General features: G+C 40.1%; 11 protein-coding genes, 8 long non-coding RNA genes and 1 pseudogene across 54 annotated transcripts; 10 read left to right on the plus strand and 10 right to left on the minus strand.

Annotated features, from left to right (window-relative positions):
- Positions 1-19685: 19685 nt before the first annotated feature.
- Positions 19686-20283, minus strand: LOC145446214 (uncharacterized). The gene is made up of 2 exons (XR_013917232.1): positions 20162-20283; positions 19686-19917 (listed from the first exon to the last, which is right to left on the minus strand). It is a non-coding gene; the product is annotated as an uncharacterized LOC145446214 (long non-coding RNA).
- Positions 20284-60147: 39864 nt separating this feature from the next.
- LOC145446158 (uncharacterized) lies at positions 60148-81865 on the plus strand. Its single transcript, XM_080324394.1, has 12 exons — positions 60148-61157; positions 61266-61403; positions 61833-63266; positions 65829-66136; positions 66756-66860; positions 67133-67231; positions 69424-69582; positions 73389-73469; positions 74914-75081; positions 75335-75530; positions 79020-79071; positions 81034-81865. The coding sequence occupies exons 1-12, from the start codon at positions 61085-61087 to the stop codon at positions 81068-81070; spliced, it is 2850 nt and encodes a 949-aa protein (XP_080180520.1). The 5' UTR covers positions 60148-61084; the 3' UTR covers positions 81071-81865.
- A 26528-nt stretch (positions 81866-108393) lies between these two features.
- On the minus strand, positions 108394-108824 carry LOC145447304 (uncharacterized). Its single transcript, XR_013917520.1, has 2 exons — positions 108680-108824; positions 108394-108597 (listed from the first exon to the last, which is right to left on the minus strand). It is a non-coding gene; the product is annotated as an uncharacterized LOC145447304 (long non-coding RNA).
- A 9475-nt stretch (positions 108825-118299) lies between these two features.
- Positions 118300-145655, minus strand: LOC145446653 (calcium-activated chloride channel regulator 1-like; annotated as a pseudogene). The gene is made up of 19 exons (XR_013917325.1): positions 144938-145655; positions 142902-143042; positions 142695-142845; positions 135283-135403; positions 133779-133956; positions 131273-131533; positions 130130-130369; positions 128211-128324; positions 127982-128149; positions 127662-127925; positions 127447-127608; positions 123905-124007; positions 123761-123840; positions 122557-122656; positions 122366-122495; positions 121798-121952; positions 119924-120652; positions 119403-119468; positions 118300-118836 (listed from the first exon to the last, which is right to left on the minus strand). The product of XR_013917325.1 is annotated as a calcium-activated chloride channel regulator 1-like (transcript).
- An 8850-nt stretch (positions 145656-154505) lies between these two features.
- LOC145446953 (uncharacterized) lies at positions 154506-237736 on the minus strand. Of its 2 annotated transcripts, XM_080325355.1 has the most exons (6): positions 237042-237736; positions 200612-200692; positions 196134-196301; positions 162955-163156; positions 155953-156004; positions 154506-155164 (listed from the first exon to the last, which is right to left on the minus strand). In XM_080325355.1, the coding sequence occupies exons 2-6, from the start codon at positions 200624-200626 to the stop codon at positions 155113-155115; spliced, it is 489 nt and encodes a 162-aa protein (XP_080181481.1). In that variant the 5' UTR covers positions 200627-200692; positions 237042-237736; the 3' UTR covers positions 154506-155112. The 2 variants fall into 2 exon arrangements, with proteins under 2 accessions (XP_080181481.1, XP_080181480.1); XM_080325354.1 differs by lacking the exon at positions 237042-237736 and having other exon boundaries at positions 200612-200842.
- On the plus strand, positions 164609-189856 carry LOC145446957 (uncharacterized). 6 transcript variants are annotated; one of them, XM_080325365.1, is made up of 7 exons: positions 164819-165198; positions 165779-165878; positions 181588-181673; positions 182639-182724; positions 183487-183652; positions 184534-184584; positions 187070-187157. In XM_080325365.1, the coding sequence occupies exons 1-5, from the start codon at positions 165167-165169 to the stop codon at positions 183492-183494; spliced, it is 312 nt and encodes a 103-aa protein (XP_080181491.1). In that variant the 5' UTR covers positions 164819-165166; the 3' UTR covers positions 183495-183652; positions 184534-184584; positions 187070-187157. The 6 variants fall into 6 exon arrangements, with proteins under 6 accessions (XP_080181489.1, XP_080181491.1, XP_080181490.1 ...); XM_080325364.1 differs by having other exon boundaries at positions 164829-165198; positions 182639-183652; XM_080325360.1 differs by having other exon boundaries at positions 164851-165198; positions 181588-182724.
- On the minus strand, positions 173061-179130 carry LOC145446935 (uncharacterized). 2 transcript variants are annotated; one of them, XM_080325320.1, is made up of 5 exons: positions 178076-179130; positions 177980-178012; positions 177879-177921; positions 177781-177820; positions 173061-177717 (listed from the first exon to the last, which is right to left on the minus strand). In XM_080325320.1, the coding sequence occupies exons 3-5, from the start codon at positions 177905-177907 to the stop codon at positions 176170-176172; spliced, it is 1617 nt and encodes a 538-aa protein (XP_080181446.1). In that variant the 5' UTR covers positions 177908-177921; positions 177980-178012; positions 178076-179130; the 3' UTR covers positions 173061-176169. The 2 variants fall into 2 exon arrangements, with proteins under 2 accessions (XP_080181446.1, XP_080181448.1); XM_080325322.1 differs by having other exon boundaries at positions 177980-179130.
- Positions 237737-247642: 9906 nt separating the features above from the next.
- On the plus strand, positions 247643-404573 carry LOC145446946 (uncharacterized). Of its 3 annotated transcripts, XR_013917399.1 has the most exons (6): positions 380494-380818; positions 380886-380948; positions 385018-385080; positions 389811-389894; positions 401272-401517; positions 404160-404283. XR_013917399.1 is itself a non-coding variant. In XM_080325346.1 (5 exons), the coding sequence occupies exons 1-5, from the start codon at positions 248174-248176 to the stop codon at positions 404355-404357; spliced, it is 801 nt and encodes a 266-aa protein (XP_080181472.1). In that variant the 5' UTR covers positions 247643-248173; the 3' UTR covers positions 404358-404573. The 3 variants fall into 3 exon arrangements, 2 of the variants coding, with proteins under 2 accessions (XP_080181472.1, XP_080181471.1); XM_080325346.1 differs by lacking the exons at positions 380494-380818; positions 380886-380948; positions 385018-385080; positions 389811-389894; positions 401272-401517 and adding exons at positions 247643-248399; positions 248520-248582; positions 250865-250939; positions 263874-264112 and having other exon boundaries at positions 404160-404573; XM_080325345.1 differs by lacking the exons at positions 380494-380818; positions 380886-380948; positions 385018-385080; ... (1 more) ...; positions 401272-401517; positions 404160-404283 and adding exons at positions 248000-248399; positions 248520-248582; positions 250865-250939; positions 263874-264112; positions 264920-265328.
- On the plus strand, positions 274154-299786 carry LOC145446943 (uncharacterized). 3 transcript variants are annotated; one of them, XM_080325339.1, is made up of 6 exons: positions 274154-274290; positions 281946-282249; positions 282317-282379; positions 288689-288745; positions 297711-297952; positions 299505-299786. In XM_080325339.1, the coding sequence occupies exons 2-6, from the start codon at positions 281970-281972 to the stop codon at positions 299700-299702; spliced, it is 840 nt and encodes a 279-aa protein (XP_080181465.1). In that variant the 5' UTR covers positions 274154-274290; positions 281946-281969; the 3' UTR covers positions 299703-299786. The 3 variants fall into 3 exon arrangements, with proteins under 3 accessions (XP_080181465.1, XP_080181467.1, XP_080181466.1); XM_080325341.1 differs by having other exon boundaries at positions 297711-297960; positions 299505-299668; XM_080325340.1 differs by lacking the exon at positions 288689-288745.
- On the minus strand, positions 283724-287905 carry LOC145446960 (uncharacterized). Its single transcript, XR_013917403.1, has 7 exons — positions 286271-287905; positions 285982-286211; positions 285846-285920; positions 285605-285788; positions 285148-285290; positions 284698-284792; positions 283724-283870 (listed from the first exon to the last, which is right to left on the minus strand). It is a non-coding gene; the product is annotated as an uncharacterized LOC145446960 (long non-coding RNA).
- On the minus strand, positions 341638-346397 carry LOC145447086 (uncharacterized). 2 transcript variants are annotated; one of them, XR_013917448.1, is made up of 6 exons: positions 346175-346397; positions 344999-345053; positions 344690-344745; positions 343900-344019; positions 342525-343375; positions 341638-342157 (listed from the first exon to the last, which is right to left on the minus strand). It is a non-coding gene; the product is annotated as an uncharacterized LOC145447086 (long non-coding RNA). The 2 variants fall into 2 exon arrangements; XR_013917449.1 differs by lacking the exons at positions 344690-344745; positions 344999-345053; positions 346175-346397 and adding an exon at positions 344150-344543 and having other exon boundaries at positions 341639-342157.
- A 12748-nt stretch (positions 404574-417321) lies between the features above and the next one.
- Positions 417322-448043, plus strand: LOC145446941 (uncharacterized). 3 transcript variants are annotated; one of them, XM_080325334.1, is made up of 6 exons: positions 417323-417736; positions 417793-417900; positions 422764-422847; positions 432309-432380; positions 441007-441248; positions 447682-448043. In XM_080325334.1, the coding sequence occupies exons 1-6, from the start codon at positions 417448-417450 to the stop codon at positions 447877-447879; spliced, it is 993 nt and encodes a 330-aa protein (XP_080181460.1). In that variant the 5' UTR covers positions 417323-417447; the 3' UTR covers positions 447880-448043. The 3 variants fall into 3 exon arrangements, with proteins under 3 accessions (XP_080181462.1, XP_080181463.1, XP_080181460.1); XM_080325336.1 differs by lacking the exon at positions 432309-432380 and having other exon boundaries at positions 417322-417736; XM_080325337.1 differs by lacking the exon at positions 422764-422847 and having other exon boundaries at positions 417322-417736.
- A 17971-nt stretch (positions 448044-466014) lies between these two features.
- LOC145445963 (uncharacterized) lies at positions 466015-474967 on the plus strand. 10 transcript variants are annotated; one of them, XR_013917159.1, is made up of 8 exons: positions 466015-466150; positions 469203-469257; positions 469530-469585; positions 469934-470126; positions 470484-470602; positions 471145-471334; positions 471896-471994; positions 472363-474967. It is a non-coding gene; the product is annotated as an uncharacterized LOC145445963 (long non-coding RNA). The 10 variants fall into 10 exon arrangements; XR_013917162.1 differs by having other exon boundaries at positions 470484-470596; XR_013917154.1 differs by lacking the exon at positions 469934-470126.
- A 5210-nt stretch (positions 474968-480177) lies between these two features.
- LOC145445965 (uncharacterized) lies at positions 480178-491147 on the plus strand. Of its 8 annotated transcripts, XR_013917172.1 has the most exons (8): positions 480178-481026; positions 484079-484133; positions 484406-484461; positions 484810-485002; positions 485360-485472; positions 486021-486210; positions 486772-486870; positions 487239-491147. It is a non-coding gene; the product is annotated as an uncharacterized LOC145445965 (long non-coding RNA). The 8 variants fall into 8 exon arrangements; XR_013917169.1 differs by having other exon boundaries at positions 480178-484133; positions 485360-485478; XR_013917171.1 differs by having other exon boundaries at positions 480178-484133.
- A 16543-nt stretch (positions 491148-507690) lies between these two features.
- LOC145446951 (uncharacterized) lies at positions 507691-513441 on the plus strand. Its single transcript, XM_080325352.1, has 3 exons — positions 507691-507878; positions 509701-509942; positions 513092-513441. Exons 1-3 carry the CDS (start codon positions 507716-507718, stop codon positions 513281-513283), a joined length of 597 nt encoding a protein of 198 aa, XP_080181478.1. The 5' UTR covers positions 507691-507715; the 3' UTR covers positions 513284-513441.
- Positions 513442-515788: 2347 nt separating this feature from the next.
- On the minus strand, positions 515789-529090 carry LOC145446948 (RING finger and CHY zinc finger domain-containing protein 1-like). The gene is made up of 4 exons (XM_080325347.1): positions 527230-529090; positions 519325-519510; positions 519143-519250; positions 515789-518973 (listed from the first exon to the last, which is right to left on the minus strand). Exons 1-4 carry the CDS (start codon positions 527577-527579, stop codon positions 518904-518906), a joined length of 714 nt encoding a protein of 237 aa, XP_080181473.1. The 5' UTR covers positions 527580-529090; the 3' UTR covers positions 515789-518903.
- On the minus strand, positions 521621-525573 carry LOC145446961 (uncharacterized). 2 transcript variants are annotated; one of them, XR_013917405.1, is made up of 3 exons: positions 524178-525565; positions 522692-522877; positions 521621-521798 (listed from the first exon to the last, which is right to left on the minus strand). It is a non-coding gene; the product is annotated as an uncharacterized LOC145446961 (long non-coding RNA). The 2 variants fall into 2 exon arrangements; XR_013917404.1 differs by having other exon boundaries at positions 521621-522877; positions 524178-525573.
- Positions 529091-533424: 4334 nt separating the features above from the next.
- Positions 533425-548827, plus strand: LOC145446963 (uncharacterized). Of its 2 annotated transcripts, XR_013917407.1 has the most exons (5): positions 533425-534596; positions 535686-535871; positions 535936-536043; positions 536244-541379; positions 541450-548827. It is a non-coding gene; the product is annotated as an uncharacterized LOC145446963 (long non-coding RNA). The 2 variants fall into 2 exon arrangements; XR_013917406.1 differs by having other exon boundaries at positions 536244-548827.
- Positions 544343-567418, minus strand: LOC145446944 (uncharacterized). 3 transcript variants are annotated; one of them, XM_080325344.1, is made up of 5 exons: positions 567376-567418; positions 565706-565821; positions 545435-545582; positions 545253-545362; positions 544343-544797 (listed from the first exon to the last, which is right to left on the minus strand). In XM_080325344.1, the coding sequence occupies exons 1-5, from the start codon at positions 567401-567403 to the stop codon at positions 544477-544479; spliced, it is 723 nt and encodes a 240-aa protein (XP_080181470.1). In that variant the 5' UTR covers positions 567404-567418; the 3' UTR covers positions 544343-544476. The 3 variants fall into 3 exon arrangements, with proteins under 3 accessions (XP_080181470.1, XP_080181469.1, XP_080181468.1); XM_080325343.1 differs by lacking the exon at positions 567376-567418 and having other exon boundaries at positions 565706-565870; XM_080325342.1 differs by lacking the exons at positions 565706-565821; positions 567376-567418 and adding an exon at positions 552710-553102.
- Positions 567419-567685: 267 nt separating this feature from the next.
- Positions 567686-576194, plus strand: LOC145446958 (uncharacterized). The gene is made up of 2 exons (XM_080325366.1): positions 567686-568073; positions 576066-576194. The coding sequence occupies exons 1-2, from the start codon at positions 567822-567824 to the stop codon at positions 576075-576077; spliced, it is 264 nt and encodes an 87-aa protein (XP_080181492.1). The 5' UTR covers positions 567686-567821; the 3' UTR covers positions 576078-576194.
- Positions 576195-576716: the final 522 nt, after the last annotated feature.

The following is a 576716-nucleotide window of genomic DNA, read 5'->3' on the forward strand; positions in this document are numbered from 1 at the left end:
AAATATTCATAGTAGCTGCAAAATTATAACCCGATAGCTTTTATGATGGCATCATACATTTGTCCGCCCATATGGTGTCTATATCTTATAATTAATATATATCAAGTACAACAACAATTCTATTCAAAGAGTTATAAATGTGATGATTCTTTTCGTGCCAGGCCTAAATTGATACCAGAGTAAATCACATTTTGACGATGGGTGTTTACTTTCAGTCTGCTGGATCGGCTCACTTTCAATAGGACAATTCCCGCCAAATAAGGCCTACTTGGAAAGACATAGAATACCGCTGTAGATGCTGCGGCCCGCGGTGTCGTCAAAACTGGAAAACTGGCCCGCGAGCACATTTGATTTTGAGACCTCTGCTATAGAATGTAAGTGGCAGAGATGAGCGGATTTGAAATTTCTATGTCCTAATCCAAGCCAAATCCGAACCTTCAAATCCAAATCCTAATCCATAACTTTTTCATATTCAAGTCCATGTCCAATCCTAATCCGATTCCAACTGGAAATTCAGAAAAAAACTAATTTATGCAATGGAGGGATTCGAAAATTTTCTTTCACAACCAACGATTCACTTGATTCAAGATAACCTAGTAACCATAAGTACATTAATAACTGATCTGAATAAAGTTTGTCGCAATTCGCCACACGACATTACAATCTCCCAGAAAATCGGTAAATCCAATCCAAATCCTAATCCGTTCTGAAAAAAATGTCTAACCCAAATCCAATCCAAATCCGACAAAATTTCACAAATCCTGTTTTTTCTAAACCTAATCCTAAATCCATGCTCATCTCTGAAACGTAGAATGGCAACGACCGATTTTGCAGCTTCGTTCCGCTTCGCTGAAGCTTTACTCGGACTTATTTTACGGCAGCTACTGTAGAGTTTCTGGCAATCCAAAAGTTTTCTTCCAGAGCTCAGAATTTACTGAATCTGGTCTTGATCGAAAGCTACTGTCGCACTGATTTCGAAAATATCGACCAAAATATGGTCAGGCTCCGTACTTAGATGAAAAATCACTCTCAACATTGAAAATCTGCATTGTTCAGAACAATCGGATGACCGCAAAACAATGATCCTAACAATGACCCATTGCGGCTCTTCGATTGTTCGGAAAATGCCGATAATTCAGACTTGGAGGGCGAATTCTAAGCGGTTCAGTGCCTGATCATATTTTCATTTACATTTTCGGAATCAGTGCGACAGTAGCTTTCGATCAAGACCAGATTTTGACGTATGGTAACCCTATACACGACTGATCAGCACACCCTCAACTTCGGAAACGAAATTACTACCATAATCCTTGAGTAGCAAACCCTGAAACGTGGAGCAGTGTTCAATACCACCATCACGACATAACATACCAAGTTTCAAGAATTATCATGGTGTGAAACACCGTCAAAGTCGACCTATACCAGCAAATGTCTACTCAACGCCAAGTTACCTCGCGTGCTAGGTAATTTGATGAATAGAGAGAGAGAAAGAGAGGGAGAGATTTATTTTTTCGTCAACCGGAATAAACTGAATGAGTAAGCAAAAAATACTCAAAACAAGAAAAAAAAACATACACAGTAATAATAGCGTGTAACTGGCTCTATAACGGTATAGACGGGTGCCGGCGATATGGTCCTTACGATCTTCATGTCAAGCCGGAACCTAGGAGATTAGAAACAAGTATATAGATTAGGGCTGTTCAAAAATAACCTCTTTTCTTGAATCTTGCTGGTTACATGATTAAATGGTTAGGTTGCCATAAAAAACGACGCACACCAAATTTGAATTCATTCCAACGAATATTCGCGGATTTCGTACAGTTTGAAAGTTTTGAATTTGCCTGAAAATGCAAAAAAAAAATTTTCTTAAAATTTTCCTTCCAACCCCATGAAATTGTTGCGCTGTCTTCAAAAACGATGGAAAACAAATTTCACTCAATTCCAAGCTGTAGAAGCGGAGTTATTCAAGTTTTTTGATGATAATTCAGGAATGATCCACCAATCAAGGATAATCCCAGAATTACCAAAGAAAAACTCAAATAACTCCACTTCTACGGCTTGGAATTGGGTCGAATTAGTTTTGCATCGTTTTCGAAGACAGCGCAACAATTTCATGGGTTGGCAGAAAAATTTGAAAAAGAATTATTTTTGCATTTTCAGGCAAATTCAAAATTTTATGACGAATAGATTTACATGTGGTCTTGTGGTTTTAATCGAAGCACACAGCATGGCCTAATGTAGAGTCATCTCTATTGTACAGCACTCGCTAATCGAAATGCATGCATTAACATTTGAACAACGATCTTGTTTCGTCACGCGAAAAATATCTTCACTGTCGCGACACTCTGATACTCTGCACAAGATGTGTAAATCCTTTTCACACTCATAATAGTACACTAACGGGATACCGACGTCAAGCAACAACGTTTAACAACATCACTGACACTGAACATACGATACCTACCCAAGTAAAAATATCATTTTCGTTTGGACAACTGACGTTTACCTGTGTAAAATTACCATTTTCACTTGGAGGTCAACCGTTACGTGAGTAAAAATACCCTTGTCCTTTGGAGATTCATCGTTTACTAAGATTAACAATACATTTTCACTTTGGGTTCTATCCTTTCCTAGAGTAACAAACCCTTTTCGTTTGCAAATCAATTTTTTTCCTACGGCAACAAACCATTTTCACTTGGAAAATACTTTTACCTAGAGTAACTAATCATTTTCTTTTGGAAATTTATTTTTCCCTGAGTAACAATACCGTTTCACTTGGAAATCTCCAATTTTCCTGAGTAACAATACCGTTTTCACTTGGAAATCTATCTTTTCCCTGAGTAACAATACCATTTTCGTTTTGAAAACTGACAACCACACCCGACCATTTGATATTTTTGTATTTTCTTACAACGGAAAGCGACAAAAATATACACCAACAACGACTTCGATACATTTGTGGAATCACATATTCACTTGTTCCGGTGCATCCCATAAAAATCATCGGTTACCCGCATGCAATGTGCTGTTGTACATCGGCATGTACGTTTTCGGAATCGGACAATAGGTTGCGATATGTCTGTGATGTCCGGGTTCGTGCTTTGGGTTTTCCAGAGTCTAAATGTCTGAATAAAACACCTCCTCGACTTTGGTAACTGGTTGGTACACGGGTAATGGTGTTCGGAAAACGGTTGAATTTATGTTCCCATCGTGCTAACAACCCCGGGTTACTTGTGAGTTTCCTCGCACATGTTTACTATATTGTGTCGTTATTGGTCAATGTATGTCTCAACATTCAGTTTGAATTCGGCAACCGTGATAAAGTATGTAACCGGATCCTGAAATCAACTCTGAATCGATAAACCAATGAACAATATTCAAGTAAACATGTTTCACCCCGTGTTTCCACGAAAAACATCAATGCACCATCCACACATACTTTGCGCTTGTTTGCCCACACAAGTAATCACGTAAACGAGGTGTACATGCAATGTGTCGGTATACAAACATCGGGGAATAAGCCGGGTTTCGATCCACAGACATTATCATAGCCGGTAATTTTGATACAGATCGAATGTCATCAAGCACACAGTGATCAGAGAGAGCATAAAAATTGGTAGCAATATATATGCAATTCCCGATCATATTGCACGATGGAGTCATGAATTATAGAAAAGTTTTCGCGCTTCGCGCGTTTAGCCGAGAAAAGCTGACTTATAGTAAACGGACACCGAATGTAGATGATAAGTAGCGGTAAACAGCGTATAGCCGAAGGGGGTCTGGGGAGTTCGTTTTATCACCGTATGGGGGGCCCCCGAGACGAACGTGTTTTTTTGGGGGGGCCTGACGAAGTGCTGTTACGGCCCTGCATAAACACAAACAATATTACATTCAGAGATTGTTACTGTTTGGCGAAAGTGTTTCTGCGGACGGTAGTAGGCCTGCATGCGGACGCGCTAAATCAAACCACCGCCGATACTGCCCATGAGATATCGATAATCCATTTCGCATACAAATGATTCTCGCTAATTTGCAGTACGCAGCATCGATAATACGAATTAGTGAATTGGCATTTCAAAAGGACTGGACTCCTAGTTTTAAATGAGAAACTCACTGGCTACGCACCTAGGCCTAGGGTTTTAATACCGACAACGCGCTGGTTGATATTAGGCAGGGGCCTACGGCATACGTAAGTCCCGATCAGCCAGTCGAATTTGATCGCGAATTGGTGCGATTTTAATTATCCAGGTGTTATTGCAGCAAGGGCATTATGGGTGCATGCCGCAACCTTATTAAAAGAAATACAAATCCCGATGGTTTGAAATTCGATCCGCACATGGTTGCGCCCGATAGAGTCCGTCCAGCGAAGTTGGTTGGAACATAGAAGGCTCCCGCTCAAACTGATCGAATAAATTCAGAATTTCAGCTACCGAGGATCTCTTGTTGCATCAATATTTGACAACATAATTCAACGCCGTGCACTGCACAATGCGCAGTTAGTATAACAAATCAAACACTGATAAGTGTCTTCGAGGGAATACGAGTGTATAAAGCAGACAAGAGTTAGTAGCCTAGAGATGATAGCAAACGAGAAAGCGTGTATCTAATCAGTAATTCCTCAACTTGCGTATAGCACAATGGGGTTCCGAGTCTGACATCGCGACAACTGTTTGCAATTGAATAGATGCGCACTTTGCGCAGGAATGACTTTCAATTCGCAGGCATGCACTAACACACTTTCCTATTTCGCGGTCCAATTAAAAAGACTATCACGAAACTAAGTCAAGAAATATTTTGTACACGAATATGCGCGCAGATACAATTTAATTGAGAGAAGTAGAACGTGAATCTGCTGGTACAGTAGAGAGAGCTGGTGTTTCTCAGAGCACGCGTATCGAAATCGACGTCGTAAACGAGGTACACTGTAAAAAAAACCTCGATTTACCGCGAAATGTTTGGAAGCACGGTAGCCAGACATATCGCGGTAATGTAACATTACCGTCAGCCAATGTAAATCCAACTTACAACAATCCTGTAATCTCACTTTACACGTCAGACTGTAATATTACAGATACCTCACGTAGATCCTGCCTACATGTTCGCTGGTACATTTGCAAACCGGAACTGTAAATAACCACTTATTGGGCAGTTCTACAAGCTGTCGATGTAACGCATGATTACCAGCTTGCACGTAAATTAACCGACATCCACACGTATCGCGAAGCAACGTGATGTCCAAAAATCGAAAAAAATTCTTGACACTCCCAAAACGACATTGGAAAATACAACTGCATTTATTCATGCTGGAAGATGAAATCATTACTCACCATCGTCGGTTAGTAATCTATAACGAAATCACCCTTCTCAAGGCTGGATAAGAACAAATAACAACGAAAGCACTAAGTTACAATACAAAAGCGCATATTCATTAGGGCTGTTAAAAAACAACTTCTTTTTCAAAGTTTACTGGCTAATTGATAAAATTGTAAAGTTAGCTAAAAGTCGCTGTAAATCAAATTTGGCTTAATGCAGTCTGTTGAATTGAGGCTATTATAGAAGAAAACTTTTGATTCAACATGAAAAAAGTATTTCAAATTGTACTGGCTGCACCATGGAATTGTCTGGTTTTCTGGGGAAGACAGTGCATAAGAAATATGGCTCCATCGGCATCCGTGGAAGTAAAAGTCATAGAATTGGAAAAAAAACATGTTCAGGGGGAAATTATCATATTATTAAACTCTGATGTAAAGCATTTTTAGCCACCCTCCCAATTTTATCAAAATATTTTTGAACAACCCTAATATTCATGCAGCAATGGAAAGAACCCTTATTCACACCGATATTCAAATCATATTGCAACTAGCTAGATCTTATTTCCAAAACTTCACAGCATTCATTTTAGGGAATCTTTCCAAAATTGGAAACGGTCCAATAACCCGATGACAGCTATTGGTATTCCCTCAATGCTATTTCTCTTTTTCTTCGCTCTCCCTCGCTTGAAGCCACTGGACACTTTGATCTCAGCAACTTGACTGCAAAACATTGATAAATTCAAGATTTAATGTCCAATTGGAGCGAAGAAATAAGTCAAATCATACCTTTCCAAGAATTGCAGCGTTAAGGAGAGATCGTCTGGGTACGCTATATTAAAGATATAGTAGCTTGCAAACAAAACGGTCAGCGCTTCCAGCGGTGACGAAATCCCCTCCATTACCAGGCTTTTGTCCACACTTAGTGAAAAGTTTGTTGCTTGCAGAATCGGCTCACCTTGAAACAGAATACTTACAGACAGTGCTAAATAAAATGATAAATTAAATTTAGTGAGTTTTCTAAATCCTTCAGTGAGAGAAGGAAAGTCATTGTACATGAATAGGGGTGTTAAAATTTTTTTTTTTCAAATTTCATCGGCTTAGTTGTCAAATAGTCAGGTTACCTAAAAAACGTTGCACACCAAATTTGACCAAATTCCCGCCAGTAGATGCCGAGGTCAGTCAAATTGAAATTTTGGACATTTTTAAAATAATAGTATTTACGGCCGAGGTCTCAAACTCAAATGTGCTTGCGGCCAATTTCCTAGTTTTTGATGACGCCGCGGGCCGCAGCATCAATAATAGGGACATTCAATGTAAAATTTCCAAGAAGGCCTTATTTGACGGGACATTGCAGACAGGCACCCCACGAACATAGTGGAAATGTAATTTCCTATTGTACTATTCACGCATGACACGCAAAAAAATCACATTTTCAAATATGTGAATCGAATTATTTTTATGTTTGTGCCTGGCATCATTTAATTAATGAGTTATAGACATCATGCGACAGGCTGGATCATGACACCGTAAAACTGTCGTAATATAATATTGCAGCTAGTGGACCTTTGACGTGCCACAATTTATGTATAATTATTGAAAATCTACTGACGATTGATCTGATATTAGATCATTTGAGCAGTGTAGCCTAATCCTAATCCTGGTGTTGACATAGCCACGATCAATGTTCTCTCGAAGCTGCGCACATGCGCAGCACTGTCACGGTCACTTCGCACGGAGAATCTAAGTTGCGCACAAAAATCCGAAGTGATGACCTTTTTTTAGTCGTTACGCACTGTTTTCCATGGGTGTGACGTAATAGCTGATATTCTACCGCATGGTAGCTTTTAAAAGTGATGTGATAGTGAAGTTCTTTGAGATTTCAGTGATTTTTACAGTATTTTAAGCGTGAACTTCAAGTTTTTATATCTAAAAAAAGATATATGGTACTTGAATATATTGTTGAATACTCGAAATTCCAAAATGCCGTCGCGGGCTGCACAAAGTGCTCTCAGGGGTCGCGTGTTTGAGACCTCTGATTTACGGTGACAAATCTCGTCACACCGACATGACCTAAACTCATGTTCCAGGTATGCCTGAATTGGTAGGAGTGTCTTTTCCACTTGTTTTGATCTTGACAAAGACCTATGGTGGAGTACGAATGAATACATCGCCAGTAAACGACAAAAAGATATGACATGGATTAGCTGGAAATTAGTCCACTTCATTGAAATAGCCACGTTAAAAGGATGGTGAGATAATTTTCAAATAGAGTACTTGACGCACTGAAATTAACGACAACGAAAAGTGAAATCTAATCTACTCCGTTCGCCGTGTCATATCTTTTTCTCGTTTACTGGCGATCTATTCATCCAAACTCCACCATAGGCCCTTGTCAAGATTAAAACAAGTGGATAAAACATCCCTGCCTCTTTAGGCATACATGGAACACGATTTTTGGTCATGAAGGTGTGACGAAATTGGTCACCGTAAATACTTTTATTTCAAAAATGACCGAAATTTCAATTTGACTGACCTTGGCATCTACTGGTTCGAATTGAGTCAAATTTGGTGTGCAACGTTTTTTTTAGGTAACCTGACGATTTGACAACTAAGCCGATAAAATTTGAAAAAAAAGTTTTATTGAACACCCCTATACATGAATCCTAAACTAATTGTACAATAATTTCTATAGGTTCTACATATGAAGTGACGATAAATAGTCTCTCATTAACGACATAAGTAATTAGCTGGCAGTATGATATTAGGAAACCCATAAGTAGCATCTGACCGTTGGATTAATCATAGCTTCATTCCAACCAAAGATACAGATGGCAAGAAGCCAACCCTGGCATAATGACATCGCAATCACAGCAAGAAAACGACAACTAATGCACTAAGTTATTCAAGAGATGATAAATTTGAAGAACTCACCATTCGTAATTATACTAGGAGTTGGTGGTGTGTCATCAAAAACATTCAGTAATTGATCAATATACATTAGAATTGATTAATCTTAGAAACCAGATCATTCTTATTTTTTTATATAAACTTCCAACATCTTCCTTAAAATACATGATTATAAGGAGAATGAGACCAAGGATGTCTGGGTCTGGATTCTGCTCTGATTTCTTGACATTCAACATCTCCACACATAGTCGGCGGATTGCTATGTTTTTTGATTGAAGTGATTGTAAGAAACACACCATCTCCAAAGCATCCTTCATATAATTGACTCTGAAGTCCTCGAGAGGATGGCCATCCACCAAGTCGTTGTAATGACAGCAATATCCGGAATACGTGAAAAGCATTGGCCAAGTACGTTGTATTTCGCACACGCTAACGCCCGAATTGATTATATTCTACGCAAATTGGCGAATACCTCAGATAATTTTGAAGATGTAACACTTGTTGCAAGATTGTTTGTCTCTTGGAAGTGTGTAAGGATTTCTAATCAGATGCTCTCAAGTTCCTCCTCAGACTTTGTAAGAGGTGGATTGAACCTCTTACATCCGTGGTCTTCTTTGTTTATCAGGCCATCACGTACTGAAATTGATCTATTGACGTTACGCACTCTTTGCTCCAATTGGCATAAAAGACCATAATAGTCGGACTCCGAGTTTGCTGCGCTACCAAAAGGAATGGTTCGCAGTGATTTTGGGAATAGCGAAACCATTTTCTTGGCAATTGGCTTCAAGTTACCCTTGATGGATTTGAGCTATGCTCCATGATGGCCTCGGTAAAAATACGGACAAAAGCTTGTCTCTCAGCAGGACTTGGTCTCCTTGTTTCCAGCCAACTTTTCATGCTCAAGGGAATCCTGCTCCATGGAAATTGAAAATCTCGAGCTGATTCTTCATCAGTTTCTAGGTCTGTAGTAGAGCTGTCATTGTCATAACTGTGGTTGCTTATACACTCACTAGTGGAGGATTCGTCGACAGAGACATTTTCCAATGGTTGGGAAGTTATGCAATACTTGATATGTTTTATAAATTTCTTTCTCTTCACAAGAGGCAGGATGTCACCGATATCATCTGGATCGATAAAATCGAGGTCACGAATGGTCTCCGCCCCACTTTCGACAATAAATTGCAACAATTTTTCCTCTTGATCTCTTGTCGCGGATATTTCACAGGACCTGATGATATCCGAAAAGGACTGCAAATCAATAGTGTTATCCGACATAATTTTTGGTAGCAGAGAATCTACACCATCAAGTGCACAACTCTCTTTAACAGACTGGTTAAATATAGACATCATTTGAGATGGCGGCAACCAAAAATTGAAATGGGTTGACAGTAAAACAAAAATTTGGACATATTCACATTCATTAGGTTACGTACCGATATAAGTTTAAAATTTCAGGAATGAACATCTTTCAATTTTGATCATGTCATCAAAATCTTCCCAATATCCATAAGCATCAGAAAGGTGATTCATTCATCCGGAGGGAAATGCTTAATAACTACAAAGCCCCTATAATTATGTAACGGAGTCGTATCAATCATATCATTCGCTCGCAGCATGCGTAGGGGAGAGGGACACTCTTTTACCTGGTAGACTCCCATGTTTACTAGTTTTCTACCCAAGACAGGTTGTGTAATGAAAAAAAGAGTATTCACAAGTGCCACAACAATTATGACAATTCTCTGGAATAGCAGATCAAAGGATACCTGATTACTGTCTATGAGAAACATTGTCTGGTCATAAATGGTACCAAATTGCTGTGCTTTTTTCAGGCACGTACAGTTATGTGGATTCAAATCATAAGATTCCAAGATATGACGAATCTCCTCACCACAGGACGCAAACGGCAGAATGTCATCATCGGAAAATGTCATACCAGTTTTCAAATAATTGGAAATTGATATGTATGAAAAATTCAGTTGATGCCTATACGACAAGCTTTGGCAGAGATTTTTGAAATTTTTGGAGTTTCTTGCGCACTTTTTAAAATATCCATGTTTACTTTCAAATCTCATCGTCCACACCCGAATTAATGGGCCCAGTTGCCTGATCATGTCACCGTAGTGCAAGAGAAAATGATGCTTGGGACGCAGATTTACATCAAATAACCGCTTTCTACCCCAGAGATATTCATTCACACAAACCTCAAGCCAGCAGATTTGCCCCTGAGTAATGGTAGGAGCACAAACAAGTGCCACAATGTCACGTAACAGCAACAATAAAGGCCAAATTGGATGATTTGAGTTGACGACATAATCCCATACCAGGAGTAGAAAGATGCGCAACAGGGTTCAGTTTTGTACAGCATGTCCCGACAATTTCGCAGACTTTTTTGATATCAGAGTTGGTTTATCACATTTGTCTGTTCCCAAATAATTGAAATTAGAAATGCACTCATTCAAAACATCGAGAGTAAACCAATGCATATTCTGAAGGGAATCAATTATCAACTTCATATCATAGGCAACTATTCCTTCAAACAAATCGTGGCCCAGGCATGGTGGGAGGCCATAGTCGCACACATGAAAGGAGGTCAGACTATTGAAAATAGAATCAAACTTGATCCCCCTAACAGAATTTTTTGAAGAATCCGCTTTGACAGATGCAACAGCATCATTATATGTTTCCTCAGTTCGTGATTCACCAATTGTTAATTCATTTTCTAAAAAGGCATGCCTATAGTTACCAAACAATAACGACAGAAGTAATTACTACTGAAACTTCCTAAAAAACCGCCAATAGCATGAGAACCATGGTTATCTCCGATAATGGGATAAAGTTTACATTTCAGCGTATTTCCATCAATATCCAAACCCACATTTTCTAATTCTGTCAAGTCATTCACCAACCTGTCAAAAACAACACGTTGACCGAATTTTTTCAACCATTTTTCTTCAAGCAGCTTGATCAGAAAAATGGAATCAACATTGGATCTATGTTCGGGTGGCAGATTTCCAAGAATGCCATACACACCAACCAATTTATGCTTTCCTTTACTTGATCCGATTGGATTGCATGGTTCAAATGAATCTTGGAATAACAATAATTGCAAGTCGTTATCGTCAAAACAGGCACTCTTAAATCGCAGACTGTCTTTAATATCATGCAAAACCGTTGCTGGCAATGGTCTATTGTCCTGTGATAGGGCATTTTTTACTCAACTATCATTTAAAATTGTATGCAAAGTCTTCCGAATTGGTACATAATACGCCGTACATTGTCTTCTGCCCGATTGACCTAGTACCAAGAGTACGGGTGCCACCAAGTTGAATTCCGCAGAATAATACTGACGACGCCGGTAACCGGAAGACAAGAGACCCGTGTCCTGGAAGCACTTGATTTTGTTGCGGTCCACAATATCAATAATAGAACGCTGTGTTTCCAATGGGATAGATGAATTCCTCAAAGCACCATCCAACGATTCTTCAATATTAGTGAATGAGATATCTAAGCATGTAGAAAACTTGTCCACCAGATATTGAATAGCCGAATTTGCAACAAGATGTGAGCTTTCCAAACCTAGCAGAGCATGCGCTATGGACCATACAAGCAAATCGCCTTCACACAGGTGTGCTGGCGGACCAGGAAATTCATAGTCAACCTGTAAATGGTTGCTGCCTGTTGCGACAGTTTCTTCGCTGGATATTCTCGGCAATACTTGCTGGTTTGTGATTGAACTGCCATGACTTGGAGAGCCATGATGTCTGGCTAAATGGCAGGTAAACGAAGATTTCACACAACAATCCACGTGCGGGCACTCCACTTTGACACCATCTTTTAAGTGTTTCTTCAAATGACTTACAAGTGCGGAGTAACTCTCACAAATTTCTTCGCAACCTTTTTTTTACATTGCATGTTTATGTCAGAAGCAGGATACAGTTTGTGACTCCGTTCGTACACGACTCGATGCTTCTGTGCATAATGAGATTTCAATGATCCAAAACTGCTGTAGGAAGCATGACAGTTGCTTTGTTGGCACTTGAAAAGACATTTCCTCATCCCAATATGCAACCGCATATGACGCAGATATATTGATCTCTGATACTCTTTTTAATTGGGAAGCTACATATGTCACACAATTCCATTTTCTTTCCAAACCAATATATGTCTAAAAGATCTGTCAATTGAGAAGTGTATCAAATAATCATGGTGAGTTGGTTTGTGGTGGTTGGCCTAGTAATAAATAGGGTAGGTCTAGCTATATCTACAAGACACCTTTATAGGTCCTAGACAAATTGCAAAACTAAATACGAAGAAATTATATCCATGGCCACCGAGCTGCATTCACAGGCAGACTACAAGGCAGTCATTGCAATCTAAAAAAATAATTTGAAATTCATCAACGATAGTTAATTTTAATGGGTATTTTCATTACCTATTTCCATATTTCACAAACAGATTTGTTTTCAAATATGGAGCACACAATCAACACAGTAGCTGACCAAAGGAAAACGGAGAAACTTCTCCTTTTTCTGAAATGCATCCAAATGGCGTGTCGGCAATTAGCCTACACTCTATTGGCAAAAATGAACTTACTATGAAGGACTTGGTTGAATGACCAACTATAACCAGCAATCAAGTTGCAAAACTCTTAAAACCTGTATGTATTACTAGTAATAAGTCTTTAAATATCATGAATAGGTCTTTAAATGTCATGAATAGGCATATTACAGTGCTTCATAAACCTTTTCAGCCTGGCAAACTAGACAATTTCTAAACATTTTGCAGCAAATGCACTTTGCTACAAACCAGTTCATTCACAAAAATGTTCATGTGTTAATCACAATGAAAGAGTCTGATTATACGAAATGATTATAACTGAAACCTATATCCGTTTTGCTGTAGGCCAATTCTTGACTTTCAATATTTATACCAAAATTCCCAAAAGACAGTTTGAGAATCATCACTATTTGGACGAATAAAGTGGGCGCGGAAATATGATCCAAGAATATCATCACTCATTACTGTTGGGATTATTAACAGCTTAGAGCCAACCATCGATATATCAAACAGACGATGAAGATATTTTTTACGATGATATTCGTATAATGTGTCACGGTTTATCCTTTTACATCCATTCATTCAATCCATGCGGGCATACACTACATCCAACATTTCCGAAGTACAATTATTTGTTAGTAGCCTACCTCCCACACATGCAATATCGTGTAACGTACAACTGCAAAAATCACGTCAGTTGTTGGGAAAATATACAGTATATAGGATCCGATATCGGTACAATGAAAATAGAATCGACCGGCCCTTGCAATCTATCGTAAATTTATCAAAGTTATTACTTTGCCTTATATTGAGATATTGTACCTTCTTCGGCGAGTCTCCTATTTAACAGTTGTTGTAACCTTTGAGGATGATGTCAACTTTCTTCATGATAAGATTAACGTCCCCGGCGCTCAAAGCTCACCACAGTCTACAACAGTGGTTCTTAACCTTGCCTCCAGCGCCCCCCAAGGGGCGCTGGTGATTTTGAAGGGGCGGAAACGCTCAGGGGGCGATATGGGGGGCGCTGGGCTCAGGGGGGCGGTATGGGGGGCGCTGGAGAAAAATGGCTTCGCAGTAGATGATGTGGTGGTAGGACATATCCCTAATGAGTATCCAGAGCAAATTAACACCGAAAACTTCGACATATAGGTTTAATTGTCCATGGGCGCCTAAATGTCTGGCACCGAATGTTCCTGTCTTGGCAATCTGAAGCCCAGAAGACGAATTCCAGCTGGCAGCTTCGCACTGGCTCGCTAAACAGTACAGCTGATTTCATGGCTAAAGCGAACAACGTGATGGGGGGCGGTCGGCTTATCACCCTATGAGAGCCCAACACCCAAGTTTTTTCAGGGGGCCTGACGAAGTGCCGTTTCGTTCCTGTCAATGGGTATACGCCCGAAGATGTATAATTATTATTGAGGGGTCCTACCTTTTCAATCACACATCACTCAGCTCTACCGGTAGATCTGTTTACGTGAGCAGAGAGAGGATAAAAATTGATATCAATATACATGCAATTCCCGTTCATATTGACCACATGCAATCATTAATTATTGAATTTTTCGCTCTTCGCGCGTCTATAGGCGGGAATAGCTGGCTCAGTAAACGGACACCCAATGTAGATGACTAGTATCAGCAAATAGCGAATAGCCGAAGGAGGGTCTGGGGGCGAAGCCCCCCGGAAGTCTGGCTTATCACCCGATGGGGGGCCCAAGACCAACGTTTTTTTTTTTTTGGGGGGGGGGGCTGACGAAGTGCTGTTACGGCCCTGGTAACGAATTAATCGTACTTACGGGCACGCCCAAATATGTTTAATTAATAATTACGTGCCCTTTATTTACCCATACAACAGCTCACTCAGCGCTACTGGTAAATCTGATTACGTGGGCTGAGAGGATAAAAAGTTTATAGCGACTTATATATGTAATTACCACCTATTCATTCATGCATTATAGGAAATTTTGGTACCTTGGGCGACCAGGCCACACAAACTTTGCCTACCATCGAAATCACGCTACGGCGTTCTTGGGGGCAAAGCCCTCAGAAGTTTGGCTTATCACGCTATGGGTGCGCAAGGCAATCGTTTTTAGGGGGGTTGACGAAGTGCTGTTACGGCCCTCCCTCTTAGTCATTGTCTTTATTACATTCCTTACAATATGAGGTTGGGGGGCGCTGGATCACGATAATTTTTGAAAGGGGGCGCTGGAGGAAAAAAGGTTAAGAACCACTGGTCTACAATATCGAAGGCAGGAAGGGCGCGTCAAATTCGATCTGTTGAGACTCCTATTGTTCGGCGATATTCATCCGCTTAACCTACGCCACCAATAATATCTACTGGTTACATTATAATGTGTCAGTTAGGTTATTTTACAATATGGAAAGATGAACTATACATATTTCCCTTTCTTTTTCGTGTAATATTCGATAAACTTAGATTTGCGCCATGTATTGTTCACTACTTTCTTACCTAACGAGCAGCCCGTGTGTATGATGTCACAGTCGTGTTTTGGTTGTTTACTGTTCAGTCAACGGTGTCAGACCAACCCGTATCGTCGTAACATTCGTAATACAATCTGCTTCATAGTCGATAGACCCAACTCACGTAGATCGTTATAAGTTTACGAAAGCATGCGTTACAGCGCAAATATTGGCAATATTTCCATGAGGTATATCTGGTTATAAGCAGCCCTCCTGTACGCCGTCATTTATTGCATCTTTCGACTTCTCGCGTGGGTAGGCTTGCCAAAGCGGATTATTGATTTTACTCTAGATTTTACGGTGAATTTCATTCCTCCGTCGCTACCATACCTATTAACGCAGACACGGGTCCGAGCACTGTTAAACAATCGTTTTGCTCGTCAATGCCTGCATGGGTGGGTATATGGAAATACAGCCAGCGCGAATTGCAACCGCCAGGCCAGTGATGTCGCAACATGAACTTCGCTGCCAGTCAGTAATTTGTTGTACTGTACTATACCAATATCGGCTCCGTATAACCTAACCTAACCCTGTTTCGCGAACGAGGTTAAACCAGGACAAATCACCATATGGGAATGATATAGTAACATTCAATTGCAGGTATACACTGGCTACATGGATTCAAAAGCTAATCAATGTTACAAGCAGCATGGTAAACTGCAATAACGAGAAACTTTTTGTTATTTTGCGAAGAAATTCTGGTAAATTGACGTTACAGCTATATTTAGTTAATATTACATACCAAAATGTTAAATTACATGCTACGCCCAGTTATCAGCTGCCACTGGATATTCGTTGTAAAATTTACAGAGATATCTTTGTAAATCTACCAGATTTTTTACAGTGTAGCTTCGATTGTATGATTACTAATCACGGATTACAATTTATTGGGGCGTTTTAAGCACTAATTTAAGCTGCGTATTCAATTATTCGCGCGCGTATCGGTTAATAGTAAATAGTTGGCATTTACGCGATAATCACAGACTCGCTATTTGACAGCACAGACGGCGAACGTTGAAGCATTTTGTATGGGGTGACCGTCACCCCATAATTAAGTCATGGGGTGGCCGCGCCACCCCGTAACTCGGCACCTATGGATCTAGCGATGTCAAAAGATTTCATTGAGGACCAAGTAAATGGAAGGTCCGACTAAAACAAGATGGGTTGGACGGTGTTTGATTGTAAAAGGGTGTTTTCCTAATCAATACATATGTTATTTGCTGAAAGTGCTGGCGCAGGCTACATACCTACACCCAGCTCCGCTGCTATTGTAACCAGGGCTTTGGAGCTGACACAAATTTCAAACTGCTCCAGCTCAGGCTCCGGAGCTCTCTTCCAAGATGAATTAGCTCCGGGTCCAAGCTCTGGAGCTCATTGATACCGCAGCCTTGGCCCCGTAAACTATCGAATGGTTCAGTCGTGCAGCCAATGACTACCGTTGCGTTGAGGGCCGTGAGTATGCACAGTCCAGTGACGTCATAATCACTCTTTGTCGACTGTTGAAGAAGTCATAGTGGCGTGAGAACTCACTCCACGGCAACGCTGCGTACCGCATCAAATAATCAAAACACTAATGTGACGTATTATTACCGGTTCTGCACTTGATCATATCAAGCCATCCAGTTGACTGTTATCTTGAAATTTTGGGTTTGTTCAAGTGTAACTGGAGCAAGCGCAACATGAGCGCATGTCGCGACCAGAAATTCGCCTTCTACCAAATACCCAATGTATTGAAATTCTACATTGATGTCCTCGTTACCAGACCAGTCCGTCCGGTGTCGATCAAGTTTACTAGAATATAGAAAGTTTTCCTTCAAAAGAACCGAATAAATCCGGAATCAGTGCCACTAAGAATCTGGTGTGCAGGTCACCGTGTCCGTAGAGAATTAAACTATACACATACAGTAAACAGTATACACCAGTGGTTCTCAACCTTTTTCACCTCGCGGACCGGTAAAATTTCAAAAAATGTCTGGCGGACCGGTGAACTTTCAAAATTGAAATGAAGCCAAAATGTAAAGTATGTAATCGTATTTTGCAATTATACGGTGCTAGAGAGTGACATTTAGAGGGTTTTGATCGTAATTAATTATCTTCATGCTGACATTCATGTGATTTTATGGTAGTCAGTCTGCTGAGTCGAGGTAAAATTGCCTTGTCCAGATAGACGTGCTACAGCCGAGAGTCGACACAGTCTTTCGCGCCGAAGGCCGTGGGTTTAACCGACCATGCCAACTCGAATAATTTCCTTCTCCTTGGCAATATCGAGAGAAGAAGCGGTTTCGGAGTCGAACCAACCACATTTTGTGCTACTTTGCTCATTGCCCACTGCCACCAGACGCATAGGCTACTCTGGCAACTACGAATACAATGCGTGCCGCGTACAGCAACTTATACCGGTCATCCGCAAATCGGGGCCGAAAAAGCACTTCGTCAGTCCACCCCAAATACGTTGGTCTTGGGCCCACATCAGGACGAAAAGTCAAACTTCCGTGGGCTTCGCCCCTAGACCCTACATTGGGTGGATGTTTTCACCTGTACTTATGAGCACATTCATTCTACTAAGCACTAAGCAGAGAGTTTATGTAGCCTAATCGCGCCAATAGCGAAAATTATCGATCATTCATGACTGAATCGGTTTTCTCACTGTGGAATTTTTGTCCCATGTTCGCCGAGACTTCATTATGTGTTGATGCGTCGTGGCGCAGCAATGGCTGACGCCGAAATGCCTATATATATAAATAATGCGTATTTCTCGGAGAAGGGCATCTAATAAGCAAGACATTTATTGACACTAAATCGCGCAAAGCCCGAAAAGAAATTGAAAAATGTTGAAAAAGGTTAAAAAAAATGCGCTATGATTTATATTTATTTGCAAAATAATTTTGGGCTCTTTTCAGGCTTGGCCCCTCTCCAATTAGGCGGTTTGGGGTGCCCCAGTTACGGCAATGCACAAAATGAATGAATCGAAAACGAATGATCGCGCAATCTGCGCTGTTTAGCGATGAGTCAGCTCGTATCTGTTCTGTACTTGTCGCTCACATGTCGTCAAATGACACGTCTTGAACTATAAATCAAATCGAACATGTTTCCAGCCCTAATGTTACTTCAAGAAGTTCTGAATCAGTTTAGAATTTGATTTGCTATTTATTTCATCAATGGACAAGCCTTCAACATTGCATATTGAAATTAAGGTATAAAATTGTAATATACCTGGCGGACCGGCAGGAATGTCGTCGCGGACCGGCACCGGTCCGCGGACCGGCGGTTGAGAACCACTGGTATACACGATGATTGCGTGACAATTCAGGGATACGAATGTTTCAAGCGGACAAGAATAGATGAATAGAAGAATAGAACAGATGATTACATCCGGGAAAGCGCGCCTATAATTCTTCTCTATTATATCCAACACCATGGGGTTCGGGCATCGAATTGACTAGTTCGCATCGCGAAAATTGTTTGCTGACTATAACGGCGTTCTGGGATGTGTTTCTCTATTCACGTTCTCAGATCCAGCAATACACGATCATGCGCAGGATTGAATTCCAATTCGAAGGCACACACAATAACACACTGTTGAATTTCACTGTTTGTACTATAACGCAACACCAACGGATAGCAGTAAAGCATAATTTAATGAGATACTTGCAACTGCTTCTTATGCAGAAGCTCGCCAATATGACGTACGACATTACTCACAGCACTCTTCGCGATACCACCTAAGAATGTACCTCTGTGGTACGCATACCACACTTTGAAAATCACTGGCTAATTACTCATGAGTTAATTTGCTCAGCTCACATAAGCACCAGTCCCATTTTGTGAAATACTTGTTGATCAATATTGTTCGAACCGCTCTATATTGGCCATCAGTGTTGTGTTGATGACCAAAGGGCGGGTATGACGAGTAACCACGTCCCACAATATAGAAATGCACGGCATGTCTCGCATACCCAGGTTTAGCGCGTTATATGGACAATTTGAACATCCTTAGTTTAAAAAAGGTAGCGCCACAATCCCTAATTTTTTGAACGATTACCGGAAAAGTTTGTGAATTCAGCCAAAAGTATTAGCATCTTATAAAAATATATCGGAGCCGAAGCCACTTTTCAAACATCCGGCTCCAGCTCCGGCTCCGTTGAGAATACACCGCTCCGGGGCTCCAGCTGCTTGCTCCGGCTCCGGCTCCAAAGCCCTGACTGTACCACACCGTTTTTACACTTAGTCTCACTGCTTAGACGTAGCATTAATACGAGTTAAGCTGTATCACAGATATTATCGAATGTAGTCAAATCCGATAGGCAATGTCAATGGTAAAATGTCATATCTGCGTAGAGACAAGAGTCCACAATAGCATATTCCGTGTACGATTGCACCTAAACTATACCCCTGGTCCTACATATCCTGTGTCTGCGAGAATTCCAAAAGTAAATGTAAATTCAGTTTTTTTTTCAAATATGAATTCAACAAACAATTTTCCAATCCGATGTCCGCGGTGATATACAAAGTGTCGCAATGATAGCATATAATGTGATTACTTCGTTGAGCAGATTGAAGGCGATGTATATAGACCTACCCAAATAATATACTGATCGAACATTATAGTTTGCAAGGATCGATTCTTCAGCTCCGCCTGTAGCTTCTTATTCTCGACTTCTCCCTTTTTAAATACCAACAGATTTGCGTCATTTCTTGAATTCGCAATTTTCTATTTGCAATAACGAATAGCGTACAAAGAAAAACACTGGAGTAGCCGAGGTATACATTTTTGAACGTGTAATAAATTATTGATAATATATATGTATCTTTCATTTAGCATTACCGAAAGGATATCTGGGCAAAGAAAGTTTGATTTTAGTTACGTATTCTAGCCTTATCATATGGAAGTCATGCATTTAACTTACCTGGAAGGCCGGGTCCCATTTGATTTTCGCGGCTGGATCCTTCCGCAACCCCGACTGCAATGGTCAATACCAAAACCCAGCACACGATGCTCATCAAGCTGTTCATTTCTATTTCTCTTTCAATATAAATATGACGGAATTTTGTTAATATTAGTTAACTTTAATCATTCAATAATTGATTCTCGCTATGGTGTTGCATGGTAGGACTTATCATTTAACAATAATCACGGTTAGCCATAACCATATCATTTCGTTAAAAAATACGAACTGCGTCACTTTTTTCGATATTTTCATCCCTTGAATGTGTAAAGCTGTATCTGGAACAAGCTATTTCAATTTGTATAAAGGTACCACCGCTAATTTCCCGATACATGCAGGATATTGAACCTCCTGGTATCAGTATCTGCCCATGGGCAAAATGATGTCGTTGCAATGTTAAACCTAGCGAGCGCTGTCAAAGAGGATTGATCGTCTCCGTAAACGTTGCCTCCACATGGCATATCATTTACGAGCGAGGAAATTCTGTTCAAGAGCTTTCGAGGGATCCTGTGTAAAATTGGCGACTAGGACTGTTCAATACACTATGTACTGCTATCTGCTGTATCTATTCCTAAACTTGATATGAAAGTTCGTTATGAAGATGCATCTCAACTCAGTGTGACACACATTTTCTAACAATATACCGCACCTACAGAAGATGGGCACTGGGCAGTCTGAACTGAGATAAGGCTGTTCAAGTCATTGTACCACGCCCAGGCACTCATCGTCAGATATCGTGAATTGTTAGTGAGTTAAATCTTATATAGGCCATACGTGTACGTGCGGAGGTAATGCATATACCGCGCATAATTTTCACCCGAAATGATATCAATATTCATTCAATTTCCGTCAAAGTGACAATACAACGCTGTTTCATTACCTGGGAAATAGCGCACTGCGAATCAGCTGCCCTGTGTATCTTATCGACAATAACGATGGCAAGTCGTCTAATGCGTGGAAGCTGTTGCGTTGGCTAAATTCGTGTGACGCTGAAGACATTGTTGCTGATTTGGGGCGAAACTACAAGTTGTAAATCTGATCACCCAAAAGTCGTCAAAAAAACTAACGAAGAATATATATATGCCAACTATACAGAGATAGACTACACCATTGGTCGGGAACCTATTGCTCGCGAACCATATATGGCTCTTTTGGGTATAAGATAAAACTATTTGACAATTTTTTAATTTTTAATTTAATTTATCAATATCGCAGCAACTAGTTAGTAAATTTTCATGACGGTCAGAGTAAATACTTTCGTGGAAGCATAAACGTGTGTTTGAGAGATAAAGAGAGTGGTGTATAAATGGCTAAGGGCTCGGTACCTCCTTTTCAACATCCCCGAATTCAAGCTTTTGTCGCGACGGGGACTAATATCACTAGCAAATTCGATGTATGCTCGACAGCGCGCGCCTTAAAATCCTGGATTGCACGATGTGTTGATTGATAAAAGGGAATGACAGATATCGCGACGCTTGACTATGCAATTCTCAAAATACACATTGTCTTGCTGATCTGCGGCTGGAAATAGGCTGCCTTGGAAGCGACATTCACAAAAACAAATTCAAATTAGAAACAACGATATCCACGTTCTTCATTTGGGAGTATTAGCTTTGTACCACAGTTAAAATGTGGACGTGAAACGCAACGTTATGTTACCGCCGAATACTTTGAGAATCAATATGAAAATTTTCGGTATCAATGAGACAATAGCCTACATTCGAATATTATCAGCTACTATAAATTCTAAGCTATTCAAGATGAATTGCGCCATCACAGGTAGGGTTTGGTCTGTCTGTTCGTGACCTGTCCGTGATTTTGTGAGTAAAAATGTACATCGATAGAAAATACCAATAATAATCAATGAAGGTTTCACAATTTTCCTTCACTCATCCTGACGACAGGTTGGACACTGCCTCATACTTGTCATCCCTGACCCTACTTCACTGACGTATCACACCTTGCAGTGGGTGTGCACCGCTGTAGTGACTATTTTTGACTCCACTTACGCATGTGAGCACTCGATGTCACATATAAAAAGCATCGAGACGAGCCCATTATCTCGTCCTGAAAAACGTCTAAAATTTTGAGTGAAGATTAACCTCACCAACTATTTATCAATCAGAATACAAAGCCATCAGCACTACCATGCAACACCTAAAGATGCATTAAATGTGAAAATCATGTAAATAGTAGATTTACACTTTTGATGTTGTTTTAATCTGTTAGAAATCTGAATGCTAATTGTCAAAAACTTCGAGTAATAACATATACCTCTCCTTGAAATAGAATAAAACAGATGTATCTTGCAAAAGATCCATGTACATGTTTTAACATGGAAAATAGTGTTCACAAAACTATTCAAATGTAGTAAGTAGTGACTTCGATTTAGTGCTGCCATGACGTCATGAATTTTCAATTGTGGCGTAACAGTTGATTGACATGTATCGCTCTTTCGGAGTTGCAATAAAAAATATACGGTCAGTATGGCTCTCCCGGAAAGAAAGGTTCCCTACCACTGGACTACACGAATATACGGACGGTTCAAAGACCGTAAATGGTTGCGAAGCCTGTTTCTACATTAATTCAATCTAGTTTTCGCATAAATCCTCCTCAAACGCCAGAAGGTCGTAATGGCAGGATGTCGATGCTGACGATAGAATCAGTCGCTCCAAACTTGAGTGGTATTTCGATAATTAATTGATGCCGTTCGCCGAAAACCCATTCAGATATAGAGTCAAGGGCATTGCTGATTCACCAACGTAGCGACCACGTATCCAACACAACGAACAGCCAATGTCCTCCCATTCTCCGCGCAAGAAGCTAAAACAATTGCCAAAGAACTCACTCACTTGAGATGGATAAACGAATTTGATACGAGTGAATCCGAAAGTCTCTACGCCGCTCACGAGATGTCGCATCCACTGGGACTATCATCGATATTGGTTCGACTTCAAACTGGGTATAGGGAGGAAGCTGTCCGGACAACTAGATATACATTTGGCTGTCACGATGATGTCCGGTGTACAACATGTGTCGTGACAGAGACGGTTGAGAATTATTTGCTTAAATGTTCTCGATATAACTCGCAGCGAAATTATTTGAAGGACATAGCTAGGGCTGCATTTAAAACAAAAATCAATCTAAAATAAACATGTTCATAACATGACCGTTGTTTAAAACATATTTTGTAATGTTTTTGTCGTTGTTTTCTTTAACCATAACATCACGAATCCCTAATTGTGACGTGAACAACGGATTGACGTTGGCAAATTAAAATATAGGGTAAATATGACTCCTTTGACGAAAAAGGATTTCGGCCCCTGTCATAAAGGAACTAAAAATATATCAATCAGTACTACATCGTCATGTAGCATTTTTACGGTCGGTGGTTAGCAACGTCAGAACATCTATTCCGTACCAATGATCTATATCAGTGCTTTTCAACCTGTGTGACGGTTCGCACTAGTGCGAATGAAAAAAAATTCAGTGCGAATGACGAGCGTGGTGCGAATGGTGCGAATGAAAAATCCGGATGAGTGCGAACGGCAAGCGTGGTGCGAATAGTGCGAATGAAATTTCGGATGAGTGCTAATGAAAATTGTCCATGATTCTCACTTTTCCCGACGTGGAATAATTCAAATAAACACGATATTAAGTACAGTGAGCCCGTAAATTTTGTCGTTTGGAAGCAATTCTAATAACTTGTTGGTAGCTAGGCTTTTCTAGTTCACAAGTGAGAAACGCTCCTGATGCGTGTATGATGCAAAGTTAGAAATAATATTTCCGCGCGAGAGGATTACGTCACTGCATGGAAAAAAGGAGTTCAATCGGTATCAGTTGCTCACTTGCTCGGAAACATCCACCGTGTATGGATATTGTATACGGACCTTGTAGAAATGTAGGTTACACTAGCTGATGCCAGTGTTGACATTTAGCGTATTTGAATGCAAAATATTGGAATTTTGGCACACATTCATGTTGGTTAACAGCAGAATTTAGCGTTTCTTCAACTATAATAATTATCACATTAGATCTATAACGAGTGTTGTTTACTCGTGTACCTAACCAAGAATTAGAGGCTGTTATAAATAAAATTAGTGTAAGCACATTAGTGTCTTACGTCTCAAGAATATATATCTTGCATCACATCGAATTATTAGGTCACTGGGCAGTTTATCTATACTGACCAGTGCAATGACCTGTTTGTTATGCGAACTCCACAATTTAGGCTTAGACACGCTTTCCTGTTCTTGGACTGATGATCTCAGGCCAAGTCTATATCGTACGTAAAGGCCCAGGCCTGTATATAACATATTGGTGATTGCACTAAGCTTGCTGATCCATAGGAAAAGTTTGCCTATTTCGTGTTCGTACCGCCTTTGTACTACAAACTTTGTAATACTACAAACTTCATCGGTTTGGCTTGAGCAGTGAGCAGAGCACCCTCTGCGGAGCAAAATCAAATACACCAAGCCGCATGTCTTACGATATTCCTTATACAGCATAATTTAAGCTTAATTAGACTGTTGAACCTTATTACTATCTATGTATAAGGATATGTGGGATAGTAAAGATAATTTGGCGTTATTTCAGTCAGTTTTCCAATATTGTACGATTGACCTAAGAGCCATCCCGCAGTTGGCTACCCAGGCAGATATACGTGTGTGGTAATCATGAAACTTATGTTAGCAATAATTATTCAAGTAGGTGAAAGTGTTGGCTTTGCTTTGACAACACAAGTATGCCGAACATTGTTATTGAAAGATATGTTGATTTGTGTACTGCATGCATAGATAAGAAGTGAATGAAGCTTGAGCTTATCCATAAACAAGAGTCATCAATTACTCGGATTGTGTGGGTTTGTATAGCAATGCATTCCTGATTTTGACGCCCACCGTACCATCCAATCATCTAACATTAGGGTTACCATATTTTGGATTCGGGAAATGAGGACACTATTTCAAAATTTTCAAACACAGAATACCGGTGGAAAATCCTGAAAAAGTGGTAAATTTTTACCACTTCGTAGTCGGTTGACTAAAATAAAAAAAAGGTCAACTTTCGCTCAGCTCCCGAAATACCCACCGGAACGTCACTTCGGTGCTAATTTACGGCATTTCATTCGAATTTTGCTATAAATTTGACCAAAATTCCTAAAAAAAGGAGGACAAATCCTCCTAAAGGAGAACGTATGGTAACCCTATCTAACATACCTTAGTACGGGGAGCATCTTTTCGAATGTTGTCAGAAAAATGAACCAAAGGTGCTAGTCGCAAGATGGATGCTACGATTCAAGTGCAGTTTCACTATTTTGTGCGTTCTTAATGCAAAAACATCTACATCGCGATGACGTATCATGTGGATGTAGTGGCAAAGTGATATTGTTGCGAGATAATATTGTTCTTAAGTTCGCCCTTTAAGTTTCCAAGGAAATCACTGCTCGATACCCCCGGAAAATGCAACGAACTTCTTGAGAACAACGGGTGTGCGATATCTGTGATTTTTCTACTGCAGTGATTTTAGTGCTTGATTAGTCAATAACACGATTCTCTGAATGCAAAATAATGAAGCTCTGTCCCTCCAAGAAGCTCTTCGAATACAAAAGTGATAAATTTCTTCATTTTCTTTTCGTGTACTAAATTTCGGCTGACTGGTGCGAATGAAATTATTTTTCAAAAAAAAGTGCGAATGGAGCTCAAAAAGGTTGAAAAGCACTGATCTATATCTACGTGCTATAACCGTTGAACCGACGACGATGTCGAGTGTTCCAATAATTCCATATCGTATACGTCGACTATAGGGATGGTGCGAACGCGAGGTTCACGTTCGCGTTCTGTGTGTGAACCTCGGAAATTTTGAGGTTCGCGTTCACAACAGAACCTTGGTAGGTTCTGCACTGTGAACCTAACCTTTTTTCATATATCACAATTTTCACTTCATTATGACATATTTGGTTCAAATTTATTGCATTTCAACTACGGGCCAATCTATGCATGGCGCTGACAGCATAAACAATCAACACTAAACGAGCATGCACGTTGAGATTCTGAAAAATTTTACTTGCTTTGTTACAAAAGTTTGCTCGAAATATCCAGCCTTCCTTATGAATATTTAGTGACTCTCTGCTGTGAGCTTGACCCGCAATCACACAATATCAAGAGCGAAATACACTACATGCAGTCAGCGAATGATGCTTATTCAGTCAATCAATGAGATTGATATCGTTTTCTGATGTAAAAATCTAGCAAGCGTACGGGGTCAATCTTGAAATATAGGGTTGAAATTAGCAATGTGACGTCACGTGACGTCACGAGGTTCACGTTCGCGTTCACACAGAACCTTTCAAAAAGGTGCGCGTTCACACGAACCTGAACCTTTCAGAGGTTCACACCATCCCTAGTCGACTATATATCGGGTGCAAATTGACCGTAGGCACATTGGCTACTATATGTTTTCCAAAAGAATTCACACAATTATGGAATTAAGTTGCAAGACTTTTAAATTATTTAAAAAAGGTTGACACCATGAATTTGTTGAGTTGTCCAGTGAATACGATGCATAGCAAATTTGGGTCAATTCCAACCGATCGAAGTTATGGGAGTTCCGAATTTTGGATTCTTATTAATAGTAGTCTACTTACTCATAATTAAAGAATTGCCCATTTTAGGTAATATTTTCTTTTAAATCCGAAGTCCTGAACTCCCATAACGTCGATTGATTGGAATTGAGACCAATTTGCTATGCATCGTTTTTTCTGGACAACTCAACAATATCACGGGGTTGGCCTTTTTTAATAATATAAAAGCTTCACTTACCAGTTGGGATTGATTCTTATTGGGTGTGCAGCGTTTATGTCCGCGACCATTACCAATTTTATAAACCACCCATTAAAATTGAAAGAAAGAAGGTATTTTTGTACAGCTCAACTGAGCATCGATTGCGTGATGAACATCGTTCAGCGAGATGCGAGAGCGAAGTCACTGTAAGGTACAATAATAAATGCGATTTAGTAATGCACGCGGCGTTACAAAGGCGATAAGCGCCATTTCTGTCGTTGTGTGACGAAGATAATATTTAATCGAACTCCCTCCAATTAATGTGTTGAGATTTGCTATCCGTGCTGATGAAGCGTTGAAGATCATGCAGCTGAAGGTGTTCTTCTGAAAAACAAAAAGCCCGACTTTGTTTTGAACGTGTTGGTATCGAGGCCGTGAAGATCATGAAAGGTGAATGAAAAGCAAATATCTTTGTTGATAAAATACTCTACAGGTCGTACCAAAATAGTGAAAACGGCATTCGTGCAAAATTCACCCGAGGCTATCAAAGCATCACCAGATATTGTGCATAGGCTACTCGCTTTCACCTCCATCGTGTGATCAATGATATAAAATATTGCTGAATATGCTCCTACTCTCGAATCCTCCGTTACTCTGGAAACGAAACTATATGCCTGTGCAGACGTCAAGTATGTGTGTGTGTATATTGGGGAATATGGGACTTCGCAACTACTGCCTTGCGCAACAAACCGAACTTCCTATTGCATTACAATTGCCTCTCGGCTAGGATTAAGATGGTTTAGAGCAGGGGTCGGGAACCTATGACTCGCGAGCCATTTATGGCTCGTTTGGGTATAAGATATTGCTCTTTCTTTGACAACATTTTAATTTTCTAATTAACTTATCAATATTGCAACAACTTGTTTGCAAATTTTCATAACGACCAGAATAATTATTCTCGTGGCAGCATAAACATGTTGCAGAGGTCAAGACAGTGGCGTATCCTGGGTTAGGGGCTTGGATCCCCTTCTAAAAAATCTCAAATTCAAGTTGCTGTCGCGCCAGCAACCAATATCTATCGTGAATTCGATGTACACGACATCGCGTGCCGCGAATTTTGGGTTGATCAGAGAGATTGGCCGACGGTATCTCACCTGTGCCTATACCACTCGTTTCGCGTTTTGTTGTCGTAGAATAATATGCCAATTGCGAGATTGTGGGAGTAAAAATGATCAAAATCTAGTCATTGATGAACATCATAGAAAATGCCAATAATCATTGAAGGTTTCGCAATTTTCCTCCACTCATCCTGACGACAGGTGAAGTAGTGCCTCACTTACGCCACGTGACCACTCGTCAATGACGTGACCACTCGTCAATGACGTACCACTCCCTATCCTACTGCGGGTGTGTACTGCTGTAGTGACCATGTTTGAATCCACCTTCGCATGTGAGCAGTCGATCTCGCATTTAAAAAGTATCAAGTCAAACCAACCTACGATATTGTTTGACTGGTGGAATTCTCAAGGCTTATATAATGCTTATCATAACCATTCACAATTATTATAATTATAATGATCAAAGAGATTACAAAGCCATCAGTAATACCATGCATCACCGAAGGACGCATTAAATGTGAAAAGGGTGTAAACAGCAGTGTTGGCATGACTTGAGTCAACTTTTTCGAGTCATGACTTGACTCGAGATAGACTTGAGTATTTTTTTTAGATTATTTGACTTGTCTCCAGTCTCTTTGCAAAAATGACTTGATTTCACTTGATTTGACTCGGCGTCTCAAAAATTTGGATTGACTCATTACTCGAAGCAAACTTTTCGAGTCCATTTTAAGTCAAGTAGGCTAATCGGTGTTGAGTAAGTCGCTGTACCTGTATAGGCCTACTAATGTACGCGCATGTTTTGACTGATTCCAAACTGACACACTAAAAATCCAAACTTATTCACTAAAATCATGACCCGTCAAAACAGCAGGGGTGGGAAATTATTTTTCTCCGCGGGCCAAATGAGAGCCGGAAAATACGTTGGCGTGCCGAGTCTATACTATTCAGTGATAATGCAGGTAAGCTATACTGTGCCTAATCTGTCAAGATTGGGCCAATAATTACAAATCTAGTAACTTGAAACGTCATTGCGAAACCATCAAACCAAATAGCAAAACTTTGCCACGAGTTAGCTAACGAAGACAGATATACGAAGTAAACTAATACCGATCTGAAATCTTCCTTAAATGCTCAGCAGAACTTAAAGGAACTCCTCCGCGCTGCTTTGAGGTCATATCTGCCTAATTTCCAACACCTTGCAGCGAATGTTTCCTCTAATTTTTCACGAGTCTGCACGCACTCACCAACTCACTGCGCGGACCCTTGGACAACAGTGCGTAACGAATAAAAAAAAGGTCATCACTTCGGCTTTTTTTTGCGCGCAATACATTTTTCTGTGGGCCAAGACTTTGTCAGCAGTGCGCGCGCAGCTTAGAGGGAACATTGCTTGCAGCCCAGGTGGAGACGCGCCGTATCACCACACAATGATTAGCTTCATTCGATAGTTTCCATTTCATTGTGACGTAATAAATGCATATTTTTCAATTTTTGTGTTGTGGCTCTTTCAAAACTTTTTTTTATATGCGACTCGCGCATGAAGCAGGTCTGCCCCCCTATGATATAATAATGGAGACTCGGTAAAACTCACAATCATTGAGTGATTGGTTGCTCTGACAAGTCACACGAGCGTATCGCTAACAATCCGAACTTTACAAGAAACAGTGATTTAGTCGACACCGATTACTTGATAACTTGACATTGACTCGTAAATTTTGGTTCGAGTCACGAGTCAATCCGCAATATTTAGACGTCGTAGCAAGTCAAGTCAATTCATTTTTACAAAGCGACTCAAGTAAAGTCATACGAAAAAATTGACTCGAGTCTGATTCGAGTCAAGTCATGAATCGAGTCATCCCAACTCTGGTAGTCTATCCCTGTAGTTGGCGTATAAATATTCTGCGCTAGTTTGTTTGATGATGTCTGTGTGATCAAATTTACAACTTGTAGTTTCGTCCCAAATCAGCAACAATGCCTTCAGCGTCAAACAAATTAAGCCAACGCAACGGCTTCAATGCATCAAACGACTTGTCATCGTTTTGTCGATAAGATACACCGGCGATAGGGTTACCATACGGAGGACTTGTCCTCATTTTTCGGGTTTTCGAAAATGTCCTCCGCGGACGCCTAAATGTCCTCCTTTTTGAGATTTTGTCCTCTTTTTTAGGAATTTTGGTCAAATTTATAGCATAATTCGACTGAGATGCCGTAAATCAGCACCGAAGTTACGCTCCGGCGGGTATTTCGGAAGCTGAGCGAAAGTTGACCTTTTTTTATTTTAGTCAACCGACTACGAAGTGGTAAAAATTTACCACTTTTTCAGGATTTTCCACCGATATTCTGTGTTTTAAAATTTTGAAATAGTGTCCTCCTTTCCTGATTCCAAAATATGGTAACCCTAATGTTAGACGATTGGATGGTACGGTGGGCGTTCAAATCAGGAATGCATTGCTATACAAACCCGCACATTCCGAGTAATTGATGACTTTTGTTTATGGATAAGCTTAGGCTCCATTCACTTCTTATCTATGCAGTACACAAATCAACATACCTCTCAATAACAACGTTCGGCATCCTTGTGTTATCAAAGCTAAAACATTCACCTTCTTGAATAATTATTACTCACATAAGATTCATGATCAAGACACAGTTATATCAGCCCGGGTAGCCAACTGCGGGATGGCTCTTAGGTCGATCGTACAATATTGGAAAACCGACTGAAATAATGTCAAATTACCTTTACTATCCCACATATCCTTATACATAAAGAGTAATAAGGTTCAACAGTCTAATTAAGCTTAAATTAGGCTGCATAAGGAATATCGTAAGACATACGGCTTGGTGGATTTGATTTTGCTCTGCAGAGGGTGCTCACTGCTCAAGCGAAACCGGTAGAGTTCGGAGTATTACAAATTTGTAGTAGGCTACAAAGGCGGTACGAACACGAACTAGGCAAACTTTTCCGATGGATCAGCAAGCTTAGTGGGATCACCAATATGTTATATATAGGCCTATGCCTTTACGACGTAGACTTGGCCTGAGATCATCAGTCCAAGAACAGAGAAGCGTGTCTAAGCCTAAATTGTGGAGTTCGCGTTACAAACAGGCCATTGTACCGGTAAGTAGATAAACTGCCCAGTGACTTAATAATTTGATGTTATGCAACATAAATATTCATTGGAAGTAAGACACTAATGTGCAAATTGTGCATGCACTAATTTTATTTATAACAGCCTCTAATCCTTGGTTAGGTACACGAGTCAGGGAAGCGAGTGGCGCCGTTGGTCAAACCAATGGTATATATATCATTGGTTAAACACTGTAGTCACGACACCAATGGACGCTGGTTCGAATCCCGGTTCTGACCAACGTCTATGTGTCGGAGGTTTATCTGGGCTCCTCATCGCCGACCTCACTACCACGGTAGTGCATTGAAAAGCCCAGACTGAAAGTGAGCCGTGCAATAAGTCGGCAGCAGCGACCACGATGGGGACGCATGGGAGCGAGAGACAATGATGATGACTGCGAGAGAGAATGGAAAAGACGTTCCCAACAAGACAAAAAGCAAAAGACCAATGAACTTTAATAAATTCATGTCGTGGAGCACAAGGCCTTGAAAGGCGATGTGTCGTGCCGATTAATACAATACAATACAACAACACTTGTTATAAATCTAATGTGCTAATTGTTATAGTTGAAGAAACGGTAATTTCTGTTGTTAATCAACATGGATGGCCAAATTCCAATATTTTGCATTCAAATTTCCCAAATTTCAACACTAGCATCAGCTACTATTACCTACATTCCTACAAGGTCCATGTACAATATCCCTACACGGTGGATGTCTCCGTCCGAGCAAGTGAGCAATTGATACCGATTCAACTCCTATTTTTTCCATGCAGTGACGTAATCCTCTCGCGCAGAAATATTATCTCAAACTTTGCATTATACTGTTATACACGCATCGGGGGCGTTCCTCACTTGTGAACTAGAAAAGCCTAGCTACCAACAAGTTTTTAGAATTGCTTCCAAACGACAAAATTTACGCGCTCACTGTACTTAATGTCGTGTTTATTTGAATTATTCCACGTCGGAAAAGTGAGAAACATGGACAATTTTCATTCGCACTTATCGGGATTTTTCATTCGCACCATTCGCACCACGCTTGCCGTTCGCACTCATCAGGATTTTTCATTCGCACCATTCGCACCACGCTCGTCATTCGCACTGATTTTTTTTCATTCGCACTAGTGCGAACCGTCACACAGGTTGAAAAGCACTGACATAATGTATTTATTGGTGTATCATATGATTGCTCATTAGTACATTAGGGTTCGTTGGAAGGTGTTGCAAAATACATGCCCCGAGTAAGTAATCTCTTTGGGGTCGGCATGAAGTGCTCTAACGTTTCGGGCGCATGGCATTGTTCACAGAGACCACTGTCATGTCGTCAAATTCAACGCAGGTGTACATTTAGTCGACAGTGTTCTGTTTGAAGAGGAATCAGGATGGAGTCAGTTCATTTAGTTGGGTGGTAGTACCGACCGAATTCCCCATGATGCGCACATATATGATGTCAGAGTAGCTACAAAGTCCGAACATGCTCCAGACGTAGTGTCCTAGTGGCAATACAGTCCTAATCTAATCCAGACATAATGGTATTCGGCCGCATGCACGCCATAGCTGTTAACAAATAAATCAGCCATCGCTAGCTGCGCCTGGATACTCAGCGGTGAGTCACGTGTTGCGCATCTATCTGTAGGTTGTTAGATCTATAGTTGCATCGTATATATGTGAATTAATAAGTATCGAGATTGATACAGTTCAGCGATACTTCTTTTGGAATAAACATGTTATGCTCTACTATAGCGCGTCATATGTTTGCAGTAAGTACAAAGTAATACAGTAAAATTGCCCAGTTTGCAATACTTTCAATTTACCATTACCGCGGAAGCAATAGCAAGTCGAGTCACGCGCCACACCAATTTAAAATGACGACTTATGGACCCGAAAGTCGCACAGGAAACCGTGCTCAGCGATGCAATGGAATCTAGAAGATTTGTGAAATTGACGTGGCAGTAGAGATTAGCAATATACAGTCTTGTAGTAGTAACGGTGAGTTGGTAGAGTGCTCGCTAGATTGGATAAGTCAAGTATTGTTATGAGCAGTATTAGGAACAAGTCACTACCTTCGAGTCACACCTCATCTCGAGACATTGCACAGTTTTACTCGAGTCAAGTCAAGTCATTCGATTTTTGGAGTTGACTCGAGTGAAGTGACGTCAAGTCACGAGTCAAGTCGCAATTCAAGTCAAGTTGCCTTTTCGAAGTACGAGGCATGGTTACTATATTGCATTTTGATAGCTGTTTGACGGTCGCAATTTATTTTAAATCGACGAACGAATATCTAGTTAAAAAAAGGCGTCGATTCGCAAACTCATAAGTAGAACTGCTAAACTACGTATGAGCAACTGTATAGTCTCGGTCCAAAAATCACTGGGGAGCAATTTTGAACAAATAATTTGCTGACTTTGATTTTGCACTTGATTTAGGCTAACTTAGTTGTGCTGATTCCAAAAATGCCGCTGGTTTTCTTCTATCACGTCAAGTTTTTGCTCTACGAGTACGACATATGCTCAAAATATGCAGATTTTCACGAATTGCTTTTTCATACCTTTTAGAAATCCACATTATATTCATATAATAAGTTGTATAGCCAAGGGATTAATCGAATTATTAAGCTAAACGGTATTGGTGTCGATCATCTTGGCCGATGCATTCGCCCATTTTCGGTTAGCGTTAGAGGATGCAATCATCCGGGGAAATTTTAGATCCAGCGACTTGATGTAAAGTGCAGGATATGGCAGGAACAATATATAAACATCAGATTTATGGTATAGGTCCCATCATTCATTCAGCTGATCCATGTAAATTTAAACTCTTACACCCTCGAAGATTTGTATCAAGTGGATAGCCGTCAGGTCCATCAGCTCAAGTTAAATGATCCGACATAGGCTTTATTGGAATAGAAATAGTCGGAAATTTTAGCATCCTTTCGAATTGTGAAAAGATTACTTGGTAAGGAAGATAAGTTATCTCACATTCGATCAGGAGAAACAGCGTCTTAATTGTGGGGCTAATATCGTAGGCTTTGTGCATTGCGGTGGTGCTGGCATTGGCATGATACTGATACCATGGGTTACTGGAGGAGTTGGGAATTCCAACTTACTACTCAAGTGAATGGCAAATGTCCAATTGTCCATTGACTGCTCAAAGGGGATCCTCTAAGTGTGGAATTCTCCAATTTTGCACACGCTACGGCGTAGTAATAATTGTACACTTAGTCAGTCTTCATGAATAATACAGTAACATTGGATTGTTGCCATATCACAAGCCCGATTGGATCATATGTGTCGACTTTGAAATATTGTGTCTTCTTTGTGGTCAGACAACAAGTATACACATGTAACTCTCATACACGTACCACTGCTATGTGCGTATGTGGGACAACAGACATCCACAAAAGTATCCCCAAGGTATGAGAACTGACCTCCGAGATTTGACCTTGAATCTGTTGATTATTATTCACCGTGTAACAAAATTTGCAAAATTTTTAGTCGAGTGAAAATTTTTAAGTATTGTCTTTTGCTATTTTAAACTAATTACTGAACTACAAAAATGTTTTCTGAAGTGTCCCTATAGTCTTCGAGAAATGTCACATTTTCCGATTTCTCGTTTCCGTAATTTTCCCTGCAATAATCCGCATAATTCGTTATTCGACGTACAAACACACGAGCAAAAAAGAAGTTATATGCGCAAATACGGGCTACAATAGATTATGTAAGGATGCAAACACTTCAAAAAAACTTTGAAATTGTTTTTTTTTGCGTGATTTGCGTCTCATGAACTGAGAAATCTTTTCTTATTATGGATCGCAAATAAGCCCCGTCATGAGGCATCTCCAACTCCCTTTGTATCTTCTTTCCAAATCAGAAATATCCTGCTGAAGCACTTCATTATGTTTCTCGTTTACATCGCCCAGATTTGGCCTAATAAAAATCAATGTGAGAGTGCAGGTAATGCGTTTTTATGACATGCTGCACTCCAATATTTCAGATACATTTTTTATTCATTTTCATATATTATTTCGAGAATAGTGTTCAGTGTCATCTTGGGAGTACCATAAACAAAGAAAGCAAGAATGTACTGGATAACCTCCTTGGAATGCTTTCAAGATGGCAATCATTTTTAAATCTGTTGTATCTGGCTTTTGAATACTTTCAAGGAGATTCTTCACATTTTTGTTATCTTCTATCAGTTGGACAGAATGGCCAACGGCTATAGATGGATCCTGATATCCATTACGAGGGAGAACTCATTTTGAGCTTTAGGAATATTTAACAATAAATAAACGCCACTGACTTCGGTCTTGAGCAATTCCTATTTCTTTATATAGGTTGTCAACATTGCTGCATGAGCAAAGAGTATTTGCCACAGAAAAATACCTTGTAAATCTTTCATGCCTTTTTCTCAACGAAGAACATCGACACACTGAATCTAACAAGTTTCCTAGTTTCAGCCTTGAAGTCAGAAGTTCTGCAGTTGATTTAGTGAGTTTCGTGTTTTTAACTAAATAGTTAAGTTCGCGTGGGTTCGGAAAGTGTGGTTCTGGATTTACATCTATATTAAAAATATTGAAGTCGTCATTGGAGTTATTTTTTGTATCTTCTAACCCTGTCTTTTTGTACTGTTTTGCCCGATAGTTTGGGCAGTGACAACTCACAATTATGCGGATGGAATAGGTGCTTCAGAGGATGGCATAGGGATATGCAATGTCAAGTAATATTTAAGTTCTTCTCCAACTTGAAATGTCTCCCATACAGATATAAACATGCATTTATAAGGTTTCGGGGCTCCCTTAAGTTTCTTTAATAGCATGTGACATTGAATGCCGATATCCACTTAGCCAACAATCCAAATTTCATCGGCCTGTTCCGCAGATCACGTGAAATACCCATGCAGTTTTTATCTTGATCTCCAATTTTCATGATAAAGTAAAGTTATAACAAAACCTTACTTCTATCGAAATTTTGTATTTCACTTGTTCCAAACTGATAAGTAAACCAGAGACATAGCAAAATAACCAGCACGTAGATTAGATTTATTATGCATACAAGGACAATGAGATTAAACTCACTTTAACTGAGATTGAGAAGATCATTGCTACTAACAACTAGCTATGATGAATTGAATGATGTATCATTGTGACGTCACAGTTAATGGGGGAATTTATTAAAGGCGCTTGAAAAACAGGGTGTGGAAAGGTTATAAGGCTTAAAATGATATTTTTAGACGACACTTGTGGCAAAAATGCCAGAAACATGTTTTGCTATGGAATATGGCATAGGAGATATCAAAAAATCGGCTCAACTAAATTTATGTTACATGGTGTTATTTTCCAGCCAGTGCATAAAGAATTGTTAAAGAATTGTCAACTGAAAGCAACTATGTTGATTCTATTGCGTCATTTTGACCTTTCAGGACCTGTCAATACAAAAAGTTATGGCTGGTAGTAGTTATATAGATCGCTCGCGATTCGTAATGGGCTCTTATGGGCCCGCTCGCACATCGCCTGGAAACTCGTGTTGGCATATCGCGCTTTTAGACCCCCCCTTCCGCTCGCACATCGCCATTGGTTCTTATGGGTGCGCTCGCATGTCGCACTTTCCGGTATAGGCATCTCTCGCACATCGCATGGAAAACTCGTGGTGGCATGTCGCACTTTTAGATATAGGCATCTCTCGCACATCGCACAAAACTCGTGGCGGCATGTCGTACTTTCGAGTATAGGCATCTCTCGACCGGTGTTGAATATGTATCAAGTAAATAGTCATGTGAATGAATCTTTGTTAATGTGTATATCGTGAAAACTCGCGGTCGTGACTCGTTTGCTATAGGCGGTGGCGGTGATTCGCCATGTATTCTTACGGGATCTGTGATGATTCACCATGTGTTCTTATGGGTGCGGTCGTGAATCGTACTTTCAGGCATCTCTCGCGCGGTGTTGAATATGTACGTGTCACCAACAATAACCGCGCGGACGGAAACGTGGTTTGTTGTGAGGATTAAGCAGTGCGTGCGACCTATATTTCGAATGACCTGCGCGCTGAATTATTTCTCGTCCAGCCGCTACTATCGATTATTACACTAGACCAGTCAGTGTGAAATAGTTTGATCGTAAATTATGATATATGATGTCGTAGTTTAGTCGTGTCAAATGACCGATCGTGTTCTCTTTCCTCGCTATTGATTGCTAGCTGAATAATACTTTCGGCTTATTCGCTGTTTCACGCCTACAGAATAGTCTGCTGTTCACAGTCGCAACAAGAATCACAAGTATACACATTTACACATTCGTTTATTACTCTGAAATCAAACTCTTCACAAAAGCACGCACAATCATATCATTAACTTTTTTATCATCCCCAAAATTATTCAAGTATTCCTTGGCTGAAAATCTACCACGGAGCCGGCGTAGACGGTGACTCGAATACCAACAATAGCCGCGTTCACAAACTAACACTCCAAAAAGGTGTGAAATATTCTCTACAAGCGCTCACAAGATAACACATAAGAATAGCCATCTCTCGTGGTTTGATGTTACAAAGGTAGGAATTACGCACAAGTAATATTTTGATAATTAGTTTGCCACAGAGCCGGCGTAGACGGCGATTCGAATATCAACAATAGCCGCGTTCACAAACCAACACTTCAAAAAACGTGTGAAATAGGTTACAAATCCCACGATCGCTCACAAGATAACACCAAAGACATATCCATTTCTCGCGTCTTGTCATTACATACATCCCAATCGCTACAGTGTAATATGTCGGCGGTTGTTACTATCAAGTAATAAGTAATGAATAACAGTACCAGCGCAGACCGTGATTCGAAAACCAACAATTTGACACTTGCACGCGATCGCTATATGTTTTGACACTTTGGAACAGTCGTTGACTTTGCGTGATAAGAATCATGCGAATATTCAAGCAATGCATCAATTTGACAACTTGAAATGAAACTTGCTACACAGCTCAAGTTGATTCGTATCTGAATGTGTTAATTCGGTACCATTCTAATTTGAGAAATCTTTTTAACGTGATCTTTTGATTCGACCGTAACCTGAATATTACTGACGCCGACTTTCAGTCACATTGAATTATTCACACATTCGCGCCGCTGTTTTCACACCTATAGAATCAATACCAACTATAACTCTACAAGAATCAAGAATCACAAGTATGTGCATTATACAGTTATTGTCTTTGTCAACTTGAAATCCAACTCTTAATACAAACACGCATCTTATCACTTGTCAACTCTATCATGAAAATCCTCGAACCTCTATTATTAAGAATGTTATAGTACGGCGTCGGAATCCGTTCGCGGGATGTACTAAAGGTAAATTCAGATAATCCAAAATGAAATATTAGGACTTTGACATAATCTGAATTGAAATAGATTGACAAACATAACTACCAACTTTCACCCAGTCACATTTCGAAATTATACGCATATTGATTTGAAACAAGTAATGAAATATTACAACTATATTCGCGATCGGACTTTCCGTTTGGCAAAGATAGTTTCACAAATATTATCACTATGACATCTCAACATTTTAACATCTTACCATACACAAAAGAGTAAAATACAAAAACCTTGTCAAGTCAATCCGTTTGTAACTCACCGAACCAAAGCAAAAAGTGTCCATACGAAAAGTAGGCAAGACTATCCAAGTAATTACTACAACCCACAAACATATCAAGTTCGGTTTTAGGCATATACCACCAACTCGTCTTTTTTTTTGTTCAACTGTAAAAGTCGTTACTATGCCGCAAGACAAATAAATTACTATGCGGTATATTTTGTAAGACAAAAGTAATTACTTCTCGATGTCGGCGACTTGAGATTAACATAATATATTTGAATATACGACATTTGAAAGTATGACCATCGTAGTTTCTTACAATCGAACGCAGGTGTTATATCGAAAATTATCGTGATGTAAACATAAGGATTGTCACATCGATTTAACATATGAGATTTTGTAATGGTCTATCATGACTTGATTATTAAATTATTCGCGTTAATTAGACCCGGCGTTGTGGTAAAGGTTATTATGACAGCAACAAACTTTTCAGTGCCGTTGTTATTAACATATTGAGTTGTAAAACTATGCGTGTCTGAAATGTTCTTGAATGGAAAATTATTCCACCTTGGTACATATCACCCTGCGTATCGCGGATATCAGAAAATATTTTACAAATGTATTTGTCTCCACTAACCAAGACTAAAGATGAAACAACAATTTCCTTTGTTAAACAATAACCGGTACAATACTTTATCATCATAATCAGCAGTGAGAATTGAAACACTTTCGCACATTATCCGGTGTCAAGATATCACACTAGGTGAATTGACATACCGCCGCTTGATTAATACCTAATCCATTCGCACCATTTCACATACTTTGATCATTACAAAAGTAAATTGGAATATGTTTGCTAGATGCATTCAATTCAGTTAGAAATGTCTGGTACACAACAATCGTAATATCAAGGAAGTACTTGCTACGCTGTAATTCACTTAACGTGTTTTGTATTGTTGTTCATTTGTAGTATTGATTGTTTTTGAACCCCCAAATAATAATTCCCGACATGAAACCAAACCGCTGAAAGTCGTTACCATCACAACGAAACAATTTGTACGATGTTTGTCAAATGCATCCTATAGTTAGGTGTACTAGAATTATTTGTGTAACACATACGCCGACAATGCAATCGAAAATTTTTCCGTTGTCATTCGCTAAAGTAAATGTCATCACAATTCTCATCAAGCTGTCATCTGTAAATCAAGATTACATCCAACTTGTAACTGTATCGTTTGACTACCGGGTTGCATCAGTTTGCTATTTTTGTCATTTAGTGACTGCTGAACATACCAAACGATACACATTCACTTACGAAATACTGTGTTGGTCGTAATTTCCATCATCGTGATAATCGAAGTACATTTGTTTCGAATTCGTAACAGCCGACTATGCCACGACGATTTTTGGAAAAGTTATGCTTGGAAGATTGGTTGTATATCACGAAAAATAATTACCACTCATATTGATACTGTTACTCCATTGACCGGTATTTTCAAACGAGTAAAATTTATTACTTGAGTTACTCCGCTTACTATATTCAAATGTAAACACAGCTGTCTTTCAACATCACAAAGACATCGATATAAAGTATACAATCAAACGCAACAAGTTTTACTTTTGTAGGACACTAATTATTATTCCACGCATCTCATTTCATACTAAGTGTATATGAAAGATGTTCATGGTACACGAGTATATTCGCTCATGCTACGAACATACGCAATGATTGGTGACGCTTTCACACTATTTCGATTTAGTGTAACAAAAACAACAACAACAATTTTCACTCTCTTGACTTACGAAAACAACAGACGAACCTTCATTCAATATTTTGTTTTTGTCAACAAGTTACTTTTTTCATGAGACCCCCACTACTCTTACAAAAGTACGAAAGATATTTACATCACACAAAGTAATCAACTTTACTCGATATTCTCACATTACGAAACTAAAGAATGGTTGGTTTGACTCTACAAACTGTTTCGTTACCTCAAGACCTTTATTGTCTGAATGGTTGTTCATGTGTCTTAAGAACCGAATAGTTCAACACAGCACTAGTACCAACAGAAACATCAGAGTTGTTTACACAAAAGTTTGTATGTGTAGAGTATGCGAATACCATTAGTAAGTCCAGCACAATTGCGGTATCCATCCGAGTTTAGTTAACACAAATTTATTACAACGGAGCCACGTAAACTTTCGTGAAAGAAAAGCATACTCACTTCCAGAGGGTTATTTCAACGCCATAGCAGTACTCCAACAACAAAGTACATATGTTTTCTAGTCACCGTCCTTACATATTTCACATAGATCAATCTACTTTGCTAACGAAAAGTGCTGAGTCACCACATGATTACCCTCACAACAAAACAGCTAGAAGATATTATCATACAAAAATATTCCTAACCCTTTGAGCACCAGTGACAAATCATATAACAAACATTTTTTGTGAGGTGAATTGTTGTTCAGTGTCAAGTCTACCTGTTGAAACGTACATTAAAACAACGCAGTCACAATTCAATTAAAACCACGAATCTATTTTCATTTCGTCACATACAGAAAAATAAATTTTAATTTCCCAAAACATACTTGTAGTCAAGAAATATTTTTATTAATCAAAATCATCGACTTCTGTTTACGGTGTTAGTGTGTGCATGTCATACACGTGGGGGCCGTATTAAAATGGACACGACACGACTGAATGTAAGGAGATAGAAGTCTATCGCATAGATTTACATGTGGTCTTCGCTACGGTTTCAAAAAACGAATCATCTCTTTTGCGTTGATCTAGACCGAGCAAGTTAGTTAATGGCCATGATTGTGTTTGTCATATGCGAATGATAGGGTTACTGTCAAATCTACATACAACATCCTTCTGGTACTCAAAATAAAAATTTCATTCTCTCCCTTCGTAGTCATATACCGCCAACTCGGCTTTTTTGTTCATCGACAGCGGCGTTTAACAAGACCAACGACACTGAACCCACGACGTTTACCTATGTAAAATTACCACTTTCACTTGACAGTCCGTCGTTTACCTGGCTAAACATATCATTTTCCTTTGGAGATCTGATGTTTACCCAGAGTAACAAACCCCTTTTCCTTTGGAAATCAATTTTTTCCCTGGATAACAAACCTTTTTCACTTGGAAATATATTTTTTCTCTGGGTAACAAACCTTTTTCACTTGGAAATATATTTTTTTCTCTGGTTAACAAACCTTTTTCACTTGGAAATATATTTTTTCTCTGCGCAACAAACCTTTTTCCCCGGGTAACAAACCTTTTTTCCTGAGCAACAAGCCATTTTCACTTGGTGGGTCGTCGTTTACCTGAGTAAAAATATGATTTTCCTTTGGAGATCTGGCGTTTACCCAGTGTAACAATACATTTTCTCTTGGTCATCTAGCTTTTCCTAGAGTAACTAATCATTTCTCCTGGGTAACAAACCCTTTTCGTCTGGAAAACTATCATTTACCCGAGTACCAATACCGTTTTCACTTGGAAATCTATCTTTTCCCTGGGTAACAATATCATTTTCGTTTTGAAAACTGACAACCACACCGGACAATTTGATATTTTTGTATATTGTTACAACGGGTAGTGACAAAATATACACCAACAACGACTCCGATACATTTGTCTAATCAAATATTCACTTGCTCTGATGCATCCCATCAAAATCATTGGTTACTCACATACAATAACAATGTGCTGTTGTACATGTATGTTTTCGGAATTGGCGAATAAAGGGGTTTCTGATATGTCTGTGATGTCCGGGTTCGTGCTTTGGATTTTCCAGAGTCAAAATGTCTGAATAAAACACCTCCTTGACTTTGGTAACTGGTTGATACACGGATAATGGTGTTCGGAAAACGGATGAATTTATGTTCCCCATCGCGCTAATAACTCCGGGTTACTTGTGAGTTTCCTCAGGTCTGTTTACTATATTGTGTCTTTACTGGTCAATACATGTCGCTCCAGTCAGCTGCAACCGGATCACTAATATGAGAAAGTGTGTGGGCCTGATCCGGATATTCACTCATGAACCAACGACCAATATTCAAGTAAACATGTTACAGACCGTGTTTTGTCTTCATGAAAAATACCAATGCATACACCATCACATCAAGTACTTCACGATTGTTCACAAGTATTCGCGTAAACGAGGTGTACATACAATGTGTCGGTGTACAAACATCGTGGAAAACAAATTCATGTTCTCAAGTCTCATCATGCGACGACTCTGTACATTCAATGTGGGCATAGATGACACACGACATGATACAATGGACAGTGCATTATGCATACCGATATATTCTCAGTCAAATATGCGAACCATACACAACCATATACCCTGATTTTCGCTGAATATCCACAACACCAACAAATCTGTACATTTCTTTTCCCTTGACCTCGACGATAGAGTTGTCATCCCAATGTACCAATCGAGTGTATGGCTCATCAGGTGTAAAATCCAAATCAAATGTCACCAAGGTATCGTTTTTCATTTTCAATATTTCCACCGCTGCATCTTGTCTGTGTCGTAAAACCACGGTGTGGGGCCAGAGGAATCTATGGACAGTTACGCGTAGTCCCATATTTACTCGTGGATATGGTCAGGTAACGACAACGTTTTCTCAATGGGCTGTGTGGGTACAACGTTTCAATACGTAGCTGGATCAACTAGACCAAAAGTTTCCAACCGCGATTTATGTTGACCTGTCGAGTTACGAGATAGCACCCTCTTGCGGTGTGATTAACACGAAATCCGCCTTCAGCTCGCAGAGACACACCCTGGATTACATTATCTAATCGTAATCGAACTCGAGATTCACACACACACACAGAGTCCCTGTTTACGATTTCAATCCGGAGTCACTGCTCACGATGTTTAGCTGGAGTCGTTATGTGGGAGTAGCGACATCCGACATATTCATCGCGTGAAAGATTGATAACGATGGTAATCACCAAATACATAAAACCAGGTGAAACACTGCGGTCTCAGCGAAAAAGTTAGCAGGTTATGACCAACGATACGCAGGGGTTGAGCGAGTTACGCAACCCGATTAAGTCGAGGTCTGGATCACGATGCAAGTCTACATGAGAATCCGAAAAATCTTGCAAAATCAAGGTGTGAACCCGTGAAAGGGTTGTACTCGTGTGAGATTCATTTTTCACAAGTTGGGTTGAGGCGGCTCATACTAAGATCGTGTTACGTCCAAATATGGTTGCTTGTCTGTCCCCAAGTCATCTATGCCCACATTGAATGTACAGAGTCGTCGCATGATGAGACTTGAGAACATGAATTTGTTTTCCATGATGTTTGTACACCGACACATTGTATGTACACCTCGTTTACGCGAATACTTGTGAACAATCGTGAAGTACTTGATGTGATGGTGTATGCATTGGTATTTTTCATGAAGACAAAACACGGTCTGTAACATGTTTACTTGAATATTGGTCGTTGGTTCATGAGTGAATATCCGGATCAGGCCCACACACTTTCTCATATTAGTGATCCGGTTGCAGCTGACTGGAGCGACATGTATTGACCAGTAAAGACACAATATAGTAAACAGACCTGAGGAAACTCACAAGTAACCCGGAGTTATTAGCGCGATGGGGAACATAAATTCATCCGTTTTCCGAACACCATTATCCGTGTATCAACCAGTTACCAAAGTCAAGGAGGTGTTTTATTCAGACATTTTGACTCTGGAAAATCCAAAGCACGAACCCGGACATCACAGACATATCAGAAACCCCTTTATTCGCCAATTCCGAAAACATACATGTACAACAGCACATTGTTATTGTATTTGAGTAACCAATGATTTTGATGGGATGCATCAGAGCAAGTGAATATTTGATTAGACAAATGTATCGGAGTCGTTGTTGGTGTATATTTTGTCACTACCCGTTGTAACAATATACAAAAATATCAAATTGTCCGGTGTGGTTGTCAGTTTTCAAAACGAAAATGATATTGTTACCCAGGGAAAAGATAGATTTCCAAGTGAAAACGGTATTGGTACTCGGGTAAATGATAGTTTTCCAGACGAAAAGGGTTTGTTACCCAGGAGAAATGATTAGTTACTCTAGGAAAAGCTAGATGACCAAGAGAAAATGTATTGTTACACTGGGTAAACGCCAGATCTCCAAAGGAAAATCATATTTTTACTCAGGTAAACGACGACCCACCAAGTGAAAATGGCTTGTTGCTCAGGAAAAAAGGTTTGTTACCCGGGGAAAAAGGTTTGTTGCGCAGAGAAAAAATATATTTCCAAGTGAAAAAGGTTTGTTAACCAGAGAAAAAAATATATTTCCAAGTGAAAAAGGTTTGTTACCCAGAGAAAAAATATATTTCCAAGTGAAAAAGGTTTGTTATCCAGGGAAAAAATTGATTTCCAAAGGAAAAGGGGTTTGTTACTCTGGGTAAACATCAGATCTCCAAAGGAAAATGATATGTTTAGCCAGGTAAACGACGGACTGTCAAGTGAAAGTGGTAATTTTACATAGGTAAACGTCGTGGGTTCAGTGTCGTTGGTCTTGTTAAACGCCGCTGTCGATGAACAAAAAAGCCGAGTTGGCGGTATATGACTACGAAGGGAGAGAATGAAATTTTTATTTTGAGTACCAGAAGGATGTTGTATGTAGATTTGACAGTAACCCTATCATTCGCATATGACAAACACAATCATGGCCATTAACTAACTTGCTCGGTCTAGATCAACGCAAAAGAGATGATTCGTTTTTTGAAACCGTAGCGAAGACCACATGTAAATCTATGCGATAGACTTCTATCTCCTTACATTCAGTCGTGTCGTGTCCATTTTAATACGGCCCCCACGTGTATGACATGCACACACTAACACCGTAAACAGAAGTCGATGATTTTGATTAATAAAAATATTTCTTGACTACAAGTATGTTTTGGGAAATTAAAATTTATTTTTCTGTATGTGACGAAATGAAAATAGATTCGTGGTTTTAATTGAATTGTGACTGCGTTGTTTTAATGTACGTTTCAACAGGTAGACTTGACACTGAACAACAATTCACCTCACAAAAAATGTTTGTTATATGATTTGTCACTGGTGCTCAAAGGGTTAGGAATATTTTTGTATGATAATATCTTCTAGCTGTTTTGTTGTGAGGGTAATCATGTGGTGACTCAGCACTTTTCGTTAGCAAAGTAGATTGATCTATGTGAAATATGTAAGGACGGTGACTAGAAAACATATGTACTTTGTTGTTGGAGTACTGCTATGGCGTTGAAATAACCCTCTGGAAGTGAGTATGCTTTTCTTTCACGAAAGTTTACGTGGCTCCGTTGTAATAAATTTGTGTTAACTAAACTCGGATGGATACCGCAATTGTGCTGGACTTACTAATGGTATTCGCATACTCTACACATACAAACTTTTGTGTAAACAACTCTGATGTTTCTGTTGGTACTAGTGCTGTGTTGAACTATTCGGTTCTTAAGACACATGAACAACCATTCAGACAATAAAGGTCTTGAGGTAACGAAACAGTTTGTAGAGTCAAACCAACCATTCTTTAGTTTCGTAATGTGAGAATATCGAGTAAAGTTGATTACTTTGTGTGATGTAAATATCTTTCGTACTTTTGTAAGAGTAGTGGGGGTCTCATGAAAAAAGTAACTTGTTGACAAAAACAAAATATTGAATGAAGGTTCGTCTGTTGTTTTCGTAAGTCAAGAGAGTGAAAATTGTTGTTGTTGTTTTTGTTACACTAAATCGAAATAGTGTGAAAGCGTCACCAATCATTGCGTATGTTCGTAGCATGAGCGAATATACTCGTGTACCATGAACATCTTTCATATACACTTAGTATGAAATGAGATGCGTGGAATAATAATTAGTGTCCTACAAAAGTAAAACTTGTTGCGTTTGATTGTATACTTTATATCGATGTCTTTGTGATGTTGAAAGACAGCTGTGTTTACATTTGAATATAGTAAGCGGAGTAACTCAAGTAATAAATTTTACTCGTTTGAAAATACCGGTCAATGGAGTAACAGTATCAATATGAGTGGTAATTATTTTTCGTGATATACAACCAATCTTCCAAGCATAACTTTTCCAAAAATCGTCGTGGCATAGTCGGCTGTTACGAATTCGAAACAAATGTACTTCGATTATCACGATGATGGAAATTACGACCAACACAGTATTTCGTAAGTGAATGTGTATCGTTTGGTATGTTCAGCAGTCACTAAATGACAAAAATAGCAAACTGATGCAACCCGGTAGTCAAACGATACAGTTACAAGTTGGATGTAATCTTGATTTACAGATGACAGCTTGATGAGAATTGTGATGACATTTACTTTAGCGAATGACAACGGAAAAATTTTCGATTGCATTGTCGGCGTATGTGTTACACAAATAATTCTAGTACACCTAACTATAGGATGCATTTGACAAACATCGTACAAATTGTTTCGTTGTGATGGTAACGACTTTCAGCGGTTTGGTTTCATGTCGGGAATTATTATTTGGGGGTTCAAAAACAATCAATACTACAAATGAACAACAATACAAAACACGTTAAGTGAATTACAGCGTAGCAAGTACTTCCTTGATATTACGATTGTTGTGTACCAGACATTTCTAACTGAATTGAATGCATCTAGCAAACATATTCCAATTTACTTTTGTAATGATCAAAGTATGTGAAATGGTGCGAATGGATTAGGTATTAATCAAGCGGCGGTATGTCAATTCACCTAGTGTGATATCTTGACACCGGATAATGTGCGAAAGTGTTTCAATTCTCACTGCTGATTATGATGATAAAGTATTGTACCGGTTATTGTTTAACAAAGGAAATTGTTGTTTCATCTTTAGTCTTGGTTAGTGGAGACAAATACATTTGTAAAATATTTTCTGATATCCGCGATACGCAGGGTGATATGTACCAAGGTGGAATAATTTTCCATTCAAGAACATTTCAGACACGCATAGTTTTACAACTCAATATGTTAATAACAACGGCACTGAAAAGTTTGTTGCTGTCATAATAACCTTTACCACAACGCCGGGTCTAATTAACGCGAATAATTTAATAATCAAGTCATGATAGACCATTACAAAATCTCATATGTTAAATCGATGTGACAATCCTTATGTTTACATCACGATAATTTTCGATATAACACCTGCGTTCGATTGTAAGAAACTACGATGGTCATACTTTCAAATGTCGTATATTCAAATATATTATGTTAATCTCAAGTCGCCGACATCGAGAAGTAATTACTTTTGTCTTACAAAATATACCGCATAGTAATTTATTTGTCTTGCGGCATAGTAACGACTTTTACAGTTGAACAAAAAAAAAGACGAGTTGGTGGTATATGCCTAAAACCGAACTTGATATGTTTGTGGGTTGTAGTAATTACTTGGATAGTCTTGCCTACTTTTCGTATGGACACTTTTTGCTTTGGTTCGGTGAGTTACAAACGGATTGACTTGACAAGGTTTTTGTATTTTACTCTTTTGTGTATGGTAAGATGTTAAAATGTTGAGATGTCATAGTGATAATATTTGTGAAACTATCTTTGCCAAACGGAAAGTCCGATCGCGAATATAGTTGTAATATTTCATTACTTGTTTCAAATCAATATGCGTATAATTTCGAAATGTGACTGGGTGAAAGTTGGTAGTTATGTTTGTCAATCTATTTCAATTCAGATTATGTCAAAGTCCTAATATTTCATTTTGGATTATCTGAATTTACCTTTAGTACATCCCGCGAACGGATTCCGACGCCGTACTATAACATTCTTAATAATAGAGGTTCGAGGATTTTCATGATAGAGTTGACAAGTGATAAGATGCGTGTTTGTATTAAGAGTTGGATTTCAAGTTGACAAAGACAATAACTGTATAATGCACATACTTGTGATTCTTGATTCTTGTAGAGTTATAGTTGGTATTGATTCTATAGGTGTGAAAACAGCGGCGCGAATGTGTGAATAATTCAATGTGACTGAAAGTCGGCGTCAGTAATATTCAGGTTACGGTCGAATCAAAAGATCACGTTAAAAAGATTTCTCAAATTAGAATGGTACCGAATTAACACATTCAGATACGAATCAACTTGAGCTGTGTAGCAAGTTTCATTTCAAGTTGTCAAATTGATGCATTGCTTGAATATTCGCATGATTCTTATCACGCAAAGTCAACGACTGTTCCAAAGTGTCAAAACATATAGCGATCGCGTGCAAGTGTCAAATTGTTGGTTTTCGAATCACGGTCTGCGCTGGTACTGTTATTCATTACTTATTACTTGATAGTAACAACCGCCGACATATTACACTGTAGCGATTGGGATGTATGTAATGACAAGACGCGAGAAATGGATATGTCTTTGGTGTTATCTTGTGAGCGATCGTGGGATTTGTAACCTATTTCACACGTTTTTTGAAGTGTTGGTTTGTGAACGCGGCTATTGTTGATATTCGAATCGCCGTCTACGCCGGCTCTGTGGCAAACTAATTATCAAAATATTACTTGTGCGTAATTCCTACCTTTGTAACATCAAACCACGAGAGATGGCTATTCTTATGTGTTATCTTGTGAGCGCTTGTAGAGAATATTTCACACCTTTTTGGAGTGTTAGTTTGTGAACGCGGCTATTGTTGGTATTCGAGTCACCGTCTACGCCGGCTCCGTGGTAGATTTTCAGCCAAGGAATACTTGAATAATTTTGGGGATGATAAAAAAGTTAATGATATGATTGTGCGTGCTTTTGTGAAGAGTTTGATTTCAGAGTAATAAACGAATGTGTAAATGTGTATACTTGTGATTCTTGTTGCGACTGTGAACAGCAGACTATTCTGTAGGCGTGAAACAGCGAATAAGCCGAAAGTATTATTCAGCTAGCAATCAATAGCGAGGAAAGAGAACACGATCGGTCATTTGACACGACTAAACTACGACATCATATATCATAATTTACGATCAAACTATTTCACACTGACTGGTCTAGTGTAATAATCGATAGTAGCGGCTGGACGAGAAATAATTCAGCGCGCAGGTCATTCGAAATATAGGTCGCACGCACTGCTTAATCCTCACAACAAACCACGTTTCCGTCCGCGCGGTTATTGTTGGTGACACGTACATATTCAACACCGCGCGAGAGATGCCTGAAAGTACGATTCACGACCGCACCCATAAGAACACATGGTGAATCATCACAGATCCCGTAAGAATACATGGCGAATCACCGCCACCGCCTATAGCAAACGAGTCACGACCGCGAGTTTTCACGATATACACATTAACGAAGATTCATTCACATGACTATTTACTTGATACATATTCAACACCGGTCGAGAGATGCCTATACTCGAAAGTACGACATGCCGCCACGAGTTTTGTGCGATGTGCGAGAGATGCCTATATCTAAAAGTGCGACATGCCACCACGAGTTTTCCATGCGATGTGCGAGAGATGCCTATACCGGAAAGTGCGACATGCGAGCGCACCCATAAGAACCAATGGCGATGTGCGAGCGGAAGGGGGGTCTAAAAGCGCGATATGCCAACACGAGTTTCCAGGCGATGTGCGAGCGGGCCCATAAGAGCCCATTACGAATCGCGAGCGATCTATATAACTACTGCTGGTCCCTTTTTTGGTCCATAAATTCCGCAATTAAGCAAAGATTAGAGTTTCAGTGGGTCAATATCAGATTATGAAGAAATACGGGGTTATCATTTGGATATGTTGTCGTGGGATTACCTAGGAATACATGGGCTGATAACACTAGCAACAATTTTGAACAAAATATTTGTTGACTTTCATTTTGCACTTGATTCAGGTTAATTTTGGCGCGCTGATTCCAAAAATGCTCCTGTCTTTTCTATCACGTCAACTTCTTGCGCTGCGACATATGCTCAATATATAGAAATTTTCACGAATTTAGCCATATTGCTTTTCCATTCCATATAAAAATCCACATGTTTATCATATAATAAGTTATATAGCTAAGGGCTCAATTGTATTATTGAGAAAGAAGGTACTGGTATGGATCTAGGCCGATGCTTTCACCGATTCTTGGCTGGAGGATGCAATTGTCCGAGGACATTTCAGACACAAATTTGATGCAAACTGCAGGTTATGGCAAGAAAATAAACTTTACATTTACTATCCGCTTTAGGTCCAATGCTCCATTCATCTAATCCAGTGTAACTTGAAACTCCTATACGCTCGATAATTTGGATCAGGATGAAGATCATAGGGATAGCAGGCCCAATGATGAAGATTTTGAAATCGAAGATGATTCAGAACGTTGAGTAGTCTATCAACACAAGTGAAATGATCTTACATGGGTGCGGGACTTGGAATATAAATATTCGGAACTTTTAGCATCCTTGCCAATTGAGAAAATATTACTTGGCAAGAGAGAGAAGATTTCTTATCATGAGAAACGGCGTTTTCATCATAGGGCTACTTTCGGTAGCTTTGTGTATTGCCGTGATAGTGACATTGACATGATACCTGTTACCATGGGTTGCTAGAGGAGTTACGAATCCTGATTTACAACTCAAGTGAATGGCAAATGTCTATTGGTAGCTCAAAAATGATACTGGAGAAGTGTGGCATTATCCAAATTCGCAACATCTTAGGTGCAGTAATAATTGCACACTCCGTTAGTCTTCGTGAATAATGCAGAAACGTTTAATTGTGGTGGTATCACAAGCACGATTGGATCATATCTGTCAGCTTTGAAATATTGTGTTTCTTAGTGGCCACACAATAAGGATGCACATTGCATATGTAACCCTAATACACATCAGAGTTGGATCAATTGCATTTATTCAGTTTAATTACAATTACTCCCTTGGATGTTTCAATTACATTACAATTACAATTACTCAATGCTTAAAATATCAAATTAATATACATTTTAATAATATATTCATATTAAAACCCGAAGCTTTTCGAGCTGACACTTCTCAAGGGCAATCGTCAGCAAATGGAGAATTTCAAAAACATGCATCTAGCTACATAGCATACAACCAATTATGACGTCATAGAAACAAACAACATGAAATACAGGCAAACCGCGAGCGCAGCTAGTGGACAATTTTTAGATTCACTACAAATTCCTTCTGCTGGCACAAACGCGGTCGGTGGATTTTAATATAAGTCGATTCCAGTGCAGACAGATGGAAATTAGTGCGGCCTCTACCTAATATCGAAAATCTTTCATCGCGATAGCAGCAGCTAAATACCATCAATACGCTGATAAAGAGTCGGGGAAGATTGAGAACAGCTTTGTCTACAACAGCCTTTCTGAAGGCTTGCATCGCCAAAAAGACGTTACCGAAGTTTATCAAAGGTAGGATAGAGAGGTCTCGAGCACGCCTCACCCCAAATATTGAGCGTGCATTTATATATGATGAAATCGACAAGAACAACAAGTTGCTTGCTACCTTACATCGTATATGTCGGTTACTACAGAAAGAAATTCGTGGATTTTTGTCATTCTTTGATCTGATTCGGTTCACCCGGTACCTGGCATCTATAGATACCATAAAGGAAAAAGAGAACTTGGCTAAGAATGAACGTAACTTGAGCCGTCTTATTACCCAACGCTTTGGTAACAATGCTAGTCCTGACGGGAAAAATATTGTTAACTTATCGGACTACAAGCTCACGTCCACTGAAGAGTTCGTATTGTCTCATGGTCTCAACTTTTGTTTACCACCTACTACCATCAAAAGTGAAGAGGTATTCGCAGAATTTGAAGTGTTAATGGCTCAACTATATCATCGCAAGGCGAGCTCCGCTGATAATTTGCCTGCCCTCAAAGCAAGATTGAGTGATTTGGCACATGCCTATTGTGGATATCCTATTGATTCGGAAAATTTTTTAATGACGAAGGAATGTTTTCGTGCAATAAGAGCATTGCGACAGAATCCAGACATTCACATTAGCAAGCCGGATAAGGGCTCTGGGGTTGTAATCCTAAACAAACGGGATTACATACTCAAAATGGAAGCAATCTTGGGTGACCAATCAAAATTCAAGACACTTGGTCCCGCTGCTGAATTCGATAACATCGCCAAGATTGAAAGACGGATACAGCGCCGACTATTCAGCCTCAAGAAAAACGGCTCCATATCACCTGAGGTCTATGCCTCCATCAGACCGGTCGGGGCACAGAGGCCACGTATGTACGGACTGCCAAAAACTCATAAAACCAATGTGCCCGTTCGACCAATTCTTTCTATGATTGGATCGGCGCAGCACAAGCTCGCGAAGTGGCTTATCGATGTTTTGGAACCAGTGCGTTCCATGTATGATTCGCATTGCGTCGCTGATTCGTTTACATTCGCGCACGAGATGAAAACCACCGACCTTCCAAACCCGAATATGTTTCTCGGTTCTTATGATATCGTAAGCCTCTTCACGAACGTGCCGCTGAAGGAGACCATTGATATCTGTGCGGACGCGCTATATGGTGGTGGTGATTTAGCACCACCTTCCTTCTCGCGTAAAGTGTTCGTTGAACTTCTTAATACGGCTACTTGCTCTGTTGAGTTTAGTTTTAACGATACCATCTACATGCAAACCGACGGTGTAGCTATGGGTAGCCCTCTTGGCCCGATTTTAGCCAATATATTTGTGGGATTCCTTGAAAACAGACTTTTCGCCGATGATGAAACCAAGCCTCCATTCATGTACCGTCGCTATGTCGACGACACCTTCGTTATCTGTCAAAATGAGACGGAGTTCGATGATTTCTTCGTTAACTTGAATTCTCTACACTCGTCTTTAAAATTCACATTTGAAAAAGAGCGTGCTAACTCGTTACCATTCTTAGACGTTCTGGTGGAAAAACGGGGTGTTAGCTTTGTCACTTCGGTTTACCGGAAGCCAACGTTTACAGGGCATTACATACGCTGGAATTCTTTTAGCCCGAATCGCCGTAAACTAAATTTGATTGGCACATTGGTGCACAGAGCCTTGATGATTTGTTCGGATGTAAAATTAAACGCGGAGCTAGAATATATCCGCAAAATTCTAATCGATAACGGCTACCCCGAACACATCATCAAAAGTTCTGTGGACAGAAAACTCAGTAATTTCAATCCCAACAAATCACAAAACACGAACACACGGTCTGAGGAAAATGTATATATACATTTGCCGTGGCTGGGCCCCATCTCTTCCCGGTTTGAAAAACAATTGATTTCTGCTGTAAATCGCTGTTACGATAACGTAAAAACTAATGTTGTGTTTACCACCAAACAATTGCTTCCTGCAACGCGCAAAGATGTTCTTCCTGCTTTTCAACAAAGCAATATAGTCTATGATTTCAAGTGCCACTGTGATTGTCGGTACGTGGGAAGAACAACTCAGCGCTTGCAGGAACGCATCAAACAACATGTCCCTAGCGTTATTAGATCACGCATATTGGACTCTCGCGAAGACGCAGCCGTAACTGATCTCCGAATACTACAACGTAATCAGGCCGTGGCTATGAACTCTGCCATCGGCACGCATTTGGCTGAGAATGCAACTTGCGCTAAAAACTATCACGATGAAAGATTTTCGATATTAGGTAGAGGCCGCACTAATTTCCATCTGTCTGCACTGGAATCGACTTATATTAAAATCCACCGACCGCGCTTGTGCCAGCAGAAGGAATTTGTAGTGAATCTAAAAATTGTCCACTAGCTGCGCTCGCGGTTTGCCTGTATTTCATGTTGTTTGTTTCTATGACGTCATAATTGGTTGTATGCTATGTAGCTAGATGCATGTTTTTGAAATTCTCCATTTGCTGACGATTGCCCTTGAGAAGTGTCAGCTCGAAAAGCTTCGGGTTTTAATATGAATATATTATTAAAATGTATATTAAAGTTCTGTACCCCAAAGAGTCTCTTCAAATATCAAATTACATTCACAATGACAATTACTGTTGAACATGTAATTAATTACCATTACAATTACAATTGCAATTACTGTTAAACATGTAATTGATTCGGAAGATAGGTGCTCTTTGCCGACTGTAGCGACGTAATTAACGACAATCTCAAGCTATTCATGTTTCATTCATGATACGTAGACTACCCTATAATTAAAAAAAATCGAACGTATTCGAACTATTTCTAATCATGAATACTGAAAACTACAAGCAAGGAAAAATTTTAAAGCGAATATTAACAACCAAAACTTTGAGCGACTAACAGCGAATAGGCAATAAGACAGGCAATGGAATGTAATCAAACGAATACTCAAAGCTGAGTAAGGAAAATGAAATGTAATTGGTAAGGCGTCAGCGATAAAGATGATACCGATAAGGTGTGTAAAATTAAAATAAATGCAAAAGGAAAGAAGCTCCTGATAAATACGAGTTACAAAATTTTGGATTGCATTTAGGCCTACATTTTCACTTGCTCAAAAACTGTTAGATTACATTTGATGAACATTAGGGTTCGGAAAGTGTCTGGTACCAGTAAATTTGGTCAGGATTTGAGGTAAGATTGGAATAATATCTCTACAAATACGTGATAAAGTTTGATAAAGCCTTGGTTGACAACTTGATTTTCTTTTTGCAATTGTTACAGAAAGCTGGTTTTAAAAAAATCTCTGATCGTGGTGCAGGAAATGGTTCAGCACAGGTTTCAGAAGAGTTTATTGGCTGTTCATCCATTTTTGAATTTTTAAGATTTAGTTTAGCCCACTGGTTGTCTAATATTTTTAGAATCACCCCCCTTCATGACAGTGAAATATTTCGTGCCCCCCTTATTGTCATATCACTCAATGAAACCAGAATGTTAGCAATTCTTACATATAGTTTGATGGCATGGAAGGTTATGAGTATGACTGTTGATGAGAGAATTCTCCAATATGAAATTTGGACTATACACAGAGCATTAACTATGAAATGGAGGTTGATCGCGACAAGCGATGAAAATCTTTTCAGTTTTCCGGAGCTTCGCGCCACCTTCAGATGCTTTCACGCCTCCTAAGGTGAGGGAGGCACACGCCCACCAGTTTGAAAACCACTGGTTTAGCCTATATTGTAATTCACTAAGTTTTCTGTTGCTACTGAAGTATGGGAACAGTTTAGCATGGCTAAATTATCTAGTTAACGGGGCACGCATAGACCACCGATGTAAATAGGCAAATTATCTTATGTTGTGGTTGTCAGGTTTCAATAACAATGTAATTGAAATTGTAATTAGGCAAAATTCTTATCAAATTACAATTACAATTACACAAAATAAAAATGCTTCAATTACAACTACAATTACATGGAAAAATGTAATTAATTACTTTCAGCTCAATTACAAATTACAATTGATCAAACTCTGATACACATGTGCCCCTTCGATATGTTTATGTCGGACAGAAAACATCAAAAAAAGCCAAAATTTCGAAACAATTTCCCGGAAAACCGTGGCATTGTCAGCGATGGGCAAAGAGAAAGTGTCCCACAATATCTGAAGATGTTTGGGGTAAGATACCAGAGTAGATTGGAGTTGACGTATGTTAGCTGACTATTGCTCCAGTATCAAGCGAGACAACCCACAAAGCTATGAGTTTTTAGCGTAAATGTGGCCCCTGAAACTCGCACTTTATTTGTCGTCCAGATGCACTATCAATTTAAATTAACCAAATAAAGCAGTGGAAATGTTTATTTGAAGTCTATTGATTTACTTTCGGCTGCTGGTGGTTTTTGAAGCGTTTTATACAATAACCACAAAATATTAAAAGTAGTACTTTTATGTGGGATATGGGACAATGTGGTGGGTGCCTAACCCAAAAACTTGACGTGATAGAGAAAAACGAAAGTCATTTTCGAATTCAGCGCCCAAAAGTTAGCCAAAATCAATTATCTGATCGAAGTCAACGAAAATTGTGTTGAGCAATGTAATTATAGCGAAATTGGTCAGGATCTGTTAGAAGCTTCAGCAAACTTGTCTGGAATATAAGCAAGCTTCAAATTACAAAACATTTTTGCATGGCAATGTCGCCAATTTCTCGGAAAACCTTGACGTAGTCAGCGATGAGCAATGAGAAAGTGACCATCAATATATGGAGGTGATGGCGGAAAGATACCAGAGTATATTGGAGTTTAGATATGTTAGCTGACTATTACTTGAGTATCAAGCGAGAGAACCCACAGAATTAAGAGTTATTAGATGAATCCGTACCCTGAAACTCGCATTTTACTTGTCCTGCAGACACAATACCAGTCAAAATAATCTAAATAGAGCCGTGCAAATGTTGATTCGAAGACTCCCGAGTTACTTTCGTTTGATTGTGGCTCTTGAAACGTGTTATACAGTAAACAGTTTTTTTTAATTGGTACTTTTGTGTGGATTACGACTTTATGAGACAAATTGGTGGGTGCCTAACTCACAAATTTGAGGTGATGGAGAAAACGGAAGTTATTTCTGAATTCAGTGCCTAAATCTTGGTAAAAAGAGCTGTATGAACAGAGTCAACAAAAGTGTGTTCCCCAGCGTTCAGCCTAAATAGAGAATCGAATACGACACCTCAGAACGTTGAAACGAATTCATATGGTAGGCTACAATACACTACCTACCGACACATCCATGAGATACCATTTAATGTTCAAATTCGATTTAAATAATACAAGAGGTTTGGTTAAGGTGAACACCAAACACAATGAGGAGAGACTAGAGAACAGAGAAAGATACTTTGATATTAGATTACTTTATTAATAGTTAACAAGGTAAGCTGTAAGATACGATCATTCAATTTTTGTGATAGAACTAAACGCACGATCATTTGGAGCAGGGGTCGCCAACACTCGGCCCCCGGCCGCATGCGGCCCAAGAGTTCATATTTTGCGGCCCGTGACTTGATTTGAAATTTCGGAATATAGCAAAGAAAACCATTTTGAAATGCTAAAATTGACTACTGTTTCAAAATATTGTTGTTGTTGCTTCAAAATAAGCTATTATCCTGTGCCCCACATTACTATTCATCACTAGCTAAAACGGCTTATGCGATGGCAACATCATTTCACCGAGGAAGAATCAGCTGATATGAAAAGACATATTGCTTTGACGTGCAATGGCCGCAAATACTGCCAAGATCGAGACGCTTAGACGACGGCTTAAGGCTTCCCTACAAGATCAAGCTTTACGTGCAGATGGTCTTTCAGCTAGTAAAGTATCACGATAACCCCAATATCGATTCCTTAGTCGCTGAAAAGCGTTTTCAGGTATCGTGTACAGCTCAGAGTTCAAAATAAAATGAAATTGATGATAATATTTTTTTGTTGTATTTGTATTCCTTTATTAAAGTATTACTTCATTTGTGGTCAATATGTCCAATGCGCATCGCCCATCGCCCATGTTAGCTAGCCCAGGGTGGTATTGACGTAAAGTTTTAAAACGTGGTTGCCTATTTTATATCGATATCGGAATCATGCGGCCCGCGGCCGTTACGAAGATTGAAAAGTGGCCCGCGACCCGTCTTGAGTTGACGACCCCTGATTTCGAGAGTGGTTGCTCTCACAGATCACACCATTATCGCGAACAATCCGAAGATATGCAAGATAAGGGATTTTACCGATACCGATTACTTGATATTGACTCGTAAATTTTGTCCGAATCACGAGTCAATCCACATTTCAGAAACTTCCAGTCAAGTTATTTTTGCAAAAGTGAGTCGAGTCAAGTCAAGTCATACGAAAAAGGTGACTCAAGTCATCCCAACACTGGTTCTGAGGAACATAGCGACGTCGGCATAGACCGGCTTGAAAACAATCTAGAGCAGTGGTTCTCAACCGCCGGTCCGCGGACCGGTGCCGGTCCGCGACGACATTCTTACCGGTCCGCGAGGTATATTACAATTTTATACTTCAATTTCAAGATGTAATGTTGAAGGCTTGTCCATTGATAGAATAAATAAAACATCAAATTTTAAAATAATTCAGAAGTTCGTGAGGTAACATTAGGGATTGAAACATGTTCGATTTGACTTAAAGTTCAAGACGTGTTAGAACAGGTACGAGCTGACTCATCGCTAAACAGCGCAGTTTGCTCGATCATTCGTTTTCGATTGATTCAGTTTGTATACGACCGTAACTGGGGCACCAAAAACCGCACAATTGGAGAGGGGTCGAGCTTGAAAAGTATGGCCAAAATTATTTTGCATACGAACCTTAATCATAGCGTATTTTTCTGAAACTTTTTCCAATATTTTTTAATTTATTTTCACGCTTTGCGCGATTTAGTGTCACTAAATGTCTTGCTTATTAGGCGCCCTTCTCCGAGATATAGGGCCTACGCATGATTTATAGAAATAGGCATTTCGGCGTCAGCCATTACCCAGCCACGACGTACCAACCCCTAATGAATTTTAGGCTAACATGGAACTCCGAAGGGTGTGCCAAAAATTCGGCCGCGAGAAAACCGATTCAGTCATGAATGATCGATAATATTCGGTATTGCCGCGATTAAGCTATATAAACTCTCTGCTTACACCGAGTAGAATGGATGTGCTCACAAGTACATTTGAAAACATCCACCGAGCTGTAGGGTCTGGGGGTGAATCCCCCGGAAGTTTGGCTTATCTCCCTGTGGGGGACCAAGACCAACGTTTTTGGGGGTGGGCTAACGAAGTGCTTTTGCGGTCCGGATTTCCGGATGGCCGGTATAGTTGCTGCAAGGTGTTTTCCTGTGGCTCACATTGTAATCGTAGTTGCCAGAGTAGCGTATGCATATGATGGAAGTGGGCAATGAGCAAGGTAGCACGGCAAGGTGCTCGGTTCGACTTGGTGCTTGGTTCGAGCTGGCGTGGTCGGGTAAACCCACGGCCTTCGGCGCGAAAGACTGTAAACGACTCTAGGCGGTAGCACGTTTATCTGGATAAGGCAATTTTACCTCGAGTCAGCAGACTGACTACCATACAATCACATGGATGCTTTCATGAAGATAATTAATTACGATCAAAACCCTTTAAATATCACTCTCTAGCACCATATAATTGCAAAAAACGTTTGCATACTTTACATTTTGGCCTAATTTCAATTTTCGAAGTGCACCGGTCCGCCAGACATTTTTTAAAATTTTGCCGGTCCGCGAGGTGAAAAAGGTTGAGAACCACTGATCTAGAGCATGTGAAGGTAATATAGCCTATATCGATATCAACAAATATAACAAGATATCTGCGAGATAACATAGTTCTGTAGGATTTTGCAGCAGTTCCCTCTTCAATCAAATCTTTTACTGGCAACTTTCTTGACCATTCTCATTGTCGAAGGCCTATACAAAACTTTATCACGATAAAGTAACGCGTCTCAGTGCTATAAAACCGTATGCATGCGGTGTATATCAGATATCCCGCTAATTGTACCTGATGTATAATGTGAGTTGACTAATCGTGTAAATTTTACCTGGCTATCAGCTTACCCCTTACAGAACTCATTGATCCCAAATCAATGTTGCATGGGCTGAATGATAGATAACAATGACAGTTGTCGTATCGGTGTAATCCACAATGAATTGACGCTGCTTTGTAGGCAGGGAGTACAGCATGTTACTCCAGAAATCAAATTGTAAAGTAGTTGTACACGGAATTCATAATCAATAAGCTTTCTTTATAAAATTAACTTAATCGTCTTTGTTGCTGAATGGCAGATTTCTCCCACTAGCACAGTGATGTCACGTGAATGCTCCGTATAGCGATACGACTGTCGTCAAACAGATTCTTCGAGAAGCAAATCCAATTTCTGTCACGCGGGGAAAGGTTTATGTGTAAACTTTCCAAAACGTCAAACCGCAAGCAACACCAAGCGATTAAACAAAGTAATAGGTTAGAGATAGCCAACCCACTTATAGTTTCAAGTTTCATGCCGTGTTAAGTGAAGCAATCTGGTAGTTGACATGTCTTGGCGGACTCCATAGGATTGCCTATTTGTCCCGCTCGACGCCTCGGCTTTCTAGTGCCAAGGAATTTCAGTGAACTTCAATTTAATTATCGCATCAAAACCTGATATAGAACCGATCGCCTCGTGCATATTATTTGTAATTTGTTACATAAATCGCATTTGCAGGCTACACATGGGCATTGTGAATTCCAAATTTGTGACTCTTCATAGCTCCTTGACCAAAAGACGCCAATTGAATCTCATAGTCTCGGCGTGGTATTCAGATAAAATCCTTCAAATATTGTAGTTACCGTCCTTGCATTTTCAGTATCGTCTCATACAGTTACGATTAAATAACACGTGATCATAATCATGGGAGAAAGGAGTCAAGAACAAATTTCGGGTGTCACTGATGTACCATCATCATTATCAATACGGGCTAGCGGTGAGTAGATACACTGAAATATTTTAGCTTCAATTCATGTTAATAATTTTATCCATATAAAATCGTTTCTATGTTATCCAAATGAAATAATATTTTTGTGTGTATCAGGATCTGCAACGCTGGCAGATGGTGAAAACGTCAACCTACAGATCATAAATAGCACGGTTAATCTTGTCGCAGGAGATCAGATTAACGTGACCAAATATATGATGAATGTTCAAAGCGAAGCAAGTCATGCAGACCAAAGTGAGTGTAATCCTGTTTCTTTCTGTACCATGATAGTGAGGCTCGTTTCGTTATTTAAACTGCCGTTTTTGTTCAATGGTACGAGATGCAGATTTATAAGATCCCGGCAGGGCATTTCGCTGGAGTGACATCCTTCGCATGACCTAGCGCAAATATATTCTTGACTCTAGTACATCAACATCTGCACACACGGTTGCAGACCGGAAAGCAAAAACAGGATATTAATTTCAATTAGCATGGCGACGTCATATATTTGTATCCACAGCGAATCTGTTTGCTTGTGATAGTTTGTATGAACACAAACCAGAACCTAGACGTATCTGTCGTATCTGAAAATTCAAGCGTAGTTGAATTGCTATATAAGAAACGATTCTCCCGGAAGCTGCATCTATTTGTGGATGTGAAATTATTCTACAGTTTCTGTTTCAGGCATCAAATTCAGAAAATTAATACAAATTTGCAACGACAATACTAAAAAACTGACGGCCATCGACGTCCTTCACGACTTCCGACATGAAGACCTTCAGCACCCTGACTTTCAAGTTTATCCGCAGATGCGAGAAGTCGATGTGCGCGAATATTACAAAGGTCACTATAGCAACACAAGATTTCAAGGACCTAGGGATGAAGGTGACCATAATCAGCTGACAATGGAAGTTGGTTTTCACCGCGAAAACCAAAAGGAAGCTAAAATAATCGGAATTGGCGACGTCATGGCATCAATATGGCAAAGGGAAAAAATAAACTTATCAGAAACAGTTGGAATAACCGCTATTGTTGCATCTGCTGGATCGGGGAAATCCACGCTCACACGCAGAATAGCTAGACAAGCTCTCGGTATATCGTTTGCGAGAGACGAGGTCGTCGATTTCTCGTCTTACAGTTACAAAATGGTACATTATATTGAATTGAAGGATAGTAAAGGAATGAGGGAAATTAAACCGTCAAAATTTTTATTTGGTGGACTATACCAAAATGAGGAGGACGAAAATCTTGCATTCGAATGGCTGGATGAACATCAATCGGAGGCTATTATAATATTTGACGGGCTCGATCAAGCAAGATGGGATTTCGACGAGGAAAGTATCGGAAAGATAAGAAATCACGAGAAAGGAAGCTCCTGGACAGTCATGTACAACATTCTATCCCGTAATATCCTCTGTCATGTTAAGGTCTACATAGCTTCTCGTGAGTTCAAGATTTCAGATTTGCCGGCAATGGCGCGGCCCGAAACCATCATAACTCTGAATGGCCTTACTTATGAAGACGCGCATAGGCTGTTTTCGTTTTTACTCGAGGAGAAAGGCGAGGAACTCTGGCAGAAAATTGAAACTATATCACCAAGATTACTAAATTTAGTCTCTGTTCCCGTCTTCCTTATCCTCACAGCAGTTGTGATGGGGAGAGATCCTGGTAAACCGCCTCCAAAAACGGTAACAGAACTATATAACAGGATCATATTAGCTCTACAAAGCGTTGAAAACATTCGAAATCGGAAGCAAATTTTATCGATAATAAACAAACTGAAGGCATTGGCATTTCATGGTATGAAAGGTGGAAGGGTCGTGTTCAAGGAGACGGACTTGAAATTATTTGGAGTGTCCGCAGAGGAAGTTCAAGATTTAATGACGAAAGTTCCGGGGTGCAATCTACTAAGCCGACATTTGATGCAAGGAGATTTCACATTTTACTTTTGTCACCAAAGCATTCAAGAATATCTGGCAGCGATCTTTATAACGGAAATGGAGTTCTACGAATTTAATCGTTTCGATGTAGAACATCTCCATGAAGATAGATGGTCCGTCGTGCGACGATTTGTGGCAGGTGTCGTCTTCTCCAAACAACAAAATGAACTTTACAAAGGTTCGGTACATACATTTTAACCCTGTTCAGTAATATTTGATTTTCCGCTGCTGCAACGCCTATGAATTGCGGCTTCAAGCCTAGCTGTATTCGGGCCCATAATCATGGTCATTTTGGAGTGGTCATCCAGTCCTCGAAAGAGTTCATTTGCAAAAGCCCATAGAACGAAAGTGGGCTTAGCTTTAAGTCCGCAGTTCATAAATTATAAATATGAATATCAGACTGGTGTGAAGTGAACTTAGATTTCGAAACACTGGCCACGGGTTGAAGATCATGCATCCAATACAAATCTGCTTTTGGGGCAGCTCGATTTTGTATAATTCCGGACTGAACGGTCTATATCAGGCCTGTGCAATGAGCGGCTCGAGACGCGATTGTGAGCGTTCCAGCGAAATGTTACCTGGAATTTATAACATAAAACCTACTTTTGATTATTAACACCGACTCAAATTACATTCCTTAAACAAGGTTCACGGCTGAATTCGGTAAACAGGTATTTATTGGTCCATATCTTGTTGAAATGTGGGCCTTCAGCCGCATCTTCCGTTGTTTGACCAAACAAGATTTGAACTTCTAACAGTGACTTAGAACTTTAATTGTTACGGCATTTAATTTGCTATATTGGCTTTATTTTAAACCTGGATCACTAATCACTAGGGCGTTATATTTTACCTAAAAACGGAAGATTTTGAAGTAAAAAATTGAAATTTTGACATTTTTTGACCTTAAAAAACTTCATTTTAATAAGATTTTGAACTAACGTATGCAAATTAGGTGTTTACCCTACCTAATGTTAGAATTATATTACTTATCTTCTTTTCTGTTTCGAACTGTCTGTCTTTACGAAGAAGTTTGGCCGGAACAACTTTTTTGAATCAAAAACTGACACATTTTTTCATGAAAAAACTATATGGGAACAAAATCTGGCCCTATGAAGAATTCCAGTAGTTACATCACGTATTATGATAAAAATAGTAAAAAATTGTTACAGTACAACGAAAGATACGCTCCTACATTCTCGGGTAGAAAGTGTCTGTTCTTACTAAGTAGCTTGCCAAGAATGGAGACAACAGCAGCAGTTGTTGGCTGACAACACTGAAGTTGCTGGCGACAGACCGTGTTGCTTTATTCAAAATAATGGTGTTTACATCACAATTTTTCACCATGCGCTTCTTGGTATAAGAACCCTGCAATGCCCACGCAGTCTTCGTTCAGTTAGGATGTTGTGGTACGTTGAGCATAGCACCATATCAACCTATTTGTCTCATTTGAATGTTTATGATTCACAAAGAGCAGACAATGGGCCGTCTACAACGGTAGGCCTATAAAGTATGCTACAAGCTGTAAAATATCAAATGATAAGTTCACCTACAGTGCAAAATCTACGATACAAACGAGATGCAGGTTGCAAATAAATTTTGACGTTGTGAACAATTATGACATTTTCTGACCTAACGCTACAATTTTGACAAGACTTTGACTTTTTTTTGGCATGTCAAAAAAAAGTCCTACTAATCACGTAACATAAAACATAGTATTCAAATTAAACGTATTTCCGGATGAGTTTATAGGGTATATTTTGTCCATGCAATAACATTAATACCTTTTCCGCTGTTTTCGTTGCTTGGAATATCTTCCGCTACGCATCGTTTTCCGCTTATCTCAATTCCTTAGCCAGCATATTATGTCAAAATCAAAGTCCGCCTTGTAATTACTGTTCAATTTTTCGAATTCTAATTCGCTTCATACTCGTGTGGTCAACGTTTTTGCTGTTTCCGCTATTTCCATCTTCTAGGAATCAGCATTGTTTGGATCTTTACGCTGTGACCGCGTTTTAGTGTCCGTTCTCCGCTATTGCCGATGTTCACGCATTTGTGTCTTTTAGGGATGCCCGCGTTATAACTCTACCATAGCAGAAATGTATAGATATAACTTAATTTGTGAGATCCAATTGTTTCCATTGCTCAAGCTCGTCTATCTGGGGTATAACATTAATCACACACATTTTGCTGCGAATCTGCGGTGACGTAATAATACCAACGTTCAATATTTGCACAACTGAGAGACGTTTTACATCGTGTATATACAATATGTTTGCCAACTGCAAATGACAACAATTTATAGGCTAAATATAAACAAATACGAACTTTTCGAGTGACACATAAAAATTTTCAATTTAATTCAGTGCAATCTCGTCTAGACCCTAGAAAAGCGGTTCTCAACCTTTTTTTAGACACGCCCTCTTTTTGATAGTGAAAAATTTCGCGCCCCCCTTATCGTCATATCACAAAATCCAACTGGGATGCTAGCAACCCCAACAGATTGTTTGATGGTATGGACGGTTATGAATGTGGATGAGAGAATAAAAAAATATGAAATTGGGTCTATAGAGAGAAACACCCGTGTATCGGAGGTAAATCGCACGTAGCGCGAAAATTTTTTTCAGGTGACCGCTTCTTCGCGCCCCCCTTCAGATGTTTCACGCCCCCAAGGATGGCGCGCCCCCCAGGTTGAGAACCCCTGCTCTAGAAGTTATAGAACCACTGTTTTATTTTCTGACAGTCTCGGATCAAACAAAGAAGCAACGACTTCTCGCTCGCTCAATTCGCTTGCAACTCGAGAAGAACGAGTACAAGCACGGCGCTCTCGTGGAACTCTATACGGCAATCTATGAAACAGACGACGTGGATCTCAATAAACAATTTTCTAATATCGATGCTTCTTTCGTCTCATTGAGTCGCGGTGATGCTCATATTGTTGGATCGCTTGCAGCAAAAAATGAAAGCCTCGATTCAATCGAATTACGCAACTGCAGTATCAACGATGACATTTTGAGCGTTATTACAAGATGTCTGAAATGTCGTATTCGAGTATGTTACACTGTATTAATTGATTGATTTTGTAGGTAAACTATGCGATGTTCAGGATGCACCGAATTCATGACTCAGGATCCTAAGCGTGTATTAGATATTTTTGATGGCGTCTTTATGAAATCATTTTGATGGAAGTATGGAGTTTCGATCATGGCAGTGTCCTATGACCCTTCTAAGGACCTACTGTTACATCAAAATAGCATTGAACTAGTCGACTAATTTTCGCATCGATGATGGTCTAAAATTCACAAATGTAACGGATTTTCCACTATCACGATGCATGACTTAACGAGATTGCGGATTGCGGTATATATGCACAGTTACGTAAATCCGGTAGTGACTGGAATATAGATCAATGTTGAAAAGTGAATGTCAAAAATATTTTAAACAACAGTTATTAATGCACATCACATATGTAACCATAATTTATTTATTGACGAGATTTTTAATATGACGAACTATGAGATCAATTTCTATAATATGAAATATCGCAAAGATCCATCAAATAGATAACGGCGCAGTTACACTTTGTGTCTCGACGCCGATGATTTTATTTCAGACTAACTTTCACGCCTAGTTCTCCTCAACATTTCATGTAATATTTCCATCGTTACAGGTAAAGAATGTGGATTTGCGTCGCAACAATTTCTCAGCCACAGCGCTACGTTCACTTCTTGGAAGTCGTAGGATTGAATCGCTATCTGGTAAACTGGACTGGGATGTGAGTTAGATTCTTCTATAATTTAGTTCTGTAACAAATACAGTAGTACATCCATTTTGGTCGATGAAGCTGTTCAAAAACAATGAAACCGTCCGACGCTTCACTCCTGTTTTTTAATCTATATCCATAAATGTTCCATTTCCCTCTTACGGTATTGCCAATATCTGCGAGTTTTTGTCATTACTGTTTCTGTAATGTGACGTCACCATATTTGGTGGATGGTTGATCGATACAATAGAAGATCTTAAGCTTCCTATCTGAATAATATTCAGGTTGTCAAGCTGACTGCAGGAAAATGGGATTTTGAATTAAGGAACGAAGGAGATGTCGTAAAGATTAGTCTGTCGGCTGAAGGGCATTTCGAATTGAAGGTTCGTTATCAAGATTATTTATCTTCAATACCGTTTTTATGCTAATGATAGAAACAGACTTTCCTTATTTTCATCGCTCATTATTCCGTTCATTTGATTCATCTAATGTTATTACAAAAATAAATATATATCAAATTTGTACGCCATCATTTCATTTTCAACGAACTGAGTTAAACAAAGCCAGTACGATAAGCTTCAACAATGATATGGCAATTCTAATCTGTGGTTTCTGTAAGGAACCTACCTATTCCAATATACCAGGCTTCATCATAGTGATCTAAGGATAAACTAAACGGAGATATAAGATAGCCAGTTTCCAACTGAATTCAGAATTTACAATTTCGTTATTACTATAGCCAGAGATATTCGTGTCTTAAATGAGTGAAGGCTAGATGGCGAGATGGTATATCAATATTCTTGAGTCGATGGAGAATTGCGCGAGTTAGAGCGTTGGGGGAAAATTTAGTAAGCTTGACTAACAATTCAAGGGCAGTCAAAGATGGATATGATGTTACTTCACGCTTCAAAATCTTATCTGGTATTATCGGAATTGTATTTGATGCGCCAGAGCCCACCTTGCTCTTCGAAACCATCCCGTGTGGCAGAAAAAGTTGCTAGTCTCTTTTTGACAGGGTTGCCATATTTCGAAATCTGGAAAGATGGACACTTTTTACAAGCTATAAAAGTTGGATTACCGAACTAGAAAATTGTCGACTTCCGAAAGGCCGGCTCGAACATCCACATCGCAGATTTCACCACGTCAATTATGCCACTTTTTAGTTGCTCCTGTCCAGTAGCCTGGCTCTTAAAGTGATAAAGGAGAAGGAATTCCCATTAAGCAGAGCATTTAGGCGCAGAGATGGCCACAGTCCGGTTCAGGAGCCGGAGCCGGAGCAGGATTTCATTGATTTTTTACCTGGCCGGACTGGATCCGCATTCTGAATTTGCGGTGACGGTCGGATTTTAGCCGGATTTTTTGCTGCAATATGATTAATTAGCATTGTTCTGGCAGGATTTTTTCGGATTCCGAACTGGACCTTCACCAGCCGGATTTTTTCGGACTCTGAATTTCCACTTGCCAGCCGGATTCGGATAAATTCGGATCCCGAAATTTGGGAATCCGCCCATCTCTGTTTAGGCGTCATCAGATGTGGTGATGAGCATCGGACGGACTCGGATAAAGTTAGGACCGGATTATGAACAATTCTGAGACGGTTAAATCGCATTCGAATTCTATTGCATATTTTCTTTCGGATATTTTAGGATAGTTGTAGCTTCTGCTTGGTAGGCCCTATATTTTTAGATAGTTCTGACCGGACGAGACTTTTGATTTCAAGTCAAAAGAACAAATCGTCCGCTTCACCACCAAACACCGATAGTAAACACGTCCTAAGAGGACTGCTAGCACTGTAAAGTTGTTCTGTCAAAAGTCCACGCAAATGTTAATCAATTGAATAGTATATTCATATTAAAATGAACCGGAATATTTTCGGCTGACACTCGTCAGGGGTAATCGTCAGCAACTAGTAGAGAATTCGAAAGAACAGCGTATATCAACAATCGTAACACAAAATATGACGTCACCAGCACGAAATGACGAATACGAGAGCGTTCAATGTACGGCTGACGAGTGTCAGCCGAAAATATTCGGGTTCATTTTAATATGAATATACTATTCAATTGTATATTGAAGTTCTGTACCTCAAAGAAGCTGTTCAAATGTTAATCAGCTAGCCCTTTGCATTAGCCGTTTTAAGGACTAATCTGCTCAGACGTACATTTAGGATTCTTCGGAAAAGTTATTCGATTCGGAGGTTTTCGGATTCTGGACGGCAATATTCGGATTCGCGTGGATTTTTTGTGGATATTGTTCGGAATAGGACGGATAGTTCTCCAGAGACTGGAGCTGTCGTACGGATTCGAATCATCAGAAAGCAATATCGCTCATCACCGATCAGATGACATTTCCGACTTTCTGAAAAGGAGGACAAATCCTTCTAGAGGAGGACATTTGGTAACCCTACTTTTGATTTATATTACCTCTCTTGGCACCGCCGCGATGTCCACGGCTACATGAATCCCATAATTTGACTTCTATAACAATACTCGAACGACGACATTTTTGTGTGGTGATATTGATCTTGCATTAAATATATAAGATTGTGTTACCTGACAAAATTTGCCTTTCTTAGGACTCAACACTGGCATTCGAAGTGGTTCATTCAGTCGCAATAATTGCATTTAATGGACTACTTTTTGATGCTGAACGTGTGACAATGCATAATGAACATCAGCAGCTGTTGGCAAATCAGGATGATTTGCGGAAACTATCAGACCTGAAATTACAAAAGGTCGGCTACGGATATGTGTCTTCTTACAGTTATACTGCCGGTTTGCTGTAAATGTTAACGTTTAATCTTAACTGATTGATTCCAATATTCGAATTTCCTTCACTTCCATCCATGCTTTATTTGGCAATAGGCAATCAAGTGTCCAAATTGGTGGTCTGTAATATTTGTTGCGGTTCGAAACCAGTGTTGGGATCAAGTCACTACCTTCGAGTCACGATTCATTTCGAGTCATTGCACATTTTGACTCGAGTCAAGTCAAGTCACTCGATTTTTGGAGGTGACTCGAGTCAAGTCGAGTCAAGGCAAGTCAAGTCACGAATCAAGTCACATTTCAAGTCAAGTTGCCTTTTCGAAGTATGAGGCATGGTTACGTCATTGCAATTTGCTAGATGTCTGAAATACAGATTGAGTGGTCATTATTTCCTAATCGTTGAACGAATATAGAGTTGAATATACTCGCGAGAAGACGCTGTATCGCTCACATATACGTCGAACTGTTGAACCTCGTATTTGCATAGCCTCAGTTTAAAGTTACCAGCCAAAATAGAGAATAGACAAACGAATTGATAAGATGCAACACGTTACAAATTTACCAATTGATGATACAATTCGAGCCTGCGCCAATGGTTGAGAACTATATTAACTATATTCGATTTCAATAAGACAAGAGGTTTGGATAAGGTAAGAACAGAGATAGACATTTCGCTATTTTATTACTTTACTACTCGAGTTACGACAACGTAAGCTGTAAGCTTCGATCACTTCGTTTGCGGTCAATTTATTTGTCTGAGAACAATCGAGACTCAGTGAAACGCACAATATTTGAATGATTATTTGCTCTCACGGGTTACACCTGCGTTTCGCGAACAATCGGAATATATGCAAGATACAGTGATTTTTATCCACACCGATTACTTGATGACTTGAAATTGACTCGTGAATTTTGGTACGAGTCACGAGTCAATCCACATTTCTGATACGCCGAGTCAAGTAATTTCAGCAAAGTGACTCGAGTCAAGTCAAGTCACGCGAAAAAGGTGACTCGAGTCATCCCAACACTGTTCGAAACTGAAACCCCGTCCTTATGAAATGCCAATTCTGTCCCCAATATTTATTATCTCATTTGTAATTAAGCAATTTGTATTCACGCTGTTGCGTTTTGACCAAACTGCCCGATTACACTTTCCAAGGTGAAGCATTGCTGAGCTGGTTTCTGAAAGGAAACATCATAATTTACATTAATATGCAATAAACACTAATTATATTACCTTCGTTATGTGTGACGACACTATTTTATTGATTTTGTTCATTTAAATAGCTACTTGGAGATACAGAACTTCAATATACAATTGAATATAATATTCATATTGAAATAAACCCGAATATTTTCGGCTGTCACTCGTAAGGGGTAATCGTCAGCATCTAGTAGATAATTGGAAAGAACATTGTACATCAACAGTGTATCTCGAAATATGACGTCACCAGCATGAAATGAGATCAAATAAGAGAGCGTTCAATGTACTATTTGAAGATGGTACACGAACTCCTTTTGCTGAAAAAGCTTGGACTGATGTATTTTGATAACAAACGTTTGCATCGAAATATCGAAACGTTTGCAGGAACGCATAAACCAGCATGTCCTTAGATTTATCAGAACACGTGCATCACGCTCAGTGAAAAGCTCACCTTTTACTCATCCGCTTAAGCTTGACGCTGAGCGTTCAAAGGCCATAAATTCTGCCATTGGCAAACATGTGTGGGATAATCCCGCCTGTGCGAAAAATTACCCAGACGACAGACTTCGCGTCATCGGGAGGGACCGCTCACACTTTCATATGTGTGCCTTGGAGTCGACCTTTATCAAAATACATCAGCGCAAGCTTTGTCAACAAAAGAATATAGTGTACCATCTTAAAATAGTACATTGAACGCTCTCTTATTTGATCTTATTTCATGCTAGTGACGTCATATTTCGAGATACGATTGTTGATATACAATGTTCTTTCCAATTCTCTACTAGTTGCTGACGATTAGGGCCTACCCCTAACAAGTGTCAGCCGAAAATATTCGGGCTCATTTCAATATGAATATATTCTATTCATTTATTCATTTAGCACTCCGTTGATGCACATCTCCATTTGTGCACTTGTAATGTAGAGTAGGCCTATAAGTTATAAGATTTGTAGATTGATCTCTATTGCGGTAGATGTTTGTTTTTATGGGTTTCCGCGAAATCTTATTTCGCAGCTTAGTAAAATGTGTGTGCCATGAAATCGAAAGTAATGAAACATTCTCAGACATTATTCTGATGCATATGATGTTGATTTGTTGCGAGACCTAACGTGATTAAATGAAAAACAAATAAGTCGTTTCGGTGGAATGGTTCTGCGTCCCTGACATGAAAGTCCACATGGTTCCGTATTTGGAATTTGCACGATAAAGTTGTAGGTAGACATACTTCGTCCTTACATTAATTTTATTCGTCAGTCAGTTTGAATGCAATTTCGCTGAATTATACAGCTCTGATTTTCGGGATATAAATATGAAATTACATTGAGTGTAACGACAGACCCTCCGGCATCCGACATATAATCTGGCATAGTTCATCAGATGTAACTAAGCAACTAGTAGCGAGACTGGATCTATTGTCAGGATAAATTGCTGAGAATTACCCAAAGCACAGCCGGCATTGACAATCCATAACCGTCGTTGATGATACATCTGGCGGTACGAACATACTTTAATTGGACACTCATGACGTTGACTAACAATCCATCAAAATCATCATCAAATTCCCAATGATTTGATTGCGTCGTCAGTATATTTTTAGTTGATTTCAGAATACGTCTCGAAACATATAATCTCAATTAAATCTGCATTACATAAGATAAGCGTTTGCCCGCGCCCTGATTCCATGCAGTTTCCAGTAAATATTCTAGTATTCGGGTATGAATCAGCCTTCGCGTGAATATGAATGAAACATTGGATATCTGGGTTTGTATACAACCTAGATTACGGATTTAATAATCATTGCAATAACGAAGCAGCTTATCTTCTAGGGTTGTATAAAACAAAAATTTAATAAAAATAAATATGTTTAAAACAAGGCCCTAATTTAGAACATGTTTTATATTTTTCTAAGCTATGATATCACGAATATTCAATTGTGACGTCATAATGGATTGACATTGACAATTGAAAATATAGGGTGACGAAATATCCACGTACTGTAGCTGTTGAACCGACTATTTTGAGGTTCCGAACAATCCCATATCGTATAAGTCGGCTATATCGAGTGGTAATTGTCTGTAGGCTTATCTTGAAAAAAAGTTTTTTTTTAAAGGTTTTTGTTTGAAACACTGTTCAAAACAGTGGTTCCCAATGTGGGCGATATCGCGAAGGGGGCGATAGGGGGCGATAACGCGTTAAAACGGCTATATTGGAGTCAAGTCGGAGAAATGACCTGTTTTTTTTTTAGTCAACCCACGGAAATTTAGTTGCAAAAGTGTAAAATTCGACGTCGAGCCGAAAAGTTGACTTTTTTTTTTTTTTAGTCAACCCGCCGATGATTACAGACTGTATACCGGTTGTTTTAAATGCAACCCTAAATCCTTCCACTCCGGCCCCGGTAAGCTACATCAGCAAGAAAGAATTCGAACCAAATCAATGTTGTGTATACATTATGAAAAGAACAAATATTTCACATCTGCTGTTTATTGTAAAGTAAAAATGGAAAGGATGATTTTGAAGGATGATCATCGTGATGATTCGTTAAACTTGCCTCCTGAAACCAATGTTTCGTTCAGATGAGCAAGATATTGCTTGATTGCACAAAAGACGAAATTATCGATTGGTCGTTGATTGAAACTTTTTTGGAAACGTATCAGGTAATTTTGTTCATTCGATTTCCAAAATGTTTTTATGCCACTATCATTTCATCCGTCATTGATACCGATATAATCGCTATGTTTTTGATTATGTTAATGTCCAAGAATATTTGTGTAGGTCAGTAGTTCCCAAACTTTTTTGAGCTAAAGCCCCCTTGGGCAACGAATAAACTACCAGCGCCCCCACCACATCTAAATGAAAAAGCGAAAGTTGTTCTGCATATATATTACAATTAACAATAATAGCCTACATATAAAGTTGTTGCATATGTTATCATCCTCATCATTATATTGGGTTTGATATTTTAGAAGAACAATCTGAATCTCAACGTCTGGCTATGTGAAGTAGGTTCCTGCTGTGAGTCAGGAGATTTGTCAAGGCACTGAAAGCACGTTCTAATAAATATAGGCAGGGAGGGGCAATGAGAATTTTTTTAGTAATACTACAGGGATAGTATTTCTATATGATTCAATTTTGTATCCAGAACGATTGATAGTAAGATATATTGAACTTTGGCGTGAGCGCAAAATTGTTCTGCATTGTGGACGGACCACTTCATGATCAGAAATTTCACGGGATGTACTGATTATCCAGTAAATAAGTTTTCATTCAAATATATCCTGAAATCAAATTACCATTTATCCTTGTGCAGCTTTTCGAGATGATTGCTGTATGCTACAACGCCAAAATTAGATAGGCCTATGCGAGCAGGACCGTTATCAAGCCCAGGCAAGCTTGAGTGTTGGAAAAGTTCACGTCTTGGTAAATCTCTCTGATCTATCACGGGCTTATTACTGAATCCAGAAAGCGTCATTTTCACATTGATCAGATTTCATCATTACCAAAAAAGGATAAATTCCACCCATAAAACTTGATGAATAGCCTATGTCCGTTAATTATAAGCGTATCTTTTCTCGCAACCAGAACTATTGTGGGACATGGTCGCATCAGTGTGAAAATTTCACAACCGTTTGAAACAGAAGTTTTCCTTAGAGCCATCCCAACTAACTGTGCATCAATAAGTGTTCAAATACATCGTAGTTTTCACCACGTATACCACGCTTTCTGGTGATTCTGCCCGACTGCTGAATCAGTTCAATGATGGGCAGGATATATATTGTTAAGTAGAAATCGAACTTTTCTGTATTGCGCCTTGAACAGACCGAAAACTGGATCGACCATAAATTGCCTTGACACAACCGATTTTGCAGTTATTACTGTATATTTTGCTGCTTCAATCATCAATCGTTTCAACACAACGCCGCAGTTGTCGTCTATACCTCCACCCCCCGTTTGCTCTCAGCATCTCCCTACAGCCCAATTTGTAGCCAATGCCCCACAATTGCCCGTTTCGTTGCCAGCGCCCACTTTAGAAGCACTGGTCTAGGTCATAGTTACGAATCTCACGTCGAAACCGATTAACATCTCTCTTTCTCATTCAAGGTCGGACTATTGGATATTGCTGTGAATGACCAGACATCAGACATTGATTACAATAATATTTTGAAGCGCGACGGGAGATTGTCCGAACCAGGCAACATCCACGCTCTGTTCTTTGTAGGGGAGGTGTCTGACTTTAGCAAGATAGCAGAATCTTGCCAGCAAAAGAAGGTACCTTTCTGCGTGAGGTAGTATACTCATATTTTAAACATTAATCTTCAATATATCTGTTATACCATCTGCATTGACTGTTGCTGTTCGTGACGAGTGCACGCCCAAATTATCTACTAGTCATTTAATTCGTGATTTCAACACGTTCACTTTTATTACCTTGTAACAACTCATAGCCCGTGGCGAAAAGCGTATCCATGGGGTAACCGTGAATTTATTACACGCTATTGATAACAATTTTCTCCTTCCACAGATCGAATATATCAGATGCATACTAAAATTCGGATGGGGTCCTTCACTTGATGAGATTTCGTCGTTCGTCAACAACTCTAATTTTAAGAAAGTAACATTGATATATCATCGCTACTTTGATATGTTGGGAGAAGACGAAATGAATAAAGTCCTGAAGATTGCAAATGATCTCAATACTGATTTGAAATTTTTGAAATGTAAGTGATTTCATCGTATAATCCAGTGGTTCTCAAACTTTTTACGCCACGCCCCCTTGATGATAGTGGAAATTTTCGCCCCGGCTTATTGTCATATCAGAAAACCAGGATGTTTGCAATCCACGAAAGTTGATATGGCTGTTCAAATATGTAATTAGGACTATACCATGAACAATGAATAAGAGCCGGCGTAAATAGCGCGGAGCAAGAAATATGTCCAGTCTCATATATTTGTCAAACATAATCATGTGCAATTGTAGCTAATAACACATCGATATTATAGCGATTTTTGTGTCTAATCCCGCCTATTTGGTCCGCGAGGTTAGCTCAAACTTATTTGACCATAAGCTAAATCGAAAAGCAATTGCACAACTACATGCATTCACCGCAGTCACGTTTCATTCAGGGACATCTTCTCGTTAGTGCTGGGCTCGGTATCAGTCGGAATCTAGCATTAGTGTGTGTATGGTACGATGCAAAAATGACATTTAATTTCGTATTATATTTAGAATTCTTGCCATGGTAAAACTTGAAAGTTTTATCACAAATTAAACTCATTCCTATTTGAAGAAACATCATTTTTCTCAGGCGGTCTCGCACCTCCCCTCAAATGTTTCCACGCCACCCAGTTTGAGAACCACTAAACTATTCGATTAGTTACAATATGTATATCGAATACTGCTAATTATGCCTTTTCGTTGGAAAATTCCGTGCATTACCTCCACACAATAGACCAACTATGCTAAAGCAGATAAATGATGTTTGGCATGTTATAACAGACTTGAAATACACAATCTCGTATTCTGCTACTTGATCTGCTGCGCGCCCCGCTTATTTTAGATTTCTTCGGTCGTATGCGCACGGTTACAATGGAATTGATATCCGGAGCGAAAACTGAGAGCGATGATTGAACTTATATCGATCGATAAAAACAGCACAGAGTTGAAACTAGTTCGTCACTGTCCAAATAGTCCGCGTCCAATGTCATATCGATGACATTATTATGAAGAGTGATCACTTTGTTTCATGCAACAGCAGGCCTAATGCGTCCGAGTTAAACAAATTGTACTATTAACGTTAGTAACACAACTATACATCGTATGCGTGCAGGTAGGCCTACATCCATGTCGTACCGTCGTCATTACAGTTGACTGAAAACGTGCGGTATTAGTGGATTTTTATTAAAGGGTATATCGTACACTGTATACAGGACCGTAACTGTCGCACCCCAAACCCCCCAATTGGGGGGGGGCGAGCTCGAAGGGGGCCCAAAATTATTTCGTGAATTAGCATAAATTATAGAGTATTTTTTGAAAATTTATTCAACTATTTCAAATTTTTTTCGCGCCAAGCGCGATCTCAAGTAGATAGTTATCTTGATTATTGAGTACTCTTCCCCCAAGAAGAAATTTTTAGAAATGGTCATATCGGCGTTGGCCATTACCGCCCCACGACGCAGCAAGACATAAAGTTTTAGGTCATATAACATGCGACTCCAAGAAGTGCGCCAGAACGATCGGCAGCGAGAAAACCCTGGCCGAAAAGGACTGCCATTATGCTGATCGAAAACTTCGTTATATACACAAAATACACATAGGTTCAATTGTCCATAGGCGCTCAAATGACTGGCGCCGAATGTTCGCGTCTTGGCAATCTGAACCTCACAAGACAGATACCATCATGCAGGGAGAAATTATAAACCAGTGAAGAAATACCAATTTGAAATCGTGTGATCTTTTAGTTTAGTACGTTTAGGCGATTCTATATTTTTAGCAGACAGGAGGTCACGAAATAACATTATGTAACGAAGTCATACTAACGGATCCACCCGACCGAAAATGTTTATGTATTATTTACGGACCCTACAGTTTCCAAGACACCTCACTCAGCTCTACCGGTAAATCTGATTTCGTGAGAAGAGAAGACAAGAAATTGATAGCAATATATATGCAATCCCCGATCTTATTGACCGATTTCATCATGAATCATCGAAAATTTTCGCGCGTGGCGCTGGCTCACTAAACTGTACATTATACAGCTATAATTTCGTGGCAGAAGTGAACGACGTGATGGGGGGGGGGGGTCGGTTTATCACCCTATGGAAGCCCAAGACTCAAGTTTTTTTGGGTGCCTGACGAAGTGCTGTTTCGTTACTGCCAACGGGTATACACCCCAAGATGTTTAATTATTATTGAGGGGTCCTACCTTTTCAAATACACCTCACTCAGCTCTACCGGTAAATCAGATTAAGTGAGCAGAGAGAGGACAAAAATTGATGGCAATATATATGCAATTTCCGATCATATTGACCGGTTCAATCATGAATTATAGAAATTTCTCGCGCTTCGCGCGTTCAGGCGTGAAATGCTTACTCACTAAATGGACAGTGGACACCCAATGTAGACGGAAATTAGCGAGAAACATCGTAAAGCGTGAGAGGGTCTGGGGGGCGAAGCCCCCCAGATCTTCGGTTTATCCCCCTACGAGGGTCCCAAGACCTACGTTTTTTTTTTTTTTGGGGGGGGGGCTGACGAAGTGCTGTTACGGCCCTGACTGTATACTGTATATATCCTTTAGTGAAGCATGGGAACTATACCGTAGGTCACGCTGTAGAAGTTTAGCATCGGACGGGCAAGTTTATTGAGATCTAAAGCGAGTTAAGAAGTTATTCGCTTCCACGCGCAAGTATAGGAAAATACCTATACCCCGTTGAATATAATTGTTTTACTACTGTCCACTATTTCCATAATTATTCAAAATTAGCTTAATATTGTAAATATCATATTCATATGCAAAATTATTCGATTATCTTGTGTTGTTGATGAAATTAATGAGCTTGCGGTGCAAAACACTTCCGTTGTTATCTGGGTTGTTCCTACTCCAACTCCTTACATTTTCAAAACACTGTCTCCTACTCCGGATCCGACTCCGATTATTTTTCTCACAGAACTCGGACTCCGACTCAAACAGTACTACAAATTTACTTCGAAAATTGCATACCACAGTGATGGTTATATCATTTTCATATAACCATTAAACATAGGCAGACATATTATACACAATGGCATGTAAAATAGTTTCTTTGTGGCACCGCTCGACATATTCACTTGGCAATTACCATGGAAGTATGCACTATTTATTTCGTATTTACTTCCTTTTTCATATGTTATGAGTTTTTATAGCACATATAAGCCACGGATATTCCGAACAATGAAACAGGGTTAGCACCGATAACAAGCTTCCCACGCATGTACTGTACACACCTTGCGTATCGCCGTTCGTTAGGCGCCGGTACCGTGCGCATATTCACCGCAAAAATCACCGTGGTCCTTAACAGAAAGCTCCTTCAGATTTTGCTCTTTGAGCTCGCGGTGAACCCACTGACTGTTTCAGATATCACGCACTTTGTCCAGCGTCAGAGCACAAATTTTAGGATGCATACAAAGTATGCTAAAAAGTATTTTATGCATTGTACCTTTCTCATTTTAGTGTTGCGATACAGAGATGCCTGGCAGCAACTCGACCGAGCATTCTACGGCAGGTGAGAAGGTGCCACAATATCTAACCGTCCCAATGATCAAAACCGAGAGTTTTGTTACATTTGATGGTCGATAAATGAATGAAAATATTCGGGTTTATTTCAATAGGAATATACTATTCAATTGTATATTGAAGTTCTGTACCTCCAAGAATCTCTTCAAATAAATGTCTACACCCAGTTACAAACAAAAGCACAGATCAGTGATTCTTAACCTTCACTGAGCCGCGGAACACTTACACTAATCTGCAAGCATCCGCGAAACCCCAAATTTTCGCTGAGTCGCAAAGAGTACATTTTACCACAAAACATCACTAACCACCATTAAATATTACTATAGATTTCTGGTGCTCAAAATGAACAGTGCTTCAACAGATTGTTAAAAGTATACTACCAATAAATTATAATTTTTAGACAAAACGAAAACAATGCAAAGAATATGTATTGCAAATCAGTGTGGCTTTTACTGTTCCCTTTCAGATACCAGCTCAGAAATACATGTCTTGATCTCAAAAAGTGTCATGCCATTATCCGGTCGAAACGTAACAGCATGACGCCGATTGCTATTACACGAGCTTATAAGTATTGGTATTGGAAATAGAAATGACATTTCAGAAGGGCGGGGTCGATTTCGAACTCCACTGCACACGACGTACCTACCACACGACTATCAGAATTCAACTACTGGTCGGGCTAATAAATACCAACAACTAATGATGGCCAAGATGGGCGTCTTATCGCAAATCATATGTATACGTTGTGTGTATGTTTTGACCTCCCGCGCGTAAATCCTGAGACCGGCTCACGGAACCACTAGTGTTCCATGCAACATCGGTCAAGAACCATTGGCATATAAATAGGTTGTGATGGAATTTGCGTAATCTTTGACGAATTAGCGACAACGTTAAATAACAAATAACAGTCTCGATTTATTCATTGATTCCGTTTTCTGCATATAAGAGAGACTTACCGCTCATTGTGGCAACAATTCAACCGAGACATCATACTCTTAATTGGTACCCGACATTTTGCAATACGAAACTCTTCTCTTTCGCACTGATGTTCTCCATACGCGCAATATCGACTGTAAAAATGCATGTAAGAAAATACCGCCCCTGTTCATGTTACTCGCTTGTGCACGATGTATTTCAATTAGATTTGCTACTAGTTTATTATCATTAAATATCTATTGTCTGATATTATGTAATATCACAAATTTCGTGCTGGGAATTTAACAATATAATTACAGACTTTAAATGGGATGTCGCATAGCTCTGTAATAACGATGTCATGGGATACATCAAACGAAGATTTGTCTGAAAAACTAGCTCCAAGTTTATTCGCAATATTATAATAATATAATAGCGCTGTCATACGTAGGCTAGCCTACTATTCGATGGACTCCCATCTAACTTGTCACATTACAAGAATCTGGAGCGCTGACCAAGCTTTACTACTAATAATTTTATAATTTATTACGGTATTACAGTGTTACATAGTGAAGTTAAATGTGTATTGTGGTGGATGTTTGTTTTATGACATTTCGGGGTAAGTAGGCCTATTCCCCAGGGGACTAAAGGGTAAGTAAAACAGTGCTCTATGATAATACCTATGTTATGACTCGTACAGATCGTTATTTTCAATAAAAACCGCTCATGAACAGTAATGCAACAAAAGGTATAGTTCCGTTCAACCGACACAATCGATTAGGATACCCGTTGAATCCGGTACATCATAATAAATCCACTCAAGAGACAGCTGGAAACTGACAAGAAGGAGAAGTCACATTAAATGGCATCTACTTCCATTTCATAATGGAACGCTCTGATATACATGTAGATTCTATTTTTTACAATGTAATAAACTCTTCGCACACGAGCACTTTCCATCTCATGATAGACACAGCTTGCAGACGTGTTTGAAACCCGAGGATATTTCATTTATTCAGAGTTACTTGTTTTTCAGTGAGCTGAAAAGAAGGCGTCAGATGCAACAACGCTGACCTCTTACAAGAGTACGCATCACGTCATTAACAAAATTGCGATGTCGCGAGCAGAATTTCAGATGACAATTTCGCGACCGATTGGTCTAGTGCAGTGGTTCCCAAACGGTGGGGAATTCCGGGATTTCTGGTGGGGAATAGACTCACTTTTGAAAAAATCTTTACAGTAATATTCTCCTATATTATATGTCGTTTTGAAATGCCGACCGAATATTTCATAGCTCATTTGCAATTCAGCCATTCATATTATCAGTGCCTCCAATTAGCGAGAATCGCCTGGATAGCGACACGTGATCTCCAGAAATGTTTTATTCATTTGTGCACCATCATCGGTCACGAAATGTAGTGGTAGAAAAATTCTGATTCGTTGTAATAAGAGCTCATATTGCTGAACATGTATTCAAGGGAGATCGTGGACTCGCTAATTGATAGCACATCCGGACTCATTACAAATGAAATTACATATTTATGTTATATCAAGTTCTTTTAGTATTGTGCGAAAGTGTAGTTTACGGCGGCTTATATATATATCGCACGCATGAGTTCGTCAACATCAGGAACTTTATCTGGGCCATGTATTATTCGGCATTTACGTATGTAAATTGATGCTACCCCGCAACATTTGGAAGATTTTCAAACCCCTCCTATTTTTCTGTTGGCTGCTAGCCGGGTATAGATACATATATTTACGGAGGTGCGTTTACGGTTACCAGTTCACCGCTGCGGTAATTTTATTGTTTGCTGATAAATTTCGGGAATCATAACAATCACCAATAGCATGTACTATTTACGAAGCAGAGTCTTGCAAAATTTTATTGGATGTAGCACTTTAAAGGGTAGATATGGATATAGAGATTTTAGGTGGGGAATGAAGGCTCGGAATAAATAGGAAGTGGGGATTTAGCATAAAAGGTTGGGAACCACTGGTCTAGTGGCAGTGATTAAACTATATAAAGAGTTGTGCGAAGTTTGCCAACTGGACCAGTGGTTCTCAACCGCGGTTCGCGTACAGGTTCCGGTCAGTGACAGGCTTCCCGTCGGTCCGCAAAACGTATTACAATCTTATACCTCTGGAAATGGAAGACGTTAGACGCTTCCTATTAATTAGACAAATATAACATCAAATTATTAGTTGATTCAGAAGTTTGGAACGTCTTTTTTACATGGTGTCGTAATGAAAATATCGCCTACTGTAGGCGTACGTCACAATGGTGCACGTGCTTTACGAAACCGTTTAAATGTAGCCAACAACCCGTTTCGCACAAGTTATATGTGCAAGCTACGGAGACTTTTAAACGAACCTCGTTATATTCCGACATTGTCATTAAGCGACACATGTCAGAATTATAAAGGTTATAGCAAACATCAAAGTCTCATTTCTTCCAAAGGAACCGAACAACCACTATCAAGCTATTGGCCTTTAATAGAACTTTGCGAGCTTTGGCCTTGCAGAAACTATTATATTTCGTAAATTTACGGTAATAAAGTCTACACTAGAGATAGCATGGCGTAAGTCCCGATTCGTGCGTATGAAAGGGCGCAATAATTCAATTCATAATTTACAAATTTCACTTTCATATGGACCTCTTTATCATTTCGGTGAGCTTTCCTTCCTTTTCCGGTTCTTACCGATCCGATCTTCTACGTATATTACAGCGGTTCTCACCAGTTGGTTCAACATTCGAAATATTCAAGTGGGTTTTGATTACTTCTGGTTCTTTATCAAGCCAAATTTGTCGTAGCAATTCGCGCGTTTTATTATCACTCGATTTCCTGCTTTCAGTATTGGTACCCGCAATATACTGAAATGAGTCTCAATAATTTCGTGATTATGAGAGAACGTATCCTCCAACATGCGACTTCGCGTCCGCCCAGAGAGATCGTCGGCGACGACGAAACCTTTGCATAAAATTGTGGATGCATGTTTGTCGAAATTTTCGTTGTTAATATGCCCAAGCGCCGAATAATCCCGTCCTTTGCCAAATGATCCCAGCGGTACACAGAGGCGACCCGCAATATATACAAGTAACAATATTATTGAGCGAATTCATTCAATAACTTTGAATATTTTCGCGCTTGGCGCGGATAGGAGTTTTCATGACGTAAACAACTCATAAAAGGCCAGAAGCATTCAAGTAGTCCGCGCAGTGGTTCGTAAATCTCCTGTGGCCCTTCCGTCGAAAAGGTTGGCCACCCCTGCACTACGTAATATTTATAGTGCAATGCCATTTTAGCTACTTATAGTTATCTGGTTAGGGAGGTAAATGAGAAATTGAATACAATATGATGCCCTCGACGTTAAAATGTATAAGATGTTTACGTAATCCAATTAGGTATGCGAAAGAGGTGAAAATAACGTTCATGCTATTGAAAAGTATTCCTACAATATGCAGGTAAAAATTCTGAGTTGTCCAATCGACCTCAATTTACATTTGATGAATATTTGTGCCCGCTCCACGTTTTGACAATTACTTGCTAAAAACCAGTATCTCACATTCATCGACTCGTGAAAGGGAAATCGAACAAATTAACTCCGAAGTCTATTCCAAGAAGTATGGTACTTGATTATAGGTCGGACAGAACCATTTTGGTATCGTTGAAATGTTGCTGGTTATCATTCAATATAAATATCATTAAATCTCATTAAAAACGCAACTCTTTTCGCTCGTTTTGATTTCAACTATTTCACTAAAACCCTTCTCGGCCAAACAAGTTGTTGGGTTTTGTACGAGAACGTCTACTAGTGCTTGGATGGCCAGGTCTTAAAATCTGTTGTGCACTCCTCTCCAAAATACAGCGTATTTGTCGCGAGTGAAAATGCTTGCTGGAAGAAATCGTTTTTGAGAGCTGACACAAAAGTCCCAGAGGCTCCAGTTTGTCGAAAGGGCAAAACACGCACATGTTTGTGTTGAGGCCTTTTCCTCATGTCTTCGAACATAAAGTGCAAAACCAAGGAGAGTATGCACATTGAAGTTCGCTACCTTATGATACGTTGCTCCAACTTCTGTCTCGCGAGTATACGAGAAAACCAAATAAACCCACGATACTGTGTGTTCTGCTCTTTAGCTCAATCTAACTTGAGAATTTATATTAGTTTAATAACGGTAAAGCAGCTTTTAGACCAGGGGTCGCCAACTCAAAACGGGTCGCGGAACACTTTTCAAATTTCGTAGCGGCCGCGGGCCGCACGAACTCGATATCGATATAAATAGGCAACCACGTTCTAAAACTCTACTTTAGCACAACTATGGGCTACCTAACAACAGCATAGTGAGCCTAAAGAAGTAATTTTTTATTGAAGGAATACAAATATAACAAAAAATCAGTGTCATCAATTTTATTTTATTTTTAACTCTGAGCTGTGCAGGATACCTGGAAACGCTTTTCAGCAACTAAAGGAATAGATATTGGGGTAAGCAAGATACGTTACTTGCTGAAAGACCATCTCCACATAAAGCTTGAAATTGTGGGGAAGCCCTAAGCCAGTGGTTCTCAAACTTTTTTAGACAGCCCCCATTTGTGATACTTAAAAAATTCGCGCACCTTTATCGTCATATGACAAAATGCAACCAGAATGCTAGCAATCCAAACGAATAGTTTGACGGCACGGAAGGGACTGTTGATGAGAGTTCTATAACATGAATTCCAGACTATACACAGAGCAAGAACTACGAAAATGAGGTAAATCGCGCGAAGCGCGAAAAAAAAATTCAGCTGGGCGCAGCTCCGTGGCTCCGTCAGAGGCTTTGACGCTCCCACAAGAAGGATGCGCCCCTAGCTTAAGAACCACTGCCCTAAGCCGTTTTCTAAGCGTCTCGGTCTTGTCAGTGTTTGGGCCATTGCACGTCAAGGCAATAGCTCATTCATATCAGCTGATTCTCCCTCGATGGAACGCTGTTGCCACCGCCACAGCCATTTTAGCTATAGTGACGGATAGTGATGTTGGGCAACGGAGAATAGCTTATTTGGAAACATCAATATGTTGAACGGTAGTCAATTTCATTATTTCAAAATGGTTTTCTTAGCTTTCTTCCGAAATCTCAAATCAAGTCGCGGGCCGCGTGTTGGTGACCCCTGGTTTAGACTATACCACCAAAATCTGAGTTTTTGTGGCATCTCGCAACCTGAGCCTCACCCATGAAAACGAATTAATTTTTAATATTACAGTTGTATGCTACGATTTTACAGACATGTATGACATATGACAAAACGCGTACACCACAATTCTACCAAACGCAGCGCTACAGAACATGTCTGACACACGCATTTTTAAATGAGGGCAAAACAAATACATCTGCGTGTCGCAGTTGTATCACTGTCTAATCAGATTGCAAGAAAGGGACTATTCCGTGCCGACAGTGGAGCATATATCCATAGCGATAGGTTTGGCCATCCAGCGTCGGTCATTTTTAGACCAAGGTTTTGTCGCGTCTTATGTTTTTGGCACCGCATTTTATCAGCAATTCGTTAGCCAAAACATTACGTCTATGTGCCCCGATGCAGAAGCGATTGGCGTCGAAATGAATGAGTCTCATAGGCCTGAACTCGCTTGTTGCACACCCTTACATTATAGTTCATCCCAACTGTCTTCGGCCATGTTTTCCAGAAAAACCAGTCGGACAATTCATGTCATGAATTCTCATGATAAAGTCATATTTTTTGCGTTTCTCGCTTATTGGCTACAGTACCCAATAGGGATGGTGTGAACGTAGGGTTCACGTTCGCGTTCTGTGTGTGAACCTCAGAAATTTAGAGGTTCACGTTCACAAACGAACCTTGGTAGGTTCTGCACTGTGAACCTTTTTCATATATTACAATTTTCACTTCATTATAACATATTGGGTTGAAATTTATTGCATTTTAACTGCGGGCCACTCTATGCATGGCGCCGGCAGCATAAAAAATCAACACAAAACGAGCATGCACCTTGACAATCTCAAAAATTTCACTTGCTTTGTTACAAAAGTGTGCTCGAAACATTCAGCTTTCCGTTTGTGAATATTTAGTTTAGCTTGACCCGCAATCACACAACATCAAGAGCGAAATACATTACCTATGCTACTGTAGTCAGCAGATGATGCTTATTCAACCAATCAATGAAATTGATATCGCTGTCTGATGTAAAAAATCTAGCAGGGTTACGGGGCCAATCTTGACTTCATATGTTTATTATACCATAAAAACCAAATCCGTGCGATTGAGGTGTTGGCTACTGCTGTATAACTTACTAATGGGGTAATATCGGTAGCAAGTATAGAAACCTTTTTCACACTCTACTCAATGGCAACGTAGTAATACTCAGACATCGAATACATTGTCCGGTCTGGCCTAGACCGTTAGGGCGTAATCTTTTATTCCCATGCAAGTTCTCGTCGAAATTGTTGGCAAAGCGACGAAAGATTTTGATTTTATGCGATTATCATATCATTTCATTGCCCCAGTTGATACATTTGGCGACGTTTAGAACGTCAATATGAACGTGACCATTAATATAGGCCATCACTTCACTGAAATCTAGGGTTGAAATTAGCAATATGACGTCACGTGACGTCATGAGGTTCACGTTCGCGTTCACACAGAACCTTTCAAAAAGGTTCACACCATCCCTAGTACCCAACACACTGACCTTGGATATGTTAAAACTATATCAGGATTTTTTGCAATAAATTCAATTCAACAAATATTACATACATATCAACAGATAGCTCTCGCACCTTGTCGACCCTAAATTATACCCTTTGCGGTCCATACTTAAATACCCATTGAAAGGGTAAAAATTTGCGTTTCAGTAACTTGCAAATGTGATTCTGTAATGATGGTATTCACTACTATCCTCGTGCCTCGCGTTAATCGAACAGTTAGTACGAATTGTTTAGCAAATAATGTGCAGAAAGTCAATTTGATGTCATTTTTCCAGCCTGTCGCAGGATCAGACGGGCTGATATCATTGTGTTCTAAACGAGCTTCCAAACCAGGCTTTTTGCTACGTAATAATTGTAATGCGAAAAAAAATAATTCACTACGGTTGTGAGAGCTACGATTAGTGCTGCGTCGCTAGTTAAACAAGTTTTTGCAATTGCGTCGCAACTACAAAAGTTACACTGACCTTAAATTTCCTATTAGGTTTATTTGAATTATTTCACGTCAGAAAAATTAACAATTATTCACGATTTTCATTCGCACTTGATCCGGATTTTCATTCGCACCACTCGCACCAACTTCGTCATTCGCACTCCAATTTTTTTCATTCGCACAAGTGCGAACCGTCACACAGGTTGCAAAGCACTGGCCTATAATAATGTACACGATGCCTAGCGACGACTCGAGCCACATAATGCAACGATGTTGCAGGACATATTGACGTTTTGAACGTCGCCAAATGTATCATCTGGGGCAATAAAATGATATAATATTCCGATAAAATCAATATCTGCGGACGCTTTGCCAACAATTTCGACGAGGACTTGCAATATAATATAAGCTTACGCCTTAACGGTCTATAGGCCAGACCGGACAACGTATTCGGCTTCTAGAGTATTGCTACGTTGATATTGAGTAGAGTGTTGTTGTGTCTTTATTCACAAACAAAAATAAGCCCCGAAACAGAAAACTAAGAGCACTCATAAGCAACGTAAAGGCACCAATTAGTAGACATGGGAAATGATCATTAGACGTGATTGCGCCGACGTAATACACCACATCTCCTCCCCAACTGATACTACATTTCCTCGATCAAGCGTCTAGGTCGTCGTCGTATTCTTTGTGACGGAGGACGCAAAGGCCGCACTGTATTTTCAGTGTTTTGCCGCACAGGTGGCACTGTATGTTCAGTGTTTTGGCGCTCAGGTGCCAATAGTTCATTGTCAACGTCCGCTACATTAGCGTTGCTTGGACTGATTACAGGTATAGGTATATTTTCTGTTTCCACTGGTGTTGGACTGGATGGAAGACGAGGACTTGAGAGACGACGATCTGGTGTTGGTGTCATGCTCGGTAATACGACTGGATCGACGATCTCTTCATCTTCCTGGTCGCAAAACCGTGACGCCGACAGATCTCGGATTTGGTCGATATGTCGCTTCCTGAGTAGGTCACCAACTTGTACGCAATACGTTGCAGGACCCAGCTTTTTGATAACAACTCCTCTTGCCAAGACTGAGGGGCGCTGTCGATAGTCCTTGACCATAACCGGATCGCCCACTTGCTGCTGACGAGACTTAAGAAGTTCGGTCGGTTTGCAAGCTGGATGATCCTTCTGCAACGTGGACTCCAATTGTGGGTGCACTAAATGCAACCGTGTCCGCAGCTCCCGTCCGAACATCGCTCTAGCAGGGGATATCTTTGTTGTTGAATGCGGAGTCGTTCGGTAGTGCAGCAACATCGACTGTAGCCTCCTCTTGATATCCGTTCCTCTGTTCGCTTCCTTCTTTAAAAATTCCTTTAAAACACGAACAAATCATTCCGCAGAACCGTTGGTTTTGGGACTAGAGGGAGCAGTTCTAATGTGCTTAACACCATTCTGAGTCAAAAACAACTCGAACTGTTTAGACGTGAAAGGTGGTCCGTTATCACTTACTAGCTCATCCGGCAGGCCATGCGTCGAGAAAATCTTACCAAGTACGGATATCGTATTTTCAGCAGTAATTGAACTCATCTGATGCACTTCCGGCCATTTCGTCCGAGCATCCACCCAGCAAACACCCGATCTCCCACGGACTTACGGGTACATCCACAATTGTGCCCAATCGTCCCACGTCCCACATTTAGTGCCTGAGGACTTGCTCAGTAAGTCACAAATTGACGTCCAATTATGTTACTCCAAGTGACCCCCAGAGGAAGTAACTTTTAGAGTGCTCCAATGCCAGTCACCAATGACCATTCCAGTGGATGCTATAATAGTGTGATGCCTGGATGCCACCTACACAGGAGTTGATTTGGATGTCCCTACTGGGAAATCTTTTCTATGAACTCAAATGTGCATTATTCCGCAGTCAATGCTAAATAAGTTTTGTGAATACACTCGTGATACATGTGAAATCTAGTGTAGTGAAGCCGTGAATGTTGATATGGTGATGACTTTCCCATCGCGTTGCACTTCACAAGCCCGGCTATCGATCATTGCGGTCGCGCAGTGCTAAAGAGGCTCGATATAATGTGCGATACAGAGACACAGCAGCTTATTTTATTGTGACATTACTGGGTCTAAAATGCCCACATCAGGGGCAAATACTCGTAATGCATGTGAAATCTTCCGACATCAGAGCGTGATAATCGTCATGATGGGATTGTGATGACTATTCCAATCACGGAACAACGCAGTATGCAATCCTCTCCTCTATTCGGATAATGGAGTCGAACACGCCTGTTGCTTGAAATTCATTCAACCATAAAACCAGAAACCTGCCTTCTTCTATTTAGCGAGCATCGCGCATGCGCGTGTAATTCGATTTGATCAGCGTATGTAGCAATGGCGGAGGGACGAGTTTATCACAGTAATGGTTTAGTTCATAATTGGAAACGTTAACAGCGTGTATTGTGAGATGTCTATATCATGAGTACCGGAAGGGCAGGAAGCTTGGTATTTGAGTGCTATATTTATTAAACAGCAACAGTCTCGATCATCATGAACTGCTGATGCGATATAATGAATTCGACTACATGATTATAGTGACACGGCTGTAATTCACCTACAGATGAAATTGATTGACCCGCTGCTAATCGGTAACTCATGCAAGCCTATAATTCTTGTAGTACATTTGATACTATATGATAATGTATTGATCATAGAAGTCTGATTTATTGTGCTCTGTTGCATAATGTCTCACAAGCAATAACTTGACATTTTATATGCATCCTGTGAAAAGTTTTACAAGGATTTCCTAGGACAGCAGGATCCAATCAGCAAACCAGATGCCGCATAAAGTATTGTACCTGTATTTTATAACATAGCGGTATATACTGAATTTTGAAATGTTATGTAGGCTAATAGAAATTGGAGTGTTCCCTTTATGGAATGTGAGATTGCTGAATTTGTGGACGCATGAAGATTGTAGCATAACATTAACATCCATTTTTGTATTTTTGTGTCCGCAACAGTATATAGCCATCGATAATAGCGGTAATAAATTAATTGAGACTTTTAGTGAACATGTAAGAATTTATGGCAATATTGGTTTATATTTATGGTATTTTAGGAAAAACGTAATAGTTTGTAACCTCGCTCTAATCAAAGGATACTCCAACACTAAAACAATTATAAACTTTATAAACTTAACATGTTCATGGCCTGGTGCGGACGGGTTGTTGGCAATGTTACCGCAATGTTGGCACGGCGTCCGTGCATACTTTTAATGCTTGATTATAACTTTCAATATTGGTATATATACACGGAAACATTGTTTACATTGCAGCAGTATTAACAAATGGCTAGGATGGGCCCTAAGGAAGGCTGATTGCTCATGGTCATCTTGCCGTCGATAAGAAAACACAACCTTATTATCAATGGATTCTTACTATATGGATGGGACATATCTGTTTTTGTGTATACAAAGTTCCTTCATTTCTACCAGGAAACTAGATATTGAACAGGCAATGTTATGTAGTTCTAAACTTCAGAGGAAGGCGCCGCAGTGGTGCATTGTTCATGGATCAAGATGTTGAATTATGTAAGTTGAAGTTACAAACTATATATGATGATTTATGATTGTTCAATAATAGCAATTTATTACCCTGAAATAAGTGCCATCGATGATGCAGAAATATACTATAGACGGTGGCTCGCAATCGGGCTGCTCAAACGTGCTTGGTGAAACTATAATTTTATTATCAACTGCAAGTGGCAAAGAGCGTGTAATTTCAGTAGGCTGTCTTGAAAATAGTCACATACTTCGCTCGAATCATAAGAATTGATACTCGTTCGAGATTTGAGTAACCATACCAATGTGCTCAGCCCTACTGATTAATCATTAACTTTAACTTCATTGTCTTTGTTTTTTTACAGGATATTCTAGATTCCTGGCTTATTGGCTTCTTGACAAATGGCTTCACTACAATCATTATAATAATTTTGATTATTTAGATTGGCAATGTCTTCAATTCATAGTGTTCAACAACGTCAAGAACACTGTACAAAGAATATCTTGTTGACTGGAACCGAAAACGTTTGGAAGAACTACTGCCACATGGAACAAGCATTGCTGCAAAATCGGTGCTGCGTCATCCTCAGGAAAAAGTCAAAAACATTGAAGGTATAGAAAATTGAATACACTTTATGGAAACCAGAGGTTGTGAAAGTAATCATCTTTTGAACTGAAGTAGATGTAATGTTATGGATCTATACACAGTGCCTAGAGGTAACAAGTTGCGTCAAATCTACTCGAAATGGAAGTAGACAATGCAGTTCTGAAAAGTGCACAAATAATAAGTTTTAAAAAGTTGATTTGGTTGACGTGTTGCTTAGGCCTTAGCGTTTAATCATGGTTGGTGGTCAAAGTAATTATTGTTTGCACTGGAGTTGAAATAGTTGCAACGCCTTGAATTTCTACTGCTGTACAATTAGCCATTTACCAGGCTTGTAAAAATCACTTCAAAATGAAGTAAAAAGTTCTGAAATAAGATTTTGTGCTCTATTCTATCCCAGGGGTTCTTAACCAGGACCCGTAGACCTTTTCCTGGTACGAAGAACCACATCACAAAGGGTACGATACGCATCGTGGAATTAGACCTATATGCTGTGGTCCTCGTGTTCTGCGCAATTTTATGTGAATTGACTATCTGATTTTAATATAGGTACCATCAGAAATTGTGTTGAAAATAAATTGTGGGCTACTAGAAATCTTATAGGTACCATGAACCATGAAGGGTGCGATCGCTAAGGCTAAGAAACAATGCTATTACTATGGCTAAAGCTGTTATTGATATGTTCCAATAATAATCGAAGGCAACATCTAATTCTGAATTAATTTGACTTCGGTAATGACAGTAGCAACAGCCTACTTGTCACGACTATATCAAAACCAGGATTAGGCTACACCGCTCAAATGCTCTGATACCAGATCAATTTTCAGTAGATTTTAAAATACTCTACACAAAACTGTGACACGTCAAAGGTCCACCAACTGCAATATTATAACATAGAGTTTGACGATGTCATGATATATCCTATTGCATTATCTCTATAACTCATTATTTTAACAAATTGTGCCCAGCACAAAAATAATTTTATTAAAATATTCAAAAGTGTGATTTTCGTGTCAAACGTGAATAATACAATAGTAAATTACATTCTCAAGATGTTTGTGGAATGCCTGTCAGCAAGCTCCCGTCAAATAAGCCTACTTGGAAATTATACATTGAATATCCCTATTTTGCTGCGTCGTCAAAATCCGGAAATTGACCCGCGACCACATTTGAATTTGAAACCTCTGCTCTATATGATGTGACAATATTATGAACAAGGGAAAGTTGAAATATCTATCTCGTATGCGACTTCAAAGAAAATGAATACCGGCTCTACATCACATCGAAGAATATTTATTAGATTTAGGATAATTCCTATTTTACTGTACTTTGAGACAATACATTTGTCATTCACATGATCGCGCGTAGCTACGTCCCACATGTGCCGTGTTCTGTGATATGACCAATCGATGTTTTTAGGCCTCGTATTGGTACTTAGAATCGGAATTCTAATTCTTGTTGAGTACAATTTATGTACCCGAAAAGATCAGCTGTTTCGACTTATCGTTACTCTATTCAGATTCGTGGCAAGCCCTAGTTGTAGTAGGTGGTAACTTCCAAATAAAGGTGGTCAAAGTATTCATCGTTAGTACAGTACTAAATAGTATAAATAGCGATTTACAAGACATCAAACTACTTCCAAGTGTCGACATGGTCAAAATATGGAGACTTGTGGAATGTCGTAGTTGTATGCTTTTAAACTAAGATAGGGAAAGTAATCATTTTCAGCACTCAATTAGAAATATTTGTAGCGTCAGTAGTCTAGTAGAAGTAAGAGTAACGCAATGTATTTCTACTCGGGTTCAAGCACTCAAGCAGCGATATACACGGCTTATCATAACTATTTTAGGTAAAGTAGAAGTTCTGGAAGTACTGAAGTATGTACTTGAGGTGTTACCACAATTTAATTTGATTGACGGGTTGCATACTCCTTATCACAACGTCAGAAGCTCAATGCGCTCAAGTAGACATGGTAGTATCGTCATAAATTATCACTCAGCACAAGTAGAAGTAGCGGATCACAAGACATATCACAATTAATGCATGAGGAAATAGAAATTGAAGCTCTGACGCAAATTTCATGTGCTATGTCAGCAGAGTGGCTCTACAAATGATTTGCTGACATCGTTGTATATGTTTCAGGCAAAACAAAGACCAAGAAGAAAACTGTTGTTGCAACCAAGTTTATTGCGAATACGCGCTCGCGCTCATAACATGATGCGGTGCAAATGATGCATCATATTATAATATGCAATGTAAATTATTACTTATGATTGCTCAATGCTTTTCCCTGTTTAGTTGTATTAGCAGTTGTACTTTTTGACATTCATGTGACACGTTTATTTCTAATTTCATGATGCACTTCAATTGAAATGTTTGTAATGGTAATTTAAAATTGACTTAGAACTTGCTGTTATATACAAAATCCCACTGCCATATTCATTCGTAGTGATTTCCTGATCGATTTTTCACGTAAGCCTAAACTTTAACAAGTAATAGTTCATTAGTTCATAGTTCATTGTTGTACTTGTATTTTGCAATTGTCGTTTTCCAGTAACCCAATATAAACAGTTCGTTAGTTTATATTATGTTGAATTCCATGTAATTGCATCAGGTGTAGATGCGGTCATCATGGAGATGATAAAGCGGTCTCCACAGGGAGTCCTGATATAGTAATCCTGAGGAATAGAACAGGTGGTAAATGACATATCCATAGGGAGTCACGTCACGTCCACAGTAGGTCTGACGCATCCATAGGGAGTCATGTCACGTTCACAGCAGATCCGATGAGTCCATATGGAGTCGTTTCACGTCCATAGTAGACCAACTCAAGAAGTGTTTAGGACGCTTCTAGTAGTCGACAAATCCACTCCAGGGAAGTAACGCTGGGCGCCCTGCGGCTATTCCGTAGGAAGTCAACTGGAAATCGAGTGTTTGCTGGGCACTAGTACCAGGAAGTACTTCCCCATACGAGGTCCGGCAAAATCCACGTGTACTCGCTGCCATGCACGAGTTGGCCAGACCCAAGGATTCAAAATTTCTGGCCTTCTGCTTTCACATTGTCTGCAGATAGCACAATCTCTAACCTTCTGTTCGATGTTACCGTCGAGATTGGGCCACCACACGCGCATTCTGGCTGTTATCTTCATCCTTACGATCCCAGGATGGTGTTCATGCAATCAATCAAGGATCTGTCGCTGATATCGCGCCGGGATAACTACTCGGATTCCCCAAAGTAAGCAGTCCTGCTCGACTGTCAGTTCGTTCCTGCGAAAATAGAACGGTTGATATTCTGGAGATATGCCGCTTGCCGTTAATCCCATAGTAATGAACACGAGATAAAAGCGGGTCCCGGCGCGTCGCAAGGCCAATCTTTTTCGCCGTTATTGGCAGATTGTCTACTTGTATTGCATTTATCTCGTTGGCTTCCTGCGTTGATGGATCCACATCGGCTGATGCAATCGAGGGACTTCTCGAAAGCCAATCCGCAGTAACATTCTGCTTACCCGGTTTGTAACGAATTTCGTAATTATAACACGCGAGTTTGATTGCCCAACGTTGCAACCTGGATACGGCTAGCACGGGTATACCAGTCTTTGGACCTAGAATCATCGTCAAGGGTTTGTGGTCCGTAAATAGGGTAAACTTCCTCGCGAACAAGTAGTGATGAAATCTCTGTAACCCGAATATTATGGCCAGAGCTTCTTTCTCGATGTGAGAATAGTTTTTCTCGGCTGGTGACAATGCACGTGAGGCGTACGCGATTGGGCGCTCCCGTTCTCCATCGGGTTGCATGATTACTGCTCCTAAACCATCAGCCAATTTTTCAAGGCTCCGAAGGCCTTTTCACAAGCATCATCCCACTTCCACTTCACGTCCTTTCTTGGCAAGTTCCTTAACGGTTGCAACAGACTGGATAGGTTCGGTATGAATTTTCTATGGACATTTACCATCCCGAGAAAAGACCGCAGTACACTCACGTTGTCTGGGCGGCACGCAGAAGTCACTGATTGCTCGGTCGTATGCCATTCTTGTCAATCACATAGCCTAAATATTCCAGGGACTCTTCCAGGAAACAACACTTGGACTTTTTAGCTTTCAAACCATATTTATCTAAACGATTACATACAGTTGATAGCAGCTCAAGATTTTCCTTCTTCGAGGATCCGGTGATTAAGATGTAGTCTAGCAAGCACGGTACATTCAGTCCTTGTAGTACCTGATCCATCAGTTGCTGAAAAATCGCCGGCGCTGAAGCCACTCCAAACGGAAGTCGGGTGTATCTGAACAATCCAAGATGGGTGTTAATCACCACGTACTTACGCGAGTCGTCATCAAGCTCCACTTGCGTGTACGCTTGTGATAAATCGATCTTGCTACAATACGAACTTTGCCTTCCGTTAAGAAGCGCCAGCAAGTCGTCGGGGGTCGGTAATAGATATTCGGGTATATCCAACTGCGGATTAATCGTAACTTTGAAGTCGCCACAAATGCGAACTTCGCCGGATGCCTTTAGCACAGGCACAAATGGACTCGCCCAGTCGGAGTGCTCGACCTTTTCCAACACTCCAGTATCCAATAACCTACGAATTTATGTTTCCACTTCATCAAGTAAAGCGTATGGCACTTTACGCGCTTTGTAAAATTTCGGAACGGCGTTGGGCTTCATGTTGAGCCGTGCTTTAAAACCGACAACTTTCCCTAGTTGCGTTTCAAAAATGCTAGTATCCCTCAATAGCCTGCTCAGACAATCTCTCGAATTCTCACCCTGACCGCTATCCGAGACCATTCCGATTAATTTTGGCAAATTCATTTGTATTTTACGCATCCAGTTCCTACCGAACAACGGCGGAGCTTCCATATCCAAAAAAATCAAAGGCAATTTACAATCATGTCCCTGCTAGCTCACCATCAGCAAGGTTTTACCCAATACCGGTAGAATTTCTCCACTGTAGGCCTTCAATTTAATGTTGCATGGCTCCAGCGTCGCAAGAGGAAATTTCTCCCAAAGTAAATACTTCGAAATGACGGATACTGCAGCACCTGTATCGAATATCATAGAAATGATAATACCGTTAATGCCAATATCTACGCGAATCTCATCTTTCCCTTCTACGAAGTTGATATTCATCAAGATACTCACACTGTCGTCTGTCGAGGACTCGGAACCGCAGTGATCTGCATTAACAGCAACATCAGTTGATTGCTTATCCGTCGATCCGCTCAAACAGTTAATCTTGCATGCGGTCTTACTCTTGCGCCTTGTACTTTTTCCGGGGCACATCTTTCTTATGTGTCCGACCCGTCTGCACGCATGACACAGCGCTGTGCGGAAGATACAATGGTCTTCTCCGTGGCTAGATTTCCAGCAGCGCTTGCATTCCTGGTATTCTTGACTCACCCGTTGTTCCCTTCGTACCATCGCGGTGCTGTAACTACCAATATCGAAAAGTTGTCTCCCCGCTGCTTCCATTGCGACAGCCATTATAACGGCGTCTTCTAAACTCAAATCATTCTCCAACAGTAAGCGCTCTTGGATAGGTTTCGAGCGCAGACCGCAGATGAGCCGATCTCGAATTGCTTGGGTTAAGAATGCCCCGAATTCGCAATGTTCCGACAATTTCTTCAGTGCCGCGACAAAGGCATTGACAGGTTCACCCTCGTCTTGGACCCGTAGATTAAATTTATACCGCTCTGCCACTAACAACGGCTTCGGCGTAAGATGATACCCGAGCAATTTAACTATTTGTCGGTAACTCTTATCTTTCGTTTTTTTCTGGTGTCGAGAGATTTCGAACGAGGCTGTATGCTTTCGACCCACATACTGTTAGCAAGACAGCTTTCATTTTTCCTTCGTCGGCAATACCATTCGCTTCAAAGTAGAGCTCCAAGCGTTCGACATACTCGTCCCACTCGTCTTCACCCAAGTTGAACTCGGGCACTTTCCCGTATCCTCGGCTTCCGACCGCAGGAGTTTCGTTGTTCATCCTCGTCGCCAATGTTGTGTCTTTATTCACAAACAAAAAGAAGCCCCGAAACAGAAAACTAAGAGCACTTAGAAGCAACGTAAAGGCACCAATTAGTAGACATGGAAAATGATCATTAGACGTGATTGCGCCGACGTAATACACCACAAGTGTAAAACAGGTTTCTATACTTGCTACCGATATGATCCACTTAAAAAGTTCTACAGCAGTAGCCAACACCCCAATCGCACGGATGTGGTTTTTATGATACAATAAACATATGAAATCAACATTGATCCCGTACGTCTGCTAAATTTCTTACATCACACAACGATATCAAAAAAGACCTACTCAATTAGCTCTTGTCTCTTGTCTTAACACTGCTGCCCTACCTCGCTTAGTCGTTGCTTCATTGATCATTTTCTACCATCGTTTATTTTTTAACTTTATTTTATAACTAACATTTTTTACAGTCAGACTATATAGAGCAGGGGTGGGCAAAAATAAATACGTTGGCGGGACGAGTGACATTTTCTAGCTATACTCTCCAGCGTATTTTAATTTTTTTTCTTGATTACATTGTTACTAAATGGTTCTCAGTGAATGTGCTGATATTAGGTAATGAGATAGTGACTGTTAATTAACAAAATATCTATTTGCTGTCATGATTCGAAACAATGTTAAACATAATGCCTTTTAGCTCTCTTTAAACGCCGATCCACGTTCTTTTATTAGGACTCTAAAATAGTGGTTCTCAAACTTTTTTAGGCGCGCCCCCCTTTATGATAGTAAATAATTTCGCGTACCCTTATCATGATGTCACAAAACATTTAGAAGTGCAACCAGAATGCTGACAATCTCAACCGATAGTTTGATGGCATGGAAGATTATGGCTATTGATGACAGAATTGTGAAATATCAAAGTCACACAATACGCAGAGTAACAAATATAAGATGGTGGTACGCGCGAGGCGCGAAAATTTTATTCAATATACTTCGGCTTCGCGCCACCCTTCTGATGCTTTAAAGCAGTGGCTCTGAAACCGTGTCTCCAGCGCCCCCCAGGGGGCGATTGGGATTTTGAAAGGTGCGGAAATGCTCAGGGGGCGAAATGGGGGGCGTTTCCATGAATGCAGTGGTTTATTTTATTTCATGTAAAATGAAGTTTGAAACACACTCATTTCACGCTACTACAAGTCGTTTCGACACCTTCCTATTTTTTCATTGTACCGCAGTTTTGTGGTGCTTTGAATTGATTATAATATTATTAAATTTATACTTATACTCAGGGTTGCCACACCGTCCTTATTTCTAAGATCTGTCGTGCGTGGTCGTACAGAAGTTTTGGCTGTACCAAGCTATCGCAGCGAACGTCATTTTAGCAGTAATCAGAAGTATACCCGGTTCCTGCTGTTTAGTCTACAGCAGAATAAGCTGTGATGAAGGCAGCATTTATTGCGTATAGAGCAGTCGACGCTTGGGCTAAAAAGTAGTAAAGCTATAAATCATTGATGAATTTATCTGAATTATATTGCAAACATTGTTTTAGCTACTAATAAGGCCTAGTTAAACTGAGCAAGCGTAAAAACGTTTTTCGTGACGATTATGGGAGAGAAGTCATGGGTATCAAACGAAGCTTGAACGGTGAGTGTTTCGCACATTGCAGTACCTGCAATTGTGACAATAACCTGGAGCCCATAGGAAAGGCCGCTATTTCAACCCACATTTATACCCAAAACCACAAGAAGTGTGTCATAACGAGTAATTCGAGCTATTCGATGAATAATTTTTTCACAAGTCAATCAGCACCAAATACCACAAGGCAGCTGCTACTGAGGGTACCTGGGCTTTCCATGCTGTCAAACACCAGCAATAAATCCTCACCAACGATGGCACATGACAATATTCCCCGATTCCAACATCGCAAAGAAGTCTGCTTCGGCCGCGACCAAGACTACAGGCAATGTTACTAGAGTTCTGGTGAGGGAGGAGTCACCGAGTTTCGTTGTGGATTCAGTTGTGGCTCCGCGACCGGTCCTCCGTGGTTCGCGAAATTAGAAGCGGCTCCATTGAACCTCCCTGCCGGGAATACTAGTCGAGGCAACAACCTGTCCTACTTTTCTTTATGTTGACGTGGGGAGGTCCAATCCCCTTTTCGTTCTTGTTCTCGGTGTTCATAGGTTTCTTCTTTTTTATCCATTCTTTTGTCATATTTAGCGCGATTTTTAGCTAAATTTTGTCAGAACTTGGTGTAGGCCTACACTACAGCCTTTTTCCATCTCGGTTGACGCCTCTAATCACAACGAGGTGAAATTATTTCATGTAGTCAGATTCTTCGACGCCAAAGGCTCGTATAAATGCAAAGCATGTACAAAAGCGCCAATTTAATGCTAATCTAATTTTCGACTGTCCTTATTTTTCGGTTCATGTCGATGGCAACCCTGCTTATACTAATAGCTCGTTTTATTTTCCACAAAATATTTTGAACAAGGTATCGTATCCTGCAGTGCATTGCGTGTCGAAATCGAAAAAGCACTGTACTGTACAATTTTTGAGAGTGATGCCCTTTGTACATTGAAAATGCTTTGAAACCTTTTGGCCAAAATGATCCATTAAATATACTCGTATTGGGAGCTACAAAATGAAATCGTCAGCATATTTCTTCGTCGTATATTGAAGGATGATAATGCTTGGTGTTGTCACCCCTATTCTTGTTTAAGTTAAGAGCTTCATTCACTACTAAATTTAATGTGAGCAAATCTTTAAGTAGTGAGGGTACCTGGATTTCGTGCAGACCAATCAGAGAACGCCACGTCATCCTAATTGCCACGCCCCTTTTCATACCCTAAGGGTACATTTTGTAAAAGTGATTAAATTCCGAAACTTAATAATAACATGCTTTCGAGAGAAAAATAACATTCAGATTATACATAAATTTCGAAAACTATGATGTCTATACAAGACTATATTCGCCAGATATTCTATTATGTGTATTTAGGACTTTGTATTTTCGCGGATAATATATGACCTCTCAGATAACACTCATCGATGTTGAGCTAGCCGCGATTTTTATGATGATATATTAGAATTCTACGCACATTTCGCACGATCAACTTCGCATGATTGTATGTGTATTTAAGGCTATCTATGTTCACGAGAACACTAGAGAAATGACACTAATCAACGTTGAACTAGGCGTGGTTTACGGGAATACGATTTCTGAGGGTACACATTTAGATACTTTCCTCGGCAGAATCAATTTATGTGTATTTAAGACTATATATGATACACAAAACCTCTGTAAATATTTAGAAATGGCATCATCACTAATTAATTAATGTTCATTTATTTCGAAAAAAGAGCATAATATATCAGTAATAGCATTACGTCACAAACGCATCCAACACGACCAGATGGTGTGAAACAACGCTTTCGCTCGATTCTTGTAGTCAACACCTTTCATACGATTCAGTCCTTTTCATGTCACTAGAATAAGGGTGATTAAATCGACAATGAAACGCCGCCGGCATCTTATAACGTAATAATGTAAGCTGCGTCGGGTGCTGCTATAATGTTAGGAGCGAATATAGTAGAAAGTCCACGTCTGGACGCCTGTAAGCAGGTGCGCATAGTAACGTAGTAAAACGCATAACAGAATTCACGCAAAAGTCGATATTGCTTTGTGATGATTTTGATGTTGTTCCATACCGATTGGGAAGATAGCAAACCTAATTTCGTAACTAACTACATTATCCCTAGTAACGTAGTCAGACGCATAACGGAATTTACGCAAAATCGGTATTGCGGTATAATGCGACATCACTATGTTTACGACAGGTCTGATTTGAACACACTAATTTTGCGTATCACACCGCAGACTGCGCAAGCCTTTTAAGTTGATAAGTAAACAAGTATTTGCACTCCATCAGAATACTAAAGTAGCTTTTCGGGTATATGTACCTAATACTAGTGTTTATGATTTCAGATTGCTTCAACTTCATGACATTTTCAGTATTAAACAGCAATATAGACCTAGAATACTAACTTTTTTCGTAAATAGCTACTTCTACCTTAATTTAATGGATTTACCTGAGATCATTGCTTTACTTAATCTCTCCAAAATGTGCAATATACAAGTACGTCACCAGCGAAACCCTCTGGCTATAACTATCTGGCAGTATAATTGCAGCAAATACTCGGGTACTAATTTTAAAGTAGCTTAGGTATCTAAATGAGCTCTGAGTCGCTGTTATCTCGCATCTGACCATGGAGTTAACACTGGTATTACCTTCGCTCACTGATGAAAAAAAAGAAAGTTATTAAAGAAAGCAGATTTGTATGAAAACTCGTTAAATAGAAGTAAAAGTAGCCTAGAAACATAACTACTTACTGAAAAATCGTTACGTAGAAGGGGGGTTAGTCTACGAACATAACCACTTACTTACTTTGAAATCTCAACTTGTACTTGTATTCGTACTTTACCTTTACACGTCGTTTTTGTATAATGGATACTAATTTTATTAAAAATAAACAAAAAGCGCGAAAAATTACATTTTATTCCGGAACGTAGCAAGAAAAATCGTATAAATTTTGTAAAGTAGATAGAAAACTACACTATTCCGATGCACTAAAGACTCTTACACTCTGGATTCTGTGCAGTGTAAACTAATTTTACATTGCGGAGTATTCCATAAACGTTAATCCAGTGATCCTCCTTCTATTTTCAATCACGATCCGCTTATTATTCTAGGCTTCGAATCCCACACCCAGTACGTTTTATGCGGATTAATATTTTTAGATTAAATATAGCGTATCGAGACTTCGTAAAACTTACTTGGAAATAGTTATTTCTACCCTAATTTAATAGATTTCTCAGATATCGTAGCAACGAAACTGGGTTGAGCGAGCGGTTAAGGCGTTGGACTTAAGTTTCAATGAACAAGTGTTCTAAGTTGCTCATGTTTTCAACATAACCTAAACGCAAAGTGCACGAATTTCCATATTGATCAAATACCACAAACTTTGCTTGCTTTAAGAGTTAGTAACTAAGCGCGTACCAGAATTTACCTAAAAAAGTCAGTACTCCGAAAATTTTGTAAAGTATAGCTTTTTGGCGTTGGACTTAAGTTCCAATGAACAAGTGTTCACGTAGGTTCGAATCCCACACCCACTACGTTTTACGAGAATTAATATTTTTAGATTCAAATTTAGCGTATTGAGTACTTTTTCCTCCCTTTTCAGCGCATTAGAGACGTTTACACTATGGATTTCGCAAGCTTTACTTGAGTTTTATAAATTAACGTAAAAGTAGTCATTTCCGAGTAAGTAAAACGTTCGTATTGTAGGTTGATTTCTGCTTAATACTATAATTATCATGGAGTTGAAGCAGTCCAATATCAAAAACACTCGAAAGTATTTGTTGCGTATAGCTAAAAACCTAATTGAGTTCTCTGAAGAAGTACAAGTAGCACAGTTTGTGGTATTTGTATGACATCGAAATTTAGCTAACCAGAACTTATACTTGAGTACTCCGAAATGTACAAGTACTTTAACTTTACACGACGTTTCTGTAAAATAAATACTAATTTTATTAAAAAATAAAAAAGCACGAAAAATTACGTTTTATCCCAAACCATCTGAATACTAAAGTAGCTTATCGCGTATATGTACCTAATATTAAAGTGTTTATGATTTCAGTTCGCTTCAACTTCATGACATTTTCAGTATTAAACAGAAGTATAGACCTAGAATGCTAACTTTCTTCGTAAATAGCTACTTCTAGCTTAATTTAATGGATTTGTCTTAGATCATTGCTTTACTTAATCCCTCCAAAATGCGCATTATACAAGTACGTCACCATCGAATCCCTCTGGCTATAACTATCTGACAGTATAATTGCGGCAAATACTCGAGTACTAATTTTAAAGTAGCTTAGGTATCTAAATGAGCTCTAGAACATTGTGATTATGCAGCATACAAAATTTCATCACACATTTCATGATGGAACAACTTTAAAACTAACGCAGTCGAATACCGACTTTTACGCATATCTGTTTTGCATGAAAATAGCATATACTTATACATAGTCAATTTTAATAGCAGAATTACCATGCTAAACATTGAATTGCCACCTTGAAAGTTGGTACGCGGTTACAGGACATTATAACAATGCACCATACCAAATTCCGTCACACATTTTACGATGGAACAACTTTAAACCTAACGCGGCTCTACATCGACTTTTTGCGTACATCTGTTTTGCGGGAGCGTATAGCACGTACCCATACATAGTCAACTTTACTAACGGAATTACCATGCTTAACATTGAATCCCAACTCGAAACTTGATACGTAGTTGTAGGACATTATGGCAATGCACCAGGCTAAATTTCATCACACATCTAACGATGGAACACCTTTAAAACTAACGCAGTCGAATACCGACTTTTACGCATATCTTTTTTGCGTGAACATAGCATAGACCCATACATAGTCAATTTTAACAACAAAATTAGCATGCTAAACATTAAATTCTCACCTTGAACGTTGGTATGCAGTTGTGGGACATAATAAAAATGCACCATACCAAATTTCATCACACATTTCATGATGTAACACCTTTAAAACTAACGCAGTTCTCTACAGACTTTTGCGTAAATCTGTTTTTCGGTAGCGTAGCACGTACCTATACATAGTAAGCTTTAATAACGGAAGTACCATGCTAATAATCAAATCCCCACCTTGAAACTTGGTACGCAGTTGTAGGACATTATGAAAATACACCATACCAAATTTCATCAGACATTTCATGATGTAACACCTTTAAAACCAACGCAGTTCTATACCGACTTTTGGCTAAATCTGTTTTTCCGTAGCGTAGCACGTACCTATACATAGTCAACTTTAATAACGGAATTACCATGTTAATAATCGACTCCCCATCTTGAAACTCGGTACGCAGTTGTAAGACATTATGACAATGCACCATGTCAAATTTTGTTACGCATTTCATGATTGAACAACTTTAAAACTAACGCAGTTCTATACCGACTTTTGCGGGAGCGTAGCACGTACCTATGCATAGTCAACTTTAATATCGGAATTACCATGCTAAACATTGAATGCGCAACTTGAAAATTGGTTCACAGGTGTAGGACATTACGACAATGGAACATATCAAATTTCATCACACATTTCATGATGGAACACCTTTAAAATTAACGCAGTTCTATACCGACTTCGCGTGAATCTGTTTGCGGGAGCGTTGCACGTACCTATGCGGAATTACAGATGTAATTAAGTCTCAACACTTTTACAATGATTCGTCTTGCTTCCTATAACGTCCCACTCGAAGCCCTCGTTATTAGGCTGTGATCTCAGCCTGAGCTATGTCTTGAAGCCTACGGGTCTCTGCAAATTGTTTCGATTCATACTGCCCGTTTCAATTTAAGATAAGGAAGCCCATTTCACTCAATGTATCGATGACTACGGTACTCTGCAAACTTTTCTGATTAATTCTCCCTAGTGTAATTTATCATAAGAAAGATGATTTGACTCCTAAAGTACGAAATACTTGCTCGCTTGAGCTAAGCCGCAGCGCTTGGAGTGGAACTTTACGAGGTATGTGGACTCATTTCGAGGGGGTCTATGCCATAGGAGCATACTTCACGCTTCAATTCGATTCCCACACATTCCATATAATTACTAACAGAACCATTGAGTACCAGCCTTGAAATTTTGCGTAGTACTAGATGGCATGTATGCAATTTCATGACATCCAACAGTACGACGCAGACTATCAAAATATCGAAAGAAGCCCTCTATTCTTTTCTGAAATAATCAAGGTTTTATCAGGACTTCCCTTCATATAAACTCCAGCAGAATCACTAATAACCTCTCAAGTTTACTCAATTTACTCTAATTTGATACTCGAGTACTAAATCCCTATTTTCCGCAAGTATGATAGTAGCTATCGCTCGATACCCAACGATTCGTAATTTTGCTGGAATACAAGTACAATTAGGGATTAAAAAGTAACTAATATAGGTGGCTATGTTTGTAGATTATTTACACTTCTACTTACCGGTTTTTCAGGAGAAACTACCTACTTTTAGGACTTTATATTTTAAAGTAGTTTGAAGTTACGTTTGTATCATCTTGACGAGTGCTATCATCAAAAACTGCTTTTGCTAAACTCTTACACTTTCACTAAACTTCTAGACTGAATCTTGTAAAGTAGATAGAAAAGGAAAACTATTAACATAAGGTAAGTGAGAAGCACGCAAATTTCGATTGCATACAAATGCCACAAACTGCGCTAACTTCCAGAGTTGTTAAGTATAGAAGTACTCGTACTTCTTGAGAATACCCAAGTAGGTTTTTTGCCTACATGTACCAAATACTCTCAAGTCCTTATGATATTGGAGTACATCAACTTCATGATAGCTACAGTATTAAACAGAAATAGACCTAGAGAACTAACGTTTTTGCGCAGTGAGAGTTTGCAAATTCTCGAAGTATTTTTGTTATTTTTATTGCGACAAGTCATTCTGCAGCGCGAGAATGTGTCTTAGGATATAGATGAAACTAGCACCACTCATCAAGACCACTGAAAACAGTACATTTCAACATTTAGTAGCTGTCAATTTCTAGTAAAGTACAAGAAGTGATGATTTCCGAGTGAGTTAAAAAGTAAGTATTGAAGCTATAGTTTACCTGACAACCGAAAACTCTGAAATAGAAGCAGATGCAGTGTAAATAGTTAATCACTTGATTAAGTATAGTGCAAGCAGATAAAACCTATACTTGAGTACTACAAAATGCACGAATACTTCGCTATCGACTTCCTCCACGTAAAAAGGACTATGGTTTAAGACTACTTTTACCGATACTCGACAGTTTCAGTTTTAGATAAAATTCGGAAACCAAGTAATTTCATAAACATAAGCTAATTAAATGAATTTACTCGAATGTACTATGCCGCGCTGATAAGATTAATTATAATATACTTATCATGTTACAGTGATTTTTCTAGCGTAGAAAATCTTTAAAATGTAGCAAGCAGGCCAATATGAAGATATTCGTTAAGCTGAATAAACATAAAAAAATACTCTAGACTACTTTATCGGTACTTGACAGTTTCAGTTTTAGATAAAAATTTTCCGTTTCACCTATTATTACAACTCCTCGCTATCTAAACATGTTCAGAATATATTATTTGAGATGATATGAACCCGTAAAGTACTCAAGTAGCTTTTCGTAGGATATAGATGAAACTGACACCACTCACCAAGACCACTGGCCCACTGAAAAAAGTACATTTCAACATTTTAGTAACAGTAAAGTCCTACTAAAGTACAAGAAGTGATGATTTCCGAGTGAGTTTAAAAGTAAGTATTGAAGGTATAGTTTGCTCGAAAACCGAAAAACTCCGAAATATAAGTAGATGCAGTGTAAATAGTTAATCACTTCATTTAGTATAGCGCAAGCAGGCCAAACCTATACTTGAGTACTCCAAAATGTGCAAGTACCTCGCTATGTACTCCCTCCACGTAAAAAGTGACTAGGGTTTAGACTACTTTATCGGTACTTGATAGTTTCAGTTTTAGATAAAATTTGGTGAGACTTTAAATTTTAAAGTAACTTGAGCTTACGTTTGTATCACCTCGACAAGTAACATTATCAGACATGAAAATGATATTATCACCTAATACAGAAGTTAACACAAGTCAGTGTGCTTCGGAATTCACGAGAAATTGCTTACTAAGAGAAGTATATTCTTTTATACACAATAGTGGAGAGAATTTTTAAAATGTAGCAAGCAGGCCGATGGGTATTCGTTGCGTTGTATAAGCATAAAAACATTACCGCGCGCGTCTTAGTATTAGGTGGTAGGGTAGGAAATGTTAGGTTTAGGAGCGCGCGGGAATGCGCGGGAAATCATTACCAGCAGTGTTCACAAAGTCGGTCTTTCAGCCAATCAGTAGCTTATTATTACCGGCTTCAGCCAATCAAGATTATTGGCTTCTGTTTGCCCGCCCACTTCATCGATGCTCCGCCCACTCGCCGACGGCTACTTTCAGACGCATTTAGACAAATCTTACCGGCTTTCCTGCGAGCTTCTTTCAGGCCCATTATTGTTTTTTAACAATAATCTACAGAATATGCCATGGATACGCAGTATTTCAAACATTTCCCAAATTTTGAACAACCCTAATGGATATATTATAGTAGTATAGTATAGTATAGTATAGTATATGGATATATTATAGTAGTATAGTATAGTATACAGATATTATAGTATTCCTGAAGAAGAACAGTATCTTTGTGGGTTCTTCTGTGTAATTTAAAGGGTGAGGAATCGGATATGAGTATATTTTGTTTGTTGTTGCTCGCAATGTGGTGGAGAATGCATTCGGTATAATAAGCTCTAGGTTCCGAGTCTTCTATAGACCTTTGGCAGTGAAGCCGCACCATGTTCATGCTGTTGTGAAAGCGTGCACGTTATTGCACCACTTCCTCCGCTACCGCAACGATCCAGTTTACTATTCACCTGTTGAAGATGGCGGCACCTGTGTTGACAACATGCTACCCCTAGACTGCGTCGGCAGGCGCTCAGCCAATCTTGCCATTGATGTTAGATATACCTTTGCAGGCCATTTCATGAACGCAGGCGCTCTGGCTTGGCAGGAGCGCTACGTTCTACGTGACTATTAAAGCTGCAACGAGACCAAAGATTTTTTACTGTGGCGAATGAAAAAATCTGTCTGCCCTGTTATTTGGTTATATATACACTTGTGTCCTGGGATGTGTTGCTTCTGCTTGTGTCTAGATGTGTCAGTTCAGCTCAGGGGTCGCCAACTGAGCGGCCACTTTTCAAATCTTGTGGAGAACATGGCGCGCGAATTCTATATAGCGATAAAATAGGCCCACGCTACACAGTATAGCAGTCGCGTTTTTAACACTTTACGTCGGTAGGCGCAGGAAAATAGCGTATTTTGAGTACGAACATGACTATGTGGGCCCGAGTGTTGGTAACCCTTGATTGATCTATATCACGCAGCCGTGTATTACTCACTATCCAGGCACCAAAAAGTATTTACTGCTTCCAGTTATTCGAAGGAAATATTTATTCATCAGCAAATTATTCACCAAATTTAGGACCCCATTCTGTATTCAAATGGTTTAAGGACCGACATTGTCGACAGCAATGGCCAAGTAGCTCTGGGATTATGCCATGCTCCAGACTTTGTGTACTTTTCTTTCTTCCACTCTCGCCTGAATTTATCTCTCATGGCCATCCATTTCATCTTGCAATTTTCCACTAAAAATACACGAGAGTCATGAAATTGAAAGAACTAGGAAACAGCAGTACAGTATTACACTAGCACATATTAATAAACTACCTGAAAAGCCGATCACTGATGAAACTTGGTTCCATGCGTTCTCTCTTATGTTGAGATTTGAATAGTTTGGGTCATTCCAATCGTACAAGCAACGGTATTCCTCAACAGTTAACACAAGCTTCTCTTCGTCCATTTCGCGCGCTCTGACAAACTCGACTGACAGACTGAGTTTGATCATCCGCTAGCTTGCGCAAACACGACCGTAACGGTCCATCGGACCGGAGACAGCAACCCGTGTAGATCACTGAGCTATATAAACACTGGAGTGCGCTACTCGCGATATTTGCGTGATCAATTGGCCGCCATCTTTGAGTTAAGTTGATAGTTGCGCGTTAAGCTGGTAGTCAAGGCAAAAGTGGTTGGGTGATGTGACTATTTTGATTACCCTTTGGCCCGGAGGTATCAATTTCGACGGTTCTGACAAGATAAGGTTATATATGTGTCACCGTATGTATTCATTTGCAAATATCTAGATTGCTTAAATCGTTGTATCCAGGTAAATAAACATATGCTTCTGCTCAAAAATTCCTGCTGGCCTTGAGTGCTGTTTTCACAATTACTGGGATAAGGCCAGTGGCGGCTCGTGACATTATCGGGTGGTGGGGCAAGGGCTGCAAGCGACTTTTTATCAAGATGACGTCACAATCGCGTTTTCCAACGTAAACAAGTAACTTAATGATGGTACGGTAACATGAATTTCCCGGCAACCGTGATTTTAACGTATGTGCCACGAGACTCGAGAGGTCCGCCGGTGAGCTGTGACTTGAAGTATGGGAACTGCGTAAACGGCGTACGGAAAAAAGATTCAACACGGTTCATGTTCGCACTAGGCCTGACTAATTATCTGCAGAAATGGAAATGACTATAACTCGAGAGATAGCGTAAGCCTAATTGGAAAGGTCAACGAGTTCGGACAGATACGCAATTGTTATCTCATAGATTGGGCCTGTCATATTGAATCCAAAACATCATTCTGAAGAACTAAGAATAGCAGCCTCGGAAATTCGGTCTCGGTACAGCATAGAAGATTTTGGCCTTGAAACTGGAGACTGTAACACGACACATACGGCTTTATTACTGTCTATAGCAGTGGTTCTCAACCTTTTTGTCTTCGCGGACCCCTTTTCGACCGTCACGGACCCCGCGGACCCCCTCAAGTTTTCGTTCAAAACTAGCTCAATGATCGTGCAACCGTCAACTGTCTCATTCCAATATTAATTGCAGGCTAGTGACAAACAGCCACAAAATGACTTTTCTTGAAGATTTTCAGTACACTAAATGTAGGAATTAGGTAGACTTTTACTTCGAAGGTAATTCTCCATCTGTATTTATTGTCATGAAAATTCCCGTCTTCGATTTGATATGAAAGAGTGCCGAAAATCCATTTCCACAAAGAGATATTGGTGGCGAATGTAATATTAACGCGCAACGCTTCTGACGACAGCCTTTGGTGTGAATTTTTTCTGAACATATCACGTCCAGCGTAGTCATTTCTAATCTACCATCTCATATTGAAGTTATTTAGTGGTTATATCAAAGAAGAAAATGAATTTCGTGGCGAGGTTTCAATTCTTTCATTGGGACAGATTAGGGAAAAATTAAGGAATTTCTGTTTCAAACGACTGTTTACTAATTTGCTGAGACTGTCAAAGCCATGTTAAAAATGTTTTGCAAGAATTTCAAAGTCAGCCTGTTTCATTTTGCTATCTCCAACATTTCATTTTTCCACAAACCCCAACAAAACAACTCTAAACAGCAATATGTTTGCACCAGCGGGTTATTGGGAATTTGACAAATAAAATAGGTGTGTACAGTCGGATATTTCATCTCAGACGACCATTTGTATGATTTGAGTTATAAAGTTTTAGCAATTACGAAGCGAAACTATCTCATGCTTTTTCTAATTAAAAAATTGATAAGAATTAGGTTGTCAATCATTTTACGAATTCAGAGGCTTCGCGGACCCCCTGAAAATGCTTCATGGACCCCCAGGGGTCCGCGGACCCCCGGTTGAGAACCACTGGTCTATAGGTCTGCTGCGAAATCGCCTTTGGAATATATATATTACCGAATAAATACGTGGATGAAAGCATCAAACTTAGTACACTGTTACATGACATCATCGAGAAGTGTCCTCATGGCCCTTTTCGGTATGGCACACTGTCAAAATTAATGCGAACAGACCAACACCGAATTTTGCGTAAAATTTACTGAGGAATAGGCTGATCAAGTGATCAGCTGTTAGCCGCCATCGTAAACTAAATAGCTATCGCGCTTTAGGGGGTTGTAAGCAAATGGCTTGACGGCCACAATTTCACGGTGAAATTGACATTGGAGGATATAATATCAAAGTAAATATTTGAATGGAATCTGAGAATGATATCATCATCTCAGTTAACGTTACCGCAGATACAACGGCTTTTGCGTGATATCCGCAATGCGTTGAAGGCTAAAGTGTCAGATCGGAGCGCATCTCTACCATGCTCGACCTTGATAACGAAATTACTGCCCTAATCATTGAGTGTCAACCTTGAGACTTGGCATAGCGTTCGATATAAAAATCAAGACATACTGTTCAAAAGCTTATGACGGATCTAGGTAAGGAGCATCGTTAAAATCAATAGAGACCAATACCGGCTTTGCGTATAATCTGTTAGCGATAAATGAGAGTCAGCTCTCACTCGAATTAGGAAACGAAATTACCACTAACACAGTTCAGTGACAAACTTTACACTTGGTACAGCGTTCGATACTAACGTTAAGACTTACCGTGCCAAATGTCATAACCGATCTCAGTATTGAACATCGTCAAAATCAATGGATACCAATACCAGCTTTTGAGTAAAATCTGTTTGCGATACATGAAGGATCAGCACACACTCAACTTCGGAAACGGAATTACTACCCTAAACTTTAAGTAAAAACCCTGAAACTTGGGGCAGTGTTAAATACCACCATCACGACATGACATACCAAGTTTCAAGAGTTTTCATGGTGTGAAACACCATCAAAATCGACCTATACCACCAAAGGTCGACTAAACGCATATGACGGTAACCGAGTTCAGCTATAGATACGATTGTTACATCACACCTTAAGGGCACAGAGCTAATTTGCCCCGGTTGCTCGGTCATTTTATGAATAGGAGAGAGTAAATTACCGTTTCTTTATTGTGCGCGGCTTTGAGAGAATAGACAGTGAAAGCTTGTTATGAGTGCTACCGGGGCATGCCCCGGCTAGGCATTCGCAAAGCAAAAACACAGAAGAGAATTCGATTTTCGTAGAGACTTCGCTATATATGGGCATTTACAAGCGAAAGGACAAGAAGAATACGATTTTCGCTGTGGTTTCGGTATATATAGATTGGTGTGCGTCTATAAATGGTAAACAATTGTTATTGAAGAGAATTTTAGGTGGGGCAATGCCCCAGTTGCCCTATAGGACGAGCCGCCACTGGATAAGGCAATTGTCATGGCATTGATAATTCAATTTGGATATGATACCGTTAATCCCAAGGGAGCTTGGCGATGTTGTCTTCTTTATCCCTACAGCTTCAGTTTCAGGTACTGTGTATGGCAATTTGATTTGGATATGATGCCATTAATCCTGAGGGAGCTTGCTGATGTTGTCTTTTTACTCATTATAGCTTCAGTTTCATGTACTGTGTCCCGAATGGTTGATACAAGCACACACTGTAATTTACTATTACAAATCTTGAAAACCAAGAAACAGGCACATTTCAAGTGTAAATAATTAACCAAGCTATCAACTGATTGCAATGGATAATGCCAGTTTTGTTGTTATCTTCCAGGTACTGTATCTATAGGTAGTAAAAGCATTTATGACTACGACCACCAGCTTCAAGTTATTACCGGAGACTGCCTCAGAATCACCCTGGCCTCGATTCGAAATCTTCTCACTAGAATGGCGCCGATGTCAATGCTATTGCTGCCAGCTACGTGGTGGCTATGATTACCACTGACGGAGGAAAATTCAGCATCATGTGACATGGCAAAGGCACAGCTATACAATCAAGTTTATTCCATCTAATTGTTATTCTACTTATTCATTGTGTCTAAGTAGTCCAAATAAATCCTAGAAAGTGAGGATATGTGAGTTATGTGTAGCAATATGGGTTAGCGATTTCTGCAGAGATTTTCAATTGTGAGAAATAATATATTTATATCATTGAATGAGAGAAACAAGATGAATGCACGAGTCCTTATTTAGATCGGGGTTGAATTGCCTAGTGTTCATTGAAATTGACGCTATGTTGGTTACAGTAATCTGTGCTCTATAAGAGTTTATTATCGTTATTGATTTTATCAGATTATCATCGACGAAAAGATTGTAAGGTAACGCAACGGCCTGAGGTAGGCTAATCTACAAAATCTACACCCACCTGGGCCTAGGCTAAGTAAAGAGGAGGCATGGACAGGTTACACTGGATGAAAACTAATAGAACCAAGATGCCATATAAGGTCAAGCGACAAAAGAAAGATGGCGTGCGACGGAAAGCAAAGTCAATATATTAGATCAGGCAGGAATCACGTAGTGGCTGCCTATGATCCTTTCCTTGCCTGCTAGATGAAGCATTCCTACCTAGTGCGTTTTCAGATCAACCATTTCAGGGATCACGCGGTTGCTGCCTACCTGATCCCTTCCTTCCCTACTAGACGAAGCATTCCAACCTGGCTTTCGATCAACCATTTCTGGGTCACACCAAATACCACGCTGTACTGTCTCGTACCAAAACTTTCGTTTTCAGTAACACCAGTTTCAGTTATGAGAAACGCCTTGAATGATTTTTCTATTGAAACGCTTTGAATAATTTTTCTATTAAAATAACAACATAAAAAAAAACAAATAAATTGATTGTTATTGACTTTGACGTCGTCCTCGAAGTAATTGAGGGTGATCTGAAAGTAAAATGTGGGATAACTTACGGCTTAATATCTGTGATCGAGGTAAAATAAACTAACCGATTCTGATCGAAGTTGCAATTTAATAGACCCTTTTTTTTGTCGCGGTACAGTGACGTGGAAGGTCACCCCACTGCGCGAGTTGTGCCTCTACTTTTTTATCTGATAGCAGAAAACGCAATACCAGTAAAGCCAGGCTCAGCGGGAAGTTTTCCATACCAGCGTCTTGTCACACTAGGATGGGGAATAGCGAGTTGAATATTTTGACGCACAAAATTGTATGCCTTAGCAGAATAATACTGCAGCGTTATTGCAAATGATTGCAGTTCTTTAGAGTATTTGACTCCTCTTCCACCAGCTTGTAGCTTCATGCGCTGCAACAGCTCACTTGGTAGACGACTGAATTTTTGTGGCATTACTTCTCCGCACAAATCGCTGATCAATTTTTTTTTTCAGAGATGCAATGACCTCATCCAGAGTTTTCACTTTTTTTCTCAGACGGCATGTCCACATTTTTGGCAGCATGCAACCTCTATTTAATTTGTACCACTCTACGGCGTTGCTGTTAAATGAGCTTTTGAGTCATGGAGAACTGCTTCACCGGTTCGTGCTTTACAATGACGTTCCTTATCTTGAAGTGTTGCTAGTCTCGCTTGCCGTTTGTTGGAAGCCTAAAATTCACGAATTTCACATCAACAAAGGCTAGGGTAAGGGTATACTATTAGAAACTAAAACTTTAGTAGAAGTAAATTTATAAATGTCTACTGTACCTTTGACCTCATATATTTCGGAAAGTTCAGAAATCTCGTTGGCACCGCATTCTCCCTCAAACGTATCAACTGCGTGGCCCGCACGGTAAATAGCACTTCCCGGAAAATGATCGGAGAAGATGACAGACGATCTTGATGGAACCCAGTTTTTTTCTTCTAATGTTTTCTAACCATCTTCCTTTCAGCGATTCATTAGTAGAAAAGCTGCATTATACAGAGCATTTCATGAAGCAAAGCACACCAAATAGACAGTTCTTTGTTATGAGCTATGATAAAAGTAGAAGGGACATAAAATATCTTGTCTGATAAAATTATACATCTGTCACTTTTCACTCCATAGGCTATTGTATTCAAGATTGCGGCATCCTTCTCAAGCTAAAGCAGTTCAAAGGTAAACCTTGAAAAATATTTGTGAATAAATAAATTGACAGTTTCGAACAACGCTATGAAAAATATTTGTGAATAAATAAATTGACAGTTTCGAACAACGCTATGAGGACTATAGATGAACTCGACTATGGAATTTGCAAATTCCACAGTATTTGTTTAGCATCTGAAAAAGATATCCTTTTTTAACTACGTCGATGAAAACCCAAAGGCCATTAATTGTATCTTTTCCTTGTAGTCTTGCTCATGCCTACATAGCATAAGCAAGAATTGAATACTAAACTGATTATTGGCCGAACTGCATGCTTGTACTCGATCATGGACAAAATACGAAGAGTGAGATGGACATTATTACAGATATGGATGATGAACATTACATAGCTGATATGTTGACACGGATTTATGCTGGTAGTCTGGTCTGGTCATTTCATTCATCTAGCGGCAACGAAATGTTCTGCTATACTTTACCATGACCTATTTATTACAACTGTAGCGGATCTGGACATGTCATGGCTGCTATGCTCATTTTGTTATTCACTTACCGGTGAAAAGTTCTGGGGTATCGACGCTTTACTATCGACTCTTCATCACTACTGCCGTCACTATTACTTCTTGCATACGACTCATTGGATATCTTCTGCGGCCTTTTACTGCACCCACCCCGGCACAGCAAAGACTACCACTACCACCTGATGAACAGACTATCTCCGACATGTCGAATTACACAGAATATCAATATTCTGACACGAGATATTGGGCTGAAACAAATCCTGAATATTAGAATAATTAGTCATTGAAAGCTCTATACGCATAACATACTACAGACCCAATACGAATCAAATATATTTAAACACTGACCGCTTTTCCATAAGCCCCCGTACTAAATCACTTTACCGTGTACCCACAATGCATCTGCGCATGGGGATCACGCAAATTTGCTTAGCCGGAGATAGCAGTAGTTCGGGGCTTGGTGTAGATTGAATTCACGGTTACGTCGGGTTTGGTTCTGGCCGGCGACTTGCCGTGTAGAGAGGCCTTTCGTCGCTGGTTGGTATAACAATCTGGATTTTATCCCGAAAATAGCACATACAGTTATACCGTTAATTAGTCGAGTGGTCTAAGTCTCAACCGGAAACCCAATTTCGACCAATTACCCAATGTTTTTACTAAAGTCCTTAAAAATAGTGGGCGCCAGACCCAGACAATATTTGAAAGGGGGCGCTGGAGGAGAAAAAAGGTTAAGAACCACTACTTTAAAGTCTCCCAGTTCGAGAAGAACTGCACTGAAATGTATATGCAAAAGTACAAAGCTTATTTTCTTGGTCGCTGCCTTCCGAGCAGATGTGCAGCTTAAATAGCCTTTATGTTGAGCGAAGCTACCAGTTTTTCTGAAGTTCGCCCTTCCTTGACCGAGTGTTTCGTGTTTTTGTCATAAGATCGACTTTAATTAAAATCCTTAATCTATTGGCGACAAACACGACAAATCTGTGAAGACGTGCTTACCCCTGACTCCAGTATTCCAATATTTAGTGCTCTAAATTCTAAACCTAAACCTTCTTTGAATTTTAGTTTTTGGCTTTTTTGGGCATGCCCGTTAATCCTTTATGAGTGATAGATATGATGAGTCATGTAGTAATTGCGAGTACTGATTGACTTGTTTTACGAATTGGGGATTTGGAAGCATATCACGTAACAAATTGAAACACATACGGTATAATGCGTAATGTGACAATGGCAACTAGGAATGCTTGAACTAAACTATATTGAAAGAGTGATTTCTTGTGACTTCAATTGCTACTCCTACTGTGCCACATTGCCTTTATTTTTAATCTGGATTACGCATGCCAGGTACGTTGGCAACGTAATCTTGGCATATTAACGAACACGCTTCAAAGTAAACGAATTTCCTGTTCATTTGATACAGCCTATGGTTTAGTCATTCAAAATGCAAGTTTTATGTTTTGAATTCCCAGCAACCTTTCGCGGGCCGAACAGGATAACTTCGCGGGCCGCGACAAGAAATAGGGTGGCATGTCATGGGAAGCGAGATCGATAGGTCAGTCGTGGTCCGGTAATCTTGAGGGTGGACTGTATTTATTTAGTAGTAATTGCTTGTATTTCGACTTGAATGTGGACATGCTCGTCGACTGCCGGATGGCCGGCGGGATACTGTTCCACACATCAGGTCCGGCATATTTGATAGAGCGATGATCTTTTCGGTCGATCATACGATAGTTGGACGACGTGGACGCGCGTGTGTTGTAGGCCTACTTGTGCGCTTTTGATTCAGAGGTAAAGAAGTCATTGAAGTATTCGGGGCAACGACCGCAGTGAAACTGATACATAAACTTGGCGATTTCTAGTTTCTGCATATCTTCTATGTTTAGGACGCCGAATCTCTTCAGCAGCGACTTATTGGATGGGCAGCCAGGCCCCTTTGGGGCCCTAGCTATGATTCGTAGTACTCTATGCTGTAGTTTCTGCAGTGGCTTGAGTGCAGTTTTACTGGCAGTCCCCCAACAGAGGATGCCATAATGTAACTTCGATTGGTTTAAGGATTTAAAGAGCATCAGAAGAACCCATGCTGGCATGAAGCGCCCAAGGCTTTAGAACAGGCCGCACTTCGGTGATAATTTAGTTTCTAGGGACTGAATATGACTCTTCCAGGACATGTTCGAGTCCAGTAAAACCCCGAGATATTTGGCATTATCTGTGTTGGAAACGAGCTGACCAGCGATATTAACGGTTGGGTTATTTTTTGAATTTACTGTCAGCAATTGGGTTTACGAGGCGTTTATTCAAAAGTTGTTCTGCGCCGTCCACTCATGGACTTTAGGCATTTGGTCACCAGTCAGGGCATCCAGCTCTGCCGTCGAAGATGCGGAAGAGAGGAGGTGAGTATCATCAGCGAACAGTGTGGTGTTCAATGAGGAGGTTTCAAAAATTTCGTTGACATATAAGGTGAAAAGGACCGGTTCAAGTACTGAGCCTTGGGGCACACCACAGGTCACCAGGTGAGGAGAGGACAAGGTGTTTGAGATCGCAACCATTTGTTGGCGTCCAGTGAGGTAACTTTTCATGAGCTCAAGTTGTGGGCCCCAGCTTTCATGTATCGCGTTTTAACCACTTCATGTATTTCTTCTGAACAAATTATTCCAGCCCAGAAGATATTTACTTAAGTGTCCAAATTTTCATTTTATTCTAAATTATCCCGGGGTTTCGCGTTGCAGCTCAACGTCACTTCAGCAGGCATCTTAGGAGACATCCTAACTACCGCATGCGCACTCAAAATATCATGGCGATTTCTCTACCCTACTAGCGGTGAGGTCGATTATTACATTTGTCCCTAGTTACATTTGTCCCTGGTTTCCCATACTGTTGAACACTATGTGGCTAGCGGTACCTTATCAAAGTGTATTGCGGTCCACGCATGAAATATCTGACACAGAAATTCATAACCGCGGCGCCCACCTTAGTTGTCACGCAAAGATTGTTTGCGCGGGAAGACGACCTTTTTAATCATCGGGGCCAGCACTTACTCTTGAGGGGGATTTTTGGCTCCAATATCGACTGAAAGGGTCCGCGAGAAGAACAAGTCTATGAACCGCTGAGCTAGTCCCAAAACTATGCGCTGGATTGCCACAGCGTACGCTCGTGTTTATCAGCAGTAACACTTCCTTTGGAAACCATTAGAATTTCTGAATATATTGCACATGATTTGAAGGTCTCTGTCGTGTCTTTAATTAAAAAACTAGTGCACTTTTATTTGAGTAGTAAATACGTTGACGACAGCCATATTCGGTGGTTACACAATCCATAAAATAACACAATTACAGATGTAGACAAGGTTATATTCGCGAATAGTGGCAATGGATTTCAAACTATTGGTAGCATCTTGATATAACTCAGTAGTGAAAATGAGAATCAACTCTTGTCATGCTTTGTTTACGTGCTGAAGTATCCCAAGCCGCCATCTGATGTGTTTTGTTTTCAACCACACGCGCTTGAAGGTCGTCTCTCTTTTGGAGCACGCAGTTGGCTTTAGCTAGCGATATCGCAAGCACAATCGACAGCGTAACTGTGAATTCAGAATCGTAACCAGTAAGGCACAATGGGTGTACTTTTTAGGCATATGTCGTTGAGGGATGTTAACAAGTCACAATATTACGAGTAACAAGTCCATCCCACTCTCAGAGTTTTGAATCCAGTCATTCAAGTTATTTTCAATTCGCCAGCGAGTCGATTCCGAGTCCATGTCCAGAAGCAAAATGTCGAGTCCCAACTCAAGTAATTGTGTTAAATGTCCAGTTTCGCGTTCAAGCCATGTTACACACAGTTTTTATAACTCTGCTCAATCGATATCGAATTCTACGCATTCATAAAATACTAATTTCCTTCACTCAATTTTTGGACATATTTTATGTAGCCTACCATTACTGGTGGACGAAATACCAGCAATGTCTCATCTCGACTATTCTTCGAAACACAATGAAATGCTTGTCTTGGCGGTTCGAGTCTCATGCGCTATGACGCGAGCACAAGTACGCAAATTGACTCAAATCAAGTCGAGTCATTTTCCATATTATCATCAAAACTCCACCAAGCGTATCGTTGACACGAGTATCTACAAATAATTGCACTTACGGAATATAGCTGTCGTTACTCCCAACCCCACCACCGCCCACATGAGTGAGCTGCTTGATTCGCAGGCTGCATCATGAAAAACAAGTTCACTCGTGAAATTACAATCTATCTAACATTGACATAGTAATCTAGACAGCTTCCCTTTTCAAGTTCATAGCTTCAAGTTCATAGCAAGTTCAAAATTTGTACACGTAATAACCGGGACATCGGCGTAGCCTCTTAAGGCATTTAGGAGTCGCCTATACAGGTAACAAACAGATCCAAACCAACTTCAATCTTCGGAAATTCATTTTATTCTTGCTTTCTAGCTTTAATGTATAATGGGGTCGGATTTTCATTCATAAGCCTATACCTAAGACATTCGAGTGAGAGAGTATATCATTCACATTGAAATTTACGCTTAGTAAATGCAACATATGTTACTTATCCACCCATTTGATATATGCGAACAATGTGTAATGATATGAAAGCTTTATACTAATTCACGAAAGTCAACAAGTATATGCCGAACGAGGACTTACCTGCACATTCCTTACACGTTGATGGTGTTTGCTTAGTAGTCGATTGCTTGGTAGTTTTGATTGTTGAGGTGGAGGCGGGAGTTATGATAGTAGGAGTGGAAGTCTTCATCGTTGAAGCGAGAGTTTTACTAGTCGAGGCCGGCGTTGTAATAGTTGGGGTTAAAGTATTGATTGTCAAGGCGGTAGTTCCGACCGATGGAGCGGTAGTGTCGACCGCTGGTGCGGTAGTGTCGACCGCTGGTGCGGTAGTGTCGACCGCTGGTGCGGTAGTGTCGACCGCTGGTGCGGTAGTGTCGACCGCTGGTGCGGTAGTGTCGACCGCTGGTGCGGTAGTGTCGACCGCTGGAGCGGAAGTGTCGACCGCTGGAGCGGTAGTGTCGACTGCGGGAACGGTAGTGTCGATCACTGCAGCGGCCGTAGTTGCCGTTGGCAATACGAGGGGAGTGATGAAAAAATTCACAGCAGCCACATTTGAAGGATCTGCGAAATTCATATCAGAATCGTAGGCTCTCACTGCAAAAGCAAACCGTGTGTTGTTGAGCGTTTCTCCCGCTGCGTCAACTGGCAACTCAGGAGCTTTGACAACGAAATCTTCCAAATCTCCGGCACTTGCGGGATTGCTCATGTTTCCTTCTATAACGTGGCTTTCGTTAATCGTTTTGCAATTCACAAAGTCCACAATGAGAGCCGTTGGGTCGTCGTAGGTGTATCGGAAATCGTATCCAGAAGCTGTTCCAGAAATAACCAAGAGAAAGATGCAGGTTATATGCCTGGATTTCATGCCGACAGAACTTCTGGCAGTACGGGAAGTATTCACCATCATATTGTCCGGGTTTTAAATTCCTTATTGAATTCAAAGACTACTCCAAGTCCTTTCGACACCTTCCTATCTTTTCATTGTATCACTTTCTTGTGGTGTATTGATCTGATAAAATTGTTAATAAACTAAAATTGCAACTGATCTCATTATATCGGGGTGTTGTCTATGATGCCAACGGTCATCCACAATAGCGCTTTCGTCACCCAATACATGATCCTCTCTCCTATACATGATACTGATGATGTCGGGCTAATTGTTCATTCGTAGCACTCACGTTTACTTAATTTCCGAGATTAGCATAGGTTGCAAATCAGGCAATCCATAGTTCTTATTTCCAGATTTTTCTTTAACGGCCACTCTATTGCGCCTCTTTGCTGGTACATCCAAACGGAGCCCACACTCTCATGGGATATAAAGTAAACAAAATAATGTCATTGACTCGTTTTCACCTACTGCAACGGGTGTAAAAGTAAACCTTTGTGAAAGAACTTGCAGTTTGCCCCATTCCACGAGTCTCAAAGTGCTCAATGTGCTCGGTAGCCAATGATCTATTTTGATGACGTTGCAGGCCACGATATCAATAATGGGGTATTCAATATCTTATGCGTGTCTTGTTCCATCATTCTGGATAGGCAATGTGATTGAATATTAAATGATCAACCGCCTCGTAGCGTTTGAATGTGATGCGAAACTGAAGTTTGATGACTAGTCTCAGGTGTTTAGAGTGAATGTTATGTTTTCTAATCTAAAAATGTATACGTGGCATACAAATACTGTGAAATACATGAAAATTCAAAATTTCGACGTGGGCCGCGTGTGTTACCCCACTACCCTGCACCACTGTGTATATATGCGGAACACACGGCTTCTGTTCACAAAGCCTTTCTGATATTCATGGCTACGTATGGAGTACAAAAGTGCACTTGTCACTCATGCTTAAACACGGCAACACGCGGGACTGGTCCTAGAAAGATTCACCTCGCAGTGAAACAGCGCATTCGCCAGGCAAGACTGAATGCTTGACCTCGCCAACATAAGGGGGATGAACATTCACCTCTCCCTTGATCGAAATCATTTCCACTGGCCGTGAATTGAACAACGATTCCTTCCTCGAAATTTTCCAGATCCTTCTGTCGTATTTTCAAATCTGTGATTTTACCCGGTGGAAACGTGTCAGGAGCCGGTGTACTCGAAGTTACGTCGACGGTTCTGGGAGATTTTCCAGTAAACAGAATAGAATAATCTTGATAAAGGCCAGCATAAAAGACAAAATATGACACAGCAACAGCATCGAATTCATACTAAAGGTAATGCCAGTAGGTTACCCCTACTCGCCCTATTTAATCAATCAGATACATATATTATATTCCCGCCTCCTCCGAGAGTAGAACGGCTCACCATAGAGCTCAGCTCAATTGAGTAATCGTTACGCATGATCTAACGGGTCACGGGGTTTACCAGATATACTTCGAAGTGGCTTATGTAATTGTAATTTCCAACCAGTATACTATTTAGATTAGAAAGTCACGAATGTATCGTCCGCAAGCATATCTCTGTAGACGATTTGATCTAAATGTGAATATTTCTAAAAGTGTAACTCCATGCAATTGGGAACCCCGTACCCGGTATAATCGAACGATCCCGCAGACGCAATTCGAGAGAATTGTCCAAGAGAATGAGACTGAACTCCGCCATTCGATAAACTGTTTCCTTCCGTAGATCTCACTCCATTAGGATTTATAGATACTGAACCTGCACGTTGAGGACAGAACTTATATAGGCCTTCTACTTATGCATAAAAACGCAAACATACCATCCGCGGATATGACCCCGGGTTTCTAATTTGCTTTGGAAGTGGTTTCCCGGTTCATGCCTCTTGTTTGACCGGTTTGTCCGTTGTTCCCAATTGATATCTAAGACAGATTCTGGTAGCATGGCGTCTAAACTCGTTACCATTGTAAAATGCCCGAGTGGCTAGAAGTCTCAATACGATAGTACCAGGACTATAGCTACTATTTCGAAATGTTTAGAAGTAATGTAATCTTTATGTTCTATTTACTGAATGTTGCTATAGCCACACGCGCTTGAGAAAATATAGGCCATTTCTATCCATGTTGTAAGCTTGATGTGAGTGGACTTGTCATACTTTCGTGACAAAGCGGAACATTTCGGACGACGGAGTGAGACACATATGATTGCGATATATTACATCTTCATTTTCAAAAAAGGTAAATGCTTTATTATGATCATCACTTTTCGGACTTTCAGTACCACCTAGCACTGCAAAAATAACGCACATACAGTACTAAGCGGGTCAAAGTATTGCTAGAATTTGGGACCACATTAAAAATATCGCCTAATGTCTGATAAATAGTGACTTGTTTTTATACACGTTTATGTAAATTGAAGAACTCTGTCGCCAACAGATAATATCAACTAGGTTTGCATTTAAAACAAATGGTTTCTTAAACCACTTTGTTTGAAACATGTTTTAAACAAATGCGTTAAAATTTTTTTGTTGTTTTTCAAACTTTTTATAATTGTGCCATAATTGTGTAAATACTTTCGAAAAACATGTAGTATAAGTCTATATACAGACGATTGGCACCCGCGATTGGCCCCCAACATAGTTGGCCCCCCAACACGGATACGATATGGAGCGGTCGGGGCCCTCCAAATCGTCGTTGGTTCAACAGTTATAGCAAGAGATATAGATAATTGGTACGGATAGACTTTCTGATGATGATGACCGCCGACCCTAAAAATGCTGCAGAACGATGTGGCTGGAAGCCTTTTTCGTCGAAGGAGCCATATGTACCCAATATTTTCAATTGGCAATGACAATACACTGTGTCGCCACAATTAAAGATTCGTGACTCGGTGGCTGAAAAAAAACTAGAAGAAAAAAACTCAATAAAAACAATGTTTTAAACAAGGGACATTTTTGAACATGTTCGTTTTAAATGCAACCCTAATATCAACACTAAAAACACAAAGGGCGATTTTGTTGCTCTGACCTCGACTCCATATCGTCCGGCTCCGGTGAATTCGGTGAAGTAGCGAGAATACACGCCATCGTCCTCACGAATGTCACAACCTTTCGAAAGAAACAAGGGGTCTTATTTCAAGTAGCAGTCATTGAATTATGATACGTTACCCACCAGCTCCATTATCGTACAAGTCTACATATCTCGGTTCTGCGCCGGTAACAGTGACTTTTGCCACGACTTCAGCATTTAATATTGGGATGTATCCTTTGGAAATCTACAAAGAGTCTGTCATTAAATATACATCACATTTCATAGTCATATAAAGGTCCATATATTGTATTGTATGGACCAGTGGTTCTCAACCGCCGGTCCGCGGACCGGTGCCGGTCCGTGACGACTTTCCTGCCGGTCCGCGAGGTATATTACAATTTTATACCTTAATTTCAAGATGCAGTGTATTGAAGACTTTTCCATTGATAAAATGAATAATACATCAAATTTTAAACTGATTCAGAACTTCGCTAACATCGCGAAACATATTGGATTTGACTTGAAGTTCAAAACATGTCATTTGACGACACACGAGCGACAAGTCACGAGCTTACTCGCTAAACCGCGCAGTTTGCGCGACCATTCGTTTTCAATTTATTCAGTTTGTGCAGGACCGAGCCTAACTTGGGCACCCGAAACCCCTGAATTGGGGAGGTGCCGAGCTTGAAGGGGGCCTTCAATTATTTCACAAATGAACATAAATTATAGAGTATTTTCGAACAATTTTCAATTTTTTTTCGCGCCTTGCGCGATTTAGTGCCACTAAATGTCTTGCTAATTGTGTCACCCGTTCCCAGAAATAGGCTTTCCGGCGTCAGCCATTACCGCGCCACGACACACTAACACATAATGCAGTTTAGGCTAACGTTGAACTCCGAAAGGTGTTCCAAAAATTCGGACTTCGCGTTGTTGACAGAAAACCGATGAATATAAGTCTAATTGCCCATAGGCGATTAAATGTCTGGCGCTGAATCTCGCCATCCTGGCAATCTGTACCCCATAAGATAATTGCGATTCCACAGAGAAAAAATATTTGCCAGTGGAAAAATACCAAGTTGGAATCGTGTGTGGCTTTTAGTTTAGTACGCTTGAGCGATTTCAAAATCTATTCACTATACAACAGACAGTAGGTCACGAAATAATGACGTGTAATGAAGTAATTATTTCAACAGGCCCGCCCGAATGTTCATTCTTCAATTATTTTATACGTGCCCTAAATTTCCAAGACAACACTTCATTCAGCTCTACCGGAAAATCTAACAATTCTGAAAAGAAAAAATATTGTAGCAATAGGCCTATATATGCTATGGCCGATATTTTTGACCGATTCAGTCATGAATGATCGAATATTTTCGCTATTGACCAGATTAGGCTACATAGACTTTCTACTTACACTAAGTAGAATGAATTTGCTCACAAATCCATTCAACTGTGGGGTCTGGGGGAGAAGATCCCCATAAGTTTGGCTTCTCGCCGTGTGGGGCCCTAAACCAACATGTTTTGGGGTGGGCCGACAAAGTACATTTTTGACCAGGATATTATGGATTGCTGTTGTCAGGGGTTTCGTGCGACCCATTGTAATCGTGGTAGCCAGAGTATCCTACGTCTGATGGTAATGGGAAATGAGCAATGTATAGCACGACAAGGAGCTTGGTTCGATTCCGAAACGCTTCTCCTCTCGTTATTGTCGAATAGAAGCATATTATTCGAATTGCGGGGCAGTTTAAACCCACGGCCTTCAGCACGAAAAACTGTTTACAAACGACTCTCGGCGGTAGAACGTTCATCTGGACAAGGCTATTTTACCTTGACTCAGCAGACTGAAATTACATAGATGCCATCATGAACATAATTAACTAGGATCAAAAGCCTCCAAATGTCATTCTCAGCACCATATACTTGCAAAAAAACGGCTGCATTCTTTACATTTCGGGTTGATTGCAATCTTTATAAGCCCGCCGGTCCGCCGAGTATTTTTAGAAATTTTACCGGTCCGCGAGGTGAAAAAGGTTGAGAACCACAGGTATGGACCACAAAAATAACCAGGAATTACGGAGTATGAAGACTACATAAGACTCTAGGATTGCATTGAAACAAACCGTGCTTTAAACAATGTTTTAAACTGAAGCATTCATAAAAAGTCATTTGAGTTTTTTTTTATAAACCGTATAATTATATCAAAAGGGCCTAATAATTATTTTCGAAATGCCCGCATATGCGATATAAATCACCGACAGAAATAATATATCAGCAGTTTCATTACGGAGATTCTATTTATTAGTAAACCTAGAATTATTGGGTAATGTTTTAAGAATGGCGCGACGTGATGCTGTTATCTCAACTTATTCAAAACATAATTACAGACGACATGAATTGCATTTGTTTAACATTTGCTTTTATTTCAATATTATTTTCTGGAGAGGGAGCTATTGATGACACTTGAGCATTGGTTGTGAACAGACCTCTATTAATATTATGGAAACTATTCTCAGACACATTGCGTTGGTCATCAGAGGTGACAATTGCCACATCCGATAATTTAGCGTGCATATAATTCAAAGCAACGAAACACACCGATTTGCCAATGCGAAGCTTGGAATTACCCTCAGCACATTTCGGATGCAACATCGCTCTCAATACAGTGATCACTCTGAAACGGCGTGAATACACACACATGCGTGATGTTGACCAGTTTATCGAAAACATTGAGGATAACGAGCAAAAGTCGAGCAAATACTGATCAATGCACCTTTGCCTGCCACGCATGGAATCTTCCCGTAGTAATTTTCACATAGTAAACATTTCTTGAATACAGACATATCTCGAACATTCTTTATCGTGCACATGCCGTCAACCAATCGTCAGATCGTCAGCCACAGCTCACCACTACGCTATCGTCCCCGTAGTCATGGACGCAAGTGAAGCAAATAGATACTCTTGGTGCCGTGGAGGTCAAGACGCAAACTTAACTCATACATTTGGTTTTTGATGATAAGCCTGTATTTGATATCGTTAGTTGAAGGTCATCATGCCCGGCGGGTGGTCGCATTGTGATTATTGTGATGGTACGTCGTGTGCAGTAGCGTATTCATAGGAGGTTGTTGTTACAAATAGAAATTCCTATTCTGTCTCCTATATTAATATATTCTCATTTGTAATGAAGCAATTTTTATCACGCGTTTGGACCGAGCAATACGATTACACATGCCAAGGCGAAGCCCCGCGTTTCTGAACTGGTATCGGAAAATGGGAATTGCAGAAGTCACTCTGATTTGCAATAAATAGTCATTGCAATGTTTTCGTTTTGTGTGAAAATTATCTGTTTTTGGCATAGCTCGTTTAACACTCTGTTGATGCACAGTTGATATTGTGCACCAGCAATATATAGGCTAGTCATGTATGAGATGTGATGTTTGTAGTGTCTTCGTGTAGAATATTTCAGTTTTTTATGACACAGCGAAGATTTGCGGTTCCGCAAAGGCTTTCAGATTAGCGTAAGTGTTCCGCAGGTAAGTAAAGGTTGAGAACCAATGTTTTAAATGTTGTAAATGTGGATCTCCTATATATAGATGGTCATAGCTAAAACCAATCCGAAATATATGTGTTTCAAATATATTTTATTTCAAACGCAATCCTAGCTATGAGCTATCCAGATTCCTTACTTTCGCGTACACAATAGCGGCTCCATCTTCAATTTCAGTTTCACCCATACCCGATTCGATGATTATCGGTTGTACGTCGCTTGAAGACGCTTCTGACGTCACTGATGACGTTATCTCCCCGGTGGTCGGTTGTTCATCTACGAAGTAAGTCCATTCTCCGACCTACACAGGATTATCATCGGATTTGTGTATTTTCAGAAGATTCGTCAGTTTACCTCTGCCACTCCAGGAATCGCAAATTTGATGGTTGAAAATGCCAGATTTTCAGTGTGACTGGAGCTTCCGTGTGGGCACATTGTACCGGTCGCTGGATAATTCGAATAAAGGCACATCGATGGACTTGTGATGTGGATGTTAGGTGGAGTGCCTCCCAAAGACCACGTGAACGTGAAAATGGTATTTAATCCGACGGTGGAATCAATGAACACGAATGAATTGAACCCTATGTTTGTATCCACGGTGAACGAGGTGCTGTGCATCTGTGGCAAGTATATATTACGCATGTCATGGATATACATTCGATATAGAATTTAACCTGAAAAGTGTTATCTGCAGTACTATCGACGGTGGATATCTGACTGAAAATATTCATGAGCTCTGATTGCGAATCACCCGAGTATGCAGTCCCGCCCGTTTCCAAACTTAGATTCCTCAAATCCTCATTTCCGCTGTTCGTGATGAAGATGTTTTGAACGATGATGTTCTGTTGGATAATGATTAGCCATGTTTTTAAAACTGAAGTCTATTTCATGTGTCATATTTACCTTATGCAATACTTCATCCCGCACTTCGGAAACAAACGGAGATGTTGTCTCCTCACCATCTGTAATAACTATGAGGCTTCCTCCTGCGGCCGATTGACCGCCATATTCCAGCACCTTAAATATTGAAGTAACAGAATGAAGAGAACATGGAAGTAACTTATCAGGAAATGAGAATTGTAACTGTCTTCATTAACGTTGTGAGGTTGCTTTCCTGGTGGACCAAGAATAAATGAATGAGTTTAACGACATAGTGTTTGTTTCTATATTTAAAGTAGTCGAACATTTCGTGAAAGAATTTCCCCTTTTCTCACTAAGAACGTTTTGATACCGATGGTGGCAGAGTAAGTTCAGATGTGGTCAAAGTAGTCAGCTTTGATATAGGAGGAGAGGTAACATAGTAAATTTATATTCAAATACAAGTACAAGTAGCAATTTCCAAGCAAGTAAAAAATGAAGTATTATAGGCATAGTTCTGCCTCGAAACTAGAATTTTGTCAAGTAGAAGTATAGGCTATGTGGTCTAAACCACAACCACGGAAGGAAGTAGCGTAAGTAGGCGAGTTCTGCTTCAAGCAGAAGTAGAAGTAGAAGTACTTCGTTACTGATGATATATGTGTAATTCAGTGTTGGGATGACTCGAGTCATTACATTACTCGAGTTAGACTTGAGTCAACTTTTCCGTATGAATCGATTTGACTCAAATCACTTTGCAAAATTGACTTGAATTTACTTGGCTCGGCGCTTCAGAAATGTGGATTTACTCGCGACGAGTCAATTTCAAGTTATCAAGTTATCTGTGTCTACACAAATAAATTAACCGTAAACGAAGTGACCAAGGCCTATAGCTTACATTGTCGCAAACTAGTCTTATTAGTAGAGTAGTATAATAGCAATTGCATGTATGTAATATAGACCGCTCACTGCGATCAGTGCTCACCGTAACCAATCTACTTGTATAATATAAATCGAACGAAAGAAAGTAGTTTCTACATTACAATATGCATAACAATTGGAGCAGGCTTAGCCTTTGTTGTAGCTCGATCTCACGGATGTCGTTTGTTTGTTTGTTTGTTTTGGGGTATTCATGGTGTTTGCCGACTACTATGGTCATTTACACCAGGCCGATATTCTTCTTATTTTCCGTAACTCCCGACTTATGGCACGGCCCACCTCTAGACTTTTGTATGACACCGCTGACGCGGATGAGGTGGCGAGGAGGAGCCTAGGTAAACCTCCAACACTTAGGTATCGGAATTCGGAAGTCGACCTCGGTCGGACTCGAACTCGCACCCATTGGTGTTGCAGCCGCGGATTATACTACTGCGCTATCTCGCCACACGGATGTCCTTTGCATGTGTAATGCATTGCATCATTTAAATTAGCTTCATTCTTCTGATGTGTTGTATTTATTAATATATTTTGTCTGAAGTTTATACGGAGGCTGTGCAGTCACATACGTAGTTTAGCATTTGTAACCGTATGCGTGAGGGGTACAACACCCTTTTACGCATATATTTGACCCTGTATTAGTTCCTCGATCCAGAATGAATGACCTCTCACATTTCAACCAGCTAGCAAAATGCAATATTTGTGAATCATGCCACGTATTTCGAAAATACAACTTGACTTGTTCGACTTGACTCGTGGTCGTGACTTGACGTGACTTGACCCGAGTCACCTCCAAAAATCGTGTGACTTGACTTACCTTTGAAAATCGATAGACTTGACCCGAATCAAAATGTGAAATGACTCGAGATGACATGTGACTTGTGACTTGACACCGGTGTAAATTACATAAGCAAAAACCTCACCGAACTGTCAGGCGCGCACTCCACACCATCAAATATAGACTTCCGTCACTGTGGCTGTTGCGACATATATAGAATATAGATGTGCATCGTCGTAAAGTAGTTACATACCTCAATGCCAGCGTTGATACCGCAACCGATACATGTTCCGCCGCTGCCACTGTCAAGTTTCTCGATGGAGTTAAGCAGAGCTTCCCGATCTTTGTCTGATTGCAATAGCGTGAGGTAATTCATCACATGCCCGTCTGTACCAAATCTGACAACGCCGACGTAGCTGTTGTCAGGAACGTAATCCTCAATAAAGAGGGAAGCGGCAGTCTTGAGACATTCCGTTCTGGTTTTGCCGCTGCACTGAAATTTACTCTTAGATATTACATAATACGAGGACAATGTTTGATGATGGCATAAATATATAGTGTAACTGTAATATGTATCTCGTATTTCTAAAATAAATGTGGAATTCGTTTTTTAAACAGAAGTGCCCCCTTAATCGACTATCAGTTTTTAAATTTAAAAGTGATCCGGTTGTTTCGTTTTCTGAGACTTATGAAAATTTAGCATGCTAATGGCAAGATTTTTCAAACTCCGAAATGGAATTAACCAGGCGAGTTTTTTTTTCGGATTCTGAAATTGAAATTGCCAACCGGAGCCGGATGAATTCGGTTTCTGACATTCCGAACCTTCTATGATTTCTATCGAGTATTTTGATGGCCAACAAGTGTCATGTACTGAGTTCAGGTAATACAAAAGACGAAGCATTCCACTTAGTAACTCTGATTACCGGAAACCGGGTAGAATTGTGTTTCGGAAAAGGAAACTAGTGTAAGCCCTGATCTGCGATATAGCCGGCTCGTATGCTAATGGTAGGCTGTATTTCGTTCAATTGCAAACATCAATTCCGGGGATGTAGGAAAGAGAGAGAGAGCGAGATAGAGATAGAGATAGAGATAGAGATAGAGATAGAGATAGAGATAGAGATAGAGATAGAGATAGAGATAGAGATAGAGATAGAGATAGAGATAGAGATAGAGATAGAGATAGAGATAGAGATAGAGATAGATAAAGAGAGAGAGAGAGAGAGATTATTTCTCGCCTGCACCATCGAGCTGATTTGACGATGGAGATGAGATACGACCGTAAGGTGTTTAAAGTGTTTAAAACAACCATTTATTTCAGATGCAACCCAATTTTGGTCTGTCTTGTTTTGAATCATGTAGTGATCATTCTACCCATAACGCAACATTAAAATCTTACGTCATCAGTTCCCATGCTTCCAGAATCGTCAAGTATCAAAACGAATCTTTGATCTTGTTGTGGCTGAACAACATAAAAAACGGGATCGGTGTCGGTTCCTTCCGTCAGCACAGACCACTGTGGATAGTCAGGGGAGGCTTTGATTACACTCCATACGCTTTGCATTCCGCATAACCTGTTTTGGCTGTTGGGGGCATAGACGTTATGAACATTATGAATGTCGGGCCCGGCATCAACGGCATCCTTACAAAATGTATTGACCTGGAAGAAGAATAAAAATCTGCAACAATAAATAGGCACACCTGATGAATATCGTGCAAGATATCTTATGTTCGTCGTCTGAAATTTTATACATATATTTAAAATGACTGCTTAAACTTTGACGGTGGAGATCATAAAGTTGGATTAATTAGGAAGTCGATTATCACGTTAATCTGGATTTAACAACTTAGGATTAAGGAAACCGGTTGATCGCTGCACATAAAGTTGATTGCGTTAAAATTTTATCCTCGTAATTTAGTACACCTGGTCAAACTGTACGCTGCGTAAGACAGCGGTTCTTAACCTTTATAGACCACGACCCGAATCGGAGTTTCATTGGCATCTCGCGACCCAAGTTCCGCACGTAAACACGAATGCATTTTAAATATTAATATGATACGATTTTACGGACCTGTAAGTCATAGAGACGCTAATGTCGGGTCAGGATTTTATCGCTGCCGATCGTCTTTGCACCTCGGGTATGTACAAACGATTCACATGAAGTCGCTCGATGAAATTTTTTGTTTAAAAAAGTATTACATACATACTAACAGACTGTTCTGGTGTCTTGGCGATCGAAAATTATACCATTCGCGACCCATACCTTGAGAATCCCTGACGTAATATAATGACCGTGACGAGGAGGGTTGGTGCGATGACATGCAAAATAAGGTCAAAAACATGCAAAATAAGGCCAGTCGCGACATGCAAAATAAGGCCTGTCACATGCAAAATAAGGTCAGTCGCAACATGCAGAATAAGGTCAGTCACATGCAAAATAAGGTCAGTCACATGCAAAATATGGTCAGTCGCAACATGCAGAATAAGGTCAGTCACTTGCAAAATAAGGTCAGTCGCATGCAACATAAGGTCAATCGCGACATGCAGAATAAGATCAGTCACATGCAAAATAAGGTCAGTCGCATGCGAAATACGGTCAGTCGTGAGTCGTGACATGCAAATTGCAGAGTAAGGTCAGTGGCATAAGAAAAAAGTAGGATTTGGAGTAAATATATTTGGATTTATACGCGGACTGTTAATATTCTACGTGCGACTCACCTCGTAATCGTAATAATCGTCCGATTACATATTGTTGAAACATCTTCAGATTTAGGATATAGATGGGGAATGTCCATCATGAAATTACTACATAGGAAAGATATTTTGAATTTATTTTTCATAAGCAAAAAAGAATCGGATTTGTAATTGAAGTGTGGATTTGGATGTATGCGCGGACTGACCTTATTTTGCATGTCGTGACTGACCTTATTTTGCATGTGACTGACCTTATTTTGCATGTCGCGACTGACCTTATTTTGCATGTTTTTGACCTTATTTTGCATGTCATCGCACCAACCCTGTATAGACCGTGACGATTGTCTCTTAGGTATTGGCTTCACTCAAAATCGGACAATCAACGCATTTGCACGTGACATTGCGGAGCAAAATATCAAATCTATATAGTATAATCCGTTGTATAATACTAATAGACATGGATTTCATTTCTCGAAGATGATAAATCTACCTGTTAAAATCGCAGTATCTTTTATCAGCCGGCTGCCGTTTTATTCGAAAGCCTAACGACTGACAGTCAATAACGCGTTTTCGCATTGTGATGCAGCAATTACATCGCGCACACCACCTACTTGATTGAACACTCGGGACACCTAGGGTAATCATCGCGCGTAACCATATCCAACTTTAGGCGCCGCGATTGACATTTTTACGATCAGACGCTGGCGAGATAGCGCAGTGGTATAATCCGTGGCTGCAGCACCAATGGGTTGTGGGTTCGAACGACTCCAGAATTCCTACCGAAGTGTTGGAGGTTTATGTATGGCTTCCTCCTCGCCACCTCAACCGCGTAAGTGATGTCTTACAAAAAGCCTAGAAGTGGGCCGTGCTAGAAGTCGGCTGATACGGAATCAAAAATGAAGAAAATCGGCCTGGTGTAAATGACCATTGTAGTCGACAAACACCACGACCAAACAAACATACAAACATTTTTAATCAGATGATTGGCATTCCTCCGGATTAGCTAACAATATGATTGCAGCTAAAAATGCACCACGATCAGCAATTGGTAATTAGATCTATAGCGTTTTCCCTGATCAGCTACCTTTATGATCTTATTCTTAAAGATAACCATGTATAGATATAGCATACATTCCGATTTCTAGACAAATAAAGAAAGTGGGGTATAAAATATGTAGGCCTACAATAGGACGAAGTTTCCATTACGTACCGTGTCGAGATATTGGTACGCCATAACAGACGTGCTGATGGGATTATGCTGCTGTTCTTCCGGAAAGAAAACGCAATTCTTCGGATATGTGTTGGTTTCCTCGTTAATGTCATACAAGCTGCACCGTTCGTAGTTTGATTCAACGTTGAGAATATTTCCGTGCAGGTCGCGGGGACACCTGAAAGATGTCACGACTATTAGCCAACCTTCTAGCCCAGGGGTTCTCAGCCCTTTCTTGGCCGTGGCCCATTTTCCGGTTTGAAAATGTGCTGTGGGCTGTGGCCCACCTCTAATCTTGGAGTCATAATCCTGATCAATGCGTGATAATCGACGGCTCCGATATGCCTATTTCTCTAAAATAGCGCATTTTTCTCTTAATTTACTGATGATATTTAAATGTGGACCTTTCGGCCCATGAAATCGCGCCAGGCGCAATGGAAATTTTCATGTGTTATAAATATCATCCAACAAACGACCAACGAAATAATCTTGGGTCCCTTCGAGCTCCCGCAATTGGGGGTTTGTGTGCAGCAGTTTCGGCCCTGGTAGATCATAGGCTAAAACTCTGTGTATATTATGATCGTTCGCTGCTCAATTCGCGTCGCGAAACACAATGATCAGATCCACGCATCCGCTGTGTGATCGGGATTTTAGTTCCACTATTGTGGGGAATCATATAATCATTCTGGGTCAGCTTCAAAAAATTCATTGGTCAATCACGTAGCCTACTACAGAGAAGTGGAAAAAGATTTATTTAATATGCATGCTTTACAATGCTAATTGTATGTCTTGTACCAAACCAACTGAAGTTACGATGTTAGAATATTCAATCCGATAATACAATCAATTCATGTGACTCTTACGTTATGTACAACGATTTCGGGGGCGGACATGTTAAACCGACTCCAGAGATTAATGCACTCCGCTAATTCCTCAGTCCATTACGGTTCGTTCCGGTGGTGCAGATACCTCCACCAGAAGTTGCTAATAATTTGCAATTATGGCTATTTTTATCTTACAATAATACGACTTGCCCAAGTACAGTATATCGATAGCCTAACTCAATTACACTTCATTCCGAGTTTATTGCACACCCCTTTCAATGGCATACGACATATGACCCTGCCGGAATACTTGGTTACTTCAGCATTACCTTCCAGTTATTATATATTCGAAGTTATTTTAGTTGCTGTTAGCCGTAGGTTGTCATAGCCAGTGGAAAAAGCCGCCGTTTCTCCCTCCCGCTTCGACTTGAACATGCCGACTCCATACGTGCCACTACGTCTTATCAGAGTCGGATGAAAAGCTTTGCGTAGCCCGCGTATAATTAGATAACATGAAGATATTTTTAGAGATTAATATAACATATATAACTAAACTTACAATAATCCTAAAATTTTTCAAATGGCTTTGTGGCCCACCTCAAATGCTGCTGTGGCCCACCCTTTGAGAACCCCTGTTCTAGCCCATCACCGAAAACGGATTGATAAAATAATAACTGTACTTTGTGGCCATCGGTCCCATGTTGGGTCCGTATTCTGGATCCCAGTAGAAAGGATCTGTGGCTGAAGTCTCGTCGAACACTCCCCATCTGTAGTGCGCCCATTCGTGAAGAATAACTTTGCCTGAAAATTGGACAATCCATTAATAATCATAGGCTGCTGTCTTGTATGCATATCATCGCATCGACTATCGCTACGGGCAATTAAAGAAAATCAAATCAGGTAACGGAACTTTCTAGCATAGTGATTCTCAAACTTTTTTAGACACGCCCCCTTTATGATGGTAAGAAATTTCGCGCCCCTTATCGTCATATTATAGAATGCAACCAGAATGCTGGCAATCCCAACGTATAGTTTGATGGCATGGAAGGTTATGACTGAAGCGATTTTTTTACCTAAAAACGGAAAATTTTGTAATAAAATTTTGACATTTTTTGACCTAACTGTACTACTTATGATAATTCCTGGTTGGAACTGTCTGTCCTTTCGAAGTAGTTTATCCTGAAAAAACTTTTTTGACTCAAAAACTGACAAATTTATTCATGAAAAAACTTTATTTTCACTAAATCTGGCCCCACGAAGAATTTCAGTGGTCACATCAAGTAATATGATAGAAAAATAATTAAAATTTGTTGTAGCACAACGAAAGATAGACAACACTGAAGTTGTGCGTACACTGAAAGTGACACACCGTCTTGCTTCATTCTGGCAATGGCGTCTACATCACAATTTTCATCATGTGCTTCTTGATATAAGAACCATGCAATGCCCACCCAGTCTTGCTTCCGTTATGTTAGGATATTGCGGTACGTTGAGCATAACACCATGTCAACCTATTTGTTTCATTTGAATGTTTATGATTCACAATGAGAGACAATGGGTCGTCTACAACGTCTATAAAGTAGGCTACAAGCTGTAAAATATTAAATGTGACAGACATGTGTTCACACTTGACTGTGTAAAATCTAAAATACAATCCAAATTGCAAAAAAAAATTTAGTTTGTAAACAATTTTGACATTTTTTTGACCTAACTGTACAATTTGGACAAAATTTGACTTTTTTTGACATGTCAAAAAAATCGCCCCAGTTATAACTGTTGATGAGAGAATTCTGAAATATGAAATTAGGACTATAAACAGAGCAATAACCAGGAATTGGAGGTAAGTCGAACAAAATGTTCAGTTGACCGCAGCTTTGCGCACAGTGGGTTGCGAAGCTATTTCAGGTCGATCGCGAAAAAATTCGAAATGTTAAAGTTTCTTATTAAATTTGCCAGATATTTTAAACAGTCCAATCACCTTATTTTCTCAAGTTCAGATGAGCAAATACACTTTCTCTTTCGCCAAAGTATACTGTTTTTGCGTCCGTAAGTGCAACAAACAGCGTCCCCGCGCTCCATAATTCGTGAGCTAGGCTTTCGTAATACATATTTGAGCATGAAATCGGACGTGTGCGTTGTTGTGTATGTCTGAGAATTGGAATCTAATATTTCCCCAAAGGCTTTGCGAACATTGATTGGAAAATGCGGCAATCCAGTCCGATTTGTCGCTACAATCAGCAAACAATTGCCGCGACGCACGCTACTGACAAACACTTTGTGTTTGATGTAAAGGCAACACCCAGGGCCGTAACAGCACTTCGTCAGCCCCCCAAAAAACGTTGGTCTTGGGTCCTAATAGGGTGATAAACCGAACTTCTGGGGGACTTCGCCTCCCAGACTTTCCTTATGCAATACGCTGTTACGACCGCTACTTATGATCTAAATTGGGTGTCCGTTTTGTGAGACAGTTTTTCTCGCCTGAACGCGCGAAGCGCGAGAAATGTCTTTAATTCATGACTGAATCGGTCAATATGATCGGGAATTGCATATATATTGCTATCAATTTTGATCCTCTCTCTGCTCACGTCATTTGATTTATCGGTAGAGTTAAGTGAAGTATGTTAGGGAAGGTAGGGCCCCTCAATAATAATTAAACATCTCCGGGTGTATACCCGTTGGTTGGAACGAAACAGCACTTCGTCCCCCCAAAGAAACTTGAGTCTCGGGCTCCCATTGGGTGATAAAGCAACCCCCACCACGTTGTTCGCTTTGAAAAAGTTCCATAAATTTTCAAAAAATACTCTAAAAATTTATGCTAATTCACGAAATAATTTTGGGCTCTCTTCGAGCTCGCCCCCCCCTAATTGGGGGATTTGGTATGCGGCAATTACGGCCCTGACAAAACCTCGTCTCTGAGCTCTACTGGTAAATCTGATAACTTGGGCTACGAGAGAACCAAACTTTATAGTAATATATACATTGGCTAACATCATTGACCGAATTCAATCATGAATTCTGTAAAATGACCCAGCTGTAGGCGCGACCAGATTACTAGAACACACTACAAACATAAAAACCGGATCCCACGAGAAGTGTTATTCGCGAACGGTGGGGGGCTGTAAGGTCACGCAATGAAATTAGCATGTAAAGGGGGTTCGCGAACTATAAAAGGTTGGGATTCACTGTTCTAATTAGTGCACGGTTCGGTATCAGTCGAAATCTAGCATCAACGTGTGGGTGATAAGAAGTAGGGGTGGAGCGAGCCCCTGAAAGGTTCAGGTTCGTGTGAGCGCGAACCTTTTTGAAAGTATCTGTGTGAACGCGAACATGAATCTATGACGTCATGTGACGTCATATAGCTGATTCCAACCCTACATTTCAGTGAATTGATATACTAATACAGTGGTTCTCAAAGGGTGGGCCATAGCCCACTGGTGGCCGCAGGAGCAATTTGAGGTGGGTCACAGAGCTATTTGGAAAATTGTAGAGTTGGTGAAAGTTCAGTGATATGTGTTATGTTCATATATTCAAAAATATATTCATATTATCGAATCATACGTAGGCTACATAAACCTTTTCATCGAACTCTGATGAGATGTGGTGGCAACGGCAAGTATGAAGTCACAATATACAATTCGAAAATGGGAAGGGAAACGGCGGCTTTTGTCTCCAGTCTAGGACAACCTACGGTCAACATTAACGAAAATTATTTCGATTTTAATAACTCGAAGTTCACGCAGAATTAACCAAGTGTTCCAGCAGCGTCATACGTCTTCAGCCCTTGAAAATTTCCGGCATTGAAGTCATTCCACATAATATAAGAGTAGACTAGGCCGATAACATGAATTGATTGTATCATTGGATTTAATGTTCTGACATCGCAACGTCAATAGGTACAAGACATAATATGTACATTGTACACTGTACAAATGACATATTCAAAAATTTCTCCACTTTTCTGTAGTATCCCATTCACCAAATAATTGTTTAAAGCAGGCCCAGAATAGGTATATTGTTCCCCATCATAGTGGAACTAAAACCCCAAACACACAGTGGATGTGGGGATCGAATCATTGGGTTTCACGACGTGAGTGGAACAGCAGAAGTACACAGTAGTCATCAGAGGTGGTCAGTAGCGAAGTACTTCTACTTTTTCGAAGTACTCAAGTAGTTTTCCTCTACTTCTGGTACTTACTCAAGTAGATCTGATTTCCGCTATTTCTACTTCTACTTCGTAATATTTTGTGATCTACTTACTTACTTTACGCTATTTTCAGTTTGTCAAGTAGAAGTAGTTCAATCTTCCAATCAGGAAGATAGCCTGAGGAATTTCGGGGCTGTTTTCACGGAGCATCAACATTTAATTTTCATAAAAGTTGAGTAAAGCCCAGAATTTTCGTCGCGCTTCGCGCGCAGTGGATACGGAGTTACTAGTATGATTTCACGAAATTATCGATGAATATGATTTAGGTAGCGGGTTGGCGTGATTCCGTTCCCACAGGGATATCTAGAACTAGATATCCCTGCGTTCACACCAGATTGTCGCCCTCCGCCCATATGAAATAATTCATCACAGTGTATAAGGCTCATCATACCGTTTGAAACTGATGTTTCGCAATCTATCATTTACTTGTCATATCTTAATCTAGCAAGTCCATGGCACGTCCTAACCTGGAAAAGTGGACTCTGACTTTTTTGTTAGTTTAAGTGCTGTTTTAGCATACCGCCTTTGAAATTTTCTGGACTTAAGGCATGAAAAACGTGTTCCGCTTTTAAAAGTAGTATTTATGTTTTATTTTCAATTCCCAGTATCATGTACTTTGAGTTATAATTAATATCAGTTATTTTGTCGGGATAAAATACATGTTGAAGTATAAAAGCAAGTGTAGTATGCCTTTAATTTCCGGAAATAAAGCTACACAATATGGCATTTTTACGGTCCCCCATATTTTTATTAACGTTTACTAATCGCGCAAAGTGTTTACACCGTATCCTATACAACTTCTCCGTATAGCTCTTCGACTAAACTACGGACCTTATAATATGGGGGATTGCACCATACCATGCTATTTTCTAAAACGTGCTGTTCGAGAAAACAGAGGATAAGGATCGCATTTCCATAATAATACTGTCATTTTCATCATATGATGTGGACGAATGCTTATGCTATCGGAAATTGGATATCTGCTGGTATGCATCCATATGAATCAAGCTCGTCACCTTTCGCATAGCTCAATTTGCACCTTTTTACAATCCATGTGAACGAATTATGATCGTTTTCACAACTACTTACTTACTTGAGTACTTTTGAAGTCAGTAAATTCTACTTCTACTTCAAGTAGTTTTAGGTTGCTTATGGAAGAAGTATTTATACTCGTACTTGAGTAGATTTTTCCGTTGCTACTTCTAATTCTACTTGAGTAGCTCTCTTGGCTACTTTGACCACCTCTGGTAGTCATACGATATTCCGTATTTGTGATTTTAATTCAAGTATACGATATTCCAGGGCCGTACAACTGTCGCACCCACAACCCCGATTGGGGGGCGCTCGAAGTGGCCCAAAATTATTTCGTTGGTTGTTTCTTGGAGAATATTTATTCAAGTTGAAAATTTTAGTCGCGCCTCGCGCGATTTCATGTCTACAGGCCTACATTTAAATATGACTAGTGAGACAAAAATGTGCAAATTTTAGAGAAATAGGCATATCGACGGCGGTGATCAGCCTGCCTTATATTGAACAGGGCCAGGATTAGAGGTGGGTCACAGAACATATTCAATCCCGAAAATGGATCATGGCCACAACAGGGCTGAGAACCCCGTACTAATACCTAACGACGACTCAGACCACATTACGCCGAAGTAAATGCTGAATTTTCAAATGTCGCCAAAATCTATCATCTGGAGCAATCAAATGCTATAATAATCCCATTAAATCAATATCTTCCATCGCTTTGTCATCAATTTCGATGAGGACTTGCAAGGGAATATAAGCTTACGCCTTAACGGTCTAGGCCAGACCGGACAGAACAATGAATTCAGCGTCTGATTATTGCTACGACGATATGCAGCAGAGTGTATACTGGTTTTTGTATTTGCTCCCGATATTACCCCATAAACAAGGTAAACAATGTCAGTATCCACCCGAATCGCATACGGATTTAGTTTTTATGATGCACGAAACATATCAAATCAAGATTGATCTCGTACGCCTGCAGGATTTTTTACATTAGACAACGATGCATTTCTTAGATCAATCACATTGATTGGTTAAATAAGCATCATTCGCTGACTGCCTAGAGTTAGTACATTTCGTTCTTAATGTTGTGTAATTGCCGGTCCAACTCAACCAACCAACCTGCGGTCGTAAAAGGAAATTTGTGCAGCCGTCGACACGTAATTCAATTGGTATGTGATGGCGGCCGTCGACATGCAAATTTAATTTGACTCCCAAATTTTTGAGTTAATTTTAAATAATATAGAAATTTTCTTCGTGCTAGGCGCGATTCAATGCCACTTCATTTTTCGAGTTTACTTTGGTACCGTCATTTGTAATCTTATCCCCACAGTACAGATGCAAAAAACAGAGAAAATGATGCGCCCCACATAGAAATACCCACTTATAATCGTGTGCTCTTCACGAATGAAATTTGTTTCTGGTATACGTTAGGACGATTCCAACACATTTCCGCTATACCGACAATCCTGATGGGAGGTCAAGAAATAACAGCAAGCAACTAATGACATGAATACTAACAATTGGCCCACTCATCATCATTTATAACTTGCCCTAAATTTTCGAAAACACTCCTTACATGAACTCTACCGGTTACCGGTGAATCTGATCACATGTACTAAGAAAGGATGAATACTTGATAGCAATATTCGAAACTACTGATTTTAGGACGAAATTAATTCGTGAATATGAAAAAAACGGATCCAAGTGACTATTCATAACATGACCATGACCAATACATGACCACCACCATAGTAAGCAGATATGAAGATTAGTCCGGAGCTCACAGGAAATGGACATGTACCGTTTAATATGGGATTTGCCGTCCAATTAGTTCATTACGGCTATGCCCTGGAATGCGGATGTTTGGGCTAAATAAGAAGTCGAAATTCGGCCGTGAATAGCAACAAGGTTGGCCACCTCTGTTTTAGCGCATGAACGAATTTTGTGTAACATAGTGTTGCACAGGTGCTGACACTTGACAAATATTTGTAATAGATCTATTCGTCATAAAGTGGTTGTTAGTGCTGAGTTAGGCATATGCGCTTTTCACGTGATTATGCAAATTTGGTCAATATCAGGGGTCGGCAACCTCAACAAAATTGAAACCATTTCAAATCAAATAAAACCGACTGAGCGCTGCAAGGTATATTTTAACCCTGTCATGACGATCAGCTAATAGTGTCATTACTTACACATGCCAAAGTATATATGAAATCACACACTAATCCAGTTACACAAAATCGCTATCAACCATGAAAGTTGGCATTCGCAATCACCGCGCTGTAAAACAATGCAGTATAGAGGCATGGATTGTTAAATAACTAATATAATTTCTGGAATTCATGAAAATGCCACTGGAGAACCGTATCGCTCGAAACGAGCCAAGCTTGGTGTACGGAAATTTTCCATTCTCGCGGCTGTAGAAATGAACTCCAATTTGATGGGAAATGGACTTAATTTTTGCTGTGTTTTCTTGAAGTTTGGAATTTAATTCAATTTAAAAGTTTTACGAATTAAGTAATTCTAATTTTAATCTAATTTTGAAATTTTCATCATTGTCTAGCTCCGGTTGGAAGAAATTACGTTACCTTTCTTCTTTAGAAGGATAGATCGCCTGTAACAAACGCTGTGAGGATGAGGGATTGAACTAGTGAACGAGGAATCTAAAACGGCACGTAAGAAGAACACCTTGAACTCCGTCGAACCCCTGGGACCTGATCAAACCCCGGTTAAAACCACATCTTGAAGAATACATTCTTCTTCTCCAATTAATATTGATATCTTTGATCACATTTGAATTTACTGAGGTTCCGGAGACCAATTGTAATGAAGGATAGTTGGACACGTAGCCTATACCTCTAGCTCCATAATTTTCCACGTATTCTTCATCTGCAAAATACGTAGGCGTGAAATGCGTTCTTATGCCACGTTCCCCGCATCCACCGTACTGTTCTGTGTAAGGCTCATTTCCGAAGGTCGCATTGGGCGAAGTAATCACAACGTCTGCCTGAATATGACAGATTGATTTTTATAGTCTCTTGCTTCTGCTATAATTTGAGATACCTGGTCGAAATTTTCGCTACCGGTAGCACGATCGTAGCTGCTGGCATTCCAAGTCTTGGGCAATAATATTACGATTTGCTTGAAATAGGCTCGGTTACCGGTAGAAACAAAGAGATCTCTTGACGCGTTTGTTCACGACGCCTAAAGTATAGGGAGTTTAGATAAGTGTCGCCTTTTCCACAAGCGAGAGTCCTCCCTTGTAGATTGAAATTATGTGGTACTATAATTTCGATCGTCAGTCACATATACAGTTCAAGCAACTCTAATGAATTGTTACTGGTCCTAGAGTTTAAAGATGTCTACATACTGTTGGTTGCAATTATGAGATGGTCTATCGGCAATAGACATTTCAAATATTTATGTCTGAAATCGAACCAAAATTTTTATCTTGGGGTTAAAGCAGGGACAGCCAACTCAAAACGAGACGCGGAAAGCGAGAATGCAATATCGAGACAAAATAGGCCAGAGAGTCGAGCAACCACGTGTTTGAAACATAACGTCAATACAACGCTGTGCTCTATAACATAGTTAACACAACAAGTAATACTTTAATAAAGAAGTACATATAAAACAAGAAATCTTATGATTATCAACTTCTTTTTATTTTTAACTATGAGCTGCGCACGATACCGAACAACGCTTTCATCGACTTAAAAGTAATCTAGATTCGGGATATGCGAGACACGGTACTGTAGCTAAAAGACAATCTCCTTCTGCAGCTTGATTTTGTGGGGAAAGCCTAAGCCGTAATCTAGCGTCTCGGTCTTGGCAGTGTCTGTGCTATTACACGTCAAGACAATATCCTATTCATTTCAGTTGATTCTCCCGCGATGGAATGCTGTTGCCGCCGCCGAAGTCGTTCATTTAGAGGGGAATAGTGATGTTGTGCACCGGCTAACAGCTTATGTTTAATCAATAACAACATCATTTTAAAACTGAAATCAATTCCAGCATTTCAAAATGGTATATTTAGCGATCTTCCGAAATCACAAATGAGGTCGCGGGCCGCGTGTTGGTGTACCCCGGGTCGAAGCAATATAAAAACAGAATTGGCATTCAATCGAAGCCATTGCCCTGATTACAAAGCATTTCCTCATTTCAGAATATTTGTCATTTCAGTTGATATTGAACATATTCACGTTCGGTGCAGTATATGTGACACCGGAATTAGTCTGTGTAGCATCTTATATCTGTTCAATATTCAGTGACAAATGAACTCATTTTTAAGTTAATTCATTTACAGAGGTGTCGTCTATATGTGATTTGTATAGGACTAGTAACGAGTGCCAATCGCTATTTCTTTGTGTGCCTTGCGTTGTATTTATACCGGGTGTTCCGTTATCTAGTTATTTGGGATAGTGATCGCGTTGTCGGCAAGTAATTCCGCTATACAAGATTGTTTACCTTGGTGTCATAATTGAAGTTTCTGGTATGTTTACCGTTCTACTAAGATTTATAACGTAACATTGATGTCACATCTGCAAATACCGAATAGCAGACATGGTCATTGATTGATGTAGTCATGCCTGCTATTCAGGTTAAAGCAGCAGAAAAACGTCGTGAGTCCACTCAGGTACGAAGGTTGCCCGATGACCGATTTTAAGAAAAACACGAATAGAGGTGACGACCCAAGGGAGATCAGTGACGTACAAAGTAATCTAGGTTGATGCCGGCGTATCCAAGAGAAAACGGTCCGCTTCTCCAACTTTTTGATTTCGGCACTGTTTGTTTGGTCATTGCCCAATGTTACTGCATGGATCGGCATTATCTTACTATAATCACTCATGTTGTGTTAAAACGAAAGAAGTATTGTTTGTTGTGTCATCACCTAACGATAGTTATTGCGAGCCTGTGTCCGAATTAAGCAGATAATTGTCCGAATTAAACGGATTTTTTAGGTGCAATTTTTACTTTTATTTCGTTCCTGCACATTGGGGCTGCATAGAGCGGTTTACCGTCTTATCGGGTGTCCGAATTAAGCGGAGTTATTGCATCACATATATCCCAAAGTAAACTAATTACATAAAAATTCTTGCCTTGATATAGTTGATTAATCCTTCGTCCTCTGCCACGTCGGGATGAATCGCAATCACCAATCCTTTATAACCACCGTTATCGATAGTGACTTTTGTGGATGACAAACTCGCACGTCCAAAGTGGGAAAGAAATGCGCATTGTATTGCTAAATTCAGCCACATCCTTTTATTACGAAGGTCAGGCAGCATTGTTTCGTAGGACGTTCGATGCGCTGACAACATCTGTAACCTTAGAATGGATTTTTGTTACGAAAAGTCACTAAAATCTACTAAATCACGTCCATGAATGAAGCGATAAATATTAATATATATTATCTACTGATTACGAGAACGTAGCTAACTATATATCATATGGTGCAGGTGTTGCGTGGTTTAAGCGATATTACTTGAGTAGCATCAAAGCATTACTAATATTGGTATCTTGGTATAAGAGTATCATAACTGAATTATTTCCTTGCACTGTCTTCGAAAAGAATCACCTTCTGAGTTGTCAAGTTGGGAACCTGCTAACCATCGGAAATTCCCTCTATTTCCACACGAAAATCTGGTGGTAATCCACGTCCCGGAAATTAAACAAATAGTTATCTGCATTCAGTCGCATTCTTACTCAGTCAACAAGAACGACGCCAAGATACGCATCGATCATCTATAAACTGCGGATTCTACCGATACGGTGGTGATTGACATCTATATCAAATATATAATCAATATTTTTTGGACTTCTACAGACTGGATCCAGAATTCTAGTCATGAAATGAAGTCAAAACACAGTCTTCGACTAAAGCATGTTCATTGACCGCTAGTACTTAATATCCGTACGCAGCATGCCATTCAACAGAAATATCTCACCCTTGCTAAAATATTTGTTCAATAAATGTTTTATTTAACAATTTAGCGATAGTTGAACTTTTGTCATAAAGGAGGTAAACACTTAATATATCATTAACCTATCTTCTAATATTGTACATAAAATTACGTATTTGACATTGTGCGGTAAATACGAAGCACATGCGGATTACTGAAATGCTGTGTTGGTATTACATGCTAGGGATAGTGTGAACGTGGGGTTCGCGTTCGCGTTCGGCGTGTGAACCTCAGAAATTTCGAGGTTCGCATTGAAAAACGAACCTTGGTAGGTTCTCCATCATGAACCTCAGGATTCTGATAAACATCATTTTGCCTTTGATTAAAATCGATGTTTTCGAAGCAATAATTTAAATCAGAATGCTTTTGAAATTTACGGTTTTTAATCATAAAACAGCAATATAAAAACAGCAATAAAAAACATACAATAAATGACCACCATGCCAATTAAGGTAATGCAGCATATCGCATCAACTCAAATATTGGTCGCTCGAAGCAGCATGCATTGGTCCGTTCTGAGCCATGTTGAGCAGGACTGGGACAGGGTTGTAACCAGGTCACCAGGTTCCGAGTCACAAGTCAATCTCACGGATATTTTTGTGGTCAGATGAAGTGTGCATGATTTAATTCCCATGTTATGTACACAGTTGTGATGTCAATAACGTGCGATACTCGAAAACTCGACTCGACATCCTATACTCATTTCAGAATCGAATCACTCAGGCACTCAATTTTGCTACGTCCTAGATATAATGAGCAGTGCTCGACTCAAAGCTGAATACTCGACCCAACTCGAAGCCTAATACTCTATTCCGACTCGAATTTCTCAGGTACACCATTTCGCTCAGCCCTAATGTTGAATCAAATTGGAATCATCCATAACACTAACATCTTCATTGGATGTATCACCACTAGGGCGATTATTTTTACCTGAAAAACGAAAGATTTCGACCTTAAAAACTTGATTTTGACAAACTTTTGACCTCATGTATGTAATTTAGGTGTTTTCGCATGCAATTTTGGAATTATACTACTTATCTTCATTTCTATTAGGAACTGTCTGTCCTTGCGATGTAGTTTGGCCTGAAAAAACTTTTTTGACTGAAAACTGACAAAATTTTACATGAGAAAAACTTCATTTGAACAAAATCAGGACCTATGAAGATTTCCAGTAGTTACATCACCCATCGTGATAGAAATAATTTGTTGTAGTACAACGAAAGATAATTTCCTACATTCTCGGGTAAAGAGTGTCTGTCCTTACTAAGTAGCTTGCCAAGAATATAGAAAGAACGTTCAACAGCAGCAGTTCTTGGCTGGCAACACTGTAGCTGTGCGTACACTGCTGGTGTCAAGACATGTTGCTTCATTATGACAATGGTGTCTACATCACAATTGTTCATTATGTACTTCTTGATATAAGAACCAATGCCAATGCAGTCTTGCTTCAGTAAGGATATTGTGGTACGGAGAGCATAACACCATGTCAACCAACTTGTTTCATTTTACCTTTTATGATTCACAATGAGCAGTCAATGGGACTTCTACAACGGCAGGCATATAAAGTAGGCTAGCAGCTGTAAAATGTCAAATGAAAAGCTCATCGACAGGGCCAGTGGTTCTCAACCTTTTTTTAGACACGCCCCCCTTTATGATAGTGAAAAAATTCGCGCCCCCTTATCGTCATATTACAAAATCCAACCGGGATGCTAGCAACTCCAACTGATTGTTTGATTGCATGGAAGGTTATGATGTTCATGAGAGAATTAAAAAATATGAAATTCGATCTATATATAGAGAAACATGCGTGAACTGGAGGTAAATCGCGCAGGGCTCAAATTTTTTTTCAGTTGGCCACTTCTTCGCACCCCTTTCCGATGCTTCCACGCCCCCAAGGGGGGCGTGCCCCCCAGGTTGGGAACCACTGGACAGGGCAAACATCTAGGATACAAACGAAATGCCGGTTGCAATTTCTTTGACTTTGTAAACAATTTTGAGGATTTTCTGAACAAAAGCTACGATTTTGACAGCATTTTGACTTATTTTGACATGTCGCATAAAATCGCCCTAATCAAGAATATCATCGATGATCTCTGTAGTGGTATCTGACTGCCAAAACTATGTCCGGTTTATGTACAATGCACATTAGGGCTGTTCAAAAAAACTTCTTTCGTGAATCTTGCTGGCTAGGTGACTAAATCGTTAGGTTGCTTTAAAAATCGACGCTCACCAAATTTGAATTCATTCCATCCGGTAATCGCGGATTTCTCAAAGTTTAAAAATTTTGAATTTACTAAAAAATGCAAAACATTTTTTTTCAGTTTTTTCCATCAAACTTATGAAATTGTTGGGCTGTCTTAAAAAACGATGCAAAACAAATTTGACTCTATTCCAACCAGTAGAAGCGTAGTTATTCCAGTTTTTCGATGATAATTCTTGGAGTTATTTAAGGAAGTGTTGACGCGATTTAGACAATTGATGCAAAATGCTTCCTTGAGACGATAAAAAAAGTGAAGAAATCCCTCATGAACTTGATACGATGTCTACAAAGACTCTGGAAAACAAATTTGACTCAATTCCAACCGGTAGAAGCGAAGTTATCCAAAATTTAAGACATCAAAATTTCTAAGGCAGTGCACAACGTGAAAATGGTGTCCTGAACTCACATTAATAAAAATAGTGGTGTTAAGCATCACCCCAAACCCTGGTATTTACTGCATTTAATTGGCTAGGTTGGGGATTCCCCTATTTTCAACCAATATTCATTCAGCGCAACATGAAAACAGATGCAAAGGATGAGTTACCGAAAATAGTAGCTGGAATACGTTTTTGAGTTATAAGGCAATGGAAACGGACTGAAGTCACAACTTTCAGAAAGTCGGTCAATTTTGAACAGCCCTACTACAGGGGTTACAATATCTCGTGACGAATCCCATGTCATGCACTTCGATTTCATGCCACCATGACGCCACGATTCTCATATTGTGACAGAACAGGTGTTTGACATGGTGGTGTGGCTCTTTGAGAGCTATAATTGTAAATATGGAGCCGCTATGGCTCTTTTGACAAAAATTGTTCCCGAACCCTAGTATATAGTAATGATTCAGTGATTCTATCGCATAGGCATAGTGTATGAGATTTCGAAACGAAGTGCTCAGTTCAACGATTTAGTCCTCATTTACAGAAGATTGTGGTAGCGTCCAAAATAGTTTTCGTCGTCGCCGCTATATGTACACATATTATAACGTTTCATTTAATTCACATCTGATTTATGCCCACCTTATTGATAAATGCAATAATCTTACGACTTCAATCGAATGCGGTTTTGAAATATGAAACGATTTTTCACCGTTTGTTTCCAAATTGCAACGGCAGCTGTCATCGCCTACTGCACGCTTCGATAATAAAGTTTTGTATATGAAACACGACATCTCATCCCGATAACCATACGGATGTAAAGCCCAAATGAGTAATAATGTTTATTTCAATTCAAGGTCTATACATTAAATCACATATAAATATAGTCCATAAATAACATTGAACCACCGGAATTTCAGTCAGAGAAAGGTAATCTATAGTAGGGCTCTTCAACCGGGTGATCGTACACCCCAGGGTGTACCATAATATTGAAAGGGTGTATGCGGGTGTACCAGATCCGCATTACAATGGACCGATTACAATCTAACTCTAACACAATAGACAGAACAGAACATGTAGACTGGATGTGCAATATCGTACAATTTTCATATCCCTGTGTTCCAGTGTTTCAATTTCAAGTCATCAAGTAATCGGCGTCGATCATTAATCATTGTTCTAATTGTCCACGAAACGCTGGTGTAACCCGTGAGAGCGACCAATCATTCAATGATCGCGCGTTTTACTGAGCCTACATTGTTCTCTCACAAATAAATTCACCACAAACGAAGTGATCGGACCTTACAGTAGTAAAGCAAATAGCAAATATCTATCTCAGTTCTCTGTTTTTTTCTCAACCCAGCGTCTTGTTTTATTTAAATTGAATTTGAATATAGTTTATATCAGGGGTCACCAACCCGGTGCCCGCGGGCACCAGGTAGCCCGCGAGGACTAGATGAGTAGCCCGCGAGCCCATTCTAAAAATATGTGGAATAGCAGCATTTACCAATATTCGTCAGATTATTACTAGTGAGCTTTTAAATATGTAGAATGTTTGATTCAGCTATTCTTGTTTAAAACACATCAACATGTAACTTACATATATAAACTCTTGAAAATATCTTCAATTACAATTAGTAATTTATAGATGTATGTGACAGAATCACCAGAAATTCAAGATACGGCGCATCGCCCATAAAGGCGACATGGCGGAATGCTGTTCACGGTCTTCTTGAAATGGTTGGGGGTTCCGTTACGATAGCTCAACGACCAGGACAATGCCAAAGTAGTAAACAATATTACTATTTAGAGTCAGATAGCCGTGAAGTACTAGCAGATTTTCAATATCTGTATACCCATTACGTATTGCATATTTTGGCACAGCTTTGTTTCTGTTACACTCAACGCAGTTTAATATACCATGTTTCTAAATTTCTGTAATCGTTGCTGGTGTCCAGTATAATGAAATCTTGTCATTTCTGGATGCTGAAAAGTTGGAGATTGAAATTGTAACACTGCAAAATGACCCCCACCTCAGTCTGCAACAAACGTTTGGTGCATTGTTGATACGGAAAAGTACAGTGGTGGATGCGCAGCAGCTATGAAGGTTGCAAGCGTCTATGGTTCAACTTATCGTTGTGAATCAGCCATTTCGGACATGAACTTTCATCAAAAATGCACATCTGGAACACTCACTAAGAATTGCAGTGTCAAGTTGAATACCAGAGTACAGCGCACTAGTTGATATCATACAATGCCAGGCTTCCCACTGACTGCTATAGAAACAGATAACATGATGTCCAGTCCTGCCCAGTGCTATGGATATCAAAGCGGAAATTCAGTGTGGTACGGGTAAGCGGCGGGAGTAAATAGTAGCCCTCCGCTTCAATCATTACCCAAAAGTAGCCCTCGGTTGCAAAAAGGTTGGTGACCCCTGGTTTATATACTCGTCAAACATTGACGCAGGCTCGAATTGTATCGCATGAATATGCAGTTTACTAGTTGGGTAATGTATTGCATCTCATCAAATCGTTCAATATTCCCTATTTTGACTGGTAAGTACAAACTGAGGCTATGCAATTACTTACGTAATGTAACAGTTCTTCGTATATGTGAACGATACAGCGCCTTCTTGCGTGTAGCCTATATTTAGGACCTCTGTATTCGTTCATCGATTCAAAATCAATGACCACTCAATCTGTATTTCAAACAGCTAGCATATACAATGACGTAATCATACCTCATACTTCGAAAAGACAATTTGACTTGAATTGTGACTTGACTCGTGACTTGACTTTACGTGACTCGAGTCACCTCCGAAAATCGATTGACGACTTGACTTGACTCGAGTCAAAATTTGCAATGACTCGAAATGACTTGTGACTCAAAGGCAGTGACTTGATACCAACACTGCTGTGTGCAGCTCGTAAATTACATTCCTTTTTTAATGGGATATGCAAATGTTTCTCTCTATCATTTAACCGTATGTTCCTTTTGGAGTTGAACAGGATGGTGTTAGCATGTGTTCTGCAGCTTGCGAATTCGGTCTATCATGATACCCCGGCGAACCGCCGCGACAGCTCAGATATTTTGAGTCCCTACTTCATGCGACAAGCTCATAAATAGTGCAGTGTAGGTTATATAATTGCAAGGACGTAGCCAGGGATGTCGGGGTCGACTTGAGAACCACCGTGTTAGATGGTGGTCGGGTAACATCGAGCCCTGGTTAGTATTTAACGTTCCTATACGTTGCAGCCATGTTCAACCTTATGTCGATTAGGGCAGAAGTAGCCAAACAGCGACGGTGCAACCGCTTTCAGTAGTAAAACCATAATTATGCAGCCGTCTACATATAATTTGATTAGCGTGTGTTAGCCGCCGTCAATATCCAATTTGATTTACGAATTGGCTCCCAAAACCTTGAGAGGTTTTAATTCAACCTAAAAGTTTTCTTCACGCATAGCGCGATTCAGGGAGACTGGGATTTTCGTTTTTAATATCATATTATTCTTGCAAACTGAGCCCACCGTAGAAATGCGAGCCTCGTAGGAAAATCATGCGCACAATAAATAAATACAAAGTTGGAATCGTGTGCATATCAAGAAAGAAGGTTTTTCTGGTACGTTTGGGCGATTCTGATATATTTTGACTATAACAATAATCCTGAAGGGAGCTCAAGAAATACCAACTAACACAAAGTTATTAATAAAAACCAGAATATGAATCATCATTAATTTTGTGCTCAAATTTTTCTAAGACACCTCCTTCATCCGCTCCACCGGTTAATGTGATGACGTAGTCTGAGAATAATTAAAGAGAGTAATATGTGAACTGTGAAGGTACCAACATCATCGAAGAAATTCATTCAAGAGGTTGAAGAAACCGAGTTCCAACAGCTTTTCCTGACATTTAAACTCGCGATTTTGGTGCCTATATGGTCATACACCGGGGATGTTCTGCTTCTACAATTAGAACCTTTTACACCCAAGTATATCTCAAGAAATCAGTGATGGCACAGAACACCACAGGGGCTCTCCACAATGCGAAACTCTCAGTAGCCAATTTCAATTGAGTATTTGTCGTCCAGATGGGCCATGACGACTCTCCAATGGAATGCGGCCGTATGCTATATACATATGCTATCGTAATGTGGATCACTATGGAATCGGTGTATTATACGGTCAAGGGTGTACTCAAGTTTTGAGTCAACATGAAAAGGGTGTACAACGACGAAAAAGGTTGAACAGCACTGATCCACAGCCAATACCAACCTTCCAGCAGAGTGGTTCTCAAACTGAGGGGCGCGCTCCCTTAGGTAGGGTGGGAGGGGGGAATGATCCGAAGGGAGTGTGAAGCCGCCTAAGAGAAATGTATTCTTCTTGAACTTGGAAGAAATTTAATTTGTGCTGAAACTTCCATGTACCATCATGTCAATAATCCTAATTATAAGGGGTAGCGTGAACGTGAGGTTCACGTGCGTGTTCTGTGTGTAAACCTCGGACATTAAGAGGTTACCGTTTGGTAGATTCTGCTCTGTGAAACTTTAGTGAGCTGAAAATATTTTCGCGCCCCGCGCGATTTACATGTAGCTCGTGATTCCTGGTCTGTGTATAGTCCGATTGTCAGATTGGAGTAGACTCTCAGCAGTCATAACATTCCACATCATCGAAATATGCTCGGGGATTGCAAACATTATGGTTGATCTTTTTAATAATTTTATGATATGACGATGAGGGTGGCGCTAGATTTTTCACTATCATCAACGGGGCATGACTAAAAAATTGAGAACCACTGTTCTGGCCGTTATGCTCAACTATCTTTCATTCTGTATTGTTCATATCAATTACATAATGGATAACGTGGAATATTCGTCAGCAACATCGATATATAGGCCTAATATAGAGACCATCAATGAGTGCATCATTAAATTCCAATAACGAGTAAAATGAATTTGATACATAATCGATTATAATATCAGAAATGATATGTTATGTATCAACAAATTGCCTATTTATATGGTATCATGCTTAAGTCATGTCACTGGGATTCAAAATAATTACCAGAGCTTCTTGGCGGTACAGAACTCCAGTAGACAATTGTACATTATATTCATATTGAAATTAACCGGAATATTTTCGGATGACACTGGTCAGGGCTAATCTACTAGTTGCCGACGACACCCTAACGAGTGTCAGCCAAAAATATTCGGTTTCATTTCAATATGAATATACTATTTGAAATAATTACATGTGAATAAAAGACCAACTATGAAGGGGTTATAAATTGATATTCAACATGAAAATTAGTAGGCTTGAAATACGACGACTGCAAATCTGCGACACAATGCTATTAGTGATTTCGATTGAAATTCGCCGTGAAACATCTTGGTAATGTAGGAAAGAAGTAAAAAGATTTCTACTCAACATTTTACCGGCATCAAGAGTACTAGGTATACAGATAGGTATTGAAAGATGTCAAAGGCTTTCACAAGACGTGGACTTGCAAATTAGATGTTGATACGCCATCTCCGTTCATGTTTATCAAAATATTTATAAATAATTCTTATTTTTTTCCATTTCATTTTTGGTTATTACTTTTTTATATATTTTCTTATGGAGATGTATCATACAATATGCGAGGACACTACTCACTATACTTCTACTTCTACATTTTTTAATATTGATGTATCTTTTGTAAGTTTCAGTGTATTGAATTATCCTTAAGCTATAAACATCAAATCAGCACAATCCCATGTTACGACTTTGACATATACATGCATATATATGTCTTCTACAACCCTCGGGAAATTTGTACAACCCTCGTGAAATTTGTATTAAACATAAGCATATCTTTTCCCTTGGAAAGTAATATCACACGCCGATATTATTGATTCGAGTTGGACTACCATTGCTGGTCTGACACATACATTCAAGCAGAATTAAAAGTCTGAAATTTTCTGTTCTTGAGAGCAAGGAAAGGAACCCCGATGGCTACTAATATATTTATACAATATGACAATCACTGGTCCTAAAAGACAACGATATCCATTCTCAAATCTCGGTTTTCCAGACCCCAAAGGGCCAAAAATGGTGGTACGCGATAACAGTATCAAACTCAGAATTATATCGCTGTCATAAAACCTACGTGCCTACGTGCATACCTTTTTACCTTTCTATATACAGGCATAATTTGGAATAAAATGTTGTCCTAGATTTATACCACTGTATAAGTCTGGGGTGGGCCTGGTTTCGAGTGCAATGGGTGTATTTTTGCACCCGTATATCAGGGCTGGTACACTGGTAAAAATACGAACTATTTTCGGCTGGAGTGTGCATTCCAACTTCCTAATGAATCATAACAAAAGTAAAAAATCCTACATGATGACAGCTTCAATATATTGTAGTGAAACCCCGTTGTTCTTCGAATCCAGTAAATTTTCGCCGTAAAACATTCATCCGCTGTAAATGCGAGCATCGAAAAGACGCTTAATGGTATGGACATTGTTGTTGTCGAGCTGTGAAACATTATGCAACTATTTCGCTTACATAATTGTAAAATGCACAATATAAAGATTGTCATAAAATTGATCATCCATTGCATGAATCGAACGCGAAATTTTCAACTCGAAACGCAGTCAGTCTGCTGGCAACATTTCAATTTTGTTGATGACAAATTGTTTATCTTGTACGCGATTGGCGTAGCTGCATCTGTAAACGAATCTTTTCCTCTCTGAAAAATAAATAACTCAGCATAAAGCAATATCCTCATTAATCAAACACGTCTGCAAACTATGTGGCCTATGATGATCTAGAAATAACGAACTGCGTGTGTGTTGCATATATAAAGTACAGCAAAGTACATCGTACAAAAAGTACATGAGTAAATCTACCTTTTGTATACGATCCGCCGGCTCACACATTTGTGTGGATGGTACGGATTCAAGCTAAAGGTACACCGTACATGATTACTTTTGGCGATTGACGCCAATGTTTGCATGTTATAATTGCATTGGGGCTGCAGAGATGTGATCGATATTAAAGATGAACTCATATGCAAATTACGAATCAAAAGGAATGGTGCTCGCTAATTAATTAAATAATGCGCAGCTCGCGTCACAATATTCCTATGCGGTTGTTTCTAACTGGATTTATAGGAGAATTTACTTCTCTGGGCTCCTCATCGCCGACCCCACTATTACGGTAGTGCATTAAAAAGCCCAGACTGAAAGTGAGCCGTGCTGCAAGTCGGACGCAGAGACCACTATGGGGACGCATGGGAGCAAGAGAGAATGAAGAATGACTGCTAATGAGATTGAAAGATGTTCTCAAGAATATAAAAAGCAAAGACCTATGAACAAATGAACATTATGAAATTCGTGTCGTGGAGCACAAGGCCTCAACTGTTTGTGCCCATCAATACATACATACAATAATATGAGAATTGACCGACCATAATATACAGAGAAGGATAAGTCTCAACTATTTTTAGAACAGGTTGACGTCACTATATCTTATCACCTCCAATAAAATGCGTCGTCAAGTCGCTTCCAGGCATCCGTTACTCGATACACTAAATGAAAAATAGAATTTACAATGTAATATATGTTTATTAGTAAAATATTGCGCACGGCCCCAAACATTATGTTTGATATTTGGAATTGTCATCGGGTTCAGAGCGTGTTCAAAGAAGTACAGATATCAAGTTACTATGTCATACGAAAGTAGTTAATATGATCGCTCGCATGACGCGCTTTTTTGCATGGGGTAATATAGGGCGCGGTCGCATGCTAACGAGAAACCGGGGGTGGCATGCTAACGTTTTCGGGTATAGGCTCCGGTCGCATGATAGCGTTACAGAGATAGGGATCGGTCGCATGCTAACGTTTTCGGGTATAGGCGGCGGTCGCATGCTAACGTGAAAACTCGTGGTGGCACGCTAATGTTTTTTTGGTATACGTGCGGCGACATGCTAACGTTCCAGTTATAGGGTGATGAAGTGGTGTTTCGGCTCCTCTCGGTGGCATGATAGCGTTACAGAGATAGGGATCGGTCGCATGCTAACGTTGTTGGTATAGACATCTCTCGCGTGGTGTTGAATATGTACGAGTCACCAACAATAACCGCGCAGACGGAAACGTGGCTTGTTGTGCAAGAGGATTACGCAGCGCGTGCGACCTATATTTCGAATGACCCGCGCGCTGAATTGTTGCCCGTGCAGCTGTTTTGTGCTACTATCGTATCGATTATTACACTAATCCAGTCAGTGCGAAATAGTTTGCTAAATCTAGGAATCAGTCGCATGGTGTTACTTTAGTAATTAGTTTACCGTAGAGCCGGCGTAGACGGTGATTCAAATACCAACAATAGCCTCGTTCACATACTAACACTTCAAAAAAAAGGTGTGAAATATTTGTAAAATCCTACGATCGCCCACAAGATAACACCTAAGACATAGCCATTTTTCGCGTCTTGCCATTACTTACATTTCAATCGCTACAGTTTAATATGTCGATGGTTTTTACTATCAAGTAATAAGTAATGAATAACAGAACCGGCGCAGACCGTGATTCGAAAACCAACAATTTGGCACTTGCACGCGATCGCTATATGTTTTGACACTTCGGAAGAGTGGTTGACTTTAGTTGCGTGATACAAATCATGAGAATATTCAATCAATATGTCAATTTGTCAACTTGAAATGAAACTCACTATACACAAATCAAGTTGATTCGTATTTGAATATGTTGATTCGACACAACTCAAATCCTTTTAACACGATCTATCGAATCAAACGTAACCTGAATATACTGACGCTAACATTCGGCCGCATCGGATTATTCGCACATTCCGCGCTGCTGTTTTCACGTCAATAGAATCAATACCAACTAACTCTATGAGAATCAAGAATCGCAAGTATGCACATACAATCGTTGTATTTATTACTGGGGAATCAAACGCTTAACAAAAACACGCAACTAATCATTTGCCAACTCTAACTACCAAAAAAATCTAGGCATTGTTGATTGAAAATCCTTGAATCCTTATTATCAAAATGTTATAGTGCGGTGTCGGAATCCATTCGCGGGATGTACTAAAGGTAAATCCTAATAATCCAGAATAAAATATTTGAACTTTGACATTGTGTGAATTGAAATATGTTTGACAAACATGACTACCAACTTTCACCCAGTCACATTTCGAGATTATACGTACATTGATTTGAAACAAGTAATGAAACATTACAACTCTATTCCCGATCCAGCTTTCCGTTTGTCAAAGAGAGTTTCAGTAATTACTATCGCGATATTTTAATGTGTTACCACACACAATAGAATCAATCAATGAAATGTCGCCCGTTGTTGTAAACATTTCCAACTTGACAGCCGCTTGCAGATAACACGATCGAGTTGCAATGCGATGAGTTGAATCGGAATATTTCAACCTACTTTGTCATATCGCGATTTGAAGTAGGATTGCCAGACAGGCTGGGTAAACTTTCACTCCACGGCGTTTCAGATTAATTTATTCACACGATCACCATCTCCCTGTCTTCACACTTACACAATCGCGTACTGTTCCCACTCACAACTTCGGTACGATATTTCAACTTGTCACAATAACTGATTATTCACATGTTGATTTGAAACAAAAGAAGCCTTGAACAAGTTATCTGGGTATTTTTTTTGTCACAATTGGGTTAATGGAAATAGTATTACACCTCGAAATTTTAACATCTTACCATACGCTAAAGAGTCAATCATGAAAACCTTGTCAAGTAAATCTGTTTGTAACTTACCAGACCAACTAGACAGTACCCGTACAGAAAGAAGATAAGATTACGCGAGTACATACAATCGCTACAATCTAAAATCCATAGCAAGTTCGGTTGTAGTCATATACCGCCAAATCGTCTTTTTTGTTCAACTGTAAAAGTCGTTACTATTCTGTAAGATAAAGTAATTACTACTCGGTATATTTTACAAACCAAAGTAAATACTACTCGGTGTGCGGTTTGAGATTAACATATTACATTTGAGTATACGAGATTTGAATGTCGGACCAACGTAGGTGAGAATTCATTTCTTACAGTCGAACGCAGGCGTTATATTGAAAATTTTCACGATGTAAACATATGAATTGACACATTGATTTTGACATATGAGATTTTGTAATAGTCGATCATGACTTGATTATTAAATTATGACATTATTAGACCAGGGTTGTGTTGAAGGTTATTACGATACCAACAAACTTTTCAGAAACATTGTTATTAACAAATCGATTTGTAAAACTAGATTAACATGTCTAAAATGTTTTGATTGGAAGATTACGCCGTGTTCGTAAACACCACGCAGCGTATTGTGGAAATCAGGAAATAATTTACAAATGTAATTGTCTCCAGTAACCAAGACTAAAGATGAAACAACAATTTTCTTTGTTGAACAATAACCGGTACAATACTTCATCGTCGTAATCTGTGGTGGGAATTGAAACACTTTCACACATTACCCGATGTCAAGATATCACACTAGGTGAATTGACATACCGCCGCTTGATTAATGCTTAATCCGTTCGCACCATTTCACACACTTTGATCATTACAAAAAACAAATTGGAATATGTTTGCTAGACACCACCTATTCAACTATACTTGAGTAATACAGAAACCTCTTAACATTAATAAAATCAAAATATGTGCTACACTGAAATCTACAAAATGTGATTGTATTGTTGTTCATTAGTGATCATTAGGGCGGTTTTTTTTTGACCTAAAAAAAAGAAAATTTTGACCTAAAAAATCCAAATTTTGACTTTTTTTGACCTAAAAAAACTTAATTTTGACCAAATTTTGACCTAACGTATGCAAATTAGGTGTTTTCCCACATAATGTTAAAATTGTACCACTTATCTTCATTTCTGGTTGGATCCGACTGTCCTAACGAAGTAGTTTGGCCTGAAAAAGCGGTTTTGGCTTAGGAACAGGCAAATTTTTACTTGAAAAAAAAAAACAATATTTTAACGAAATCTGGCCCTATGAAGAATTCCAGTGGTGACAATATGTTTTATGGTAGAAATAATTAAAATATTTTGTAGTACAACGAGAGATACTTTCCTACATTCTTGGGTAGAAAGTGTATGTCCTTACTAAGAAGCTTGCCAAGGACGTTCAACAGCAGCAGTTGTTGGCTGACAACACTCAAGTTGTGCGTACACTGCTGGTGCTGGTGAGTGGTGACACACCGTGTTGCTTCACTCTGACAATGTTGTCTACATCACAAATTTTCATCGTGCGCTTCTTAACATAAGAATGATGCAATGCACAAGAAGTCTTTCTTCAGTTAGGATATTGCGGTACGTTGACCATAACACCATGTCTACCTATTATTTGTTTTATTTGACCGTTTATGATTCACAATGAGCAGACAATTAGCCGTTTACAACGGTAGGCCTATAAAATAGGCTAACACCGGTAAAATATCATTTTATAAGTTAACCAACAGTGCAAAATCTACGATACAAACAAAATGCAGACGTCAAAAATTTTTTGACTTCATGAAAAATTTTGACAAATTTTGACCAAACGCTACAATTTTGACAAAATTTTGACAAATTTTGACATGTCAAAAAAAAACGCCCTAGTGATCATGCATTATCATATGAATATTCTAAAGTAATTATAATCATAAAAACCAAACCGCTGAAAGTCATTACCACCGCAAAAACAATTTGTATGATATTCACCAAACGCATCCCAACTCAGTATGCAGAAATTATTTGTAGAGTGCATACCGACAAAGAAATCATGAACACAACCAACACCGAAAATGATAAACACGTTTCGCGTTACTATTGATACAAGTTCATTTCTATCGGGCGAAATGTGTCATTCGAAATATAGGTCGCACGCGCTGCGTAATCCTCTTGCACAACAAGCCACGTTTCCGTCTGCGCGGTTATTGTTGGTGACTCGTACATATTCAACACCACGCGAGAGATGTCTATACCAACAACGTTAGCATGCGACCGATCCCTATCTCTGTAACGCTATCATGCCACCGAGAGGAGCCGAAACACCACTTCATCACCCTATAACTGGAACGTTAGCATGTCGCCGCACGTATACCAAAAAAACATTAGCATGCCACCACGAGTTTTCACGTTAGCATGCGACCGCCGCCTATACCCGAAAACGTTAGCATGCGACCGATCCCTATCTCTGTAACGCTATCATGCGACCGGAGCCTATACCCGAAAACGTTAGCATGCCACCGCCGGTTTCTCGTTAGCATGCGACCGCGCCCTATATTACCCCTTGCAAAAAAGCGCGTCATGCGAGCGATCATATTAACTACTTACGAAGCATGGCAATTTAGTAACGTTCAGTAGGCTTACGGTACCTGCACTTAACAGACGACGTTTACCAGGTGTAAATGTGTGTAACAGGGTAAAGCTTGTTATTGGTACCGGTACCAACTCGTTTTTAGTCGTTATCGTTACGTCGTATGTTGAGTGCCTGTAATACAGACTCGTCACCGTAACTAAACCTCCGTGGTTATCGAGACTCAGTGAATTCCTACTATTGACTGAGGATTATCTAAAATCCCTTCCCTGACTTCATAGCGTTGCGAAAATGCATCAATGAAGACATGCGTGCAATAACTTTTACAAAGGCTTACCAAATGATGACGCGTCACCCACATATCACAGAGATTTATGAAGTAGGATGGCACCTCTTTTGACAAACATTTTAAAAAGACGGTGTCTTCCGAAAGAAAATGACTGCTGCCGAAATATTTTTCCGAATCTCAACTTCAATTTATGACTGTATCCTAACTCAAGGGTGGACACTGGGCAGTCATTTTCCACACGGGCCAAATTAAAAGCAGTAAAACATTGGTGGACCGAGTCAACAATTTTAACGGTACTCCGCGGCGTGTGTATTTCTGAATTGAAAGCGGGGAATTGCATTGTTAATAAATGCTTCTCAGTGGATGCATTGATATTAGGCAATGGAAGAGTAACGATATTTATTCGCTGTCATAATTCAAAACAATGATGTCCAGAATATTGAATTAGACTAAAATTTATCAATATCGCGCTTTATCAGTCAACCCTATGTACGACGACGCTTTATGCATGTGACTGTAGAGACACGATTTCTAATTGCGTCATTAACGTTAAAAGTGAAAATGGTAGAGTCGGACGCATTACGCTCGTTGCATGAAATAAGCATTTCGTACATATGCTTGGCGTTCAAAATAATTTCATCGTCATCATATTGTATGCGGAGTATTTGGACCAAGCCGCAACAAGCTCTAGTTCAGTAGTTCTCAACCGGGGGTCCGCGAAGCATTTTCAGGGGGTCCGCGAAGCCTCTAAATTTACAAAATAGTTGATAATTTAATATATACTTTTTAAATTAGGAAAATCACAAGGCAGTTTCGCTTCATTACTAGTAAAATTCCAGAACTCACATCAACAGAATGACTGTCTGATATGAAATATCCTACTGTGCAGACTCATTTTAATTGCTAAATTGCCAATAGCCTTCTGATACAGATAAGTTTGCTGTGTAGATGTTTTGTTGGGGATTGTGGAAAAAGTAAGAAGTTGGATTAGTAATGTCGATTACGATGACTTCGAAATGTTTACAAAAATCATTTTTCCATACCAACTCCAAGTGCGCTGCTAGATAGAAATGACGAGGCTTGGCGTTATATGTTCATTAAAAAAAAATTATTCGTCAATTTTGGTGCCATATATTTGTTGCGATAATACCAAAATGTGACATCAAACGCGTTACACGTTATTATTACGTTCGCCATCACCTATCTCTTCGGAAATGTATTTTCGGCACTGGCTTTTATGAAATCGAAAACGCTGATTTTCAAGACTCGACCACGCAATTCAAGAAATGCAATTTCAAAATTCGCTTTGAAATATTAACATTCCACCCAATTTCTACATAAATACTATGATGTTATTTTCAAGAAAAATCATTTTGTTGCTGTTTATCATTAGCCTACAGTTATCATTTGCACAAGACATATGGCGATTGCACGATATTTGAGCTAAATTAGAACTAAAACTTCGGGGGTCCGCGGGGGTCCGTGACGGTCCAAAAGGGGTCCGCGAAGACAAAAAGGTTGAGAACCACTGCCTCTAGTTGATTCTGTTATAGGCCAGTCCTGCCATTCGATATATGTTAAAGACTCGCTCCCGATGCGAATGGTGACTTTTTCATAAACTGGATATAAATTCCATTCAAACCACATACCTGTGACGTGATCTAAATTAAACCTGGGATGGTCGACAATATATACAGACCGATTCGTAGAATATGAGATTGTTTATTTCCAGGATGATGCTAAACTTGATTTCGCTTCGTATCCATTGTTTTTCTAATATTGTCTGAAAGTAGGTTAAGCTAAGGAATTAATCGATGAGATGACAACAACCGGTAATAATTATACCTATGATAACTTTTTTGAAATACGCTGCAACGAGACAACGACTAACAGTAATAGTATGAAACTTCCAACTCAGAACCAGGATCGGATGCAATCTTCTGGAATATTTTCAGTTCTTCTCCTTCCAACATATTTCCTTGATCCCCGTACATCAATGTCACTTTTTTGAAATTAGAGTTGTTGACGAGAGATGACATCTTATCGAGTGAAACACCACATCCACGATAGAATATGCATCTGATATATTCGAACTGCGGCGCAAGATTATTATTATTAATATTGTGTATCATAATGATCCTTATCGACATTGTTGGCCTTGGGCAGACGACGATTTATTACCTACAGGACTTTGGAGACAAAGCCAGTGCGCCAGAGCCGTATATTTGCAGCTGACTCGGTGCTCCACATGAAATTTGGCTTCAGCTCCGATGTACCTCAGAAGATGCTGCTGCTGCCATTGGCCGAATTCACATAATTTAAAAACAGCACTTCGTAACTGTGCCTCTTTGGTGTCACCATTTCTGACTTAAGACATTTCTGACAAAGACATGTTCAATTTTTCATAGCTGCAACCCTGGGTACATACCATCGACTGGTCCATTTGGCAGGACCGGAGCTGGCGCGAGACAGACAATATCAATGGGCTCCTGAGCTGGAGCTACTTTACGTAAAAAGAGAGATCCGGAGCTTGATCTTGAGCAATTCGACATGGCCTCCTGCTTCAAAGCCCTTATTACGAAGTACTTCAGTTACACTTATTGCTAGTAGAGGTGGCCATAATAAATCGAGTACTCGAATCTGAACTGAGTAATATTCCTGATGATTTGGCCGGAGTAGTGAGAAACAAATGTTTTGAGACCATTAAGTGATCTAGTATGAATGCCCTTTTCGTAACTTGTAAGCCCTGAAACCTCTATATTTATCGTATACATGCACCCAAAGGTACGCACGTTAGTACAAAGGTACGCACGTTAGTGGTAATCACATAGCTGAGACATCGGGAACTGCCCAAATAATTGGAACAAAGTGGAATGAAATGGGTAAGTTTGAAAAATACCAAGTTATTATTACGTATGGTAGAACTGGCAATAACTACTTTGTAGTAGCATAAATGTAACATATTTGAACTGTTCAGATCCCGATAATGTTATGACGCCAGGTTTATTGATACTCAAATACTTGACCCGAGGACTAATACTGGATGGAGAATCCAATTACTCAGGTACTCGAGTAACCGGGTTGTGATTATAATCACGAAACCCTCAACTTCGATGGATAGCTCGGCCAGGGAAATGAACGTGAGTAGTGAGGGTACCTGGAATTGGCGCCGTCCAATCAAATTTCACCACGTCGCCCTAATTGCCACGCCTACATTACCACATCATCCGCCCATTGCCGCACCTATGGGACACCCCTTGCCACATCATCCACCCATTGCCGCACCTATAGCACACACATTGCCGCACCTATAGCACACCTATTGCCACATCATCCGCCCATTGCCACATCACCGCCACATTCATCTGTGTCACATCATCAAGCGCCACACCTATAGTGCCACATCATCCATTGCCACATCATCACCGCATTGATTGCCGCATCTATATTGTGCACAGCGCCGCATCAACCAGCGCGATGTCGATTGCTGCACTTATAACACTCATTACCACGCCAAAACTTACCTTAGCTAGAATCGAACCTGGTTTGAATGGGTATAATGTCACGTCGCTCACCACCGCGCTATTGAGCAAACTAGCCGTATTGAGCTGTTTTGAGAATATAACCGCCGATTCTCTCTTAAATTCCGAGACAACACCTTTTTCGAGTTATTACACATAAATGTAAGACTATAACAGCTGTGTCATCATTAATTAGTCAATGATTTTGGGGAATTCTGCAAATGCAACTTAATAATACAGATATCGCAACTCGCAAGCATAAAGGCCTACGATCACGCAAAGCTCATGCGCCGCGCATATTGCTGAATACTATTCCAAGAAATTGACGCGCGTAAATGTGGTACGAATATAGTTGCTTACGATTCCAAGAAGTCGGGTCACATCGACAATATGAATTAGAACATTCTAAATATATTTGCGATTCCAAGAAGTCGGGCCACATCGATAATGGGAATTAGAACATTCTAAATATAGTTGCGTTTCCAAGAAAACGCCGCGCTGGCGATACGAATTAGAATGTTTACTTCCGACGTAAAGCAATTCGCATTCTGAAAACTTCACACTTCTGTTAAAAGTATTGCCATGTGCGCAGGGATGCAGGCATCGCAGACGAGGTAAGATCAATGTATTTTCGTGTCAATTTAAACTCAATTTAGCTATAATTTCTCGATACAGCATTAGCTTACTTGTGAACGCAGATTGATTTACGTTGAGATTTCTCCAATAGCTAACGTAATAGTGAGTTCTGTGCGCGGCTATAATGTTAACCGGCAATATAGCCGAAGTCGCACAAATTCGAATGTATATGCAAGTTTTCTTTTATCGTATAGATTCGCACTAAATTTGGTTATAATTACGCGGGTATGCACTTCGGATTTGAGATGGATGTTAGTCTATGAATTCTTGCTTTACTCACGACCTAAAGTTGATAAATTGCGAGTTGTAGCAAGCATCTAACTACTGAGATTATGCTGATTTTACAAGCCCATAAGCCGCTGCTTTTAGATACGTAATGGAGCTGATTTAATAGGTAGTGCAGTGATGCTTTATCTTACCATTTCTGATAGTGAATAAAATATATAACCAATATAAACTTATGCTTATAGTGCTACGAATAGCATAGCTATATAATTTATCGACTATTCTAAGATTCGCTACGCTGCCGCGGATTGAAGCTAAATTTTTTCATTTCAGATCAAAACGCCGACATCGCACACACAATTTACGCTCAGAAAATTTCACATTTCTATCACAACTAGGCCTATCTCTCTATGCACTTCGACTGATGACGCTGGTAAGTTACCGCTGCTTTTAGATATGTGATTTTAATAGCTAGTGCACTGATGCTTTATAATAACATTTCCGATAGTGAATAAAATCTATAGCCAATACAAACCTATGCTAATAGTGACACGAATTAGCAGAGCTATATAATTTATGAGCTATTCTAAAATTCGCTACACCACAGCGTCTTGAAGCTAAATCTTTAGCTAGCTTTACTCATGCCATAAAGGTGGTAAATTGCGAGTTGTAGCAAGCATCTAACTACTGATATTATGTCGATTTTACAAGTCCATAAGCTGCTGCTTTTAGATATGTGATTTTAATAGCTAGCGAGTAGTATAGTAGATCGGTCGCGATTCGTAATGGGCTCTTATGGGTGCGGCGGTGACTCGCCTGGAAACTCGTGGTGGTGACTCGCCTTTTCAGACCCCCCTCTCGGCGGTGAGTCGCCATGTGTTCTTATGGGTGCGGTCGTGACTCGCCTTTTTTGCCATAGGCGGTGGCGGTGATTCGCCGTGAAAACTCGTGGTCGTGACTCGCCTTTTTTGCTATAGGCTGTGGTGGTGATTCGCCATGTATTCTTACGGGATCTGTGATGATTCGCCATGTGTTCTTATGGGTGCGGTCGTGATTCGTACTTTCAGACATCTCTCGCGTGGTGTTGAATAGTCACCAACAATAACCGCACAAACGGAAACGTGGCTTGTTGTGAGGATTAAGCAGTGCGACCTATATTCCGAATGACCTGCGCACTGAATTGTTTCAAGGCCAACCGCGTGCTACTATCGAATATTACACTAGACCAGTCAGTGCGAAATAGTTTGATCGTAAATTATGATATATGATATCGTAGTTTAGTCGTGTCAAATGACCGATCGTGTTCTCTTTCCTCACTATTGATTGCTACCTGAATAATACTTTCGGCTTATTCGCTGTTTCGCGCCTACAGAATAGTCTGCTGTTCACAACCACAACAAGAATCACAAGTATACACATTTATACATTCATTTATTACTCTGAAATCAAACACTTCACAAAAGCACGTCCAATCGTATCATTCGCTTTTTTATCATCGCCAAAATTATCCAAGTATTCCTCGGCTGAAAACCCTTGAGCTCTTTTTATCAAGAATGCAATAGCATGATCTCCACACACATCCGAAGTTTTACTCTGTAACTGTTTCTCAGTCACAGAAAATTCATCCGGCTCCAGGAACTCGATTATCTGAGGTTTTAGCGGTCCGAAACCTAGCGAATCATGAAAATGAGTATCGTCATCTCTGTATATAGACACCCAGTGAGACCCAGGCAAACTCGACTCATCGTAATTAATGGTGATAGCGAATTTTCCGCTAATTGGTTTCTTCGGCAACTGGTCTACTGGATAAGTCCCTAGATATAGACTTTGTGTGTCAGGGTGGTTATAGAGAATATCATTGATCTCAGACGTATTCATATTTCGACGACTTGTCTTTTTTGATTCAGCTGTAGAAGATGTTGAAACTCCTTCAAACATAACAAGGTTACGGAGGTTGGTAAAGGCTTCGACGTAGTCAAAACCAGATGCACAGTTCCTGTCTTATGAAGTTGATAACATCCCAAACTATTATCGGGTGTCAAATCAAACACAAAAAGAGTGTATCCGTTGACATAATCTTTGCGTGAAATATTTAAAGGTGCCTCGGATTCCCAGCGACCTGTCTGGGAGAATAGTGTCATATAACCTTCCAGTCCGCCGAGTTTATCAAAATCGAAATGAAATTCGCGTCCGTTAATTTGACGCCCATCCACACTTAAAGAAAGATTTTGAACATCAAAGTGTTTAAAGTTGAATGGGTTTTTGACTCGAACACCGTTAAATGTCGTGGTCTCGACTAAACCAATTACGATCTTCTTTGGCATGGTGCCGCTAACTAACTCTCTATCAATTTTCGACAAGCCCGCGGCGAATGTATGAGTCGACATTTGTAAGCGTATCCAGGGGTACTTGGCAGTATTCTTCTGTAATACAGACTTGTGTGCTAAGCTTACACTTTCAGCGATCTTCATCTGTTTGACATACACCTCCATTTCGAGTAAAACAATTTGTACATCTTCCGCATCACCAAGCAGACAGAAATTATCTTCGTTACGTGTAAATTTTAATTTCATGTCGACATTATCCAACATACATCTAGACTGTTCAAAAAGACCCATTCGAATTTTTCCGATCAACTCTAACGGAGTGCTGTTTTTTGTAAGGTCTTTTCGTTTAACATATCCAGTATTCGCTGCACCAAGAACGTCCATAGATCCAGCGACATCTTTATAAAAACCTTGTCCTTGCACAAAACTCTCCGAGGCACCATGTGTATCATTCAACAACCGAGAGATATAAGCTTTGTACGCATGACAATTATCCGAATTTGTGATAAACTCATTTGAAATAGTTACATCGATTTGTTTGAAAAGAGAATCCAACATGTTATTGACCAGACCCACTTGTGTATCGTTTGCTAAATCAGTTCCATCGCGTTTAGTGAGCTTCAAACGTAATCTCAAGAACGTGTTTTGTAGATCCATATATCGATCCGTCCTTGGTAATTGTACTTCCATGACATTACCTAAACTATGGGGTTTGACGACGACATATTGCGATTCCTCAATACTGGTTTGTGTGTGGGGTATACTAAATATGTTTAATCCCGAGTTATGACATTCTCGGGAACCCACGTGCATCAACATAGTTCTTAGTCGAATATATCCTGTTGTTTACGACGACGTTTGGATGAAGTGTTCTTTGACTTTGTTTTTTTCCTTTTTATAGCTTTTGGGGTTAAAATTTTATCAATCACTCGACCGCCAGCTTGTTTACTTCTCTTGACAACACTAGACTTGATCGAGTTACCCCGTAATAGATCTCTCGCTATTTCACCTCCAGTTCGTAACAATTGACCACCAGCGTATTTCGCAATAGGTGTCACTAAACGACCGAGTGATTTAAACAAACTCCCGATACCGGAACCGGCTTGAACTCCACCACTAAAATATCCATAACCATCACCTGTCTGGTTATAATGACGATGGACAGAGTGATGATCACACGTGAAAACAACTTTCATAATCGCTTCCTAATGTTAAATGTAGCTTGCAATGAACGACTTATTATATTTATAGGTTCCCCAAACTCATCCCTGAGGTAAAGACATACAGAATCTACAACATCTTTTGAAACAGGGAAATAATACGGATTTGTCGCTACCCAATTATGCGTGACAATACCAGGTGTCAGCGGTATAACTCGTAATAAACGCGCTAACGTATCTCCAAGTAAGTGAGGGTGAATAATATCGCAATACACAAACAAATATTGACCAATCGCCGGTTCGGTTAAAGTGAAATCGATCTCCATGAGGGCTAATTCACAATATCTCGTCGGGATGTTGTTGATGGTGAGTAGTCTGTGCTCAAAATCAGCCCCGAGGATAGAGGTGGTTAACGTCACTATTTTCATCGTGCGTGGAGTGTCAATGTGGTCTCTATATCGTGTACTAACTGACCGTATTGGTCCCGGATGGTGATTTTTATATCGCGGACGTGGTTACTCGACACTGGGAAATAAAACGGTTTTTCATATACAACTTCTTGTCTCATACACGTCTCGTTATTTACTTGGATCACACGAAGCAATTGACTCATGTAATCACCCACCGGATGATATCGTAGTACATTCATACACACAAAAAGATATCTGAGGTGGGGTTGAGTTGGTTTAGGTTTGATCGATGTGACATTACATACTGGTGTCGACACTTGATCAACTACACTGAAATAATTCGTGAATATATCCGTGAGGTGGAGTGTGATACGTTTCGAGTAACGAATTCCGAAAAGTTCATCGTTGATTCTTTCGGTGAAACAGTGTTTGAAACTTTCAGATAATATTCTTCGCGTCAACTCGAGGTTGTTTGCATAATTCCCAAGTGGTGATAGGTACGCTTCTACTATTCGATCTTTCTCATTATGTAGCTCCCAGAGTGCTTGATCGCGATTGATTATAATTCGATCAAGAGATTCACTGACAAAACTCATATCCACCAACGCAAGCTCATTACAAATAATTTCATTCGGTAACACCACCGAGAATTCGCCTTTGGTGCCAGACAACGTGATGTAACTCATATTGAATCAACAGCTCTACGACGGAAGCGTAGGGTTACTGTCACTGGTGCTTTTCGAAATTTAATAGGGTTGCCAGCTGCGTCACGTAGATAAATTCGTATCGTTCTAAAATTGTTTCTCGCTAAAGCAAAGAAATATGGTTTTGGGAATATGTTGATTTGGTTTTCATTCGGTTTAGCGGTTACAGTAACCACCCATAAAAGTTGTTGCAGCTTGTTACCGTGTGGTCTTGGTTGTATCAGATCACAATACACATAAACCTTATCAATCCGTTCCAACTTTATCGCGGGTGTAAAGATAAATTCTACCACTCCGCGGCGATGAGATAAAACGCGTCTAAATGTTATTGTATCCAACACAGAACCAAGTGGTATCAATCCGTAAGGTTCGGGTGAATCATGCGTGGTACGGGGTATGTGTTTGACGCTAGAGTCTGCGGTATCGGTATTTATGGGTACACCCCGCTTGTGTCTTTTTTTACTCGTGACTAATCTTCTGAATGTGATTCTAAAGTCTCCGAATCCTTGTAAAATGAAAATGTCCCCCATGTAATATTTCTCGTACGATTCTAACATTTCACCGATGCTGTAATACGAGCCTTCGGGAATATAATACCGATCGGTGTATCCTTTCGCATCGACAAATCCAAAACCGATACTTTTCGCTGTCACTTCAATTCGCGGTTGAAAATCATTGGGGAAGGTCAGCTCACATAACCCTAGCTCATGGCGACTCATTTCTAATTCTTTGTAAAGTTCCGTTTGAAAATCTGTGCTAGTATTCAGAAATTTATCCAAACTCGCATTCGAAGGTAGAGTCAACCACATTTTATTGTTTCTTTCAACATATACGATGAGGTGATGGATTCGGTAATGAATACCCAAGTGAAGAAGACAGTAGCGTTAAATATATCTCACGATCCACCCCGACAGAAATTTGATATAATGAAAACACGATTACACACACTAACATACAAATCTGTACAATAAACACAATCTGGTTTTTCAGACTGTTCGAGACTTGACCCATGCGAGATGAGACGGAATCAGAATCCATAGTTTGGTTGAACAACATTTTCAGAGTCTATTTATACAAATCCGAGACCCAAGAATTAAATGTAGACGGATAACCCAACCATTTTACAAGATATTGCGTTTTCTTTCCTTTCCTGCGAGTAGACAGGATTTTTTCGATATTGTAAATATTATTATTTTTAGTTATTGGTTGTAACTCTTCACGCTGAAAGCAACCATCTATAACTTCACCATGGTAGTCTTTCAATTGATAAGTAGGAGGGTCACCTTTACGACATTGAGATACGAAAAGGATTTCTTCGGTCCAACTCGCCAAAGCACTTTTTACAAAATTACCACGTGATTTCGAAATCCTGACGGGTGTGCCGATAGTTAGTTTGGGTTTTTTAGGGGTCATGTCACCGTATAACCTATGGAAAATTTGTTCTTGATTTGAATAATCAACATCCGCTGGAGGACACCCTATAGCCACGTGAAAAGTAGTGTTATACCCCTGACATATCTCAGACAGGACATTAACATAATTCAAAGTCTTATTATGCGTGAAATACCGGTATAACACTTGCTTCAGAGTACGAATAACACGCTCGCATATCGATGCTTTCAGTTCACTATTTGTATGAAAATGTCGCACATTGTTCTCTTTTAAGAAAGTCTGAAACGTACGATTAGTAAACTCGGAACCTTGATCACTTTGAATAACATGAGGTATACGATCCTAAAATGATTCCTTGAATCCGCGAATAATACCTTGCGAGGTTTTGTTCTTGAGTGGATACAGATATAAAAATCGGCTGAAACAATCGATCGTCACCAACACATATTTGAAATTGTCGGTTTCTTTTGAAAGATTTTGCATATGCATGAGATCGGTTTGATACTGAACACCGAGACCGGATGTAATCACTCTAGGTCTCTTAAATTTCTTACGATATGGAAAATGTTTCGTGTACGCATCCTTGCTCGAAAGAAACTCCTTGACTTTGGCTCTATTCCGCCCTCTAGAGAATACGTATGCACCGCGGTAACTACCAGGTAGCCCTGGCGTGAAATACTTAGTATGGCTACCATCCGTATCGGTTCGGGGTCTTGGGTGTACGACCACTTTTCGTCTTGGCATGTTGAGTCTTTACTTTGCTTCGTTGGCTACTCGGTGATGGTGAGTGGGGTTTAGGAATCCTTGATGGTTCACCCTTGATCAGGCGTCGCAGCGCGTCCAACTCACTAGCCGAAAATAGATTCCTTTGTTCTGATATATCGATTTTCATCGGTTGATTCAGTGTGTCGTGTTTTGTTTGATAACGATTTAGTGCGTCGTTATATAAGGCTAATTTTCGTTCTTGGGGTATGTTCATCTGTAATATGTCGCTCATACATTTGTCGATATCCAAATTCAATTTCTGAACTTCAACCTCATTGATCGGGTTCGGAGTTATGAAGATTTTTTTGAAAGAAGTCATTTTTTGAAAAGATTACCGAGTAAACCAGTGACGACGGGTAGGATGCTTGATAATAGAGTCATAAACATACCACCACTCTGGTTAACCATGCGTTTCTTATGTCGAATAGGGATGTCTTTCCTGACAAGTCGACGTAAACTACATTTATGAGCTGATAGTCGCTTTCTTTTATACTTTGAAAGAGGGATGTTGCCGTTTAAAATGTTCTATGTACAATCGCATTTACACTCGATCAATTCTTTGCTGGCTCCCGATATAATTTGCTTGCGTATCTCGGTTTTACTTTTATGTAGGAACTCTAGTGTGGGTATATGCCGCCGTGTCTGAGCTGGTACCTTGGTCATTTTGAGTTTAAAGTCGTCTCTGCGCTTGGCTATTTATACCATCGGGCTATAAACCACCATGGTTTCACCAGGAAATATATTGGTCATAACTCGTCGATTTTCAGGTGCTTCTTGCGTGAGATCAAGGAATAAATAACTATGAGGTTGTCTAGCAGCGTCACGATAAGCCTCTGTTAAAAATCTAGAGTTTGGATACATTTGTCGACCAAGAAAACTGATCTGCTGTTGGTCGCGCGGATTCTTGAAAATCACCATATACGAGCTTGAAAGACTCAAGTCACGTGCCCCTTTACCCTTGTGGTACAGGTTCTGCGTGATATAGCAAATTGAATTGGCTGAATGATGTGAAAATCTTGTAAAGTAGTCTGCAATTTTCGCGGTCTCAGTCATGAAATCATCCACTATAATCAAGGTGTCTTCAGAGCAAATCTTCAACTCTTCTAAAATATCTAGACCGGCGTGGAATTCTACGTTATGCATCGTCTTGAAAACCTCCTGATAATTATTGTAACAATATACGACCCTGGATACACTAGGTTTAATCATTGATGTCGCATGTCTAATCAACTTTGCAACAAAAGTAGTCTTCCCACTTCTTGAAGGACCACTCACAATACACGCGAATGGGTGGATCAATTCCATCATTTGTTGTTTATTGAAACTCGATAAAGTGCATGTGTTTATATATCAACAAGGTTGGGAATATCCACTGTTGTAGTCGTCGTGTTCTAGCGGAATATAAAAACCCAGTAAAGTTCGATTCAACAATTTTCCACGGGTTATGAAATCTTCATCTGTTCCTCATCGTCAGGGGAAGTTGTAGTGTTACGAACGCTTCAGGTCGTCAAGCAGCTGACCCCAATCTGTAAAATAATAAATCACATAAGAGGATTCATAATAAGAGAGGATTCATAGCGCTTTAAAATCTAACAGTGTTACTATACCAAACTATAGACCTTACCACGGATCACAAGTTTTGGTGGTCTGCTTTTCATCAATCGGGTATCGTCGACGTTGGGAGTTGTTTGGTAGAACCAAGAATCATGAACCGTGGTAATTCTCGCTCCAAGGTAATCATCTCTACATGTAAAGTGTATAAATCTAATGACATGACAGACTTTAGATAGCGTTATCAATCTGGAAAACAAATGATACGTTACCTCACACAAGTAAATCAAACATATAAACAAGTAATAAACAAGTAAATCAAACACACAGAATATACAAATAAAATACAATAACACACAAAATATACAATTACACATTTAATGGCAGGGTTGACACACCATCCTCGAGCACTCGACGTTTGGCATAGAAATAGGAAAATGTTTTACGCTGTTGTTTGTACGTATAGACACCCCCATCTCTGCACCGAAACCCCTTGTTCACTCCCCCGACAGATTGCCTAGATGTCAAGAAACCCAGAAAAGTTTCGAAATCGACTGGGTTGGATTTCTGGAGACCTTTGGAAGCCAATTTTTTCTTTGGACCATCACAAAAGTAATTTTTGGATTGGAGACCACAGAAAGATGTACCACCTTCATACTCCACTTTCATCTAACCCGGTTGACGAAGGTAATACGCGTACGTGTCTTTGCAACACTGCCTCGAGCGATCAAAAGAAACCGGGTCAACCAAAAACTCAGTTCGGTGCTCATCACAAAAATAGCGTGGAAACCAGTTCTCATATTCAAGATAAAATTCATCCCATTTCTCGGGGATAAGAATATCATCGAATGAGGCTGAATGCGAGAGATAGAGGGAGTCTGTGTCCATCATTAATAGCATGAAGCACTCGTCACGGAAATATTTACACAAGCAGTCATAAAAAAACGACAACATCTTGAGCTTAGCATTGTTATACACCCAGAATCCTACTTGAATACAGTTACCACACTTGATCGTTTTAGGTCGCTTCGTTATTTCAAATAGATCAGCGTTCAATTCGTCACATTTCACAAAAAAACGATCCTTCACGTTGGTGCCTAATTCGCTTTTATCACAGTAGGAGGTTCGTTTGAATTTACGCGGGTTCATCAAGACGCGGCCATAGCTGCTGTTTCCGGCTAATTTTTGTGTCAGGGCAATGATCTCTAGGCTAGGGTCGCGGTCCCCAGCTCGTCGACAGTCTGAGACATTTTTCGCAAAGTTGTCAAAACAGGTCTTTTTTGTGAATTCGACCGCCTCATGAATTTTGGATATAACCAACCCGTGCTCTACATACCACTTGATCAAGTCAGAGGTCAACAAGATTTTCTTGCCCCAGTATGAAGCAACTAACATGCGCGTGGGTTTGGTGAGTAATTTACGATCAATGGCAAACTGTTTCATGTGACCTGTCAAATGCTCGCGAGACACCATCGTATTTTTGAATATCGGACATAGTTCAACAAACTTCCTTTGTAAATGTTTTGGCGTAAAAATATCAACTGATAAACATCCGAAGAATGTATCGGTCATTACCATCTCCATCAATTTTTGTGCGGTGACAGACTTGGCTCGAGTCAATTGTGGTTGAATACCATTAAGATATCGCACAATATCAGGATTATCCTGTTTCTCCGTGTGCCAGTCGCATTCCCATTTACATATGACTTGGTAATTGAGGCTTTTGTAATAATCATGAACACGTTTAGTCCGTTCTCGACGTTCCAAATCATCACAGCCAAATCTGCACTGATGTGCATGGAAATGACATCCAAGAAAAGACAAGATTACCCCTTGACCAGCTGAATTACGATAGAACCCATCAGCCGGATAATTACGAGCTCCTACACGGATTTCAGGTCCATTAAAAGCATGGTGGACATGTACATTGTGGGTATACGAATACCAGTTTAGCCATTGAGCTGCTGTCTCCCCCCATTTCGGCGCGGTCTTCACCGGTTTGAATTTAGTACACTCAGCATCAAGTGGTTGCCAATGTACCGGGAAACCAGTTGGACTAGGTTCACTCAAAGCAAAAAGGTATAACGAATTGCTGTCCAGCCCTGTTACATGTTGGGTAATCTGAGCGTTTTCCTTATAAAAAAATTCTTTGATTCGAGTTTCACCCTGTTTTTGATATCGATGGAAAATGACTGACGGTCCACCCACTAAATTATCTCTGAATAGCGAAACCAGATCCTGGTGTTTATCATTGAACAAGGTGAAATCACGTGGAATGCTATTGAAAAGATGCCTCGATACAACCCCGGGTAGGGAGACGGCTTCTTTGAATATATCCACACTGAATTGACTTTTGAAAGATTGAAATTGTTTTTTTAACCCCTCAATGAAGTAATGAGTATCGATTGCGTTGTATCATTTGAGATAATCACGTAAAGTGGTCATTTTGTTATCGTTCCAAACCTTCAGACAGTTTTCATATTCAGCTGTGGATATATTACGACCTTTTAGCGAGCTGTAAAACTCATCGTGGCTAGGTAGACTCGTATAATCCAGCTTTTCCAAACTAGTCAGAAACTCATACAGAAAATGACCTTTAGCGGCGCTACATTTGAAGGCTTTCAAATAAGCATCGTACGAGAACCCGGGTGCCAAGTAATTTACAATGTCCAAAAATTTGAGTCTGTTGGTTGTCAACGAGAGGAAGTTGTTACCGCGCTTCAATACACTCAGATTTTCATCAACGAGTAAACCCATCAAGTACTCTTTGAGACAGTTCAAGTCATACCGACCACCATTGAACGACAAAACAGGGATTTGTTTTAAATATCGCATAAACTCCTCTTGTAAACGTTCAAGAGGTATTTTTTTCTCGGAAGGATCGAGTGCTTTCATTTCGGTAATTTTAGTTTCGAGCATGTCCAAGTAGTGTTGATTTTCCGTCTGTAACAACCTAAATGACTCACTTTGAATATCATGAAAATGATCAACCATTTCCGCACACAAGTCGTTTGGGTCACCGTTCGAGACAATTACATACGGTTCCAAGAACCCTTCCACATTAGAAGATATGCTAACAGAAATGGGAATATGTTTGCACTCCCATGAAGTTTTGGAGGAATCTGGAATATCACACTTCTCAAACATACTCTCGATATCAAACGCGATACGGTATTTGAAATAACGAAGCTGATGAGGAACAAACACCCCTTCTAGATCAAGTTTTTCAAATATGTTCAGAGGAGGTGTATACACGCCGCCGGGAAACACTTCAACAGGTTCCGTTGTACATTTGTGTCTGGTCAATTCATACTGCTCATAAAAAAATCTTTGACAAACATCACATCGATAGCTCTCTGCATAACGGTTCACGTTAGTAATGAGACAGAAATGGTTGCTTTCTAAATGTAAGTACACAGGTTTCGCTTCAAATGTACTACGACGGAGTGCGACAGCTTTACCCTCAGTTTTTGTGTACACAAATATGGCCACATTAAACAAGTCCTCGATATCGTCCAGCATATCAAGAGTTACACCAGATTCTACATTGATACCATATACCGAAGTGAATTGTTGGGCCATTGCTTTTGTATCTTTTCCTAGCGAGTGACCAATACAGCGGAAAGCACAGAGATTGTCTCTGTACCGATTTCGATTTGTTTGATGGGTAAATGTCATTATACATCTCGCTCTCGCAAGCCACGTCGGTAGTTTAATACCAACACAACCAATCAACACACCCTCGGTAGGATATTCATATATCTGCGGGTTGATCAGACAGGTCGATTGGGTATTTTGGAAAACATCCGACCGCTTACGATTGCTGACGCTAGTATTGCGCACGTGGTTACTGTTCACTACATACGATTTCACCGCTTGCCAGTTCTGAGATGTAATTTGCTGCTTTTGGTTGTCGATCTCTGGCGGTGCGTGTTCTTCATGATTCCAAAGGTGTCGAGTCATCTGTAAAATTGATACCGCGTGGCTACATTCAACACTTGGGAATATTAAACTAGTGTTACTTACAATGGGGTTTCTTTTTCGGTATCTTCCTTGGATCTTTATACTAAACAAGTAACACGTCAAACTATGTCGCTAACATAGTAATATAACAGATAACTCACCAGTAGACTTGTGTACCCCACTTAATCATTGAGTTCGCTTTGTCTGTTCAACAACAAAATCATTACATCATGCTCAATAGTTCTACACAGCAATAACTCACCGTTTCAATTCTTTAATCCCACGGTTGTTTTGTCTGGTGGATAAATAAATAACAAATTATATTCATAAATCAAAGTATTCGCACCGAATAACTTACCTATTAAACCCTTAATCCCTGTGTCAATGTAATCTCTATATGTAAACTATATAAATCTAATGACATAACCGACTTGAGATATGAATTAATGTTATCCACCTGGAAAACAAATGATACATTAACACACAATACAAAAAAAAAATCATATTAAACAAACATAATGTACAATTAAACCCCAATAACGCCACACACACAATATATACAAGTACATCTCAATAAAATTCAATGACAGGATTATTTTCTTGGGTCGCTATGAAAATGATTGAGATCATGAAAAGACACATCGGCATCGTATTTCGATATCAGCTCAACCAATCAACAAACCGTCAGTGGGGTATACGTAAAACTGTACATTAGCCAGACAGACTGCCCTGTATTTTGTATCTGGTCGAGAGTCTTGTAACACATCTAGTGCCGTTTCCAACCTTATAGATTCAACAAATTCATCGAATTCAGCTAGTGATGTAATCGCTGCTGGGACTTCTAATACGCTATCGATGTTCGCCGACGCATGAAAATACCGAAATCTCCCAGCCGCGACGTTATGTAAAATGATTCCATACGCAAAATTCACTTTGAAACGAGTCGACTCTGAGAAAAATATCGCTTGGATATCGCGGAAAACATCCGGTATCTCACGATCGATGACTCGGATATTATACACGCGCCGACTCTGATTCACTACATATGATTTTATCGCTTGCCAGTTCTGGGATACAACTTCTTGGTATTGGTCGCCTGTCTCTGGTGGTGTGTCTTCTTCCTCGCGAACACGACTCCGTCTGCGTCGACTCACAGACTTCAGCCCCACCTGACGCGCTATATCTGCGTGGTTTGGTTGCATTTCGATCGTTGTCGTAGAGTTGCGTTCTGTGGCTTCAACTCTTAAATCAGGCGTCATAGGATCACCAGAATTAATCGCATCAAAGATATCCGCATTCTCTTCAAATTGCGATTCAAATGCATTTGGTTCATAACCAAATTTATCAAGATTATCTATCTGAGCCTCGGCCATTGTACAATAATTAATCTAACTGCTCCAACCAACGTTTATGTCTGCGACAGTGAAGTATAACAATCTGATCGTGGTGTTGGCTATTTATAGATTTAATTCGATAGTAGCACGCGGTTGGATGGAAAATAATTCGGCGCGCAGGCCATTCGATATATAGACCGCCCGAATACTGCGTAATCCCCAGAACCGATCGCGTTTCCGACTTTCAGAACCGGACGTATTTAGTGTGTCACAGATCAAAACGCGGCCGCAGATATCTGATTTTTCAAAATCGCACAGCGCACTGCGCTTTAGTGAATTTCCTGTTTAGCGAAACGGGCGATTTTATTGTGTCACACATGTCATACGCACCCGCCAACATCTGTTTTTTCGAAATCTGAGTGGTGTATTTCACCATTTTAACACATTGTGGTGTCATTCTCATGGTTTACTTTTTCAGTTGATAGTTACATATACTCGTTATGGCAACTAGCGCGATTATTGAGAATTACCTTCTCTACTATCATAACTTGACAACCCCCACATTGAGCGAAACGGAAAAATTCATCCACGGAGTACTAGATTTCTATGTACATGGACAAAACGTGAGCCGTGTTCGAAAGTGTGATTTTACCGCATTGGTTAACTCGATTCGATCATACGGCATCGACTGGAATGGGGTTTTTAGTGTCATAAGCATTGCAGCGATGAAAAGTGACATACGCACCCTAGCGACGTACAGAGATTTAGCAACAGACATCTTGAATACTCACTACAGTACATTGATAAGTGACTGGGTAAGAAGAAAATTCATTCGTGTCGTTTGTCACTTGTGAACGGCATCCTTTCTTACAGAACTCCTGTAAAGTTTATTTCAATCCAAGTCTATTCACGCGGGCCATCAGGATTATACAAAGACTGTTAACTCACTCAATACCACGTGCCTAATTCTATAAATATCGACGGGTTTGTTGATGACTCCCACTTTATCAAACGATGACATCGAACAGCGTCAACACTATGCAAGTCGGAGCAACTTCAAATTTTCACGTCGGTGTCAAATTCGTCTCATCACCCAAAAGAGGTGGCGTTAGCCGATATCTCAAAGGTATATTCATCGATGGCAATAACGAAGAGATATCTTTCACGTGCTTCAATCGTGATTTGTTCGGGAACATTGAGAAAGCATTCACCAAACGAAAAAAACTCATGGTCAAATCCGGTTGGGTTCAAATTGATAAATTTACTGGAAAACCTGCTGTATTACTTGGTCGGGCTTCGTCAGTAACTCTACATGGAAAATCGAGACATACGACTGAAGAATACCCATTATTGACCTGTGAATCGGTATACGGAAATAAAGATGAATACGTCTCGATCGCCGCTGCTTGTGTTTCTCGAGAGGAGAAGATGGTCAATTCTGGTGCCGGAAAGGAGTTGAAATTATACAGTTTTACATTGAAGGATGATACTGGTGAGGTGGTTTTGGACCAATGGAACAAAGCCTCACTCGTACCCGGGAAGAAATATCAACTCACTCGTGTTAAAAACTGTGTCGGCAGATTGAAAATCGATCCGTTAACTAGACTTGTTGAATTGAAAGAATAGTTTGCATATTTGAATACCACAATACAATATTTCATTTCACGTAAAATGTATGACCTATGTGTTTCGACAACTGGGTTAGCGCAGTGTTGTTCTACTGATCGAGGTGTGAAAATTGCGCTATCGCGGTGAAGTTGTGACTGTAAACAGCAGACTATTCTGTAGGCGCGAAACAGCGAATAAGCCAAAAGTATTATTCAGTTAGCAATCAATAGTGAGGAAAGAGAACACGATCAGTTATTTGACACGACTAAACTACGATATCATATATCATAATTTACGATCAAACTATTTCGCACTGACTGGTCTAGTGTAATATTCGATAGTAGCACGCGGTTGGCCTTGAAACAATTCAGTGCGCAGGTCATTCGGAATATAGGTCGCACTGCTTAATCCTCACAACAAGCCACGTTTCCGTTTGTGCGGTTATTGTTGGTGACTATTCAACACCACGCGAGAGATGTCTGAAAGTACGAATCACGACCGCACCCATAAGAACACATGGCGAATCATCACAGATCCCGTAAGAATACATGGCGAATCACCACCACAGCCTATAGCAAAAAAGGCGAGTCACGACCACGAGTTTTCACGGCGAATCACCGCCACCGCCTATAGCAAAAAAGGCGAGTCACGACCGCACCCATAAGAACACATGGCGACTCACCGCCGAGAGGGGGGTCTGAAAAGGCGAGTCACCACCACGAGTTTCCAGGCGAGTCACCGCCGCACCCATAAGAGCCCATTACGAATCGCGACCGATCTACTATACTACTCTAGCGTACTTATGCGTTATCATAACATTTCCGATAGTGAATAAAATCTATAGCTAAACCTATGTCTATGCTATAATTTATCTCTTATTTTAAAACGCTATGCCACTACGGGTTGAAGCTATATCTTAACATTTCAGATCACCGACATCGCAGCTGTTCCAGACGCCAGCGTTCAAGCCTACATCGTTGCGCAGCTACATGTATATCGAAGAAGTATGCCAAGGTCGTATCATTTCAAGTCGCTCAACTATAGCATAGATTGTACCCGCAAAATGCAAATTCGTATTAAGTGTAGCCTGCCTAGCGCCGCATATTACTCGATGTTCAGTAACGCCGTATTAATGTAAGCTGCGTTTGCCGGGACTATAGGAGCGAAGTCACTCAATACAAATTCCCTAATAGGCTCCTGCTAGATGATGATAATATGAAGCCACTAGTCCATAAGCTGCTGCTTTTAGATGCGTGATTTAAATAGCTAGTGCACTGATGCTTTTCCGATAGTGAATAAAATCTATAACCTATGTCTATGCTATAATTTATCTCCTAAAACGCTATGGGTTGAAGCTATAACATCACATCTGTACCAGACGCCGACGTTCAAGTCTAGATCGTTGTGCAGCTATAACTATATCAAAGAAGTGTGCTGAGGTCGTATCAAAGTCGCTCAACTATAGCATAGATTATGCCAGCGAAATGCAAATTCGTATTAAGGGTAGCCTGCCTAGTGCCGCTTATTACTCGATGTTCAGTAACGCCGTAATAATGTAAGTTGCGTTTGCTGTAGGAGCGAAGTCACTCAATACAAATTCCTGGTTCTTGCTAGACGATGGTAATATGTAGCCACTATCGCCTGTATAAATCGAAAGCAAGTCGCTACTGCTGATTTAAATAAAATTCGCTACGCCACAGCGTCTTGAAGCTAAATCTTTAGCTAGCTTTACTCATGTCATAAAGGCGGTAAATTGCGAGTTGTAGCAAGCATCTAACTACTGAGATTATGCCGATTTTAGAAGTCCATAAGCTGCTGCTTTTAGATATGTGATTTTAATAGCTAGTGTACTGATGCGTTATCATAACATTTCCGATAGTGAATAAAATCTATAGCTAAACCTATGTCTATGCTATAATTTATCTCTCATTTTAAAACGCTATGCCACAGCGGGTTGAAGCTATATCTTAACATTTCAGATCACCGACATCACATCTGTTCCAGACGCAGGCGTTCAAGCCTACATCGTTGCGCGGCTACATGTATATCGAAGAAGTATGCCAAGGTCGTATCATTTCAAGTCGCTCAACTATAGCATAGATTGTACCTGCAAAATGCAAATTCGTATTAAGTGTAGCCTGCCTAGCGCCGCTTATTGCTCGATGTTCAGTAACGCCGTATCAATGTAAGCTGCGTTTGCCGGGCCTATAGGAGCGAAGTCACTCAATACAAATTCCTGGCTCCTGCTAGATGATGATAATATGAAGCCACTAGTCCATAAGCTGCTGCTTTTAAATGCGTGATTTAAATAGCTAGTGCACTGATGCTTTTCCGATAGTGAATAAAATCTATAACCTATGTCTATGCTATAATTTATCTCCTAAAACGCTATGGGTTGAAGCTGTAACATCACATCTGTACCAGACGCCGACGTTCAAGTCTAGATCGTTGCGCAGCTATATCGAAGAAGTGGGCTCAAGTCACTCAACTATGGCATAGATTGCGCCCGCAAAATGCAAATTCGTATTAAGGGTAGCCTGGCTAGTCCCGCTTATTACTCGATGTTCAGTAACGCCTAATGTAAGCTGCGTTTGCTATAGGAGCGAAGTCACTCAATACAAATTTCTGGTTCTTGCTAGATGATGGTAATATGTAGCCACTATCACCTAACCGAAAGCAAGTCGCTACTGCTGATTTAGAGTCTACTACTTTGAGATGATTGCTATAATGAACGTAGCGAATATCGCCCTTAAACGTACTAAGCAAACTTTGAAACTATTGATTTTATTCGCATATACATTTATACAATTTCATTTTCTTGCTTCAGCTCCTTGACGAAGCGTCGTACGATCGAATCATTCTTGCGGTGATCTTCGCCAAAGGAATTTAAATAACGTTCTGTACTCCATCCGCGCGCCTTATGGACGATGAAGCTTAGACAATGATGACCGCACGTTCTGGAACGTTTGTGCTGCAGACGCTTTATGGAGCAGGTATAATTTTCTGGTTCTATAAAGCACGCAATCTCGTATTTCAGCGGCATTAAGCCAAAGCTATCGTGAAAATGTGTCTCATCCTCATCAGCGTAAATGCATATCCAGTGACTTCCGATTTTTCGAGCCTCGTCATAATTGATCACGATAGCATAAGGAGGAGGGGGTCGCCTCGGCAGTCGATCGATAGGAAATGTGCCAAGGAAAATATGTTTTGTTGACTCGCAGCACCACAATATTTGGTATATTTCATCCCCGTTCATAGCACGGTCACTTTACGACTGCTACTGATTTGCAATAGCTTTTGGAATTCCATGAAACAGAGCAAAGTAGTTTCCGCTGTTAGCCCGCCAGCAGGAAATGTGATTCGTAAACTTAAGGTACCACTCTTTTGTAAGTCAAAGCAATCATCCAAATCATCAGGGCGCAAATTATAAACCAGTAGACAGAAACCACTAGCGAACTCTTCAGGTGTTAGGAGTCCTGTGTTTTTCTCCATTGCACCCGTACCTTCAATCAGGTTATGGTAAAGCTCCGTGTAATGACCCTTATCGAAATCTAGCTCATAACCTCCCTCTGGAATCATAAATCCGTTCAGTTTCAGTTCGAGTCGTTGCATATTATTGTGTATGAAATTATAAGGATTTTTCGTAACATCTCCTTGAAAACCTTTCGTAGCTACCATTCCGATGATTAGGCGAGAAGGTAGAGTCCCGCTATATAGATTCCCGATATCTATCTGCGTCGTAGCAGCCGCAAATGTTCGGGTGATTAACCTCATGTCGATATACGGATATTTCGCCTGAGCATTCACCATCATCGCTGTCTTCACATCGTCGCTGACTCGTACGGTACATAACTGTAATTCCTTTTTTGTTAAGGTGAATTGACCGGTAGCATCTCCCATCATGAAAAAGCTTTTCGGATTCAAGGTAAGCTCAAACTCGAGAGGCACGTCATGTAGGATGTAGCGGTCTTGCAGACATAGTCCGTGATGGATTTTCGCACGTATTTCCACCACGTTATCATCCTTATAGGCTTTACTCCTGTTGTAATATCCTTTGTTAGCCGAGGCGCTAGTTCCACCAATCGTATCCATTTCTCCTAAAGTATCTTTTCTCCATCCTGAGGCCCTCAGTGTGCTATTTTGCACGTCAAGCGGAGTGAATAAATTGTGCAGATAGGACGAATAACACTGTACTTTTATATCTTGTTTCAAAGTTTCGGTAGCGACTTTAATTTGTAGTTGAGAAATCAAGGAATCCAAGATATTATTTACAACACCAACATCATCATCTGCGCCAATTGCTTCGCCATCTTTCTTTAATTGTAAATGAAATAAGAAATAGCTCTCGCTCAAATCGATAAAGTCTTCTGACCCTTCGAAGCGGAATGTTATCACACTAGAGTTGTTCGAAATCGGCGCTATCTTGATGATTCTTTTCTTTTCAACGCTAGTCTGTGTCGCGGGAATGTGAAATAAATCCAATGAGGGATGTACCCCCTCTGGGGACTGTACATGAATTAACTCCGCCATCTATCAAGTCTCAAGTAACAAATGATGCTCATCACCGTGTAATATATATTTAATCGAAAATATCTTTGCGACGTCTCTTTTTCGTGATCTTACGACCTCGTCATGGCATTTTTCTTTTTCTCAGTAAAGAATCGAGAGCGTTCCCAGCGGCTTCTTTGCCGCGTATTTGAAGACTATCGCCGACATTCTCTCCATTAAGAACATCAGAGGCTACTTGCGCACCGGTATGTAGTAGACGCTTCCCGAGTGATTTTGCACCTTTCGAAATTAGGGGCATAACGCTTCTTCCGAACGAACGAAATAAGTTTCCAAGTCCATGACCTCTCTGCACTTTACCCCGAAAAAAATTGATATCACCACCGCTCTGTTGGTGATAATAGTTTCTGAACGCCTCGCGATCACAGCAATAATGACTCCTCATGATGCCTCAAAGCAAGTGTGAGATGAAGAGGCGCGTTCCCGAACTTTATAGCTTCACCTTTATCATCACGAAGCATAACGCGTATCTGGCTTACTCGCTCCGTATTCAGAGGAAAGAAATATATTTTTTGAATAGCATATGCTGATATTCATCTATCCCCGTCGTAACGCGGATATTGCGTAGTAGAGGCGCACTCGTATCACCTACAATTTGAGGGGTGATGACATCCGTATAAACTAAAACGTTGGTCACGGGCTCAGTTTCCCCTTGAAAGTGAATTGTTCTTCGTCTATGTAATCCGGCATCTAGCTCTACCTCCGAACGAGCGCCTCCTCTGAGAACGGGGTTTCTATTATCCATGAAAAGTCTCGGACCGCTGGAACTCTTGTAAGGTCCCGCTATCAAGACCGGACCAGAACCATCTACCCAAATAAACCTTGCCTTTTTCTGGTCGTGATTGATACGCTTCATCAAACTAATTTTATCATGATAATCACCAGCCGGGAAATAGTAACAATTATTATCGCCTTCCGCATCATTCACGTACTATAATAAGCCGTCGTAAGGTTCGAACCTGGGCTGAAAATTATTTTTAAAAGACAACTCGGCAAGCCCTATCTCCCATTCACCAGAATCTATCGGTTTCGCGAGATCGATAGTAAAATCAGACTCGTGTGACGTAATATGAATATATTTCATAATGCAACTCACCGTCTACGAAAATGCAATACAACACTCGAAGGAGAACTTCGAAAGGGTATTTTCTCACCCTTCTCATCAAGTAGCGATATTTCGATGCGTTCTAGCCTATTTATATTAACAGGGAAATAAAAAGGCTTCGTGTAATATTTCGAAAATGATTTACGATTGTTCACCTGTACGACGCGTAACAACGGTAAGAGCCTACCGCTATCTTCTTGTGGCTCAATGATATTACAATGAACATAAACGAAATCGATAGTCGGATCATGTCGCATACGAAAGTTCAAATGAATGATACCCCCAGTGAAAAAATAATTCCACAATGTACAATTAGTATTCGGGAAATGAAACACCAATAACTCCTCCTTCGTTTCCTTATGCATAAGAGCACCGTACAATTCTCCGCGACGTAGCAAGCTACTATGCCCTATGTCCGTCTCTGGTCGCAATTTGTCGGTTACCTCGTTATGAGGTATAGAGATAGACATACTATGATTTTCTGGGAAACATGTTACTTTTGCATCAGGATTGTCTCTTTCCAACGATCTATACATGTCATATAACGAGTCGTATTCTCCCAATTTAAAATGAAAGTTTCTTGCTCTCTTTTGCGATCTGATCCCATACCTATTCTTCGTGATCCTATACTGTTTTTGATAATCCGTAGGGAAGGAGATCTCAGCCAGAGAAACTTCTGTATCTTCCACGTTTTTCGGGACGTCCAATTCAACGCAATAACTCGCTGTTGTATTATCAGGAAATTTATCCATGGAAGCGTTCGAAAATAGCGTGACGTAGCTCATATTTTGAGCTTGGGATTCGGAAGCATATAACCAACGCAAGAGGAGAGGAGAGATATCCAAAGCTCTTTGTTCCCATTCGAAATGGTAAGATTATAGAGAGAGAACGATACGATGACCAGTATGATTACTAGTTGCGCCAAAAACTGATAAAGGTTCCGACTAGACGATATCCTTCTTATCGACCCAGCTGTCGAATCCACTTCCATATCCCAACCAGCGTACCAAATACTGTTCTCGTCCCGCGCGTTTACGCCTTCTTATAATCTTCTCGACACGCCAAGCTTGCGGTTCTTTTACGCGTTGGAGCTCCTCTCTATAAAATCTACCCTGGATGACTTCACCACCGTAATCACGTAAGCGATACATTGGGGGATCCCCCTTTTGGGCGTCTGCGATATAGAAAATTTCCCGTTGCCAGTTGGGTAGGCTGCTTTTCTCAAAAAGATATCGAATTTTCGATATACGGACGGGTAATCCTACAGCGAGGTCGGGATGTTTAGCTTCTTGAAATCCGTAAAGTCTTCTCCAAACCGATTCCTGATTAGACGAATTCACTTGGTTGGGAGCCATAGCAATGCTACGATGGTATGTTCTGTTGTAGGAGTAAGTAAAGTCGTCAAGGACGTTCACGTAATTCCTCGTGTTATTTTTTGTGAAAAATCGATACATAATCGCTTTCATACTACGAATCACTCTTTCGACGACAGAGGATTTTAATTCGCTCCTCGTATAGAAATATCTAACTTTGTTCTCCTTTAGATAGTTCTGGAAAGCGCGATTGGTATATTCGCTACCTTGATCGGTTTGTAGCACTAACGGTACGCGTTCACGAAACACACGTTTGAAAGCAGAAATCATACTTGAAGCAGTTTTATTTTTAATCGCTATCATCCAAAGGTATTTGCTAAAAATATCAATCACGACCACAACAAAACGAAAACCGCTATTGTACTTTGAAATAGATTGCAGATCCATCAAATCGCTCTGAAACTGAGCATTGATACCGGAGACCACTACACGTTCACGCCTAAATTTCTTACGTAACGGAAAATGAAAAGTATAAGTATCTTGTCCTTTAAGCCATTCTTTTTCCTTTTGCAAATAGGCGCCCCTATACGATTTGGGCTGTTTCGGATCAAAATAGTCTACGTCTCCCATTCTTTCCCGTATATACGGGGATTAGGCTTACGCTGTCTCTTATGAAGCCAGGGAAACGAAGGTTGTGGAATCCGACGCGGGCGTTTCTTTTGCGGGCGCTTTTCTTTCGCTACGGGGCTCGCGAGCCCCGTGTGTGCGGCGGGAGGGCGGGCGGTCGCTGCGTCTACGTCTTTTCTCAAGTTTCTCAGTTGAGCAATACCATGCCTATACAGAGCTAGTTTCTCGGAAGCATTCAATGGAGAGCTTTTAATTTTCGATATATGTTTATCAAATTTCTTTTCCCATTCGTCCTTGCTTCGAAATGCGGGGAATTGTAGTTCACGCATTCTTCCCGAAAAGTTTACCCAACAGACTCCCGATGACGGGGATTGCAGCGCCTAATATAGCTAAAACAGACTAGTTAGAAAAAAGTTGCTATTTTATCATAATCTTTATACCTGAGAGGAATCCACCTTTTTGTAGCACCCTCCGTTGACCTCTGCGAGTTTTTTGCGCCAGCAATTGTCTGATATCGGATTTGTGTTTTCCAAGCCTCAACTTTCTCGACGGGGAGATACGTACTGTCCCCGAAGCCAAGTTATGAACGCACTGGCAGACGCATTTTAAAAATTGATTGTTCGATAAAAGTTCTTTTCGCTGTTTCCCTTTAGCGTTTTTCAAAAGTTTTAATTTAACGTGATAGTCGCTCAATCGTTTTCGAGATATGTTGCTTCCCCTCTTCGACATGTTGAATGCCCTAAAATCTGCAGCGCGAGCTGTATTTATTCTTGATATACCGTCAACTTTTGATATGGGAATATTTTGCTGCGAAGACGATAATTTTCGTCTGTCTCTTGCGTCACGTCAACCAGTATGTACGAGAACGGTTTTCGAGTTGCCTTTTTATAAGCCTCCGTAAGGAATCCGGCTTTATCCGGGAACATTTGACGTGAAAGAAAACTGATTTGACTCGCATCACGGGGATTTTTAAATATCACGATATAGCTCGCACTCAGGGTCATATCCCGAAAGCCTTGGCCCCTATAGAATAAGTTTTGACATATGAACACGACACTGATCTTTGCGTGATGGCTGTATCGAGTGAATAGATCTCTGGCCTCTTTCGCTTCCGTCATCATGTCGTCGATCACCAAGAGAACGTGTCTATTTCATTTCTGTAACTTTTTGAGCTCGGAGAGCCCTTGCGAAAATTCTACCCCTTTCATTTTATCGTACAACGCCTGATAATTATTATACAACCATACGATTTTTTCAGGAGCCGGTCTAATCATCTTCTCTGCGTTCTTCACCAACTCATAAGTAAAATAACTCTTCCCGCTACTGCTCGGACCAGCCACGATCATCCGAAACGGAGCATGCAATGTACGTATTCGATCCATTTATTACAGAGATAAAGGCAATGTATGAATTCCATCATTAAGCACAATCCTTTTATAATAACCATAACTCAAAGCACTTCGATATTGCTTATACGTAAACATATCGCTCCCATAGCAACGAAAACCGCTATTGACGCCACCCGTGATCGATCTATTTTGAAGAATGCCTTTGAAATCTTTGAAAGTTTTGTTGGCCGTTTTTTGAAGCCCTTTCGAGTTGTACTTATCGGTGTCGCCTTTGCAATAATAGGTCTTGGAATTCAGGCCTATAAATCCATGACCGACCCATTCCTCTTTGAATAAACCAGGTATACGTTTCGAGTAATTGCGAACCTCAATGCAGCAAGCTTTATCAGTTTTAAAACCAACGGGATCTCGTTCAAAATCGCATTTATGCTCTGCACATGCGCGAGCCACGAACCATTTGTCGTGATTTTCAAAAAATTGTTTTTTCATGGAAGGCTTGATGAGAGAATAGATCGTATCGGAGCTTAAGCTTATGTACGCCGAATCAGTATCTGTTTCGAGGAAAGCCCAATCGCTATCGTCCAAATACACATGCAGACAGTCATATAGGAACTGGAGCATTCTCAGCTTGGCACAGCAGAATATAAAGAAGCCCACAAAGATTGGGTTTTCGTGACAAATGTTTAGCGGACGCGTAGCTACTTCGAGCAAGCCTTCATCGCTCTTATCAATTTCAACAGCATCGACAAAAATTTTTTTTTCAACGCGCGATGGTAATTCTTCCGACGTAACGTATTCGTGTTCCCTATATTTATTAGGGTTTTGAATAGTACGGCCGAAAGCACTATTTCCAATCGTCTTCCAGGTCAACGCCTCCATTTCACGGGCCGGATCTTTCGGGAGGACATCGCCTTTGCTACGCTCAGAGGATACCCGCTCAACGAAGGGTGTGAAAACTTGTTTTGGTTCATATTCGACAGCTTGGAATACGCGAGTCACGATCATGCCACTTTTCAAGTACCACTGAAGCAAATCCGTATTAAACAACTGTTTTTTCGTGAAATAACTAGAGCCCAGAAATTTTTTTGGAAACTTAATATTGTTTTCCTTGGCGTATTCACGCATATGTTCACCGATATCGCACTCGTTTACTTCCATATGTTTGAAAAAAGGAGGTAACTCTTCGAATTTCGATTTTAAATGGTCGGGACAATGAATGTCACACTCGATTGCACCGAAAAATGACCCGTCTAGCGTGCGCTTGAGCAACTGCGCTTCAGTGAGATAATAAGCTTTCGTGACTTTACGCTCGAACTTTGAGACAAATTGCGCAATTTCGGGGTCTCGTTTCATATTCGTCCAAACGCACTCCTTCATTCGGATAACGGTATATCCCAATTTTTCCAAATACTCCGTGTTTTGTTTGGTGAGCTCACGCCTCTCGGCGTTCTCTTTATCAGGGAAGCAGCTCCTACAAGCGTGGTAATAGCACCCATCGTACTGAAAGATGAGTTTACCGGCGCTCCCGTCGATAAATAGGCGTTTATTTCCGATTCTCACTTGACTACCGTTCCAAGCGTGCTGAATTTTGATGTCACGAACGTGACTTTCGTATTCCAACCATTCACGCTCCGCATGAGTAGGCCAAACGCGCTGTTCATGGAATTTTTGCTTTTCCTCATCAAAAATCCACCTTATAGGATAACCCGTTGGCATATTTTGATTTATGCATCCCAAATACAAGGCATTTGCGTCATATCCTACTACTTTCTTGACGGTTTTAGCACTGTCACCGTAGCGAAGACTGCGTATTTTCGTTTCATCTGCCATAGCGTATCGTGACGTAATCTGTGACAAACCTCCTATCAAGTTGTTCAGAATCGTTTCGTGAAGGTCAGCATTGGCCTTATTCAGAAGAGTGATTTCATAGCAATCACGAAACATCAGTCTACTTGCTATATTCGGAAGGCTCACGTTACCCTTGAACATATCGATACCAAGCGTTTTGTAAAATTCGAAATTGTTATTCAGCGCAGTTAAGAAGCCAATGACGTCACCTTCGTTGTAATATCGGAGAAAATCACGGAATGTGGTCATACCCTCGCGTTCCCATACAGCGACGCATTCTGCGTATTGCTCTTCCGTTATATTCGAATTGCGGAACGCGTTGTAAAACGATTCATGACTCGGTAGCGACGTTTCGTCGAGGCGTTCGATGCTATCAGGATATTCGTTGGGGAAATAAAATTTTGCGTTCACCCCATCCCCGTACAGCTTCATGTAAGCATCCAAACTATAACCTGGACTCAGGAATAGCGAAATGTCCAGAAATTTTAATCTGTGCGTTGCGATTGTCAAATAGGCGCTGTTCCTTTTCAAAACGAAGAATCCGCTTTCCTTGTGCAAGGATTTGATTAAATATTTCTTGCATAAATTCAGATCGTAGCGCGAAGAATTGAAACCGATTATGGGTATCTGATCAAGCCACGTATGAAAGCGATGTGAAATATTATCCAAATAGGATCTTCTATTGGTAGGATCGATCAATTTCCGTTCTTCAATCAAATTCTCAAGTTCGATTATTTCGCTAGCGTAAGATTCTCGCATTTCGGCTGAGGCGAGTTCCTGTACGCGATAAATTTCCCCAATCATTTCATCGACCAACGTCTGCGGGCAACCCTCGGATATGAAAGTTTTAGTTTCATTCGTTACGTTATTTGATAAGGATACGGAGACGGGGACGTGCCGATTAACGTATTCCACTTTTGCAGAATTAGCTCTGAGCTCATCCTTCACGAGCATGGATTCAAAGTCAACACATACGGTACGGGAAGAATCTCTTTTGTTCCTCAACGAAAATGCCTTCGGATTCCAATTGTTCGAATACGGTGGGTTTCGGTCGATATACGCCGCTAGCATATTTCCGAGTCTGGGACGTTGTGCATTTTTGTTTTATATGCTGCATCATATTGTCCTTAGTCTTGAAGAAAAACTTGCACAATTCACAAAAGAATGTCTCGGAATAATTTTCGATATTTGTAATCAGGCAAGAATGACCACTTTCCATGTGTATATGAACCACTGGTCCATCCGCTTCAGACTGTCGCAATAAAAATGGTTGATGATCGCGTTTTTCGTAAACAAGTATCTTTACGTGAAAACATTCCTCGACTTTGCTTAGTTCATCGAGTGGTACACCATCATCTATAGGGATACGATATCGTTCACGGAATTGAGATGCCAATAGTGCGACGTGCTTCTCGTCTCGTTTTTTCTTGATGAAATGGGATAAGCGTCGAAAGAGGCATAGCGAATCGTTAATCGGTCCTCCTTGTCTATTTCGAATGAACGCTCTAATATGACGACATTTTGTTACCTCCTTAGATATCGATGCGGTGGGGCAGCCCAATAAAACTCGTGGCATTTCGTACAAGAAAAATTGGATATGTAATATAGCAACGCAGTAAAACTTAGTGTCCGGTCTTGCTTGTCTCGCCTGCTCGTAAGCAGCTGATAAATCGATTTCGTTGATAAAACGATCAAAGTCCTCCCGTGAAAGTATAAGTGTCGGTAGATCCAAAACAGCATGGGTTGATTGAGGATGAAAATAGCTATGTCTTTCCGTCTCTCGATTATACAGCAGGAAACCATATGCATAGTTCACTTTGAATTGACGCAATCTTCTCGGGTATATCGATGACATGCGTGCATGAATATCATTCATACCTCTCCCGATCAGACGTACATTGATCGCCTCTCTTGCACCCCTTGCAACCCTCCTGCTGTTAATCCATTCGGAATCGATAATCGAGTTGGAGTGCGATTGCAAAACCTCTGTTGCGTCGTTATCAAAACCGAGCGATTCATCGATGATGAAGCTAGCATCTTCCTCGTAGCGTCTTCGACGAGCCATATATTTTTAAGTATATTCTGCAAAAATACACATTCACAAATTTATTCCATATTTCAAACGCAATTTACACTTGAAAGCTTCATAAAGAAATAGAAATTTGATATTTTCTAAGTTACGCAGTTCATTGGCATCGGGACCAAATTTATCGATATCTTTAAGCACATTTTTTGCAATAACGAGAAAATCTTTTTGCCATTCCCCATATCCTTCCAATGAGACCATTTTTCGCCAAGTAGCAACTCTCTTGATATCATCATCAATAAAACCTTCAAAGGTAGCGGTCGTGGCGTCTCGCGTACGTCTTGTGTCTCCGGAACCGTATTGTTGTAACAACATATTTAGATCTTTACCACAATTAAAAGGTTCCATATTAATCTGAGAAAACAAATCAAATATACCAGTCATTGTACTGTCGTTTGATCTCATCGAATTTGATGTAAAATTCACGTGCATGCACACTGCCTCATCAATAATTGTCACGTCAACATCACTAGCCTCGTCCTCTTTACTCTTTTCAGCTGCAATCGTAACTTCGATCAATTCTACCTCAACATCGGAATCGAAAACACCAATCGGTAATGTATCTGCTTGATTATCAGGAATCATAGTTGTTCATTTGCTAACTACGTCGCTTGCATTCTCTATTGTCGACATCCTTTTTGTGGTATAGTTTAGTTCGGATTCGAGCCTCTTTTATATAGTGAACCACATGCGCTTGACATGCGGAGAGCGCGTGATTGTACTCGTGGCATTCTTACTAGCATTCTAATTAATGATAACACGTACCAGGAACGGATATGAGCTACGTGTCCTTTTCTGTGAGCGGGCGACGTTCTAATTTCCGTGATACGACCTCGGGGCCTATCATTCGATCGGTACCAAGCACATATTCCAATGGTGCATAGGTCAATATCTATATAAAGCATACTGATCATGAGAGTATATCAATTCGGATAGCAATGTCGAACATTGATCAAAGCGATTCGCTACCTAAGCGTAGTGTGGATCCTACAAATTACGCTACATTCAACTGCGCTTGCATCGGTACCACAAGTAGCATAGAAATACGCGAAGATGAAACTCGGACGGGTCCCATTGAACAGAACCAAGCTATGATAAATTACAGAGGGGAACAGATTTATGAATGCTATGCGAAGCATAGAGATGTAACTGTCTCCCCGTTGAATGATCCCGTTTTCTATAACATGATACGCTATGCTCGTAGACTAAGCACATTTATGCGGTGGCCGGATAATATCAATACCTCCGGAGCCGAGCTCGCAGACTGCGGATTGTTCTATTTGGGCTATAAAGATCATTTAAAGTGTTTCTCGTGTGGCGGGCTGTTTCAAAATTGGTTGCCGTGCGATGACCCCTGGCTCGAGCATGCAAAGTTTTATCCTTCGTGTCCTTTTCTTATAAAGCGCAAGGGGTTGCCATATATTCGTAATGTCTGTTATGCGACACCTAATATAAGAAGAGGCTCGACTAAATTTGATGGCGAGGTGGAATTGCGTGATGACTGTTGTACTTATGTTTGATATTTCTTTTCAAAGAATGAGTCTAGCAATCCGTGGAGATACTATTCTGCCCCAGGGGCCCTATAGAAAAGACTTGTATCTTTTTAATGACATCACAAAATTACGTATCGAAGCCTCGAATGGAGCAGAATTGACCTCGGATCAACTCTTTGTACATTCCACAAGCGGGACCATTCAGAAATATCGAGCCACTCTGAAGCATGAAGGAGGTTTGGTCGTTACGTATACTCGAGACGGGATCGAACATTATCAACCTCTGAATCCGGCTGACGAATTCGTCATCTATTCGCCCAGTGTAGTTGTTCCTAATCCCGACCTTCCGCTCGTGTCGTATATACTACAAGCCAGTGATCGATACATCAAACAAAACGGTCAGATCGAACGCGAGAACTCGGATCGCAGCGTCGGATGGCAGCAAAGCGGTGTACCTCGAAACATCAACCGATCTGGAGGATTTCAACACGCGAATCGACGCAATGACGATCAACGATATCATTGACATGCTCTTTTTTGAAATAAAATGAACTCCTACACTATACAATGCTATTTCAATGAGACCGAGTAAAGTGTTAGGAGACAAGAAAAGCGCTGAATCGTATGAAATGAGGTGACTACAGGGTTCGAACCTACAACCTAGATCAAGATAGTTGGCTGATTCCTCTGTGATGACGTTATGAATGACGCGAGAATTCATATTCTCAAAAACAGCTCAGTACGCATAATCATGATGATATAGCAATGGGCGTTATATAGGCGGACGATGGGGCAATGGGCGTGGCTGATGATGTGGCAATGGGCGGATGATGTGGCAATGGGTGTGCTATAGGTGTGGCAGGTGACGTGGCAATGGGCGTCCTGTAGGCGTGGCAATGGGGGTCATATAGGCGTGGCAATTAGGGCGACGTGGCGAAATTTGATTGGGCGGCGCCAATTTCAGGTACCCTCACTACTAACGTCACGGGGACTTTGGATATTGGTTGAAATTAGATGACAAGGGTGCGATAGTTCGATGGCAGACAAAGGTTGAAAAAATGCAAATAATAACAGATGGAAATACTACCTTCTTTTGTTGACAGGCTTCTGCCATATCTCTGAAGTCATTCTTCTCCTCAACATAAAACATTGCATGGATATTGAACACAACGGATACTTGCCCCCCGCACTTCAACATTCTGCTATTTTCATCAGCGTATGTCTTGCCGTTCACGGCAATATCCAGACGTTCGTCCTTAAATGAGAAAGAGAGATGTTAATCGATGTCAATAGAAAGTACGAAATCATTACTGAAACAGTAGCCCTAAGGCAGTGCTTTTCAATCTGTGTGACGGTTCGCACTTGTGCGAATGAAAAAAATTGCAGTGCGAATGAGGAAGGTGGTGCGAATGGTGAGAATGACAAACCCGAATGAGTGCGAATGAAAATCGTGAATAATTGTTAAGTTTTTTTGTCGTGGAATAATTCAAATAAACCTAATAGGAAATGCAAGGGCAGTGTAACGGTTGCAATTGAGACGCAATTATAAAAATTTGTTCAACTTTCGACGTACAACTAATAGTAGCTCTCACAACCGTAGCGAATTCATATCTTCGCATTATAATTATTACGTAACCAAAAGTCTGGTTGGAAAGCTGGTGTAGTGGCGTACATACAGTATATCAGCCCATCTGAGCCTGCGACAGGCTGGGAAAATGACGTCAAATTGATTTCCTGCTTTCTTTCGCTAAACAATCATCATATTTTCGTAATAACTGTTCGATTAGCGCGAGGCACGAGGATAGTTGTAAATACCATCATTACAGACCAGTGTTGGGATGACTCGAGTCATGACTTGACTCGAGTCAGACTCGTGTGACTTTTTTCGTGTGACTTGACTTGACTCGAGTCACTTTGCAAAAAGGACTTGACTTGACTTGACTCGGCGCTCCAAAAATCTGGATTGACTCGTGACTCGGAGCAAAATTTTCGAGTCAATTTCAAGTCATCAAGTAAACGGTGTCGATTATATGACTGTGTCTTGTGCATGTTCGGAATATTCACGATACGCCAGTGTCATTTGTGAGAGCAACCAGTCATTGATTGATTGTAAGTTTCACTTATCCTCCATTGTTACATCACAAATAAACTGACCGCAAACGAAATGATCACAGCTTGCGTTTTCGTTACAGTAGTATCTCAGTAGATTAAATCTAGTAGCAAGAGCAACGTACCGCTGTTCATTGGACGGCCCTGTCCTTACATTGCACAGCGCTCACCTTTACCAACTCTCTTGTATAATTTAAATCGAACGAATGTAGTTTATGCGTTTATACTCTCACGGATGTGTAGATAGTTAGTGGATTGTACGACATCATTTTCTTCAACTTCTCGAGGCTTCGTATTCGACCCTCTATTTTGGCTGATACTAACAGAATACAGCTTGTAGTTCAGAGTCGTCAAACTCAACTGACGTCGCGGGTCGGATTCGAATAGTCAGATCACTCGCGGGCCGCACCAGTCAAATGATTCCAAAATATTACCAACTCTTAACACAATATATGCACTTTTTCGCATTCTCAGTATCGGGTGTCAGTGTCAGCGATTTGCTTCAGACGATGACTAGAAACCACATCTCCGCTGTCGGGTGGTTATAATGTGACCTATGAACATACTCGACATTTGCTATCTTGGAGGAATATGTTTTAGAAGTATTTCTTACTACAAATTCGACAAATGTGCTTGATAAAATACACCCATTTTTCAATCTATACTTAGAATTGCTTCGCGGGCCGGGTGAAATCATTTGGCCGGCCTTATGTTTGACACCCCTGATGTAGCTATACTGTTACTGTCGTATTTTATTAGCAGTTATACGTGTGCGTGAGCGATACAACGCATTGTTACATGTATATTTAACTTATATATTCGTTATTTGATTGATGATAAATGGCCAATAAATCTGCCTACATCACAGCTAGCAAAATGTAATGACTGTAAATGATCAGATGATCAGTCATACTTCGAAAATTCAATTTGACTTGAATTGTGACTTGACTCGTGACTTGACTTGACTTGACTCGAGTCACCTCCAAAAAACTAGTGACTTGACTCGAGTCACCTTCAAAAATCGATTGACTTGACTTGACTCGAGTCAAAATGTGCAATGACTCGAGATGACTCGTGACTCGAAGGTAGTGACTTGATCCCAACACTGTTACAGACTCACATTTGCAGTTACTGTAACGCAGTAATGCAGTTACTTATAACCCCTTCAAGGTTTATTGAAGTATGGACCGCAAAGGGTATAATTTTGGGTCGACACAATGCCAGAGCAATCTGGTATTATGTAAGTAATATTTGTTGATTTTTAGCCCTATGAGACACATTCGTTTCGAGACCAACCACTTCTGCATCGGGGCACATGAAAACGTTAAGTTTTGGCCAAGGAACCGCTTATAAAACACGCAAGCTGCGACAATATCTTGGCCAAAGAAGGACCGATGCTGGATGGCCAAACCTTTCGACATGGATATGCTCCGTTGTCGGTACGGAATAGTCCCGTTCTGGCAATTTGAGTAGACAGTAGTTACAGTAGTACCACTGCGACAAGCAGAGGAATTTAAGTCACCATAATTTCAAATCGCATGCGTCAGACATGTGTTGTAGAGCTATGTTGGGTATATAATTATGGTGTGCGCGTTCTGTATGTCATACATGTCCGTAAAATCTTAGCATAGTACAGTAATATTAAAAATGATTTCCTTTTTATGTGTGAGGCTCGGGTCGCGAGATGCCACAAAATCTCAGACTATGGTGGTAGTCTAAAAAGCTGCTTTACCGTTATTAAACTGTTATGAATTCTGAAGTTAAATTGAGCTAGCGAGCAGAACACACAGTATCGTGAGATTATTTGCTCTTCTCATATAGGCTATACTCGCGAGAAAGAAAAATGGGAGATTGAAAAAAATCTGAACACAAGTTGGAGCAACGTATCATAAGATAGTGAGCTCTAATGTGCTTACTCTAGGGTTTCCATACGTCCGGAATTTCCCGGACATGTCCGGAATTTCACCGTTTAAACTGCGACCGGCGGGAATTTCTGAAGTATGCCTAAATGTCCGGAATTTTGAAGGTTTGAAGTAAGCTCAAAATATTTTCTTAAATCAGCATAAACAAAATTATTTCGGGGCAGATTTATGCTACATGAAATTTTTCTTCGCGCTCCGCGCGATTTAGTATAATATATATATTGATTTCAATATGGGAGACTATACGAACCTCGCAAAAACTGCAATAAAAAATAAATAAAAATAACTTTCATTTACAAAAGGAAGTCTAATTGTAATCGCAATTACGAGATAACGATTATTCATAGAGTCGGTTTACGCCGTTTGGATGCTTTATTCAAAGATAGTAGTTCTAAACCTGAGGGTAGTTTGCCTTTATTCTGGAGTTCGCGAAGATGTTTAAACGTAATCAGCTTCCAAAATAGGCCGTGAGTAAGCAGGCCGTGAGTAAGTTTTGGCAAATGTACGCCCTTTAATTAGTAATAAGCTCATCAAATTTTGAGCTGGGCCACGGAACATTTTCAAATTTGAAATGGAGTCGCGACCATAAAAGGTTGGAAACCACCCGATGAGCGGTGTTTTACATAGCTCGGTGGTGCAGTGCGCACCGGCATTAGGCTGATAAATAATCTTATCGGTGTGACATGAACATGACTTAGCGATGTACAATTACGCTCCTTGCGTTTTCTTAGTCATCCTCCTCCACCAGCTTACTGCTCACTCTGATCATGTGAACGGAGAGAGGATCAAAATTATATAGTAGTATATTGAAGAAGCAATATTGACATAATTCATTCAAATCATTTAATGAGCAGATGCATATAGTAAGACCCCGAAAGTTGCACCGATAACCCTACGGTGGGTCCTAGAGCAGTGTTTATTGGGGCGGGAGGGGTCTGAAAAATGTGACTTCGGTGCTGGTTATATACAACTTATAGCACACAACCACATACTCCTGAACCGGATCGTGACCACCTCTAGTCGATAGACAAATCTTTGCTGGTATGACGTCATATTGATAACAATGTGCTCAAACCTCATTTTGAAATCCGCTAGTGGATATAGGACTGCAGAACCGATTTTAAGACGTGGTCATCCAAGCAATAGTAGACGTTCTTGTACGAAACCCAACAACTTATTTGGGCCGAGAAGGGTGTTAGTGAAATATAGTTGAAATCAAAACGAGCGAAAATAAATTGCCTTTTTAATGAGACACTTGATAGCTTAAGCTACATAGTAACCAATTTGTTTCACATATGAACAAAATGTTGCTAATTATCTTCCTCTTCTTATTGTACAACTGTTTTCGGTTAGTTTGTGCGAATGAAATTTATTTCACAAAAAAAATACGATTTGAGCTCAAAAAGGTTGAAAAGCACTGCTCTAACGCATTAAAATAACCATTGAACCGACTATCGGATTCGATGCTCAGTGAAATGATAAGAAAATATCAAAGTAATTGAAAACATTTCGACTATAAAATCAAGAATCTAACCTGATAGTTTTTCATGGAAGCTTCAATCAACGACCAATCGATAGTTTGTTCCGCTGTGCGATCAAGCAATATCTTGGTTATCTGAACGAAATTTTCCTTTCATGAAACATGATGTCGTAATCATGACGATGATCCATTGTAATGGTTCCCCTTATATTTACAGTAGGCTGCAAAAGCTATCCATTCAAAACATTTCGTTTTCCGTAATGCATCAACCCCGTCGCTTTGATTGGCATCAGTAGTGTATATGATCGCTCGTGAGCGGCTAATTTTTGCATGGGGTAGTATAGGGCCCGCTGGTGACCTGCCGCGAAACTCGTGTTGGTGACCCCACCCTTTTGACCCCCCCTTCCGATGGTGACCTGCCATGTGTTCTTATGGGATCTCTGGTGACTCCACCCTTTCAGGTATAGGGCTCGCTCATGACCTGCCGTGAAAACTCGTGTTTGTGACTCCACCCTTTTCGAGTCCCTATCGCTGATGACCTGCCGTATCGTCCGTGATACCACTCTTTCAGGTATACGTTGTGTCGATGACCTGTCTGATAACGTTACGGGTATAGGGATCTCTGGTGAAGTGGTGTTGAATATCAAGTATAGTAAACAGTGACGCCATTACTTAGTATGTATATTCAAAAATATTATATATGACCGATTTGAGCTATTCCCAACGTTTACGGCGAGTGCGACTTCAATATATCGTTATTCTTATGGGTGCGGCGATGATTCGTACTTTCGGGCATAGACCGCGGTGGCATGTTAACGTAGTTGATATAGACGCGACATGATAACGTTACAGATATAGGGATCGCTCACACGAAGACGTCGTAGTTCAGGCATGACAAATGACCGATCGTGTTCTAAGTCTTTTCTCACTTTTGATTGCTACATAACCTGAATAATACTTTCAGATCGGATTATTCGCACCTTCCATACCGATGTCTCGCACCTACAGAATAGTCTGCTGTTCACAGTCTCGACTTCACCGCGATAGTGCAATTTTCGCACCGCGATCAGTAGAACAACACCGCGCTAACCCAGTTGTCGAATCACATCTTGTGAATGGAAATATTGTATTACAGGGTACAAATAAGCAAACTATTCTTTCAATTCGACAAGTCTAGTTAACTAATCGATTTTCAATCTGCCGACACAGTTTTTAACACGAGTGAGTTGATATTTCTTCCCGGGTACGAGCGAGGCTTTGGTCCATTGATCCAACACCACCTCTCCGGTATCGTCTTTTAATGTAAAACTGTATAATTTCAACTCCTTTCCGGTGCCAGAATTGACCATCTTCTCCTCTCGAGAAACACAAGTAGCGGCGATCGATACGTATTCATCTTTATTCCCGTATACCGATTCACAGGTCAGTAATGGATATTCTTCAGTCGTATGTCTCGATTTTCCATGCGGGGTTACTGACGAAACCCGACCCAGTAATACAGTCGGTTTGCCAGTAAATTTATCAATTTGGACCCAACCGGATTTGACCATGAGTTTTTTTCGTTTGGAGAATGCTTTCTCAATGTTCCCGAACAATTCACGATTGAAACACGTGAAAGATATCTCTTCATTATTACCGTCGATGGATATACCTTTGAGATATTGACTAACGCCGCCTCTTTTGGGTGATGAAACGAATTTGACGCCGACGTGAAAATTTGAAACAGCTCCGACTTGCATACTGTTGACGCTGTTCGATGCCATATCGTTTGGAAAAGTGAGAGTCATCAGCAAATCAATCGTCATTTATAGAATTAACCGCGTGGTATTAAGTGAGTTAACAGTCTTTGTATAACACTGATAATCCGCGCGAATAGACTTGGTTTGAAGTAGGCTTTACACGAATTCTGTAGGAAATTACACCATTCACAAGTTACAAATGACACAAATGAATTTTCTTCTTACCCAGTCACTTATCAATGTACTGTAGTGAGTATTCAAGATGTCTGTTGTTAAATCTCTGTACACCGCGATGGTATGAATGTCGCTTTTCATCGCCGCAATGCTTATGACACTCAAAACACCATTCCAATCGACGCCGTATGATCGAATCGAGTTAACCAACGCGGTAAAATCGCACTTTCGAACACGGTTCACGTTTTGTCCATGTACATAGAAATCTAGTACTCTGTGGATGAATTTTTCCATTTCGTTCAAGGCGGAAGTTGTTAAGTTATGATAGTACAGAAGATAATTCTCAATAATAGCGCTAGTTGCCATAACAGATGTCTGTAACAATAACTGCGAAGAGAACCACAATAAGGTGTGAAACGCCGCGCAGTATCGAGAGGGAAAGGATTGTTACATAATAGAAATAAAAAGCGAGTCACCTAAGCGCGTGAAAATGAATCCTATAAATGGATATCGCTGCGTGTCGTACTTTATTGATCTGGACATCATCCGCGGGTTGCAACAGTTAGATTGAGCTATAGAGAACGACGTATTTGGCGAGCTGAGTATATTCAAGAGCGAGTCGACGGTTAACTACTTAATAGGTAAGTTATTCGGTACGAATACTTTGATTTTTGAATATAATTTGTTATTCGATTATCCTACAGACACAACAAGCGTGGAATTGAAGAATTGTATTGGTGAGTTATTACTGTTCAGAATGATAGGAGCATGATGTAACGATTTTGTTGTTGAACAGACAGAGCAAACTCAAGGATTAATAACAACACGCAAGTCTACAGGTAAGTTATCTGTTATATTACTATGTTAGCGACATAGTTTGACGTGTTACTTGTTTAGTATAAAGACCCAAGGAAGATACCGCCAAAGAAACCGCCTTGTAAGTAACGCTGGTTTAATATTCGAAAGTGTTGAATTTGACCCTGTGTTATCGCTTCTACAGATGAGTCGACGACGTAGAAATCGCGTTCGCGAGGAGGAAGACACACCAACAGAGACAGGCGACCAATATCAAGAAATTGTATCCCAGAACTGGCAAGCTATAAAATCATATGTAGTGACTCAGAGTCGGCGCGTGTATAATATCCGAGTCATCGATCGTGAGCTACCAGACGTTTTCCGCGATATCCAAGCGATATTTTTCTCAGAGTCGACCCGGTTCAAAGTGAATTTCACGTATGGAATCATTTTACATAACATCGAGGCTGGGAGATTTCGGTATTTTCATGCGTCGGCGAATATCGATAGTGTATTAGAAGTCCCAGTGGGGATTACATCACTAGCTGAATTCGATGAATTTGTCGAATCTATAAGGTTGGAAACGGCACTAGATGTGTTACAAGACTCTCGACCAGATACAAAATACAGGGCGGTCTGTCTGGCTAATGTACAGTTTTACGTATACCCCACTGATGGTTTGTTGATTGGTTGAGCTGATATCGAAATACCGCCAGGACTTGCACAATCAAGATGTGTCACACCGTGTCTTTTCATGATCTCAATCACTTTCATAGTGACCCAAGAAAATAATCCTGTCATTGAATTTTATTGAGATGTACTTGTATATATTGTGTGTGGTGTTATTGGGATTTATTTGTACATTTTGATTGTTTAATATGATTTTTGTATTGTTTGTTAATGTATCATTTGTTTTCCAGGTGGATAACATTATTTCATATCTCAAGTCGGTTATGTCATTAGATCTAAATAGTTTACATATGGAGATTACATTGACGCCGGGATTAAGGGTTTAATGAGTAAGTTATTCGGTACGAGTACTTTGATTTATGAATATAATTTGTTATTTGTTTATCCTACAGACAAAACAAACATCGAAATTTAAACAAAGAATTGCAGAGGTGAGTTATTACTGTTCAGAACTAGCGAGTGTGATGTAATGATTTTTTTTTGTTTGTTGTTGAACAGACGGAGCGAACTCGAGGTTCGAGTTGGATACACAAGTCTACTGGTAAGTTATCTGTTATAACACAATTCAGCGGATATAGTTTGATGTGTTGGTTGTTTATTAAGCATAAAGAATCAAGGAAGACGCCGAAAAAAGAAAATAGATTGTAAGTAAGGCTAGTTTGATGCTCCCTATGTGCTGAATTTGACCGCGTGTTATCAATTTTACAGATGAGTCGACGCCTGTGGAATCACGAGGATGAGAATGTGCTGTCAGAGATCGACAACCAACAGCAACAAATTACATCTCAGAACTGGCAAGCGGTGAAATCGTATGTAGTAAACAGTAGCCACGAACACAATACTATCGTCATCAATCGTAAGCGGTCGGATGTTTTCCATGATACACAATCGGTCTGTCTGATCAACCCGCAGTTATATGTATATCCTACCGATGGCGTGTTGATTGGTTGTGGTGGTATTAAACTACCGACATGGCTTACAAAATCGAAATGTATCATGACATTTACACGTCGAAAAAATGGTACGAGACTCAAGGTCAATCTGTGTGCTTTTCGCTGTATAGGTCACTCGATAGGTAAAGACACCAAAGCAATGGCCCAACAATTCACTTCAGCATATGGTGTAAATGTAGAATCTGGTGTGACTCTTGACATGTTGGACGATATTGAGGATTTGTTTAATGTCGCCATCTTCGTGTACACCAAAACCGAGGGTAAAGCTAGCGCTCTCCGACGTAGTACGTTTGAAGGGAAACCTGTGTACTTACATTTAGAAAATCGACATTTCTGTTTAATTACTGATATGAGGCGATATATGGAGAGCTATCGATGTGATGTTTGTCAAAGATTTTTTAATTTACAGTACGAATTGACCAGACACAAATGCGCAACGGGTCCTGTTGAAGTGTTTCCGGGTGACGTTTATAGCGCTCCTCTGAATATTTTTGAAAAACTCGATCTAGAAGGGGTGTTTGTTCCTAACCAGCTTCGTTATTTCAAATACCGTATCGCGTTCGACATAGAGAGCATGTTTGAGAAGTGTGATATTCCAGATTCCTTCAAAACTTCATGGGAGTGCAAACATATTCCCGTTTCTGTTAGTATCTCTTCTAATGTGGAAGGGTTCTTGGAACCGTATGTAATTGTCTCGAACGGCGACCCAAACGACTTGTGTGCGGAAATGGTTGATCATTTTCATGATATTCAAAGTGAGTCATTCAGGTTGTTACAGATGGAATATCAACACTACTTGGACATGCTCGAATGAAATGAAAACGCGCGATCCCGCCGATAGAAAAATACCTCTCGAACGTTTGCAAGAGGAGTTTATGCGCTATTTAAAACAAATCCCTGTTGTGTCGTTCAATGGCGGTCGGTATGACATGAACTGTCTCAAAGAGTACTTGATCGGTTTACTCGTTGATGAAAATCTGAATGTATTGAAACGAGGTAACAACTTCCTCTCTTTGACAACCAAAAGACTAAAATTTTTGGATATTGTGAATTTTTCGGCACCTGGTTTCTCGTACGATGCTTATTTGAAAGCCTTCAAATGTAGCGCCGCTAAAGGTCATTTTCCGTATGAGTTTCTGACTAGCTTAAAAAAGTTGGATTATCCGAGTCTACCCAGCCACAGCGACTTTTACAGCTCGCTAAAAGGTCGTAATATATCCACAACTGAATATGAAAACTGTTTGAAGGTTTGGAATGATAACAAAATGTCCACTTTACGTGATTATCTCAAATGGTACAACGCAATCGATACTCATTACTTCATTGAGGGGTTAGAAAAACAATTCCAATCTTTCAAAAGTCGATTCAGTGTGGATATATTCAAAGAAGCTGTCTCCCTACCCGGGGTTGTATCGAGGCATCTTTTCAATAGCATTCCGCGTGATTTCACCTTGTTCAATGATAAACACCAGGATCTGGTTTCGCTATTCAGAGACAATTTAGTGGGTGGGCCGTCGGTCATTTTCCATCGATATCAAAAACAGGGTGAAACTCGAATCAAAGAATTTTTTTATAAGGAAAACGCTCAGATTACCCAACATGTAACAGGGTTGGACAGCAATTCGTTATACCTTTTTGCCTTGAGTGAACCTAGTCCAACTGGTTTCCCGGTACATTGGCAACCACTCGATGCTGAGTGTACAAAATTCAAATCTGTCAAGACCGCGCCGAAATGGGGGGAGACGGCAGCTCAATGGCTAAACAGGTATTCGTATATTAATAATATACATGTCCACCATGCTTTTAATGGACCTGAAATCCGCGTAGGAGCCCGTAATTATCCTGCTGATGGGTTTTATCGTAATTCCGCTGGTCAAGGGGTAATCTTGTCTTTTCTTGGGTGCTATTTTCATGCACATTTGTGCAGATTTGGCTGTGATGATTTGGAACGTCGAGAACGGACTAAACGTGTTCATGATTATTACAAAAGCCTCAATTACCAAGTCATATGTAAATGGGAATGCGCTGGCGCACAGAGAAGCAGGAAAACCCTGATATTGTGCGATATCTTAACGGAATTCAACCACAATTGACTCGAACCAAGTCTGTCACCGCGCATAAATTGATGGAGATGTAATGACCGGTACTTTCTTTGAATGTTTATCAGTCGATATTTTTACGCCAACGCATTTGCAAAGGAAGTTTGTTGAACTATGTCCGATATTCAAAAATACGATGGTGTCTCGCGAACATTTGACAGGTCACATGAAACAGTTCGCCATTGATCATAAATTACTCACCAAACCCACGCGCATGTTGGTTGCTTCATACTGGGGTAAAAAAAATCTTGTTGACCTCTGACTTGACCAAGTGGTATGTAGAGCACGGGTTGATTATATCCAAAATTCATGAGGCTGTCGAATTCACAAAAAAGACCTGTTTTGGCAACTTTGCGAAAAATGTCTCAGGCTGTCGACGAGCTGGGGACCGCGACCCTAACCTGGAGATTATTGCCCTGACACAAAAATTAGCCGGAAATAGTAGCTATGGCCGCGTCTTAATGAACCCGCGTAAATTCAAACGTACCTCCTACTGCGATAAAAGTGAATTGGGCGCCAACGTGAAGGATCGTTTTTTCGTGAAACATGACGAATTGCACGCTGATCTATTTGAAATAACGAAGCGACTTAAAACGATCAAGTGGGGTAACTGTATTCAAGTAGGATTCTGGGTTCATAACAATGCTAAGCTCAAGATGTTGTCCTTTTTTTATGACTGCTTGTGTAAATATTTCCGTGACGAGTGCTTCATGCTATTAATGATGGACACAGACTCCCTCTATCTCTCGCACTCAGCCTCATTCGACGATATTCTTATCCCCGAGAAAAGAGATGAATTTTATCTTGAATACGAGAACTGGTTTCCACGCTATTTTTGCGATGAGCACCGAACTGAGTTTTTGACTGATCCGGTTTCTTTTGACCGATCATGACAGTGTTGCAAAGACACGTATGCGTATTACCTTCGTCAACCGGGTTTCATGAAAGTGGAGTCCGAAGGTGGTACATCTTTCTGTGGTCTCCAATCCAAAAATTACTTTTGCGATGGACCAAAGAAAAAATTAGCTTCCAAAGGCCTCCAGAAAGCCAATCAAATCGATTTCAAAACTTTTCTGGGTGTCTTGACATCTAAGGAAGCTAAGGGGGGAGTGAACAAAGGGTTTCGGTGTAGAGATGGGGGTGTCTATACGTACAAACAACAGCGTAAAACATTTTCCTATTTCTATGCCAAACGCCGAGTGCTCGAGGATGGTGTGTCAACCCTACCATTAAATGTGTAATTGGATATTTTGTGTGTTATTGCATTTTATTTGTATATTCTGTATGTTTGATTTTATTTTGATTTATTACTTGTTTATATGTTTGATTTACTTGTGTGTGGTAACGTGTCATTTGTTTGCCAGATGGATAACACTATTTCATATCTAAAGTCTGTCATGTCAATAGATTTACATAGTTTACATATAGATGATTACATTGGAGCCAGTGATGAGCGGAGTCTGCTTTTCGAGACTCCGAGTCCCTCCGACAACTTTGGTCTCTGAGGCAAAGTCCCTCCGACTCCGGGGATCTCAATCCCAGACTCCGAGATAACCCGAAGAATCTTGTCCAGTCCCCGAAATATATTCAGACCATTGTCGAAGAATCCCAATCGATGTTTTCGATAGCCTGTCTGATATTCATACCAGTTTTTTTAATATCCGTGAATTGCCGAACAGTCGCAACATTACTTCTGAGAGTCAAGTTCTCTCCAACAAAATGGACAGTCAAGCTAATGGAACTGCGACCCTTTAGATCGGTCCACATATCTGTGGTGATGCCAGCCAGCCCATAACACTTGATAGCAACTCTTAGTTCCTCTGACAGCTTCTGCTTCAAAGATGAAGCCTCCTCATCGAACTTACGTTACACCGTAAATCTGGATGGCAAAACGTCTTCTGCACAACACCACGGCAAACCGGCACTTCTTCGGTATTCTCCAGAATCTCAACCCGGCGATCAGTGTTCCCCATGATCACCTTCTCCTTTAATTACTAGCTTACTTGCATTTCAACTGCGATCAATTCTTCTTACAAGCTTCGATATGTCTTCGAAGATGCGACGTACCACTTGTCAACTTGTGATGCTTTAGCTGAACATTGCAATTTTGACATCTCGCAAACCCAGTATACTGGCCGTTATTATCATGCAGCATCAGAGTTAAATCCTTCCACACGTCACTCTTTTTCTGCGTCTTAGTGAGTAACCCACTTGACGTCGACGGTGCTTCAGCCATTATATTAAAACGACGAAGGAAGACCAGTCAGTTCGAACTAACTACCACTAACACCACTGAAATCGACGATCACATCACAGGTTTCAGTAAATTAAGTTCCGCATCGCCATGAAACAGTTGATGGAACTGCACTGCACTAAACATACATGATGCATCACTGACACACCGATCGACGCTCCTTGAAGTTGACTAAATGACTAGTGACTTCCAATTTTAAAGCTGCTACATGATATCTGGAATTTGGAGTCTGAGACAGACCAGCAGCAGAAACTTGATTGCGGTGCTGATTTTTCATATCACATCAAAGTCATTTCTCAATCAAACCAAACATTACATGACGAAAATTCAGAAGAATTCTGGATGACTGACTACGTCAATCAATATTGAAGGAAGCGTAGTTGAGTTGATGCGAGCAGAGCAAAGCAGACGGTTGTAGTTATTTAGTGTGGCTGTTCAGAAATTCGGAATATCCTGTTTTTACAGGGTAAGATCAGCTTACCTTAGTGATTTATGTATTGTTGAAATCTTTAAAGTGGGCTTAGATGCTGGTATGCCTCTGTGAGCGGATCTTACTAGCGAAAATTCGTCGCAATGTCATTAAATCATGTAACACATTGCATAAGTTATTATTGTTTCCATCCAGATACTTGCTTGTTGTATGTATATTTCTCACAGATATAAAGGTAATATTGATGTAACACTTATTATCGATATCTCTCACTGCAAATTGCAAGTACGATGAAAGTTGCGAAAAGTTATCACAAAAGTGGTATCGGATATTATCTTGTTTCAACTGATACCAACGTTGGGAATACATTTTCACAAAATGGACCTATTACCAGGGTTGTAATGACTCGAGTCATGACTCGACTCGAGTCAGACTCGAGTTACGATTTTTTTGTGACTCGACTTGACTCGAGTCATTTTCTTGAAATGGGAAAATGACTCGACTCGACTCGAGTCAATATTTGGATTGACTCGACTTGTACTCGAGTCATTACGCATGACTCGACTCAAGTCATTGACTCGGCTTATTTTATGTGACTTGAAAATGAAGAAAGTTGCGAATCACAATGGTTAGATCAACGCATGTGACGAATTCTGTCGACATCGCTATTTTTCACCACTGCTTTCGTTGCACTCGTCTGATATCAGATATGCGCCGCCGTAAAAACAAAAGACAATGGTAGCCTACATAGTAGCAAAGAGCAATGCATTGTACAAAATCATCCAGTGATGAAGAGGTAATAGATCCTCCGCGATCAAAGTACTCAAGACATTTCAATTATATAAGCAAACAATCGAAGCAAAGTTCAATTATAGCCAAAGAAATGACTCAGATGGTCAAGTAGCCTACTTGGAAGAGACTGCATGATAAGCTCATGTGTAGATATGAAGGCGATGATTCTTTGCATTTTTGGCCGACTAGAATGGATGAGTATCTAATGCTCTTCAGTGTGGTTCAAAATTGCTTTTCAATTCCTGCATCTAATGCACCAGAGGAACATGTATCCAGTGGATGTGGATTATTCTAAGGCCATGCCGCCTCAACATATATGAGAATCTCCTTTCCACTTTAGTATTTTTCAAGTGTCACTCATTGATTTGATCTGCTGTCTGTGAAAACACACAATACCCTCCGTCCGTTTGACGTTTTGTTCGGTATGTGCATTGTGCACGTGATAATAATGAGTGGCTAATGTTGTGTGATATTTGTACAATAGGGCCGATCAAAAATACCTTCTTTTTTATTCTACTGGGTGGCTACTAGGGATGGTGTGAACGTGAGGTTCACGTTCGCGTTCTGTGTGTGAACCTCGGAAATTTAGAGGTTCGCGTTCACAACAGAACCTTGGTAGGTTCTGCACTGTGAACCCTTTTCAAATATTACAATTTTCACTTCATTACAACATCGTTGGTTCAAATTTATTGCATTTCAACTGCAGAACACTCTATGCATGGCGATATAGGCATAAAAAAATCAACACTAAACGAGCATGTACCTTAACAATCTCAAAAGTTTTACTTGCTTTGTTGCAAAAGTTTGCTCGAAATATCCAACTTTCCGTTTGTAAATATTTATTGACCCTCTGCTGCGAGCTTGACCCACAATCACAAAATATCACGATCGATATAAGCTACGTAGTCAGCGAATGATGCTTATTCAACTAATCAATCTAGCAGGAGTATGGGGTCAATCTTGACTTCATATGTTTACTGGATCATTAAGACCAAATCGGTGCGATTGAGGTGTTGGCTACTGCTGTATAACTTGTTAATGGGGTAATATTGGTAACAAGTATAGAAACCCGTTTCACACTCTGCTCAATATCAATGTAGCAATACTCAGACGCCGAATACATTTTCCGATCTGTCATACGAAAAATGTGACTCGAGTCTGACTTGAGTCAAGTCATCTCAATACTGCTACAAGGCTATATCTGCATCTTCCTTGCCCGACGGCATATGCACATCATGTACTCATGGTATGCATATACGCAGATCGTGTTATGTATATCATCAGTCGGTGTATATGCCGCAAGAACATCAAGGACAAAAATACGTCCCTTCCTTCCCTTTTATTCCCTGGTAAGTCTGCGTCAAAATTGTTGGCAAAGCGACGGAAGATATTCATTTTATGAGATTATTATATAATTTGATTGCCCCAGTTGATACATCTGGCGACGTTTAAAACGTCAATATGCATTTCAGCCTTGTGACGTAATGTTGCCCGAGTCGTCGCAAGGTATCGTGCACGTTAATATAGGCTATCATTTCATTGAAGGATAGGTTGGAATTAGCAATATGACGTCCCGTGACGTCATGAGGTTCACGTTCGTGTTCACACAGAATCTTTCAAAAAGGTTCGCGTTCACACGAACCTGAACCTTTTAGAGGTTCACACCATCCCTAGTGGCTACTTCATAAAATCGCTACGTTGCATAAAAAGAACACTAAATCTGGCCTAATTTGAAAAAGTGGAATCAATGAAATGAGAGGAGAAAATTTTGGATTTGAAAATACATGGAGTATTTTTAGTGAGAAATGATTTCATAAAATATAATTACATATTAGCAGTAAGTCGACTATTTTTTCATATCCAAAATATCCCACTCTAATAACTCCGCTTCGTCTAGTTTGAATTGAGCCAAATTTTCTATGAATCATATTTTTACACAATCTAACAATATCATGAGGTAGCCGGTACATTTCGAAAGTCTCTATTTGTAATTAATCCAAAATATTTTCTCTTAGCATTGCTTTCTACTGGTTGGAATTAAGCCAAATTTAAGTTCTTTTAGATAATCTAACAATTTTAAGAAGTAGCCTCTTTTTTGACATTTTTTCCTCATTTTGAGATTCTTTTGGTAAATGTAGGGCAAATTCGACTAAGACAACAGTAAATCAGCACTAAAGTAACGCTCCGGCGACTATTTCGGCAGCTGAGCAGGAAAGTTGACCTTATTTCTGGCCAACCACCTAATATGATGTGAAAGAAAAACTGTACCTCTACATAAGCGTTTATCTGTTGATTCTTTACCAGCTTGTATCTAGCTAGACGTGACTTCGTAGGTCCTCTATCAGATAGTATGTAGACGTGAATTCGTTAATTATCTATCAGCTATTTGTGAGCGGTCGTCGATGTGCTCGTAATAAAAACTGAATGCTTTTATTTGTGATATATCAGACTGACAAGACGGATATTTGATTTAAAGTTCTAAGATTAGTAACGTTATCGTATTGGCGGCCTGTCTCGTCTATCTGTAGCATCGGTATATGAGGCCTGGAACTGTCTGTTATCTGCCTAACTAAATAAACTTGTGCCAAGACTATGATAGGGATAAATAAGCATGTTTGGCAAGCAAGGAATTCGATATCACCCAAGCAGGATTGAAAACATAAGTTGAACATGACTTCAATACTGTGACTTGGACTCGACTCGAGTCATAACACTATGACTCGGACTTGGCCCTTAAAACGGTGACTTGGACTGGGACTCGATTCAATATTGAATTGAAAATGACTCGACTCGACTCGAGTCAAAACCACAAAAGTCAGATTGACTCGTGACTCGGAACCATGTGACTTGGTTACAACCCTGCCTATTACTATATTGAATGTCATCAGGATAATGGGATATATTCCGTTATGATCATCAACTTGCTGGAAGAATCAGGTTAGCCAAAGGCTGTACCATAGGGAAGCCCCGCTGTATGTTGCTGATTGTAAATGTTTCGCACAATTACTGGGGTAGCATGAAAATTAGTCACGAAACAAATACGCAAGGAGGAATATGATGTGACTATAGAAGACTGCAATGACAGCAACGTGGAAGATTCTGGAGATCTTATCTCATAATATGGTGACATTCAGCAGTGGATTCAAAGACTGCATCTCATTGCAGGGAAAAATGATGCGCTGCGAACGATATTGGGTGTCTTCAAGTTTGTGAACTACAGACACTGCTCAGCGGAAATGCCTTGCTAGATCACTAGGTTACTCTCCAGTCCCCAATTGCCGTGCAGATGACTGATTTTTATGCACTTGTCAATCATTTTTGCATGTTACCGGTCATATTACAACTTTACAAGGTGTCAACTGTCTGTGTTTTGGTTTGTAATCAATAGTGTCTTCTGGTCAAAGCTATCGAAAGATATCGCGGGCAAAACTAACAATACTCCGTAAAACTCCGGAAAAATATCTGTTGTAAACTCCGACTCCACTCCGGGTATCACAAAATTGGCAAAACTCCGCTCCGACTCCACTCCGACTCCGCTCCGGTGCTCATCACTGATTGGAGCAGGAATTACCACAGTTCATGATTCTCGACTCTACCAACAACTCACAACACCGACGATACCTGATTGATACAAAGCAGACAACTAGAACTTGTGCTCCATGGTGCGGTCTAAAGTTTTGTATAGAAACACTGTTAGCTTTTAAAGCGCTATTAATCCTCTCGTATTATGAATCCTCTCATGTGATTTATTATTTTGTAGATTGGGATCAGCTGCTTGACGATCTGAATCGTTTGTAACACTACAACTTCGACTGACGACGAGGGACAGATGAAGATTTCATAACCCATGGAAAATTGCTAAATCGAACTCTACTGGGCTTATATATTCCACTAGAACAAGATGACTACAACAGTGGATATTCCCAACCTTGTTGATATATAAACACATGCACTTTATCGAGTTTCAATAAACAACAAATGATGGAATTGATCCACTCATTCGCGTGTATTGTGAGTGGTCCTTCAAGAAGTGGGAAGACTACTTTTGTTGCAAAGCTGATTAGGCATGCGACATCCATGATTAAACCAAGTGTATCCAGGGTCGTATATTGTTACAATAATTATCAGGAGGTTTTCAAGACGATGCATAACGTAGAATTCCACGCCGGTCTAGATATTTTAGAAGAGTTGAAGGTTTGCTCTGAAGACACCTTGATTATAGTGGATGATTTCATGACTGAGACGGCGAAAATTGCAGACTACTTTACAAGATTTTCTCATCATTCAGCCAATCAATTTGTTACGTCACACAGAACCTGTACCACAAGGGTAAAGGAGCACGTGACTTGAGTCTTTCAAGCTCGTATATGGTGATTTTCAAGAATCCGCGCGACCAACAGCAGATCAGTTTTCTTGATCGACAAATGTACCCAAACTCTAGATTTTTAACAGAGGCTTATCGTGACGCTGCTAGACAACCTCATAGTTATTTATTCCTTGATCTCACGCAAGAAGCACCTGAAAATCGACGAGTTATGACCAATATATTTCCTGGTGAAACCATGGTGGTTTATAGCCCGATGGTATAAATAGCCAAGCGCAGAGACGACTTTAAACTCAAAATGACCAAGGTACCAGCTCAGACACGGCGGCATATACCCACACTAGAGTTCCTACATAAAAGTAAAACCGAGATACGCAAGCAAATTATATCGGGACCCAGCAAAGAATTGATCGAGTGTAAATGCGATTGTACATAGAACATTTTAAACGGCAACATCCCTCTTTCAAAGTATAAAAGAAAGCGACTATCAGCTCATAAATGTAGTTTACGTCGACTTGTCAGGAAAGACATCCCTATTCGACATAAGAAACGCATGGTTAACCAGAGTGGTGGTATGTTTATGACTCTATTATCAAGCATCCTACCCGTCGTCACTGGTTTACTCGGTAATCTTTTCAAAAAATGACTTCTTTCAAAAAAATCTTCATAACTCCGAACCCGATCAATGAGGTTGAAGTTCAGAAATTGAATTTGGATATCGACAAATGTATGAGCGACATATTACAGATGAACATACCCCAAGAACGAAAATTAGCCTTATATAACGACGCACTAAATCGTTATCAAACAAAACACGACACACTGAATCAACCGATGAAAATCGATATATCAGAACAAAGGAATCTATTTTCGGCTAGTGAGTTGGACGCGCTGCGACGCCTGATCAAGGGTGAACCATCAAGGATTCCTAAACCCCACTCACCATCACCGAGTAGCCAACCAAGCAAAGTAAAGACTCAACATGCCAAGACGAAAAGTGGTCGTACACCCAAGACCCCGAACCGATACGGATGGTAGCCATACTAAGTATTTCACGCCAGGGCTACCTGGTAGTTACCGCGGTGCATACGTATTCTCTAGAGGGCGGAATAGAGCCAAAGTCAAGGAGTTTCTTTCGAGCAAGGATGCGTACACGAAACATTTTCCATATCGTAAGAAATTTAAGAGACCTAGAGTGATTACATCCGGTCTCGGTGTTCAGTATCAAACCGATCTCATGCATATGCAAAATCTTTCAAAAGAAACCGACAATTTCAAATATGTGTTGGTGACGATCGATTGTTTCAGCCGATTTTTATATCTGTATCCACTCAAGAACAAAACCTCGCAAGGTATTATTCGCGGATTCAAGGAATCATTTTAGGATCGTATACCTCATGTTATTCAAAGTGATCAAGGTTCCGAGTTTACTAATCGTACGTTTCAGACTTTCTTAAAAGAGAACAATGTGCGACATTTTCATACAAATAGTGAACTGAAAGCATCGATAAGCGAGGGTGTTATTCGTACTCTGAAGCAAGTGTTATACCGGTATTTCACGCATAATAAGACTTTGAATTATGTTAATGTCCTGTCTGAGATATGTCAGGGGTATAACACTACTTTTCACGTGGCTATAGGGTGTCCTCCAGCGGATGTTGATTATTCAAATCAAGAACAAATTTTCCATAGGTTATACGGTGACATGACCCCTAAAAAACCCAAACTAACTATCGGCACACCCGTCAGGATTTCGAAATCACGTGGTAATTTTGTAAAAAGTGCTTTGGCGAGTTGGACCGAAGAAATCCTTTTCGTATCTCAATGTCGTAAAGGTGACCCTCCTACTTGAAAGACTACCATGGTGAAGTTATAGACGGTCGCTTTCAGCGTGAAGAATTACAACCAATAACTAAAAATAATAATATTTACAATATCGAAAAAATCCTGTCTACTCGCAAAAAAGGAAAGAAAACACAATATCTTGTTAAATGGTTGGGTTACCCGTCTAAATTTAATTCCTGGGTCTCGGATTTGTATAAATAGACGCTGAAAATGTTGTTCAACCAAACAATGGATTCCGATTCCGCCTCATCTCGCATGGGTCAAGTCTCGAACAGTCTGAAAAACCAGATTGTGTTTATTGTACAGATTTGTATGTTAGTGTGTGTAATCGTGTTTTCATTATATCAAATTTCTGTTGGGGTGGATCGTGAAATATATTTAACGCTACTGTCTTCTTCACTTGGGCATTTATTACCGAATCCATCACCTCACCGTATATGTTGAAAGAAACAATAAAATGTTGTTGACTCTACCTTCGAATGCGAGTTTGGATAAATTTCCGAATACTAGCACAGATTTTCAAACGGAACTTTACAAAGAATTAGAAATGAATCGCCATGAGCTAGGATTATGTGAGCTGACCTTCCCCCATCATTTTCAGCCGCGAATTGAAGTGACAGCGAAAAGTATCGGTTTTGGATTTGTCGATGCAAATGGATACACCGAACGGTATTATATTCCCGAAGGCTCGTATTACAGCATCGGTGAAATGTTAGAATCGTACGAGAAATATTACATGGGGGACATTTTCATTTTACAAGGATTCGGTGACTTTAGAATCACATTCAGAAGATTAGTCACGATTAAAAAAAGACACAAGCGAGCTGCATCCATAAATACCGATACCCCAGACTCTAGCGCCAAACACATACCCCATACCACGCATGATTCACCCGAGCCTTACGGACTGATACCACTTGGTTCTGTGTTGGACACAATAACATTTAGACGCGTTGTATCTCATCGCCGCGGAGTGGTAGAATTTATATTTACACCCGCGGTAAAGTTGGAACGGATTGATAAGGTTTATGTGTATTGCGATCTCATACAACCAAGACCACACGGTAACAAGCTGCAACAACTTTTACGGGTGGTTACTGTAACCGCTAAACCGAATGAAAACCAAATCAACATATTCCCTAAACCATACTTCTTTGCTTTAGCGAGAAACAATTTTCGAACGATACGAATTTATCTACGTGATGCAGCTGGCAACCCTATTAAATTTCGAAAAGCACCAGTGACAGTGACCCTACGCTTCCGTCGTAGAGCTGTTGATTCAATATGAGTTACATCACGTTGTCTGGCACCCAAGGTGAGTTCTCGGTGGTGTTACCGAATGAAATTATTTGTAATGAGCTTGCGTTGGTGGACATGAGTTTTGTCAGTGAATCTCTTGATCGAATTATAATCGATCGTGATCAAGCACTCTGGGAGCTACATAATGAAAAAGATCGAATAGTGGAAGCGTACCTAACACCACTTGGGAATTATGCAAACAACCTCGAGTTGATGCGAGGAATATTATCTGACAGTCTCAAACACTGTTTCACCGAAAGAATCAACGACGAACTTTTCCGAATTCGTTACCCGAAACATATCACACTCCACCTCACGGATATATTCGCAAATTGTTTTAGTGTAGTTGATGAAGTGTCGACGCCAGTATGTAATGCCACGTCGATCAAACCTAAACCAACTCAACCCCACTTCAGGTATCTATTTGTGTATATCAATGTACTACGACATCATCCGGTGGGTGATTACATGAGTCAATAGCTTCGTGTGATCCAAGTAAATAACGAGACGTGTATGAGACAAGAAGTTGTATATGAGAAACCGTTTTATTTCCCAGTGTCGATTAACCACATCCGCGATATAAAAATCACCATCCGGGACCAATACGGCCAGTTAGTAAATAAAATAAAGACCACATTGACACTCCACGCACGATGAAAATAGTGACGTTAACCACCTCTATGCTTGGTGCTGATTTTGAACACAGACTACTCACCATCAACAACATCCCGATGAGATATTGCGAATTAGCCCTAATGGAGATCGATTTCACTTTAACTGAACCGACGATTGGTCAATATTTGTTTGTGTATAGCGATATTATTCACCCTCACTTACTTGGGGATACGTTAGCGCATTTATTACGAGTTATACCGCTGACACCTAGCGATGTCACGCATAATTGGATAGCGACAAATCCGTATTATTTCCCTGTTTCAAAAGATGTTGTAGATTCTGTATGTCTTTACCTCAGGGATGAGTTTGGGGAGCCTATAAATATAATAAGTCGTTCATTGCAAGCTACATTTAACATTAGGAAGCGATTATGAAAGTTGTTTTCACGTGTGATCATCATTCTGTCCATCGTCATTATAACCAGACAGGCGATGGTTATGGATATTTTAGTGGTGGAGTTCAAGCCGGTTCCGGTATCGGGAGTTTGTTTAAATCACTTGGTCGTTTAGTGACAACTATTGCGAAATACGCCGGCGGTCAATTGTTACGGACTGGCGGTGAAATAGCGAGAGATCTATTACGAGGTAACTCGATCAAGTCTAGTGTTATCAAGGGAAGTAAACAAGCTGGCGGTCGAGTGATTGATAAAATTTTAACCGCCAAGGCTATAAAAAGGAAAAAAAACAAAGTCAAAGAACACTTCATCCAAACGTCGTCGTAAACAACAAGATATATTCGACTAAGAACTATTTTGATGCATGCGGGTTCCAGAGAATGTCATAACTCCGGATCAAACATATTAAGTATACCCCACACGCAAACCAGTATTGAGGAATCGCAATATGTCGTCGTCAAACCCCATAGTTTAGGTAATGTCATGGAAGTACAATTACCAAGGACGGATCGATATATAGATCTACAAAACACGTTCTTGAGATTACGTTTGAAGCTCACTAAACGCGATGGAGCTGATTTAGCCAATGATACACAAGTGGGTCTGGTCAATAACATGATGGATTCTCTTTTCAAACAAATCGATGTAACTATTTCAAATGAGGTTATCACAAATCCGGATAATTGTCATGCGTACAAAGCTTATATCTCTCGGTTGTTGAATGATACTCACGGCGCCTCGGAGAGTTTTGTGCAAGGACAAGGTTTTTATAAAGATGTCGCTGGTTCTATGGATGTTCTTGGTGCAGCGAATACTGGATATGTTAAACGAAAAGAGCTTACCAAAAATAGTACCCCGCTAGAGTTGATCGGAAAAATTCGAATGGGTCTTTTTGAACAGTCTAGATGTATGCTGGATAATGTCGACATGAAATTAAAATTTACACGTAACGAAGATAATTTCTGTCTTCTTGGTGATGTGGAGGATGTACAAATTGTTTTACTCGAAATGGAAGTGTATGTCAAACAGATGAAGATCGCTGAAAGTGTAAGCTTAGCACACAAGTCCGTATTACAGAAGAATACTGCCAAGTATCCCTGGATACGCTTACAAATGTCGACTCATACATTCGCGGCGGGTTTATCGAAAATTGATAGAGAGTTAGTTAGCGGTACCATGTCAAAGAAGATCGTAATTGGTTTAGTCGAGACCACGACATTTAACGGTGTTCGGAACAAAAACCCATTCAACTTTAAACACTTTGACGTTCAAAATCTTTCTTTTAGTGTGGATGGACGTCAAATTAAAGGACGCGAATTTCATTTCGATTTTGATAAACACGGCGGACTCAAAGGTTATATGACACTATTCTCTCAGACAGGTCGCTGGGAATCCGAGGCACCTTTAAATATTTCACGCAAAGATTATGTTAATGGCTACACTCTTTTCGTGTTTGATTTGACACCCGATAATAGTTTGGGATGTTATCAACTTCATAAGACAGGAACTGTGCATCTGGTTTTGACTACATCGAAGCCTTTACCAACTTCCGTAACCTTGTTATATGTTTGAAGGAGTTTCAACATCTTCTACAGTTGAATCAAAAAAGACAAGTCGTCGAGATATGAATACGTCTGAGATCGATGATATTCTCTATAACCATCCTGACACACAAAGTCTATATCTAGGAACTTATCCAGTAGACCAGTTACCGAAGAAACCAATCAGCGGAAAGTTCGCTATCATCATTAATTGCGACGAGTCGAGTTTGCCTGGCTCTCACTGCACTCTTAGAAATATTCGTAGATTTACCCAAATTATACCGGTAAATTTGTCCCGTCAGTTATATTAACGGTGAATGCCCGTTAAATTAATATAAGGGCACGTCGAAAGTAAATTTACTTGTTTTTAGAGGGTAAAAAAGTTACAGATTAAATTCGTAGAAGCAATTTACGGGATAACCAGTATTTCATATTTACTTTTGGATTTGTAAAAGCAATTTACTGGATAATCAGTATTCTGGATTTACTTTTGCATTCGTAAAAGCGATTTACTGGATAATCATTAGTTGCAACATTGCTATTGCACTTACAATTCGATCATTTTACACGCTTACGGTCTTATGGACATATATATGTGATTTTCGTCATTACATCATGTTTCAATCAAGCAAATTACGACATCGATGGCCGTGCTGAATGCTAATCGGTGAATGGTATCCGAACATTTGGGCATTGCAGATACCATCGTTTATATCGCTTTATAAATAGTATGCTTTGAGACATCAAGGTCTAGCAATAGTAGCATGCCAAGCGAATTTGGTATGTTATGTAGTTTTGCTGCAGGTATGATCTTTTGTGTAATTATCTGTTGGATCAGTTCTGCCACCATGGCAGACTCCTTGACGCATGTATGATGCAAACTATATATCGAAACACTGGAGCTGGTGTGTACTGTATAGCCGCCATGCTCCTTTGTCATTGCGACGAGAGTAGTAAACGTCCTTTACCTTTTTCCTGCGAATGGCCTTATGAATTGTTTGATCATGAATTCGTAGCTGCTCGAGCGAACAGTACCTTGTGACGTCATACATATTCGAGACATAGCGGCGTCAGACGTCAGAGGTCAGACATATCTGAGCCTGAGCACGTGCGGCTGAATTTTCCGAGATAGATATTATATCGACGTGATGTTTTCGTATTGGATAATAACAAGATGCGTTGCTGTAAGATATTGAGGGTTTCGATGCCACAGCTTAACTTTAGCTTTAGAATATTGCCGGTGTTGATTGCAGATATTGTAGGTATAGCAGTATCCGAGCTGTTTCTGAAGACCTATGTATTTTCGTTACAGTTTAATGGTGAACAGAAGCTATGGCTTATAAGAATGTATTACATTTTCTGACATTGAACTAAACGAAAATGGAAGCGTTATGGCATTATGAATCATGACGTCGAATGCTTATGTGATAGAAAGGGATCATTTCGCCTCTCGCTTCTAGCACGGTGCCGTGCGAAATGCATTGGACGTGCGATGTAAAGGAATATTGCCAGAAAAGTTTGCAATCACGCTGAAAAAGATGATTCAGGTACGAAGTCCTAGGCCAGGGGTATCAAACTCAACTAGTGTCGCTGGCCGGAGTCAAACTTTCAAACCGCTCGCGGGCCGGATCACTCAAATCATTTCAAAATGTTACGGTACATCAAAACGCCCGCCCTTACTTTTCGCTTGAATAGTTTATTATCAATCCTGTATACATTTTGGTATTTTACATAACATTCACGATCATATCATATGGATATATTCTAGCAGCACCTTTACTCGCAAACAACGGAATTTTGGCAAAAATTCAGATTGATCGTTTGAATTCAAGCGCTAAAACACTGACTCTAACGACGGAATAAGCTGACATATTTGTATGCTCCCTTTGTTTTATTCGTAATCTGCCGTTAACTCATCGTATGCGCTTTGAGGAACACAAGTGATTTAATTGTAAACGCAGACGTTAGAATTTGGCTCATTATTATTCGTCATTCGGGTTTCTCTGTCTGTCTGGGGCCTTTGAGTATAAGGGATACAGCAGTGCGACCAAATATATTTGAATTGTATTTTTTGTAACTATTATATTCTCCATGCGACCTGCATATAACAGTTTCATTTTCACTTCACAAATAACTACGTTTTGGCTCATTTTTTCATAAAAATATGAACTCAGTGTGCAGGTTTGGGAGTTTTGGGAATTGGATGTCTGTATCACCAACTTGTTCCTGATGATGACTAGAGTAAAACCATAACACCACTGTCGGATAATTATATTATGGCCTATGATCTTGACATTTGTGGCCTTGCGGGAACTATTTCTTACAATAATATCTCAACATTCGTTAGAAAATGTGCTGGGTAATACAGGGGTTTTTCAAACTACTCAGAATTGCTTCGCAGGCCGCATGCAGCCTGCGGGCCTTATGTTCGACATCGCTATCCTAGGCCATCATTATTCGAGAAATTGACAAGAATATGAAAAGTCGCAGTATGTCATACTATAGCGTCTCAAAGTTTCCAAATTGTAACTGGGTTGATGACTGCATAATCTTTGTTCAGATTATGGAAGAACCTACAAAAAAGCATGGCCCAAAGTACAGTCCTTCAACTGCCATTGAAGTTTTGATGAAGCCCTCTTCAGTCAGGCAGTTGCTGACTGATGATCTTCATAAGAAAGACTGGATTTTCGTCATTATCCACACTTACTTTTTTTTACGTGTGCCCGCAACAAATAAACCTGATTCAAATTTACTGGTCTCAGGAACGTAAAACTGCTGCAAGGGACCAGACGAGTATATTGATGTTACAGGAGATTTCTGTTACCTTTAGTTACGGAAATTTTCCGTAAAACTTCCTACGGTCAGCATATGTAAAATCATATTACGGGGAAAGTTATTTCGAATTTACTGGTCTCATCAGCGTAAAACTGCTGCACTGGACCATACCAGTAACTTGGTATTACAGCCGTTTTCCGTTACGTCAGGTAACGGGAATTTTCCGTAAAAATTTTAACAGTCAGTCTTAGTAAAAATAAATTACGGTCAATATTATTTACGGGAAAATATTTTTCAAATTTACCGGTCTCAGAGTCGTAAAACTGCGGCCAGGACCAGACCAGTAATTTAGCATGGAATATTTTTAACAGTGTGGGTGTGTATATACAGAGATGGCGATACTCATTTTCATGATTCACTAGGTTTCGGACCACTAAAACCTCAGATAATCGAATTCCTGGAGCCGGATAAATTTTCCGTGACTGGGAAACAGCTACAGAGTAAAACTTCGGATGTGTGTGGAGATCATGCTATTGCATTTGTTATAAAAAGAGCTCAAGGATTTTCAGCCAAGGAATACTTGAATAATTTTGGTGATGATAAAAAAGTGAATGATACGATTGTGCGTGCTTTTGTGAAGAGTTTGATTTCAGAGTAATAAATACAAAGAATGTATAATGTGTATACTTGTGATTCTTGTTGTGGTTGTGAACAGCAGACTTTTCTGTAGGTGCAAAACAGTGGAAGGTGTGAATAATCCGATCTGAAAGTATTATTCAAGTTACGTAGGAATCAATAGCGAGAAAAGACTTAGAACACGATCGGTCATTTGTCACGACTAAACTACGACGTCATCATGTAACACCGTGTGAGCGATCCCTATACCTGTAACGTTATCATGTCGCGTCTATATCAACTACGTTAACATGCCACCGCGGTCTATGCCCGAAAGTACGAATCATCGCCGCACCCATAAGAATAACGATATATTGAAGTCGCACTCGCCGTAAACGTTGGGAATAGCTCAAATCGGTCATATATAATATTTTTGAATATACATACTAAGTAACGGCGTCACTGTTTACTATACTTGATATTCAACACCACTTCACCAGAGATCCCTATACCCGTAACGTTATCAGACAGGTCATCGACACAACGTATACCTGAAAGAGTGGTATCACCGACGATACGGCAGGTCATCAGCGATAGGGACTCGAAAAGGGTGGAGTCACAAACACGAGTTTTCACGGCAGGTCATGAGCGAGCCCTATACCTGAAAGGGTGGAGTCACCAGAGATCCCATAAGAACACATGGCAGGTCACCAGCGGAAGGGGGGGTCAAAAGGGTGGGGTCACCAACACGAGTTTCGCGGCAGGTCACCAGCGGTCCCCATACTACCCCATGCAAAAATTAGCCGCTCACGAGCGATCATATACACTACTGGCATCCCTGTGTATGAATTCTTGTTACTATCTACCTATGAATATCCTCTGAAATCTTAGGCTTGGAGTGGAAGTATTTTTGCTTTGTTCTAACGACAAATAAAGCATGATGTTCGCTCTATGAAACTTATGATATGTAGGCTAGCTCACTCGCTCATGTTGGTAGGACGGCTGATTCATGCCCGAATAATATAACATACCATATTTAACGCACGGGTATTAGTCATTAATCACGCTTTTAATATTTTTGATATGATATGAAATGATATGATAAGATTCGAAAGTTAGGCTTACAGCAAATAATCATCCGCACTTTTTTAGCAAAATAACTTTTTCTGCACCAACCCAAACTGTAAATGGTTATACAAAAATAAAATGAAGTGAGTTAGCAATTTTGTTGTTCAAATTCTCAACAAGTAGGCTATAGGTTTCTCCCATCAAGCATCTCATTCCGACGACAACTCTTTTACTTCGTTTTAATTTATAGTAGAGTGCACAAGAGCTCCAAGTTGGTTGATTTTGTACAATGACGTCGAGTGGTTCGATGGCCAGCTCTTTATAAAAGCTATCAAGGCTCCAGTTCATCAAGGGGATTCAAAAGCCAAGTCTATGTTTTATTTCTTGGTGTCTGATTGCTTCAAAACTATCAAGGAGTGTAATCACAGGAAAACTCACCACCTTATTATACGCTACTCTAAGTTGTGTTCTATTTTAACCAATTTCCCATTTTCGCGAGTAAATGAGAAGGTCAAAAGAAGTCACGATTTGAATCTTGAGTTCAATCAAACTTGAAATCTTATGGCAGTTTAATAGCCTTGAAGCAGAGACTCCTTAAGTTTTCAGACCGTCAACCCAATCTGAGTTTTATTGGCATGTCACGACTCAAACCTCACACACCAAAAGGACTGTATTTTTAATATTACTATGCTACGTTTGTACAGGCATGTATGACGCACGCGATTGTAAATTAGGGTGAATTGTTTCCCTCTGCTGGCCGCATTTGTACTACACTTGTAATACTGTCTAGTGCAGTGCTTCTCAGCCGGGGGTCCGTGAAGCATTCTCAGGGGGTCCGCGCATCCTTTATATTTACAAAATGTTTGATAACCTAATTTGTATTTTTTTCAATTGGGAAAATCACGAGGCAGTTTAGCTTCATTACTAGTAAAACTCTCAGTGCTCGCATCAACAGAATGGCCATCTGAGAGGAAATATTATGCTGCGCAAACTCATTTCAATTGCTAAATTGCCAATAGCCAGCTGATACAAACATATTGCTGTTATCAGATGTTTTGTTGGAGAGTGTGTGCATCAATCACGATGACTTCGAAATGTTTGTGATGAAATTGATATTTTCCTGTCATATAGAGATAACCACTATTCCATTATAAATTCAAGATGTGCTGCCACATCAGTGGTTCGCAATGTGGGCGATGCCGTGGCGAGATAGCGTAGTGGTCCAATTCACAGCTACAACACCAATGGGTCTTGAGTTCGAGTCCGACCAAGGTTGACTCCAGAATTCCTACCTAAGTATTGGAGGTTTATCTAGGCTCCTCCTCGCCATCTCATCCACGAAAGCGGTGTCTTACAAAAGCCTAGAAGTGGGCCGTGTTACACGTCGGCAGTTACGGAATCAAAGATAACGAGTATGAGCCTGGTATAAATGACCATCGTAGTCGACAAACACCATACACACAACGGCAAAAACGTGGGCGATATCGACCCCCCCTCCCCAGTGAGAGATTTTGAGAAACAAGGGGGCGAAAATATCAAAGGGGAAGATATGGCGGCGAAAATGTTAAATCGTCCAGTGATATATATTTACTTAACACGGCCATTAATGCACGCGAGGACGACTTATTTTGCATATGACACGAAAGTTGACAAAAAAAAGGTTAACTCAACGGAATGTAGACGCAGAAAGCGGTTTTCCGGGCATCTATATCGGAAAATTACCCTTTGTCTAGTCAAGTCACCAGCGATCAAAATTAGGTTACACTATGCTAGATGAAAATGACCAGGCTGGGGGTTATATATGTTCATTGAATAATCTATTTCTCTATTTTGTGGCCATATTTGTTGCGATCATACCCAAATGTTTCATTGGAAGCCTTACACGTTATTATCACATTCACTACCACCTATATCTGTGAAGATGGATTTAAGGCACTCGTTTATATCAAAACGAAGGCGCGAATGCGAATTTTCAAGACGCGACCACGTATTTAAAGAAATGCAGTTTCAGGATTCCTTTTTTAAATATTAAAATTCTACCTAATTTCGACATAAATAGTACGATGTTATTTTCAATAAAAGTCATTTTGTTGCTGTTTATCACTAGCCTACAGGTAATATTTGCACAAGACAGATTACGAGTGCACGATAATTGAGCTAAATTTGAAATAAAAAGGCGAGGGGGTCCGCGGGGGTCCGCGGTAGTCCAGAAGGGGTCCGCGAAGACAAAAAGGTTGAGAAACACTGGTCTAGTGTATTCTCAGAATTAAAGGATTGTACGATTTAGTGCTGACCATTTTGACGACCGGACATATTAAAATCGAAGATTTTGGTCGACCGGCGACGGTCATTTTTGACCAAGGGATATCGCCTCCTATTTTTAGTCACCGCACTTCTTCCTGCCGTATCTCGGCCAATACTTCCTGACTTCATGTATTCCAGTGCAGTGGTGTTTGGCCTTAAAACATTTGTGTCTCATGGCACCGCACCCGCTCGTTGCATGCACCCACACTGAAGTAAGTAGTATAATCGCTCGCTCGCGAGGCGTAAAATACCGGAAGTCAAGAATGTTGTATTTCGAAGGCAGAAACAGTGCATTTTGAGCAAGCTAGCGGTCGAAAATCGGCCTACGGAGCTTCGAAAAAGCGTCATTGTGCGCTTCATGGACGCGCATTGTGTATTTCGTCGAACTAATTACATTGTATAACGTGCATATGGTTGATTTTCCGCGATCGGTTTTGAAAACAGGTGTTTTTAATGTGTAGTGACCTACATATTCCGCGGGGACAAATGACTATGGTATCCTGCCGAGTCCAATAAATACCTGTGGTAAATGTGATACGGGAAATCAACGTTTGACAAGCTGCATGTATAGGATTAACCATGCACGCGTTAAAATGCACGGTCCTTGCGCTAAGTAGACATGATATATCTACAATCGCTCAACACCCAACTGACTCTGTACGACAAAATTATTACGCGTGGATATACAATCACTGTGTTAATTTTCACGTCCGAAATCCAGATGATCTTATCTCAAGCGAATCCATGTGATATATTGCAATATATCGTGATGCTGTGTTGCAGAATCTTATGATGTGATTGTCAGCTAATAAGCTAATCGTTTACACTAATCAAGGCCATCAAACAGCAGTATCAAGGGTTGAAACCATGCCACTCGATCAGTGATCCGTTTTTTTCCTCTGTCAAAATTGAGTTTCTGGATATGGTATCACCTTTGCGTCCTAACATGTCGACATGTTACAACCCAACAGATTCAATTACTGAAACATCACTTGCACCACACCTTACTCGACAAACTCAAACGGTGTATGTATATGATTAAAAAAAAGGTTGCATGAGCATAAACCACTGTAACCAGCAACCTAAATAAATCCTGGTTATATTTATGTTCCAACGACCTGTCTTTTTTATTGAACTGTAAAAGGAGTTTATATTCTGTGGGACAAATGACTCGGGTATCCTGTCGAGTCCAATTATTTACTATGGTAGTTATATCGCAAATGTAATACGAGGATGCACCGTTTCGCAAGGCGGATGTCGGATCAATCGCTTACCGTTACCATGATAAATACAATCGCTCAACTGACTCGCTGTATGACAAGTATATAGATTCACCAATCGCTCAACACCCAACTGACTGTTTATGACAATATTACACCACGATATGCAATCACTGTGTTAATTTTCCACCCCGAAATCAAGGTGATTTTATCTCAAGCTCACCTAGACATGGTAATATGTTATATTCATTAATTTTAGGTGATTCTCGGGTGTAGTATGTCAAAGAATTCACAAAATGATTTGAAACTCAACTCAATCAGTGATCTGTTTTACCCGTGTCAAAATTGAGTATTGGAAAATGCTATCGCCATTGCATCCGAAATATCGACATCTTACAAAACCTAACAAGGCCAATTACTGACGGATCGCCGTGTGTTATATTCAGTGATACCTTCCCGTCTAACTTAACCGTTGTATGTACGATAAAATAAAAGTTGCGCGAGCATATAGCGTGTGGCCGGTTTTGCATGTCGCGGGTTAGATATTGCTTGAATTCTTTCGTACTATATAACGTCCCCAATGTAAAACATTCTGGGTCTATAGATTTATCACAAACACTTCCATCATCGCAAAGACGCAAAAGCGATTGATAAAATGTTCATTACATCCAACATTGTGACTTTGAGATTAACATGTTGTATATTGAGTATACGAGATGCGAATGTCTGACCAATGATAGATTGAGATATATTTTGTCGCAAGTGAATCCATGTATTACCTATGATGTAAGATATCGTAATGCGAGCAAATTCTTTACGGATTAGATATTACCCAATTTATTCGCAACACGAGATTCAACTATCCGATCAGTACTCAATTAAAATGATTTAATGTGTACCACATCTTACATTGTAGTGAAGATCGAATGCACCAACTCACACAAGTCATATTATCGGTACTTGTGACGAGAAGCTAAACAGATACTCAAAGCGTCGGTACATCGCGATGTGCCTCGGTTCGTATGATCACTATTCGAAGCGCGTGAGATATGACATATGGTGGCTTGATTAATGCTTGAGTCTATTCGCAGCACCATCCAACGCGCTCAATGTAAAATATGGCGAGATACAGAGATTTCACAAAGTTTCATGATCACAAAACAAATTGGATTATGGCTAAACTAGTTGGGTAAAGTTATTGCTTTGTATGTTGAATTCGGAACATCAAAGAAATCGGAATTGTACACCGTAATATGGTGAATCTGGTAATCTGGTGTTTTGTATCACTGTTCATTCGCAGTAATGAAACCAAATATTATCACAAAATCCAAATCACCGAAAGGTATTTTTCGGTTAATATGAATTTGAGTTGTGATTGAATTACTATCAATTTACCCACACATAGCTAAATTCAGCAATACACAGGAGCGTCACCGAGTTTTCAACTTAGGCGCATATCGAAAATATGACTTACTCTAATTCATCAATCAACACCTAAAGCACCGACGAACGACCAACATAAATTATTAATCGCTGTGTTGTTATTTTTTCGATATCAAAAATCATATAATACAATTGTTATTTTCGATATCGCACATCATATAACACAATGGGAATTTTTTCGATATTACACTAATAATATAATTGATGTTTTTTGTGTGACGCGAGGTTGATTTTGGTCAGATCAAATTCAAGGTCCGTTTTACTCACTCCCATAATGCAAGTGCTTATCACACACTACCATCTTCATATTAAACAGTTATTTACAAGATACCAAATGTACATAAAAATTTTGGTCGAAATAAATTATTAACTTGATTTTGCATATACCATTGATTGATTAATACTTAATATCGTTTCATCCTCTATACCCAGCGTGCTAAACTTTTTAAAAACACTTTGATCACCACGAAAGCAAATAGAAATATGTTTGCAACGTTGAGCCTAGTCGGATAGACTTGAGTTGTATGAAGAATGCCGAACATCAAATAAATCGTAATATGGACTACTCCAAAATCCGGTTAATGTGTTCTCGATCCACCGATACATACTTTTTCCATTTTATCTACAAAATAATTAAATTCACAAAATTCGAATCATTAAAAGAACTTGATTTCCTAACATTAATTCGATTAGTTTAGCAACGTGTTGGATCCGCCCACCGACGTGATTTTGAGCGGCCCGCGGACAGATACCTGTTTTGTTTGTTTTGGGGTATTCGTGGTGTTTGTCGACTACGATGGTCATTTACACCAGGCCGATATTATTCTTATTTTCCGTAACTGCCGACTTATAACACGGCCCACCTCTAGGCGTTTGTAAGAAACCGCTGACACGGATGTGGTGGCGAGGAGGAGCCTAGGTAAACCTCCAACACTTAGGTATCGAAATTCGGAAGTCGACCTTGGTCGGACTCGAACCCGCACCCACTGGTGTTGTAGCCACGGATTATACCACTGGGCTATCTCGCCAATGACAGATACCTGTCTTGCATGACAATGTGCCCCACGACACGAATCTGCATGGATTTGCGTGAAACATTTTCGATCATAAACATTAGCAAAACGTTCTAATCTAGCTTATGTTCACGTGCAGTCTTTACTAAGGATTTGTGCGTCTAACATACAGCCAGAGTTCAAAGAACTTGTCCACAACTTTGATCGACCACAGATGTCTGCTTGACTTCAACAGCTATTGAAGTACATTACGTTAATAATTTTATTGACTATAGTGTTTTGGTGTCTTAACACTAACATTAAATACGATTCCTTTCTGCTATCGATGGATAAATACGCGATTAATGTATCAATTCAGGAATCCGGCCCCTGCAGTAAATCGTTTTCTCATATCCACCCCGAAGACTGGATAAGTTACCCGACCCCTGTCTTACCCTATGGTTGTTATAACAACCTGGATATGATCCGAAAATAGCACATACAATTATACCTTTAATTAGTCGAGAGGTCTAATAGTGAATTCCCAAACCGAAACCGGACTTCGACCATTTACCCATTGTTTTCACTACAGTCCTTAAAATAGGGCCGCTAGACCCAGGTAATTTTTTTTAAAGGGGGTGCCGGAGAGAAAAGGTTGAGAACCACTGATCTATACCTAAAGCACAGGCAAACGAATGACTTAAATTATAGCTTGTTAGGTTTTTAGTTTCGTGATGTCGTCGGTAATTAATACAATTCATGTTTTTGTATGACATGGAATTCATTCGGATCGAGGTAAGCGCGTTGGAAATGACTTTCATACAAAACACGCTCAATGGCTAACGCTCTCATCTGTATTCGAATGTGGTCAATGCATACTTCATGTATTCGGATTCATTTCGAAAAGGTTAAACATTCAACTGCAACAGATACGAATTGTCATACTCAACTGATTTTTATACCAAGTAGTTATTTAGGTCACAACAACGAAGGTACAGAATAATGTATGTCTCTCTAAATAGTCGAGTATACTATATATTACAATATTGCAAAACCGTTGCTTGGTTGGTTATAAAGCTACTCCGCATACCTTTCCCCATTCTTGTTTGACAGCTACCTTGTTCCCATATGAATAATATGTTCACTCTCCTGTTAAATAAAATCAACACTCTGCGTAAGACACACAAATCCTGCCACTCACAATAATAGTTCATACTAACGACAACTAATACGCGACTCGGTGAGTTGAAAAAACACTGTAGCCTATACCAGAACCCGTGATCCTACAAAATTTAGTAATCGTAATATTAAATTTCCATGGGAGTATTTTGAAGCATGATTTTTGTGTGGATAAACGGAATACCGACAACCATGATATACACCAACACGAAAAATGTGGTGTTTCAGGTTTAGCGCGACGGATAACATTCATGTACATGGTCCTAAAAATTATCATTTTGCACTCACGTCGATATTTTGTGAAACAAAAGCCATAGCCACTGGTTGACAGATCTGTCAATGTAATCGGAGTCATCTCTGCAAAAGAGTAGGTATGTGTTCGACTCATAACTTACAAACCTAACACACAAAACAAGTTACTTTACTAAAGGAAGGTAGAGAGTTATCGGATGATTTTCCTCGCATCAAAGCAACCAGAAGACAGTTTCGGTTGAAAAAAAAATGTTGAGTATCATTTACACACTCGCGATAAATCGTACAACAGTATGTAGTACAGTATTATGTTGTTTTAATTGAACTGGTGAACAACGTGAAAGTGTTTCTTGAGTGTCAAGTCCCTGTGTGGATTAAAGCATACATCAAAGCGTCACAGTCACAACTTAATTTAAACCACGAATGTATTACCTTTATTTTATCACAAGCTTTCACGATGTTGAATATTTAATTTTCTTCACGAACCTTGAAGCATATGTGCAATCAATCATTTTCATCGAACACATAACTCAATAAGAGTAATTACTCGTTGAAACCAATATTATGATTTTGTTGAACAGCTACAGTTAATAATTATTTTTATTGGTATCATTATGACATCAATATCATCGAGACCTGTTTATGATTTTAGTGTGTATGGCATACCCAGGAACCCGTATTAAAATTGTGTCGATTTGACAGAATGCATAAAGAGTTGAGATATTTCGATTCTATTTACATGTGGTATTCTATGAAGTTTCGTAGAACGAGGTATACAACGCGATTTCCTAAAAGGTCCATCTCTTTTGCGTTGCTTTAGACCGAACTCGTAATATACACATTTGCATTTGGATAATGATCTTGTTTCATCACATGAACAATATGTTCAGTGTTCACCCACGCGATAAAGCAAATCAGTACTCTGCATAAGACATGCAAATCTTTCTCACACTCATAATAGTATATTAACGGCAACTATACTCGGCAATATACTGCAGGTTTCGATGTGATCAGCAGACCAATAATAAATCGCGCATAGCACTCACATCATAGCAATAATTGGCTTCAGGTGTTTGGTGGGTACGCCTATTTCATTACGATGGAAGCATGTGAACCGAATTTGCAGTTGTTATTGTCGGTGACCGAGCCGTAAAATATGGTCTCTCTCTGTGTGTGTGTGTACGACTGAGAAGCTACAATCTACGATATCATACCCGTGCTTCACTTGTTAGGATTCGTGCTTAGCATTTTTCGAGACGCATTACGACTGAATTTGCAATCTCGACAGGTCGTTGGAACATAAATATAACCAGGATTTATTTAGGTTGCTGGTTACAGTGGTTTATGCTCATGCAACCTTTTTTTTAATCATATACATACACCGTTTGAGTTTGTCGAGTAAGGTGTGGTGCAAGTGATGTTTCAGTAATTGAATCTGTTGGGTTGTAACATGTCGACATGTTAGGACGCAAAGGTGATACCATATCCAGAAACTCAATTTTGACAGAGGAAAAAAACGGATCACTGATCGAGTGGCATGGTTTCAACCCTTGATACTGCTGTTTGATGGCCTTGATTAGTGTAAACGATTAGCTTATTAGCTGACAATCGCATCATAAGATTCTGCAACACAGCATCACGATATATTGCAATATATCACATGGATTCGCTTGAGATAAGATCATCTGGATTTCGGACGTGAAAATTAACACAGTGATTGTATATCCACGCGTAATAATTTTGTCGTACAGAGTCAGTTGGGTGTTGAGCGATTGTAGATATATCATGTCTACTTAGCGCAAGGACCGTGCATTTTAACGCGTGCATGGTTAATCCTATACATGCAGCTTGTCAAACGTTGATTCCCCGTATCACATTTACCACAGGTATTTATTGGACTCGGCAGGATACCATAGTCATTTGTCCCCGCGGAATATGTAGGTCACTACACATTAAAAACACCTGTTTTCAAAACCGATCGCGGAAAATCAACCATATGCACGTTATACAATGTAATTAGTTCGACGAAATAAACAATGCGCGTCAATGAAGCGCACAATGACGCTTTTTCGAAGCTCCGTAGGCGATTTTCGACCACTAGCTAGCTCAAAACGCACTGTTTCTGCCTTCGAAATACAACATTCTTAACTTCCGGTATTTTACGCCTCGCGAGCGAGCGATTATACTACTGAAGTATCGCCACGGTCTCCGACGGTGTTTCCAGAGAACCAACGTGAAATGACAAATCATAACAAACTGTATCATGAGCTCAAACGAAGTTGCGTAATACAATGGTCGGCAAATTTCCACTATCAAGCAACATTGTAATACCGAATTTTGGCTATGATAGCTGTATTACCCAACACAGTGGCCACCGATATGTACCAACTAACCACAGGAAATTGCGCGAATATTTCAAGTTGCAAGAAATTTATCAAATATTGCTTGCATATTAAAAGACTGTTCTAGTTGCACTGCGACTCAAATGCATACCATTCGCGGCCCATATTTTAGGAACCCCTGCCTACATGTCATTTGAATCTGTATCACGAAATTATTATGATTGTTGAATGAAAGAAAGAAAGAAAGCAGAAACTCAATATTACGTCAGTTTCTTTCGCTCGTCCAAGGCTCGGACCTACTGATTCATTGAATACCTCTCACTATACCTGCTTCCGAATCAGACTATTGATTACGTAATAATGATCGTGTGCAAGCATTTATTCAATCTAATACTGTGCGATACGAAAGTTATTGCAAAAGCTACGAATATAGTGGTGTGTCGTAAGCTAAACAAGTTTTTAGTTTTTAAACATGACTCGCAACGAAAACTGCGTCACTAGTTTGACCAATGAATAATTAGTTTTATTACATCTTTGTGAAGGCTTTTGCTTAGCCTTGCTACCAAAGTTTTACTTCACCAAGTCAATACAACGTAAAACTTTAATTAGGACACAAAGTATCAAGCTGTACTACAAAACCTGCAGATAGTTTGCGCTAGAACAAAAAATATCAGTCTTTTTTCAGAAATAAATTGAATATGCGGGTTTATGTCGACTCCAGGAAAAGTTAAGGTGACCCTACTTGGTGTGGCGACCCACAGGTTGTTGACTTTTGAGTTAAAGTAACTCGTGATGCTTGTTTTTCATGGAAAAAAAAATTTTTTGTTCTTTTTCTGAATGTGTACTGATTAATAGTTGCTTAAGGTAATTGTATGTTTGCATAGCTTCATTTTAACTACTTGTACTACTTGTACTAGTATTGTAACTGCTTGTACGAATATTTGTACATTAGGCTCTCAATGAGAAACGCTCCAATGCTCATTTATGTGTTATACATATAAACATTGGCTAATTGATTGATTACACAGGTCAACAAAATGAAAAAAAAATTATGGCAGAACATCTGAGAGCCCTTTTTGGGGTTTTCGAGGTTGCTGATTACGGATATCGCATTAGTTTTACAGGATTAGCTATTGTTCAGAATATATCTAAACCCAGGAAAAAGTCCAAAATTACTGTATTCACCCTTGAATATTTCTCTTGACAGGAAGAAAATCGTATTTTTTTCCAATTTTACACTGCGCAGAAATAGATGATTGACCATGGAGAACCTCATGTCGTTCTCCGTCATTATATCAGTATTAACATGACCTGGTGCGAAATATTTGTTCATCAAAAAAGCAGTTTGTCAAGCCTAAACATTGTACTCTTGCACAACGGAAATACATATTCTCTTGTATCAATTGGGCATATTCCACCAAGATTAATAAGCATAGATCTATAAAATTTATCCTTGAAAAGCTCAACTACAATACTCTTATGCTTCTCATTTCTTTTGACTTGTAAATAGATAATCTTCCGCTGAGTCAACAAAGTGGGTATACCTATAGGATCCCAATCAAACGAAAAGCTTAAATCTTGTATCTTCGATACATTTCAGATTCGAATACGGATGGAACATTCCAATTTCATATTAGGAAAAAGTTCACTGCATGGAATTCATCCTAAGACGTAGTAAATAAAACCTTTTAGATGATCATAAAGCACCCAACTACAAACAGTTGGTCCGAAAATTCGTATCTGCATATTGAAAACTTGGAACAAGCATGAGCACAAAAGTTCACTTCCTGTTCAGTCATCTTGACATATTTCCTGATGATCTTGTTGATTGGCAAGGGGAGAGTTCCACCAAGACATCAAAACAACAAATGAAAGGTATTAGGCCATATGAGATGAACAAATTATGGCAGACCATTGCTGGAACTTTTCGAGAAACTGCACTAAATGGCTTACTGGCGAAAATCGTACAAAAACAATTGTGCTTTAAAATGAATGAACAATATTATTTTCTAACTGATTATTTCAAATTTGCAATTGGTGGTTGACGAAAAACTGATTGAATTAATGCCACAGTATTCGAGTATCTATAGGTAAATACTTATATACAAGAATGGAGTTTATTTATGTACTGTACATGATATCCGTGAAAGTCTATAACTATGATAAATCGAATACCCCTAAATACAGTGCTGTTACTATATTTCGATTTAAAAGAGTATTAAAAGAGTCTTCTGTGTGTTAAAATAACAATTAGATGTATAAATATAAAAACGAAACATCCGTCACCAACCTTTTCATGCTTGAATTTCAATAACTCTGACAAGTCTTTCTGCTTGGCATATAGATGTTCAGGAAATTTGGCCTCAAATAGTGTTCCCAAATATAACGCAGGAGTCAAGTCAGGAATCCCCACTAGCGTGTATTCATGTGGCGAGCAGAATGAACAATGAACATGTTTTTGCACACCCGTCGATATACGCTCCAGATATTGCTGCGAGTATTACACGTCGCCCAACTAATCAAAACGCCCTAAATAAAAATGTTATTTCTGAAATCTGGCGAATTTATTTGACGCAATCGGTCGATCGGCACCAACATGTTAGCCAATGCTGGACCATACCGACGGATAGAATTTCTGAGGAACAAAATACGAATCGCATAGTTTTAGAAGACATATTCAAAATGCATCATTCCAAATTTCGTCTTCTGCAATCCCGTACCGACTTTTGCTAAAATCTGTTTGGCGGTAGCCTAGCGCGTACCTACACGTATTCAACTTTGATAACGTAATTGCCTTGCTAATCATTGATTGCCCATCTCGAAACTTAGTGCACTGTTGAATAACATCATATAAGTACACCATGCCAAATTTCGCCATCTAACTCGTGATGAATCACCTACAAAATCAAGGCAGACCAACACCGGTTTTCGCGTAAAACCTGCAACTTTGCACGATGATCAATGATATCATCAAGCTACCTCATGCACAGTGCTTACACTCGAGGTTCGTGAGAAAACACTGAATGTTGCAACAGAATTACATTGGATCAACAAAAAATAGATCCGCTAATCTGATAACACTGGCTTTAATACAATCATTGGTTTCAAGTAAACTAAATCGTATTGCTGTGAGTGCAACATATTAAACGAAGCCAGCTAGGTCAACTGAAATTTGACAAGAATGTAGTCTGAACCGGGATTATCACGATTATTCGTAGAGATAACGCAATAATCGCTCACTTGCGTCGCGGATCTTATATCTTTGGAAGTACAACGTTCTAATTATATATGAAGCTATTTCATATAGCTCTCATTGTCCATTAAATACAAGGATATTACATAGTGCTACTGCGAAGCATTACGTCAGCTCAATCGCTTGTTCATTGTTACGTGTTTCACAAAGTCGACTTCCATGGCGCTATGGGGGTCTGGTTTATGAACATTGAACAATCAAAACAACGATATCGTGAGAATTGACGCACAACAACACTCTTGAAATTTCTTGTGGTCGCATATTGTTCTTCATGTAGGTGGACTGACCTCGAGATATATAAGGACCATTGTTTTCTGCAATTAGCCATGTGATAACATTCGTGCGGAGTTACCAGGCTACTTCAAAGATCAATGGCGCAATTCTCTATCACGTTTCTGGGTCTTAATAATGGAACACAAGTAATTCTATTCATACGCCAAAAACTGACATGCTATACCTTCCCTGTCGAGCTATATTAGACGCCGCAGTAGCGATCTTGCAGTTATAGTACGAGTCTATGGCTGGAAGGACTGAGGTATTCGGGTGAGCTAATTACATTTTAGTTGGATGCTCATCTTCCGCTTATGTCAGGGTAATTGCGTATATTTGAAGCAGGATATATTCACTCCTGGTGTCGCGAGATGAGACCTTTCATTGTAACGTATGATTAGGGTTGCATTTAAATCAAAAATCAATTTAAAACAAACATGTTTAACACGTGCGTGAGTCGTCATGACGTCATAGGTGGGACAAGTTTTTGTTGCACTAAAATCGTGAGAAAATTGCACTTAATTTTAACAAAAGCAGCAGTAAAAGTTGCATTTATGAACAATCAACGCTGCACTATGAAATCAGGTGCTCTAACTCAGTGGTTCTCAACCGCGGGTCCGCGGTCCGGTACCGGTCCACCAGGTATATTACAATTTTATACCTTAATTTCAAGATGCAATATGTTGAAGGCTTGTCCATTGATAAAACAAATGAAACATTAGATCTGGAATCAAGCTCGATTTGACATGATGTTCAAGCCGTGTCATTTGAGGACTCGCGAGCGACAAGTAGGAGCTAACTCGCTAAACCGCGCAGTTTGCGCGATCATTCGTCGAGGGACCGAGTTTGAAAGAGGCCCAAAATTATTTCGTGGATGAACTAGTATTATCGAGTATTTTTACTAAAACTATATCCTACATTTTTCAAATTTTTTAGCGTCACTAAATGTCTTGATTACTATGTTCAATACCCCCAAGAAATACGCATAATTTATAGAAATAGGCATTTCGGCGTCAGCCATCACCGGGCTACTACGAACCAACACCTAATGAAGTTTAGGCCAACATGGTACTCTGAAAAGTGTGCCAAAAATTCAGCAGCGAGATAAACCTTGGCCGGAAATGACTGCCCTTCGCAGACCGAAAACTTCGATATATTTATGTCCAATTGTCCTTAGGCGCCTAAATGTCTGGCGCTGAATCTCCCTGTCCTGCGAACCCGTACACCATAGGAAAAATACCATACCACTGAGAAAAATTATTTGCCAGTGAATAAATACCAATTTGGAATTGGGTGCGTCTTTTAGTTTAGTACGCTAGGGCGATTTCAACATCAATTCACCATTTTAATGGAAACAATGACTTGTAACGAAATACGTATTCGAACAAGCCCATCCGAATATGTTTAATTGTTTAACGTGCCCTAAATTGTGCAAGACGACAACTTTCGCAGCTCTACCGGAAAATCTAATGATTAATAGGAGATAAAAAATTTGTAACAAAGTATATGCAATTGCCAATATTATTGACCGATTCTGTCACGAATTATAAAAAATGTTCGCGCTTTGCGCGATTAGGTGAGATAAACTTTCTGCCGACACCGAGTAGAATGAATGTGCTCACAAGTTCTAGTGAAAACAGCCATCCAACTGTGGGGGCCTAAGACCAACGATTTTTGTTGGGTGGTTTGACGGAGTGCTCTTTCGGCGCTAATTTTGTGGATGGCTCGGCCAAGTATAGCAGTTGTCAGGTGTTTTCGTGCGGTGCATTGTATTTGTCTGGTGGTATGTGGGCAATGAGCAAGGTAGCACGACAAGATGCTTGGTTCTACTTCGGAACACTTCTCTTTTCGATTTTGTTGAAGAGTAGAATATTATTCGAGTTGGCATACTCGGTTAAATCCAAGGCCTTCGGCGCGAAAGACTGTGAAGAACTCTCGGCGGTAGCACGTTTATCTACGCAAGGCAATTTTACCTCGACTCAGCAGACTTACTACCGTAAAATGACATGGATGCCGTCATGAATATAATTACGATCAACATCTTCGAAATGTCACTCTCTTGCACCATATACTTGCAAAAAATCGGTTGCATACATTGTATTTTTTGTCAATTTCAATTTTTGAAATTCATCGGTCCGCCAAATATATTTTGAAATTCTACCGGTCCGAAAGGGCAATAAGGTTGAGAACCACTGCTCTAACTGACAACTAGCACTCCAGTGTCATTCAATCAGTTTTGGGAGCCTTATTCTGCAACAATCTCTCTTCACTCAAGCATGAGTAAAAGCGAACGAGGATGGTAACAGCTCCAATACTATACTGTTACTGCACCCCTAAAAGCTGTCCGGTGATTTCAACAGAGGTGGTCACTGGTCGGTAACGAAGTATTTCTACTTTTTGGAAGTATCAAAGTAGTTTTCCTCTACTTCTGGTACTTACTCAAGTTGATCTGATTTTTTTTACTTCAACTTCGACTTCTTAATATTTTGTGATCTACTTACCTGCTTTTCGTTATTTTCAGTTTGTCAAGTACAGAGGTGGTCAGTAACGAAGTACTTCAACTTTTCTGAAGTACTCAAGTAGTTTGTCTTTACTTCTGGCACTTACTCAAGTATATCTGATTTTCGCTACTTCTACTTCTACTTCGTAATATTTGGTGATCTACTTACTTACTTTTCGCTATTTTCAGTTTGCCAAGTAGAAGTAGTTCAATCTTCCAATCAGGAAGATAGCCTGAGAAATTTCGGGACTGTCTTCACGGAGTATCAACATTTAATTTTCATAAAAGTTGAGTAAAGCGAAGAATTCTCGTCGCGCTTCGCGCGCAGCGGATACGGAGTGACCAGTATGATTTCACGAAAGTATCGGTGAATATAATTTAGGTCGCGGGTTGACGTGGTTCCGTTTACACCACATTGTCGTCCTTCGCCCATATGAAATAATTCATCACAGTATATATGGCTCCTCATGACGTTTGAAACTGATGTTTCGCAATCTAGCATTTACTTGTCATATCGTAATCTAGCATGTCCATGGCGTGTCCTAATCAGGAAAAGTGGACTCTGAATTTAGTTTTAGAGCTGTTTTAGCATATCACCTTTGAAACTTTCTGGACTAAAGGCAGGGTTGTAACCAAGTCACAAGGTTCCGAGTCACAAGTCAATCTCACTTGTATAGTTTTGACTCGAGTCATGTCGAGTCATTTTCAATTCAGTACCGAGTCAAGTCCGAGTCCAAGTCACGGAGTAGAGTGTCGGGTCCGAGTCATAGTGTTTTGACTCGAGTCCTAGTCCAAGTCATTGTGTTGACCGCTCTGTTTCCAGTTAAAGTCTTGTTAAACCCACTTTTTATTACTCTGTTTGGTGATATCGAATGGTTCGCATTTATAATATGCTAATTTTCCTTTCTGGTAGCATTTTCAAGTATTAGTACTGATAGACAAAATAATTATAGTGTGATAACTTTACCATTCTTCAAAATTACAATGAAATGCCTGTCTTGGTAGACCCAGTCTCGAGTCATATGACTTGGTCCGAGACTAGGACTCCGAGTCATGCGCAATGACTTGAGTACAAGTCGAGTCAATACACAAATTGAGTCGAGTCGAGTCGAGTCATTTTTCATTTTCAAGAAAATGACTCGAGTCAAGTCAAGTCACCAAAAAATCGTGACTCGAGTCTGACTGGAGTCGAGTCATGACTCGAGTCATTACAACGCTGACTAAAGGCATGAAATACATATTCCACTTTTAGAAGTAGTATTTACATTTTACTTTTAATTCCCAGTATCATATACTTTGAGTTATAATTAATATCAGTTCTTTTGTCTGGATAACATACGTGTTGAAGTATAAATGCAAGTGTGATAATGCCTTTAATTTCCGGAAAATACATCGAAAATTGGATACCTGTTGGTATGCATCAATATGAATCAAGCTCGTCACCTTTCGCATAGCTCAATTTGCACCTTTTTACAATCCATGTTAACGATTTAGGATCGTTTTCTCAACTACTTACTTACTTGAGTACTTTTAAAGTCAGTCAATTCTACTTCTACTTCAAGTAGTTTGAGATTGCTTATGGAAGAAGTACTTCTACCCGCACTCTTCGTCGCTACTTCTACTTCTACTTGAGTAGCTTTCTTGACTACTTTGACCACCTCTGGTCAAGTATAAGTAGTTTGTTCTCTTAGTACAGGGGCGGGCAACATACGGCCCGCGGGCTGGATCCAGCCCGCGAAGGGATTTTGAATGGCCCGAATACCGTTTCCGGTCTTACATGATGATGTGGACCGCAATCACAATCTACGGTAATCACTCACTATGCTTACTACTTCCCATGATACAGTGACTGTAGGTTAGTGGTTTTCAAACTGGGGGGCGCGCTGTCCTTGGGAGCGTCAAAGCATCTCGAGGGGGCGCGAAGCCGCAGTCTACTGATGATTTTCGCGCTCCGCGTGATTCACATCCTCCTCCTAGTTACTGCTTTGTGTATGGCATGAATTTCATATCCGACAACTATCTCATCAACAGCCACAACCGTCCACACCATCAAACTATCCTCTCGAACTTCCAGCATTATGGTTGATATTTCTGATATTTTGTGATATCACAATAAGGGGAGGCGCGAAAATTTTCACTATCATAAAGGGGGCGTGTCTAGAAAAGTTCGAAAGCCACTGCTATAGGTTATTTTTACTTTTTTCGTGACGAGCATGTTATGTTACGTCATAAAGGGCCTTTCCATTTTCCCTGAAGTATCATGCCTTGCTTTAAGCCGGATATATCGATTAAAGATTTAAAGTAAATTATGGGCTTAGTGTAATAATTAAAGGTAGAATGGACACAAATAGTAGTGATTGTTAGGTATTCTTTAGTTCTACGTTTTTTTCTGTCCGCCATGCAACCAGAGTACAAAGAGCTTTTCTCCACTTTAATCGACCACAGATGTCTCATTCGCTTCAAGAGTAACGGAAGTAACATACAGAACGTTAATATATTCATTGAATACTGTTTTGGTTCCTATTCTGTAATCTTGAAGTTTACATTAAATACGATTAATCCTTGTATAGGTGGATAAATGCTCGATTAATATATAGCTTCAGGACTCAGGAGTCCGGCCCGCCAAGTATTTCATTTTTTGATATCCGATCCGCCGGCTAGTGAAGTTGCCAGCCCCTGCCCTAATACGAAAGATAGCCAGAGGAATTTCGGGGCTGTTTTCACGGAGTACCAACATTTAATATTCATAGAAGTCAAATAAAGCCCAGAAATTTTGTTGCTCTTCGTGCATAGTAGTGATGGAGTGACAAATATGTTTTCACGAAAGTATCAGTGAATATAATTTAGGTACCGGATTGCTCGGTTCCTCTCACACGGCATTGTCGCCCATACCAAATATTCCATCACAGCAAAATATGGCCCACCACAACGTTTGAAACTACCGTTTCGCAATCTAGCAATTACCTATCATATCGTAATCTAGCAGCCCATTACGTGTCTTGCTAATCTGGAAAATCCAGCTTTTTTGAACGTTACACCTGTTTTAGCAGATCACCTTTGAAGCTTTATTGACAAAAGACATTAAATATATGTTCCGCTATGTGCCTCTATTTTCCGAAAATATTTTCCGAAAATAAAGCTACACTAAATATTACTTTTACGATCCACGATATTTGTTATTAACGTATACTAATCGCGCAAAGTGTTGAAACCGTAAGCGATAGAACTTCTACTTATTGCTCTTCGCCTAAACGTGGAGCTTTATAATATGGGGTAGGGCGCCATGCCATGATTTTCTCTAAAAATGGGGTCATCTAGTAAACAAAGGGTTAGTATCGCATTTTCATATCAATGCTATAATTTGCATCCCATGACGCGAAACAATGCTTATTCTGTCGAAAATGTATACCTCCTGGCAAACATCAATATGAATCAAGCTCTCTGCACCTGCCGCATAGCCCAATTCGCAGCTTTTGACAGTCCATGCGAACGAATTAAGACCGTTTTCAAAACTACTTACTTACTTGAGTAGATTTAAAGTCAGTCAATTCTACTTCTACTTCAAGTAGTTTGTGGTGGCTTATTGAAGAAGTACTTCTACTCGTACTTGAGCAATTTTTTTCTTCACTACTTCTACTTCTACTTGAGTAGCTTTCTAGACTACTTTGACCACCTCTGGATATCAATCAGGCTAAGATTCAAAGTTCAAAATACTAGTTGGAGTGAAAATGACTATCGGGCCGCAAAAGAATCTCAGGAAGGCCGCAGGTTGAACTTCCCTGCCTAAGACTGTCATCTCAACAGTCATCAAGGTTATGGCTTCTTACTAGCAAAATACCGAATGCAACTTTATAAACACACAATTTTAACAAATTTTAAGCCAGTGATTCCAAACCGCGGCTCTGATTGACCCCTAAATATGCCACAAAACTAAAATAGACGACTTTGATTGTTTGTTTCGATGAATAGCAATAGTGAAATTTTGTATATGAATGCGGTATATTAGTTATTTCAAAAGGCGTCCAAGGCCGCCTCTGAAAATGGAGAAAGAGAATTATTGCAGACTAGCATCAAATGCATGGATGAATACTCGTCAGACAAGGATATATGTTGAGTTCTGCTGATCATAGAACTATATATATCGTTACTGTGAAGAGTAAATTTCGACACAATTTTACTAGCATCAAAATAGCGGCTCATGGTCAATTATAAATTGCAATAAATCCAATATTACTCAGCGTCTAATCTTGTGCATTAAGTGCTGGAATGGATGAAGAGCTATCACATAACGGCATATATAGTATGCTGTAGTAATGATATGCATTTTCAGTGTATTTCAATGCATAGCAATCGCCAATCTGCGTCTGTCAATGCTAAAATAACCGATATAAAATCTATAGAAGTCTTTGTACAATTGTGCGTGCTTTGAATTAGCTGGACGGTGTGATCTGGAGGTAGGCTAGCTACTTTGGTAGGTTCTCCACTGTGAACTATTTTCATACATTACAATTTTCACTAAATTATGACTTATTTGGTTGAAATTTATTGCATTTAAACTGCGGGCCACTATATGCATAACGCTGACAAAATCAACACTAAACGAGCATGCACCTTGACAATCTCAAAAATTTTACTTGCTTTATTACAAAAGTTTGCTCGAATATTTAGTGACTCACTGCTGTGAGCTTGACCCGCAATCACACAACATCAAGAGCGAAATACACTACATGTAGGTAGTCAGCGAATGGTGCTTATTCAACCAGTCAATTAAAGTGATGTCGTTATCTGATGTAAAAAATCTAGCAGGCTTACGGGGTCAATATTGATTTCATGTGTTTAATGTATCATAATTACCAAATCCGTGGGAACGGGGTGTTGGCTACTGCTGTATAGCTTGTTAATGGGGTAATATCGGTAAAAAGTATATAAACCCGTTTTACACTCCGCTTAATATCAACGTAGCAATGATGTGGCGAGATAGCGCAGTGGTATAATCCGCGGCTGCAACACCAATGGGTGCGGGTTCGAGTCCGACCGAGGTCGACTTCCGAATTCCGATACCTAAGTGTTGGAGGTTTACCTAGGCTCCTCCTCGCCACATCATCCGCGTCAGCGGTGTCTTACAAAAGCCTAGAGGTGGGCCGTGCTATAAGTCAGCAGTTACGGAAAATAAAAAAAATATTGGCCTGGTGTAAATGACCATAGTAGTCGACAAACACCATGAATACCACAAACCAACCGACGTAGCAATACTCAGACGCTGAATACATTGTCCGGTCTATCCTGGACCGTTGAGGCGTAAGCTTATATTACCTTGTAAGTCCTCGTCGAGATTGTTGACAAAGAGACGGACGATTTTGATTTTATGGGATTAAATATATCATTTGATTGCCCGAGTTGATGCAGTTGGCGACGCTTATAACGTGAATATGTACTTCAGCATTGTGACATTATGTGTCCCGAGTCGTCGCTAGGAATCGTGTACATTAGTATAATAGGCTATCACTTTACTGAAATGTAGGGTTGGAATTAGAAATATGACGTCACGATATGTCATGAGGTTCACGTTCAAAGTCACACAGTATCTTTCATAAAGGTTCGCGTTCACACGAACCTGAACCTTTCAGAGGTTCGCACCATCACTACTAGCTACCTTTAAATTTTCGTTAGGAGTAGCCTACTCGAGTATTTACATCCGGCTCCATACGTACCTACGTACGGAGTTTGAAATGCGGGTCCTACATCCAAAAACATTGGGAGCCACTAAACTAACCTATCTCAACAAAAGTTGACCTTAAAGGACTAGACACAACCTGTTGCTGTTTGTGCGCTTGGCCCATTTGTATTCTAGTTCGGGTATTGCCGTGCTTGGCTGGGGTTGTTGAACTTCTAGCTGGCAAATCAATGCGTCATAGATAACATTGAGATGTAGGGTTGTTGTGATAATAAAAAGAATAAAATCATACTAAGAATACATTTGCGCAATACTTGATAAAAGTTGCAGTAAAAAGTTGCATGAAGATTAGAAAAAAATCCTACAAAAAGCTGAAAATATCATTTATTCGGAGTGTTTAGTAAGCTGTTTCGGAAGCTGTTTCGGAGCTTACCTCGCTTCCATTCATTGCGTTGTCAGCGCCATGAGCAAATTGCAGCAAATTACGACTCTGTGATGTGAAAAGTCACCATATTTAAAATATAGAACAAAATCGCGACAGTGTTTGAAACATAGAATAATGTCCTAACCAGAGGGGGGCAGTAACGAATTACCTTTACTTTTCAAAGTACATAAGTAGTTTTCCTATACTTTCAATACTCACTTAAGCAAATCTATTTTTGCTACTCCTACTTCTACTTCGTCACATTATGTGGCTTACTGAACCTTGGCAATTTAAACTTTGTCTAGTAGAAGTATTTAGTACTTCGAATAAAATAGAGAGAGAGACCAATATATTTGCACGAAAGTATCGCTCAATATCATTTATGCAAGAGCTGCGTGGTTCGTGTGCACTCTTTCATGTCGCATATTCGCCCATATGACAGTTTGAACACAAAAAAGAGCTTGACAAAACGTTTGGAATGATAGGTTCTAGCCTATTTTTGAGTGGCCTTTCTAATCGCACCAAGCGGTATTGTAGTATCCGATACAACTTACTCGTGTAATTCATCGTCTTATTACATACGGGCCTTAAAATACGAGGGAGGGCGTCATACCGTCCCATTTTCCCAAATAGCTACTGGGGTGAAAAGGTATGGAAACACATTTCTATAGCAAAAGTATCACTTGTATTATATGGCACGTTCCAATTCTAATGCTGTTGAAGGCGGGATGCACCGCTCTTCGGCATCGTCCGTATATGTAAATTTCCGGGTTTGGCGGTCCATGAGTGCGCATTTATGACTGCTTTCAACACTGCTTAGGCGCACTTACTTAAGTAGTTTTCAAACCCCAAATTATACTTCTACTTGAAGTAGTTTGGGTTTGATTGGCAAAACACTAGTTATACTCGTAATTGAGTAGAATTCTGCAACGCTACTTCTACTTCTACTCGAATTGCCTACTTAACTACTTCGACCAATTATATCTCACAGCTAATTCATAGATTGCATCCGTATCAAGAGGCGTAATGCTAAGTTTGCGAAACGTGCGAACTATAGCCACGTGGAGAAGGAAACTATGCGAATATTCTTGCGGGCTCCGGTAGCCGTTTTGTCAAAACGTTCCGCAGATACTGGTCTAAAAAGCTCCCGTCACACCACATAACATTGATTATGTCGACGTGACAATTACCGTATAGGCTAACTGCACTCCGTGGTAACAACTATTTCGCAGGGTCGTCATTGCAGATCCGTGATTTCAACCTTTTAGGTTTTCCAGATAACTTTTAGTCTTTGTATCATCATGTCGAAACCCATCTCGATTTTGATTCCTGTTTTCGCATTGCTTTGGTGCGTAGTTTCGAGTAGCCAACAACATTTGGTTTGCAAGAACATCGAGGATGTTTTTACTGATGATGCACCAGGTGAAACCCAACAACATCACATAAGATTACGGGGCCCTCCAGGCCCAATGGGTTTAAAAGGCGAGCGCGGAATTCGAGGATTACCTGGGATTAATGGTAGTCCAGGTAGGGTGGACTACGACCGAATTAATGACGTCATCCACGAGAAAATAACGAATTGAAAGTCTTTCATGAAAGTATTCCAACTCGCATACGACCAGTATAGTTCTTATATTTCCTTTACAGCCACGAGTGTAATGAATTCAACAATCGCTGAACTGAAGAGAAATCTATCAACTCTGTTATCCGGTATGCATTTGCTATGTATTGCGATTCATATTTAAGTAAGATATATGGACGGATATGGAATATTTAAAATAGTTTCAATATTATAGAAATAATGTAAGGCAAAGGCTGTCGGTTGCTGTCATCGTTGTTGATGGACTGACTCCCTCTAACGCCGTATCTTTCAAGCCATTGGTTCTTGAACGGTGGTCCATGAAACATTAAGCGTTCCCTGAATGAGTTCATGAATTCCCGAAAGTCAAGACACAGACTCAACTCACTGGTGGGATTTGTGAAGATACACCCGCCCGTCCATCATTGGTTGCAGACAATTATAAGCCCAAACGATAGTCGATTGTGACAGTTGTGATGGTACGTCATGTGCAGTGGCGTACGAGCTTGAAATGGACATCCCGTCCCGCCCATCTGAAATTCTATTTCCATCTCCAATATTTAAAAGCTCATTTGCAACTAAGCTTTTGGTATTCTGTGCTCGAGTAATCTATAGTAATATATTTGACGTGTATAGCGGAGATGGGGTGCCGATGAGACACTGGGACCAAAACTACTTGTAAAATTCTTCATGATAATCCCATGGTTACACCCAACGAATTTGTTTACAGATGCATGCTGGCGGAATCGTTCCTCATATGCAAATATCTTTGACATGTGCGAGTTATGGGGTCTTTGACAGATGTTTCTGTTTTTTTTGGGGGGGGGAGGGGTATAAAATAAATTTTGATGGACGTATAAATTTTTCTTTCTAACCTTTAACGCGAACAAACCAGCAATCATGTTTAATGTGACGTGTGGGGCTTGTATCAGGCTATATCACGACACATCTTTTTTTTTATTCAATACCATCATTTAGTTGATTTTTTTCAATTTAATTATTAAATTCGTAGCTTAGGGGTCGATGATAATATAGCCAAATGAACCAAATAGTTCAACTAAGGGATCTTGTTACAAAAGAAACACGCCTACATACAGAGAGGCTGTACCTGACCTATGGGGTTTTATTGCTATAACGAGCTATTTGGAAGACATATGTCGATTTACGGGCAATAGATATGTACCCTGAATCGATACGTCATTTTCTGTCAACATTTGAGTGAATATATATTCTATATTTCTAAGGTGGCGACCAAACATCCTTCTTTGACTTGCTGTAGCTTAATTTATAGTAAACAGACGGAAAATTTGGAACATCTCAGTTTTTGAGCGTATGTCTCAAAGGTCCCCTGGTCGCGTGCCTTTGGACCCACCCGGTGGGGGCCGATGATACGTTCGAGCATCAAATTTTGAACGCTACTAAATATTTTTGAAAAGGCGGATATTCATGTATATATCCGCGGTAGGAAGAGATTGGATCAAAGTGTGGCGCCAGTAAAAAATCTGCCCACATCGGCTGAACATTTGGGGGCCAAAGATCATTTCGTAATTTTTGACTCATCGGTACCACATCTCTAGTAGATTTTCGTTTTTATAACTCAGCGAATATTTGGAGTTCGTGACGACTTTCAGATTAGCGTGAGTGTTCCCCACGTTACTAAAGGTTGAGAAACATTGCTGTACCCCCTATGTATTTAATTTATGTATAAACGATTTCCATCACCTAAACTCAAGATACCCGCACAGACAATAAACACGCTGATATCTTCGTTCCAATTGATATTGCCCCAAGTTTCCAATTCAAAAGTCCAATCAATATCTAAGTTCATGCAACTAGATTTCAACTACATGCACACACCTCGCACACATATATCCCACGAACTGAACCACGTAGAAAAATATTCCTACCAAAGATATGTGGCGACGAGTATGTTTCATGGGACAAATATGTCCATATACAAGATTAAGTATATGATTAAGTACGACTTTGGCGACATATTTATCGTTGTGACACAGTTCCCGGATTGTAAAAAATATCGAATCCTAATTTCTATGGCACGTCGTTGAAGGCATTACCGTAATCTTACCACAATGAATGGATTGAATTCGATAAAGAACTAGATCTTTGAGGGTTTTTTGTTGATCTTAACACCATCGAATAGCTATATCTTCCCTGTCGCGGATCATAAGACAAATCCAGATTCCGGCAATACTTACAAGACTTTGCTAGTATCTGTGCATCGTCTAATGATATGGGATGCCGATTTTGAACATAATTGGTGTATCAATGATATATGTTTCCTTGCAATACCTGAACTATTTCAAATTTGAACGGCAATGATAAAACCGCGATACAAATCAGGTTTTATCTAATGCCCAGGCACATATTATTAATTGTAGAATTTGAGTTTTAGAACTGGAAGAATTGAAGCCAACGATCGCCGAATTGAAAAGGAAAGTAGAAGAAGCAGCAGAAACATCCGAAGCAGGTTAGAATTTGAACAACTATTGTTTGGCGATCGTCTTCCTTATCCAAATTCATGAAACATTCTGAATAATAATTAAAATCATGCTATCGCGGCAATTATACCAAGTCATGCTCATAAAATGTACTAGCCCTACTGGCAGGCTAAATATGTCGATATGTTGTGTACTGTACATATAGTGACTTTACAGAGCAAATATTTCAGAAGCATATGCCACCATGTCCAACATGGTTCATGCGAGTTAGTTATTGAAGATAATTTGGTGTGCCATAAGTTTAGAGAATCGAAGATTGAACACTTCTTTCTGGATCAAAATCAACCGATGATTTGACGAAAATCGTCATTCAACTCAGTGGAGGTCCCGAAATGACGACAATGATAGCAAATAACTAGTAACATCTAATAGCGTCTAATAGCATCATGATATTCGAGTCCTAAGAATCGAATTAATCGCAAGCGTACTGATATGAAACTTCATTGCTGCACATGTATAAAATCGAATTGACAAACTCAAAATCTCTTTCTTGCATATCACAGTGCTTTAGATAAAGTGCTGTAACGGTACTATGGTCTAGATCAGTGGTTGTTATCCTTTTCTCTTACAGCGGCCATTCTCGAAAATTGCCTGGGTCTGGTGTCCCCTCCCCACATTTTAAGGAAGGTAGCATAAACAAGGGGTATGAGTTCGAAGTCAGGTCGGTCTTTTCGGGTTGGGACTTCACTATTGGAAATAGCTTGAATCGCGCCCGAGAACCACTCGACTAATTAACACTATAATAAATATATGTGCTATATTATGGATCAAATCAAGGTTGTTATGACCATGGCTTTTGAGCCTGAGCGAGAGCAAGGAGCCGGATCCCCGTATCCGTGCATTTTAAGCGAAGCCGGAGCCGGACTTGGAGCTTGTCGCATGAACAGTAGTTCCGGCTCCGATGTATTTCATAAGATGCTATGCTTTAACTCAGGGGTCACCAACACGCGATTCGCGGGCCGCATGCGGCCCGCGTGGTCATATTTTGCGGCCCGCGACTTGATTTGAGATTTCGGAAGAATGCTTAGTAAAGCATTTTTAAATGCTCAAATTGATTACAGTTTCAACATATTGTTGTTTTTGTTTGAAAATAAACTATTCTCCGGTGCCAACATCACTATTCCTCACTAACTAAAACGGCTTTGGCGATGGTAACAGCATTCCATTGAGGGAGAATCAGCTGATATGAATTTGCAATTGGGCACACTACCTTGGCGTGCAATGGCCCAAACACTGCCAAGACCAATAGACGCTTAGAAAACGGCATAAGGCTTCGCCATAAAATCAATCATTACGTGGAGATGGTCTTTCAGCCAGAGGTGGTCAAAGTAGTCAAGTAAGCTACTCAAGTAGAAGTAGAAGTAGCAACGAAAAAATCTACTCAAGTACGAGTAGAAGTACTTCTTTCATAAACAACCTAAATCTACTTGAAGTAGAAGTAGAATTGGCCGATTTTGAATCTACTCAAGTAAGTAAGTAGTTGTGAGAACGATCGAAATTCGTTCGCATGGGTTGTCAAAAGGTGCAAATTGAGCTATGCGAAAAGGTGTCGAGCTTAATTCATATTGATACATGCCACGAGGTATTCAATATTCGACAGCATAAGCATTCGTTCGCATCATGGGATGAAAATGATGGTATTGATATGGAAATGCGATGCTAATCCTATGTTTAATCGAACAGCACGTTTTAGAAAATTTCATGGTATGGCGCACTCCCCCATATTATAAGGCCAATAGTTTAGTCGAAGAGCAATACGGAGAAGTTGTATAGGATACGGAGTAAACACTTTGCGCGATTAGTAAACGTGAATAAAAAATATGGTGGATCGTAAAAATGCCATAATGAGTAGTTTATTTCCGGAAATTAAAGGCATTATACTACATTTGCTTTTATACTTCAGCAGGTATGTTATCCAGACAAAAGAACTGATATCAATTATAACTCAAAATATATGATACTAGGAGTTGAAAGTGAAATATAAATACTAATTATAAAAGCCGAAAATGTATTTCATATGTCTTTAGTCCAGAAAGTTTCAAAGGCGGTATGCTAAAACAGCTCTAAAAATAACAAAAGTTAGATTCCACTTTTCCAAATTAGGATTCACCATATACTGCTAGATTACGATATGATAGGGAAATGCTAGATGGCTAAACATTAGTTTCATACGTTATGATGAGTCATATATACTGTGATGAAATATTTCATGTGAGCGAAGGGCGACAATGCGGTGTGAACGGAACCACGCTGACCTGCTACCTAAATTATATTCCTAGAAACTTTCGTGAAATCATACTGGTCACTCCGTATCCACTGAGCGCGAAGCACGACGAAAATTCTGGGCTATACTCAACTTTTATGAAAATTAAATGTTGATACTCCTTGAAAACAGCCCCGAAATTCCTCAGGCTATCTTCCTGACTGGAGGATTAAACTACTTCTACTTGACAAACTCAAAATAGCGAAAATAAGTAAGTAGATCACGAAAAATTACGAAGTAGAAGTAGAGTAGCGAAAATCAGATCTACTTGAGTAAGTACTAGAAGTAGAGGAAAACTACTTGAGTACTTCGAAAAAGTACAAGTACTTCGTTACTGACCATCTCTGCTTTCAGCTATAGTCATGTCTCTTGCTAGCCCCAATATCGATTCCTTAGTCGCTGAAAAGCGTTGCCAGGTATCATGCGCAGCTCAGAGTTCAGAATAAAATGAAATTGATGAAAATGATTTCAGTTGTATTCGTATTTGTATTCCTTTGATAAAATATTACTTCTTTTGTGGTAACTATGCCCATTGCCTATCTTAGATAGCACAGCGTTGTACTGACATGAAGTTTTATAACGTGATTGCTAGGCTGCGTGGCCTACTTGATATCGATGTAGAGTTCATACGGCCCGCGGCCTCTACGAAATCTGAAAAGTGGCCCGCGACCCGTCTTGAGTTGGCGACCCCTGCTAACTGATGGCTGAATTCGCATAATTTTACGATGATCGTTCACAAAGTTAAAAGTATTGCCTCGTTGGAACCACCTTTTCTAACTAACCAGTAACCATGCTCATACAAAGGCGCCAAACCTGAGTAGGCTGAATTTGCCACGCTTACTCCGTAATTACTGTATTATAGGTATACCCTCAATTTCGTCGTCGGCACAACACCGATGGCCAATTGTGTGGTTCGAAAAATAATGAAAACCATGCATGTCACAAAACGGGATTGACGCTTTTGTGAGCTAAGCAATTTACCTAATTAGTGATGAGATGAATATATAAGCGACCCCGTAGGACAGGGGCGGGCAACTTCTCCAGTCGGCGGGCCGGATACAGGAAAATTAAGTACTTGGCGGGCCGGATTGCTGAATCGTTACATTATTTGCCCATTTATTCAAATATACATGGAATAAATCGTATTTAATGAACGTATTTTACCGAAGCAATGTTATTTCAAAGCAATTTCTCGCCGATAATGACGAAGAGAATGTTGATTTGAGAACAGCATTGTCATACAGGAGTGGTTACCAAACTTTTTTAAACACGTCCTCTTTTTGATAGTGAAAATTCCGCGCGCTCCTAATCGTGATATCACAAATATGAAAGAGGTGATTCAGAATGCTAGCCATCCCAATGGATAGTTAGATGGCATTAAAGGTTAAGGCTAGGGATGGTGTGAACCTCTGAAAGGTTCAGGTTCGTGTGAACGTGAACTTTTTGAAAGGTTCTGTGTGAACACGAACGTGAATCTCATGACGTCACGTGATGTCATATTGCTAATTTTAACACCAGATTTCAATTAGGTGATTGCCTATATTAATCTGCTGTACACGATACCGAGCGACGACTCGGGCCACATAATAGCTCAGTACTTAAGTATACATATTGACGTTTTAAACGTTGCCAAATGTATCAACTGAGGCAATCAAATGATATAAATAATAATCCCATAAAATCAATATCTTGCGTCGCTTTGCCATATATTTCGACCTGATCGGAAAATGTATTCGGCGTCTGAGTATTGCCACATGGATATTAAGCATAGTGTAAAATAAGTTTCTATACTTGCTACCGATATTACCCCATTAACAAGTTATACAGCAGTATAGCCAACACCCCAGACGCACGGATTTGGTTTTTATGATACAGTATATACATATGTAGTCAAGATTGACCCCGTACGCCTGCTATATTTTTACATCAGAAGACGATATCAATCTCATTGATTGGTTGAATTAGGATCATTTGCTGACAAAATACAGTGTATTTTGCTCTTGATGTCATGTGATTGCGGGTCAAGCTCACAGCACAGAGACACTAAATATGTACCAACGGAAAGCTGGGTATTTCGAGCACACTTTTGTAACAATATTTTTTGAGATTGTCAAGGGCATACTCGTTTAGTGTAGAATGTTTATGAGGCCAGCTCCATGCATAAAGTGGCCCGCAGTTGTAACTCCATAAACTTAAACCAGAAATGTTATAATGAAGTGAAAATTGCAATATATGAAAAAGGTTCACAGTGCAGAACCTACCAAGGTTCTGTTGTGAACGTGAACCTCAAATTTTCCGAGGTTCACACACAGAACGCGAACGTGAACATCACGTTCACACCATCCCTAGTTAAGGCTGCTGATGAAAGAATTCTCAAATATGAAATTCGGACAATAAATAGAGTAAACACCACGAGCTGAAGGTAAATCGCACCGAGCGCGAAAAATTTTTCAGTTAACTGTGACTTCGCGTCCCCTTCAGATGCTTTCACGCCCCCCCCCCCCAGCTTGAGAACCACTGTCATACATGCACCGCCATGTCTTCTTCTCTCTGATATAATCAACACAACATGCAATCCTTAATTAAGATTTTAAGTTGTTCGATAAGCCCGGTACCCCAAATTTACCAAAATATCAATTCATTAGGGATGAGTAGGTGGCGAGATAGTGTAGTGGTATAATCCACAGCTACAAAATCCAATGTGTTGTGGGTTCTAGTCCGACTCCAGAATTGTTACCTAAGTGTTGAAGGTTTTTCTAGGCTCCTCCTCGCCATCTCATCGGCATAACCATTAAGCGGTGTCTCACAAAAACCTGGGCGTGTGCCGTGCTACTAGTCGGCGGTTACGGAATCAAAAATAAGAAATATCGGCCTGGTGTAAATGACCATGGCAGGCGACAAACACCATGAGTACCACAGACAACATTAGGGTTAAGTACATAGTAAATGCTGACAATGCAAGTCTTCTCGCTTCGACGAACTTACCCGTAAGCTCCATTCTCGCACGCTGCGCAGTGCGCACACACGGATATATTAACATACAGTCACTAAAATTTGACGTAGTAAGCAAGTAGTTGGGAATCTCGGCAGACTGATAGGGCGCGGGCCATATTATCATGTAAGGCGGGAAGCTGCCCGCGGGCCAGACAAAATGCCGCGGGCCGTATGTTGCGCAGCCCTGCCATAGGATATAAACTTGACCTGGATTCACATGTTTCTTTGGAGGCGCGCATGCCGCACGCCGAGAAATATTATGTCTTTTCAGAATTGGACGAGCAAATGCACGTTCTTCGTTGATAGTTTTTAATCGTAGTGCCAAATTGGACAGTATGTTATCGTTTTTGCTTAGGAATTGCAATTCATTCCAGGGCATGATCGTTTACTTCAGTAACGATTTGCGAACGTAAATAGGGAAATGCATCGAAGCAGCCCAGATCGCTAGTAGTCCGCATTCCGCATACAATTGTCGCGATGCGAGCTAGTCAATGCGATGTCCGAACCCAGCCCTGGTGTTGAATATAAGAAGGCAATTAGTGATTGGGTGCGCGCTTTCCAATTTGTAAACATCAATATTGTGTATTCTGCTTGATACACTCGTATTCTTGAATTGTCGCCCAATGTCACTTGCGAGCTTGCAGTTTAATTGGTTACTGACTTGTACAGTTCACGGGGTTGAATTAAGTTCTCAAATTCTCAGATTCTCAGTGGCACTAATTCTGAGTTTATTTGATTCGTCTGAAGGGAAACCTTCTATATTCCACTAATCTTGATGGACGACGGACGGACTGCGTGATAACGAGCGTACCAATATCGGACTTCAAGCCATTGGGTATATTCGGTAAAAAGAGGATTCCTGCTGATATGCGCTCATTTCTGCAGTTACATTTGAACAAATCGCACCGTATGAAGATTTTATGACATTATGACTTGATATTAACGAGCGAAGTACCAGTATTAAAACGCCACGTTACTGTTTTAATGCTATACCATGTGTACATGCAATGGTATGGAGTAAATTGCGTTCTCGTGCGGATATGACGTCATCGACAGCTGAAACGAAATAGTTATCACGTTACAGGACTTTGCATACCACCACAAAATGATGGTTCCTTGCGACGGCTACAACCGAATAATAGTTGCCGGAGTCGGAGCTAGAGCTAATTTATGATAGAAGAGAGCTCCGGAGCCGGAGCTGGAGCTAAATTTACGACTGCCCCAAAGCCCTGGTTATGACAACCATCGGGTACGGGTCATACCATCTGTTTCGAACACGGTGTACTCATCACGAATTCGCCTCTGCAACTGACAATACGGGGACGTTAATTGTATTGGGTTTTGTTTTATTGGTTTCTATGACTACTAAAAATCAACTGGGATCGAGGTAGAGAACTTTGCTCACAATGAATTTAGTACTGCGCACAGTTACTACCTTTAACATGAGCGTATTCCAAACAAAGCAACCCATATTATATAACGTTTTTGTGAAGTTGCGGGTCACAAGAGTAAATAGTATCATCATTTATGATACGTTGAATAAATATTCTGAAGATTTAATTTTGTAGCTCTCAAATTTGTATATATTTAGTTAATCATTTTGACCAATAAGCTTCAAATCATCTTTAATGTACAAAGGGTCGAATGTTGATTTGCAATGAGACTCAGGGATATAGAGAACTTTTGTTCTACGATATAATCATATGTCCCTACTGCACCCTCTACTGCGACGCGATTTTACTTCAACGCCCTTCATAACGCCCCTCGAGCCCAGCTACCACCATATTGCCCAGACCGTTTCCGCCCCTTCAAAATGCAAATCGCCCGTTGCGGGCACTGACGACCAGGTTACGAACCACTGGTCTACACCATACGTAAACATTAGAGTTGGTGGAATCTGCCGCATCACAAGTTAACTCATCATAATGTCGGAAATATATTTTTACGTTCGGGATACGAGCTTTACCGATGGTAAGTAAATGTACCAAGCCGGAAAATTCTCGCAGGAAATGTCCAATCTCACGGACCATTTACTTCTTCGACGCGAACCAAACCACGCATTACACAATTTGCATCATACATTGTACAATATACAATTGTACATACGCTACATCCGCAAGGTTGCTATGACTTATATCACCCTGCTGGAACGCCTCAACCAACCTTTAGGTTGAGATCGACAGCTGCCACCTGAAGTGTTACAACTCAACAATTACGACTAGGGCGATTTTTTTATGACCTAAAATAGGGAAGATTTTGACCTAGAAAAAAGCAAAATTTTTACATTTTTTTTACATTAAAAAACATAATTTTGATCAGATATTGACCTCATGTATGTAAATTAGGTGTTTTCCCACATAGGCCTAATGCTAGAATTGAACTAGTTATATACATTTCTAGTTGAAACTGTCTGTCCTTACGAAGTAGTTTGGCCTAAAAGACTTATTTGACTTGAAAAATGACAAATTTTACATGAAAAAACTTTAATTTAACGAAATCTGGACCCATGAAGAATTCCAGTAGTTACATCACGCATTATGGTGGAAATAATTAAAATTTATTGTAGTACAACGAAAGATACTTTCTCACATTATAGGGTAGAAAGTGTCTGTCCTTACTAAGTAGCTTGTCAAGAAACGAGAAAGAACGTTCATCAGAATCAGTTGTTGGCTGACAACACAGAACTTGTGCATGTGCATACACTGCTGGTGACACAGTGTGTGTTGCTTCATTCTGACAATTCTGACACAATTTTTCATCATATGCTTCTTGATATAAAAACCAATGCCCACGCAGTCCTGCTTTAGTAACGCCATCACCGTTTATGATTCACAATGAGCAGACAATGGGACGCCTACAACCAGGGCAGGGTATGGTATGGAATTGAAGGGGAAATTTCCATACTCCATACCTGCCTCAGTCTTTCCATACATATCATAGCAACATTCTTCCCTACCATATTTGATACTTTTTCCATACTTTTCCAGTTCCCAACCTTTCATATCATATTCTATAATTGATGTGTTGAAATTTTCCGGCGTTCATATTCTAATTATTTTGGATGTAATAGTTCATTTAAACAGCTTGGATGCACCAATTCTATGCCTAATTTTTTTGTGTCACGCCATTTGTCACCGATGTAAGTTGCCTAATCATCGAAGACGAAATGTAAAATATATCCGCGATCATTTCGAAATTATAACATATTCTGATGAAAAACGCACTGCTAGCAGTAACATAGAGATATCATCTACAAATTAAATAAAACAAAGTTATTGCGCCATTAGAAGAATACATACATCTTACAATAACTTTAATCATTAGGGATTTTGCCACAACGGAATTTGGAGTGGTTACATTGACCTAACGAGATCTTAATTTGTAATTTCAATTTGAATCGGTGCGAAACTAGCTTCCGATTAAGACCAACCATATCTAATTTAGACGCTTGGATCGCAAGCAATAAGACTAACAATTATGCTGCTTACAGCCGGTTCAGCTCGGCACTCTGCGCATTCAACCGTGAGTCACTGGCTGCGCATCTATCCGTAGGCTAGTAATCTATATTTATATGTTGTTGAATTCGTAGTAGTCACCCGATCAATCTAATTTTGCGATATATATAATTTTCGTTCTGGTCTGGTGCACAAGACCATAGTAGTTAAGCACCATTATCGCCACATACAACAACTATTAGTTCTGGCGTCGCATTGACAAGCTCGTAGCGCGACAATCGCTTGGGGAATGTAATGACGTTGTGGGCCACTTCGGTGTATTTCCCTATTTACGTCACAAATCCTTACTGGAGTAAACGATCATGCGCTGGAATGAATTTCAATTCGTTGGCATACACAATAACATACTGTCCAATTTCGCGCTACGATTATAAAACCATCATGAGAAAACTTGCATTTGATCGTTTAGTTCAGAGAGGAGACAGTGTTTCGCTGCGCGCGTGCCTCCGAATTGACATGTGCAGCAAGGTCACGTTTTTGTCCTCTGGCGTTGCTTACATCTTTGCCTGATTACTAATTAGTATAGGGCGTTTTTTTACAGGTCAAAAAAATTTAAAATTTTTGTCAAAATTGCAGCGTTAGGTCAAAAAATGTCAAAATTGTTTAAAAAGCAAAATTGTTTTGCAACCTCTGCATTGTGTTTGTATCGTAGATTTTACACTGTCGGTGAACTTATCATTTGACATTTTACAGCTTGTAGCCTACTTTATAGGTCTACCGTTGTAGAAGGCCCATTGTCTGCTAATTGTGAATCATAAAAATTCAAATAAAACAAATAGGTTGACATGGTGTTATGCTCAACTTACATCAATATCATAACTAAAGCAAGACTGCGTGGGCATTGCATGGTTCTTATATCAAGGTGCTATAACTACTGGAATTCTTCATAGGGCCTGTTTCGTTAAAATAATGTTTTTTCATGTAAAAATTTGTATGTTTTGGGTCAAAAAAGTTTTTCAGGCCAAACTTCTTCGTAAGGACAGACATTTCAAACCAGAAATGAAGATAAGTAGTACAATTTCAACATGATATGGGAAAACACCTAATTTGCATACGTCAAGTCAATATTGGGTCGAAATTAAGTTTTATAAGGTCAAAAAATGTCAGAATTGAGATTTTTTAGGTCAAAATCTTCCGTTTTTTAGGCAATAAAAATCGCCCTACTTATAACATATGAAAAAAAAGGATATTTCGAAATAAATACTTACATGTTAATTGTACAGGGAGCATTTCGAGCTGTGCCACAACCACAATGAAGCAATTTTGCATGCCATCGTGAACAGTATGTTTGCATATGTTTAATGTTTATATGAAAGTCATTTAACCAGCACTGTGGCATATAATCTGCGAAGTAAATTTGTAGTACCGAAGGAGTCGGAGTTGGAATCATTATATTGAAAATGCCTGGAGTTGGACTCCGCAGCCCTGGGTGTAATCAAGTCACTCGTCAATCTCACTTTTATGGTTTTGGCTCGAGTTAAGTCCAGTCATTTTCAATGAATCACCGAGTGAAATCCTGGTCCAAGTCAGGAAGCAGAGGGTCGAGTCCGAGTCCAAGTCATCGTGTCCAATGTTCATTTTCCAGTTCAGATCATGCTCAGCCCACAGTTACTTTGCAATGCCTTCTTGGCCGCCCGAGGCTTGATACATATGCCTTGGTCGAGTCATGCGAAATAACTTGAGTACAGGTCGAGTCGAGTCATGTTCTTTATTTTATAAAAAACGACTCGAATCGAGTCGAGTCACAAAAAATCGTCAAAAAATATATAAATGACAAGATGAACAATAATTTCATACGATTTTGTTACGAAGTGTCATATGTTGGAATATTATACAAGTGCAGCAACTTCAGCAAAAGTAATGGATATAAACCGTACATTTTTAGACCTCCTTAAATCCTAATCCGATCTTGCTACGGCAATTAAGTCGTGTATTACGCCATTCACAAACGACACAGGATAGGTAACGGCGAACGCAATGCTTAGCTTATCTGTTTATATCTACATGCGTGGAACACTTCAAAATCGCTAATGCTATGAGAATTCAGTGTGTAGCCTATTTATGTTCCAGTCGCAACAACCACCAAGATTTTTAGATCAGTTGTCCTCAACCCCCACAACTTTCGGTTCAAATTTAACTCAATTACCATGCAACCGTCATCTGTCTTGTGCAAATATCAACTGTAGGCTTGTGATAAACGGCAACAAACTGAATCGTCTTGAAAACAACAGCATACTATATTATGCAGAATTCAGGTCGGCTTTCATTATTTCAAAGCAAATTTTGCAGCTGCATTTCTTGGAAAACTTGGTCGTGTCTAGAAAATTCGTGTCTTCGATATGATCTGAACGAGTGCCGAAAATCCATTTCCACCAATATAGGGGATGGCGAGTGTAATGTTAACGCGTAACCGTAACGCTTCTGACTACACCTTTTGTTGTGATCGCAACATTTATTCACCATAATTCAGATACATATTTTTTCAATAACATATCACGCGCAGCCTAGTTACTTCTATATAGCATCTTATCTTGAAGTTAATATGGAATAGTCGTTGTTTATATCAGAGGAGAACATACATTTATGTGGTGACATTTCAAATCTCTTCATTGCGCAAGGATTAGGAAATTATAAACGACTGCTCTCTAATTTGCTGAGACTGACAACTTCAAATCCGAAATAGTTTGCCAACATTTCGATGTCACCGTGATTTGCCTTACCATCTCGAAATTTTTTCTTACAAACCTAAAGAAAACGTCTCCAAACAGCGATATCTTTGTATTAGTAGGCTATTGGTAATAAGAAAAAATGAGTTTGCATAGTAGCATATCTCATCTCCGACGACCATTCTGATTATGTGAATCCTGAATGTTTACCAGTTATGATGCGAAACTGCCTCGTCCTCCTCTAATTTAAAGCACTCCAACCTTGGTCATCAATCATTTTTCAAATTTAGAGGTTTCGCGGACCCCATAAAATTGCTCCGCGGACCCCGGTTAAGAACAACTGTTTTAAAAGTTATAATCGAATTTGGTCAATAATATTGGTAGTTGCATATATTGCGTATACTTGATCTGCTTCACCGGTAGAGCTGATGAAATTTGTCTTTGAAACTAAACGGTTCCGTGATAGGTTCTCGCGTGTTAGCTCAACGCGGGTTCGTTGTGTTCATAATGATTTCTTGAAGCATGTTATTATTTCGTGAAATGAGGTAACGATCATCGCTACTCAAAAGTTATTGGAATCGTCCGCACGCATAGGCCTATACTTACCTAACGAAACTAAAAATTCCTATGGTGAGACGCATGCCATTCCATATTTGCATTTCTTCACAGGGCCCCACCTATTCCTCTGCGGGTCGAATCTATACCGCGGGGTTTAGATTGTAGCAACAGGACTCTATGTGATGCTGGCCTGCATGGACATTGTTTGCCGCCCACAATCTGCTGTCATATATCTGAAAAATATCCTACTTGTAACGACCTAAGTGACTATTTCTAAATTCTGGACATGAATTCTGTCTCAAAATGTTGATCGAGAGCACATTCATAACTTCCCATAAGCACAACAGCACCACTCTACCATATGACATGGCTTTGACGATAACGACATTTTACTCGCAGACGGGGACAGGCCAAGGAGAATGAATCGACCTCGCACTGACTATATAGCAATAATTAGGACACCAACAAGAGCGTCGTGTTGCTTACTCACATTGGTACTAGGCATGCTAAACGATAGACACCATTCCCTTACTGTTCCTAATTTTCGTTGTATCATATAAAATTTTGGAAAATGTAGTCCTTAGAGAGCTCATTATCATGGAAAAACAGTAAACCTATTTGGTTGTTTAGTACAATTTCAAAATTTGACCCTACCTGCTTTACAACTACTGATATCAGACAGGAATGCAAATGTCACGATCTGACTCTGACTGACGTCAGCACAGATACATATAAATAAAGGGATACGAGGATTGTCTTCTATTGGCCTGATTAATGAGATTGATTCAGTGTGATGCAATATATTAAAGTGCTTGTGCTGCTGAATCCAATTCCTCTCTATTGTACCAATAAATCTTTGTGACGACATTACCAGAAAAGATCATGAATATTCTCTTCCTTGCTGAAGGTGAATGCAGAATACGAGGAGGGCTGCTTCATTCTGGAAAATGTTTCACTACTCATATTTCATCATCTCAGGATATGAGTTATGAACAGGCAATTGCAGAGTGTGCAAAACACAGAGCGCTCTTGACTGAAATTCATGATCGTGTACAACAAACCGAGTTATACAACTTCGCTCTCACGAAGATGCCAGCTGGTACATCGGCCGTCCACATATGGTTGGGAATGGAATACAAAGACTCGGTAATTGGATAAGTTTTCGACTATTATATACACTATGCGGTTATTCAGCGTTAGGACCAATTCGCTATGTTCGAGTAGCAAGCCATTTCAGATTACTTTCATTTTTAAGTCGAGTCAAAAGTTTTATGAATTCCAGGCTATTTCAGGTCAGCAAAAATTTTGACTACGGTCTTAATCGTCGTTTGACAACGCTAGCGAACTTTTCGTAAGCAGTTGAGATGTTCATCACTTGAGTTGTGTCAGAGTCAATGCTGCGAGCTCTTCGCATCTTATTAATAATCTACTAATATGCAGAGATGAGCGTATTTAAATTTATATATCTTTATCCAATCTAATTCGAAGTTTCAAATCCATATTCAAATCCATAAATCATATCGTCTCACGTCTAAATCCGAGTTCAAATTCGGTCATGACTGATCATTGCGTAGAAGTCGCAGGAAAATTGAAAAGTATCAAATATTTTATATCCAAAACCAAATCCAGGTAAAAGTAATTGTAAATCCATATCCATTCCAAATCCGGCAAAATCACAAATCCATTTTTTTTTCAAATTCATGTTTAAATCCGGTCATGACTGATCATTGCGTAGAAGTCGCAGGAAAATTGAAAAGTATCAAAAATGTTATATCCAAATCCAAATCCAGGTAGAAATAATTGTAAATCCATATCCCTTCCAAATCCGGCAAAATCACAAATCCATTTTTTTTCAAATCCAAGTCCATGCACTTCTCTGCAACTGTGTCATTTTGCTGTAACCGTGATCGGCGTTCCAGAACTAACCGCACTTAGTATTTATGTATTTGACAGACTTCAACCCTGCTGTTTCGATCAGGAATGGAAACACATTTGACTCAAGTTCAATGGGCTTCAGGATATCCATTATCTTCATCGTCATACAAGTACATGGGCATGCTCATAAGAAATGACGGTGGTTCCATCTTCGGAATACGGAATTACGAAACATCAGAATCACTGAATGGAGTGATGTGCGAGAAAGAAACCTGATCATTCGTTAAAACTACAGAAGAAACGCCGCCGACGAAACGTTGAAAGGATAAAGTTGATCTAAATATGTACATATTGTTACCTTATTTATACAGTCTCGATGCAGAAAATGATGAAAAGAGTGTGCGTGACATCGACGAATAAATGACTTGAAGCTTCAAAATGTTCCAATTTCGTGAATTTGAAAATCATCGTAATCAGAGGTGGTCAGTAACGAAGTGCTTGCACTTTTTCGAAGTATCCAAGTAGTTAGTTAATCAGTACTTGCAGTACTTACTTAAGCTACTTTTACTCCGTGAAAATTAATGAATAAATTACTTTATTTAATCTTCGATTTTCAAATAGAAGCAATATTTTCTTCTAGTGAGAGAGAGAGAGAGAGAGAGAGAGAGAGAGAGTCAGACCGAGAGGGAGAGATTTAGGGCCTTCGATTTTCGATACTGCTTTTCAGTATCGCTCTTCTTCTTAACTATGGTCCTTATAACACGGGGAAGGGCGCCACTTCATGACATTTCCTGAAACGGGGTTACGGGGTAAATAGAACTTAAGAGCCGCTGTTACAAAACAAAATTATCATTTGCATCCCATGATGCGGTCTTATTATTATGCTGTGGAAAATTGATACCTCCATAGATGTAGCAGCACGAACTTATCTCTCTGCATCCACCACATTTCTCAGTTTCTACCTTTGACGGACGACGAGACTGTATTTATGATTTATTTTACCAACTATTTGTACTTATTTCAGTAGAGTTAAAGGTAACTTTTAAAAACACTACTACTACTCGTACCTGAGAAGACTTCTGCGTCGCTACTTCTGCGCATGCTCAAGTAGCTTTATAGACTACTTTGACCACCTCTGATAGTGATCTCCGTCGTGCGTCGTGCGTCGTGCCTCGTGCGTCGTGCGTCTCCACCGTGCGATTCCCATTTTCATGGATTTCGAATACATAATGTTGCTCTGTCTCGAAGCATATAGCCTACTCCACTGCACGGATAAAAACTAATTTTCGCTTCCTATCATGACTATACGATTGTGTTTCATCTTCCCTGCAACGTAGTTTGCAGAAGTAGTCAGTAATAGACCGAGAGCCGACGGTCAAAGTGCGTGCTCATAGGGTCTTGGAGGGATTGTAGGCAGAGGTGGTCAGTAACGAAGTACTTCTACTTTTTCGAAGTACTTAAGTAGTTTTCCTCTACTTCTGGTACTTACTCAAGTAGATCTTTTCTCCGCGACTTCTACTTCTAATTCGTAATATTTTGTGAACTACTTACTTACTTTTCGCTATTTTCAGTTTGTCAAGTAGAAGTAGTTTAATCACCCAATAAGAAAGATAGCCTGAGGAATTTCGGGGCTGTCTTCACGTACTACCAACATTTAATTTTCATAAAAGTCATGTAATACTCAGAATTTTCGTTGCGCTTCGCTCACAGTAGATATGTTGTGTTAAAAATATGTTTTAACGAAAGCGTCGCTGAATATAATTTGAATACCGGATTGCGTGGTTCTGTTCACACCGCACTGTTGCCTATATCAAATATTTCATAGTATGATCCCCCATAGCGTTTGAAAGTACCGTTTCGCAATCTAGCAATTGCCCATTATACCTAGCAGCCCATGACGTGTCCTAATCGGGAAAAGTAGAATTTGTCTTTTTTTAACGTTAGACCTGTTTTAGCAAACAGAAGTTGAAACTTTCTGGACAAAAGACATGAAATATATTTCCCACTTTTTAGAAGTAGTATTTGTATTTTTCTCTCAACTACGAGTATTATATGTTGAGTTCCAATTATAGTTTCAGTTCTTTTGTTTGGAGAACATACATGTTGAAGTATAAAATCAAATGTAGTAATGCCTTATATTTTCCGAAAAAAAAGCTATACACTGTATGGCACTTTTACGATCTGCTATATTTTTAATTACTGTATACTAACCGCGCAAAGTGTTAAAGCCGTATCCGACACAACTTCTCTGTATTGCTCTTCGACTGAACTAGGGGCTATATGATATGATGGAGGGCGCCATGCCATGATATTCTCTAGAACGGGGTGTTCGAGTGAACAAAGGATTAGTATCGCATTTCCATATCAATACTACCATTTAAATGCCATGATGTGGATGACTGCTTATTCCGTCAAAAATTTACACCTCTTGGAATGCATCAATATGAATGAAGCTCTCTATACACCTTCCGCAAAGCCCCATTTGCAGCTTTTGACAGTCCATGTGAACGAATTACGATCGTTTCCACAACTACTTACTTACTTGAGTAGATTTAAAGTCAGTCAATTCTACTTCTACTTCAAGTAGTTTTAGGTTGTTATGGAAGAATTACTTCTACTCCTACTTGAGTAGATTTTTCCGTCGCTACTTCTACTTCTACTTGAGTAGCTTTTTTGACTACTTTGACCACCTCTGTCAGCTAGTGAGGAATAGTGATATTGGGCACAGTAGAATGGCTTACTTTGAGCAATAACAACAATATCAATTTCAGCATTTCAAAATGCTTTACTAAGCGTTCTTCCGAATTGTTTTCCAAATCCGGTCGCGGGCCGCATGTTGGTGACCCCTGCTTCAAGGTTATAGAGCTGTTACGAAATTTAAAGTTAGGTTTAGCTAAGGAGCCAAACACAAGGTATCGGGACTTTCCTATTCTCATTTACTCGTGAGACAGAATATGGGAAATTTAAAAGAATCGTAGAAACATATCAAAAGGTAGCGAGCTCTGATGTCCCTACTCTCCTTGATAGTTTTGGAGTTTATTTTCCAAGCCATCAGGCAGAATCCTTAACACAAACATGTGGATTTTCACCCTTTTGACGAACTGGGGCATCCGAAACCTGTGTGCCATCTCTTAAAAACGATTTCTGCCATCAAGCATTTTTCACTCAGTAAGCTGTATTATGGATAGGAGTGCTGGATGGTTCCTATAAGGTCCTGGACTTACAAGCACTAGTAGACGTTCTAGAACAGTGGTTCTCAACCTGGGGGGCGCAGGAGGCTCTCAGGGGGAGGCGCGAAAAATTGACAAAGTCTGTATGAATTCTGACGAAACATGTGTTTCACAACCTTTGTGAGAAGACGATTGTTGAAGATGAAACTCGCCAAATTCAAACTCCAGCAGTCGAGTTCAACGGAGTATAGGCTGATTTCTACTTCATGTGAGCAAATTTTCGATATTCTTTGAAGATTTAGAGCAATTACCATGTGTAAGTCATTCATTACTTCATAGCTTGGGAGGTAGCCTAAAGCTCGGTGCGCTGGGTAGCTGTTGTTAATAGCTGGCGAACTGTACCGCTTAAGACAGACTTCGATGCATTATAGGTTGCCCGGTTTCGCCTTCAATTAGGCTACCCTAAATCAACACAATTTAGTTCAATCCCAAAACTGATCAAATTTAGCATGGCAGTACAGCACGACGCCGTGCTCTTATAGTCACTAACCGCCAGAGGTGGTCAGTAACGAACTACTTCTACTTTTTCGAAGTACTCAAGTAGTTTTCCTCTACTTCTGGTACTTACTCAAGTAGATAAAATCTTCGATACTTCTACTTCTACTTCATAATATTTTGGGATCTACTTACTTACTTTTCGCTATTTTCAGTTTGTCAAGTAGAAGTAGTGTCACCCCCAATTAGAAAAAAAAAATTGGGGAATTCTCTGGCTCTTTTCACTGAGTTCTAACTTTCCATTTTAAGAAAATTCAAGTCAAACCCAGAATTTCCGTCGCGCTTCACATCAAGTAGATATAGAGTTACAAATATTTTTTCACGAAAGTGAATATTATTTAGGTTGTGTTGCACCGCATTGTCGCCCATATAACATGATTCATCACAGTAAATATGGCCATCAGAACGTTTGAAACCACCGTTTTGCAATCTAGCATTTACCCATCATATCGTAATCTATAGAAGCCCATGGCGCGTTCTAATCTGGAGGAGAGGGCTCTGACTTTTTGAGCGTTAGATCTGTTTTAGCAGACCACCATTAAATATGTCTCGACAAAAGAAATAAAATACATTTTCCGTCTTTGTGATGTAGTATTGGTATTTCTCGTTCAATCCGCAGTATCATTACTTAGAGTTCTAATTAGTTTCAGTTCTTTTGTCTGGAGAACATACATGTTCAAGTTTGAAAGCAAGTGTAGCATCGCCGTCTATTTTCCTAAAATACAATTACACTATATGGCGTTTTTACGTTACGCCATGTTTTTTATTATCGTATACGAATCGCGCAAAGTGCTAACACTGTATCCATACAACTTCTCCGTATTGCTCTTCGACTAAACTAAAAGCCGTAATGTGCGTGAGGAAACATGCCATGACATTTTCTAAAACGAGATGTTCGAGTAAACAAAAGATTAGTATCTCGTCATTTCCATAGAAAAACTATCTTTTGCATCTCATGATGCAGTCGAATGCACGTGTTGTCGGAAATTTATACCTTCTGGGATGCATCAATATGCGTTTTGCATGAAGCTCTCAGCACCTTCCGCATAGCTCAATTTGCAGTTTTGAAAGTTCATGCAAACGTATTATGATCGTTTTCAAAACTACTTACTTAGTTGAGTAGATTTGAAGTCAGCAAATTCTACTTCTACTTCAAGTAGTTTCAGGTTGCTTATGGAAGAAGTACTTCTACTTGTACTTGGGTAGATTTTAGCGTCGCTACTTCTACTTCTACTTGAGTAGCTTTATTGACTACTTTGACCACCTCTGCTAACCGCATTAGGATTAGCCTCAGTACAACATAAATTGAAATAAATTGATGTCCTCATTAGAATGCTTTTTGCTATTTTCACACAAGTTTGAGGAAATTTGTCAGAAATGTTGAAGACTCAACAACTGGAATGCGATTCAAACTTGGCGTAAGATATACCATATGTATACTATTAGATCAGGGATGGCCAGCCTGCGGCCGTAGAAGGGAATTTTTGCGGCCACCGACACCGAATTCAATTAGTATGTATTGGCGGCCGTCGACATGCAAATTAAAATTGCGAATTCCCTCCCGCATTTTTGAGAGATTTTGATTAATCTTGAAATTTTCTTCGCGCTCCGCGCAATTCAATATTACTTCATTTTTCGATTTTAATATAGAAGCACTAGCACCCTTCTCAATCTAAGCCGCAGTCGGAATCGTGTGGTCCTCACGAAAGAAATTTGTTTATGGTACATTTGGGCGATTTCAATATATTTCCACTACCGATACATTCGATAATCTTGATGGAAGGCGTCAAGAAATGACAGCATCCAACAAAGTGACTAATGACAATTGGCCCACCCGAAGATGCATTATCATTTATAACTTTCTCAAAATTTTCGAAAGCACTCCCTTCATAAACTCTACCGGTGAATCTAATCACATGGATAAATATTTGATAGTAATATGGGATACTGCTACTATTAATTATGGAACTTATTCGTGAATCTGAAAAATTTTCGCGCTTGGCGCGACAATATGAAATCCCAGCCACTATTCATAACATTGCCACTCGCGATTTCGGTGCGCACTATAGGCCGTTGTGAAAAATAGAATAGTCCGGAGTTCACCGGGAATGGATATGGACAGATTAAGATAGGTATTTTGCGTCCAGTTAGTTCATTACGGCTATGCTCTGGAATGCGGCCTTAGGCTACATAAGTAATAGAAATGCGGCCGTGATTAGCAAAAAGGTTGCCCAGCACTGTATTAGATGATGTGCTCTTTTTGATATGACGATGAGTGCAAGGTCAGGGGCGCAAATTTTTTGACCATCGCCAAGGGGGGCGCATAAATAGTTTTATCCATGTGACATGAGATGACTTTACGATGTGTATTTCCGTTTCCTGTATTTTCGAAGTTATCCTCCACCAGCTCTACCGCCAACTATGATCATGTGGGCAGAGAAGGAATCATAATTTTATAGTAATACATAGGGTTGAATTTAAAACAAAAATCAATTTAAAACAAACATGTTTAAAACATGTTTTTCATTGTTTTTTTTCAAGTCATGACGGCACCAATATTCAATTGCGACGTCATGGTGGATTGACATTGACAATTGAAAATATAGGGTAAATAAAGCTCCTTTGACGAGATATCTGTACCATTAATGTTGAACTGACTATTTTGCGGATTACAACCATCCCATATTAATATACGTCGGCTATATCGGGTGGCAATTGTCCGCAGGCTCATACAACATGTTTTTTGGAAAGTATTGACAAAATCATAGCATAATTTTACAACTTAAAAAGAAACACAATTTTTTTAAAGGCATATATTTAAAACACTGTTTAAAACATGTTTTAAACAAAGTGTTTTAAAACACCGTTTGTTTTGAATGCAATTCTAGTAATACATGAAAGAAGTAATTATAGACCAATGGTTTCCAACGTGGTCGATATCGCCTCCCAGAGGGCCATTATGAGAAACAAGGGTGCGAAAATTTCAAAAGGGACAACTGGGGGTCGAAAATGTTAGAACGTCCTGTGAGATAGCCAACATTTAATTAAAACGGTCGAAACATGCACGTGAAGAAGGCTTATTCTGCAGATGTCGCGAAAGTTTTGTCTGCAGATGTCGCGAAAGACTTTGGTGAATAAATTTCCCGTATATATATGTCCTCTTTTTCGAAGCCGTAAATATTGAGGGGGCGAAGATTTGTGTCGAGCTTGATAAGGGGGCGATGAGTGAGAAAATGGTTGGGAACCACGGTTATACACCGATTTCATTCAAATAATTTACGGACCAGAAATATATAATAAGGCCCCAGAAGTTGCATCGAATACCCTATGGTAGACTCAAGATCAGTGTTTAATTGGACGGGTAGGGGCTGAAAAAAATGTTGTTTCGATCCTGGTTACAGCACACAACCCCATAAATACCACGACCTAACATTATAGCGGCTCCTGATCCCAATCGTTACCACCTATTGTCGACAGGCAAAGCTTGGCTAGTGTGACGTCATATTGACAGAGAATGTGGTATACCTCACATTAAAATCTGCTAGTGGGCTCTAAATAGTGTCCGGAATTCGCTCCACAAAATATGGAAATCCCTAGTATATAATCATGGCACCACGTGAATGGACGAAGTTATTTCTTAGCAACGAATCAAGAAGTATATCCTATACATTGGAGATTATACCGCGTCGATCCGACTATTATCTGAATTTACCCAGACATCACGATTTTTCAATATCTCGCAAATATAATATTTTTCGTAGCAAAATATATAGTATAAAAATCAGATAAACATATATCTGCATCGTGGAACAGAAATATTCAATGAAATCACGGACACATACGAAGAAAACCACCAATTCTGATTTTCCATGATAATTTGTTGTTATTAATATTATATTATTTATTTACAGGTGAACTGGTATATAAATCTATAGTCCGGGAAGCCACCTGCCCCCAAGGAAAATGGCGAGATTGAAGTAATTTTTCAAAAATTTCAGTAATACAGTGAAATTATTATTTCCATGCAATACACCAATGGGTCAGATTACAGAATTTCGGTAGAGAAGGAATTGGCAAAGACTTGCATATCGAAGCCTTTGACTGTAATCGCCTTGTCGGCATAAAGGTCTCTTCTTGAATCGAAAGTGATAACATTGACTTGCGCATCAAAGTCTCCGACTGTACAAGTACATGCAGTAACCATATCGTTGATAATGGAATTCACTCAATTTTTCTACCTTTGTCGTCTCCATGTAGAGACTTATGAATAAAGTGATTGCAGTGGGCTTATTCTGGACCTCCCTTCTCAACTGGTACGAAACAAGCCAAACAGGTCGTTAGTGAGCCATAAAGAAAATAATATCCACCATGATAACTATGATTCGAAATAAATACCAAATGCCTTGTAACATGCATCGCGCCCACTGCCCTCGCACGAATCGATATGTCAACACGGCAACCAGATCGACAAAATAGGTACCACAGTCCTATCGTCGCAGCGTTATTCGGCCGGAATGGCGCTCACGAGCATTAAGATCAATGAATGCTCCGTCGACTCGTTCGATCTCGATCTGGTCGGCTCGTGTGTGATCGAGCCTTTATCACATTGCGGTTTCTATCCGTGAAGCAAATCTCACTTAATCAGGCTGGCGAACAGTCCCGAAAAACGATTCTATGTCACGTTTGAATCGCATGTTATGTTGTGAAATAGAAGAATCTTGTCGCTTGTTGGACTTGTTTGTGTGCGTCCGGTAGTGGTCTGGTCACGATTCGTGAAGCGTTGGCGAGGTAGCTTCATGTATCGTTATCTATTCTTTATCGCGCCCATATCCGGGCCGGATATTCGTGGACTTTCGGGTATATTTCTCGCACGTAAGCTTGTTGGTGGCTTGGATCAAAGCCAAGGCTCGAGTATTCCAGGATATCTGGTACACATTTGATTCTCACTTGTTTCGGATGCAGTCGCTACTGATCAAATTATGTTTTGGTCTGTAAAACGAAATATTTTGACCTCAAAATTACAATTTGTACATTCTGTTCATGCAAAAATCATTTTTAGAGACCTTTTGACGAATGAAGACTCAAGTAGATAAATTAGGTATTATTGCACTAAAAGTGTCAATTTAATGTAGTATATACTTTTCCACGTCTTCTGAGTGGAACAACCTGTCGGTTGACAAGGATGAAGAAAGTACGCTCAATAGCAGCAGTTGTTGGCTTGGGGCATCGAAGTAAAATTCAGATATCCATATTTTACAAGAAAATTAGCGATCGTCATGTTTAGACCCGAACCTCGCACATAGAAAAAATGTATTTTTAATTTTAGAATGCTTTGTTTTTACGGGTATGTAAAAGTGGTACGGTACGCTTGCGGTCACCTCACACACGGATACCGTTACGCACTAACAACAGTAGAATTAACGAGCATTCGAATTATATGCGATCACAAACACGTGATATTGGCAGTCGATGAAAATACTTTCATACTTCTGAGTAATTCGGCCGCCTGGACACGAATTTCACATTGCAATTATAACGAAAAAAGAAGTGATGCGCATTATAAATATGCAAGCTGACAACCTTATTGTTAGAGAGCTTATACCGTCTATCAGTGTCAAGACGAATTGTCTGCTGTTGGCTCCAACCGCGTTTTGTGGGATTATTTCTTTGCGTCACCACCAGAAAAATCACGCGGGTTACCAAAGACGGCCAATCTGAAACAAAGTGAGCTCTTTATCATGGCATGAACATCTGTTTTCGCACATTATTCGTGTACCAACGGCAATATCGAAACCCCGCGATTAGAAAGTAAATGCGCACTGATTTTCATGATATGATTATCAGCTATGTTGTTACATAGTAAGACATATACAGATGGTTTAGTATTCGTTACAACTTCAAATGGAAAGTTTTTTGTATCCTAAACCAGCCGTGCGCCTACACAAAATAAACCGTGATCTAGCTGCTACATGAGTGTTGCTCGGAAACTGTCTACATCAGGTATCAACAACTAGCAAGCATGCCATGTATTCTGCGGTTATGTATTCTAAAAGCCAGCATATGCGTAGTGCGTACTGCGGTAAATAGGCCGAGAATTCAATTGCATTTCGCATGAGGCGATTCAGTCACTATCGACTCTGTATCAGGTTCTCTCCCTCACCTTGTGCGTGGTCGGATTCAACTGTTTCGCAGCGGGTATGAGATATGCAAAACGGTTATCATTACTGATTCCCATCAATCGATCTGATGCACGGAAGTTTGAGATACAAAGATCTCACTTGATTTATTTTGAAAATGCACATAGCAGGTCTAGCACACGGACGAATATTTTGTTTCTGTCTCCACGACTTGTAAATTTATTGAATCAATGTACGACGACGTAACAGTACTTCCGAATTTGTCAATCGAATAGAATGTTTATACGTTGTATTACACGCATATATATATTATGAGAGATTACGCATGAAATATCGCAACATGTATTCCCCTTAATCTATAATTCGCACGACATATAGATGACTCATGAAGGTCTTTTAAGTATTGAGTTTTCACTTCATGGAATTAAGTATTGTTTCGTGATATTCCTCCTTAATCAAATATCAAAATGGCGTTACAATATATATTCCGTAATAGCAGGTAACAGTTATACGGTGTGTGAATTTTTTTCATAAATTGTCATTTGACTTTCGTGTCGCCAATTGAATTGTCGCCTGCTAAGTAGGCTACAAGTCATCAGACGACATCGGCTGGTTTTCAGAGTGATTGTTAGCAGCGATGGGATTGAACCAGTCCGCACCATTCGGTGGAACCCGGGTTTTCATCTGGTTCTTGCAACTAATTTCCTCTCAAGAATAGGTTAGGTTCACTCGGAATAAAACTACCACGAAATTACTTAGTTATAATTCATCTTGATTTTGTACTATTTTATCTTTATATCTTTAAAATGAAGCTATGCGGTATATATGTTAATAGATTTAGTTTATTGAAAAAAAAACATGACTTTTATTGTGACACAACCGTCCGAAAATAGGACTATTGTGCGAAATTTTTCAGAATCACCGGTTTTCTTTTCCGGTACCAGAGCTTTCAGAATTTTGGAAATGTGTCCTCTTTTTCGAATCTCAAAATAGAGTAACCCTATTTTCCCATTTTGCAATATCTGTAGCTGCTCGACCACTCTCACTTCAATACTTACAAAAGATGACAGTCAATTATATTTCATCATGACGGCTTTAAAAACAAAGGCATGGTGTGTGCGATATCGCAGCATGACATTTCTTAATAATTCGACGACTCAATTAGCTATATTCATGGATTGGTAGTCTAAAAACATTGAAACTGCTGTGTAGTACTAAAGGCATGAAGTATGTATTGTCTATACCAGTGGTTCTCAACCTTTTTCACCTCGCGGACCGGTAAAATTTCAAAAAATGTCTGGCGGACCGGTGGACTTTCAAACTTGAAATGAAGCCAAAATATAAAGTATGCAACCGTTTTTTGCAATTTATAGCGCTAGAGAGTGACATTTAGAGGGTTTGGATCGTAATTATTATCTTCATGATGTCATCCATGTGATTTTATGGAAGTGTGTCTGCTGAGTTGATGTAAAATTGCCTTGTCCAGATAAACGTGCTACCGCCGAGAGTCGTTTACAGTTTTTCGCGCCGAAGGCCGCGGGTTTAACCGACCACGCCAACTCGAATAATATCCTTCTCTTTGACAACATCGAGAGAAGTAGCGTTTCGGAGTCGAACCAAAAACATTGTCTTGCTAATTTGCTCATTGCTCACTGCCACCAGACGCAGGCTACTCTGGCAACTACAAATGCAATGCGTGTCGCAAGAAAACACCTTACAGCAGCTATACCGGCCATCCGCAAATCCGGGCCGAAAAGCACTGCGTTAGCCCACCCCAAAAAACGTTTGTCAGCCCACAGGGCGATAAGCCGGACTTCCGAGGGCTTCGCCCCCAGACCCGACAGTTGGGTGGATGTTTCACCAGTTTTTGTAAGCACATTCATTCTACTCAGTGCAAGCAGAGGATTTATGTGGCCTAATCGCGCCAATTGCAAAAAATTTTCGATCATTGATGACCGAATCGGTTTCTCGCCGCCGAATTTTTGGCACACCTTTCGGAGTCTCATGTTAACCAAAACTTCATTATGTGTTGATACGTCGGGGCGCGGTAATGGCTGATGCCGAAATGCCTATTTCAATATATCATGCGTATTTCTCGGAAAAGGGCACCTAATAAGCAAGACATTTAGAGACACTAAATCGCGCAACGCGCGAAAAGAAATTGAAAAATGTTGAAAAAAAATTCAAAAAATACGCTATGATTTATGTTCAGTTGCAAAATAATTTTGGGCATTTTTCAAGCTCGGCCCCTCTCCAATGGGGCAGTTTGGGGTGCCCCAGTTGCGGTCCTTCACAAAGTAAATGAATCGAAAACGAATGATCGCGCAAACTGCGCTGTTTAGCGATGAGTCGGCTCGTATATGTTCTGTACTTGTCGCTCGCATGTCGTCGAATGACACGTCTTGAACTTTAAGTCAAATCGAACATGTTTCCAGCCGTAATGTTACCTCATGAAATTCTGAATCAGTTTAAAATTTGATGTTTTATCTATTTTATCAATGCACAAGCCTTCAACATTGCATCTTGGAATTAGGGTATAAAATTGAAATATACCTGGCGGACCGGCTGGAATGTCGTCGCGGACCGGCGGTTGAGGACCACTGGTCTATACTACACGTCACATATATCATGTAGAAAGTTTCCTTCCAAATGCAATAAGTCTTTCAGACAATCTTTTCGAAAATGTTTACCATACATGTAATGATGTCTTAATCGCGATATTTTATCGTTTATTTGTGGAACGAACGCAATACTGCTACAAATCAGTACGTCGCCTGTATTTTCTCTTTGGAGTGTGTGTTATCTCAGTGGTGACACTTTGTCTTTTTCGTCCTTGATCATGAATTACGATACCCCTCGAAGTGCACCGATCTTAATTATAGCGGAAGCCTTTCTCTAATAGTAACAATGTATAATTTATATTGCCTAGTTCTGGAATATCGGGTTTTCCCATTGTCCTCTCAATACCACGCGAATAATACATAATGTAGTTACAAAGCATTACTTTGGCTTTATTGTGGATACGTTGTTACATGTTTCAAATATGGTCTGGTTTGTGTATAGTCACATCTATCATATCGTAAGAATTCGCGCACAACAACACCCTTGAGAGTTCGTGTGGTAGCATGTTATCCTTCATACATGTGCATGTGCAATTGTGCATTGACCTCGAGATAGGGGCCATAGTTTTCTGCACCTAGAGTAGTTATGTGAGAATGTAATCATGTCAAGTTACGGGGCTAATTCAAATATTAACGAGGTAACCCGATATTCACGATCAATTTTCTGAGTATTGATAATTGAACACAAGTAGTTCTATTATACGCCACAAATTGTCAGATATATTGTTACTTAGAACCAGTGTTGGGATGACTCGAGCCAACTTTTTCGTATGACTTGACTTGACTCGAGTCACTTTGCCAAAATGACTTGACTTGACTTGATTCGGCGCTTCAGAAATGTGGATTGACTCGTGACTCGGAGCAAAATTCACGAGTCAATTTCAAGTCATCAAGTAAACGGTGTCGACTAAATCGCCGTATCTTGTATAAGGTCGGATTGTTCGCGATACGCCGATGTCACCTTGTGAGAATAACCAATCATTCACTGATCATACATTGTTACATCACAAATAAATTGACCGCAAACGAAATGATCACAGCTTACGTTGTAGTAGTAGATTAATCTGATTCTAATAGCAACGCATCTCTGCTTCTTAGACGGCTCAGTGCTTACATTGTGCAGCGCTCACCTGTACCAACCATATTGTGTGATTTAAATCGAGCGAATATAGTTTATGCGTTTATAATCTCACGGATGTGTTGATGGGTGGTGTATTGTACGATGTCAATTTGTTTCAACTACCCGAGGCTTCGAATTCGATCTTCAATTTTGGATGATAATAACAGACTGTATAGCATGGAGCTATACAGTTACTCACGTATTTTATTACCAGTTCTACGTATGCTTGAGGTACACAACACCTCTTTACATCTATTCAACTTCATATTCGTTATTTCATTCGGAATAAATGGCCAATTAATCTGTCCTTAACGCAGCGAGCAAAATGTAATGAGTTTGGATCATCACTCATGCTTAGGCTTACCATATTTTGGAAATCTAAAAAGAGGACACTTTTTCAGAAATTTAAGACTTGCAAAACCGGAGTAGAATTCTCAAAAATCGGTGAATTTTTCCCACTTTGTGATCGGTTGACTAAAAAAAAAGGTCAACTTTCCGCTCGGAGCTCAAAATACCGTTTTTCTCTCCACATTGCTAGGTGGTCGTCCTTTTTTTTTTAGTCAACTTTCACGCCCAAAATACCGCTTTTCTCTCCACATTGCTAGGTAGTTGACTAAAAAAAAGGTCAACTTTCCGCTCAGAGCTCAAAATACCGTTTTTCTCTCCACATTGCTAGGTGGTTGACCTTTTTTTTTTTAGTCAACTTTCACGCCCAAAATACCGCTTTTCTCTCCACATTGCTAGGTAGTTGACTAAAAAAAAAGGTCAACTTTTCGCTCAGACCTCAAATCACCGTTTTTCACTTCGAAATAACCGCCGGAGCGTCACTTCTCTGCTAATTTACGTCATATCACTCGCATTTTGCTCTAAATGTGACCTAAATTTTCAAAAAAGAGGACAAAAGGGCGTCCTCCGAGGACACTTTCAAAAAAGTCAAAAAAGAGGACAAATCCTCTTAAAAGAGGACGTATGGTAACTCTACTCATGCTTCGAAAATTCAATTTGACTTGAACTGTGACTTGACTCGTGATTTGACTTGACTTGACTCGACTCGACTCGAGTCACCTCCAAAAAACGAGTGACTTGACTTGACTCGAGTCACCTTCGAAAATCGATTGACTTGACTTGACTCGAGTCAAAATGTGTGATGACTCGAGATGACTCGTGACTCGAGGGTAATGACTTGATCCCAACACTGCTTAGAACATTCCTGCCCACTGAGCCGCTATATATGATCGTTAGGCGATACTTTTCAAGTCTTGCTATATTTGACGCTACAATTGAATTATTTCTCACATAACAGAGTATCGATCTTGTAGTTACGGTATTGTTGACAAACATCAAACCAAAATGGTTGAAAACATTCATCCTGGGGAGCATCGGGCTGTATCCATGATGGGGGTTCAGATTTCCTTAGAATAAGATTTGCAAATATACAAAACATAAAAGGTTAGCGAAGTGTTTTTTTTTATCGCATTAGTCATCTTCACTCGCCGGCTATCTAGGCCCCTTCTCCCCATCTGATCCGCGTATAAACGGTGCCCTACAAAGTGTTTTTTACGATATCCCAAGCCAAGCTTATGCAGCAAAATATGACCTGGGAGTCACATGCGGGCCGTGGACGACAAGTTTGTGGGCCCTGGGCTAGAGGACAAAATAGCTGAATTTCCAGTATTTTATCTGCGACTATCTTGCATGCTCTTAGCAGACGTCCAATCATGAGTCGGTCATAAGAGTTGTAACTAAATCTTTCTTAATTTGGTGGCCTCCGTTCATCGCTTTAACAGTGTCACCAACGCCGTGTTCAGCTAATTTTGATACTGCGTTTTGATAAATCAGTGGATCGAACAGAGGTTGAGAAGTAGGGCTGGGCGCAATGAATCGAGTACTCGAATCTGAATCGAGTATTAATTTTAATGATTGGAGTCGAGTAGTAAAAGACGATTTTTTCCAGAGTTGAAATTATACGCTCGTCGCAACTGGAAGTATCTTTGATGTGACGGATAACAGGCATTATGTTTTTGTGGTACATATTTGTACATATGTGGTATATATTTGTACATATTTGAACTTTGACATCGTACATTCTGTTGTGGTGTCATAATGAGTGATACTCGAAAACTCGACTAGACTCGAAACGTAATACGTGATTCAGAATCGAATCACTCCGGTACTTGATTTTGCCCAGCCCTATTGAAGTCGAAGACTAATTTGACACACTCGGCAAGTGTCATTATTTCGATTTAGCACATTTAAATTATATAAGTAAGTCGCAGCAATGTTCGAAACATAGAATAGTGTGCTAGCCAGCGGTAGTCAGCAACAAAGGACTTATACTTTTTGGAGCACTTGAATAGGTTACCTCAACTTGCAATATTTACTCAAGCAAATCTAATTTATTTTCTGCCACTTCTACTTCAACTTCGCCACAGTACGTTTTCGCTATCTACAAATAGTAAAGTAGAAGTGTTTTATACATCAAAGAAGGCAGAGAGAGGGAGAAAGAGAGGGGAGAACGAAAAGGAGAGAGGACGAGAGCAAGAGATAATCACCAATTCCAAGAAAGATATCGGTCAATATCATTTATGCAGCGGCTGCGTGATTCATGTACGCATTCAGGCCGCATATAGTCACACATATGACAGCTTCAACACAGCAGCCTGAATAGAACTCATCAAAATGTTTTCAATTATTCGATTTATCCTATTTTTACTTGCCTTCCGAATCGCACCAAGCGGTAGTATAGTATCCGATACAACTCACCCGTGTCTTTCATCGTCATATTAACTACAGGCCCTAAATTAGGGGAGGGCGCCATACCGTCCCATTTTATGGAAAAGTATTTAGGTAAAAGAGGTAACGAAACAACACTTTTCTGTAGCAAAAGTATAATTTGTATTACCTGATGGGGTGGGTACAATTTTTACGCTGTTGAAAACGGGACTTACAGCAATCCAAATCTAGCTCTTCTTGATAGTCCGCATATGTCAAATTCCAGGTTTGGACTGCCCATGAGTGCGCATTTATGACTGCTTTTCAATATTATACTTAGGCTCACTTATTTAGGTAGTTTTCAAACCGCAAATTATACTGCTAAATTAAGTAGGCTACTTTAGGTTTGCTCGGCAAGGCACTAGCATGATTAAACTCGTAATTGAGTAGAATCTTGCGTCACTACTTCTACGTCTACTCTAATTGCTTTCTCAGCTACTTCGACCACCTCTGTCTCACTGCTAATTCATACAGTGCATCCGTATCAAAAGGCGCAATGCTAAGTGCTCACTATAGCCACACGGATAATAAAACTATCCGAATATTCTTCCGGACTCTATTAGTCGGTCAGGGTTCCGTTTTGTCAAAACGTTCCGCAGACACTGGTCTAAAAAGATACTGATACACCGAATAACATTGATTATGTCGATGTAACAAGTAACGTATAAGCCCACTATTTCGCAGCGTCTTCCCTGGAGAATCGTGATTTGAACCTTTTTTGTTTTCCAGGTCATTTTTGGTCTTTGTTTCATCATGTCGAAATCCATCTCGCTGTTTATTCCTGTTCTCGCATTTCTCTGGTGCGTGGTGTCGAGTAGCCAACAACATTTAGTTTGCAAGAACATCGATGATGTTTTTGCTGGTGATGGACTAGCCGAAACCCAACCACGTCGCAGTAGATTGCAAGGCCCTCCTGGCAAAATGGGTTCAAAAGGCGAGCGTGGTATTAGAGGATTACCCGGGATTGAAGGTAGTCCAGGTAGGGTGGACTACGACCGAGTTGATGGCATCATCCACGAGAAAATAACGAATTGTAAGTATTTCATGAAAGTATTTCAAACTCGCATACGACCAGTATAGTTCTTATATTTCCTTTACAGCCTTGGGTGTAGTGAATTCAACAATCGCTGAACTGATGAGAAATCTGTCAACTCTGTTATCCGGTATGCATTGGCTGTGTATTGTGATTTATATTTAAGTAAGATGTATGGACGGATATGCAATGTTTAGAACAGTTGCAATATAATAGAAATAGTGTAAGGCAAAGGGCTGTCGGTTGCTGTCATTGTCGTTGATGGACTGACTCAGTCTAACGCCAGACCTTCGCAGCCAGTGGTTCTTCAACGGCGTTTCACGCCACAAAACAATAAGCGTTCCCTGAAACAGTTCATGGGTTCCCTGGAAATCATGAAACAGACTTAACTCATTGTGTGATTTGTGAAGACATGCTCGCCCGTTCATCATTGGTTGAAGACAATTATAAGCCCAGACAATAGTCGGATGTGGCTGTTGTAGTGGTACGTTGCTGTGTCACTTCCGACTCAAAAGGTCTCCTGAAACCAGAAAAGCCCGAATCGTGATTGATTGAATGACACAAATTCCAAAATGCGCGTTTACAGTTTAATCTCTTGCCTTTCTCACAACGAATTCACAAGACACGGCTAACGCCAGATTACGACTATAGCAAAGGGAGCACAGAAACACCACAACGTATATCGTCGTTACCGCCAATGTTTTCACAGTGGTCTATAACTGTGGTCAACCGACCAATATTCACTATTGATTCCATTGTTCGCGAATGAAGGTGTTGCTACTAGCTAGAATCAAACCCCTATGATCTGCAATACAATTGTAATATACTGCTATCTATATATGCATTCAAAACGTCACCTATATACTACAGCTAGAGCCCAATAAGATCACACAAAGTAGCCTATAGTGTCATTGTTAAGCTTTATATTTGTATTCAATGATGATGGATCCCTTCTGAAACGAGGAATTCGTTCGCCACTTGCGTAAGTGCCGTTGCGTTCCCTCGATGAAAACAAGGCATGTAGACTACGGCCGTTTCCTTTACAATAAAGCGGTCAAACTGTAGAAGTTTTTGTGAAGTAGCTGTTGTTTGTTCATCATGTATTTCGTACCTCAACATGTCCTGAATTAATCTTAAATCATCATCTGGGAACCTACCAACAATGCGCTTTCAACATCCTCGCCAGTAGCAGACTTCCCAGCAAACACAGAATATATTGCATATATATTGTGTATATGTCTCAACTACTTGAAAATATATCTAGTCATATGTATTGTTTATATAAATCTGTCGACACATTTGCACATATATAGGATATCTTCAATGATACCTGTATGACATTGTCATGATATCTTGCTTGACCCTAGATGACCCCTGACCCTAGGTGACCCCTGACCCTAGTTAGGTGCCTGGACCTGCCACATCCTGCAATGCCCTTATCAAGGAAGACTGACTGATAATTTTACAAATCATGCATGGCTTTGTTCGTGTATTAAATCAGCACAGAACTGCGCAATCACTTCAGCAAATATTGCTGCCTAAGCATAAGTTCGAAATCGTTGTCGGAATTGTCAGACTCTGTGATGACAGCCTTGTTCCTGTTATCTTCTTTATCGCCACCCTATAACATAAACGAGTAGATTAGTACAATTGATTATTATCACTGTAGAATAAAAGTTGTTCTGTGTTTGGTTGTGAGTAAAGTGGGATGGTGGTCCAAGTCACATTCACCAAAAGACTTGAAGTCCTCTTTCAAAAGCAACATGACCTTTACTTTCACACTGAAGATATAATCAACGCAGTTACGCTGTCAAGATGAGACACCAGAACCTGTTCAATAATGCCTGTCATTATAGAGATGATTTTCATGCTATTGGCGTCATGAAGTGGCTGCTGCTGGAAACGGATTTCAAAACCTATAGTTTGGGCACGGGGTGAAGATTGTTCTCCACATTATTATTTTAATATTAATATGGTAATAGTTGCCTGTGAGAGGCTGATGTGATATTGATCGCTCCTTCCATGCACGACACAGCAAATATATGCAGTGGTTCCCAAACTGTGGTCTGCGAGACAATTTTTATGACTGCGTAGTACCTTCCAGAAATTCACACGATCCAGAAATTTTCAGAGATTTTAATTCCTTGAGTATAAAAATCTTTAGACAGGGTATTGTCTAAACCAAAATCGAAGTTGCTTAAAATTATTTTGTAAATCAACACAAAGTAGAGTTATTCAAATTAAATTTTAATCTCCCCGTGCAAGACAAATGCGACCCGCGGAGGGAAATTGTAAAGGTCTGTCTCGTAAATTTTCTCGTAAAGTTTGGGGACCACTGATATACAATGTTCTGAAGATGAGCGGTAATAACAATTCACTTACAGTTCAATAATATCATCAAAGACACAACTGTCACACCACACAGGCTTAACTTAACAACAAAATTACCTTGCAAGATCCAGCAACAGTTAGAGATCTTGCAACCTGATCTTTAGTTCTTTTACCTGGGATCTCGAGGTCAGGATGAGTCGATCTGCATGCTCCTAAAAAGAGATATAACTAGATGAAGATGTCCACTGTCCAGTCATGGTATATTATACATCAGACAACGAACAAGTTTCATTGATATAAGAGACTCCTGGAGGTAAAGAATTCCAATATACTATTGAATAATATATTCATATTGCAATAATATATTCAATCGCAGCTGAATATTTTCTGCTAAAACTCATTAACAACTAGAGTACTAAAGTAGGTAACTTAGCACATCACGACATCAGTATTCGTATTACCAAATATGACGTCAAACGAATAAAATGTTGAAAAATCGAGGCTAGGGCTCAACTTTTTTTTACGTTGATTACGTTTAATTTCCGTCAATAACCGCTGATAACTTACGTCTAATAGTCTTTTCAAGTGTCACTCTTGTTGTTTTGACCCTTAAGACTGGTTTTTCCTACTTTCTTTACAGCTATGCGGGTCATCATATTTCCGACAGTTTCCGGCAATTGTACACCCCGGATTCCCATTAAAGCGGCTACCTGTAAAACATTATATTAGTGGTGCACAATACAGATGGTACTGCCTTGCATGAATGGTTTGCACCAGAATTAAAAATAACATTTATGGGCATTCTAGATAAAACCATCCACACCATAAATTTCATGGTCACGCTAATCAAAGGCTTGGTTGACTTTGCGATTTCGCAATAAATCACATTGGCAATTCAATTTTTGATAATAGAACTAATTTCGAAAAGGACCCCTGCTGTGTCTGAAAATGATTCCTTGGTGTCGGCGGACACCCCTGATTTAGACTGTCAATCGCTTTGTTCGAATGAGAAACAAAAACATACCAGTTCAGACTTTGCCGTTGTTCAAAGGTGTTCCAGCTGTGACAAGGTTTCACAGGGATCTTCAATTATATCTTCCAGCAAAATTGGGGCACTCGATTGAGGTCTTTTGGAGTCATTGTCGATATGATGTCTGAGGAAATCCATCATCTGGTTTTTCTGCAACTTTATGTCTTTGATGCACAAGCTAAAAAGGATTCGATTACAAGAAAGTTGGATTGACCATCATATGTGATAAACTTACCATTACTTTATGACAGGCCACATTGTTGATGGTCAAAATTTTGTGGTTCAACGATGATTTTAAATGAAGGAGCATCTGAAAAACAGAGAGACTTTATTCTCAAATTCGAGAATGCATCAAAGTGCTATGAACTTACTGCAGGACTTAGATCTCTGGCCGTTACATTCAATGTTGGGATCATGCCATTCTTGATCACTCTTTTCGCTTAATGATGGCAAACTTGCATTGCGAGCATCATTGATATCACTCCTGCTTGCCACACTTTCATTGCCAGAATCATAAGATGACCGCATTCTTGAAATTGGCATGTCTTGTATCTGAATACTTGGATTATGTTTCTTCCTTGCAGTGCAGGAAAAACATCATCTACAAATTATAAACGTTTTACATACATGTACCATATTTCACGGAATAAAAGGGTATACCTTGACCATCAGTTGACGCCGAATTATTCAAAAATTGTTTGTTCAGCTGACGTTTTCGTTTTGGCCGCTGCGCTTCATTTTCAGTCCAGACAATGACAAAGACGTGAGCAAGCCACTACTCTCTGCAGCGTTTATTATATCACTAAAAGCTACCTTCAATACATCTAAAACATATGGATAATGTAGATGGCAAAGGTAGGCCCACTTGGAAAACAGTACGCTAATTCTGAGTTTATAACTTACTGGATGAGCATTTCATCTGTATCTTTTATACAGAGACCGATTGCGATTATCATATTATGGTTGCTTTATATTCTTAGCCTTACCGTGCTATTTGCATTCTTACGCAACCACCGGCCATGCAATACTATTATAGATACAAACAATTTCACACAATTCACAAGATATAAGCTAGTCTGAATCAATGAGATCACTTCTACATCGGTTTTCCAGCTTTTATGTATTACAGCAACAGCAACCGATTGTTCTTGTTCAACAAAAAGCACAACAGCAAATGATTGCTCGATTTATTGATCGACTAATACCCACCTAATGACCTATATTCATTTACAGCAAATCCTTAAAGTAAGGTTGAAGTAAGTTGATATCCAGGAAATGTGCTCATGATTAGCCGCACAAGTTCTATAGTTTATTAGTTGGTTTGATATGAATCAAAGAATTATATTCAGATATAGCCGCCCAGTTATGATATGGACACCATATTACCAGAAAGACTAGACTAGTTCTATGAAGTTATATCGTATTACCTCAAGTCAAGTCCTTAACTATGATTATATAAGAAGCATAGCCTATATATAAATTACCTTGCACAGTGCAGTTTTCGGTATTCTTCTATAGAAATATGCTTGGATTAGCCTCAATTAACTGCGATTTCCCTGAACGCAACTAAAACCAAAACGACAACGATATCTGCACTGCAAGCCGCCATTATCAGAGCGCTTCTGTCTTTTGTCTGACGATTTGAAACCTGCGCGCCGAAACGGGTGTTCGCGTGGGAGAAAGTGCCTCAAGCCATTGAGTCACTCGGCTCCGACAGCTAGACGGCTAGATGGTTTTCAGCGTAACCGGAGTGGATCCGGATTCTGAATTTGCTTTGACAGTCGGATTGTAGCAGGATTTTTCTATTGAACGTTCAAATAGTATAGCATTATTTTGGCAGCAGTTTTTCGGATTACCCAGAATTGGAAATTCATAAGACTTTCAAATTGCCGCCTGGAGCCGTAATGGATTCGGATTCCAAAATTTGGGATGGCCAAGAATCAAAATATCTGCAAAATCACGCGAAAGCGGCGTGTGACAAAAGGAAAAACATTCGATCATAGCAACGATGTAAATTGCTATGATTCGATGGTGGCAATTACGGTGACATATCACCCCATAAGAGTGAGACATCAATAAAATTGATAGTAGATAAATTATACCATAAAATGAAACAATAATCGAATTTGATTCCTCACAAATATATTTTCGGCATTTTGACGAAAGTTGTTGGATAAGAAAAAGATGTATTCAAGAAACGTTTCCGCACAAGATATGCATAAACACAATTTTGAGATAATTAGGATAACAAAAAGATATCCGAACATGTCCTGAATATATCTCGTGTTTGCTGGGTTCTTGAACACCTAATTGGCAAGCTGCTGCTGTCGTGATCATTAAAGCATAGCCGATTAGCCAATCAAGAACCGTGGTTATGTGATTGCTAGTCTTCTGGCCGTTCTATGGTCGGTGGCACGCCTATTGTGGGTCAGGTACTTTCAAACGCTTTGACCGAAACATTACCGGCTTACCTGTGAGCTTCTTTCAGGCTCATTATTTTTTATCAATGATCTATAAAATGAGACACTAACAAGAAGCTTTTTTAGGATTCTCCAAATTTAGGACCACCCTAATGCATACGACTTTGTTTCATAGCACAAATATGTTATTATACAAGATTGGGCTTTATATTTAGTCCTACTTTAGCGACATAACATGCTTATCATTGTGGCACTGTTTCCGGATTTTCTTTTTCAATCGAATCCTAAGTACTACAGTGTCTCGTTACAGGTATTATCATATTCTTACCACAATGAATCAATGATTTGATAAAGAAGTATACATATGTGTGTTCTGTGTCTCCCTGTACAGTATTCATCCAATTCGCTATCTTCCCTTTCGCGGATCATGAGGAAAACCCAGATTCATGCATCACTTTCAAGATTTTGCGATTATCTATACATCTTCTAATGATATGGAATGTCGATTTCGCACATAATAGATGTCTTAATGATACATGTTTTCTTGCAACACCAAAATTGTTTGAAATTTTGACGGGTATGATAAAACTGCGATAAAAATCAGGGTTGATTTAAGACGCAGGCACAGATTATATCAATTGTACGATTGGAATTCTAGAATGGGAAGAATTGAAGCCAACGATCACCGAACTGAAAAGGAAAGAAGCAGCAGCAGGTTAAAATTTTAACAACTGTTGTTTGAATATCGTCTTCCTAATCCAAATTCATGAAACATTCTGAATATTATTTAAAATCATGCTCTCGCGGAAACTATACAACGTCATGATCATAAAATGTGCTGGTCTTATTAGCAGCCTAAATATGCCGATGTTCTGTGTGCTGTACTTTAGGGTTATCTTATACGTCCTCCTTTTTCTGTTTTTTTAAAATATCCTCCGAGGACGCGTAAATGTCCTCCTTTACAGCTTTTAAAGCTAAGATATTGGAGCGATTCGAGTGAAAATGGACATTAATTACACTAAATCGGAATTTCGTGGTTCTTGCGAATGTCACGATCCATTTATTTTTAGTCGAACAACGGAAAATGTGAAAGGAAAACTGTATGGGCCGTAAAGTTGACTTTTTTTAGTCAACCAACTATAAAGCCGGGAAAATATACAATTTTTCTGGATGTTACTTCAGTATTGTAAGTCTGAAAATTTTGGAAAAGTCTCCTCCTTTGCCGATTTCAAAATATGGTAACCCTATACTGTACAGGGTACGTAGAGTAACTTTACCAAGAAATTATTCCAGGAACACACGCCACCATGTCCAACATGGTTCATGCGAGTTACTGATGATGATTTGTCGTGACATAAGCTCATAGAATCGAGGATTGAACACTTCCTATTCAATCAAAATCAACCGATGATTAATACATCTCGATTTGACGAAAATTGTCATTCAACTCAGTGGAGGTCCCGAAATGGTGATGATGATACCAAATAACTACATCGCCGCGTCTAATAGCATCATGATATTCGAGTCATAAGATCCGAATTAATCGCAAACGTACTGATATAAAACGCCATTCAAACAAATTTTATTTGCTGAGCATGTATAATATCGAATTGAAAGACTCAAAATCTCTTTTCTGCCCCACAAAGTGCTTTAGATGCAGTGCTGTAACGGTACTATACCTTTGTTAAAAAATTAGAGTTGGTGAAATCCGCCGCATCAAAAATTTATTCATCGTAATTTCTAAATTATATTTTTACGTTCAAGATCACTCGCCCGATCGCGGATTGGGGTGGCAGCTATACCGATGGTAAGAAAATGAACCAAGCAGAAAACTTCTCGCATGAAATGTCCAATCTCACGGACCAGTTACTCCTTCGACGCGAATCAAATCATGCATTATACAATTTACGATGTACATACGCCGCAGTCGCAAGGTTGCCATGACTTGTTTCACCCTGTCGAAACACGTGAACCAACCTTCAAGTTGAGATAGACAGCTGCCACCTGAAGTCTAATCATAAAACTCAAGAATGATGACACAATATTAAATGCGATTTTTTCTATTCATTTCTATTCTATTCATTATGTAGTGCAGTTTAGCCCCATTCCCACTCCCAACCTCACCAGCACGGAGGGTTAATGATCGATGGTAACGAAAAACTAATGAAATGTTTCATCGAATATTGGCCCAAAATGCAGGGTTGTAACTAAAGCGGTAGAGTGGGAGTTTCGCTAATATTTTCCTAATGGAGTCGGAGTCTCAAAAATATTTCAGCACCTAGTTGGAATCGGAGTTCTGAAAAAAATACTGAAAATGGTCCTGGCTCCGACTTCTTTACTATGGAAACAGTGATTTCAAACGATTTTTAAAATCACTAAATAATAAATAAAATAGGATTTGTATGTACCAACATCCAACAATCAATGCTATTAGTAACGATATTGAGAAAATTGGACATTATTTGCAAATTGCAATTCAGTTACATAGAGCAAGAATATTGCAAGATGCATCTTCCGGACCAACGCACGATTGCTGATGCAATCATTAATTGGTGCAATTATTGGACTTATACCGTGATACGGCGAAAGAATAAATAAATTATTTGGTTTTGTAAGTGACAACATCACTTGTAAAACTGTTGCGAATATAACCAAATGCTGTTTCACACTTGACACTTGAGTCGGAGTAAGAGTTTAGCTCATATTTACGGTAATAGAGTCGGAGTCGTAGTCTCAAAATCACTAGATGCTATGAAAAATCAGTGTTTATTAATTTTCTAGTCGTACCAAGTGCCAAGATTTCAAGAGCAGTGGTTCCCCACCTTTTGGTTTTCAGGGACTACTTTTGTACCGTCATGGACCCCGCGGACCCCTCAACTTTTGGTTCAAATTTAACTCAAGTACCGTGCAACCGTCATCTGTCTTGTGCAAATATCAACTGTAGGCTTATGATGAACAGTTACAAACAGACTAGTCTTGAAAATAACATCATACTATATTATTTAGAAATTAGGTAGGCTTTTGTTATTTCAAATCAAATTTTGCAGCTGCATTTCTTGAAAAACAGGGTCGTGTATGGAAAATTCGCATCTTCGAATTGATATGAACTAGTGCCGAAAATTCATTTTCACAAATATACGTGATGGTGAATGTAATATTAACGCGTAACCATGACGCTTCTGACTACACCTTTTGGTGTGATCGCAACATATATTCATCAGAATAGAGAAACATATTTTTTCAGGAACGTACCACGTCCAGCCAAGTCATTTCTATATAGCGTCTTATCTTTAAGTTATTATGGAATAGAGAACATGTATAACAAAGGAGAAATAGATTTCGTGGTGGAGTTTCAAATCCATTTATTGCGCAACTGACTAACAACTTCAAATCCGAAATATTTTGCAAAGATTTCGATCTCACCCCAATTGACCTTGCTATGTTCAACTTTTCCCCCACAAACCCCAACAAAAAGTCTCTAAACAGCAATATGTTTGTATTGATAGGCTATTGGCAATTTGGCAATTCATATAAATCCAAGTATATGAAGGATCGTTTTCCTAGCCTGATAAATGAGCTTGATTCTGTGTGACGCAATATACGATGCTGCTTGTGCTACTGAATCCAATTCAGACTTGTACAAACTAACCATTCAGTTTGTTGATGGTTAACTAACTAGCGGTTTTTTGAGTAGTAGTTGCAGTTCCAGTTATGGGGTCACCAACGCGGTGCCCGCGGGCCCCAGGTAGCCTGCGAGGACCAGATGAGTAGCCCGCGAGGCTGTTCTAAAATAGACCAAATAGCAGAATTTAGCAATATTCGTCATATTATTACCAGTGAGGTTTCTAAATATATATATAGATTGATTAATTTAGCTATTCTTGTTCAAATCACATAACATGTAACCTACAAATGACAATAAATATATATGAACACTTAAAATGATAATATCAAATATCCTTGATTACTACTAGTAATATACCAACATGCACTAGGATCACAACATGTGGAAGACGTGGGATACGGCACACTGCATCTGCAGGCGACATGACGGAATGCTACCCACGGTCTTCTTGAAATGGCAGGGGGTTCCGTTATGGTAGCTCGACGTCAAAGACAATGCCAGAGTAGTAAACAACATTACTATTCGGTAGCAGATAGTCGTGAAATATTAGCAGATTTTCAATATCTGCATGCCCATTACGTATTGCATCCTTTGACACAGCTTGTATCTCTTACACTCAACGCAGTTTAGTACCATGTTTCTAACTTTTTCTGTAATCGTTGCTGCTGCCCGGTATGATGAAATCTGTCATGTCTGAGTGTTGAACAGTTGGAGATTGAATTTGTAACACTGCAAAATGACCTCTACCTGAAAGCCCACCAGGTTGCAGCAAACTTTTTGTGCCTTGTTGCCACGGAAAAGAACAGTGGTGTATGCACAGCACAGCAGCTATGAAGGTTGCAAGCGTTAGGTTCAACTTATCGTTGTGAATCAGCATTTTCGGACATGAGCTTCATCAAAAACAAACACAGAACACGCCTCACTAATGCACATTTGAAACACTCCTCGGAGTTGCAGAGTCAAATTACGTACACGAGTACAGCGCACTAATAGATATAACATGCAATGCCAGGCTTCCCACTGACTGACATAGAAACAGAAAACATGATGTCCAGTCTAAAGTGTGACATGATTTATTTTAAAATTTGAATTGACTGTTGTTGTATATTTTATACAAACATGGTGCGAAGTAATTGATGATTTCTTGAAAAATCCAAGTGGCTAGCTAGTTGAAATGAGATGTTGTGATTGAAAGACTCTCTTAGAAGTGTTGCCACAATGTGATTCCTGCCCAGTGCCAAGTGCTATGAATATCAAAGCGGAAATTCAGTCTGGTACGGGTAAACGGCGGGAGTAAATGGTAGCCCGTCGCTTCAATCAGAACCCAAGAAGTAGCTCTTGGTTGCATGAAGGTTGGTGACCCTTGTGTGGTTCTATTTGCAAATTCAGTAGTTCTAGTTCTAGTTGCACATCTCAAAATAATATTAGTTGCCAGACAACGAGAAAACACGTGTCGTCATTTTGTGCGAATTGAGATTTCGCCGCGGTGTTATGTTGAACGATATTTGTGCACTGTGCAGCCATTGCTGGCTCAGAACCATCATTACTAACATTGGCGTAGTCAGCGCGTGGGTTTTTAGGCTCGGAATCTCCCATTTCAAACTTGAAACTCCGTTCTTTTGAAACGCCGATTCAATGTCTGACATTTCTGATGAAATAAAAATTAATGTGTTGTCTAGAAGAATTAAATCCAGTTCTGTACGGTTCTCGACCTATATTGACTTGGGAAGCCCCACGTAACAGATGGGGTACTATTTTTTCTGAGAATGACAGTTTGGAAATTCGTTGACGAGCGAAGTCAAAAGTTTGCACTATATTTTGCGGTGTATTAATTTCTTTTAATTTTTAAATTGAAAGCAATGAATTACGTGGTTAACACAAGCTTTTGGGTAGATGTGTTACTATTCGGTAATCAGGAATTTAGAGTTTAAGTACAAAAATAATATTTATCTCACATAATTATTCAAAGCAATGGTAGACAAGAAACATCGTTAAGTCTTTTTAATAGCATCAACCCAGTGGCGGCTCGTCCTATAGGGCAACTGGGGCATTGCCCCACCTAAAATTCTGTTCAATAACAATTCTTCACCATTTATAGACGCACAACTATCTATATAAACCGAAATCACAGCGAATATCGTATACTTCTTGTCCTTTCGCTTGTAAATGCCCATGTATAGCGAAGTCTCTGCGAAAATCGAATTCTCTTCTGTGTTTTCGCTTTGCGAATGCCTAGCCGGGGCTTGCCCCGGTAGCGCTCATAACAAGCTTTCACTGTCTATTCTCTCAAAGCCGCGCACAATAAAGAAACGGTGATTTACTCTCTCCTATTCATAAAATTACCGAGCAACCGGGGCACGATAGCTCTGTGCCCTTAAGGTGTGATGTAACAATCGTATCTATAGCTGAACTCTGTTACCGTCATCTGCGTTTAGTCGACCTTTGCTGGTATAGGTCGATTTTAATGGGGTTTCACACCATGAAAACTCTTGAAACTTGTTATGTCATGTCGTGATGGTGGTATTTAACACTGCCCCAAGTTTCAGGGTTTCTACTTAAAGTTTAGGGTAGTAATTCCGTTTCCGAAGTTGAGTGTGTGCTGATCCGTCATGTATCGCAAACAGATTTTACTCAAAAGCCGGTATTGGTATCCATTGGTTTTGACGATGTTCAATACCGAGATCGGTTATGACATTTGGCACGGTAAGTCTTAATGTTAGTATCGAACGCTGTACCAAGTTTTAAGTTTGTCACTGAACTGTGTTAGTGGTAATTTGGTTTCCTAATTCGAGTGAGAGCTGACTAGTCATTTATCGCTAACAGATTATACGCAAAGCCGGTATTGGTCTCTATTGATTTTAACGATGCTCCTTACCTAGATCCGTCATAAGCTTTTGCACGGTATGTCTTGATTTTAGTATCGAACGCTGTGCCAAGTCTCAAGGTTGACACTCAATGATTAGGGCAGTAATTTCGTTATCAAGGTCGAGTGTGGTAAAGATGTGCTTCGATCTGACACTTTAGCCTACAACACTTTGCGGATTTCACGCAAAAGCCGGTGTATCTGCGGTAACGTTAACTGAGATGATGATATCATTCTCAGTTTGCATTCAAATATTTACTTTGATATTATATTCTCCAATGTCAATTTCACCGTGAAATTGTGGCCTTCAAGCCATTTGCTTACAACCCCCTGTCAAGCGCGATAGTTATTTCGTTTTCGATGGCGGCTAACAGCTGATCACTTGATCAGCCTATTCCTCAGTAAATTTTACGCAAAATTCGGTGTTGGTCTGTTCGCAATAATTTTGACAGTGTACCATACCGAAAAGGGCCATGAGGCCACTTCTCGATAATGTCATGTAACAGTGTACCAAGTTTAAGGCTTTCATCCACGTATTTATTCGGTAATATCTTTTCCAAAGGCGATTTCGCAGCAGACCTATAAGACAGTAATAAAAACGTATGTGTCGTGTTACAGTCTCCAGTTTCAAGACCAAAATCTCTTATGCTGTACCGACTACCGAGACCAAATTTCCGAGGCTGCTATTCTTAGTTCTTTAGAATGATGTTTTGGATTCAATAGGACAGGCCCAATCTATGAGATAACAATTGCGTATCTGTCCGAATTCGTTGACCTTTCCAATTAGGCTTACGCTATCTCTCGAGTTATAGTCATTTCCATTTCTGCAGATAATTAGTCAGGTCTAATGCGAACATGAACCGTGTTGAATCTTTGTTCCGTACGCCGTTTACGCAGTTACCACACTTCAAGTCACAGCTCACCAGCAGACCTCTCGTGGCACATACGTTAAAATCACTGTTGCCGGGAAATTCATGTTACCGTACCATCATTAAGTTACTTGTTTACGTTGGAAAACGCCATTGTGACGTCATCTTGATAAAAGTCGCTTGCAGCCCTTGCCCCACCACCCGATATTGTCACGAGCCGCCACTGCATCAACCCCTGGATACGTCCCTCTATTTCAGGGGTGGGCAAACTTTTGAGCTCGCGGGCCGCATTCAACATATAAATCCATTTGCGGGCCGCACTATGTAAAATAGGGATTATAAACCAAAACGCAGTATTGGTATTTGATTATATAGTGAAGACATGGAGATAATATATGTGCTTATTTAAGACAAACCAAACATTGCTTTGATGATACCGTACACGCGTCAGAAACATAGTGGCGAGATTTCATAGACTGGCGACCACAATTATCAATTTGTCAAAACTGTAGCGAGGAAAGTCGGTTGTCACGATTCTTAGAACAGGATTGAAATTTAAATCTGTGAGCAGGGATATGTTCATAGATTTACTAATTCCACTTTTGGTTCAGTCCAGGGACACACAATGCTGACATCGTCACAACCATGTTAGCGTCAAACACTCTTCTACTGTGTGTGGATAAAACTTAAATACCCCAATTCTACGCATACAAAGAACGAATCTACCTAAGACACGCACGACTCGTTTTTTTATCAGCACATCACTGAAATAATTAAAACTGGAGTGGCCAATCTGAAATCTCACTCGTGATCCGAATTATGTTAATCTCGTTCAGGATTTCTGTGATGTTTAGCGGTTCAAATTTTTCAAATTGCGTGTGCCTTGAGATCGGGCTGACGCGTCAGAAATTAAACATAAAAAAATATAGGAAGTATCTACCTTTGGAAAAGTGGTTCTTCAACATTTTAAGACACGCCCCCCACCCTTATGATGATGAAAGATTTCACGCCCCTCCCCCCCTTTTCATCATATAACAAAACGCAACCAGGATGCGAGCAAGCCTAACGGAGATTTTGATGGCATGGAAGGTTACGACTGTGGATGAAAGATTTTTAAATATTAAATTCAGACTAAATACAGAGACATAAATATGAAGTGAACGACAATCGCGCGTAGCGCGAAGTTTTTTTCCAGTCTAGCTCAGCTTCGCGCCCCGTTCAGATGCTTTCACGCAAGGGGGTGCACACCCCAGTTATAGAACCACTGTCCTAAAATTAACATGATGAAATATACTAAGAAAAAGTTTAATTAAGTCCGTGCATTAATTCGATTTTTAGTACGCATTTTACCAATACTTTTAAAAAGTTTCTATGAACTCTCGCGAGCCGCACAGAATGATGTTGCGGGCCGCATGCGGCCCGCGGGCCGTAGTTTGCCCACCCCTGCTCTATTAAGACACCAAAATGTATTGGATGTTACAGCTTGGTCACTATCCCGAGTGGTGTGTGGCTTGGTAATATCGTCCTGCTGATTTGGTAATCTCGTTTGCAGGTTATTCGAATTCGAGTTCTTGCAGCCTCAGTCGAATGGCTGCGTGCTTATGTCATGATCCCGAATTAACTTAATTCATGTTATATCGACTTTATTTTCAAGATAGATTACGCCAGGGATCGGCCGCCCCTGGCACGCGTGCTAAACGCGGACCGCAAGATGATTTTTCATGACACGCCAAATGATTTGATGTGCATTATTATAACCATGTTTCTGATAAAAAGTGAAACAAAAGTTTACAAAATGGAACAAGCTCGAAGGTAAATCCAAATTATTTCGAAAATTAACATACAGATTTCATTTTTCTGTAGAATTTTATCCGCAATTCCCGCGTATAGTCCGCATTTGGCCCGCGGGTGGTAAAATGCCCAGGCCTGCCCTACGATAATCTAGAAGCCTTCGGGAAACTTCTATTTTCGGTGTGTCACAAAACAAAAGTCCACCACATGTTTGCACTGTGAATAACATATGTGTTGTAATCTGTAGGACTAACAGTAAAGCTAGTAAGGCAGACTTGTACAACTTCTCCTTTCGTTAGTTGATGGTCAACTAACTAACCGTCTTTCGAGTAGTTCTAATTCTAGTTGCGAATTTGAAAATCGGGTAGTTCTACTTTTGATTAAAGCTGCGGGTTTCAAGAATTAACTAGTTTTAGTTGAATTTGCGATTTTTGAAAATCCAGCTGTCTGTAAAAGTCTGACCCCTTGATTGTACCAGTGATCTTTGCGACGACATTACCAATAAAGAGCTTGAATATTATTTTCATTGCAGAAGATGACTGCAGAAGACGAGGCGGGCTGCTTTATTCTGGAAAATGTTTCACTACTCATATTTCATCGGCTGAGAATATAAGTTATGAACGGGCAATTGCAGAGTGCGCGAAACAGAGGGCTCTATTAACTGAAATTCATGATCGTGTGCAACAAACCGAGTTGTACAACTTCTCTCTCACGAAGATGCCAAATGGTACATCGTCGGTATACATATGGTTGGGAATGGAATACAAAAGTTCGGTAATTGGGTAAATTTTCAACTATAGACACAATGCGGTCATACCAGTGATGGAATGACTCGAGTCGACATTTTCGTATGACCTGATTTGACTCGAGTCACTGCAAAATTGATTTGACTTAACGTAACTCGGCGTTTCGAAAATGTGGATAAACTCGGTCCTAGGAGCAAAATTTACGAGTCAATTTCAAGTCATCAAGTAATCGGTGTCGAATAAATCTCTGTATCTTGTAGAATGGTTGGATTCAATACTCGTGCGTTTAACTAAGCCGCCATTGTTATATCACAAACTAATTGATCGCGAACAAAGTGGCCTGCGGATCAAGTTGTCATAAACTATTAGTAAAATCATCTATTAGCAATGTGTATATGTTTTATAGGCTACTCATATTGTTTACCTTAACCGTGACTGATTTAAAGTTCAGATTGAATGAATATAATAGTTTATACGTTTATATTAGGCGGCAAAAATTCGATCAAGCCTAAATTTTATCGAATGGATGCGCAGATTGGTAATGTATTGCCTCATATAAATTTGTTTCCACTTCGAGGTTTCGTATCCTCTCCTCTATTTTGTATGATACTGACGCTATCGACGCTGTGCGTGAGCGATACATTATGATTTGGCAGATATTTACCTACATATTTTTTCCTCCATTCAGAATGATCGGCAACTCAATCTGTGTTTGAAACAGCTAGCAAAATGTAATGACTTTGAATCATGACTCGTAATTCGAAAATTTGACATGACTTGTATTGTGACTGTGACTTATGATTTGACTTGACTTGACTTGACTTGACTTGACCTGACTTGACTTGATTCGATTCGATTCGAATCACCTTCGAAAATCGATTGTCTTGATTTGACTCGAGTCAAAATGTACAATGACTCGAAATGACTTGAGATCTCGAATACGGCAGTGACTTGATCCCAACACTGGGTCATTCAGCGTTAGGACCAATTCGCTACGTTCGAATAGCAAGCCATATCAGATCACTTCCATTTTTAAGTCCAGTCTAATTACCTCATCTCAAATTTACTGATTTCTAGTCAATTTCAGCAAAAATTTTGACTACGATCACAATCGTCGTTTGTCAAAGTAAGTGAACTCTCCGTAGGAAGTTGGAATATTTATCAATTGAGTTTGGTGTCAAAGTCATTGCTGCGAACTCTTCGCACCCCACTCATAATATACTACTCTGCAGAGATGATCGGATTTAAAATTTCTACATGCTTATATAATCCAAATCGGAAGTTTCAATTCGATATCCGAATCCAAAATTCATTTCGTCCCATGTCTAAATCCAAATTCAAATCCGGTCATGACGTAACATTGTTCGGAAGTCGCATGAAAATTGGATTATACCAAAATTTTATATCCAAGTCGAAATTCAAATCCTTGTAAATATAATTGTAAATACAGGTCAGGCAAAGTCATCAAATCCATTTTTTCCAAATCCAAATACACGCACTTCTCTGCAACTGTGCCATTTTTCTGCAACCGTGATCGGCGTTTCAGAAATAATTGTGCTTAATATTTATGTTTTTGGCAGACTTCAACTCTGCTGTACCGATCAGGAATGAAAAGACATTCGGATCAATTTCAATGGGTTCCAGGATATCCAAGATCTTCGTCGTCAAGCAAGTACATGGCCATGTTCATAAAAAAAGACGATAGTTCTGGCATTGGAATATGGAATTACGGAAACTCAAGCTCCCTGCATGGAGTGATGTGCGAGAAAGAAACCTGATCATTCCTTACAACTAAAGAAGAAACGCCGCCAAGGAAACGTTGAACGGAGAACGTTGATCTAAATATATACACGTACATATCGTTATGGTATTATTACAGTGTCGATAGCAGTTAAGCAGATAGGTGTTGATGTCCAGTGGGTTCTTATTGGCGGGGTAGTGATGTGCCGCGAAACCCGGGGTGGTGGTGATACCCTTTTAGACCATCAATCGCTCGCACGGTGCCTGCATAGGTATAAGGATCTCTCCCATGGTGACCCTTTCATTCAGGTATAGGCGGGGTGCCGAAGGAACGCGAAAACCGAGGGTGGTGAATTTACGTTTTCAGGGTAGGCGGGGTGGCGAACGATCGTTTGAGGGATAGCTGCGGTGGCATGCTAACGTTTTCAGGTATAGGTGTGGCGGTGAACAAACGCTTATTCAAATGGATGCGGCGGTGAGCTAATACCCATATGATTGGTCGTGAATTAACGTTACGGAGATAGGGATCGCCGGTGTGATAGTGTAACTCGTGGGTTATGACTAGGGCCATTTAAAGTCATTAAAGTCATATTTTTTTCTATGCATCAGTAGGTCGTGAAATCAATTTTAACGCAAAAATCGCATCCATATGGGGTATATTAAGAAAGTTATAAAGTCATATAAAGTCATATTTTTCTGGTTAGGTCATATTTGAGTTATAAAGTCATATTGTTGTATACTTTAAATAAAAAGTGCCAATTGAAGCAATTACGCACTAAGAAAGTAAGGCAAGTTCTGATAGAACGAAGGCAAACTGTAAGGTTAGCCTACATAACATTACAGTCGCAGACCTATGAGGTCACACAATGCATTATGAGGTCACACATTGCATTGTGTTGCTGCACAATCTGTTTTACTTCTGTGCACTGAAATGGGACGTAATTTGCAGTTTAGAGACTTCCACAAGTGAGAGAAATAGTCAACGCATGGGAAACTGAAGCAGTTATTGTAAAGAGCGTCAAAGATTCAGTGAACGATCCAAAGTTGACGAGTCAGTTAACAGAAATATGCCTCCACTACAACAATATTTCAAACTTGATACTGAAAATGGAAAGTTGTACGTACACTATCAAAGAGGCTCATGCTGATCTAAATGCCCTCGATTTCGGAAAAGATCCGCTTGAGCTCAAAAAATACATTAGGAAGCGATTGGACAAAAACGATGTGAAACAAATTATGGAGTTACAAAGACAAGAAATTTCAACAGCGCTGTATGCAAAACTGCAGAAGTGTCGACAAACATCAGCGTCTGTGGAGCGGTCATTTTCCTTACTGAAGTCATTTTTACGTCCAAATGGTAACTTTAAAGACTCCAACATTCCACACTACATGAAACTGTACTACAAAAGTGGTTTAAAATAAAAATGGATGTGTATTACTGTTATGTTGTTCATGTTTTACTAGTCAGTTCCATGAGTGACGTTGGTTACATGTAAAAATACACGATTCGCGCATAAAGTCATATAAAGTCATATTTTCCCAAAAATAAAGTCTAATAATTGATTTTTTAAGGTCATATAAAAATGGCCCTAGTTATGACACACAAAAAAGTAACTACGAAATCATAGAAACGGCTTTTGGTCATAACTTGATAACAAATTGTCTGACTTAGTTTGTCGCATAATCCTCTTTCAATAGTAATATTAAAAAAGGCATTGTTTTTCAAAGGGAGGTCCGCGAAGCATTTTCAGGGGGTCCGCGAAGCCTCCAAATTTGCAAATTGGCTGATTACCTACTTCGTTTTCTTAATTAGAGAAATCAACAGGCACTTTCGCTTCATAACTGCTAAAACTTCATTACTCACATAATCAGAATGGCCGTCAGAGATGAAATATTCTACCGCGCCAACTCATCTTAATTGCCAAATTGCCAATAACCTACTGACACAAACGTATGGCGGTTCAGAGATGTTTTGTCGGGATTCTGAAAAATATTTTTGTGTGGTATGCATAACTGCTATTCCAGAGTAACTTCCAGATGACCTGCTAGATAGATATTACTGTGCTGGACGTTATATGTTCACTAAAATCTGTTTCTCACTTTTGGTGTCACATATGTAGCGATCACCCAAACGTGGCTTCAAAAGCGTTAGGAGTTACTATTACATTCGTCATCACCTATCTTTGTGGAAATGGATTATTGGCACTCGTTCATATCGAATAGACAGCGCGGTTTTTCAAGACTCTACCTCGTATTTCAAGAAATTTAGCTCCATAATTCGCTTTAAATATAGTAAAATTCTTCCTAATTTCTACATACGCATGAGTAGGCTATGGAGGTTATTTTCAAGAATTGTCATTTGGTGCTGTTTATCACTAGCCTTCAGTATTTAACAGGACAGATGACGGTTGCACGATGATAGAGCTAAATTTGAACTAAAAATTTTGGGGTCCGCGGGGCTCCTTGATGGTCCAAATGGGGTCCGCGAAGACAAAAATATTGAGAACCTCTGTAATACGGGTATAAGTAATGATTAACGAATTACTGAATACGATATCTCAAAAGCGGATTTCTGTCATGACTTGAAAACCAACAACTTGACGCTTTCTGTTAAAACCCTAATCGCTGAGCGGGTAATCCTTTGCACGACTCGCGGTACAGCTGAAGTTGAATCATATCCGAATGTGTTTATTCGTCACCTTGACCTCACGATAATATTATTCAAAGTGAAACATGGTCCTGTGTTTTACCCGTTAATATGAATAGCATTTCTGCCTTTGTAATATTCACACATTGATTTGAAACTCACTAGAGTTGTCAATCTAAAAGTACACATGCATTCGATTTCCGTTTCGACTGTCCGCGGTGTTTAGGAATCGGTAACAGATTCAAGACTAAAGATCTCGGTACTAATAGATTCAACAACCGGTACAATTTCACAAATCAATCGTTGTAGTATACCAAGGTTAAAGATGAAACAACTTCATTATTGATACATTCAACAATCGATAAAAAATGCTTTCTTGTCCGAATTCGTGACGGTGAATTGAAACGGATACGTATAGAGTCCGTATATTGCGATGCCATGTCGTTACCGTTGAATCCAACAATCAATACAATGATTTATAGTCGGAACTTGTGACAGGGAATTGGAAAATACGCACATTACACAGTGTGAAAATGTCACTTTCAATATCGGAGCATCATTCGAAGCGATATGTAATGCTTGATGGGATGTATCTTATTCAACTAGACTTGAGTAATACACAAAACTCATAATATTATAGAAATCGAGACATGTGCTACACTGACATCTGTAAAATGTGTTTGTATTGTTCTTCATAGTTGGATAAAATTGTTCATTTGAATCTTCCAAAATATTTGTCATCATAAAACCAAACCGCTGAAAGTCATTACCAATCAATCAATCAATCAATCAATCAGGTTTATTAATATTTTCATCGTTTCAAAAACATCACAATACTGCGATACAATGAGAAGATAGGAAGGTGTCGAAACAACTTGGAGTAGCCTTTATGATCAGACACTAGGGTTGTTCAGAATTGACCGACTTTCAAAAAGTCCAGGTTTTCAGTCCGATTCCCATGCCTTTTACCTTAAAAACATATTCTGGCTACTTTTTTTTGTAACTCGCCCCCTGCATCCGTGTGCACATTGAGCTGGAAGAATAGCAGCTGAAAATAGGGGATTCCCCTAAAATCTGAGTGTCACTATTTTACCTAGCCTAGTTAAAGTCACATATAACATAGATTTATGCAGCTGTTGCGGTTTGGAGTGCTACAAAACCCCACTATATAAGGCATTCCTAGTTCAGGATATCATTTCCACGTCCCACACTGCCTTAGAACTGCTCGAAACTACCTAAAACTGATAGTCATTTTGTTGGATCACATATCCTACACCCCTCAAACCTACCCGGCACTGTTCATCAATTTCCTGGATCCCCATGTGCAAGAATACAACTGTAAATGTAACATCTACTCAAAGCCACATAATAAACATCACTGGAAACGAAAAAATAAGGCAAAGAAAGAGATCAACTTGGCAAAATATTACATAAATCAGGTGGATGAAATGGTTGCTTTCGAGAAATCTGCATATCTGTTCCGGTGATCTTCCACAGCTTGTAGGAGGCTCGCTCGCTGTTTTTTGTCATCCGTTATGAACGCAGCATAGTCGGTATTCAATTTTACCATACGCTCTGCTGCATCATTAACTACTTCAACAGTATTCACAAATTCTTGAGCAGTCACGAAATCCGGATCAGTATGCCATTCCCAAACTGGAAGACTCAACCAATCATGTTCCACATGTATAGTATCAAATAGAAACCATGATTCTGGCCCAATCAAATCGACCATATTCATTGACTCAGAGACAGAGTCAGAAATCAGACTGAGAGGCATACCTCTGCGAAATTTTTCAGGGATTGGCATTTTCAGCAATTTAGCAGCCATCGCTTCCTTCAGTTTGTCAGGAATCTTTGGATTATCCAAAAACATGGTAAATACCACCATTTCCTAAGTTAGATACCAATGATGTTTTCGCAATTTCTTGTATGCCACATCAGCAACATTGAGATCGCATAATGAAAAGTTTTTCATGTCATGAAGGAATTTGAGATCATTCCAAGGGTGCGTCACATGCAATACCAGTTTTCAACCAAGCTGGAACATAAAACAAAGCAATGAATGTATTGATTCGTTCCAACTTTTCAATGAACTCTTCAGAATAGTCCATTTGCTCACTCCACGTGAACATTTTTTTGACAGTACAGGACTTGACTCATCCATCTAGCGCTATGAGTAGCACCAGGCTAGCGAAAACGATGATCAACATATTTGTCATCCAAAATCGCCAAGGTACCTGTTGCACATTCTCTGTAGTCATCTCTTATCAAGACTTCTTTATGCTTTTCATCATTGGGTTTCATCAGTGGAATTATTTCTTGCTTTGCTTCATCAGCTTTCATCGCCAACCAGCTGCCTTCAATAAACTTCAGCGTTTTATAGCTTCTTGATTTATCAATATGTTTCCACTTCTTCTTGAAGGTATTAAAATCCGTGTTTTCAGGGCCTGTGGTTGTCGATCCAAACAAACACTTCCAAATCTCTCGAATGACCAGTTCATAAATATGATGGCGACAGGCTTTGTAGAAAACTTTCCTGTTAATCAATTCTTCAAGTAACGGAACCGCACCTTCGTTTTTACCAGTGTTTGAGGATGTTGTGTCAAACACAAGAGCTCCAACAGATTTTGTTAAATTCCAAAGTTCCAGCAGTTCAAATGATGCATCAGCCTGTGCTTTTCCTGTAGCACTTTCCAGAGTTTGAATGCCAAGACGTTTCCCTTTCTTAAATGCGCCGGAATACGCAGACGATGCGAGCACTGCCAAGGCCTCAAATTGATATCCTAGACGACTCTTAGTGAGCTTTCCATCCCAGTGCAATGCAATGTGCTCTGGAGGATTGGTGGATATTTTTTCAGAGATAGATTCGGAAATTTTCAAACGATTTGCAATGCGTCGTCGCTAGGTCCCAGATCTTGAAAGATGGAAGTCATTAGGGTTGCCATCGCAAGCTTTAATCAGTGCTGCAGTTATCATGGTAGCGGCATTATCACTGACTTTCAAGCGATCAAAAACCTGGTATAGGTCTTCGTCGCTGAATAGGTTTACAGGAGCTTTTAGAGTCACAAATTTAGCGGAAGAACCAGATGTCGACTGTGCAAGTTCAAAATCAGTGCTGTGAGAAGTGTCAGCTACCTGTGAAGATATAGATGAGCTCTTTGTAAATTCACCTTCGCTACTTGATGCTGGTGCAGACTCTCTTGCACTCATGGTCCGTCTCTTTTGTTGCATGATTTTCGCTTTCAACACTTTATCTTTGCCACCGATCGTTGCTAATCTCGGACCCCATTGATCCTGATAAAATGCTATGTCTTCACTTTTTTATCGTCAGAAAGAAGTCTACTTGCTTCAATTGTCGCTATCGCGTCAGGGCTCCTATATCCCATAGCTTACTCAGTTTGGCTTCAAAGTCGCTTTGTTTTTTTGATACATATTGCCGGCCTGCAGTTTTCTTTAGTGACAGCCATTGTTTCCACACTGTTTCCAATCTTCTAGTGGCATTGACTTTTTTGATAGTCTTTATGCCAGCAAGTAACCAAAAACCGATCACTTCATCTACTGCGATCTGGATGCGTTACTTGACTGGTTCATTTTTAAAAAATGAATGCTCTCTCAGGTGTAGCACATATTGCATAACTTGCCTCAGAGTGGGCAACTTCGATCCCGTAATGGCTTCCTCAGATGGCCCAACTAAGAAATGCTGTGTCTGCGATCGTGTTCTTCTAGTGTTCTTCGGTACTGCTGCACTAGATGACGATTTTCTTTTTTTTTCAGACATTTCGCACTACAGATAATCCTAGAAAAACAGATATACATAAACTCAGTCAAGCAACAAAGAATAGTGGAAAACATTTCAGTTCTTTTAGAGTTTTAGGTCGAACACATACTGCATAACTTGCACAGGAGTAGCCAGATTAGATCCAGTTATGGATTATCGAAGATAGTTATTCCTAAATTGGAAAAACTCATATCAGTATATTGATATCTTGGAATATAACAAAAAATTTAGAGCAACCGACTGGCGGTTTTCCCCAGTCACTGGAATAGACATTTGCAGGCTTTGTTTCTATCCCAGTAGAAAGGAAAAGAGTATCAGGTCTATTATATCAAATAGTTGTATACTGCTATAATACTATGTTCACTAATCACGCGCTAAACTCGCTAATAGCATGAGTCAAAACGCCGCCTGATAAATCCTGCACCTCAATCGTAAACACAGTCCATCAACAACAAAGCAGCAAGGCACCTGACTAATCAATGATCCCCGTTTCACAGCCGTGCTCAGCGCTTCATCAGCGCTAGAACATACGCGTCACGTCAATGAGAACACACGCCATTGCTGTCGAGTCACTGACAACGGGGGAATCCCCTAATTCCGAAGAAATTTTTAGGTGCATGAGAAAACGGCAATGTGCACACGGATGCAGGGGATGATTTACAAAAAAAAGTTGCCAGAATTTGTTTTCAAGGTATAAGGCATGGGAAACGGACTGAAAACCTGAACTTTTTGAAAGTCGGTCAATTCTGAACAACCCTATCAGACACCCACCTTAGCCTATAGGCGAAGTAAATAAGAGGCAAGCACAGTGCACACTGAATGAAAAGTAATGCAGAGAATATAAGGCCCAAGCGACAAAATGAGGTGGTATGTGGCGGAGGGCGAGGTCGATGTTAGGTCGTGGTCCGGTAATCCTGAAGACTGGCTAGTATTCCGTCGAAGAAACAATTTATATGATGTTTGCTAAATGCATCCTAGTTTAGGCACACTGGAATTATATGTGAAGGCACAAGTACAGAAAAATCGGAAACACATCCTACACCGAAATCTAGTGAAAGCGATTCTTATTTTCGTCATTAGTATCGATTACAATTTCTCCATTTCCATTTGTCAAAGTAAATGTCATCGCAATACTTAGTCAATTAAAGGCCTTACTTGCATGTGATTGAATTCCTAGCAATTAACTTGCTAAACCTATCGCGTGGATCTTAATTTCTGTCATCATGATTATCGAAGTACATTTGTGTCTAATTGTTAACTACCGACATTTTTTATGACATAACGAATTTAAAAAAAGTTATGCGCAGAAGACTGGTTTGCATAAAGTGAAAAATCACACACCACTCACATTGATAATGTTATTCTATACATCAATATTGGGTTTTTCATTTCCGATATTTTCTGTATTGAAGCGAGTACAATTTAATACATGAGGTACTACATTTAAAATTAAAATTAAAATTTAAACTCGTCCGTATTCCAATACCGCATAGAGCAGTGGTTCTCAACCGGGGGTCCGCGGACCCCTACGGGTCCGCGAAGCAATTTCAGGGGGTCCGCGAGACCTCTAAATTTTTAAAATGGCTGATAACGTAATTTTTATTTTATTTATTAATTTGAGAAAGCATGAGGCAGTTTCGCACCACAACTGCTAAAACCTCATGACTCATATCATCATAATAATCGTTTGACAGGAGCTATCGTAGTGTGGAAATTCGTTTTCATTGCCAATTTTCCAATAACTGGCCGATACAAACATATTTCTGTTTAGAGACGTTTTGTTGGGGTTTGTTGACAAAATAAAAATATGGAGATAGTAAGGTCAATCAGGGGGACTTCGTTACGTCTTCTCGATTTGAAGTTGTCAGTCTCATCAAATTAGTGAAAAATCGTTTGAAATATTCCGAAGTATTTCCCTAATTTGTACCAATGCAGGGATTAAAACCTCGCCACGAAATCCATTTTATCCTGCGATAGACATAACCACTATTTGAACAGCTTCTTGGAGGTACAGAACTTCAATATACAATTGAATATAGTACATCCATATTGAAAAGAACCCGAATATTGTCGGCTGACAGTCGTCATAAATCGGACGATGCTGCTTTTGAAGCTCGACTATCAGATTTGGCGCATTCAAAATTGCGGATGTCCTATCTACAAAGCTGTTTTTTGATGAACAAGGAGTGTTTCGTTGCTATCAAAGCATTACGCTCCAACCTTGAAATTTATATCACCAGTTATATTGGTATGCAGCCTTGTCTTGTTAATGTCCAATTGTTCATGGTCGAAAATGCTTGCTCGTAAATATATTGTAAACCCGAACAGAACAAGTCGTTTCATGACAGTCTCTCTCAGGTTGGAAAACATGGTTCCATTATTAGGCGCATAAAATGTGTCTATAACATTAGATTAGGCTTTCACTTTGACGGTAGGAACTCTCTGCTGACCGATCAAAATGCCGTTGCGGGCGGGATCCGACCCGCGGTCCGTATGTTGCCCGTCCCTGCGCTAAATGCTGGACGTTATATGTTCATCAAATATTTTTTTTTTCTTTCATTTTGGTGCCATAAATGTTGCGATCACACCAAAAGTATCGTCGGAAGCGTTATGCGTTAATACTGCATTAGCCTCCATCTATATATTTACGGAAATGGTTTTCGGCCCTCCTCATTCATATCAAAACGAGGACGCGGATTTTCAAGACACGACCATGTACTTCAAGAAATACAGCAGCAAAATTAGCTTTGAAATAATAAAAGTCTACCAATTTCTACATAAACAGTACGATGTTATTTTCAAGAAAAATCATGATTTTGTTGTTTATCACAAGCCTACAGTTCATATTTGCACAAGACAGATGAAGGTTGCACCATAATAGAGCTAAAATTAAACTAAAACTTGTGGGGGTCCGCGAGGGTCCGTGACGGTCAAAAGGGGTCCGCGAAGCCAAAAAGGTTGAGAACCACTGGCATAGAGCATCGATGAAAAGTATGCAATCAAACGCAATCAAAAGTTTTACTTTGTAGGATACGGCCCACGAAAATAAAATATATTCACAAGCTACTAAACTGTAGAATGGTTAGTTACGCTTACAAACTGTTCTGATATCTCAAGAACGTTATTGTATGAAAGGATGTCGACTTTTGGTGTGTACAAGTATTCAAATAACAAACATTACTTACAGGGGAAATCAGAGTTCTTTACACAAAAGTTGTATGTGTGCAATATGTGTTCATCACGCGTAAGTCCTACACATCCATGATGTTTATGCAAGCTTGACTTTTAAAATTTGTTATACCGTCATCGCAACATCTTTCAAAACAAAACCATAGTCACTGCTTGAGAAATGTGTCAATGTCATCACAGTAATCTAGACACTTCCACGAAAGAGGAGATATGTTTTCAACTAACGTTCCACTAATTTAACGCAGAAAACAATCTACTTTACTAACGAGAAGTGGAGAATTATCGAATGATTGTCCTACCATCAAAACAACTGGAAGATAGTGCCGTTGGAAAAATGTTCGTTATCTTTCGCACGCTCGCGCTAAATTATAAAACGAGTATGTTTTGTGAATCGAATTTTGTTCAGCGTCAAGTCTATATGCTGATTAAAGCATGCATTAAAACATCACAATCGCAATCCAATTAAAACCACGAATCTATTTCCGTTTTGTCACAAACTGCCACCATACAGCATAAATAAATTTTCTTTCTCTAACATCAAAGCATTCTTGTAACCATTCACTTTAATCGAATGCACAACTCAATACCAGTATTTACTTGGTACAACATCGAAATTCCGAATTAGTTGAACATGCAGTTAAGGAATATTTTAAATAATCTATATCTGTTCTGTTCGTGAGTTTAGTGTGTGTCGTACTGGGGAACTCTATGAAAATTGACTCAAATGACCGAATGCATGAAGGTTGAAATGTATCATATTAACTTACATGTGGTCTTTCTTACGGTTTCATACGTACAGCATGAATTCAGTAAGTGAACATACAGACATTCACGATGTGACGACGATATTGTTTCATCATATGAAATATGTTCACTCTCGCACTCGCGATAAAGCACACTCTACATGAAACACGTAAATCCTTCTCGAACCTCAATAATATTGTCTACTAACCAAAAGTATCTTGTGTGGCTGGACGCGCTGGAAACAACGTTTACTAAAATTCACACTATGCAATCTTTCGTTGACATAATGTTAAATTTCCATAAGAATATTCGATGATATTCGTTCGGTGATCATAGTCTGGCAACCATATCACGCCCAACAATTCAATATTAGTGTTGTTGATAGTTACAGATTGATTACCACGAACAGTGACAAAATATCCACCAGAAACGGTTTCAGTGGCTTTGTGTAATTCCATATTTAGTTTTCTAGATTGCGTCGCATCAAAATTACCTACGAACAATCACCGACATACAATTTCTGCTACATTATTGGATTAAAATACGGTTAGAACAGGGGTGGGCAATTATTTTTCTCCGCGGGCCAAATGAGAAGTAAAAAATACGTTGGCGGGCCGAGTGAAAAAATTTAGCTATATTGTTCAGCGTATTTTCATTTTATTTCTGAATTACATTGTTATTAATGCAGCTCAGTGAATGTGTTGATGTTAGGTAATGAGATAGTGGTGGCTGATTAAAAAAATATCTATTTGTCGTCACAACTCGAAGCAATGTGAAACATGATACATTTGTAACTCTATGTACAGTATACACCAGATTGTATCAATTACAATAATTCAGTTCAATTACAAATACAATTACAATTACTCCCTTGCATGTTTCAATTATATTACAATTACAATTACTCAATGCTAAAAATATCGAATTACAATTACAATTACTGTTAAACATGTAATTGATTCGGTAGAGAGGTGTTCCTTGACAACCGTAGCGACGTAATAAGCAACAATCTAAAGCTATTCAGTGTTCATGTTTCATTCATGATACGTAGAACACCGGTACCTTTAATTAGAAATAAAACTCGAACGTATTCGAACTATTCCTAATCATGAGCAGACATGGGGTGATTACTTCATGAATGTAATCGATTGCGATTACGATTACTTCTGAATGACGCGATTACGATTACGATTACGATTACGATTACAGCAAAATCAGAAAGTAGTCGATTACGATTACATTGGAAAAGTAATCACGATCACTCACGATTACATTTATTTTGCATCTTAAAAGCTATGTTAGAAGACAAAATATGGATTGCGCTGAAAACACCTAATGAGATAAAAAAAACTCCGTTAAAAAAGATGCGTCATTTGTTTGTTACGTCATAATGTACCCATTGCCCATTTTCAAAGAGGTCAATTTATCGCGCCCAACGATTTGCATTCTTGCCAGGGCTATAACTGCTGCACCCCAAATTTCCCAATAGGGTGAAGAGCGAGCTCGAAGGGGCTCAAAAAGTATGTCGTAAACCAACATAAGTTACAGAGTATTTTCGAGAGATCTAATTAACTTGAAAATCCTCTCTAGATCAATGATTCCCAGCCGCGGGTCCGAGAGCCGCATACGGCTCTCAGCTAGTCTATTTGCGGATCCCATTGTCGTTGGAAAATCCAACAAAAATATTAAAAAATCAATCTATAACAAACAAAAAAAATTGATATTCAAAAATTTCACTTGTTTGGCTTGGAATCTGGAGTTTATAATTAAGGGTGAAGACCAATTCCTTTGGTGTCGAGTAGCGATTCTCTACTCAGCAACGATTTCGTTACTGAATTCACGTCAAAAAGTATGCTCACACTCAAATGCGATAGGATCGGCACTCAAATTTAAGTCTGCTCATCACCAGACTTAATTAAATGCAGGTGGTGTTACAACACGTTTTACAACGCTATCTGACCAGCAAACCAAAGGAATATTTGACTTTTGATAAGTTCAACGGCCGCATTGACGGAATGAATGCTTTTTTACCCATGATGAAAATGTTTTTAAGTCGTAGTGTAGGTAATATGGCCACTGACCCTTTAGTAATTTACAACTTGAGTTGCTAGACATGCAGTCAGACATAAAGACATGACAATTTGTTTGTGCGTCTCACGAAAGTTTTTCTTTTAGTCTGCTACGTTTGAGCCAGTGGTGCCACTCCTAGTGTTTTAACACTAGATCTAGTGTTTTTTCGGTCGTCCTAGTGTTCTAGTGTTTTTTTTTCGCATAATTCTGCTAATCTAGTGTTTTTCTGCAACTGTACGAACAAGAAATATTCTAACATTAGACTACTAAATTATACGCTAAATTTATCGTTTGTAAGGTGATTTGGTGTCTCTGGCTGTGTTTGTTTGCAGCAATTCTACGTGGTGGTGCAGTAACAAGCAATTATCACGTAACAGGGTGCGCTGTGAATCCGTATTTTTGGGCGCATGTCTCGGAAAAATGAAGCGCGGTTTCGCTCTAATGCTCTGTCGTTTCTTGTCGAACTCACTCTGCAACTTCGGGCAAGATTTTCATTTGCCGAGGACAGCATATACTTTCGTGCTTGAGTGTGTTGAATCAGTTAACAGCCTTGTCAACACGAAGAAAAATAAAATCAATTGTTCCTCTGGCTGTGCAATTTCACTCTGTGATTTGATGAATTTAATGATTTGTCGGAAGAATGGGCTGCTTTGGCAAATGAGCTGCAGGTTTTCAGTCAATGTCATCCAACAGAATTTTAGCAAATTTGAAATATGTGCACAATGGATTCGGTGAATCGAAATTCCATTTACTTGGGAAGCTCATGACGAATCTCTTGGCATTGCCTCATTCCGCTGCATGCATGGAAACATGGACACTGGGGGTGTTCAAAATTTTGGTTCAATTCCAACCAATGAGAGCGGAGTTATTGCTGTCGAAAAATTTCAATTATGAATAAAATAGTATTTACGGTGACCGATTCTTCAATTATTTATTATATTGGTGCCCACCGTAAATACTCTTTTATTCAAATCCAAATTTTTCGACGGCAATAACTCCGCTTCCGCTGGCTGGAATTGAACCAAATTTGGTGAACATCGTTTCTATAGACAACCCAACCCAATTCTTTCATATAGTGAACATAAATTTTTCAAATTTTTTGATATTCGTTTTCATATAATAAATCGAAACTTTCTTCTCCTGTAGCAATGCGGCTACGGGCCAAATTTGGTGTGTAGGCATAAATTGGGTAACCTAACAATTTTATCAAGTAGCAAGTACGATTTGAGAAAAAAATCATTTTCAATACTTCTAATGGACACCATCCCCATTGTTTGGTTGAAGATGTACGGTAGTGAGCAAGATGCCCCACAAAAGATACTTATGTATGATCGATGGTGTACAATCGAAAGATAATTTTTATCATGCCGTTCAATTCGAAAGCGCCAATATTTGATTTTTTCTTACTTTGTTGAATTCGTTTCAATAATTTTCGTTAAATAATCATGCAGTACATCATACATATGTATCGAATTTATGTGTGGAACACTTCTTATCTATGGATTTGTACCTTGGTCATCATGATTACGTGGCAACGGCAAATTTTTCCTTCAATTTAGTAATCTAGTGTTTTTTTCGCCAATCTAGTGTTTTTTCACGACACAATCTTGTGTTTTTCCAGGAACCTAGAGTGGCAACACTGGTTTGAGCCACTACAATATCTTTTGATTATATAACAAACCGGAGGTCACGAATTAAGAACGTACAGTAAAGTAATTATAAAAAGAAACCAGAGGTCATAATTATGAATTACGTCCCCCAGCTCTACAGGTAGGTAATTGTGTGGCGATATAGCGCAGTGGGTTGCGGGTTCGAGTCTGACCGAGGTCGACTTCAGAATTCCTACCTAAGTGTTAAAGGTTTATGTAGGCTCCTCCTCGCCGTCTCATCCGCGTAAGCGGTGTCTTACAAAAAGCTTACAAGTGGGCCGTGCTACAAGCAGGGCATGGTATGGTATGGTATGGTATGGAAGTATGGTATGGTATGGATCGATATTTTGGTATGGAATATGGAAGAATGCAAGTATGGTATGGAATGGAAGATTTTAATCTATGGTATGGAACGACATTTCCATACTTCCATACTTTGGTGTTTTTATACATTTTATCGTGATCTGTGCAAGCTTCATGAAGCGTACGTTGTTCGCTGCTCACGGAATACGATCGCTTTTGTTATGTGTGAACGTGAACTATTGAACGCTGTGTAGGTACAAATATCATACGCGCTTGTGCAACGGTTTTAGGAGCACTTGGAATGACATGATTTTGTGATATAATAATGACAACAGTAATGTTGATCTGATATTCTATTGAGTCTAGACACGACGTCTCCGAGCATAGTCTATCATGTGACGCAATAATAGGTAATGTAGGCAACTCCAACTATACCTAATTCCTTGAGCGACGACAGCTCACAAGCAATCATGATGCAACGTACTAATTGCTCAATGCGATTGATAATTACATTTCTTCTGAAACATTGTCCGCTCCACACATTTATACTATTTGCATACCGATATATCTTATTGGTCATATTTCAAACGCTCTCGCATTAGGATTATAAATTAGGGAGTGGGGTAGACATAGTTTGAAATTCTGGCACTTCTTCGATGGCAGTCAGAGATCGGAAAGTGTTCACCATGATCACCAATGAATGTTTTCCATGAACACGAACAAAAATTTATAAACGTCAAAATAAATTGTTTTTGTGTGTCTTTGGAGAGACGGATATTAGGGTGGGGGAAAGGGAGATTGGAGGTGGATTAGGGTCAAAGTTGGGGTTAGGTATCCCAAGATCAGGGTTGGGGGATGTTAGGGAAGAAGGATATTAGGGTGGGGGAAAGGGGGATTGGCGGTGGGTTAGGGTCAAATTTAGGGTTTGGGTATCCCAAGATTAGGGTTGGGGGGATATTAGTGTTGCAGGAGGGGGGATATTGGGGTTGTGGGAAGGGGGATATTAGGGTTGGGGTTAGGGGGATATTAGGGTTGCAGGAGGGGGGATATTAGGGTTGTGGGAAGGGGGATATTAGGGTTGGGGTTAGGGGGATATTAGGGTTGCGGGAGGGGGTTATTAGGGTTGTGGGACGGGGGATATTGGGGATGGGGGAGGAGAGGTGGGTTAGGGACAAAGTTGGGTTAGGGTATCCCAAGATTAGGGTTGGGGAAGGGTGATATTAGGGTTGGGGGAAGGGGATATTAGGGTTGGGGTAAGGGGGATTGCAGGTGGGTTAGGGTATCCCAATATTAGGGTTGGGGAAGGGGTATATTAGGGTTGGGGGGAATGGGATATTAGGGTTGGGGTTAGGGGGATATTAGGGTTGCGGGAGGAGGGCATTAGGGTTGTGGGACGGGGGATATTAGGGATGGGGGAGGAGAGGTGGGTTAGGGACAAAGTTGGGGTTAGGGTATCCCAAGATTAGGGTTGGGGAAGGGTGATATTAGGGTTGGGGGAAGGGGATATTAGGGTTGGGGTAAGGGGGATTGCAAGTGGGTTAGGGTATCCCTATATTAGGGTTGGGGAAGGGGTATATTAGGGTTGGGGGAAAGGGAGATGGGTTAAACCCCGGTTAGGGGTAATCTAACCCCACCTTTGAACCTAATCCACCTCCAACCCCCCTTTCCCCCAACCCTAATATCCCCCTTTTCCCTAACCCTAATATCCCCCCTCCCCAACCCTAATATCCCCCTTCCCAAACCCTAATATCCCCTACCCTAACCCTAATATCCTCCCTCCCGTAACCCTAACATCCCCCCTAACCCCAACCCTAATATCCCCCCTCCCGCAACCCTAATATCCCGTTCCCGCAACCCTAATATCCCTCCTCCCACAATCCTAATATCCCCCTTACCCGAACCCCAATATCCCCCTAACCCAACCCTAATACCCCCCTCCCACAACCCTAACATCCCCAACCCTAATATCCCCCTCCGACAACCCTAATATCCCCCTCCCGCAACCCTAATATCCCCCTCCCGCAACCCTAATACCCCCCTCCCAGAACCCTAATATCCCCCCTCCCATAACTCTAATAATCCCCTCCCGCAACCCTAATATCCCCCCTAACCCTCTCCAAACGCAAAAACAATAATTTTGACGTTTATAAATGTTTATTCGTGTTCATGGAAAATATTCAATGGTGATCATGGTGAACACTTTTCGATCTCTGACTGCCATCGAAGAAGTGCCGAAATTCTCGCCACGCTAACCCAAACCAAATGCTGTACTAATAATCACGCAGATCGCTGCAGTATTGATTGCATGTAGCTGGGATATTTTATGGGTGCGCCTATATTATATATTAGTTTGCGAGTATTTACTTCAAACTTGCATGTGCATCATGCCAATGTACCGGAAATCCGATGATATTTTTATGGAGCAGGGGCGGACAACTTCGCCAGTCGGTGGGCCGGATATAGGAAAATTAAGTACTTGGCAAGCCGGATTGCTGAATGGATACATTATTCGCGCATATATACAACTACAAGGAATAAATCGTATTTAATGAATGTAATTTATCGACAGCAATGTCACTTCAAAGCCATTTCTCGCCGATAATGACAATACAATGTCGATTTGAGAACAGCATTGTCATACAGGTGCCGCCATATGTCTGCTTCTCTCTGATCAACCAACTCACGGTGCAATCCTTAATTAGGATTTCAAAGCGTTTCATAACTCCGGTACCCAAAATGTACCAAGATATCAATTCATTAAGGTGGAGTACATCATAAATGCCGATAATGCAAGTCTTCTCGCTTCGACGAACTTACGCGTAAGCTCCACTCTCGCAGGCTGCGCAGTGCGCACACCTATATAATTACATACGCAGCCAACAAAAAATTTTACGTTTAAGCAAGTGGTGGAGAATCTCGGCTGACTGGGGCCGCGGGCCACATTATCATGTAAGACGGGAAACTGTCCGCGAGCCGGACAAAATTTCGTCGCGGGCTGCATCCGGCCCGCGGGCAGTATGTTACTCGTTCCTTTTATGAACGGTCCTAGATAACAATCTGTTGACTATCTCATTTTGCTCACGGAAGCTGTAGAGTAGACTTACACGGCACCTCGGGGCCTATCATGTGAAATGCATTACCACCACATATCCGTGAATTGCCTTATAATAGATTAAAAAAGCCCTACTCGATCACCTCTTGTCGTTACACTAACACTGTTGCCCTACCTCGCCCAGACATTGCTTCATTGATCATTTGCTAGATTGCTACCATTGTTTGATTTAGTTATTTTTCTATTTTCCTTTCTTAACTAAACATTTTTCTACAGCCAGACTGTTCAGAGTCAAGTGTACCTGTTTGATGCTGGTGTGATCAGACCAGATGACCTTCACGGTCTTATCGATCATTCCTATCTAATACCGAATACTGTGCACGCATATTTTCTGTACCACCATCACTGCCGTTTGTTATGTATTTTGATTAGATGAAAATAAAGACTCTCTCTCTCCCACACCACCGTGGGCTAAACCTCACCAAAACAGACTCTGTAAAACTATTGCCAGGAATTGGATTCGCATCATGGCTAGTTTAAGCAATTATGACATCCGAAATATCAATAATATAGGTGCTAGAAAAGGAAATATACTTATGATATTCAAGTATTTGAAAGTATGGAATATGTATCAAGTATGGTATGGAACAATGTTGGTATGGTATGGAAAATTGCAAGTATGGTATGGAGAGAGTAAGGCAAGTATGGAGTATGGAAAATTCTCGTTCCATACCATACCATACCATGCCCTGGCTACAAGTCGGCAGATACGGAATCAAAAATGCAGAAAATCGGCCAGGTGTAAATGACCGTTGTAGTCGACAAACACCATGATTACCTCAAACAAATAAACTCTACCGGTATATCTGACCATCGGGGACTGAGAGAGGATTAGGAATTAACAGTAAAATATTGCAATTACTAAATTTATTGACGAAATTCAGTCTTCAACTTGAGATTATCACCCTATGAGAGCCTAAGACCAACGTTTGGACTGGGGGACGAATTGCGGGCGGCAGGTCCCAATGTTGAATAAAGAATTATGAAATAACGATAGGCGCCCCTTTCAAGTAGAGTCGTATGAGAATAAGACGAAGCGAACGTTAAATTCTGCCTTCATCTTAATACAGATATTGTACTGCAAGCTGCCGTTACGAGAAACGACAAAAACGGCTCGGTTATGATATATATATATACCACCAGCTGTTGTTTGTTACTGCTTCGTTGTGGAAACCGCAATGTTTTATTTGACGAGTTCAAAATTTCAAATCTTTGTCCGGTGTACGTACGTACTGGATAGGTCTACTGCTCGCCAAGCAGCAACGGTCAAACTGCGTTTAACTAAGCATAAGCATAACCAAACATCAACACATAAGCTACTATTTTAAACTCGGCAGAGCAGAGATAAATTATACTGCTGCTTGGTAGTGGCGTGTGGAACGTGGTGATAACCTGATATACAGCACGGCGGGTGTTCTTACAATCACACTAATGTACGACGTACGTACATCGAATATCTATTTACTGTGGAGTGTGGATACTTCTCACACAATGACGCGCAAAGCTAATAGGCTGCTTCTGACGTAATAATGAGCAGTGGCGTTTGGAAATCAGACGTTTTTGCTATCACGAACCTGGTATAGTATCTTTTCATTGTTCGCGAATGTTCAGTTTATGTCATAGTCCTTGTACAAATAAAAAGTAATCGTTCTTTCACAGAGAAATCGATTAGATATGAGAAGTAGTCGATTACGATTACGATTATGTCGGAATTTTTTCGAATGTAATCGATTGCGATTACGATTACTTGAAAATGCTGTAATCGTCGTAATCGATTACGATTACTAATCACGATTACCCCATGTCTGATCATGAGTACCGAAAACTAAAAACACAGAAATTTGTTTCAAGCGACTGTTAACAACCAAAAGTTTGAGCGACTAACAGCGAATAGGCTACAGGAGAGTCAATGAAATGTAATTAAACGATTAGGCTACTCAGACCTGAGTGAGGATAATGAAATGTTAGTGGTAAGGCGTCAGCGGTAAGGATGATACCGATAAGATGTGTAAAATTAAAATAAATACAAAAGGAAAGAACCTCCTGATAACTACGAATTACAACATTTTGGTTCGCATTTACATTTTCACTTGCTCGGAAACTGTTACATTGCATTTGATGAACATTAGGGTGCGAAACTTTCTGGCCCCAGTAAATTTGGCCAAGATTGGCGGTAAGATTGGGATAACATCTCAACAAATGCGTGATCAAGTTCGTTGAAGCCTTAATTGGAAACTTGAATTTATTTTTGCAATTGTTGCAGAAAGCCTCGGTACTAGTCAGAGATTTAAAAATAAAACCTTGACCGTGGCGTAGGAAATGGTTCAGCACAGGTTTCAGAAGAGTTTATTTGCTGTTCATTCATTGTTGATATAGTAAGATTTAGTTTGGCCCAACGGTTCTCTAACTTTTTTAGACACGCCCACCTTATGACAGTGAAATATTTCGTGCCCCCCCCTTATCTTCATATCACACAATGCAAAAAGAATGTTAGCAATCCTTACAGATAGTTTGATGGTATGGAAGGTTATAACTGTTGATGAGAGAATTCTCCAATATGAAATTCGGACAATACGCAGAGCAATAACTTTGAAATGTAGGTGAATCGCGCCAAGCGCGGATAAAATTTCAGTTTACCGGAGATTCGTGCTCCCCTTCAGATTCTTTCACGCCGCCCAAGGAGGGCACGCCCCCCAGTTTGAGAACCACTGGTTTAGCCTATATTGTTATTCACAAAGTTTTCTGTTGCTACTGAAGTATGGGAGACAGTTTAGCATGGCTGACTTACCTAGTTATAACGAGGCACGCATATAGAACACCGATGTAAATAGGCTAATTATTACAGGTGGCGACTGTGTACAAGGGCCTTAAGGCCTTGCGGCCCCTAGTCGTCATCCTGGTCCGTACCGGATTATCACTGGTGTGACGAATAAATGATTTATTGATTGATTATTTTATGTTGTGATTGTCAGGTTTCCACAAAAATGTAATTGAAATTGTAATTGATCAAAATTTTTATTAAATTACAATTACAATTACAATGACACAAAATAGAAATGCTTCAATTACAATTACAATTACAATTACATGAAAAAATGTAATAATTACATTCAGCTCAATTACAAATCACAATTGATCCAACTCTGGTGTACACCCCTATCCACGTTCTTCTATTAAGACACTAAAACACTGTAAAGTGATGAAATTGCGGTTTCAAGAGCACACTTCATTTGCACATGGAAATGGAGTAGTAGTAGGGTGTGTTCGGACATCGAGTCTGGGATGTGTGTGGAGATAATGTCTGGGGTGTATTCCGACATCATGTCTTGGATGTGTTCGGACTGTGTTACCATTCGAACATCGTGTCTGGGGTGAGCTCGGACTGTCTTGCCCCTCGGACATCGTGTCTGGAGTGTATTCGGACATCATGTCTTGGGTGCATCCAGACAGTTTTGAAACTCGGACATCGGGCAGAGGGTGTGTTCGGAATGTGTTGGCATTCGGACATCGTGTCTAGGGCGTGTTCAGACATCATGTCAGGGGTGTGTTAGGACTGTGTTGCCACTCGGACATCGTGTCTGAGGGGGTGTGTGTGTTCGGACATCATGTCTGGGGTGTTAGGACTGTGCTGCCTCTCGGACATCTTGTCTGGGGGAGTTCGGACATCATGCCTGGGGTGAGTTCGGACTGTGTTGCCATTCGGACATCGTGTCTGGGATATGTTTGTGCTGCGTCAGACATGCCTCAGACCTGATATCTGCGCACTATGTTTATCCGGACACGCTCCGGTGCTGATACCTGCGCACTAAATACCCCCAGGCATGGTCCGGACCGAATATCTGCGTCCTAAACGACGCGTGACCTATATATGACCTATATGTATGCGGTTTTTGCTGACATCTGCGATAGTTGGGTATATCCACTGTAGTGATAGATGAGTTATCGGCTATCACTACGGGTGCCTTTATTTTGTGCTAGGAAACTTATGAAACTTATGGAAACTTATGAAACTTATGAAACTTATGAAAACTTATGAAAACTTATGAAACTTATGAAAACTTATGAAAACTTATGAAACTTATGAAAACTTATGAAACTTATGGAAACTTATGAAACTTATGAAACTTATGAAACTTATGAAACTTATGAAACTTATGAAAACTTATGACACTTATGACACTTATGTAACTTATGAGACTTATGGAAACTTATGTAACTTACGAAAACTTATGAAACTTACGGAAACTTATGAAACTTATGAAACTTATGGAACTTATGAAACTTATGAAAACTTATGAAACTTATGACACTTATGAAAACTTATGAAACTTATGAAAACTTATGAAACTTATGAAACTTATGAAAACTTATGAAACTTATGACACTTATGGAAACTTATGAAACTTATGGAAACTTATGAAGATAAAGAGCTCATGGATGAAGAGCCGTTCAATATACAATTTAAGAATATCTTCCTATTGAAATGAACCCGATTATTTTCGGCTGAAACACGTCAGGGGTAATCGTCAGTAGCTAGTAGTAAATTAAAAAAAACACATTGCAAAGCAACAATCGCAATGATATAATGAATACAAGCCAAAAAATCAATCAAGTTTAGTTGAAACCGTCCTATATTATAAACCTGACCGGAAAGAAAAAATTTATTACCGTGAATTATACTGGACTCATTCACCTTTACTTTGCTTAAATTTATTTCGAATGCCAAGTGAAAACCGTGGGCGTTGTCAGTGTGAAGTTGGATAACTCGGATAAATTTCACGACCAGTTGTGGAAATTGAGATAAATTCAGTTCATAACAATTAAGTCAGAGCTCTTTGTTATAAGCACGAGAATGGCAAATGTCTGTACAACAACCTCGGTTCGTTCCGGACTATACAGTTCAGTACTATTTTCCGGAAAACCAGAAGTAGATTAGATTCAAAATTGTAAAGTATTGTAAAGTATTGTAAAGTATTGAAAAATATCAGAATTAAATTAGAGATTACCAGCATTTCGCTCTATGTAGACAATTATGTCGGAATCAGGGTATCTGGTATTCTCCTAAATTAACAATGCAATTTACATAAACATTGTTCGTAATTGTGGAAGAATTAAAGCTTCGTCCGGAGAGTTAGCATTTTTATTTAATCTGTTGTGAAGAACAGAGAGTACATCAAAACAATGAGACGTCTACCAGCGCATCTGAGATATTGTGCACATTGCGCAATCTTGAACTTTCCCCGCGCGGCAATCAAATTGGGTCACGCGTTAGCAATTTAGCACATGAAGATTGAACCACAGTCGCGTTTACTGATTGACGCTGAATTGGTATCTTTGGAAATAATAGTCGACGTCAATGCCACTCAAGTATTTAGATAAACTTAAACTATGCTTTAAGACAACCTTTTCGGTTCGCGATATTATTGAAGATACTCGCGAAGTCGTGATACACTCATATGTGACGTATGAATATGTTGTTACTTATCGTTCCCAATGATTATGATTTCAAAAACTATATGTAGAATTGTAGATAGAATCACCGCACATCGACCAATCATCATATTTTGATGACATTTTGGGTCCGTTTAATTGCCCTGGTATTCGTGCGGCCCCGACCGTGCTCTGAAATTCTAAATTTGGCCCTGACACCGAAAAAGTTTGGGAACCACTGATCTAAATTATAATCCGTCGGTGTCGATGTGAAAATATTATTTCTGTCATGCCGACAACCAATATCCACGCGAACTCGGTTTACCAGACATATCGCGTGCCGAGAAGGGTTAATCCAGTTTTGTACGATGCGTTGATTGATCGCAGACATACTGGCGCCTGTGAGACAATGCTGTTTTCAAAACCTCATTGCCTTCCTAATTACCACCAAGAAATGAAGCGTCGTCGATGTTCAAGTTTATAAATTCATATTGCAATCAGAACACTCCCCAGCATTCTCTTATTAGGCGTGCTGGCACTTATAGTTACCGCATGGTTTTAAGTATAGCACAAGAAGGCAAAGCCTACTCGCGGTCACCGAATAGGTAAAATAGCTTCGTCAGAGATCACCTCCGTGTGTCTATCGGTGCTGTCAAATCTTCCGGTAGTTTACAGTGTGCTTCTAGCCAAAAAAGGTCGATAATGCTAGGGTGCCGCTGACTATTTTCCATTTACAGAGGGTGCCGCGAGGTTGAAGATTTTGGCAGCCACTGGTCTATGTAAATCTTGATTGCCATTATTGCAATCATGATTTAAAAATCCCAATTTGGTATCGAATACCGAGACAATGGTCTCACAATAAACTTCGAATCTGAATTAATTTACCTCATGTTTCATAAGTTTCATAAGTTTTCATAAGTTTCATAAGTTTCATAAGTTTCCATAATTTTCATAAGTTTCCTAGCACAAAATAAAGGCACCCATCACTACTGTGGATATACTCAGCTATCACAGATATCACTACTGTGGATGTGGAATTGTGGATATACTCAGCTATCACAGATATCACTACTGTGGATGCAGTGGCGGCTCGTGACAATATCGGGTGGTGGGGCAAGGGCTGCAAGCAACTTTTTATTAAGATGACGTCACGATGGCGTTTTCCAACGTAAACAATTAACTTAACGATGGTTCGGTAACATGAATTTGCCGGCAACAGTGATTTTAACGTATGTGCCACGAGAGGTCCGCCGGTGAGCTGTGACTTGAAGTGTGGTAAACGGCGTACGGAACAAAGATTCAACACGGTTCATGTTCGCACTAGACCTGGAAATGACTATAACTCGAGAGATAGCGTAAGCCTAACTGGAACGGTCAACGAGTTCGGACAGATACGCAATTGTTATCTCATAGATTGGGCCCGTCATATTGAATCCAAAACATCATTCTGAAGAACTAAGAATAGCAGCCTCGGAAATTCGGTCTCGGTACAGCATAGGAGATTTTGGCCTTGAAACTGGAGACTGTAACACGACACATACGGCTTTATTACTGTCTATAGGTCTGCTGCGAAATCGCCTTTGGAAAATATATTACCGAATAAATACGTGGATGAAAGCTTTAAACTTAGTACACTGTTACATGACATCATCGAGAAGTGGTCTCATGGCCCTTTTCGGTATGGTACACTGTCAAAATTAATGCGAACAGACCAACACCGAATTTTACGCAAAATTTACTGAGGAATAGGCTGATCAAGTAATCAGCTGTTAGCCGCCATCGAAAACGAAATAGCTATCAGTGATGAGCGGAGTCTGCTTTTCGAGACTCCGAGTCCCTCCGACAACTTTGGTCTCTGAGGCAAAGTCCCTCCGACTCCGGGGATCTCAATCCCAGACTCCGAGATAACCCGAAGAATCTTGTTCAGTCCCCGAAATATATTCAGAGCATTGTCGAAGAATCCCAATCGATGTTTTCGATAGCCTGTCTGATATTCATACCAGTTTTTCTAGTATCCGTGAATTGCCGAACAGTCGCAACATTACTTCTGAGAGTCAAGTTCTCTCCAACAAAATGGACAGTCAAGCTAATAGAACTGCGACCCTTTAGATCGGTCCACATATCTGTGGTGATGCCAGCCAGCCCATAACACTTGATAGCAACTCTTAGTTCCTCTGACAGCTTCTGCTTCAAAGATGAAGCCTCCTCATCGAACTTACGTTTCACCGTAAATCTGGATGGCAAAACGTCTTCTGCACAACACCACGGTAAACCGGCACTTCTTCGGTATTCTCCACCCGGCGATCAGTGTTCCCCATGATCACCTTCTCCTTTGATTACTCGCTTACTTGCATTTCAACTGCGATCAATTCTTCTTACAAGCTTCGATATGTCTTCGAAGATGCGACGTACCACTTGTCAACTTGTGATGCTTTAGCTGAACATTGCAATTTTGACATCTCGCAAACCCAGTATACTGGCCGTTATTATCATACATCATCAGAGTGAAATCCTTCTGCACGTCACTCTTTTTCTGCGTCTTAGTGAGTAACCCACTTGACGTCGACGGTGCTTCAGCCATTATATTAAAACGACGAAGGAAGACCAGTCAGTTCGAACTAACTACCACTAACACCACTGAAATCGACGATCACATCACAGGTTTCAGTAAATTAAGTTCCGCATCGCCATGAAACAGTTGATGGAACTGCACTGCACTAAACATACATGATGCATTACTGACGCACCGATCGACGCTCCTTGAAGTTGACTAAATGACTAGTGACTTCCAATTTTGAAGCTGATACATGATATCTGGAATTTGGAGTCTGAGACAGACCAGCAGCAGAAACTTGATTGCGGTGCTGATTTTTCATGTCACATCAAAGTCATTTCTCAATCAAACCAAACATTACATGACGAAAATTCAGAAGAGTTCTGGATGACTGACTACGTCAATCAATATTGAAGGAAGCGTAGTTGAGTTGATGCGAGCAGAGCAAAGCAGACGGTTGTAGTTATTTAGTGTGGCTGTTCAGAAATTCGGAATATTCTGTTTTTACAGGGTAAGATCAGCTTACCTTAGTGATTTATGTATTGTTGAAATCTTTAAAGCGGGCTTAGATGCTGGTATGTCTCTGTGAGCGGATCTTACTAGCGAAATTCGTCGCAATGTCATTAAATCATGTAACACATTGCATAAGTTATTATTGTTTCCATCCAGATACTTGCTCGTTGTATGTATATTTCTCACAGATATAAAGGTAATATTGATGTAACACTTATTATCGATATCTCTCACTGCAAATTGCAAGTACGATGAAAGTTGAGAAAATTATCACAAAAGTGGTACCGGATATTATCTTGTTTCAACTGATACCAACGTTGGGAATGCATTTTCACAAAATGGACCTATTACTATATTGAATGTCATCAGGATAATGGGATATATTCCGTTATGATCATCAACTTGCTGGAAAAATCAGGGTAGCCAAAGGCTGTACCATAGGGAAGCCCCGCTGTATGTTGCTGATTGTAAATGTTTCGCACAATTACTGGGGTAGCATGAAAATTAGTCACGAAACAAATACGCAAGGAGGAATATGATGTGACTATAGAAGACTGCAATGACAGTAATGTGGAAGATTCTGGAGATCTTATCTCATAATATGGTGACATTCAGCAGTGGATTCAAAGACTGCATCTCATTGCAGGGAGAAAATGATGCGCTGCGAACGATATTGGGTGTCTTCAAGTTTGTGAACTACAGACACTGCTCAGCGGAAATGCCTTGCTAGATCACTAGGTTAATCTCCAGTCCCTAATTGCAGTGCAGATGGCTGATTTTTATGCACTTGTCAATCATTTTTGCATGTTACCGGTCATATTACAACTTTACAAGGTGTTAACTGTCTGTGTTTTGGTTTGTAATCAATAGTGTCTTCTGGTCAAAGCTATCGAAAGATATCGGGGGCAAAACTCACAATACTCCGTAAAACTCCGGAAAAATATCTGTTGTAAACTCCGACTCCACTCCGGGTATCACAAAATTGGCAAAACTCCGCTCCGAATCCACTCCGACTCCGCTCCGGTGCTCATCACTGATAGCTATCGCGCTTGACAGCAGGGGGTTGCGAGCAAATGGCTTGAAGGCCACAATTTCACGGTGAAATTGACATTGGAGAATATACTATCAAAGTAAATATTTGAATGCAAACTGAGAATGATATCATCATCTCAGTTAACGTTACCGCAGATACACCGGCTTTTGCGTGAAATCCGCAATGCGTTGTATGCTAAAGTGTCAGATCGGAGCGCATCTCTACCATACTCGACCTTGATAACGAAATTACTGCCCTAATCACTGAGTATCAACCTTGAGACTTGGCACAGCGTTCGATACTAAAACCAAGACATACCATGCAAAAACTTACGACGGATCTAGGTAAGGAGCATCGTTAAAATCAATAGATACCAATACCGGCTTTGCGTATAATCTGTTAGCGATAAATGACGAGTCAGCTCTCACTCGAATTAGGAAACGAAATTACCACTAACACAGTTCAGTGACAAACTTAAAACTTGTTACAGCGTTCGATACTAACATTAAGACTTACCGTGCCAAATTTCATAACCGATCTCAGTATTGTACATCGTCAAAATTAATGGATACCAATACCGGCTTTTGAGTAAAATCTGTTTGCGATACATGACGGATCAGCACACACTCAACTTCGGAAACGGAATTACTACCCTAAACTTTAAGTAGAAACCCTGAAACTTGGGGCAGTGTTAAATACCACCATCACGACATGACATACCAAGTTTCAAGAGTTTTCATGGTGTGAAACACCATCAAAATCGACCTATACCAGCAAAGGTCGACTAAACGCGTATTACGGTAATCGAGTTCAGATATAGATACGATTGTTACATCACACCTTAGGGGCGACCAGGCCTATTTGCCCCGCTTGCTCGGCCATTTTACGAATAGGAGAGAGTAAATCACCGTTTCTTTATTGTGCGCGGCTTTTAGAGAATAGACAGTGAAAGCTTGTTATGAGCGCTACCGGGGCATGCCCCGGCTAGGCATTCGCAAAGCGAAAACACAGAAGAGAATTCGATTTTCGCAGAGACTTCGCTATATATGGGCATTTACAAGCGAAAGGACAAGAAGAATACGATTTTCGCTGTGATTTCGGTATATATAGATTAGTGTGCGTCTATAAATGGTAAAGAATTGTTATTGAACAGAATATTAGGTGGGGCAATGCCCCAGTTGCCCTATAGGACGAGCCGCCACTGTGTGGATGTGGAATTATTGATATACTCGGCTATCGCTACAGTAAATATACTCTGCTATCCAAAAACTCCAGAAACCGCAAACATAGAGGTCATATAGGTCACGCGTCATTTAGGACGCGGGTATCACGTCTGAAGCATGTCTGTGTTCCTTCAGCACGCAGATATCAGGTCCAGACCATGCCTGTGGGTATTTTGTGCGCAGGTATCAGCTCCGAAGCACGTCCAGATAAAAACAGTGCGCATCACAAACATATAGGCTACTCATCCATCACTACTGAGAATATAACCAGCTATCGGAGATATCAGCAAAAAGCGCAGACATTTAGGTCATATATAGGTCACTCGTCGTTTAGGACGCAGGTATCACGTCTGAAGCATGTCTGTGTTCCTTCAGCACGCAGATATCAGGTCTAGACCATGCCTGTGCCGAGCGAGATAGTGTAATGGTTATGCGTCCGGCTTCTCGAGCGGTAGGTCGTGGGTTCGATCCCCGGCCGGGTCATACCAAAGACTCGAAAAATGGTACCCGCAGCTATCCTGCTAGGCGCTCAGCAATCACGGATAGCATGGAGGAGAAAAAAAACGGGGGCGCAGACTAGATGACCTCATGGGGCCGTATCGCAACTCCGTCGCCAAAGCATCTCGATGGTGCAGGCGAGAAAGAATATCATATCTCTCTCTCTCTCTCTCTGTGGGTATTTGGTGCGCAGGTATCAGCTCCGAAGCATGTCCAGATAAAAACAGTGTGCATCACAAACATATACTCATCCATCACTACTGTGGATATAACCAGCCATCGCAGATATCAGCAAAAAGCGCAGACATATAGGTCATATATAGGTCACTCGTCGTTTAGGACGCAGGTATCACGTCTGACGCATGTCTGTGTCCATTAAGCGCGCAAATATCCGGTCCGGACCATGTCTGGCGGTATTTAGTGCGCAGGTATCAGTTCCCGAGCATGTCCGGATAAAAATTGTCCACAGATATCAGGTCTGAGGCATGCTGGCGAAAAACAAACATATCCCAGACACGATGTCCGAGTGACAACACTGTCCGAACACACCCTATCATGATGTCCGAATACCCCCCCCCCCCAAGACGCAATGTCCCAGTGGCAACACAGTCCTAACATCCCAGACATGATGTTCGAACACGCCCTAGACACGATGTCCGAATGGCAACACATTCCGAACACATCCTAGGCACGATGTCCGAGTTGAAAAACTGTCCAAACGCACCCAAGACATGGTGTCCGAACACACCCCAGACACGATGTCCGAGGGGCAAAACAGTCCGAACTCATCCAAGACACGATGTCCGAATGGCAACACATTCCGAACACACCCCAAGCATGATGTCCGAATACCCCCCAGGTACGATGTCTGTGTGACAATACAGTCCGAACACACCCCAGGCATGATGTCCGAACACCCCCCCTCAGACACGATGTCCGAGTGGCAACACAGTCCGAACACCCCCAGACACGATGTCCGAGTGACAACACTGTCCGAACACACCCTATCATGATGTCCGAATACCCCCCCCCCCCCCAAGACGCAATGTCCCAGTGGCAACACAGTCCTAACATCCCAGACATGATGTTCGAACACGCCCTAGACACGATGTCCGAATGGCAACACATTCCGAACACATCCTAGGCACGATGTCCGAGTTGAAAAACTGTCCAAACGCACCCAAGACATGGTGTCCGAACACACCCCAGACACGATGTCCGAGGGGCAAAACAGTCCGAACTCATCCAAGACACGATGTCCGAATGGCAACACATTCCGAACACACCCCAAGCATGATGTCCGAATACCCCCCAGGTACGATGTCTGTGTGACAATACAGTCCGAACACACCCCAGGCATGATGTCCGAACACCCCCCCCTCAGACACGATGTCCGAGTGGCAACACAGTCCGAACACCCCCAGACACGATGTCCGAGTGGCAGCACAGTCCTAACACCCCAGACATGATGTCCGAACACTACGCTTACCATATTTTGGAAATCAAAAAAGAGGACACTTTTTCAGAAATTTGCAACTTGTAAAACCGGAGTGAAATTCTCAAAAATCGGTTAATTTTTACCCACTTTGTGATCGGTTGACTAAAAAAAAAAAAAAAAAAAAAATAAAGGTCATCTTTTCCGCTCAGATCTCAAAATAACGTTATTTACTCCACTTCGCCAGGTGGATGACTAAAAAAAAAAAAAGGTCATCTCTTCCGCTCAGATCTCAAAATAACGTTATATTTACTCCACATCGCTAGGTGGTTGACTGAAAATAAAAAAAAAAAAAGGTCATCTTTTCGCTCAGAGCTAAAATCACCGTTTTTCACCCGTCGGAGCTTCATTTCTGTGCTATTATGTGGCATATCACTCGCAATTTGCTCTAAATCTGCTCTAAATCCCAAAAAAGAGGACAAAATCTCAAAAAAGAGGACAAAAGGGGACACTTTCAAAAAAGTCAAAAAAGAGGACAAATCCTCTTAAAAGAGGACGTATGGTAAGCCTACCGAACACGCCCTAGACACGATGTCCTGAAGGCAACACATTACGAACGCATCCTAGGCACGATGTTCGAGTTGAAAAACTGTCAAAACGCACCCAAGACATGATGTCCCGAACACCCCCCAGACAAGATGTCCGAGGGGCAAACCAGTCCGAACTCATCCCAGACAGGATGTCCGAATAGCAACACAGTCCGAACACACCCCAGACATGATGTCCGCACACACCCCAGATTCGATGTCCGAACACGTCCTACTAGTACTGCATTTTCGTGTATAAATGAAGTGGGCTCTTGAAACTGCAATTTCATCACTTTACAGTTTAAAAACCAAAATCAAACAGCTATGAACGAAATCGCCTTGAAGCAAACTTTCATTTAAGATCGTTTTTTCCAAAATATTTTAACATGTTTTTGAGCAATCTGCAGTCTAAATCGTGTAACGCCTGACTGATTTTAGATTTTCCCTCCCCATTTAACCTTTGACCCCAACCTATAGGGTATTAAATTTTACTTGGAAATATGGATGGTCAGACAAGCTTCAGATAAATTCAAGTACCGTATCTCAACTGTCGCCCAACAGCTGGCTACACCTTCCTGAATATTTCATTGATAAAACCTGAGATGTGCATATCCAAAATGAGCAGAAAATTGTCAATTTTCAAAGTGACGTAACTTTTGACCCCGAAATCCAATTTTCATAAAATAAAGTTCATTCTATTTGGAATTAGCTCATCGGTGTGCGTACCACATTTCAAGAGATTTGAAGAGGTAGTGATGTGAACATCGGTTGTCTGTGTATGGAATGACCCTGGTGTGCTCCTCACTGATGCTGTGAAGATCAAACTCCGTCAAATAGAGTACCAAATAAAATCTTCCGAGTATTGCCTTCTTTACTTCGGTATCAAAAGTGCGCAAGTACACACACATGCATCCATGTCGTCCAACTATACCGGTTGATGTAAAAGATTACCGTTCTGTCAAATATGCCGGACTTGCAATGTGGAAAAGTATCTCGATTCCTAGCCGACAGTCGTCTTAATTTACCTCTTGCCTGTCATTGCCTGCTGCTTTTTGTACCTTTTCATGTGTTGATGCTAATGCCTCAATTTCAATTGTTTAATATTGTCGAGATAATGTAATGGTGATGCGTCCTGCTTCGGTAGTTCGTGGGTCCGATTCCCGGCCAGGTCATACCAAAAACTTGGAAAAAGGTATCCGCAGCTCCTGCCATATGCGCTCAGTATGGAGGAGAAAAAAAAACGGGTGCAGACTTCGGCGGTCGTTTCGCATTTCCATGGTGCAGGCAAAAAAAAAATCATCTCTCTCTCCCATGCCGGCTGTGCCGATGCGTGTTATATACGTATGCGCTGCATGAGCTTGTGCTGGTGCCAAGAGGGGAGATTGGCTCTATGGCGCCACCATATGGGGTGTGCGACGACGTCGCATGTGGTTATGTGGTGCAGGGTCGTATATGACTGAAATATTGTGGCTGCTTTGAGACGGCAAACCTTCAGTCACGTTTACGTTTTCACATTCAAGTCGAAATAAGAAAAACTTCTTATGTCAATACTTAGTCAGTTCTCAAGTTTACTGCACCACGACCAGATATGTCGATCTCGCCTTCCGATGCATTGCCATCGCACCTCTTTTTTTCGCCTGCTGTGTCCTTTTGAATCAGTGCTGTGATGCATGCATGCCTCCTTAGGCCATGTGTATGTCTTTCAAAGACTTCTCTCGACACCTTCCAATATTTCTGTTGTGTCTCGCAGTGTGTATTGAAATGATTGAATTGGTAATAATAAATCGAATGCCGATTTCGTAATTTATGGCAACTTGTGAGGCATTGTATAAGTATAGATAACTAACCTACGGATCGATGCGCATCACGTGATTCACGGTCGAGTGATGCTACAGTCGCAGATTTGTTGTCGCTTCAGAGCATGAAATGGCAACGTAATTGCTAATCCCATAGATGACGACCCGAGCGCTCAAATTTAATCAAGTTAATCTTATTTGAATGCTACAGTCGCGTTGATTCTGATAATATACATCAACATCTGATCAGGGGAAAGGAACCCCCTCGAAATACCCCTCAAAGTCTGAAAATCGGCATTGTTCTAAAAGTCGCAACCACGCAAGGACCATTGTTGTGGTTATTGTGCTGCGTCGTTGCGATTGTTTAGAACAGTGGTTCTTAACCTTGCCTCTAGCGCCCCCAAGGGGCGCTGGCGATTTTGAAGAGGGCGGAAACGCTCAGGGGGCGCTGGGCTCAGGGGGGAGATAAGGGGGCGCTGAAGAAAATGGCTTCGCCGTATATGATGTGGTAGTAGGACATATCCTTAATTAGTATTCAGAACAAATTACCAAGCCTTGAAAAAAATCTCCCTCGATAAAAACTTGAAATCACACCTTTCTTCATGTTTATTACAATCGCGCATGGGCGCATCACTTCCAGCCATCGTGCCCAGTAATTCGTATTATAGAGTGTAACACGCTGCCAAGTAACGAGAGCACCGCACGCGATCTCCTGAGTTAGTTTGCCGTTTGTACGAGAGCGAAATCAGGTTGCAAGAGCGCGCGGCAATCCTTGTTAATTCATCGCGTCAACGACAGGCCTTAACAATCGCAATATATAATCGCTGGCGTAATCAGTCGCATCTCCAACAGGCCTGGTGCGCACGACATAACCGTTGGCCTGAGCAATCACATCTGTAATAGGCCTCGTGCGCAAGATGTCGTGTCGCTAGCCCGAACTATCGCGTCGCCGGCCTCGCAGGCTTTTGGTGCTATCTACTATCGTTTAGAGACAATGCCGTAATTGTATATTATGATTAGCGATCGTCATCATTGTTCAACAGTGACATCGCAAAACAGAACGGCAACGTATACTAAAACTATTCATGTACTGCGAATGCAGGGTGCGTACTATACATGGGTACAGGCTTTGCCCCAGAATTTACTCGCCATTTTAAGGGTGCGTATTATACATTGGGGCGCACTATATTCGGAAAATTACGGTAGGTATTATATCCCGCAGTGCACAGCGCGTGGAGGCACTGTATATCACTTTTGATTGAGAGTGAGAGCCCATTTTACATAAAATAAGTTTTGAAGCATTGTGCACGAATTGAATAACTAAATATACTTGCATTTGAGAGCTACAAAATTAAATCGTCAGAACATTTCTTCATCGTATCATAAAGGATGATACTATCTCGTGTTCTGGTTCACAACCTCACATGAACGTTATATAATATGAGTTTCTTTGTTTGGAATACATTCATGTTAAAATTAATAACTGGGTACAGTACTAAATTCAATGTGAGCAGTTATGTGCATCCAATTCTCAGTTCACTTACTTATAGTTACACAAAGCACTAAGACAAAATCCAATGCCATTAATTTCCCGTATTGCCAATCGCCGATGTGAATTCGGGAGGGTTCGAACCACAGGGTATGAGTATAGATAACTAAGGTAATCCGGTGTTTACCTTGGTTATCTATAGTATGAGACCGTACCCGATTGTTGATATAACAACCTTAATTTGACGCTGAATATACCACACACAGTTATTATATGGTTTATTATATCGAATGGTCCTCGAGCGCGATTGAAGCGCGAAATATTTCCAATACCAAAGTCCCAAGAAGACCGACTGAACTTTGACCTCTTACCAAGACCGAAACTGCTGCAACCCAAGCCCCCAATCGGTTAGCTCGAAGGGTACCCTAAACTATTTCGGTGAATGAACATAAATTAAACATCATGTTTTTACGACTCCCCCACGGAAGAATACGCATAATTATAGAAAATAGAAACAGGCATTTCGGCGTCGGCCAGTACCACGCCACGATGCACGAAGACATATGAAGGTCCGGCGAATATGGGACTCCGAGAAGTGTGTCAAAAAGATCGTCAGCGAGAAAACCTTAGCCGAAGAGGATTGCCCTTACGTGGAGCGTACACTTCGATGGATTCTAATTGTCCATAGGTGCTTAAATCGCTCGTGCCGAATTATCATGTATTCGCAATCTGCATCCCACAGGACAAATATCATCCATCAGAAAATATTATTTGCCAGTGACGAAACACCAATTTTGAATCGTGTGCTTACTTTAGTTTAATACGTTTATGCGTTTCAATATTTTTTGACTATATAGCGGACAAGAGGCAACAAAATAACAACTTGTAACGAAGTAGTTGTACCAACGGGTACGCCCGAATATCTTTAATTATTAATTACGTGGCCTTCATTTTCCAAGACAACAGCTCACTCAGTGCTACTGGTATTTCTGATTACGTGGACTGAGAGGATAAAAAGTTTATAACGACATATATATATGCAATTACCACCTATTCATTCATGCATTATTGAAAATTTTTGCGCCTAGGGCGACCATAGGCCACACACACTTTGCTGACCATCGAAATCACGCGGCGGGGTACTTGGGAGTTAAGCCCCAAGAAGTTTGGTTTATCACGCTATGTGTGCGCAAGACAATCGTTTTTTAGGGGGGCTGACGAAGTGCTGTTACGGCTCTCCCGCTTACCCATTATTCTTTATTACAGTCCTTGCAATATGTGGGGGGGAGGGGCGCTAGAGTCCGATAATTTTTGAAAGGGGGCGCAGGAGGAAAAAGGTTAAGAACCACTGGTTTAGAACAATGTTGATTTTCAGACTTTGAAGGCTATTTCGGGGTGGTTCCATTGCCTTGATGAAAATTTAATGTATATTATCAGAATCAGCGCGACTGTAGCTTTCGAATAATATCAACGTTAATAAATTTGAGCGCTCTGGTCGTCATCTATGTGATTAGCAAATACGTTGCCGTTTCATGCTATGAAACGACAACAAATCTGCGACTGTAGCATCACTCGGCCGTGAATCACGTGATGCGCATCTATCCGTAGGTTAGTTATCTATAGCAGTGGCTCTCAACCTTTTTCACCTCGCGGACCGGTAAAATTTCCAAAAATATCTGGCGGACCGGTAAAATTTCAAAGTTGAAATGAAGCCAAAATGTGCAGTATGCAACCGTTTTCTGCAATTATATGGTGCTAGAAAGTGACGTTTAGAGGGTTTTGATCGTAATTATTTATCTTCATGATGGCATCCGGGTGGTTTTATGGTAGTCAGTCTGCTGAGTCGATGTCCAGTCGATACCGAGAATGCTATTACCGAGGATGCTATTACCGTGAAGAACAATACCGAGAATGGACATTACCGAGAATGGTAAATACCGAGAATGGGCATTACCGAAAATGGACACCACCGGGAATAGACATTACCGAAAATCCAATATATGCAATGCAGGCATGTTATGCATATGAACAGATCGTGTGTGTGCATCACGGCGTTGCCAGATTCGGTATCGATTCTCAGGTATAAATTTCTCGCCAACGCCCGTTACATTAAGCTAGATTCTTGGCATTGGCCATTCTCGGTAATGTCCAGGCCGTGTTATTTTTGGCATATGCCAAAACTGCCAAAAATAACTTATTTTTGGCATTTTTCGATTTTTATTTTTGGCAGTTTTGGCATTGTCCTCTAAATAGATAGTTTCAGCCTCGAATTAGTCACAAAAACGCTTTATTTGGGCTAGTTTGTCAAAAGACACCACAAAATGTGCAGCATCCACGTATAATCAGTGCCAACAAACAATAATAATAAGAAGAAACCTAACGATTTCATAGGTTAATAATATCAAACGAAACCACAAAATGTGCAGTATCCATCGGAATTGGTGCCAATAAGCAAAAAGAAAAAGAAAGAAAAGCCTAACAAACACGCTCAACAGCTGATTGTTACAGCTGTTGAATAGACTTAACTCGTTTGCACTGTAACAATGCTTCCAAACTCAGGTCAGCTAAGTTTCTCCTAAATTCATTTGTCGCCCAGCGAATCTGGGAAATATCGGCTTCAACAGTAGCCGTTGAGGGAAAGAGTGTTGCCAGTCATCCACAAAAGGTTTTCAGAGCTTCAAAATCTTTGGAGGGCCGAACCGGCTTCCATGCATCATGAAAAGAGATCACTTCGCCAGTGCCATCGATCTCATTCGCGGAAAGAATTTTCTTCCCGATCCTTTTCCAGGAGTTTCCTGTGTTGTCTCTCAACACATTCTATTTAGTAGCCCGACTATCATTTCTCCTTCAGTCTACCGATATATTTTCGGAGGACTTTTGTCACTTCAGGTGGCTTTGATATTACCAACTCGCATGGAAGAGTCCTGGGAAGGTTAGCTTGTTTAAGAACATTGACGCAACAAGACTATGCAACTCAGAAATAGCCAGACAGTTTGTTGCGTCCCAATGTTCAACTCGATCACAATGCAAAAATCGTGGTTAATTTTGGGGGTTCCAGTTCCATGAGCAGAATATAATTTATATTTTAATAATCAGTACTGCGGCAGCTTCTCATTGATACCCGTTTTATCAAATTTAGCGCTCGACAAGCCGGTCAAAAATGGTCGTAAAATTGCCTTTGGACAAATGGAAAGTATGACGTAAACCAAATGCAGTCAGCCGTTCAATCTCGCTGTGCCCACACTATTTAGGACACCATGCTTTCACCCCTAATGGATTGGCTGGACCCAGATTAAGAAACCTGCCTTTCACAAACGCTCTTCTCGCTTGTACCGCGGCCCTGTTAACACAACACCATGAACGAAATACACTATATTTGGCAGGCCGTGTTATTTTTGGCATATGCCAAAAATTGCTCATTTTTGGCATTTTCAAATTTTTATTTTTGGCAGTTTTGGCATCTGGCTCCTGAAATGCCAAAAATAACACGGCCTGGTAATGTCCGTTCTCGGTAATGTCCATTTTCGGTAATGTCCGTTCTCGGTATTGTCCTACTCGGTAATAGCATTCTCGGTAATGTCCATCTCGGCAATAGCATTCTCGGTAATAGTATGGAAACGCTGAGTCGAGGTAAAATTGCCTTGTCCAGATAAACGTGCTACCGCCGACAGTCGTTTACCAACTCGAATAATATTCTCCTTTTGACAATATCGAGAGAACAAGCGTTTAGGTGTCGAACCAAGCACCTTGCCGTTATATATTGCTCACTGCCCACTGCCTCCAGACGCATAGGCTACTGTGGCAACAACAAATACAATGCGTGCCGCAAGAAAACACATTTCAGCGACTATATGGCCCCCATACCCTACACTTGGGTGGATGTTTTCACCTGTACTTGTGAGCACACTCATTCCACTCAATGTAAGCAGAGAGTTTATGTAGCTTAATCGCGCCAATAGCGAAAATTTTCGATCATTCATGACTGAATCGGTTTTTTCGTTGCTGAATTTTGGCACACCTTTCGGAGTCCCATGTTAGCCTTAACTTCATTATGTGTTGGCATGTCGTGGTGCGCTGACGCCGTTTTGGGGGGCCCAGTTACGGTCCTGCACAAAATGAATGAATCAAAAACGAATGATCGCGCAAACTGCGCTGTTTAGCGACGAGTCAGCTCGTATCTGTTCTGTATTTGTCGCTCGCATGTCGTCTAATGACACGTCTTCAACTTTAAGTCTAATGAAACATGTTCCCAAACCTAATGTTATACGTCACAAAGTTCTGAATCATTTTAAAATTTGATGTTTTATTCATTTTAATAATGGACACGCCTTCAACATTGCATCCTGAAATTATGGTATAAAATTGTAATATACCTGGCGGACCGGCAGGAATGTCGTCGCGGACCGGCACCGGTCCGCGGACCGGCGGTTGAGAACCTTTGATCTATAGTATAAAGCTATTCTGCGTGTGGGCGTTTGACGATGATATGCTATATGCATGCATAGGATGGGTTGGTATCGAATAGCCGGTATCCGAATAAAGTTGTGAAATCACCCACTTCGGGATGAGGTGGAAAAATAACCACCAGGTGATATAAGGTAGAAAATTTTCCTCCTCTTTGTAAGGTGATTCTTGAACCACCTTTAAATGAGGGCGCAGTTTTTACAGTGTACGAGGGTATTCCTGCTTCCCTGTAACGTAGTTTTCAGAAGTTTTCAGTTGGGATGTACTTCCACCTATTCGAAGTAAAATTTCCTACTTCTATTCGGTCCTATTTCATGATTTACTTCATGACTTTTCGATATTTCCAGTCTGTCAAGTAGAAGTATTATATTCTTTCAATGAGAGAGGGAGAGAGAGAGAGAGGGAGAGAGAAAGAGAGAGAGAGTAATTGTGGTGTTTTATGTCTCCACTATAAGTGTCTAGCTTTGCGTCATTTCCTTTCGTAATTATTTCGTCCGTTTGTCCTTCAGTTAGTTGATCATTCTGGCGTAGGGCTAACTAAGTAACTATAGTTCAGATGACTGCAAATTCATTGCGAGTGCGATGGTGCGGTAGAACACTCTGTGTCTCCCTGGCGAACTCAAATCTTGGTTGCAACAGATTGTCGGCGCAAGAAGAGGTTGGTAATCGACTATTCACAAACAATCGAAAGGTTTACTCCTCTAGATGCATACCCGTTGTCAAAAACAGAGAATATAGTGAACGAAGTGGCGAAAGGAATGGTTATAGCCCAATTGATCTAAAATCTGCTTACCATCAAGTGCCACGATCTGTATCCGATAGGCCATATACTGCTTTTGAAGCTGGTGAATCATTGTATCAATTTTGCCGTTTTTCCGTCGGAGTAACCAATGGTGTAGCTGCGTTTGAGCGTTTCATCGACAATATTATTGCTGAACACGAACTACCGTTGCTTATCTTGATACCGTCACGATGTATGGAGAAAATCAAAAATAGCATGATAAAAGGCTTCAGGCTTTCGTGTTGGCTGCGACGAATTGCGAATTAACACTAAATCGTGATAAATATCTGTTCTCTGTTTCCAAACTTTGGGTACTTGGACATTTGATATCGCATAATCGAATTCAGCCAGATCCTGAACATCTCAAACCATTACTTGAAATGCCAGTTCCTAACGATAACCGCAGTTTGAAACGCTTCATGGGAATGTTGACGTACCATTCAAAGTGGATCCCCTCTTTCTCCAATAAAATCAAACCACTATATCAAAATTGCGAATTTCCGTTGATTGGAGTTCAGCTTGAAGCCATCAGTAAACTGAAAGGTGACTTATTACGTACCTGTCTAAGTTGTATTTATGACGATGGAACTTTCCAAGTCGAATGTGATGCTACAGATCTTGCGATCGGAGTTCTGATAAGCCGACGAGGCAGACCTGTCGCTTTCATGTACCGAACATTGTCTAAAAGCGATATCAAATATCCAGCTGCAGAGAAAGAGGCCCTGGTAATTGTAGAATCTGTGAGAAAATGGGGATATCTTTTGATTAGACAGGAGTTTCGTTTAATTACCGACCAGAAGGCGATTTCATTTATATTTCGAAAAAGTCATCCGAGCAAAATCAAGAACAGCAAGTTGTCTATTTGGAAATTAGAAGTCAGCTCGTTTAAGTATGGAATTTGTCATCGTCCCGGTGAGGAGCATGTGGGGGCAGATGGCCTTTCTCGGTTGTGTTCCATCTCCTCGTCGTCTAGAATGTCGTTACCAGAGGTTCATGAAGCATTGAGTCACCCTGTAGTCCGCAGGCTTCATCACTTTGTTTGCACGAATAACCTGCCTTTTTCCATGGAGGATGTCAAAAATATCAGTTCCAATTGTTCTGTCTGCTCCAAATGTAAACCGCGTTTCTTTAAATCTAACAAAGTGAATCATCTAGTCAAAGCCACGAGATCATGAGAGCGTATAAGCATCGATTTCAAAGGTCCTGTTTCAGGACCCAAACGTTTCATACTCGTTATAATCGACAAGTATAGTCGATTTCCATTCGCTCATGCGTGTCGTGACATGAATTCTGCGACTGTGATCAAGTCCTCTCTTCATCGTTTTCCCTTGTTGAACTCCCCGAATACGTCCACAGTGATCGAGGTACTTCATTTCTACCAAAAGACGTAACGGTATTTCTGACTCGTAAAGGTGTTGCGACAAGCAAATCAACACCCTATCCAGCGGGCAATGCTCAGTGCGAACGTTTGAATCGAACCCCCTGGAAAGCAATTAAACTCCGTTTAGCAACTCAAAAGTTACCTGAACGTTTGTGGGAACAAGTCCTTCCTGATGTTTTGCATTCGATAAGATCGTTATTCTGCACCTCTACTAACTGTTGTCGTCATGACAGATTTTTCAGCTTTGAACGGAGATCCATGTTTGGTGTGTCGATACCTGATTGGCCCCTGGTCGGTGACACTGTGCTGCTACGGAATTTCGTTCGAAACGAGAGGGATCTTGAAGTCGTCAGAGTAGAAATTCTAGATGCTAACACAAAATATAATTTGATTCGTCACAGGAACGGGATGGAATCAACTGTATCGGTCAAGGACCTGTCCCCTTGTCCACATAAAGAGGACGAGAATATGCCTGATTTTACACTGTAAATTTTGAAGTGTTGCTCAACCCGGAAAATTGAACACGAAACGTGATCCAAAAATTGAACGCCTAGAAGTGTTGCGAAGTGTTTAAATTAAAAGTGTTTACCTAAAAAGTGTTCAGCCTCAAAGTGGCTGGTTGACTAGTCACCGGAACGCAGGGCTCAAAATAAAATCCGATTTTATTGATTCATGAATAGATGACGCTTATAATACCCAACCCGGGTGATTAAATACGTGCAAACATTGAAATTTCCAATAGCTGCTGTGACATGGTTTCATAAATTCAGATCAGCAGTTAAATCCGTTTCCGGAATAGTCCATGAAATCACGAACATCACAAATGATCAAGAGCAAACTCACTACAAATATCATGCAACTCGTTCAATCATGAAAATGAATGCTTGGTGAATTAGGGATAGTGATAACAAAATATCATTTAGTATCTTCAACTTTCGTGACAATGGCATGGAATCAAATTCATTGGTTACGTCCGTTAACGGAAAACATGATCAACACAAATCATTAAAACTTATTTAAAATTGATAAAATTATGGCTTGTAAATTTATAATTTTATTGTAAATAAACAAACAATGAATGTATCAGTTTCACTACCACTACCACGATAAACAAGTAACAAAGTATTTTTTTTACTTTTAATGAAATTGGTCCTGCTAACCAGGCATCAAAAATATTCTTGGGCTTGCATTACAAGTATTTATATCAGGTTGATGCCAATCACTTTTGTTTAAATAACAAAGAAATCGTTTCTTTGAGTCCATACAAATTTTGCAGATTTACAGAAAACATTTTGTTGTTATATACCAATATGCTGCAAAATTTGAAATCTGGAAGTCATTAGGGCACTGGTTCTTGAACATTTTTGGACACGCCCCGTTATGATAGCAAAAAAATTTCACACACCCCTTATCGTCGTATCATGAAATTGAAAAAAACAACCAGAACGCTAGAAATCCCAACTGATAGTTGGATGGCAGTGACGGTAATAGTTGTTGATGAGAGAATATTCAAATATTAAATTCTGACCATACACAGAGAAATAAGTAGAAGCTGCCATGTGCGAAAAAGATTTTAGTTGACAGCGGCTTCACGCCCCTTCAAATGATTTCCCCTGTTTGAGAACCACTCCTTTAGGGTATGACAATCCAATGCATAGTAGCTCAAAACGTCAACAATGTTTCTGAATACTCCATTTTCACTGAAGCAGTTTTATATTCTTGGCATCAGCTGCGATCCAGGATCGGTCAATCTCTGATTCGTGGCGTGCCATGGTGTTTGCTTCTTTTCTACTGGTCGACTCCAAGCTACGCTCCTTGAAAATGTGATTAAATTCCAAAGTTTTGAATATGTCAATGAAAATTCTAAATTTTATGCAGAAATAAATATAAATATTTCACACATGCAGGTTACACAAGCGCAGGAAAGGCGCTCGGGTACATGTGAAATCCTATCACTGAGAAGGACTAAAATTCGCATAACGACTAATAAAATATCTTGAATTAGGTCTGCGTTTTTTTCAATTCGGCCATTTTGACATTTACATTGACATTCAGACGCACAGGCCACAGTGAGAATGCAGAACTGTAACTCAGAATGAAATTTGTAGCAGAACGTCTATGTACGTCTACGAACGGACTATGTAAATTTGTATGGTCCACAAAACAGAAAGATTACGATACCTATTTCAATAAGACATGCGCTTGGGTCTTGGATTGTATTAGCTTGTCTCTCAATTTGGCTTGGAGAAGAAGACAGTTGACTTCATCAACCTCGTTTTGCTGAAAATGTAATTGATTGCAAACAAGATCCGAAAATAGATATAGTAGAATCGTTATTCCTATGGGTTTGGATTTCCATTACAATAATTGACATACGGTAGGCTTTACATATAACTTCGATTCTAAGATTTTATAGCTGCTTTGAATTGAGACGAGAAAATATACCAGACAAAGGACACATTGTTTGTCTTTAGTACAAAAAACTTTGTGACATCTTATCGAAGGTGTTGAATACTTTTCCTTCATTGCAGTAATTGTAATTGTTCTCAATCTTTCAAAATCCTTCCTTCCTGATTAAATTTAATTAACGAAATTATTTGGAATTAGCACGACATGGGAAATGATCTCAATTTGATGTTCCAAGTATAGTTCAGTAAGCAGTAGTTTAAATTCAAGTTACCCCAGCTCTTTACATTCAAGAACACCTCTGTTCAATGTACACAGATCAAGCCTCTCTTCAGCTCATATCGCATATATAGATAGTTATTGAGAAAATTAGGACTGCAAAAACCAGCACAATACATAATCAATGGTGATATATGAAAGGAATAAATAGACTTAGATAATCACATGTTTCCATGGGTTCTTGAGGCAAAAGTATTATCGCAAAAGATGACTGCACCGGCACAAAATCCGTTCAGATGACTCCTCACGTCACTATCAACATTGTCTGTTAGCACAGGCACGGTAGAACCAGGGGGTCTTTTCGAAGAGTCGACACCAGTTGGATGAATTTGAAGATCAATCCAAGACTGTTGAAAAGAAAATACTTGTTTCAAAAATTTGCAATACAAGGGAACTATTCAATATTCGAACAGCTTCTTCGAGGTGCAAAACTTCAATATATAATTGAATAGTATATGCATATTGAAATGAGCCCGAATATTTTCGGCTAAGACTCGTCAGCAACTAGTAGAGAACTCGAAAGAACTTTGTACATCAAAAATCGTATCACAAAATATGACGTCACCAGCATTCAGTATTACGCAGATATCAGACTGGATACATTTGTATGTGACAAAAGGGTGTCTTTCATAGAACAAATAATTATTGTAATGGACACCAATTTTACTCCAGCACGAGTAGCATACATTCCTGGATTGTTATTCATTTTAGTGGAATTTTACCAGCAAACATTCATAAAAATAACCGAATGCAGCAGAATCAAATTCATTATCTAAGGATATACCAGTTTACTTAAGAAACACCGCGATGCTTACCAGTATTTTAAACAACAAATGCATTTCAAGAAGGTGCCAATTGCAATACATACTACCTGCACATTAGGGCATTTTTCATATTCTTTCCATCAGCCGCAACCCAGGCTTGATGAGTCCCTGATTCGTGGCGTGCCATGGCGGCTCTTTTTTTTACTGGTCAAATCCAAATGCTGCTCCTAGAAAATACGAAACATACCAAAATAAAATTGTAAATTTGATGCAGATAGTTCGTGAGAAAAGTAGGACTGCAAAAACCAGCAAGGTACATAATCAATGGTGATATATAAAATGAATAAATAGCCTTACATAATCACATGTATCCATGGGCTCTTGAGACAAAGGTCTGTATCCCATAAGATGACTGTGCCGGCACAAAACCCGTTACGAACGACTCCTCACGTCACTGTCAACATTGGCTGATAGCGCAGGCACGGTAGACCCAGGGGGCTCTTTTCAAAGAGTGGACATCAGTTGAACGAATTTGAGGATCAATCCAAAACTATTGAAAAGAAATATTTGTTGCCAAAATTCGCAATACAAATGAACTGCTCAGTAATCACGCAGATATCATACTGGATACAGTTTTTTTTTCTGCAATAAGTTGTTCGTGACAGAAGGGTGTCTTTCATAGAATAATTAGGTAATGGAATGGAAAGTTGCACATGACGTTACCACCAATTTTACTCTGGCACAGTTAGTATACTTCCTGGGTTGTTAACAATTTTCGTGAAATTTTATCAGCAAACATTCATATAAATCTTTATCACAAAGATAACCGATTGCAACAGAATCAAATTCATTCTCTAAGGATGTACCAGTTCACTTACAAAACACCGTGATGCTTACCAGTATTCCATACAGCAAATGCATTTCAAAAAGGTGCCAAGTTCAATACATACTACCTGCAAAATAGAATTTAGTTCAGTTAGTCAAATTTGGGGATTGGGCAAAACAAATACTACTCCTTGTGATCCATGGTTTGTTGAAAAGATTGTTTGTTTGGCTGTGCTATTATTGGGGCAATTTTTTGGACCTAAAAGGGTAAGATTTTGACTAAAAAATTCAAATTCACACATATTTTGATGATGAAAAACTTAATTTTGACCCCATGTACTTGAATTAGGTGTTTCTCACATAGTGTTAGAATTGTATTACCGGAACTTATCTTTATTTCTGGCTGGAGCTGTCTGTTCTTCTGAAGTAATTTGACCTGAAAAAATATTTTAGCATGAAAATTGACAAATTTTTACATGAAAAAGAACTTATTTTATCGAAATCTGGACCCATGAATAATTCTAGTATTAGTTACATCTCGTATTATGGTAGAAATAATTAAAAATTTGTTGTAGTACAACGAAAGATAGTTTCCTACATTTTCGGGTAGAAAGTGTCTGTCCTAACTAAGTAGCTTGGCAAGAATGAAGAACGTTCACCAGCTGCAGTTGTTGGCCGGCAACACTGAAGTTGTGCGTACACTGCACTCTCTCTCTCATTATGACAAAGTTGTCTACATCGCAATTTTTCATCACACGGTTTCTAATAGAAGAACCAATGCCCACGCAGTCTTGCTTCAGTTAGGATAGTGCAATAGGCTAGGTTGAGTATTTGTTTCATTTGACAGTTTATGATTCACAATGAGCAGACGATGGTCCGTCTACAACGGTAGGACTATAAAGTAGGCTACAAGATGTAAATTGTAAAATGATAAGTTCACCGACAGTGCAATCGTCTATGATACAAACGAAATGCAAGTTGCCAACAAAATTTTGATTTTGTAAAGAATTTTGGCAATTTTTGACCTAACGGTACAATTTTGACAAAATTTTAACCTATTTTGACATGTCAAAAAAATCGCTTTAGTTAACACCTTACCACTTGGAATGAACAGTACAGTGTAAAATGTGTTGCAGTTGAAAAACAATCAAAACCGTTGCATGACTGTCATGCCAGCATTCAATTGCTGACATTGCAGTACTTGTCCACAATGGACCACAATATCGCCTACATAGTGATATTTCTGTGTGGATAGAGAGAACATCCCTTTATCCATATGTCAAAAAAGTTACTTCTATAGCAGCTTCTCATCAGTACCGTAGTACTGGACCTGGTCGCAGCCTGGTATATTATCAGATTCGAAGCTCGATCATCCAGCAATAATATCAGACGAATCATATACTACAAAACATCTAAAGAACATTCATATGAATAAGGGATATCAGTAGCCTACTAAAACATCTAAAACAAACGACGTTACTGCAATGTCAAAACGAGTTCATTTTATGACTATTCTCACATTACATACATTCAATAACATTTACCGCATTTCCATACCTTACAGTACATGGATGTTATGATCCTTTACGCCATCAGGTAGCAGAAACTGCTTCAATATATCCATTTCGCCAAGTTTTTTCGTGTACCCTACTCTCTGCCTGAAGCCTGACGAACTACCAATTCAAATCCAAACTGAAATCGAGCGCGCTCTACCGTAACGAAGGTGGTGACCCCTCTACGTCACAGGGAAATATGTATATTTCATTGAAATATTACCCTTAAACTTAGTGTTGGGTCAAGTGAGCAGGGTTGTAATGACTCGAGTCATGACTCGACTCGAGTCAGACTCGAGTCACGATTTTCTGATGACTCGACTTGACTCGAAACATTTTCTCAAAATACGGAAATGACTCGACTCGACTCGAGTCAATCTGTGTATTGACTCGACTTGGACTCGAGTCATTGCGCATGACTTGAACCAAGTCATATGACTCGAGATTCAGACGGCGAGTACCAACATTTCATTGTAATTTTGAAGGACAGTAAAGTAACCACCCTGTTGGGATTTCGTCTATTGGTACTGATAATTGAAAATGCGACCAGAAACTGTTAAAAGTGAGGAAAATTAGTGTATTATAAATGCGAATCATTCGATATCACAAAACAGAGTTATTAAAAGTGGGTTTAATTGGAAACTGAGCAGTCAACACAATGACTTGGACTCGGACTCGAGTCATAATACCATGACTCGGACTCGAACGTCTGCTAGGTGACTTGGACTCGGACTTGACTCGGTTGTGAATTGAAAATGACTCGACTTGACTCGAGTCAAAACTATAAAAGTGAGATTGACTTGTGACTCGGAGCTTTGTGACTTGGTTACAACCCTGCAAGTGAGTAAGATTATTTTACATATACCATGATTTAATGTGATCTCCAAACGTACCGATGGTTTATGAATGCAAAATTGATGATAAATTACCAAGTATAAATTTTCTTGAAAATAAGCCGCAGTGGCGAAGTGTTACATGTAAACGGAGAAATACGCAGAAGCGTTGCGACGATAATGGCCCAATGCGTTTATATGCCCAAAAAGTGTGTCTGTACGCAGAAAAAGTGTTATGAAGTGTTCAATACGACCTTGCGGATTTACAGTGTAGCTCTGACGAACCGGCGGTCGACACGCGCCCTGAAGAATTCAATGGTCAGGATCGGTCAGCTCAGGCACCCTCAGATCAGCATTCTAGTTCTTGAGCCGCTGTTCAAAGGGACTCTGTCGATACGTCTATCGGTAGATATGACAACGATTCTCACATAATTGATGAAAGATCCATGTATCAGTAGATCGTCAAGAATAAGACGTACGCCGGACTGGTACGGTGATCGCAGAACTTGACTGCTTTACATTGAGCCAATCGTTTAGGCCGGGGAGATTGTGGTGTTTTATGTATCCTCTAGGTGCCTAACTTTTCGTCATTTCCTTTCGTATTTATTTCGTCCGTTTCTCCTTCAGTTGATTGATCATTCTGGTTTAGGGCGTTTCGTTAGTAGCATGTGTTTCCTGATTTACTTGTATTGTTACGTTTTTATTCGTTTTAGCTTAGTCTACACTTCTAGTCAATAAAAGCCTAGAAAACCGTGTGTATATCAAGAGGGTTTATCTCGAAAGGTCACGACAGTTATCAAGGTAATTTGGGCGTGAGAGTTACCTGATTTTCCGAGTGTCCACACCACTTGAGTACACGCTGGTGATACGGTGCGCTGCAGAGCTTTAGGGAATATTTCAGCTATGTAATCTTATTGCTCCGTAAATCTGTCTTCATTGAGTAACTCTTGACAATGTTATGGTGTTTGGTTTCGTAATCTAAATAACTTTTCAAGTTACTAGGTTTGTAATCATCGAATCGTGACACACAAGGCACTGTGGACTACCTCCATTTTTACTGGATGCAAACTCTTTCTACTATTTTGCTTTAAAAGATATATTCCTCTGCTCACACTTTCTTTTCATGCAATTATCTATCAATGATCATTTCTTGGCCAAACTCATGCGGTTATAACTAGCCTTTAAAAGCCCTATTCACCCTTGTCAATCCGGAAATGATCGTGAACCGCGCAAATGTGATTAATTTTTCAAGTTCGTAGTCGAACACAATGAATTGAATTTTGTTGAATGTTGCGAGTGAAACGTTTATGTCAGTGGTTCTCAAAGTATAGGTCGCGGAGGGTCAGAAAATGGGTCGCGACATAGTGATTCAAATCTGTCAAAATTCAATTTTCTTAGTGGATTATTGCTTCATCATACGCATTTCATTTAGCTTCTTAGTGGATTATTGCATCATAAGTGGTTTTCTAAGAGTTTCAATGGCAGCGCAGCTACACTAGGCGTAACTACTTAGCCCAGTAGCTGCTAAAAAGACTAAGTTAAGGAATGGAATGCATTTTGATCGCGAATCTAAGCCTGCGCCAGGCCACTGTTATTCACATGATGCAATCGCACAAGCTCGAGCAGTAATTAGTCTTTACCATCTCCACACACCAAAAATACTACACCATCTTGGCAGACAGTAAAAATCATATTGATTTAAAACAAAATTAATCCAGATTGTTTGTATCAAACGGCAACAGACTATAATTCATTTGCGTGTCTTCACTGTTCGAGTGTTCGTCTTTGAGCGCAAAATGGAGAGATCTTCCACTGTGCTGTAATATGATCTGCGCGCACTTTCGTGATTACATCCTCGCTTTGGTAATTAAGGTCAAGATACCTCGCTGTCATCGAAATTTGTTTGCTACTTCCATCTGATCTGATACATTGTGATTTGCGAGGTGATCATCGATTATCTGCTGCACGAGTCAAGCAAGTCAATCCTAATGTCCAAGTCGTCCACTGTCTTCTGCACCGTGAAAATCTTGCTGCGAAACATTTGTCTCCGGATCTTTCGGCAGTGATGCAGGAGGTTGTTGATGTAGTCAACTTCATCAAATCCAGTGCTGTTAACTCTCGTCTGTTCGAGCAGATGTGTGTCGACCATGGGTCTCAATTCCAACATCTCCTATTCTACTCCAGTGTGAGATGGCTTTCTCGCGGTCAGGGCTTCGGAGCAGCCTTAAATTTGCATTGCTCCAGCTCCGGCTCCGGAGCATTCTTTTATCATACACTAGCTCCAGCTCCGGAGCCGCATTATTTCCACAGCTCCGGCTCCAGCTCCGGCTCCGGCTCTGAAAGGTATCGATGGTGTCTATATCAGGGGTGGGCAACCCGCGGCCTGCGGGCCATCTGTGGCCCGCGAGAAGGTTTTGAGTAGCCTGCGAGCTAATTACCCATTATATTTTCAAAATCCTGTTATATTATCGAAATTGAATTGCTCAGATCATATGGCCAGATTGTGAACTTGCAAGGCGAATCAAAAATATGATTAGTCTGGCCGCGACACTTGGGATATTGATGACTAAAATATCAGTTCCGACGCATTGGCAGATCGATGGTCCGCAGTCACATTTTTAGTAAATCGTCGTACATTACAATAAACTAAAAGAGTAGTAAAATTTTTCTTCACGCTTCGCATGTTGAATTGTCACACGATTTGTTGCTTTGTAGCATACCCACTCGTGAAACTGAAAAAACCGCCTGATTTAGCCGATTGAGTTTAACTTTATTCGCAATTACGAGAGAAAGTCTTTTCGCGTTTGTGCTCGCAGAAAGATCGTCGATGATGAAATGTATGGCACAAATTAATTGTGGTATATTAGCGGAAATCTTGGATATCGACATGTCCAGATGCCGAATAGCCTTGTTCTTGCCCAGCGGCGGAATACAGTCGACCCGCAATATACCCAAGTAATAATGATATCAACTTTGAAATTAATACGCGCCTGTTGCGGCTAGTGGGCAGCGCATTCGTTCGTCAGTTTCATTTGGCCCTTTAGCCGAAAAAGTTGTCCACCCCAGGTCTATATAGATTACTGATTTACCCGTAGGTTAGTTATCTATAGTAATCTAGAGTCTGTCAGCCGTCAGTAACATCGGATGCAGCACCGAAGACATATAGGTGCTGCCGTGTCGGCTTGTGACGTCATAATAATACTTGTCAATTGTCGATTACATCATAGTTAAACTAGAACGCACTTTACTACATGCCATTGCTGTGTACAGTATCAAAATTTTGATGCGGCGTTTTAACACTGGCACTGTACTCGTTAACATTAAGCCATACAGCTCAATTCAATCTTTAAATAAGCGATAAGTATTCAACTGTAACTGTATAATAGGAGCAATATGGACGGACATCAAGACCTGATCAATAGAAATTCGATTTGTGCCAAATGGCCAATGGTTTGACGTTCGATATTGGTGCACTCGTTACCACTTACCAGTACATACGGTGTCGATCAAGTTTATCGGAATCTAATATTTTCCCTTTTAAACGAATCGAATACTCGAATTAAACACTGTGCCATGTACATTGCGCCATGCGCATAACGAATTAAACTATGCAGTATGCACATTGCACATTTACAAGTCACAGCGCGCGATAATCCTGGAATACTAGAGTATCAAGCATACATCAAGAATGAATTTACGAAACAGATGATTACAAATTGGAAATCGCGTATCAAATCAGTAATTTGTCTACAATAGAAAATACCATGGGGTCCTGACATCGCACCGAGTAGCTCGCACCGCGACAATTGTTCGCTGAGTGTAACGGCGTTTTGGGCTACTCTTCTGCCATCCCCGATTCACGCTCGAAAATACTTACTGGAGTGAATGACGATCATGCGCAGTAATGAATTCCAATTCGCATGCATAATTGCATACTCAATAACACTGTCCAATTTGCTCATCCGATTCATAGCAGCGATGAGATGGAATTTCTCGGCTCGTGCTCGTCATATCGACATGTGCAACGAAATCACGTTTTTATCCTTTCTATCATTTCGCATAATACATAGTGATCATTATTTTCGAACCGCACAATTGGCCAACAAGGTTGTGCTGATGATGAAATTGCGGATGTGCCGAATACCCACAATATTCACAGGCATATCTAGCATACCGAGGTTCGGCACTATTGTATGAAAATTGAACATTAAACATATGATTGCTCTGCTGTTAAACCCCCAGGAACACGGTTAGTCGGAAAAGGTAGCGCCAAAGAGGAAAGATTCTGAATTTCGCGAAGGCCTGCGGTTGAATTATGTGAACTCAAAAGATGTGGTTGTTGCATGTATGATAGCATCTTATGAAATACGTCGGAGCCGGAGCTACCCCTCAAATAACCAGCTCCAGCTCCGGCTCCGGCTCCGGCTGAATTTTATCTAGAGCTCCGGCTCCGGCTCCAGCTCCGGTAAAAATGCACGGCTCCGGGCTCCGGCTCCGGCTCCAAAGCCCTGCTCGCGGTAAGGTCTTGCGCCGTCTGGTAGATCTACGAACGGAACTGAAGGTCTTTCTCAATGAAAAAGTACATCGTCACGCCATTCGGTTCGAAGATAAGGAGTGGATGCTAAAAGTATGTTACTTAAACGACATCTTCACCGCACTCAACGATCTTAACACATCAATGCAAGGCAGAAATCAAAACATTATCAGTAGGGCGATTTTTTTTTTACCTAAAAAACGAAAGATTTTGACCTAAAAAATCTAAATTTTGACATTTTTTGACCTTAAAAAACTAAATTTTGACCAAATTTTGACCTACCGTATGCAAATTGGGTGTTTTCCCAAAAAATGTTAGAATTTTACTACTTATCCTCATTCCTGGTTTGAATTGTCTGTCCTTTACGAAGTAGTTTTCCCTGAAAAACTTGTTTGACTCAAAAACTGACAAATTTTTACATGACGAAATATTATTTTAACAAAATTTAGCCCTATGATGAATTCCAGTACATGATGTACTATGGTGAAAATAATTAAAATTTGTTGTAGTACAACGAAAGATACTTTCCTGCATTATCGGCAGGGATATCTAGATATCTAGTTCTAGATATCCCTGATTCACAGGTAAAAAGTGTCCGTCTTTACCAAGTAGCTTGCCAAGGATGAAGATGTGGCGATATAGCGTAGTGGGATAATCCGCAGCTACAACACCAATGGGTTTTAGGCTCTAGTCCGACCGAGGTCGACTCCAGAATTCCTACCCAAGTGCTCCAGAATTCCACCCAAGTGTTGAAGGTTTATCTAGGTTCCTCCTCGCCATCTCATCCGCGTAAGCGGTGTCTTACAAAAAGCATAGAAGTGGGCCGTGCTACAAATTGGCAGCTACGGAATCGAAAATAAGGAATATCGGCCTGGTGTAAATGACCATTGTAGTCGACAAACACCATGAATATACAAACAACAACAGCAAGAAGAATGGAGAAAGAACGTTCAACTGTAGCAGCTATTGGCTGGCAACACTGAAGTTGTGCGTGCGTACACTGGTGACACACCGTGTTGCTTCATTCTGACAATGGTGTACATCTCAATTTTTGTAAGAACCATGCAATGCCCACGCAGTCTTGCTTCACTTAGAATATTGCGGTACGTTGAGCATAACACCGTGTCAAACTATTTGTTTCATTTGACTGTTTATGATTCACAATGAGCAGACAATGCGCCGTCTGCCACGGTAGGCCTATAAAGTAGGCTACAAACTGTAAAATGTCAAACGATAAGTTCACCGATTGTGCAAAATCTACGATACAAATAAAATGCAGGTTGCGAAAAATTCCGTCAATTTTGACATTTTTTGACCTAACGCTAAAATTTTGACCTTATTTTGACTTTTTTGACATGTCAAAAAAAATCGCCCTAATTATCAGTCTCTCCGAGAAGCTGTCTGCTTTCAAAGAAAAGCTGCCGATCTGGAAGAAGAAACTGGAGCGTGGACGAACAGCAGCGTTTCCATCTATGAACGAGTATCTGGAGGAATGGAATCAGATTGCTATTAGCAGATTGGATATCATCAAACCCATTCTAATGGACCATTTGGAAAACCTGATCACGGAGTTCGATCGCTACATCCCAGACAGAAATGAGGCATCTCAGTGGTGGGTCACAAATCCGTTTTTGGCAAGGGTTGACAATTTACCAGAGGATGTTGCAGGACTACAGGAAGAGTTTATCGACCTGCATCATGACCAATTCCATCGACTTCTTTTTTCCTCTGCGTCACTTGGAGAGTTCTGGACTTCGGTTAAAAAGGAAAAGTCAATAATCGGTAACGAAGCAATGGCTTTTCTGCTCCCATTTGCGACCACTTATCTGTGTGAGCAAGGATTTTCCGCACTGACGGTTGTTAAAACCAAGGCTCGCAATCGCCTCGATCCTGGAGACGATTTGCGCATTGCGCTCAGTAAGATAGAGCCGTGCATTGAAAATATTATGAAAGAGAACTTTCAGTTTCATCAATCACACTGAATGAATGATCTGTCTCTAATAAATTGTTCTTTCATAGTACTGTGTACTATAATGGTTGTCTGTGTCTTATCTGAAAAATTAGCAGAGTGGTAACACAAAATTACATTTTTTTATGTTTGAGATTTGGGTCGTGAGGTGATCATGAAACTCAGATTTGGGTCGCGCTCAAAAAAGTTTAAGAACCACTGGTTTATGTGAACTCGATTCGAGAGTTCGATTGCACAGTCTTAACCCTGTGGTGCCACCTTTTCCTAAATTTTACAAACGTAAACCACGAGGAAAGAAAAAACACGAAAACAATACGCATAGCGTTAGTACGGAATAGAATGCCCCGTTTTATAATCAGGTTAAGCCTCTTTAGCAAAATGGCAATCGCCAAAGAGCCGCAATCAAAGGTTTGGAGAGCTGCAGTTTGCCCACCCCTGTTATATAGCTAAGTGGTCGCGATGCCGGTTAATCACGGCTTTGTGAACACGGCTTTTAAAATAAAATAATCGGGCAATTTTTTTGACATGTCGAAATAATTCAACATACTGTCAAAATTGGAGCGATAAGTCAAAAAAAGTCATAATTTTTTTGCATCCTGCATTTCGTTTGTATCGTAGATGTTTTCAATGTCGATGAACTACACCCTATACATAAAGATTATGAATGAACTTATCATTTGACATTTTACAGCTTGTAGCCTACTTTATAGGCCTACCGTCGTCGGCGGCCCAATCGGAAACTTTCAAATGAACTAGGGTGAGATGGTGTTATGCCCAACTTACCTCAATATCCTAACTGAAGGTAGACTGCGTGGTCATTGGTTCGTATATCAAGACGTGTACAATGAAAAATTGAAATGTAGGTAGACAACATTGTCATATTGAAGCAACACGGTGAGTCACCAGCAGTGTACGCACAACGTCAGTGTCGCCAGCCAACAACGGCTGCTGTTGAACCTCTTCATTCCAGACAAGCTACTTAGTAAGGACAGAAAATTTTTACCCGAGAATGCAGGAAAGTATCTTTCCTTGCACTACAATCAATTTTAATTATTTCTACCGTAAGGCGTGATGTAACTACTGGAATTCTTCATATTTCCAGATTTCGTTAAAATAAAGTTTTTTTTATTTAAAAACTTAACAGTTTTAAGTCAAAAAAGCTTTTTCAAACCAAACTACTTCGTAAAGAAAGACAGTTCAACCAGGAATGAAGTTGTTAAGTAGTACAATTCTAACAATATGTGGAATACACCCAGTTTGCACACATTAGGTCAAAATGTGGTCAAAATTATGTTTTTTTAAATAAAAAAAATGACAACATTTTAGATCAAAATCTTACGTTTTTAGGTAGAAAAATTTCCCTAGTGATTACGTAATGCCTGAACCAGAGGTCTCAAACTCAACTTCCTAATTTCTGATGACGCCTCGGGCCACAGCATCAATAATAGCGGTATTCAATGTATAATATCCAAGTAGGCCTTATTTCAGGGCACCTTGCAGACATGCATTCCACAAACATCTTGAAAATGTAATTTACTATTATACTATTCAGGCTTGGCACGAAATAATCATAGTCTCAAATATTTGAATAATTTTTTTTTTTGCCGGGCATAATTTGATGAAATAATGAGTTATAGACATCATGCGAGAGGGCGCATGATTACATCGTAAAAGCTGCCGGGTTAGTATTGCAGCTAGTGGAACTTTGAGATGCCGCAATTTTTTGTAAAATATCTTAAAATTTACTAACGATTGATCTGATATCGGAGCATGTGAGCGGTGTAGCCTAATCCGGATTATATAGTCGTGATAAGTAGGCAATTGTTACTGTCGTTTCCAGAGTCAAATGGATCCAGCGTTGGATTTTCTTCGATTAATATTGTAACAGATCAGTAACAACTTAAATTTAATCATTTTTGTGCCAATTTAATAGCATTATTTCCTAACCTTTTTAGCGATCGTACCCCTTGTGCTTTCAACAAGATTTTCCGTGACCCTGTCCATTTTCAACACAATTTTTGATGGTACATATATAAAAATCAGAAATCCCTTTCACATAAAATCGCATGTAGCGCGAAGAATATTTTCCAGTTGAATTAATCGACCCAGAAAATATTCCACAGCATATAGGCCTATTTCCACAATGCATCTCGTACCCCCTGATTTGGTGCTTCGTATCACGAAGGAGGGGCGGTCCCCTGGTTAAGAACCCCTGAAATAGAAATATCCAATCGCCGAAGAATCCATTGGTGTTTGTATACTCTACGCACGACAAGCTACAGCCTTTTGATATATTAGTATTCCTCATGACAGTTTCATAGATTATTGCATCCGTAGGATTACCAAGTCACTATTCCGAGACGAAAGTCCTTCTCTGATTTCAACGCTTGACCCGACTCAACTCGAGTCATTTTTAATTTATTACCCAGTCTATCCAAAATCGAATAATTTGACGAAAGATCGCACCAAACAAAATGACAATTTTCAGTCACGAATCATCAACGGGTCATGTTTTATCATCACAAACTAGAAACGTGCCGTAATAGCGATCTTCCACCGCATGGTAGATTTTAGAAGTGGCGTGATGGTGAAGTTTGTATAGATTTCAGGTTTTTGCAGTAGTTTTTAGAGTTAACTTCAAGTTATTTAATCTAAAAAAGAGATATGACACTTGAATTTATTGTGGAATACTTTAAATTCCAAAATGCCTTTGTGGGCCGCACAAAATGGCCGCGTGTTTGAGACCAATGACCTGCCTAGACGCTGGTGTATGTTTCAGCGTTTGTCGACGGCTGACGGCTAGCTATCTTGCAGAAATATAGTTACTACCGCCGGGCATGGTATGGTATGGAATGAAATGGGAAAGTTACATACTCCATACCTGCCTCAACCGTTCCACACCATGCCATAGCAACTTTCCTCCATACCATATTTGATACTGTTTCCATACTTTCGCGGCTGCCCAACCTCTTGGATAATATTCTATTTTGATGTGTTGAGATTTTCCCGCGCCTATGTTCTGATTATTTTGAATAAAAGTATTCATGTCAACAGCCCTGATTGACCAATTCCATATCCAAATGCTTTGTGTCATATGTCAGCGATGTAGGTTCTCTACAAAAACTTCAACTCGATGTTATGCTGGGGTGCGGTTGGAAGCAATGATCTGCGTTGCAGAGATGAATAGTTCTCGATTTCAAATTGCGCAGGCTTCCGCGTACGACTTCAAAAAAATACAATAATCTCTTTAATACCAGATCGTGAAATGATTTGAGAACCTTGTTAAGGTTTGATTGAATTCATTCTGATTGGATTCAGTCGATAAATAGGCTATATCAGACTGCATTCGTTTTCTTCCACTACAGGGATTGAGACAACTCTCAACGGTACCCAACATCTTCAATGAAACTTACTTCAAGCTAATCACAAAAAAATCATATCCTTTACATCAGGGCTGGCCAACCCTTGGCCCGCCGGCCACATGTGGCCCGCGAGAAGGTTTTGAGTGGCCCGCGAGGTAATTTCCGCATTTTGTAATATTATCAAAAATGGATTGCACAGATTGTGAAGTTGCAAGGCCAACCAAAAATTTGATTAGTCGGGCCGCAACACTTGAGATGTGAAGACTAAACTGTCAGTTTTTACGCATTGGCAGATCCATGAGTCAGTCACATTTTGGTAGATCTTTGTACACTACAATAAAGCAGAATAATTTGCGATAGATTTGTCAAAAGTAAAAATTTTCTACACGCTTCGCGCAACATGCTGTTACTCGATTTCTTGCTTTTAATGTTGTTACCCCTTTGGAAAATGAAAGAACGCCTAATATATCCGATTGAGTCTAACTATATTCGCAATTACGAGACAAAGTGTCGTTCAACATATGCGACCTTCGTTTGCGCTCTCAGAAAGACCGTCGACTATAAAAGCTAGGCACAAAATGACTGACGCATGTTGGTCGAAGCTTTCGATATCTATAGGTCCAGGCGCCGAATGGTCCAGTCCTTGCAAACTGAGCCCAGTGATATACAACAGGCGCGCAGTATGGTCAAGTGACAATATTATTGACCTATGAACTACGAAAAAATTTCGCGTTTCGCGCGGCTAGTGGCCCGCGCAATATAGTTCGTCAATCGAATGTGGCCCTTCGGCTGAAAAGGTTGGCCACCCCTGCTTTACATTCTTAAAAACCTGTTCCGAATGAAATATAAGATCACAAATAATTTCTATCAGCTGCGCCAGGCATGCTTTTTAGGCTCTGCGGCTCCGTGACGGAATGTTTGATTACGAAATTGCTTGATTTGCCTCTGAACCCCTAACTGATTTGCGGGGGTATCGACCAAGGTTTCGGAGATTTGAGATACCCGAACGATTTTATTCGCATCGCGTGTTAAAACAAACCTGTTTAAAACAAGGCCCTTGTTTAAAACATGTTTTTTAAGCCATGACATGACGAATATACAATTATGACGTCATAGTGGATAGACATTGACGATTGAAAATATAGGGTAAATACTAAATATATAGCTTCTTCGACGAAATATCTACGTACTACAGCTGTTGAACCGACCATTTTGATGGTTCCGACCCTCCCATATCGTATACGTCGGCTTTATCGGACGGTAATTGCTCGTAGGCTCATATCACATGTTTTTTGGAAAGTATTCATACAATTATGACATGATTTTACAAGTTGAAAAAAACTCATTTTTTAAAAAGGCTTTTGTTTAAAACACTATTTGTTTTAAAAACAACCCTATATACAGTACGGCGTGGGAGTAGCCTACACTTCATTTATGATGTTATGAAATCTAGACTCAAAAGCATTATAATCATGGCGTCATTGCCGAAAATGAAGACACGTTAAAATCAGACACATTTGAAAAATAGGGCATTGTAGTTCTATCAGACACTTCCCTTCAAAATAAGGACATATCCGATAACCATGGCTATGATACAATCGTTGGTTTCAAGTAAACTAAATCGTATCGCTGCTAGTGCAACATATTAAACAAGCCTAGCAAGGTCAACTGAAATTTGAAAATAATGTTTTCTGAACCGGGATTATCGCGATTATTCGAGGAAATACCGCATAATCGCTCTCTGGCGTCACTGATCTCATATCTTTTGAAGTGCATTGTTTCAATTATATCTGAAGCGATCCCGATAGCTCTCATTGTCAGGTAAATACAGGGATATTATATTACATAAAGCTTTAGCTTTATTGCTCTTTCGTTATTAGGTGTTTCACAAAGATGACTTCCATGGCGCCATGCGGTTCTGGTTTATGACCAATTACAACGACGATATCGTGAGAACTTACGCACAACAACACTCTTTAAATTTCGTGTGGTCCCATATAGTTAGGCTTACCATATTTCGGAAATGAAAAAAGAGGACACTTTTTCAGAAATTTCAGACATGCAAAACTGGAGAAGAATTCTCAAAAACCGGTAAATTTCTCCCACTTCATGATCGGTTGACTAAAAAAAAAAAAGGTCATCACTTCCGCTCAGAGCTCAAAATCACGTTTTTCACTCCACATTGCCAGGTGGATCACTAAAAAAAAAAAAAAGAAAAAAGGTCTTCTTCTCGCTCAGAGCTGAAATCACCACTTTTTCCTCCGAAATACCCGCCGGAGCTTCACTTCTGCGCTAATTTGCGGCATATCACTCGCAATTTCCTCTAAATCTGACCTAAATTTTCAAAAAAGAGGACAAAATCTCAAAAAGGAGGACAAAAGGGCGTCCTCCGAGGACACTTTCAAAAAAGTCAAAAAAGAGGACAAATCCTCTTAAAAGAGGACGTATGGTAAGCCTACATATAGTCCTTCATGCAGGTGCATTGACCTCGAGATATAACGGGGCCATTGTTTTCTGTAGCCATGTGATAACAATTGTACGGAGTTACGATCAGTTTCTGTGTCTTAGTAATGGAACACAAGCAGTTCTATTTGTACACCACGAACTGTCATGCTATACATTCGTTGTCTAGCTATATTAGGCGCTGCAGTTGGATTTCTTATCTAATAACAGAGTAGCGATCTTGCAGTTATGGTACGAGTCTGTGGTTACAAGGACTGACGTACTCGAGTGAGGTAATTGCCTTTTATTTGAATGCTCATTAGGGTTGCCAATAATTTGGAAAATCTCAAAAATGATGCGTGTCCATGTGTCATTCTATAGATCATTGATAAAAAAAAGTCAAGGAGCCAGCAATAAGCTCACTGGAAAGTCGTTAAGATTTGTCTAAATGCGTTTGAAAGTAGCTGCTGTAAGGAGGCGTGCCAACGACCATAGAGTGGCGAGAAGGCTAGTAATCACGAATCACGGCGCTTGATTAGCTAATCAGCTATGGTTGAATGATTACGGCGGTGGCGGCTTGCTGATCAGTTGTTCAAGGAGTCTGCTAACGGCGGTGAATCTGTAAGCGAATTATAGGTTGGTCCGCAAATGATGATGTAAGATTAGTTCAGGATATGTTGAGCAACGAATTACATGACGAACAAAGGACAGCAGCTTCACAAAAACGTTTAAAACATGACTGACTGGCTTGTTGTTAACTTAACCGTTGTAGTCTGCATGCCTTGTTTTCATCGAGAGAAAGCACAAAAACACGCGAAGAAATATTGCAATGGCGTTTATGCAAGTGGCGTTCGAATTTCTAGTTTCAAAAGCGATGTACCATCATTGAATACAAACATAAAGCTTAACAATGACACCATAGTGTCCTATATGGTGTCGACACAAGCAAATCGCACGGTTCAATGAAATTGTATCACGTCACAGTTTCCATTTGGCTACAGGCAATTTGACGGTGATTTTTGACCGGCTTGCCGAGCATTAAATTTGATGAATTGGGTATCAATCGAAAGCTGACGCTGTACTGCTTGCGAAAATATAAATTTTATTCCACTCATGGCCCTGGAACCCCCACAATCAGCCCCAAATTATTCATTGTCGAGTAGATTGGCAGTGTGACGCAACAATGCTGTCTGGCGAAACGAGAGACTAGCTCAAGAGCAAGGATGCGGCCGAGCGGCGAGAGTGGGATCAGCTGACGTCGCGGCAATAGCAATGTGCAACCGCGGCACAGAGAAACGCTGCGCTGTTGATACCTTTTCTATGCGCTTCGGTACAAGCGAGCACACACCAGCCTTTCCTTGACTTGTAAGGGTAGAACTGGGTCCACGGAATGTATTAGGGCCCTACCAATTTTCGCGCAATATCCTCCAGCTGATAGAGATATGTAGGCTACGTCTAAGTAGTCTACATTGGATATGTCAGATTATTATGATATCGATTGCCTTAGCCCGCTTGTTGCGTAGGGCTCCAGAGACACGTCGCGCTGTTGATGGCGGGTGTCGATACTTTCTATAGTCGCTTTTATGGTTAAGTGTGAGCAAGGGGCATTGAGCATGAGCAATGAGCATCCATTACAAGCTTTTATTTGATCCGTATGGGTAGGACTTGGTCCGCGAATGCAGCAGGTAAAATGTTGATTGTTGAATAAAGTTTAACAGCAGGAGTGTCGAATTAAACTGGGATCGCTGTCCGGATTCAATCCGTTACTAGAAAGCTTGCGGGCCATACCTGCCAAATGATTCCAAAATGTTACCACCAAATTCATACCTTTGTTTTTCACTGGAATATATCTGATATCACTATAAACGTTGACGTTGGAATTTGGTTTAGCATTTTTCAATCACCAAACAGTTTTTTTGAATGCCGGGGACCTTTTGCGTCAGAAGTAATACAGTGGTATCACAGATATTTGAATTATATTCATTCTGTAGCCTGTATATATATTCCTAATGTAACTTACGTAAAACGGATTTGCATTATTTTTTTCGCATCTGTGAATAACTGAATGTCCATTGTCCATTCGGCCCAACAGAGTTTGCACTTTTTCGCCTTCTTGGAATTTGGCAAGGTCACCGACGTGGTGCTTATGGGGACTAGAGTGAAAACTCAACAGTCAACACTGTAGTTGTATTACTACAATATGATATATTTACCTAAATTTGCTGTCTTGAGTGAATCTTATTACTTGAAAGTATATTTTTCTTACTAGAAATATCTCTATCAGCTGAAGGATTGCGCGAAAATTGGTAGGGACCATATACATTCTGTGGACCCAGTTCTACCCAAGTCAAGGAAAGGCTGGTGTGTGCTCGCTTTTAGCGAAGCGCCTATAGAAAGTATCAACAGCGCCACGCATCTCTGGAGCCCTATGCAACAAGCGGGCTAAGGCAATCGATATCATAATAATCTGACATATCCAATGTAGACTACTTAGACGTAGACTACATATCTCTATCAGCTGAAGGATATTGCGCGAAAATTGATAGGGCCCTAATACATTCTGTGGACCCAGTTCTACCCTTACAAGTCAAGGAAAGGCTGGTGTGTGCTCGCTTGTACCGAAGCGCATAGAAAAAGTATCAACAGCGCAGCGTTTCTCTGTGCCGCGGTTGCACATTGCTATTGCCGCGACGTCAGCTGATCCCACTCTCGCCGCTCGGCCGCATCCTTGCTCTTGAGCTAGTCTCTCGTTTCGCCAGACAGCATTGTTGCGTCACACTGCCAATCTACTCGACAATGAATAATTTGGGGCTGATTGTGGGGGTTCCAGGGCCATGAGTGGAATAAAATTTATATTTTCGCAAGCAGTACAGCGTCAGCTTTCGATTGATACCCGATTCATCAAATCTAATGTTCGGCAAGCCGGTCAAAAATCACCGTCAAATTGCCTGTAGCCAAATGGAAACTGTGACGTGATACAATTTCATTGAACCGTGCGATTTGCTTGTGTCGATACCATATAGTACACTATGATGACACTACTTTGTCTGATCTTATTAGGCTCTTGTCGTGGTATATAGTTGAAGTCTTGAATGCTCTAAGGATGGGTTAAATCGGTCGTTTATGCGCGGCACTTGTCAGATTCTTATAGCATAATGAATCTACCTGTAATTGCTGTCAAAGTCCTCAATCGTACAGAAGAAAGAGTTCTAAAGGTAAGCACAGACTATGCTGATTGGACCAGCAAAACTGCAGTTTGCTTGTATTGCTTAGCACAGGGGTGGGCAAACTAAGGCCCGCGAAAGCCTCAAGTAACGTTGTGAAAAATTGATAGAATGCGCCGTAAAAACAAATTACTGTGGGTACTCGATTAAACGTTTTCCTACTATAACATGATAATGATAAGCTATATTCTTATCAGGGCTTTGGAGCCAGAGCAAGGAGCCAGAAATGGAGCGGGAGCTATGCCTAAAATTTAAGTGGAGCCGAAGCGGGAGCCAGTTGTTTGAAATGTAGCTCCGGCTCCGACGTATTCCATAAGATACTGTGCTACTGCTATTGGCGGAATTCACGTAATCATAATCCTACACAAAATTAGGAATTGTTGCCTCGTTAGCACCGCCATTTCTTACCATGCTCATGTTCATACACAGGCGCCAAACCTGGGTGGACTAGATACGCCGCGGCTTACTCCGTGATTACTGTATTGTGGGCGTTCGTCACACCCGCGATTTTTCACTTCAGCACAACACCAATATTCAATTGTGCGATTCGAAAAAGAATGGCCACTATGCATTTCACAAAACGGGACTAATGATGTGAGCTGAGCAATTTAACTAATTAGTAACAGACGAATATACAGGCGACGCCAGAGAATAAAATCGTGACCGTCCTATACATGTCAATTTGAAGGTGCACACTCCACGAAACACCGTCCCCTCACTGAATTAGACTAGCAAATGAACGTTCGTTGGTGTTAGTTTTTTAATCGTAGCGCGAAATTCGATAGTGTGTTTTTGAGTATGCCTTCAAATTGAAATTCACTCCAGCGCATAATCGTTTACTCCAGTAATGATTTGCTAACTTTAAAGGGGAAATGCATAAAAGCAGGCCACAACGCCACTATGGTCCGTATACAATTGTCGCGATGCAAGCTAGTCAATGCGATCTCCACACCCCTGATGCTGGATATAAGAATTACAATTGGTCATTGGATGCGCGCTTTCCAGTTTGTAATCAACCGTCTTGTGTATTCATTATTGTCTGCTTGATACATTAGTAATATAGAATTGTCGCGCAATGTCACTTTTGAGCATGTAGTTCAATTTGTTAGTGACACGGCGCACTGTGCACTTGTACAGTGGACGACGTTGATGAAGTTGCCGAATAGATATGCAACACCAGTTTCAGACACTAATTCTGTGTTTATTCGCTTCGCTTGAGGGGGAATCTTCTATATAACTCAGTAAACTTGATCGATACCGGACGGACTGGCCACAAGCGCACCAATATCGAATTTCAAACCGTTGGATATTTGGTAGAAAGCGGATGTCTATAAGGACAAGGTCGCAACATGGTCTCATAATGCTCTTGCTGCGGTTACACTTTGAATAATAGCATCAGATTAAATTCGAGTGTATGACTTAATATTAGCGAGTGCATTGCCGGTATAAAAACGCCACATCAGTGTTTTATTGCTGTACATGTACCAGAGGTGGCCAAAGTAGTCAAGAAAGCTTCTCAAATAGAAGTAGAAGTAGCGACGGAACAATTCACTCAAGTACGAATAGAAGTACTTCTTCCATAAGCAACCTAAAAGTACTTGAAGTAGAAGTAGGATTGACTGGTTGCAAATGAACTCAAGCAAGCAAGTAGTTGTGGAAACGATCGTAATTCGTCCGCACGGATTTTCAGAATCTGCTAATTGAGCTATGCGAAAGGTGCAGAGCTTCATTCATATTGATGCATACTAGGATGTATCCAATTTTCAACAGCATAAGCTTTCGTCCGCATCATGGGATGAAAATGATAGTATTGATATTGAAATGCGACACTAATCCACTGTTTACTCGAACAGCCCGTTTTAGAAAATGTCATGGTATGGCGCCGTCCCTCTTATTAAATGGCCGAACAATACGGTGAAATTGTATCGGATACGGGTAAAACACTTTACGCGATGAGTAAACGGTCATAAAAAATATGGTTGATCGTAAAAATGCCGTACTGTGTAGCTTTATTTCCGGAAATTAAAGGCATTATTACAGTTGCTTTTATACTTCAACATGTATGTTCTCCAGACAAAAGAAGTGAAACTAATTAGAACTCAAAGTATGATACTGGGTATTGAAAGAGAAACATAAATACTACTTCTAAAAGCGAAAATGTATTTCATATCTTTAGGCCACTAAGTTTTAAAGGTGGTATGCTAAAACAGGTCTAAAGCTTAAAAAAAAAACTCAGAGTCCACTTTTCCAGATTAGGCTTTTCAAGATTAGGACACGCCATGGACCGCTAAATTACGATATGATAAGTAAATTATAGATTTCGAAACATCGGTTTCAAACGTTATGATGGGCCATATATACTATGATGAAATATTTCATATGGACGACAATGCGGTGTGAACGGAACCACGCAACCCGCTACCAAAATTTTATTCACCAATACTTTCGTGCAATCATATTGGTCACACCATACCACTGTGCGCTAAGCGCGACGAAAATTCTGAGCTTTACTCAACTTTTATGAAAATTAAATGTTGATACTCCGCGAAAACAGCCTGAAATTCCCCGGGCTATCTCTCTGATTGAAGAATTAGACTACTTCTACTTGACAAACTGAAAATAGAGAAAAGTAAATAAGTTGCTCACAAAATCTTACGAAGTGGAAGTAGAAGTAGCGAGAAATCGGATCTACTTGAGTAAGTACCAAAGTAGCGAAAAACTACTTGAGTACTGCAAAAAAGTAGAAGTACTTCGTTACTGACCACCTCTGACGTGTATACACACAACAGTAGCATGAAGTAAAGTACGTTCTCTTGACGTCATCGACAGACGACACGGAGTAATTATCAGATGACAGGACTTCGTATACCCACACAAAATGACGGTTCTGTGCGACGGCTGCAGCTGTTGTTACCGACTACTGACTGAACCATTCAATAGTTTTCGGAGCCGGAGCTGGAGCCGAAGCAGTAGTATCAAATGAGCTCCGGAGCTGTAGCCGGAGCTACTTTATGTTAGATTAGAGCTCCAGAGCTGGGGCTGGAGCAGTTTGAAATTTACGACTGCTCCAAAGCCCTGAGTCTTACCATAGTACTTTTTATTTCATTGATGGCTAAATAGCCCGAACTCGAGGCCCATGCAATTTGGAAGGTGTTAATTGCTAAACATCACAGAAAGTTAAACGTAAATGACTCGGACCACGAGTGTGATTTTCGATTAGCAACAGCAGCAAGTGTTTTACTTTGAGTACTGTACTTGGAAAAACCGATTCGCGAGTGTGTTAGATAGATTCGTTCTTTGTATGTGTCGAAGTATTTATATCTATAATATACATTGTGCAAGTGTATTCAAACGCAACATGATTATGATCAGCAACCAAAAGTACAATCAGCAAATCTATGAACAGATCGCTGCTCACTGCTTCAAATTTACATCCAGTTCTAAGGATCGGGACAACCGACTTTCGTCCCTATTTTTGACGATGAGGACAGCCAGCTTATAAGTTCTCGTCAGTGTTTCTGACGCGTGTACGTTGTCATCAAATTAGTGTTTGGTTTGCTTTAAATACAAAAATGAAAATATATTATTTCCATGTCAATGTCATCGATCACTGTATAATCGAATAACAATAATAAATTTAGGCTTAGTATCTCAATTTTATATGGGGCAACCAGCGCACGGATGCAAATGTTGAATGCATCCTGCGAGCTAAAAAGTTTGCCCACCCCTGGCTTAGCATGTCCCAAATGAATCATCATTACTGGCTGCATCGCCACTAATGCTTGAATTAAACCAGACACGGATCTAAAAAAGATCTAAAATGCATTGAAGCTATGCGGTAGTTACATATCTGCAGATTTCCAACATAAGTTACCTGGTCGGTCCAAATATCATCTTCTCAGCATACAGGATTGTGTCCAGCATCCATCTTACATGGTGTGCGGCACCAGTTTGGCGATGACTAATACTTTACCTGCACCCAGAGAAGCAGGACTCGACGTTATCGCAAGCATATCAGACTAGATATTTGTCGGATTTATACCCATTTAACTACAACTTCCCCTCTGCCATGTCTGCAATAGGCTATTGTTGCTCTAAACCCGTGGTTCTTAACCTTTTTCATATCGTCACCCCCAAGAAGAAAGTGACGGGATGCAATTACCCTTTTTCAAAAAATAACAAATTACAGCATGCACCCAATTAACTGTAAAACAGCACAACGAGGACGTCATAATGCACATTGAAATGCCTGTTAGGAATGTCAAGTCAATAGGAAGGCTGATGCTGTTTTCGTGTTATCCAGTGGTCAAATCTAGACAAAGGGGAGGATAATAGACAGCATATCATGTAATTGTCAACCGCAAATTTATTTCGTTTTGATAGATACCATCGCAGAAAATCCTACTTCACAGCAATAAGTTGAAGAAAATTCCATCAGAAAGCTCAATGCCATTATGACAAAGATTGGTTATTCGTTTTGAAGGCGAACCCGAAAGGTTCTAAAATCTTCCCCTCGTTTGTTTGAAGGCATTTCTATGATTTCAGACTTAATTTCACTGACTAGACTAGACCACTACACTTTTCAGTACGAACAATTATATTTCTACGATATTGTTACTGCATTACAGGTGTAAAGCAAAACTTGGAAGCCCCTTGTTTGTTTTTTTGCAATTTGTCAAATTATCTACTATGCTAATGCTCATCTTCCGCTTATGTCGGGGTAATTGCGCATCTTTGAGGCAGGATATACTCACGTGTCATGAAATGAGAACTTTCACTGAAACATATATGATTAGTAGGGCGATTCTTTTTACCTAAAAACGGAAGATGTTGACCTGAAAAATTTAAATTGTGACTTTTTTACCTAAAAAACTTCGTTTAGCTTTAGACTAAATTAGGTATTTTTGCACATAATTTTAAAATTATACTACTTATCTCAATTTCTGGTTGGAACTGTCTGTCCTTATGAAGTAGCTAAGCCTGAAAAAACGTTTTGGATTGAAGAACTAACAAATTTTTACGTGACAAAAAAATTGTATTTAACGAAATCTGGCCCAATGAAGAATTCCAGTAGTTACATTAAGTATTATGGTTGAAATAATTGAAATTTGTTGTAGTACAGTGAAAGATACTTTCCTACGTTCTCTGGTATAAAGTGTCTGTCCTTACTAAGATGGCTTGCCATAAATGGGGAAATAACGTTCAACAGCAGCAGTTGTTGGCTGACAACACTGAAGTTGTGCGTACACGGCCGGTGACACACCGTGTTGCTTCATTCTGACAATGTTGTCAACATCACAATTTTCATCATGCTCTTCTTGATAGAAGAACCATGTAATGAGCAGACAGTCTTGCTTCAGTTAGGGTATTGCGGTATGTTGACCATAACATCATCTCAACCTATTATGTTTCATTAAATCGATTATGATTCACAATGAGCAGACAATGGGCCGCCTACAACGGTAGGCGTATAAAGTAGGCTACAAGCTGTAAAATACCAAATGATGAGTTTACCGACAGTGCAAAATCTACGTTACAAACGAACTGCAGGTCTCAAAAAAATATTGACTTTGTAAACAATTTTGATAATCTTTTTGACAATTTTTTGACTTATTTTGACATGTCAAAAAATATCTACCTAATGATTAGGGTCACATTTAAGACAAAAACCAATTTAAAACTAACGTATTTAGTACGTGCATGAGACGTCATGCCGTCATGAATGGGACAAGTTTTTGTTGCACCAAAATTGTGAGAAAGTTGCACTTAATTTTAACAAAAGTTGCAGTAAAAGTTGTATTTTTGCGCAATCAACGCTGCACTAACTGAAAACTAGTACTCTAGCCTCATTCAATCAGTTTTTGAAGCCTTACTAATTGTGCAAAAATCTCTCCACTCAAGCATGAGAAATTAAAAGGCGAGCGGGGAGGGAAACAGCTTCAATACGTACTAATACTGCCCCCTAAAAAATTTCAAAATACTACTTGGATGACAATGACTAGCGCTAAAAAATATCAGGCAGATCACAGGTTGGACTTCAACAGTATCAAGGTTATCGCTTCGGACTGGCAAAAAAACGTGTGCAATTATATAAACACACAGTTTAACCAACTAAGCCCTCTCAGCAAAACTTGACCTCTAAAAACTAGACACAGCCTGTGGCTGTTTGTGCGCTTGGCCGATTTCTAATTTAGTTCGGGTAATATGGTGCTTGGCTTGGGTGGTTGAACTTGTAGATGACAAATCATTGCGTTATAGATAACATTGAAATGTAGCGTTGTTGTGCTTTAAAAAAAATAGAGCCGTACTAGAAATAGCTTTATAGCATGTTCTTAAATCAGTCCTTTACATTTTGCGTTATACTTGATAAAACTTGCAGTAAAAAGTTGTGTAAAAATAGAAAAATTCCCCAAAAAGCGCAAAAACATCATTGATTCCAAGTGTTTAGAACAGGGGTTCTCAACCCGCGGCCCGCGGGCCGCATGCGGCCCACAGACGATTATTTTGCGGCCCGCGACATCTTTCATTGTGAACGCAATAACTATTGACACGGTATTATTATGGAAGACCGATGTGTCACATTTGTCGACGAACAGTTGTTGTAACGAAGCGTAGAAGCTTGAAATGACAGCGCGATAGTTTCTTCTGGAGTTATATATATCGCCTGATCGCAGAGAAAACGTTGCTAGCTAGGTTTCAAGCCCAGCAATCCATATTTCGAGGCATTTTTACAATTGCCGATGACGTGACAGACGCATTGTTCAAAATTGCTAGGAATATAGGCTAGCTAAACCCAAGAATCTGATAGAGGAGGTGTGACTTCAATAAAACTTTAACGTACTGTGCGAATATTCGCTGTTTCCGGAACTTAGCAGCAAGTCCAACATTAGATGACAAACTTTGAAGCTACAGTTGTCTGATTCAACAGTCACCAAAAAAATAACTGCGATCTCAGTCGATCTTTTATCGCATGTTCTGAAACACGTTGCCACGTAGACTACTTCAGCCTTGCATTGGACGAATCCATCGACTGCACACAGATTGCATAGCTAATTATCCAGGTGCGTTTCATTAGAGTGGACATATTTCAGAGGAAATGTTGATGGGGCAAACGTGGGAAGGGGACCAGTGAAAAGCATCAACTTGACAAATCTGACTTCTGTGACTATTAGTGTAGGGCTCCAGCCAAGGAAGGAAAGGAGAAGAGTTGATTGGTTTGCTTTGGTTTGGTTTGTTGATTGTTTTGACCTCTATGACGAAAAAGTTACCGTAATTATATACTTGCTCGCTCACACATTGAAACAGAGAGCTCGGTTCTCTGGTGGGAGGAATTGAAGGGTGCATAACTGCATACACCGACTTGGCAACGAAAGCAATGTACGCTCCATGAAGGGATTTACTTGCGCCACTTGCAGATAGATATTCTCACACAAAAAAGAAAACTGCAAACTTACGAACGCTCTCCATTAATGCATAACAATGTACTAAATGCCCGTATAAGACTGGTAAATAGGCTACAGTAGCCTGAATTTAATAGTAGCCCACAAATACATGGCGATAATGTTCTGCGGCCCGCAGCGTCTTTTGGTGTTAAAATGCGGCCCGTTATACGAGGGAAGTTGAGAACCCCTGGTTTAGAATGCTGTAAAAATGATGCAAATGTTGCATAAACTTGCCCTATAGTCATAAGCGCTTTAACAAAATCGTTTAGGAATTTACGTAGCTTCAATTCGTGTGTAGTCAGCGTCATGAGCAGTGATTCCCAAGCGCGGCCCCCAGATAGCCTTCTTGCGGCCCCCAAAATTAAGAAATCGATTTATGACAAAAAGTAGAATTTATATTTATAAAGTACTCTTGCTTGGCTTGGCCTCTGTAGTTTTTAATTATAGAATTGCAGGAAAGTTGTGAGTATAGACTGGTGACGATACGTCGCTGTTGTTTCAATGCAATGTGCCCTAACTTTCCAGTTGAACGAGCACTAGCTATGGATATAAATAGGTATTGATAACTTTCAAAACCGAAGGAAAATCCTGAAAAAATGGTAAATTTTTCCCACTTCGTGGTCGCTTGACTAAAAAAGAAAAAGATCGAGGGTCAATTCCCGGAAAATACAGTTTTTCTTTCACATTAACAGGTGGTTGACTGAAAAAAAGGTAAACTTTCCGGTCCAGCTCCCGAAATAGCTGCCGTATCGTTCCTACAGAGCTGATTTAATGTATAACAGTCTAATTTCGCCCTATATGTAACCAAAATCCTCAAAAAGAAGACATTTGAGCGACACGTGACTCAAGGCTGAATACGCCGAGATGCATACTGCTTAGCCGGCTAAACGCAGCATAATTGGTAGTCCTATAGTCAGGGCCGTAACTGCCGCAGCCCAAACCCCCCAATTGAGGGGGGCCGAGCTCGAAGGTGCCCAAAATTATTTCGTGAATAAGCATAAATTATCGTGTATTTTTTGACAATTTATGCAACTTTTTCAAAACTTTTTCGCGCTGGGCACGATTTCAATTCGTCACATATCTTGATTATTGGGTACTCTTCCCCAAGAAAAAATACGCAAGATTTATAGAAATGGGCATATCAGTGTTGGCCATGACCGCACGACAATGCACCAAGACATATAAAGTTTTAGGCCATATAACATGTGACTCCAAGAAGTGTGTCAGAACGATCGGCAGCGAGAAAGCCTTGGCCGTAAAGGACTGCATTCATGCCAGGGCTGTGGAGTCGGAGTCGGAGTCGGTGGAGTCGGAGTCGGAGTCGGGGTAATTTTCGCTTGATGGAGTCGGAGTCGGAGTCGGAGTCGTGAAAACTGTAATAGCTGGAGTCGGAGTCGGAGTCGGTGGGAAAATACTGACTGGAGTCGGAGTCGGAGTTTGTGAGAATGACTATGATTTCGACTCCGACTCCGACTCCAACTTCTCTATCATGAAAATATTTGCTTTCAAAGAATTTTCAATATAATTTTTATGTACCACCAATCACTGTTATTATTAACCATACAGATCAGCTGCGGCCAGCCCGTGGCACGCAGGCCAAATTTGGCACACGAGAAGGTTAGGTGTGGCCTGCGAGGTAATTCTCGAAATTATGTATGACATCAGGTACAATTGCAAGGCCAACCAAAATTTGATTAGCATGACCGAGAAATTTGATGATGACTAAAACAACAGTTCTGAGGCATTGACGTATCCAGGGGTCAGCCACATTTATCCCAGATCTTCGTATATGACCATGAAGTAGAATATTTCATAGCAAATTTATTTGACTTGAAATTTTTCTCGGTACTTCGTATGATTCATTGTCACTAGATTTCTTGCATTCAGTATTTAAGCCCCCTTTTGAAAATTATAAATACATATTCTTCACAGAATTGAGCAGGGTTGTAACAGTGTTGGGATCAAGTCACTACCTTCGAGTCACGAGTCATCTCGAGTCATTGCAGATTTTGACTCGAGTCAAGTCAAGTCAATCGATTTTCGAAGGTGACTCGAGTCAAGTCAAGTCACTCGATTTTTGGAGGTGACTCGAGTCAAGTCAAGTCAAGTCACGAGTCAAGTCACAATTCAAGTCAAATTGAATTTTCGACGTATGAGTCGTGATTCAAAGTCATGACATTTTGCCACCTGCGTGAAAGACAGAATAATTGCCCATTTAGCTTGAATCAAATAACGAATATAAAGTTAAATATACAAGCAAAAAGGCGATGTATCGCACACGCACACGTAGAACTGCTAATAAAATACGTGATTAACTAATAGTTACATGCTACAGTCTGTTATTATCAGCCAAAATAGAGTATCGAATACGAAGCTTCGAGAAGTTTGAACAAATTGATATGGTACAATACACTAACCATCTACACACATCCGTGAGAGTATAAGCGCATAAACTATATTCATTCGATTAATATCATAGAGGTTTGGTAAAGGTGAGCACTGCCCAATGTAAGCGCTGAGTCGACTAAGAAACAGAGATCCGTTTCTATTACTCTACTACAGAGCTGCAGGTCTCAAACACGCGGCCCGCGAGACCATTTTGTGCGGCCCGCAGCCCGCGACGGCATTTTGGATTTAACAACAATATTTAACTACCAATTTTTTTTTATTCAAGAAATTACAATTCGCTCTAAAACTACTCCAGATGCCAGAAACTACTCATGAAACCTCACTATTACATCACTGTCAAAAGTTACGACTCAGTGGAAGATTACCTATAACGTGACATTACTTGTTTATGATGGTTAAACAGGACCCATTGATGATTCGTACTGAAAATTGTGATTTGGACTTGGGCGCGACCTTTTGTAGAATTACTCGAACTCCGACTCATTGGGTGATAAAATAAAAAATGACTCGAGTCGAGTCGCATCAAAAGATACAATCAGAGAAGGACTTTTGTGACACGGAACGCTTTGACTGGTACAATCACGGACGCAACAAACTATCAAACTGGTACGGAAAAAGGTAAAATATCAAAAAGGTCGTAGCTTGCATTTCGTAGCATATTTAGATATCTGCAGGTCGGTATGGCAACCATTGGCATTATGTTGCCCGCTTGATGTATAGTTGGTTACACCCTGTGTCATCTTGGGAATCTTTATCCATCGCAAATTAAATGTTGCGAGTACAAAGTAGTCGTAGCCTAGCCTACGCTTCACAGCTGTAACACAAAGGGATTCTTGGGCGATTGAACATTTCTATTGCTATGGCACAGTAATCATTATATCCAATTTGTTATTGATCTGTTAAAATAGTCGAAGCTAAATCTAACGCTGATTTAATTTGACTTGGCAATGACATGATCAGAAGCCTAGTTACCAGGAGCATACCCGAGACCCGGATTAGGCTGTACTTCTCCAATGCTCTGATATCAGATCAATCTTTGTAAAATTTTAAAATTCTCCCTATAATTGCGTCACGTCAAATGTCCGCTAGCTGCGAAATTATAAGCCAACAGCTTTTACGATGTCTTGATGCATTTGTACTCTCGCATGGTGTCTACAACTAATTATTTTTGACAAACTATGCCAAGTGTAGCAACAAATTTATTCAGATATCTAATAATTTTATTTTTTCGTGCCAGGCGTGAATTCACAATAGTAAATCACATTTTTACGATGCGTGTGCAATGTCAGTCTGCAAGGTCCCGTCAAATAAGGCCTACTTGGAAATACATTGAATTCCCCTATTATTGGTGCTGCGGCCCGCGGCGCCATCAAAAAGTAGGAAATTAGCCCGCGAGCACATTTAAGTTTGAGACCTCTGCTCTACTACTACTACGACAACGTAAGCCGTGATCATTTTGTTTGCGGTCAATTTATTATGTGATGTAACAATGGAGGACCAGTGAAATGTACACTAAGTGAATGCCTAGTTCATGGAAAACTGAACCCATTCAGTCTTCCATGGCCTAGTTGCTCTCACAAGTGTCAGCGCCGTATCGCGAATAATCTGAACGTAGACATGATACAAGGATTTAGTCGGCACAGTTTGCTTATTGTTGACTTGAAATTGACTCGAAAATTTTGCTCCGAGTCACGAGTCAATCCACCTTTTTGAAGTGTCGAGTCAAGTCAAGTCAAGTCATTTTTGCAAAGTGACTCGAGTCAAGTCAAGTCATACGAAAAAGTTGACTCGAGTCTGACTCGAGTCAAGTCATGACTCGAGTCATCCCAACACTGGGTTGTAATGACTCGAGTCATGACTCGACTCGAGTCAGACTCGAGTCACGATTTTTTTATGACTCGACTTGACTCAAGTCATTTTCTTGAAATGGTAAAATGACTCGACTCGACTCGAGTCAATATTTGGATTGACTCGACTTGTACTCGAGTCATTACGCATGACTCGACCCAAGTCATTGACTCGGCTTATTTTATATGACTTGAAGATGAAGAAATTTGCGAATCATAATGGCTAGATCAACGCATCCGACGAATTCTGCCGACATCGCTATTTGTCACCACTGCTTTCGTTGCACTTGTCTGATATCAGATATGCCGCCGTAAAAACAACAGAAAATGATACATAGTAGCAATGCATTGTACAAAATCGTCCAGTGATGAAGAGGTAATAGATCCTCCGCAATTAAAGTACTCAAGACTTTTCAATTATACAAGCAAGCAATTGAATCAAAGTTCAATTAGAGTCAATGAAATGACTCAGATGGTGAAGAGACTGATTAGTTCATGTGTAGATTTGAAGGCGATGATTCTTTGCATTTTTGGGCGACTAGAAAGAATGAGTATTAAATGCTCTTCAGTGTGGTTCAAAAATGCCTGTCAATTCCTGCATCTAGTGCACTAGTGGAGCGTGTATTCAGTAGATGTGGATTCATTCTACGGCCATGCCGCTTTAACATATTTGAGGATCTCCTTTCCACATTAGTATTTTTGAGGTGTAACTCAGTGATTTGATCTGCTGTCTGTGAAAACACACAATGCCCCTCGTCCATTTGACGTTTTGCTAGGTGTGTGCATTGTGCACGTGATAATGAATGGCTAATGTTGTGTGATGTTTGTACAATATGGCTGTTCTAAAATAACTTCTTTTTTATTTTACTGGGTGGTTACTTGATAAAATTGTTATGTTGCATAAAAGGAACACTGAATCTGGCTTAATTTGAAAAAAGTGGAATCAATGATGTGAGAGGAGAATATTTTGGATTTGAAAATAAATGGAGTATTTTAGTGAGAAATTCTTTCATATAATATAATTACATACGCTGGACAAGGAAGTGCAGATATAGCCTTTACGGCTTTCTAAGTCATGCACCACCCCTCCACGCTATCCCAGTAATGCATGAGCGCCAAGCAGGGCAGCCATGGATACCAGTGTTACTAATCAGGTCTTTGGTCTGACCCGGCCGGGAATCGAACCCACGACCCACGCTTAACCATTACGCTATCTTGATCGGATTTTAAGTTCTAAGATTAGTAAAGTTATCTTTAGCATCGGTGAATGAGGCCGGGACCTGTCCGTTATCTGCCTAAATAAACACGTGCCAAGACTCTGATAGGGACAAAATGAGCATGTTTCGCCAACAAGGAATTCGATATTATCCAAGCAGGATTGAAAACATGAGTTGAACTTGACTTCAATACCGTGACTTGGACTCGACTCGAGTCATAACACCATGACTCGGACTTGACCCTTTGAACGGTGACTTGGACTCGGACTCGAGTCTGTGATGAATTGAAAATGACTCGACTCGACTCGAGTCAAAACCACAAAAGTATGATTGACTCGTGACTCGGAACCATGTGACTTGGTTACAACCCTGGAATTGAGTCTAACTATATTCGCAATTAGGAGATACGGCTTCGCTTGTGCAATGTGCACTCGCAGCGAGATCGTCGACAAAACATTTGCACAAAATGATAGAGGCATGTTCACTGATACCGTCGATTTTGCTATGTCTAAACGTCGAATAATCCTGTCCTTGCCAAATGAGCCCAGTGGTATACAGATGCGACCCCCAATGTATGTTAGCGACATATTTATTGATATAGCTATAGCCTAATTCAGTCGCTATCTTGCAAAAAAATTTCGCGCTTCGCGCGACCAGGGACTGATTGCGCACTGCACAGTTGGAAGACATAATGTTATCAATTTTGGAGCGTAGTAATATAAGTCTTGTTGCAATGTTTCATAATTCGGTTCGCTCCTATCGACGACTAAAAAAAGGTTATCAACATTCCCGTTGCCCGCGCAATGGTTCGTAAATCTCAGGTGTCCCTTTCGCCGAAAAAGTTGCCCACCCTGAATTAGATAAAAGACATTACTTGCAAATTACAACTCAGTTGCAGAGGGGAAGAAAATCGCAAGATGCGTTTTCGCGATGCAGTCAATATTGATGCAATTTTTGGAATTATATCATGATACTGTGACAGAGAAAATGCATTGGCTGGTTTTGTAAAATTGTAAAAATAAGTAAGTATGACCAAACGATGCTTCCCATTTGACAAAATTTAAAATATTTGCAGTGTAGCTTAGCTGTTTGGGTCCAACAAATGATTAAGAAGGACTGCAAGTCCCAATCCTTGAATACTTGATTAAGTACATGTAGACTAGACATAGGCTATGGTCTTTGACTACTTAACTAAATTCCATTTATGACCAATGTCTATTACTAGTACTAAGAGTGTTTGTGCTTGTAATCAGGATAGTGTGTAATGACAAAATTAGTAAGTTCAATTTCTTTATTAGTTGCTGAGTCATACACAAGAGCTACACTTGGATTTTTTATCTACATTTTTAATATAGGGGAGATGTGGTACCGATGGATCACTGGGACCGAAAATACTTTGAAAATTCTCTATGATAATTCCATGATTACACTCCGTGTACTTGTCTACAATTGCATGCTGGCAAAAACCTTTCCTCGCATACAATAAAATTCGACGTGCGCGAGCTATGGGGTCTCTCACAGATGATTTTTGTTTTTGGGGGTGTAAACTAAATTTAGATCGACATATCCATTTTTCTTTGTAACCTTCAACACGAACAAACCAGCAATCATTTTTATTGTGAAGTGTAGGGCTTGTATCAGGCTATATAATGGCACCTATTATTTTTTTGGGTACCTTCCTTGAGTGGAATTTTTTTCGATTCATGCACAAAATTCGTAGGGTGGGGACCGATGATACAATTGCTAAATCAAGCAAAATAATCAAGCATACTAATCATGAAACATGCCTACGTACAGAAAATCTTTATGTAATAATTGCATATGATGTTTTATCGCTATAACGAGGTATTTGGAAGCCACACTGTCGATTTTCGGGCAATATGTATGTACCCTCAAAATTATAAGTACGAGCCTAAATCGAAACGTGATTTTATGACAACATTTGAGTTAATATTTAATCTATTTTTCGACGGTTGCGACCAAACATTCTTCTTTGGCTTGCTGTAGCTTAGATTATAATACTGAGCAAGAAAAGTTGTCACATCTGAGTTTTTTAGGGGATATGTGTCATAGGTCCCCGGGTCGTGTGCCATTGGACCCACCGGGTGGGGACCGATGACACGTTCGAGCAACAAATTTTAAACGTCCATAAATATTTTTTGAAAAGACGGATATTCATGTATATGGGCGCGATAGGTAGAGCTTGTATCAAAGTGCTGAGCCAGCAAAAGATCTGCTGTTTTCGGCTGAACATTTTGGGGCCAGCGATCATTTTCCAATTTTTGATCCATCGGTACCACATCTCCCCTACAGGATTGGATATCTGCCATATTTGAATGATTCATACATTTCAGGATATTAGAGAGTCCATGTTATAAAAACTTGAATAAGAAAGGATATTTAGCAAATCTTTATTTCATGTTAATTGCATAGTGGATAATTCGAGCTGTGCCACAATGAAACAATTCAGCATGCCACAGTTAATCATATGTTTGCATATGTTTAATGGTTGTATGATAGTCATTCAACCGACAATGCGGCAGATAATTTTCGAGGTAAATTGGTAATAATGCTGGAGTCGGAGTCGGAGTCGGGAGTCGGAGTCGGTACGTTTAAAGACCCAGGAGTCGGAGTCGGAGTCGGAGTCGGTACGTTTAAAGACTCAGGAGTCGGAGTCGGAGTCGGAGTCGGTATATTGAAAATGTGTGGAGTCGGAGTCGGAGCTGGAGTCGGTGGTAAAATTTACCGACTCCACAGCCCTGATTCATGCTGACCAAAAACTTCGTTATATATACAAAATACATACAGGTTTAATTGTCCATATAGGCGCCTAAATGACTGGCGTCGAATGTTCTTGTCTTGGCAATCTGAACCTCAAAAGACAAATACCATACCACAGGAAAGAAAATGATATGACAGCGAAGAAATACCAATCTGAAATCGTGTGATCTAGCTTTCAGTTTAGTAGGTTTGGGCAATTCTACATTTTTTGATATAACAGACAGGAGGTCACGAAATAACATCATGTAAAGAAGTCATACCTAGGGGTTCACCCGCGCGAAGATGTTTAATTTTACGGGGTCTGCAGTTTCAAAGACACCTCTCACTCAGCTCTACCGGTAAATCTGATTACGTGGATAAAGAGGACAACCATGCAATTCCCGATCTTATTCACCGATTCTATCATGAATTATCGAAATATTCGCGCGTCGCGCTGTCTAACTAAATAGTACAACTTTAATTTCGTGGCAAAAGCGAACAACGTGATGCGGTGTCAATTTATCACCCTATGGGAGCCCAGGGTCCTGAAGAAGTGCTGCTAAGTTCTTGCCAACGGGTACACCCCCGGAGATGTTTAATTGCTATTGAGGGGGCCTATACCGTTTCAAACACACCTCACTCAGCTCTACCGGTAAATAAGATTACGTGAACAGAGGCAGGATGAAAATTGATAGCAATACATGCAATTCCCGATCATATTGACCGATTCAGTCATGAAAATAAAGAAATTTCCCGCGCTTCGCGCGTTTAGGCTGATTCACTCAACTGACACCCAATGCAGCAGATAAGTAGCGGTAAACAGTGTACAGTTTTGGAATCTCGCCAGGGCAAAAAAACTACTCCGAAATAGCCTTGATGACTGTTTGGGTCCGTCTCATAGCCATAGTATTCGTGCGGCCCCGACCATACTCTGAAATTCTAAATTTGGCCCTCACACCGAAAAAGTTTGGGAACCACTGGTCATGAGCAAATTTCAGCAAATTTCGACTTGGTGATGATAAAGTCCTTGAACGGACAGAGGTCGAGAAATCGAAGACTAATGTGATTAACACGGCAAGCGTCTTTATTTCGCTTCACCATATATAAAATATTGAACAAAATCGCAGCAGGGTTCGAAACATAGAATAGTGTGCTTACCGGAAGTGGGCAATATCGAAGTACTTTAACTTTTCGTAGTACATTAGTAGTTTCCCGCTACTTGCAATACTTACTGAAGTAATTATATTTCTACGCTACACGTCTACTTCATCGCTTACTGAATTTTCGCAATTTAAAGTTTGTCAAGTCGAAGTATTTAGTACTTCGAATGAAGGAGAGGGAGAGAGAGAGAGAGAGACCAATATATAGGAAAGTATGCATCAGCTGCGTGGTTCATGTGCGCTCTTCAGGCCGCAAATTCTCCCATATGACTGTTTGAACACAGTACAAAGAGATCAACAATACGTTAGGGTTAGGGTTGCGATACGATCTACCGTATTTTCAGTGGCCTTCCTGATCGCTCGAAGCGGTAAATGTAGTATCCGATACAACTTACTCGTATCTTTCATCGTCATATTTCCTACGGGCCTTAAACTACTAGGGAGGACGTCATACCATCCCATTTTCTCAAATAGGTACTGGGGTAAAAAGGTATGAAAACACTATTCTAAACAAAGGTATCATTTGTATTACATGATGCGGTCCAATTCGTATGCTGTTGAAAACGGGATTTATGGCATCACAAACCCAGCTCTTCTGCACCGTCCGCTTATGTATATTACCGGGTTTTGACGGTCCCTGAGTGCGGATGTATGACTGCTTTTCAATACTACTTGAGCCCACTTATTTGAGTATTTTTTCACACCGCAAATTATACATATAAATGAAGTAGTTTGGGTTTGCTTGGCAAACACTACGCATACACGTAATTGAGTGGAATTCTGCGGCGCTACTTCTACGTATACTCGAATTGCCTTCTTAACTACTTCGACCACCTCTACCTCACTGCTAATTCATACATTGCATCCGTATCAAAAGGCGTAATGCTAAGTTTGAAAAACGTCAGCACTATAGCCACGTAGAGAATGATACTATGCCAATATTCTTTCGGACTCGGGTAGCCGGCCGGGATTCCGTTTTGTCAAAACGTTCCACAGACACTGGTCTAAAAAGCTCCTGTCACACCAAATAATATCGATTATGTCGACGGAACAATTAGCGTATAGGCTAACTGCCTTACCTGGTATCAACTATTTCGCAGGGTCTTCATTGCAGATACGTGATTTATTCCTTTTATGTTGTCCAGATGACATTTAGTCTTTGTTTCAGCATGTCGAAATCCATCTCGATGTTGATTCCTGTTTTCGCGTTGCTCTGGTGCGTGGTTTCGAGTAGCCAACAACATTTGATCTGCAAGAACATCGAAGATGTTTTTACTGATGATGGACTAGCTAATATCCAACCACGTCACATAAGATTACAAGGCCCTCGAGGCCCAATGGGGTTAAAAGGCGAGCGCGGATTTCGAGGATTACCCGGGATCGATGGTAGTCCAGGTAGGGTGGACTACGACCGAGTTGATGACGTCATCCACGAGAAAATAACGAATTGTAAGTCTTTCATGAAAGTATTCCAAACTCGCATACAACCAGTATAGTTCTGATATTTACTTTACAGCCTCGAATGCAATGAATTCAACAATCGCTGAACTGAAGAGGAATCTATCAACTCAGTTATCCGGTATGCATTTGCTGTGTATTGTGATTCATATTTAAGTAAGATATATGGGCGGATATGAAATATATACAATCGTTTCAATATTATAGAATTGAATAGTATATTCATATTGAAATGAACCCGAATATTTTGGCTGACACTCGTCAGGGGTAATCGTCAGCATTTAGTAGAGAATTGGAAAGAACATTGTATATCAACAATCGTATCTCGAACTATGACGTCACCAGCATAAAATGCGATCTCAAATAAGAGAACGTTCAATATTATAGAAATAATGTAAGGCAAAGGCTGTCGGTTGCAGTAATCGTAGTTATTATTCTATTCTTTTTTCGCAGTATTATTATTATTATTATATTCGTTATTCACACTAAAACTGGTAAATACACACATAATCCTGGAAGCAACCTGCGCGGTATCGCCTTAACTTGACCTGAGATGACAACTTTCCTATCGCTACCGTTATCACTACTAGTGGTTCGTTGGCAATTGGTGTTCGAGCGAGGTTATGCTGTTCGTAATGCGAATCGGCCGCTATTTTATTCTCAGTGTCCGTTACTCGAGCCACTTCCACACGCACTATCGGGTTAGGTTTAAAAGTGTTTATACCTTCCGAATCCTTCGAATGGCTATGCTGACCATGTTCCGCAGCTCCCACACCGTATTGTTGGGCTGAGAACTATTTGCAGAGGCGAAACTACGAACGCAGACTTCACCATGGTTTTTTGTTAAACTACTATTCGCCGGGTCTTCATCACTGCTGCTTGATGCTAGCGGAGCAGTGTTTTTGCGCTTCGCTGTTGTAACTGCCTTCAACCCCTCCATCTATACCAGGGGCGGGCAACTTCTCCAGTCGGTGGGCTGGATATAGCAAAATTAAGTACTTGGCGGGTCGGATTTGCTGAATCGATACATTATTCGCCCATTTATCCGCATAAACATGGAATAAATCGTATTTAATGAATGTATTTAACGACAGCAATGTCACTTCAAAGCCATTTCTCGCCGATAATGACGAGGACAACGTGGATTCGAGAATAGCATTGTCATACAGGCGTCGCCATGTCTGCTTCTGTCTGATCAATCAACACACGGCGCAATCCTTAATTAGGATTTCAAAGCGTTCGATAAGCCCGGTACCCCAAATTTACCAAGATATCAATTCATAAGGGTTGAGTAGGTGACGAGATAGCGTCGTTGTTCGACTGTGTGGGCTAATTAATCTTGATATTGAATTCATGCCCGCGTCCTCTACGAAATTTGAAAAGTGACTCGCGACCCGTTTTGAGTTTGCGACCCCTGGCATAAGCGATGTCTTATAAAAGCCTAGAAGTGTGCCGTACTACAAGTCGGCGGTTACGGAATCAAAAATAAGAAATATCAGCCTGGTGTAATTGACCATTGTAGTCGACAAACACCATGATTACCACAAACGACATTGCGGTCGAGTACATCGTAAATGCCGATAATGCAAGTTATCTCGCTTCGACGAACTTACGCGTAAGCTCCACTCTCGCACGCTGCGCAATGCGCATACACGTATATAATAACATACAGTCACTAAAATTCGACGTAGTAAGCAAGTAGTGGGGAATCTCAGCAGACTGGGGCCACGGGCCACATTATCATGTAAGATGGGAAACTGTCCGCGGGTCAGATCCGGCCCGTGGGCCGTATGTTGCCCGCCTCTGATCTATACCTTATTTGGTTGTGGGGAAATGTTGAATTAAACTGACTTCCTTAAGAAGTGCCCCTGGAACACTCTCACGGTATGCTACAGGGATGGTGTGAAGCTCCGAGCGAGATAGCGTAATCGTGATGCGTCCGACTTCGTGATCGGTAGGCCGTGGGTTCAATCCCCGGCCGGGTCAGGCCAAAGACTCGAACACTGGTAGGCGCTCAGCATCCACGGATAGCATGGAGGCGAAAAAACAGGGGTGCTGACTAGATGACCTTACGATCGTATCGTATCTCCGTCGTCAGAAGCATCTCGATGATGCAGGCGAAAACGAATAGGCCTACCCCTTCTCTCTCTCCCTGAAAGGTTCAGATTCGTGTGAATGCGAACCGTTTTGAAAGGTTTTGTGTTAAAGCGAACGTGAACCTCATGACGTCACGTGACGTCATATTGCTAATTCTAACCCTACATTTCAGTGAAGTGATAGCCTATAACAGTCGTCGGGAACCTATGGCTCGCGAGCCATATATGGCTCTTTTGGGTATAAGATATGGCTCTTTGCCAAATATTTGTTTTTGTACTGAATTGATCAATTTTGCAGCGACTCGTTGGTAAATTTTCATCACGGCCAGAATAAATATTCTCGTGGCAGAATAAACTTGTCTTTGAGAGCTAAAGACAACGTCGTCTTCTGGTTTAGGGGCTCGGACGCCCTCTTTTCAAAATCATCGAATTTAAGTGACTGTCACCCCGGCGGCCAATGTCACTCGCGAATTCTATGTACCCGACTCGAAATCTTGCATTGTGCGATGCGTTGATTAATCAAACAGCATAGCAGACATGGTGACGCCCATTTCAAAACGCAGTTTTCAAATACACATTGTCTTCCTGATGATCTACGGCGCGAAATGAACTATTGTGGATGTGACATTCACAATTACGAACTCGAATTACAAACAACGCCATAGCTGTCCACGTTCCTGATTGGGAAATATACAGCTCTGTGTAGTAGCCTACTTGCGATAAAATGTGTGCGTGTAGCGCAACTTTATGTTACCGCCGAATACTTTGAGAATTGAGAAGTTTATCAGTATTTAGATTTTCGGAATCAGTGTGACAGTCACATTCGATTATTAACAGTTATTATAAATTCCACGGTAATACTTACGATGAATTGCGTTATCAATGGTGAGGCTTGGCCCGTCTGTGCCTTACCTATCGTTTCGAGCTTTATTTTCGACCAATTAATACCAGTTTCTACAGAGAAAATATGGCGCACACGAGGAATCCCATGTAATGAGTTCGAATTAGTTCTACCATGACGTCACGAATTTTCAATCGTGACGTAACAGTTGATTGGCATGTATGGCTCTTTTAGAGTTGAGAGGGAAAAATAGGGCTAACATGGCTCTTTGGATAAAAAGGTTCCCGACCACTGGCCTATAATAATGTACATTGTACACGATACCGAGCGACGACTCGTGCCACATAATGCCACATTGCTGAAGTACATAATGACGTTTTGAACGTCGCCAAATGGGCAATCAAACCGGGCAATCAAAGGATATGATAGTCCCATAAAATCAACATCTTCCGTCGCTTTGCCAACAATTTCGACGACGACCTGCACGGGAATATAAGCTTACGCCTTAACGGTCTATATAGGCCAGACCGGACTATGAATTCGACATCAGAGTATTGCTATGTTGATATTGAGCAGAGTGTAACTTGCTACTGCTTTTACCACATTACCAAGTTACACAGCAGTAGCCAAGTCCCCAATCGCACGGATTTGGTTTTTATGATACAATACACATATGAAATCAAGATTCACCCCGTAAGCCTGCAAGATTTTTTACATCAGACGACGATATCAATTTCATTGATTAATTGAATAAGCCTAATTCGCTGACTACCTATATGTAGTGTATTTCGCTCTTGATCTTGTGTGATTGCGGGTCAAGCTCACTGCAAAGAGTCACTAAATATTCACAAACGGAAAGCTGGATATTTCGAGCAAACTTTTGTAACAAAGCAAGTAAAACATTTGAGATTGGCAAAGTGCATGCCTGTTTGGTGTTGATTTGTTTTTAATGCTGCCAGCGCCATGCATTGAGTGGTGCGAAATCGAAATGCAAAGAATTTCAACCAAAGATTTTATAATGACGTGATAAATGGTAATCTATGAAGAAGGTTCGTTTGTGAACGTGAACCTCTAAATATCTGTGGTTCACACACAGAACGCGAACGCGAACCTCTTGTTCACACCATCCTTACTATAAACCTCCTATGAGATCAACGTACTAATAAGGAGCGCACAATATACGTCAGTACGCAACGACTGAAATTATTTCAAACTCGCTAACGACCAGTATAGTTCTCATATTTCCTTTACAGCCTCGAGTGTAATGAATTCAACTATCGCTGAACTGAAGAGAAATCTATCAACTCTGTTATCCGGTATGCATTTGCTATGTATTGCGATTCATATTTAAGTAAGATATATGGACGGATATGAAATATTTACAATAGTTTCAATATTATAGAAATAATGTAAGGCAAAGGCTGTCAGTTGCTGTCTTCGTTGTTGATGGACTGACTCCGTCTAACGTCATATCTTCCAAGCCAGTGGTTAACATTAGGCGTTCCCTGAATCAGTCCATGGATTATCGTTAGTCAAGACACTGACTCAACTCATTGATGTTATTTTGTGAAGACACGCCCGCCCGTCCACCATTGGTGGCAGAAAATTATAGGCCTCAACAATAGCCGATTGTGACAGTTGTGGTGGTACGCCATGTGCAGTGACGTACGAGCTCTAAATCGACATCCCGCTAATCTGAAATTATATTTTCATCTCCAATATTGAAAGGCTCATTTGCAACTAAGCTTTTGGTATTCTGTGCTACAGTAATCTACAGTAATATATTAAAGATGTAGCGGAGATGTGGTGACGATGAGACACTGGGGCCAAAATACTTGCAAAATTCTCCATGATAATCCCATGGTTACACCCAACGAATTTGTTAACAGATGCATGCTAAGAGAATATTTACTCCCATGCAAGTATCTTTAACCTGTGCGAGTTATGGGGTCTTTGACAGATGATTTTTTTGTTTGGGGGGGGGGGGAGGTTAAAATAAATTTCGATTGACGTAAAGATTTTTTTTATTTTTTATTGTAACCTTTAACGTGAACAAACCAGCAATCATTTTCGACTTGTAGTGTAGGGCTTGTATCAGACTATATGACGAGGGAAGACACATTTATTTTAATCAATTTCATCCTTGAGTTGATTTTTTCAATTCAATTACAAAATTCATAGCGTGGGAGTCGATGATAACATACTCCGGACTAACTAATCATGTTACAAAAGAAACACGCCTACAGACAGAGAAGCTGGATGTCATAGTTACCTGTGGTGTTTTAATTCTATAATGAGCCATCTAGAAGTCGAAATGTCGAATTACGGGCAATATGTATGCATCCTGAAATACTCAAGTTCTAGCCTGAATCGATACGTCATTTTCTGCCAACGTGTGAGTTAATATTGATTCTATATTTTAGGGTGGCGACCAAACATATCTCTTTGACTTTTGTAGCTTAATTTATAGTACACAGTAAGAAAAGTTAGAACATCTCAGCTTTTGAACGTATGTCTCAATGGTCCCATTATCGTGTGCCTTTGGACCTACCCGGTGGGGGCCTGATGATACGTCCAAGCATCAAATTTTGAACGCTTATAATATTTTCGGAAAAGGCGGATATTCATGTATATACCCGCGGTAGGTAGAGCTTGGATCAAATTGTTGCGTCAGTAAAAAATCTGCTCTCATGGGCTGAACATTTAGGGGCCAGAGATCAGTTCGTAATTTGTTACCCATCGCTACTACATCTCTCCTATATTGGGGTATATTTTCGTTTTTATAGCTCGGCGAATATTCGGAGTTCTCGACGACTTTCTGATTAACGTAAGTGTTCCCCACGTTAATAAAGGATGAGAAGCATTGTTGTAAACCAGAGGCGGGCAACTTCTCCGGTCGACGAGCCGGATATGGTCGGGGTACCATACGTCCTCTTTTAAGAGGATTTGTCCAGTATTTTGACTAGTTTGAAAGTGAACTCGGAGGATGCCCAAATGTTCTCATTTTTTACGAATTTTTTTCAAATGTAAGGTAAAATTCGAGTGAGATACATTAAATCAGCACTGAAGTAACGCTCCGTTGGCTATTTCGGAAGCTGAGCCTCTTTTTAATCCACCAACGGATATTGTGAAAGAAAAACTGTATTTCGGGAGTTGAGCAGGAAAGATGACCTTCTTTTCTCCAGTCAACCGACCATCAAGTGGGAAAAATTGACCATTTTTTCAGATATCCAAAATATGGTAACCCTAGAATACGGGAAAATGAAGCACTTGACGGGCGGGATTACAGAATATAAACATTAAACGCACATCTATCCACCTACAGAAGGAATAATTCATATAAATGTAAACTTTAAGTATAAAGCATAGAGACCAAAACAGCATTTAATGAATTTATTACCAGTAGCTGTTGAAGTCAATCAGACATCTGTGGTCGGCCACAGTTGCCAACAAGTTCTTTGAACTCTGGCCGCATGTCGCATGTAGTGAAGACTGCACGTGAACATCAGTTATATTGGAAGGCACCCAAGTCTCGTTAATATCTATGGTCGAGAATATACGTACACCCAAACAGAGTATAGTTTCACGTCCATCTTTTTCGGGTTAGCAAACTTAGATTCATTCTGTGACGCAGAAAACTTGTCAAAACTTTCAGAATAGAATTTCACTTTCAGGGTGGAAACTCTCTGCGAGCCGGTCAAAATCCCTTCGCGGGCCGGATCCGGTCGTGGGCCACATGTTGCCCGTGCATGTTGTAAATTTTAGATATTTAATTTGTGTATAGACAATTTCCGTCACCTAAACTCAAGATACCCGTGCAGACATTAAACACGCGGATGTATCTTTATTCCAATTGATATTGCCACAAGTTTCCAATTCAAAAGTCCAATCAATATCAAAGTTCATGCAACTAGATTTCAACTGCATTCACTTACCTCGCACACATATATCCCACAAATTGAACCACGTAGAAAAGTATTCCTACTAAAAATATGTGGCGACGAGTATGTCTCATGGGACAAATATGTTCATAAACAAGAGTAGGCTTCATTATTTTGTCCGACTTTAGCCAGATATTCAGTGTTGTGGCACGGTTCCCGGATTTAAAAACAATCGGATCCTAATTACTATGGTATCCCGTTGCAGGCATTGCCGTAATCTTACCACAATGAATGGACTGAATTCAATAAAGTATATATAACGTATATATTTGAGGGTTTTGTGTTGATCTTAACACTGTATTCATCGAAATCGATATCTTCTCTATCGGGGATCATAAGAAAAGCCCAGATTAATGCATTAGGCTACTCACAAGACTTTGCCATTATGTAGACATCTTCTTTGAGTTATATGGGATGCCGATTTTGAACATTATTGGTGTCTCAATGATATACGATTTCTTGTAACACCTAAATTGATGCAAATTTGAAAGGGAATGAAAAAACTGCGATGGAAATCTGGGTTTATCTAATGCAGTGGTTCTTAACCTTGCCCCCAGCGCCCCCCAGGGGGCGCTGGCGATCTTGAAGGGGGGCGGAAACGCTCAGGGGGCGATATGGGGGGCTCAGGGGGCGGTATGGGGGGCGCTGGAGAAAAATGGCTTCGCAGTAGATGATGTGGTGATAGGACATATCCTTAATGAGTATTCAGAGCAAATTAACACCGAAAACTTCGTTACATATAGCCTTCAAAATACACATAGGTTTAATTGTCCATGGGCGCCTAAATGAATGACACCGAATGTTCCTGTCTTGGCAATCTGAACCCCAGAAGACGAATTCCATCTGGCAGGGAAAAATTATATGTCTGTGAAGAAATACCAATCTGAAATCGTGTGCGTCTTTTAGTCTAGTACGATTGGGCGACAGGGATATTCCTGTTAGGCGATATCCCCGTTGAGCGATTCTATATTTTTTGATATTGCAGACAGGGGGTCACGAAATAACATCATGCAACGAAGTCACACCAACGGGTTCGCCCGCCCGAATATATTAAATTATTAGTAACGGGCCCTACAGTTTCCAAGAAACCCCACAATGTTCGCTTTAAGTTTTGATGAGTCTGCGCACACTCAACAACTCACTGCGCTGACCCTTGGACAACAGTGCGTAACGACTAAAAAAAAGGTAATAACTCCGGATTTGTTGTGCGCAACGTAGATTTTCTGTGTGCACAGACCGTGTCAGCACTGCGCACGTGCGCAGCTTAGAGGGAACATTGCACCTCACTCAGCTCTACCGGTAAATGTGTTTACGTGAGCATAGAGAGGATAAAAATTGATCTCAATTTACATGCAATTCCCGATGATATTGACCAATTCAATCATTAATTAGTGAAATTTTTAGCACTTCGCGCGAATAGGCGAGAATAGCTGCCTCAGTAAATGGACACCCAATGTAGATAATTAATAGGCTATCAGCAAATAGCGGACAGCCTAATGGGGGTCTGGGAGTGAAGTCCCCCGGAAGTTTGGTTTATCACCCGATGGGGGCCCAGGACCAACGTTTTTTGTTTGGGGGGGGCTGACGAAGTGCTGTTACGGCCCTGGTAACGAATAATTGTACTTGCGGGCACGCCCGAATATGTTTAATTATTAATTACGTGCCCTTTATTTTTCTATACAACAACTCACTCAGTGCTACTGGTAAATCTGATTACGTGGGCTGAGAGGTAAAAAGTTTATAGCGACTTATATATGTAATTACCACCTATTCATTCATGCATTATGGAAAATTTTGGTACCTAGGGCGACCAGGCCACACAAACTTTGCTGACCATCAAAATCACGATATGCGGTTCATGCGAAGACCGCAGAAGTTCGGTTTATCACGCTATGGGTGCGCAAGGCAATCGTTTTTAGGGGGGTTAACGAAGTGCTGTTACGGCCCTCCCTCTTACTCATTGTCTTTATTACATTCCTTACAATATGAAGTTGGGAGGGGGGCGCTGGAGCACGATAATTTTTGAAAGGGGGCGCTGGAAGAAAAAAGGTTAAGAACCACTGATCTAATGCATACGATTATCAATTGTACAATGGGAATTTTAGAATGGGAAGAATTGAAGCCAACGATCATCGAACTGCAAAGGAAAGAAGCAACAGCAGCAGCAGCAGCTGAAGCAGCCGCAGCAGGTTAAAATTCGAACAACTGTTGTTTGACTATCGTCTTCTTAATCCAAATTCATGAAACATTTTGAGTATTAATTAAAATCATGCTTTCGCGGCAATTATATCAAGTCATCATGCTCATAAAATGTACTGGCCTTACTGGTAGCCTAAATATGTCGATGTTTTGTGTACTGTACATATAGAGTGACTTTACATAGCAGTTATTTCAGGATCATATGCCACCATGTCCACGAGAATGATTTGTTGTCACATAATGTCATGACATCGAAGATTGAAGATTGAAGATTGAACACTTCCAACTCGCTCAAAATCAACCGATGATTAATGCATCTCGATTTGACGAAAATCATTATTCAACTCAGTGGATGCCCCGAAATGACGACTATGATAGCATATTAATACATCGCCGCGTTTTATAACATCGTGATATTCGAGTCATAAGAACCGAATTAATCGCAAGCACACTGATATAAAACTCCATTTAAACTAATTTGATTAGCTGCTCAGTGCCCAATGCACATGTATAAAATCGACTTGAAAAACTCAAAATCTTATTCTTGTCCATAACTGTGCTATACTATAGTCTAGCCGTGGTTCTCAACCTTTTTCGCCTCGCGGACTGGTAAAATTTCAAAAAATGTCTGGCGGACCGGTGAACTTTCAAAATTGAAATGAACCCAAAATGTAAAGTATGCAACCGTTTTTTGGGAATATATGGTGGTAGAGAGGAACATTCAGAGGGTTTTGATCGTATTTAATTATATTCATGATGCCATCCATGTGATTTTATGGTAGTGAGTCTGCCGAGTCGAGGTAAAATTGCCTTGTCCAGACAAACGTGCTACCGCCGAGCTTCGTTTACAGTCTGTCGCGCCGAAGGCCGTGGGTTTAACCGATCACGCCAACTCCAATAATATTCTTCTCTTTTACAATATCGAAAGATGAAGCGTATCGGAGTCGAACCAAGCACCTTGTCGTGCTACCTTGCTCATTGCCCACTGCCACCAGACTCAGGCTACTCTGGCAACTGAAAACACATTACAGCAGCTATACCGGCCATTCACGAATCCGGGCCGAAAAATCACTTCGTCATCCCACCCCCAAAAACGTTGGTCTTGGGGCCCCAACAGGGCGATAAGCCAAACCTCCGGGGGCTTCGTGCCCAGACCCACCAGTTCGCACCAGTTGGGTGGATGTTTTCACGTGTACTTGTGATCACATCCATTCTACTCAGCGTAAGCAGAGAGTTTACATAGCCTGTCGCGCCTATAGCGAAAATTTTCTATCATTCACGACTGAAGCGGTTTTCTCGCGACCGAATTTCTGACCCACATTTCGGAGTCCCATGTTAGCCTAAACTTCAATATGTGTTGGTACGTCGTGGCCTGGTAATGGTTGACGCCGCAATGCCCACAAATCATGCGTATTTCTCGGAGAAGGGCCCCTAATAAGCAAGAAATTTAGGGACACTAAATCGTGCAAAGCGCGAAAAGAAAATGAAAAATGTTAGAAAACGTTTCAAATGAATACGCTATGATTTATGCTCATTTGCAAAATAATTTCCGGCCCTTTTTAAGCTCGGCTCCTTTCCAATTGGACGGTTTGGGGTGCCCCAGTTACGGTCCTGCACAAAATGAATGAATCGTAAACCTATGATCAAACTGCGCTTAGCGATGAGGGAGCTCGTATCTGTTCTGTACTTGTCGCTCGCATGTCGTGAAATGAAACGTCTTAAACTTTAAGTCAAATCGAAAATGTTTCCAGCCCTAATGTTACCTCACGAAGTTATGAATCAGTTTAAAATTTGGTTTTTTATTTATTTTATCAATGGACAAGCCATCAACATTGCATCTTGAAATGAAAGTATCAAATTGTAATATACCTGGCGGACCGGCAGGAATGTCGTCGCGGACCGGCGGTTGAGAACCACTGCTAGACCAGTGATTCTTAACCTTTCTTCCCGCAGCGGCCATTTTCGAAAATTGCCTGGGTCGCCCCTCCCCACCACATATTTTAAGGATGGTGGCAAAGACAAGGGGTAAGAGTTCAAAGTTTGGTCGGTCTTTTCGGGTTGGGACTTCACTATTGGAAATAGCTTCAATCGCCCCCGAGGTCCACTCGACTAATTTACATTATAATAATTATATATGGTATATTATGGATCAAATCAAGGTTGCTATAACCAGGGCGTTGGATCCGGCGCGGGAGCAAGGGGCCGAAGCCCTGGATACGTGCATTTTTTGTGGAGCCGGAGCTATACCTAAAATTCAAGTGGAGCCGGTGCCGGCCGTATGAACAGTAGCTCCGGCTCCGATATATTTCATAAGATGCTACGCTCTTACAGATGGCCGAATTCAAATAATTTTACGATAATTGTTCACTAAATTGAGAATTGTTGCCTCGTTGGCACCACCTTTTTTACCTAACCAGTAACTATGTTCATGAATAGGCGCCAAACCGGGTTAGGCTGAATTTGCCGTACTGCATTATAGGTGTACCCTCAATTTCGTCATCAGAACAACACCGATGGTCAATTGTGTGGTTCGAAAAATAATGAAAATATCCTGCATATCACAAAACGGGATTGATGCTTATGTGAGCTGAGCAATTTACCTAATTAGTAATGAGACCAATATATCAGCGACGACATGGATATAAACATGACCTTGATGTACATGTTGATTTGGTGGCGCGCATGCTACACGCCGAGAAATATTGTCTCCTTTGTGAATCGGACGAGCAAATGCACGTTGTTCGTTGATATTCTTTTAATCGTTGCGCCAAATTGGACAGTGTGTAGCGTTTTTGCATAATAATTTAAATTTATTCCAACGCATGATCGATTACTCCAGTAGCGATTTGCGAACGTAAATAGGGAAATGAATCGAAGCAGCCCAGATCGCTATTATAATCCGCATACAATTGTCGCGACACGATTTGGTCAATACGATGTCCGTAACCCGCCCTTGGAGTTGAATATAAGAGGCAATTATTGATTGATTGCGCGCTTTCCAATTTGTAAACATCAATTTTGTGTATTCTTCTTGATACACTCGTATTCGCAATGTCATCTCCGAGCTTGCTGTTTCATTGTTTACTGACTTGTACTGTGCACGGGGTTGAATTAAGTTCTCAAATATTGATGCAACACTAGATTCTCAGGGGCACTAATTCTGAGTTTATTCGATTCGTTTGAAGGGGAACCTTTTCAAAGGTGGTAAGTAACGAAGTACTTCTACTATTTCTGAAGTACTCAAGTAGTTTTCCGCTACTTGGGTACTTACTCAAGTAGATCTAATTTCCCGCTACTTCTACTTCTACTTCCTAATATTTTGTGATCTACTTACTTACTTTACGCTATTTTCAGTTTTTCAAGCAGAAGTAGTTTAATCCCCCAATCAGGATGATAGCCTGAGGAAATTTGGGGTTGTTTTCATGGAGTTTCAACATTATATTTTCATAAATATTGAGTAAAGCCCATAATTTTCGTAGTAGCTTTCTTGACTACTTAACCACCTGTGAACCTTTTATATTCCACTACTCTTGGTCGACGACGGACGGCTGCATGGTAACGAGCGCACCAATATCGAATTTCCGGCGATTGGGTATACCTGATAAAAAGTGGATTTCTGCTGATAAGGTCTTGAAATACGCTAATTTCTGCAGTTACATTTAAACAAATCACATCATTTAAAGATTAAATTGCACTGTGTGGCTTGACATTAACGAGCGCATGACTGGTATTAAACCGTCACGTAACTGTTTAATGCTATACCATGTGTACATGCGATGGCATTGAGTAAATTGCGTTCTCGTACGGATATGACGTCATCGACAGATGACACGAAATGATTAACACGCCACAGGACTTTGGATAACCCCACGAAATGATGGTTCCTTGCGACAACTACAACCGAACCATAGTTGCCGGAGCTGGAGCAGTTTAAAATTTACGGCTGCTCCGAAGCCCTAGTTATGACTACCATCGGGTATGGGCTTATATTATCTGGTTCGAGCCCGGTGTACTCATCCCGAATTCGCCTCTGCGACTGACAATACGGGACGTTTTTTTTGTTATTGGTTTCTATGACTACTAAATCAACTGGAGTAGAGGTGGAGATGCGAGATGCATCTTCATGACCAACGTAAATTTCCCGATGAATCATAGATTGGTTCAATTTTTTGAATTATGCCATGATACGGTGAAATAGTAAATAAGTCGTTTGGTTTTGTAAGTGTTAACATTACTTGTAAAACTGATGCAAATATAACTAAACGTTTCTTTCCACTTGACAAATTTAAACATTATTCTGGTTAGTAGCTCAGCCTCTTGGGTCGAGCAAATGTACAAGAAAGAGTGGTAGCATAGTCCTGGCCCGTGAATGCATGACTAAGTGCATGTAGACATATACTATTTGACTACTCTTTAAATTTTGTTTCCGACCAGCGTTTATTAGTAGGCTTGGGCATATTGATTAGAATACTCGAATCTGAATCGACTGTTGATTTTAGTAATTCGAGTCGAGCAGTAAAAGACGATTTTTCACTGAAGCATTGAAACCTTGATTGGCGGTATCGTAGCATACGAAACATAGTAAAAAGCTATGGAGATTTCGTAGCACATTTCCGAAGTCATGGTTATCCCACAACATTGTAATCAAGTGAAATGAAATCGGTATAGTCGGAAAAATACCAAAGTATCATTTATGAGTTGGATAACAGTCATTAGATTCTTTGTGGTGGCATAAACGGTACATATTTGAACTTTGACGTTATGCATTCTGTTATGACGTCATAATGGGTGATACTCGATTACTAGAATTGACTCGAAGCATATAACATGATTCAGAATCGAATCACTCAGGTACTCGATGATGCCCAGCCCTATATATTAGTAGTATGTGCTTGTGATTAGAGCAGGGCTGTGGAGTCGGAGTTTGGCTAATTTTCGCTTGATGGAGTCTGAGTTGGAATTGGTAAAAATGACTCCGACTCCAACTTCTTTATCATGTAAACAATTTCTTTTTAACGATATCTTTTAAATTACTAATAATAACTATATCAGGATTTTTATGTACTATCAATCACTGTTATTAGTAACGATGCAGATCAGGGGTGGCCAGACAGTGCCCCACAGGCCAAATATGGCCCGCGAGAAGGTTGTGTGTTGCCTGCGAGGTAATTCTCAAAACTAGATATAACATCTGGTTAAATTGCACGGCCAACCAAAATTTGATTAGCCTGACCGCGAAATTTGATGATGATCAAAACACCAGTGTCGACGCATAGGTGTGACCGGGGCCAGCCACATTCAGCACAGGTCTTCGTATATGACCATGAAGTAGAATATTCTGTAGCAGATTTATTTGACTTGAAATTTATCTTAGCACTTCGCATGATTTATTGTCACATTTCTTGCATTTTGCATTGGAAACCCTCCTAGAAATTATAAATACGCGTAATTTACAGAATTGAGTCTAACTATACTCACTAGGAGATTACGTGTCGTTCAACACGGGACTTCGCTTGTGCGCTCGAAGCGAGATCGTCGGTGATGAATCATTTGCGCAAAATGACAGAGCCATGTTCACCGAAACCGTCGATATTGCTATGTCTAAAACGCCAAATACCCATGTCCTAGCCAAATGAGCCCATTGCTATACAGGGACGACCCCCAATATGTGCAAGTAATATATTTATTGATCGGATTCATTCATTACCGTTGAAAAAATTTCGTGCTTCACGCGACCAGGGCATGACTGCACAGTGCACACTGCACAGTTACACACTGAGTTTTCATGACATGATTTTTATCAATTTTAAAACATAGTTATATAAGTTTTGTTTTCAATGTTATCGAATTCGGTTCGTTCTATTCGGGCGACTAAAAACAAGGTTATCAACATTCAAGTTGCCCGCGCAATGGTTCGTAAATCACCCTTTCGCCGAAAAGGTTGGCCACTCCTAACATAATTAGAATTGAACATTATTTGCAAAATACAATTCAGTTGCATAGAGGAAGAAAGAAGCAGAATGCATCTTCGCGATGCAGTTACAAATTAATGCAATTTTTGGAATTATACCTTGATATTGTGACAGAGCAAATATATCGTTTGGTTGTAAAATTGATGTAAATATAACCAAACGCTCCTTCCCACTTGACAAAATTAAAAATATTTGTAGTGTGGCTTAGCTGCTTGGGTCGAACAAATGATTAAGAAAGACTGCAAGTCCTAGTCCTTGAATACTTGTCTAAGTGCATGTAGACTAGACATATGCTATTTTACTACTTCCTAAATATCGTTTATGACCAATGTCTATTAGTAGTGAGTGTGTGTGTGTGTGCTTGTAATCAGTACAGTGTATAATGATAAAATTAGTAAGATGTATCTCTGTATTAGTTGCTGACTCATACACAAGAGCAACAATTCGATTGTTTTAACTATATTTTAGTTATACAGTAGCCTATGGGATTTATGTCGTGTTCGAATGATTCATACATATTAGGTTATTAGCGAGTCCATGTTATGAAAACTGATAAAATGTGAAAAAATGAGGGAAATTTAGAAAGGCAATTTAAAAACAATTTTGCATGCCATCGTTAATCATATTTTTGCATATGTTTAATGGTTATATGATAATCATTTAACCAATATTGTGGCATATAATTTTCGAAATGAATTGCTAATACTGTTGGAGTCGGGGTTGGAATCGGAGTCGGAACGTTTAAAGACTCAAGAGCCGGAGTCGGAGTCGGTCAATTGAAAATGTGTGGAGTCGGAGTCGGATTCGGTGCTAAAATTTACTGACTCCACAGCCCTGGATTTGTGCCCGACCGATCTCGGATTTTTTTCCAATGCCGATAAAACCGATAGGCTATCTAACGCCTCCACCGATAACACCGATATATTCAACCGATATCCAAATAAGATGGAATCTGTCTCAAAAGGCGCATTTTCAAAACTACAGAGTATATATATTTCAACAGCTTTACATCCATTGTTATACTCGAACATGACATAAACTAGAAAGGCTGCATCTGAACACCTTGAAAGTGTAAGCTATATGAAATACAGCAATATTCTCAGTCTAGTGGTCAAGGATTATATTTTTTTGACTTCCTACTACCGTATTGTGACGTCACGAAAATTGTCGACGATTTTTCACCTGTACCTGATACCGATAATTCATTCAGAGTTTGATATCGACTCGATATTATCGGCGAACCGATAATCGGTCCGGCTTCACTTGGGATGAGTATATAGTGTGTAGTGTAGTGAGAAAATTTGTGTATCTCTGTATTATAGTTGCTGACACATACACGAGAGTTACACGTCGATTATATATTTTTATCCACATTTTAAACATACAGTATTGGGTATGTATCAAATTTGAAAGATTCATACATATCAGAATATCTTGTGGCTTGTCTAAGTTATAATAAGTTATTACATATGAAAAAAGACGGATATTTCGAAATAAATACTTCCATGTTAATTGTACAGTGAGTATTTCAAGCTGTGCCACAATGGACCAGTTTGGCATGCGTGATCGTGAATAGTATGTTTGCTTATGTTTAATGTTTATATGAAAGTCATTAAACCAGCACTGTGGCATATAATTTGCGAAGTAAAGTTGTAGTACTGTAGGAGTCGAAGTTGGAGTCGGTGATAAAATTTACCGACTTCACAGCTCTGGTTGTAATCAAGTCACAGGTCAATATCACTTTTTTGCTTTTGACTTGAGTTAAATCCAGTCATTTTCAATTCACCACCGACTGAAATCCTAATCCAAGTTGGGAAGCAGAGTGTCGAGTCCGAGTCACAGCGTTGAAATCAATCCAGAGTCCAAATCATCATGTTCACTGTTCTTTTTCCAGTTCAGGTCATGTTCAGCCCACAGTTACTTTGCAATGCCTTCGTGGCTGCCCTAGTCTTGAGACATATGACTTGGCCTAGTCATGCGAAATAACTCGAGTACAGGTCGAGTCGGGTCATTTTCTCTATTTTATGAAAAACGACTCGAATCAAATCGAGTCACCAAAAAATCGTGACTCGAGTCGAGTCATGAATCAAGTCATTACAAGCCTGTACGAATGCGTCAAAAACTATAAAAATGATAAGATGAACAATAAATTCATCCGATTTTGTTACGAAGTGTAATACGTTAGAATTTTATACAAGTGCAGCGGAAAAAGTTATGGATATAAACCGTACATTTTTAGACCGCCTTAAATCCTAATCCGATCTTGCTACGGCACTTCGTAACACTTCAAAATCGCTAATGCTATGAGAATTCAGTGTGTAGCCCATTTATGTTTCAGTCGTAGTAACCGCCAAGATTTTTAAATCAGTGGTTCTCAACCTTTTTGTTTTCGAGGACTCTTTTCTACCGTCACGGAGACCCTCGGACTACCACATATTTTGGCTAAAATTTAACTCAATTACCGTGCAACCGTCATCTGTCTTGTGCAAATATTTAAACTGTAGGCTCGTGATGAACGGCAACAAACTGACTTGTCTTGAAATTAACATCATACTATATTATGTAAAACTAGGCAGGCGTTCATTATTTCGAAGCAAATTTTGCAGCGGCATTTCTTGAAAAATTTGGTCGTGTCTGGAAAATTCGCGTCTTCGATATGATATGAACGAGTGGCGAAAATCCATTTCCACCAATATATAGGGGATGGCGAATGTAATATTAACGCGTAACCGCAACGCTTCTAACTACACCTTTTGTTGTGATCGCAACATTTATTCATCAAAATTCAAAAACATAACATATCACGCTTAGCCTAATTTTTTCTATGCAGTATCTTATCTTGAAGTTATTATGGAATAATGGTTATGTATATCAAAGGAGAAAATGTATTGATGTGGTGAGGTTTCAAATCCCTTCATTGCGCAAGGATTGGGAAATTATATTTTAATGACTGTTCTCTTATTTGCTGAGACTGACAACTTCAAATCCGAAATAGTTTGCCAACATTTCGATGTCCCCCAGATTGGTCTTACCATCTCAAATTTTTCACCTCAAAAAAACGTTTATAAACAGCAATATGTTTGTATTAGTACGATATTGGTAATAAGGCGAAATTAGTTTGCAACGTAGGATATCTCATCTCAGACGACCATTCTGATGATGTCAGTCCTGAATGTTTACCGGTTATGAAGCTAAACTGCCTCGTGCTTTCTTTAATTTAAAGCACTCAAACTTAGGTTATCAATCATTTTGCAAATTTAGAGGTTTCGCGGACCCTCTGAAATCACTCCGCGGACTCCCATTAAGAACTACTGTTTTAGAGGTTATAATTGACTTTGGTCAATAATATTGCTACTTCCATATATTGCGTATACTTGATCTGCTTCACCGGTAGAGCTGATGAAATTTGTCTATGAAACTAAACGGTTCCGTTATAGGTTCTCGCGTGTTAGCTCTACGCGGTTCGTTGTGTTCCTAATGATTTGTTGAAGCATGTTATTTTTTCGTGAAGTGGGGCAAAGATCATCGCTGCTCAAAAGATATTGGCATCATCCACACGCATCAGCTTATACTTACCTAACGAAAATAAAAATTCCTATGGCGAGACGCATGCCTTTCCAAACTCACATTTCTTCACAGCGTCCGACATAATCCTCTGCGGGTCGAATTTATACCGCGGGGTTTAGATTGTAGAAACAGGACTATATGTGATGCTGGCCTGCATAGACATTGTTTGCGGCCCACAATATCATTTCATATATCAGAATAATATCCTACTTGTAATGATCTAGATCAGTGGTCGGAAACATATGGCTCGCGAGCCATATATGGTTCTTTTGGGTATGAGATATGGATCTTCAACAATTTTTTAATTTTGTAATAAATTTATCAAAATTGCCGCAACGTGTTAGGAAATTTTCATTACGTCCAGAATAATTATTCTCGTGGCAGCCTAAGCATGTTTTTGAGAGGTCAGGACACTGGGGTAACCAGGGCTAGGGTCTCCTACCCTCCTTTTATAAATCCTCAAATTTTTAAATTACAGTCGCAGCGGCGACTAACATCCCTCGCGAATTCGATCTATGCGACATCGCGCGCCTCAAAATTTTGGATTGATCAAAGAGAATAGCAGACATGACAACGCTTGAATGACAATGCAGTTTTCTTGATCTACGCCGAGAAATGAACTGCCTTGGAAGTGACAGTCAAAATTATAAATTTAAATTAAAAAAAAAACGCCGTAGCTATCCGTGTTCTTGATTGGTAAGTAGTTTTCTAGTAAACCGACGTTAAAATGTAACGTTTTGTTAGCCGAATACTGGAGAAGTCAATCAATATTCAGATATTCGGAATCAGTGCGACAATTACATTCAATTAATATCAGTGATTATAAATTCTAAGCTATTTACGATGAGTTGCGTTTCGCAGGTGAGGCTTGGCCTGTATGTACCTCACCTATGCATTACCTCTCCTTTCGCGCTTTATTCATAAACAAAAAATTTGAAAATTGCCTAATGTTTTGAGTAACAATGTTTATAATCTAGTCATTCATGAATATCAATAGAAAATATCAATAATCATTGAAGGTTTCAAATCATGTAGGCCTACTGCTGTATAGTGACCATGTTTGGCTCCACCTACGCATGTGCGCGGAGAAAATATGGCGCACACTAGGAATTCCATGTATTAGTGAATAGCCTACGTCACGAAATTTTAATTGTGACGTAGTAGTTGATTGACATTTATTGCTCTTTGGGATTTAAATTTAAAAATATTGGGTCAATATGGATGGCTCTTCGGCCCCAAAAGGTTCCCGACCACTGAACTAGGTGAATATTTCTAAATGCTGGAAATTATTTCTGTCTCAATATGTTGATCGAGAGCACATTCATAACTTCCCATGTGCTCAGCCGCTCCACCCTACCACATAACATGGCTTTGACGATAACCACATTTTTCTCGTAGAAGGGGACAGGCCAAGGAGAACGAATCGACCTCGCACTGACTAGCCTAGATAGCAGTGGTCGGGAACCTATGGCTCGCGAGTCATATATGGCTCTTTTGGGTATAAAATATGTTTCGATACCCATTTTTTTTTAATTTTGTAACTATAATATATCACTATTGCAGCAACTTGTTAGTAAATTTTTATAACGGCAAGAATATCAGACAGGAATGTCAATGTGACGATCTGATTCTGACTGACGTCAGCACAAATACATATAAATAAAGGGATATGAAGGATCGTCTTCCATTAGCCTGATTAATGAGCTTGATTCAGTGTGATGCAATATATTATATTGCTTGTGCTGCTGAATCCAATTCCTTTCGATTGTACCAATAAATCTTTGTGACGACATTACCAAAACGAGCTTGAATATTCTGTTCATTGCAGAAGATGACTGCAGAAGACGAGGAGGGATGGTTCATTCTGGAAAATGTTTCACTACTCATATTCCATCATCTCAGGATATGCATGAGTTATAAACAGGCAATTGCAGAATGCGCAAAACACGGAGCTCTATTGGCTGAAATTTATGATCGTGTACAACAAACCGAGTTATACAACTTCACTCTCACAAAGATGCCAGCTGGTACATCGGGCGTCCACTTATGGTTGGGAATGGAATATAAACACTCGGTAATTGGTTAAATTTTCAACTCTATACACTATACGGTCATTCAGCGTTTGGACCAATTCCCTGTGTTCGAGTAGCAAGCCATTTCAGATAACTTCCATTTTCAAGTCGAGTCAAATTAGGTCATAACAAATTTTATGAATTACAGGCTATTTCAGTTCAGCATGACTACGGTGTTAATCGTCGTTTGTCAGCGCTAGCGAACTCTTCGTAAGCAGTTCGGATGTTCATCACTTGGGTTTGATGTTAGAGTCAATGCGAACTCTTCGCATCCTACTGATAACAGTGTTATAACACAAGTCAACAAGATTTTTATTTTTTGATCAAAGTGATGACTATGAGGTCAATTTTCGTACTCTGATTACGAATATGAAGTCGCTTTTTTCCTATCACGTCAAGATTTTTCATAATCTGTGATTTAAAATTTTGCATTTCAGTGCTAAAAACAGCCTGTTCTGTGACGTATTCCTTGCCGTTAGGTCATAGCTATAACCATTGTGACGTGATCAGAGGTGGTCAAAGTACTTGTCTTAGGTACTCAAGTAGAATTAGAAGTAACGGTGTCAATTCCTATTCAAGTAGCAGTAAAAGTAACTTTTTATAACTATGTAAAGAAGTAGGTATTCTAGGCCTAGTTTTTGATATCATTGTCAATTTATTAATATTTTCTTCCTTCCAAAACATCACAAGACTGCGATACAATGAAAAGATAGGAAGGCATTGAAACGACGTGGACTAGTCTTTGAAATCCAACTTGACACCCACCTTGGCCCAGGCGATGTAAAGAAGAGAAATTCCCAGCACACTGAATGAAAAATAATACAGCATAGAGGCTGTGAAGAATTTGGACACAAAAATCTTTAGCATTTGGTGTGCTATTGGTTTGGAGAGAGCCGAATGGACATGGAAAAGATTGTTACTTTTGCTCATGTGTTCTTTTGTTATTCAATGTCAAAAATCAGCATAAAATTCAATATCAAATTAGACTTGCGCAATACGACCGATTCCTCAAGGGCCAGATGTCACAATTCTATTGCCTTCAAAAGTTTTACCAACATTTGAAGAAGATTCTCTCGGGGAAGAGTCTTTGTCTGAAGAATGTTCTCAGCATGAGTGTGATGGTTATCAGCAGATATATAAAGTTGAATAAAGCTGAACTAAATGACTTTATCATAAATTTGAATTTGCCAAATTATTCTGCTCTCATTGTATGTTCCAGATTAAAAGTCAAACATATACTTGGCACTGATAACACTGTTGCTTGTTGGTATACGCAGCGTGATAGCGAATACACACGCTTGCTTGCCTCCGAACCATCTTTTGTCTATTGTGTCGATGTTCAAGGTCTCATAGAGACATTGGGAACTTTGAATTGCGCCTCTTTATTTGTGCACCAAGCCTAAATACGGTTTTGCCGCACAATACAAATTAATGTGCTTCTATCCATGTAGCTGGTACAACTGGCATCAAGGGGTCTTGCGAGAATATGAAACTTTTGATTTCAAATTTGGAATATAGTACTCAAACTACTCAAACGTGTAAAGTTTCCGTTGATTTTGAATTCATAAATATGCTACTGGTTCAACTTTCTAGTCTAGAACTACAAGGTATCTTTGTTTAATGTGTGAATGGTGGAGTCGAATTCATTGAATTAAACGTTTGTGGCCAATGAGGGAGTATCTTACGCCAGGCTTTAAAATGTTTTAGAGCCTGCTCTTAAAGCCTGATCTGATGTTGTACTTCCACCATTATATATTAAACTGGATCTCATGTAAAAGTTTTTAAAGGCTCTGATCAAAGAGAGTGCATGTTTTAAGTACATTCACGAAAGGTTTCCTAACTTGAGTTAATACAGTAGAGGATGTATTTATAGGACCTTAAATCAGAACACTCACCAAAACCCTTTTTTCCTTATTAGGAAGGCGGATTTGAAAAAAAATTCACGACTCTGTTTCATTGAAGCTGTATCTATTTTTTGGGGGAAATACCAAGGATCCTGAATATTTGCAGGGATTAGTTTAGGATAATAACACCTCAAATCTAATAAAGTAAGTCGAGGGCTTTGTAGGATGTGTTTCGTATCATATACGGACCTAAACGGGCATAAGCGTCCTTAATACAAACGTTTTTGAGAAATTTTTTTTTCCGATTATTGCGAAAAATCGTGACGTGATGAGTGCATTCTGACGGCAAATTCGGAATCAGCATCGTCATATAAGGTAAACTCTATTAATCGTTCCAAATAAAAAATAAAGTTGACAAGGTCGACTAGTGTAATTTACTAATGTGCAGAGATGAACGGATTTAAAATTTATATATCCTTATCCAATCTAAATCCAAAGTTTAAAATCCATATCCAAATCCAGAATTCATTTCGTCCCATGTCTAAATCCAAGTTCAAATCCGGTCATGACTAAGAATTTTTCAGAAGTCGCATGAAAATAGAAAAGTATCAAAAATATACCAATCCAAATCCAGGTAAAGATAATTGTAAATCCAACTCCATTCCAAATACGGCAAAATCATCAAATCCAAGTTATTTCCCAAATCCAAATCCTTACACTTCTCCGCAACTGTGCCATTTTGCCGCAACCGTGATCGGCGTTTCAGAAATAATCGTACTTAGTATTCATGTCTTTGACAGACTTCAACTCTTCTGTACCGATCAGGAATGGAAAAACATTCGAATCAATTTCATTGGCTTCCACCATCTCCGAGATCTACGTCGTCATACAAGTACATGGTCATGTTCATAAGAAATGACGGTAATGGCAACTTCGGAATATGGAATTACGCAAACGAAAACCCACTGAATGGAGTGATGTGCGAGAAAGAAACCTGATCATTCGTTTCAACTACAGAAGAATCGCCGCCAAAGAAACGTTGAAGTGATAAAGTTGATGCAAATATGTACATATTGTCATATTATTAATACAGTCTCGATCCAGAAAATAATAAAGAGAGTATGCGTCACATCGACGAATAAGGGACTTGAAGCTTCAAAATGTTCCAATTGCATAATGAGTACTTTTGAAAATGATAGTAATCAGAAGTGGTCAGTAACGAAGAGCTTGCACTTTTTCGTATTATTCAAATATTTTACTTCTAATTATAGTACTTACTCAAGCAAATCGAATTTTCTGGTACTTCTACTCCGTAATAATTCGTGAAGTAATTACTTACTCACTCTTCGCTTGTCAAATAGAAGTAATATTTTCTTCCAATCAGAAAGAGAGTGAGACTGCGATGGAGAGATTTTGGGGCTTTCAATTTTCGGTACTACTTTTCCGTGTCGCTCTTCGTCTTAACCACGGTCCTTATAATACGGGGAAGGGCGCCAATTCATGATATTTCCGGAGACGGGTTTCTGGGGTAAATAAAAGTTAAGAGCCGCTGTTACATAACAAAATTATCATTTGCATCCCATGATGCGGTGTAATTAGTATGCTGTTGAGAATTGATACCTCCAAGGATGTTGCAGCACGAACTTATTTCTCTGCACCACCGTATAGCTCAGTTTCCAGAATTTAACGGACCACGAGACCGTATTTATGACTTATTTTAACAACTACTTATACATATGCAACGAACGACACATTCATATTCGCAATTTATTCACTATAAGCTTTTCAACTGACCCTCGTCGGTAGTGGCCGTCAGTATAATACGGAGATTGCAATTCGAAATGTAAAGCTGAAATAGGTAGTGTGACGTAAGAATGGTATAACAGCAACAACGAGAGAATTCACAAAAAGAGAGCGTTTAGCAAAAATGCAATTAGTGCAATACAAATAAGCTATAATATATAGCCAGAGACGCAACACTAATGAAATACACGGAGAGAATAGAGTCGGTCGTTTTGCTGACAAAGAATCGGTTGCTCGAGTTTTATTACAGTCGATTCGAGAACCTTGAATTGGAACAGACTACGTTCACGAGCAAGAATTGAAAATCTGTCATTGTTATACGATTTTGCACACTCTGGATGCGTAAGAAGGTGCTGACCTATTGCAGATCTACATGACATGGTCTGGTCATAGTCGCGCATGAAAGGGTTACTGGTCTGCGATTGACTGTCTGAAATAGCATTGACGTTAGGTTTTCTAATCTGCTTGGGCACATGTTGGTTGATTCTATGTTGCAAACGAAGTGAAGTACGACCCACATACCGACTGTCGCAGTGGCACGTATAATTGTAAATAATACTACTCTGTTTAGTGGCGGGTAGTGCATCCTTCAGTGTTGCAGAAAAGAGAGATTTGTGGTGAAAACAATCCTAGGTTGTACCCACATTAAATATTGACTAACAGACGACATGATTTGCTTCTCAAATCTACCAGAAACTATACCAATCCATGGTAAATGTGAATAGACTGGACATTTACTGGGTCCAATGAATTTAGTGGCTCTGAAGTCAATTAGTTTTTTGTCAATGGTGGACTTCACAATGTGATCAGGGTATCCCTCAGACTGGAAGATTTTCCGTATGAAATCTAATTCAGATTCAAGTTCTGACTTACTACAAATCATTAGAGCCCTGTGAACAAGCGTTCGTATCAGATTAGTTTTGCGCTTTGTCGGACAAAATGAATTCCAAGCAAAATATTGGCCAGTGAAAGTGGCTTCCCGAAAGACTGACGTCAGAAACCTCTTATTGAAGTTTTTTACGAAGACATCAAGGAATGCAAGAGAAATGTTATGCTCCATTTCCATAGTAAATTTGAGCGACGGGTGAAGCTGATTTAAATGCCTCAAAAAGATATCACATTCCGATTATTTGTTAAAGACCACGAAAGTGTCATCAACGTACCGCTGGTACATCAGTGGTTTATCAATGTTCCGAAATAAATTTCGCTCGTGATAACCTACGAAAATATTAGCAAGTATAGGACTAAGAGGTGATCCCATTGTAACACCATCGGTCTGTTTATGTATGGTGTTATTGAAACTAAATTCGACATCACAAGTAAGCTAGCGCATTAATTTAACGAAAGAAAACCTTGAAAATGGAGGAGATTGAACGACACCACCATAAAGTTCATTGGCACAAATCTCTATAGTCTCTTGAACTGCGTGGCACGTTCGTGAATAAACTAGATATATCAAACGAACACATAGAGATTTGGGAAACTTCGAGATCAACATTACGAATGGTATCAGCAAATGTGAACGAGTCACGAACAGACATGGGGTGATTACTTCATGAATGTAATCAATTGCGATTACGATTACTTCTAAACGACGCGATTACGATTACGATTACGATTACAGCAAAATCAGAAAGTAGTCGAATACGATTACGATTACATTGGAAAAGTAATCACGATTACTCACGATTACATTTATTTTGCATCTTAGAAGCTATGTTAAAAGACAAAATATGGATTGCGCTGAAAAGACCAAATGAGATAAAAAAACTCCGTTAAAAAAGATGCGTCATTTGTTTGTTACGTCATAATGTACCCATTGCCCATTTTCAAAGAGGTCAATTTATCGCAACCTACGATTTTCATTCTTGCCAGGGCTATAACTACTGCACCCCAAATTTCCCAATAAGGTGAAGAGCGAGCTCGAAGGGGCTCAAAAAGTATGTCGTAAACCAACATAAGTTACAGAGTATTTTCGAGAGATCTAATTAACTTGAAAATCCTCCCTCGATCAATGATTTCCAACCGCGGGTCCGAGAGCTGCATGCGGCTCTCAGCTAGTCTACTTGCGGATCCAATTGTCGTTGGAAAATCCAACAAAAATATTAAAAAATCAATCTATAACAAACAAAAAAATTGATATTCAAAAATTTCACTTGCATGGCTTGGAGTTTGGAGTTTATAATTAAGGGGAAAGACCAATTCCTTTGGTGTCGAGTAGCGATTCTCTACTCAGCAACGATTTCGTTACTGAACTCACGTCAAAAAGTATGCTCACACTAAAATGCGATCGGATCGGCACTCAAATTTAAGTCTGCTCATCACCAGACTTAATTAAGTGCAAGTGGTGTTACAACACGTTTTACAACGCTATCTGACCAGCAAACCAAAGGAATATTTGACTTTTGATAAGTTCAACGGCCGCATTGACGGAATGAATGCTTTTTTACCCATGATGAAAATGTTTTTAAGTCGTAGTGTATAGGTAATATGGCCACTGACCCTTTAGTAATTTACAACTTGAGTTGCTAGACATGCAGTCAGACATAAAGACATGACAATTTGTTTGTGCGTCTCACGAAAGTTTTTCTTTTAGTCTGCTACGTTTGAGCCACTACAATATCTTTTGATTATATAACAAACCGGAGGTCACGAATTAAGAACGTACAGTAAAGTAATTATAAAAAGAAACAGAGGTCATAATTATGAATTACGTCCCCCAGCTCTACAGGTAGGTAATTGTGTGGCGATATGGCGCAGTGGGTTGCGGGTTCGAGACTGACCGAGGTCGACTTCAGAATACCTACCTCCTAAGTGCTAAAGGCTTATGTAGGCTCCTCCTCGCCGTGTCATCCGCGTAAGCGGTGTCTTACAAAAAGCTTACAAGTGGGCCGTGCTACAAGTCGGCAGATACGGAATCAAAAATGCAGAAAATCGGCCTGGTGTAAATGACCGTTGCAGTCGACAAACACCATGATTACCTCAAACAAATAAACTCTACCGGTATTTCTGACCATCGGGGACTGAGAGAGGATTAGAAATTAACAGTAAAATATTGCAATTACTAAATTTATTGACGAAATTCAGTCTTCAACTTGAGATTATCACCCTATGAGAGCCAAAGACCAACGTTTGGACTGGGGGACGAATTGCTGGCGGCAGGACCCAATGTTGAATAAAGAATTATGAAATAACGATAGGCACCCCTTTCAAGTAGAGTGACAAATTACGTGCCCAACCCCTTCCCTATCATGATATCACAGCATATTAAGAAGAGAAAAATTAGAATGCTAGCAATCCCAACGGATGGTGTGATGACATGGAAGGTTATGGTTGTTGATGAGAGAATTCCCTAATACAGTGTTGAGATGACTCGAGTCATGACTTGACTCGAGTCAGACTCGAGTCACCTTTTTCGTATCACATGACTTGACTCGAGTCGATAGGCGCCCCTTTCAAGTAGAGTCATATGACGTTTGTGCTATCACGAACCTGGTATAATATCTTTTCATTGTTCGCGAATGTTCAGTTTATGTCATAGTCCTTATACAAATAAAAAGTAATCGTTCTTTCACAGAGAAATCGATTAGATATGAGAAGTAGTCGATTACGATTACGATTATTTCGGAATTTTTTCGAATGTAATCGATTGCGATTACGATTACTTGAAAATGCTGTAATCGTCGTAATCGATTACGATTACTAATCACGATTACCCCATGTCTGGTCACGAATGTAGTTACCATCATAAAAAAACTCACAGGCTCAAGATATCTCGCAATTCACTCGATCCAACCATCGATAGTATCAGACGTAAGGTTACATTCGATTTATGAGTCTTCGGAAGACCATACATCTGTGGTGGAGCCAGTGGGTCTGATGTCGTCGTATACAGCAGAAGAGATTTCCCCGCCTTCTCGAGGGTCAATAGTAGACGCTGAATACGTGCTTCTATCTTGGAGGTGTTTCAACCCTACATTTCAGTGAAGTGATAGCCTATAATTCTGTACACGATACCTAGCGGCGACTTGGGCCACATAATGCTACAATGCTGAAGTATTTATTGACGTTTTAATCGTTGCCAAATGTATAAACCGGGGCAATCAAATGATATAATAATCATATAAATCCATATCTTCCGTCGCTTTGCCAACAATTTCCACGATGACTTACGCCTTAACGGTCCAGGCCAGACCGGACAATGTATTCGGCGTCTGAGTATTGCTATCGCGCAGATTTGGGTTTTATGATATATTAAACATATGAAATCAAAATTGATCCCGTACGCCTGCTAGATTTTTTTTACATCATACAACGATATCAATTTCATTGATTCGTTGAATAAGCATCATTCGCTGACTACCCATTTGTAATGTATATCGCTCTTGGTGTTGTGTGATTGTGAGTCAAACTCACAGAAGAGAGTCACTAAATATTCACAAACGGAAAGCTGGATATTTCGAGCAAACTTTTGTAACAAAGTAAGTAGAATTTCTGATATTGTCAAGGTACATGTTCGTTTAGTGGTGATCTTTTTATGCTATCAGCGCCATTGATGGATTGACCCGCAATTGAAATGCAATAAATTTCAACCAAAGATATTATAATGAAGTGAATATTGTAATATATGAAAAGGGTTCACAGTGCAGAACCTACCAAGGTTCGTTTGTGAACGTGATCCTTTAGATTCCGGGGTTCACGCACAGAACGCGAACGTGAACCTCACGTTCACACCATCCCTAGTATTTTATACCACGATAATTTGTTGTCGTAATAATTTCTTCATAGTCTCAATAGTCGATTGTTGATTGTCTCAAGCAGACATGGGGTAAACGCGATTAGTAATCGTAATCGATTACGACGATTACAGCATTTTCAAGTAATCATAATCGCAACCGAATACATTCGAAAAATATCTAAAGTAATCGTAATCGTAATCGATTACTTCCCATATCTAATTGATTTCTTTATGAAAGAACGATCACATTTTATTTGTGCATGGACTATGACATAAATTGAACATTCGTGTACAAGGAAGAGATATTATACCAGGTTACTGATAGCATGCAGAAACGTCTGATTTTCAAACGCCACTGCTCATTATTACGTCAGAAATATTAGCTTTGCTCGTCATTGCGTAATAAGTAGGACCATTTTTATATGACATTAAAAATCAAATATATGACTTTATTTTTGGGGAAATATGACTTTATATGACTTTATGCGAAAATTGTGTATTTTTACATGCGAACAACGTCACTCACGGAGCTAAACAGTAAAAGCTACGAAGCATAACAGTAACACATATCCATTTTTATTTTAATCCAGTTGCAGTACAGTTTCATGTAGAGGGGAATGTTCGTGTCTTTGAACTTACGATATGGACGCAAAATGACTTTAGTAAGGAAAACGAGCGCTCCACAGACGCTGATGTGGGTTGACACTTCAGCAGTTTTGCATATATCGCTGGTGAAATGTCTTGTCTTTGTCGGTCCATAATTTGTTTCACATCGTTTTGTCAAATCGCTTCTTATGAAATTTTTGAGCTCAAGCGGATCTTTTCCGAAATCAACGACATTTAGATCAGCATGGACCTCTGTGATGGTGTACGTAAAACTTTCCAATTTGAGTATTGAGTTTGAAATATTGTTATAGTGGAGGCATATTCCTGTTAACTGACTAGTCAACTTTGGATCGTTGACTGGATTTTTGACGATCTTTCCAATAACTCCTTCACCTTCCTATGCATTGACTATTTCTTTCACTTGTGGAAGTCTCTCGGCATAATATTGATCAGCATTCAACAAGCTACCCCAACGAGTAACTGCCTTACTTTCTTAGTGCTTAATTGCTTCATCGCTTAAATTGGTGTTTTTTATTTGAAGTATACAACGATATGACTTTACATCTCAAAAATATGATTATATAACTTGAAAAGCTTATTTATGGCCTAACCAAGAAAATATGACTTTAAATGACTTCATAACTTTCTTAATATACGTCATAGGGATGTGGTTTTTGCGTTAAATTGATTTCACGACTTACTGATCCATAGAAGAGAATATGACTTTAATGACTTTAAATGGCCCTAGTAATAAGTATCCACACATAGTGATGTGATTGTAAGAACACCCACCGTGGTGTGTATCAGGTTATCAATACACTCCAGTCGCCACCACCTCGCAGCGCAGGATAATAATCACCACTGTGCCTCGTTTAGAACAGTATGTATTGATGTTTGAATATGCTTAGTTAAACGCAGTTTGACCATTGCTGCTTGGCGAGCAGTAGGCCAATGTATTACGTACTAGGAATGGCGTGAACCTGTGAAAGGTTCAGGTTCGTGTGAACGCGAACCTTTTTGAAAGGCTTTGTGTGAACGCGACGGTTAACCTCATGACGTCACGCGACGTCATATTTCTAATCCCAACCCTACATTTCAGTATAGTGATATATTAATGTACAACACGATACCTAGCGGCGATTCGGGCCACATCATGGCACAACGCTAAAGCACATACTGACTTTTTGAACGTGGCCAAATGTATCAACTGAAGCAATCAAGTGCTGTAACCATGCCATAAAATCAATATGTTCCGTCGCTTTGACAACAATTTCGACGAGGACTAGCAAGGGAACATAAGCTTACGCCTGAACGGTCTAGGCTAGACCGGAATGCCTATTCCTATAAATCATGAATGCTTTTTTTTTCTTGGAGTGCTGATGTACGAAATTCAAAATCAAGCCATCTAGAGACATTAAATCGCAATGATAGAAGAAAATTTCCAGTTTAAATTAATCTCTCGGAAAGACTCTATAATTTATGTTGATTTATGAAATACTTTTGAGTCCCCTTCGAGCTAGCTTCCAATCATATTGGGGAATTTGGGGAGCGACAGTTACGAACATGGCCAGAATGTAAAGGGTTGGGCGCAATAAATCGCCCCCTATAAAGTTGGGCAATTGGTACATTAAGACGTAACAAGCAAATGACGTATCATTTGTAAGGAAAGTTGTTATCTCATTTGGCCTTTTCTTCGCAATCCCTAATTCCCTATGTTGTCTTCGAATATATCTTCTAAGATTAGTTCTGAGAAGCAAAATAATGTAATCGTGAGTAATCGTGATTACTTTTCCAATGTAATCGTAATCGTAATCGACTACTTCCTGATTTTACTGTAATCGTAATCGTAATTGTTATCGCGTGATTCATAGGTAATCGTAATCGTAATCGAATACATTCATGAAGTAATCACCCCATGACTGGTCTCAAGTGCGATTTCTAATGCATCTTATTCGGAAAATATGTGGACACATGAAGTCAGTGTAGCTGTAGCTCAGTGGTTCGTAACGTTTACTAACTTTCGGAATACTTACGCTAGTTTACTAGCCTTCGCAGAACCCCAAATTTTTGCATTGTCACAGACAAAAAATCTGCCGCAATACAAATCCAATACGTTGCTATAGATGACTGGTCTACGAAATGAACTGTCCATCGACAGTATGTCAACAGAACAAAACCATAAATAAATTAAATAAATTTCTCTCACAAAACGAAAAGGTAAAAATGAGTTTTAGTGTAAATCAGTGTGACTTCTGCTGTCCTCTTTCATATACATACAAGCTCAGAGATGTGAGAATTCACCTACAATAGCCCGGACGGGTCCGGTCTTATGTGATAATATCGTCTACGTTCACAGTCAGTCGCAATCCCTCACTACTTGCTTACTACGTCAAATTATAGTCACTGTAGGTTATTCTATATCGTTCATTGTTTTCTTTGTTTTCTTTGATTCTTTGTTTTAGGTGTTTAGTCCAATTGCAAGCATTTTTGTTCCGTAGCAACGGGCCTTACTATTTTTACCTTCAGTCTCATGCCATGCCCCCATGCCCCCATGCCCAGGCCGTGTTATTTTTGGCATTTTTCAGATTTTATTTTTGGCAGTTTTGGCATTGCCAGGAATTCGTATTTCTGTACTCGAATTAACGATGTAAAACGCTGTATAGTTTATTCTTTCATATCAAATGAAAGTCACAAAACGTGCAGTACCACTTTGTGTCATCAAACAGCCAGAGCAGACACCGAAATGGCAACGATGTTGGAGAGACAATTCACCAAATACAAAACCGACCGAGTGCTTCTGCAATATCATAGCCGAATAGTCGATATGATATGCGTGCTTGATTACCTGCGTTCCCACAGATGACAATACCAGTTATGATAACAATCCAAAATCGTTGCCTACACGTTTGAATCACAGCCCAATAGTTAGAAATCACGAGTGGGTTCAAGATTTATTATAATATGAAAAAATATCAAACGGGCAAACAGAAAAAAAAACAGTAAACGGCTGCATGTTTGCAAGCCTGTGCATGGTACGCATTGATGGGAGTTACTTCATGGCGACTGAGGCATTTTGCCCTGTATAAGTGTACAACTGTGCATGTTCGATTGTTCATTGATGCAGCTGTATCCCTATTGTCCAACAGGTCACAGTCTATCAGTGATTGCACCATATGCTGGCATTTTCATTAGCAAGTTGGAAGTAAATGGAAATATATATACCTAAATGCAGCATGGGTCGCTCGTGTCGATAACATGAAATAACAAAATGCACGAGCGGTGACAACAGAAAAATGCCTTGTAATTAAGCTACTTCCCTCATTGCTGGATGTCATTTACTACCTGGGTTGATCAATCCGCAGTACATCGTAAATCCAGATTTCAGTACTCAACTTTTAACCTCGTCCCTAAGATTTTCATTCGCACTATACATAAATCCCTACGACGGTAGACCGTTTCACGCACCTCCATTCGGGAATTTAGCGTTACACACTTGTTTTGTCCATTCATGCAGACTCATTTCAATACTTGCTGACATTTCTATCTAAAACTTTCATAAAAATCTATATTTTCAAAAAGCCTTATTTTAGGCATTTTAAAATTTATTTTAGGCAGTTTTGGCATTTGGTCCCCGAAATACCAAAAATAACACGGCCTTCCCATGAGGGAGAATGGGTCTAAGCCAGGGGTGCGCAATTATGACCTCCGCGGGCCAAATGAGAAGTAGAAAATACGATGGCGGGCCGATTAAAATTTTTTAGCAATATTCTCCAGCGTATTTAAATTTTATTTCTAAATTACATCGGTAATAAATGCTGCTCAGTAAATGTGTTGATGTTTGGTAATCAGAAAGTGAAGGTTAATCAAAAAATACATATTTGCCGTCACGATTCGAAACAATGTTAAACATGAATCATTTTAACACTCTTTAAACCCCTATCCACGTTTTTCTATTGAGACACTAAAACTGTACCTCAAACTTTTTTTTAGCCGCGCCCCACGTTATGATAGTGACAAATTACGTGCCCTACCCCCTCCCTATCATGATATAACAGCATATTAAGAAGAGAAAAATTAGAATGCTAGCAATCCCAACGGATGGTGTGATGACATGGAAGGTTATGGTTGTTGATGAGAGAATTCCCTAATACAGTGACTAGTGAATCACTTTGCTAAAATGACTTGACTTGACTTGACTCGGCGTATCATAAATATGGATTGACTCGTGACTCGGAGCGTAATTCACGAGTCAATTTCAAGTCATCAAGTAATCGGTGTCGATAAAAATCACTGCAACTTGCATATGTTCGGATTGTTCACGAAACGCTGCTGTAACCCGTGAGAGCGACCAATCATTCCATGATCGCACGTTTTACTGAGCCTCCATTGTTCTTTCACTCTCACAAATATATTGAGCACAAACGAAGTCGAAGCTTACAGCTTACTTTGTCGTAAACTAGTATAGTAAAGTAATTTGATAGCAAAATGTATATTTCTATTCTCTGTTCTGACGTTAACCAAACCTCTGGTTTTATTGAAATTGAATTCGAATATAGTTTACATATAGTCCTCACCAATGGCGCAGGCTGGAATTGTATCATATCAATTTGTAAATGGGTAATATATTGCATCCTATCAATTCGGTTCTCCACTCTCTTGTTTGGCTGGTAACTATAAACTGAGGCTATGCAATTACTTACGTAGTTTATCAGTTCTACGTAGCCAATATGTGAGCGATACAGCGCCTTCTTGCGTGTATATTTACCTCCATATTCGTTCATCGGTTCGAAATCAATGACCACTCAACCTTTATTTCTATAGCTAGCAAAATGCAATGACGTAATCATGTCTCATACTTGGAAAAGGTAACTTGACTTGAATTGTGACTTTTATCGTGACTTGACTTGACTTGACTTGACTTGACTCGAGTCACCTTCGACAATCGACTGACTTGACTTGACTCGAGTCAAAATGTGCAATGACTCGAAATGACTCGTGACTCGAAGGTAGTGACTTGATCCCAACACTGCCCTAATATCAGTCGGACAATACAGGAACAATAACTTTACCATATACCGGGGGTAAATCTCGCGAAGCGCGGAAAAAATTTTCGTTTCACTTCGGCTTCGCGCCTTCCTTCAGATGCTTTCATGCCCCCAGTTCGAGAACAACTGCACTGAAATGTATATGGGATAGTACAAAGCTTGTCTTGGACGCCGCATTCCGAGCATTGTGCAGCTGAAATAGCCTTGATTTCGAGCGAAGTTTGCAGTTATTCTTAAATTCGCCCTCCTTGACGGAGTGTTTCGTGTTTTTGTCATAATTAAAATCCTTAATCTGGCAACATGGTCGGCAAAAACTAAAAGGACGGGTTTACCCCTAATTCCAATATACAAATATTTAGTGCTCTAAACCTTCTTTGAATTTCAGCTTTCGGCTTTCTCTTTTGGGCATGCCCGTTCATCCTTTATGGGTGGTAGATATGAGGAGTCATATAGTAATCGCGAGCACTGATTGACTTGTTTTACGAATTAGGTATTTGGAAACGCCTCACGCAACGCGTAATGTGACAATGGCAACAAAGAAAGTGTGACCTAAACTATATGGAAAGAGTGATTTCTTGTGAATATAAATGTTACTCATACTTTGCCACATTGCCTTTATTTTGAATCTGGATTGCGCATGCGAGGTACGTAACTATACGTATAGGCAGCGTAATTGTGGCATATTGAAGAACACTGAACAGGATTCAAAGTAAAAGAAGTTCCTGTTTAGTTGATATACAGCCTTGGCTTCAGTCCCCGCATCAACATCCAAAAAGCAGATTTAATGTTAAGAATTCCAAGCAAACTTTCGCGGGCCGCACAGATTGGCTTTGCGGGCCGCACTTTGCCCAGGTCTAGTCTAAGCTATATTTGAGCCATAAAATTGGCCATGAAATACTTGCTTAGTTCAGTTCTTCATGTGTTCGGAATCAGACATTCTCGATCATGAACATAAACGAGACATGGCTGAGTACCAATCTAACTGATGTCCACGTGCAGTCTTCAGTGATAGTTACCACGCATGACACGGAGCCAGAGTTCAAATAACTTGTTGAGAACTTTGATCGACCACAGATATCTCATTCGCTTCAAGAGCTATTTAAGTAGGCTACATTACGTTATTAAATTTATTAGGTAGTGTTTTTGTTTCTATGCTTTAACGTGAATTTTCGAACAAATACATTTATTCAATATTGGTGGATAAATATTCGATTAATGTATTGATTCAGGAATCCGGCCCGCCAAGTTCTTCATTTACGCATATCAAGTCCGCCAACTGAAGAGGTTTCCCGCCCCTACCGTAAAGAGTGTCATCGTATTGTTCAGTCGAAACGAAATAGCGCGATACCGATTGCTTGGCTGCAAATGAGCTTATAAATACGGGAGATGAAATTTAAGATGGACCAGGTGCTTCTATCTTGAATCCCAGCCTCCCATGCGTATGTCACTGTACGAGATGTAACAACCGCAACAGTCACCAGTTCGCTACTGATCGGTCCTAATTATGTGCAACCAATCAAAACCAAATGGACGTATCAACACAAATCATATTTGTGAATAAAGTGTGTGTCTTATATTTCATGAAACGCCGGTTAGGAACCACTATGGATTGCATGTCCGTTCAGTGGCGTGCCTTTTATGGCGTGCGGCATTACGTGTACGAGTAGCTGAAAAGCACAAGTCAGCAACCCGCAATTTTGTGAAAATGATGACTAGAACGTATTTCGAATAACAATGTGATGCCCCGGGCGCTATATGCGTCTCATCTGTGAGTAAACGTGAAGACTAATATAAAACGCAAAACTGCATATTGCGTACTGCAGCATTGCGGGATACAGTTCGCTAGAAGATAGTTGTCTGTATCCTTCATACTTTGTTTCCGAAAGATACACGAAAATGTATGGATGGAATAATTCCATACCAGTAGTAATCTTTGCAATTAGTCTAGGATCGGTAGCCTCAGATGAAGAGCTGAAATGCAAAGCTAGGCCTGGGTGTCATGTTTGGAGCTGTGACCCGGATCCTGTCCCGTCGATTGACAATCTCGACCTGAGTGAGTTCCCGATAACATGCAAAAGAACGACCCACTCCACTACTGATAGCAGCAGCCATGTCTCGGCAGGATCGGAAATTTTTTACCGGCTTCTGATGAGCTTTACCGAAGATATAACAACGGTAGAGAGAGGTATAACTCTGCCACCCGATGAACGCGACATCCAGGGTATATATGGATTTTTTTAGGAATTGATCTTGTCAAGAATCAAACGTCTCAGGATTTGCTACAAACGAAATCTGAACTGGAAAACTCAATCACGAATCTTACCCGCCTATCTGAGGAACTTTTCAAAGGTTCAAATATTTTATATGGATTCATTCATAGGTCACTAGGTTTTACAGGAAACTGCGTACAACCAATTAGCCGACTTGTAATAACATCGTATATAGTGCCGGGGAATAGTCCTTTCAGGCATATCGCGAATATAATCCTAGCCCAGTGGTTCCCAGTTGTTATCTCGCGGCCTATTACGGCTTCATTGCCGGTGATTACCATTTTTTTCAGTCATCAGCTTTCCAAGTGATACTCATCGTTTGGATATCCTTAAAGGAACGATGATGTATAGCAGTGGTTCTTTACCTGTTTTTCTTCAGCGTCCCCTTTCAGAAATTGCCTGAGTCTACCCCCCAACCCCCAACCCCTAATCAAGGACTGCAGTAAAAACAATGGGTAAGTGGTCGAAGTCCGTTTTCGGGTTGGGACTTCACTATTAGACCACTCGACTACTTAACAGTATGATTGTATGTGCTATTTCGGGATTGAATCCCGGTTTTTATGACAACCAACGGGTAAGGCCTACGGGCTCATAGTATTTGGATCGAGGTCGATGTTGACATCGAGAATTCTCCTCTGCGATTGGCAATACGTGAAAGTGAATTGCATTACGTTTTGTTTTATTACTTGTGTGACTACTGAATCAACTGAGAATGTGGTAGAGATTTTCTCACATTAAATTTAGTTCTGCACCAAGCTCTTCACTCTAACATGAAAGGGGGTAACAACACTAAGCAGTATCAGCCTTTGTGATGCGATGAAAAAATATTCTGACGATTTCATTTTGTAGCTCACAAACACAAGTATATTTTGTTAATTAATTTTGCAAAAAAGCTTCAAAACATTTTTAATGTACAAAGGACATCACTCTCAAAAGTTGTACCGTATACCCTATAGTGATGCCTTTTCGATTTCGACACGCAGTGCGCTGCAGAGTAAAATACCTAGTTCAAATAGTTTTGTGTAAAATAATCCGAGCTATCAGTATAAGTATCAGTTTATTAATATTTTCATCATTTCATAACACCACAAATCTGCGATACAATGAAGAGATAGGAAGGTGTCGAGTAGCTACCGCGACGGGAGTGTTATAACGGGGAATTGGGAATCCAAAAGTGCGCCAAATTCATTTTACATGAATTAAAATAAACCACTGCATTCATGGAAACATGGTCGGTGGATATTTTGCGATGAGCGCAACGAAAAACGTGATTTGACAGATTTTGTCGAATGTCAGTTTGTAATGAGAACTCGTGGATGTATAGAACTCTTGTTCCACTATATAATCATATCTTCTTGGTACACCCTCTACTGCGAGGCTATTTTTCTTCAGCGCCCCCCATACCGCCCCCTTGACCCCAGTGCCCCCCATTTCACCCCCTGAGCGTTTCTGCCCCCTTCAAAATTCTAATCGCCCCTTGGGGGGCACTGGAGACAAGGTTAAGAACTCTAAATTGAAGATAAAAGTGCGAAAAGTTCTGTGGAAGCAGCTTTTTACTCCAGAAATCTATCGTATTCGAATTTCAGCTGGAAGAATTTGCACGATATATTACACAATTGCACTCTAGCTGCAGCTAGATATCTTTCGCGTCGAGAGAGTGATGAAGTGAAAAAAATGCGTGCCATAAATTTAGTATAAGGTATAGATGCCAACCCGCGAGATGAAGATTTATCGTAATGCCACACAGATATATTACTGCAGCTGAAGAACAATGGTAGATTTCATGAAAATATTTTGGTTCCCGTAGGAATACGGTGGTATTTTTAAAATATGACTGCTGCCAAAAATTTATTCACTCTTATGTCTTATGTCTTATGTAAGACCACGTCATATTTAAAACACAGCGCCTGAGAATTTTCGTTATACGTCGACGGTGACCTAGCTTAATTGCTTTCACTGTGTTACCACTGAGGTGAAGCGGGTGATATCCCAAACTTTTTCGCGCTAGCAAACGATCTCACAGCCTCATATGCGGGAATTTCGGATGACTACCCGTACGGACGACGATATAACTAATTGACTCACCTGTTAGAATTGAAAGCGGGAATAATTTCACGATATCGGTTTTTCTGAGTTTAGAGAAGCTCTGGCAAAAGATTTGATAGGCCCTACTCAATCAAAATTGACCATACTGATATGAGAATTCGCTCAAAAACAGAACTGTTCAAGAACGAGATGTCTCTGGATATACAGGGTTCATGATCTACATCGGAAAATTCGTTTATTATTGCAACGCGTGGAGTTGTGGAGAAGGCTATGACATGTTTTCGATCTTAACAATCGAGAGTAAACTCAAACTACTCAGATTGGTATTTGCGCGTAAATTTTAAATGCAGTCTCACGTGAAATAGTTCTGCGCTACAATTTCTTGGAATTTCATAACGCTAATCACATCTCATTAATTCCCATAATTGTTTGTGAATATGCTAGACCAGTGGTTCTTAACCTTGTCGCCAGCGTCTCTCTCCCGAGGGGCGGTAGCACTTAGGGTGCGATGTGGGGTGCGCTGGGACGCTATGGTAGCGCCAAATAAAAATTGCGTAGCAGATGGTTTCTTTTTATCTACAGTTCCATATATCCCTGAGTTCTCGTTGCATTTTTTCCCTTTTACAAAATTCATGAAATCTCTGAATTTTTCTCGAAATACAACTACAGCTTAAACAATACATTTCAACAATAAATGATTTATACTACATTCGCGTACGTTTAGATAGCAAAGTATAGCTTAACTAGGGTTACCATATTTTTGGATCCGTAAAGGAGGAAAAACCAAAAAAGTTCCACTACCGGACTAGAAAAGTGCTGGCTCAAAGATTTTCTCGAGAAATACTGTGGTGTTGACTGAAAAAAGGTCATTTTTCTGGTCCTACTCCTGAACGACCCGTTCGAACGTTGACAATACACATTTCGCGTCATTTATGCCATTTTTCTGCTTTTGCCTGCTCATTAGCCTAGCTGTCAAAGCTATAAAAAATGTTCGTAAAAAGGACGACATTTAGGCATCCTCTGAGGACATTTTCGATTACCCCGAAACTAAACACAGTCCCATAGCGGTAGATAAGGGTGTTTTGACAATTGGAACTGCATCTTGCAGCTCACACTGCGTGTCTAAATCTAGGAAAGTGGCTCCGTACCACTTTTAAGAGTGAGATGCCTTTATACGGTAAACACACTTTATATTATTCTGGCAAATATGATAAACTAAAGTCCTTTTATGTGAGAGCCACAAAATCAAATTGTCAATACATTTCCTTACTTACTGGCAATGAATGATTCTGTCCAGTGTTATGACTCAAATGACCTCACATGCAGGTTATATAATATGGAATGCCGTATTTTGGGTGCATGCATGTTGAACTAATGAAAACTAGGCACAGTATTCCCCCTATTTTACCGAACTAAATTCAATGTTAGCAATACGCATGCAGAGCAAATATTCCTCTCGTTTTCAATTGATTTACTAGTCGCACAAAGCAAAAAAACTTTATCGTAGGCCTACCACCCAAAGCAAATGTGAAATCGGGGTGTGTACATGGAACTCGAATGGTATAAGCCCGTACGTTACAATAGTGATAACAAATTTAAGTTGATGACGAAACTCGTGGGTACAATTATTATATTGTTTATTAGTCGAGTGGTCATCGAGCGCGATTTAAACGCGTAATACTTCCATCGGTCAAGTCCACACCCTACAAGACTATACCATCGTCTTTAGTATAGCCCTTAAAATAGTGGTTCTCAACCAGTGTGCCGCGGCACACTAGTCTGTCAATTGGATGGCATAGGGGTGCCGCGACAGAACATAGTAAACAAGGTTGACGTATAATAAGACTTAGAGAATTCAAATTATGAGTATGACATAGTCGGCGGTTCTATTATTTTTATAGACTCTTGACACACAATTTACAATGTGATATAACGAAGATATGAGATAATTTCGAATCGACCAAGTAGGCCACGGTCTCTAAATCTGGCACCCTCTCAGCCCAATGCACGCTATAACGGTATTCGATCTTGATCTAACTTATTTTCTGCTTCTTTGCTCTTTTCCCTGTCTTCATTGAATTCTTCTTTGATGGGGGGTTTCTCTGGGCCTTTTTTACATGTATGGTATAGCGACACGGGGGAAGAGAATCTCAGATAAACTTCCGGGGCCTCATACCGTCAATTCCGGTGGAACGCTAACTCACCGATAAAGAGTAGCATTTGGGAAGGGGAAAAGTAAAAAAGGGTCATCCTCTGGGCAATTTGGTCGTGCGGTTGAGGTCTGGCGGAAGGTGGTGACCTTATTATAGTCACCACCATCAGGATCGGGTAGAACAAGGACATGACGTATAATTTGATTACCGAATTTCTTTTTTAATCTTCGTCTTGTCAAATCTTGCACTCAGGGGGACCTATACTCATTGTTTTTAACGTTCGTGGCATTTCGACATCTATGGTCATTTTCCAGCACATGGATTACCAAACTTTTGTTCCAAACTTTTTAGAAATCCACTTACGCATGCGATATGGCTTGGAGGAGTATAGATAAATCTCCAACACTCAGGAAGGTATTCTTGAGTCGGCCTCGGTCGCATTTGTACCCGCAGCCAATCGGTGTTGCAGCAGCCAATCGGTGTTGCAGCGGCGAAACGTAACGTTACTCCACTATCCCCAGCCATGTGGTAATCGAAATGTGAACTAGTTTTCCTTCTCAGAGGGTGCCGCGGGGTCCAAAAGGTTGAGAACCACTTGTGAAATAAGGAGGCTCCAGATCACGCCAATTTTCTAAAATGGGCACCGGAGTTGAAAAGGTTAAGAACCACCGTGCTAGACACAAACCCCGATCGCTGGAATCTTAATTCGATCCATGCAGACGCGCGATGTTTTCTATCACCAGAAATTCTCGAGTTGAGGCAATCGATTGCGTTTCTGACGAAGACAAATCAGAAGCTGGAACAAAACGTTTCAGACATGATGGAAAGTGAGTGAAGATCTTATAGTTCTAGTTGAGGTGAATTCTGACAGCAGTGGATCCTGGTTTTCTCACCTCGAGGACGACTTGAAGGTATACGGTACCCATGTGTAAAATAAGCAATGGTATATATTATCATGTGAAACATAAATACGGGAGAATCTTATTTGGATAAAAAATGCATCTCCACTGAACGTCTAAGACCGGAATTCATCACCTTTTTTGGTCGTGGCCTAGTATCCGGTTTGAAAATGTTCCGTGACCAACCTCTTATTCTAGATCAGGGGTATCCATCATACAGCCCGCGCAACGCATCCAGCGCGCCAAACCATTTCATCTGGCCCGCGAAGGAATTCTGAGTACATTGAAAATTCTTATAGTTTTCAGCACATTTGTAACAAATGTTGAGATTTTTTGCGAGAAATAGGCTACTTCCATGTTCACAGGCCCCATTATAACCACTCGACTGTACGGTGCTGAGGTTTCACTCTAGTTACCACTAGTAACAAGTCGGTAAAAGTGACATCCAATTTCAAGAAGGCAAAAAGTGCACACTAAGTTCAGAGTTTGATATAAATATGAACAAAAAGTGGTTATTTGCAGAAGCGAAAACGCCAATGCGGAACCGTTATATGAAGTTTACATGGAAAATATATTAGTTGCACAAATATATACATACAGCCGTAGAATGTACCTATTATGTTTTGTACACAGTGAGTTGAGATGTCAGAACATTCAATCATATGATGCAAACAATTCCTAAGACTCCTACATTATGTACAATGATTTCAAGGTCGGGCATTTTAAACCTACTCCACAGATTAATGTGGTGTGCTAAATTCTCAATGTAATCCGATTCGTTGCGGTTGAGTTCGTTGGAATTATTCACTATGCAATTAACATGGAAGGATGCATTTCTAGATATCCTTCCTTTTTATCATGTGTTATAAGTTTTTATAACATCGACTCTCTACTATCCTAATATGTATGAATCATTCAAACATGACATATATACAATCCTGTATAATTAAAATGTAGATAAAACAATCGAAGTGTAGCTCTTGTTCATGAGTCAGCAACTGATACAGACATGTAACTTACTAATTTTCTTGAATAGTATATTCATATTGAAATAAACCCGAATATTTTCGGCTGACACTCGTCAGGGGTAATCGTTAGCAACTAGTAGAGAATTGGAAAGAACATTGCATATCAACAATCGTATCACAAAATATGACGTCACCAGCATGAAATTTCGAATGTGAGAGCGTTCAATGTACTATTTTCAGAGGTTACACGAACTCGTTTTGTTGTCAGAGTTTAGGTTGGTGTATTCTGATAAAAGTCTACTCCAAGGTACACAAATGGAAGTGAGAATGGCCCCTCCCAACGACGCGAAATCGGTCGTCTCGATAATTATTCGCACAAATCGGATTATCGAACAGATGTTTGCCGATGGCAGAATTAATGGCCTTTGATCGGTCAGCATCAAGCTTAAGCGGATGAGGTAAGGGTGAGCTTTTCACCGAGCCTGATGCACGTGTTCTGATAAATCTGGAGACATGCTGGTTTATGCATTCCTGAAGACGCATTGACGTTCTTTCTACGTAGCCACAATCACAGTGGTCCTTATATTCGTACACTACATTACTTTGTTGAAGTGCAGGGAGCACGTCTTTGCGTGTTGAAGGGAGCAGTTGTGTAGTCGTAGAAATCACATGGGTTTTCACTGTGTCGTAACACTTACTGACCGCAGAAATCAATTGTTTTTGAAAGCGGGTGGAAATGGGACCAATCCAAGGTAGATGGATATAAACACCTTTGGTTGTTCGTTCGTTCGGCTCTGTTGACTTTTCCGCGTTGAATTGCTTTAATTTCCTCTCTATGTCGCGGTTGATGACGTGTTCAGGGTAACCGTTATCAAGTAAGTTTTTGCGGATGTTGTCAAGTTCGAAACTCAGTTTGTTACTCGTACATATCATCAACGCTCTATGCACGAGGGTGCCTATGAGGTTGATTTTTCCGCGTCGAGGACTAAATGAATTCCAACGAAGGTATTGGCCTGCGAATGTCGGTTTCCTGAAGACAGACGTTTCAAATTTGTTGGCATTGTGCTTTTCGACTAAGACGTCCAAAAATGATAGTGAGTTATTGCGTTCTTTTTCAATTGTGAATTGCAAGGCTGGGTGAAGCGAGTTTAAGCGAATGAGAAATTGATCACACTCCGACTCATTCCTGAATATGACAAAAGTATCATCTACATATCGGCGGTACAACCGTAGTTTGACGGACTCACGCTGGGAGAGAAGCTCGCCCTCATAATATCCTACGAAAATGTTAGCCAAAATAGGTCCCAGGGGACTTCCCATCGCTACGCCGTCTATTTGTCTAAACCAGTGGTTCTTAACCTTTTTTCTTCCAGCGCCCCCTTTCAAAAATTATCGTGCTCCAGCGCCCCCCCCCCACAACTTCATATTGTAAGTATGTAATAAAGACAATGAGTAAGAGGTAGGGTCGTAACAGCACTTCGTTAACCCCCCTAAAAACGATTGCCTTGCGCACCCATAGCGTGATAAACCGAACTTCTGAGGGCTTCGCCCCCATGATCCCCATATCGTGATTTTGATGGTCAGCAAAGTTTGTGTGGCCTGGTCGCCCTATAGGTACCAAAATTTTCCATAATGCATGAATGAATAGGTGGTAATTACATATATAAGTCGCTATAAACTTTTTATCCTCTCAGCCCACGTAATCAGATTTACCAGTAGCACTGAGTGAGCTGTTTTATAGGAAAATAAAGGGCACGTAGTTAATAATTAAACATATTCGGGCGTGCCCGCAGGTACAATTATTCGTTACCAGGGCCGTAACAGCACTTCGTCAGCCCCCCCCCCCCCAACAAAAAACGTTGGTCCTGGGCCCCAATCGCGTGATAAACCAAACTTCCGGGGAACTTCACTCCCAGACCCCTATTAGGCTGTCCGCTATTTGCTGATAGCCTATTAGGTATTTACATTGGGTGTCCATTTACTGAGGCAGCTACTCTCGCCTATTCGCGCGAAGTGCGAAAAATTTCACTAATTAATGATTGAATTGGTCAATATCATCGGGAATTGCATGTAATTTGAGATCAATTTTTATCCTCTCTCTGCTCACGTAAACACATTTACCGGTAGAGCTGAGTGAGGTGCAATGTTCCCTCTAAGCTGCGCACGTTCGCAGTGCTGACACGGTCTCTGCGCACGGAAAATATACGTTGCGCACAACAAATCCGGAGTTATTACCTTTTTTTAGTCGTTACGCACTGTTGTCCAAGGGTCAGCGCAGTGAGTTGTTGAGTGTGCGCAGACTCATCAAAACTTAAAGCGAACATTGTGGGGTTTCTTGGAAACTGTAGGGCCCGTTACTAATAATTTAATATATTCGGGCGGGCGAACCCGTTGGTGTGACTTCGTTGCATGATGTTATTTCGTGACCCCCTGTCTGCGATATCAAAAAATATAGAATCGCTCAACGGGGATATCGCTCAACAGGAATATCCCTGTCGCCCAATCGTACTAAACTAAAAGACGCACACGATTTCAGATTGGTATTTCTTCACTGACATATAATTTTTCCCTGCCAGATAGAATTCGTCTTCTGGGGTTCAGATTGCCAAGACAGGAACATTCGGTGTCAGTCATTTAGGCGCCCACGGACAATTAAACCTATATGTATTTTGAAGGCCATATGTAACGAAGTTTTCGGTGTTCATTTGCTCTGAATACTCATTAGGGATATGTCCTATCACCACATCATCTACTGCGAAGCCATTTTTCTCCAGCGCCCCCCATACCGCCCCCCTGAGCCTAGCGCCCCCCATATCGCCCCCTGAGCGTTTCCGCCCCCCTTCAAGATCGCCAGCGCCCCCTGGGGGGCGCTGGGGGCAAGGTTAAGAACCACTGGTCTAAACCATGGGTTCTCAGCCCTTTATTGGCCGTGGCCCATTTTCCGGTTTGAAAATGTGCTGTGGCCCACCTCTTATTTTGGAGTCATATTCCTGTTCAATGCGTGGTAATCGACTGAATCGATATGGCTATTTCTCTAAAATATGGGTGGCGACTGACTCTGAAGGCCTAACGGCCCCTCGTCGTCTCCCAGTCTATACTGCAATATTTGTTTCGTATACTTCTTTATTTATTGATGTGACGAATAAAAGACTATCTATCTATCTATGTGCATTAGGGTTGTTCAAAAAAAACTTTTTTTTCCAAATCTCACTCGCCTATTGACTAAATCGTCAGGTTGTCCAAGAAAACGATGCACACCAAATTTGACTCAATTCCAACCAGTAACGGCCGTGCAATCTTGAATTGAAATTTTTAAATTATTATTAAAAATAAAAAAATAAAAATTCTCAAATTTTTCTGTCAACCCCATGAAATTGTTGAGCTGTCTTCAAAGACGATGCAAAACAAATTCGAGTCAATTCCGACCAGTAGAAGCGGAGTTATGTGAGTTTTTCGTTGATAAATCGCGGATTATCCACCAATCAGGGATAATCCGAGAATTAGCAACTAAAAACTCCAATAACTCCGCTTCTACAAGTCGGAATTGGCTCAAATTTGTTTTGCATCGTCTTTGAAGACAGCTCAACAATTTCATGGGGTTGACAGAAAAATTTGAGAATTTTTATTTTTTTATTTTTAATAATAATTTAAAAATTTCAATTCAAGATTGCACGGCCGTTACTGGTTGGAATTGAGTCAAATTTGGTGTGCATCGTTTTCTTGGACAACCTGACGATTTAGTCACTAGGCGAGTGAGATTTGGAAAAAAAAGTTTTTTTTGAACAACCCTAATGTGCATTTTTCTCTTAATTTACTGATAATATTTAGATGTAGTGTAGACCTTTCGGCCTATTCAATCGCGCGAAGCGCGACAAAAATTCTCAAGTCGAATAAATATCCTCAAACAAACGACCAACGAAATAATTTGGGGCCCTTCGAGGTCCCGCAATCGGGGTATGGGTGCAGCAGTTACGGCCTTGCTAGATCATTGGCTGAAACCCCTGGGTATATTATGATCGTCCGCTGCTCCATTCGCATCGCGTAACACAAATGATCAAATCCATTCATCCATTGTGTGATTGGGATTTTAGTTCCACTATTGTGGGGAATAACATAATCATTCTGGGTCAGCTTCAAACAATTCATCGGTGAATGGGGGTACTACAGAGAAGTGGAGAAAGATTTTTTAATATGCATGCAATAGCACATCTTGTACCAAACCAACTGAAGTTAGGATGTAAGAATATTCAATCCAATGATACAATCAATTCATGTGACTCTTACATTATGCACATTGCACAATGATATCAGCGCGGACATTTTAAACCAACTCCAAATATTAGGGCGCTCTGCTAAATCCTCAATCCATTACGATTCGTTGCGGTGGGGCGGTATACCTCCACCAGAAGTTGCTAATAATTTGCAATTATGGCTATTTTTATCTTACAATAATACGACTTGCCTCAGTAGCCTACAGTAAATCAATACATCAATTACACTTCATTCCGAGTTTATTGCACACCCCTTTCAACGGCATACGACATATGCCCCAGCCCCTGCCGGAATACTTGGTTAATTCAGCATACCAGCCTTCCAGTTATTATACACTCGAAATTATTTTAGTTGCTGTTAGTCGTAGGTTGCCATAGCCAGCTGGAAAAGCCACCGTTTCTCCCTCCCGTTTTGGACTTGTACATGCTGACTCCATACGTGCCACTACGTCTCATCAGAGTCGGGTGAAAAGCTTACGTATAGCCTACGTATAATTCGATAATATGAATAAATTTTTAGCGATTAACATAACAAATATAACTAAACTTACATTAATTCCAAAATTTTCTAAATAGCTTTGTGGCCCACCTCAAATGCTCCTGTGGCCCACCAGTGGGCCATGGCCTACCCTTTGAGAACCCCTTGTCTAAACATAACATCGTTAATGCTAAACTCAACAGAACAGGTCGCAGACTGTAAAAGCTCAACGAAGACGTTACGCGGGATTGATGGTGGTGGTACTAATTTTCTCATTACAAACTATTCTGATTACAAGCACTACACACTCTCACTGCTAATAAATATTAATCAGAAACGAAATTTAGGAAGTAGTCAAATAGCATACGTCTATAATCTACATCAGGGGTCGGCAACCTTTTGGTAGTCACGGGCCAAATTTCGAGTGTACAACTTTTTCGCGGGCCGGAATTTTTCATAATACTATATTTTATGCTCACTTCGGTATGTTATCCTACATTGCTGCAATCTCAATCATACCATTAACAAAACACATGTATTTACACTTCAACAACGCAGAATAAATGTGACAATTGACGCAGCTTGCTTTGTGAAAGGTTTTCAACTTCTGGTAACAAGTCAGATGAAGCAAGAATCTGACCATATTTTAAATGGGCGTCCGAAATAGTGATCTTAGCTTGCTCTTCGTGAATTTCATTGTTGAAAACTATTGTTTACATGCGTATGGGCTACCAAATATCGATGCAATTTCTTTTGCATTGTTGGTCAAGCTGGGATAAAGACCAATTTCAAGAAGGTACTCTTTGTAAAGTCATGCAGCGATATGCTCTTTGTATGAAATTTGTCATTCAATTCAGCTGCATCGCATTTCAAAACGGCCAATTTGAAATTTTCAGGAAATGGTATTGGCGTCCACATTAAACGGAGTACTGAATAGTCGTAATTTATTTTATAGAGAAGGAATTTAGGAAAAGCTGGTGAATATTCAGTAATTAAATTTCGTATCACAGTTACAAATGCCGTGTTGCTACTAGGTTTTCTCTCCTCCAGTATAGGAACGTGAGCATAATTTCTTTGTATTGTTGACATTCCCAGGGTCGCAGATTTGTTTCGAATGCGCCTCAACATCTCATTTATTTAGCTGTTTTCCCCCGAAGTCGCAAATTTAATTTGTTCAGATGTGACGTTAAATGTACAAAGAAAGCAAGATTAGATAACCATTTTCGATTACAGGATTATGAGTCGGCGATATTTATATTTTCGAGGAGAGTTGCTATTTCATTTCTCGGTACGTACACTCGTGCAAGCATAGCTGCTCGACATGCGCCAACATAGCAGATATACAGGACATCGCCGTATTAATTCTCTGCTTCTTATTTATCTGGCGTAAATGTTGGTGATTCAGTTTGTGAGACCAAATCATATAAACAGTTCATCATTGTGGCCAAAACACTATTCAGGTTTGTTGTCTTGGCGCACAATGCCTTCTGGTGAATTTAACTATAAATAACTAACCTACGGAGGCTAGTTATTTATAATTAAACAGTGTAAGTTTTGAGATTTTGTCATTGCGTCTGAGATGTTCCAATCGTTTTTGGCGGGGGGCATAGCGTATAGTGGTGACGATAAGCGCCTACCAATCTAGCGGCCCGGCTCGATTCCCTCGGAGGTTTATCTGGGCTCCTCTTGTCCCGCCGTCGTAGTTCTTACGACGACAAAAAAGCCCAGAAAAAGACCCGAGAGAAGAAAGAAAGAACTCGCTAGGTATGGAAAGAACTAGTAGAAAGGGCCGCGGCTTCAACAAGATCAACATCGAAAAGAACTGTGACATCGGGCACTCTAGGCCGAGGTGGATGTTAGAATGATAGGATCGCAACTGCGGGTCGTTCGACCTCCTCCTATCTGTTCTTGACATCGCATTGTGTCTTATCGCATTGCACATTGTGTATGACTTGTTCAGATCAAAAATATAACTCAACGATTGATTGATTCCAGCAAGCAGAGGAAGGACACCTTTATTGTCACTCCTCATCTGAGTGGTAAACCCTTTAAAAAGTATGGTACACCTTCGGTTGCGAGATACACCCGATTGATAAGTAGCCTACTAATGTAGTCTACTCTACAGACAATCTTCATCTCCTACTTCAACCACCTTCGTTTTATGGCGTAACAGTAGACTAATACCATGTAGGCTACTTATATCGTAGATATGCCGCATTCTTTCCAAGCAGTGCTGCACTGCAGATTGAAACTCATTATGAAACGGCAGGCCGTATTCTTGTGATAACTAATTATGATGTCGCGGGCCGGACGATTTCGCTTGGCGGGCAGGATCCAGCCCGTGGGCCGTAGGTTGCCGACCCTTGATTTACATGCACGTAGTCAAGTATTCGACTTGCACTCTTCCCCAATCATTTGTTCAACCCAAGTAGCTGAGCTACACTACGAATATTTCATATTTTGTCAAGTGGGAAGCCCCGTTTGGTTATATTCGCATCAATTTCACAATCTTACAAAACCAACCGATGTATTTACACTGTCACAGCATCATGGTATAATTCTAAAAATTGCATCAATTTGTGACGGCATCGGAAGATGCATATTGCGATTTTATTCCTACATGCAACTGAATTGCAATTGGCAAATAATGTCAAATTTTGTCAATATCGTTACTAATAACAGTGATTGTTGGTACATAAAAATCCTATTTTAGTTATTATTAGTCATTTGAAGATACCTTTGAAAGCAATTGTTTTCATAATAAAGAAGTTGAAGTCTGAGGCGGAGTCAGGGTCATTTTCACAAACTCCGACTCGGACTCCAGCCACTATAGTTTCCACGTCGCCGACTCCGACTCAATAGGGCGAAAAATTAGCCAAACTTTGACTCCACCGACTCTGACTCCGACTCCACAGCCCACATGGAGTTGATAATTGATAATTGCGATCAGGGCTATTTCATGTTACAATATTACGACCTGCCGCATTATCGTAAATCTATACCAAATACACATGCAGATCAAGTTAATTGCACACCATTTGTAACGTCATGCGACATATGACCATGCCGGAATACTTGGTTACTTCAGCATTAGACTTCCAGTTATTATATAATCGAAATTATTTCGGTTGCAGTTAGCCGTAGGCTGTCATAGCCGGGGGCAAAAAGCCGCCGTTTCCCCCTCTTATTGAAATGAACATGTTTTGAGCGAGAAACACAACAAAAATATTGTGCATATCTATATTACACCATTGTTTTGACACCTTTCATATTTCAGTTACCGTTTCAAGATATGTACAGCTTCTACTGTAACCGGAAGGATGATCCCAGTATTGACAGCTGGGATGAAGGCGTTAAATGTGCAAACTGCTAGCCCGAAACTGATTTATTACAAACACATCTAATGTTTCTTCTGATCCAGTCCGGCCGAGTAAATAGATAGAAATTGAGTAGGCTACCATTTTTGCAATATTTGAGGGATCGAAGCATGTCGATACTATGATACTCGCTGCTGTCGGTATATGTGACGACTTTGCAGTTAATAAAAACAAAGCAAATCTTCGACACAATTTCCCCTAGAAGTGGTGTCTAAGGTTTATATGTCACCAATAGGTGGCCTACCTTATTTGCAATGTTGAAGCAGTGGCACTAAACTATGTTTTGTTTAAGCAGTAATCAGAAGTATGCAAGTTCAGCAGAACTCGAATTCAAGAATGATGAAGAATACCTCAGCAGACAATGAAGGTTACAATAAGTAGGCCTATACATATATTGCGTATCGATGGTATTACTATAGAGCAGTGGTTCTCAACCTGGGGGCGCGCCTCCCTTGGGGGGATCGGGAGGCTCTCAGGGGGGGGGGGCGAGAAATTGACAAAGTCAGTATAAATTGTGACTAAACATGTGTTTCACGACCATTCTGAGAAGACGATTGTTGAAAATGAAACTTATTTCGTATTCAAGAAAGCTTTCCAAATACAAACTCTAGCAGACGCGCTCAACGGAGTATAGGCTGATTTCAACTTCGTTTGAGCAAATTTTTGAAATTCTTTGGAGATTTAGAGAGCAATTCCCACGTGTAAGTCATTCATTGATTCATAGCTTTGGCAGTAGCCTAAAGCTCGGTGCGCTGGGCAGCTCTTTTTAGTAGCTGGCGAGCTGCACTGCCTAGGACAGACTTAGATGCAATATAGGTTGCCCGTTTTCGCCCTCAATTAGGCTACTCTAAATCAACACAATTTAATTCAATTCCAAAACTGATCAAATTTAGCATGGCAGGACAGAACGACGCCGTGCTCCATGTGGTCACTACCAGCATATCCTTATCTCGCACTAATAACATATCGATCACCACATATTAATGTTATCATCTTCAAACCTACAGACTCATCATACCTGACTCCAAAATTTATTAACATTTTGTGGATAAGTCGCTAGATCACAAATATTAGAAATAATGAAACTTCTTACATAATCAACATAAGTTACTTGATCCCATCTACCACTATCCAAAGATTTATCGGGATTACTGTTACAATGTTACACGTTCTGTACTTTTGAACATTCCGCTAGACATGTGAATTGATGATTATATGAACAGTATTACGTGGTTTCCATTCATCAAACGCATGATCATTAGGGCGGTTTTTTTTGACCTAAAAAAAATAAAATTTTGACCTAAAAAATCAAAATTTTGACTTTTTTTGACCTGAAAAAACTGAATTTTGACCAAATTTTGACCTAACGTATGCAAATTAGGTGTTTTCCCACATAATGTTAAAATTGTACCACTTATCTTCATTTCTGGTTGGAACTGACTGTCCTAACGAAGTAGTTTGGCCTGAAAAAATGTTTTTGGCTTAGAAACAGGCAACTTTTTACATGAAAAAAAATAATATTTTAACGAAATCTGGCCCTATGAAGAATTCCAGTGGTTACAATATGTATTATGGTAGAAATAATTAAAATATTTTGTAGTACAACGAGAGATACTCTCCTACATTATTGGGTAGAAAGTGCACGTCCTTACTATGAAGCTTGCCAAGGACGTTCTACAGCAGGAGTTGTTGGCTGACAACACTCAAGTTGTGCGTACACTGCTGTTGCTGGTGACACACCGTGTTGCTTCATTCTGACAATGTTGTCTACATCACAATTTTTCATCATGCGCTTCTTAATGTAAGAATGATGCGATGCGCTAAAAGTCTTTCTTCATTTAGGACAGTGGTTCCCAACCGGGGGGGAATTTCCCCCTTGGGAGGAATTTTGAAATTTTTAGGGGGGAATCTGGTTTTGGCATTGTATCGGAAGATACACTGGCTTCACAATGTTTTTAGATTTTTATGGTATAGAACTTTTAAGTAGAAATTAATTCTTTACATTTTTTCAACCTAGGTATATGTTCAAATGCCTTCCGTAGCTATTACACCCCATGATAAAGTGAGGCTCACGAGACGATTTCGTTGGGTCCGCGACAGCCTCTCGACCAAATTGCTACTAAGCAGGAAAACGTCAAGCCGAATTCAGCACAAGGCCGCTAGTGAAATTGTTTAACTTTTTAAGCCAACATATGAGCTAATGCGAAAAACATACCATACCAAATTCATCGATTCAACTCAAGTCCATAGCAAGCGATTTTGGTGATTTATTTTTCGTCAGCGGCTACCCGATCGGTCAAAAACAGGTCAAATTTGACTGTACCTTACCGAAGGTTAGTGCGGTCCAGATTTGCCATAGTTCGGACATATCTGAATATGTTTGGCAATTAATTGCTCAGTCAACACATGGTTGTGCGTTAAAAAGCAAATTTTATTAGTCACAGGCAACTTTTTCATAGGGGGGGTGGGGGATTTCAGCTCAAATATCGGCCAAGGGGGGTACGAGACGAAAAAGGTTGGGAACCGCTGATTTAGGATATTGCGTTACGTTGACCATAACACCATGTCCACCTATTATTTGTTTTATTTGACCGTTTAGGATTCACAATGGGCAGACGATTAGCCGTTTACAACGGTAGGCCTATAAAATAGGCTAAAAGCGGTAAAATATGAAATTGTAAGTTCACCGACAGTGCAAAATCTGCAATACAAACAAAATGCAGACGTCCAAATTTTTTTGACTTTATGAAAAATTTTGACAAATTTTGACCTAACGCTACAATTTTGACAAAATTTTGACAAATTTTGACATGTCAAAAAAAAACCGCCCTAATGATCATATATCGTTGTCTATTGCACGATGATGTCACAATGAAATTGTCGAATCAGGTGCCACATTGTCTGCACCTGTGTCGCCGAGGTTTGGGTTCCTATCGATGTTGTAATATTGTTATTGTAGGCAGCAGCGTGGGCGTGAATTTTAATCGGCATCGTCAATTCGCTTGAACTAGTATGAGTGGTAAAAAGAGAAAGTATGTCGAAGATTATCTGAAATTTGGATTCATAGAGACGATTGTAAATGGCGAAGTTGTGCCGCAATGCGTGATAAGTTTTCAAAAGCTGAGCAACGATGCGTTGAGACCAACTCTTCTGCAGCGTCATCTCGAGAATAAACATTCTGCCCATCAAATGAAGCCTCTATCTTTTTTCCGAAGCAAGAAAGTTTCATTTGAGAAAATGAATGGTGTGTCCTCATGCCGTAGCGTCGCATGCTCAATTGTGGTTTTGCATTGTGTCGCATGCTCATATGTCGGGCAACCGTTGGTTGCCTAATATTGCCTTCAATTACGTCAACACATTATATTAGAAGTATACGCTGGATGTATAGATGAAATAACACCGCTCAATAATATGACTATTTGACATACTGTAGTAGCCAAAGCAAATATTTTCAAATAATGAAACACCAGACTTCATCCTGAAGTTTTCAGGCATAAGCACAAGCTATTTATTGGATTACTGATGATGGGTATTGGTACCGCGTTGTTGATATTTCCGTCATACACAGGGACGGACGGTTTTATCAACTGTATTGCGATGATCTAACATTGCGTACATTCATAAAGCGCCAGGTCTACATTCGTGTATTGCATTTGTCCGCATCGCCGAAGATTCGGTTCTTGTTAGGATTGGAGGATCTCTATTATAGACAACAGCTTGTGTGTGGTTTTTCAGAAACAGTCATCCTCCATTCGTTTGTACATATCCTGATGCTACGTTTTATATTAAGTGATAAAACAGAGCGTTGTGAGGAATGAACCGATTTTGCGAATCCATCGGAAACCTTTCTGGTGAAAAATGTCCGCCGATTTGGGAATAGCCTACGCAGCCAACGATGAAGCCATACGGCGCTAGAACATGATTTCCTTCTTATAACGGTGCAATATATTACAGTTGAAATTGTGAATGCAGGCACCAAACATGCTCACAGCGCAATTTCCGCAATATATTCAGTGCCAAACCGTAAAAAAGGGAATGAGTAAGGCCTTGAGTCTGCCCACGGCTTGACTCGGAAAACGCTTGCTCAAACGCCGTATTTCGAGATCGACTGCAACCTCAGATCGTCATTGAATACCATAACCACAAAAGTACAACTCGAAAGAGCGCCAAGTTCAACTCCAGTCGAACTCAAACTCTTCTCTCGTTTCGCTTTCTGAATACCGCTTCTTACGCAATGTTGACGCAAAATGAGTTTGAGCAATGAGTAAGGTTTCTTGAATACGGGCCAGGGGTTGGCAACCCCCGGCACGCGTGACATTTGACAAACGCGCGACTATTTCATGAACTGGCATTTCGGCGTTTGGCATTTTCACACCACGAGACCCACGTTTCGGGCAATACGCGACTCCTTGTAGGTACTGACGGCGATAAAACCTTGAAATAAAATAACCGCCACATGTTGACCAAAATGTTCAACATTGATATGACCACTGTCCAGGCGCCGAAAAGACCAGCGCTCGCAGCTTGAGCCTCACGTATAAATTGAGACCCACAAATAAAAATAATAAGTCCCGTGTCGAATTGCGAATTTGGAATTGCTTTCGTCTCACGAAAGGATATATCTTTTTAGTTCGCCTGGTGTAAACGATTTCAATATATGTGGAGCAATGACAACCTTTATCGCTTAACCCCCATCTTTAGAGCTTTTCAGACAAATCTATATAGTCACAGACCATGCACCCACCCACCCACTCAATCAATTTGCCACTTTCCTCGCGCGGCAATCAAATAGGTTACGCGCTAATATATGGTCACATGCTCAAGTGTCGCATTGCGCAAGTGTCGCATGCCCAAATGTCGCATGCAAAAATGTCGCATGCTCAAGTGTCGCATGCCCAAGTGTAGCATGACCACATGCCCAAGTGTCGCATGCTCAGGTGCTGCATGCCCAAGTGTAGCGTGACCACATGCCCAAGTGTCGCATGCTCAAGTGTCGCATGCTCTAGTGTCGCATGCTCAAGTGTCGCATGCTCAAGTGTCGCATGCTCAAGTGTCGCATGCTCAACTGTCGCATGCTCAACTGTCCCATGCTCAAGGGTCGCATGCTAAAGGGTCGCATGCTCAAGTGTCGCAGGCTCAAGTGTCTGCATAGCCACGTGTCGCACGCTCAAGTGTCTGCATGTAGACGTGTCGTATGCTCAAGTGTCGCATGCGTACATGACCCAATGCTCACGTGGACCTTTGCTCTTATGTCCCCATGTTCATGTGTCCATATGCGCATGTGTGCCCATGCTCTTGTGTACCCATGCTCATGTGTCGTCAAGGCTCATGTATCGCATGCTCATGTGTCACTATGCTCAAGGGGCACTTAATAAATTGTCACCATGTTGATGTGTCCCTATGCTCACGTGTATCCATGCTCGTGTCTCCCTATACTTATGTGTCCCCATGCTAATATGTCCTCATGTTAATATGTCCCTGTGTTGAAGTGTCTACATGCCCACGAGTCGCCATGACCAAAAGTCGCTATGCTCCAGTGTCGCATGCTCAAGTGTCGCTTGCTATTGTGTCGCATGCTAATATGTCCACGGACCGCTGAAGTCTTTGGAGCGTCTTTCGTAATTGCTTACATGATAGCTCTAGAGAAGAAACCCCATAGTATTGGCGATTTCTCTTTCTAATATTACCACTAAAAGACGCATCGATGAGCTCGCAGAGGATATTGAGTGTAAAGGTATAGATAAGATTCACGCATCACCTTATTTTGCCATTCAGTGTGATGAGACGACTGATGTTGCCCAATTGTCTCAGTTGATGGTCCATGTTCGCTTTGTTGGGCCTACTTCCATTGAAGAAGACCTATTATTTTGCAAACCCTTAGAAACGACTACTAAATCAGAAGATATATTCGAACTTGTCGCCACAGTTTTTGATAACAATGATATGAAATGGGAGAAACTTGTTGGCGTCTGCACTGACGGTGCCCCTGCAAGGATTGGATCGCGAAGTGGATTCATCGCCAGGATACAGCAAAGAAGCGCAAATGCGGTAGGATCGCACTGCGTGATTCACCGAGAGGCTCTTGCTTCCAGAACTCTACGTGCTGCAATGAAGGATAATCTTGCAATATTCATTCGAGTCGTTAACTTTGTCAAAGCAAGTGCAGTCAATACGAGATTGTTTACTAAACTGTGTCAAGATATGAATTCCGATCATGAAACTTTACTGTTTCATACATCTGTTTGGTGGTTGTCAAAGGGTAATATGTTAGCTCGAATCTATGAAATGAGAGAAGAACGGAAGCTATTTTTGGAAGCTCATGGTAAAAAGGATCTGCTCCTGTCATTTACATCGAGAAGCTGCAACCGCAGTTGGCCTAATTTGTGAACATATTTCAAGCCGTCAATTATTTAAATCTCTCCCTACAAGGGAAGGATACAAATCGCATAGGAGACTATGATGCGATTCACGCTTTCGTAGAAAAACTTGGGCTGTGGTATCGTCGAATTCAAAAAGAAAATGCGGCTTCATTTTACAATCTTGACACTATCCTTGACAAAAAACAAATTGAACTGAAGGGCGAGCTCAAAGGCGAGGTGGAGAATCACCTTCAACTTCTGAAACAAGAATTCGAACGCTATTTTCCAGACTTGAATGACACCGAGCTTCCGGAATGGCAGATGACAAGGAATCCCTATCGTCTGAATGTGGACATTCTTCCGGACTATTTGCAAGAGGAGTTTTTGGATCTTAAATGCAATTCTACTGCAAGAGACGACTTTGAAGCACTACCACTTACAGAGTTCTGGGCGAAATATATCCACATCTACAAGAGTGTAGGCGGTGTGGCTATATACGCATACTTCCATTTTCATCCACTTACCTGTGCGAAAAGGGTTTTTCTACTCTTGTGAGTATAAAGACAAAATCAAGAAACAAACTCGACTTTGAATTCGATATGAGATGCGCATTATCTGCCATCTATCCTAGAATTGAACATTTGGTATTCAAAAAACAGTCACGGCTTTCACATTAAGATTAGTCTCACTGCACCTTGAAATAAATTGAAGTATTGTTCAATATTTTTTGGTATTGTCAAACAAGTTTGGGGGAAATTTGTCAGAAATGTAAAATACGGCATGACTCAACAACTGGAATGCGGATTCAAAATTCGCGTAAGATATAGGCCTACCATATGTATACTATTGGATGATGTGCCCTTTTTTACATGACTATATGTGCAAGGGGGGCGCAATATTTTTGACCGTCGCCAAGGGGGGCGCATGTCCAAAAAGGTTGAGAACCAGTGGTCTATAGTGTCTATTGAGTAAGCATGTTACACCATAATTTAAAATGTTTCAGAGCCTACTCTTATCGACTGCTCTAATGTTGTATTTCCACCATTAAATATTAAACTGGATCGCATAAAATTCTTTTAAAGGCTCTGATCAGAAAGAGTGTACGGTCCAAATACATTCACGAAAAGTTTCCTCACTTGAGTTAATACAATATAGGGTGTAATTGTTGGACCTCAAAGGCGGAAGGCGGATTTGGAAAAAATGCATGACACTCTTTCATTGAAGTTGCATCGAAATTACTTGGAAACACTAACAATCCTGACTATTTGGACGGTTTAGTTTGATATTATATAACCTCAAATCCGATAAAGTAAGTTGAGAGCTTTGTCGGATGTGTTTCGTATCATATACGGACCTTTAACGGGCATAAGCGTCCTCAATGCACCCGAATCGAATCACTCAGGTACTCGATTTTGCCCAGTCCTAGTTATCGATCATTTTGCAAGTCGAGAGGTGTCGCGGACCCCCTAAAATTGCTTCTCGGACCCCGGTGGGGAACCACTGTTTTAGAGGTTATTATTAATTTGGTGAATAATATTGTTACTTGCATATATTGCGTATAATTGATCTTCTTCCCCGGTAGAGCTTATGAATTTGTATTCGAAACTCAACGGTTAAGAATATCGGTGATAGGTTCTCGCGTTTTAGCTCTACGCGGGTTCGCCATGTTTATAATAATTTGAAATATGTCGTTATTTCGTGATCTCCGGTAAAGATTACCGCTACTCAAAAGATATTGGAATCGTCCACAAGTATAGGTCTATACTAGACCTAACGAAAATAAAAATTCCAATAGTGAGACGCATGCTATTCCAAATTCGCATTTCTTCACATGGTCCCATGGTCCCCTCTGCGGTTCGAATCTGTACCGCGGGATTCAAATTTGTAGGAACGGGAAGATACGGTGCTGGCCTGCATGGACATTGTTTGTGGCCCACGATCTTCTGACATCCATCTGAAAAATATCCTACTTGTAATAACGTATTAGGTGACTATTTCTAAATGCTGGAAATTATTTCTGTATCAAAATATTGATCTACAGCACATTCATAACTTCCCCATCCGCTCAAATCACAACCACTCTACGATATAAAATGGCTTTGACGATAAAGACATTCTGCACTCAAATGGGAAAGGCCGATGAGAATGTATCGAACTCGCACTGACTATATACCAATTACTGAGCACCAACAAGAGCGCCGTGTCACTTTCTCACATTGCTACTAGGCATCCTAAACAATAGACACCATTGCCTTTATTGTCATTGTTCTTTATTTTCGTTGTATCATATAATGTTTTGGAAAATGTAGTCCTTAGAGAACTCGTTATCACAGAAAAACGGTGAACCTATTTTTTTGATGGAGCAATGACAAAATTTGATCTAATCTACTTTTAATTACTGATATCAGAAAGGATTGAAAATGTCACGGTCTGACTCTGACTAACGACAACACAAATACATTTAAATGAAAGGATATGAAGGATCGCATTTCATTAGCCTGATGGATGAGCTTGATTCAGTGTAGCGAAATATATGATATAGTCTGTGCTACTGAATCCAATTCCTCTCGATTGTACCAACAATCTTTGTGACGACATTACCAATAAAGAGCTTGAATATTCTCTTCATTGCAGAAGATGACTGCAGAAGACGAGGAGGGCTGCTTCACTCTGGAAAATGTTTCAATACTCATATTTCATCATCTGCGAATATGAGTTATGAACAGGCAATTGTAGAATGCGCAAAACACAGAGCTCTAATGACTGAAATTCATGATCGTGTACAACAAACGGAGTTGTACAACTTCGCTCTCACGAAGATGCCAGCTGGTATACCACGCGTCAACATATGGTTGGGAATGGAATACAAACGATTGGTAGTTAGATAAATTTTCAACTATATATAAACTATGCGGTCATACAGCGTTAGAATCGATTCGCTACGTTCGAGTAGCAAGCCATGTTAGAGCACTTCCATCGAGTCAAAGTAATTCATCTCAAAATTTCTGATTTCGAGTCAATTTTAAGTCGGTAAAAGTTTTGACTTCGATCTTAATCGAAGAGCTTCGTGGAGGTACAGAACTTCAATATACAATTAAATAGTATATTCATATTGAAATGAACCCGAATATTTTCGGCTGACACTCGTCAGGGGTAATCGTCAGCAACTAGTAGAGAATTGGAAAGAACATTGTATATCAACAATCGTATCACAAAATATGACGTCACCAGCAAGAAATTTCGAATGAGAGAGCGTTCAATGTACTATTTTTAGGTGATACACGAACTCCTTTTGTTGACAGAGTTTTGGTTGGTGTATTTTGATAAAAGTTGATTCCAAGGCACACAAATGGAATTGTGAACGGCCTCGACCTACGATTCGAAAACGGATCGTTTCGAATTCGATTCGAATCGTAGGTCGAGGCCGTTATGAATATACTATTTAATCGATCTTAATCGTGGTTTGTCAACGCTAGCGAACTCTTCGTAAGCAGTATGGTGTCAGAGTCAATGCTGCGAACTGTTCGCACCCAACTCATAATCTGCTACTGTGAAGAGAGCGGAATAAATATTTCTATCCCCTTATCCAATCCAAATCCGAAGTTTTAAATCCATATTCAAATCCAGAATCCATTTCGTCCCATGTCTAAATCCAAGTTCAACTCCTGTCATCAGACATGGGGTGATTACTGCATGAATGTAATCGATTGCGATAACGATTACTTCGGAATCACGCGATTACGATTACGATGACGATTACAGCAAAATCAGGAAGTAGTCGATTACGATTACGATTACATTGGAAAAGTAATCACGATTACTCACGATTACACTTATTTTGCTTCTTGAAACTAATCTCAGAAGATATATTGAAGACAATATAAGGTTGCGATGAAAAGGCCTAATGAGATTACAGCTTTCTTTATAAATGATACGTCATTTATTTGTTACGTCACAATTCACCCATTCCTCCTTTGTAGGGGACGATTTATCGCACCCAACGATTTGCATTCTTGCCAGGCTCGAAACCGCTGCTCCCCAATCTCACCAATGGGTTGGGAGCGAGCTCGAAAGGCACTCAAAAGTATTTCGCAAATCAACAGAGAGTATTTTCGAGAGATTAAATGAACTTTATAATTTTCTTCGAGTGTCTCTAGAATGACGCTAGAATGTCTCTAAAATGTTTCTAGATAGCTTGATTTTGAAATGCATAACCCTCCAGCTCAAGAAAGAAGCATGCATAAATTATAGGTATAGGCATATCGGTCCCAATCATTACCGCGCCACGAGACACCAAAAGATATATGCAGTTTCGGCCAACATGCGACTCCACACGAAGTGTGCTACCAAAGCAAGACCCTTACCGAAACATAGGGTACGTAGCCTATCCATTGTCAATAGCAGCGGTGGGTTGGCGTGACCAATAATCATGTCCTTCCAATCTGATCCCCACAATATAAATGTCATCCGGGGCACCCACGGAGAAATGAAGACATGACAATTTGTGTGTGCGTCTCACGAAAGTTTTTCTATTAGTCTGCTACGTTTGGGCAACTACAATATCTTTTGATCAAGTAACAGACGGGAGGTCACGAATTAACAACAGAATAAAGTACTTACTTATCGAGCGAGATAGTGTAATGGTTATGCGTCCGGCTTCTCGAGCGGTAGGTCGTGGGTTCGATCCCCGGCCGGGTCACACCAAAGACTCGAAAATTGGTATCCGCAGCTATCCTGCTAGGCGCTCAGCAATCACGGTTAGCATGGAGGAGAAAAAAAACGGGGGCGCAGACTAGATGACCTCATGGGGCCGTATCGCAACTCCGTCGTCAAAGCATCTCGATGGTGCAGGCGAAAAAGAATATCATATCTTTCTCTCTCTTATAACAACACACCTGATGTTATTATTATGAATTACGTGGTCCCAGCTCTACAGGTAAATCTGACCATCGGGGCTGAGAGAGGATTAAAAATAAATTGTAGCATTACGCAATTACCAATATTATTGACGAAATTCAGTCATCAAATTGAAAATTGACCATCCTATCGGGGCGTAAGATCAACGTTTGCAGTGGGGGACGAATTACTGTTTTGGCTCTGATTCTGGCCACAACCCACGCTAACATGGTGTATAAGAGGACTGCTATGGCGGCAGGTCCAAATGTTGAGTAAAGAATTGCGAAATAACGATTGGTACCTGTTTAAAGTAGAGTCATACGACAAGCGAGAATAAGATAAAGTGATATAAAATTCTGCCTTCACTTGATACAGATATTGCTTGATGCTGTTACGAGAAACGGCAAAGAACGGCTCGGTTATGATATATATTAACAGCTGTTGATTTTTAGTACTTCAGTTCAGTTTATTAATAAAATTTCATCATTTCAAAACACCACAAGAATGCGATTCAATGAAAAGATAGGAAGGTGTCGAAACGACTTGGAGAAGTCTTTGAGATCAGACACCCACCCTTCGTTGTGGAAATCGTAATGTTACGTTTCATTTGACGACTTCAAATTTCAAATATTTGTCCGATGTACGTACCTATGCCTAATACTCGCCAAGCAGCAACGGCCAAACTGCGTTTGACTACGCATAACCAAACATCAATACATCCGGTACTATTTGAAACTACAGGCAGAGTGGTGATGGTTATCCTGCTGCGAGGTATAGTTATGTTTCGAGGGTATTGATAACCTGATATACAGCATGTCGGGTGTTCTTACTGTCGTTATCGATCACATTCGATACAATTACACTACAACAGCGGTTCTCAACCTTTTTGGACATGCGCCCCCCTTGGGGATGGTCGAAAATATTGCGCCCCCCTGACCCCCCTACACTTTTCGTCATGTCAAAAAGAGAACATCATCTAATACAGAGGTAGGCAACCTTTTTGCTAATCACGGCCCATTTCGATTACTTATGTAGCCTGAGGCCGCATTCCAGGGTATAGCCGTAATGAACTAACTGGACGCGAAATACCTATGTTAATCTGTCCATATCCATTGCCGGTGAGCTACGGAGTCCGGACGATTATACTTTTAACAAAAGCCTTTTTTGTACGTACCGAAATCGCGAGTCGCAATGTTATGAATAGATGCTGGGATTGCATAGTGGCGTGCCGAGCGTGAAAATTTTTCAGATTCACGAATGAATTCCGTAATTAATAGTAGCAGTATCACATATTATTATCAAATATTTATCCTCTCTTAGCCCATGTGATCAGATACACCGGTAGGGTTCATTGAGAGAGTGCTTTTGAAAATTTAGGGCAAGATATAAATGATAATGCATCTTCGGGTGGGCCAAATGTTATTAGTCACTTGGCTGCATGCTGTTATTTCTTGACCCCCGATCAGTATAGTCGATTGTATCGGTAGTGGAAATATATTAAAATCGCCCAAATGATGTACCATAAACAAATTTATTTCGTGCGGAGCGCACGATTCCGATTCCGGCTAAGAGTGAGAAGGGCGCTACTATATTAAAATCGAAAAATTAGGTTATGATGAATTGCGCAAAGTGTGAGGAAAATTTCATGATTAATTAAAATTTTGGAGTGAATTCGTAATTTCAATTTGCATGTCGACGGATGCCAACACATACTAATTCAGTGGTTCTTAACCTTTTTCTTCCAGCGCCCCCTTTCAAAAATTATCGTGCTCCAGCCAGGGCTGTGGAGTCGGTAAATTTTACCACCGACTCCGGCTCCGACTCCGACTCCACACATTTTCAATATACCGACTCCGACTCCGACTCCGACTCCTGAGTCTTTAAACGTACCGACTCCGACTCCGACTCCGACTCCTGGGTCTTTAAACGTACCGACTCCGACTCCAGACTCCGACTCCGACTCCAGCATAATTACCAATTTACCTCGAAAATTATATGCCACATTGTCGGTTGAATGACTATCATACAACCATTTAACATATGCAGACATATGATTAACTGTGGCATGCTGAATTGTTTCATTGTGGCACAGCTCGAATTATCCACTATGCAATTAACATGAAATAAAGATTTGCTAATATCCTTCCTTATTCAAGTTTTTATAACATGGACTCTCTAATATCCTGAAATGTATGAATCATTCAAATATGGCAGATATCCAATCCTGTATAATGAAAATGTAGATAAAAATCCAAATGTAGCTCTTGTGTATGACTCAGCAACTAATAAAGAAATTGAACTTTCTAATTTTGTCATTACACACTATCCTGATTACAAGCACTAACACTCTTACTACTAGTAATAGACATTGGTCATAAATGGAATTTAGTTAAGTATTCAAAGACCATAGCCTATGTCTAGTCTACATGTAGGCATAATTAATCAAGTATTCAAGGATTGGGACTTGCAGTCTTTCTTAATCATTTGTTCGACCCAAACAGCTAAGCTACAATACAAATATTTTTAATTCTGTCAAATGGGAAGCATCGTTTGGTCATATTTACATATTGTTAAAATTTTACAAAACCAGCCGATGCATTTTCTCTGTCACAGTATCATGGTATAATTCCAAAAATTGCCTCAATTTTGACTGCATCGCGAAAACGCATCTTACAATTTTCTTCCCCATTGCAACTGAGTTGTAATTTGCAAGTAATGTCTTTTGTCTATATCAGGGGTGGGCAACTTTTTCGGCGAATGGGACACCTGAGATTTCGAACCATTGCGCGGGCAACGGGAATGTTGATAACCTTTTTTTAGTCGTCGTTAGGAGCGAACCGAATTATGAAACATTGCAAACAAGACTTATATTACTACGCTCTAAAATTGATAACATTATGTCATCCAACTGTGCAGTGCGCAATCAGGCCATGGTCGCGCGAAGCGCGAAATTTTTTTGCAAGATAACGACGGAATTAGGCTATAGCTATATCAATAAATATGTCGCTAACATACATTGGGGGTCGCATCAGTATACCACTGGGCTCATTTGGCAAGGACAGGATTATTCGACGTTCAGACATAGCAAAATCGACGGTATCAGTGAACATGCCTCTATCATTTTGTGCAAATGTTTTGTCGACGATCTCGCTGCGAGCGCACAAGCGAAGCCGTATCTCCAAATTGCGAATATAGTTAGACTCAATTCTGTGAAGAATATGTATTTATAATTTTCAAAAGTGGGCTCAAATACTGAATGCAAGAAATCTAGGGACAATGCATCTTGCGAAGTACCGAGAAAAATTTCAAGTCTAATAAATCTGCTATGAAATATTCTACTTCATGGTCATATACGAAGATCTGGGATAAATGTGGCTGACCCCTGGATACGTCAATGCCTCAGAACTGTTGTTTTAGTCATCATCAAATTCCTCGGTCATGCTAATCAAATTTTTGTTGGCCTTGCAATTGTACCTGATGTCATAAATAATTTCGAGAATTACCTCGCAGGCCACACCTAACCTTCTCGTGTGCCAAATTTGACCTGCGTGCCACGGGCTGGCCGCAGCTGATCTGTATGGTTAATAATAACAGTGATTGGGGTACATAAAAATTATATTGAAAATTCTTTGAAAGCAAATGTTTTCATGATAGAGAAGTTGGAGTCGGAGTCGGAGTCGAAATCATAGTCATTCTCACAAACTCCGACTCCGACTCCAGTCAGTATTTTTCCACCGACTCCGACTCCGACTCCGACTCCAGCTATTACAGTTTTCACGACTCCGACTCCGACTCCGACTCCATCAAGCGAAAATTACCCCGACTCCGACTCCGACTCCACCGACTCCGACTCCGACTCCACAGCCCTGCTTCTGACGCAATAATGAGCAGTGGCGTTTAAAAATCATACGTTTCTGCTATCACTAACCTGGCATAATATCTCTTTCTTGTTCACAAATGTTTAGTTTATATCATTGCCCTTGTACAAATACAAAGTAATCGTTGTTTCATAAAGAAATCGATTAGATATTGGAAAGAGTCGATTACAATTACGATTACTTCGGATTTTTTTCGAATCTAATCGATTGCGATTACGATTACCTGAAAATGCTGTAATCGTCGTAATCGATTACGATTTCTAATCGCGATTACCCCATGTCTGCCTGTCATGACTGAAGATTGTTCAGTAATTGCATGAAAATTGAAAAGTATCAACAATATGATATCCAAGTTGAAATCCATGTTCAGGTTGAAATAATTGTATATCGATGTCCATTCCGATTTCCGCAAAATCATAAAGTCAAGTTCTTATTCAAATTCGAATCCATCAACTTTTCTGCAACTGTGCCATTTTGCTGCAACGGTCATCGGAGTTTCAGAAATAATCGTACCTGGTATTTATGTTTTTGACAGACTTCAACTCTACTGTACCGATCAGGAATGGAAAAACATTCACATCAACTGCATTGGCGTTCAGGATATCCAACATCTAGGAGATCACACAAGTACATGGTCATATACATAAGAAATGACGGTGATTCCAATTTCGGATTATGGAATTACCCAGGAGCAAAATTACTGCATGGAGTGATGTGCGAGAAAGAAATCTGATCATTTGTTACAACTACAAAAAAAAGGTGCCGACGAAACATTGAACGGAGAAATTTGATCGGAATATGTATATATTGTTATATTATTAATACAGTCTCGATGCAGAATATATTACAGAGAGTATATGCGTCACAACGACGATTAAATGACTTGAAGCTTAACAATATTCCAATTGCGTAATGTGTACTTTTGAAACTCATAGTAATCACAGGTAGCCAGTAACGAAGTACTTGCACTTTTTCGAAGTACCCAAGTAGTATTCTTCTATTTGCAATACTTACTCAAGCAAATCTAATTTTTCGCTACTTCTACTACGTAATAATTCGTGATTTATTAACTTACTCATTCTTTGCTTGTCAAATAGAAGTAATATTTTATTACAATAAGAAAGAATGTGACTGTGATGGAGAGATTTAGGGGCTTTCGAATATCTATACTACTTTTCGGTATCGCTCTTCGTCTTAACTATGGTCCTTATAATACGAGGAAGGGCGCCACTTCATGACATTTCCTAAAACGAAGCCCTGGGGTAAATAAAAGTTAAGCGCCGCTGTTACATACCAAAATTATCGTTTGTATCCCATGATGCAGTCAAATTATTATGTTGTGGAAAATTGGTACCCCCAGGGATGTAGCAGCACGACCTTATATCTTTGCATCCTCCTCATAGCTCAGTTTTCAGCTTTTGACGGACCACGAGACCGTATTTATGACATATTTTAACAAATACTCATAGGGGAGATGTGGTACCGATGGATCACTGGGACCGAAAATACTTTGAAAATTCTCTATGATAATTCCATGATTACACTCCGTGAACTTGTCTATAATTGCATGCTGGCAAAATCTTTCCTCACATACAAAAAAATTCGACGTGAGCGAGCTATGGGATCTCTCACAGCTGTTTTTTTGTTTTCGAGGGTGTAAAGTAAATTTAGATCGACATCTACGTTTTTCTTTGCAACCTTCAGCACGAACAAACCAGCAATCATTTTTATTGTGAAATGTAGGGCTTGTATCAGGCTATATAATGGCACCTATTATTTTTTCAGTACTTTCCATGAGTGGAATTTTTTTCGATTCATGTATAAAATTCGAAGGGTGGGGACCGATGATACAATAGCCAAATCACGCAAAATAATCAAGCATACTAATCATGAATCAAATAAAACATGCCTACGTACAGAAAATCTTTATGTAATAATTGCAGATGATGTTTTATCGCTATAACGAGGTATTTGGAAGTCACACTGTCGATTTTCGGGCAATATGTATGTACCCTCAAATTTATAAGTCCGAGCCTAAATCGAAACGTGATTTTATGACAAAATTTGAGTTGATATTTATATTATTTTTTGACGGTTGGGATCAAACATTCTTCTTTGGCTTGCTGTAGCTTAGATTATAATACTGAGCAAGAAAATTTGTCACATCTGAGTTTTTTAGGGTATATGTGTCACTCATAGGTCCCCGGGTCGTGTGCCATTGGACCCACCGGGTGGGGACCGATGACACGTCCGAGCAACAAATTTTGAACGTCCATAATTTTTTTTTTAAAGACGGAAATTCATGTATATGTGCGCGATCGGTAGAGCTTGTATCAAAGTGCTGAGCCAGCAAAAGATCTGCTTTTTTCGGCTGAACATTTTGGGGCCAGCGATCATTTTCCAATTTTTGATCCATCGGTACCACATCTCCCCTACTTATTTGAGTTGAGTTGAAGTCAGCCAATTCTAGTTTTACCTGAAGTATCTTGAGGCTAATTTTAAAAGCTTACTACCCGTAACTGAGAAGATTTTTGCGCCGCTGCTTCTACGACTGCTAGAGTAGCTTTCTTGACTACTTTGACCACCTCTGATAGTGATCTCCATCGTAAGGCTATTGTAATGTGATCCCCATTTTCATGGATTTCGATTATACAATGTTCTTGTGTCTCGAAGCATATAGCGTACTCCACTGCAAGGATAAAACCAAATTCTGATTCCCATCATGACTATGCGAGAGTATTCTTGCTTGCAGAAGTGGTCAGTAACGAAACACTTCTATTTGTTCGAAGCAAAATATCCTACTTATATTTCATGATTGACTAAATTACTTTTCACTATTTACAGTTTGTCAAGTAGAAGTAATATGTTCTGCAATAGAGAGAGAGAGAGAGAGAAAGAGAAAGAGAGGGAGAGAGAGAGTCATCCTCAAGATGGGTGAGGGAAAGGGTGGAAGTCGTCCTGAAGATTACGAAAAGATTTCACAACATTACAACAATTCGTGTCGTGGTGCACAAAGCCTGAAAAAGTCGATAAGTGCCACTGTAATGTGCCATTGATATTAATAATATTAATATCACGCTGTGGCATTTTGACCGAACAATGCAATGACATTTTCCAAGGTGAAGGCTTGCATTTCTGAACTGCTATCTGAGTGGGAACAGCGGAAATCACACTGATTTTTAATAAATGTTTATTTTATTCTTCGTTTTGTGTGAAAATTATATTTCAATGGTTTCGTTCTTTAAACACCCTGTAAATGCTCAATTCATTTTATGCACCAATTATCAGAGGTGGTCAAAGTATTGAAGAAAGCTACTCAAGTAGAAGTAGAAGTAGCGACGAAAAAATTTACTCAAGTACCAGTAGAAGTACTTCTTCCATAAGCAACCTGAAACTACTTGAATTAGAAGTAGAATTTACTGACTTTAAAAGTACTCAAGTAAGTAAGTAGTTGTGAAAACGTTCCTAATTCGTTCACATGGATTGTAAAAAGGTGCAAATTGAGCTATGCGAAAGGTGACGAGCTTGATTCATATTGATGCATACCAGCAGGTATCCAATTTTCGATAGCATAGGCATTCGTCCACATCATAGGATGAAAATGATAGTATTATTATGGAAATGCGATACTTATCCTCTGTTTTCTCGAACAGCACGTTTTATAAAATAGCATGGTATGGCGCCATCCCCCATATTATAAGGTCCGTAGTTTAGTCGAAGAGAAATACGGAGAAGTTGTATAGGATACGGTGTAAACCAGAGGTCTCAAACTCAAATGTGCTCGCGGGCCAATTTCTTAGTTTTGACGACGCCGCGGGCCGCATCACCAATAATAGGGATATTCAACGCAAAATTTCCAAGTAGGCCATATTTGACGGGAGCTTGAAGACAGGCATTCCACAAACATCATGAAAATGTAATTTACTATTGTACTATTCACGCTTGACAAGGAAAAAATCATATTTTCAAATTTTTGAATAGAATTGTTTTTATGCCGGGCATTTTGTTCAAATAATGATGAATTATGAACATCATGCGAGAGTATGCATCATGATTCATGACATCGTCAAACTGCCGGGTTAAAATATTGCAGCTAGTGGACCTTTGACGTGCCATAGTTTTATGTAGAATATTTTAAAATCTACTGAAGATTGATCTGGTATCGGAGCATTTGAGCGGTGTAGCCTAATCCGGGTTATGATATAGTCGTGATAATAAGTAGGCTATTGTTACTATGTCATTGCCAAAGTCAAGTTAAATCAGCTTTGGATTTTGCCTTCGACTAACAACTTGAATATAATCATTAGGGCGTTTTTTTTTTACCTAAAAAAAAGAAAAATTTGACCTACAAAATCAAAATTTTGACTTTTTTTGACCTAAACAAACTGAATTTTGACCGAATTTTAACCTAACGTATGTAAATTAGGTGCGATCCCACAAAATACTAAAATTGTACCACTTATCTTCATTTCTGGTTGGAACTGGCTGTCGTAACGAAGTAGTTTGGCCTGAAAATCGTTTTTGGCTTAGAAACAGGCAACTTTTCACATGAAAAAAAATCATTATTTTAACGAAATCAGGCCCTATGAAGAATTCCAGTAGTTACAATACGTATTACGGTAAAAATAATTGAAAAATTTTGTAGTACAACGAGAGATAGTTTCCTACATTCATGGGTAGAAATTGCATGTCCTCACTAAGGACGTTTAACAGCAGCAGTTGTTGGCTGACAACACTCAAGTTGTGCGTACACAGCTGGTGACACACCGTGTTGCTTCAATCTGACAATGTTGTCTACATCACAATTTTTCATCATGCGCTTCTTAATATAAGAATAATGCAATGCCCAAGAAGTCTTTCTTCAATTAGGATATTGCGGTACGTTGACTATAACACCATGTCTACCCATTTGTTTTATTTGACCGTTTATGCTTCACAATGAGCAGACGATTAGCCGTTTACAAAGGTGGGCCAATAAAGTAGGCTGCAAGCTGTAAAATATCAAAGGATAAGTTCACCGACAGTGCAAAATCTACGATACAAACGAAATGCAGACGTCAAAAAATTTTTGACTTTGTGAAAAAATTTGACAAATTTTGACCTAACGCTACAATTTTGACAAAATTTTGATATGCCGAAAAAAAACGCCCTAATAATCATTATTGCGCCATAGTAATTGTTTCTTTAGCAATCGTACCCCTCGTGCTTCCAATAAGATTTCTCGTAGCCTCTGTTCATTTTCAACACAATTTCTGATCGTACCCATATATTAAAATTAGAAAGCCCATACACATAAAATCACGAGTAGCGCGAAGACCATTTTCCAGTTGCATAAATTGGTCAAGAAAATATTCCACAGCATATAGGCCTGATTCCACAATGCATCTGGTACAACATGGAGTGGTGCTCCGTACCCCGAAGGGGTCTACGACTCTACGGACCCTGGTTAAGAACCCCTGGAATAGAAATGTCCAATCGCCGATGAATTCGTTGGTGTTACAGCTGTTGAGCGTATTACTATACCTTGCTCCCCACAGATAATAACATGGATAAAGAGAACAGACAACACCCAGCATGTAACCAACTATACGTCACGGGGGTCACATAATGCCGATAGTTGCCATACTGACCTGATTAGATAGCTATATATACCATACGCAACGCAAGCTACGACCTTTTGATATGTTACTATTCCCCATGACAGTTTCATAGATTTTGGCATCCGTAGGATTGCCAAGTCACCGTTCCGAGTAGCAAGTCCTTCTCTGATTTTAACGTTTGACTCAACTCAGCTCGAGTCATTTTTATATAATCACCCAGTCAATCCGAAATCGAGTAATTTAACGTAAGATCGCTCAAAACCAAAGCACAATTTTCAGTCACGAATCATCAACGGGTCATGTTTTATCATCATGAACTAGAAATGTGACGTAATAGCAGATCTTCTACCGCGTGGTAGCTTTTAAAAGTGACGTGATAGTGTAGTCTGTTGAGATTTCAGTGTTTTTATAGTAGTTACAAGGTGAACTTCAAGTTCTTATATCTAAAAAAGATATGTGGCACTGGATATTGTCGAATACTTGAAATTCCAAAATGCTGTCGCGGGCCGCACAAAATGCTCTCGCAGGCCGCGTGTTTGAGACCTCTAGTGTAAACACTTTGCGCAATTAGTGAACGTTAATAAAAATATGGGGGACCGTAAAAATGCCGTATCGTGTAGCTTTATATCCGGAAATTAAAGGCATTACTACACTTGCTTTTATACTTCAACATGTATTTTACCCAGACAAAAAAACTGATATTAATTATAACTCAAAGTATATGATACTGGGAATTGAAAATAAAACATAAATACTACTTCTAAAAGCGGAACACGTTTTTCATGCCTTCAGTCCAGAAAGTTTCAAAGGCGGTATGCTAAAATAGTATTAATACTAACAAAAAAGTCAGAGTCCACTTTTCCAGGTTGGGACGTGCCATGGACATGTTGGATTACGATATGACAAGTAAATGATAGATTGCGAAACATCAGTTTCAAACGGTATGATGAGCCATATATTCTGTGATGAATTATTTCGTATGGGTGAAGGGCGACAATGTGGTTTGAACGCAGGGATATCTAGTTCTAGATATCCCTGTGTGAACGGAATCACGCCAACCCGCTACCTAAATTATATCCATCGATACTTTCGTGAAATCATATTGGTAACTCTGTATCCACTGCGCGCGAAGCGCGACGAAAATTCTGGGCTTTACTCAATATTTATGAAAACTAAATGTTGATGCTCCGTGAAAACAGCCCCGAAATTCCTCAGGCTATCTTCTTGATTTGAAGATTGAACTACTTCTACTTGACAAACTGAGAATAGCGAAAAGTAAGTAAGTAGATCACAAAATATTACGAAGTAGAAGTAGAAGTAGCGAAAATCAAATCTACTTGAGTAAGTACCAGAAGTAGAGGAAAACTACTTGAGTACTTCGAAAAAGTAGAAGTACTTCGTTACTGACCACCTCTGCCAATTATATATAACAAATGGCAATGTATTAGATGTGTATTGTAGAAGATTTTTGTTTTCACAACTCAATATTCGGGTTTCAGTGGGTTATTAAAGGTTAAGAAACACTGATCTAGTGACGATAATGTACCCTATTCTAAAGCTGCTTATTACCCATATGTTGTGGCGTCGCCTAAGCATGACAAACTATATAGACGTCATTATCGACTGGTCGCTACCGAACACGGGGGCGATTCTGACACAAACAAATTGGGGGATCTACCCGCATAGGTCATTTCGACAGCATGTGAGATTGCATTTATAGGGTTGTGGAGTAGGAGTCGGAGGCGTGGAGTTGGAGTCAGAGTTTCGCTCATTTCTCCCTTAATGGAGTCGGAGTTGGAGTTTCAAAATTAGTCTAGCACCTCCTGGAGTCAGAGTCGGAGTATTGAAGTAAATACTGGCTGAGGTCCGGGTCTGAGTTTGTGAAAATACTCCTGACTCCGATTCCAACTGCTTCAATATGCAAGCAAGTGCTCTTCTGATATCTCGTAAAATTACAAATATCAAGTAAAATGGAATTTGTATGTACCAACATTTACTGCAGTACTAACGATATTGATGAAAATATTTACAAATTGCTTTTCAGATGCATGAAGGAAGAACCTTGCAAGATGCATGTGTCCAACGCATAATTGCTGATGCAGTCATAAATTCGTGCAATTTATGGCATTATGCCATGATACGGTGAAAGAGTAAATACATCGTCTGGTTAGCAGAGGTGGTCAGTAACGAAGTACTTTTACTTTTTCGAAGTACTCAAGTAGTTTTCTTCTACTTCTGGTACTTACTCAAGTAGATCTGATTTTCGCTACTTTCCTTTTACTCCGTAATATTTTGTGATCTTTTTACTTACTTTTCGCGATTTTCAGTTTGTCAAGTAGAAGTAGTTTAATCCCCCCCACTAAGAAAGATAGCCGAAGGAGTTTCGGGCTGTTTTCACGTGGTACCAACATTTAATTTTCAGAAAAGTCATGTTATACCCAGAATTTTCGTTGCGCTTTACGCACAGTATATATATGGTGTGACAAATATGTTTTAACGAAAGTATCGCTGAATATAATTTAGATACCGGGTTGCGTGGTTCCGTTCACACCGCATTGTCGCCTATATCAAATATTTCATCACAGTAAGTATGGCCCCCATAACGTTTGAAACTACCGTTTCGCAATCTAGCAATAAATTATTATACCTAGCAGCCCATGACGTGTCCTAATCTGGAAAGTGGACTTTGACTTTTTTTAAACGTTAGACCTGTTTTAGCAGACCACCGTTGAAACTTTCTGGACAAAAGACATGAAATATATTTTCCGCTTTTTAGAAGTAGAATTTATCTTTTTCTTTCAATTACTAGTAATATACGTTGGGTTCTAATTATAGTTTCAGTTCTTTTGTCTGGAGAACATAGATGTTGAAGTATAAAACAAAGGGTAGTAATGCCTTACCTTTTCCGAAAATACAGCTATACACTATATGGCATTTTTAGGATCTGCCATATTTTTAATTAACGTATACTAATCGGCTCGCGCAAAGTGTTAAAGCCGTATCCGACACAGCATCTCCGTATTGCTCTTCCACTGAACTAGGGGCCTTATAATATGGAATAGGGCACCATGCCATGATATTCCCTAAAACTGGGTGTTCGAGTAAACAAAGGAGTAGTATCGCATTTTCATATAAATACCATTACATCCTATGATGTGAGTGACTGCTTATTCTGTCAAAAATTGATACCTCCTGGGATGCATCAATATGAATCACGCTCTGTACACCTTCCGCATAGCTCCATTTGCAGCTTTTGACAGTCCATGCGAACGAATTACTATCGTTTTCACAACTACTTACTTACTTGAGTAGATTTAAACTCAGTCAATTCTATTTTTACTTCAACTAGTTTTGGGTTGTTCATGTATGAAGTACTTCTACTCGTACTTGAGTAGATTTTCTCTTCGCTACTTCTACTTTTACTTGAGTAGATTTCTTGACTACTTTGACCAACTCTGCTGGTTAGGTAAGTGACAGCATCACTTGTATAATTGATGCAAATATAACCAAACGCTGCTTCCCAATTGACAAAATCAAAAATATTTAATGTAAGTAGCTCAGCCGCTCGGATCGAACAAATAGTTAACAGATATTGCAAGTATGCTACATGTGCTATTTGACTACTCTCAAAATTTCCTTTCTGAAAATTGTTTATTAGCAGTGAGTGAGTGTGTGCTTGTCACAGGGCTGTAATGACTCTAATCCGACTCGAGTCGTGATTTTTTGGTGACTGACTTGACTCGAGTCATTTTTTCAAACGCGTAAAATGACTCGACTCGACTGAACTGGACTGGGCCACATTTGAAGCTAGGGAATCTTACATGCACTAAATACGAGGTTAAATCTAGAATGTATATCGAAAAATTGCATCAACGTCGAATGAAGCAACTGTTTACCGACCTACGCAGGGTTAAGTTCTGTCGGTTTCTCGTAAATGTGATACTTAGTGTTGCTATGGAATGTGTACTCCTTTGTGATAGACGTCCACCGGCATTTTAACGTCTGGAATTGCTTTAGGGCAGACATTTTGCATAGACGAGAAGGAACGGAAATAAAACTGCCAGCAGATAGCAATAAAGATGTATTTGGCTACACGTGCTTAAAAAAATTGTATTTTCTTTCGGCAAATCAGATATGTTATCCTCAAATCCATCCATGTTTAGATGTTTATGATGTTTATGATGTTTAGAAAATATGAAATACACTGCGAAATGCATCTTGTCACAATAAAGGCTGTGGAGTCTGTGGAGGCTGTGGAGTCGGAGTCGGAGTCGAGGTAATTTTCGCTTGATGGAGTCGGAGTCGGAGTCGGAGTCGTGAAACTATAATAGCTGGAGACGGAGTTGGAGTCGGTGGGAAAATACTGACCGGAGTCGGAGTTTGTGAGAATGACTATGACTTCGACTCCGACTCCGACTCCAACTTCTCTATCATGAAAACATTTGCTCTCAAAGAATTTTCAATAGAATTTTTATATACCACCAATCACTGTTATTATTAACCATACAGATCAGGTGCGGCCAGCCCATGACATGCAGGCCAAATTTGGCACACGAAATTGTTAGGTGTGGCCTGCGATGTAATTCTCGAAATTATTTATGACATCAGGTACAATTGCAAGGCCAACCAAAATTTGATTAGCATGACCGCGAAATTTGATGATGACTAAAACAACAGTTCTGACGCATTGTCGTATCGAGGGGTCAGCCACATTTATCCCAGATCTTCGCATATGACCATGAAGTAGAATATTTCATAGCAGATTTATTTGACTTGAAATTTTTTTCGGTACTTCGCATGATTCATTGTCACTAGATTTCTTGCATTCAGTATTTGAGCCCCCTTCTGAAAATTATAAATACATATTATTCACAAAATTGAGTCTAACTATATTCGCAATTAGGAGATACGGCTTCGCTTGTGCACTCGCAGCGAGATCGTCGACAAAACATTTGCACAAAATGATGGAGGCATGTTCACTGATACCGTCGATTTTGTTATGTCTAAACGTCGAATTATCCTGTCCTTGCCAAATGAGCCCAGTGGTAGGCCTATACAGATGCGACCCCCAATGTGTGTTAGCGACATATTTATTGATATAGCTATAGCCTAATTCTGTCGTTATCTTGCAAAAAATATTCGCGCTTCGCGCGACCAGGGCCTGATTGCGCACTGCACAGTTGCATGATATATTGTTATCAATTTTAGAGCGTATTAATATAAGTCTTGTTTGCACTGTTACCTAATTCGGCTCGCTCCTATCGACGACTAAAAAAAGGTTATCTACATTCCAGTTGCCCTCGCAATGGTTCGTAAATCTCAGGTGTCCCTTTCGCCGAAAAAGTTGCCCACCCCTGATGTAGATAAAATTAGACATTACTTGGAAATTACAACTCAGTTGCAGAGGGGAAGAAAATCGCAAGATGAGTTTTCGCGGTGCAGTCAAAATTGATGCAATTTTTAGAATGATACCATGATACTGTGACAGAGAAAATGCATCGACTGGTTTTGTAAAATTGTAAAAATGATGTAAATATGACCAAACGATGCTTCCCACTAGACAAAATTAAAAATATTTGTAGTGTAGCTTAGCTGTTTGGGTCGAACAAATAATTAAAAAAGACTGCAAGTCCCAATCCTTGAATACTTGATTAAGTACATGTGGACTAGACATAGGCTATGGGCTTTGACTACTTAACTAAATTTCATTTATGACCAATGTCTATATTAGTAGTAAGAGTGTTTGTGCTTGTAATCAGGATAGTGTGCAATGACAAAATTAGTAATTCAATTTCTTTATTAGTTGCTGAGTTATACACAAGAGCTACACTTGGATTTTTTATCTACATTTTTATTGTACAGGATTGGATATCTGCTATATTTGAATGATTCATACATTTCAGGATATTAGAGAGTCCATGTTATGAAAACTTGAAGAAGGAAGGATATTTAGCAAATCTTTATTTCATGTTAATTGCATAGTGGATAATTCGAGCTGTGCCACAATGAAACAATGTAGCATGAAACAGGTAATCATATGTTTGCATTTGTTTAATGGTTGTATGATAGTCATTTAACCGAAAATGTGGCACATAATTTTCGAAGTAAATTGGTAAAAATGCTGGAGTCGGAGTCGGGAGTCGGAGTCGGTACGTTTAAAGACCCAGGAGTCGGAGTCGGAGTCAGTACATTTAAACACTCAGGAGTCGGATTCGGAGTCGGTATATTGAAAATGTGTGGAGTCGGAGTCGGAGCCGGAGTCGGTGGTAAAATTTACCGACTCCACAGCCCTGGTCTCAATCCAACGACTTGTACAGACTGCAAGCTGCGATAATGGCCATCAGGTAACAGCGAATGATGTATTTGTGACATGCGCAATGTATTAATGCATTTGTGTTTTTAATGACTAACTAAGCGGGTGATTTTGTGAAATAAGTGGACGAAAATTCAGGGTAGTACTGACTTGAGTCATGACTGGACTCGAGTCACGATTTTCTGATGACTCGACTTGACTTGAGTCATTTTCTCAAAAAACGAAAATGATTCGACTCGACTTGAGTCAATCTGTGTATTGACTCGACTTGGACTCGAGTCGTTGTGTATGACTCGAACAAAGTCATATGACTCGAGAATTAGACGGCCAAGGCTGACTTTTCATTGCAATTTTAAAGAATAGTAAAGTAACGACACTATTTGGATTTCGTCTATTGGTAATGGTACTTGAAAATGCGACCAGAAATTGCTAAAAGTGACGAAAATTAGTATATTATTAATGCGATATCACCAGTTACGGAAAATAAAAAGAATATCGGTCTGGTGTAAATGACCATAGTAGTCGACAAACACCATGAATACCACACCACAAACCAACCAACCAAACAGAGTTTTAAAAGTGGCGTTAACAAGACCATAACTGGAAACTGAGTTGTCATCACAATGACTTGAACTTAGACTCGGACTCGAGTCATATTACCATGACTCGGACTCGACCCTCTGCTCGCGGACTTGGACTCGGAATTGACTCTGTGGTCAATTGAAAATGACTCGACTTGACTCGAGTCAAAAGTATAAAAGTGAGAATGACTTGTGACTCGGAGCCTCGTGACTTGGTTACAACCCTGTCTATTTATAATTGTCCTTCTGCCTTTTCAAAACTCGCAAATACAACTAGTGCTAGAACCAATGACTTTTCAAAACTAGCAATTACAACTACAACTACTCAGTCATCAAGACTAGAAACTAGAACTAGAACTGATGGATTTTCAAAACTCAAAAGCAAAACTAGAACTACTCACTTTTCAAAACTCGCAACTACAACTAGGCTACTCACTCTTCAAAACTCCCATGTCATCTACAGCCCTACCCATATTACCAAGGCAAACAGATTTGCGGTTCGGAAGAGAGATGCCGAAATAGGTATTTTAATAGTTTTTGTGTTATGCAAATTCATGTTTGTAAGGGTACACCGATCATAATATTTCATGTTGTAAAATGGCATTACTGGAGTGTATCTGTATAATCATTAGGGATGGTGTGAACCTCTGAAAGGTTCAGGTTCGTGTGAACGCGAACGTGAACCTCATGACGTCACGTGACTTCATATTGATAATTCCAACCCTATATTTCAGTGAAGTGATAGCCGATATTAATGTACACAATACCTAGCGATGACTCGGGCCACATCATGCCACAATGCTGAAGTACATATTGACGTTTTAAACGACGCCAACTGTATCAACTGGGGCAATAAAATGATATATATAATCCCTTAAAATGATATCTGTCGTCGCTTTGTCAACAATTTCGACGATGACTTGCAAGGGAATATAAGCGTACGCCTAAACCAGGGGTGGGCAAACTTTTGAGCTCGCGGGCCGCATTCAACATCTGAATCCATTCGCGGGCCGCACTATATAAAATTGGGACTATAAACCAAAATTCAATATTGGTATTTGTCCATTTGATTATATAGTGAGTACATGAAGATGCTTATTTAAAACAAACCAAAAGCATTGCTTTGATGATATCGTCCATGCGTCAGAAACATTGGCGAGATTTCATAGGCTGGTCGACCTCAATATCCATGCAATTTGTCAAAACTATTGAGATGAAAGTGGGTGGTCCAGATTCTCAGAACAGGATTAAAATTTAAATCTGTGAGCAGCGATCTGCTCATAGATTTTCTAATTCCACTATTGGTTTAGTTCCAGGACACACAATGCTGACAGCATCATAACTATGTTAGCTTCAAACATGCCTCTACCGTGGGTAGATAAAATCTATATACCCTAATTCTACGCATACAGAGAACGAATCTATCTACGACACGTGCAGATTGTTTTTAATAAGCACATCACTGAAATAATTAAAACTGGAGTAGCCAATCTGAAATCAAACTCGTGATCCGAATTACGTCAATCTCGTTTACGCATTCTGTCATGTTTAGCAGCAGTTGAAACCTCTCAAACTGCGTGCGTGCGTGCTGTCGCACCAGACATTGAAGATAGAAAATGATATTGGAATTATTTACTTTGGAACAGTGGTTCTCAAACTTCTCGCACGCCCCCTTATGATGGTGAAAGATTTCGCGTCCCCCTTATCGTCATATAACAAAACGCAACCAGGATGCTAGTAAACCTAACGAGTAGTTTGATGGCATGGATAGGTACGACTGTGGATGAGAGATTTTGAAATATGAAATTTAGACGGAATACAGAGCAATAAGTATGAATTGGAACTAAATCGCGCTGAGCGCGAACAATTTTTTGCAGTTGATGACAGCTTCGCGCCCCCCTCAGATGCTGTCACGCCCTCAAGGAGGTGCACGCCCTAGTTTGAGAACCACTTCCTTGAAATTATCATGGTTAAATATACTAAGAAAAATTTTAATCAATTCCCTGCATTAATTCGATTTTTAGTAATCATTTTATCAATATTTTCAATATGTTTCTTTAGACTCTCGTGGGCCGCACAGAACAGTGTTGCGGGCCGCATGCGGCCCGCGGGCCGTAGTTTGCCCACCCCTGGCCTAAACGGTCTAGGCCAGACCGGACAAGGTATTCGGCGTCCATTGCTACGTTGATATTGAGCGACGTTTAAAACGGGCTTCTATACGTGCTACCTGTATTACCCCATTATCAAGTTTTACTGCAGTAGCCAACATCCTAATAGCACGGATTTGGTTTTTATGATATAGTAAACATTTGACCCCGCACGCTTGTTAGATTTTTACATCAGACAACGATATCAATCTCACTGATTGGTTGAATAAGCATCATTCGCTCACTACATGTAGTGTATTTCGCTCTTGATGTTGTGTGATTGCGGGTCAAGCTCACGGCAGAGAGTCGTTATCTCATTAAATATTCACAAACGGAAAGCTGGATATTTCGAGCAAACTTTTGTACCAAAGCAAGTAAAATTTTTTGAGATTGTCAAGGTGCATGCTCGTTTAGTGTTGACTTTGTTATGCTGTTATCGCCGTGCATGGAGTGGCCGACAGTTGAAACGCAATACATTTCAACCAAAGATGTTATAATGAAGTGATAATTGTAATATATGAAAAAGGTTCACAGTGCAGAACCTCCCAAGGTACGTTTGTAAACGTGAACCTCTAAATTTCAGAGGTTCACACACAGAACGCGAACCTCACGTTCACACTATCCCTAATAATCATACACTTACCTTTGAAAAGTAATACCGGTAGACAGAAAAGTTTTTAGTGAAGTTTATTCAATAATGGAGGTGATGGGGTAAGATGAGACAGAACCATTACGCAAGTCCGAGTCCAAGTCGTAGTCTTTATTGTTCAGTATGGAGTTCAGACCATGTTCGGATTCATAATATATTCATCTCTATTCTCACTCTTAATCAATGTTTCCTCTAATTTTTGACGAGTCTGCGCACGCTCACCAACTCACTGCGCATACCCTTGGTCAACAGTGCGTAGCGACTAAAAGGTCATCACTTCAGATTTTTTGTGCGCAACTTAGATTTTCTGTGCGCAGAGACCGTGTCAGCACTGCGCATTTGCGCATGTGCGCAGCTTGGAGGGAACAATGCTCTTAATATGTTTATTTTATTAGATAGCAGATATTTGCTGAGCCTATCTTTCAATTATCGATCATATGATATACGAGTCTTGAATAAGTCATGTCGAATGTGCCGAGTCATATCACTTGGCCGAGTCGTGAAATTAGTTTAAAGGAGCTACTGACGTACTCTGCATACAGTGTTATCACTGGGTCATTGAAATGCAATGATGAATTAACAATGAAACTGTTTATAATTGAATGATAGCCTACTGACACAGCTCATACTGCATACTACAGGGCGTTTGAAGTCTGGACATTGCCGATTAAACGCCTATTAACCGATTAAACGCCTATTTATTTAAAATTGGAATAGTTAATCTTCTTGTTGTAGTTACTGCCGCCTCATCCGCGTAATCGGTGTCTTACAAAAAGCCTAGAGGTGGGCCGTGCTATAAGTCGGCAGTTACGGAAAATAATGAACAACATCGGCCTGGTGTAAATGACCATAGTAGTCGACAAACACCATGAATACCACAAACAAATTGCCGCTATCCCAAAACCGCCGAACACTTTTCAATCTGTTGTCTAAAATATGCTTTTCTTCGGAAATTTCTTATAGATAAATGTGCTCAATTGAAAGTAAATTTTTGTATTGCCGATATACTCCTTGAACTTCAAATAACTCTTTGTGTCGTTGAATTTGTCTGCACCCGCACAGTTCCGTCCTTGCAATCTGAGTAGTACAAATGCAGTACAAATGCAGCCGTAGGGGAAATAATGCGTCAAAATTGGAAATCGCGTGCGGCTGAAATGTTTCATAGAGCTGAGTTCCGTAAAACTGTTATTGGTGCAGGTGCATAGCATACAGATATTAAAAATACATTCCTTTTGATATATGACGCTGGAGTTGCAAGATGCCACTAAACTCAGATTTGGGTCGCGACCTAAAAAGTTTAAGAGCCCCTGACATTCTTCATAGCCTACTACGTTTGCATGTTTCAATACCTTAACAAATGTAAGCTTCCTCGATTTGGTATGGCAATGCACATCTGACCAGCATCGGCACAGAATGTAAAAGCCACAATCCTGTCGTCTCTCTCCTCTTCTAAATACATATACTTCGTTTCCATGCACGGTCGACGGACGGCCGAAAGGCCATGACACATGCGCTATACATGTCGGCCGTGTTTCCATGACCAGGCGTAATCCGACAGTGACTTGGCCGAGCTAGGGGGGCGAAGCGTTCGCGATGACGATTTTGGCTTACTTACTCAATAATAATTTCACCACACCACAAGATTGCGATAAAATGACTCGATAGGAATGAGCCGAGACGACTTGTAGCGGTCATTCAATCAAACAACCCACTTTGACCTGGGACCAGGGCTGTGGAGTCGGTAAATTTTACTACCGACTCCGGCTCCGACTCCTGGGTCTTTAAACGTACCGACTCCGACTCCCGACTCCGACTCCAGCATTATTACCAATTTACTTCGAAAATTATATGCCACATTGTCGGTTGAATGACTATCATACAACTATGGCATGCTAAATTGTTTCATTGTGGCACAGCTCGAATTATCCACTACGCAATTAACATGAAATAAAGATTTGCTAAATATCCTTCCTTTTTCAAGTTTTTATAACATGGACTCTCTAATATCCTGAAATGTATGAATCATTCCAATATGGCAGATATCCAAACCTGTACAATAAAAATGTAAATAAAAATCCAAGTGTAGCTCTTGTGTATGAGTCAGCAACTAATAAAAAGATTGAACCTACTAATTTTGTCATTGCACACTATTCTGATTACAAGCACACACACTCTTACTACTAATAGGCATTGGTCATAAATGGAATTTAATCAAGTAGTCAAAGACCATAGCCTACACTGTAAATCCGCAAGGTCGTATTGAACACTCCATAACACTTTTTTCTGCGTACAGACACACTTTTGGGGCATATAAACGCATTGGGCCATTATCGTCGCAACGCTTCTGCGTATTTCTCCGTTTACATGTAACACTTCACCACTGCGGCTTATTTTCAAGAAAATTTATACTTGGTAATTTATCATCAATTTTGCATTCATAAACCATCGGTACGTTTAGAGATCACGTTAAATCATGGTATATGTAAAATAATATTACTCACTTGACCCAACACTAAGTTTAAGGGTAATATTTCAATGAAATATGCATATTTCCCTGTGAGGCAGAGGGGTCACCACCTTCGTTACGGTAGAGGGCGCTCGTTTTCAGTTTGGATTTGAATTGGTGGTTCGATTACCAGAGAACCCGGCACTTGGAGAACCCGTCCCTACCAACTCGGCCCTCGGAGAACCCGGCCCTCGGGAAATTTTGTATATCAAGCACGCGTGGTCTACTTGTTGTGGTATTCACGGTGTTTTTCGACTACTCTGGACCTCGGTGAATGCGGCCCTCGAACAATTTTGAATTAAAAATGCATTAAATGTGTACCCGGCCCTCGGGAAATTTTGTATTCACCGGCAATCCTAATATCCCACATCCGGCAACCCTAATATCCTAACCCTACCCCTAATATACCACCTCCGGCAACCCTAATATCCCACCCCGACAACCCTAATATCCCACCCCGACAACCCTAACCCTAATATTCCACCTCCGACAACCCTAACCTTACCCCTAATATCCTAACCCTAACCCCAATATCCCACCCCCGGCAACCCTAATATCCTAACCCTAACCCTAATATCCCCCCTCCCCAAACCCTAGTATCCTACCTGAACCCAATATTCCACTCGCCGAACCCTAATGTCTCCCTACCCCACCTCAACCTACAGTTGCATTGCCCTTAACAGCCTGCTCTGACCAACTTCACACAATCAATTGAATCAGGTAAATGTCACATCTAATATAATGGAATAAAAACGACAAAATCACATCTAATATAAATAAAAACGACAAAATCACGCGTGGTCGATATGTGAAAGTCGCGGTCTTTCCTGCGCTTGGCGCTTACGCAATCCGTGATCTGATCACGCCGTGACTGCGTGACCTACGCATGCCCTGACCTCCTTACAAGACTGACAAATCAGTTGATAATAACATTATTACTTTATTAATTCATAATAATACTTGTGAATACACTTAATTTCAAAATTTCCCGAGGAATTCACCGAGGGCCGGGTTCTCCAAGGGCCGGGTTCTCCGAGGGCCGAGTTGGTAGGGACGGGTTCTCCAAGTGCCGGGTTCTCCGGCAACCGGTGGTTCGTCAGGCTTCAGGCAGAGAGTAGGGTACACGAAAAAACTTGGCGGAATGGATATATTGAAGCAGTTTCTGCTACCTGATGGCGTAAAGGATCATAACATCCATGTACTGTAAGGTATGGAAATGCGGTAAATGTTATTGAATGTATGTAATGTGAGAATAGTCATAAAATGAACTCGTTTTGACATTGCAGTAACGTCGTATGTTTTAGATGTTTTAGTAGGCTACTGATATCCCTTATACATATGAATGTTCTTTAGATGTTTTGTAGTATATGATTCGTCTGATATTATTGCTGGATGACCGAGCTTCGAATCTGATTATATACCAGGCTGCGACCAGGTCCAGTACTACGGTACTGATGGGAAACTGCTATAAAAGTAACTTTTTTGACATATGGACAGTGGCGGCTCGTCCTATAGGGCAACTGGGGCATTGCCCCACCTAAAATCCTGTTCAATAACAATTCCTTACCATTTATAGACGCACACCAATCTATATATACCGAAATCACAGCGAAAATCGTAATCTTCTTGTCCTTTCGCTTGTAAATGCCCATATATAGCGAAGTCTCTGCGAAAATCGAATTCTCTTCTGCGTTTTCGCTTTGCGAATGCCTAGCCGGGGCATGCCCCGGTAGCGCTCATAACAAGCTTTCACTGTCTATTCTCTCAAAGCCGCGCACAATAAAGAAACGGTGATTTACTGTCTCCTATTCATAAAATTACCGAGCAACCGGGGCACAATGGCTCTGTGCCCCTAAGGTGTGATGTAACAATCGTATCTATAGCTGAACTCGGTTACCGTCATATGCGTTTAGTCGACCTTTGCTGGTATAGGTTGATTTTGATGGTGTCTCACACCATGAAAACTCTTGAAACTTGGTATGTCATGTCGTGATGGTGGTATTTAACACTGCCCCAAGTTTCAGGGTTTCTACTTAAAGTTTAGGGTAGTAATTCTGTTTCCGAAGTTGAGTGTGTGCTGATCCGTCATGTATCGCAAACAGATTTTACTCAAAAGCCGGTATTGGTATCCATTGATTTTGACGATGTTCAATACTGAGATCGGTTTTGACATTTGGCACGGTAAGTCTTAATGTTAGTATAGAACGCTGTACCAAGTTTTAAGTGTGTCACTGAACTGTGTTAGTGGTAATTTCGTTTCCTAATTCGAGTGAGAGCTGACTCGTCATTTATCGCCAACGGATTATACGCAAAGCCGGTATTGGTCTCCATTGATTTTAACGATGCTCCTTACCTAGATCCGTCAAAAGCTTTTGCACGGTATGTCTTGATTTTAGTATCGAACGCTGTGCCAAGTCTCAAGGTTGACACTCAATGATTAGGGCAGTAATTTCGTTATCAAGGTCGAGTATGGTGGAGATGTGCTCCGATCTGACACTTCAGCCTACAACGCGGCATTGCGGATTTCACGCAAAAGCCGGCGTATCTGCGGCAACGTTAACTGAGATGATGATATCATTCTCAGTTTGCATCATAATATTTACTTTGATATTAAATTCTCCAATGTCAATTTCACCGTGAAATTGTGGCCTTCAAGCCATTTGCTTACAACCCCCTGTCAAGCGCGATAGCTATTTCGTTTTCGATGGCGGCTAACAGCTGATCACTTGATCAGCCTATTCCACAGTAAATTTTACGCAAAATTCGGTGTTGGTCTGTTCGCATTAATTTTGACAGTTACCATACCGAAAAGCGCCATGAGGCCACTTCTCGATGATGTCATGTAACAGTGTACTAAGTTTACGGCTTTCATCCACGTATTTATTCGGTAATATATTTTCCAAAGGCGATTTCGCAGCAGACCTATAGACAGTAATAAAGCCGTATGTGTCGTGTTACAGTCTCCAGTTTCAAGGCCAAAATCTCCTATGCTGTACCGAGACCGAATTTCCGAGGCTGCTATTCTTAGTTCTTCAGAATGATGTTTTGGATTCAATATGACAGGCCCAATCAATGAGATAACAATTGCGTATCTATCCGAACTCGTTGACCTTTCGAATCTCTCGAGTTATAGTCATTTCCATTTCTGCAGATAATTAGTCAGGTCTAGTGCGAACATGAACCGTGTTGAATCTTTGTTCCGTACGCCGTTTACGCAGTTACCACACTTCAAGTCACAGCTCACCGGCGCACCTCTCGTGGCACATACGTTAAAACCACTGTTGCCGGGAAATTCATGTTACCGTACCATCATTAAGTTACGTGTTTACGTTGGAAAACGCCATTGTGACGTCATCTTGATAAAAAGTCGCTTGCATCCCTTGCCCCACCACCCGATATTGTCACGAGCCGCCACTGCATATGGATAAAGGGATGTTCTCTCTATCCACACTGAAATATCACTATGCATGTAGGCGATATTGTGGTCCATTGTGGACAAGTACTGCAATGTCAGCAATTGAATGCCGACATGACAGTCATGCAACGGTTTTGATTGTTTTTCAACTGCAACACATTTCACACTGTACTGTTTATTCCAAGTGGTAAGGTGTTAACTAAAGCGATTTTTTTGACATGTCAAAATAGGTTAAAACTTTGTCAAAATTGTACCGTTAGGTCAAAAATTGCCAAAATTCTTTACAAAATCAAAATTTTGTTGGCAACTTGCATTTCGTTTGTATCATAGACGATTGCACTGTCGGTGAACTTATCATTTTACAATTTACATCTTGTAGCCTACTTTATAGTCCTACCGTTGTAGACGGACCATCGTCTGCTCATTGTGAATCATAAACTGTCAAATGAAACAAATACTCAACGTAGCCTATTGCACTATCCTAACTGAAGCAAGACTGCGTGGGCATTGGTTCTTCTATTAGAAACCGTGTGATGAAAAATTGCGATGTAGACAACTTTGTCATAATGAGAGAGAGAGTGCAGTGTACGCACAACTTCAGTGTTGCCGGCCAACAACTGCAGCTGGTGAACGTTCTTCATTCTTGCCAAGCTACTTAGTTAGGACACTTTCTACCCGGAAATGTAGGAAAGTATCTTTCGTTGTACTACAACAAATTTTTAATTATTTCTACCATAATACGAGATGTAACTAATACTAGAATTATTCATGGGTCCAGATTTCGATAAAATAAGTTCTTTTTCATGTAAAAATTTGTCAATTTTCATGCTAAAAGATTTTTTCAGGTCAAATTACTTCAGAAGAACAGACAGCTCCAGCCAGAAATAAAGATAAGTTCCGGTAATACAATTCTAACACTATGTGAGAAACACCTAATTTAAGTACATGGGGTCAAAATTAAGTTTTTCATCATCAAAATATGTGTGAATTTGAATTTTGTCGTCAAAATCTTACCTTTTTAGGTCCAAAAAATCGCCCCAATAATAGCCAAACAAACAATCTTTTCAACAAACCATGGATCACAAGGGGTAGTATTTGTTTTGCCCAATCCCCAAATTTGACTTTTCTAAGTTTATTGTGATACGGTAACTGAACTAAACTCTATTTTGCAGGTAGTATGTATTGAACTTGGCACCTGTTTGAAATGCATTTGCTGAATGGAATACTGGTAAGCATCACGGTGTTTTGTAAGTGAACTGGTATATCCTTAGAGAATGAATTTGATTCTGTTGCAATCGGTTACCTTTGTGATAAAGATTTTTATGAATGTTTGCTGATAAAATTTCACAAAAATTGTTAACAATCCAGGAAGTATACTAACTGTGCCAGAGTAAAATTGGTGGTAACGTCATGTGCAACTTTCCATTCCATTACTTAATTATTCTACGAAAGACACCCTTCTGTCACGCACAACCTATTGCAGAAAAAAAAAACTGTATCCAGTATGATATCTGCGTGACTACTAAGCAGTTCATTTGTATTGCAAATTTTGGCAACAAATATTTCTTTTCAATAGTCTTGGATTGATCCTCAAATTCGTTCAACTGATGTCCACTCTTTAAAAAGAGCCCCCTGGGTGTACCGTGCCTGCGCTATCAGACAATGTTGACAGTGACGTGAGGAGTCGTTCTTAACGGTTTTTGTGCCGGCACAGCCATCTTATGTGATACAGTCCTTTGTCTCAAGAGCCCATGGATACATGTGATTATGTAAGCCTATTTATTCATTTTATATATCACCATTGATTATGTAATTTGCTGGTTTTTGCAGTCCTACTTTTCTCACGAACATTCTCGCAGAGTAACTTACGGGCTATTCGATATGAGCTGAAAAAGGCTTCATCTGTGTACACTGAACACTGAACAGAGATGTAGTTGAACGTAATGAGCTCGTGTAACTTGTACTTTAACTATTGCTTAGTGAACTATATTGGGCTAGGTCAGTGGTTCTCAACCTGGGGGGCTGAGCACCTCTCCTGCGCTTCTGTAACCTATCTGTGTGAGATATTTATATTTACTTCTGCATCAAATTTACAATTTTCCTTTGTAATGTTTCGTATTTTCTAGGAGCAGCATTTGGATTTGTCCAGTAAAAAAAGATCCGCCATGGCACGCCACAAATCAGGGACTCATCAAGCCTGGGTTGCGGCTGATGGAAAGAATATGAAAAATGCCCTAAGGTGCAGGTAGTATGTATTGCAATTGGCACCTTCTTGAAATGCATTTGTTGTTTAAAATACTGGTAAGCATCGCGATGTTTCTTAAGTAAACTGGTGTATCCTTAGATCATGAATTTGATTCTGCTGCATTCGGTTATTTTTATGAATGTTTGCTGGTAAAATTCCACTAAAATGATTAACAATCCAGGAAAGTATGCTACTCGTGCTGGAGTAAAATTGGTGGTACGGTCACATGCAACTTTCCATTACAATAATTATTTGTTCTATGAAAGACACCCTTTTGTCACATACAAATGTATCAAGTCTGATATCTGCATAATACTGAATGCTGGTGACGTCATATTTTGTGATACCATTTTGATGTACATCGTTCTTTCGAGCTCTCTACTAGTTGCTGACGAGTCTCAGCCGAAAATATTCGGGCTCATTTCAATATGCATATACTATTCAATTTTATATTGAAGTTTTGCACCTCAAAGAAGCTGCCCGAATATTGAATAGTTCCCTTGTATTGCAAATTTTTGAAACAAGTATTTTCTTTTCAACAGTCTTGGATTGATCTTCAAATTCATCCAACTGGTGTCGACTCTTCCTAAAGACCCCCTGGTTCTACCGGGCCTGTGCTAACAGACAATGTTGATAGTGACGTGAGGAGTCATCTGAACGGATTTCGTGCCGGTGCAGTCATCTTTTGCGATAATACTTTTGCCTCAAGAACCCATGGAAACATGTGGTTATGTAAGTCTATTTATTCATTTCATATATCACCATTGATTATGTAATGTGCTGGTTTTTGCAGTCCCAATTCTCTCAATAACTATCTATATATGCGATATGAGCTGAAGAGAGGCTTGATCTGTGTACATTGAACAGAGGTGTTCTTGAATGTAAAGAGCTGGGGTAACTTGTATTTAAACTACTGCTTACTGAACTATACTTGGAACATCAAATTGAGATCATTTCCCATGTCGTGCTAATTCCAAATAATTTCATTAATTGAATTTTACCAGGAAGGAAGGATTTGAAAGATTGAGAACAATTACAATTACTGCAATGAAGGAAAAGTATTCAACACCTTCCATAAGATGTCACAAAGTTTTTTGTACTAAAGACAATCAATGTATCCTTTGTCTGGTATATTTTCTCGTCTCATTTCACAGCAGCTATAAAATCTTAGAATCGAAGTTATATGTAAAGCCTACCGTATGTCAATTATTGTAATGGAAATCCAAACCCATAGGAATAACGATTTTACGATATTTATTTTCGGATCTTGTTTGCATTCAATTACATTTTCAGTAAAACGAGGTTGATGAAGTCAACTGTCTTCTTATCCAAGCCAAATTGAGAGACAAGCTAATACAATCCAAGACCCAAGCGCATGTCTTATTGAAACAGGTATCGTAATCTTTCTGTTTTGTGGACCATACAAATTTACATAGACCGTTCGTAGACGTACATAGACGTTCTGCTATAAATTTCATTCTGAGCTACAGTTCTGCATTCTCACTGTGGCCTGTGCGTCTGAATGTCAATGTAAATGTCAAAATGGCCGAATTGAAAAAAACGCAGACCTAATTCAAGATATTTTTATTAGTCGTTATGCGAATTTTAGTCCTTCTCAGTGATAGGATTTCACATTTACCCGAGCGCCTTTCCTGCGCTTGTGTAACCTGCATGTGTGAAATATTTATATTTATTTCTGCATAAAATTTAGAATTTTCATTGACATATTCAAAACTTTGGAATTTAATCACATTTTCAAGGAGTGCAACTTGGAGTCGACCAGTAGAAAAGAAGCAAACACCACGGCACGCCACGAATCAGAGATTGACCGATCCTGGATCGCAGCTGATGCCAAGAATATAAAACTGCTTCAGTGAAAATGGAGTATTCAGAAACATTGTTGACGTTTTGAGCTACTATGCATTGGATGTCATACCCCGAAGGAGTGGTTCTCAAACAGGAGAAAGCATTTGAAGGGGCGTGAAGCTGCTGTCAACTAAAATCTTTCTCGCACATGGCAGCTTCTACTTATCTCTCTGTGTATGGTCAGAATTTAATATTTGAATATTCTCTCATCAACAACTATTACCGTCACTGCCATCCAACTATGAGTTGGGATTTCTAGCGTTCTGGTTGCTTTTTTTAATTTCATGATACGACGATAAGGGGTGTGAGAAATTTTATTGCTATCACAACGGGGCGTGTCCAAAAATGTTCAAGAACCAGTGCCCTAATGACTTCCAGATTTCATATTTTGCAGCAGACTGGTAAATAACAACAAAATCTTTTCTGTAAATCTGCAAAATTTGTATGGACTCAAAGAAACGATTTCTTTGTTATTTAAACAAAAGTGATTGGCATTAACCTGATATAAATACTTGTAATGCACGCCCAAGAATATTTTTGATGCCTGGTTAGCAGGCCCAAATTCATTAGGAGTAAAAAATACTTTGTTACTTGCTTATCGTGGTAGTGGTAGTGAAACTGATACATTCATTGTTTATTTACAATAAAATTAGAAATTTACAAGCCATAATTTGATCAATTTTAAATAAGTTTTAATGATTTGTGTTGATCGTGTTTCCGTTAACGGACGTAACCAATGAATTTGATTCCATGCCATTGTCACGAAAGTTGAAGATACTAAATGATATTTCGTTATCGCTATCCCTAATTCCCTATGCATTCATTTCCATGATTGAACGAGTTGCATGATATTTGTAGTGAGTTTGCTCTTGATCATTTATGATGTTCGTGATTTCATGGACTATTCCGGAAACGGTTTCAACTGCTGATCTGAATTTATGAAACCCTGTCACAGCAGCTATTGGAAATTTCAATGTTTGTACGAAATGAATGAGTCTCATAGGCCTGAACTCGCTCGTTGCGCCCCACACTAGTTTATCCCAACGGTCTTCGACCATGTTTTCCAAAAGAAAAAACAGTCGGACAAATTCTATCATGAATTGTCATGATAAAGCAATATTTTCTTCGTCTCGCTTATCGGCTACAGCCTACCCAACACAGTGACCTTCGATATGTAAAAATTATCGCAGGATTTTTTGCAATAAATTCAACAAATATTGCACACATATTAACAGATAGATCTGGCACCGTGTCGACCTAAAATTATACTCTGTGCGGTCCATACTTTAATAACCCTTGAACGGGTAAAATTTGTGTTACAGGAACTTGCAAATGTGAGTCTGTAATGATGGTATTTACTACTATCCTCGTGCCTCGCGCTAATCGAACAGTTATTACGAAAATATGATGATTGTTTAGCGCAGTGGTTCTTAACCTTTTTTCCTCCAGCGCCCCCTTTCAAAAATTATCGTGCTCCAGCGCCCCCCCTCCAACTTCATAATGTAAGGAATGTAATAAATACAATGAGTAAGAGGGAGGGCCGTAACAGCACTTCGTCAACCCCCTAAAAACGATTGCCTTGCGCACCCATAACGTGATAAACCGAACTTCTGAAGGCTTCGCCCCCACAAACCCCTATCGTGATTTCGATGGTCAGCAAAGTTTGTGTGGCCTGGTCGCCCTAGGTACCAAAATTTTCTATAATGCATGAATGAATAGGTGGTGATTACATATATAAACTGAGTGAGCTGTTGTATAGGAAGATAAAGGGCACGTAATTAATAATTAAACATATTCGGGCGTGCCCGCAGGTACAATTATTCGTTACCAGGGCCGTAACAGCACTCCGTCAGCCCCCCCCCCCCCCCCCCAAACAAAAAACGTTGGTCCTGGGCCCCCATCGGGCGATAAACAAAGCTACTGGGAGACTTCACTCCCAGACCCCCATTAGGCTGTCCTCTATTTGCTGAAAGCCTGTTAGGTATCTATACATTGGGTGTCCATTTAATGAGGCAGCTATTCCCGCCTAGTCGCGCGAAGCGCGAAAAATTTCACTAATTATTGATTGAATTGGTCAATATCATCTGGAATTGCATGTAAATTGAGATTAATTTTTATCCTCTCACTGCTCACGTAAACACATTTACCGGTAGAGCTGAGTGAGGTGCAATGTTCCCTCTAAGCTGCGCACGTGCGCAGTGCTGACACGGTCTCTGCGCACAGAAAATCTACGTTGCGCACAACAAATCCGAAGTTATTACCTTTTTTAGTTGATACGCACTGTTGTCCAGGGGTCAGCGCAGTGAGTTGTTGAGTGTGCGCAGACTCATCAAAACTTAAAGCGAACATTGTGGGGTTTCTTGGAAACTGTAGGGCCCGTTACTAATAATTAAACATATTCGGGCGGGCGAACCCGTTGGTATGACTTCGTTGCATGATGTTATTTCGTGACCCCCTGTCTGCAATATCAAAAAATATAGAATCGCTCAACGGGGATATCGCCCAACAGGAATATCCCTGTCGCCCAATCGTACTAAACTAAAAGACGCACACGATTTCAGATTGGTATTTCTTCACTGACATATAATTTTCCCCTGCCAGATGGAATTCGTCTTCTGGGGTTCAGATTGCCAAGACAGGAACATTCGGTGTCAGTCATTGAGGCGCCCATGGACAATTAAACCTATATGTATTTTGAAGGCTATATGTAACGAAGTTTTCGGTGTCAATTTGCTCTGAATACTCATTATAGATATGTCCTATCACCACATCATCTACTGCGAAGCCATTTTCCTCCAGCGCCCCCCATACCGCCCCCCTGAGCCCAGCGCCCCCCATATCGCCCCCTGAGCGTTTCCGCCCCCCTTCAAAATCGCCAGCGCCCCCTGGGGGGCGCTGGGGGCAAGGTTAAGAACCACTGCCTTAAAATGATATCTGTCGTCGCTTTGTCAACAATTTCGACGATGACTTGCAAGGGAATATAAGCGTACGCCTAAACCAGGGGTGGGCAAACTTTTGAGCTCGCGGGCCGCATTCAACATCTGAATCCATTCGCGGGCCGCACTATATAAAATTGGGACTATAAACCAAAATTCAATATTGGTATTTGTCCATTTGATTATATAGTGAGTACATGAAGATGCTTATTTAAAACAAACCAAAAGCATTGCTTTGATGATATCGTCCATGCGTCAGAAACATTGGCGAGATTTCATAGGCTGGTCGACCTCAATATCCATGCAATTTGTCAAAACTATTGAGATGAAAGTGGGTGGTCCAGATTCTCAGAACAGGATTAAAATTTAAATCTGTGAGCAGCGATCTGCTCATAGATTTTCTAATTCCACTATTGGTTTAGTTCCAGGACACACAATGCTGACAGCATCATAACTATGTTAGCTTCAAACATGCCTCTACCGTGGGTAGATAAAATCTATATACCCTAATTCTACGCATACAGAGAACGAATCTATCTACGACACGTGCAGATTGTTTTTAATAAGCACATCACTGAAATAATTAAAACTGGAGTAGCCAATCTGAAATCAAACTCGTGATCCGAATTACGTCAATCTCGTTTACGCATTCTGTCATGTTTAGCAGCAGTTGAAACCTCTCAAACTGCGTGCGTGCGTGCTGTCGCACCAGACATTGAAGATAGAAAATGATATTGGAATTATTTACTTTGGAACAGTGGTTCTCAAACTTCTCGCACGCCCCCTTATGATGGTGAAAGATTTCGCGTCCCCCTTATCGTCATATAACAAAACGCAACCAGGATGCTAGTAAACCTAACGAGTAGTTTGATGGCATGGATAGGTACGACTGTGGATGAGAGATTTTGAAATATGAAATTTAGACGGAATACAGAGCAATAAGTATGAATTGGAACTAAATCGCGCTGAGCGCGAACAATTTTTTGCAGTTGATGACAGCTTCGCGCCCCCCTCAGATGCTGTCACGCCCTCAAGGAGGTGCACGCCCTAGTTTGAGAACCACTTCCTTGAAATTATCATGGTTAAATATACTAAGAAAAATTTTAATCAATTCCCTGCATTAATTCGATTTTTAGTAATCATTTTATCAATATTTTCAATATGTTTCTTTAGACTCTCGTGGGCCGCACAGAACAGTGTTGCGGGCCGCATGCGGCCCGCGGGCCGTAGTTTGCCCACCCCTGGCCTAAACGGTCTAGGCCAGACCGGACAAGGTATTCGGCGTCCATTGCTACGTTGATATTGAGCGACGTTTAAAACGGGCTTCTATACGTGCTACCTGTATTACCCCATTATCAAGTTTTACTGCAGTAGCCAACATCCTAATAGCACGGATTTGGTTTTTATGATATAGTAAACATTTGACCCCGCACGCTTGTTAGATTTTTACATCAGACAACGATATCAATCTCACTGATTGGTTGAATAAGCATCATTCGCTCACTACATGTAGTGTATTTCGCTCTTGATGTTGTGTGATTGCGGGTCAAGCTCACGGCAGAGAGTCGTTATCTCATTAAATATTCACAAACGGAAAGCTGGATATTTCGAGCAAACTTTTGTACCAAAGCAAGTAAAATTTTTTGAGATTGTCAAGGTGCATGCTCGTTTAGTGTTGACTTTGTTATGCTGTTATCGCCGTGCATGGAGTGGCCGACAGTTGAAACGCAATACATTTCAACCAAAGATGTTATAATGAAGTGATAATTGTAATATATGAAAAAGGTTCACAGTGCAGAACCTCCCAAGGTACGTTTGTAAACGTGAACCTCTAAATTTCAGAGGTTCACACACAGAACGCGAACCTCACGTTCACACTATCCCTAATAATCATACACTTACCTTTGAAAAGTAATACCGGTAGACAGAAAAGTTTTTAGTGAAGTTTATTCAATAATGGAGGTGATGGGGTAAGATGAGACAGAACCATTACGCAAGTCCGAGTCCAAGTCGTAGTCTTTATTGTTCAGTATGGAGTTCAGACCATGTTCGGATTCATAATATATTCATCTCTATTCTCACTCTTAATCAATGTTTCCTCTAATTTTTGACGAGTCTGCGCACGCTCACCAACTCACTGCGCATACCCTTGGTCAACAGTGCGTAGCGACTAAAAGGTCATCACTTCAGATTTTTTGTGCGCAACTTAGATTTTCTGTGCGCAGAGACCGTGTCAGCACTGCGCATTTGCGCATGTGCGCAGCTTGGAGGGAACAATGCTCTTAATATGTTTATTTTATTAGATAGCAGATATTTGCTGAGCCTATCTTTCAATTATCGATCATATGATATACGAGTCTTGAATAAGTCATGTCGAATGTGCCGAGTCATATCACTTGGCCGAGTCGTGAAATTAGTTTAAAGGAGCTACTGACGTACTCTGCATACAGTGTTATCACTGGGTCATTGAAATGCAATGATGAATTAACAATGAAACTGTTTATAATTGAATGATAGCCTACTGACACAGCTCATACTGCATACTACAGGGCGTTTGAAGTCTGGACATTGCCGATTAAACGCCTATTAACCGATTAAACGCCTATTTATTTAAAATTGGAATAGTTAATCTTCTTGTTGTAGTTACTGCCGCCTCATCCGCGTAATCGGTGTCTTACAAAAAGCCTAGAGGTGGGCCGTGCTATAAGTCGGCAGTTACGGAAAATAATGAACAACATCGGCCTGGTGTAAATGACCATAGTAGTCGACAAACACCATGAATACCACAAACAAATTGCCGCTATCCCAAAACCGCCGAACACTTTTCAATCTGTTGTCTAAAATATGCTTTTCTTCGGAAATTTCTTATAGATAAATGTGCTCAATTGAAAGTAAATTTTTGTATTGCCGATATACTCCTTGAACTTCAAATAACTCTTTGTGTCGTTGAATTTGTCTGCACCCGCACAGTTCCGTCCTTGCAATCTGAGTAGTACAAATGCAGTACAAATGCAGCCGTAGGGGAAATAATGCGTCAAAATTGGAAATCGCGTGCGGCTGAAATGTTTCATAGAGCTGAGTTCCGTAAAACTGTTATTGGTGCAGGTGCATAGCATACAGATATTAAAAATACATTCCTTTTGATATATGACGCTGGAGTTGCAAGATGCCACTAAACTCAGATTTGGGTCGCGACCTAAAAAGTTTAAGAGCCCCTGACATTCTTCATAGCCTACTACGTTTGCATGTTTCAATACCTTAACAAATGTAAGCTTCCTCGATTTGGTATGGCAATGCACATCTGACCAGCATCGGCACAGAATGTAAAAGCCACAATCCTGTCGTCTCTCTCCTCTTCTAAATACATATACTTCGTTTCCATGCACGGTCGACGGACGGCCGAAAGGCCATGACACATGCGCTATACATGTCGGCCGTGTTTCCATGACCAGGCGTAATCCGACAGTGACTTGGCCGAGCTAGGGGGGCGAAGCGTTCGCGATGACGATTTTGGCTTACTTACTCAATAATAATTTCACCACACCACAAGATTGCGATAAAATGACTCGATAGGAATGAGCCGAGACGACTTGTAGCGGTCATTCAATCAAACAACCCACTTTGACCTGGGACCAGGGCTGTGGAGTCGGTAAATTTTACTACCGACTCCGGCTCCGACTCCTGGGTCTTTAAACGTACCGACTCCGACTCCCGACTCCGACTCCAGCATTATTACCAATTTACTTCGAAAATTATATGCCACATTGTCGGTTGAATGACTATCATACAACTATGGCATGCTAAATTGTTTCATTGTGGCACAGCTCGAATTATCCACTACGCAATTAACATGAAATAAAGATTTGCTAAATATCCTTCCTTTTTCAAGTTTTTATAACATGGACTCTCTAATATCCTGAAATGTATGAATCATTCCAATATGGCAGATATCCAAACCTGTACAATAAAAATGTAAATAAAAATCCAAGTGTAGCTCTTGTGTATGAGTCAGCAACTAATAAAAAGATTGAACCTACTAATTTTGTCATTGCACACTATTCTGATTACAAGCACACACACTCTTACTACTAATAGGCATTGGTCATAAATGGAATTTAATCAAGTAGTCAAAGACCATAGCCTACACTGTAAATCCGCAAGGTCGTATTGAACACTCCATAACACTTTTTTCTGCGTACAGACACACTTTTGGGGCATATAAACGCATTGGGCCATTATCGTCGCAACGCTTCTGCGTATTTCTCCGTTTACATGTAACACTTCACCACTGCGGCTTATTTTCAAGAAAATTTATACTTGGTAATTTATCATCAATTTTGCATTCATAAACCATCGGTACGTTTAGAGATCACGTTAAATCATGGTATATGTAAAATAATATTACTCACTTGACCCAACACTAAGTTTAAGGGTAATATTTCAATGAAATATGCATATTTCCCTGTGAGGCAGAGGGGTCACCACCTTCGTTACGGTAGAGGGCGCTCGTTTTCAGTTTGGATTTGAATTGGTGGTTCGATTACCAGAGAACCCGGCACTTGGAGAACCCGTCCCTACCAACTCGGCCCTCGGAGAACCCGGCCCTCGGGAAATTTTGTATATCAAGCACGCGTGGTCTACTTGTTGTGGTATTCACGGTGTTTTTCGACTACTCTGGACCTCGGTGAATGCGGCCCTCGAACAATTTTGAATTAAAAATGCATTAAATGTGTACCCGGCCCTCGGGAAATTTTGTATTCACCGGCAATCCTAATATCCCACATCCGGCAACCCTAATATCCTAACCCTACCCCTAATATACCACCTCCGGCAACCCTAATATCCCACCCCGACAACCCTAATATCCCACCCCGACAACCCTAACCCTAATATTCCACCTCCGACAACCCTAACCTTACCCCTAATATCCTAACCCTAACCCCAATATCCCACCCCCGGCAACCCTAATATCCTAACCCTAACCCTAATATCCCCCCTCCCCAAACCCTAGTATCCTACCTGAACCCAATATTCCACTCGCCGAACCCTAATGTCTCCCTACCCCACCTCAACCTACAGTTGCATTGCCCTTAACAGCCTGCTCTGACCAACTTCACACAATCAATTGAATCAGGTAAATGTCACATCTAATATAATGGAATAAAAACGACAAAATCACATCTAATATAAATAAAAACGACAAAATCACGCGTGGTCGATATGTGAAAGTCGCGGTCTTTCCTGCGCTTGGCGCTTACGCAATCCGTGATCTGATCACGCCGTGACTGCGTGACCTACGCATGCCCTGACCTCCTTACAAGACTGACAAATCAGTTGATAATAACATTATTACTTTATTAATTCATAATAATACTTGTGAATACACTTAATTTCAAAATTTCCCGAGGAATTCACCGAGGGCCGGGTTCTCCAAGGGCCGGGTTCTCCGAGGGCCGAGTTGGTAGGGACGGGTTCTCCAAGTGCCGGGTTCTCCGGCAACCGGTGGTTCGTCAGGCTTCAGGCAGAGAGTAGGGTACACGAAAAAACTTGGCGGAATGGATATATTGAAGCAGTTTCTGCTACCTGATGGCGTAAAGGATCATAACATCCATGTACTGTAAGGTATGGAAATGCGGTAAATGTTATTGAATGTATGTAATGTGAGAATAGTCATAAAATGAACTCGTTTTGACATTGCAGTAACGTCGTATGTTTTAGATGTTTTAGTAGGCTACTGATATCCCTTATACATATGAATGTTCTTTAGATGTTTTGTAGTATATGATTCGTCTGATATTATTGCTGGATGACCGAGCTTCGAATCTGATTATATACCAGGCTGCGACCAGGTCCAGTACTACGGTACTGATGGGAAACTGCTATAAAAGTAACTTTTTTGACATATGGACAGTGGCGGCTCGTCCTATAGGGCAACTGGGGCATTGCCCCACCTAAAATCCTGTTCAATAACAATTCCTTACCATTTATAGACGCACACCAATCTATATATACCGAAATCACAGCGAAAATCGTAATCTTCTTGTCCTTTCGCTTGTAAATGCCCATATATAGCGAAGTCTCTGCGAAAATCGAATTCTCTTCTGCGTTTTCGCTTTGCGAATGCCTAGCCGGGGCATGCCCCGGTAGCGCTCATAACAAGCTTTCACTGTCTATTCTCTCAAAGCCGCGCACAATAAAGAAACGGTGATTTACTGTCTCCTATTCATAAAATTACCGAGCAACCGGGGCACAATGGCTCTGTGCCCCTAAGGTGTGATGTAACAATCGTATCTATAGCTGAACTCGGTTACCGTCATATGCGTTTAGTCGACCTTTGCTGGTATAGGTTGATTTTGATGGTGTCTCACACCATGAAAACTCTTGAAACTTGGTATGTCATGTCGTGATGGTGGTATTTAACACTGCCCCAAGTTTCAGGGTTTCTACTTAAAGTTTAGGGTAGTAATTCTGTTTCCGAAGTTGAGTGTGTGCTGATCCGTCATGTATCGCAAACAGATTTTACTCAAAAGCCGGTATTGGTATCCATTGATTTTGACGATGTTCAATACTGAGATCGGTTTTGACATTTGGCACGGTAAGTCTTAATGTTAGTATAGAACGCTGTACCAAGTTTTAAGTGTGTCACTGAACTGTGTTAGTGGTAATTTCGTTTCCTAATTCGAGTGAGAGCTGACTCGTCATTTATCGCCAACGGATTATACGCAAAGCCGGTATTGGTCTCCATTGATTTTAACGATGCTCCTTACCTAGATCCGTCAAAAGCTTTTGCACGGTATGTCTTGATTTTAGTATCGAACGCTGTGCCAAGTCTCAAGGTTGACACTCAATGATTAGGGCAGTAATTTCGTTATCAAGGTCGAGTATGGTGGAGATGTGCTCCGATCTGACACTTCAGCCTACAACGCGGCATTGCGGATTTCACGCAAAAGCCGGCGTATCTGCGGCAACGTTAACTGAGATGATGATATCATTCTCAGTTTGCATCATAATATTTACTTTGATATTAAATTCTCCAATGTCAATTTCACCGTGAAATTGTGGCCTTCAAGCCATTTGCTTACAACCCCCTGTCAAGCGCGATAGCTATTTCGTTTTCGATGGCGGCTAACAGCTGATCACTTGATCAGCCTATTCCACAGTAAATTTTACGCAAAATTCGGTGTTGGTCTGTTCGCATTAATTTTGACAGTTACCATACCGAAAAGCGCCATGAGGCCACTTCTCGATGATGTCATGTAACAGTGTACTAAGTTTACGGCTTTCATCCACGTATTTATTCGGTAATATATTTTCCAAAGGCGATTTCGCAGCAGACCTATAGACAGTAATAAAGCCGTATGTGTCGTGTTACAGTCTCCAGTTTCAAGGCCAAAATCTCCTATGCTGTACCGAGACCGAATTTCCGAGGCTGCTATTCTTAGTTCTTCAGAATGATGTTTTGGATTCAATATGACAGGCCCAATCAATGAGATAACAATTGCGTATCTATCCGAACTCGTTGACCTTTCGAATCTCTCGAGTTATAGTCATTTCCATTTCTGCAGATAATTAGTCAGGTCTAGTGCGAACATGAACCGTGTTGAATCTTTGTTCCGTACGCCGTTTACGCAGTTACCACACTTCAAGTCACAGCTCACCGGCGCACCTCTCGTGGCACATACGTTAAAACCACTGTTGCCGGGAAATTCATGTTACCGTACCATCATTAAGTTACGTGTTTACGTTGGAAAACGCCATTGTGACGTCATCTTGATAAAAAGTCGCTTGCATCCCTTGCCCCACCACCCGATATTGTCACGAGCCGCCACTGCATATGGATAAAGGGATGTTCTCTCTATCCACACTGAAATATCACTATGCATGTAGGCGATATTGTGGTCCATTGTGGACAAGTACTGCAATGTCAGCAATTGAATGCCGACATGACAGTCATGCAACGGTTTTGATTGTTTTTCAACTGCAACACATTTCACACTGTACTGTTTATTCCAAGTGGTAAGGTGTTAACTAAAGCGATTTTTTTGACATGTCAAAATAGGTTAAAACTTTGTCAAAATTGTACCGTTAGGTCAAAAATTGCCAAAATTCTTTACAAAATCAAAATTTTGTTGGCAACTTGCATTTCGTTTGTATCATAGACGATTGCACTGTCGGTGAACTTATCATTTTACAATTTACATCTTGTAGCCTACTTTATAGTCCTACCGTTGTAGACGGACCATCGTCTGCTCATTGTGAATCATAAACTGTCAAATGAAACAAATACTCAACGTAGCCTATTGCACTATCCTAACTGAAGCAAGACTGCGTGGGCATTGGTTCTTCTATTAGAAACCGTGTGATGAAAAATTGCGATGTAGACAACTTTGTCATAATGAGAGAGAGAGTGCAGTGTACGCACAACTTCAGTGTTGCCGGCCAACAACTGCAGCTGGTGAACGTTCTTCATTCTTGCCAAGCTACTTAGTTAGGACACTTTCTACCCGGAAATGTAGGAAAGTATCTTTCGTTGTACTACAACAAATTTTTAATTATTTCTACCATAATACGAGATGTAACTAATACTAGAATTATTCATGGGTCCAGATTTCGATAAAATAAGTTCTTTTTCATGTAAAAATTTGTCAATTTTCATGCTAAAAGATTTTTTCAGGTCAAATTACTTCAGAAGAACAGACAGCTCCAGCCAGAAATAAAGATAAGTTCCGGTAATACAATTCTAACACTATGTGAGAAACACCTAATTTAAGTACATGGGGTCAAAATTAAGTTTTTCATCATCAAAATATGTGTGAATTTGAATTTTGTCGTCAAAATCTTACCTTTTTAGGTCCAAAAAATCGCCCCAATAATAGCCAAACAAACAATCTTTTCAACAAACCATGGATCACAAGGGGTAGTATTTGTTTTGCCCAATCCCCAAATTTGACTTTTCTAAGTTTATTGTGATACGGTAACTGAACTAAACTCTATTTTGCAGGTAGTATGTATTGAACTTGGCACCTGTTTGAAATGCATTTGCTGAATGGAATACTGGTAAGCATCACGGTGTTTTGTAAGTGAACTGGTATATCCTTAGAGAATGAATTTGATTCTGTTGCAATCGGTTACCTTTGTGATAAAGATTTTTATGAATGTTTGCTGATAAAATTTCACAAAAATTGTTAACAATCCAGGAAGTATACTAACTGTGCCAGAGTAAAATTGGTGGTAACGTCATGTGCAACTTTCCATTCCATTACTTAATTATTCTACGAAAGACACCCTTCTGTCACGCACAACCTATTGCAGAAAAAAAAAACTGTATCCAGTATGATATCTGCGTGACTACTAAGCAGTTCATTTGTATTGCAAATTTTGGCAACAAATATTTCTTTTCAATAGTCTTGGATTGATCCTCAAATTCGTTCAACTGATGTCCACTCTTTAAAAAGAGCCCCCTGGGTGTACCGTGCCTGCGCTATCAGACAATGTTGACAGTGACGTGAGGAGTCGTTCTTAACGGTTTTTGTGCCGGCACAGCCATCTTATGTGATACAGTCCTTTGTCTCAAGAGCCCATGGATACATGTGATTATGTAAGCCTATTTATTCATTTTATATATCACCATTGATTATGTAATTTGCTGGTTTTTGCAGTCCTACTTTTCTCACGAACATTCTCGCAGAGTAACTTACGGGCTATTCGATATGAGCTGAAAAAGGCTTCATCTGTGTACACTGAACACTGAACAGAGATGTAGTTGAACGTAATGAGCTCGTGTAACTTGTACTTTAACTATTGCTTAGTGAACTATATTGGGCTAGGTCAGTGGTTCTCAACCTGGGGGGCTGAGCACCTCTCCTGCGCTTCTGTAACCTATCTGTGTGAGATATTTATATTTACTTCTGCATCAAATTTACAATTTTCCTTTGTAATGTTTCGTATTTTCTAGGAGCAGCATTTGGATTTGTCCAGTAAAAAAAGATCCGCCATGGCACGCCACAAATCAGGGACTCATCAAGCCTGGGTTGCGGCTGATGGAAAGAATATGAAAAATGCCCTAAGGTGCAGGTAGTATGTATTGCAATTGGCACCTTCTTGAAATGCATTTGTTGTTTAAAATACTGGTAAGCATCGCGATGTTTCTTAAGTAAACTGGTGTATCCTTAGATCATGAATTTGATTCTGCTGCATTCGGTTATTTTTATGAATGTTTGCTGGTAAAATTCCACTAAAATGATTAACAATCCAGGAAAGTATGCTACTCGTGCTGGAGTAAAATTGGTGGTACGGTCACATGCAACTTTCCATTACAATAATTATTTGTTCTATGAAAGACACCCTTTTGTCACATACAAATGTATCAAGTCTGATATCTGCATAATACTGAATGCTGGTGACGTCATATTTTGTGATACCATTTTGATGTACATCGTTCTTTCGAGCTCTCTACTAGTTGCTGACGAGTCTCAGCCGAAAATATTCGGGCTCATTTCAATATGCATATACTATTCAATTTTATATTGAAGTTTTGCACCTCAAAGAAGCTGCCCGAATATTGAATAGTTCCCTTGTATTGCAAATTTTTGAAACAAGTATTTTCTTTTCAACAGTCTTGGATTGATCTTCAAATTCATCCAACTGGTGTCGACTCTTCCTAAAGACCCCCTGGTTCTACCGGGCCTGTGCTAACAGACAATGTTGATAGTGACGTGAGGAGTCATCTGAACGGATTTCGTGCCGGTGCAGTCATCTTTTGCGATAATACTTTTGCCTCAAGAACCCATGGAAACATGTGGTTATGTAAGTCTATTTATTCATTTCATATATCACCATTGATTATGTAATGTGCTGGTTTTTGCAGTCCCAATTCTCTCAATAACTATCTATATATGCGATATGAGCTGAAGAGAGGCTTGATCTGTGTACATTGAACAGAGGTGTTCTTGAATGTAAAGAGCTGGGGTAACTTGTATTTAAACTACTGCTTACTGAACTATACTTGGAACATCAAATTGAGATCATTTCCCATGTCGTGCTAATTCCAAATAATTTCATTAATTGAATTTTACCAGGAAGGAAGGATTTGAAAGATTGAGAACAATTACAATTACTGCAATGAAGGAAAAGTATTCAACACCTTCCATAAGATGTCACAAAGTTTTTTGTACTAAAGACAATCAATGTATCCTTTGTCTGGTATATTTTCTCGTCTCATTTCACAGCAGCTATAAAATCTTAGAATCGAAGTTATATGTAAAGCCTACCGTATGTCAATTATTGTAATGGAAATCCAAACCCATAGGAATAACGATTCTACGATATTTATTTTCGGATCTTGTTTGCATTCAATTACATTTTCAGTAAAACGAGGTTGATGAAGTCAACTGTCTTCTTATCCAAGCCAAATTGAGAGACAAGCTAATACAATCCAAGACCCAAGCGCATGTCTTATTGAAACAGGTATCGTAATCTTTCTGTTTTGTGGACCATACAAATTTACATAGACCGTTCGTAGACGTACATAGACGTTCTGCTATAAATTTCATTCTGAGCTACAGTTCTGCATTCTCACTGTGGCCTGTGCGTCTGAATGTCAATGTAAATGTCAAAATGGCCGAATTGAAAAAAACGCAGACCTAATTCAAGATATTTTTATTAGTCGTTATGCGAATTTTAGTCCTTCTCAGTGATAGGATTTCACATTTACCCGAGCGCCTTTCCTGCGCTTGTGTAACCTGCATGTGTGAAATATTTATATTTATTTCTGCATAAAATTTAGAATTTTCATTGACATATTCAAAACTTTGGAATTTAATCACATTTTCAAGGAGTGCAACTTGGAGTCGACCAGTAGAAAAGAAGCAAACACCACGGCACGCCACGAATCAGAGATTGACCGATCCTGGATCGCAGCTGATGCCAAGAATATAAAACTGCTTCAGTGAAAATGGAGTATTCAGAAACATTGTTGACGTTTTGAGCTACTATGCATTGGATGTCATACCCCGAAGGAGTGGTTCTCAAACAGGAGAAAGCATTTGAAGGGGCGTGAAGCTGCTGTCAACTAAAATCTTTCTCGCACATGGCAGCTTCTACTTATCTCTCTGTGTATGGTCAGAATTTAATATTTGAATATTCTCTCATCAACAACTATTACCGTCACTGCCATCCAACTATGAGTTGGGATTTCTAGCGTTCTGGTTGCTTTTTTTAATTTCATGATACGACGATAAGGGGTGTGAGAAATTTTATTGCTATCACAACGGGGCGTGTCCAAAAATGTTCAAGAACCAGTGCCCTAATGACTTCCAGATTTCATATTTTGCAGCAGACTGGTAAATAACAACAAAATCTTTTCTGTAAATCTGCAAAATTTGTATGGACTCAAAGAAACGATTTCTTTGTTATTTAAACAAAAGTGATTGGCATTAACCTGATATAAATACTTGTAATGCACGCCCAAGAATATTTTTGATGCCTGGTTAGCAGGCCCAAATTCATTAGGAGTAAAAAATACTTTGTTACTTGCTTATCGTGGTAGTGGTAGTGAAACTGATACATTCATTGTTTATTTACAATAAAATTAGAAATTTACAAGCCATAATTTGATCAATTTTAAATAAGTTTTAATGATTTGTGTTGATCGTGTTTCCGTTAACGGACGTAACCAATGAATTTGATTCCATGCCATTGTCACGAAAGTTGAAGATACTAAATGATATTTCGTTATCGCTATCCCTAATTCCCTATGCATTCATTTCCATGATTGAACGAGTTGCATGATATTTGTAGTGAGTTTGCTCTTGATCATTTATGATGTTCGTGATTTCATGGACTATTCCGGAAACGGTTTCAACTGCTGATCTGAATTTATGAAACCCTGTCACAGCAGCTATTGGAAATTTCAATGTTTGTACGAAATGAATGAGTCTCATAGGCCTGAACTCGCTCGTTGCGCCCCACACTAGTTTATCCCAACGGTCTTCGACCATGTTTTCCAAAAGAAAAAACAGTCGGACAAATTCTATCATGAATTGTCATGATAAAGCAATATTTTCTTCGTCTCGCTTATCGGCTACAGCCTACCCAACACAGTGACCTTCGATATGTAAAAATTATCGCAGGATTTTTTGCAATAAATTCAACAAATATTGCACACATATTAACAGATAGATCTGGCACCGTGTCGACCTAAAATTATACTCTGTGCGGTCCATACTTTAATAACCCTTGAACGGGTAAAATTTGTGTTACAGGAACTTGCAAATGTGAGTCTGTAATGATGGTATTTACTACTATCCTCGTGCCTCGCGCTAATCGAACAGTTATTACGAAAATATGATGATTGTTTAGCGCAGTGGTTCTTAACCTTTTTTCCTCCAGCGCCCCCTTTCAAAAATTATCGTGCTCCAGCGCCCCCCCTCCAACTTCATAATGTAAGGAATGTAATAAATACAATGAGTAAGAGGGAGGGCCGTAACAGCACTTCGTCAACCCCCTAAAAACGATTGCCTTGCGCACCCATAACGTGATAAACCGAACTTCTGAAGGCTTCGCCCCCACAAACCCCTATCGTGATTTCGATGGTCAGCAAAGTTTGTGTGGCCTGGTCGCCCTAGGTACCAAAATTTTCTATAATGCATGAATGAATAGGTGGTGATTACATATATAAACTGAGTGAGCTGTTGTATAGGAAGATAAAGGGCACGTAATTAATAATTAAACATATTCGGGCGTGCCCGCAGGTACAATTATTCGTTACCAGGGCCGTAACAGCACTCCGTCAGCCCCCCCCCCCCCCCCCAAACAAAAAACGTTGGTCCTGGGCCCCCATCGGGCGATAAACAAAGCTACTGGGAGACTTCACTCCCAGACCCCCATTAGGCTGTCCTCTATTTGCTGAAAGCCTGTTAGGTATCTATACATTGGGTGTCCATTTAATGAGGCAGCTATTCCCGCCTAGTCGCGCGAAGCGCGAAAAATTTCACTAATTATTGATTGAATTGGTCAATATCATCTGGAATTGCATGTAAATTGAGATTAATTTTTATCCTCTCACTGCTCACGTAAACACATTTACCGGTAGAGCTGAGTGAGGTGCAATGTTCCCTCTAAGCTGCGCACGTGCGCAGTGCTGACACGGTCTCTGCGCACAGAAAATCTACGTTGCGCACAACAAATCCGAAGTTATTACCTTTTTTAGTTGATACGCACTGTTGTCCAGGGGTCAGCGCAGTGAGTTGTTGAGTGTGCGCAGACTCATCAAAACTTAAAGCGAACATTGTGGGGTTTCTTGGAAACTGTAGGGCCCGTTACTAATAATTAAACATATTCGGGCGGGCGAACCCGTTGGTATGACTTCGTTGCATGATGTTATTTCGTGACCCCCTGTCTGCAATATCAAAAAATATAGAATCGCTCAACGGGGATATCGCCCAACAGGAATATCCCTGTCGCCCAATCGTACTAAACTAAAAGACGCACACGATTTCAGATTGGTATTTCTTCACTGACATATAATTTTCCCCTGCCAGATGGAATTCGTCTTCTGGGGTTCAGATTGCCAAGACAGGAACATTCGGTGTCAGTCATTGAGGCGCCCATGGACAATTAAACCTATATGTATTTTGAAGGCTATATGTAACGAAGTTTTCGGTGTCAATTTGCTCTGAATACTCATTATAGATATGTCCTATCACCACATCATCTACTGCGAAGCCATTTTCCTCCAGCGCCCCCCATACCGCCCCCCTGAGCCCAGCGCCCCCCATATCGCCCCCTGAGCGTTTCCGCCCCCCTTCAAAATCGCCAGCGCCCCCTGGGGGGCGCTGGGGGCAAGGTTAAGAACCACTGGTTTAGCGAAAGAAAGCAGAAAGTCAATTTGACGTCATTTTTCAGCCTGCCGCAGGCTCAGACGGGCGATTAGTGGTGCGTCGTAAGTTTAACAAGTTTTAACAATTGCGTCGCCACTACAAAAGTTACACTGACCTTAAATTTCCCATTAGGATTATTTGAATTATTCCACGTCAGAAAAATTTACAATTATTCACGATTTTCATTCGCACTTGATCCGGATTTTCATTCGCCCTATTCGCACCACCTTCGCCATTCGCACTGAATTTTTTTGCGAACCGTCACACAGGTTGAAAAGCACTGGTCTAGTTTACATGTACTTAATCAAGTATTCAAGGATTGGGACTTGCAGTCTTTCTTAATCATTTGTTCGACCCCAACAGCTAAGTTACACTACAAATATTTTTAATTTTGTCAAGTGGGAACCATCGTTTGGTCATTTTTACAATTTTACAAAACCAGCCGATGCATTTGCTCTGTCACAGTATCATGGTATACTTCAAAAAATTGCATCAATTTTGACTGCATCGTGAAAAAGCATATTGCGATTTTCTTCCCCTATGCGACTGAGTTGTAATTCGCAAGTAATGTCTAATTTTATCTATATAATGGGGTGGGCAACTTTTTCGGCCAAAGGGATACATGAGATTTACGAAGCATTGCGTCGGAAACTGGAATGTTGATAACCTTTATTTTAGTTGTCCGATAGGAGCGAACCGAATTAGGTAACATTGCAAACAAGACTTATATTAATACGATCTAAAATTGATAACAATATGACATGCAACTGTGCAGTGCGTACCAGGCCCTGGTCGCACGAAGCGCGAAATTTTTTGCAAGATAATGACTGAATTATATCAATAAATATGTTGCTAGCATCTGTATACCACTGAGCTCATTTGACAAGGACAGGATTATTCGATGTTTAGCCATGGCAAAATCGACGGTATCAGTGAACATTCCTCTATCATTTTGTGCAAATGTTTTGTCGACGATCTCGCCGAGATTGCACAAGCGAAGCCGCATGTTGGACGACACGTTATCTCCTAATTGCGAATATAGTTAGACTCGGTTCTGTGAATAATATGTATTTATAATTTTCAGCAGGGGGCTCCAATACTGAATGCAAGAAATCTAGTGAAAATGAATCATGCGAAGCACCGAGAGTGCCAAATTTGGCCTGCGTGCCACGGGCTGGCCGCACCTGATCTGTATGGTTATTAATAACAGTGAATGGTGGTACATAAAAATTATATTGAAAATTCTCTGAAAGCAAATGTTTTCATGATAGAGAAGTTGGAGTCGGAGTCGAAGTCAGGGTCATTCTCACAAACTCCGACTCCAGTCAGTATTTTCTCCCCGACTCCGACTCCAGCTATTATAGTTTTCACGACTCCGACTTCATCAAGCGAAAATTACCCAGACTCCGACTCCACAGCCCTGCCTGGGACACGTAGGCCTAAATTGAACATGTAAAATGGTCATGATTAACCACCTAATTAAAACTAACAGAAGATAAAATAAGATGGAGATAAGATGACAATTAGGTGGCATGTCTTATTAGGTGGGCGATACTGATATGGGATATCGTGTTCCAATAATTTCGAGCGCAGACTAGTAACTTGTTGTCTAGTGTACCGGTACTACTGTTTCGTCGTCATGATTCAGAGATGGGCTCCGACTGTTTTGTTGATGACCTGCTAACCAGGGGACTGTGAATAAGTTTACAAGTTCACCTAGTTTGTGGTCAAGCCGTAGTTTGTATCCATACAACAGAAAATAAACCCTCGAATTGTGTCAGCATCGTATGAGAGCAGATCACGAAGAAGATTTCGGTAGCCTAGAGGTGCAGTACCGGAACTGCTAACTTCCGTTGTAATCATAATTAAATTCTTGGTTTCTCTATAGGTCCAAGATCTGTCAGGAGTGTCAGCCATAGTTAATTTGATACGAAAAGTGTACTGTAAGTAGCAAATAGCAATCAGCTGACCGAAGACACCGCGCCAGCATTGCCGAACGGCCAAGCCGAACTATTCACTGGATAGCCGACAAGTTGGCCGCCGTGGATGTGCTGCGCAACAAAAATTATCTCGTTCGTCGGCCGAGTCTCTCGAAAATGAGACCGTCGACAGTAAATGGAAACGAAGGCCGCATTACCTGATTTGATTTCCAGCACGATTTTCATTGATGCAGCATCCACTAATCGTAGAATACCATCACATCCGAGCATCAAATCAAATGACGTCATCGACATAGGCCTATATATGCATTAGTCAAAAGGTATCTGAAATGAGCAAAATGCAGTAATTCCAATAAATATATAACAAGGCCTGCTTCATTAGCATTTTGATGTCAGTACAGATAATGCGTAAATGAAGGTAATATATTTGGCAAGGTTAGCTTTTTGTACTGTTTTAGATTTCACGACCATCTTTTTCCCTCCATGATTCGCATTTTAAAGCAGATGATGTAATATTTGGTGATACGATTGTTGATATAAAATGTTCATATTGAAATCTCTGCTAGTTACTGAATAATGTCAAATGAAAATATGCGGGTTAATTTCAATATGAATATATTATTCAATTAAATACCTAAGTCATACAGTTGTAAATGTACTCCTGAAAGTATTATTCAAGTTTAGTACCACCGATAACAGTTAGAAAACTAGACAATATTCAGCCTTTTCAAATTATATTTGATTCATAGTTACAGTTTCCCAAACTAAATCAGAATAATAATTACAGCTACACATTTTTATCGAATTAGATTGGAAATAGAATGACAATTACAGTTTTTATTTCAACTTAGATTAGAATTAGAATAATGGCTACACAGTTATTTCCAAATTAGATTTCAATTACAATTATAGTTACAGTTTCCCTTACTAAATTAAAATTAAAATTAGAATTACCGTTACAGATTTTCACAGAATTAGATTACAATTAGAATTACAGTTACAGTTATTACCAAATTACATTAAAATTGGAATGATAGCTACACATTTTTTTCAAGTTAGATTACCATTATAATTATAGTCACAGTTTCCTTACCAAATTCAAATTTGAATTAGAATTACAGCTAAACATTTTTACCGAATTAGAGTAGAATTAGAATGCCAGCTACACAGATTTCTTTCAACTTAGAGATTAGAGTTTGAATGATAGCTACAGTTATTTCTAAATTTCATGAGAATTAGAATGATAGCTACAGTTATTGCCAAATTAGATTACAGTAAAAATGATAAGCAACACAGTTTTTTCCAAATTAGATTACAAATTTCATTATATATTAGATTCCCGAAACATTCGCTTTCACTTAATATTATCAGTGTTGACTAATATAGAAATGTCATGTTTCAAATTTGACTCCCGTGTAACCCGTCGTCTATCTTTTAGACCAAATTTTTACGTCTTTCGTTGTGTTTTTGGGCATTTTAGACTAGAAAGCAGGACAATAAATTGTTGAAAAGGACGACATTTGGACGAAGAGAAAACATTTCTTTAAAATGGAGGGAAAATCCTCCTAAAGGAGAACGTATTGTAACCCTAACCACTACGCTATCTCGCCACCGTTCACATCTGTACTTGCGGGGCTCAGACTGCAAAGGGCGCTATACTACATTGAAATCGAAATATGAAGTGACATTGAATCACGCGTAGTGCGAAGAAAATTGCAAGATCAAGTTAATTCGGGATTCAATTCGTAAATTCAATTGTATGTCAACGGTCGTCAACACAAACTAATTGAAATACGAGTCGAAGGCCGCACAAATATCCTTCTACGGCCGAGGGTACCCCTGGTACGCCTACATACGCGTACTGCGTTACAGGCATGCGCGCTGCTTAGAACGAAAACTGCTGTGGAGTATACAAATCCAACGCCTAATAGTTTCATATCGTATAATTTTTAGTGTATAAATATACTCAAGAGCGTGACCAAAAAATGGGGGGAGGACAATTCTTTATTTTAGGTAGCGGAAATACTCTCCACCCGCATCTACTCATCAATTGATGGTCGATATCACCACTAGGCTACCTTTACATGCGATTAATAGACGCACGCACACACATGTCGTTCCGTAGCGAACTATATCTGGCATTAGATGATTGGTTCACGAACAAGACTCGATGGTATAAAAAGCCAACGGAACACCGGATATCACTGCTCGTGCTCCGTAAGGTTTGACACCAAATAATGAGGTTTTGACTTCGATCAGGTTGGAGTCCTTTCCTATTTGATCTATAGTGAGAAGTTTATCAGCCTGTTCTTTGGTTTTACAAGTTACAACTAGATCTCCAGAAGGCAATCTACGTATTTTTTCAAAATTGCCAATGTTTATCTTAAGTGCCTCACATACCTTTGTAGGATGTTGGTGTCCCATGCGTGTTCCATCAGACCCCGATAGCAGCACGTCAAGTTGTTGACTTGTTGCTTTTTGGCTATTAGATTCCCGTTCCTTCCCAACTGCATTATCCATCAGTGCAAATTTCTTGGCAGGTATTTTGCTTCTTGCTTCGCACCACTCCCCATCCCCGCATTCTTCCTCAGAAGAATTGAAGGTGGTTGAAGACTTCCTCTTTGCGGAGGAACTTGTCTCCATGTCCATATCTGGCTACGCCAAAGCGTAAATTGCTAGTCGGACACTTGTCTTGATTACCCAATCTGCTAAGCTTAAATGAACTCAAACGACGATGCGTCCGCACGCTACGACGTCTCTGAGCTAATCTATCAAAGAACTGACTCACATAAGATGGAAAAACAAATTTGAAACGAATGATTCCGAAAATGTACAAGCGAATTTACGCCGCACATGATATCTAGCAGCCACTGGGACGATCGAGAAGGGAAACAGTGAAATTGTCACGGCTATAGACTGGGTAAATGGGCATTGCAAGCTGAACGGACACTTACATATATTTCGCTGTCACGACGATGGCCTTTGTGCAACATGTGCCGTTATAGAAACGGTTGAACATTTCTTGGTATAATGTTCGCGATATAGCTCGCAGCGAAACTATTTGAAGGACATAGCACTACGAAACCATGTGCTCGTAGACATCGTATCACTTCTCTGCAACTCCTACACCATTTTACCTGCGATTGATTCTGTATTCCTAACCGAGAGGCAACTATATTGAAGTAGGAAAATCGAGAGGACATTCCTACAACACTTTAATCTGGTGCACAAGGCCGTAGCTGCGAAGCACCATATTTCCAAATATACATACATACATCAGTGTCATCTGCGAAAGACATGGTGATAATTTTTTGGCGAACCACATTTGGATTTTTTTGTGCGCAGCACGGTTTTTGTGCGCGTAGACAGGGTCAGTAGTGCGCGCGAGCGCGCGCACGCGCGTACCTCAGAGGGAACATTGCTGTGAAGTATAAAAATCAAACGCTCAATAGTTTCATAGCGTATAATATTCAGTGTATAAATATACTTTGTGTTGAAGTTATGTAGGCCTACACTGTCTATATACTATACGTGCGGCAATGTAATCTATATCATTGATACTCCCGGATTCACTTTCTTAAACATTAAATTGTCCGTCGTTGGTCCATGCTACGCATTCACTTTATTCAAACAGGGGACGTGTGATCTGAAGTGAAAGTGATTTTAGTATGTTATCAAGTTACTTCTTAGCAACGAATCAAAACGTATATCCTACATTGTAGAATATTCAGAGGTGGTCAAAGTAGTCTAGAAAGCTACTCAAGTAGAAGTAGAAGTAGCGACGAAAAAATCTACTCAAGTATGAGTAGAAGTACTTCTTCCGTAAGCCACCTAAAACTACTTGAAGTAGAAGTAGAATTTACTGACTTTAAATCTACTCAAGTAAGTAAGTAGTTTTGAAAAGAGTGTTAATTCGTTCGCAGGGACTGTCTAAAGCTGCAAATTGAGCTATGCGGAAGGTGCAGAGAGCTTGATTCATGTTGATGCATCTAGGGAGGTATCAATTTTCGACAGAATAAGCATTCTTTCGCATCATGGGATGCAAATTATAGTATTGATATGAAAATGCGATACTAACCCTTTGTTTACTATAAGTCCCCGTTTTAGAGAATATCATGGCATGGAGCCCTACCCCATATTATAAGGCCTCAAGTTTAGGCAAAGAGCAATACGGAGAAGTTGTATCGGATACGATTTCAACACTTTGCGCGATTAGTACGTTAATAACAAATATGGTCGATAGTAAAATTTTTAATTAGTGTAGCTTTATTGTCGGAAAATAAAGGCATTGGTATACGTTAATAACAAATATGGTCGATAGTAAAATTTTTAATAAGTGTAGCTTTATTTTCGGAAAATAGAGGCATTGCTGCTTGCTTTTATGCTTCAACATGTAGGCTATGTTCTGCAGACAATTGAAGGCAATTATAACTCAAAGTATGATACCCTCATACTCGGAATTGAAAGTGAAATACAAATACCACTTATAAAAAGTGGCAAATATATTTCATGTCTTTTGTCCATAAAGCTTCAAAGATGATCTGCTAAAACAGGTGTAACATTCCAAAAAATCGGTTTTTCCAGATTAGCAGGACGCATCGTGGGCTGCTAGATAACGATAGGATAGGATAGGTAGCCTAATTGATAGATTGCGAAACGGTAGTTTCAAACGTTATGGTGGGTCATATTTACTGTGATGAAATATTTGATATGGGCGACAATGCGGTGTGAGCGAAACCATAAGCAAACCAGTATCTAAGTTATATTCACTGACATTTTCGTGAAAACCTATATGTCACTCTAACTACAATGCGCGAAGCGCAACAAAATTTCTGGGCTTTAATTGACTTTTATGAATAATAAATGATGGTACTCCGTGAAACAGCCCCAAACTCGTCGGGCTATGTTTCGTATTGGGGATTAAACTACTTCTACTTGACAAACTGAAAGTAGCGAAAAGTAAGTAAGTAGATCACAAAATATTACGAAGTAGAAGTAGAAGTAGGGAAAATCAGATCTACTTGAGTAAGTACCAGAAGTAGGGGAAAACTACTTGAGTACTTCTAAAAAGTAGAAGTACTTCGTTACTGACCACCTCTGAGAATATTATACAGGGTCGATCTGAGTATTATGTGAATTTTCTAAACATTACGATTTCTTAATTTGTCGCGAATATATTAAATCAAAATCAGAATAACACATAACTACATATAGCGGAACAAAAACATTCAATGAAAACGCTGATACACATCATGAAGAAAAGTACCAATTTCAATTCTCCCTGATTGTTTGTTATTAAAATTATCATTATTATACAGAATAAAAACGGAGGTAGCGCTTATAATTTGTAGGATCCAGCATGGAAAATTGCAGACTTCTTGAAAGCCGCTAACCAGCGCGCATTTTTGTTTTTCATTATAATATCAGTATGGCGTTGAATATTCATAGGCATTTCAATATATAGCAGTCGGAACATTGTAGGCTACTCTCGAAGGTGGTCAAAGTAGTCAAGAAAGCTACTCAAGTACAAGTAGAAGTAGCGACGACAAAATCTACTCAATAACGAGTAGAAGTACTTCTTCCACAAGCTACCTAAAACTTCGTGAAGTAGAAGTAGAATTGACTGACTTCAACTCTACTCAAGTAAGTAAGTAGTTATGAAAACGATCGTAATTCGTTCGCATGGATTGTCAAAAGGTGCAAATTGAGTTATGCGAAAGGTGCCGAGCTTGATTCATATTGATGCATACCAGGAGGTATTCAATTTTCGACAGCATAAGCATTCGTCCGCATCATGGGAATAAAAGTGATAGTGTTGATATGGAAATGCGATACTAATCCTCTGTTAAATCGAACAGCACGTTTTAGAAAATATCATGGTATGGCGCACTCCCCCATATTATAAGGCCCGTAGTTTAGTCGAAGAGCAATACGGAGAAGTTGTATAGGATACGGTGTAAACACTTTGAGCGATTAGTAAACGTGAATAAAAAATATGGTAGGTCGTATAAATGCCATATTATGTAGCTTTATTTCCGGAAACTAAAGGCATTACTACACTTGCTTTTATACATCAACATCTATGTTATTCAAACAAAAGAACTGATATTAATTAGAACTTAAAGTATATGATACTGGGAATTGAAAGTGAAATACAAATACTACTTCTAAATGCGAAAAATGTATTTCATGTCTTTAGTCCAGAAAGTTTCAAAGGTGGTATGCTAAAACAGCTCTAAAACCAAAAAAAAAGTCAGGGTCCAATTTTCCAGATTAGGACACGCCATGGACTGCTAGATTACGGTATGATAAGTAAACGCTAGATTGCGAAACATCGGTTTCAAACTTTATGATGAGCCATATATATTTCATATGGGCGAAGGGCGACGATGCGGTGAGGACGGAACCACCCCAATCCGCTACCTAAATTATATTCAACTATACTTTCGTGAAATCATACTGGTTACTCAGTATTCACTGAGCGCGAAGCGCAATGAAAATTCTGGGCTTCACTCAACTTCGATGAAAATTAAATGTTGATACTCCTTGAAAACAGCCCCGAAATTCCTCAGGCTATCTTCCTGATTGTAGGATTAAACTACTTCTACTTGACAAACTGAAAATAGCGAAAAGTAGGTAAGTATATCACAAAATATTACGACGTAGAAGTAGACGTCGCGAAAATCAGATCTACTTGCGTACGTTCCAGAAGTAGTGGAAAACTACTTGAGTACTTCAAAAAAGTAGACGTACTTCGTTACTGACCACCTCTGGCTACTCTCGAGGTGTTTCGTCAGAGATGTAGGCCTACAGAACTCTGATCTATATATGCCTCTTTACATTATGAAGGTTTCATTGTACGGTTAGGTTGCTTCCGTAAATAGGCCAGTAAATCAACAAATCTGGCACTTTTTCAAAAGCAAGTATCCTTGAGACTTATCAATAACGGCAAACAGCTTATCATGGTAAGTGCTTTTCTGTGTAGTTAACTTCACGTCAAAAACCAAACACACGCGAAGTACTTACTTTAGCTACTAAGTTCCTAGATGTATGGATGTATGTAAACGAAAGTTGACGTCGGTCAGTTGAATGCTGTAAATCCCCATCTATTTTTTATGTTGATTGCGACCCCTCGAACCGTGTGGTACGGGAAAGAAGTGCTTGTCCGCGTTGTCAGATAAAAGATCGAGGCCACTGTTCTCAACTATCGGATGACAAAGTTTTACATGCTCATGCCCTGCCCATGCTCACTTGTTTCTTCATGTTCCGCCAATCTATTGCCTCCATGTCGAGGAATCCAAATATTGAGGCTCCACGTGTGATTGTGTTTAATGGTGGTTACTGAGCGAACAAATAAATTAACGAATACTAGGTCTAATTTAATTTTTATAGATAATTGTCGATTCGGAGTATGGATTATTTATGGATTTGCGTGCACAATGCTCTAAAATCTGAATGCGAAGCCCAAGGAAACCATTTGCGAATTGATTGCCAACTGTGACAAATAACTGCGGTTTTTCAGCTATGGTAATATCACAAGACTTTATTGTATGCCAAACCCATTTTCATATTGGTCATCGCTTCCAACGAACCTATGCACTTGTCGTGGTCGGCAGTCACTGATAAATCAGTTCGCATTTGTTTTGGGGGTTCCGTGTCTGCCTCAATACAATTTTATCAGTTGAATGTTACAAAGACCGAAATTAATTGAAGACGTTTCGCTGTTAAGTCTTTCTACTTCACAGTGAGCAAACGCACACGGAAGTGCCACCGTTAATAGATATTTGCTGGACGTCGGTAACGTTTGATTGCGATTGGTTGCCCGTAGCGACAATCTACTGGTTTCCTAGCAAGCTACTCTCCTCTGCGCCTGTGCTTTGGTAAAGTTCTCATTTTAAATCTTCGTTGTTGGGTTCTAAGCATATCGTAATTTTGCGGCGAGAGTTATTGAAGACTTGGCTATGTTGGATGCGCCTATAGTTCTAGTACATGTGTATAGGCATATTTATCAGATTTGCACAGTGAAGCAGGATGTGAATCAGGTACGTCGCACTTTTAGGTTCAAAATTCCTCTTTCACGCCCAATCCTATGGGTGGAAACGAGTCACATACACCCATCATTATGGAGATATATCCCATGGGTGTGGAGCAGAGATCTCAAACACGCGGCCCGCGAGACCATTTTGTGCGACCCGCGATGGCATTTTGGATTTCGAATATTCGACAATATTTAACTGCCAAGTATCTTTTTTTATTTGAGAGCTGGAAATTCGCTCTAAAACTACTCCAGAAGCCTGAAACTACTCATCAAACTTCACTATACATCACTTTCAGAAGTTACCACGCAGTGGAAGATCAATTATATTACGTCACATTACTTGTTTATGTTGGTAAAACCATAGTGTCCTATATGGTGTCGACACAAGCAAATCTCACGGTTCAATGAAATTGTATCACGTCACAATCTCCATTTGGCTACAGGCAATTTGACGGTTATTTTTGGCCGGCTTGCCGAGCAATAAATTTGATGAATCGGGTATCAATCGAAAGCTGACTCTGCACTGATTACGAAAATATAAATTTTATTCCACTCATGGCTCTGGAACCCCCACAATCAGCCCCAAATCATTCATTGTTAAGTAGATTGGCAGTGTGACGCAACAATGCTGTCTGGCGAAACGAGAGAGCAACTCAAGAGCAAGGATGCGGCCGAGCGGCGAGAGTGGGATCAGCTGACGTCGCGGCAATAGCTATGTGCAAACGCGTCGCAGAGAAACGCTGCGCTGTTGATACTTTTTCTATTTGCTCTGTACAAGCGAGCACGCCTTATCAGCCTTTCCTTGAGTTTTAAGGGTAGAACTGGGTCCACAGAATGTATTAGGGCCCTACCAATTTTCGCGCATTATCCTTCAACTGATAGGCTACGTCTAAATAGTCTACATTGGATATGTCACATTATTATGATATCGATTACCTTAGCCCGCTTGTTGCGTAGGGCTCCAGAGATGCGTGGCGCTGTTGATACTTTCTATAAGCGCTTCGCTAAAAGCGAGCACACATTACCAGCCTTTCCTTGATTTGTAAAGGTAGAACTGGGTCCACAGAATGTATTTGGGACCTACGAGTTTTCCTGCAATATCTTTCAACTTATAGAGATCCTTCCGTCTAGGTATAGCTATAAGTATACATTAAATATTGTATTAGCCCGCTTGCAGTGTCGGTCCCCAGAGGCAGGTTTCGCAGTTGATGGCGGGTGTCGATACTTTCTATAGTTGCTTTTATGGTTAGGTGTGAGCATTGAGCATGGGCATACATTACAAGCTTTTATTCTATCCATAAGGGTAGGACTTGGTCCGCGAATGCAGCAGGTAAAATGTTGATTGTTGAATAAAGTTTAACAGCAGGGGTGTCGAATTAAACTGGTATCGCGGTCCGGATTCAATCCGTTATAAGAAAGCTTGCGGGCCATACCTGCCAAATGACTCCAATGTTACCACCAGATCCATACCTATTGTTTTTCACTGGAATATATCTGATATCACTATAAACGTTGACATTGGAATTTGGTTTATCATTTTTCAATCACCAAACAGTTTTTTTTTAATGCCGGGGACCTTTTGCGTCAAAGGTAATACAGTGGTATCACAGATATTTGAATTATATTCATTCTGTAGCCTATATTTATATTCCTAATGTAGTAAAACGGATTTGCATTATTTTTTTCGCATCTGTGAATAACTGAATGTCCATTGTCCATTCGGCCCAACAGAGTTTGCACTCTGAAATGTACTGGGTAATACCAACATTTTTCCATGTACTTGGAATTTCTTTGCGGGTCGGATGAAGTCGTCGGGCGGGCCACATCCTGCCCGCGGGCTGTAGGCTATGTTTTACATCCCAGCTTTACTCAACAGCGCAACCTGCCTCTGGGGACCGACACTGCAAGCGGGCTAATACAATATTTAATGTATACTTATTGCTATACCTAGACGGAAGGATCTCTATAAGTTGAAGGATATTGCAGGAAAACTCGTAGGTCCCAAAAACATTCTGTGGACCCAGTTCTACCTTTACAAATCAAGGAAAGGCTGGTAATATGTGCTCGCTTTTAGCGAAGCGCCTATAGAAAGTATCAACAGCGCCACGCCTCTCTGAAGCCCTACGCAACAAGCAGGCTTAGGTAATCGATATCATAATAATGTGGCATATCCAATGTAGACTATTTAGACGTAGCCTAAATATCTCTATCAGATGAAGGATAATGCGCGAAAATTGGTAGGGCCCTAATACATTCTGTGGACCCAGTTCTACCCTTAAAAGTCAAGGAAAGGCTGATAAGGCGTGCTCGCTTGTACCGAAGCAAATAGAAAAAGTATCAACAGTGCAGCGTTTCTCTGCGACGCGTTTGCACATAGCTATTGCCGCGACGTCAGCTGATCCCACTCTCGCCGCTCGGTCGCATCCTTGCTCTGGAGTTACTCTCTCGTTTCGCCAGACAGCATTGCTCCGTCACACTGCCAATGTACTTAACAATGAATAATTTGGGGCTGATTGTGGGGGTTCCAGGGCCATGAGTGGAATAAAATTTATATTTTCGTAATCAGTGCAGAGTCAGCTTTCGATTGATACCCGATTCATCAAATTTATTGCTCGGCAAGCCGGTCAAAAATAACCGTCAAATTGCCTGTAGCCAAATGGAAATTGTGACGTGATACAATTTCATTGAACCGTGAGATTTGCTTGTGTCGACACTATATAGGACACTATGGTAAAACTATAGATAACTAACCTACGGATAGATACGCAACACTCGTCGTCACGCTTGCTTGCCCGGAGGGAATTACTGCTCAGCAATCTGAACGCAGCATAATTGCTAATCCCATAGCTGATGACCTGAGCGCTCAAATTGATTAAAGTTGATCTTATTTGAAAGCTACTGTCGCACTGATTTCGAAAATATACATTAAAATCTCATCAGGGCAGCTGAACCCACTCAAAATTCACCTCAAAGTCTGAAAATCTGCATTCTTGTAAACCAGTGGTTCTTAACCTTTTTTCTTCCAGCGCCCCCTTTCAAAAATTATCGTGCTCCAGCGCCCCCCTCCCAACTTCATATTGTAAGGAATGTAATAAAGACAATGAGTAAGATGGAGGGCCGTAACAGCACTTCGTCACCCCCCTAAAAACGATTGCCTTGTGCACCCATAGCGTGATAAACTGAACCTCTGAGGGCTTCGCCCCCACGAACCCCATATCGTGATTTTGATGGTCAGCAAAGTTTGTGTTGCCTGGTCGCCCTAGGTACCAAAATTTTCTATAATGCATGAATCAATAGGTGGTAATTATATAAGTCGTTATAAACTTTTTATCCTCTCAGCCCACGTAATCAGATTTACTAGTAGCACTGAGTGAGCTGTTGTATAGGAAAATAAAGAGCACGTAATTAATAATTAGGCATATTCGGGCGTGCCCGCAGGTACAATTATTCGTTACCAGGGCCGTAACAGCACTTCGTCAGCCCCCCTCCAAACAAAAAACGTACGTCCAGAGCTCCCATCGGGTGATAAACCAAACTTCCGGTATCTACATTGGGTGTCCATTTACTGAGGCAGCTATTCTCGCCTAGTCGCGCGAAGCGCGAAAAATTTTACTAATTAATGATTAAATTGGTCAATATCATCGGGAATTGCATGTAAATTGAGATCAATTTTTATCCTCTCTCTGCTCACGTAAACACATTTACCGGTAGAGCTGAGTGAGGTACAATGTTCCCTCTGTGCTCCCTCTGCGCACGTGCGCAGTGCTGACACGGTCTCTGCGCACAGAAAATCTACGTTGCCCGCAACAAATCCGAAGTTATTACCTTTTTTAGGCGTTACGTACTGTTGTCCAAGGGTCATCGCAGTGAGTTGTTGAGTGTGCGCAGACTCATCAAAACTTAAAGCGAACATTGTGCGGTTTCTTGGAAACTGTAGGTCCCGTACCTAATAATTAAACATATTCGGGTGGGTGAACCCGTTGGTATGACTTCGTTGCATGATGTTATTTCATGACCCACTGTCTGCAATATCAAAAAATATAGAATCGCTCAACGGGGATATCGTCCAACAGGAATATCCCTGTCGCCCAATCGTACTAAACTAAAAGACGCACACGATTTCAGATTGGTATTTCTTCACTGACATATAATTTTTCCCTGCCAGATGGAATTCGTCTTCTGGGGTTCAGATTGCCAAGACAGGAACATTCGGTGTCAGTCATTTAGGCGCCCATGGACAAATAAACCCATATGTATTTTAAAGGCTATATGTAACGAAGTTTTCGGTGTTAATTTGCTCTGAATACTCATTAAGGATATGTCCTATCACCACATCATCTACTGCGAAGCCATTTTTCTCCAGCGCCCCCCATACCGCCCCCTGAGCCCAGCGCCCCCATATCTCCCCCTGAGCGCTTCCGCCCCCCTTCAAAATCGGGGGGCGCTGGGGGCAAGGGTAAGAACCATAGTTGTAAACAATCGCAACAATGCGAGGCCCATTGTTATGGTCATTGTGCTGCATCTCTGCCATTGTTAGCAACAAGACCGATTTTCAGACTTTGAAGGCTATTTCGAGCTGGTTCCATTCCCTTAATGAACTTTTAATGTATATTTTCAGAATCAACGCGACAGTAGCTTTAAAATAAGATCAACTCTATTTAATTTGAGCGCTCAGGTCGTCAGCTATGGGATTAGCAATTATGCTGCGTTCAGATTGCTGAGCACTAATTTCCTCCGGGCAAGAGAGCGTGACGACGGCTGTTGCGTATCTATCCGTAGGTTAGTAATCTATAGTAAAACACGACCCGTAGATGATTCGTGACTGAAAATTGGGATTTGGACTTGGGCGCGACCATTTGTAGAATTACTCGAACTCGAACTCAATGTGTGATAAAATAAAAATTACTCTAGTTGAGTCGCGTCAACCGTTACAATCAGAGATGGACTTATTGTGACTTAGAACGCCGTGACTGGGTACAATCACGGACGCAACAAACTATCAGACTGCTGGTATGGGGAATGGTAAGCTTGTGCTGCGTGGCTTAGATATCTAAGTAGGTCGTAATGGCAACCATTGGAATTGTGTTGCCCTCTTGATGTGTAGTTAGTTACATCCTGTGTCATCTTGGGTTACTTTATCCTTGTTATTATCGACAATTAACTGTGGCGAGCATACGCTTCACAGCTGTAACACCAATGGATTCTTCGGCGATTTTACGTTTCTATTGCTACGGCACAGTAATCATTATATTCAAGTTGTGATAGATCTGTTCCAATATTCGAAGGTAAATTGAACGCCGATTTAATTTGACTTTGGTAATGACACGATCAATAGCTTAGTTATCAGGAGTATACCGAGACCCGGATTAGGCTGTATAATGCTCGAATGATCTGGTATCAGATCGATCTTTTTAAAATTCTAAAATATTCCACCTATAATTGTGGCACTACGTCAAATGTCCGCTACCTGCAAAATTTTAACGCGACAGCTTTTGCGATGTCCCGATGTATTTGTACTCTCGCGTGATGTTTACCACTAAATGTACAACTACTATGCCAAGTACAGCACCAATTTTATTCAGATGTTTAAAAATGTGATTTATTTTCGTGCCAGGCGAGAATTCACAATGGCGAATCACATTTTAACGATGATTGTGGAATGTCAGTCTGCAAGGTCCCCCCTTTAATAAATGCTGCGGCCCGCTGCGCGATGAAAAAGTAGGAAATTGGCCCGCGAGCACGTCTAAGTTTGAGACCTCTGGTGTAGAGGGTTATCTTTACATCTAAGACTTTTTAGGACAGTGTTTCTCAACCTTTCCGACTTCGAGGACCGGTAAGACTTCAAAACAAATGTTACGGATCGGTGAACCTTGAAAAATCAAAATGATCCCTAAATTTTATTAGGACAAATATATATGTAAACCAAATATAATATATTGCGAACTTCATTTACGGTTGCCTTTCTTATATTAGAGATTTGTTCATGGTTGTATTGAAATTTCTACAAGAAGGCATACGAAGTTATAGTGATATAGTTATAGTTTCACAAAAAACTTGCATCATTGCGACGTACTTCCGTAGCAGACCATGAACTCTCTATTTCAACGCTATGCAGAAAATAATACGTTCTAAACTTCAAAATCACAATGAAATTTGATGTTTCATTTCTCCATAATTAATGCACAACCGTTCAACTTCTTGGATTGTCGAATCAAGATACAAAATTTGGCGGGCGGGCAGGAAACTTGCCACGCACCGTCGGCTGAGAACCATTGGCGTAGGCTACGCAAGGGAGGGTGGGGGTTCGAAATCTAATTTCTGTGGCCTTCTGAAATGACAAATCTATCTACAACATTTAAAAGCTCATTTGTAGCTAAGCAATTGATTTGATGCTGCTGCGTTTCTACCGAACGATACGATGACACTTTTCAAGGTGAAACCTCGCATTTCTGAACTGGTATATGATGGGCAACGGCGGAAGTCGCTGTGTTGATTTGCAATAAATATTCATTATATTGTTTTTGTTCTGTTTGAAAAACTACATGTCCGTGGTTTCGTTCTTTCAACACTCCGTTGATACACGGCTCATTCTGTGCACCAGTAGTCTATTAGATGTCCAGTTGTGTATTTATTCAGATTTTTGTATTTATGACTCATCGAAATTTTGGGGTTCCGCGAAGATTAGATTCATTGTTCCGCTGGTGACTGAAGGTTAAGATTCTCTGTTTTAGGGAGTTCTTGGAGTGGTACACCAAAACACCAGGAATATATTCCCATAACAATGAATGTATTTGACTCGCTTTCATCCATTGGAAGGGTGTGAAAACATAATTTGATACCGATTAGTTCCCTTTATACCTGATTTATACTTAGTGCTATGGTAGAAATCTGTTGAATACATATATTTCACATGCATGAATTTACAGGGTTGCTTGCTAAACACGCAGTCGATCGTTTCTCATGCTCTAGCAAATAACCTCCTGCACGCTCTTAGCGAAAAGAGTGTGTATTCACACCCAAATTGACGAAAAGAGTGGTGCACAAAAATTGGACTCAACTCAGAATTATAGCGCTGTCATAAATCGTACGTGCATACCTTCTTACGTTCCTACGCGCATGCATAATTAGGATAAAACTGTTGTACTCGATTAGGACCTCGGTATAAGTCTTGGGTGGGTTTTGCTTTGGTGTAATATAGGTGTATATTCACACCCGTATAACAGGGTGGTACACCGGGGAGAATACACAATATTTTCGATAAGAATATACTGATGGAAAATCCACCGCCGTGAACTAACTTTTGTGACATTAGGCGACTTAAAAACTCACACAACTGTTAAAGTCCAATAGCAGCTGTTTTATGTTTATTCATTTCAGATATGTGTAGATTTTTATTAAGTGGACGTTGATTTCGAAACAAGGCTAACTATAGACATGTCTTTTGTCGCAGCAGGATGAAAATAATATTATTCCTAATATTCGTAGCACTTGGTCCCAATTTGATCTTTGCTGGCAAGTATGTGAATAATACCAGAATAATTGAAGTCCTTGGGAGCAAAGTGGACAATCTGGAGCACGCTCTTCGCCACATTAACATCAGAATGCTGAAATATCACAGTAAGTTCCATCGCAGGGTAACCCCAGCTATATTTCTGAATGCAATGAGAGGAAGGGAGAGAGATAAATTGTCGCATTCAAAATGTGTATATTATGACTTCACAAATATCATTGAATAATAAAACCACTAATAAAAGTGCAAATTATACGCGAATCAACAAAGTGTGCTATCCCCTAGGGATGGTGTGAACCTCATGACGTCATGTGACGTCGTATTGCTAATTCCAACCCTATATTTCAGTGAAGTGATAGCCTATATAAATGTACACGATAAATACCGACGACTCGGACCACATATTTATTGCCACAATACTGAAGTACATATTGACGTTTTAAACATCGTCAAATGTATCAACTTGGACAATCAAATGATATAGTAATCCCATAAAATCATTATCTTCCGTCGATTTGCCAACAATTTCGACGAGGACTTGGAGGGGAATATAAGCATACGCCTTAACGGTCCAGGCCAGACCGGACCATGTATTCTGTATCTGAGTATTGCTACGTTGATATTAAGCAGAGTATAAAACGGGTTGCTGTACTTGCTACCGATATTACCCCTTTAACAAGTTATACAGCAGTAGCCAACATCATAATCGCACGGATTTGGTTTTTATGATAGAATAAACATATGAAATCAAGATTGACCCCTACATCAAACAACGATGTCAATTTCATTGGTTGGGTGAATAAGCATCATTCGCTGACTACCTACATGTAGGTTATTTCGCTCTTGATGTTGTGTGATGGCGGGTCAAGCTCATAGCAGAAAGTCACTAAATATTCACAAACGGAAAGCTGGACATTTCGAGCCAACTTTTGTAACAAAGCAAGTAAAATTTTTGTGATTGTTAAAGTGCATGCTCGTTTGGTGTTGATTTTTTATGCAGCCAGCGCGATGCATAGAATGGCCCGCAGTTGGAATACAATAAATTTCAACCAAACATGTTATAATGGAGTGAAAATTGTAATATATGAAGAAGGTTCACAGTGCAGAACCTACCAAGGGCCTACTACGTAACCACGCAATCCATGTAGTCAAATCCGGTGGCTTGTCTGATAACAACACAATGCCTCTACTAGTATAAGTATCATGTAAATCAGTAGTTGTTACACAGTTTTAGACAAGCCGCGCTTTTTGATAGTCGTAAATGTTGCTCCACCTTTATCGTTATAGCACAAAATGCAACCAGAACGCTAGCAATCCCAACGGATATTCTGATGGCCTGGAAGTATACATATACTGTTAATGTGAGAATTCAAAAATACGCAATTCGGACTATACATAAAGCAATAGGCCTACTTGTGAATTCGAGGTAAATCATGGTTTGAGATTTGAGCTTCACTTGTTAGCTTCGATAGAAATTCGTTTAACAAATTGATTATAAATTGTAAAGCGTCAGAAATACAAAATCGTTGCGTTTCCACTAACCAATGTCTAATATCAAAGGCAATAACACTTGCCTATAGTGACAGCAAATGTTTCTAAGGCACAGTCACCGAATATATTGTCGCGAATCGCGAAAGCATGTTAACCTGCGGTATCGGCACATTGCTTCGCTACACTAAAGTGATTATAGCTGTTATTCGAAATGTATTCGTTTGGGGTGGTTCGTGGTGGATCCTATTCAATCTCTACGGTAATAAGTACTTCGCCATTTACGCATAATACAAGTCAGCACAATGACTCGAGTATTCGAATCTGAATCGGGTATTAATTTGAAGGATTCGATTCGAGGAGTGAGAGATGATTTTATTCAGTACTGACAATATACGCCACTTGCCACTACACGATCAATTTATACGAATTCGACTTCAGGCAAATGTGACGTGCAGTACGAAGACCATTGCTTCTTCAGTATTTTTGTGGGTGGTCACGGCAGTAGGATGAATCAAGCTGCCGCCAAACTAGCCTGCGAGAAGTTTGATGCTCGACCCGCAAACATTTACTCCAAGAAACATCTAGAAATGATATTAGAATACATAAGGCCGTGGATATCTGCTCGCGATGACGGAGGTGTTGGAACGGCCTTCAAGACGGGAATGATCTACGATCCAAAGGTACCGAAGTTAATGTATTGTTTTCAAATTTATAATCCAGATAACCGTTTCAAGTTTTTATTCATCCAACCCGCCCATTTTTAATAGCGAGAAAAGGCCCTTTGGTACCCTATAGACCAGCGGTTTTCATCATTTCATCTTCATTATCCATTATGATTTATTCCGAGCCTCCATTCCCCACAAACTAAAACCCCTATCTATCCCTATAAATGCTCCCTAGAATTAAAACCCTCATAATTGAGCAACATGCAATATAATTAACAGAACAGTGAACTGGTAGCGATAAATGCATTGTCGCGCTTCTGTACATGTGTATACACACACCCCCGCCCCTAGGAGGGGATTGAAATAATTCCAAATTTACTATTTTCTCATACATTTATTAGGTTTAAGAAGATGCGTAAATGCCGATAGTACCCAGGTCAGATAAGCTTCCTGGTGTTGACGAACTTATGCGTACGCCACAATAGTAGCTCGAAGAGACAAAAAAAAAAACATGCAATCTCATTTGTAACGATCCGGCTGTGCTAACAATCAGTGAGCGAATACATATTCACCAATAAAGGCACTGACGCCGCATAATACAACGATTTAGGTTTTTGTCTGCATTGTACAGTTTTGGGCGCTCATCGTCTATTCGGTTATGTGTGCCCCGATCATGAGTATTGTATCGTTGATAGGTATTAAGTCTTGGTCCGCTTTTTCGCACGAATTCTATTCACGCATTCATCCATCATCTTTTACTTCCTTGCGTCCTCGTCAGCGTCTTTGATCTCGTACAATACCGCATATACAGTGAGGTCGGCGATGAGGAGCCAGGCAAACCTCCGATACATAGAAACTAGTCTGGGCTCGAACCAGCAACCATTGGCGCCGTGACTTTGTCGCTCATTACACTGCCCAACTCGCTTCCCTGGCGAATTTTATGACTTCGATCGCACCATTTCGTTACTAACAACATATCCGGGAGATCGCCTGCCGTTGTGCAAGCGTACTGTCGATTCCCACTAATTGACTGCGCTGATAATACGAATTGCTGAGTTGCAAATGAGCCAAGATATGTCTTAGATACAATCAGCATTTTAAAGGATATATATTAAATGTGAATAATTTTGTATTTGATTTTTAAGTGCTTCTATTCTCACGAGAAACACCTTATTTCCCCACAATTTGGCGGAATCATTGCTACAGACGGAGAGGCGAACCTGTTGAGTACCACTAGGGTTGCATCTAAAACAAACGTTGTGTTAAAACTTTTTTTTAAAAGATGTTTTAAACAGTGTTTTAAACAAAGGCCTTTAAAAAAATTGTGTCTTATTCAAGTTGTAAAATTATGCCATAAATGTGTGAAACTTTCTAAAAAACATGTTGTTTGCACCTACGGACAATTACCACCCGATTTAGCCGACGTACATCGATATGGGATTGTTGGAACCCTCAAAATAGTCGGTTGAACAGTTATAGTATAGATATTTCGTCAAGGAAGCTATACTTACCGTATATTACTAACCCATTATGACGTCACAATTGAATATCTGTGACGTCGTGGCTTAAAAATCAAAAAAACAAAAAAAACAATAAAAACATGTTTTAAATTAGCGCCCCGTTTTAAACAGGTTTGTTTTTAATTGATTTTTGTTTTAAATGCAACCCTAAGTACCACAGACCGCAAGAATTGTACATTATTTATGGCTTTTTAAATTTAAATTTTATATAAGAGAAACGAACTACAGTAAGTGACGCCATCTATAACGAACGAACCGATTCCTAGTATGAAATCACGACGATCGTTTTCTTGGTGAGACGCATATCATAATTTTTCAACCCTAAGGATTGATATTCTCGGCGTACATATTTAATATACATCATCCAGCATTTCATTCGAAGTATTTTCTGCGCGCGGTGCGCATATCGTGATATACTTGTTCCTTGCACCTATATAATCCGGAATCTTTGAACCCAGTTTCACTCACCTCTCAAAATGATATTGACAAGCATCACCAAACCGTTGACGCGAATTCTGGTCGCTACTCCGTGCATGGGTAGCCATTACGTGATCAATGCCCGATATGAATACTACATAAAATAGACTTAATTATGAAGGATAGTTTGGTGATATGAGGAAGAGAAGCTGTAGTGGTAATTTTCTTTAAAGCCAATTTACACTAAAAGTAAGTTCCGGTTGTGATAAAGTAAGTATGACTTGATACCTTGTATGATATTTAATACGGTGTCACTCCGTGAACACTCACTTACATCAGGGGTGTTAAACTTAAATTACGTCGCCGGCCGGATTCAAACCTTCAAATCGCTCGGGGGCCGCACCAGTCAACTGATTCCATAATGCTACCTCGTGTACCAGCTTTTCACTTGAATACTTTATTATCAAGCATATATAAACAATATAACATCGCATTACGGTTTTATTCGCGAACGATGGAGTATGTAAAAATACGGTGATTGGCCGGTTGAATACAATTAATAAACCGAGACAAAGACGATAGCGAAGATATAAGTCGGCATATTTCTACGCCGCCTTTGCTTTAGTCGCAATCTGGCGTTAGCCATATGTGTGTATGATAGATTCAAATGTAAACGCGGACGTTGGAATTTTGTTCATTATGATTAAATCGTGATTTGGGTTTCTCTGGATTCCGGGCGCCTTTTTGAGCAGGAAGCGGACACATCGGTGCGACTACAGTTTACCATATGATATTTTTGATTAACTAATATATTCTGCATATAAACTGCATATAATGATTCTGCATTGGCGTTTTTCCGTCTGTTGTTGTTGTTTATTGTTTCATTTCCCGCATACCTCCGTACTCAATATGTAACTTTTGTCTTCTCGTATTACATGTCTATGCGACCGACTTGATTCTAGTGAAAACTAGAATCAGAGAGTGAAGCCACAACACCACAGTCGGGTGGGTATAATGTGGCTTATGAAATAGGCCTACTCAACATTTGCTTTCTTGAGTGATTTTAATGGAAGTGAATAACATCTCAACATTTGTTACAAATGTGGTGACTATTATAAGCATTTTTCAATCTACTAAAAATTGCTTCGCGGGCCCGATGAAATCGTCTGGCGGCCGGATGCGGCCCGCGGGCAGTATGTTTGACACCCCTGACTTACATCATTTCAGGCCAAGATTGTTTATCTTTCGGATGGTTCTATCGCACCATACGTTCGTTGGGGGAGTGGATTTCCAAATCCAGATGTAAAGAGGACCGTCATTATTGTTAACGTGTTTCCGACGGGATCCAGCGGGAATGGAATGGCGAATCATAATCCAACGACAACACATGTTGGACTTCTGTGCGAAATTAATGTGTGACGCCATGTAACCTATCGAATCGAAAATATCTGTTATTTCCGTGTGAAATTTTAAATTCCAAGCAAACATATATACTCATCTTCATTCACTTATATAGACCTACAACGTCTGGTGTTGTACATATTTAGGTGTAAAATAAATTTTGCAGAGTAAGCTGATTTTCAGACTCGTGTCAAGAAATTTTCAGGAGATAGCCTAGCAATTTTACTGAGTTGCAACGGCGAACCAAACTTCACGGCGGAGGCTGAAAGCTTCACTTGGCAAGAGTTTGAAGTTGTCAAATTTTCAATTATGTTCACGTGAATTCACAAATTTCGTGATTTTGCATCATACACAAATATAGCACGAGTGATGATGGGTCAACATGGGCAATATAAAAAAGGTGTTGTGATAAAACGACTAATTCACCGGTCATAGGCAAGTCAAGTATGACAGTTTTATTTTCATGTCTAACAGCGCTGTGTTTTATCGTTTGAGATGCGGGGGAACAGTAAGGGTGTATTAGGTAATCGAGTCACCACCACAATTCGGAGTGCCAAAGACCTAACAATAGGTACAGTGTTTGGTCTAGAAGAGGACTGGGGCCGAATCTACGAGCTGACGATCGATAAGCCAACCCTATAGTACAGGTATATATAGGCCTACCTGTACCGCTGCTATGCAATAGACATGCAGCAATGTCGTGAACTTCAAGGCATACAAGACACTGATGTGTTTACAAATAGTTCGATACAGACACGTTTGCGCAATGAAATAGTTGAACATGACTTATTCTATATTCTCCTTCCCGTAAATATGAAAATTTATACTATCATGGTACTATTGTAATAGCAGTAGTAAAACGGTTGCTATCGATTCGATCCAATGCTGGTACCTGAGCAGGACCGAAACATCACTTCGTCAGGCACCCAAAAACGTTGGTTTTGGTCCCCCAGGAGTTTGGTTTATCACTCCATGGGGAGTGTACGTTTATACCGCTACAGATCAGTGAGATATGTTCTACTGTTTGGTGAGAAAACTGATATAGTCTACACTCGCGAAGCGCGAAAATTTTCTATAATTCATGATTGAATCGGTCAATATGATCGGGAATTGTATATATATTGCTATCAATATTTTATTGAAGAGATACAAATACAACGCAAAATATCATGATGATCAATTTTATTCTATTTTGAACTATTAGCTGCACACGATACCCGACAACGCTCTTAAGCAACTAAAGCAGTGGTGACCAACCTTTTTGCTATTCACGGCCGCATTTCGATTACTTTTGTCGCCTACGACCGCATTCCGGTGCATAGTCGTAATGAACTAACTGGAGGCCAAATACCCACGATAACTCGTTCCGGTGGTGCCCCATACTTTCGCAGGAAATTGATAACACCGGGCAACAAAAAATAATTTTTTCAAAAATCATGATCTGTGAGATCGATTTAGGGGTATCTCAGGGGCGCTGAGTCCGAAAATGGCACTACTTTTGCCGAATTGGCTCTATTTTTGAGATATTGCCGCTTCCTACATATGCCGTAAAAAGTAGTATGCTTGTGGGTAATAAAGGTTAACTTGAGGAGGTGAATATAGGCTTAGATTAGTTTATATCATCTTCCAAGTAGTACTAACATGTGCGTTGTAGTGCACTGTTGACGCAATAGTTCGTTTTTCCTGAAAATTATAATTCAGAGACTATTTTACCGACAGATTACGTCAAGTAACACCCCCCTCATTTAGGCTACAGAAAGAGTCAAATGACACTTATCTCATCACTGATGATTAGTGGGATCAAATTCAACACGCTTTCCGACGATTTTTATTATTAGATACTGTCCCTTGCTATCATTTTCAGAAATTCAAATTCATGGGTGTTTTAATAAGTAGGCTTATGTTAAAATTAAGTAATAGCTGGGCAGAGAAAGTGTCGTAATGACCTGGGTTTGTTTTGCTACATATGTTACGAGAACACGTTGAACATTCATTCAATATATGAAATGTCACTAAGTGCACCTACTAGGAGTACTTTGGTATGACGTTGAGAGATCAAGATAAACGGTGCGCCAGCATTACGCGGAAACTTCGCGCTTATGGACTGAAGGTGAAGTCTAAATGGTGCAATTTGTAATCCCCGTAGTTTTGTGCGAGTCACAATGATGCCACCAAGATGAGTGATATTTCGACATGAATGAGATGTAAGGTTGGAATTTAAAAAAAGAAGTCATAGCACTTAGCACAGTCGTAATGTGCGTATGAAAGAGATCCAATATCAGGGTAACTGAATATATATCATCGAATATTCCACCTATTTGTAGTGTCATAAATCTACATGTTGTGTTTGACGGAAGATGTAACTTGAGATTTCGAACGTAGGCACTTTTGATCAACTAATAAAAGAATACTACTACTCGCCCAAAACTACCTTTTCAGACCCTACATTTTTTTAATTTCTAGACAAATGACTTTTGAGATATCTTCCTAATTGCTACATCTAATTTAAATTACACGAAATAATATATTAATATTGTTCATATATTCAATAAAAGCTCATTCAAATTCGAAATATATGACATATTTGCAGGTGTGACGTCAGCATAAAATCCAGTATACAGTGTAGTATGGTAGTAGCGATACAGAACAAACCTAAATAAATACACACTCGGTTATAAATAACCGAAATGAAAACGCATAACGTCAAGGAAATATTCCGAACGCAGACGCGCTTTTTTTTGGCGACATATCGGATCGGCTTTGACAGCTTTATGAAGGTACTTGTAGTTAAATAGAAATTCACAATCTGGCTTTTACTTCAACATGAGTATGCATGGTGGCTATTTTTCTTTAATGACAGTAACACTGGTAAACACGCACCTATTCCGGGAATCAACTTGCCCCCTAAGAAAAATGTCGAAATTGAAGTAAATTTTTAGGATTTTAGTGATACAGTCAAATAAGTATTCCTAGAAACGGTCGGATTAGCGAATTGCGTTAGATGAAGAATTGGCACGGGTTGCAGAGCAGGAGTAGAGATGATTGAAAATGAAGAGTCAAAATTACAGAAATTTTGATGTGATTTACGCGCACAAGTGTAATTTTAGTCCAGTGACACCTTCAAGGCCTTCCGCAGAACATGCACAGTGCCCAATAACGCGATCTGTTGGATCATGTCTAATCAAATGTTCATCAGAATCGATTGGATAGTATTCATGAATTTTTTGCTTATGACCCCTGTAGCGCGAATGACTATCGGTACAATATAAATTTAGCATCGCCACATTTTTTCACATTACAATTTGAGTTCTTCGTATTTTGATTGTTTTTCTGATTCTTTTTTCATGTTTTGATCAGGTGGGACGGCAAGCTCCGTGAATAAGCATTCTCCTTTCTTTTTAGTTCGACTATCATGCCCGGGCGGTTCCTCCTGATTAGTATTGTAAAAAGTAGTATTGCCTCTTATCTCCCATAGGGGACTGGTACGATATGGTCCGTAATTACCTTCTGGTATTACTTACTTCATAACATAATTTAGCCTTTACTACGGGTGAATATTTAAGGAATCTATCACACAATATCACAAACTCGACAGCAGGGGTTGGTAGCTCAGGCAGAACTAGGAGGTTATTTGTTGCGAAGGAAATGCTACGAATATGGCAGCATTCGATGAGAAAGGGACGTTGAAAATCATGCATCGTATAGCACAGGGGCAGGCAACATACGGCCGGATCCGGCCCGCGACGGGATTTTGTCTGGCCCGCGGACAGTTTCCCGTCTTACATGATAATGTGGCCCCCGGCCCCAGTCTGCCGAGATTCTCCACTACTTTCTTAAACGTCAAATTTTAGTGACTGTATGTCATTATACACGTGTGTTCGCAGCGTGCGAGTGCGGAGCTTACGCGTAAGTAGGGCTGGGCACAATGATTCGAGTACTCGAATCTGAATCGAGTGTTAATTCTAATGATTCGAGTCGAGTAGTAAAATACGATATTTTCGAGTACTGAAATTACAAGCTCCTCGCTACTGAAAGTTAATTTATCAACGAGAATTATAGTTTTGATGCTATAGTTTCCAATGTGGAGGGCTTAAAACACTGATTGGCTACATTGAATCATACGAAACATAGTACAAAGCTACAAAGCTTACGTAAAATAACACATTTTCGAAGTCATAATCATCCCATAACCTTGTCACGAAGTGCAATGAAATCGGTATGGTCGAAAAAATATCAAAGCATCTTTAATATGATAGATAACAGCCATTATATTATTTGCTGTGGCATAAAAGGTACATATTTGAACTCTGACATATTAATTTCTGTTATGACGTCATAATGTGTGATACTCGAATACTCGACTCGACTCGAAGCATAATACGTGATTCAGAATCGAATCACTCAGGTACTCGATTTTGCCCAGCCCTACGCGTAAGTTCGTTGGAGCTAGAAGACTTGCATCATCGGCATTTACCATGTACTCAACCCTAATGAATTGATATCTTGGTAAATATGGGGTACCAGGGTTATCGAACGCTTTGAAATCGTTACTAAGGATTCCACCATAGTGTCCTATATGGTGTGGGCACAACTAAATCTCGCGGCTGAGTGAAATTGGTCTACGTCACACTTTCCATTTGGCTAAAGGCAATTTGACGGTAATTTTTGACTGGCTTGCCGAGCAATAAATTTGATAAAACTGTTATCAATCGAAAGCTACCGCGGTACGGATTGCGGTACCGAGCAGCTCAAGAGCAAGTGCACACGAGAGTGAGAGTGTGAATGCTCAATCGGGTGCGCAACAATGGCCAATACGCTTGCGGTTTGCGCTGCTCTCACTTGCTCCCAGACGGCATGGTTGCGTCACAATACCATAATCCGTTACAATGCAACATTTGAGGCTGAATTTAGGGGGTTCCAGGGCCACGAGCAGAATAAAATTTATATTTGCACAATCAGTACCGCGGTAGCTTTCTGTTGATATCAGTTTTATCAAATTTCGCGTTCGGCAAGCCGGTCACTATAGGACACTATGATTGCACCGTGTGTTAATTGATCAGAGAGATGCAGACATGGCGGCACCTGTATGACAATACTGTTCTCATATCCACATTGTCTCCGTCATTATCGGCGAGAAATGGCTTTGAAGTGACATTGCTGTCGGTAAAATACAGTCATTAAATACGATTTATTCCGTGGATCTGTGTATAAATGGGCGAATAATGTATTGATTCAGCAATTCGGCCCGCCAAGTAGCTACTTAATATTCCTATATCCGGCCCGCCGACTGGAGAAGTTGCCCGCCCCCGGTATGGGAAAATGGTCGACGGATTGGGGATACTGCAATGATTACAGTGCGGATTATCTGAACATCCAATTCTAAATAAATAAGCGTTAGGTCTACAGTGACCGGAGTGCAGGGATGGGTGCTATAATTTGACAACCTCTGGCCCTAAACATATCCACGCTGCGGTCGACAGTGTTGCCAAATATTTCCATCGCGTGTATATAATTCAATTCACAGCGAGCCAACATAATTGATATGAGGTAGTCAATATCAAGGTTCAATGATTGCAGTAAAACTGTAAATAGAAGATAATTCTGCTGCGTCATGAAGATTTTAGCTCCCCGGTTTTTACTATATCGCTCTCCTGCATAGTGGACATTGGTTTGCGCAATTTGATCTTTGGAGTTGTTCAAAGCATTCTCTGTTAATATGAGAGTATGTTATATAATGCAAAATAATAGATAACAGCTTATAGAGCGCGTACTTACATCAAGTTTACACGTTAAAAGTGCGATTTCAAAAGTTGTTTTCCGTAGTGAGTTGTACTACTATAGAACTCGATGAAAAATATCTCGATATATCAACCAAACCTGTGCAAAGCATGACCGCATGCAACCGTCTGTTTCAGACCGTCAGAATCATTCATATCGCTGAGGCATATTGGGCAACAATCTTCAATTTCTTCCGGAGTAAAACACCTGAATTAACAGTTACGAGCGCGATTATGATTTCCGTTTGGCCGTGCATAGCCTACTATATAGTTAGCGGTTACCCGTGTGATGAGACTTCGAGAAGCAATAGACACGTGTCGCATTTATTGCAATGAAAGTGATTGTCGCGGCCTCCAGTACGGCATCTTCTACATTTGAAGCAGTGATAATAATCAAGTTCAAGACCGTCGAACACGTTGCAAAATTGACAATAATATTTCGAAAATACGGTATCGCAACTTTTGCACCTGCAAATGGAATAAAAAAACTATTTACTGTAGAGCAGGGGTCTCGCACTAAACTGACGTGGCAAGCAGGATTCAAAACTCTGGATCAATCGCGGGCCGCGCTAGTCAAATGATTGCAAAATATGACCTAAAAATTCATGCCCTTGTTTTTTTTAAGTTGAATAGACCTTCTTTATTATCAAGCCTGTAACCGCAGTAATATATTGCAGTATATTGCGGCTCATAGAGGTTCTATTGTAGCTGCAACTTTATTCGAACCCAATGGAATCAGCAATATAATATGATGGTTGGGCGGCAGAATACAGTTATCAACGGATAAACAGTGGCTCTAACGGAGATGGAAGTTGGCATATTTCTATGCCCCACTTTGTTTTAGTCATACTGCTGGTGCCAACCACAGGGTTGTAATGAATCGAGTCATTACTCGACTCGAGTCCGATGCGAGTCGCGATTTTGTTGGTGACTCGACCTGACTCGAGTCATTTTTTCAAATTCATAAAATGACTCGACTCAACACGAATCAATTTTTGTATGTCCACAGCCGTTAAGATGCGAACGGAAATCTAATTGTAATCGCTTTTGCAACGATCATAATCGGATTTGGAAACAGACAATCGAACATCATCGTCATTTTTGTGTAATATTACATGATTCATAGCTTCAAAATGGACTAACTGCCCACCTAAAGTTATTTCCAGTAGACTTTGGGAAGTAAAGTTGCAGAGCGAAGGCTGTCACAATTTGCACATCATTTGCCGCTTGATTTCTCATTTTATGAGTTGATTCATTAATATTGGGAAAGGATCAATGACTTTCTTTGAAATTCCCAAAAGGATTAGCGTCAAACCTAAAATCTGTGGCGGCACACAGTTTGGGAATGACTAATACAGGTGGTGAGGCGAAGGCAATCTGATTTACACGTTTTAGTGGTACTGATTTCGAGCATTTACGTTGCTCTGAATTAAGTAGGTGTGGTTCCATGCCATTCCGCAAAATATAGCTTGACCCAATGCGATTCTGACATAAAATTATATTGTATTGCGTCTGAGTAAAACACGACGCTAATGATGTATATAGTGAAATCGAAATATAGCTCTGAAATCGAAATCGAAATATAGCTCTCTAACCCCGGCCGGATATATATATCAATTCTGCCATCGGCAAACATCTGTTAGATAATCCGATTTGTGCGAATAATTATCGAGACGACCTATTTCGAATCGTTGGGCCAGGCCGTTCACAATTCCATTTGTGTGCCTTGTAGTCGACTTTTATCAAAATACACCGACCAAAACTCTGTCAACAAAAGGAGTTCGTGTACCACCTAAAAATAGTACATTGAACGCTCTCTCATTCACGAAATTTCATGCTGGTGACGTCATATTTTGTGATACGATTGTTGATATACAATGTTCTTTCCATTTCTCTACTAGTTGCTGACGATTACCCCTGACGAGTGTCAGCCGAAAATATTCGGGTTCATTTCAATATGAATATACTATTCAATTATATATATATATATATATATATAATTATCGGAATGAAAGCAGTAGTTTTATAAGACATATATTATATCCTGCCTCATTTTACAAAGTAGGAGATAGGCCTATCTGCGACATATCATTTTCGCCCAACCGGTATTAATGCCTTCTCACTTGTACTTATTTCAGTGGGTTTGGCTGTCTTTAGGTATTTGTTTGATATTGCAGGCCGTCGAGAATGTCGGATTTAGATACTTGACATTGTTTATTTCCCTATCATTGCTTAATCTCGCAGGATTTTAAAGTTCGATGGCTCATAAATTAAATTCGCATATCACGTCCCAGCAAACACAGTACAGACCAAAGATGTAGAAAAGCCGAGCCGATATAGTAGATATTAGATCTCGGCAGGTCGTAGAAAGGGGGATTTTGTGTCGACTCAATTCAACGTCTTTTCCATGTCCTTCAATAATGTAAATATTATGCAGATGCTACAGCCTTTAAACATGGTGAGTAGAATGTAGATCCTACGTTAGAAGAAGAAGATCCTGATATAATAACCTGTTTTCTACCACTATGGGCTTAACCTGATCACGGCTGCGTACACACACCACATTATTTACTACATATTAATCACATTTGTGATAATTTAATTTCAAATGAATTGGCAATAATGCCGTTGTAAAAAATAAAACGAACAAACGAACGAATGTCTTTAGAAAGAAAGTGAAAACAGTCCTTATCATCAGGTTTCATCTTCTGATGAGCCAGTTAAATAACCAGCATGCGGCCTTTTTTCTCAACACCCTGCAGAAATAAAATGAAAATGATGATTAATAGCTAAGACATTCGTACTGCGAAAATGGCAGAGGTAGCGACTAACGAATGACTCCTACATTTTTTTCGCCCATACTTACTAAAATGGATTCGATTCTGAACTATTTCCACTCAAGTTTTCAAGTTTTATTATTATATTTTTTAATATTATATGACTAGAGAACTGACTTCAATCGTCACTTCTACTTGATTATCAAGATCAACGATGACTACTTCAGCACTCTTTGAAAACAGCCACTAACACAAAAAGAATTCTTGACTAAAATTTCTTCACATTCTGTCCAAAATGATCAATTCAACAATCCAAATGAATCAGTTATTTGGCAGCTAGTTGGAGAGATATATACTCAAGTCTAGAAAGTGGAATGATACTCTGCCTGGAAAGCTAAAGACCTAACAATATTGTGTACAGAGAACAAAACATTTGAGTGGCGGCACTGGTATAGACATTAATAAATTATTAGAATTGACAGCAAGATAACCAGCAAGACATTAAAATGAGAATTAGTGCAGTTTCTTAGGCTGTAGTGATACTCAGCCAGTAATTGACCTAGCAGAGAGCAAAACGTTGTAAATAAAGCGAGCGAAACCTCCGACAAATGATACGATAAAACATTAGAATCGACAGTCTTACTAGAAGCAGAATAACAATCATGAGGGGTTAGAGAACAGAAGCCCGGGAAGTGACCATCAGAAATTACTGCATACTGGCCGAACAAATCCATGACCACTAACAAATGGTCTTTCAATAGTCAATATTGATACCAAATGACACCACCCCTATTTCATAGCAACATTAAGCAAATACAGCGCTGGAGTCAACCTTATATAAGCCCTAACCAAACGCCCATTAGTTTTCCCACCTACTACTTCGCGGATGGAAATAAGCATTAAAGCGAACGGACGCGACTTGTCACACTCTTGCTATTTCTGCTCCTTTTTTCTCTTCGTTCCTCTTCTCTGTCGCTTCCGCTTGAGGAGAGAAACAGTCGGGCACGTTTACGGATCGTGAATTCCCGGTGGGTGATTCTTCCTCGAATGGTCAGCACCTTGAAAATTGAGAACAATGTGGTTGCAAAATGCATGACAATTTGAAAGTTACATCATTCTAATTATTCCAGTTATGGCCGTGAATCGTTACAAGTGCGGTAACCATAAGAATTATTACTATACTTCAACTACAAATACAATACATTGTATAAAATGATTACCAATTCTTTTACGTTGATCGAGTCCCAAATAGATGAAATATGTCAAAGAATTTGCTAAATTTTTGTATAATTTGACAGATTCCGAAATCTTCTCAAAGTGCACCTTTCAAAAATTTGATATCAAGACTCCCAACATTTTACAATTCGAAGTTGGATGGCTTCACCAATACAAGCAAACAGTTTGTATCGCAATTGACAATTATGTAGAGAACGCTGCGAGACATATGAGTAGGCCTACCCTAAAACGTTTCTCTCACATGGACATTAGGGCTCTTAAAATATGACTTTTTTTCTCAAATCGTTCTGGCTACTTGATAATATTGTTAGGTTACCTAATTTAAGCCTAAACACAAAATTTGGTTCAATTCCAGCCAGTAACCGCTTTGCTACAGGAGAAGAAAGTTTCTATTTATTATATAAAAATAAATAGGTAATAAAAATTTGAAAATTTTCTGTTCACCCCATGAAAGTGTTAGGCTGTCTATAGAAACGATGCTCACCAAATTTGGTTCAATTCCAACCAGTGGAAGCGGAGATATTGCCGTCGACAAATTTGGATTTGAATAAAATAGTATTTACGGTGACCGATTCTTTGTTTACTTATTAAAGTTGTGCTCACCGTAAGTACTATTTTATTAAAATCCAAATTTTTCTACAGCAATAACTCCGCTTCCACTGGTTGGAATTGAACCAAATTTGGTGAGCATCGTTTCTATAGACAGCCTAACACTTTCATGGGGTTAACAGAAAATCTTCAAATTTTTTATTATTCATTTTTATATAATAAATAGGAACTTTCTTCTCTTGTAGCAAAGCGGATACTGGCTGGATTTGAACCATATTTTGTTTGTAGGCTTAAATTAGGTAACCTAACAATTTTATCAAGTAGCCAGTACGATTTGAGAAAAAAAGTCATTTTTGAAGAGCCCTACTGTTCATGACCGTCCACGTTTAGAGTTGCATCTCAAAGATGCTAAAATAAGCCTAAATATAATCCAAGCAATACGATCGTCCACTTTGACTGACTGAATTTCTAAAAACACCTTGATAGCTTCCACATCTTACGTTTATATATACTGTCTGCTACCGGCACAACAAAGTAGGCCTATTTAAAAATACCAAAACAGATTCAACATACCACATCTCTTGCAAAGGCTTTTGCTTTCATTCAATTTTCCATCAAACTTCTTTAAATCCTCCTTTGTGGTGAGTTGCTTTGGAATTCTTCTAGGATCAATTCCGATATTGTTTTATCATATACAATCTATGGCGGAATAAAAGTTTCGGATAAGTTCTAAAACGAACACAATTTTCCACACAAAAGTCAATTGCCACACGAAATGCCAAATGCTACGGTCTCATTTTACAAGGTATGGCGAGGAAACGTAGTGGTACGTTCCATTATAGCTAAACACCAATGAATTGCGGGTTCGAGCGTGACACGTCGACTCCATAATTCCTACCGAAGTGTTGGCCGTTTATCTAGGCTCCTCCTCGCCATCTGATTCGCATAGCCATGTCTTAAAAAGCCTAGGAGTGGGCCGTGCTGTAAGTGGGCAGATGGTTGCCGATGCACCCGGCACTTGGTGAATTCGGCCGCACAAACTCGGCACTTGGTGAATTCGGCCCTCGGGAAATTTTGAAATGAAGTGTATTTACAGCTATTAATATGAATTATCAAACTAATAATAGTATTATCAAGTGATTCGTCAATCTTGTAAGGAGGTCAGGGCATCCGTAGATCGCGCAGTCACGGCGTGATTAGATCACGGATTGCGTAGCCACGGGAAATAACACAGCGCTCATATACCGACCACGCGCGGTCTGCTTGGAATCGATGGCGTGAGTCACGGGCCTGTGTCGTGTAAGTTTTGAGAAGATGGATCTTGGCGTTGTATGTGAGATCAAAACTGTGGAACATCAAGCGGCGCTTCTTCGTTTATCGATCACGACAAGCCAGTGTTCCTCATCAACAAATGTTTCGCATGATCACGTCAAAATAAATTATTTTTTGCCTTTGGAGAAACGATTCCACTCTGGGATTAGGGTGTCTCGATAACACGGTTGAAGGATCCCAAGATTACGAGATCTACCACGAGCCACGACACGTTTAAATTTCCTTTTTGATACTGTTCATTCATACTAAATGCATTTCTAATGCGAAGGTGTTCTAGTGCCAATTCCTCCAAGGGCCGAGTTCACCAAGTGAAGAGCGTCGCGTTATTTCCCGCAATTACGCAATCTGTGATCTAATCACGCCGTGACTGTGTGATCTACGCATGCCCTGACCGCCGTACAACATTGACAACCACTCAAAGTGCCAAGTTCACCGGCAAACATTCCAGTAACCAATCATGGTGACCGGTACCGCTACGAGATCTACCACGGCCGAATTCACCAAGTGCCGAGTTTGTGTGGCCGAATTCACCAAGTGCCGAGTTCACTGGTAATCGGGCAGATACGGAATAATAATAATAAGAACCGGCCTGGTGTAAAATGACCAGTGTAGTCGAACCACCACCATGAACACCACAAACAAACAAATAAACATCTAATATGGAAAAGAAATTACCTTTGCAGCCTTTGACAAACACAGTTACCATTGAAACCAGCAATTAAGGTCTTATTCGAAAGCAGAATAACAACTGTTTTAGTGGACATATCAAATCAAATGTTGGAAAGTTCATGTAAAATAGCCCAAAATATTATCTTACTGTGACCATATTCCATCAATATGGTCTGGCTAGCCAAATTCTCTGGCCAACATAATCAAGCTGCGTTTGGTTTCAACGATTAATAATCTTGTCACTGGATTCGAGGTATAATTGCACTCAAATATCAAATTTTGCTCCATTAATCAACATCAAGTTGAAAATTTCCATTCTTGCACCAACTTTTATAAAATCATGAATGAGTGTTCAACAGGAATGTATCTATATGACTTATATACCTAGAAAATTCAAGCATAAATATTATGATATACCGTAGGTATAGGTACCGGTAATTCAGATGTTTGAAGCGAATTATAGTGGTCTAATTTCACTAAATTAGAGCGAAATGCCAGCAATATAATTGTAATCTAATTCGGAAAAACGGTTTAGCTCTAATTCTAACCTGGAAAAGCTGAAACTTTTCTATAGTTGTCTACACCTGTTTTGCAGAAAGTCAAACAGCTCTAGGCGTCATATACTACAGGCAATTCGAAATACCCCATAAGCTATATGCTACTGCATATATACCTTTAACCCGCTACCTCAGTCAGTCACAATTCCTATATATTTACGGCATTTACCATACAGAAAGAGCGAACTATGCCTGGCTGCGACCTGTTGCGCTTCAAATCTTTGTATGGCGCGATGACGTAAAATTTGAATCGCCGAAATATTCTAGAAGTCACGCATCGATAATCATATTCCTAAACGTACAACATATCACTTATTTAGTTATTCTCTGAATAAAACTATTAACCATACTCGTTGAACATGCGAGATTACCGAAAGAGCGAATATATATATAATGAAGATCATATATATCAGAGGAAAACAAAACTATTCGACCTTAGAGCAACAACACGAATATACAACACCGGTGACATCCTCACGCAATAAAACGAAGGGAGAACATTGTTTTCTAATGGATAGAACGAAGCTACCGCATGAGATCGAACAAAACCGGATAGAATTCATCGTGATTGAATGTACCGACAAAGTCATCCTTTCTACGTATTTTAGTCGTACCCGCGAGAGATAGAAAATTTGCATTATTAGGTTAACTACCGGATATAACGAAGCCTAATGCATGAGATGGAACAACACCGAGTATGAATTTATTCTGATTGAATATAACCACAAGACCATCCTACTACGTATTTTAGACATTCCCTCGACACTTAGAAAATCAGAACCTAATCGAGATGATCCCGGATGATCCTTTTACGGTTTTGTGTTTGCTGGGGTAAGACTTGTTCTTATCATTGACTTACAATATATGAATGCTTTACTGTAACTCCTCGTAGCCTAGGCAGTTAGATATAGATAGATAGTCTTTTATTCGTCACATCAATAAATAAAGAAGTATACGAAACAAATATTGCAGTATAGACTGGGAGACGACGAGGGGCCGTTAGGCCTTCGTTTATTCGAAATTGTTTTCGAAATTACGACTTACATGATAGCTATATTTGAACTTACATGATTGATGACATCTGGGCACATTCGCAGTTGCGGCATACTATATTGACAACTTTGCGAGCGTCCAGTCGATGACCAGGTACGAACTGGTCGTGGCATTTGGAGCATGAATATCGCCTGCCACACGACTCATGCGGACATACCAACCAGCACATGCTGTCGACATGGCTGCACTCCACCAGTCTTCCGTCAGGTGGCTGATTCATTTGGATACTCTCCTCGATTATGTAATCTGGTATTTCAATATAATCATCGCAACAATCGGCTCCGTGCGGGTTAGCAGATGCGTCACGGTTGCGTCTTTGCCAGAACCGACCAAAGAGTCTCCGTATCTTATTCATATTCCTCATTTGCTCAGAGAAATAAATACCATTCCATAACCTGGCAACAATTATGAGTTTCTATATGAAATCCGCGGGAGTGTAAAGAAGTGTATGTACCACTATATAAATTTAGTGACGAGGGACGCGTGTGGGTGTAGGTGGAATTGAACACCGAATATTTTCGACACATAGGTATTGTAGTAGCATGGCATGATAAAATCTTTTGATATTGAACTTGAGTTCCAGCCGACGTTCAAGAGAAATGTCATTTTCAGGTTATCGTTTATATTGGGTTAAATATGTGCGCTTGAAAGGGGAGGACAATCTACGACCAGGTCAGTTTTCGCTCTTATCGTGACTTCATGTGTGTTTCTTCACAATACGTCACTAGGAACCTGTGACGACGATGCATCGCTGAAATAATTTGCCGTCGAATAATCGGACCCATCGACTTTAAAAGTTACTCACCCCTGTGTAATGGGTTGCATGAGTATCAGTTTGACTCGTTAACGCATACAGCATGACGGGTATAGATACAATAGGATTGCTAGTGTAAAGTCCTAACGTATGGAATGTCCCTACTCACGCCAGCAAACTGATTCAAACACTCGCCTCGTCACCAACGACATTACTGTCGTATCATGTTCTCTATATATTGTTTGACGCGAGAATGAACTCGACGAGAGTCAATAGGAAAACTGTTAAGCATACTGCGTATAAAGTAAATAACAGTTTTGTCGATTTGCCAGCTCTATCGCACAGATCCTAATAACACACTGTGTGTGCCACAGATTGTAACTTATATATGTCCCACTCTGCTAGAGGTTTTTCTTCATGCAAACGAGCAGAGATTGATGTATGGAAAAACAAGATTACTGCACACCTAAGATCTCCAATTACCATTCATTCAAGACAAGGATGTCGGACTATTTATTGAGTATAGCTACTTATACTATATAGTCAATGCTTTCACTCTGTCCCTTCTTCGTATGTCCTTGCACCCTATTTATTTATTTATTCCTTGTGTACATATAACCATTGATTATTGTGTAGCTGTGATGTGTGTCATGTCTTCAGTTATCGTTAGTACTCAAGCGAGTCGTATTGTTCCATTCTGTACGATATAGGTCCAATTTTCTAATAGTTCAATCTGGTTAGTAAATAGTTAGTTGATGACAATATTTTGTACGAATAACCATTTATCCTGATTCTGGTTTAGGAAGATGTTGATGATCATATCACCAGTACCATTCAATACGGATGAAGCATTGTTTTTGTTTTGTACCACGTATTCATACGTGTTCTGTTTAGGCTACATCGATTGACGAAAAGTTTCCCCCTCTCTCTTTCTTAAGTATATCTTCTGATACGATACTGATTCTCAACGGGAATACCTTCGATAATCCTATTGAAATGAATAATGACGTAAAGAGCATAACTAAGCCTTTACAGCAGGGACGAGCAACATACGGCCCGCGGGCCGGATCAGGCTTTTGAGCGGCCAGCAGAGAGTTTCTATCCTGAAAGGGAAATTTGAATCTGGAAGTAATGACAAATTTGATGCGTCACACAATGAATCCGATTTTGCCAACCTAGGATAGATGGTCATGAATGTATTTGTTCTGTTCGGGTCTACACAGCAAATATTTTGGACCATCGACAGTTTATGACAAGGCTGCGTTCCAATAGCCTATAACTGATGTTCCCATGCAGTCTTTACTATAAGGGTTTCTACCTCCGACATGCAGCCAGTGTTGAATGATCTTGTTGACAACCTTGATCGGTCACAGATGCCTGACTGACTGCAACAGCTATTGAAATACATTATGTAAATATATTCATTAAATGCTGCCTTTGTTCTCGATGCTATAATCTTTAAGTTTACATCAAATACGATTTATTCCTTGTAAAGGCGGACAAATGGGCCTACACCATTAGTGTAACGATTCTGTAATCCGGCCTGTCAAGTACTGCATTTCCAATATCAGGCCCGCCGACCGGAGAAGTTGCCCGGCCGTGCCTTACAGCATACGCGACGATTTAAAAAGTGCGGTATCAACCGCCAAGCAAGCAGTGACTGTAATATCCAAACAATAAACAAATTTCTGATTCTCTTTGCTAAGCACTTGCTAAATCGACCGTACCGAAATGCTGGTATCGAGTTCGTCTGAATAATAACGATGCCCACATAACTTAACAAGTCGACTGTTAGTGTTGAGGCTGACCATTTCGTAAGATTACTTCTCTCTTAGCACGGAATAACCCTCAACTATTATATAGTAGGTTTTTCCTTGCCGAAATATTTGGGATTTCCCCAGGTGCGTGTGTGGTTGAAGCAACTCGGTTTAATTTTTTACGGCCAGCTGAACCTATTTTTTCAGCGAGCATTACAAAATAATAAAAAAAAATTACAAAATATCACATAATCATCCCGGAAGCTTATTTCATTCCTTCTTTTGGCGTTGTAAGCTACGCGGGACGACATTATCAGAAAAATGGCACACGTAAAACTGAGTATCAAGGTTTGATGTTTGATGTTTTGACGAATCATGTTTTTAAGTCAGTTTGGATGTTTTAGTGAATCAGTTTAATTCAACTGTCTTTTATTTGCATTCCGTTATTCTCCTCGACAACCCTTAATTGTTCTGTTTGATTTGATGATTGGTAGATTGAATTGTTGTGCCGTCCGTTTTCGTTTACCTTTATATTGCTCTGTTGCTGTTATTTCTTTCCCTCGATCGACTTCTATATCGGACGAGCAAGCAATCTTGCGAATCTCGCCATTTAAAGTATCTATATGCTGAACAAGCTATTCCGTATTCTATACGTTTTGGACTGCTTGTATTTGAGAACAGAAGATATTTGAGATACGCAACGCTTGCTTAGTAGGCTACCCATCGCCAGATTTAGTGTGCAGCAGACAGGATTCCGACACCTGATAAAGCGCCACTCATTGAACTCAGTGCCGCGTCGGAACATAAGTATTTGGGATTTCCTCAGGTGTCCCATATTTTTTATCACTGGCATTTAACTCATTATTCAGCCAGCATTACAAAATATTTACGATTCGGAATTTATCACGAACAATGTTGACAAACTTAAATGTTTGTGCTACTATCCGACATGAATGAATCGGAAGATTTTCATGATCACATTTTACTGACGATTGTTGTCCGTAGCGTGTTTGTTGTAGAGGGTATATTTTGTGTTGTATATTTAGAAAATGGCCCCAAGACGGCCTATAAAGACGTTGCAATCAATGCTGTGTCTAAATTTTCACGAGTCAGCGCGCCCTCACCAACTCACTGCGCGGTCCCTTGGACAACAGTGCGTACCTACCAAAAAGGTCATTACTTCAGTTTTTTTGTGCGCAGCATAGACTTTCTGTGCGCAGAGACCATGTCACACTGCGCCATTGTGCACGTACGCAGCTTAGAGGGAACACTGGTGGCAATGCTTGTAATGATATAATATTGTTTGGGTGCATAATTGATATCTTATTCGCTCATGAATTACCTTAACTATACATAAAAATATCAGCGTTGCCCGCTATGTCGTTAGCATTGCCGTTAGACTAGTTTTAACGTAGATCCATATACGGCAGGGGTGAGACAAACTTTTAGACCAGGGGGTTCTCGACCAGTGGGCCATGGCTCACAGTTGCATTTTGAGGTGAGCCACAGGAGCATTTTGAGGTGTGCCACTGAGCTATGTTAAAAATTGTAGAATTTGTGAAAGTTTAGTTACATTCGTTATGTTATTCGCTCCAAAAATATATTCATATTATCGAATTATACGAAAATTACATAAAGGTGTTCATCTAACTCTGTTGAGACACAGTTGCACCTATGGCGTCACAATGAACAAGTCGAAGATGCAGGGGGCGGTATCTTTTGACCCCGTGCTATGACAGACTGGGTGGGGATAACAGCAATTGTATAGTAACTGAAAGTAAATGCTGAGGTAACCAACTATTCCGGCACGATGATATGACGTATGTCGTTGAAAATGGTGTGCATTACACTAGGAGGTGTATTTGATGTAGATTTATGGTAATTCGGGAGGTCTTATTATTGAAACATAAAAAAGCATAATTCCAATCTATTATCAATTACTATCAACTTCCTGTAGGCGTATAGGGCACCACCGCAACGAATCGTAACGGATTGAGGACTTTATACCGCAGTACATTAGTCTTTGGACTCGGTTTACAATGTCCGACCTTGAAATCATTGTGCAAATATATATAACGTAAGAGTCATATGAATTGAGTGCATCATTAGATTGAATGTTCTGACATCGCAACTTCAGTAGGTACAAGACAGTGATCATCGATGCTAAGTTGGTATATTACGGCCGGCCATGACATTTATTCGACTGATGCACAAACATCACTCACAGTTGCAGTGTCAGTTACAAATCAGAGTACAGCGAACTCGATCGTAAACATAAGATCCAATCTCAAAATCAATGACGGTTTGTCTAGTCCAGTGGTTCCCAAATGGTGGGGAATTCCCCACTGGTGGGGAATTTCGGGATTTCTGGTGGGGAATAGTCTCACTTTCGAAAAACTCTTTAAAGTAATATTCTCCTATATTGAATTACGTTTTGAAATGCCGTTCGTATCTCGAATATATCTTAGCTCATTTGCAATTCGGCGATTCCTATTATCAGTGCCTCCAATTAGTGAGGATCGCCCCGATAGCGATATTCAATCTCCAGAGAAATAGTGAAATGGTGATGCGATCGGCTTCTCGATCGGTAGGTAGTGGGTTCGATCCCCAGCCGGGTCATACCAGAGACTCGAAAATTGGTATCCGCAGCTATCCTGTTAGGCGCTCAGCAATCATGGATGGCATGGAGGAAAAAACGGCGGCGCAGACTAGATGACCTCACGGTCGTATCGCAACTACGTCGTCAAAGTATTTTGAAAAAGAAAAAGAAAATCATCTCTCTCTCTCTCCAGCAAATGTTTTTATTCATTTATACACCATCATCGGTCACGAAACATAGTGACAAAAAATGATTCATTGTGATAAAAGCTCATATTGCTGACCATGTATTCAACGGAGTTCGTGGACTCGATAATTGATAGCACATCCGGACTCGTTACAAATGAAATTACATATTTATGTTATTTAAAGTTCTTTTAGTAGGGTGGGAAAGCTTAGTTTAGGGCGGCTTATATATATATCGCACGCACGAGTTCGTTAACATCAGGAAGTTTATCGGGCATTTACGCATGTAAATTGATGCTACCCCGGAACATTTGGAAAATTTTCAAACCCCTCCTATTTTCTGTTGGCTGTGCGCCTGGGTAGATACATATATTTATGGAAGTGCGTTTACGGCTAGCAGTTCACTGTTGTGTAGGTTTACCATATTCTGGAATCGGGAAAGGAGGGCACTTTTTCAAAATTTTCAGACTTGGAATACTGGACTAAAATTCGGAAAAAATGGTAAATAAGGTTGTCACTTTTGTTCGAACCACGAGTTTCCTATTTAGCGTCATTTATGCCCATTTCACTCGAATCTACCCACTATCTTACCTCTAAAAGCCGTAAAGGAGGAAGAATATCCAAAAAGGAGGACATTTAGGCGTCCTCGGAGGGCATTCTCAAAAACTTGAAAAAAGAGGAGGTAAGGTAACCCTACTGTTGTGTTGATTTTATTGTGGGCTGATCAGTCCCGGGGATCTTAACAATCTCCAATAGCACGGTCTACTACTTACTAATCAAAGTCTTGCAAAATGTTATTGAGGTAGCTTTTTGAAGGGTGAATATGAATATAGAGATTTTAAGTGGGGAATGAAGGCTCGGAATAATTCGGAAGTGGGGAATTAGGATAAAAAGGTTGGGAACCACTGGTCTAGTCCTAACATGTTTCGACTTATGGAAGGGCGAGCGCAAACTCAACAAATTGGTAACAGGATCGGGGAATCGGAAAGATGAACTGATATTTCGTATTTTTTAGTACGGTAAATAATAATCGGATGCGAGGTGCTTCAATCGCTAACACACCTGGGGAAATACCAAATGTTTCTGGCACGAAAAAAACTAGTACGAAACGTTCTGTTAGATTAGTGAAAATATTTACCTTGTTGTTGCGTAACTTAGGCTGCATATCGATATATAAGTCAACCGAACTCGATTAAACTATTTCAGTTCGGTCGATTGAGCAGGTGCTCAGGAACGATAATCAGAAGTCACGTAGCTATACATGACAACGTATTTTGTGATTTGTACATCGCGGGCGCTGCGTGTTTGCCGGTTGATACCGTCACTACAGTGTTTATGAATGATCGCGGATGCTGAAAAGGCTTAGGGCAATTCCAGTTATTTATGCAAGGTATGGTCCAGGACCTTGATAACAAAGCCAAAAAATCTACAAATAAGTTATTTACTTGATACCAAAGTTCCCTATCATTTTTGACGAGTCTGCGCACACTCACCAGCTCACTGCGCAGACCCTCGGACAACAGTGCGCATCGACTAAAAAAAGGTCATCACTTTGGATTTTTTGTGCGCAACTTGGATTTTCTGTGCGCAGAGGCCGTGTCAGCACTGCGCATTTGCGCACGTGCGCAGCTTAGAGGGAACATTGCTTGATACCCGTGCTTCTCGACCTGGTGGTGGTGGCATGTGATGGAATGCGAGATAGATATGTCAGATTGTGACCCGGTATTCTCGAGCGCTGGCTAGTATTTAGTATTGTCCAGATTTGCTAATTACCGTAGGTGAATATACGATAAAAGAGGGAAACTGACCGCGTCGTATTTTGTCCGGCAATCCAATAAGATCTTTTAAACCAAGTAATTACGATCAACTGAATTGGATATCCCTCTTGATTGGGACACGCGTTTATTTTCAGAAGACTTTCTCGCACCCGGTATTGCAACTATAGTATCCAAGTTTCAAGCGTATTCCGTTTACAATTATCTTTCCCCTTTGTCAGGTTTTTCGTCGTTGATTCGATTAAGACTGGATCTTGGTTCACATTGCTGCTATAGTGGTAGAAAACCGTTGGTCGAGTCGCAACGCAACAGTAAGTGTTTTTATTCCGTTATCTGCCATTACTCATGACCATGATGAGAACAATTGATTTTCCGCCGAATTCAGGGAATTCCGCCATAACTAGTGGAACCAAAGTGCCCAGATTAATCGGAGTCGACTGTATGCATTGTTATCGTTGTGTGTTGACAAGGGGCGCACTAAAATATCCGGTATCAGAATCGGAGTGGGTCAAACTATGCTTTGCGGACACAATATGGGCCTTCAACTACTTAGTTTAGAGCAGTGGTTCCTAACCTTTTTTCGATTCATCGCCCCCCTATCGAGCTCTGCCCAAATTTTCGCCCCCATATTTTCGGATAGAAAAAACGAAGACATCTACAAACGGGAAATTTATACATATATACACATCTAACTGTTATCGCTGGTGAATTGACTTAAAACGGCAATTTTCCCGACATTTCGGCGCGATTACTTTCCTTTGAGTAGGATTCTTCTTTAGGATGATTTACAAACGTTTTCTAAGAAATGTCCCCCTTTCTGGCAATTGGTCCTGCCTTTTAGCTTAAAATACCAAACGAGACGACGAATTACGCGAAATGTGAGCCGAATTGACGAGAGATTGGTATTTCGAGAGTGAATTTCGAAAAATGAATTTTTTAAGTCAAACTAAAGACATTAGCTGTGAAAATTTGTAAATCACCCATTTTCTAGTCCGCTATGATAACTTTTGCAGGATGTCAAAAGCGTCCTCCGTTACAGATCTCGAAATATGGTAACCCTACCGTTTAGTTGACCTTATTTAGTCAACTTTCGCTGCAGTTGCAGAATAATTCGTTTACATGAATACTGTTGGCAGTGTTTCGTTGCCGGTTCATTAAATATATCCTACTGAAGCTCTAAGATTATCGCTCTTCTATCGTCCCTTCGTACGCTTTCGCCTCCCATTCGCTCCTTTGTTATTTTCGCCTCTTATTTCTCAAAATCGCCCACTGGGGGTGATATCGCCGATGTTGGGAACCACTGGTTTTGAGCTGCAGGTATGCTCGAAATGCATACCATGAAAACGTGTGAATCTAAGGAACTTTGCCCTATACCCGTTATATATTTTCTATTTTTTCAGGTGTCAGCGTTGCGATACGGTATTTTCGAATGACTTTTGCCAATTCTGCAACATATTCGACGGTCCCGAATTGAGTCATTAGCCCTGATTTAAATGTGGCAGGTGCCGCATAGGAGGCCGCGACAATCACGTTCACTGCAATAAATGCGACACGTGTCTGTTGCTCTACGAAATTTTATCATACGGGTAACCGGTAATTATATAGTCGTCGATACGAGAATCATAATATTGCTGGTGACTGTTAATTCAGTTGTTTCACTGCGGAGGAAATTGCAGATCGTTGCCCAAGACGCCTCGCCGATATGAGTGATTCAGATGCCAAGAAAGTGACGGTTGCATGGGGACGTGTTATGCAGAGGTTGGGTAGACATACGTAATTGATCTAATTATTCTCCCTCGCGTGTTTATATATATAGTAGTAAAGAACCTTCTGCGGGAAGTGGCTTCTGGCACAGCACTTTCACCGTATAAGCTTGATATCAGCCCCCCTTCCATAAGTTTTATTTATCAATTATATTACATTATATAGGCTAACATAAGCTACTCTATTTTTAACAGAGAATGCTTGCAACAGCTGCAAAGATCAAATAGTGCGAATCAATGTCCACTCTGCAAGAGAACGATATAGGAGAACGATATATCCGGAAGCAGGTTCGCAATTCCTATCGGTATGACACAACAAACAGTACTTCACCAAAGGCGAGATGAGTGATGATACAATGACGATCCATGCAGTATTAATCGACAATGAACTCATATAAGGTCTGCCATTTTCACAGTTGCTTTTTCTTCAGTAAAATTGCGTCCATTTCGCACAATAGAATTCTAATTGGTAGTCTAGTGCAATTATCATTTGAGCCCGCAGTGCATGGTTTAGTACTGTGTATTTCATGGATTACTGTAATAGTATAACCATTAGGGATGGTGTGAACGTGAGGTTCACGTTCGCGTTCTGTGTGTGAACCTCGGAAATGTAGAAGTTCGCGTTTACAACAGAACCTTGGTAGGTTCTGCACTGTGAACCTTTTGGTAAATTGTAATTTTCACTCCATTATAAGATCTTTGACTCAAATTTATTGCATTTCAACTGCGGGCCACTCCATGCATGGTGCTGGCAGCATAAAAAATCAACACTAAACGAGCATGCACCATGCACCTCGACAACCTTAAAAGTTTTACTTGCTTTGTTGCAAAAATTTTCTCGGAATATCCAGCTTTCCGTTTGTGAATATTTAGTGACTCTCTGCTGTGAGCTTGACCCGCATCACACAACATCACGAGCGATATACGTAGTCAGCGAATGATGCTTATTCAACCAATCAATGACATTGATATCGTCTTATGATGTAAAAAATCGAACGGTCGTACGGGGTCAATCTTGACTTCATATCTTTACTGTATCATTAAAACCAAATCCGTGCGATTAAGGTGCTTGCTACTGCTGCATAACTTGTTGTTGTGTGTGGTATCGGTAGCGAGTATAGAAACCCGTTGTACACTCTGCTCAATATCAATGTAGCAATAGTCAGACTCCGAACACATTGTCCGGTCTGGCTAAGACCGTTAAGGCGTAAGCTTATATTCCTTGGTAAGTCCTCGTCGAAATTGTTGGCAAAGCGACGGAATGTACTGATTTTATGCAAATATTATATCCTTTGATTACCGCGGTTGATACATTTAGCGACGTTTAAAACGCCGATATGTACTTCAGCATTGTGGCATTATGTGGACCGAATCTTCGCGAGGTATCGTTTACATTAATATAGGGCATAGGCTATCACTTCATTGAAAGATAGGGTTGGAATTAGCAATATGACGTCACCTGACGTCACGAGGTTCACGTTCGTGTTCACACAGAACCTTTCAAAAAGGTTTGCGTTCACACGAACCTGAACCTTTCAGAGGTTCACACCATCCCTAATTACCATATGTGTCTATTAGGGCTGTTCAAAAAAAACTTTTTTTCCTGAATCTTGCTGGTTACGTGATTAAATCGTTAGGTTGCCTTAAAAAACGACGCACACCAAATTTTAATTCATTCCAACCAATAATCGCGGATTTCGTACAGTTTGAAAATTTTGAATTTACCCAAAGATGTAAAAAAAAATTTTTGTCAAATTTTTCTGTTAACCCCATGAAATTGTTGCGCTGTCTTCAAAGACAATGCAAAACAAATTTGACTCAATTCCAACCCGTAGAAGCGGATATATTTGAGTTTTTCTTCGATAATTCGAGGATTATCCTTGATCGGTGGATAATACTACCGACTATAAATGGTTGCGTCCACATATATTTTTATGAGTCGAAAAGAGGTCCTGATTGAAAGAAGATTGAGAACAACTGCAATAAAGTTCGCCAAAACCTAACTCATTCTGTTCTACAACAACCCAAGCTTCAACATAGATGATTTCAATAATAATAGTGCAATCAATCGTTTATTTGTCACACCAGAGAAAATCCGGTACGGACCAGGATGACGACGAGGGGACGCAAGGTCTTAGTACACAGTCGCCACCTGTAGGAGTACACATACAATATACCTTAATATTACACATTACAATACACATTACCATCAGTGGCGAAGAAGCTGATCTGCTTCTGTTGTACGATTGCCTTAGTGCAGGGGTTCTCAACCCGCAGACGTTTATTTTGCGGTCCGCGACACCTTGCATTATGAAAGCAATTATTACTGACACGGTATTGTTACATATTAATTTAGCTGCTTAGCTCTCTTATCGCACCGACTCTGTTTCGTTTGAATACTCATGTTTGATGTGTTCTGGTTACTTGATGTATGCTCGAGTGTAGAATGTAGATTGTTATTGTTTTGAATCTGTATTCGGTTGGAGAGAATCCCGTATGCGTAGTACATTTTTTAAAGAGTGTTTCACTCACCGCGAATGCTTTGAACAGAAACAAGAACAAGGAGTGGGAAATTAAACGGCGAAAACTGGGTTTGTAACTTTGCGTGAAACAATGACTTCGCTTTCTGAGATATAAATGGAAAACCGATATGTCATATTTGTTGAAGAACAGTTTTCGTAAGTCGTAACGAAGCGTAAAAGCTTAAAATGATACCACGACAGTTTCGTCTGAAGTTATACACATCGCCTGATCTTAGAAAAATCGTTGCTAGGTGTCAAGTCCAGCAATCCATATTTCGAGGCATGGTAAAATTGCCGACGATGTTGCAGATACATCGTTCAAAATTGCTGGGAATATCGCTAAACCCAATAAATCTGCTAGAGAGGTGTAATTTCAATAAGCGTGTGCTAGTATTTGCTGTTTCTGGAACTTAGCAGCAATGACAACATCCCCTGACATTTTCGAAGCCACAGTTCAGATTCAACCGTGACGAAAAGAGTAACAGCAATGTCAGTCGATCTTTTATCGCATATTCTTAAACATGTTGCCTCGTAGACAAATTTATTCTAGCATTGGTCGAATTCATTGACTCCACAGACATTGCATAGCTAATTATCTGGGGGCATTTTATCTGAGTGGACATATTTGCAGAGAAAATGCTGGCTTGGCAAACATGGGGGCGGGACCAGCGTGAAACATCAACTTGACAAAGTTAACTTCTGTAACTAATGGTGCAGGGCCCCTGCAATGCAGTGAAAGGAGAATGGTTAATTGGTTTGCTCAGAAGTGACCCCGAACACCAGACTTCTCATATCACTGAGAGCTCAATGTGATATTGGCCTCTGTAACAAAAAAGTAGCCGTAATTTTATACTTGCTCGCTCACGCTTTTAAACGGAGAGTTCGGTTCTCTGGTGGGAGGGTTTGAAATGTGAATATACCGGCCCGTATACGACTGGTAAATAGTAGGGATGGTGTGAACGCGAGGTTCACGCTCGCGTTCTGTGTGTGAACCTCGGAAATTTAGAGGTTCGCGTTCACAACAGAACCTTGGTAGGTTCTACACTGTAAACCTTTTTCATATATTACAATTTTCACTTCATTACAACATCTTTGGTTCATATTTATTGCATTTCAACTGCGGGCCACTCCATGCATGGCGCTGGCAGCATTAAAAATCAACACTAAATGAGCATGCACCTTGACAATCTCAAATGTTTTACTTGCTTTGTTACAAAAGTTTGCTCGAAATATCCAGGTTTCCGTTTGTGACTCTCTGTTGTGAGTTTGACCCGCAATCAAAAACATCACGAGCAAAATACGTAGTCAGCGAATGATGCTTATTCAACCAATCAATTAAATTGATCTCGTTTTCTGATGAAAAAAATCTATCAGGGGTACGGGGGTCAATCTTGACTTCGCATCTTTACTGCATCATTAAAACCAAATCCGTGCGATTGAAGTGTTGGCCACTGCTGTATAGTGTATAACTTCTTAATGGGGTAATATTTGTAGCAAGTATAGAAACCTATTTTACACTCAGCTCAATATCAATGTAGCGATACTCAGACGCCGAATACATTGTCCGGTCTGGTCTCGACCGTTAAGGCGTAAGTTTATGTTCCCTGGTAAGTCCTCGTCGAAATTGTTGGCAAAACGACGGAAAATATTGATTTTATGGGAGTATTATATCCTTTAATTGCCTCAGTTGATACATTTAGGGCGAAGATAATAAAGTTGGATTAGCAATAAAGTCGATTGGCGCGTTCGTCAGGATTTATCAACCCAGGATTAAGGAAACCGGTTGATCGCGGCGCATAAAGTTAGTGTTAATCTCATGATTTAACAAACTGGAACGACTATAGATTTCTAGTTATGTATAGAAACTGCGTACCATTCCTACGTCTAATTATTCCCGATAATGACCGTGCCGATTGTCTTCTAGGTTATGGCTTCACTAAACAACAATCACCGAATTATGTAGGACTACCGGTCATTGCAAAGCGATATCCGTTTCTTAACTGCCCCGTGCGAATTGGACACGACTTTCATTTCGCGATGATGATAATTCTACCTATTACAGTGGCAGTATCGTCGTCAGCAGGCTGCTGTTTTATTATGGAGATTGTGGGATCTCTAGTTTTATTCACCAACTAGCAGCCAATATATAACGCATTTTCACATTATGATGCAACAGATAACGCCACTTGATTGAAAACTCGGGACACCGCGACTAACCATCGCGCGTAACCCTCTTCACCTTCATTCGTCGCGATTAGCAGTATTTAATCACACAACTAGCATTCTCCCGGATCAGCTAACTTAATTATCTCCGCCCTCAGCGACGCTTAAAACACCAATATGTACTTCGGCATTGTGGCATTATGTGGCCCGAGTCGTCACTAGGTATCGTGTATATTAGTAGGCTATCACTTCATTTAAAGATAGGGTTGGAATTAGCAATATGACGTCACGTGACGTCACGAGGTTCACGTTCGTGTTCACACAGAACCTTTCAAAAAAGTTCGCGTTCACACGAACCTGAACCTTTCAGAGGTTCACACCATCCCTAGTAAATAGGCTACAGTAGCCTAAATTTAATAGTAGCCCACAAATACATGGAAATAATGTTCTGCGGCCCACAGCGTGTTTTTCTGTTAAAATGCGGCCCGTTATACAAGGGAAGTTGAGAACCCCTGCCTTAATGCCACCAACAGTAGTCTAAAGTTGATTAAATAATGAAAATTAGCAAAATTCATAACGAAGATATCTATCTTGATAGATAAATTCTGAGCACAGATTCAGATTTAGCAACCTGAAATTAATCCAAGTCAGTCAATAAAATTTATCGCAGCAAAAACTTTTTTTTAATTTGTAGACCAGTGTTATGTAATGGGGAGGCTTAATAATGAACAATTCGATTGAAAAACAAAGGTATGGCCGGGTCCGGCCCGCAAGCAATCAAACGTATTGATTGTGGTCCTCGACGCAAGTTCTCGACACACCTAATCTAGGTAATCCATCAAAATAAGCAGCATAAACGCATTCGTACAATACCAGATTGTCTCCCGTCTTCAAATGCACTATACACAAACAAGGCCAGAGCGGAGCGGAGCACTGTACGCGGTTTTTGATAAATGCTGGGGCGAAGATCAGGAGATCTCGTTTGAAGACCAATCCAGAAATCTTGATTTGATTTGCTTAACAAAAAAAGGGATTGATCTTTGGCTCGAAAAGTATCGTGATTGGAATGATTACTTGTGATTGTGATTCAGCTATTTTTGTTTTCAGACATCTTTTCTACTGTTTCACCTTCAATTCATTTCATTACAGAATACCCAATTTTGCTAATCAGAAAGAATAAATTATGTCCAGGGGTGGGCAATTATCATGATTCGTCAATGTTAAACATGATACATTTTCAACTCGCTTTAAACCCGTATCCACGTTTTACTATTAAGACACTAAAGCAGTCGTTAATAAACTTTTTTAAGCACGCTCCTCTTTATGATAGTGATAAACTTCGTGCCGCCGTCATGATGGTATCACAAATATTAAAAAGAACAACCATAATGCTAGCAATCTCAGCGGATAGTGTGATGACATGAAAAGCGATGGCTGTTGATGAGAGAATTCTGAAATAGCAAGGTCGGACAATACACCGAGCAATAAGTATGATCCGGGTGGTAAATCGCGCAAGGCGCGATAAAAAATTTCATTCAACTTCGGTTTCGCGCCCCTTTCAGATGCTCTCACGCCCCAGGTTCGAGAACCACTGCGCTGAAATGTATTTGGGATAGTGGGCCTATAAAGCTTATTGTCTTGATCGCTACCTTTCGAGCAGTGTGCAGCTTAAACAGCCATGATGTTGAGCGAAGCTTGCAGTTTTTTTTCAATTCGCATTTACTTGACCGAGTGTCTGTCTTCGTATTTTTGTCATAAGACCTACTTTAACAAAAATCCTAAATCTTAGCGATATGCTCGGCGCAAACTAAAACGTTTACACCTCTGACTCCAATTTACAAATATTTAGTGCTCCAAATCTTTGAATTTCAGCTTTCGGCTTCCTTTTTTGACATGCCCGTTCATCCTTTATGGGTGATAGATATGATGAGTCAATAATTATTCGCGAGCACTGATTGACTTGTTTTACGAATTAGGGATTCGGAAACGTATCATGTAACAATTTGAAACACAGACCGTATAATGCGTAATGTGACAATGGTGAAGAAGAAGGTTTGAACTATATGAAAGGAGTGATTTCTTTGCTCATTATTTGCTGCTTATAATTTGCTACATTGTCTTTATTTTGAATCTGCATTACGCATGCGAGGTATGCAGGCAGCAGCGTAATCGCGGCCTATTAATTAAAAGGCTTCAATGTAATCGAGTTTCCTGTCCAGTTTATACTGCCTATGGTTTTAGTCCACGCATCAACATTCAAAAAGAAGGTCTTATGTTTTAAAATTCAAGCATCCTCTCGCGAGCCGCATAGAATAGCTCCGCGGACCGCATTTGGCCCGCGGACGCACTCTGCCCAGATCTGATCCATCAGTTCTATAGGCAGTGTATTACTGCTAACAAACAAACGGGCCATCCGTCACTTCCATAATTAGGCTTACATTATACTAAGGGTCGGGAACCTATGGCTCGCGAGTCATATATAGCTCTTTCAGCATTACGATATGGCTCTTTGATAAATTTTTAATTTGGCACATGATTCATATTCTATTTATCAATATTGCCGAAACTTTTTAGACCAATTTTCATCAATTTTCTATATTAATAGGTCAAATACAGTACCTTCAAGTTATCTAGGGGGCAAATCTAATTATCTAGTCTAGTGCAATGAGATGTTTTGTATAATTGCGAAAACCAAGTGGCTGTCGCTCTAGCAATAAATATCACTCGCGAATTCGATACACTAGACCTCATGTATAAGGGAATCTTTGATTCCACGACGCGTTATTTTAATAGAGAAATATAGTAACGCCAACAACTGTACGAAAATGTAGTCTTCCAACCCACAATGTTTTCCTGCTCATCGACGAGAAATGAGCTCCCTTGCATGTTACATTTAAAATTACAAATGCAAATAACAAACATAGCCATCCACAGTCCCGATTAGTCCTGCCGCTGAAATGTAGGATTGTGTGATTGATTTGTTACAGCCCAAGAATTTCAAAATTGAGTAGCAAAGTCAACCAAGTGATATCTCTGCCTCTGAAGGTATTATCCCGGTTTGGAGGAACTGATTGAACCGTGCTTGCTGCACGGATTTCTTGGAAAGCCCCTTAAAATGTGTAACTAAAAAATAAACTGGATATTCGCAGTTTTATACTGTTGTCTAAATCATTGGCTGTACTTTCAAATGTGCAGGTTACCTAATTTAATTTGAAAATGCATCATATAATTCTCATGAAGGGCAATCAAAAATATGTAGCTTACACAATACACTCGCTTCCCGACTATGCTAGAGTAGCGCATGTCCGACGGATATTTCACATTGTGCTGCATACTGAAAAGTCGGGCAACAAGTTTGAATGATATTGTTGTAAAATCATGTGCTGAATCACATTTAGTGAACTTCGATTTGGTGCCACAATGACGTCACGAATCATTAATACTGATGTAACAATTGATTGACATCGTGATATGGCTCTTTTGGAAAATGGAAATATCGGGCCGATAAGGCTCTTTTAACAGAAAAGGTGCCCGCCCCTGTGTCCTATACCAATACCGAAGCCATGCTGTTGAGAGCAACTTACCAACCTTCGTCAATACAAAATCGGATTCTTGTTTTGGTATTATTATTATGCACGCACATTATACACACAAATATATTTATGGTACGTCGAATTGTATATTCTTACAAACAATATCATTACGGTAACAACACTGATAATAACACAGGATCACAGTTCTTACTAAGACAATCGCGACAATCCAATCTTCGTCGCAAGAATGTCCCAAAAGTTTCTCGCTTCACTGAAAATTCCAGATACGCCATACTTATACAACACGAACCCGGTTAGCACCGCCGAGGACGAAAGGACAATCGAAGACACAATTATCTCTCTTTGAATTTGACGAAAAATGGGGAAGTCAGTTGTTGCGGTATTCACAATGTTGCCGCCTTTGTTTTTATGAGGAAACGGATCTTCCGGCACCGGCACACCCAGGAATTCACACAAAGGTCCCCACCCTTCCGACACGTTGAACGCTAACAGCTTGTCTTTCGGCGCGGTCTGCAATACATGTAAATGATTCCTACGTGGTAAATCGATATGCTGGAAATAAATGTGTTGATCAGATTTCCACCATGACGCAGAGTGTAAATCAGGTAAAACGCACTTTTAGTTATCAGATTGTTCTTTCACGCGCTTTGGACTTGGTGACCACCAATCCTATAAAGATGTATGAGTATCCCGGGGGTGAATTTGTTTATGATTTCGGGCATCACCTTTTTGAGATTTCTTGGGTGTAACATGGAAGCTGCCCCAATCCATTACACCCGGGAAGATATCTCGATAAAACGCTGTATTTAATTCAGTTTCAACAACAGGAAAGATGTGAAAGCACGATTTTTCTAATTGAAAGCGTCGTTTCCCTGATTTACACCCTACGACAGGGTAAAAGTCGACGAACTGCATTATTTTCGTTACAATGTAGTAAGATATAAAAAAGAACCAATACAACACACGTGTAAGACATAAGCGTTGTGTTGTCGGTAAAGTTTGACTGCCATTTGCTTGTTAAATTCCGTCTTCCTTGCTAATATCGACTTTGCTTTAGCTCCGAAAACAACCTGACCTGATTTAAACAAAATCGCATATTCGTTTCAAATAGCCACTGCACGCTTGGCAGGTAAATTGATCATATTACTTAACATCATCAAGGCGCCAATTGATTTTCGACTTGTCGGTGACAGATACGGCATCAAATTGAATAGAAGAGACCCGTCGTTCATTGCCACTTGTTTTTCAAAACTTCGTAGCCATTCTTCTTCGCTATTCCTTGTGGTCAAAATGATCTGGCAGAGATGAGCGGATTTGAAATTTCTATGTCCTAATCCAATCCAAATCCGAACCTTGAAATCCAAATCCAAATCCTAATCCATAACTTTTTCTTATTCAAGTCCATGTCCAATCATAATCCGATTCCAACTAGAAATTCAGAAAAACTAATAATTTATGCAATGGAGAGATTTGAAAATTTTCTTTCACAACCAACGATTCACTTGATTCAAGATAACTTAGTAACCATAAGTACATTAATTACTGATCTGAATAAAGTTTGTCGCCTTCGCCACACGACATTTCAATATCCCAGAAAATAGGTAAATCCAATCCAAATCCTAATCCGTTCTGAAAAAATTGTCTAATCCAAATCCAATGCAAATCCGACAAAATTTCACAAATCCTGTTTTTTCAAAACCTAATCCTAATCCATGCTCATCTCTGTGATCTGGATGGTTGTGAGCAGTGGGGTTATGCAATAAATACAAATTGTTTCATTCAAGTAGATAACTAACCTACGGAGGTTAGGTATCTATAATTCAAGGAACCCGTTTGTCCACACTTGTTTACAAACTATCAATCTTGTTAGCTGACGGTCAACTGGCTACTTATTTTGAGTAGTTCTATAATTTTAGTTTTGGATTTTGAAATGAGTTTAGTTGTAGTTTTAGTCCTAGTTGTGTATTTAAAAGAAATATCGTTCCGTAACAAAAAAAAAACACGCGTCGTCTTTTGGCATGAATCGTGATACCGGTGTGTTCTGCAGTGTATGTTTTTGTAGTCGTTGATATCTCATATTCATCATTATTAACAGTGTCGCAGCCTGTGGTGGGGTTTTAGGGGTTGAAATCCCTGTTATTTCAAACCAAAGTATTGTTTTATACTGATGTTCATGTGAAAAGCCGATCCGATTTCGACAAAATACCACCAATCAGTTGCTTCGGAATAGAATCTAGTTAGTTAGTTGGGAATATTTAAAGGTCGTTCGTGTTTTTTTTATAGTTCTTGTTCTAGTTGTGAGTTTGAAACGGAAGTGATTCCAGTTTCAGTTCCAGTTTTGAGTTTTGAGAAGTTAGTTGTCGCCGGTGTCCAAATTGTCAGAGTAATTGCGTAACTTTATTGTTACTGCACAAACTGTTCAACTTTACGTGACCATAGTGTGTGAAACGCCATTATGTGGTGCAAATGTAAGTGAGGATGTTGCAGTATGTCACTCAAGCGTCCCAAAATTTTCAAATTGTAACTGTGTTGATGACTGTCTGACGGGAATGTTCAAAGAAAAACCTTTTTGTTTCAAATTTCATCTGCTTCATAATCAAATTGTCAGGATTACTAAGAAAACGTTGCACACCAAATTTGACTCAATTCCGACCAGTATATAGATACTGAGGTCAGCCAATTCGAAATCTCTGTTATTTTTGAAATTATAGTGTTTACGGTGGCAAGTTTCGTCACTCCGACGGGACAAAAAATCATGTCCGAGATATGCGAGAAGGTGCAAGGATGCTTTTTCCACCCGTTCCCATCTTGACAAGCGTCTATGGTAGAGTTTGGATAAAGGCATCGCCAGTTAACAAAAAAATAGAAATGATACGGATTAGCTGGAAATTAGTCGACTCCATTGAAATAGCCACGTTCAAAAGATGGTGATATAATTTGAAAAGAAACTACCTTTCACACTAAAATTATCGACCACGAAAACGATATAAACTGACAAGCATGTAAAACACAGGTAATATATTTCTCAAGTGATACTTAATATCGATATTCCTTTTCATTTTCAATACAAGGTTCAATGGAAGTGAGATAGAAACAAGTTGCTTTCGCAGATTTTAGGCCCAAAACTGGCTTTCTACCATAAGCGGTTATCTAGATATGGAAAAATTGACTATTGTCGGCTCGTTCGGTGAAATTGCACGGTCAACGGCACGTTTCGATTTTCAAATTTTTCTCTTTTCCACTCCACCCTAGTCCCGCGTACCTACATGCTACATACGATGTCCAAGTGGCATTTCAGTCAGGCTACTTCACATTTAAAGTGTTGATACTATGCTTTATATGGTCGAAAACTTTGCAAGCCGCAAGAAATCAAATGGTAACTAAACAAGTTTGTAAAGCACATCAATTATCTGTGGGACTTTGAATATCACTTCAAACCCCAGGTCAAAGTATAATTTAAAGCATCGGTGTTCTACTAGGATGCACGAAGACAATAAAATGGTTGTCACCAAATATTGCGAATGACATGAAATGACAAGAATACAATAACTTTTAGATTGGAGGAGAAGTTCTAATGATTATAATGAACCAAGGGCGAGATTCCTCGAGCCTCCCATCGATAGATGACCCGAGCTCACCACATATAGCCTAATGAAGGATAATTTAATTTCACTGAAGACATTTTCCATAAGTCACAATTCACTTGCCAGAGGAATATAGGAGTGCTGAAAAGCAAACAACATGATATCATAATATCGCAATGCATTGTGAAGAATACAGTCACAAACTTCATTTAGATTTCGTGAGATCGACATTGCTCCAACAAAAAAGTTCTTACATATTGCCTATCACTTTAGAAGTATATTTACCCATATTTTACCTGCTTGTCAGTTCATTTCATTTTCGTGGTCGTTAATTTCATTGTGTAAAGTACTCTATTTGACAATTATTTCCCCATCCTTTTAACGTGGCCATTTCAATGACGTGAACTAATTTCCAGCTAATCCGTGTTATATATATTTTTTCGTTAACTAGTGACGTCTTCACCGAAATTCCACCATAGGCCCTTTCAAGATGGGAACTAGTGAAAAAGACATCCCTGCATCTTCAGGCATGCCTACACGAATTTTGGTCATGTTGGCATGACGAAATTAGCCACCGTAAATACCAATATTTCAATAATGGCCGAAATTTCAATTTGTCTGACCTCGGCATCTAATGTTTGAAATTGAGTTAAATTTGGTGTGCAACGTGTTTTTAGGTAACCTGACGATTTAAAAACGAAGCCGATGAAATTTGTAAAAGAAATTTTTTTAGCATCCCTATACTACCTAATCTAAAAAACAGCATGACCCAAAGTATATCCCTTCAACCGCTTCTGACGATGTGATGAAACTATCTTCAATCAGGCAGTTGCTGACTTGTGCTGACATGTGAAATACTATATTTACATCATTATATATTGTAGTTTTCTGTGTATTGTTTACATGTTCCCGCAACGAACAAACCCGATTAAAATTTACTTGTCTCGGAACGTAAATTTTCTGCAATGGAGCAAATAAGTATCTCGATATTACACAATCTTTCTGTTAACGTTGGTTACGGGAATTTTCCGTAAAAGTTTTTACCGTCAGCATGTGTTAAATAAAATTACGAGGAAGGTTATTTCAAATTTACGGGTCTCAGGAAAGTGAAAATTGCTGCACTGGACCAGACCAATCGTGTATTAAAACCCGTAACTGTTACATTAGGTCGCGGCAATTTTCCGTAAAAAAATTTACGGTCAGTCTTTGTAAAATATAATTACGGGCAAGAATATTCACGGGAAAAACTTCTTCAAATTTACGTGTCCCTGAGCCGTAAAACTGCTGCCAGGACCAGACCAGTAATTTGGCATAGAATATTTTTCAACAGCTTACTCCATAGCTTACTGTTTCCAAAAATGTTTCTGAAGCCGAAACTTTTCAAATAACTGTTTCCCAAAATTCTTAAATCAATACTTCTGCAGAACCACGCTATAACAGTATAGTGTTTAAAGTATTCGAAGGGTTACTATGCATCTAAACCAGGGGTGTTAAACTCCACTTGCGTCGCGGGCCGGATCAGTCAAATATAATGGTTCCCAAATGTTACCAAAAAATCCGTGCCCGAATTTTTCACTTGAATACTTTGTTATCAAAGCGATATACATAATAGTATATTTCAATGTATTACAGATTACGAGTTCAATTCTAGCAAACCTTTATTCGTAAACATTGAACTGGCGAAAATACGATGATTGAATCATCGTTTTCTGAAAGATATATACGGTGGTCAAACAATGTTATAATCCGCCAAAACAGGCACTCTCACGACGATATAAGTCTTTATAGTTCTATGTTGTCATTGTTTCAGTCGTAATCTGACTTCAGCCGTGCGTGTGCGTTGTGAGGACTGCAAGATATCTGATGGTAAACACCGACGTTGGAATTTGGTTCCATATTAAATCGTGCTTAAGGTTGATCCATAGGCGGGGAGACTTTTCAGTCAGAGCAAATACAGCAGTGCGACCAAGGAAAATTGGATACTATATTTGTGTACTAACGGTTTCGAATTGACGTTTTCACTTACTTTTTTGGCCCTTTTTGTCTTCTCGGAATAGGTTGTCAATGTCAGCGAGTTGTTTTTGGTGGACGCTAGCTAGGGTTACCATCTTTCTCTGGCTCAAATTCCGGACACTCTTTATCGCCTACCAGTGGATTTCAAAATTAGGTATGAGCATATTGTCTGTAAATATGACGTTACACTAGTAAAGCTTTGCTTATCGACCAGAGGTGGTTACTATCCGGTCCAGGAGTATGTGGCTGTGTGTTGTGTAACCATGCAGGACCGAAATCACATTTTTAGCCCCCTCCCACCCAAATAAACAATGATTTTGGGCCTACCATAGGAGAGGGTTACCATATTTTAGAAATCTGAAAAGAGGACACTTTTTCAAAATTTTCAAAACTTACAATACTGGAGTAAAATCCTGATAAAAAGGTAAATTTTCCCGACTTTGTGATTGGTTGACTAACTAAATGTCATTTTTCTGGCTCAAGTCCCTAAAACCTCATTGGACCGTTACTTGGCCGCTGATTTACTATATCTCAATCCAATTTCCACGTATATCTAACCAAATTTTTCAAAAAAGAGGACATTTAGGCGTCCCCCGAGGACACTTTAAAAAAAGTCAAAAAAGAGGACAAATCCTCCTAAAAGAGGACGTATGGTGACCCGACCATAGCAAATCGATGCAACTTTTTTTGGGGTGGGTGGGTGGGGGGGGGGCTTGCTATGTGCATCTGGTCGTTAATTTTCGGAATGAATTCTATCAATAATATTGGTTCTTCTATATATTACTATGCATAGTTTGCTCCGATCTCCGCCCACATGATCAGAGTTAGCGGTAGAGCTGGTAGAGGACGAAGACTTCGAAAATACAGGGAGCGTAATTGCACATTAAGTCATGTTCATGTCACACCGATAAGATTATTTGTCAGCCTAATGCTGGTTTTCAACCTTTTATGGTCGGGACTTCGTTATCCAGTTTGAAAATGTTCCGTGGCCCAGATCAAAATTTGACGAGCCCATTACTATTTTGGAAGCTAATTACGTTCAACATCTTCGCAAACCACAGAATAAAGGCAAACGACCCCCAGGTTTCGAACCACTATCTTTGAATATAGCATTTAAACAGCCTTAACCGTCTCTAGAAATATACCGTTCTCCTATAATTGCGTTTACAAATAGGCTTATTTCAGTAAATGAATGTTATTTTTATTTATTTTTTATTGCAGTTTTTGCGAGGGTGGTAGTCCCCATTTTGAAAACAATATACGTGACAGTAAATGGCGCGCAGCGCGAAGAAAAATTTCATTTAGCATAAATATTCCAAAAATAATGTTAATATGTTGATTTACGAAACAATTATGAGCTTACTTCAAGCCTTCAAAATTCCGGAAATTTAACCATATTTTAGAAATTCCTCTCAGACGCAGTTTGAACAGTGAAATTCCGGACATGTCCGAGAAATTCCAGACCCCTAGGCTGGACTGAAACCACAAGACCGCAGACGAGGGGTTATGAAATGGCCTATGAACAACGAACACTCGACATTTTCTGAGTTGAGGGGATATATATTGAAAGTATTTGAACTAAAACCTTCAAATTTGTTGGAAATGTGCTGGATAAGAAAGTATTTTTCAATATGCCGGATGAATTCGTCTGGCGGGCAGGATACGCGCCATATGTTGACACCAGACTCTGGCAAAATCGAATTCGGCAAATAAGGAATCATACCAAAAAAGTTCGACCAATCGTAAATTGACCGTAGTTGAAGAAGCACAATGAATATAAAATCATAAACACCAGCATCATTTTGTATCTTTGAATATGAATGTTATTATTGCAAGAGTTTATAACGTCTGGTGAAAACAATTTAACTGCATACCATCGCTAGCAAACGTTAGCATACAGAAACTGCAGTTGATGCTGGGTACATGATTCCTATGTATGTCATCAGCACATGATGTAGGCTACATGCCGCTTGAGAAGGAAAGTGCCGATTTAACATTTAAGGCTTTGTAAGTCTTGCAACACCCCTCCGTGTTGTCCCGATAACGCTAGGGAGCATTCGAGAAAGTTATGGATGGACACTAGCAGAGTTACTAATCAAGTCTTTGGTCCGATTCGGCCAGGGATTGAACCCAGCCACGACCTACTGGTTTGGATGCCGGACGCTCCACCATTACGCCGTCTTGTCTGCGTGCAGGTGATTAAATAGACTATTAGTATTTAATTCTGTGAATTCCCAAATAACTCTCTGTCTACTCCAATAAGTCAATGATATAGGCGTAGATCGGGAATCGGGATTCTTTTTCGTCAAAGGAGCGATATAGGTCCTATATTTTAAGGTTGTGTTAAAGACAGATGTGGTAATATAACACCCGTAGACGGCCTACTATTCTAGCCTTCGTGGTATCAATGTGCGAGATACAGGTCCCTCACTAATACAAATCCAGTTCCTACTGAATGTCCAAAATTGGAAATTATATTCTTGTGAGTTAAATCGGAATGTTGAGAGTATTTGAAACTAAATGAATTCGTAAGATGTGTCTCTGAGAAGATAATGCTGACTTGATGCTATGAATTGTATCACCAATATTTGAAGGGTGGAATGTAAATCAGAACGACATCTATCAGCTACCCGAGGGCTACTTTGCCGCAATAGCAGATCTGAGTTGTAATGAAATATTAAAATTATTTGATTCCACAAAACCGCCTCAGACTGATATCAGTCGATATGTATACTGTAAGACAAGTTTTCCCAAGTATACAGATTAGGATCAATTCTAAGAAGAGCGCTTAAAAATGTCTGGTCCAGATAAAAGATATTAAATACCATTGCGTCAGGAAAAGCCTTGTGTATCTCGTCCCAAAAGAAATGAGCTGGGAAATCCGTGACAGCATCCACGTCCTCATACATATCCCGAAAGTCCTGCGTAGTCCATCCTTCGAACACGATTTTGTTGTAGTAATCCCCTAGCAAATATGCGTTTTCGGCAAAGTCGTACACACTATAACCCAACTTCTTGAGAGCCGCATTCATTGACTTAGTGCCCGTCTTGGGCATTCCTGCCACGATTACCTTCATGCTCGAGCACCGGACTTTCAACGCAACTGACGCCCATTATCGTCAACTTTCTAAATCTAAAATCTGAGTAAACACCTGTTTGCAAACATTGGGTCTCTTCACACATCACGCTACAGCGGCGATCAAACACCGACATCCACGGTTGACGACTGTAGATAATCATCCTGGACTATTTACTGTAAACGCATTGTAGTTGGTCATAACTCATAACCCAAACTATTGATTTGTAGACGGATAATATCCATCGTAACAGCATGGTTATTCCACAAGATCATCAGAATCTGGCAATCTATTTGTCCATCGTATAAATTATAGATTAGGGTTGCCATACGTCCGGAATTTCCCGGACATGTCCGGAATTTCACTGTTGAAACTACCGTCCGGGAGGAATTTCTAAAATATGCCAAATGTCCGGAATTTTGACGTAGGCTCATAATTTTTTCGTAAATCAGCATAAGAACAATATGTTTTGGGAATATTAATGCTGATGCATGATATATTTCTTCGCGCCCCGCGCGATTTATTGTCACATTTATTGATTTTAATATGGAGATTACCACCCTCGCAAAAACTGCAATAAAATATAAATATAAAAACATTCATTTACTGGAATAAGCCTAATTGCAATCGCAATTATAGGAGACCGGTATATTCCTAGAGATCGTTACGTCCGTTTAAAAGCTTTATTCAAAGATAGTGGTTCGAAACATGGGGTCGCTTGCCTTTATTCTGGGGTTTGCGACTATATGTTGAACGTAATCAGCTTCCAAAATAGCCCGTGAGTCAGTCTGGGCAAAGGTGCTGACTTATTTTAATCAGATCGTCAAATTTTTATCCGGGCCACGGTACATTTTCAAATTGGAGATGGAGTCGCGACCATAAAAGGTTGGAAACCACTGGATGTGGGGTGTTTATAAGCTCCGTGTTGCGCACCGGCATAAGGCTGATAAACTTCCTTATCGGTAGGACATGAACATGACTTAACGATGTGCAATTACGTTCCCTGTAATTTCGAACTCATCATCCTCCATGACCCGCTCTACCGCTTACTCTGATCATGTGGGCGGAGAGCAATGTCCCCTCTAAGCTGCGCGCGTGCGCAATTGCGCAGTTCCGACACAGTCTCTGCGCACAGAAAATCTAAGTTGCCCGCAAAAAAGCCGAAGTGATGACCTTGTTTTTGGTCGTTACGTACTGTTGTCGAAGTGACCGCGCAGTGAGCTGGTGAGTGCGCGCAGACTCCTGAAAAATTAGGGGGAACATTGGCGGAGAGTAGTAGTAATACATGTAACGACCAATATTATTGACAGAATTCATTCAAATAATTTAACGACCAGATGCATATAGAAACCAGATTCATATAGCAAGACCCCCCCCCAACCATAAGTAAGTTGCATCGATTACCCTAGTGTGGGCTCAAAATCATTGTTTATTTGGGCGGGAAGTAGCTGAAAACATGTGCTTTCGGTCCCGGTTGCACAACACACAGCCACATACTCCTGAACCGGATCGTGACTCTACCTCTGGTCTATGAGCAAAGCTTTGCTAGAGTGACGTCATAACTCATTTTAAATCCACTAGTGGGCGCTAAAGAGTGTCCGGAATTTGGGTTGCTGAAATATGGTCACCCTATTATAGATTGACCCAACAGTCTATTGTATATATGGGCCCGAGCATTTAGAATAGTGTACCTGCTGATATCAAAGATCCACAACAGCATGAATTTAGAAACCAACACCAGAATTACCTTTTCTCTAGCTATAGTAGGAACTGAGAGTATGTGTATGACATAATATTGTACCTCTGTTTGTTGATGCCATATGTTGCTTTAACCTTAAATATAGTATTTTGCCATGACTGCTGTTTTTGTTGTTCATTTGTATTCCATCTCTCTGAATAAATCACTATCAATCTTGAAAGCTCACTGGTTAGTGCAGCTACTCAATCTGTTTTTAGAACAAGCCCGCGGGCTACTCACTTGGTCCTTGCGGGCTACCTGGCGCCTGCGGGCACCGCTTAGGTGACCCCGGCTGTGGAGTATATGAATTCTCTCAAAGAACGACAGTATATTTACATATGCGAGAATTGTTTTGGGTCGTAGTAACTAGAGGTCGACCGATTATCGGCATGGCCGATTATCGGCGCCGATATTTGGAACTTTCTCGAATATCGGTATCGGCCAATCTAGGCCGATATCGCGACCGATATTTTACATCTAACTACAATCTACCTTTTCTGAACTGATCTGCAATTCTGTATCATGTTTTGATTTTCGGGTTATCCCAAATTTTAACGAATGTTCACAATTAAGCAATAAGTCTTTTCGATTTCAGTTTTCTTGTTTGTTGTTCACCTTTCTGTGGCATGAACATAAAGTGCCACCTTACCTAATATATAATATTTTTGGCGAAATAGTTCTCTGCTCCTTCCATATTAATATCGGCCTATGATATCGGTTATCGGCCTTGTGAGCATCGAAATATCGGTATCGGTATCGGCCTGTAAAAATCAATATCGGTCGACCTCTAGTAGTAACACTTGTCACATTGCCGACAATTGCAACAGCCTGTCGTTATTCAACCCACGACAGATGATGATTCTAACTACACTGCATTCACTACTATCTTGTACCTTGGAAATTTGTGCCTAATGTCAGACTATTTTCCAGCGTGTTTGACCCTATTCTGAGTGCCCCTTAGGTACATGGGCCTAAAAAAATTTGGTTCATGAAAGGTCTTCGTACATTACTCAACAGGGTTGCAATGACTCGAGTCGCGATTTTTTGGTGACTCGACTTGACTCGAGTCATTTTCTTAAAAATGAAAAATGACTCAACTCGAGTCAATTTGTGTATTGACTCGGCTTGGACTCGAGTCATTGTGCATTACTCGGACCAAGTCATATGACTCGAGACTGGGTCTACCAAGACAGGCATTTCATAGTAATTTCGAAAAAATTAGGTTATCACACTATAATTATTTCATCTTTTAGTACTCGTACTTGAAATTGACAACAGAAACTGGTAAAAGTAAGGAAATTTAGTATATTATGAATGCCAAGCATTCGATATCACCGATGAGAGTTGTAGAAAGTGGGTTTTACATGACAATAACTCGGATCTGAACACTCAACACCATGACTTGGACTCGGACTCGAGTCAAAACACTGTGACTCGGACTCGACACTCTACACCGTGACTTGGACTCGGACTTGACTCGGGGGTGAATCGAAAATGACTCGACCTGACTCGAGTCAAAACTATAAAAGTGAAATTGACTTGTGACTCGGAACCATGCGATTTGGTTACAACCCTGCTACTCAACATTCCGATAGCATTGAGATACCATAAACTACACCAGGAGTTACCAACTCAAAACGGGTCGCGGGCCACGTTCCAAAATTCATAGAGGCTGCGACCGCATGACTTCAAAATCGAGATAAAAATAGGCAACGCAGTGTAACAACCACATTTTGATAACTCTACGTGAGTACAACGCTGTGCTCTCTAACTTTCTAACAGGGGTGTGGATGGGGCATAGTTACCACGAAATAAATATTATTTTATTGAAGAGATAGAAATCCAACAGAAAATATAATGATCATAACTTTCATTCTATTTTCGAACGATGAGCTGCGCATGAAACCTGACAACACTCTTCAGCAACTAAAGCAGGGCGGCAGCCTTTTTGGTATTCATGGCTGCATCTCGATTACCTATTTATGTAGCCAACGGCCGCATTCCATTGCGTAATCGTAGTGAACTAACTGGAAGCCAAATATCCACGTCAAACTTCCCATGTCCACTGCCGTTGAAGTCGGGACTAATCAATTTAGTCTTATCGGATTACTACGCACATCGAAATCGTGTGACATGTGATAGCAGCCATAGTGGTGCGAAGGGTGAAAATTTTCCCATATTCATAAGTGAATTTCGTCGTTAATATTAGTATAGTTTCACCTATTACTATCAAATATTTATACTTTCTCAGTCACTGTGATCAGATTCATCGGTACAGGTGATTGCAGGGGTATACTCCGATAATTCAAGGAAGTTATTAATGCTGCCCTGCATTTTTGGGTGAGCCAATTGTTATTAATCTCCTTTGTTGCATGCTGGTATTTCTTGACCTCCCATCAGGATGCTCGGTATTGTGGAAATATATTAGATTCGCCCAAAGGCAGGCCTTCAAGAAATAAATTTCCTTCGTGATGAGCAGAACACAATTAGAAATTGGTATTTCGTTATGTGGTGCACCATTTTCTTCTGCTTTTCGCATCTGAACTGCGGGGCCCAGATTACAAATGTCACTAATTTATTAAAATCGGAAATCAAATCGCATTGAACCGCGCGAAGAAAATTTCAAGAATAATTCGAACCTCTCATTAATTAGGGAGTCAATTGGTAAATTCAATTTGCATATTGACGGCCGCCAACACATCCTAATTGAATTAAGTGTCAACGGCCGCATAACATTCCTTCTACTGCCGCAGTTTCGCGAACCCTGGATTAAATAATTGATATTGGGCTCAGCTAGAGATGGCACTTTCTGGAAAAACTATATGCTCCCAATACTTGGTCTTTTGGGGAGCCCGAAGTCTTTTTTAAAGCGTTCTTTCAAATTAGGTCGCGGACCGCGTGTTGGTGACCCCTGGACTAAACCCTTTCAACAAAGCCTTTCCGTCATGACACATAATCACTTACAACAGGGGTGTCAAACATACCGCCCGCCAGGCAATTCTGACTAAATTGAAAAATTATTGTATTGTCCAGCACATTTTAAACAAAATTCGATTTATTTAATAAGAAATACTTCGACGCGTAACTAATCGCACTATACAGCAGATGTCGAACATGTTCAATCTTCACAGACCACATTATAACCATCCTTAGGCAGTGTTGAGATTTCACTCAAGTAACCATTACGAACAAGTCGATGATATTGACAGAATATTCTGAAAAGGCGGAAAACAGCACACTCAGTTTAGAGTTTACTGGAAAATGAGTAACAGAGGCAAACGCCAATGCGAAAGCTTTCGTTAGTAAAATACACCGGGAATATAGTAGCAACACGAAGAATATAAACAAACATATTTGGTCTCGCCACTGTTTACCTTACTGTGACCCAAAAGGCTCCAGGGAAACCCGACTGCTGAATTGGCGGATCGTAAAAATATGGCGGATCGTAAAAATGCCTCACCATAGTGTAATTTTATTTTCGGAAAATGGATGCATTACTACACTTGCTTTTAAACTTCAATATCTAAATTCTCCAGATCCAGACAAAGGAGCTGAAACTAATTAGAACTCAAATTAGTGATACTGCGAAATAAAAAAGAAATACAAACACTACTTCTGAAAAGCGGAAAATGTGTTGCATGTCTCTTGTCCAGATGGCTTAAACCAGTGGTTCCCAGCCTTTTTCGTCTTGTGCCCCCCTTGGCCGATATTTGAGCTAAAATCCCCCCCTATGAAAAAGTTGCCTGTGACTAAAAAGGTGCTTTTTAACGCACAACCATTTGTTGACTGGGCAATTGATGGCCGCCAAACATATTCAGATCAGATATGTCCGAGCTATATCGAATGCGGACCGCACTACACTTTGGTAAAGTACCTTTACATTTGACCTGTTTTTATCGGTCGGGTAGCCGCTGACGAAAAAGAAATCCGCTTGCTGTGGACTTGAGTTGAATCGATGAATTTGGTATGTGGTTTTTCACGTTACCTCATATGTTGGCTTAAAAAGTTGAACAATTTCACTAATGGCCTTGTGCCGAATTCAGCTAGACTTTTTAGCTTAGTAGCAATTTGGTCGAGAGGCTGTCGCGGACCCGACGAAATCCTCTCGTGGGCCTCACTTTATCAGGAGGTGTAGTATCTACGGAAGGCATACAAGCATACACATAGCTTAAAATCCGCCAAAGAAACATACAATTGTAAAGAACTATAATTTCTAGTTAACAGTTCTATACCATAAAAATCTAAATCTAAAAACCTCGTGAACCCAGTGTATCTTCCGATACAATGCCAAAGCCAGATTCTACATTAAAAAATTAGCCAGATTCCCCCCTAAAAGATTCAAAATTCCCCCCAAGGGGGAATTCCCCCGGTTGTGAACCACTAGCTTAAACAGTGGTCTGCTAAAACAGGTCTCACACGCTCAGAAGTCAGAGACCACTTCTCCAGATTAGGATACGATATGCTGGGTTGATAAATTACGATATGATTGGTAAATGCTAGATTGTAAGACTACTAGTTTCAAACGTTATGATGGGCCATATTTACTGTGATGAATGATTTCGTATGGGCGACAATACTGCGTGATTAAAGGGAGCCACGGTACCACTACCTAAATTATAGCCTATTCACCAATATACTATCGTGAAAACATGTCTGTCACTCCATATCTACACTGCGCGAAGCGCGATGAAAATTCTGGGCTTTACTCAACTTTTATGAAAATTAAATGTTAGTACTCCATGAAAACAGCCCCAAAATATCTCAATTCTCAGTCTCTCTCTCGAATTTGAAGATTATACTACTTCTACTTGACACACTGAAAATAGCGAAAAGTAAGTAAGTAGATCACAAAATATTACGAAGTATAAGTAGAAGTAGCAAAAATAAGATTTACTTGAGTAATTACAACAAGTAGTGAAAAAATACTTGAGTACTTCGAAAAAGTAGAAGTACTTGGTTACTGACCACCTCTGGACTTTTACAATTTCAAAATGCAACTGGCACAGTCGTATGCTGATTGGATCGCTACTCTACGCGGAATCTCCAAAGATTGTAACTTCACGTGTTCAAGAGAAAGCTGTGATCAGAGCTACGTTGATAAGCTAATGCGTGATCTCATCATTAAAGAAACGCCGCAGGTTGATGAGAGACGGCATTGTCTAACACGAACCAATCCATTCGTTGACGACGTTCTGAAAGTAGCCGCAACATACGTGAGAACGCTGATAACTGATAGGATTATCCAGGGTGAGAGTAACGGCAAAGACACTTCCATCTTCAACAAAATGACGGAAAATTATCAGAAGGGAAGAACACCTTTTAAATCCATCCAAGGCAACTTCCCGGAGAGACTGAAATCCTGCAGCCGCAGTAACATCGATCACCAGAGAAAAGATTGTCGATATCGAGATGCAGCATGTCAGAAATGTGGTCGCAAAGGTCATATCAAACATGTGTTCATGTCTATCAAACCAGTCGTTTCGGGCAGTATCACGCAACAGGTCACATCCGTCAATTTCTGCTCGGTGCCGCTCCTCTCCTTCGACATCGATCAACTATATCAACGCGTGGGAAACCAGCTCTGGATCAACTCCAGCATCAACGACATTCCGTTGCCGACACGGTGGGACACTGGTGCACCCTCCGCCATGGTGGGATTGCCTGCATACAAAACTTGGGGCTCTCCCGAAACTTTCAACATACCATTGCTCTTTCGTAGCGTACGGCGACAAGCCACTGAAATTGAAACGCGTTTGCACTGTAACAGTGCAGGTGGGTTCCGACGTTAGAGTTAGCTTAAAACTGATAGTTCGCGACGAACACTGTGGGCAAAACATTTTTGGTCTCGACTGAAGCGATGCTTTCCCCATGACTTCTAAGGGAACGTCTGCTTTGGATGCAATTTCCTCGCTGATGGTCGAATCACAATCATGTAATAGGCTTCTATTGACATTTGTGGATTCGAACGACAATTTGGTATCTTTTCAGTCCAAATTTCCCTCCGTTTTCTCTTAGGCAGTGGTTCTCAACCTTTATGGACACGCCCCCTCCCCCTTGGCGATGGTAAAAAAAGTGCGCCCCCTGACCCAGCTGCACTTATCGTCATGTCAAAAAGAGCACATCATTGAATATAGAGGTAGGGAACCTTATTGCTAATCACGGCCGCATTTCGATAACTTATGTAGCCTAAGGCCGCATCTCAGGGCATGGCCGTAATGAACTAACTGGACGCAAAATACCCATGCTGAACTATCCATATCCATTCCCGGTGAATAGTTGCAGTATCACATATTACTATCAAATATCTATCCGTTCTCAGCCCATGCGATCAGATTCACCGGTAGAGTTTATGGAGGTAGTGTTTTCGAAAATTTTGGCGCTAGTTATAAATGATAATGCATCTATAACTGGTGGGCCAGTTGTTATTAGTCACTTTGTTGCATGCCGTTATTTCTTGACCCCCCATCAGGATTGTCGATTGTAGCGGTTGTGGAAATAGTGGAAATATATTGAAATAGCCCAAATGTACCATACACAAAATTATTTCGTGAAGAGCACACGATTCCAATCCGGCTCAGACTGAGAAGGGCGCTATTATATTAAAATCGAAAAATCAAGTAACGTTGAATTGCGGGGGGTGCGAATAAAATTTCAAGATTAATTAAAATCTCTCAAAAATTCGGGACTGAATTCGTAATTTCAATTTGCATGTCCACGGCCGACAACACATACTAATTGAATTAGGTGTCGTTGGCCGTAGAATTCCCTTCTACGACCACTGGTTGCCCATGCCCATCCCTGATCTAATAGTATACATATGGTATGTCTTATGCCAAGTTTGAATCCGCATTCCAGTGGTTGAGTCTTTAACATTTCTGACAAATTTCCCCAAACTTGTTCGAAAAGAGCAAAAAACATTGAACAGGACATATCAATTTGTTTCAAAGTAGGTTGCACTGAGACTAATCCTAATTATGGTAAATTGTGTTACTCTAGGGTAGCCTAATTGAGGGCGAAACCGAGCAACCTATATTGCATCTAAGTCTGTCTTAGGCGGTGTAGTTCGCCAGCTATTAACAACAGCTTCCCAGCGCAACGAGCATTGGGCTACTGCCAAAGCTATGAAGTCATGAATGACTTACACGTGGGAATTGCTCTAAATCTTCAAAGAATATCAGAAATTTGCTCAAATGAAGTTGAAATCAGCCGATACTCCGTTGATAGCGACTGCTGGAGTTTAAATTTGGCGAGCTCTCTTGAATACGAAATAAGTTTCATCTTCAACAATCGTCTTCTCTTAATGGTTGTGAAACACATGTTTAATCAGAATTCATACAGACTTTGTCAATTTCTCGCCCCCTCCTGAGAGCCCCCCACGCCCCCAAGAAGGGCGTTCCCCCCAGGTTGAGAACCACTGCTCTAAGGTATTAGGGCGATGCACCAAAACAAAAGTGACGATGCACTTGAAACCTAATGCTAAGCCACGTCCTTTGCCTTTCGCAGAGCAAAACGCTGTTCAAATCGAATTGATTAGATTAGTCAATCAAGGTATTCTCAAACCAATCAATTAGAGTGATTGGGCTGCACCAATTGTTGCCGTCACCAGGTCTAATGGATCAGTACGCATTTGTGGCGACTTCAAAGCATTGAATCAACAAATTCAGATGGATCAACATCTCCTGACCTCCTGGAGATTCTTCACAATTTACAATATGGCTTTATTTTCACGAAAATTGATCATGCCGATGCTTATTTTCAACTAGAATTAGCTGATGATGCGAAGAATTTGTGCGTCATCAACACACAATTCAGTATATTCCGTTATCGACGCATGTGTTTCGGAGTCGCATCTAGTCCCGCGAATTTTCAACGCTGTATTGATGCCATGATCGCCGACTTATCCGGTATTGCTAGTTTTATCGATGGCATAATCGTTACTGGCACTGTTGAACACGATCATTTTCACAACTTATCGCTACTTTTGAGCGTCTCACAGAATACGGTTTCACCGTCAATTTCGCTAAATGTTAATTTTTCAAAAGTAGTATCGAGTATTTAGGTTACATAATTGACAAGGACGGCAAATACCCGTCTAATAAATCCGTTGAAGCAATCTAACCATTGTCTAAATCAGGGGGGCAACCTTTTTGGGCAAAGGGTCATATTTCATTGATGAAACATCGCACGGGCCACTAGCCGCGCGAGGCGCGAGAATTTTTCAAAGTGCATAGGTCAATATTATTGATACTTGAGTATATTGTTGGTGTGCTGTATTTTGTTAGGCTCAGTTTGCAAGAAGTGGACTATTCGGCCGCCTGGACATATCGATATCGAAAGCTTCGGCCAACATGCGTCGATAATTTTATGCCTATGTTTCATCGTCGATGGTATTTCTGCGAGCGCAAACGCAAGGTCGCTTGTTGGACGACATTTTCTCTCGTAAATGCGATCATATATAGACTTAATATGGTACATTAGGCGTTCTTTCATTTCCAGGAGGGGGTAACAATATTAAAAGCAAGAAATCGAGGGACAACATATTGCGTGAAGCGTGCAGAAAATTTTACTTTAGATAAATATACCGCGGAATATTCTGCTTTATTGTAATGTACGAAGATCTACCAAAATTTGATTGGCCCGTGGATCTGCCAATGCGTCGGAACTGACATTTTAGTCGTCACATCTCAAGTGTTGCGACCAGACTAATCCAACTTTTGGTTTGCCATGCAAGTTCACAATCTGTGCCATCCATTTTTAGTAATACTACTAATTTCTAAAATTATCTCGCGGGCCACTCAAAACCTTTTCGCGGGCCCTAGGTTGGCCCGCCCTGGCCTAAATCTTAGGACGTTCGCCAGCTACAGGCATTCCTGGGCAAAGTCAATTATTATCGCGCGTTTATTCCTAATTTTACGAATGAAGCTACTTCATTATACCGTCTTCTTCATAAAGAAGCTAAATTCATTTGGAATACGGACTGCGACGCAGCTTTTCGCATTCTCAAAAACGACGTGATCGACGCTACGCAATATGCTCATCATGATGTAAACAAGCATCTCATTTTGTCAACGGATGCTTCTGAATTCGAAATCGGCGCTGTCCACTCAATTGAGCACAATGGCGAAGAGCGCACGCATCGAAAACGCTTCCCGATTCGCAAAAATACTACTCTAAAATAGAGAAGGAAGCTCTGTCAATCATTTACGAAGTCACTAAATTTCGTCAATTCTTGTATGGTAGAAAATTTACGCTCGTAACGGGCCACAAACCGCATTTACCCATTTTCTCGCCGGACAGAAAAATTCCCGTGATTACAGCGCGATGCTTACAGCGATGGCTCACGGCTTATCAATATGACATTCGCTATAAGCCGACCAATCAGCACGGAAAAGCCGACGGTGTATCTCGCCTACCAAAGGGTCGAGACCTTTAATTTGACGAACTTGAAACTCGTGAATACGCCGAGATCGTTCACGCTATTAATATGGCATTCGATGGCTTACCGTTAACTCGCAATGAAATTCGCGATGCTCAAAGACAAAACCATGAAACTAGTAACATTATCTGCCACTTAGGGTAACTGGAATCCAGAGACACGTTTATGATTTTTCTTGGTTTTCGACACGCAAACAGTCGCTTTCTCTGCACGAAGACACAGTCATGCTCAATATCGATGTTTTCAGTGCCTAGTAATTCCGCAGTCACTTCGAGCACGAGCCTTATCATTGTTGCACGCAGGACATTGAGGTATCGCGAAAATGAAGCAGATGACTCGACGTTACATTATATGGCCTTCCATTAATCACGACATTGAAAATCTCGTTAGGAGTTGCGACGCTTGCCGTAATGTAATGAAAGCGCCTGATCGTCAGTATCGCGAATGGCCCAAAACTTCTGAAAGCTTTGAACGGATTTACTTGGACGTCCAATAAAAAATAAAATGTTTCTTGTCATCGTCGATGAGCATTCGAAGTATTCTTTCGTTAAAGTAATGAATGTCGGATCTACCACAGCCTTGTGCGTAATCAAAGCTTTGAGAGAAGTCTTTTCTATCGAAGGCTTGTACGTAACAATCGTCACGGATGGCGGACCGCAATCCACATCGAACGAATTGGACACGGCGAATTTGCCAATCGGCCACATCGTATCAACGTCTTTTCACCCTGCCTCAAATGGGAAGCGGAGCGTTCTGTCCAGACTTTAATAGCTGGATTGATGAAAAATTGCGACAGGGAAAAAGTAATTAATTTCGCGCTCCAAACACTTTTCGCTATGTACAGATGTGCACCTCACACGGGCATAGACTGGAAAACGCCTGACAAGATTTTACATGACCGGCAGCCGCGCAGACAAATCGAAACCCGTTGCGCCTAGACAATCAGCCACTCATTTCGAGATTGGTTACTCGGTTTGCACTCGCAGTTACCGACGCGGACCAAAGTTAGTTGCTGGCGTGGTGACGGAAATACTGGGACGCGTTGTGTAGAATGTCAAAACAGATCATCGGTATTGGAGAAGGCATAAAAACCAACTCCAACTACGCTTGATTTCAGCTGGAAATAATAAAGCCACACAGGAAGTTCCTCAACCTCAGCAATCTCAAGCTGAGCACCCGTTGGATTGGAATAGGGCACAACGTCGTGCAGCTAATCCTGCTCAAACGTCGGGTACACGTTATCCAGTTAGAAATAGGAAACAATCTGATTTCTATCGGCCAACGTGAATCACCTTGTACCTGTAACTTACAAGGGAGGACTGTTATGTTTGTGCATTTTACTTTAGTATCGTTTGTCTCTTATTTGTCTAGGATAAGTAATTAGCGCCAATCATTTGTTCCTCGTGTGTCGTGCTTTTATTTAAATCCTGGTGTTCTGTTCACCACCGTCTTTCGTTTAACTGCACCCTGGATCGTGTCGCCTATCTCAGGTTGTTCTGCTGATAATATACTGATTTCATATTGCAACCTCGTAGTGTGAGTTATTGTTCAAACAAGATCAAGAACATACCAATATTTTGGAATCAGGTGGCAGTGACTGGTGGTCCGGCGCGCGAGCGATTGAAGCTTTTGAATCCGTTCCGCGACCCAAGTAGAGTGTGACACCCCTGACTCGCAACAAGCTTTCTGAGCACGAAAAATAGTGAGACGTCATCAGTGCATTGATACTGCGCATTGGACATGTCGGTTTTGTCGCATATGGTATGCTTATGCCGAATACAGGCCTACGTGAAACGGATAAGTGTCAGAGGGATGTTTGATCAAGATGTTTGGGGTGTTCAAAGTGTACGCGACTGGGAACTGAGCGTATTAATAGGCTATTTGCAAGACTTCGATCACGTGACTATAGTAGCGCATAGCTATCAGATATTGGTTAGCAAGGTACTCTCTCGTACACCTGTTTCAGTGCTATAAATCGCATAGTTTACTATTGATTTTTGATTGTTAACGTTTCAGAAATTCAATGAAGAAGTGACCAAATATCACCTGTTTTGGATGTCAATCGGAATTTGAGTGATAACGTTATAATAACGCAGAAATTCCTGGGTAATATTGTTTTATGTCAGCACCCAAATCGGCAGATAGTATATCCCGAGACGTACTAGTTGCAACTGCTTCAGTCATATGTTCCATCCAAAATCAGGCTCCACAACAGCCCAATACTATTGATTGAACTAACAAATACTATTGCCACAATACAAATCAGTCGCTCTACTTCGAATGCTCCAATTTAAGTACATGCGATCAGAGTTGAGTAGCGTACTATGACTGCGTTACCGAGGAATTTCTTCGTTATATTGAGGATATTATTTCAAATTATATGTTTATTGACATCTATAGCACATTGGTAAATATCTGTTCCCTGCCGCAACGTATTTCCGAATCGTTTACAACCAGAAATCAATAATAGCCTACAGCTAATTAGTATTGAAACAGATTCACGAGCGAGAAGCAATTTAGTATTGAAACAGATTCACTAGCGTATACAGCATGCTAACAATGGTGTTAACCAATATCTAAGCGATATGAGCTACGAGTCACGTGATCGGAGTCTTGCAGATAGCCTATTTGATTGCACTCTTACGTTGTACAGTATGAGGGAACAGACCAGATAGTGAACCTATATGACGAACATCCAATAAGAATTTGCTAAAGCCTAATAATTATTTAATTGCAGGAAACAGAATCACTAACGCAGGCGAGCACTGTTACATTTTTCAAATTGAATACGCATATACGAATCGGGGTGAATTACGGCCCTTATTCTTATACAACCAGGAGTGCCTCATATAAGTAATAATTCGCTTGCGACGGGATTATATCTTCACTGAATAAACAACAGTGTGTCCATTTTTGGAAATTTCGACATGTTACATGTAATTGTATCTACAAACACTAGCAGTGTGACCACAACACTGAAAAGTGGTCACGATCCTTCTTAAAACACTAAGGATAAACCAATTTTCGTTGGAAAAACATCTCAACAGGCTGTCATTTCTCTGAAAATTCCTGATACGCCATATTTATACAACGCGATCGCGGTCAGTTCGCAAACGACAAAAGAACAATCGAAGACACTCTGATCTCTCTTAGAATTTTACTACAAATTGGTGGTCACTCGTTACAATGTATCCATAATATTGTCCCATTTGCTTTTGGAACTCAGATGAAGGATCCCACCTTTCCGAAAATCTCTACTGAGTAACATCCAGATTAGTACAAGTCGACTGCATCCTCAAAATAGACGCCAAGTTGTTTGATTTCCTATGGCTACAAAATTAAACACATACGCTGATTATAATAATTGTAATTCCTCACTTCCCCATTCAATGGCTTATCATAACAAGATATCAAATGAAATATATGCTGTTACGACGAATATTATCCAACTACAAATCCATGATATTAGGATGAATCCAGCTGCACTGAACGCTTTTTATAGTTAATAGTACGAGTACATTATCTACCGTCGTGAAACATGGATGTCAGTGTTTGATGTTTGATCGTCGTTGCAGTGTTATGTGTAAAGAGACGCAATGTTTGCAAACCGGTGGTCATTCGGAATTGCAGATATAGAAGGTTAACGATTTGATATTGGCGTCAGTTGCACGGTCCTGTGTGCGGACATGAAAGTAATCGTGGCAGGAATGCCCAAAACGGGCACTAAGTCAATGCATGCGGCTCTCAACAAGTTGGGTTATAGTGTGTACGACTTTGCCGAAAACGCATTTTTGCTGGGAGATTACTACAACAAGATCGCGTTCGAAGGATGGACTACGGAAGATTTTCGGGATATGTACGAGAATGTAGATGCCGTCGTGGCTTTCCCACCTCATTTCTTTTGGGACGAGATACACAAGGCTTTTCCTGACGCAAAGGTATTTAATATCGATTACCTGGAGCAGGGGTCGATAGCTAATGTCACCCTAGCCACATAGCATTCTTTTGACGGTCGAGCATGCCCCTCAGAGAAATAGAAGTTGGCCAATATCAATTATCATCACGAATCGAAATCCATAGGAATATTGTTTATTGGAGAGATACCTTCGTGGCGGTGTTAACACGGTTTATAAAGCATGCAATTGTGAACTGGGTCTAAATCAGGGGCGGGCAACTCCTCCAGTCGGCGGGCCTGATATGAGAAAATGGAGTACTTGGCTGGCCGGATTACAGAAATGATACATTATTCGCGTATTTATCCACAAATACAAGGATTAAATCGTTTCTAATGTAAACTTCATAGAAAACGAAAACAGTATTTAATAAACTTATTGATCTAATATAGGCGTACTTTAATAGCTGTTGAAGTCAATCAGACACCAGTTGTTGTCAACAGGTTGTCAACAAGTTCTCTGTGTGCATGTCGGATGTAGAAACCGTTTTTTTAGCTTCGAAGGTTGTATATGCAGATTTCGTACGCATGAAAGTCAACGAATATCACACAGGTCGCGACTTAGGTTACCTCAATTACGCTCAGAAAATATAATTGGAACAATACCCGCCATTTACGGTGGCGGGGACAAGGTTTAACTGAACAAAGAATACATAGGCGAAAATCACAGAATATAAATGCGATAATAACATGGGACATGGGAGGACAGGACTAGTTCGCCGGAGGGACATGGTCAGAGTTGGATCAATTGTAATTTGTAATTGAGCTGAATGTAATTATTATATTTTTTCATGTAATTGTAATTGTAATTTTATAAAAATTTTGCTCAATTACAATTTCCATTACATTGTTATGGAAACCTGACAATCACAACATAAAATAATCAATCAATCAATCATTTATTCGTCACACCAATCCGGTACGAACCAGGATGACGACGAGGGGCCGCAATGCCTTAAGGCGTTAGTACACAGTCACCACCTGTAATAATTAGCCTATTTAAATCGGTGTTCTATGCGTGCCGCATTATAACTATAGTAGGGATGGTGTGAACGTGAGGTTCACGTTAGCGTTCTGTGTGTGAACCTCAGTAATTTAGAGGTTCACGTTCACAAACGAACCTTGGTAGGTTCTGCACTGTGAACCTTTTTCATTTATTACAATTTTCACTTCATTATAACACCTTTGGTGGAAATTTGTTGCATTTCAACTGCGGGCCACTCTATGCATAGCGCTGGCAGCATGAAAAATCAACATTAAACTAGCATGCACCTTGACAATCTCAAAGATTTACTTGATTTGTTACAAAAGTTTGCTCGAAATACCCACCTTTCCGTTTGGGAATAATAATGACACTTAGTCTTGAGCTTGACCCGCAATAATTATTGTACAACATCAAGAGCGACATACACTACATATACGTAGCCAGTTAATGATGCTTATTCATCCAATCAATGGAATTGATATCGTTGTCTGATGTAAAAAGAAATCAAGCGGGCGTACGGCGTCAATCTTGATTTCATATGTTTATTGTGTCATAAAAACCAAGTTCGTGCGATTGGGGTGTTGTCTTGTTGCTGTATAACTTATTGTTAATGGGTTAATATCGGTATCAAGTATTGATACTCTTGCAAGTCGTGATCGAAATGGTTGACGAAGCAACGGAAGATATTGATTTTATGGGATTATTATGTTATTTGATTGCCCCAGTTGATATAAATTTGGCAACGTTTAAAACGCCAATATGTACTTCAGCATTGTGGCATTAAGGGGCCCGAGTCGTCGCTAGGTATCGTGTGCTACTGTACATTAATATAGGCTTTCAATTCACTGAAATGTAGGGTTGGAATTAACAATATGACGTCACGTGACGTCATGAGGCTCACGTTCGCGTTCACACGAACCTGAACCTGTCAGAGGTTCACACCATCCCTAATAACTAGATAATTCAGCCATGCTAAGCTGTTTCCCATACTTCAGTAGCAACAGAAAACTTTTTGAATTACAATATGGACTAAACCAGTGGCTTTCAAACTGGGGGGCGTGTCCCCCTTGGGCGGCGTGAAAGCATCTAAAGGGGGCGCGAAGCTCTGGTAAACTGAAATTTTTTCCGCGCCTGACGCAATTCACCTCTATTTCATAGTTATTGCTCTGTGTATAGTCCGAGCTTCATATTGGAGAATTCTCTCATCAACAGTCATAACCTTCCATACCACCAGACTATATCTGTAAGGATTGCTAACGTTCTGATCTCATTGTGTGATATGACGATAAGGGGTGCACGAAATATTTCACTGTTATAAAGGGGGCGTTTCTTAAAAAAATTAGAGAACCAGTGGGCTAAACTAAATCTTAATATTTCAAAAATGGATGAACAGCAAATAAACTCTTATGAAACCTGTTCTGAACCATTTCCTACACCACGGTCAGAGTTTTATTTTTAAATCTCCGACCAGCACCGAGGCTTGCTGCAACAATTGCAGAAAGAAATTCAAGTTTCCAACCAAGGTTTCATCAAATTTGATCACGCATTTGTTGAGATGCTATCCCAATCTTACCTCTAATCTTGGCCAAATTTACTGGGGCCAGACATTTTCGCACCCGAATGTTCATCAAATGCAATCTAACAGTTTCCAAGCAAGTGAAAATGTAAATGCAAACCAAAATGTTGTAATTCGTAGTTATCAAGAGGTTCTTTCCTTTTGCATTTATTTTAATTTTACACATCGTATCGGTATCATCCTTATCGCTGACGCCTTACAAATTACATTTCATTATCCTCACTCAGCTCTGAGTAGCCTAATCGTTTGATTACATTTCATGGACTCTCCTGTAGCCTATTCGCTGTTAATCGCTCAAACTTTTGGTTGTTAACAATCGCTTGAAACATTTTTCTGTGTTTGTAGTTTTCAGTACTCATGATTAGGAATAGTTCGAACACAGTCGAGTTTTTCTTTTCAATTGAAGGGTATTCTACGTATCATGAATGAAACAGGAATAGCTTGAGATTGTTGCTAATGACGTCGCTACGGTTGTCAAAGAACACTTCCTTACCGAATCAATTACATGTTTACCAGTAATTGTAATTGTAATTATAATTGTAACAAATTACATTTTAACAGTAATTGTAATTGTTATTTGATATTTTTAGCATTGAGTAATTCTAATTGTAATGTAATTGAAACATGCAAGGGAGTAATTGTAATTGTAATTGTAATTGAACTGAATTATTATAATTGATCCAACTCTGGACATGGTACACAGTAAACAAGGCCCCCACCGAAAACGCACAATATATAGTGGGTAGGGCCAACAAAACAATACAAAAAGGGGCGAACTGGCGAGATCCGACTGCAGGCATTAAAATATAACCATTGTGGTGAAATAGTGATCAGCTGTTGCGTTATGAAGTGGGGGAACTCCTCCCCCTAGCAATTGGGCACCTCAATGTCGAGTAATTTAATTTACAAAAGAACCACACTAAAAACCCTTTCTTGTTAATGTGGGGAGGAGCCCGTAGGAAATGCGGTGTCCATGTGCCGGCAGTCGAACCCCGTGATGGCTAGCGGATTTAAGCTAAATTACCGGGGGCAAGAAAAACACAGAACACAAAAAAGACATGTGGAAGGTGGGTCAAGTCCTCTCGTTTTCCCGTACGCTACACCAAGCCTTCCAGACACGATGAGAGCCGCGATGAGAAGCGACTACGGCTCGCATGGAGACCAGCCAGGACTCGAAGAGAGAAACACCCATCGCACGTAGGGTGGCCATGTTCCTGGGGTGGTAACTCCCCAGGGACCCGACCGCGAACGTCTGCATCTCCACGGTCTTGGCCGTAGCAAGACGCAAGGAGTGACAGAGGTCCTCGTACTTTGCGTGTTTCAACTCAACGGTGGCGTCCATGCTGGCTACTCCATTCTCGAAGGGGCACACCATATCGATGACCAAGACCCGGCGAGCATCCGCTAAGATGAGGTCAGGCCCCAGCCGCCTGTTGGTCAATGTGGCGTACTCCTCGCATACGCGGTTCACATCACATCAGGAAAAGGAAAAAGAGCTTGGTATACTATCCAGGAGCACCCCAAGTACCGAATTGTGCCTCTTCGTGATGCTATCCATCACTGGCAGGCAATAGTTCAGTACGTGGGGCAGAGTCTAGGTATGCTTTCCGCACTTGCAGCAGACGAAACTTGGCTCCACACGTTTCCGACACCGACCTTGGATCGACCGGAGCGGCAGATGATTCAGACGAGCTCTAAGCATCCAGCCACGCTCGACTACCGTTAGTACGTTGGAAGACCGGATGAAGCGGTTGGAGCTCCCGTACCGGCTGTGGCACTCCACAGTTTTGCCCTGGTCGGGAAGCTCAATCCACCGTGTCTTCCAACGTTGGTTTACCTTAAGGTGAAGGAATTTGGTTAAACTACCCAGATCCTGACAGCAGTTGGCGCCTATTGCCAACTGATAGAGCCCATCTTCGGTCACGAACCAGCGAGCACCGAGGCGCTTAGTAACGGGTCGGACCTCGGTCCACAGCCCGTAGGCGTCTCCGTACGCCCGGGGATCGTGACCTGTTAGACTCACGCACTTAACACTTCACGGGAACATCAGTTATATTGGAACGCAGCCTTGTCTTGTTAGTGTTCATAGTCCGAGCGAGATTGTGTAATGGTTATGCGTCCGTCTTCTCGATCGGTAGGTCGTGGATTCGATCCCCGGCCGCGTCATACCAAAGACTCGAAAATTGGTATCCGCAGCTATCCTGCTAGGCGCTCAGCAATCACGGATAGCATGGAGGAGAAAAGAACGGGGGCGCAGACTAGATGACCTCGCGGCCGTATCGCAACTCCATCGTCAAGGAATCTCAACGGTGCAGGCGAAAAAGAATATCATATCTCTCTCATAGTCGAAACTCTTGCTCGCAAATGTATGACTACCCGAACACAACAAATATAGTTTTATGGCCATCTTTCTCAGGTTGGCAAACTTAAATTCATTCTGTGACGCATCGAATTTGTCAATACAATAAGATTGGAATTTCACTTTTGGGGTATAAACTCTCTGCGGGCAGCTCAAGATCCCGTCGCGGGCCGGATCCGGGCCACGGGCCGTATGTTGTCCGCCCTTAGCATCAACTCAACAGCGTGAGCTCGGGAGTAGAGTAGGCATAGTGCGAACCCTGAAAGGTTCTGGTTCGTGTGAACCCTAACCTTTTTGAAAGGTTCTATGTGAAGGCGAACGTGAACACGAACCCATGACATCACGTGACGCTATATTGCTAATTCCAAGCCTGCATTTACGTAATGTAGCCTAGTTTATTAATGTTCCCGATCCCTACCGACGACTCAGGCCAGATTAGGTCACAGAACTGAAGTATGAGCAGCTCGTTAAGCATCACCACATGTATCATGTGGAATATTGTTAAATGCTATATTAATTCCCATAAAATCGATATTTTTCGTCGCTTCGCCAGGAGTTTCGACGAGGAGTTGCAAGTGTATTCTTAAAACTTTTTATGATGCAATCAAGTCGAGATGTATCCCATAAGCCTTCTATACTTTTGACATTTGACTACGCTGCATTCTTGATATCATTTCCACTGACGTCATTCTGTTATTCCTCGCCAATCTCACAGCAGAGAGTCACTAAATATTGCCAAACGGAAAACTGAATATTTCGAGAAAATTGTTCGAACAAATCAAATAAAATTTTCGAAAAGGGCATGGTGTATGTTCGTTTAGTGCACAGACACGCTGCCAGCACTCTGCAGAGATTGATCCGAAGTTCAAATCGAAAGAATTTCAACGAAAAATGCTATATTGACGTGGAAAATTGTCTTATATGAAAAAGGTTCACAGTGTAGAACCTAGAACGATTCGTTTGGCATTGCGAACCTTTAAATTTCGGTGGTTTACACACCGATTTCACCGTCAATTTCGCTAAATGTTAATTTTTCAAAAGTAGTATCGAGTATTTAGGTTACATAATTGACAAGGACGGCAAATACCCGTCTAATAAATCCGTTGAAGCAATCTAACCATTGTCTAAATCAGGGGGGCAACCTTTTTGGGCAAAGGGTCATATTTCATTGATGAAACATCGCACGGGCCACTAGCCGCGCGAGGCGCGAGAATTTTTCAAAGTGCATAGGTCAATATTATTGATACTTGAGTATATTGTTGGTGTGCTGTATTTTGTTAGGCTCAGTTTGCAAGAAGTGGACTATTCGGCCGCCTGGACATATCGATATCGAAAGCTTCGGCCAACATGCGTCGATAATTTTATGCCTATGTTTCATCGTCGATGGTATTTCTGCGAGCGCAAACGCAAGGTCGCTTGTTGGACGACATTTTCTCTCGTAAATGCGATCATATATAGACTTAATATGGTACATTAGGCGTTCTTTCATTTCCAGGAGGGGGTAACAATATTAAAAGCAAGAAATCGAGGGACAACATATTGCGTGAAGCGTGCAGAAAATTTTACTTTAGATAAATATACCGCGGAATATTCTGCTTTATTGTAATGTACGAAGATCTACCAAAATTTGATTGGCCCGTGGATCTGCCAATGCGTCGGAACTGACATTTTAGTCGTCACATCTCAAGTGTTGCGACCAGACTAATCCAACTTTTGGTTTGCCATGCAAGTTCACAATCTGTGCCATCCATTTTTAGTAATACTACTAATTTCTAAAATTATCTCGCGGGCCACTCAAAACCTTTTCGCGGGCCCTAGGTTGGCCCGCCCTGGCCTAAATCTTAGGACGTTCGCCAGCTACAGGCATTCCTGGGCAAAGTCAATTATTATCGCGCGTTTATTCCTAATTTTACGAATGAAGCTACTTCATTATACCGTCTTCTTCATAAAGAAGCTAAATTCATTTGGAATACGGACTGCGACGCAGCTTTTCGCATTCTCAAAAACGACGTGATCGACGCTACGCAATATGCTCATCATGATGTAAACAAGCATCTCATTTTGTCAACGGATGCTTCTGAATTCGAAATCGGCGCTGTCCACTCAATTGAGCACAATGGCGAAGAGCGCACGCATCGAAAACGCTTCCCGATTCGCAAAAATACTACTCTAAAATAGAGAAGGAAGCTCTGTCAATCATTTACGAAGTCACTAAATTTCGTCAATTCTTGTATGGTAGAAAATTTACGCTCGTAACGGGCCACAAACCGCATTTACCCATTTTCTCGCCGGACAGAAAAATTCCCGTGATTACAGCGCGATGCTTACAGCGATGGCTCACGGCTTATCAATATGACATTCGCTATAAGCCGACCAATCAGCACGGAAAAGCCGACGGTGTATCTCGCCTACCAAAGGGTCGAGAACCTTTAATTTGACGAACTTGAAACTCGTGAATACGCCGAGATCGTTCACGCTATTAATATGGCATTCGATGGCTTACCGTTAACTCGCAATGAAATTCGCGATGCTCAAAGACAAAACCATGAAACTAGTAACATTATCTGCCACTTAGGGTAACTGGAATCCAGAGACACGTTTATGATTTTTCTTGGTTTTCGACACGCAAACAGTCGCTTTCTCTGCACGAAGACACAGTCATGCTCAATATCGATGTTTTCAGTGCCTAGTAATTCCGCAGTCACTTCGAGCACGAGCCTTATCATTGTTGCACGCAGGACATTGAGGTATCGCGAAAATGAAGCAGATGACTCGACGTTACATTATATGGCCTTCCATTAATCACGACATTGAAAATCTCGTTAGGAGTTGCGACGCTTGCCGTAATGTAATGAAAGCGCCTGATCGTCAGTATCGCGAATGGCCCAAAACTTCTGAAAGCTTTGAACGGATTTACTTGGACGTCCAATAAAAAATAAAATGTTTCTTGTCATCGTCGATGAGCATTCGAAGTATTCTTTCGTTAAAGTAATGAATGTCGGATCTACCACAGCCTTGTGCGTAATCAAAGCTTTGAGAGAAGTCTTTTCTATCGAAGGCTTGTACGTAACAATCGTCACGGATGGCGGACCGCAATCCACATCGAACGAATTGGACACGGCGAATTTGCCAATCGGCCACATCGTATCAACGTCTTTTCACCCTGCCTCAAATGGGAAGCGGAGCGTTCTGTCCAGACTTTAATAGCTGGATTGATGAAAAATTGCGACAGGGAAAAAGTAATTAATTTCGCGCTCCAAACACTTTTCGCTATGTACAGATGTGCACCTCACACGGGCATAGACTGGAAAACGCCTGACAAGATTTTACATGACCGGCAGCCGCGCAGACAAATCGAAACCCGTTGCGCCTAGACAATCAGCCACTCATTTCGAGATTGGTTACTCGGTTTGCACTCGCAGTTACCGACGCGGACCAAAGTTAGTTGCTGGCGTGGTGACGGAAATACTGGGACGCGTTGTGTAGAATGTCAAAACAGATCATCGGTATTGGAGAAGGCATAAAAACCAACTCCAACTACGCTTGATTTCAGCTGGAAATAATAAAGCCACACAGGAAGTTCCTCAACCTCAGCAATCTCAAGCTGAGCACCCGTTGGATTGGAATAGGGCACAACGTCGTGCAGCTAATCCTGCTCAAACGTCGGGTACACGTTATCCAGTTAGAAATAGGAAACAATCTGATTTCT

The sequence above is a fragment of the Botryllus schlosseri genome, chromosome 9 (assembly GCF_051294905.1).
Source record: "Botryllus schlosseri isolate E-star chromosome 9, Bs_hap1, whole genome shotgun sequence".
Classification (NCBI taxonomy): Eukaryota; Metazoa; Chordata; class Ascidiacea; order Stolidobranchia; family Styelidae; genus Botryllus; species Botryllus schlosseri.

Bases quoted from the DNA above. Each gene is read 5' to 3' on its own strand.
- LOC145446158 (XM_080324394.1), top strand. From the start codon at position 61,085: ATGGGAGAAAGGAGTCAAGAACAAATTTCGGGTGTCACTGATGTACCA. The intron at 67,232-69,423 runs GTTCGTTATCAA...TGCCTTTCTTAG, and splicing joins AAGGGCATTTCGAATTGAAG to GACTCAACACTGGCATTCGA. The intron at 73,470-74,913 runs GTAATTTTGTTC...TTCTCATTCAAG, and splicing joins CTTTTTTGGAAACGTATCAG to GTCGGACTATTGGATATTGC.
- LOC145446957 (XM_080325363.1), top strand. From the start codon at position 165,167: ATGTGCGCAGGGATGCAGGCATCGCAGACGAG. The intron at 165,199-165,778 runs GTAAGATCAATG...TTTTCATTTCAG, and splicing joins ATGCAGGCATCGCAGACGAG to ATCAAAACGCCGACATCGCA. The intron at 165,879-181,587 runs GTAAGTTACCGC...TTAACATTTCAG, and splicing joins CACTTCGACTGATGACGCTG to ATCACCGACATCGCAGCTGT.
- LOC145446935 (XM_080325320.1), bottom strand. From the start codon at position 177,907: ATGATTAAGTGGGGTACACAAGTCTACTG. The intron at 177,821-177,878 runs GTGAGTTATCTG...TTACTTGTTTAG, and splicing joins TGGGGTACACAAGTCTACTG to TATAAAGATCCAAGGAAGAT. The intron at 177,718-177,780 runs GTAAGTAACACT...TCAATTTTACAG, and splicing joins ACCGAAAAAGAAACCCCATT to ATGACTCGACACCTTTGGAA.
- LOC145446953 (XM_080325355.1), bottom strand. The intron at 163,157-196,133 runs GTAGTATTTCCA...CTTGCGCCGCAG, and splicing joins AAGCCTGTCAACAAAAGAAG to TTCGAATATATCAGATGCAT. The intron at 155,165-155,952 runs GTGATAAGATAT...TTTATTTTTCAG, and splicing joins GACGACGCATTTTATTGGAG to AGAGGAAAAGATTCGTTTAC.
- LOC145446946 (XM_080325346.1), top strand. From the start codon at position 248,174: ATGTCGAAACCCATCTCGATTTTGATTCCTGTTTTCGCATTGCTTTGG. The intron at 248,583-250,864 runs GTATGCATTTGC...TTTGAGTTTTAG, and splicing joins TCTATCAACTCTGTTATCCG to AACTGGAAGAATTGAAGCCA. The intron at 250,940-263,873 runs GTTAGAATTTGA...TCCTTGCTGAAG, and splicing joins AGCAGAAACATCCGAAGCAG to GTGAATGCAGAATACGAGGA.
- LOC145446943 (XM_080325339.1), top strand. From the start codon at position 281,970: ATGTCGAAATCCATCTCGCTGTTTATTCCTGTTCTCGCATTTCTCTGG. The intron at 282,380-288,688 runs GTATGCATTGGC...TTGGAATTCTAG, and splicing joins TCTGTCAACTCTGTTATCCG to AATGGGAAGAATTGAAGCCA. The intron at 297,953-299,504 runs GTAATTGGGTAA...TGTTTTTGGCAG, and splicing joins GAATGGAATACAAAAGTTCG to ACTTCAACTCTGCTGTACCG.
- LOC145446941 (XM_080325334.1), top strand. From the start codon at position 417,448: ATGTATGGATGGAATAATTCCATACCAGTAGTAATCTTTGCAATTAGT. The intron at 417,737-417,792 runs GTATAACTCTGC...GGATTTTTTTAG, and splicing joins TATAACAACGGTAGAGAGAG to GAATTGATCTTGTCAAGAAT. The intron at 422,848-432,308 runs GTGAGTGAAGAT...TTGTTTAAGCAG, and splicing joins CGTTTCAGACATGATGGAAA to TAATCAGAAGTATGCAAGTT.
- LOC145446951 (XM_080325352.1), top strand. From the start codon at position 507,716: ATGAAAATAATATTATTCCTAATATTCGTAGCACTTGGTCCCAATTTG. The intron at 507,879-509,700 runs GTAAGTTCCATC...ATTCGACTTCAG, and splicing joins CAGAATGCTGAAATATCACA to GCAAATGTGACGTGCAGTAC. The intron at 509,943-513,091 runs GTACCGAAGTTA...ACATCATTTCAG, and splicing joins GAATGATCTACGATCCAAAG to GCCAAGATTGTTTATCTTTC.
- LOC145446948 (XM_080325347.1), bottom strand. From the start codon at position 527,579: ATGAGGAATATGAATAAGATACGGAGACTCTTTGGTCGGTTCTGGCAA. The intron at 519,251-519,324 runs GTAACCGCTAAC...CTGTTAATTCAG, and splicing joins CTCGAAGTCTCATCACACGG to GTGTTTTACTCCGGAAGAAA. The intron at 518,974-519,142 runs GTTTGGTTGATA...TCATATTAACAG, and splicing joins TGCGGTCATGCTTTGCACAG to AGAATGCTTTGAACAACTCC.
- LOC145446944 (XM_080325342.1), bottom strand. From the start codon at position 552,961: ATGAAGGTAATCGTGGCAGGAATGCCCAAGACGGGCACTAAGTCAATG. The intron at 545,363-545,434 runs GTAATATGATCA...TGTTTAAATCAG, and splicing joins TGGCGCCTTGATGATGTTAA to GTCAGGTTGTTTTCGGAGCT. The intron at 544,798-545,252 runs GTGTGTTGTATT...CATGTATTGCAG, and splicing joins ACAACGCTTATGTCTTACAC to ACCGCGCCGAAAGACAAGCT.
- LOC145446958 (XM_080325366.1), top strand. From the start codon at position 567,822: ATGAAAGTAATCGTGGCAGGAATGCCCAAAACGGGCACTAAGTCAATG.